The sequence below is a fragment of the Polypterus senegalus genome, chromosome 15 (genome assembly GCF_016835505.1).
Source record: "Polypterus senegalus isolate Bchr_013 chromosome 15, ASM1683550v1, whole genome shotgun sequence".
Taxonomy (NCBI): domain Eukaryota; kingdom Metazoa; phylum Chordata; class Cladistia; order Polypteriformes; family Polypteridae; genus Polypterus; species Polypterus senegalus.
This window is the reverse complement of record NC_053168.1, coordinates 106,081,592-106,658,307: the sequence shown is the minus strand read 5'-3', so window position 1 is coordinate 106,658,307 and position 576,716 is coordinate 106,081,592. Positions and strand designations below refer to the sequence as shown.

The 576,716-nt window shown below is 37.9% G+C and overlaps 7 protein-coding genes across 37 annotated transcripts in view; 4 read left to right on the top strand and 3 right to left on the bottom strand.

Moving 5' to 3' along the window:
- golga4 (golgin A4) overlaps positions 1-80,658 on the bottom strand; it is a 225,531-nt gene extending 144,873 nt beyond the window's left edge. For 3 of the 4 annotated variants that reach the window (XM_039736487.1, XM_039736488.1, XM_039736489.1), the window contains exons 1-9: positions 80,464-80,658; positions 69,006-69,107; positions 37,642-37,743; positions 31,381-31,455; positions 28,873-29,166; positions 20,204-20,251; positions 18,496-18,552; positions 2,270-2,368; positions 1,126-1,276 (exon numbers count right to left, since the gene is read on the bottom strand). In XM_039736487.1, the coding sequence (XP_039592421.1) occupies positions 1,126-1,276; positions 2,270-2,368; positions 18,496-18,552; positions 20,204-20,251; positions 28,873-29,166; positions 31,381-31,455; positions 37,642-37,743; positions 69,006-69,107; positions 80,464-80,544 (1,009 nt within the window). In that variant the 5' untranslated portion in view covers positions 80,545-80,658. The remainder of the gene's footprint in view (positions 1-1,125; positions 1,277-2,269; positions 2,369-18,495; positions 18,553-20,203; positions 20,252-28,872; positions 29,167-31,380; positions 31,456-37,641; positions 37,744-69,005; positions 69,108-80,463) is intronic. The other variant, XM_039736490.1, reaches the window with a different exon arrangement.
- Positions 80,659-145,049: 64,391 nt separating this feature from the next.
- On the top strand, positions 145,050-328,009 carry lrrfip2 (leucine rich repeat (in FLII) interacting protein 2). Of its 27 annotated transcripts, none has more exons than XM_039736196.1 (29): positions 145,050-145,348; positions 177,010-177,182; positions 220,842-220,928; positions 234,646-234,696; positions 240,589-240,642; positions 240,724-240,771; positions 242,485-242,562; positions 243,684-243,731; positions 248,954-249,025; positions 250,574-250,648; positions 261,721-261,771; positions 261,876-261,920; positions 265,124-265,171; positions 265,273-265,329; positions 271,713-271,781; positions 272,222-272,335; positions 276,495-276,539; positions 283,675-283,806; positions 284,267-284,338; positions 288,375-288,545; positions 290,565-290,657; positions 298,707-298,799; positions 300,310-300,411; positions 312,964-313,096; positions 316,189-316,238; positions 316,613-316,733; positions 317,976-318,055; positions 323,371-323,475; positions 326,961-328,009. In XM_039736196.1, the coding sequence occupies exons 2-29, from the start codon at positions 177,093-177,095 to the stop codon at positions 327,069-327,071; spliced, it is 2,295 nt and encodes a 764-aa protein (XP_039592130.1). In that variant the 5' UTR covers positions 145,050-145,348; positions 177,010-177,092; the 3' UTR covers positions 327,072-328,009. The 27 variants fall into 27 exon arrangements, with proteins under 27 accessions (XP_039592130.1, XP_039592134.1, XP_039592133.1 ...); XM_039736197.1 differs by lacking the exon at positions 145,050-145,348 and adding an exon at positions 145,370-145,663; XM_039736200.1 differs by lacking the exon at positions 234,646-234,696.
- Positions 328,010-330,141: 2,132 nt separating this feature from the next.
- Positions 330,142-342,478, bottom strand: LOC120515356. The gene is made up of 3 exons (XM_039736226.1): positions 342,303-342,478; positions 335,247-335,351; positions 330,142-332,688 (listed from the first exon to the last, which is right to left on the bottom strand). Exons 2-3 carry the CDS (start codon positions 335,334-335,336, stop codon positions 332,158-332,160), a joined length of 621 nt encoding a protein of 206 aa, XP_039592160.1. The 5' UTR covers positions 335,337-335,351; positions 342,303-342,478; the 3' UTR covers positions 330,142-332,157.
- zgc:110269 (probable flap endonuclease 1 homolog) lies at positions 342,475-383,233 on the top strand. The gene is made up of 11 exons (XM_039736225.1): positions 342,475-342,588; positions 352,032-352,122; positions 354,385-354,487; positions 357,542-357,593; positions 361,542-361,603; positions 364,483-364,619; positions 367,603-367,663; positions 368,945-369,076; positions 369,271-369,422; positions 369,509-369,647; positions 382,160-383,233. Exons 1-11 carry the CDS (start codon positions 342,507-342,509, stop codon positions 382,199-382,201), a joined length of 1,053 nt encoding a protein of 350 aa, XP_039592159.1. The 5' UTR covers positions 342,475-342,506; the 3' UTR covers positions 382,202-383,233.
- Positions 383,234-391,196: 7,963 nt separating this feature from the next.
- Positions 391,197-432,621, bottom strand: cyhr1 (cysteine/histidine-rich 1). Its single transcript, XM_039736224.1, has 4 exons — positions 431,942-432,621; positions 411,820-412,058; positions 411,461-411,672; positions 391,197-393,120 (listed from the first exon to the last, which is right to left on the bottom strand). The coding sequence occupies exons 1-4, from the start codon at positions 432,251-432,253 to the stop codon at positions 392,729-392,731; spliced, it is 1,155 nt and encodes a 384-aa protein (XP_039592158.1). The 5' UTR covers positions 432,254-432,621; the 3' UTR covers positions 391,197-392,728.
- Positions 432,622-445,628: 13,007 nt separating this feature from the next.
- tonsl (tonsoku-like, DNA repair protein) lies at positions 445,629-558,065 on the top strand. 2 transcript variants are annotated; one of them, XR_005630667.1, is made up of 28 exons: positions 445,629-445,874; positions 445,990-446,085; positions 452,389-452,531; positions 453,035-453,218; positions 474,275-474,404; positions 474,602-474,773; positions 474,872-474,986; positions 475,075-475,220; positions 478,597-478,749; positions 479,225-479,350; positions 480,838-481,030; positions 488,067-488,131; positions 488,231-488,320; positions 488,835-488,907; positions 489,034-489,197; positions 491,960-492,083; positions 504,858-505,093; positions 508,675-509,191; positions 514,625-514,794; positions 516,941-517,047; positions 518,567-518,723; positions 526,919-526,997; positions 532,531-532,841; positions 536,505-536,676; positions 538,229-538,404; positions 540,893-540,966; positions 551,295-551,487; positions 552,032-552,117. XR_005630667.1 is itself a non-coding variant. In XM_039736657.1 (28 exons), exons 1-28 carry the CDS (start codon positions 445,850-445,852, stop codon positions 557,488-557,490), a joined length of 4,335 nt encoding a protein of 1,444 aa, XP_039592591.1. In that variant the 5' UTR covers positions 445,630-445,849; the 3' UTR covers positions 557,491-558,065. The 2 variants fall into 2 exon arrangements, 1 of the variants encoding a protein (XP_039592591.1); XM_039736657.1 differs by lacking the exon at positions 551,295-551,487 and adding an exon at positions 557,288-558,065 and having other exon boundaries at positions 445,630-445,874; positions 552,032-552,165.
- A 6,531-nt stretch (positions 558,066-564,596) lies between these two features.
- LOC120516068 (antimicrobial peptide NK-lysin-like) lies at positions 564,597-574,949 on the top strand. The gene is made up of 5 exons (XM_039737523.1): positions 564,597-565,918; positions 567,151-567,212; positions 567,550-567,645; positions 568,207-568,410; positions 574,854-574,949. Exons 1-4 carry the CDS (start codon positions 565,876-565,878, stop codon positions 568,387-568,389), a joined length of 384 nt encoding a protein of 127 aa, XP_039593457.1. The 5' UTR covers positions 564,597-565,875; the 3' UTR covers positions 568,390-568,410; positions 574,854-574,949.
- Positions 574,950-576,716: the final 1,767 nt, after the last annotated feature.

Genomic DNA, 576,716 nt, shown 5'->3' with positions numbered 1-576,716 from the left:
TCATATGCATCACAGGCAAATTAATGGAACCAATTATCAAGTAAAAGATAGAACACACATCAAAATGTCAAAAATGCATATTGGAGAACTGTCAAAATGAGTTTTGATGGGAGAAATCAATTTTAACTAATATGCTGGAACTCTGTGATGAAACAAATCATATAATCAGCACTTTAAGCACAGGATTCAAATGGTTATGTTGCAAGTTACTTTCATTGAATTAGGTGATGTTAAAAGTGGTGTCATTTAGGACATTAATGCTAGGGTGTGGATCTTAATATACATTAACCTGGTAAAGTCTGCGGGTGGTAAGTGAAATGGCAGATAATTTAGAATCTACAAAATTATTACAAATGGATCTGGGGAGAATTCATTGACAAATCTGTGACAAATGACATTTAACAAAAGTAAATATAAAATTATTATAAATAGCAAAAAATGGTACAGTTGAATACACAATTCTAGGTTTGAAATGTTAAAGTACACCTTATTAAAAACACCTAGGAGTCACACTGGACTCTTCATTTTCTATAATCGAACAGTGTACAAACGTGATTAAGGCAGCTATTAGGAGGCCAGGTTATGCAGTTTTAGGTTTTTACTTCATAACACCAAACAAATAAAAAGCTATGTTAACTGACAAATCCAAACAGGACCCTGTGTGAGTGTGGGGTGTCTATGAGTAGTTCATTATCCAGAGCAGTTTCCTTCTTTGCCTGGCTTAAGGAGTCCCTTCTTAGAGAGGTAACACCAATAAAAAATTAAATAACAGAAATAAATAAAGAAAACCAGGTCTTTTTATAGTAAAATGGGCATAGAGACAATGTTTAACAGAATCACATTTAAAAAAAAAAAAAAACAGTATCAACAGATGATTTAGCATTATGCACACAAAGAACCAAAAAGCTAGTCAGAGAATTGTGGCTTAAATTATTTTTGGCTTAAGGTTAATTTATTAACTGTCAAAAAAAGCATGTATGCAAATTAAAGATTCAAAAACATTTATAAGATTTAGCTTTTTTGGCACCATACTCTGACCATGGAAAAATGACTGGTAGGTAATGGATCAATGTGTATAGTTAAATATTTTCAATATCTATGCTTAAAGACTATATATACTCAAACCTTCAGGCTGGCTGCTGTTCTCTGCAATTACGTCTGTAGTGGGGCTCTGAGGAGTAGATGATATGTTGTGACCCTCTGTGTTCTTTACATCTTCTACAGGCACATCAATGGTATTATGAGTACCATGTGATCTCTGCTTTAGCAAGGCTACCTGTACACAAATGAACGGTGATTTACTCAAGTGACAGAACACGTAAAACAGTGCAAACATCTGAATTTTTCTTCAACAAAAACCAAAAAAAAAAAAAAAACAACAGAATCTCTACAAAGACATTATAGTCCTATATTTTTAGTGAACATGGAAAAGAATTTTCACCTCCTTTAATCTTTAAGTATATTTACTTAAAACAAGGAAAGAATAACTACAGTACGATAGCAAAGAGAACTACACTAGACTATTTGCAGGAAACCAAACAGTTCCTAAAAACAACATTTAACATTACAATTACCTGCACAAAGATGCTGCCCTAGGCAGGTGCTGGAAGTGTACAGTATTCAACCAGACCACCAGCTGGTAGACCACTAGGTCACTAGCTGTAGAAAGCTAAAGCCAGGTAGTCAAGCATTTAAGGTAAAAACAAATTCTGACCATCACAAAGCACACTCTAACACGATGTTGACTGAGTTTGAGTATGTGTGTGTCTAGGGTCCATAGTCATCGACAAGTCTTTTGACTGTGGGAGCAAATTAGTGACGCATGCAAAAAATTATGGTGGGAGACGGTGAAAAAAAATGAGCAGTGTCACACAAAAATGAATCATAAAAAATGAAAAACATTTGTTATTGTTTTAATCCAATGGACCACATCATACTAAAGTGTGCATGAATATCATATATTAAATTATTATGTAAGATTTGTACCATTATCTATAGAATTTAATGTTTTTGATATAGAGCTACCTCAAAAGTAAGTACGACATCTTGAAAAAATGAATTTGTAAAACAAATAGATGATTCCCATTATCATTTCGACAAGAGCTTAATTAGCATTGCATATCACTAGTAAGAAACAAACACAACTGTTTAAGAAAATAAATGCAAAACGTAATGTTACACCTAAGCCTTACTATTCAAGCACTAAATGGAGATGGAAACTAACTTTAAAGGCCGGTAGCCTTGTCCACTAAAAACTATAGTGTCATACCTGTGTCTGAAGCACAGTAATGAACTGATCTTTCTCCTCCAAAGCTGCATCAAACTCCTCTTGTAAATGCTTCTTAGCCTGCTGGTCCATCTGTAGTTCCTAAAATGGAAAGAAAGAATTTCAAAATCAGTTATCCATGCAAGGTGAAAATAATGATGTTAAAAGCAATGCACCTTATTCAAAAATTTGTTTTAGCTACAATCCATGAACAGAACACTTAGTAACAAGGGGAAAGAAAGGGAAAATCTAATATGTGGTTTTAGCTGGTTTAATCATTTCCCTTGATCCATTAACTTGAGATGATTCATTCCACATTCTGTAATTTCCCCCAAGTAGTACAAAAGAAAATTAATTAATTCTACTCAAACATACGCGAGCAGAACCATGAAGCCACAATTAAATGGTGTTTAAGTTTTAAGATTGGCTCAATGTGATACGAAACAAGTGATTTAGTTAAACCTTTCTAAAATGTTGCCCTATATTGTCTAACACATAGACAATGCATGTACTAGGACATTGCTACATATTGGTAGGTATATGCTATAAAATAACAGTGCTAAATATTTCCTAACAGAATGCAAAAGGTCTTATTTCCATAGATAAACGAGCTGGACATGGGGGAGATACCAGAACAAAACTTACCTTAGACAAAGAAAACTATTCCCTTAAAACAAAAGCTGTGTACATTACACTCTATGCTTCTGGATTGGTCATTGCTAGTTCTTACTTTGTAACTTAACTGTCGGTCATAAAAAAGCAACATTTCAGATTGCAATTACAGTACAGGCTCCCATTTAGAGTTTCATAATAGAGACCAACTTAAAAAAAAGTGTCAAATGCATGGAATGTGTTAAATCAGAGAAATGGGCACTGATCTGGCATTAATTCATTAACGTAGGTCTGGATTTGCTGCATTTAAGGGTGTATATATTTATTAGGGTGCCAACGAACAATATGTGAAAAAGTGACTTATCTATTTTGTGAAGTCTTACCCTGTAAAAATGTTCCTTTTCATAAAAATGATACATGAAAAAAAATTTATATATATATATATATATATATATATATATATATATATAAAATCAACATTCACTGGGGGCACAATACTGAAGTCATTAGTATTTACTGTAAAATCCCCTTTTCATGTAACTATTATGCTTGTTATTGACAGGTGTTGTACTTGGAATATTCAGCATACAGTGCATCAGGAAAGTATTCAAACTCCAGGCGGGCTGCCATGTGCCTTTTACTAAGGAGTGGCTTCCATCTGGCCACTCTACCATACAGGCCTGATTGGTGGACTGCTGCAGAGATGGTTGCCCTTCTGGAAGATTCTCCTCTCTCCACAGAGGACCTCTGGAGCTCTGACAGAGTGACCATCGGGTTCTTGGTCACCTCCCTGACTAAGGCCCTTCTCCCCCAATCGCTCAGTTTAGATGGCCGGCCAGCTCTAGGAAGAGTCCTGGTGGTTTTGAACTTCTTCCACTTACGGATGATGGAGGCCACTGTGCTCATTGGGGCCTTCAAAGCAGCAGACATTTTTCTGTAACCTTCCCCAGATTTGTGCCTCGAGACAATCCTGTCTCGGAGGTCTACAGACAATTCCTTTGACTTCATGCTTGGTTTGTGCTCTGACGTGAACTGTCAACTGTGGGACCTTATATACTACAACCTGGATGGCATTATTTCTTATTTCTATCTGCATCTTTAAATTGCTACAAAGCTGTATCAAAATTATAAACTTACTGAGTCCTAATTACTCAACACTATTATATTACTGTTTGAGCGATTTGCTGTGGCGTGGAATAATATCAACAGATCGTCACATGAAGGCGGAATGACAGAGTAATTGCTGATATACTTGGGCCAGAGAAGCAGGACATTCAAGCATTCTGTCTGTCACAGTTGCAGGAACAGCATCCAAGAGACAACACCTGGTGCTGTTGTTTTTGGGATACGAGTCTACTGAGGCCAGCCACATTAATATACCCGGAGCTTATCACAGAGCTCGATGGATGTCAACACTTATGTACTGTCTCAAGATTTAAATGTTTTGCTTGCAGTTTCACTTGACTGCTCATGAACTGTCTGAGCTTAAGCAGTTCAACATGTTTGTGGTGAAGGTGTATATCAAAGCATGGTACACCTGTACCTTCCCAGAGTCAGCTCCACGAAATGACCTCCAGCTGCTGAAAGCCCTGGTGATGTACCGTGATGTAAATAGAACAGTTGCAAATGCAACAATACAGACTTTTACATGTCATCTTTGGTACCTGAGTGAAACTCTTGTTAGGCTTACATTTTTTATACTCAACTGTCTGTGACAGAAAAAAGGGAACTGGTTGCTAAACTAAACAGGAACGGTGATGAAGATCCATCTGTACAAGCAATAGTTGAGGAAAGCTGCATTGCTGAAACCCAGTTGACACACTTTGTATCACATAACACAAGGAAGTTTTTCACTTGTATGGAGATTTCACAGGGCTTCCTCGTGGACGATGCCGATTCATGGGACAGTAAATGAAGCATATATTTAAGCTCAGTGCAATGTCAAACACCTGAAAGTGGTCAATGATGCAGTGGAGAGAGGGGTGGCACTGATTCAGTCATTCAATTTGGCCATCAAAAACCAAGAAGAACAGAAACAGTACCTCCTACAAGTTTTAGAAGACCATCTCAAACAGTTTCCAGCACCAACAAAAACTATGTTAACTGAAAAGCTCTGAAGAGCTGAACAGAAGAGTCATATCAGCATGCACATTTCTGTATAGTGAATATAGAAAAATTCTGATCTCTTGTGCCACCACTAAATTACACAAAGTTTTATGACAGTCCAACAATATTTATCATGGTAACTAGAGGAACAAAACTAGGAGCTAAGATGCGAGAAAATAAAAACTTTGATTTTCACTGGCACCCTAATATATATACACACATATATCTATACTAATAAAAGGCAAAGCCCTCACTCACTCACTCATCACTAATTCTCCAACTTCCCGTGTAGGTAGAAGGCTGAAATTTGGCAGGCTCATTCTTTACAGCTTACTTACAAAAGTTGGGTAGGTTTCATTTCGAATTTCTACGCGTAATGGTCATAACTGGAACCTATTTTTCTCCATATACTGTAATGGACTTCAGCTCGATGGCCGTGGGGGTAGAGTTGCGTCTTACATCATCACGCCTCCCACGTAATCACGTGAACTGACTATGAACGCAGTACGTAGAAAACAAGGAAGAGCTCCAAAGAGCACAAAAGAAAAAACTCATACAAGCTTATTCATAAGTGCAGCTACTGCAAAAAGAAAGCACGGTGTAAACCGTAAGTTTAAATTAAGTTTATAGACACATTCACGCTAACGTTTGTCATGCCTTCGACGAATACTTTATTCGCAAGGTACAAGTTTAATGAGAAGACATGAGGTATAAACAAGACTTTGGATCACTTTCTAATGGAGTTAAAATTGCTGTAGCGAGAAACTTTTAAGTGCCGGGTCTTAGCTAACATTAAATAAAGCCGTGGACATCGCAACATCACACAAGAGAGCAGCTCACGTGAACTGACTGAACGCAGTACGAGTGATCACTTCCATGCATCAAACGTGTTCAAAAAACGCATCACACAATTGACAAGGTAGGAAAAGAATATGCGCCAAGCTGAGCTCCAGAGCTAGCGCAGTCTTGCGAAAGTAACTTCCATCACGCTGCCACCAAATACTCACAGAAAAATCCACAATTTAATACACACGCTGTCTCTAGAGTTTCTCCACACTTAATGTATTCCTCGCATCCCCTTAATACCCTCTGATCTCCCATTTCAATTCAAATGCCTCCAATTTCCAGTAAGTCTCTGCTTCGCGATGACAAGTAATAAGTCTCAGGGACAGACCGTAGAAAAGGTTGCCATTGATTTGAGGCAACATTGTTTTCCTCCTGGACAAAACTATACGTTGCATTCTCAAGAGTGAGCTCATGCAGCTTCCTCATATTACAACCGGAGTGCTGAACTGACAACGTGCTATACAAAGAGATCCTTAACAGATAGTTATTGGTATATTTTCCGTCAGTTTAAAAAGGTTTTCTTTACTTCTTAATAAAAATTTAAAAGCAGTACTTCGTCATATATGTATATATATATCTATACTAATAAAAGGCAAAGCCCTCACTGACTGACTGACTGATCACTAATTCTCCAAGTTCCCGTGTGGGTAGAAGGCTGAAATTTGGCAGGCTCATTCCTTACAGCTTACTTACAAAAGTTGGGCAGGTTTCATTTCGAAATTCTATGCGTAATGGTCATAACTGGAAGGTATTTTTCTCCATTTACTTTAATGGAGTTGAGCTCGAAAGCCGTGGGTGGGCAGGGTTTCGTGTGGCAATATCACGCCTCCCATGTAATCACGTGAACCGATTGTCAACGCAGTGCGTAGAAAACCAGGAAGACCTCCAAAAAGCGCTGAAGAAAACATGCATTATATAATTGAGAAGGCAGCGAAACAATAAGAAGCGAGCGATTGACATATACTACCATATTCATGAGTGCTGCTACTTCGGAAAAAGCAAGGTGTAAACCTAAACTTTAAATTAAGTTCATAGACAGGCTGCCGCTGGCGTTTCTCATGCCCACAGGTAATGCGGGATACAAGTTTAATGAGAGGACGCAGGATATAAACGAGAGTTTTGATCACTTTGTACCTAAGTTAAAATTGCAGGTGAAGGGGTGTGCATATGCAAATTCCGGGAGACTGTGTTTATGGGGGATTGACAGTTAAGGCGTGTGGGGAGTCACATCATCATCTCCCCTCCCATTTACCTCATTTCGCTCTGAGCTGAGCGGCTAACGCCGTTGTTCAAACCAACTTCGTCACACTGCCACTAAATACTCACAGAAAAATCCACAAGTTAATACGCACGCTGTCTCTAGAGTTTCTCCACACCGAATCCTCCAGGCACTACTTACAAAAGGTTACATTGACAATCGTGTTACGTTATTTTTAAAATCTTTCCTTTTCTTAGCACAAGCACAGCCGAGAAGCTTCGATGCATGTGCTCCATAACGCGTTAAAAAATAATGCATTTAATCACACTTTACATTACAAGCAAAGGGGAACTTTTGTCAATGCATGATTTCCTGGTACACCGATTACATTGATCAGCGCATCCCGATTCATTTTACCCTCGCACCACCTTGGTTTGAGAAGAAGTATGAAAAAATATGAGGTTAACACAGAAAAACAGACCACCAATTCAAGCTTTATGAATAATCGATTCGCCATCTATAATTGTTTTGGTAAAGCCATACTCAGTGTAATCCTCCTTCCATTTTATAATTTTTCCGGCACTAGCCATGATTAAATGAACGGTACCATGCTTCAACAGAATTATTTAAAAAAATAAACTCATGAAACAGGCCTGGACAAAAATGATGGTACCCCTAGAAACGACTGAAAATAATGTGACCAAACGGAAATGTTAATCCAAGGTGTTTCCACTAATTAGCATCACAGGTGTCAACAATCTTGTAATCAGTCAGTGGACCTATATATAGGGCTCCAGGTAGTCACTGTGTTGTTTGGTGACATGGTGTGTACCACACTCAACATGGACCAGAGGAAGCGAAGGAAAGAGTTGTCTCAGGAGATTAGAAAGAAAATTATAGTCAAGCATGTCAAAGGTAAAGGCTATAAGACCATCTCGAAGCAGCTTGATGTTCCTGTGACTACAGTTGCACATATTATTCAGAAATTTAAGATCCATGGGACTGTAGCCAACCTCCCTGGACGTAGCCGCAGGAGGAAAATTGATGACAAATCAAAGAGACGGATAATACGAATGGTAACAAAAAAGCCCAGAAAAACTTCTAAAGAGATCCAAGGTGAACTTCAAGCTCAAGGAACATCAGTGTCAGATCGCACCATCGGTCGTTGTTTGAGCCAAAGTGGACTTCATGGGAGACGACCAAGGAGGACACCATTGTTGAAAACAAATCATAAAAAAGCCAGACTGGAATTTGCCAAACTACATGTGGACAAGCCACAAAGATTCTAGGAGAATGTCCTATGGATAGATGAGACAAAAATTGAACTTTTTGCCAAGGCACATCAGCTCTATGTTCACTGACGGAAAAATGAAGCATATCAAGAAAAGAACACTGTCCCTTCTGTGAAACATGGAGGAGGCTCTGTTATGTTCTGGGGCTGCTTTGCTGCATCTGGCACAGGGTGTCTTGAATCTGTGCAGGGTACAATGAAATCTCAAGACTATCAAGGGATTCTAGAGAGAAATGTGCTGGCCAGTGTCAGAAAGCATGGTCTCAGTCGCCGGTCATGGGTCTTGCAACAGGACAATGACCCAAAACACACAGCTAAAAACACCCAAGAATGGCTAAGAGGAAAACATTGGACTATTCTAAAGTGGCCTTCTATGAGCCCTGACCTCAATCCTATTGAGCATCTTTGGAAAGAGCTGAAACATGCCGTCTGGAAAAGGCACCCTTCAAACCTGAGACAACTGGAGCAGTTTGCTCATGAGGAGTGGGCCAAAATACCTGCTGAGAAGTGCAGAAGTCTCATTGACAGTTACAGGAATCGTTTGATTGCAGTGATTGCCTCAAAAGGTTGTGCAACAAAATATTAAGTTAGGGTACCATCATTTTGTCCAGGCCTGTTTCATTAGTTTATTTTTTAAATAATTCTGTTGAAGCATGGTTGAAAATCAATGTCTGACTTTCATTGGTTAAATTTCATAGAATTTTTATTTATTATTACTTTAATCAGATTAAAGTTATTTCTGTGACCATTTTGAGTTTTTCTTTCATTGACTGAAGGGTACCAACAATTTTGTCCACGTATGAATGATCTCCAAAGAGCGCTGAGACTTTTGATATCGTGAACGTGTCTGCAAAAACTGGGGTCTCCTGCCTAGCAAAAGTCGAGCAGCCGGCACGCGCGCATGGCTGTGCCGGCCTTTGAGACGCTGACTGCGCTTCTGCCTTAAGTCAAAGTGAACACTTTAAATTTTTTTCATCCTCCCCCTGAGCTATAGCCCAGACAAGTGTAAACACGGGACCCCTTTTCTACACCATGGCAAACTAATATTAAGGCGATTCGCACTTTCTATTTTGCACGCATACGATTATGAGGTCGTCCACTCGGATTATGAAGACACGCACAGGAATGGAGGACTGACAGTGCCATCACAACCGATTAATGGCAGGGACGTCTCACCAGTCTACACAAGATTCACCGCGACGGTCCCCAAAAGACGCTCATATCGTCAACGAACACATCTATCTATACTATATAAAAGAAAAAGGCAACTTTTCTTTTTTTACACCTTTTTTCCTTTTATCCCAAACCAAAGCCTTTCTCTCTTAACACTGCAGAAGACACAAAACTAACTTTCTTTAATTGCTGGTAATGCCGGTAAGGCACATTACCAGAGGCAGAAATTTGAACGTTCACAGAGAAAATGTAATTTCTATACCACAGCGGTCATGAAGCGCCTTTCAAAAGGGATCTACTACCGAGAGATGATCCATATACATTTTAGCTGCTGTTAGTACTACTTACCTGTTGTGTTACACAGTCTTTAAAATGTAGTTTACACGCAACCACTCCAGTTGTGCTCAATGTACCTGTACTTCTTAAAACGTACATTTTTTACTGTTTAATAACTCATAGACTACATTTTATTATTTTCCCCTTGCACTCAGTGACCAAATCTATACACACACATATAGACACGTACATATATATACACATATACATACCTGTGTGTATGTTGTTGTATGTATGTATGTATGTATGTATGTATGTATATGTATGTATGTATTATTATATATACATACATACTCACACATTATACATCATTAACACACTACTTCTCCGCTGCGAAGTGCGGGTATTCTGCTATATATATATATATATATATATATATATATATATATATATATATATATATATATATATATATATATATATATATATATATATATATATATATATATATATATATATATATATATGCCAGCAACACTCATGACATTGACAAAACAATTACATCGTCAATCATGTTACGTTATTATTAAAATGTTTCCTTTTCTTTTTACTTCTCCACTGCCAAGTGCGGGTATTTTGATATAGATATATATACACTGTGTGCACAATTATTAGGCAAGTGAGTATTTTGACCATATCATCATTTTTAATGCGTATATTCCAACTCCAAGCTGTATTAACTTGAATGCTTATTGGATTTAAGCACGTCAGGTGATGTGTATTTGTGTAATGAGGGAGGGTGTGGCCTAAGGAGACCAACACCCTATATCAAGGTGTGCAGAATTATTAGGCAGCTAGTTTTCCTCAGGCAAAATGGGCCAAAAAAGAGATTTAACTGACTCTGAAAAGTCAAAAATTGTAAAAAGTCTTTCAGAGGGATGCAGCACTTTTGGAATTGCTAAGATATTGGTGTGTGATCACAGAACCATCAAACATTTTGTTGCAAATAGTCAACAGGGTCACAAGAAACGTGTTGAGAAAAAAAGACACAAATTAGCTGCCAAAGATTTGAGAAGAATCAAACGTGAAGCTACCAGGAACCCATTATCCTCCAGTACTTTCATATTCCAGAGCTGCAACCTACCTGGAGTGCCCAGAAGTACAAGGTGTTCAGTGCTCAAAGACATGGCCAAGGTAAGGAAGGCTGAAACCCAACCACCACTGAACAAGAAACATAAGTTGAAACGTCAAAACTGGGCCAAGAAATATCTGAAGACAGATTTTTTTCAAAGGTTTTATGGACCGATGAGATGAGAGTGACTCTTGATGGACCAGATGGATGGACCTGTGGATCAGTAATGGGCACAGAGTTCCACTCCAACGTGGAGGTGGGGTACTGGTATGAGCTGGTATTTTTAAAGATGAGCTAGTTGGAACTTTTTGCATTGAAGATGAACTCAAAATCAACTCCCAAACCTACTGCCAGTTTTTCGAAGACACTTTCTTCAAACAGTGATACAGGAAGAAGACCATGATTTTTATGCAGGCCAATGCTCCATCACTTGCATCGAAGTTCTCCACTGCGTGGCCAGCCAGTAAAGGCCTTAAAGATGAAGGAATAATGACATGGCCCCCTTTCCTAATCTGACCTAAACCCTATCGAGAACTTGTGGGCACTTCTTAACACTAGAATTACCAGAGCCTACGAAAAAACTCGTAATTCCGTCCCACCTTAAACTGCTCCTTAAATCCCTTCACACCTCTCCGCCAGCGCCCTTTGTCTTCTAAATGTGCTGATAAAGAGAAGCTCGGAGCAGCCGGCTATTCCATCCCCCCACCAATTTAGAACGTGCACGAACTTCTCTCAGCTCATGCCTTGATTGAGTATCTGGGAGTGAAGTGGAGTTTTAGAGTGGAAATAATAGATCGTTGTTTTTGGAACACACGCATTTCATGTCTGTTCCGTTTCTACAGTAATCTGTGTCAACACATTGTTAAAACAGAAACGTTTTTTTATATTCTAGTAGTAGATGACAAAATGTAGGCATAAACTGTATAATGTATGAAGCCTGAAGTCCAAATAGCAAAGAAACATTTTCACAAGAATAACACAATTGCACTTTTATTCAAAAATATAACTGCAGAAACAAAAAGCCGCCTAAACATGTGACATTGACACTCCTTTATTGTAACTGCCTCCGTGGCTCAATAGACTCACCCCCCGCTTGGGAATCAAAAGGTCACGAGTTCGATCCTGTGCTCCTCCGTTTTGAGAAGTAAACTGCTCTTAGTCTTACTGTTTTAAAATAAAAGCATACATTTGATTTCAGTATGTAACAGCCGGTGCAATTTATGATCCTTGTAAAGGCTAGCTTTTTTTTTATTCACTTTTCATTCTCTCAGTCGCGTTCAGAATCAATCCATACAACCCCATCTGACACGGCTGTTTTCACTAAAGACGCGCTATAGCTCTGCAGTGTACCACGATGCATACTAACGCCAAACACCCTCAACCCAGGAACATATATTGGTGTAAAAGTAGAACAAAAGTGCACTTTTATTCAAGTGCACTTTTTCCATCGCTTTTCCTGTAAGAAGCAATGTACACACTTCTCTCTATGCTGTGGTTTCTATTACACACCTGAAAGAAAGAGACAATACATGTGAAAATATAATCGCACTAATGCAATATTATTTGAAACGAACAACATCAGATCGGGTGTGAATTTATGCAGGAACTGGAAATTCTCTGATGCGGGACCTTCCCCCAGGGAAGAAAGTGCAGTGTCAGGTGCTCATTCAGTGTAATAGAAACCATAGCACAGAGAGGTGTGTACACGGCAACAAGTACACGTGTCGTAAATGTAGGAAGGACGGTCCTTGGGTGTGTGGAACTGTTAATATTTGAATGTGATGATTTTATATAGCACGGAATGAAAATCTGCACTTCTTAGCATTGCACCATGCAAGCTGTCGTATCAATCGCCTACTGTAACTTGCTTTCTTTTTTCTTCGGTTATACAGGTAGTTTTGAATAAAAGTGCACTTGTTTTGTTTGAAATGAAGTGTCTGCGTGCACTTTTCGTGGCATTACACGTGTATTTTTTGAGCAAGCCCGTTTGAGCAGTATAAAAAGTATTGAAAAGTATAACAAAACAACGGGCAGATGGGGAGTGTCTGATGATTGCATATAGCGCCGAAGTTACTGCTCTTTACTATTCTCTCCTCTGCGTGCGCGGAGTACAAAAGAAACAGAATACAGACGCGCTATAGCTCTGCGTTGTACCACGATGCATACTAACGCCCCACCCGGTTCTGACACACAGACGCTGGCGAAGCTGCCTTCTTCAGATCTCACCGTCACTTGATTTTCTTTTTATTCAGTTTTATTGAGTGTTCCTGCCAGTCCCTGCATGTTGCTGTATGCTGGATATTTTCACATGTATTGTCTCTTTCTTTCAGGTGTGTAATAGAAACCACAGCATAGAGAGAAGTGTGTACATTGCTTCTTACAGGAAAAGCGATGGAAAAGTGCACTTGAATAAAAGTGCACTTTTGTTCTACTTTTACACCAATATATGTTCCTGGGTTGAGGGTGTTTGGCGTTAGTATGCATCGTGGTACACTGCAGAGCTATAGCGCGTCTTTAGTGAAAACAGCCGTGTCAGATGGGGTTGTATGGATTGATTCTGAACGCGACTGAGAGAATGAAAAGTGAATAAAAAAAAAGCTAGCCTTTACAAGGATCATAAATTGCACCGGCTGTTACATACTGAAATCAAATGTATGCTTTTATTTTAAAACAGTAAGACTAAGAGCAGTTTACTTCTCAAAACGGAGGAGCACAGGATCGAACTCGTGACCTTTGATTCCCAAGCGGGGGTGAGTCTATTGAGCCACGGAGGCAGTTACAATAAAGGAGTGTCAATGTCACATGTTTAGGCGGCTTTTGTTTCTGCAGTTATATTTTTGAATAAAAGTGCAATTGTGTTATTCTTGTGAAAATGTTTCTTTGCTATTTGGACTTCAGGCTTCATACATTATACAGTTTATGCCTACATTTTGTCATCTACTACTAGAATATAAAAAAACGTTTCTGTTTTAACAATGTGTTGACACAGATTACTGTAGAAACGGAACAGACATGAAATGCGTGTGTTCCAAAAACAACGATCTATTATTTCCACTCTAAAACTCCACTTCACTCCCAGATACTCAATCAAGGCATGAGCTGAGAGAAGTTCGTGCACGTTCTAAATTGGTGGGGGGATGGAATAGCCGGCTGCTCCGAGCTTCTCTTTATCAGCACATTTAGAAGACAAAGGGCGCTGGCTGAGAGGTGTGAAGGGATTTAAGAAGCAGTTTAAGGTGGGACGGAATTACGAGTTTTTTCGTAGGCTCTGGTAATTCTAGTGTTAAACGCTAGATTTACGGGGGAGAAAAACAATACACCTCTCTGAAGAGTGTCTGGGAGGCTGTAGTCACTGCTCCACAAAAAGCTGATCATCAACAGATCAAGAAACTGACAGACTCCATGAATGGAAAGGCTTATGACTGTTATTGGAAAGAAGGGTGGCTATATTGGTCATTGATTGATTGATTTATTTTTTTTGAAATGTCACCTGCAAGTTTCCTTTTCTTTTTCATTACTTCTTTAACACATTACTTCTCCACTGCGAAGCACGGGTATTTTGCTAGTATGTATATACCTGTATATATACATATACACAAAATATATATTATTATATTTTCATTACAATTTTGTTGAAATTTTCATTACAACAAAGTATTTTTATGGTCCCAAACAGTTTCCCCATATGACACGAGTCTATAGAAATCTCGTTACTACAAGTACATTAAGTAGATACTTTCATTACAAAGAAGTGCCCAATAGACCTTAAAATGCCTGAATGAATCATCCGCAGAGCAGTTAGTTATGTGGTCGCAGTTCAGTTGTGCACAACAATCCCCAAACAGAAACATTGTAAAAAAAATGTCTTTCTTTGAAGTCTGCTTGTATTGTTTTTTGCCTGTTTTCGGTTGTTTTCAGTGATACCTTTTGCTTATCGCTCATCAACATTTGAAAAATATCCATTGGAATTTAACTCATTGTCACCCTCCTATAGAAACAGCAGACACGAAAAAATGATAACAGTTCATATTAGAAGAAAAAAAAACATTTTTTTTTTTGAAGCAATCGAGAGCTGCAAAAAATTTAGAGACATTACCAGTGAATTCGGAATTTCGCCATCGCCACTGAAGAAGAAAAGAAGAAAAATCTCAGGTTGCAAACATATGTGAATTAATGCATTGGAAGACGTCAAAAAAGCCGTTTTTATGTGGTACAGTGATGCTTGTTCAAGAAACATTCCTATTAATGCGGCACTCACTCAAGTAAATGTGAGGTTTCTAAACTCTTTTGGGACCTCCACCAACTAGACAGCACGCCGAACAGTGTCCTGTGGAAGACTGTTTATCTGCTGCCAGGACAACAGCAGGCTCACACCTCTGCTGCATCTCTCCATCAAAGCAAACAGAAAAGATCTCAATGGGTGATGCAAGGAACATTGTAAATGCAGCTAACAGGATTACTTGGCCACTAACCTGGCCACAGCCCTGCCTGACTGCTATGTCTGTTTATAGGAGAGTGGCAGACCCCGCTACAATATATAACCCTGCTGTTCCTGTTTCAAGCTGAATAAAGCTGGCTTTGCTAAAGTAATGAGACTCAGCCTCATGTTTTAGGGTGTAAGACAGCGACTTATAGCACTATCCCAATCTTTTAGGATTCACTGCTGTGGCACCTCACTGCACTGCTGTGAGCCTGCTGTTGTGCTACCCCAGCAATGGACAAACATGCTTCCACAGAAACGGCAATCGCGCTTCGGGACGCACTTCAGCGTGACATTCCCGTTGGGTGGGGGGATACCAAAAGAGTTCAGAAACCTCACAATAAGAAGAAGAAGAAAAGTATGATTTGGCTTCTGAATGATAATTGTGCTGCCCACAACATGCTTCCACACTTAGATAATGTTCACGTTGAATTCCTCTCACCCAACTGCACGGCAGTGCTTCAACCACTTGATTTGGGCATCATTCGCACCCTGAAAGTGTATTATCACAAGGAAATGCTGAGAAAAATTCTCGTCGGCATAACTTGTAGACAGGAGGAGATTAAAATTAATGCGAAAGAAGCTATTGAAATGTTTGCAAATGCCTGGATGCCAGGTAAAGAAAGCACTATAGCAACAAATACAGAATCTCATTACAATGAAATTTTCATTACAACAAATTTTTTGGGTAACTTGCAGTTCGTTGTAATATATATATTTGTGTGTGTGTTTTAATGCAGTTAATTTTTATGAGTACTAGTATTGACTTACTTGTGTCTGGATTATTGTACTTTAAGTACTTTAATCTGGGAAATTATTATTGCCCTCTTTGAAATTTCAGAATGTCATTACTTTGAATGAATGCCCCTGCAGTGTTGTGGACAGCAGCAACACCATTGTTAATCAATTAAGGTTTGAACCTCGATTCCAGCATGGTATATATAACTATATGCCTGCTTTCTTGAATGTAAAATAAGGCTATGTAACCACTGTTCAACCTAATCTGCCTAATAGTGAGCTGTTATGTGATCTTATTTCTCCCTGTCATGGTATTCCATACTGTTTAGGATGTTGTTTATTTAATGTTATTTAATGTTGTTTTATTAATCTTGGGATGACGTTTTATCTTTCTGTTTACACTGCCATTGTGTGCATCTTCTTCATGGCTACATCCACCTAGTTGCTTGTTTGCTAGGGTGTCTGCCATGATACAGTATGATCAATGGTGATGCCATTTACTTTCACAATATAAAATGGTGCAGGGTTTAGTGCATAAATGTTTGGATTAAATACAAAAGGGAACAAAACCACAGTAAATTACAAATTTTATTTTGTAATTTTAGCAGGTTTAAAACTCATGTTTCTGTACTTTTTTGACAAATGTGTATTTTTATTCCTGGTAATGACTTTGTGCCTGTAGAATAACGCAGAGCTCCATGAAGAATGGATTAATATAACCCATAACTAACTGCCATTAATGTGTCCTATCTCATACAAGGTCACTTGATTTGCCTCTCATGGGTGGCAGTATTGTCTTCTGTTGAAAATATGACAGGGACGACAAGACCTTGGTCAACTTCAAGACGCATCCTGACAAAATGGGATTTTGCAGTAAATTTATTGACTACAACATATGAAGTAGAATGGTTCTGTTACACTAACTTGCCAAAACAGGAATCTCTGAAGGTGTATTGTTCTATAGCTTAAGAAATTCAATGATATATTACAAAACATTATTTTTACAGCTTTTGGTATTGAATGGTTCTAAACACAGGTTTGTAATTCATATATAGGGCACTTCAGTATGTAGGAATTAATCTTTAACTACTTATAATAACACTACAGATTACCTTTTTGAAGCTCAAGCTCAACTTTTTTGATTACCTCTCCCTTTGGTGATCATTTAACTATGTTGAGTATAATTTTAAAATAGTCCCCACTTATCCACATACCTGTTCCATACGAAGTATTGGTGTTGAGCTGAAGTGGATTAGTCTTAAAGATCCATCACATTACACAGTTTTTCCACCAGCAGTCTCATAGCACTCCCTGGACTTCTAGTCATGTAGTATGTGATCTCTAGTGATTCAGTTAAACCAGTCTACCACTTGTCCCAAAAAAAAAAAAAAAGTCTAATTTTGTCTTATGTCATATTGGCATACTCTGTGTGTTGCGAGAGCCGACAATCAATGAGCGTTCACTAAGAAGTACAAAGCAAACAATGCAGGCAGAAAGGATATAGAACATGTGTGTGTTAGACCACAAGAGCAGATGATGTCTTGACTATCTAATGTCCCGCATTTGTTGTACCACAAAAGAATGAAAAGAAGAAAAAAGGGGGGTTAGCAGCTCTGTTAGCTTAATACATGGAAAGCCTTGGTCTAGCAAAGCAATGTCGGAAAGCAAGTTATCGCCTGTCAGAATGTGGCAAGCTCACGATACTTTGGAAATTTAAATCTGTGTTGGCAAGTCATTACAGAGTCATGTAATTTGTCATCCCTGTAATTTCTAGTCAAATAATCCGAAATCCACAAGAAACAAGAACAGTAACTACAGTTGTCAGGGCTGACATTCACTCTGACTAGAAATTATAAAATGTGCCATGAACTTAAGTTGGTGCCTCAGTTCAACAATGCAAATATTGAAGCTGTCACACAATACAGGAGATTCAATGATAGCATCTGGTAGCTGTCTAAGGCAAAATACCAGAGAATTACAGCTGCTGCCACAACACAACCTTATGGCATAAAGATAATCTGAGGGATCCCTGAAACCTGACTCTACACACCAGGTGCTTTCTAAAACGTTTCATGATTTTTTCAGCTACATGACTATATTATTTGTTCCATATTACTTCTTCCCTTTATGAAAAAGAAACATTTTACATTTCTGTTTTGAAGCTATAACCCTTATTTTGGACCACTGACTTTGACATTTATTCAATAGAAGACTTGGTACTATTATCAGGAATCAGGAATGGGGGGGGGGAATAGTGAAATAATAGTTCCACAAGCGAGGACTAAATCATTGAAGACATATGAAAGAATAATTATTGCTTTCCACTTCTAAACAGAAAAAAATGAAATTTTAAAATGGAGGAATTAAAGATGCATACCTCTCGAAGCTCACCAATTCTGCGAAGGGATTTATCTTGACTTTGGCTCAGTATTGACTGCAAAAAATAAAGAAACAAACGTTCTAGAAACTCAATTGCCAATTCATCACTTCTACTCACTGATACAGCAAGGCAAATGGCAACCTGGCAGGTATTAAGTAAATGAATGAAAAATGGTTTATGTAAAGAAAAATACACAAAACAATCATTAAGTCAATATATTTTATTACAAATATGTTTGCTGTTGTGTTAGAAGGCTGTAAGCAACATATGACATAACATTTTTAACTGATTGCCTTTCGCCAAATTTTTCAAGTATCTTGGAATTAGAGAATATATGGAAAGCTGCTATGTTAGGTATGTATTTTCACTTCTTTTTTCAAACATACCTTTATTTTAAAAAAGGCAAAAAATAAGCCCTTGAAAACACTTACTGATTGTAGGCTATTTGAAGAACTGATTTCTTAGATATTGAATAATTCATGCTTGGAAATGAGTGCACAGTATAGTAACAACTCAGCTTCTGGCAGATATTACGATAAAGCTACCTCTCCTTTAGACTGGATATAATGAACATGATTGCCAGCACATAGCGTTTGTAGCAAAGAGTCTACAATAATTTGAATAGGGAGATGGAAATCATAGCATTTTTCCATGCTTGGCCTAAAATGTCCTCTATTAGGGGGAAAAAATAGGGAGATTCTTTCTCAAGGCAACAATTTTATTTGTAGGATAACAGACCATTATAACAATTCTCACTGGTCCTACCTGCAGTTTCTGCAACTGTCTCCTCTACATCAAAAACATCTACAACCATGAACAATAAACAGAAAAAGGCTGTGAGAGTTACTATGTGTGCAAACAACCTTTTTACACATTTGTCAATTTCACTATTTAAAATTTGGTGTAATAGTTACCTACAGACAGACACAGTAGCTTTGGTTGCTGGCTCTTTTCTCTTTGCCTTCGGTGGGGGTTGAATTTTGCTTTGTTAACATTCCATACAGTTAAGTCAAAACTTATCTGCTTCTTATTAAAAATCAATAAAAAAAAAACAAACAAAAAGCTTTAGCTTTTTGCACACATGTAAAGCTAACGTTAACCATTCCAAAGTTTAAAGCTGGTGCACTGGCCTGGTGTCTGCAAGCCAAATGACTGACTCACTATAATTGACTTGGGAGGTAGCAATGGTTTAACCAAGTCCAGCTAGAGTTAAACTTTTTGGTTAATGACTGTTTAGACCTTCTTGTTTGAGTGAGTGTGTTTTCCAGAATATGTGCAGGTCTTTTGTGCCAAGGTAGGATAGGTGAACGAGAAACAGCTTGCCGTTTCTAAAGGTGGTGACTGCAAAAGAATGGGGTTAATCGATCTACAAAGTAGAGAAAGGGTCCTTCATGTGAGCAGGGCCAGCCAACTGAAGAACAGTGTGGTGACATAGCAACTGGCTCTCATATAGAAACTGTAAGTTTACACCTATGAGCTATTTTATTCAACTGCTACAGCAGGAAGATATAGCAGGATATACTTACAGATCACTTCATTCACATGTATTCAGCATAGAGGCTGGGGTGTGACAAATTCAAGTTGTACTTTTTGGAACTTGCTCATAAAATTACAAATTATAGCAAATATATCTTCAAAGCTCAAAAAGGCATCTTCATGCTGAAAACTTCAAAAATAATCATGTGAAAAAAACAAACAAACATACCTGTACCTTTTCTTTATCGCGCTGTACCGTCCGGTAGGCAGTGACCAACTGTGAAAAGCAAGTGACAAGTTTATTTTTTTAATGTATAAAATGCCTTCTGACACTAGTGTATAAATATAGCTTTTGACTTTACACTGTAAACGATTTTTTTTTCTTTGGACTTTTCTTTGGAGGAAATGAAAAGATGATTCCCTCAAGCATGCCTATACTGTATAATGCGGTAATTTTGGTTAGCAGACATTGTAGTGTGTCCTTATTTCGCCCTAGATAATGACCTGTACAGAAATCTCAGTCTGTATTTACAACTTTGTATCAGACTACTTCAAACTAGAACATGGTACTCGACAAGGATGCCCCTTATCACTTTTGCTCTTTGCAATCGCCATTGAAACATTGGCTGTTTAAGTTCGAAATACATCAGAAATAAAGGGGATTTTCAGAGAATTTGATTTGAATAGAAAATATCACTATATGCAGATGATATGGTACTGTATATAACTGACCCACAAAATTCCATCCCAACAGTCCTAATAGCATTAGTAGATTTTCAAAGGAGATCTGGACTCAAAATCAATTTGAATAAAAAAGTGTGACATTTCCAGTAAATTCTCTAGCCACACAATACAAAGAAAAAGCCCTTTAAGAAGCACATAGTGATTTCAAACACATACAACACATCGAATACAAAGTATTTAACATGCTACTTTAGTTACGATAGGATTTGAGAAACTCTAGTAATTTAAATATCAACTTTAAGATGAAGCTTACGACATTCTACTTTATTGACAAATTAAGATACAAGATTAAAGTGGAAATTTTGAGATTAAAGGATCATTTCTAAGTTTTTTGTCTTCACTGTGTCCCTATTTTTTTTTCTTTTCTCCGTGCCCTAATACACTTCTATATGGCACTAAGACGGTGGGCCACGTCCAGTTCTTTTTTATTTCGGGAACTGTGCGACTTTCTGAACTTGAACTTTTGAGTGTCATTCCATCATGTTCCCTTTGCTGCTAATACCACTGCCTAAGCCAGCAAAAAGTTTGTTTTTTCTTGCCTCCACCTTAGGACCTCCACTTCGCATTTGGTGAAATTATTTTTTATACATGCTTTTGCCACTATTTTTAACAAACCACTCAACTGAAAGGGCTATTTATATTGATTTACATATTCAAATATGCTTAATTTGGGGAGGAGTCAGGATGGGGCAGCAGGCACATTTACATGCGTTACATTTCACATTGACTGGGATCTATGGAGCAGAAATCTGTGGAAGTTGGCTTAAGCATGGTTTTGTGCATCTGAATTTTTTTTTGTTTTGTGCATACGCACATTTCCACTTTTATGTGAACTCTAGACACAGCGTTATACATGAGGCACTTGGACATCAACACAAATCAATGAATATATACAAGCCTGGCCTGCAAGAGAAATTCAATTTTGTACACATTTTTTCATATTCCATGCTCTGTGCCCCAATTAATACCAATTATCGTCAATACACTAACAATCTAATTGCGCTTCATCCTCCCAGGATAAAAAACAAAGTTTGAAGCACTTTAAGACAAAGAAGCTTTTATCTGTTGCAACTCTACATGGCAACCACCTTTTTCCACCCTCTTTAACATATATAGTAATAAATGTTTGGAAAATGTCCAGGATTACAGTACAACACTTGGAGACTTGTACATAGACAATGCCTTTGCATTCTATGAACAATTATGCCTCAAATTCAACTTCTGATTAACGCAATTCTTCCAACTACTTTCAAGTTAGAAACTTTGCTAAACACAACCTGCCCAATTTTCCTAAAATCCCACCTAGTTCTATTCCAGAAAACATTCTGATCAGTCTTAAAGACTCAGACAGCCTCTCTACAATTTAAAAAAATATGTTTAAGTCCCTTCCTTTCAAAGGCCCCATGGAACATTGGGGAAAGGATATGCCACTTAGTATTTCAGAAAAGGAGTGGAAGGCAGCCATGCACAAAATACCCTCTGGTCCATATACACAAAGCATTGAATCATTTAACTTAAAAACTTTAAATGAGTGTATTTATCTGGTTTAAAATTATCCAATGTGTTTCCAGGGCAGGATTCAACCTGTGAACGTTGTAATCTATCTCCAGTTTCACTGGCACACATGTACTGGGTGTGCACCAAATTAACAACATTTTGGACAAAAATCTTCGAATGCCTATTGGACAGCCCTGGTGTCATAATCACCCATTAACAGCTGTGTTTGGTGTACTCCCAGACGGGCTTAAAGTGGGGAAGGATAAACAAACTGTAATTGCCTTTACCTCGCTACTAACACGTAGACTTAACTTGCTCAACCGGAAGAATTCCACCCCACCACTTTCAAATCAGTGGGTAACTGATATTCTGTAATATTTGAAATTGGAAATATTCAAATGCTCACTTAGAGAATGTGTTCAAAACATTTTTAAAATATGGCAGGATAACAACAACAACAACATTTATTTATATAGCACATTTTCATACAAAAAACTGTAGCTCAAAGTGCTTTACAAAATGAAGAATAGAAAAATAAAAGACACAGTAAGAAAAGAAAATAAGTCAACATTAATTAACATAGAATAAGTAAGGTCTGATGGCCAAGGTGGACAGAAAAAAAAAAAACTCCAGATGGCTGGAGAAAAAAAAATAAAATCTGCAGGGATTTCAGACCATGAGACCACCCAGTCCCCTCTGAGCAATCTACCTAACATAAATGAATAATAATAAAGGATCTAATCAATAACATTATAGAATAAGCTTACATTTCAGGGAAAAGGATACTCTCCCTTTCTTGCTGCTTTTAAAGAGTAGCTTTGGTTGTTGGCTCTTTTCTCCTTCTCTTCAGTGGGGGTTGAATTTCAATTTAGATTTGAGTTGATTGTATAGAATGTTATCTAATTCTTATTAAAATCAATTAAAAAACTAACAAAAAAACAGTATAACACATTTCACATTCTTGGGAAACCTTTGGGCTTGGTAATAGAACAACCATCTCAATCTGTTCCCACGTGGTGTTCACAGCCACCTTTGAGGAGTCATATGGCCATTTTGTGTGACGTGGTAAGCCTTACAACGATACAGCCAGAAGGGACATCCAATAATGCCGCTCCATTGTTGGCAGAAACCACTCGCGTCAAGGTTGTTCCAGAACGTCTATCTCTTTTTTATATTTTCAATTTATGCAAAATCTGGCCTCTTTTAAAAGCTCACAATGGAAAGATAATTCCTTAAAAATCTGCCAAGAATGCAGTCATTCTGGTCAGCCAACGCACGCATTAACCCATTACAAAGGAACCCCATTTTGTCTTGAATAACAATCTTCTTTATTGGGCAGCAGAGCATGAGGGGGAAGTAAGATCATTGTTTTTGGTTCTGCAAGCCTTCTGGCAGCAGGTCTGTAAATTGGCACACACCCCCCTCCTAGATGCACACTTTAAAGTCGAAACAACTCTTGAGTGCATTAAGCTTCGATTTTACTGTCCTGGAATTAATGAGGAGGTTTTTTGCTTTTGCAAGTCCTGCCTGGAGTGTCAAGTGCAACAAATTCCTAGGTAGGACTGTGGTCCTCTCATTCCAAATCCTCTAACTGATATTCCTTTTGAACGCACTGAAGTGGAAATAGTAGGGATCCTCAGAATCCTTGTTGATTATGCTACCTGTTATTCCGAAGTCTTTCCGTTGTGTACTGCTACAACCAAGAAAAGGAGATGGTAGGGGTGTTTGCACATGTCAGCACCCTCAAAGAAGTCTTCATACACCAGGGGACACCCTTCACCTCGGCAACATTCAAGGAAGTGGCAAAGTTATATCATCCTCAAACCAATGGCTTAGTAGGGAGGTTTAACCAGACTTTCAAACGATGCTGTGCAAGGTGGTCAGTGAGGATGGGAGAAACTGGAATCAGTTCTACAGTAGCATCCTCTAATGTTATTTGCCTATTGGGAAGTCCCACAAGCCCTTTTGAGTTATTGTATATGCGACAACACCGGGGAATATTAAATATCATAAAGGAAAGTTGCAAATATACTGGAGTATATCACGCAGTTACATGATAAATTCATAAAAATATAACCTATTGCAAAAGAACACATGGATAAAGTGCAATCAGCACATGCTTATTGTTATGATCGAGGCATTTCTCTTCGAGAATTTTGCCCGGGAGATTGAGTCATGGCCCTTGCTCTTACCTCTCACTCTAAATTACTGACACATTGACAAGGCCCATATGAAGAGTATATATATATATATATATATATATATATATATATATATATATATATATATATATATATATATATATATATATATATATATATATATATATATATATATATATATATATATATATATATATATATATATATATATATATATATATATATATATATATATATATATATATATATATATATATATATATATATATATATATATATATATATATATATATATATAATATATATATATATATATATATATATATATATATATATATATATATACCATATATATATACACACACACACAAAATGCATTATTAAATGATGGTTTTATTATTTAGGGAGAAAAAAATCCAAACCTACATGGCCCTGTGTGAAAAGTAATTGCCCCTTGCTCCACCATAAGAAAGAGACTGGGCAAAACGGCCTGCATGGCAGATTTCCAAGACGCAAACCACTGTTAAGCAAAAAGAACATTAGGGCTCGTCTCAATTTTGCTAAGAAACATCTCAATGATTGCCAAGACTTTTGGGAAAATACCTTGTGGACTGATGAGACAAAAGTTGAACTTTTGGAAGGCAAATGTCCCGCTACATCTGGCGTAAAAGGAACACAGCATTTCAGAAAAGAACATCATACCAACAGTAAAATATGGTGGTGGTAGTGTGATGGTCTGGGGTTGTTTTGCTGCTTCAGGACCTGGAAGGCTTGCTGTGATAGATGGAACCATGAATTCTACTGTCTACCAAAAATCCTGAAGGAGAATGTCCGCCATCTGTTGCCAACTCAAGCTGAAGCGATCTTGGGTGCTGCAACAGGACAATGACCCAAAACACACCAGGAACATCATAATAATACGGTGTTTGACCCCTTTCACCTTCAGAACTGCCTTAATTCTACGTGGCATTGATTCAACAAGGTGCTGAAAGCATTCTTTAGAAATGTTGGCCCATATTGATAGGATAGCATCTTGCAGTTGATGGAGATTTGTGGGATGCACATCCAGGGCGAAGCTCCGTTCCACCACATCCCAAAGATGCTCTATTGGATTGAGATCTGGCGACTGGGGGGCCATTTTAGTACAGTGAACTCATTGTCATGTTCAAGAAACCAATTTGAAATGATTCGAGCTTTATGACATGGTGCATTATCCTGCTGGAAGTAGCCATCAGAGGATGGGTACATGGTGGTCATGAAGGGATGGACATGGTCAGAAACAATGCTCAGGTAGCCCGTGGCATTTAAACAATGCCCAATTGGCACTAAGAGGCCTAAAGTGTGCCAAGAAAACATCCCCCACACCATTACACCACCACCACCACCAGCCTGCACAGTGGTAACAAGGCATGATGGATCCATGTTCTCATTCTGTTTACGCCAAATTCTGACTCTACCATTTGAATGTCTCAACAGAAATCGGTGACTCATCAGACCAGGCAACATTTTTCCAGTCTTCAACTGTCCAATTTTGGTGAGCTTGTGCAAATTGTAGCCTCTTTTTCCTATTTGTAGTGGAGATGATTGGTACCGGTGGGGTCTTCTGCTGTTGTAGCCCATCCGCCTCAAGGTGGTGCATGTTGTGGCTTCACAAATACTTTGCTGCATACCTCGGTTGTAACGGTGATTATTTCAGTCAAAGTTGCTCTTCTATCAGCTTGAATCAGTCGGCCCATTCTCCTCTGACCTCTAGCATCAACAAGGCATTTTAGCCACAGGACTGCCGCATTCTGGATGTTTTTCCTTTTCACGCCATTCTTTGTAAACCCTAGAAATGATTGTGTGTGAAAATCCCAGTAACTGAGCAGATTGTGAAATACACTGACCGGCCCGTCTGGCACCAACAACCATGCCATGCTCAGAATTGCTTAAATCACCTTTCTTTCCCATTCTGACATTCAGTTTGGAGTTCAGGAGATTGTCTTGACCAGGACCACACCCTAAATGCATTGAAGCAACTGCCATGTGATTGGTTGATTAGATAATTGCATTAATGAGAAATTGAACAGGTGTTCCTAATAATCCTTTAGGTGAGTGTATATATATATATATATATATATATATATATATATACATACATAGGTGTGAAAAACTATTTGCCCCTTCCTGATTTCTTATTCTTTTGCATGTTTGTCACACAAAATGTTTCTGATCATCAAACACATTTAACCATTAGTCAAATATAACACAAGTAAACACAAAATGCAGTTTTGAAATGATGGTTTTTATTATTTAGGGAGAAAAAAATCCAAACCTACATGGCCCTGTGTGAAAAGTAATTGCCCCTTGTTAAAAATAACCTAACTGTGGTGTATCACACCTGAGTTCAATTTCAGCCACCCCCAGGCCTGATTACTGCCACACCTGTTTCAATCAAGAAATCACTTAAATAGGAGCTGCCTGACACAGAGAAGTAGACCAAAAGCACCTCAAAAGCTAGACATCATGCCAAGATCCAAAGAAATTCAGGAACAAATGAGAACAGAAGTAATTGAGATCTATCAGTCTGGTAAAGGTTATAAAGCCATTTCTAAAGCTTTGGGACTCCAGCGAACCACAGTGAGAGCCATTATCCACAAATGGCAAAAACATGGAACAGTGGTGAACCTTCCCAGGAGTGGCCAGCCACCAAAATTACCCCAAGACCGCAGAGATAACTCATCCGAGAGGTCACAAAAGACCCCAGGACAACGTCTAAAGAACTGCAGGCCTCACTTGCCTCAATTAAGGTCAGTGTTCACGACTCCACCATAAGAAAGAGACTGGGCAAAAACGGCCTGCATGGCAGATTTCCAAGACGCAAACCACTGTTAAGCAAAAGAACATTAGGGCTCGTCTCAATTTTGCTAAGAAACATCTCAATGATTGCCAAGACTTTTGGGAAAATACCTTGTGGACTGATGAGACAAAAGTTGAACTTTTTGGAAGGCAAATGTCCCGTACATCTGGCGTAAAAGGAACACAGCATTTCAGAAAAAGAACATCATACCAACAGTAAAATATGGTGGTGGTAGTGTGATGGTCTGGGGTTGTTTTGCTGCTTCAGGACCTGGAAGGCTTGCTGTGATAGAAGGAACCATGAATTCTACTGTCTACCAAAAAATCCTGAAGGAGAATGTCCGGCCATCTGTTCGTCCAACTCAAGCTGAAGCGATCTTGGGTGGTGCAACAGGACAATGACCCAAAACACACCAGCAAATCCACCTCTGAATGGCTGAAGAAAAACAAAATGAAGACTTTGGAGTGGCCTAGTCAAAGTCCTGAGCTGAATCCAATTGAGATGCTATGGCATGACCTTAAAAAGGCGGTTCATGCTAGAAAACCCTCAAATAAAGCTGAATTACAACAATTCTGCAAAGATGAGTGGGCCAAAATTCCTCCAGAGCGCTATAAAAGACTCATTGCAAGTTATCGCAAACGCTTGATTGCAGTTATTGCTGCTAAGGGTGGCCCAACCAGTTATTAGGTTCAGGGGGCAATTACTTTTTCACACAGGGCCATGTAGGTTTAGATTTTTTCTCCCTAAATAATAAAACCATCATTTAAAAACTGCATTTTGTGTTTACTTGTGTTATATTTGACTAATGGTTAAATGTGTTTGATGATCAGAAACATTTTGTGTGACAAACATGCAAAAGAATAAGAAATCAGGAAGGGGGCAAATAGTTTTCACACCACTGTGTGTATATATATATATTGTGAAGGATGGCCAGCCATTTATCCCGGCCAATACCCCCAAGCCGCCAGGTGGAGCCCTCCTTGCAGCATGGAGGTCCCCAGAAGACCAGCAGGGCATCATGGACAATGGAGTTTTTATGCAAAGCCCTGCTGGATGCCGTGGGGGCCACAGGAGGGAGCTGCAGGGAGGACCGAGGGCTTCTTCGTGCTCTCTGACCCGGAGGTTCGTCATAGGAAGAGCGATGGACTTCCGGGTTGAAGAAAAGGACTATATACCCTGACCCGGAAGGAATAAGGACTTGTGGACTGTTGGGCAGAAACACCTCCTGGTCAGGGAGTATAAAAGGACTATGGGAACACCCAGACAATGAGCTGAGCTGGGTGGAAGGGTGGCAACGCGTCTGGGAGCTGGAGGATTGTTTATTGATTGTATTGGTGATTTATATGAGTATTGTGGTGGAGAGTGTGCTTTGTGCACTGTAGCGACAAAATATATATATATAAACGCCTCTTCGTTAATCCTATTCAGTTCTGTCAGAAAAGATGTAGTTTTGCTTTCTCCAAAGTGTAATATTTAAATATATGGGGTGGCTACCCCTAAATATTTTTCTGTCTATTTGTGTCTTCTTTACACTCATACTGTACACAGACATAAACACAGATATACACATACATACACACATATAGCTCTCCATTTATTGCACTTTAGTGATGCATACACAGCTGTATATACTTAAACCACATTTAGTGTCCTTACCTCTGAATATTTTCCTCGGTAGTTGCCCAAGCTTCTTTCCATCCTGCGTAATCTTTGAAGCAACTGTTCCTTGTTTAGGCTTTCCATGCTGCCTAAGGAGTCCTCTGCTTCACTCTCAATATCTGAGGGGGGATCATAAGTCGGGGTTCCAGGAGGATCATTGTCCACAAGGCGATTCAAGGATTCCCGTGAGGCTGTGCGCACCAAAGACTCCTTAGAGGGAGAGCGAAAAAGAGACTCCATAGAAGGAACACGAAGCTGAAGCTTTTGGGCAAAGGATTGTGTCTCTGCCTTCTAAACAGTAGGAGGAAAAAAAAAACAAATTCACTTCAGTTTCACATTTTGCACACTGATGCTGATATTAGAACCTGTCCTGACATCACTAATAGAACGTTATGATTTTTTTCCTATTACAAAATGTGCAAAACATGAGTATGCATAAACTTGAGATAAACTTATAGTCATTAGTCCAGTCAACCAGGCAATGTTATGAAGGACAGAAATCTCATATGGATGCTGACACAAATGTTACAAAAGTGAAATTTGGAAGGATTGTGCATCTAGGTCAGTAGGTATATGCTAAGAAAGGACATTTTAATACATCCATATTTAGGGGTAACCATTAATTCATTAAAACTAAATGTCCCAAAATCTCAATTTGATTGAAATTTGGTGATGTTATAGAAAAAGAAATTAGACAATACATGTTTTACTTAGTTAATTTTTTATTTATCAATATTGTGCTAACTTGTATCCTCTGCACAGCACTTTATGCAACAAAAAACGCAACAGAAGCAATTGACAGCAGCACTTTCCAATAAGGTGGATATATGAATGAAGAGGCATTGACCTGGACAAGTAAATCCAGATGTAATTTCATTTACTGTGCACAGGAAGATGTGAAATGGAAAAGACAAAGTTCAGCATAGCTCAATGTTTAGCCAGAGCTATAAAGTTTGGGTACTGGTGCCAGACACTGTGGCTGTGAATTCAAGTGTTGCTTTGCCAGAAGCAAAAAGACAGGGAGAAAAAAGCAGTAGTGGAAATTGTATCTTTCGATCCAAGGCAACAACGACAGATGGCACAAATTTCACACCCACCACTTGCATGTCCTCTTACCCTAGCCATAAACCTCCTCTTAGGCCTTCCTTTTATCCTTGTCTGGCAATTCCATCCCCACCTTTCCTCTCCCAATATACCCAGCATCTCTTCTCTGCACATAGCGAGAGAATCGACATTGTGTCGATTTGGACATGTCTCCAAACCATGCAACATGAGCTGACCCTCTAATATACTCAGTTCTAATCCTGTCCATCCTTGTCACACACAATGCAAATCTCAGCAACTGTGCCACCTAAAGCTCCGTCTCTTGTGTTTTCATCAGTGCCAAACCATATAATATAGCAGATCTCACTTCCATCTTATACACCTTTCCTTTCACTCTTGCTGGTACCCGTCTGTCACAAATCACTTCCTGGATAACTGTCTTCATATTATCCAACCTTCTCTCTCTCATTCATCAATCTCTACAAGTACTCATTCCATCTGCTCAACACACTCTCCTCACTTTTGAATATGTTTCCATTATTATCCATTATCACCATAACCTACTTCTCAGCTTTTCCAGATATGTCCCCCTTACTAGCCAATCAGTACAAGTTGCAACCCCCTAGTGTCCAACTTTTCATACAACTCATGATATGCGTTTGCCACCTCTCTTTTCCTATTATGCCTTATCTCCTTGTTGTACTTCTATCTACTGACTTCATCTTTCAACCAGCCACGGGGGATACAAAAACCAGTATGTTTCTTTGTGCTGGTTCCAAGCCCAGATAAGTGGGGAGAGTTACGTCAGGAAGGGCACCCAGTGTAAAATTTTGCCAGATCAATATGCTTATATACTTAAATTTCACATTATTCACAATGATCACCTGCTTCATTTCAACAGTACAGAATTTCCTATAAAGCTGTTTTGTAATTTTGTCAACCAAAACCAAGTCACTAGAAAAAACAGAAACTGATCTAATGCAGGAATGTTTTACTCATATTTAACTGTGCATAGCATGTTCAACAGTAAGCAAACTCCAGTGACATAATACTATGAATCCTTATTATTTGTCTGATGCCCTTATCCAAGGTGACTTACAATATCTGAGATTAAATTGGTTACATTTCTTTTGTTTTTCCAATTGGAAGCGATATGGTAATGGTCACACAGTGTCAGTAGCAGGATTTGAACCCACAACCTCTATGTTTGAAGCCCTAGGTCCAAAGTTTTAACCATTACATCAAAGGAATAAAAACAGGAATAAAACCAGACAAATAAAACTGTGGCTTCTCTCTCTCAAGCCCCAATTCCTTTCTATGTCTTATTAACACTCACTGAGTGGACAAGATGAGTGAGTGAAGCTCTGCATTGTGTATTTTACAGAGCTTTGGAAATTTATCCAGCTTGCCGGCCCATATTGCATCAAGCTGGGGTATCTGGAGCACTGCTTATAAACTCACCTGCACTGGGCTCATTTCACTTCCATTAATGCTGCTGTCGAGCACTGGATGTGGAGAGTCTGGTTTCATAACATTCTATAAAGAAAAAACAGAAAAAGTATACTCATTAGGAAGCACAACCTCAGTGACTGACTCTAAAACTCAACAGTACAGTGCAGCCCACAACCATTTATACTGTTAACAGCTTATTCAAGCACATTAGTACTGCTTTGCACTGCACATCGCTGGCAGAAAATACCTTCATGCAACTTGGTATTAGGAAGGGATGGGTTAAAACTAATAAAACTATTCAACTAAGCAGCCATCAGTGGTAAAAGGGGGAAATTAAACAAATTAGTAGAAAGGCTTCTCAAGACTTCTAATATGACATCACTTGAAATTAGTTACTTTTAAAGTGAATCAGTCAGCATACAAATGAACAGTTATTGTTTAAATGAGTCTAACACTGCCAACAGCTCAATTCCCGTTCAATACTTTTAAATTAATATTTTTACTTTTTAGGTTTTACTTTTAGTTCTCAATGTATGATTGCATTGAGAAAAAGCTTTTTGTTTTAACAAGAAACTTTGGTGATGCTAACAAATTTTCATGAGACAAATTTTTTTTCCATATATAGAATAACGAGGCTCTTTTAAGGTAATTTCAATGAACTGCCTATATGCACTGTATCTCCACCAACTAATGCAGCAAGTTCATTCATTTCCTGAAAGGGTGAAGGGGTACAACAGACGCACTCAATGCTTCCCAGGATCCCATTTAACAATATTAACCTTAAATAATTAAATATTAATTTTGAATTTTGCATATTTTGAGTTGATTTTGATGATGGGCAATGCCTAAATTTAACACTAAGGGAATTTTAGTGTCTGTGTGGAGAAATCGAGGGTGGGGGAGTTAAAACCCCACATTTTAAAATGTACTTTGAAATTTGTGTTTCAGGCATTTTTAACTTCCTGACTTATTCTTTCTGATGTTTACAACTGTTTATAAAATTTTGAGTAGATATAGTTATTGTTCAGTCTTGAAAATAATTTGTTATTTCTGCTCTTTTAACATGATTTTTTTTTTTTGCAAGTACAGATTTCCACTTATATTAAGCCAAAAAAACACACTTGCCATTAAAAATTGCATCAGAGTAATACAAAACAATCTACAGAAGGTAAAATGATATTTTTTACTTTATCCATATCAGACTTTTTCCTGTCAGATTATAATTGTATGTAGTTTTAAGACAGTTGAGTAATCATAAGTGCACATGTAGTTAATTTAAGAAATTTGAGATGTTTAGTTGAAATATAGTTAACATATTCATAGCTTAGGTGGCATAGTAGTGCATAATGACTACCATTGCCACTTTAGGGATCTAGCACACTACATAACAATCCAGCACCAGATTGTCTGCAAGGAGTTTTCTATGTGCCTACCTCTGTGCCGTTCTTCTGGGTATTCCTATTATCCTCCTACATTCTCAAAGCCATGCAGGTTTAGTTAAATCGTCCCTGTGCAAGTGAGAGTATGTGTGCGAGTGGACCCTGTGATAAACTGGTACCCTGTCCTTGCCTGCTCTGTGCCCAGTGCTGCCAGGATAGGCTCTTACTCCCTGCTCCTCTGAATTAGAGTAAGTGAGTTTGAGAATGACTAGGACTATTATTAGTTTGCCAGTGAACATAACACATTTTCTTTGAGATTACCATTAGCTGTTGCCAAAGCCACTTCTGAAAGGCCATAGCAGAACATAAAGGTGAACTGTATTATCATAAGCAAAGGCGTCCTACAAAGCCCTTATTTATCTGCTGAAATGTCCTTCTTTTCAGAGTTAAGTGGGTATCTTAGCCATGAGTACATCTATCAATGATTTTCTTGAAAGTTATTCTTGAGGATTCTTTCCTATTTGTTTGTATGTGTCACTGAATTTACTTTTCAGATTCAGGTTAAAAGGCAATCAGCCACTACAAACATTTCAAAGAAATGATGATTACATGACTAAATTAAACCACAAATTGGCAGCGGTCGGCTCATCACATAAAAAGGAGCAAAACTGAATATGAATTCACTAAAAACATCCATGTCAATTTCTGGAACTATTGTTTTGATTTTAGAACAAGAATATACTTCAGCCTGATTTTAGCATTCAATGTTACTAAGTTTGGTCAAATTTATTCTGAAGCTTAGTTTAAACAAAGGCAATCATGCACTATGTCATTGTCTTCCGTTCCACTAAACAGCTGAATTCTATAGCTCTATGCTCAAGAAAAAAGCAACTCCAACAGCTAGTGAACAATATTAAACATGCATGTGAGCTAAACAAAACGTACACAATATATTAATTTGTACAGTAAGTAACAAATTAAGCACACTGATAAAATAGTTATCTTAAAAAATAAGTTGAATATTCCTGCTACAACCAAAATAAATGTGTGTGAGAAATTTGTACATTAAAAGTTACAACTTGCTGGAACAGAAGTTAAAAGCCTTAATGGGTGAATTTTGATCTGTCTCACTTACAATTTCTAGCAGAATCATTACTTTTTAAATGGCAGCTGATTTCATTAGCATTTGTTACCTTACAATTTTCACAGTCTGAAAGTAAAAATGACAAATTCACCCATGTACAAATTAACATAACATTTTCAAACCCTCTTTATCCAGTGCAAAGTCACTGGGAGACACCACTTATTTCTGCAGCACTGATGCCTAGAGAGGGCGGTAATCCTTCACAGCGCTCATTTACATATAATCACAGAGATTTGAATTACCAAATGATCTACCCTGCACATCGTTGGGGGATGTGGGAAGAAAGCCCCCACAGTTATTGACAACGACCAGGCACAGGATTTAAAGCCAGAATCTATTAGGCGTGTTGGCCACAGTTTTTAAAAATTTTGCCTAATGTAAACTAACTTGCATCCCTGAAAAATTATAATCAACCACTCAAGTCTTTTTGTATTTTATATATGTATATGCTCAACATTTCCTTTACAATGTATTAGCCGTTCCTAATTTTTCCCCTACTCAAAGCAAAGATGGGTAACATGATCTAAAAATTTCTGAGAAAAGCAATATAGATCAAATTGTGTACAGTGAGGCACAATATAGAGTGACAAGAATCAGTCTTAGGGAATGACAAAGACTGCAGGTATTCATAACAAGCAGTCAGACAATGGCAAACTGTTCAGTCTTAGGGAACCATAAAGACTGCAGGCATTCATAATCAGCAGTCAGACAATGAGAAATTGTTCCGTTCATTCCATTTACTTAAATTAACTCTTTCCTAAAGGGGATATTTTTTCAAATAGTTGTGTAAATAAATGTGTAAATTTCAAAGGCTGTGCCCTGTTGTCAAAAACAGTTCAAATTTTTCTCTTAGTGCTAAAATGCATCTAGCCCTCAGTATCTACCATCTCAAAGCTATTGCTTGTATTAATATGTGGAGCAAAAAATGAAACGAATAAAAAAAACAAAAAAAAAAACAAAAAAAAAAAAACGTTGTTGAGTAAAAAATCCTGTTATGGAATCACAAGTGGACATACCCATTAAAATCTATTTTGTTAAAACATTAGTTATCCCTAGGTAATTAAGAATATTGCAATAAATGTATTTAATTAATATTTGAATTAAGTACAAAATCTTAATAGAAAGAAAAATACAATCTATGCCATACTCCATCTGACAGAAATCACAGAATAAACTGCCCCCCATCAGAAAGAGATCATCATTAAAAAAATTGCTATTATGGAATTGCTCACTAAGGTGCAAAATGTTTCTAGTTTGGATGCTTGCTGGTTTAAACTACAAAAAAATCAATCACTGGATGAATGTTAGGACTTATTTTGTGTAGGTTTAGGAGCATCCCAAAAGTTTTAAAATGTGGGTTGGATCCAGGGCAAAAACAATATAATATTATAAGAACAACATACCATTGTTTTCCGTAATGCATGCTTTCGCTTTTCGATTTAAGAATATCATGTGTTGCAGCAAAGTGCTTGTATATGACAACCACAAAAAAAAAAAAATCGCACCCATTATCTGAAGTGGGGTTTTAATTTATTTAATATATTTTAATTGTGTTTAATAAAGTTCTTATTCTAAGTATAAAAAAAAAATCTTTACCTGGTCTTTTTAGAACTTTACCACAATTTCTCACAATTAATTTGTAAAAGCTCTAGAACTTAAACCACACATTTTTTCCCACCATAATAGTTAAAAGTAATTAGAAGTCTATTAAATCAAGCAAAATCATCACTGTTACAGCAAAAGAAAGTCCAGAATTCCCTACTCGCATACTAGAAGATGATGTTACTCAAACTACTTTTGGAGTTACTTTTTTGCTTTTCAGATAGCTATACGAATAAAAAAAAAAATCACAAGTCTGGTGGAAGCTCAGAGATGTACAAATATTAATGGTAATATATGTGCATTTCTTTGCTATCAGAGTAAAAGTCGTATAGTGTTCTTTTATAGCTGGTGTCTTATGTTGTTACCTCTGTCCCTCTCTTTCAAGTGTAGCTAAACTAACAATATATTATACGGACATCAACCCTACTGCAGAGTGTTACTTTGTAGTTAACTGAATATCTGTACTAAATTCAGTTTAGTACAAATGCTTGATATAACCAGGTTTTCAAAATATAATTGCAAAGCTGGTGGTAGGGTTACATTTTCTCATTGCTTTGGTACTTAATGAACTATCAAGATATATTTATTTTAAAAATTAGTAAATGTAAAAACAAAAACAAATAACAGCCCAAAAACCTGGTAGGGGTAATCTAACTTGGTGCATAAACTTCCCTCGCATTCATAGAAGTGATCCGCTCTAGTAATTTAACTCTGCTGTTAAAAATGAATAAGGAAACTTTTGGCTGGACAAGAATTCTGGAAAAAACACCTCATGCTTGTATTAACAAAGCATATTCAAACAATTCATGCGGGCTAATTCATGTATTCATAAAGTCCTGCTGAATTAAACTGTTTCCAATACAATTACAAATCTGTCACTGGAATACAATCAAATTCCATTCATGTGGATACTAGTAAACAAATTCTTTATGCAATTCAGAACCTGCACTGTAAACAACCACTAATGGAGATATCTGCTAAAATGCATAATGCTTTATCACCTATATAACAGAAAACCTTCAAAACTTAAAATGACAGTAAAGCAATTTTACTGAACTTTAAGTCAGAAAATACAAATAATTTATTCTGAAACTTTCTGAATTCTGAAACTCACATTTACCATACTACATTTTTTTGATATTTGAGTTACATACCACCTCAAAAAGACTGAAAAGGTATAATGACAGCATGAAAAGCCACCACTAACTGATAACTGATCTCTCAGTAGAGACATGTGGTCTCTGCTGAGGGATCACTCCAAGTATCACAGCCTCTTCCCAGAAGCTATACTCCCATGAGATGACAGAAGTGGGGAGGGTACCTTGGACACTCAGATTTACAAGCAGCCTTTTCAACTGCTAAGCTGAACAGCCAGCAAACTCTTTACTTATAACAGAAATTGAGTGTTTGCATGGGCTGCTAGTCAGATTTGATGACACATGTGTAAAAGCAAAAAATGACTCAAAATGGTGACAATGATCATACTGCACAGCACTATTTGTTGCCATTAGAGACAGCTGTGATGTATTCATCTATGGGAAAAACAGTGTGATCGAATGTGGAAAAAATGTAGTAAATTAAAAACAGAGGTTGCTAGATGAAAATTAATTCAGTTGAAAAGAAAAATTTGGGGATTTTAGGGACTTATTTTTATCTGCAGAATTGCTGTAAGTCAAAGTTATCATACTCCAAGACCAACCTGGACTTACTTGAAACTCAATAGTGAAGCTTTTGTGCTTTGCTATTCTGTGAACTAGTCTTCCTCAGTTTAATGACTACTCATTTATATTTCTATTTATACTTGCCTTTCTAACAAGTAAGTGATACAAGCAGGATTAAAAAAAAAAAAGAAAGAAAAAAATTGGAGAAACAAACACCACAGGGAGGTGAAAAATGCTCAAAAAAGTCAAAAAAAGAAAAACTTACACACAAGCATATACCAAGGAAACTAGGGGGAGAATCCTGAAACCAGAGAGGAAAAGCACAAAAGCTGGAATTCGGGGTTTAGTGCAGGGTTAGACAGTCAAGATGCCTTTGTGAAACAGAAACAAGCAAAACAACCTCCTGTTTTTTGAACTGGTTTCTACTACAAGGGCACTCCTTCCCCTGCAAAGGCATCGGTGCAAGGGGTTGGAGACAACTCACCACACTGTCAATTGGATCTGCTTTAGGTCGTTGGGTATGGTCCAGAGCAAAGATAGTATATTCAGAGAGAAAAGAAGGCTCTGCTATCATCCCAGCTAGCAGCTGTCTCAGTCAGTGCATTAAGCAGGATGGAGAAAGGAAAACAAAGAGTAATGAGGAAAAAAAAAACTGGGCAGAACAATATGGTCTCAGTGCCAACCAAAGAACACAATTTAAAAGTCTAAAAGGTTTAAAAAATGTATTTATAGAAAATGCCATCCACAGGGATTTTCAGAATGTTTCTATCAGAAGCCAAACACAAAGTGAGTGAAAATGAAATATGACGAAACCTCCCCATTTATTTTGCATAGCACCTATTACAAAAAAAAAAATCATCTCAAGGATCTTTCACAAAACACATAAGAAAACAATTCATTTTGGGTTTAAAAAAAAAAAAAGTGACCGAAAAGAAGTACTAAAAAGATGGGGGATGAACTGAGAATGCCTGAGAACATCTGCACAAATATTAACTACACAGCAAAATGTACTGTACATATATTATGCATGGCCGATATAGACTGTTAGAGGGACAGTAAAACAAAAGATCATAGTCTCAATCCCCAACACTCTTGTGTAATTGTGAGCAGGTTACTATAACAGCTAGAGTATTAGAAATATGGAAATAAGATCTTGAAGAAAAAACAAATTAACTGAAATTAAATCATCAAGTCAAATTAAACCCAAATGAAAAAAATGCTTTGACTATTATGAATTTCAAACATTATATTTTTCAGTTAGCACTGGTGGGAAACATCTAACAAAATAACATATGTTAGATTGTATACTATTAAATACTACTGTAAGTAAACACTTTAGTAGTCACTGGGCTGGGTTTTCATCATTACAAAGTTAGTAAAACAAATAAGTAATACAGAATACTAAAATTTAATTTAGATGTGCACATTGTGTTTCAAAAGAATACCTACCTACTGACTCTGTAGACCTACTCCTTGAACTAAATGACCACATGCTGAAAACACTGAAAGAACTAGAAGAATGGTTCTGGGTAATTTGTGATATAAGTAATAATAATGTATTGTTAAGGATATTTTAACATAATTAGTTCTTCTTTTATAATGGACATTCCCAAAGTACTACAAAATGAGACATTGGAGAGCTGGCTTTAAAAAAAAATAATAATAAAAAAATCAAAAACCAAACATTTGACAGCACAAGAAGGGTCTAACATACTTTATATCAAGAAGTATAAAAAATACAAACAAAAAACATTAACTATGACACATAACATTATTTTGTAACAATGGAAAGAGCATCAATTCCTTCACAGTTCGGCTAATATAATAAAATATGCAAAATATTTGCAAAGAGATATAAAATGGCTTCCAACAGATATGGTAAGTAACATGCATTTCAAAGATGGTACTTCTTAAAGATAGCGACATTTCACATCTGGAATCCTTATTAAAGTTTTTGTTTATTTACATAGCATTCTCAAATCCACTTCATCAAATTCTGAAGCATCCGAGGGAGTGTCTGTTATCATCGATCCATGCCTTGTTAATGAATAATGAAAGTGGGTTTCCTTGATTTGATTAAAATGGAAGTCTCTATGCCTTGGCTAACTACAGACATGTGGGGCGAGAGAGAGAGAAAAAAAAGAGACACACTCCACTACATAAAAACAATTAAAAAAGGTCTTTTTTGGGTTTGCAGGCAAGGTTGGAGATGTCTAACTGGACAGGATTGGATTTAAGCCAGTCTTCAAGTTGTTATGCAGAGAAAGGTTCTCACTCAGTACATGCGGTGACTCTAAATGTGTTGTTGTCCTCCAGTGACTCACAAGGGTCAAGTTTGTGCCTGCCTCCCATGCCCTACCAGTCACATTGCTTTGGTGAATGGTGTAAACACTAGCATACAGTAGTGTGAAAAACTATTTGCCCCCTTCCTGATTTCTTATTCTTTTGCATGTTTGTCACACAAAATGTTTCTGATCATCAAACACATTTAAACATTAGTCAAATATAACACAAGTAAACACAAAATGCAGTTTTTAAATGATGGTTTTTATTATTTAGGAGAAAAAATCCAAACCTACATGGCCCTGTGTGAAAAAGTAATTGCCCCCTGAACCTAATAACTGGTTGGGCCACCCTTCGCAGCAATAACTGCAATCAAGCGCTTATATAACTTGCAATGAGTCTTTACAGCTCTGGAGGAATTTTGGCCCACTCATCTTTGCAGAATTGTTGTAATTCAGCTTTATTTGAGGGTTTTCTAGCATGAACCGCCTTTTTAAGGTCATGCCATAGCATCTCAATTGGATTCAGGTCAGGACTTTGACTAGGCCACTCCAAAGTCTCCATTTTGTTTTTCTTCAGCCATTCAGAGGTGGATTTGCTGGTGTGTTTTGGGTCATTGTCCTGTTGCAGCACCCAAGATCGCTTCAGCTTGAGTTGACGAACAGATGGCCGGACATTCTCCTTCAGGATTTTTTGGTAGACAGTAGAATTCATGGTTCCATCTATCACAGCAAGCTTTCCAGGTCCTGAAGCATCAAAACAACCCCAGACCATCACACTACCACCACCATATTTTACTGTTGGTATGATGTTCTTTTTCTGAAATGCTGTGTTCCTTTTACGCCAGATGTAACGGGACATTTGCCTTCCAAAAGTTCAACTTTTGTCTCATCAGTCCACAAGGTATTTTCCCAAAAGTCTTGGCAATCATTGAGATGTTTCTTAGCAAAATTGAGACGAGCCCTAATGTTCTTTTGCTTAACAGTGGTTTGCGTCTTGGAAATCTGCCATGCAGGCCGTTTTTGCCCAGTCTCTTTCTTATGGTGGAGTCGTGAACACTGACTTTAATTGAGGCAAGTGAGGCCTGTAGTTCTTTAGACGTTGTCCTGGGGTCTTTTGTGACCTCTCGCATGAGTCGTCTTTGTGCTCTTGGGGTAATTTTGGTCGGCCGGCCACTCCTGTGAAGGTTCACCACTGTTCCATGTTTTTGCCATTTGTGGATAATGGCTCTCATTGTGGTTCGCTGGAGTCCCAAAGCTTTAGAAATGGCTTTATAACCTTTACCAGACTGATAGATCTCAATTACTTCTCTTCTCATTTGTTCCTGAATTTCTTTGGATCTTGGCATGATGTCTAGCTTTTGAGGTGCTTTTGGTCTACTTCTCTGTGTCAGGCAGCACCTATTTAAGTGATTTCTTGATTGAAACAGGTGTGGCAGTAATCAGGCCTGGGGGTGGCTACGGAAATTGAACTCAGGTGTGATACACCACAGTTAGGTTATTTTTGAACAAGGGGGCAATTACTTTTTCACACAGGGCCATGTAGGTTTGGATTTTTCTCCCTAAATAATAAAAACCATCATTTAAAAACTGCATTTTGTGTTTACTTGTGTTATATTTGACTAATGGTTACATGTGTTTGATGATCAGAAACATTTTGTGTGACAAACATGCAAAAGAATAAGAAATCAGGAAGGGGGCAAATAGTTTTTCACACCACTGTATAACTGTGCGCATATCCTAGTAAATAATGTAATAGGTTATAAAACATTAAAATTACTGTTGACACCACTTAAAATTTAAACTTTAAGGCCTTTAAAAAAGGTCAGCCAACAGTAATAAAATTGTCATATTGTTTGGATATGGTAGACCAACACAAACATCATGCATTATATAAAAAGAGCTGTTTCTCAAAAAAAATTTATTTGCATTATTGTTCATGCAATTTAAAATACACACTGCTTGAAGTTTCAAGAATTTCACTGGGGAGTTGTAACTGTAGGGCCAATACCACAAAAATTAGGCATTACTCTAAACAACTGCCTGGATGTTCATGAGATGTTACATGTACATTAACAGTTAACCCAGCTTTACATACAGTTTAAAGTGTTCAATCATGAATAGGAGTTCAATAGAGGGAACTACACAAAAAACAGAAGCTTTGTCTGGCTCATGTGCCGTATCAGTGACTCAATTATTCAATAAGCCATCTGGTTTGTTAATGTGAGACTAAACATTCTTTTTTGATATCACAGAAGACTAGGGAATTTAAAGAAGTAGCGCTCATGATTCTAACCAAGCAAAGAGTTACTGCAATTTTGGAATCTTATCAGAAAAAAAAAGAACAAATTTTCAACTCACAGGAGCACAGAAATTGATAGCTGTCAGATGAAAGGGTCAACACAGAAAAAGAAATAAAAAAAGCACAAACTGATTGCTTTCTTACCTTAACTCATTATACAAATACACCCAGGAAACATTGGGAATGTCAATTATTTAACCATAAACAGCCAGCGATGCTAAACAAGTGATCACTAGGTGTGTACACACATACACAACAACACTGACATGCATAATACTGTAACTACAGATGATGGCAAAAGTTTTAGAACTCGTGGTCAAATTGAGTGGTTAACAGAATACCTAAGTGAAAAAAAAGTTGACACAATATCTGCAAGGTTCAAGCATAAGCATAACGTTTCTACATACTTTAATGCACTATTACAGTGGCATGCAAAAGTTTGGGAATCCTTGCTTAAAATGTCTGCTATTGTGAACAGTTAAGAGAGCGGAAGAAGAACTGATCACCTAACAACATAAAGGATCACCAGACACAAGTTTGAACTCCTCAAGATATTTGAGGCCTCCCATAACTTTTAACAAGACCTTAATTAGCACATTAGGGCTATGGCTTGTTCACAATCATCGTTACAAAACCCCAGGTGATGCAAATTGCAAAGCTGTATAAATTCTCTTGACTCCTCAAACTTTGTCCCAACAATCAACAGCCATGGGCTCTTTGCCTAGCACTCTAAAAAATAAAATAATTGAAGCTAACAAAGCAGGAGAAGGCTTCATGAAGACAGCAACAAGTTTTCTGGCTTCCTCAGATTGTAATGTTATGAAATTTACATTCAGGTTCTTCAGCTGTTGCGTCTTTGTCAATGTCGGATGTCGCATGTTCAGCTTTGCGCAATATCTTCCAGGTGATCGCCGAGTATTCTTATTTTGTTCCAAGTTTTGCTGAACTTTTCCTGTATATTTTCATCAATACTTGCTAGAATTTTTACATCCTGAAGCAGCTTATCTATTCTGCTCTCCATTCCAATGTCAACTCTATTTGCTCTCTTGTGTACATCATTTATTCCAACCCAACCCCGTCTGACTGCAAAAGACCTTCAGGAACATTTAGCAGACTCTGGAGTGGTGGTGCACTGTTCTACTGAGCAGCGACACCTGAAGAAATAATGATTTTCACGGTAGAGTCAGTATAAGAAAATTTTTCCTGCATCCTAGCTACAAAATTCAGGATGAAGTCAAAATATAATATTTTGGCAACAATGTGCAAATGTATGTTTGGAGACAAATGGTGCAGAATTCCAGGAAAATAACACCACTCCAACTATTAAGCATGAGGGAGGATTGATCATGCTTTGGGCTTGTGTTGCAGCCAGTGGCACAGGAAACATGACATTGGTAGAGGGGAGAATGGAATCAAATAAATATCAGCAAAGTCTAAAAGCACACATCACACCGTCTGTAAAAAAAAAAGGAAGTTAAAAAAAGGATGGGACTTAACACGATAATGATCCAAATCACCACTAAAATGTACAATGGAATACCTCAAGATGCACAAGCTGAAGGCTTTGCAAAGGCCCTCACATTTCTCCAACCTAAGCATCATTGAATATCTGTGAATAGATCTCAAAAGAGCAGTGCATGCAAGGCTGCTCAAGAATCTTGCACAAATATAAGCCTTTTGCAAGGACAAATGGGCAACAATACCCAAAGTAAGAACTGAAAGACTCTTAGCTGGCTAAATAAAGCATTTACAAGCTGTGATACTTGACAAAAGCAGTGTTACTAAGTACTGACCATGTCGGGTGTCCTAACTCTTGTTTCTGGTTTCATTGTTTTAATATTTTATACCTGAAAATTATGTAAATTAAAATGTAATCATGCTTAAAATATTAAAGAAACAGGTCACCCTTTAACTTTGCGCCTTTTTGTGACTATTCACAGAAAGTGTACCCAAACCTTGGCATGCCACTGTTTCATATACAGTATTTTTTAAATGACAGACTATATAAAATAGTTAATGTAGTTATTCAGCTTTTATTATTGATTCATTTACAGTATTTTTTAGACCACACTTTATGATCAACGTTTTAAGTGTTAAAGGATAAGTTAGGTATTTTTGAAGTCAGATATTTTTCATAATCATGGTATACATGAACATGTCACAGAATATTGTTTTTAAGTGAAGCATTTTCTTTACATTAAAAAAAAAAAAACTTCCAGAAACAGATTTTTTTCCCCATCATGAATGTAAGCCATTTTATTTTCTTCAGAAAACGTACTGTTTGTTAAGGATGTCAAAATTTATTTTTTAGTACTGAGTAGTGTGGGTAACATACCAAATGAACATTCTACAAATTATAGTTATAAAACATATATACCATTCAAAGCAATTAATTGCATGTACTTGTAATTCACATGTTGCATTTGTGACTCTGTTTTTTCTACCTGTTGCTACAGGCTACAGTCTGGCCTGTGCTTCTTGTTCCCATTGGGAGCTGTAAGATGATTAAACAATAATGTGTTGATAACTTATAATAGGAATCAAACAAAATCGTCTGCATACCTGTGTTTTCTCTACATGCAACAGTTCAAAAGTCCCACCCTCTTGAAACAATTTATGTGAAATAAATCAACTGACCTTCAAGACTGCAAAAAGGTGTTTTTTTAAATCTGACATCGAAGAGGGCTCCTAGGGATCAATTACTGAATAGTTTTCCCAAACAACAGTCATAGGAATTTGTGCAGTGTGTTACCACTCTTACTCATACTTGGTAACGTGTCAGCAGCACTCTCACTGTCCCTTTTTTCTGACAGCTCATCTGATAGTACTGTTGATGATTTGGAGTGAGCCCTATACAAACACATACACACAAGTACACATACACAAACCTACTGTACATATACACCCTGCAGTCCCCTCCACAATTTTTGACACCCATGGTACAGATGAGAAAAAAAAAAGTTACTTAAAAATCTACTTTTGGTGAATTACCTTAATCGCAAACTAAAAAAAAGACAAATATACAAACTTTAACTGAAGTAATCTTACTCTGAAAAAAAGTCCTTATCAAGAAATAATTATGTTTAACAAAACCATATGTGCCATGATCATTGACACAAGTAGAAATTCTTATGAATAAACTGTAAAATGTAATTTTTATTCTGTTACAGGATTAATTTCTTTCATTTTTTTCTGTAAGAAATTAATGTAATGCAACTTCAGGGCTCAACAAGTAGCAATTCTACTTCAGGACAGACATTGGCACTGTCACTTAATACGTCTTCTCTTCCTCCCTCTGCAGAACGGAATATTGAGGGATGAATACCATTGACATCACATCCGCCTATCAACCTCCTGAACCTACCTTTCCACCTGCCCTGCCTGATAACCAGCTCCACTGCCATCTTGGATCAGTCAAGTGAAGACTCGTCTGAAAAAAGATGTCTCTACAGTTACTGTTTGTTCAATTTTGTTCAGCCATTTTCTAATTATTCAGGGATCACTTTTGGATGTCCTAACCCCTCATGATCTGAGGTTTTTTTTTTGATTAAGCAGCATGAAGGGTATGGGAAAACTTTAATCTTTATGGTCTTTGCTACCATCTAGAATATAAAACAACAAATACAGTCTAAGCAACTTTTCTTAACGTTTGGCCTCTACTTTAATGCCAACTTTTGTGGACACCTCTCCTCTAACCTTTACATCATTTTTTGCATGTAACTCAATGGCATCTATGGAGCACCAAGCAAAACAAAAGCCTTAAACAGAATATGTCTGCTTTCAAGCCAAGCAAGCTCATGTGTATTGATTGATTCACACCTTGAGACTGCACACATTTTAAAAAGAAATATCCATGTAAATTTTAGAAAAAAAAATATTGTTAGCTTCTGCCACTTTAAGTCTAGCTGTGCTCTTCATCTCATGTCGTGTCTTGTTTTGACTGCTTTCAGTGTCATAAACATGCATCAGAAATACATAAGGCAAGTCTCGTCCATTGCAAGAGATGGATGTCTAAGACAGATCTCCGATGGTAGCACTGTTATTTAGCCTTTTTTATTATACAATATTCAACTTGCCCTCTCTGTTTGTCTGGGTCAAATTTTAAAATCATTTTTTTTACCCACTTTTACCAAACCAACTGTATTTGCATCTATTCCTAATATGAAAACTCAGAAAATTATAATGGCTGGAGACTTTGTGTTTTAAATCCAGACCTGGATAGGTCTTCAACTACAATGATGATACATCTAATAGTGCAAAAACAATGACATAGTTTGCAATGGATCATAACTTATCAGACAAGATGTTTAAATCCAAACTCAACAGCATATTCAGTCTTGACACCAGATCATCACAGTTACTCAAGAATTGATCATTTCTTTACAGATAATAATTTATTGCCCACTATCACATCTTGCAAGTATGATGCCATTGTTAACTCTGACCACACCCCTCTGATCATGGAGCTTAAATCATTATGTCCTAAACACGTGTTTCATAGCTGGTGTCTTAGCCCCTTTCATTAACTGATCAGAAATGTACAGAATTGATCTCCAAGTAAATTGACCATTTTTTAGAGAGAAATGTATACGCAAAGGTCTCTGCATGAATACTCTGGGAAACTCTGAAGGATTTTTTCTTTTTTTTTTTTCCTTAAGAGGACAGATCATTTTATATCTTTACCACAAAAAATAAATAGGAAGCAAAGAAGGCATCAGAGCTAATTATAGAAAACAAGAATATGCCAGGTCTCCTAAGTGAAGTACTTTATAGAGAAAGACAAGTCCTGCAATCAGAATTTAACCTCTTGAAAACAAAAGAAACAGATCAGCTCACCTTTAAATCGCAAAACTATTACTATGAACACAGAGAGAAGGCAAATAAGATTTTAGCTCAACAAATCCACAAGCAAGAAGTTTGCAACACAGATGTAGATAAAATCATTGACCATAAAAATAACCCACACATTTAGATAGTACTATAAGTCCTCATATTCTACTCAGTCTAAAGAAGAGAAGACATAATCTAATTAGTGTTTTGATGCATTAAAATATACCACAGCAAGATATTCATAGTGCAGAGGACCTGGACAAACCTCTGATACTCTCAGAATTTCTGGATACTATAAACACACTCCACACTGGAAAGCAGCAGGCCCTGATGGCTACCCAGTGGAATTCTATAAAAAAATTTAAATAAGTTAACTCCACTATTATAAGCAACATTAATAGAAGCTAGAGACAACAAAACTTTACCTCAAATGTTTTGCCAAACATTGTCTGTCCAAAGAAAGACAAGGACTAATTACAATGTGCATCATACAGACCAATTTTACTACTGAATACTGATGTTAAAATACTCTCCAAAGTTCTAGGTAGCGATTAAGAAAGTACTTCTTTCTGTAATATCACAAGACCAAACCAGATTTATTAAAGGCAGACACTTTGTTTCTAACCTTTGTAGTTTGTTTAATATAATATATTCACCCAATAAATCTAACTCCCCAGAGATCTTACCTTTGCATTCAAAAAAAGCATTACTCTCTTTTCACATTAGGACCAGTGTCCCTTAGACCACATTTTAAAGCTCACTGCATTTTTTAACTTTAGAAAAAACACTGCACTTAAGAATATTATTTCCTGAGGCAAATTAATGAATACCATGATTACAAAAGTAACCTTGACTTAAAAAAAACACAGAATTTATCTGTTAAATTAAACCAGGTAAAGAAAAGACCTCAGTTGAATAACTTCTCTGGCCCTTTTAAAATCTCGAGATGATATGTATGCTCTTAAAAACCATGAGTTTCAGTAAGCAACTGAGTGGAAATATGAAAAAATTATTTGACTCTTATAAGTCAAGGGTAAGCAGTAAAAATATATTAAAACATTCAGAGTATCCACTGTCATAAACAACATTAAAAAAAGGAAAATAATTGTTCAAATAATGGCAGGATCAACAAGCCCCTGAAAAATATGTAGTATAATAAAACACATATAAAAATGATAAAGTTTAGAAGATATTCACTCACCCACCCCAGTCCCCAGCAATTTAACAATGTGCAAGTTGAAAAAAATTAGATCTGATTTTTTGCATGTTTAAGAAAAATACACTTTACACTGTGCTATCCCATAGATACTTTTACTACAAAGTACCACCAAGTTTTAAAAAATATTAAGCCCTTCACATCACATTTAATATTTGGTATCTGACACTTTATGCAGTAACATTTTCGGTACAGTAAATACTTTTTCATATTTTGCATGATTAATATTTTTCACTATCCCTTGCAAAACTGCACCAACTATTGCAAGTTATTTGGCAACTAACAGTGTACAGCAATATCCAGTAAACATTAAAACATTATTGCACTTATTTTCTATACAACCTTTTGCTTCATCACTACAATTTGCTCCTACCATTTTACCCTCTATTTTGACAAGCTTTACAGTCCATGCCAATGAAAATCAAGTCTGCAACATAATGCTGCCACCCACAACAATTCAGTGTGGGAATGTTTTTTTTTTGTAAGAGATAGCCATGTTATTTTTTCCACCTCAAACTGCTCTTAGCAATAAAGCCAAATAACTCAACTTTTGTCTGAGACCACAGAATATGTATTGCATTGTTTAGAAGCTCCTACATATTTTTTCCTGCAAATTAAAAACAAGACTTCCAGTCATCTTTGTCTTCCTCATTGTTAAGTACTCGTATATATTGAAATATATAGTGAAATGCTGAAAATTCTCAAGAGATGGTTTTGCTTCTCTGATCGGTTTTCTTCTTTTTCAGCAGCTGTGCTCTGATGTAAATACTGGATCTTTTACGATTCTTTGTAGTTTTATGTGTTTACTATTTCATTTAACTGGATTCCTCAAGATTATCAAAGCTTTTGAAAGTATTTTAGATCACTCTTACCTGTTTTGTGTCTCTCAAAAACTCTGTTCCACAGCTCATGGGAAACATTCTTTTGCTTTCATATAGCTTTATATGTAAAGACCAACAGGCTGATCTCACACACATAGGTATATGAACCTCACACAGACAGGTTAATTCATTTAAAAAGGTTAAGTGTACACAAACATATTCTTATTAACAGACTGTTTAAATTCTAATGACAATAGGTTGGGGTTAAGCATTTTAATAATAGCAAATGCTAAAGAAATGAATGCTTATGAAGGCCAGACTTTCAGTTTGTTTGTTTTTTTTTATTTCCTCCCCCCCGAATAATGTTATTATAGTCATCATCAAAAAGTTTTATTGACCATACAAATGGTAACTAATCTAACTTAAATGCATTGTAAATCTTAATTTAACATAACTTGTAGTAGCAGAAAGGAGGAGGCAGCTGTTAATACTGTAGAAACCTAATGTTCATAAATCAAAACTCATAAAAATTTTAGAACTTCAGAACAATATATAGTCATAGCCGAAATTATCGGCACCCCTGGAATTTTCCCAGAAAATGCACCATTTCTCCCAGAAAATTGTTGCAATTACAAATGTTTTGGTAAACACATATTTATTTTCTTTATGTGCATTGGAACAACACAAAAAGCAGAGAAAAAAGCGCCAAATCTGACAATTTCACCCAAAACTCAAAATCCGGGCTGGACAAAATTTCCGACCACTCTTCTTTTGCAAACTGCTCAAGGTCTCTCAGGTTTGAAGGGCGCCTTCTCCCAACAGCAATTTTGAGATCTCTCCATAAGTGTTCAATCGGATTTAGATCCGGACTAATTGCTGGCCACTTTAGAACTCTCCAGCGCTTTCTGGGTGCTTTTAGAGGTATGTTTGGGGTCATTGTCCTACTGGACCACTCATGACCTCTGACGCAGACCCAGCTTTCTGACATTGGGCCCTACATTGCGCACCAATATCTTTTGGTAGTCTTCAGATTTCATGATGTCTTGCATACAGTCAGGGCATCCAGTGCCAGAGACAGCAAAACATCCCCAAAACATCTTAGAACCTCCACCATGTTTGACTGTAGGTACTGTGTTCTTTTCTTCATAGGCCTCATTCAGTTTTCTGTAAACAGTAGAATGATGAGCTTTACCAAAAAGCTCTACCTTGGTCTCTTCTGTTCACCCAGAAGGATTTTGGCTTCCCCAAGAACATTTTGTCAAACTCCAGTATGGCTTTTTTATGTTTCTGTGTCAGCAACGAGGTCCTCCTGGCTCTCCTGCCATAGCGTTTCATTTCATTGAGATGTCGACAGATAGTTTGAGCTGACACTGTTGCACCCTGAGTCTGCAGAACAGCTTGAATATGTTTTGAAGTTGGTTGGGGCTGTTTATCCACCATTCAGACTATCCTTCGTTGCAGTCTTTTATCAATTTTTCTCTTCCGTCCACGTCCAGGGAGATTAGCAGCAGTGTCATGTGTTGTGAACTTCTTGATTATGTCGCGCACAGTGGACAAAGGAACATGAAGATCTCTGGAGATGGACTTGTAGCCTTGATGTTTTTCCACAATTTTTGTTCGCAAGTCCTCAGACAATTCTCTGCTCTTCTTTCTGTTCTCCGTGCTTAGTGTGACACACTCAGACACACAACAGAAAGGTTGAGTCAACTTTTCTCAATTTTAACTGGAGAAATCAGGTGTGATTGCTATATTGCCAGCACCGGTTTCGGCCAAAGGCGAGTTCAAACGAGCATCATATGTTTGAAATAAAACGATTTACCCACAATTTTGAAAAGGTGCCAATAATTTTGTCCGGCCCATTTTTGGAGTTCTGTGTGACATGATGTCAGATTTGGCTTTTTTCCTCTGTTTGTTTGTGTTGTTCCAATACACATAAAGGAAATAAACGTGTATACCAAAACATTTGTAATTGCAACAATTTTCTGGGAGAAATGGTGCATTTTCTAGGAAAATTCCAGGGGTGCCGATAATTTCGGCCATGACTGTAGGTAAGAACATGCCATTCAGCCCAACAAAGCTCACAAGTCCTGTCCACTTAATTCTTCAAAATAAATAAATAAATAAAAAAAACACATCAAATCTAGATTTAAAAGACCCTAATGTCCTACTGTTCCCAGTGTAAAAAATAAAAATCCTCCTAAAGTCTGTGCAAAATTTACCCTTAGCAAGTTTCCCACTTTGTCCGCATGTTCTTGATGAACTCATTTTAAAATAACAGTCTTGAGTCACTGTACTAATTCCCTTCATAATTTTAAACACTTCAATCATGTCTCCTCCTAATCTTAATTTTCTTAAACTGAAACGGCTAGGCTCTTTCACGGTTTCCTCATAATATATCCCCTGCAGCCCTGGAATCAGCCTAGTCGCTCTTTTATGGACTTCTTCTAGCGTTGCTATGTCCTTTTTGTAGCTTGGAGACCACAACTGCACTCAGTACCTCAGGGATTAGGCCTTACCAGTGCATTATTAAGCTTGAGCATAACCTCCTTGGTCTTGTACTCTGCACATTGTCCTATACAACGTAACATTGTTAGTATTTGTAATGGATTCTCAACACTGTCTGGAAGCTGATAGTGTGCCCAAAGTTTGTATGTTACCCAAGTACCTCTGTAATGATTTAACGGATTCCAGATTATCTGCCAATCCACCTTATCTTGGTATCATCTGTAAACTTAACCATCTTATTACCTATATTCCTATCTAAATCAAGTTATATATATCTCTCATGTGGAACCTTATCAAAAGGTTTCTGAAAATCAAGATAAATAATATCATATGCACGACTTTAATCGTATCCTTTTGTTACTCCCTCAATAGAATTTCCGCATGTTGGTAAAACTTGACTTCCTTCTTCTCAACCCATGCTGACTGTTCAATAAAACTCCTGTTCTTGCCATGTCTTGCTCAATCTTATCATTAATAATTGTTTCCATTAATTTTCCTGAAATCCACTTTAAGCTTACTGGCTTATAGTGGCTCGGATCTAGCTAGTCAACCTCTTTATATTATAGGAAAATAAAGTTTATTTTTAATTGTTTGAGAAAAACAATTTAAAAAACACAACTTTAAAAATAAAAATAAATTAACAAACAATAAACCTGGGTTCGCTTCCTGGGTCCTCCCTGCATGGAGTTTGAATGTTCTCCCAGTGTCTGCGTGGGTTTTCTGCAGTGGACTGGCACCCTGCCCGGTGTTTGTTTCCTGCCTTGCGCCCTACGTTGGTTGGGATTGGCGCCAGCAGACCCCCATGACCCTGTAGTTAGGATATAGCGGGTTGGATAATGGATGGACGGATAACGACTCACTAATGTGCTTGTCTTGCAGTGACACTCAGAACTGGCCAACTCTATTTAATTTGAAAAGCAACAGGGACGCAGTGCTGCACAGAAATAAAGAATGCTGGCAATTGCCTGGTATATACTAACTGTGTAAGCCCGTGCTAATAAAAGCACAGCATCCTAGAAAGTATTTAAATCATCAGAACTACTTTGGACATCTACCTGCTAGAAGGATTCATGTTGCCGAAGTGCTTGCATCGTTTGTGCATTAGCAGCTACGTGACTGTCTTTCTTAGGAAGTTTCCTTTTGCCGGTGTGCTGGCCTCGCTTGCGTATCCTCGGAGCTGGAGCCCTCACCCTGATACACACACGTGCACCTGTAGAACTCTATTTAATTTCAAAAGCAACAGGGGCACAGGTGCGCTCAAACATAAAGAATGCTGGCAGTCGCCTCCAGTTCGCCCTCTGGTGGTCGTTCCGAGTGTCAAATGGATGATAACATGCATACAAGACAGCAAGATCACCCCCCACCCTACCCAAAAGGGGGTGGATTATGGCTGATTTCGCCCTACAGTATTTTTAGTCGACCAATGTGGAACATTTGTACCAAGTTTCATGAAAATCGCTCCAGCCGTTCAGACGTGATGCTGGAACATACATACGTACAAACATTGACTTTTAAATATATAGATAACTAGCAAAATATCCGCGCTTCGCAGCGGAGAAGTAGTGTGTTAAAGAAGTTATGAAAAAGAAAAGCAAACAATTTAAAAATAACGTAAGATGATTGTTAATGTAATTGTTTTGTATATATAGCAAAATACCTGCGATTGGCAGCGGAGAAGTAAAAAGAAAAGGAAACATTTTAATAATAACGTAACATGATTGACAATGTAATTGTTTTGTCATTGTCATGAGTGTTGCTGGCATATATATATATATATGTATGTATATACTGTATATATACACACACAGACACATATATAAACATATATATATATATATACACACACATATATATATATACATATATATATAAATATATACATATACATCTATACATATATATAACAGTTATATATATATATATATATACACATATACATATCTACATATATACACATATATATATACAAATCTACATATATATATCCACATATATATATATTAGGTGGGACTCGATTAAAAAATTAATCCAATTAATTAGAGGCTGTGTAAGAATTAATCTTGATTAATCGTATGTAATCGACACGTAAATTTGCCCCAAATCGCAAATGTTTTTTTTTATTTAAAACGGTTTTAGTGGGTGACAGAATCAAATAATAGACATGGACATGAATATTGTAAACTGAAGCTGTTTTAATTTCTGAAAAAAAGCCTTTAAACTGCATTTGAATTCAAAACAGAAACAAAAATATCATCCCTGGTTAAAATTGGGCAGACTTAAAAATAAAGTGGTAGTTTAAGTACTTTAAGTAGATTTTCAGAATAGTATTGTCTTTAAATAATAATAACCAAAATTTCAACATAAAGTGCAGTTTTCTTCTTAAAAAATAAGTCAGAAACATAAAAGGTAATTTGACCAACTTAATCTTTAAACTCTGAGTAACATTAGCCAAAATTATTTTGTACATTAGGCTAAAACAGTGTGATCATTGAACATTTTGTAATTAGATGTATTTAGAATTACTAACGGTCACGGAAGTCCAATGATCCCCAGTAAGAGCCACAAAGTCCGCTTTCTGTAATGCATCTAATTTTGCTTGCTTTTCAGTGTGCACAAAACCATGCTTTTATCAAGGCTTCGCTGGGAGTCGAAATGATCAGTCGTAGGAACGCGCTTTATTCCGACTCTAACATTTTTGTAGCTGTGATGTGTGCATCAGTGTAATGGATGTACCAGGAAATCATGCATTGACAAAAGTTCCGTTTGCTTGGAATTGAAAGTGTGATTAAATGCGTTATTTTTTTAACGCGTTATGGAGTACATGCATCGAAGCTTCTCAGCTGTGCTTGTGCTAATAAAGGGAAACATTTTAAAAATAGCGTAACATGATTCTGTGTTAACCTAATATTTTTCATACGTCCCAAACCAAGGAGATGCGAAGGTAAAATGAATCGGTAGCGCGTACATACTCAGTGCATCCCTCTCGGAATCGAACCTCGAATGTCGGCATTAGAGGCTAAGACTCTACAATTAGCCACAGCGTGTGGCTTGTCTATGCTAGTATGTATTGTAGATCGGGTATATATATACATTTATATATATATACCCGTATCGAGTGGAGAAGTAGAAGTTATGAAAAGGGAACATTTTAAAAATAACGTAACATGATTGTCAATATACAGTAATTGTTTTGTGAGTGTTATTGAATGTTGCTGTCATCAAGGATTTGATTATCATTATTTGTTTCAATTAATGGTCGTATTTGTAGGATGTGTTGTGTTCAAGTTACATTCCGTGTTTGTCAATCGTTGTAAAGATAAGAGGTTTCATTCATCGATTAGTTTCTTACTGCATCAATAAACAGCTCGTCTTCCTCTTTATCTGAGATGTGACAAACTGCATGCACGGGTTTTTTTACACTGTCTTCCTTTAGCGGGACATTCACTTTTTCCACCGTGTGCTTTGTTTCCGCAGTAGCTGCACTTATGAATATGATTCTATGTATCAGGCGCTTCATATTTTTTGCTGCCTTCTCAATTGTGTAATTCGGTTTTGTTCAGCACTCTTTGGAACTGTTGCTTTTGTCTGTGCACTGCGTCAGTTCACGTGAGCCGCTTGGTGTTCTTGCATCGAAGGTTCCCAGCTGTGCTGGTGCCATCTCGTGTAATGTCAGCTAAGACCCGGCACTTAAAAGTTTCTCTCGCAGTTTCAATGAGTTTGTGCCAAACACCACCCTGACCATCTCATCTTCCTCTGCATAAGCACAGTCCTTCACCGTGAATATTTACCGGCAGTGTTTGTATTGGATTGCGCTGATGGGCGGCCTTATATGGGCAGGCACTAAATTACAAACGCTAGTGGCAGCCTGTCTATGAACTTAATTTAATATAAACTTACGGTTCACGCCGTGCTTTGTTTCCGCAGTAGCTGTACTTATGAATATGCTTGTATGCATCATTTGCTTCATAATGTTTTTCTGCCTTCTCAATTGTGAAATGGCGTTTTGTGCTCATCGCTGTTTGGAGTTCTTCCTTGTTCTCTACGTACTTACGTAGGAGGCGTGATGATGTCACACGAAACTCCGCCCCCCACAGCCATCTCCAACTCTATTACATTATATGTAGAAAAATAGGTTCCAGTTATGACCCTTACGCGTAGAATTTCGAAATGAAACCTGCCCAACTTTTGTAAGTAAGCTGTAAGGAATAAGCCTGCCAAATTTCAGCCTTCTACCTACACGGGAAGTTGGAGAATGAGTGAGTGAGTGAGTGAGTGAGTGAGTGAGTGAGTGAGTGAGTGAGTGAGTGAGGGCTTTGCCTTTTATTAGTATAGATAATATCTGCTATTTGCCAGTCTTTTATAACTTCCCAAATGCGCAGCGTCTTCCTAAAAAAATGCACGAAGAGTTTAAATATGTACTCGCTAACCTCCTTAAGAACTCAACGGTAAATTTTATCTGGTACACGCGATTTATTTGTTTTCAGCCTATTTAATCAGTACTTCTCCCTCTACAATTTCCAGTACCTATTTAATAGTCCCTTTACCACTGGGAGGTTATCTACTTCCTCACAAGTAAAGATCTCAGAAAAATGTGAGATTAGAGCATCTGCTATTTCACTATCTGTATTTTTTTAATTCCCCTTTATTATTCCTGAAGCACTTAACCTCCTCCTTGACTGTCCTTTTTCTACTAAAATGCTCAAAGAATCATCTTTCGCCTTATTCGCCACATTCCTCTCCAACTGCCTTTTAGCCTCCCTAATATCCTTCTTAATGATTGCCCTCATACACTGTACAATTCCCACTGGATTTATTAATATTACTAGCAAAATACCCGCGCTTCGCAGCGGAGAAGTAGTGTGTTAAAGAAGTAATGAAAAAGAAAAGGAAACAATTTGAAAATAACGTAACATGATTGTCAATATGCAGTAATTGTTTTGTGAGTGTTACACGAGTGTTGCTGACATCAAGGATTTGATTATTATTATTTTATATATTATTATTATATCTCTCTCTCTCTCTCTCTCTCTCTCTCTCTCTATATCTATATCTATATCTATATCTATATATATATATATATATATATATATCTCACTCACTTAAGGGATTATTAGGAACACCTGTTCAATTTCTCATTAATGCAATTATCTAATCAACCAATCACATGGCAGTTGCTTCAATGCATTTAGGGGTGTGGTCCTGGTCAAGACAATCTCCTGAACTCCAAACTGAATGTCAGAATGGGAAAGAAAGGTGATTTAAGCAATTTTGAGCGTGGCATGGTTGTTGGTGCCAGACGGGTCGGTCTGAGTATTTCACAATCTGCTCAGTTACTGGGATTTTCACGCACAACCATTTCTAGGGTTTACAAACAATGGCGTGAAAAGGGAAAAACATCCAGTATGCGGCAGTCCTGTGGGCGAAAATGCCTTGTTGATGCTAGAGGTCAGAGGAGAATGGGCCGACTGATTCAAGCTGATAGAAGAGCAACTTTGACTGAAATAACCACTCGTTACAACCGAGGTATGCAGCAAAGCATTTGTGAAGCCACAACATGCACAACCTTGAGGCGGATGGGCTACAACAGCAGAAGACCCCACCGGGTACCACTCATCTCCATTACAAATAGGAAAAAGAGGCTACAATTTGCACAAGCTCACCAAAATTGGACAGTTGAAGACTGGAAAAATGTTGCCTGGTCTGATGAGTCTCGATTTCTGTTGAGACATTCAAATGGTAGAGTCAGAATTTGGCATAAACAGAATGAGAACATGGATCCATCATGCCTTGTTACCACTGTGCAGGCTGGTGGTGGTGGTGGAATGGTGTGGGGGATGTTTTGTTGGCACACCTTTAGGCCCCTTAGTGCCAATTGGGCATTGTTTAAATGCCACGGGCTACCTGAGCATTGTTTCTGACCATGTCCATCCCTTCATGACCACCATGTACCCATCCTCTGATGGCTACTTCCAGCAGGATAATGCTCCATGTCACAAAGCTCGAATCATTTCAAATTGGTTTCTTGAACATGACAATGAGTTCACTGTACTAAAATGGCCCCCACAGTCACCAGATCTCAACCCAATAGAGCATCTTTGGGATGTAGTGGAACGGGAGCTTCATGCCCTGGATGTGCATCCCACAAATCTCCATCAACTGCAAGATGCTATCCTATCAATATGGGCCAACATTTCTAAAGAATGCTTTGAGCACCTTGTTGAATCAATGCCACGTAGAATTAAGGCAGTTCTGAAGGCGAAAGGGGGTCAAACACCGTATTAGTATGGTGTTCCTAATAATCCTTTAGGTGAGTGTATATCTCCCTCTCTCTCTATATATATATATATCTCTCCCCTTTGGGGTGCGAGCAGCTGTTGCTGGGGGTGCCAGAATCCATCGAGGAAGAAAAATTAAAAACATTATTTGTACAAAATCTTAATTTATCTATCCATTCCTAAATAATTAAATGGGCAGGCTATTTCGTATCAGTGCAATACGCTGCTTGTTTAACCGGATGACTCCTGCTCTTACGTGCACTTAGATACTATCGTATCTGTTCAAGTTCTATTTAAATTTTAAATATAAGTAATTTTTATTTAGTCGACAGAAATATGTTAAATTTAGTCATCATTGCATAAATTTTTCTTCACCATAGAAATGTAAAGACCAAATTCAACTTCCATTCCTACCAAAGATATTTCTGGCGAATATAAAAATATTTTTATAAAATATAAAAGATAACTCCTGTAGCCACAATAAATGCCTTTATTCAATAGACAAACCAGGGATGAACAAGTTCCTTTCTACTGCAGCCACAGCCGCGACACACATAAAAAACATCAATAATAACTCATAAACTTGCAATATTATTTAAGAAAATCACAACATTTTACTCACCAAAAATTCGGATTATTTGTAAATAAAATCCATCGTCCTCTCTTTCCTCAAAAACAGTTCAATTACTCCGTTGTACGGATTATCCGTGCGCTTCAGTTCCATCAAAACCTCACTTTCTATAGTATTTCTGGCATAAGTTTCAATTCGCTTTAGGGCTGAAAATGTCCGCTCGACAAAAGCAGTGTACACAGGAATGCTGACTGCCAAATATACCAATGTGAACAGCTGCCCCACGCTCTCATTCAGATTTTTCTGATGAAGGAAGTCAAGGAGATCAGTGGGAGATTTTCCTTAAAATCATCCATGACATACATTACAGTCAGTTCTGTTTTTAGCCGAGACAGATCAAAAAGCGCTCCGTGGCTCTTGTGTTAAAGTGGACAAGGCTGCATGCGTGAAATTTTTCTTGTATTCCTGAAACTTCTGGGGCTCGAGGAGCGTGACAAACATCAGGTTTTCGTGGTCTTGAAATCTGGTCTGTGTCTGCAAATAATATTGTCCAGAATCCTGCCATGGAGTTGACCGTAGTGCACGCGACGATCTTTCGCTTGGAGCATTTGTGGTGCGTTCAGTGGCCTCGGAGAGTTCCTCATATTGGCTTCTATCCAATCAATGGGTCAGAATACGGTGAGGTTGCCGTACGCCTGCTAGAGGGCCCTACTGACACCAACTCAAAATCTGATTGGTTGAAGCAACAGGTTAATCGACATTTATTCTGTGTTAGAGTGCCTCCACAACAGATTGTGAAAGCCTCTCTGCCTGGCAACAAATGATGGCTGAAATGTGATTGGTTAAATATTTTAATACGAAACTCCGCCTCCCACAGCTATCGAGCTGCATTCTATTACAGTATATGGACAGAAATACGTTCCAGTTATGACCATTAAGCATAGAATTTCGAAATGAAACCCGCCCAATTTTTGTAAGTAAGTTGTAAGGAATAAGCCTGCCAAATTTCAGCCTTCTACCTACACAGGAAGTTGGAGAATTAGTGATGAGTGAGTGAGTGAGTGAGTGAATGCTTTTCCTTTTATTAGTACTGTATAGATAACCCTTATACAGCTGTTTTTTTTTTCTTTGCAGCTTCTTTATTTAACTCTTTAACAACCTACTGGAGAGTTTTACATTTTTTAATTTTTCCTAATAAAATTCCAAACTAATTCCAAATGTAGGTATGTACTTGTCCTGCATTATGTAACCCTTTTTAAACCACTGCTCCTCTACCGTCTCTACATTTATCCCAGCCCATCCTCAAACTTTGCTGCATCTGTTCAAAATTTGCCCTACCAAAGTTAAACTTTTAGCAGTTTTAGTCTTTTCATAGGCACTTATTCCGATTAATATTTGGGTAGTTATAGTGCCCCAAGACTAAAATATACCCCTATAAACATGCCTTTTTAATATTTCTAAAAAGATGTGCATTGAATGTACGGTCTGCATTGGGCCGTCTATAACACACTACTAAAATAAGACCTCTTTTCCTTATGATTTGCAGACAAAGCGAAAGGTCCTCACTAAGATGGGGCTCATCATCTACCGGAATAGTATCTGCATTTGACATAAAAAGCAAGAGAGGTAGCGATAGTTGGGGACTCGATCATTAGTGGGATTGGCTCTTGGTCATGGCAGGGGTGGATCCAGTTGTCATTATGTATATCACTTGTTCCAACATGGACAAGGGTAGTCAGTCAGTTCTGCAATCTAAATCTAAAAAGCTAGGTGCCAGGCTAAGGAGCAGAACTGACAAGGTAGTCTTCTCTGAAGTTCTGTTTGTGCCTACAGGGTAGAAGGGTATAGGTTTACGGAGAATTGGGACGCCTTTTACAACAGATGGGACCTGCTCCTTTGCGATGGGTTGCTTCTGAACCAGAGGGGCACCAATGTGCTGGGAAGGCATATGAGTAGGTTATTTGATGATTGTTTAAACTAAGGTATGGGGATTGGTGGGGATCAGAGAGTTTAAGACAGCCCAGGTTTAGAACTACACTATTTTACACTTTCTGACCCCTTAAACTCCTACAATATTCTCACCCTTGACTGCCTGCTGTTTTTCCATCTATAGGGTTAAGTTTACGTTTCTTTGTATGCTCTCCTAACTTTGCACTCCTCTTATTTCTTACTTAAGAGCTCTCCTCTGGCACAGTTTGTATTCCTTCAAATTCATGAAACCTATGCTGTCATCCTCTTAACTACTCTACTTTGCCGACAGCTAGTCACATGCCTACACACTGCAGAGCCCTTCTCTTTACCACTTTGAACTTGGTGCTGCTTCCCAAACTAACCCATATCCCGTCCCAACGACTGAAGAATTGTGGTTTTGTTACTTATAACTATTCGTCACTATGGCACTGGTTATTTACTTATAGAGATGCTGGTGTACGCTACTGCTGCTTAATGCTTTGCTCACCGATGTTAGTTTTAATACAAATAACAAGAACAAGTAACTTTAACAAACGCTCCCCCAGATTTTACTCCTGTGCAGACAAAAAAAAAGATCTAAAGGGAAAAAAACCTTTAAAAATTCCTGCACAGTAACAACCACCAAAACAAAGTTTTTAGAAACAAAATGTATTTTTAGTGTTGTCAGTCGTTTCTCTTTCGTTTGCAAGGATGACGTCAGCTTGTCAAAACATCATTACATCTCAGTTACAGACTTCCAGAGACAAGATGAGAGATCCAGCAAAATATGGTTGCCACCATGAGGCTATATTTCATTTTTGGACTGGTCAGAGTGTTTGTGCTCGAGTGGGGCAACTGCAATGATAGAGAGTATGGATTTGTTCTCTTTGCTCAGATGGTGCTCCTTTCACAATGCGTTACCACCCATCTTAGCCCTACTAAATGAGATCATGTCTAGAAATGTACTGGTGTCTCTTTCTTGTTTAATTCCTTCCTAAGACCTCGTGCTACAAACATAGGCTCTTAATATTTTAGGGTGGTAGCCTAGGCTCATATGTACGCTTGTGTGTGTGTGTGTGTGTCATGTGTTTTTATGTCCTCTGACAGAACTGTTCGTACAGATGCAGGTTGCAGCATGTGCTTAGCAGTACAATGCATATAATCCAGAGCCAATACAGTACAGTGATAAAAAGTCTAAATCACATCAAAAAGCTAATTCATAATCATCATTAATATTTTATTTGTTATTTGATATACTTTTATGGTTTATTAACTTCATAAAACATTTTACAGAAATATAATTGGGTATTGTCAGTATTAATTATGAACCAAACAAAACCGTAAACGTCTTATACATTTATGCACTGGGTAGTTTCTAGCAGCATCAGAAAACTAGAGAAGCTGAGAGAGAATATAAATATTTATTTTAATTGATTACTTGAGCAAATAAATATTTACCTTAACAAATTGCAGTATCATTTGTTTTGCTTTTGCTTTTATTATTTTCACAAGATAGCAAAATCATGTTCTCAAAATGTCGATCTGTGGAGAGTTTCAAACGAGTTTTAATCAGTTGTGGCCATGTGTTAGCAAGTTTGCTTGGAGCAATGTTTAAGCTTTGTTTTTTCCTGATCTTGAGAAAATAATTGTTGTCTCAAGAAAAAAAAAAAAAAAAAGATGCTGCATGTCTTCTCTAAACTTCCACTGAAAACAACTAAGCTTTTTTTCCTCAATCACCTTAATAACATTACTGGCCACAATCTTTAGATGCTGTGTCCTCTGGTTGGTGCCCCCTTTTCCATGCTTATGAATCACATATTGCTTATTAAATTGAGGGACATTTGAAAATTATACAAAGCATTCAGTGTGAAACTATATATTCTTGAACATATTTGAAGCACTCTAACACTGAATGTCAACAATCTATTCTCAGTAAAAATTTTCTTGCCAGTTTAATGTTTTTTTAAATAAACAATAAGAAATCTTGTAAAACTGCACCTTCAAGATTGGGAAAAACTGATGATTCCGTGAAATGAAGACTCCAAAAATCATTTGCAATTAAAAAAAATGACTACAATATACAGTGTAATGGTACATATGTCATTGAACATTAAATCAATAATGTAATTATTACAAGAATAAACAACTAATAACTGTTTGACCATTCAAATGTGGTTACTATAGTGGTTGTTTTTGCTGCTTCTCAGTTCCAGAAGCCAGAGTTGAAACCTTAGTCCAATCACTGTTTATGTGTCGTTTGCACATTCTCTACATGGCCTGTGCTGGACTAGTGTCCAGGCCAGTGGTCAAAAATGAACAAAGAGAGAACAGTGAGTAGTAATTAAATTTTAAGCACTGTTCCCATAATTTTGAAACAAGTTGTGCGATTGTGCAGGATGCTTATTTGAGCAGTGGCTTGCATTATAGATTCCTGAATTCTACTACTGTGTCCAACTAAAGTCTATGTGAAGTTTTCAAATCATGTTTGTGTTTACAGAAATTTTATTTTATGTACTCCAGTCCTCTTCTCCCATTGCAAATCGTGCAAACTAGGATAACTGTCAAGTCTAAATTGCCCCCAGGATATGTGTCTAAGGAGGCTTTGTGCCGAATACATGCCTTGTCCGGATTAAATTTCTACATTTCACTAAGTTCTGCTAAGGATAAGGAGCATAGACTCTTAAATGAATTACACAGTTTGAGAGTGTTAAATTGATTTAAATGTATGCCTGTGTGTTTGCATTAAGCAACCCAAAGGTTACTCAATTAAAGAGGACAGTGGGAGTGTGATGGGGTGGCCGGTTCTATGAGAGGCATAAGCACTTCAGAGATTTTGTAAAAATTAAGGGAAAAGGGAATCTAAACAGAACATAAAAAGAAGGGGAAGGCACAAATGAAAAGGACACGACAGTCTATAGTTTGAGAACAAACACTTTACAGGTCCTCAGTTGGATTTTTCTATAAAATACATGCCAAATTCCTGGGAGAACAGCAACATTAAAAGAAATGACTCCAGGATGCTGACCATAATATGCTTTTCCTACCATCTTCAATCCAAAATCTGTGCTCTTTTACTTATGTTAATATTTCACTTTTTATTTGCCATTTTCAGGTATGACTTTTATTGCTTAAATTAGGTTTTTCTGTCATAATTGAATGATAAATTAAAAATCAGTAATTGCCAGCAGTAATAGCAATTAGCAACACAAGTAAAGCCTAGACTGTATTTTTAAATAAATTTAATGGTACCTTGATAAAAAAGGTATCAATTGCTATCAAAAACATTACAATTTCTGAGGGTGTCTAAACGTTCGACTGGTAGTGTACAGTATGTGTGCACAAGCACAACACATTATATATATTGATCAAGTAGGATATTTTCAGTTTAATTGAGAAGATTACATAAACTTTGGGTCGATTCTTTAAAACTCATTTTATAACGGCTCCACAGGTTTTATATTAACAAACTATAAATTTGGCAAATTGCTAAACGTTTTTTGTATTTGTGCAGGGCAGGGCAAAATTAATTGTTTCAAGAATGTTTACAGAGTATTTCACTTTTAATTGACTTTTTGATCATAATTCCAGTGGGTCACAAGTTTTCATACACTTTGATAATATTTGGTAGCATCATCTTTAAATTGTTTAACTTGAGCCAAACATTTTGGGTAGCCTTCCACAAGCTTCTTACAATAAGCCACTGGATTTTTGGCCCATTCCTCCAGACAGAACTGTAACTGAGATAGGTTCATAGGCCCCCTTGCTCGCACATGCGTTTTCAGTTCTGCCCACAAATTTTCCATCGGATTGAAGTCAGGGCTTTGTGATGGACACTCCAATACCTTGACCTTGATGTCTTTAAGCCATTCTGCCACAACTCTAGAGGTATGCCTGGGGTCATTGTCCATTGGGAAGACCCATTTGCAACTGAGCTTCAACTACCTTGTTTATACTTGTGTATTATTGTGTGTACAGATGAACGTGGAACCTTCAGGCGTTTGGAAATTGTTCCAAAGGATGAAGCAGATTTGTGGGAGTTCACATTTTTTTCCCCCGAGGTTTTGGCTTTCTTTGGATTTTCCCATTATGTCCAGCAAAGGGGCAATGCGTTTGATGGTAGGTATCAACATATATCCACATGTTGACTCCAATTAGGCTAACTGGCTATCAGAAGCAGATTGTCTAATTCCCTAAAGGCTTGACATCATTACTGGAATTTCCCAATCTCTTTATAGGAACAGCTAATAAAGTGTATGTAAATTTGTGACCCACTGGAATTGTGATATAGAAAAAAAAAAGTGCAATAATCCATCTGTGAACATTATTGAAAAAAAAATTACTTTTACCCTGCACAAGGTAGATGTCTTAAAACAATATGCCAAATTTATAGTACGTTAATATAAAATCCGTGGAGAGGTTATAAAGTGTATGTAAATATCTGAGTGATGTATTTATTATTTGCAAATTTAGACAAAAACACAACTCCCAGGTTAATAAATCAATACTTAAATTATCTTAAAAAAGAAAATAAGGGTTTTTTTTTTATCTTTCCCATTCATTCTTATTTCCTCTCACACTTCTATTCCATTTCCAAAGGTAGCAAAGAACTGGTCTGTCTGGCTGAGCTCATCAAACAGAAACACCCAAGTTGACTCAGCTGTTTTTTTAAAGGTACTGCCGGAAAAAAAAGTTAAACAACTTCAAATCTCTGAAGCTAGGGATCTACGCTGGCAATCAGAAGGTAAATGCCAGAAGTGACTCTACTCCTTTGAGCAAGGCCCTTAACCTGCTGTTGTTTCGTCCTCAGTGTGACATTAATCTGCATCCAGCACTGCAAAAAGGTCCTCCAACTTACAGGGAAAACTTGGGGGTTGGTGGCAGGATTGGCACTCCAGCCACCGTAATACTGCTGAGATGTTACAGTGATGTGTGGTTCATGGCGATTCAACAATATTAAATAAACAAATACAGTATTCGATGCATTTGCACTGGGGGCGCGGAGCACTTGCAAGCAATCTGCTGAGAAACTGGCTCGTTTCTTGGGTTGGTGCAAGGCAGTCAGATGTCTGTTTGTTACCTTGCTGGCACATGCAGGCAGTCTGATTGTCTCACTATCAGCCCAGGTCGGCATTTCAGCAATAGCACCTGCAACCACATCCCAGCCTATAAAAGGGGAGTGCAGTATCAAAAAAAGAAGCGAGACAAGAACAGAGCAGAGGTTAAATGAACAAAAGAGAAGCAAGCAGGAAGACGGGAGAGAGAGCCAGTGCAGGGTCAGCAAAAGGGAGAGAGCAAATCAGGAGGCAGGGAGCTGTGAGGACAGCCCTTCAGAGAGCAGGTGAGGATCGCTTCAGCTGAGTGACTTAGGGAGCTGGACTGACCAGGTGGTGCAGGCAGCTCGCAGAAGAAGTCTGGGAAGGCAGTGGGAGTGGGCAAGGCTCGGACCAGGATCCCCACTGTGAGCACCATTTCATTTGGGGACCCAAGCCTTGGGTCTGGATTGGGGCACCCTGTTATAGCCATGGAGTGGCAGGAACCCAGACCAATAGAAGGATGGTGGCACCTGTCGGAGAGCTGCTTCCTTGGCTGCACAGTCTGGTCAGGATAAGCCGAGGAAACAGCCATTTTAAAGGTGAACACCTGGGCTCATGTTTTTTTAAAGACAGTTTCCCATCATGATTTAACTTCATTTTAATGGACTGCTTGGCTAATTTTACCCTCCATATGGACATTGTGTTTGCATTAATTATTTATTTAATGGATTTGGAGCACTGCCCTTTTTGAACACTTTGTGATTTTTTTATTTTAATAAAAGCACTAGAGCATTTCTACACCTTTCCCCCTTGCTTTGTGTGTGTTTGTCCTCATCTGCCAAGCTCATCCTAGTCATGACTAGTGACAGTGTCTGGTACATGAACTTAGAACTTCTACAAATATTGTAGAACTTGAAGTGTTGCTTATCTTTCATTAAACCCCAGATAAAGGTTTTGATTACTCTGCTACTATATCACACATGCTAAGTTGCTAGGTTGACAGGCTGAAATAAATTTCGTCATGCATGCTTTTCTAAATAAAAATAACATGCTTTCTTGGGTAGCTGCTAACTAAATTACACCCTTAAACCTAAAATGTTCTTTCAAGCTTACTGCTAAACATAGCAAAGTTTTACCTAAAGTTTTACCTTGGACATGCCAACTGTTAACTATATCAACTTTTTAAAAATCAATTCAGTATGATTTTCTCTTAAAATACACGTGAGGTCCAATTAATCTGAAACTTTCTGGACATGTAGGAAGCAGACCATCTGACAAAGTCAATTGAATGCTTACCTAATATTAAAAAGAGAGTGCCATGTTCTGCCAAAAATAAAATGCTGGATTACAAGATTTTGATATCTACATAATTTCTGTGCTATTACAGTTGATAACATTTTATCATGATGGCACTAGATGTCAGTCTTGGTTGTCACAGTCCACTATGGCATTAGTTTCTGGTTAAATCCAAATCATGCTTCTTTGCTATATTCCCATGCATGTAACAGATTAAAACCTTCTTGGTCTGATTAGCACCCTTCCAAGATTTAGAACAAAGTAGGACATTTCAGAGATAATCTTGTTACTTGGTTATGTTATGATACAATACAGACCAGACACCACATTTAATTCTAAAATTAAAAAGTAATACATATTGAGTAACCCTAATCTGAAATTCCAAAATGCTTCAAAATCTAAAAATGTATGAGCAACGACATGACACCACCTATGTTCCCTCTAATTTTTTTTCCCCCCACTGCTGACCAGATGTAAACAACTCATGTGCAGATTCCAAATGGGTTTTTCATTTTCAGCCAGGAGGGGTTGGTTGTCCTCCGTGAAGTGCCACAAAGCTAGTACACACGATCAACATCCATGGTTGTGGACCCCTTGAAGCTGCAAGCACAATGAAGCACCATCACTCGATCGACTATCAGGGAGGTGAGGTCTTCTATGAAGCTCAGTGAGGCTGGATACATTTCAAGTGGCACTTTCAATATGCTGCGTGGGAGTTTTGGGAGTGAAATGCTAACACTTGTGCAAAGCATTAATGGAATGTCACTGCTTATGGTTAACAAAATCAGATTCATTCTTGCTAGGTCACCTTATTGCAATATGACTGATGTAAATTGCTAAAATGTAAATTGCTAAGTTAGGAAAACTGGTCACTGCTGCAGATTGCTGTTATGTTTTATCATGTACACCCACACTATATGAAAACTGAATGTACCATCTTGGTTAGTCGGGTAATGGCTTCCAGAACAGTGGGCATGATGGAGTGAAGGCTGGCTGAGATATTCCTGACCTGTTGGCCAGTTGCTTGAGTAGTGAGAAAAAAGTAGCCAATATAAACTAATGAAAAATCAAAAAAGCTCTTCAGTGTACATAAGCTGCATTTGCCCTCTTTAAAAGGTAACAAATACAGTTTGTACATCATATTCATCACTTCTGAGGTTTAATAGATTATTCATATGCTCGGACATTATAATAATGGCTTGGTGATACAATTATACATGTGAGTTGTCATTCGGCTGGCTGCATTTTCCTACTTCATCAAGGGTGTAACAAAGATATCCCATTATAAATATGCAAATATTCCAAAATCTGAAAATATCCAAAATACTTCTAGTCTCAGGGATTTCAGAATAGGGATACTGAACCTGTAATAAAAACCATGTCAGTCAGAAAAGGTATGTTTGCGTTCACACTTTACTGTACCAAGGAAAATTGTACCTTTCTTAATTTCCTCTAACATCAGAAAATTCTGAAATAGAATATTATCCAAAAATTACCCAAAAACTCTATGTGAAAACATAGTTATCCCCTTACATTTAATAACTGATTGTAATGAAGCACTTAAAATAATTAAATACCAGTCTTTCACATAACTGTGAAGGAATTTTAGCCCATCATACTTGTAGAACTGCTTCAACTCAGAAACATTTTCAACCATGAACTGGTCATTTCAGGTTCTGACACAGCATCTCCATTGGGTTTAAATCAAGAAAGTATTTAAAGTAATGCAATATATTTTAAATGCAACAAGGTTGATTTTTTTTTTCTTTCAGCAAAGAAAATCTATAGTTAATCTTTCATTTTGTACAAAATAAGCAGCAAATTAATAGCAGTGTTTGGAAAGTTTTGCCTGTTTTAAGTTGTTACTGAAAAAAAAGCATATGAGTAGGATTAATAGAACCAAATTACCTGCTTTAGACTTCATTCTAATTTAACAAAGTTTGTCCACTCTGTTGATTTTTAATTACTACAATACAACTAAGTAAAAAAAAACAAGAAAAAAGTACAAATAAAAAGAACTAAAAGAAAAATAAATCCAGTTATTTAAAGTTAAAGCATGAATGCATTTTCTTCAAAATCTTTTGTAAAGGTAAAATCAAACACTGTTACGTCTCCCTCACTCTGACAATGAAATATGTATGGAAATAAATTGGGCAAATAAGATGTATTTAGGAGACAAGTATGTCTTTACAGACCAAAGATGAAAAATTACCTGGTTAGTTTAAACTGAATAAAAAGGGGTTAAAAACTTTTTTTTTTTAATACATAAACTTCCAGGTCATGAGATAACTGAGCTGACAAGTTCAACAATTGGATAAAAGAGTAAAAGTTACAGAACATTATTTCCTTGTCGACACCTACAGAAAATGTGTAATTACTTTTACAAAACTGGTTTAAATTAAACAAGAAAACTATGTGTATGAAAACAAGGTGTACATCTGCTACTTCACAGATTTTAAACTCTGCTCCTTTTAAATGTCCAATTAATTTAAATCAATCACACATTGATAGGGCAAAGAAATGTTTTGACAGAAGTATGCAGTTCATGTCTTTAATGAAAGGTAACACACGTTAAAAACACAGACAAGCAATAATTAAAAATTAACTCATCAATGGGCTGTGGTTTCAAAAGCAGAAATTACAAACCGGTTTACGAAGCTGCAGGAAAATGCATTTCAACCTGCTGTTCTTATTAATTAGCTTCTTTCCAGTGTATAGAGTTTATCTCCTTGTAAAAGATCACACAAATAAGGAAAACAAGACTCACCTCTCTGTCATCTGGAGTAAGTGTGCTTTCATTCTGCCGGTTAGATAAGGATGAGGCACGGCCCCTATTAGCAGGAGGCTGTGCTGCAGATTTAGGAGGAGTCTGTAAAATAAAATAGAAATATATATACATGAAGGTCTTCACTGACGTCTTTGTGAAAGGGCTGGGAGCATTCTGAAAAATGGCAGCAACTGTGCACTTGCAGAGCTTGCTTTGACCAACTTCAGGATTCATCTTGAACCCTCCTTACTTTCTTCTTTCAACCTTTACCTAACAACAGACATTTTAAAATGCTGAGGATGAAACCTGGACCTTAATGAACAATATTGTGAAGTGATGACTAAAGTACTGCACTGTAAGCACAAAGCTAACATTAAGTGACTCAAACAACACAAATACTTCACCAATGAACAAGGCATATATATGTTAAACAAGTAAAGCAATTTAAGATTTTATTTGCTGTGGAAATATTTGCTTCTGAACTACTTGTATTTCTTCAGATTTAACGCGTACTTGAATTACAATTTTCAGAAAGAGACCTTGTTATCTAAAATGTAGTTTAGCTAAAATACTTAATAACATTACAAGACTTTGGTCATATTGTGAGCGATAATACCTCAAAACAAACAGAAAAAGGCATCCCTTCCTCATTCGGAATCATTTCAAAAGGCATGCAGAGTGTGAAACTCTGATAAAAGGAACCTAAAATTTTCCAAACAAAGATTATATTAAAGAACACAAAATGATGCATCATTCAGGATTATTTTCGACTTTAATGCATGTTTGCTTATTTATAGCAGTTCTGATATTCTCATGTATCCAAGTGTTACACTGTACTTTTCAAGCTGAAGAAGGCATTATACTTGTATAATTGCACTATACATTTAAACCAACTTAGTAAATTTATTTTAAAGGGGCTACAGAAACTTTAGAAGATGTTCACCCTCTTGTACTTTACTGGTCTTTGATGACCACAACAAAAAAAGCATGATTCCACAAGAGCTCAATTACTTGTGGAATGACTAAGAAGGCTGTGGAGTAGCCACATTTCACAGAATTAATTGAATGGTGTTAATCCAAAATTAATCCACTGGTGTTTTCATTAGGTTCAGGCTAAATACTAGGCTTTCTCAATATGACAATTTAATAGATTATATAAGATCTGTGCATTACCATGATACGATTAAAACTGTTGTGCAAAAGCAACTGCAGGAATATCACCAATGGTCAAGAGAAAAGCCATAGCTGAAATTACAGTATATTGGTTTTGCCATATGGCACTACTGGTAAGTCTAGCCAAGAAAGAAAATAAACATGGATGTCTTTATGAACGTGGCTGTCTGGCTGGTGTTCCAGCAACAAAATATAAGAATTCCTAGTCCAGATCAAAGAAGATAAATAGAACATTACACATGATTATCTTTGGCCCACATCTTCAGAGACAATAAAACAAATGCACAAAGCCACCACTAAATGCAATCCACAAACAGTAGCACATATCAAGCTAACATTGGTTAGTCCATTACTGTCTGTGCTGGTAATGTTAACATTTACCTCCTCGATATTTAGTATTATGGTTTAAGGTGAATAAATTTAAAGTAAATCTTCTAATAAACACAATAAACCTATGAAGTATAACCGTACTTTAGTGTGCATTCACATGGCATTCTTCAACCCTCTTGTTTAAACTCTTTCGTTCATTCTGGTGATGTTCACATTTGCAAATATAGTTATAATATTAAACCTAAACAAAATACAATACATAAAAAATTATCAATTTTTCTCCCCATCTTATACAGTTCATGGTCAAAGGGAGCCAGTGCCTATGCTGGCAGCACTGGAACAAGTCAGGAGCCATCCTTAGACAGGGCACCAGAACTCTGCAAGGCACATACCAAAAGTCAACTTAAAAGGTAATATTTGACATTAGCTACAACTGTTTACACTTTGGGAGGGGAAAAAAAAACAGAATACTTGGACAAGACTCCACAAACAAACAAACAGAAAATGCAAGGAGCATCTGGGCCAGACTTCAAACCTAGGACTCCGGACCTGTGAGGCACCAATACTGAATTATTTTGTCTTTCTGATTAGGTTTTTAAGCCTCTTAAGAGTGGTACTATAGATAGTTGGCAATGTAAAAATATACCTAAACCAACAGAAAGAAAGGAAAAGTCTAGTTTTCCCATTTCACAGAGAATATATAGTAAAACTGTTTGAGCCAACAGTCAACAGGAATTGACAAATCAAAGTCTATCAGGCACGAGGTAAACTGGCCATCTAAACCTCCACACGTATTCCACAGCATTAAGAACACAGGCTACAGCCACTCATTTCTGGTCAAGTACAACAAAGTTCTGATGCAGTCCCCATCACTGGTGATGCTAATGCCTACCACCTACATTAAAATCTACTTCCAAGTCAAAAGGAAGAAAAGGGTCAGGGATGGAGACATACTGAGAAGATATAACTAGAGGAGAGTGTAAGAATGTTTCAACTAAAAATTACTCAAAGCAAAATAAATTCCCATATTTAAATGAACAAAAATAAGGATCAATTTTGAATCTGCACATAACTACTAATATACAAGTACTTCATACAACTAGGCTCCATGAGTGAGCAGCAAAACCAAAGACATCAACAGTTAAAAGCAAAGACATAGTTTTGGTAGTATATTATATTGTTGCCTCATTGAGTCATTTGACAGATGCTATGTGGCGATTAAAAGAAAAATTGAAGGTAAAGTTAAGGCTTACATGCTATGATTTTAGACAGGTTAAGTTAGTTCCAAATGAAGGAAAGGAGGTCAGGCTACGGCAATACTGTATGGTACCTAGCATCTCTGGTTCTCCAATTTTGTCTTGTTTACCTGTCGTTTCTCTTAGCCTCAGTCTTCTCCTCCATGTTTCTCATACCTTACAACTGACTAGTTAGTTTTGTTTCACTCCGCCATAGCTTACCTGGGTAGCATTCCTCTCTCATTCTCCCTCTTGAAACTGAACTTACTCCACCTGCTGTATTATATTCCTTCTCACCTTCTGGTATTTCTCAACAATTCAACATGAGCACTTCTGACACAAAATTAAATATGCTCCCAAATATGTAACAATACAATAAAGCTTAAAATATACATGCATCCCAAGTGATTAATTTAAGAAGCCCCAAAAGTAAACCAGAGAACCTATGAATATATTTCATTGTTCCGTGCCATGCCGCTTTGTTTGTGATCAATGCACTTAAAAAGATGCTAATTCAGTGGCATTCTCATTTACTCACTGTATTCCAGAATGTCCATATTATTTAAACGTATTTGAATATACCTTGTGAAGGTATTTCCTGGGCTTAATGAATTTTTTGGTCCACCTTACACTCAGCCCTTTTACTTGCATTGTTCTCTAGCTCCAAGCCATCTTACATTTATGTAATGTAGTCAGTTATTACTTTAAACTGTTTACTTCTGTTTTATTATATTATTCTATTATAAAAGACAGCTGTATCTTGTAATCTGTGCGTTACCATATTCAACATGGCAGAGTATTTCAGCCTACATATGACACTCTCATCTCTCTCTCTCTCTCTCTCTCTCTGTCTGTCTGTCTGTCTGTCTGTCTGTCTTTCTGTCTCATATTCGAAGAAGATAATAAAGACAGACTGCTTTAATTTTTGGTATTTATTCAAAGGATTCTCTTCAGGTACTTTGGGAAGAGAGAGTGAAATATTAATATGAAACAATTTATCTGGTAATCTTGCTTCTACTGTACCTCTCATTTTGTATATCATTATACATTAAATTTCTCCCACTAAAAACTGGTTAGGAGCCGGTCCATGTCAAATCAATAAATTTTAGAAAATGTTCCCAACTGAACGTGTCTGATTTATACTTGATGAAAAAAATGTCATTGTACCCAATAACTAGTATGCCTGTATATTCATTAGTTTATGAGATATGTGGATTTTAAAAAGGGGCTGACACCCTAAATTTACTACAGAAACCAGTGCTACTAAAAATGGCAATGCTCATAAGTCATAACTTCTATTTGATCCTGATTTTATTTTCAGGATTCGTTATTTAGTATTAAATATCTAACATCTCAAATAGTTAGTCTACACTTGCATATTTGCCAATTTATAGTTTGCTGACAATCGTTGCTTTTCAGCAACTTTGGCCTGCTATATCGCCACATTAAACCAAATCAGATCTTTTAAATTTTGGTAAGTATTACTAGTGTTTCAGTTATTTAGCCTGTCTGAAAGAATTCAAATTTTGATTTATAAGGCATTAAAAATGGAAAAATCATTTCACATTGATATTTCAAATGTATATTGTCCATACATGAAAAACTCCACTATAAAAAGTATTAAACAACTTGAAAAAGTTTGGTTTAGTAAATGCACAAAATATGAAGTTGATACCTTGAACCAGCTTATATTTACCAGCTTATTTAAGTTAAATAACCTGCCAGGTTATACTATTTTTAAACAGTAATGTTTGTTTAAACCATATAAAATATTATTAGTGGTTGTAGCAGCATTATTATGTGTGTGTCTAGCAGGGTGGTCACAACAGCAAAATTTGAAACTTAGATATGTACTAAGAAAACAACACAATGTTGCTACCATATTTGATATCTAATACAGTATATAATGTACCTCAAAGAGTATTTAAAAAATTGGAACTCTTTATGTATTAAAATCACTGATGAAAACGAGTAACAAAAATTTTAGTCATTAAATGCAAATATTTCAAGTAGTGCAATCTTTTGTAAAAGGTAATAGTGAAATGCAAACAATAAAAAGTAAAACAAGTAACTCCGGTCAACAGTTTTTTTACACTGATGAAAACAAATACTGATACTGAGGTAGTGCAGTGAAACTTTAAAAATGCCATTAAATGTCAACTGAATAAGTCTACAATATTTTGTAAAGAGTTTATATTAACAATTGTCACAGATAAGTGTGGACATTGCCCGACAGGGACACCTGGACAGTCCCCGAGTTGGAAGATACTTCTCCTCGGCCACGAGAGGGCAGCCGCCTGGGTCTAATTGGGGTCCACAGGAACGGAGATGGAACGCTCACCACTATGAGAAGATGTGGCCACCGCCAGGGAGCGCCTGGACAGTTCGGGAATCCTGGATGGCAGCACTTCCGCCACACCAGGAAGTGCTGCTGGAAGTAATCCCAAGGGCACCTGGAGTGCTTCCAGGTGTTCTTCTGACACTTCCGCCACACCAGGAAGTGACGTCAGGGGGAGCACCTGGGGCTCATCCGGGTCATAATAAAAGGGGCCGTCTCCCTCCAGTGGATGAGCCAGAGTTAGAAGGAAGGAGACGAAGCTTGTGAGGAGGGGAGAGGAGGTCAAGAAAGAGAAAGAAGAAGAAAAGGGAAGAGAAAGGAAGAGAGTTGGTGATTGAAGGCATTGTGGTGTTGAAAGAGTAAATAAAGAAGTGTGTTTTGGACATTCTGGTGTCTGTCTGTTTGTGTCTGGGGGAATGCTTTCCACACAATATTAAAACAAACAATCAAGTGGAAAAAACAATGTGGTCTTTTGTAAGCGATTGTTCAGAAAAACAACACACAGACAGACCAGTAATCCTATATGTAAACTTAAAGGTGCTGCATAAATGCATTACTGTGTAAATATACTACAATGTACCTGTAACTTCCAAATATTTTTTGCAAGAAAGACTAGCATCTCAACGTGCTCTTCCATGAGGTGTTCTTTTGTTGGTCTTCAAATGAGCTCCGACAAACTACAAACCGGATTCCAAAAAAGTTGGGACACTAAACAAATTGTGAATAAAAACTGAATGCAATGATGTGAAGATGGCAAATGTCAATATTTTATTTGTAATAGAACGTAGATGACAGATCAAACGTTTAATCCGAGTAAATGTATCATTTTAAAGGAAAAATATGTTGATTCAAAATTTCACGGTGTCAACAAATCCCAAAAAAGTTGGGACAAGTAGCAATAAGAGGCTGGAAAAAGTAAATTTGAGCATAACGAAGAGCTGAAAGACCAATAAACACTAATTAGGTCAATTGGCAACATGATTGGGTATAAAAAGAGCTTCTCAGAGTGGCAATGTCTCTCAGAAGCCAAGATGGGTAGAGGATCACCAATTCCCACAATGTTGCGCAGAAAGATAGTGGAGCAATATCAGAAAGGTGTTACCCAGCGAAAAATTGCAAAGACTTTGCATCTATCATCATCAACTGTGCATAACATCATCCGAAGATTCAGAGAATCTGGAACAATCTCTGTGTGTAAGGGTCAAGGCCGTAAAACCATACTGGATGCCCGTGATCTCCGGGCCCTTAAACGACACTGCACCACAAACAGGAATGCTACTGTAAAGGAAATCACAGAATGGGCTCAGGAATACTTCCAGAAACCATTGTCAGTGAACACAATCCACCGTGCCATCCGCCGTTGCCAGCTGAAACTCTACAGTGCAAAGAAGAAGCCATTTCTAAGCAAGATCCACAAGCTCAGGCGTTGTCACTGGGCCAGGGATCATTTAAAATGGAGTGTGGCAAAATGGAAGACTGTTCTGTGGTCAGATGAGTCACGATTCGAAGTTCTTTTTGGAAATCTGGGATGCCATGTCATCCGGACCAAAGAGGACAACCCAAGTTGTTATCAACGCTCAGTTCAGAAGCCTGCATCTTTGATGGTATGGGGTTGCATGAGTGCGTGTGGCATGGGCAGCTTGCATGTCTGGAAAGGCACCATCAATGCAGAAAAATATATTCAGGTTCTAGAACAACATATGCTCCCATCCAGACGTCATCTCTTTCAGGGAAGACCCTGCATTTTTCAACAAGATAATGCCAGACCACATTCTGCATCAATCACAACATCATGGCTGCGTAGGAGAAGGATCCGGGTACTGAAATGGCCAGTCTGCAGTCCAGATCTTTCATCTATAGAGAACATTTGGCGCATCATAAAGAGGAAGGTGCGACAAAGAAGGCCCAAGACGATTGAACAGTTAGAGGCCTGTATTAGACAAGAATGGGAGAGCATTCCTATTTCTAAACTTGAGAAACTGGTCTCCTCGGTCCCCAGACGTCTGTTGAGTGTTGTAAGAAGAAGGGGAGATGCCACACAGTGGTGAAAATGGCCTTGTCCCAACTTTTTTGGGATTTGTTGACACCATGAAATTCTGAATCAACATATTTTTCCCTTAAAATGATACATTTTCTCAGTTTAAACTTTTGTTCCGTGATGTATGTTCTATTCTGAATAAAATATTAGAAGTTGGCACCTCCACATCATTGCATTCAGTTTTTATTCACGATTTGTATAGTGTCCCAACTTTTTTGGAATTCGGTTTGTAAATGCACGCTCTGAAGCACAGATGGAAGGGGAATAGCACCACGGTTTATTCAGTTAAGCATTGAACAGTTATAGCTCCTTTCATTATAGAGTAATGTGATAAAATATAATTTATTTTTAAAATCGCACGCAATAAAATAAGAGAAAGTAACATGCTATGGCAGAAGACTCTATGGCAACTGTTTAAGAATTGACAGAACAATGGAGTTCTAGTGCTAAAGAGTGTTGCTCTTGAATGAAAAACACAAAATAAAATCGACCCACAAGTAAAAATAACTGAAGACCCCTGTTTTGATGCATTAAACATTTAACTGGCTATAAAAAATGTTTTCACCTGTAGAAATAAAATAATCATATTCCTACTTCAAACCCAACAGTTTACCAGTTTAGACTTTGTGTTTCTGAAATTTAAAAGTAAGATGCCTCTCAAAAATTCTTTGTATTGACTTGTTTGCCAATCTTGTGTTTTTTATCCCCATTTGCCACTTGACCAAAGGATTTCCAGATGCCATTTCTGCTGCCCTCTCTGTCAGTTAAGCATGTTAGTGAAGGCTCAGACGCTGCTGAAACTGCCATTTTTTTAACAACTGTGAATGAATGGAAACGGGGCTGCAACTCAAGCCACGGAAAAACTGAAAATGCATTAATAGCATTGGCTATAGAGCTTGTGCTAGGAAAAGTTATAATAGAAGTAATATTAAAATGTTAATATCAATACTTATCAATTGATATTTTGATACTTCTGACAATCCTAGTGTCTAAGACTAATAGTAGTGAATAGGCTACTTTCATGAACAAGATGTACAATATTTATGCATTTTCACAATGCCTCAGTAAAGCTTACAGCTGGCCCAAGAGAAGAAGGCTGGGGCCCTCTTGTGAATATCCTGAAAATAATTGATTTATCACTTACCTCAATGGGCAGGCAATATAAACTTCCAAATGATGTGGAAAAGGTAATCTGTGTAATGTTCAGACTCTTAAAGTAGACAAGATTTCTTTCCAGTTTGTTTACATTACAGAACTAGATTTAGCAAAATGTCAAAAAATTGACTATTTACACATATAATGCATATATGAATCGACTGATGTTTTTATCGTACTACACAGTTCTGAGGTTAGAAATAATATGCGTCTGTACTTTGCATCTCTCTTTGTAGCAAAACATGACAATTTTGATACCTTAGTAAATATAGTTTGCCTCAAGTTACCAACTTCACATTTAGTATATTTTTTAACTTAACCAAGCTCTTTCCAGTGGTATAATACTTTTTATTCTAGACCTCATTATACATGACAAATATGCACTTGAAATATTTTCCTACTTGTAATGCCTCATAAATCAAGAAAATTTGACTTCTTTCAGAATGGTGTCTAGTTGCTATAGAAGAACTAAAACATGAGTAATACCTATTAAAATTTGAAAGATCTGATGTGGTTAGTGTAGTGATATTGAGGGACAAAGTTGCTCTACTGCACAAAAGGTTTTTTATACAGTTTTCAAAAAGCCATAAATTGACAAATACTTAAGTGTGAACCGACAATTTTAAAAGTTAAAGACATCTAATACTAAAGAACAATTTACAAGCATTTCATGGCATTAACACAGTTCAAAAGATATGACTTTTGGAAAACTTAACTATCTATTTAGTAGCAATCATTTTTACACTAAAATTAGGGACACATGCTCTTTTTTTAAGCCTCTATACCTCATAAACTAATAAAGATACATGTCTGCAATTTGGCACACTAGCTTTTGGGTACAACAATAGTATTCCATAAATTATAAAGCAAATCAGAGATGGTAAGTCGGATGGCCTCTGGTGATTTAAACTGAATTGACCCTTTTTACATTATAGGCTCAATACTTTGCACACTGGCAATGTCCATCCTAAACTGCGCTCTCGCTCATTACAGTCACGTGGGCATTTGTATTTAATTTAAACCAGGGGTCCCCAACACGTCGCTCGCCAAAGGGTTAATGAATCCTACATAAATTTGAAAACGTGATTAGTCAAATTTGGGGTGGGCGATCTTTCCAAAAAATCATGTCACGATCCACAATCTGAATTGCAATCTATTTTTTTCAATGTGGCATACACTTATGAGAATATCCGGACTCAAACTTATTAACACTTTATTTTAAATATCAAACAAAGTTGAATTCCATTGTTCTCTCGTTCGCTAGCTAAACGGAGTTGAGGAACACGCACCGACGCTGGCGAGTGAGTGAGGAAGGCCCCTCCCCTCGGCCGGTACCGCAAGCGAACTATTATACATAGCGAAACGAGAGATGTCGCAAAATCAACCAGAATGTTCAAGCAAATTATAGGAAAAAAAATCTAAATCTGTTAAGTAGTTCTCTCGTGAAAAGGGGACAGACAGAGAGACATTGGATTTTATATATTATATAGTAGTAAACCTTCCAAATAATGTGCAATTAAAGTCTCAACAGCATTCTCATCATTTCTGGAGCTTAATAGAGCCAGATAACTAGAAGAATCTTCACCAAGCAGCTCTGAAAATGTCTGCTTTGTTTGGGTCTCCATCCCTCTGCGAGTCTGCCTTTTCTGACATGAATGTCATGAAATCAAAGTTCAGAACAAGACTGACAGATGAACATTTAAATAACTCTATAAGAGTGAACCTAAGTGGCTCCACTCCACCATACACCCCTCTTGTTGACTCCATGCAGTGCCAGTCATCTGTCCTACTAGAAAACACATCACACATGCAACTGGAGATGTGAATAAAGTGAAAGTGACATGTAACAAAATGACAAATGAATAAGTAATATCTGTGTATTTGTAATTGAATTGTTTTGTTTTGACAGCATTCTTGTTTTAACCCAATAGTGTGAGATACACTAGAAAATGCATACAGACATACAAAATGCACTTGCAGGTGAAATAAATATATTTTGTGACGTTTTAATGCAAAAGGTGAGTTGTGGATATCACCATTTTGTAAATGTTCAGGCAAAACAAGCTTATTCAGTTTGTTAGGGTTGAAATATGCTATGAGAATAAACGTTAGAAAACATAAGTAGCTCTCGGCCATTTTCATTTTGTAAAAGTAGCTCTCAGAGGAAAAATGGTTGGAGACCCCTAATTTTAAACAATCTCTCTCTTTCTTTTTCTACTCCCCAACCTAAGGTACCCATTATATTTTGATCTCTCTCAGCAGTGTATATTAATGCTGGTATCTACATCTCATCTGCCAATTTGCTTTCTATTTAGTGTAAATACTTCAACGCCTCCAATATTCACCTCACATTTACTTATTTGGCTTATGCCTTTATTCAAGATAACTTGCAACACTTGAGATACAACTGGATACATTTCTTTTGTTTTGCCAATTACAGCACAGACCGTTCAAGTGATTTGCTCATGGTCACACAATGTCATTAGTGGGATTTGAATCCACAACCTCAGTGTATGAAGTCCTAAGCCACAATGCAAACTAAACCTGGGTACTGCGAGATAAACGCTACGTACACTTAAGGTGAAACTGCAAACTCCACAGATGTTGGATTCGAACCCGGGTGCCAAAACGCACAAGCGCTAACCACTGTGCTGTCACTCTTAGCAACTTCATTCTTATTCCTTATTCAGCCACGTAGGTCTGTCCTATTGTGAGGCTGTCCTCACTATTCAATTGGTCAGAATTTAATCCACTCCACCACGTCCCTCGCCTTCAAGCCACTCGAATCCTGTAATCCCACTTTTAGGTCTAACAAAGTGCGACACCCCCGCCCCCCTCACGCAGATCAGTACTTCTCTTACTCTGCCATTCCTTTCATTTACAAATCACATTCACCCAATATTTGTTTTATTAGGACACTCCCCTCACTCTCCCTTGGAGTGTGTTCGTCGGACTCCGCCATTCCTCATTCTTGGCTACTACTGACATTCGCTCGGTGTTTCCTATCTAAAACTGACTTTCCAGCCATATATGCATGCTCGCTTTAAACTTCTGCTGCTAAACTTAAAGCCATCTTTGCAAACGCCGACTAACGCTCACTCTTTCTAGTCTCATAGCCCGAAAACCCAGGTCAGGCTAGCAGGCCTGCCATAGCAGAGAATTAGTCGGCTCCCAGTGCCGGGACTCTACCTGATGTGCCGGCGATGAGACAGTCCTGTGCGGGAGCTGCTCCTCGCTGATCTTCTGCTTCAGTTTTTTAAACATACTCATGACGCTTGTTTTTGCGAAATCCCGGCATAAAATCGGTAATTATGAGATGTCCTATAAACTCCTGTCTTCCTGGTTCCCTTGACTTACATGTCCCCCCGTAGGTGGAAGAACACAGTGCGCCTGTACCGCCGACGTGGAGAAAAGCGCCTCAGCAGCTTGAGAAAAAGCGTACTAAGTGGACTACGGCGGCCTGAGAGGGACATGCAAGACTCTGGAACCATATAGTATACACAGCCAGCCTGCCTGCCTGCACTGTTTGTTTTCTAATAGTCGACAACATAATAACCTAAAAAAAATAAATAAAAACATACACAAACTATACACTAGGGTTCAAAAGTTTGGAATAACCCAAATATTTTCACGTCTTAAGAGAAATTGATACTTTTTTATATAAACGTTCAATTACATTGATTGGTTTGTGTCATTTATTTATGTTAAAGTTCCTTTTGTTGACTATGCATTATTCTTTGTTTTTGCTCGTGTCTATAAACTGATTCCATATGTATTGTCCCATTCACCACTAGGAACTGCCCTCAGCCGTATAAATCTAGAATGTCTTACACAGTTCCTGATGGTTTTATTTAGAATTGGATTGAGTTTAATTGTGTTCTGTGCTGTGTTTGTGCTATTGGAATTTTGACCTTTATGCTTTATTTTTGACTACTTTCCTGGATTACTGTTTTGAGAGTTATTAACAATGCCTTAATGTCTTTTGTGCTTCCTGTGCTTCATGGAGCTTCATTGTTATTGAAGACCATTTTGTGACAATAACTTTTTATTTTATACAGATGCAGTGATTGCCCTTATTACTAGCCATGATTTGATGGTCCAGAGTCCAAGCTGTGTGTCGAGGTGAGCCCGATTATATCTAGCCGGAAGCTCCTGACCTCGCGCACCAGCTCAGGCTCCTTCCCCTTCAGAGAGGTGACATTCCACATCCCAGGAGCCAGCTTCTGTAGCCAAGGATTAGACCACCAAGGTCCCTTCGGCCACCACCCAACTCCTACTGCACCCGACCTCCTTGGCCCCTCCCATAGGTGGTAAGCCCATGGGAATGGGAACCCAAGTTGCCTCTTCGGGCTGTACCTGGCCGAACCCCATGGGTGCAGGCCCGGCCACCAGGCGCTCACCATCGAGCCCCACCTCCAGGCCTGGCTCTGGAGGGGGGCCCTGGTGACCGTGTCCGGGCAAGGGAAAGCTGGGAGTACAGCCGCTGCTCCTCCGCATCGAGGAGTGTCGGAGAGCAGCTGGAGCCCATCCGGGTTGGTATAAAAGGGGCCACCTCCCTTCATTCGGAGTCAAGAGTCGGGTGGAAGAGGACTGGAGTCCGGAGAGAGAGAAGTGGAGGCAGCCAGAAGGAAAGCCCTGGAGAGTGTGCCCTGGACTTTGGGGGATCGGTGCTGGAGGCACTGGGCTGTGCACTTGAACTGTAAATATTTTATATAATAAGCATGTGTGTTGGGTGATATAACGATATCCGTCTGTCTGTGTCCGGACCACGTTCCATAGCAGTCACACCCAAGTCCATAAGTTCTTTACCAAAACTGTGTGAATACTTGTCAGAAACAACCTGATGTTGGAGTCTGGCCAGGTCCAGGCTCATTCTCCTAATGGATGGTAGCCTACTGGACCTAAGCTGGATCTTCAGAATAGCAACAAGTCTGTGGTCAGTATTCACAAAGTGGGCACTTCTGTAGACCCTGCAGTTTTATGAGAGCCTCCAGCATCTCCCCACGAGGATGTGATCGATATCCTTCATCACATCACCATATTGGAGTACCAAGTCCAAAGATGCAGCTCAAGGCACTGAAACTAGGATCCAGCGATCTGCAGCCCCTGACCTTTTGCAAAGTCAAGGAGCATGGAGCCACTTTCATCATGGTTACCAGACCCATGCGGACCGACACAATCCTCATAGCCAGCCCTGTCAGTGCCAGTGGTCAACTACTCAACTACTGAAGTTGCGAATTAAATGTCTTCCTCACCGAGACATCACTCTCCATGGTAAGAGCATACACTAAGACAACAGACAAAGCACTCAGAGAGTGCTATAATCTGAGTCTCATAATATGCTCCTTAAAAAGAGTGACAATCAGATATCATCGGAAGGACCCGATGCACTACAGCAAAGGTATATTTTATTAGGGCTTTACATCCAGGCTTTATTAATTTTCATTATGCATTTTTATTTTTCATCATCTATTTCATTTAAATTTATTCTTTTGGTATTTTTCAGTTATTAAGAAACATTGTTTTGCTTTGGTCTGTACATTTTGAGAAGCTGAAGCAAAAAAGTTCATACAAGGAACCAGGTAAGAAGAGATGCTATTTTCTGTCTCACAGGGTTAGCAGGCTGAGGGAGGATGCCCCCAAAGGAGAGCAGCATGGTATAAGTAATGCATTGTTGGTGGGATCAGTGGCCTTGACCAAGGCATATGAACCTCCGTGTACCTAGATTATTCTCAGGGTCCAAAGTGTCTGCATGAAGATTTAGGTCAAATCAGTTGCATGTTTTTTATGCTAAATTTGGTGTTTTCTCATGGGAAATGCTGAGGAGCAATATCAGTATTTAAGTGAATAGGGTCTATGTGTGTGTGTGTGTGTGTTTTTCTGTGTGTGTGAAGCTCAGAATGTGAGAGTAGGCCAATGCTTAACAAACTTGGTGAGTCACACTAATTCCATGAAAATGCAGTGCTATAATGGGTATCAGCAACTAAATCTGAAGTTTTACTGAGAGACATGAACACAGATACAGGGAATGACTGAATGTGACAAAATGGGAATGAGGCCACCAAAAATGACACAAACAGTAGGTAAAGACCTTCACTGGCCAGCCCAGAAGAATCTTACCCTGAACCAGCTAGTCCGCCAACTACTAGATAAGGTTTTGGCCTAAACTAGGCATAAAATGAGGAAACTTGCTTTTAATGTTCAAAATTACATTAAAAGTCTCAAAATTATCACAATGCCTCAAAAGTGGGAGAAAACTGTGAAACTAAGGCTTGCAACTCAAAGTCAAAGAAATGATATACAGGTATTTATGTACAAAAATCAAGAACAAAACAGAATCTGTCATCAATTACTTTGTTTAAAATATTTTATGGGTGTTTGGGTATTTAAAAGCTATTCCCTACATTCATTTTTTAAGGTGAGGAATCTAATTTTAAAGTTAGTTTTTTGAATCATTATTTTTTGTGTTGTATAATATTTGGCACTGTTATCACCACCATTTTTGTTGTTGCCACTATTTGTTTTTCCCATTGTTAAGTCAGTACCCACGTTGTTATGGATGTACTTCCTGATTATTGGGTTGATGGGTCATCTTATTGAGCACCTCCTCATCCAAGTTTACAGATAGTGTAGTTATTCTTTACATTGAATTCTCTGTAGTCTTCTTGGTGCTAACCCTTGCTGTCATTCAACTTTGACTTTCACCTCTCATTTTTGTTCTGACACTTGATTTCCTGATCTTCGAGCTTCGACTATTTGTCTTCTAACTATGTCTCTCCTCCTGGTCCTACTCAAAAGAAAAATATTCCTCCTAGTTCCGCTAGCATAGCAGAATCAAAAAATGCAAGAAGGAGTCGCCTAAAAGGCTATTCCAGGTAACCAAGACCCTATGCTCAATCTAGAAGGTTAATTCAAATACCACACCACAAAGTAATCAAGAAACCAGAATATCCAATTACAGTAATTAAACAATATTTACCAATTCCAAACAACTTCAATGCACTATAAAAATCACTCCTGAACAATGTGCAAAATTGGTACATACTTACCCAAAAAGAATTAAGGCTGTTATTGCAGCAAAGGGTTCAAGACAAAGTATTGATGTGTATGCTTGAATACTTATGCAAATACTAACTTCTGAATTTTTCTTCTTCAATTAAATATCAGCATCACAACTGCAGTGTCATGCTGCAGTTGTGACCCACTGGGCTGTCTAACAGCTGTTTAAAGCTGATCCTCTGGCTTGGACACTGGACATATCTGGGTCCATTGTACTTGAGGTTGATCCTCCAGTTAGCTGTGTTCCACCCAGTCTCACTGAGATTGCAGAGGTGGTGAACAAGCTGAGGGCAGAGAAGGCTGCTGGGATCTGAGGTATCAGGTTTGAACTTCTCCAGGCTGGTGGTAAGGCTGTCCTCCTGGCATTTCAAGCAATCTTTGTTTCAATTTGTGAGATTGGCGTAATCCAAACCAACTGGAAAACATGACTTATCATCCCTATCTGGAAAAGGAAGGGTGATTGCCTGGATTGTGGCAACTAAAAGGGGATAACACAGTTCTCGATGCTGGGTAAGGTCCTTGCTAGGGTCATCCTCAATAGGATCCATGATCACCTGCTCACCTACCAGCGACTGGAGAAGTTTTGTTTTACTCCATTGACCGCATCCTGGCATTGAGTGTCTCATAAAATGCAAATGCAAATATTGGCAGTTTCTTTGAAGTTGTTGTCGATTTCCATAAACCATTCAATCCAGTTGAATGAGCTGCCCTGTGGAACATCCTAAGAGGAAGTTGTTGGATATCATTGCTCGCCTGTACACTGTGAGTACTGTACCGAATAGAGGCAGAACCAATGCATTTTTCCTAGTTGATTCTGGGGTTCGTCAAGGGTGTCTTCTTGCTCCTAATCTGTTGCTTACAGTATATGCTTATATGGACTGGGTGTTGGGCAGGATTGTGGGGTTCAGCAGCTGTGGAACATCTCTATGTGAAGAGAGATTCACTGATCTTGACTTTGCCGAAGACCCTGTGATCTTCATATAGTCAATGGAGACTGTGATCGGGGCTCTTGAGAGACTGAGCGTGAAAAGTCTGAATGTCTGAGTCTGCGAGTGCCCTGGATAAAAACCAAGATCCAGGGCTTTAATGACCTCTTGTGCACAGCCATCAAAAGTTTGTCTCTCTGTAGTGTGGACTATGGCCAGCCACTCATCCTGGCCAATACCCCCAGGCCGCCAGGTGGAGCTCTCCCTGCAGCATGAAGGTGCCCCGAATGCCAGCAGGGAATTTTGGGCATTGGAGTTTTTATCCACAAACCTGCTGGATACCACAGGGGCCCATAGAGGACGCTTCAGGGAGGCCCAGAGAATCATATGTGCCCTAAAACCTGGAAGTACGTCTTAGTCACAGCAACAGGGGAAATGACGTACTTCCGGGATGAAGAAGAGGACTTTTTATCTGACCTGGAAGTGATAGGAGGTCATGTGAACTGAAGGATCGAAACACTTCCGGGTCAGGCAATATAAAAGGACGATGGGAAATCCCAGATGTCGAGTTGAGCTGGGTGGAAGGGTGGCAACACGCCTGGAAGTGGAGGACTGGTTATTGTAGTATTATTGAGAATTGTGTATTTGTTTATGAGTATTATGGAGAGGAGGGTGCTTTGTGCACTGTATATTAATAAAAAGTCAAATTATTGGACTTTTACCAGGTGTCTGGTGTATAGTCTGAGGGTTCAAGAGGACGATAGCGCCCTCTATCTGTCACAGTAGAAAGAATGTCAACCTCGTGGAGAGGTTTACATACCTTTGACAGTAACATTGATGTCTCTGGTGACTCTTCCTATGAAGTCAGTAGACAAATTCAGAGAGCATTGGGGTCATAATGTCACTGGAAAAGGGTGTGTGGTGCTCGCAATATCTCTGCAAAAGGACAAAGATCCAAGACTTTAGAGTCCTGGTGCTTCCTGTTTTCTTATATGGTTGCAACACATCTATGCTATCCAATAACCTGAGGTGAAGACTGGACTCCTTCGGTACTGTGTCTTTTCAGAGGATTCTTGGGTAGAGCTAGTCTGACTTCATGTCAAATGAGCGGTTGTTTACGGAGGCATATTACATTCATTCTGAGAGATCGTCAGTTACAGCACTACAGCAATGTGGCACAATTTCCAGAGGGTGATCTGACTTGCAGGATCATCATTGTTGAGGATGGCCCAAGCTAAGGAGACATCCAGATAACACCTCTCTGCAGCAGACAGATGGTTATTTCCAGGAGGTGGGACTGGACCATATGTCTGCTTAGGGAACTGCCAACCTGGAATGTGAGGTATTTCATTGTGTGGTGAGTGCGGCAGCAAGCTGTACCAGTGCATGCTCCCCAACCTGACCTGACCTGAGTTAAATTTCTAAATAAAATTGTTTATTTTGACATTGGAAATTTATTGTTATAGCATTAGAATTCACATTAAAAATACTGAATGAATAAATATGTGTACAAATCTTTTGTCATGCAAAAAATAATGTCTTTCAGGGGGAGTGAATACTTTTGCACACAACTGTATCATTGCCTTACAATTACAGTCATGTGAACCCTCCAAAAAGCATCATGTAATTAAAAATAAACTCTATCAAATTAAATTAAAATTAAAAACCCACCACAGAATAAGAATGATCATGTAAGAAAAACATGAAATACACAAAATATATGTATAACAGTGTGTTAATATGAAATGTATCAAATATAAATTCACAGAGCTGTATCCAGAATGGAAACAAAGCCTTTACACTTAACACACATGGAGCCATTCAGTACAGAGAAGTCAATGATTGGGGATGGGGGGCTGGGATAATTAAAATGAAGAACAGAGAAGAGCCTCTGTAGCAAATCTAATGTTAAATAATAAAGATTTATTGGTTTTAAATTTAAATTGTTTAATCCATTTAAGTATATTAGGAATAAAGTATGGCAGGTAACATTTAAATGTTAAAGCAATTGCTGAAAATGAATAAATACATTACCTGTATGTGCACACAAAATAAGGCAAATAACACAAATAAGAAATATCTTTAGCCAAACTAGCAGAGCTCTAACTTAATCTATATTAATAAAAGGCAAAGCCCTCACTGACTGAGTGACTGACTCACTCACTCACTCACTGATTCATCACTAATTCTCCAACTTCCCTTACAGCTTACTTACAAAAGTTAAGCAGGTTTCATTTCGAAATTCTACACGTAACGGTCATAACGGTCGATAACGGTCGACAACATCCGCCATGTTGAACTTTCTTATTTATGGCCCCATCTTCACGAAATTTGGTAGGTGGCTTCCCTGCGCTAACCAAAACCGATGTACGTACTTATTTCGGTGGTATGACGCCACTGTCGGCCGCCATATTGAATTTTCCAAATGTCACTAATTCTCCAACTTCCCTTGTAGGTAGAAGGCTGAAATTTGGCAGGCCCATTACTTACAGCTTACTTACAAAAGTTAAGCAGGTTTAATTTTGAAATTCTACGCGTAACAGTCATAACGGTCAACAACGTCAGCCATATTGAACTTTCTTATTTATGGCCCCATTTTCACGAAATTTGGTAGGCAGCTTCCCTGCGCTAACCGAAACCAATGTACGTACTTATTTCGGTGGCATGACGCCACTGTCAGCCGCCATATTGAACTTTCCAACGTCACTAATTCTCCAACTTCCCGTGTAGGTAGAAGGCTGAAATTTGGCAGGCTTATTCCTTACAGCTTACTTACAAAAGTTAAGCAGGTTTCATTTTGAAATTCTACGAGTAACGGTCATAACGGTCGACAACGTCTGCCATGTTGAACTTTCTTATTTATGGCCCCATCTTCACGAAATTTGGTAGGCGGCTTCCCTGCGCTAACCGAGACCAATGTACGTACTTATTTTGGTGGTATGATGCCACTGTCGGCTGCCATATTGAACCTTTCAACGGTCTTTGTTACTTATGGGCCCAGCTTCAAGAAATTTGGTACGCGGGTTCCCAACGCTAACTGAATCCTACTTACGTACATATATACGTCCAGAGCCTGCAGCTCGGTCACCGTGTGAGGCGGCGTTGGGTCCCCCATCCCAACGCCTCCCACATTGTTGGCTGCCTGCCTATATAAAGCCGTCCGTCGCTCCAGTCTCTACATTCCCTTCCTTGCTTCGCCACGGGATTCACGTCTCCCTGCTGATAACTACAGCCTTTTTATTTAATCCATGGCTTCTCCGCTGTTTTATTGTTCATTTATTATGATTATAGTTATTGTGTAGGCATTTTAGACTTACTTTACATTGTTCAGGTACCCATATCCTTTATCATTCCAACCGTACCCCCATTAACATGTCTATCGAGGTGACCACCATCGATCAAAGAACTGTCACTTACCGAGTGGTTTCGGTGCCCGGACATGGCACCTACCTTTTCCATTCTCTTTGTTACATATTGCACGGCCATATCAGGCTCACTCTTGATATCCAGAGGAACATTGTGTCTTATGTATTGAATGACTGGGACAGGTTCAACGTGTGGACTGATGACGGTACAGGAGATAATTATACTACACAGGAGCACTATAAGAGTGAAATGCTTAAGCCCTTCACCTATGGATCTGCATGTGAGTTGATGGCTGAATTGTTCGGTTGTCGCTTTCAATTGTACCGAAATGGCCAAATATTTTACACCTTTCGACAACCGCCAATGCCTCTTAAACATCTTAGATTCACAGGTGACGATTTCAGTAGTGGACACTTTGATGTTTATGAATGTTTAAACTCTCAAAAGCTGGATGTGAAGTTATCAATGAAACCGGTTGTATACTTACAACGCTTGACAGATGCCGAATGTCTCAACACAAGTCCTACAAATACTGACGTAATTGAAACAAACCATGAAACTCAAACCAATTATGAAAGCAGCAATCCAAGCTGTGAGATTTGAAACAAGATTACTGTTCACATGGCCAGCTGTACATTGCATGCTCAAGAGTAAGCTCAGCGCACAGCTTGGTCATATTACAACCAGAGGGCCAAACTCATAATGTGGTATACAAAGAGATCCTTAACAAATAATTATTGGTATATTTTCCCTCAGTTTAAAAAGGTTTAATTTTCTTCTTAATAAAAATTTTAAGGCAGTACTTTGCCGCGGCAAAGCGCGGGTACTTTGTTAGTTCAAAATAAATAATACAAAAAGGGATTGTTCTGAGACTAATTGGATTAGGACACAAAGCAATGCTATTTAAAGAAGTTGAGCATAATAAACAATGTGAATCTGTATGACTTGCCAAAAAAATAGAAAACACACTCTGAAAAGGTTAACTTTGCCCAAATTTTGATACTGTTTTATTTATTTATTTGTTTGTTTATTTGTTTGTTTTCAGTTCAGTTTTTTAAATAAGTCTTTTTTGTAAAGTTTCAATAATAAAAGGATTTTTACCATCCTGCAGTGTTATAATGAATTTATTTGAAAAACATAAATCAAAAGTTAAATTGAATTCATTTACACTGAATGCCATCGCAGTTAGGAGACCAGGGTTCGCTTCCCTGGTCCTCCCTGCGTGGAGTTTGCATGTTCTCCCCGTGTCTGCGTGGGTTTACTCCAGGCACTCCGGTTTCCTCCCACAGTCCAAAGACATGCAGGTTAGGTGGTTTGGCGATTCTAAATTGGCCCTAGTGTGTGTGTGTCTTGCGGTGGTTCCTGCCTTGTGCCCTGTGTTGGCTGGGATTGGCTCCAGCAGACCCCTGTGTTCGGATTCAGCAGGTTGGAAAATGGATGGATGAATGCCATGGCAGAAACATAAATGTACAAAAATAACTGAGAAAAGAGTATTTGGCATTTGTTACTTGGCTTAGTATTTTGTGAAATTCTGCTTCATCCAATAATTTTCAATTGAATGCATGACTAATCTAAACAAAATTACTAATAAGCTCAACTAAAACTGTAGTGCCTTGTGCTAAAGGTCACCAATAATTTTTTCTCTTTACACACTAGATAAAGAGAGGTTCTGAGATGTCAACTGATCATCAGCTGGGGCCTCATGTATGTACTCACTGTATGTAGAATTCAAACCAAAAAATGGCATATGGACAAAAACAGAAATGTACGTACACACAAAAAAAGTCTAGATGCATAAATCTGTGCGTACACCAACTTTCACATTCTTCTGCTACATAAATCCTAGTTAGCATGAAATGTAACACTTGTGTACACATCTGCCGCCCTGTCCCTACTCCTCCCAGAATTACATCTCTTTGAATATGCAAATCAATATAAATAGCCCTTAAGCTCAGAGCTCAAAGGCAATGGCAAAAGCACAGGGGGAATAGAAGAATTTCGGCGAATACCAAGTGGAGGCAAGGAAAAACGTACTATTTGTTGGTTTAAACAGTGGTATAAGCAAATCAATATGCGGACAACAATACAAATTTCCATACCGGATCGGTCAAGCCGGTCTGTTAACAACGACTGCCACCAGTACTGTTAGCCAACAGGGTGCTGGCGGTAATTGGGCTACTGTTGGCCAAAGAAGAAGAAGGACAAGAAGAGGGGGGAGACGTGTCCGGAGGCAGGAGGAGAGGAGGAAAGTAAAGAGAGTTGAACTGAGGGTAGGAACTTTGAATGTTGGCAGTATGACTGGTAAGGGGAGAGAGTTAGCAGATATGATGGAGAGAAGGAAGGTTTATATATTGTGTGTGCAAGAGACTAAATGGAAGGGGAGTAAGGCCAGGTGGATTGGAGGTGGATTCAAATTGTTCTATCATGGTGTGGATAGGAGCAGAAATAGGGTATGAGTTATTCTGAAGGAACATTATGTCAAGAGTGTTTTGGAGGTGAAAAGAGTGTCAGACAAAGTAATGATTATAAAGCTGGAAATTGGAGGTGTCATGATGAATGTTGTTAGTGCAAGTTGGGTGTGCAATGGGTAAGAAAGAAGATTTTTGGAGTGAGTTGGATGAAGTGATGAACAGGGTACCCAAGGGACAGAAAGTGGTGATTGGAGTGGATTTCAATGGGCATGTTGGTGAAGTAAAAAATGGAGACGAGGAGGTGATTGATAAGTATGTTGTCAAGGAGAGGAATGAAGAAGGTCAGAGGATAGTGGACTTTACCAAAAGGATAGACATGGCTGTGGTGAATACATATTTTATGAATAGGGAGGAACATAAGGTTACATACAAGAGTGAAGGAAGATGCACACAGGTAGATTACACCCTATGCAGAAGAGTGGATCTAAAGGAGATTGAAGACTGCAAAGTGGTGGCAGGAGAAAGTGTAGTTAAGCAGCATAAGATGGTGGTCTGTGGGATTACGTTGGAGATCGAGACGAGGAAGAGAGTGAGGGCAGAGCCAAGGATCAAATGGTGGAAGTTGAAAAAGGAAGACTGCAAAGTTGAGTTTAGGGAGGCGTTGAGACAGGCACTGGGTGGTAGTGAAGAGTTACCAGACAGCTGGGAAACTACAGCATATGTAGTAAGGGTGACAGCAAGAAGGGTGCTTGGCGTGACATCAGGAAAGTGGAAAGGGAAAAAGAAACCTGGTTGAAGAATGAGGAAATACAGGAGAGTATACAGAGGAAGAGGATGGCAAAGAACAAGTGGAATAGTCAGAGAGATGCAGAAAGTAGACAAGAGTACAAGGAGATAAGGTGCAAGGTGAAGAGAGAGGTGGCAAACGCTGAAGAAAAGGCATGTGATGAATTGTATGAAAGGTTGGACACTAAGGAGGGAGAAAAGGACCTGTACCGATTGGCTAGACAGAGGGACTGAGCTGAGAAAGATGTGCAGCAGGTTAGGGTGATAAAGGATAAAGATGGAAAAATACTCACAAGCAAGAAGAGTGTGTTGAGCAGATAGAAAGAGTACTTTGAGAGGCTGATGAATGAAGAGAATGAGAGAGAGAAGAGTTTGGATGATGTGGAGAAAGTGAATCAGGAACAGCAACAGATTAGCAAGGAGAAATTAAGGACAGATATTAAGAGGATGAAAAATGGAAAGGCTGTTGGTCCAGATAGATAGATAGATAGATAGATAGATAGATAGATAGATAGATAGATAGATAGATAGATAGATAGATAGATAGATAGATAGATAGATAGATAGATAGATAGATACTTTATTAATCCCAAGGGGAAATGCACATACTCTAGCAGCAGCATACTGATAAAAAAAAAACAATATTAAATTAAAAATTAAAATTAAAAATGCAGGTAAAACAGACAATGACTTTGTATAATGTTAACATTTCCCATAAAGAGGGAGGTCAGTGGAATGGTGAGGATGGAGGGAGTAGAGTTGGCGACGGTGGATGAGTTTAAATACTTGGGATCAACAGTACAAAGTAATGGGGATTGTGGAAGACATACATATCTTCATATCTATATACTGTCACAAGAACGAGACATTGACAGATAAAGAGTTGGGGCAGCCACCCGTATATTGTGGTATCCTGGCTGCAAAAGTCGTTTTCTTTCAGCACAATACAGAGCACTGAAGTGCACACAACCGAGTCCAAAACAAGACTAAAGAAACAAAGGAAAAGGGGCAGGTTTTAAAGGGGGAGACAGGAAGTGAGGTCGTATGGATCCGGCACGTGGTCTTCCACCATTGGCTCAGAGGCGGAGGTGACATCAGAGGGACTGGAGCTGGTGTGGCCGACTTCCATTGGCTCAGTCCCGAAGTGATGTCAGGTGATCCAGGTGAAATCCCGGGATGGTCTACAGGCAAGGGAGAAAAGAGTCAGTGCACTCTGCCACACCCGGCATGCCTCCGAACTGCCTTCACTCAAGCCCTTTAGCTGCCTCCCATGCGCACGTGTGTGACAATACATATATACATATCTATATACATATCTACATATACACATATATATATATACATACCTATCTACATCATATATACACACACATACACACACACAAATTATATATATGTGTGTGTGTGTGTGTATGTATGTATGTATGTATGTGTGTGTGTGTATATATATATATATATACATACATACAAAGATACACACAGGTATATATATGTATATATATGTATGTGTCTATATGTGTGTGTATAGCTTTGGTCACTGAGTGCAAGGGAAAAATAATAAAATATAGTCTATAAGTTATTAAACAGTAAAACATTAACGTTTTAAGAAGTACAGGTACATTGAGCACTACTGAGAGGTTGGGTAAACTACATTTTAAAGACTGTGTAACACAACAGGTAAGTAGTACTAACAGCAGCTAAAATGTATATGGATCATCTCTCGGTAGTAGATCCCTTTTGAAAGGCGCTACACGACGGCTGTGGTATAGAAATTACATTTTCTATGTGAACGTTCAAATTTGTGCCTCTGGTAATGTGCCTTACCGGCATTTAAAGAAAATTAGTTTTGTGTCCTCTGCAGTGTTAAGAGAGAAAGGCTTTGGTTTGGCATAAAAGGAAAAAAGGTGTAAAGAAAGGAAAGTTGCCTTTTTCTTTTATATAGTATAGAGATGTGTTCGCTGGCGATATGATCGCCTTTTGGGGACAGTTCGCGTGGGTCTTGTGTAGACTGGTGAGACGTCCCGCCATTAATCGGCTGTGATGGCACTGTCAGTCCTCCACTCCTGTGCGTGTCTTCATAATCCGAGCTGAGGACCTCATAATCGTATATGTGCAAAAGAAAGTGTGAATCACCTTAATATTATTTTGCCGCGGTGTAGAAAAGGGGTCCCGTGTTTGCACTTGTCTGGGCTATAGCTCAGGGGGAGGATGAAAAAATTAAAAGTGCTCACTTTGACTTAAGGCAGAAGCGCAGTCAGCGTCTCAAAGGCCGGCACAGCTATGCGCTGGCGCCGGCTGCTCGACTTTTGCTGGGCAGGAGACCCCAGTTTTGCAGACACGTTCATGATATCAAAAGTCTCAGCGCTTTGGAGGTCATTCATATATATATATATATATCAAAATACCCACGCGCGAGAAGTAGTGTGTTAAAGTAATGAAAAAGAAAAGGAAACATTTTAATAATAACATAACATGATTGACATTGTCATGAGTGTTGCTGTCATATATATGCCTGCCTAAATAAGTCACCCTCGCTTCTCTTTCTTTTTTACCGTTCATTTAATCATGGCTAGTGGCGGAAAAATTATAAAATGGAAGGAGGATTACACTGGTATGGCTTTACCAAAACAATTATTGATGGCGAATCGATTATTCATAAAGCTTGAATTGGTGATCTGTTTTTCTGTGTTAACCTCATATTTTTTCATACTTCTTCTCAAACTAAGGTGGTGCGAGGGTAAAATGAATCGGGATGCACTGATCAATGTAATCGGTGTACCAGGAAATCATGCATTGACAAAATCCCCTTTGCTTGTAATGCAAAGTGTGATTAAATGCATTATTTTTAACGCTTATGGAGCACATGCGTCAAGCTTCTCAGCTGTGATTGTGCTAAGAAAAGGAAAGATTTTAAAAATAACGTAAGACAATTGTTAATGTAACCTTTTGTAATTAGTGCCTGGAGGATTCAGTGTGGAGAAACTCTAGAGACAGCGTGCGTATTAACTTGTGGATTTTTCTGTAAGTATTTGGTGGCAGTGTGACGAAGTTGCTTTGAAAGACAGCGTTAGCTGCGGAGCTCAGCTCAGAGCGAAATGAGGTAAATGGGAGGGGAGATGATGACGTGACTCCCCACCCGCCTTAACTGTCAATCCCCCACAAACACAGTCTCTGGAATTTGCATAAGCACACCCCTTCACCTACAATTTTAACTTAGTTACAAAGTGATCAAATCTCTCGTTTATATCCTGCGTCCTCTCATTAAACTTGTATCCCACATTACCTGTGGGCATGAGAAACGCCAGCGGCAGCCTGTCTATGAACTTAATTTAAAGTTTAGGTTTACATCTTGCTTTCTTTCCGAAGTAGCAGCACTCATGAATATGGTAGTATATGTCACTCGCTCGCTTTTATTGTTTCGCTGCCTTCTCAATTATATAATGCATGTTTTCTTCAGAGCTTTTTGGAGGTCTTCCTGGTTTTCTACGCACTGCGTTGACAGTCAGTTCACGTGATTAAGTGGGCGGCGTGATGATGTCACACGAAACTCCATCCCCACGGCTTTCGAGCTCAACTCCATTACAGTAAATGGGGAAAAATACCTTCCAGTTATGACCATTACGCGTAGAATTTCCCAACTTTTGTAAGTAAGCTGTAAGGAATGAGCCTGCCAAATTTCAGCCTTCTACCCACACGGAAACTTGGAGAATTAGTGATGAGTCAGTGAGTCAGTCAGTGAGGGCTTTGCCTTTTATTACTATAGATATAGATTATTTAAATGAAGTTAAAGTTTTATCTGTATAATAAACATATTTTGCTGAATTTCATCTTAAAAATGATATCGTCATCATATGTAAATACACGCTTTATAAAGTGGCTCAGGTTGTGTAATTTTACAACTGTATCGCAAGTTTACAGTGAGGTAATTGTACTTATAAGTACAAACAGTTCTACAAGGAGCACTTGATGGACTGATTGAGTGCATTTATAGTTCTTGGGATGAAACTGTTTCTGAACCGTGAAGAAAGTCTCTGAAGCGTTTGCCATATGAGAGCAGTTCAATAGACAGCATGGCTGAGGCAGCGTGTGCTAGATGCTGTATACTGATAATTCTCTTTCCAGTCAGCTGCTGTACAGTTGTGATTCCCCACTCAGATACAGTGATATAAACACTCCGAATGGTGCAGTGAGAGTAACATGGAAAAAGATGATCCACTGTGGCAACCTCTAACGGGAGCAGCTGAAAGAAGATAAAGAAAAAGGTCCAGTGAGAGTAACAATGCTAAAGCAACTATGGTATTTAGAATAGTTTGACCATTTTTTATATATATATATTTTTTATATAATATATTGTTACAGGTTAATTACAATCAGATGCATTAAACTAATATAAAGTATGTGGTTAATTTCAGTGTATTTATAAAGCCACATCAGGGATGTGGATCTAAAAAAGAAAGGGAAACCACACTGAAACTGTAGCACTGCTTTGACGCTGGGTGCCGTCAGTTTGCAAAACCGAGTGGAGAACTTGCGTATGTCAGGGTTGAAGTTACCGTTAAAATGTGCGTAGCTTTACGTCAAGTTTAGATTTTATACATCTCGATTTGAACGTAGAAACGTTCACAACAACGTACACAACATTTTTGTGCATGCGCACCATTTATACATGAGGCTCCTGATCACTTGTGTGATGGAGAACTGAGCAGAAATGTTGAAAGCATCAGTTATCGTGGGTGAGTTTCATTTAACAAGTCTCATACCAGCGTGGTAGGCAGTGTCTATGCTTTGTGGAATGGTTATCAATACTTTGTAAAAAATAAGAGGAAAAGAAAGTGTGTTCCAGTTGAAAACTCAAAAAACATTCTTGGGATACCTTTGCTGTTACACAGCAAATTCAAAAGGAGTTGGTTTTAAGGCCTGTAAATGCTCCAGAGGACCACTTTACTATTCCTGCCCTGATTGGTATTCCAAAAGACTGCAGAAACTGACAGGGAAGCAGTTCATCCCCCACCATTCTAGATGGCAGTATTCCTCTTATGGAGTCCCAGTCTGGTTTCCTTTTATCTGCCTCCATGGGCGCAGTATCTCAGTCACACATTGCAGGAAGCCAATAAAGCAATCGAAGCAGACTGCACCCTCATATGCAGGTACATCTTGCCCCATTTAATCCACCAACCCCTCATAGCTGCATAAGCTCGCACACCCATGGAGATCAAGCCTGCCCATTTTACCATACCCATTAAATTGGTCCCTGTAAGGCATTTTCTGTGCTCACATATTTGACCAAAGTTTGTTTTTGGGTGAACTGAACTGACATGAAATTATCACGCAATTGTAATAGCTGGCCAAAAAGGAGTATACTGGGAATAATGGAGGTGACTGGGAAAAGAGATTGTAAGAAAACTAGCAGAATAAATCTGTTGTCAAAACCAAGAATCAAAGTTGACACACATAAGAGATCGATTAGGTTGTAAAAGACCACAAACAACCAACATGCAGAGATTTAGTTGGATTTATCCATAAACTCAGATGAGGAAAGGTCATCGCAGACAACTTTTTAATTTGTCGTCATATCAATGACCTTGAGTGTGTCCACACAAAATGGAGTAGAAGAAAAACAAAATGGCATCGATATACTTATAGAAAAATGTGAAAAAAATTAACTATTATCATAACAATAATAGAAGTGTGCAATTAACACATTTGAAGTTTGCTCATTTTGCATGTATTAATTTAGTCGAATTACAAAAATGCTTTAAATTTATGAATCAAAATGGATTATATTTTATTAATTTATTCTACTAGGCTAGAGTAACTAATCTGGCTAGTGTTTAATTATTAGAATAATTTACACAGAATTTTTATACTTAGTTCAATTGAGTTTCTGCAATTAATAATTTTTGAGTGAATTCAATACTCTTCAACCACCCTGGAAAAACCCATAACAGATTACAGTAGAAAAAGTATAAAGTTTGCCTTAGCTGTGAGTGCTAAGTACAATATTTGGCATTCCATAAATATCTGAAATGTCGTGGGTGTTTGCCAATCCAGTCTATACCTGTTTTGTTGTCATCTGAGACGGTCGAGTAATATCCTGTATCCTGTGGTAATATGAGAGACATGCTGCAAGGGTAGGGTCAGGGTGTTCCAGGGCTGCTGCTACTGTGTGCCGTCAGTTCCAGAATTTGTAGAGTAAGCACTCTGCATAAATAATTGACATAGAGTCAAATTGTTCAAAGTGACTATAGGATGAATAATGACACCTCTCCTCTTTGTGATTTTATGGACAGGGTTTCATGGCACAGACTGTGCTTAAAATATATTTAATTAGGGTAGTGCCTTTCACGAGGTAGTGATTTCTGCCACAAAATGAAGTGTTATACAGCCAATATGGCCACTGTAGCTCTGTGATGTCACACTGGCCTTGCAAAATATTGTGGGGCACTGGGAAAAAATATTCATCTAAGCCAACCGTACAGTGAAAAATATTGGCCCAATAAGGTCTCTACCATAAACAGCATATTCGGTGCAAAAAACGCACTGAGGAGTTTTACTGATCAACACTTAATTTAGTGCTGGACTGTTTTAAGCATCCGCATATTGGATCGAAGACAAGCCATTTTTGAATTCTAGTTTCAATGTTTTTGTTTTTTTATGAGAAAGGCATTTTAGTCTAGGAACGTTAAAGGAATGCTCCACCCAAAAATTATATTTTATTAAAAAGTTACTTACCCTGTCTACAGTAGTTTATAGTGGTAGCCGAGAAAAAAAAATAATTTTCATGGAGAAAGGACGTCATAATATTTCTCACAAAATAGGCCACTATTGTGTCCAACACTGGACAACAGCAAGCGATGTGAAAAACATCCATGGAAACAAGGAAAAAATTCTCATGTAACTTGAGTCGCCTTATCCACATATATGATATTCACTCATATGGTCAAAACGTGCAAAATGTGTGCATTTTTTGCTAAAAAATTATTAACAGTTAATTACTGAAAACTCAACAGGAAAAATGTAATTCGTACAATACTGTGAGTTGGAACTGAAGAAGTGACCTTCTCCTGAATTCACTGGTTGTATATATAAAGTGATGGATGACAGGAATGGGAGGGCTGTCCCTATTTTCAGGTGCTTATATACTATATATATGAATTCTGTGGATTCAGAAAGTACATCTTCATTCATATACATCCGAATATCCTTTCACAGCGTTTTTACTGACAGAACGTTAAACAAGTGTAAACTAATTGACATCCATCCATCCATTTTCCAACCCGCTGAATCTGAATACAGGGTCACGGGGGTCTGCTGGAGCCAATCCCAGCCAACACAGGGCACAAGGCAGGAACCAATCCCGGGCAGGGTGCCAACCCACCGCAGGACACACACAGAACACACCCACACACCAAGCACACACTAGGGCCAATTTAGAATCGCCAATCCACCTAACCTGCATGTCTTTGGATTGTGGGAGGAAAACGGAGCGCCCGGAGGAAACCCATGCAGACACGGGGAGAACATGCAAACTCCACGCAGGGAGGACCCGGGAAGCAAACCCGGGTCTCCTAACTGCGAGGCAGCAGCGCTACCACTGCGCCACCGTGCCGCCCAACTAATTGACATGTTAAATTTAATTCAATTTATTTTGAATTGAGTACTGCCACAGAGTACTTTAACAAGTTCACAGGTAGATACAAATGCAAACTTTTCAAATTCCAAATTTCATAACGAACACACATAAAGACTTGTGTTTGCTTAACCAGACAGCAAAATAAGGCAATTCAAAACTGATTAATATAAATGAAGCTAAACAGTATCTGTCCATCAGTTAACTGTTTAGCTATGGCCAGGTGACAACGGAGATGAGGAAAGCAAAAACTCCAGGCAGCATCCCTGGAAAAAAAGAAACCTCTGGTAGGTCCACATTCAATTGTAAGAGAAAAAAATCAAAAGTAATGTTTTTACTAGTAATTTATAACATTTACAGTCTGCATACATAATATAAGCCTAACTCTGCACTGACTGCAGAAGCAACCTGCTTCAGTGACTTAGTGATAGATAGATAGATAGATAGATAGATAGATAGATAGATAGATAGATAGATAGATAGATAGATAGAGATTTTACAGAAGCTCAACACAGAAATATCATATTAAACAAACACACAATCCCCTCAGACACACACAAGAAATACAAGTGTTTTTACCCAGACTATTCTATAAAATTCTACAGTGGTGCTTCTATTTGACTAAAACACATAAAATAAATTCCTCTCTCCTTGAATTTTTAACTTTTTCAGATACCAACACAGTGCAAAACATGAAAGGGACACTTGCAAGTCCATCCTCATTCCTTCATTTTTTAGCTTTCTTAACCTTATTATTTTCTAAGTGAGAAATTTTATTTTAAGTTCTCACTTTTTTGGTTACCTTCATTGCTTCATCAATGGTGCAGTGGATGGCGCAACTATCTCAGTCCTGTGGAGAAGCTGGTTCAAATCCAATCACTGTCTCTGTGAAATTTGTGTGTTCTCCTTTTACCTGAGCTGGTTACCTCCATTGACACGGATTTCCTCCCACATCCAACGCTCATTAAAATAACAGTTCTGTAATGGCACTCTCCTGGGTGGTGTGGCTCCTTGCAAAACCATTGCTTGATAAAGAACCATTTCATTCTGGCAAGGGTTCTTTGCATATAGAATTGGTTCTTTGGGTTTCTGAAAAGATTTGAAAAGTCTCTTAATTTAGTATTAAGTCTGTAATGTATAGTGGACAGTCTTGCAGAATACTGAAAAATCAGGAAAACCCAAACTTAGCCTATGTGATTGTATGCCGTAAGAATCTTTTTAAAATTGTGAACCCACTGGTATTTGAGCCATTCATGGATAATTATGGAATCTGTTCTTTCTGAAAATTTCATATAGATAGTTGTATTGGGAACCAAAAATGGTTCTCCTATAACAACAACAACCTTTATTTATATAGCACATTTTCATACAAATAATGTAGCTCAAGGTGCTTTACATGATGAAGAAAGAGAAAAAAAAAAGACAAAGTAAGAATTAAAATAAGAGAACACTACTTAACATACAGTAGAATAAAAGTAAGGTCTGATGGCCAGGGAGGACAGAAAAAAAAAACTCCAGATGGCTGGAGAAAAAATAAAATCTGCAGGGGTTCCAGGCCATGAGACCACCCAGTCCCCTCTAGGCATTCTACCTAACATAAATGATCAGTCCTCATTGTATTCAGGAAGGATTCATGGAAGGATTTGATGATGACATTCATGTGGACTTCTGGCCTTTAATCCATCCTTCTCCTATAGCATTGCCCTGAATGACAACCTTCATTTTTAAGAGTGAAGAAACACATTTTAGGTGAATTCGGGTCTCTAAATTGGCTCCAAATGAATACGTTTTCAGATTCAATCCTGGGGATCCACTGCCTACATTTTAGTTAATCTCTGCCTCTTAATCATTTTATTATTTTCATATGTATTTTTTAATTCCTCTATTTTTTTTTTTTTGCCTTCAGTTTAAGTGATCAGAGTTTTACATTGTCCTTTTGTCTGGGTGGAGATTCCTTCACATACTCTGTTTTTTCTCTCCAAAGGTGTACCGGATTGGTCAACTGGCAATTCCAAACTGACCCTGTGTGAGCATGGGGGTGTTCACTGGTGTCCTGTTTAGGGTACCTTACTCCCAGGGCAACCAGAATAGACACCTCTCTTTCGCGGCCCTAAACTCATTTGAGAATGCTATACACTGTGTATGTAACAAGCCTAACTTCTTATATCTAGAACATTAGCATTTGTGGAAACGTGAAAATAACACAATATTATATTCAAATGCAGTGATATCTAATTTACAAATACGTCTAGTGTATCATTTTGTTCTTTTATACTAAGTACGTACATGTGTTATTGCAATATGACCAATTAATTGATCTAATGCTTGCTATATTCAATATGTGTGGTTTTCCCCTCTGGCCTCTGAGCCTGCACAGATTTCGGTCTGGACCAAGTGTGCCCCTAAGTGCTAAATACAGAAGTATCAATGACCTGAATAATACCTACGGCCACACGTTAACAATCAGTAGTGAAGTGAACCTTTGGATGCATTGTAAACAATGGTGTGAACCAGACTGTATAGAGAAGAGACTCTGAAAGACAACTAAAACACATTTTTGGGGTAAGTTGGAAGGGAAAAACTGGAAAGAACTCTTTCAATGAAATCAAGGGGATGAGATGGGGTGTCCAGGTTTTATGGTGTCCTATGTTGTCCATATGGTCCTAGAGAGTAAATGTGCAACCTTTGGTCCAGATTGGTCAAAGATACTGTATAGCAAATATACAGACTGAGATACAGCCATTCTATTTTATATACATTACGTACGAGCCATGGTACCTGTCACAGACAGGAAACAGAATAATTAAAAAACTAGGGGGCTTTGCCCCCTGCTCGCTTCACTTGCCAACCCCCATGCCTGCGTTACGTGCTAGCCTCTTTGCACTTCTGCCGCTCGCGTATGGGGATGTGAATGTACAATTTAAACAGATTTTTATTTTCATGGGAATTGTTACATATGCATAATAGAACTATTTTATATTACAGCGAGTAATTAACCATATTAAAAAAGAGTAAAATGTAATAATTTGATTATTAGTTATGTTTCATGTTGCATTAGAGTTATTAGTTGATAACAGGATTTCGTTCTATTTGGCTTTGAAATTAACACGCAAATATATTTTAAACTTACACTTTTACTGTTAAACTTCAGTAAAGAATTTTTTAATTAAATTTTCATCAATATAGCAATGAATTTTCATTCTGTGTTTAGACTTTCATTGTGACAACGCAACGTATAACTGCCCGTGATTGACTTTCGTTTCTTTCGCTCTATTAAATAAAATGGCTTTTTCGAATGTTTGACTTTGAGATTTGTTAATTGCCTTTGCAAAAGCTATTCTAACGGAAAACTGTTCATGTTTTAATATGAATGGCATATCAAGATCTCTTTTGTTGTATAATGTTATCCGCAGAAGATGTAATACATTACATTTCTTGGATACATCCTTCTTTCTACAGTAATTCATGTGGTGGAAGACCGGACAGTGTTTATGGTTGTAGTTATTCTTCAGGATTTTGTAAGTTGATGTTTTTATCTTACGCTGCTAGAATTGCCCGTGTACTCATTTTTTCTGTTGATAACCCTTCATGATGAAATTCTTCAATAGGATTTGGACATAATATGTTTTCTTTAATTGGGAATTTAAAGTGAGGAAAATGTTAAAACGTATAAGTGCTGAGAGAGCAGAAAATGTGTTTGTCAAAATCATTTACACGAATGAGAGGTGAGATTACCGTGTGCGTGGTTGAAAATGTTTGAGAGGAGGGTGTGACTTGAAAAAATCTCATGGCTAAGGTCTCAACTCAACAAAACGTCTTGTCTCGTCTTCCAAAAAGTCTTGTCTCATTGCAGGATTAGTTTATTGTAATTGAGAGACATTTGCTGTTTCTTGCCCTACATGTACATTTTTTCTGTATTCATGTGTAGTGAGAATGAATTGTCACTGGCACAGCCTTCCCTTGAGCACGTTGTTGTAATGTCTGAGTCTCATACAATATTTATCTGTGAGGCACCTTTCTCTCCCCCTGTCCAGTTTTATACTTGCCATACACCTTTACTCTCCATGTGTGTCTCACACTCACACTTCCTGTTTCATCACAGTACCAAAGCCAAACTGACCAATCAGATTGCTCTGAGAGACTGGATACACAGACCTTAGCATTTTATTATATAATATATACATATTAGCTTCAGTTTTCATTGTAGAAATTATAGTATGATTAAAGAGCTATTATGGAGTTTACCTTTGTGCCCCAATCTGACAGAACTGTAGACTTTACGAGTTTAGATACAAAATATGTTTAATGTTAGTTGAAGGCTGCAGGTTTGTCCTGCAAAACAAGCAACACCAAATCCAGATATTGAATAGTTTTTAGTATTTGTGCTGAACAAATTGCACTTCTGCATGCAAATTATCAACCCAAATTTAGTTAGAATAAATCAAAAAAACAAATAGCTGAAGTAGCCTAATACTGTACAAATGTAAAGGAGAAGAATATTTCTTCCTCCATTTGCTGTTTCATAGCCCCACCATAACTTTGACTGATTCTGAGTCCAATTCAGTTGCTTTACCACAAGATGTCACTATCTTCTCAATTTAGGTTAGACAAGCGAGCTCTCGTATGTCATCCTTAAAAGAAATTGTGGCTCCACTGTAACATCTCATGTAGCAGTACAGAAGAAAAACAAAATCCCAAACCAACTTCACCGAGCTCAGAATCATAGAGCTTGAGAGAAAAATAGCATCTTTCAAAATTACTCGGACTCAAAACCCAGACTTTGCTAATTGAAAATTCCAAGCAGTGCCACCAGTTTAATACAGGAAACATTTTCCTTCAATATTTCAAAGATTACCTTGAATATTTTTTATTCACAAAATACAGTACTTATATATTAACAAAAACTTTAAAGAAAAATGAAAATGTGCTGTTTGCATGTACCCAACTCTCTGTCCATTTTTTGGAGCAGTCAGACAGCAGCTCCCCATTTCTCCAATGCTTTCTCCAGTTCCTCCATTTTTCCTCCCACATTCCAAAGGCACATGTGCTAGGATACATGATACAAATCTAAATGGACCTGCACCTTGAAACAGACTGGCCCCTCATCCATGGTTAGTCTTGCCTTACACCTTATTATGTAGATCTACTCTGCAAATCTCCTAGTGTCTAAATTAAAAGTTAGACGACAGAGCGCCATTATCTTGAAAACATATCAGGACAGGAGACATTGCATGACAAGACAAGACATGAAAACATCCATCATGATAACTAAGAAATCTGTAATAAGAATGGTGTAAGAGGACATTGTCAAGATCTACAGTGACATCCATGACCTCTCCAGAGTTACCAATGCCTTTCAGTGAAAGACATCCTGTCCTTGACCCTAGACGCATTGGAGCTTGAACTTAGAATATTCAATAATAAGAGCAAGACTTATTTGCCCTTAAAGTTTTATTTTTAATTTAATTCGATTTAATACTTTAATGTTATGTTTTGAACACCATTTTAGTGAGATCATCTTGATTAGCAAACCTGAACCAAAGGTTAAAAGGAGCTGCACATTCTTTTGTAATTTTTGCAGAGCGCATCATTCTTTTTTATCTGAAAATGATCAAGAAAATGAAATTCACAACAAGCTGGCTGGTTCTTGTTTTTGCGGGGCTTTGATTTCATAATTTAAAGGCAGATGCCCAATTTAGACCATTTGAATGGGAACCTGTTAATATAATACCACCTAAAAGGTTTAGTGTATCCTCCATTCTTGAGGTTATTCAGCGCTATTCAAAAGGCTTCCCTTGCCCACCCTGTTCTGACCGACACCTCAGGAGGTCAAATGTTTGTACCAAAGGCAGCTAAAGAATTTCACTTTTGGTTGTTATAGTTTTGCCTTTTTATAATTGTTTTTTTCCTACATAATGCATTTGTTGTTTTAGTTTAGTTTTTATTTCAGAAAAGAACATTCTATATTATTTATATTTAAGCCACATTTCCTGTCTAAAACCAGTTAATAGAATAAATATAACAATATGTGATATCTCCTGCCCTATGTGTACCTTCATCGCCTTTCCTCGGTATCCTTGTGTGTCTGAACCCCTCTTAACCAGTGCTGCCTCTGTCGAATGCATTCCCATAAAGCCTGCTTCTCAGTCTCAGTTATTTCAAGGCACCTTGCTCACCTCCTGTTTGCGTTTATATTCCCGTTTGTGAAGGCAGCTCCCACAGAGATTCCAATGTCTTTTCTCTCCTCATGTGTCTCACATGAGCATTTCCTCTTTTTATCATGTCACCAAAGTCAAACTGACCAAGCACACTGATGCTAAACTGACCAATCAGATTGCTCTGAGAAACCGGACAAACACATGGACCTTAGCGTTTTATTATATGGTAGACTAGGGGCTTCGCCCCCTTCTCGCTTTGCTCGCCCACCACCTACCCACCTGAACTACGCATCATTGTGAAGAGGGGGGCTGAACCCACCCCAAGGAGGCGCGGTCGCTCCTCCAAAACCCCCTCTTAAACAGTGATATAATGGGAAACAAATGCAGTTTTTTTAACCTCCTCTTTGCTCGATCAGCTGCTGGCTTGCTGCTGCTGTTGTGCTGTGTGATCTGCATCTCATGCTTCGCTTCGAACATTCAAAAGCCTGTACTGCAGCTGTCCTTTTGTCTCATTGCCTTGTCTCTCTTCTCCCCCAGACATCCTCAAACACTATTCGATCTCTTTTCACTGTTCCGTTATTTCACAGAGTAATATTTTCCATTTGTTTGCATTAAAGCTGTCTTTAGCATCATTTTTTTTAAACTTTCAAATTTTCCTACTTCCATTATTTCCAACCTGCTCTGCATGTGTATCGCACCAATGTTTATGAATTCTTTACAACATTCTACTTTGTCATCTACTCTTTGTCTTTTATTTCCAGCCCCGGGCACGGTTAAATCTCTTGGCACAAAGTCTTGTCTCGAGGGATGTGAAAGTGTCTTTCTGAGAAGGTCACGTCTCGTCTCCCTGAACAGGTCTCGTCTTGTCCCAAGTTTTATTTATATAAATAAAGAGATACATGTTAGCTTCAGTTTTCATTTGAGAAATTTGGTATGGTTAAAGAGCTATAATTGAATCAACCGATAGAACAATAGAATTAATGGGTTTTGATTAAAATATTTGTTTAATGTTAGTTGAAGCCTACAGGTTTGTCCTCATAAGACAAGCAACAACCAAACCAGATATTGAATATGTTTTAACATTTGTGCTGACCAAACTGCACTTCTTCATGGAAATTATCAGTATAAATTTAACTGGAATGAATCAAACAACATATGGCTAAAGTAGCCCAATACTGAACAAAGCAGAGGAATACTTCTTTCTCCATTACACAATTTGCTTTTTCCCGTCCCCACCATAACTTTATTTCATGCAGCACACAGCATGTTAAAACTGAAGTTGTGAGAAGTAGAAAAGTTTCTGCACTGTGGCCTGTCACATAGCCTCACAGACATGCCGGTTCTAATGAACAATTTAATTGGGCTTCTTTGTGTTTTTGCATTTGATTGAATTTCTGCCTTTTGTCTTCCATTACCTGGACTGGATTTGCATTTGCTCTCTGATTGTTGGAGCTTTTCATCTTTTCGTTTACTTTATCCAGAAACAGGCCATAGGCTAATTTGTGCTGAATCTGTAGGTGAATTTTAAGATTTGTGGAGTTTTTACCTTTATCCGGTACTCTGCTGAAAGACACTGTATTGGCTCTTTTAATGTTGTATTCAAGAGACCATCACAAAGGCCAGGACTTTGTTGTTTTCTACTGACCATACTGATCTTTAAAGCCATCTCAGACAGAAAAAAGTATATATAGTTTTTTACCACCTGCTAGCCTGAAAAGTTATAAAAGATCAGAAAATAGATTCTATTGTGTTCTATCCCATAGATTTACAAAAACCGAAAGAACAGGGAATGAGAGGGCCAACTGGGCTTGAATCATTGAACATTGCTCCTGTCCCATATGCATCTGCCTTGTGCCCTGGAGATCTGGTGAATGGCAGAAGTGCCATCATAATTTACTCATCAGCTTCATATGCTTCACTATCATTAGAACTAGAATCTGTAATAAAGCCAATGTCAGCTTCTGAAGAGGTGTCACCATTACCACACAGTAAATCACTTTCTTCAAATAGCACTTCATGCTATAATTCAGCTCTCCTGCCACCACAAATGCTGTTTAAACACCACCACCTATCAGGAGACGTGTAAACTCGATCATGACGGCGTGTGTGCAGCTAGCTAGTGATAACTTCGAAGGGTTAAAGAGGAACCGATCGGCCAGTCTAGAGAATAGATAAAGAAAAAATATTTATTCATCTATTTTGATTATTTTGATGCACCAACATTGATGGACTGAAAGCCAGAAGTCTACGTGACCATCATCATCAGGTCCTTCGATGAAAACGCTAAATACAAAGAGGACTGTTTGATTTATGTTAGGTAGATTGCCCAGAGGGGACTGGGCGGTCTCTTGGTCTGGAACCCCTACAGATTTTATTTTTTTAGTTTTTTTTTTTGTTTTTTCTGTCCACCCTGGCCATCGGACCTTACTTATTCTATGTTAATTAATGTTGACTTATGTTTATCTTTTATTGTGTCTTCTATTTCTCTATTCATTTTGTAAAGCACTTTGAGCTACATTTTTTTGTATGAATATGTGCTATATAAATAAATGTTGATTGATTGATTGATTGATTAATTCTGGGGCTGTTGCACCTACAAGTTGGCCCATGCACTCTCTTAAAAATAAAAGGTGCATGAGTGGTTCTTCAGAGCGATGCCAGACGGGTACCTCTTTTGGTTTCCAAAAGACTCATTGACTTGAAGGTTCCAGAAAGAACCTCAGTATATTTAGATCTGTATAATAACAGGCTCCATGCAATAAATAACCTTGAATATATAGTAACGGGTTTGTGAGACACCAGTGGGTTATGATTTTAAAAGGACAATTGCTGCATACGATCACACAGGCTTACTGTAGTTCAGGTTGTCTTAATCTGTCAGTGTCCTGCTAGGTAGCCTACCACACAGTGAAGCTTTTGGGATTATTTATACATTTTAGGAAGTTTTTCAAATGGCAAAAGAATGGACTTCATATGTGGCGAATCCTTCCAAGAATGAAATGGTTTTTGTTCAAGCAAAGGCTCTACAAGAACCACACGACCAGGTAAAGAACCACAAAGTGCCATTAGAATGCATAACACTGATCATGCTGAAAACTGAACATATTTTTTGTAATTTATTATTTTATTATATTTAGTCTTTTCAGCTACTACAGTAGTATAATTTAGTTTTAGTTTCTTATCTCGGTTTTGTTAATTATCCCATTTCAGTTTACAAAAATGCTTTTTAGCAATAGTTTCTGTCTTTGTTTTTGTTTTAGTTTTTGTTTACGATAATAAACTTGCTTTGAGGTGTGCTTACTCATCTGTATGTCACCTTGGTAAAAATAAAACTACACAGCCGCTTCTGGTGGCCTAATATGAGTCATGAGATTAAAGAATTTGTACAAGCCTAAGACAGTTGTCATTCTGCCAGATTTTGTCATTCTGAAATATAAAGCACAAAGCTCCTATTGTGAAAGGCATCATCTGTCTGTCCATCTGTCTATCTGCATGAGACAACTTTGAACCCCAGTGGATTAATTTTGTTGAGATGTGGCCTACTTATTCTTCAAAGAAACTTGTCGAGGCAGTATTAATCTCAAGTACATCATGCTGTATAAAGTTTTAAAATTTCAAAATCTCCCATTGAAAAGCATTGCAGACTTTGTGAACTCATCCATCTTAAAATGGAGAAACATTCTGTGCATCTTCAACTTTAAATAAGTGTATTGTTTCAATTTTAGCTTCAGTGTGGTTGCTTGAACTTAAATGTTTTGTAAATGTTCCTCTTTTGCCTCGTCTGACAGCCACTCAGATGCCCAATGTCAGCTATTTGAAACACGTCCTTTAGGGCTTCACTGAGCACTTCCAGTAAATAACTACGGAAAATGCAACAGTATGAAAACACAACTGTTGTCGATCCTCCATTATATTTATTCCAAGGAATAATAATGCTGCTTTGCAATGAAAGAAGTCCACGACACAACCGTGTAGCGTTTATTGATACTTCTGGTTCACTGGAAAGCTTGGAACATAAAATGCAACCAAACTAATTGGAAAATGAAACAAAGCAATTAAAACCTCCTCTGATTCAGAACAAAGCGAATGGACGTATGAGTCTGGAAATGAATTGCCAAACACACCTGAATGTTACACCACGGGTAGCTTGTCTAACTTGTTTGTAATCCATTCCTCCCCCATCTCATTCCTGGGAGGAGATCACAATGGATTGTATTAGTAATTTACTGACTTCAAATGCTTTTACCAGTACTGTATTTTGGTCACTATAGACAGGTTTTCAGCAAAGAATTAGTTGAAGCTTTTATAAAAAAGATTACTTTAAACTGTGTTGTTTTCCTAAGTCAGTGCTTTCTGGTCATGGAACATAATTCCTCTGATAATTAAAATTCTGCTCTAAAATGGGAATTCAAGTTCAGTTAAACTCTGGATATTGTTGTGTTTCAGCCAGGGTTACTGCACTTGTTCAGTTAATCTTTTAGTTGTTTTTTAAATATTATTTTTTATATTACTTAATTAATTCTGTTTTAAGTTTTGTTCTGTTTTTTGTTTTATTTATTCTATGTCATGTGTTAGCTTTATATGGGAAAGCTACCAAGTTTAAAGGGAATGACCAAGAGAGAAAAAATAAGCAAGCAGAAAGTCAAAACCAAAGATCAGTCCTAAAAACGTCAATACTCAAGAACTGTAGTGAAAGAAACAAAAGCGAAAGTCAAAAACAGGGAAATTTTAATGGCACAACTAACACATGCATGAAGATACATTTTTTTCGGTTTATCCGCAAACCTGAACTTTCTGATTCTTAAAGTGGCAGGATGATGATGTCAGCCATACAGCTTCTAGGACCAAATATCATAGCCACTGTCGTCATGTCGTGATTATGGGGACACAAAACATCGCCATCTAGAGAAGAACAAAATGTCAATAAAAAGAGTGCAAAATATTTTCTAATAATTTAAAACAGTTTCTGCAATAAAAATAAATGCAAAAATCAGTTTCAGTGCATCAAAAAACCTGTAATTGGGAATGGGTGCTTTAATAAGCATACAAATGTTCATCAATTTACAGAATCATAGCATTATATTTCATCCATCTATTATCCAACCCGCTATATCTTAACTACAGGGTCACAGGAATCTGCTGGAGCCAATCCCAGCCAACACAGGGCTCAAGGTAGGAAACAAATCACAGGGCACACACACACCCACTAGGGACAATTTAGGATCGCCAATGCACCTAACCTGCATGTCTTTGGACTGTGGGAGGAAACCGGACCGCCCGGAGGAAACCCACGCAGACACGGGGAGAACATGCAAACGCCACGCAGGGACGACCTGGTAAGCGAACCCAGGTCTCCTAACTGCGAGGCAGCAGTATTGCCACTGTGCCACTGTGCCATCCACATTATATTTTATATATTTTTTTTATTTTTTTGTAACATTAAGTTTCAATGTTTTAATTTTGTTTAATTGCCCTGTCTCCTTTATGTTGAGCCAAACGAGGTGACATCACCTGATTAGGCAGTTAGGATACTGCTTGTGACAGTACGGGTCGGCCCCACCTTATCAGTTGCATCCCAGTAGCCTCTTGAAAGTGATGGTGAAGGTTAAAATCAAACAAAAATAATCCTTTCAAAAATTGAGGTTAAACACACAGACAGAAAGTTGTCTTTTAAAATCTGGTCCCTGGTGCATCCCTTTGATACTGACGTCTCCTCTCTCATCCCATAAGGGGCCTCACAGCATAAGAGACGCAATGCCGACAGACACAGCAGACCTTCAATGGGTCCCAGTCCCCACTGTTCCAGGGCTATAACAGGGATCCCCATTCGATCTGAAGGCTTGGGTCCCTAAAGGCCATGCCACTCACTGGTTCTTTAATGGCATTTTATGGTTCTTTACATGGTTGTGTAGTTCCTTGTAGAGCAATTTCTTTACAAAGCACCATTTCATTCTGGGAAGGGTTCTTAGCATTTGAAGTTGGTTCTTTCTCCTCATATGTAAAAAAAAAACTGAAATCTTTAATGTATGGTAGGCTACCTAGCAGGACACTAACTGATTAAGAAAACCTGAACTTAGCCTGTATTACTGTATGCAGCAAGAGTTCTTTTAAAATTAGGAGCACAAATTGGTATTTCCCAAATCTGTTACCATCTATTCATGGTTATTCACTGTATGGAGCCTGTTACAGATTAAATAAATGAATTGTTCTTTCTTCATGTGAATGGGTCTTTCAGAAATAAAAATGGTTCCCCTATGGCAGCGCTTGGAAGAACCACTCTGGCATCTTTGTTTAAGAGTGTACAGCATGTGGCCTGGTCATGCTCAGCCTGAACAAACTCCCTAGAGCCATTATGTCTGTTCACTAACCACAAAGAGACAAGTGAGGGTCAGGCAAGAGTTTGACGGAGCCAGGCATAAAGAATTTTTGTGACTGAATAATACTCACATGTTGCTCACATGTGCCACTGTGTCACATAAACAAACATGAAAACTAGATAAATTATAAAAAAAAATCCAAAAACGCTGGTAAAGGCAAAATGTTATGCTACAATCAGAAGCTGAAATCTGAAACCATACCCACAAGCAACTGAAGATTACATCTTGAAGAAAAGACTAAGGAAACAGCAGTGTCCCATTGCAAAATAAAAATGACATTGAAGTGACACTAAATAATAAAGATCAAGAAATATTTTTTGTTCAGGAAGCAAGAAATTATAAGAACATGTATTCAGATTGTTCACTGACTCTCAAAACCCCTAAATCCATGCATAGCTTTCCCAGAAAAAATGTTTTCACTAAATAATACATTTTAAAGTTTTCTGCCTCTCAAAGTTCTCCTAACTAAATGGGAAAATGCATATTAGAAGAGGCAACTAAAAACAGAATTGCCAGCACAAAAATCCCCTTAATCACCTTGGCGCTAAACCCAAGTGTCTCTCAGGCTTAGAATTTTAAGTAAATATGGTTAAGCCAGAGCATCTCTTAGTATGAATCAATGTATAGCGTTAAGACCGAATAACGCTTGCGACAGTATTCTTCTGCCATCTTTTGGATAAAATAACATTATGCTGCAAAAATATTAATATCTGTATGCATTTTTGCCTCTCTTTGGCAACTCGTCAATATTCATGAGTGGGGTGAGGCCTTCAACCAAAACAAAATTGTGTGTAAACAAGGAACTGTAAAGCCATTTCTAGAACAAAATGAAAATGTGTGGAATCAAGCAATAGTGATGACAATGTGTATTAGTCTTCAGACGTTGGCATGGCTGCAACTGGTGCCCTGTGCTACCTGGGATAGGCTCCAGTCTCCTTCAGCAACCCTAGTCTGGATTAAGCGGGTTAGAAAATGACACCACATGACATTGACACAGATACACTCTATAACTGAACCACCGTGATAAGCCTTGGAATTTGGTCGCCAGGAGGTTAATTATGGTGCAAATAGGTGTGTGGCAAAAAGGCAAAATGATTGTAATCAAGCGGAAGGAGAAGAAAAACATTAGCCTCCTATGTACTGTTCACAATGAGCAACTGTTAATGTTCACGTCAGGGGAAATGTGGAACTCATTAAGTGTTGCACTGTGGTAGCTCATGTGGATCAAGCATATACATTCTACTCTGTCATGTTCAAGCAACAGAAAATATTAGAAAAGTGTGCAAAGAAACGCACTTCTATGGTCTCAGCTGCACTGTCAGGCTGCACATGGGTGACAATTTCAAAACAATTCACAAAAACTACATGCACTAAATCAGCATTAGTGCAGCAGTGGACTCTAGATAATCCATTCTTAATGTATTTACATTGTGTGGCAGACGGCCAGCTGCTCAACCCGGCCGGGACACCCAAAGAAGAATAAGATGGGGGAAGGCAGCTACTGTGGGACACTGCCTTCCCCAAGACGCCAGATGGCAAGTTCCCTGCAGCATAGCGGTGCCCCAGATTGCCTCAGGGCACCATGGGATTGGGAGTTAGGCTTCTCAGCCCTGCTGGATACCGTGGGTGCCGCCGGGAGACATTGCCAGGGGACCTGGTGACTCTTATCTTTTCCATAGCCCAGAAGTACTATCGAGTCACAGGGATGGAAGCCCCGAAGTACTTCCAGGCTGAAGAAGCAAGCAAGTTCTCCATCTGACCCAGAAGTGCTGGCAAGTCACGTAAACAGAAGAGGAGAAGCACTTCCGGGTCAAGGACTATATAAAGTACTGCTGGAGACCCAGCAAGCGAGCCAGAGTTGGGAGGTAGTAGGACAGAGCTTGCTGGGTGTAGAGATTTGTGTGGATTTGTTGTGTTGTTATTATTGCTTTTGCCTGTGTATGGTGGCAGAGGTGCTTCAGGGCACGACTAATAGAAGAAAACCAATTAAATATCTTCTTGGTGATTTTACCCTGTGTTCAGTGTGTCTGTCTGTTGGGTTTAAGGGGCAACAGCCACCCCTAGCGTCTTACAATTGACATTTTTTTCTGTAACATGTAATAACATTTTTTCTTGTTAGGTTTTGCCTAATTTTTCCAGGATTAAACATAACCATAATGAGGTCAAAGTTTTTAAAGATTGTAAAGTCTTTAAAACAAGAAAAGGAAAATCACATAAGTGACAGTTATTTTTCTGTGTCACAGATGAACAAGTAAACCAGCAGGTGTTTGTTTTTTTCACTTTAACTGTTTTAACTCATAAACATTCTTAAGTCAGCCACCTAAGGTTTAAAACATCCCTCGTGCACCATTAAAAGGCAAACTAAAGCTGACATCCATGACAAACTCAGAAGTCACTTTAGTGTAGCAGAGGGGAGTGGGTGGGCCTGAGGTTATTTCTGGCAGGAGTGCAGTGAAACCTAGAAAGTGGGAGGGGGAGGGGCGGTGGAATTAAAAATTGTTCCCATGCAGCCACCTTCTCTAGGGAATTACTTAATACTGTAGCCATAAACACAGGCACTTAGTTTATTCACTTATAGCCAAAAGCGCTGAAGAAATGTGTTCCTTCAGTGGATTTGATAGATAGTCTCCCACTTCACCATGACAACTTCTTTACTTTTAAGTTACACAACAGTACGAGGTCATCTATTAACTCCATTTAAAGTGTTGTTCAGTTGGCATTCAGACTTCCATGCAGAGAATGATTACAACACCCCGTTCAATTAAAAGGTAAATTTTAAAGCTTTATTACTTTTTTCATCACAGGTGCCGCAATTTTCTGGAGTGGTAGTTGCCATGTTGCTAGGGAAATGACCTCATAGACAACATATATGTGAAGGTCACAAAGAGCACTTCCTATCCATCCTAGTTTAGGGAACAATAACAAAAGAATAACGTGTGCTTATTTGGTTAGTGCATGACTTCTGATCTATGTTCTTCCCATTATGATTTAGGCTTTACAAGAGTCTTTATTTGACTTGCCTGTTAACAATCGTTGCTTGGTTTTCTTGGCATGTGTATCTTCTTCATTTCCTTTACTTAAAAATTCTCAGTCACTGCTGTGAGATAAAGTTGGGCGTGCAAATTCATTTTAATTAGTTATTCCTATTTAGCGGCAGCTCATTCCATGTTTCAGCTTGGGTTGGTTTGGGCTGTAATGTGGAATGATTAATCCACACTGCCTCAACCGTCTCTAAAAACTTGCTGACACAGAACTTTTATACATGCCAGCCACTTTCCTGCAAAGCCTAGTTTGCATGTAGAAATGAACTGAAAATCTCATACTGACCTTTAAGTATTTTACACACTGCACTTTGACATTCTTTGACATCCTTCTGCTGTGAAACATTCTGACCTGTCATTGTTTACACATGTCTTAAATAACTATGTCATGCAGCCATTTCTGCACTACCTCACACTGTGCTGTATTATCTATTATTTATTTACTATGTTACATATTTATTGAATATATTATATATCTAGATTGCACAATACCATACATTGCATCAATGTTCATATTGCTGGTACTTCTTTGTCTTATCTTTGCACAATGTCTTGTCTGGTTTGTGTTTTAATTTTTAATTTTTATTTGCACTTCATGTTGTTACACTGTGGACCCAGAGCTTTGCAATTTTGTCTATCTGTATACTTTAAATTATTGAGATGACAACAAAGTTTGACTTTGATTGCCAGTAGAAAGCAGCACAGTGCATAAAGGGATGGGTCACTGCAGAAAGGTGGGAGAACAGATACGAAAGAAAATAGAGAAAAGGCGATCGCTGATGGTAAGTAGATTGATGAGGATGAACTGGGCAGCACTGGACTGCTTAACAGCTTTAGAACATCAGAATAAAGGGCTGGAGGACCTCCAAGAAGAGGTGGTGTTCTCAGCAGCTTCAGGGCTGAAAGGACAGCACTGGTAAGAGTGAGTGGGAGGTCACAGGACCTGAGGAGAGAAACAGTCCCAACACAGCAGCATCAAAGGGACAGCAAGGTGCCCTTGCTATTCCGATGAACGGATGAGTGGAGAAATCCAGATCTGCAAGTACCTGTTGATGTGACAGATCAATTGGGATGTGATGGGCTGCATCCGTGGGATACCCAAGGACCTGACGAAGATTGGGAAGTTGAAGAAAAACAGACCATCTGTGGATTTTAACTTATTTATTGACAAAGGAATTTTTTAACCACCCTGAGACACTATATTGATTTTATTGCCTATTTATATTTTTATTTTCAAGATTATTACCTAGTGGCTTCGCTCACTAAGTGCAAGGGAAAAAAAATAAAATGTAGTATATAAATTATTAAACAGTAAAACATTAACATGTAAGAAGTAAAGATACATTGAGCAGTACTGGAGTGCTTTCGGGTAAAGTACATTTTAAAGGCGCTATAACACAACAGGTAAGTAGCACTAACAGCGGCTTAAATGTATTTGGATCATCTCTCAGTAGCAGATCCCTTGTGATAGGTGCTACACGACTGCTGTGGTATAGAAATTACATTTTCTATGTGATCCTGCAAATTTCTGCCTGACAACCTTGCACAACGTGCCTGTGATTTAAGAGAAAAATTCTTCTAAAAAATGTGAGCGCTGCCCTTCCGTGCTTAACGGGCAGAAGGTCCAAACAATTCCCAAGTCCAAGACTTAACATGAAGAGGTCGGTACATCTTCTTAGATGTAAACCCTCCATCTTCTTAAAAGAGTTCATCACAAAAGCAACCTTGAATGTTGCAGGGTTTTAGTGACCTGAACTCGCCTTAAGGGACAGTAAGTAGTCGTGCAGCGCAATTTACAAAGAGAGTTTTGCTTCGATGGCACCGATCACACTCATTCGCAAAGATTTCCACTCTCCCAGGAGCCGACGGGGCATTCGAAGTGGCACAAACAGTACAAGAAGAGAGGACGCCGCCCGAAACTGCGAAGCTCTCGACCCGGCAGAGCAGCCCGACATTCCTCACCTCCCAGCGTCCACTTTGTTCTCACGACCCCTCGCCGCTGAAGGCGGTGTCGCCTTTACATTGTTTACAGCTCGGCATAGTTAAAAAAGTAGAAAGACGGAAAGCTGTTTTCCTCATCTCTTCTACTATCAAGTACTGCCAATTTAAAAAAAAAAGTTATAATGTGGCAGTTTCCACGACAGTCACGTGGACGAATAAATAAAACTTCTCTGTCAGAACACGCCTGGTGGCGAACAGCTCAGTGCTGGAGTCCAGAGAAGAGGGCTGGGAGAGGGCGACGCGGGGGTGCACTTCTATGGGATAGATCGGCGTGTTTGTGTTTACTTCTTTTCAATATCATTAAAATAACTCTCACACAAATAATAACAATTCGTAAAGACGATATAAAAATGGCGTCCACAAACGAAGTGACTAGTTCCTGTATTATAATATGTTCTGTGGTCATACGTAATTTCCATTTCGCATGGTCATACGTAATTTCCGTTTCAAATGCGAAAAGAATTTTATATATATAGATTGTACTGATTTGCCTGCACTTTAAACTCTGCATTTCAAATCAACACTGTAACTGTTTGTAGAAGGTTCATGTGTATTTACCAATTCGCCCTGGCTCATCGTCAGTCATGACTATCAATGGCTCTGGATTGAAGAGGATCTCTTTTAGGATATTTTTAGAGGTCTGGTTCTATTAAAGGGCAAATCTTACATTTGTTAAAGGGTGAAGCTCCTGTTCTGTTGACAGCCAAATTAGAACTGACTAAATCTCTTTAGAGCAGTACTTTTAGGCACATGTCCAGAATCACATAAACAGAAGAGTAAGTCTGTTTCTTTTAGGACCTCGCAGGATTGTACTGACTCAAAACAAGACAGTAAAGATTTTATCGAAAAAGAATCAGGAGACATGACATAGTTAAAATAGATTGGCTGCTGTCAGTAGTCAGTTCTCACCTTTGCTGTCACCCATTATGCCTCCTTCAAAGCAACACCGAACATTCTCCACATTCTCTCCACTATCTTCTACTGATAATTTTCTGCCTCCTCTCCAATCACCCCACTACCTGTCTGTAGGAAACTATTCCCCCACATCTCTTTCAGGCCATCTCACTCATTCCTCCAATTACACACACCATTAACACTTCACCCAGCTCAGTCACATTTCCTACTATCTTCAAATATGTCCCAAACCCCATTTCACAAAAAACTGACACTCAATCCATTCTAAGGTGACAACCCAGCTTCAAGAGAAACCACTCGACTGAGACAGCTCTACTGACTGTGGTCGATCAATTAAGCTGTGCTTGAGCTATCAACATGTCATCAGTCCTGATTCTGCTAGATCTCTTTTGTGCCTTTGATACGGTCAACCACGACAGCCTTCTTACCACCCTCTCTGACCTTAGTATCACTGGGACTGCTCTCAGATGGTTTGGGCCCTAAATCTTGGGCAGATCCTACAGTGTGTCCTGGTGAGGGAGTTATCAAAGGCACACCAGACATGCACTGGTGAACCCCAAGGATCGGTGCTGGGTCTTCTACTCTTATCCCTGTACACCACCCCACTGGGCTCCATCATCCAATCCCATGGGTTCTATTAACAGTGCTATTCCAATGATACAAAGATGTACCTGTTGTTCCCTCAGGAGGATAATACGGTATCAGCTAAAGTCTCTGCATGTCTTACTGATATCTAAACCTGGATGAAAGATCTGATGTCTCTCATTCATGTAGGTTCACACAGTACAACATCCGCAAAGATCAGACATTATCTGACAGAGTTTTCAGCCTTCTGGTCCAGGCTTTGATCTTGTGACGTCTGGACTATTGCAACTCACTTCTGGCAGGAACACCCGCCTGTGCTATCAAGTCGCTGCAGATGATCCAGAATGCAGCAACCTTTCTTGTATTTAACCAGCCGAGACAGGCACATGTGACTCCTCTTTTCAGGTAGCTACATTGGTTCCCTGTAGCAGCATGCATTAAGTTCAAATCCCTATGCATATGGAGACCCTGGTGAGGTGTTATGCTCCTTCTTGTCTACTCAGCTCTGCTAGGGAACACCAACTGGTGATGCCACCTCTATATGGCTTCAAATCTCAATCCAGACTCTTTTCCTATGTTCCTAGTTGGTGGAATGGGCTGCCTACCCCCATCCATACTGCTGACTCCCTCATTGTATTTAAGTGGCGTTCTGTGAATATCTACCGAATTCATGAAAAAAACAGCTTTACTCTGCAATATTTTATACTCTTGGTTAATTTGTTTAAGTTTAATTGCTTTAGTGATTGTAATCTATGATTCTAAATGTATAAGCTATTACATTTTTTCAGTTGTGGCAATCAACTTTTGTTACCAATCCTATTACACTTGCTGAAAAAAACAGGCCGTAGTCTAATGTTACTCAACTGTCTCTTTTGTAAGTCATTTTGGATAAAAGTGTCTGCTAAACAAATAAATGTAAATGTATATGTAAAATAAGCCAAAGTTGTTACCTAAAAAAGTTATACCACTCTTTTGTCAAGTTCTAAACACTTATCAAAAATTAAATTTGCTAATGCCCAAAGCTTATTCTAAAACTGGGAATTTCACACTAAAGATTCACAAAATAATACTATAGTTATCCTTAATTTCAGGACATCCAGAAGTGTACACACCAACATTTATACATTGCTCTGGCAATGACAATTTTCAGACACTCACAGAGCATTTTGGGCATGATCACCATACAAATTAATGATGCAATCAATCTAAAACCTATAATAAAATTAAAATGGCACCTTGAAATAATGCTATTTTTGTGAATAAGAAGGGCGAAAAAGAGACCCCAAAACAGGGCAGAATCTTCACTATCTTGCCCTTGCCCTAATGATAGGCCTTACCCCTGACAGCCAGATACCAAACTCTAGAGGCAGGTTTTGGCCCGCACATACCTAAAATGGAAAATCTGCTTCAAATTGTCAAAACTACTTTAAATGTCAAAAGTTATGCTGAAAGACTATTCAAAAAAACACTAAACACTGCAAAAAATGTAATTTGGAATATCCACAAACTTGGACAATGGAACCCTGGGAAAATGACCATCACACCTGTAACATCATGTGATTTGACTTTCAGTGAGATGACCCCTACCTATTATGGCAATGGTTACCCAAAAATGAAGATGCCCACACAGATAATTGGGCACTGTCATGAGAGACTCAAAACATAATATAAAACAAAATAAACAAGGGTTTATTAAAGTCACTGTAGATGCAGATAAATTCTCCATACTGTATTTGAAAAACACAGAAAAAATATACAAGCTTTTAACCACCAGGGAGCACACAGCTCCTCAAACACCCGACACAACAGACACAGAGCCCAAGTCCAGCACATAAGACATGTTTATTAAGAGTGGAAAACGTTTTTCCTTCATTTTCCACCATTCGAGCACAGTAACCAACAAGCACCAAATACCCAGTCTCTTCATTCTTCTTGTCTCTTCTCTTCCACCTCCACTCCTCCCTCAAGTTTTATCCACTTTCTCCCAACTCTGGCTCCCCAAATGGAGTGAGGCAGCCCCTTTTATGGAACACCCAGAAGTGCTCCAGGTGTTCCACAATCTCCTTCCATCCAAACTTCAGGGCGCGGTGGCAGCACTGCAGAGGAGGGCTCAGCCATTCTTTATGTGCCCCTTTTCGGTGGCCAAGGGCCCTGAGAGTGTTGAGGCTTCATGCTCCAACCCTGTGAAACCACCATCAGCCAGGGGGGCTGCCCTCTGTCATTCCGGGGGAGGTATTGTCCCATGCAAGCTTCTTCCCCTGGTTCTTCTGTTACAAAGGCGTGTCGGCTGGGTAATAGTCCCGGCTGTCCATCACAAAGCAAAGAGAAAAATTTATGAAGCAAAGAAAAAATATTTTAAAAATTCCTTATCATAACATCTGCTTTCTGTTGTGCTAATTACATTCAGTACAATGTTCTTTCCTTTTCTTTTTTATCGAGGGTCAGAATCTGTCCTGGAGTGGAAAATTCAGAATTTGAACTACAGACTGTTTATATTAAATTTTAATTATTTGTAAATGACCCAAGATGGACTTTAATGACAGGCATTGCAAGCATCATTTCTTGTACATTCTTCCTGTATTGCACCAGTAATTTGTTCATCTGTTCCAATCAGTTTCTTTTTCAGTTATTTTATGACCTAGGAATGGGAAATAAGTACAGATGCCACATAACCTGTTTTCATTAATTAATAACCTGGAATTACAGAATTAGTTTCCAGCTTGACAAAGGAAGAAATAAAGAGGTACTTAAAAATCAGACTCATTGATCAGAATCACTCATCATCAGGACAAGACAGCCAATCCAATGTGTGCAATGTCACATGTTTCAAAACTCCACATGAGAATATCAACATAAATACAGCTCAACCAAGAGACAAAAGATGACAACAACAGGACTACGACAGAGGAAGTGACATCAGAGGTTGAGAAACATGTGACCGTTTCATCAGAATGTCAGAAAAAATAATTTATGAATAACACCAATCACTAAATCAGAAACTGCCAAGGACAACAACTACCCCTTAACATTTCTGATTTTCAGAAAGTTTTCTAAGACTGTTTATGTTCAGACTTTGCTATGTATTTTATTTTCATTTATATTTTACTTCTGTTTGGTATTATTATAAAAAAATAAATATGTTGCTTTTACATTTTCTATACTTTGTCTTTTATCTAGAGTTGCCAAGTGTAGGCAAGATTCCTACTTTTTTGCCTACAGTGTTAATAAAGAAATTGAAGATGCTTCTCAATAATTAGAACAATTGTGGCAAAAACAAGACATACTTTGGTTAGTAAGTTACTTAAAAACCAAAATAGTTTTTATTTGTGTCATGATGACACCCGCATGTTTGTTGGTGCTGGAGATACTGAGTCCCTATGCAGTAAATCCTATGCAGAATATTGCGGAGTGATTGGCAATTGGCACCACTTTCTGTGTGTGTTAATCTTCAAGGGAAGGAGTAGGGGATTCCAATAAACCTTCCTGGTACGTCTCTCAAACTTCCTGATAATGTAGAATCAAAGGAGTAAAAAAACCCAACAGTACACAAGAGAAGATCTGGGGCTCATTCTGACCTTTGTAAATTGTCAAATACAGTGTAGTCATAATTATAAAACACTTCTAAATGCAGAAGTTACTCTGCAACAGAATGAAAGTAGCAGAAGATGCTCAAAGGTGTTATTAGACCAGGAGATCAGGTTAGTTTAGGTTAGGCAGACTTTATTTTACCAGAGGGAAATTTGTTTGCAGCAGGAAAGTACAAAAACCATAAGACATTGTTACACAGATCCAATAAAATAAACTAAGATGCAACATCTGACAAACAGTGTTATCATATGTACACACACTTAAAACTAGTACAAAGAAAAATGATTACTCATAACAGTTGTCAAACACGTGCGATTGGGAAACATCTGAAAGGTCTTAAGAATAGCACTACCATGCCAGACCAGGGGGTGGTGAGCTGCACTAGCTCTCTTTCTCAATCTTCTGCAGACCATGGGAAATCTCGCCAGGTCCCGGCGCCAGTGATGATGTTACTTCCGGGCCAAAAGACATCACTTCCATTTCTGGTGCCAATGATGTCATGTCAGGTCCCGCGCTTTAAAGTCATCATGTTTTCCTGTAATATTCAGTTCTGTTGTGGACTCGAACCTGTGATAATCTCGATCAATTTAAAACCAATTTGCAGCAAAGGCACAATATATGGGTCGCTGCCCCAAACCTTTTTATGTCTGTGACACACTACACAAAATAATAATTTAGAATTTAGCCTTTAGCAGCATTCCTATACAAGCAATAGAATTCAAAGCACTTAAAGCTCTAGAAATAATGGAGATCTTAATTGCTCTGTACCTTCGGAAGCCTAAATCTGCAGCTGGATGATAACAACTGAAATTTAGCAAAAAGAAGATGGTTACTGTCTGATGGAACTGAGTCAGCCTTCTTTCTAACCTGTTTATAATACAGCTCAGTGACAAAGGTCTACTGCTCATTTTTACGATGTTGATAACATAGCTTATTATCTAAATGATGAGGTTGCCAAACCAACTTAAAAAAGCAAACGTAACAATGGATTCAATAAAGAATTTACAAATCAGCGACATTAAGTTTTTGTTCACTTTAAAACAGTTGAATTTCTTAAAAAAGAAAGACCACGTCTGGCCCATCTTGCAAATTTGTTCTTTGTTAAGATCAAAGGCTGTTATCAACGATTGTCCCCAGATATTTGTAGTGCTCTATCATCTCTACTGTCTCTCATTTAATAATTAAAGTTAAGGCAGTGGAAGGAGAGAATGAAAACTGAATCAATAAACAAGATTTTTGTTTTTGAAAACTTTTTTTATTATTTTGTGATGTCATTTGACACATTTTGGGGTATATGCATATCATGGGCACTGCCACTTTGTCTGGCTGATCATTATTGTGCTGTGTGGTTGTTAGGTATGTGATGCAAGTGACATGTAACACCATTTTATTTATGAAGGACACTTGTCTTGTAATGAGCCTGAATATTGTCATGCATGAGCATTTCTGGATCGCTTTCCAGGCTCATCTGAGATATGTACTACCACACTGGGTTTAAAGGAGGCGCTGGCCCTAACTTTATCCTCTTCTATTTCCTCCACAGCACTGAGAAGCCATCCAGTGAGTGCAGTTAACTCCGCCCCTTCTGGTCCTGCACATATAAACCATGTGGCCTCTGGAAGGAGGCGTTCCATTCTGAACAGAACGTACCGCAGGACATAGCTCCTACCTGATAGCCAAACACAGTGGAACTGCAAAGCCTGATGGCTTCTCTTTTCATTTTGAACTTTTCCTCTGCAGTTAGACCTATAGTGGCCATTTAAAAAAAAAAAAAAAAAATTATTTAGCTTGATTAAATGGGGAAGATTGGATTGGCACCCCCAACATGTCCTTGTGAATCTTGTAGTCCTTTACTCCAACACAATATTGAGACTAGTCTTTTTAAGAAAATTCGAAAAACTAAATAAAATATTAGTTAGACTTCTTTTCTGGCTTTGTTTTTAAGATTATTTTCTGACTTTCTGGTTATGATTTTGCTTTGGTGAATGAGATCACTTTTAGCGTTACAGTTTCCTCCCTGATTACTGGCTATTCTCTGCCTACTCCATTTAGAGCAGAGGCATGTTTACTTTATTATTCAGAATGCTTGGAAACATCAAACAAACATCTAAAATTATTTAAGAAAGCTTAAAGGCTTTCACCACAGGTATGTCTGGCTGTTCAGTGTGCGATAATGCACACCTGTTTAAATAAGAAATTATAGAGTCTAATTTTCTCTTATTTACTGATCTTTGTGGGGCTGCAGCATTGAATTCACTTATGATCATGAATTAGTGTAGTCCACCTGGCACAGCTTGTGGCTCTTTTCTGCTTGCTGAGCCCTCATTTGGGCAGTAGCACTCTAAGCATGTTCACTGAAATAATGAACTGCTGTACAGCAGCTGTAAGATCATTTAGCTGAGCTTGTTGCGTTCCTAAATATACTTCCCCTACTGAAAAGTGGCAATGTGTTGCATGTTCTTCAGGCATGAAAGGAAGAGCATTGCTGTGCTCTATACATGTAACAATACACTTGAATTTGAAAAGTTTGCGAAGTATAATCGTTTAGTATCTGAGGGATCCATTGGCTTTGATGGCTCTGATACATTCCACACTACTGAAGCGTAGTCTATTTCTGCACTTGCAAGAACCATGTTCTTCACCAGTGTGAATAACGTGCACTTCAGATTGAGCCATCAGCTCTGATTCCTCCACCTGGATTGTCCTTTTCATGCATGTTAGGCTATTGGTCTTCTGGAGCATCAAGTTGCACTGATTTAAATTTCAGAAACTTTTGAAGACAAAAGTCAAGCTCTTCACAGTCAAGTGCATGTGCATAAAGGACAGCTGAAGGGCTCTAGTGATTGCAGACTCAATGATTGATGACTATTACACTTCTGGTGTCTGGCCACCTGGACTTGTCTTTTTCTGCTGAAAGGACTGAAAACCAAAAACTCCACCATCTTTTTCAGTTCTGACCTGAACTCGCTCCTGAAAAGATGTCTCCACAAATATTGTGTGTTTTTGTATGTTTGCTTTGCAATTCAGTTATAAAGGGCAAATGCAGGATCTTTCTATTACACTGAAAAGTTCCAAAGAGCACAAAGGCATAAAGAAGCTGCCAGCAAGGCAATCCAAAGTGAACAAAGTCCCAAAACAGAATTCAAAGGAAGAGTGAAAAAACAGAGTAGCAGGTTGAAAATCCAGAAATACAATAAATCAAAGTATAACAATAAACACAAATATACTCACCAACTCCCTAGCACATTCACAGTGAACCACCAGGAACTGTAGAAGACCCTCCAAATTTACTGGGCAAAGGGAAGTTCCTGGCAGAGACTGGCAGGTAGCCATGCCTCTTGTGGGACCAACCACAAAACACATGGAAGACAATACAAGTTTAGATACAAGTACAAAAAACATAAAGAATGCTGTACATCATAAACATAAGAAATAGTAGCTTGTACAAATAAATGAAAAATGTACAACAAAGATACAAAATAAGCATTTGAACCCCAGCCAAGGGACAGAGGCTAGATATTTTATTAGCTGGACTCACAAATATGAAACCTAATAATATGAAAGAATGTTACTTGGATATTGTGTCTATTCTCTCCTTGAGTTTACACTGACATCTTACCTTTCTCTGACTTCTGAGATTCTGGGTTTTTTTAATTTATGTTAGATAAAAGAACAAGGCAATAGATTGTCTTGTGATGCAGGGTTCATATCAATCATTTACAATAATGCTCAAATATACAGATATGAAAACAAAAACAAATCAAAAGAAACAGAAAACAAGGACTCATGCTCTCAGAGTCACTCCCTTTCTTTCTTATATTAGTACTTCATAATTTGATATCATATCGTTTTCTTTTCTGATCTGTTGTTCTGCACCTTCCTGTCTCTTTAGCCAGGAAGAAGGATGCACCTTTTTGATTATAGCCTTTTTCAAAACTTTTTTTGCAGTTAACATCTGTTTTGTTTTGCTTTCTGTCTTGTGTAACATGAATGATGTGACACTGAACCCACCCATGGAAAGTCAAACACTTACCAGAAAACAAGAATCCACACTGTAATAATGGAAAAATTCTCTTGAACTTCACTTATTAAACTTTATAGTTGGAAAAATTGTAGATACGCTCTCGCAAAACAATACATTTAAAAGATAAGTTTGGTATTTAAGTGGTAAATATTATTTCACAATAGTGGCAATATACTGATTTGTTCTGGTCTTAAGCAAAAAATTAATATTAAATTGTAAAGAAGTAAGAAAATGGAAACTTGGAGTCAAATTCAAGTGTGATCAGAGAATTAGATAACTGTTTTGAAAGCTGGAGCATTTTTAAATTTTACTGTTTTCATCAAAGACAGTGGATAATACATTTTATTTATTTATTTATTTTAAATATAGCAGTGATAACAGAATGTAATTACATGTGTTAACACATTTTTAATAGCATTTTACTATATCATATAAGTAAAAGCCAAACACAGACTATGAAATTGTTCTCATAGACAACAGATTTCAACTGAGGTGATAAACAAATTATATCAACTAGTGTACTATTGATATTTGGGGCTAATTGTAGTTCATAGTTTTTTAAAGACTGTTATGTTTCAGCCAGCATTTTTCTCCTGGCTCGGGTTCAAAGTGATATTTCTTGGTTGTATTATCTAGTTTTAAGCCATTTATTTCTATTTCTATTTTATTTATTATGTACATTTTTCTTTGTGTTCTTATATTTAGACCTAGATTATGTCCCATGTGTTTTGTAGGTGGTTTCTCAAGGGGTGTGGCCACCTAGCAGTCATTTGGAATTTACAGGATTTTTTGAACCTGTACTCTATTTTTGACTATGCCTTTGGATTCAGTGTTGGGACTTTGTTTGCAATGGATTGCCTTGCTTTCCCAGGCAATTATTTTTTTGTCTTAGGAGCTTTGTGCATTACCGAGTCTTTTGTTAAAATAAACCTTTTATTTTATAAACATTTTTCAAGACCCTTTTTAGTGCCTAGTCAGAGTTTTGACATTATTTTCCCCCTAGTGGGCAAATTTAAAAAGTGCTTTTGGTACTTACATGCTTTTGGGACTCCCATGTTACGAAAAAGACATAACGGAAATCTAAAGTCTATGTTGAAGTCTGCCTGCTGGTGTTTCAATAATTTTTACTTGGAATTTATTCCGTAATGAACTGCATAAGTAGATGATTAAATGAAACAGTAATTGATGTCTCACAGAATGTTTTTCTGTTTTAGGAAGCACGATTAAAAAATTTGCTATTTTTTTCAGGGGGAGTATTGAGAATATTAAAAGATTTGTGCAGTGTGCTCTGTTCAAGATATCCTAACGAAAACTGAATGTTCCCAATAAATCTTCTTGAAGAAGAAGTGTACCAAATATCATCCAAACCGGTTAACTGGGAATAAAGTTGTTTTACGTGAGCAAACAGACAGAGTATTATCTATTGGTTCTATGTCTATTTTATGCTTTACTAGCAGAATACCCGCGCTTCGCAGCGGAGAAGTAGTGTGTTAAAGAAGGTACGAAAAAGAAAAGGAAAAATTTTAAAAATAACGTAACATGATTGTTAATGTAATTGTTTTGTCATTGATATGAGTGTTGTTCTCATATCTATCTATCTATATATATATATATATATCTATATCTATCTATCTATCTATCTATATATATATATCTCTATCTATCTATCTATATATATATCTCTATCTATCTATCTATCTATCTATCTATCTATCTATCTATATATCTATCTATATATATATATATATATATATATATATATATATATATATATATCTATACTAATAAAAGGCAAAGCCCTCACTCACTCACTCACTCACTCACTCACTCATCACTAATTCTCCAACTTCCCGTGTAGGTAGAAGGCTGAAATTTGGCAGGCTCATTCCTTACAGCTTACTTACAAAAGTTGGACAGGTTTCATTTGAAATTCTACGCCTAATGGTCATAACTGGAAGGTATTTTCTCCATTAACTGTAATGGAGTAGAGCTGCAAAGACGTAGGGGGCGGAGTTTCGTGTGACATCATCACGCCTCCCACGTAATCACGTGAACGGACTGTTAACGCAGTACGTAGAAAACCAGGAAGACCTACAAAAAGCGCTTAAGAAAACATGCATTATATAATTGAGAAGGCAGCGAAACAATAAGAAGCGAGCGAGTGGCATATACTACCTCGGAAAGAAAGCAAGGTGTAAACCTAAACTTTAAATTAAGTTCATAGACAGGCTACCGCTGGCGTTTCACATGCCCACAGGTAATGCGGGATACAAGTTTAATGAGAGGACGCAGGATATAAACGAGAGTTTTGATCACTTTGTAACTAAGTTAAAATTGTAGGTGAAGGGGTGTGCTTATGCAAATTCGAGACTGTGTTTGTGGGGATTGACAGTTAAGGCGGGTGGGGGAGTCACGTCATCATCTCCCCTCCCATTTACCTCAAGTTAATACACACGCTGTCTCTAGAGTTTCTACACACTGAATCCTCCAGGCACTACTTACAAAAGGTCACATTGACAATCATGTTACGCTATTTTTAAAATCTTTCCTTTTCTTAGCACAAGCACAGCTGAGAAGCTTCGATGCATGTGCTCCATAACGCGTTGAAAAATAATGCATTTAATCACACTTTGCATTACAAGCAAAGGGGAGCTTTTGTCAATGCATGATTTCCTGGTACACCGATTACATTGATCAGCGCATCCCGATTCATTTTACCCTCGCACCACCTTAGTTTGAGAAGAAGTATGAAAAATATGAGGTTAACACAGAAAAACAGATCACCAATTCAAGCTTTATGAATAATCGATTCACCATCAATAATTGTTTTGGTAAAGCCATCCTCCTTCCATTTTATAATTTTTCCGTCACTAGCCATGATTAAATGAACGGTAAAAAAGTAAGAGCAAAGCGAGGGTGACTTATTTAGGCAGGAATATATATGATAGCAACACTCATGACAATGTCAATCATGTTACGTTATTATTAAAATGTTTCCTTTTCTTTTTCATTACTTCTTTAACACACTACTTCTCGCTGTAGCGCGGGTATTTTGCTATATATATAATATATGAATTACCTCCAAAGAGCGCTGAGACTTTTGATATCATGAACGTGTGTACAAAAGGGGTCTCCTGCCCAGCAAAAGTCGAGCAGCCAGCGCGTGCATAGCTGTGCCGGCCTTTGAGACGCTGACTGCGCTTCTGCCTTAAGTCAAAGTGAGCACTTTTAATTTTTTTCATCCGCCCCCTGAGCTATAGCCCAGACAAGTGCAAACACGGGACCCCTTTTCTACACCACGGCAAAATAATATTAAGGCGATTCACACTTTCTTTTGCACGATACGATTATCAGGTCCTCAGCTCGGATTATGAAAACACGCATACGAGTGGAGGACTGACACTGCCATCTCAGCCGATTAATGGCGGGACGTCTCACCAGTCTACACAAGACCCAACGCGACTGTCCCAAAAGGCGATCATAACGTCAGCGAACACATCTCTCTATACTATATAAAAGAAAAAGGCAACTTTCCTTTCTTTACACCTTTTTCCTTTTATCCCAAACCAAAGCCTTTCTCTCTTAACACGGCAGAGGACACAAAAATAATTTTCTTTAATTGCCGGTAAGGCACATTACCAGAGGCACAAATTTGAACGTTCACATAGAAAATGTAATTTCTATACCACAGCCGTCGTAGCGCCTTTCAAAAGGGATCTACTACCGAGAGATGATCCATATACATTTTAGCTGCTGTTAGTTACTTACCTGTTTTGTTACACAGTCTTTAAAATGTAGTTTACCCGCAACCACTCCAGTAGTGCTCAATGTACCTGTACTTCTTAAAACGTTAATGTTTTACTGTTTAATAACTTATAGACTATATTTCATTATTTTTCCCTTGCACTCAGTGACCAAAGCTATACACACACATATAGACACATACAAACATACACACAAGTATATGTATGTGTATATATATATTTATGTGTATATATATATATATATATACACACACCCCTATCTAGATTATATATATATATACACACACACACACACACACACACACACACACACACACACACACACACACACATACATACATACATACATACACACATATATATAATTTGTGTGTGTAGATATGTAGATATGAAGATATGTAAAGTATGTGTATATATATGTATATTATATATATATGTATGTATGTGTGTATGTGTGTGTGTATATATATATGACAGCAGCAATCCAAGCTGTGAGAAAACAGTAAAAAGGAGGCGTGTCAGACGTCGTGGTACATTTTCTGATGCAGCTACCGAAAACAACTTTGTGACGCTGCCACCAAATACACAAAACAATTACTTTGACAATCATGTTACATTATTTTTAAAATGTTTCCTTTTCTTTTCATAACTTCTTTAACACATGACATCGCTGCTGGCGGTATTTTGCTATATATATATATATCACAGCGACACTCATAACAGTGACAAAACAATTACATTGACAATCATGTTACGTTATTTTCAAAATGTTTCCTTTTCTTTCTCTTTCCTTCTTTAACACACTACTTCTCCACTGCCAAGCGCGGGTATTTTGCTATATATATATATATATATATATATATATAGATAGATAGATAGATAGAGGTATATATATATAGATAGATAGAGATATATATATATTGATAGATAGATAGATAGATAGATAGATAGATAGATAGATAGATAGATAGATAGATAGATAGATGTCATATCAATGACAAAACAATTACATTAACAATCATGTTACGTTATTTTTAAAATTTTTCCTTTTCTTTTTTCGTACCTTCTTTAAACACTACTTCTCGCTGCGAGCGCGGTATTCTGCTAGTATTATATATATAGCAAAATACCCGCGCCTGCGCGAGAAGTAGTGTGTTAAAGAAGTAATGAAAAAGAAAAGGAAACATTTTAATAATAACGTAACATGATTGACATTGTCATGAGTGTTGCTGTCATATATATGCCTGCCTAAATAAGTCACCCTCGCTTTGCTCTTACTTTATTTACCGTTCATTTAATCATGGCTAGTGGCGGAAAACTTATAAAATGGAAGGAGGATGGCTTTACCAAAACAATTATTGATGGCGAACCGATTATTCATAAAGCTTGAATTGGTGATCTGTTTTTCTGTGTTAACCTCATATTTTTCATACTTCTTCTCAAACTAAGGTGGTGCGAGGGTAAAATGAATCGGGATGCTGATCAATGTAATCGTGTACCAGGAAATCATGCATTGACAAAAGCTCCCTTTGCTTGTAATGCAAAGTGTGATTGAATGCATTATTTTTTAACGCGTTATGGAGCACATGCATCGAAGCTTCTCAGCTGTGCTTGTGCTAAGAAAAGGAAAGATTTTAAAAGTAACGTAACACGATTGTCAATGTAACCTTTTGTAAGTAGTGCCTGGAGGATTCAGTGTGGAGAAACTCTAGAGACAGAGTGTATATTAACTTGTGGATTTTTCAGTGAGTATTTGGTGGCAGTGTGACGAAGTTGCTTCGGAAGACGGCGTTAGCCGCGGAGCTCAGCTCAAAACGAAATGAGATGAATGGGAGGGGTGATGATGACGTGACTCCCCCACCCGCCTTAACTGTCAATCCCCCACAAACACAGTCTCACGGAATTTGCATAAGCACACCCCTTCACCTACAATTTTAACTTAGTTACAAAGTGATCAAAACTCTCGTTTATATCCTGCGTCCTCTCATTAAACTTGTATCCTGCATTCCCGTGGGCATGTGAAACGCCAGCGGTAGGCTGTCTATGAACTTAATTTAAAGTTTAGGTTTGCACCTTGCTTTCTTTCCGAGGTAGCAGGACTCATGAATATGGTAGTATATGTCACTCGCTCGCTTATTGTTTTTCGCTGCCTTCTCAATTATATAATGCATGTTTTCTTAAGCGCTTTTTGGAGGTCTTCCTGGTTTTCTACGCACTGCGTTGACAGTCAGTTCACGTGATTACGTGGGAGGCGTGATGATGTCACACGAAACTCCGCCCCACGGCGTTGAAGCTCATCTCTATTACAGTAAATGGAGAAAAACTGCTTCCAGTTATGACCATTACGCGTAGAATTTCGATATAAAACCTGCCCAACTTTTGTAAGGAAGCTGTAAGGAATGAACCTGCCAAATTTCAGCCTTCTACCTACACGGGAAGTTGGAGAATTAGTGATGAGTCAGTGAGTGAGTGAGTGAGTGAGTGAGTGAGTGAGGGCTTTGCATTTTATTAGTATAGATAACCCCAGAATACTGCCTCATGCCTTGAGATTTTCCTGCCTCAGGTAGAAGTTTTTGAGACAGACGTTTGATGAAGAGGATGAATCAAGTGATTTTTATGAAATTTGTGACACAAGATGTAGAAAAGGGATGATAGGCTTCAAAAAAGGACCAAAACCAGACTAGGATCTTCACTAGCCTGCCTAGAAATACGCCTCGCTCCAGGCAGCATGACCCCAAACTCAACTGGCTTAAAATGCGGCCTGAGTTTTACAAGTTCAAAAGTACTTTAAACGTCCCAGTGGCACAAAAATTCTCCCTCTAGAAGATAGTAAAACACAAAAATCTGGATTTTAGCACAACACAAAACAAAGTATGTTTTTAAATACTGTGGTGGACAAAAGCAGGTTTATAGTTGTGAGTACACAAAACACAGAGTTTATTTCTGTATTACTATTTATTTATTAATTATTGTATTATTTATTTGTATAATTTGTCTTCTTCCTATTAATATTATTAAAGTGTGTGTGTGTAGCAATCATAACCTGCATGTCGTTTTCCATATAAACAACTGTAAACCTACTTTTGCCCACCCCTGTATATATATATATACACATACAAAGATGCAAGCTTGACTATCTCACTATCTGTCACTCACTCATCAGCAAGTACTATCAAAAAAACCCCACCTATATACTAGTCAAAACGCTGATATTTGGCAGGATGATCCATCAAGGTCAGTAGGTATTCATTAAGGAAGAACTTTTTGATATCAATATTTCAGGGTAAAAACACCCCGTAAAATAGAAAAAATAAATACCTGAAAATCTCAAAAATTACTTCATGAATTTATTTGAAATTTGGTGACATTATGAAACAAAAACAATTAGTTGACACATGTATTTTTTATTGGTTGATAAATGTTTTATTTATTGATATTTAAGATGGGGAGTTGTCCTGGACAGGAAAGAAAATGTGTGATCATATTATAGGGAGAATAAAAGTGCAATGGTTAGCAAGGGCTATTTTTGCTGTTTATTACCAGTACTGTCAGATGTTTACTCTCCCTTAGCTCTCATTTTGATTATCTGCTGTGCTCCATTGGCCACCAGCCCCTTTTCCCACCCCTGCTCTAGGATCTTCACAATTAAAACATTTAGGGACAACCAGGCAGATAGAAAGGAAATAAACACTCAAACAACTTAAAAATGTGCCCATGCAGGATCAGATGCAGACAATAGCATGTAAAGGCCTGTTGGCGCATGCGCGTCACCATGAGGTTCTGCAAGGATGTGTGTGAAGTATATATTATACCAGCAGTCTTGGCTCACTGACCTTCTTGTCAGCAACCACGCGTCTCTGGAATTTTTTGACCAAACATTCTTGAGCAAATCAACTGTGCATGCGCTAGACAAGAAAGAATGGGCTCATTCGGGAAAAATTTGTGTGAAATGGTCAATTAAGAAGTTGTCAGTGTTCCTGTTCGTTTGAATAAAGTTAAGGACTATATCTAACTAAGGAAAAGCACACAAATAAATTCTGTACTTCAGTAAACAAATGAAAATTGTAAACATCTAATAATGATAACAATGCATCCATTATCCAACCCGCTATACCCTAACTACAGGGTCACGGGGGTCTGCTGGAGCCAATCCCAGCCAACACAGGGCGCAAGGCAGGAAACAAACCCCAGGCAAGGCACCAGCCCACCGCAGGGCAAACACACACACACACCAGGGACAATTTAGAATCACCAATGCACTAACCTGCATGTCTTGGGACTGTGGGAGGAAACCGGAGCACCCAGAGGAAACCCACACAGACACGGGGAGAACATTGAAACTCCACGCAGGGAGAACCCGGGAAGCGAACCTGGGTCTCCTAACTGCGAGACAGCAGCGCTACCACTGCGCCACCATGCTGCCCCAATGATAACAATACATACTTAAATTTGACATTATTATTACACATTACCTATTTCATTGCAAAATAATACACTTTCCTGCAAAATTGTGTTTTGCAATTACTACATTATTTACTTACTTATTTACTTATTTATGTATTTATTTATTTAAATAGCTTCAGAAGATAGCCAAATTTCCCCAAATAAAGGTCTATCTATCTATCTATCTATCTATCTATCTATCTATCTATCTATCTATCTATCTATCTATCTATCTATCAACAGTAGTATAGTAATGGGGGGTGCAAAATATTTGATTTAATATGTAATAAAAGAGATCTTAAAACTCTAAAAGCTAATAGGAAGCTAATCTATTCATTTAAGAACTTAGATTACAGTATACTAGCAGACTTTCTACGTTAATTTACAATGCAAGAATCAGTGCATGAAAATTTTGGACAGGAACAACAGTCTGCTCATGGAAGAGGAAGAAGAGGAAAGGGATTAAGAATGCATGGTGGGGCTAGGTTGAGGGGAAGACAACATGGCAGAAGAAAGAGGCAGAAGAGGTCAAGGTCATCAATTTGTCTCAAATGAAATAACGACAACAATTGTAGTCGATGTGATCATAATGGCATCTTTTGAAACATCAGTTCTGTCAGCCTCCGTACAATAAGTAGAGTGTTGAAAAGACATTAAGTTACAATGAAACAACTGTACAGGGAACCTTTTAAAAGGGACCTTAAAAGAATTAAGGAGCAGTGATACCACAGTGTCAGGAAAAGAACAGGTATGTACTTTACAGTTCTATATTGGACAATGTACACTCCTATAATACCATATCTTTACTACAGGATGTACTGTGGCTGCTAGAGAGAATATGGAGATGGAAAGTATATGATTATCAGCCTCATGACCAAATGTCCTTGCTAGGTGCAATAGAAGCAGCTTGTGAGGAAATAACAGTAGAATCTTGTAGGGGTGGATACACCATTCAAAAAGATTTTTCCCATGTTGCATTGCAAGAAAAAATATAAGCTGTGAATCAGATGAAAATATGTGGACAGACAAACGTGAGCGACAAGAAGTCAAGAGAAGATTTCCAGTGACCATTGTTAAATTCTGCATTATGTTTAGTTGAGTACAATATTATGATTTTCAGTTTATGGATATTTTGTTGCTGTTGTATATACAGTGCTGGGTGTATGTCTTCCTTTTGCTATTTGGTGCATAGTACTGTCTTGAGTGTGTTCCGGAAAAAATGATTTACATCATGTGTGTTATTCTTTTTTTTTTTTGTGGTAATGAAATCAATTCACTGATCTTGACTTTACTCACAATGCTGTGATTTTCGCAGAGTCAATGGATGCTGTGATTGGTGGTGGGGGTGGGGGGGTCTGAGGGTCTGGCCTTGCGAGTGTCCAGGATAAAAACCAAGATCAAAGCCTTTAACTACCTCTTTGGCACAGCCATCAGCAGTGTGTCTGTTTGCGGAGAGAGTGTTGACCTTGATGAGAGGTTTACTTACCTCGACAGCGACATTGATGTTTCTGATGACTCTTCCTATGAGTCGGTAGATGGATTGGGAGAGCAAGGGGGGTTATGAGGTTGCTGGAAAGGGGTGTATGGTGCTCCTGATATCTTTGCAAAATGACGAAGGTCCAAGTCTTTAGAGTCCTGGTGCTTCCTGTCTTGCTATATGGTTGCGAGACATGTACGCTATGCGGTGATCTGAGAGAATCCTTGGGTACCGCTGGTTTGACTTCGTGTTGAATGATCGGTTGCTCATGGAGTCCTGAATGAGGCACATTACCTGCTTTATGAGGGGGCGTCAGTTACAGCACTATGGCCATGTGGCGTGATTCCCCGAGGGTGATCCGGCTCGCAGGATCATCATTGTTGAGGATCAGATCAGCGGGACCAGGCCAAGGGGACACCATTGTATCACCTGGCTGCGCCAAACAGATGATCATTTCCGGAGGGTGGGACTGGATCAATTCTGGACCAGGATCCCAAGCTGTTTTGTCGTGTGGTGGGTACAGCAACACACTGTACCAGTTCATGCTCCCAAACCTGATCTGACCTGTTTATGATATGTACTATACACAACTACATGCTTTATTGTTCAGTACAGGCAATGTAGAGGCTCGTAATGTTACATTGTTACTGTAACATCATTCCACTCATTTCTGACATTACAACAATGTGCTTAAACATTTTGTTTGCTTTGATTTGTGTGATGTGAAATGTACTTTTTGTTGTGTTAACACAGACTTATTAAGTGAAGGAATTATTTGCTTTTGTAATACAACTTAAATATTTTGTGTGAGTGACAGCTTTTTGTTGATTAACTATTGTGTTCTGCCTATTGTATGAACTATTGTGTAAAATTCACTTAAAGTAGTGAGAATGTTAAGAATGTTTCATGAAATGTGCCATAGTAATTGTAAAAACTGTAATAACAAACCTGCAACAGTCAATTCTGATTTTTATTGATAATAATTCCACTTAGAGAAAGAGAGTGTTAGATTGGAAATGTGAGGATAAAAAAAGAATTAAGCAGTGTTTAAGATATTTACATTTTCTCTGGATTTATCAAAATTAAAGTTAAGACAAAGACCTTAAGAATTATTATTAGAATTATTACAGGTAACACTATTTTCTATCTTCAGAATTAGCACATTACAAATTAGAGAACAAATACTTTTTACCATACTAAAACAGTTAATTAGTGAAGAAATGGAAAAAAATATCACTCTAGTACAATTTTCAAATATAGATGAGTGAGTGTCATTAAGATATGAATGAAAATTGATATGATGTCTCCAAGTTACATCTCCTAACGGAAGCATATTGTCAGGATCTGGCATAACAGGTACAATAAATGTGCAACCATTTCTATACTTTGTGTGTAAATTTAGGATAATTTGCTCTGTTAAGAAAACAAATGTCATGACTTAAACATAATCATACACTGAATCGGGAATTCATGGTAGACTGGCTTTTATGGCAGATGGTTTTCCCTCTAAGAGCTTTGAAGTTTAGGTTGTTTTATTACAGTGAACTGAGTGCCTGCTGCTGCAACAACTTATGTTGCAAAATTGTTTACAATAGACTGCTCAGCTGGTCAGACTATTAAGGAGTGTAAATAATTCACAGAAACAGTTTTAATTAAGAGCATTAATTTACAACATGGATTAAAGTATTCACTGACTCAGCTACTTACCTAGATGTGTATCCAACGCTGCTTTTTAATGGCTTTGACTTATGTCGCACATGATGTAATGGTGAAAGTCATCATGCTGGGCTTAACCCTCTCTTTCAAGTATTAAGATGTGCAAGAACTGAAGTCTGTTAGGCAAGGCCTACTTTGAATGAGACACCAGTCTCACTTACAGATCCACCAAAACTCATGCCATATAATTGGAAACCATATACAGTAAGTACTGCTGTAGATCAAACAGAACTGGTACCAAATTATGATGATAATGATGATGACGATGATGATTATTATTATTATTATTACTACTAGGAAACATGCAGACCTCCAGTCCTCAGACAAAGGTGGTTCTTCTAGAGCAAGCTGATTATTTCCATTTTGGCCACGCAATCTTCAGTTTTCAGCATGAAGAAATACTGCTGCACAGTGAGCATCTTGCTGATCTAACATTCGAAAGTAGTGCCCCTCAACCAAACACTGATGTAAGACAGAAAAACAATTCTGGGTAAAAGCAATGTTTGTACATGGGTGGAAGATGTGTGTATTTAATTATTTCCTCATTTGTCATCATTCATTTCTCTGTCATTGTTGTTCTTGCATTTTGTACCATAGAGTAAGTGTGTCCATGAGCTGTAGTATTAGCCAGCTGCTCAATAGTCTATGCACCAGCTTACATCTTCTTGTTCTTTGTTACTGAAGTGTCTCCTGTGTTTGGTTTAATGAGCAGGAGATGTCACCACTGGAGTTCTTTTTTGGGTCATCATGGATTTATAGGACCGTATTTTGTGACCAGTTTGCATGGGCATTTGTCTGTCTTTTCTCAGCATGTATTCTGTTTCCCATCCTTGACATTCAGCAGATGGTGCTACTGTTTTTCTTCTTCCTATAAATGGCCTCAGGAATGTTCCTCACACTTAGCAGATGTCGCCTCTGTTAATTTCCTTCCTGTCATGTCACCCTCTTGAGAAGTTTGACATAAGAAAGACACAAACCCCTATAACTTCATGGAGGTTGCCTATACCCAAATTTTTGGATTCACCATCACGTTTTGATTAAGACCTAGATCAAGGTTCTAGTCTTGGTGGTTCACAAGTAATCGCGTGACAGAGAGACACAATCCTTAGCATTTTGTATATATATAGATTATTAAAATTATAAGTGCATTGATAAATTGTTATAATATCTGTAATTTTTGCTTGCCTACATAATTGAATTTATTTTTACCTAATCCACTGCTTCATAGCCTCATTAGTCGTTTGACCCTTAGAGCATTGCCAGAATTTCCGTATAGCCAATTTAGTTCTGCCATGAGGGGATGGATGAGAACACACCCTCACTCAAATTCACATGGAGCCATTTTCAAGTTACCAGATAAAATACTGACATGCCTATGGGTTGTAGGAGGAAATCAACTGAAACATAAGTAGAACAGTCAAACAGCCTTTGACATCAAATTAAAGTGAAAGTACTAAACACAGCAGCATCCTCCACTGCATCAATGTGGATTTTATTTTTATTTTTAATTATATTGCAAACATGCTATTCTAACACAAAATAACACAAAAAACAGAAACAAAAATCATACAATAAACATATAATCATGCAAGTTCATACATTATACAAAATTTGTAAAATACTTATTTGACATTTAACAGTATGCTATATATTTGGGATAAAGGAACAAATTATACAAAATATTTTACAACATATAGTGAAATCATAAAAAATAGGTGTTTGATTTCTAAAATTTTGTCATCTGGGTGACTTATCCTGGGGCCCTGCTGACAAACATCACAACTTCACATACAAGAGCAAAATAATGTCTAATATCAGGAAAAGTCCAAGCTTTTACTGTCAGGCAGTCACATAAAATCACTTTTCCACTGATCATACCCCTACCCCACTTTGATCCTCACAATTATAAACAAATCCAATTGGATCTGAATAAAAATTTTTTATAAGAAAAATATAATGGTTGATTAATATAGTTGGGGCGCAATGAGAGCTGGTGTCTCATATATCACATTTATGAGAAAGTACATTTGAAATATACTCATGCTGAAAAAAAAATAAAAAGTCAAAGTGGACAGTAATTCAAAACGAGAGCCCAGTGGTACAGCAAAAAGAAAAATTAGAAAAGAGAGAGAAGCAAAATATGCTGTTTAGCTGAAAATGATACCTGACATTGGTGGATTTTTCACAAAAATAAAACAAAATGATGATTTGAACAAGCCATAAATACTGCATTTGTGACAAAAGTGACCTGGAACTGGCTAATATCACCGCTTTCAGCAGCTTTAACAGCAAAGTACAGTCTGAGTCCCATAATACTGACGTAATGTGGCCACTGCAGGAGATAAGATGCACCAAACAATGCCAATCCTGAATATAAGGCTTCACTATATTATCTTTTATTTTATTTGCTGAAAATATGTGAACTCAAATCACTCAGCTGTATATTACTTTTTTCCACAAATTGGTATAGGCCTTTTAAAAATGTTTAATTGATTAAAGATGATTTCTCAGAAATGTGATTTTGATCAATTAGTTTGTTACATTCATTGAAATACGTTAGTGAACAAAGAAGGAAGGTGAAGTTGACCTAATATAAAGTTTGTTTTTTTTTTTTTTTCCAACTACAACCCCTGTTCCTGATTTATTATTGACATATGAGATGTTGTGGAACATGACCCGGACTCAGACAGGCAGACACATTTAAATCACCCCACACACGTTTATTTACAAGGTGCTGCATATTTACAAAAGTGGTCGAACCCCTAAAGTCCCCAAAAAGTCCTGGCCACAACACAATGCCTTCTCTTCAGGCCACCTCCTCGTCTCTCCTCCCAGACCTCGTCCTTCTTACACCCAACTCAAGTCTCCACATGAAGGGAGGTGGCCCCTTTTATAAGCTCCTGGATGTGCTCCAGGTGTGTTCTGGCAATCTCCCACCGACACGCTCCAGTGTGGCAGAAGTGCCGGCTGCATCCCCGGAAGCACTCCAGGTGTCCCTGCTTCTCTTCCCAACCAACACTTTCGGGTGTGGTGAAAGTGCTGAGGTCGAGGGCTCCCAAGGCATTGGGGCACCACCTGGTGGTGACCACGGGCCCCTACAGGGTTGAGCTTCAAAGCCCTGTACCCGTGGTCCCCATAGCAACCAGGGTGGTCACCCCCCATGTGGTCTAAGGTGGGCATAAGCCCTCTTCTGGTCTTCCGGGGCATCCCGGCTGGGTCACCCCCCCAGCCACCTGCAAAAATGCTCATAATGTCAGAATATGTGCATGTCCCTAGTGAGGTTAGTTGGGGAGAGTTCTGTTTTGGGCTTTGACACTCTGAGGTCTGTGGGATCTTTATTTGTTCGAGTGTTATGTTTTGATACAAGAATTGTAAAACTGATTAAATAATAAAGACTAACAGGCTTTAGGTGGTGCAGTTTTTAGTGTTGCTGCTTTGTACCTTCAGAGTTCTGGATCTGCATCTCAGCCTAGGCACTGCCTATGTGGAGTTTAGATGTCTGTTCTGCACGCAATTTTATGGATTTTTCTCTGAGTGTTCCATTTTGTTTAAAGATCTTAAAGACAGATAGATAGATAGATAGATAGATAGATAGATAGATAGATAGATAGATAGATAGATAGATAGATAGATGAGTTCATTTGGTGACTCCTAATTGGCCAATTGTGAATGAGTATGTTTGTGTAAGTAAATGTGCCCTACCGTGGACTAACTTCCCGTTTATTCTTTGCTGCTGCATTGTCCCCAGTGCTACCAGTATAGGCCCGGATTCAAGACAAACCTAGACAGAATTTGTCTTTCTTACTTTAGTAATCAAACAAGACAAGAAGTACAGCTCATTTTGAGAATGCAATATGCCTTGTAACATGCAATAGATTCACAATACATTTACATGTATCAAAAATTTATTTTTGCACAATATAGTCTAGATGCCTTTTAATATTTATAAGCATTTGGTTTCAATTACTTTTTATTTACAAGAAAAAGTTTGCTTGGTGTTGCTTTTCATCAAGGTTGTTTAGTCCAGCTGACATTTGCAGGGAAATGGGGTCATTTTCAAAAGCAATTTTTGCAAGGCATGACCCAATCTCTGAGGTGACACCTGTCCATCACATGTCAGGAACCTGCCTACACCCACCCCCTCCACAGACACACACACTCCCTCCCCCAGACACATGTGTTGTCGGCATTTTCTGAAAACCTCTGCTAGCACAGGGAGAACAGATGATGCACCAAATTTAGAATGACCCACCACCCATATCACAATGCAAAGTGAGGAATATTACAATAAATTACAAAAATTCAGTTACAATGAAGTTATTGCTTGATGCTACTAGGGTACTACCCTAAGGGTAGGCCTACTCCAGCCACTGCCACTCTAAAGGCATTTCCAACTTTCATCCAAAGCTGCTAGGACAGGCTCTACTTCTCACAACCCGTATATGCACAAGGTGAGAATAGAATGGGTTCATAAAATTATTGAATGAATGCTAACCACTAGGAATTAACCACATTTTTCTTTGGTTTGTAAAAATAATGGCAAAAGGCAAATTCAGTATTTTTTCTGTTTTGTGGAGAACATAAAGTCCTGAGAAGATTCAGTCAGAAAGACCAACATTTATAAAATGACTTTGCAGGTATAATTAAGGCTTCAACCAGTTAGAAAGTGTGGACCTGTCCTTTTACATGATGTCTAGTAGTTTAGGAGTACATTGGGCAGATATTGCCACTGACCGTCAGAGGAATTTGAGAATTCTAAAGCGTATTGTTTGTAGGCAATGCCTTTATTGCAGTGCTTACCTGACATCTTATTTGTGGTTTGTCTTAGAAATTGCATTAGGGCATAACACCTTCTGGCATTAATGTAAAGGGTGAAAGTTCATTAGAAATATAGAGCATGAATATGTAATGTAGAGGGTGAAGAGAGAGTAGAGGTTGGGAGCACACTCTGACACAGCGTGTTGCTGCACCCACGACACAACAAACCACCTCAGGATTCCAAATGTGCATTGGAAATACACAATGCATAAATATGTCAAGTCAAATGTATTTATATAGCACTTTTAAAACAACTAAAAGTTGACCAAAGTATTTTACCATAATAAAATTAACCGCAGGTGAGAAAAAGGAGTTACAAAACATAATACGTTAGAATAAAAAAGGCAAACACACAGCTAAGAGCAATGCCTGACAAAAATAGCCATAAATATACAATAAATATACAGTAAATCTACCTGTCTCTGACTGACTCACTGGCTGAATGACAAGAAATCATTGAATCAATCTTCTGACCTTGATACCCATAAAAATCCAACCACAGCAAAAGTTAATTTTATTAGGAAAAAATCAGGTAAAAGTCTGTTGGAGAGAGCAGTCTTAGTGCTGGCCTATGACTGTTGTAGAATGGAGCAGATGATAGCATGCTAGCCTGCAAATCTACAGCACCGTAGTTCGAGTCCCACCATTAACTTTTTTTATCTTCTGACCTGCATTGTTATTTGTTGGGTCACACATCTGACTTGCTCCTCCAGTATTATGTAGCTGGAGTTTAAAATTAACACCCCAGTTCATAAGTACAGTACATTATTAGTAATCTCTACATTTTTCTGTTCATATCTGTTCTATCATAATAACTGTGTTATCCACTTCATGAGACTAGGAGCCATAATGTATTTTATTACTTCTTGTTGCAGATATAGAGCAAGTGGAACTTTCCTATTTTGGCAACACACTATTTTGTTTTCAACAAGTTCAAATACAGGTAGACATCGATCAGATTGCTGATCCAACTATGCTAAATAGTGATCTTCAAAGAAACATCAATGTAGGGATGTAAGAGCAGTGCTTTAGTATGGTGGGAAGTTTCAACTATTTGATAATCTTCTCAGTTGTTGCTAATCAAGTTGTTCTCTTATGTGTTCTTTTGTTCTGTATCCTGATTTTTTTCTTGCTGTTTGTCTGCTGCTCGTATGCTATATATTAAGGTCTCTGTGTTGTTTATCTATATGCTTTTTCATTCTTCATGAGTTAATCACATTCTGTGATGGCTTGATGCTCAGCAGATACTGCTGCTCTTCTTTTACTTTCTGCCGTTATGTTGATTACTCCTTGGTTCCTCATTCATTTTGCCATAAACACATGACCTCAGGTCACCTTGCCATCCCTTATGGCCAGCAGGTTGCCTCCACCTAAAATTTTACATTCAAGATTACTTCTTTCTTATCTTCTTTAGCATCTTGTTGTTTATTTTTCATGTTCTTTCTCATTCTTCATCACTTAATCACCTTCTGCAAATTGTTTGATGCTCAGCAGATGTTATTGCTCTTCTTTCTCTCTCTGCCATCATGGAGGTTATCTCATGGTGTCCCAATCACTTTGCCGTAAACACACGACCACAGGTCATAGCGACCAGGTTGCCTCAACATATTAGAATTTTCAGAACATATCATATTTTAGGATTTTTTAACACTGGACAGGGACACTGTTGTCATATTTAATAGGAGAACATCCACAGTTCAGAGTCTGTATAATTAGAATAGTGCAACTATTAATGATTTCCGGAGATGTATCCAAAACGATAAATTAGAGAAGTAGGACACAGACAGGCTGATGTATGATAAAAGCTGTTTTTACCTGCTGGGAAAAAAAAAAAAAAGGTTAGTGTGGTATATAAAATTTACTTGATGATATTTCTTAAAATAACCTAAATAATCTTAAATACAAATTCCTTGGTAAGTTACTAATCTTACAATAATGAAAACAAGATTTAAAAGTTTGATATAAAACATTTCGATTTGCTTTGCTTTGTTTTTTGCATTATTCCTGTAATAAAGTTATCATTTTTTCTTAAATGCCTGGGCCAAAATTATTCCATCTGAATAATATGAATATGTCAGCAATATGCTTTCTGCACTTGTTAATTGTAGCACAACAAAAGTATATAATTTCAGAAATGGGAGAAGGAATATTCACACTCTTTGAAGGTGCTCCCAGCTTTAAGTTTTCCTCTTTTACTTTGCTTTATCCTTGTCAACGATGAAAGCATTCACCTCCAGCTTGACACCAAGTCTAAAACATTTAGGACATATCTGGAAATGTATTTGATTAACAATAGTGAATGCCTTTTTTATTTTTATTGGAAAGAATGGTTATGGTTTTCTATACCAACATCATTTTACAATGATTACATAGTTTTTCGATTCACACACACGCATTGTTTAAGACAATGGAATTTGCAAATGATAAGATTGCTTCAGCTACTATGAACACAGCATTGGGACAAAAATGCATTCAACTCCGCCCGTGAGCCTATTATGTATGGTTTGGCATGAATGACCGAATCCGTTTGGTAACTGGTTCGCTGAATATTTAAGTTTATTTAGGGTAAAAGCAGTTAAAAAAGTCATACTGAGACAGAGCACTCAAAATCATCCGACCGACACAAGAGCGCAAAGCATAGCTAAGGACTCCACCTCTTCCGCGATCGCGCGCCGTTTTGTATGTGCACGCGCACATCCGGGTCACCTCCGAAGAGGTTGGCAAGACAAGAGTCTAGTTGCGAACTCCGAAATAACAACACGGTGGTTGTCAGCATTAAAAAGAAGGACTGTTGTTACAATTGCCAGAATAATTGAAAAACACTGAGGACTTGGTGATAAAATAAATATTCAAGTGCTGCAGGAGGGGAAAAAAAGTGGCGTTGCTATTTGCGGACTCTGTTTTGTGAAGCCGGGCTGTCACTGCTGAACGGCTGGGGGCTGGCCTCCTCGCTTCTTCTCTGTCCCTTCGCTCGCCGGCTCGCCCAGAGGTAACCGTTTTTTGATCATTTTGACTTTTTTTGTTGGCCTTGACTTGGAGAAGCATGTTTCAATTAGCAGACCACCCTGACACTTTTCCTGGCGTCAGCGCGATCCGTACGAACAACGCGCTTTCGTTTCCAGGGGGCCGCGTTTTTTCTTAACGGTGTGGCTGGCTCGGAGCCTCCACTTGGCAGTGCGACTGGCTCGGAGCCGCGTGGCGGATGACGGGTACTGAACACGCCTGCCACTTCCTAAGAAGATTTGCCACCCGGCTTCGTTATGTGTCATGTCACAATGCTGCGTTTAGACATATTCTTATGAAAGTAAGTGAACAGCTCTGTTTTATAGAATAAAAGTCTCAGTTTTTCTTTGATTTATAGTTATTCCCCATTAGTTCATCGATAAAGGAGTTAAAAAAGCTTGTTACATCTAAGTCAGGGCAAATCAGTCTGTATGCAGCTAAACGACAGCCATTAATTTTATGCACACTTACCTTACAGTATGTGGTCACGGTGCTCTGCAGTCAATCACGGCAGCAGTTATTGCAGTACTACAAGAGTGTCTGAAAGTGGCTTCGTTTTTTGAAGTTGTGGGCGTTGCGTATTAATACAGCCATTCACAAACTTCATTTGCTGTTTGCAATTTATTTTAGACTTACGCTACTTTGTCATGGCCAATATACAAGAGTGATCTTAAGCTCGCCCTTCAGTCACTTTCTAATGACACTCCATCATTACGTTGCTTTATTTTGCTGGCACTTTTCTTTTTGGCTAGGCAGGTTGGTACAGTAGATAAAACTACCGTGCCAAAGCTTTAAAGGCTTTGGTTCAACTCCTGAACTGGTCACCATCAGTGTGAAGATTACATATTTTCCCATACTAGAGGAGATGTGCGGGTTATGTATAATTGGTTGGTGACTCAGAATTGCCCTACTGGGTGTGTACGCATGAATAAATGTGTACTGCCATTGACTGATACCCTTTCCTGGGTTTGTTCCTGTCATTCGTTTAGTGCCACCAGAATACACATCGGCTGTTTTGCTTTGGAATTAGGTGGCCCAGGAAATTAGTAAATGAATGCAGTATATAAAGTATACATAAAGTGGGGAGTCCTTGGTCAAATTAAATATGCCCCTGAATCTCTAAGTGAAAAGAAGGTAATGCAACCTGCACATTATAAATATGTGTGACATGAGTAAAACCTAGTACACAGCTACTTTAACTTTACCAGACTAAAAAAATGTATCCAGTGTTGGCACTGTTCATAAGAAATGTATGTATGTAAAATGGTTCATGTAGTGGCCTTGTTTATAGAATTTAAATGTCTTTTCTTTTATGTGCTTAGTTTGCGTTGTCCCTATGTTCTTGAAAATGTAGATATATCCAGCACACATGTAAAAGCTTTTCTATCGTATTTATGTGTGTGTGTGTGTGTGTGTGTGAGAGAGAGAGATATTTAAAAGGCAGCAATAACAAAAAAATTAAGAAGCATGTTTGTACATTCACGTTTGTCCCAAATGCAAACTTTAACTGCCCCCTTAGCTGCGAAATGGTGATCTGATGCAGCTGTTTGCCCAGCTTTTTGGAGCACAGAGTGCAGGAACTGTGAGCAGTACTAGTTTGTGGCAGACCTTATTTTGAGCTGTGCATTCATTCTAGAGAACTGTGCAATAAATATAAAAGGTTAATTGTAGAGTCATGTTCTGAAGTGTATTTTTCTTGTTTCCAATTATTTTAAATCATTTGATTTTTACTGGAAAAATGAATGAATGAAAATGAAAGAATATTTATATACTCGTATGTCTAGTAGTGTTGGTCTTGATATTTATTTGTAAATTTTTTTCAGTTCTGTCCATATTGTGAGTTTTATATATATATATAATCTCTATTGTAAGTATAAATGAGTATTTTTAAATTCAGCACACCAGTTCTTAATAGATGGAATTAATATTAATCCAGGTCTCTCTCTTCTATTAGTATTTAGTCAGCAATTTATTTTAAGAATGTGGCTTCATTAGAATATTTTCTTAAAATCAGAAATGTATAACTTATCAAATAACTGCATTGATTGTTCTCGCTTGCTGCTGTAATCATGACATTTTTATTTTAATGAATTGAATTTTTTTTTCATTGTATAGTTAGTTGTATATGTTAAGCACTACTAAGTTTTAAATATTGGAGCACTTTCATTAATGTATGCTATTTAGGTAAAATATTTCCATTGGATACAGCATTTGTAATGCATTATAAGGGAAGATATTTGATAAATAAGACCACCTTAAAGTTTATTATTTTAGGTACTTGTGTACTAAACAGACAGCACTATTATCGTCGTGCAGATCAGTGGGGCTGCTGCCCCGGTTGCTTAATTTTTGGAGTTTAAATTATTAGACTGACCTACCCCAACCACAAATACTAACCTTAAAGTTAGTGGGGGTGGAACATAGTTGCCTATAGGTCCCTAATGTTAATGTCTCCTTTGGGTACCTAATCTTAAAAATGAAAATCTGATTTGCGTCACAATAAAAGAAAAGGGTACTAGCCGTCTGTGCCATCCGTTTAGTACACAATTACCTTACTTTACTAATATATGATGCAATGTGCTGTTACATGTATTGTGTACATGTGACAGTACTGATGTATTCTTATTATTGCTTGTGTAAATGCGCAAGAATCTCAGTTATTCTATTACTCTACATAAAATAATGCTTGTTCAAATTTTCTGACATCTATTTTTGTTATTTATTAATTAATCATTCACAGCCCAGTTTTTCTTTTGGATATTTTATAGGGTAAATGAGTTGCAGATGAAAATCACAGAATTTGTTTGGTTTGAGCAATATATGGCCTCTGTAGTGTTTCTCTCCAAAAGGAATGTGGTTAACTGGGGCTGTCAAATAAAAACTAATAATTTTTTTAGAAAATTTTATATTGAAATTTTAACACATTCAGACAGATAGAATTGTGGTTAAAAATTTCAGTTGCTAATTGTATGTCTCAATGTGAAACACAAAACACTAGTAAAAGATCCATTAGTTTACTTTTTCATAAAGTGAAACATTCAGATCTTTGGAAGATTATGATAATATTGTTAAAAAAGTGAAATATAGTAAAGTTTACTTGTCCGTACCAAATAAATTTACTTATTAATTTCATCAGTATATGCATTTCAATCAATTAAAAATGAAAAACGAGAAGAAACTTTGCAGTGTCTCAGAAGAGTAGTTAATGTTTGACTTTTTGTCAAATATTAATCTTTATATACAATACACTACCGTGGCTGTCCATTTGTCTGTCCAGGATTTTAAATCGCCTGTAGCTCACAAAACATTTGAACTATTGACCTGAAATTTGGTACACATATACTACGAGACGTTTACTATCCGCTTTCGGGGTGACGATTGACCTCCACGGTTATTCCTCTTTTTATTTTTATTATAGTGTAGAATCAACTCTCTGCAGCGGCCAGCAGGGCGGCCTGCGGCACATGCATACGGGCGCTGTTCTCATCCCTACCACCTTCGTCGTCACTTCCTCTACCTCTTTGTATCTTAAATCATTCTTGAGGCAGATTGAAGACTTGAGTGCCAGCTTAAGTGAAAAATGAAAGAAAATGTACTAAGTAATTGCAACACAAAACACGGGCTTAATCAGTTTTAACGCAAAAAGATGCTGATGAAAGAAGAGAAGAAGTGGGCTGCTCAGGAAGCAGCAAGCGCATCAACCTCTGAGCAAACGAATGCTAAACGTACAGAGAAAAAGGATGAAAACTATGAATGCTCAAGTCGTGTATTCACACTATTACTCGTGGATAGATAATACCTAAATTGAAATGAAAGCCTTTACTATCATTATAAAATAATTAAAATGAAATTTCGAGCACCTCTTCAAATGGTTACTAAGCAAAAACAACACTACTTTAATGAAAACACATCCAATACTACAACACATAATACAAGCAAGGAAGAAAGGTAATATGTAAAACATTTAAAAACAAATGAGATAAAATGTCAATGGAACCAGTAGTAATACAATATAATAATACCATTCCACTGGGAAGTAGCTGCATGATAGCAGCATCAGTGTGTATGAGTCTATTTTCTAGCACTGACAAAAAATATATATTTAAACCTCCTTTATTTTCTTATTTTTGTTTATTTTATTTATGACCATTGGAAAGAAACTGTTTCTGAATCTCTCAGTCTGTACTTTCAAAGATCTATAGTGCTAACCTGAGGGCAACAGTTCAACCAGGTGGTGACCAAAGGTGTGAAGGATCCTTAATGATGGCTCTGGTTAGATAATGAGAGCAGGCAATATCTTCCAGGGAGGGCTGACAACAACCTGTGACTTTTTGTGCTGTGTTTATGACTCTGGAGAGCCTTCTTGCCTGTTGCCATTCATCTGGCGTTCCATACTATAGTATGCTAGGATGTACTTGATGGTTGAAAAGTAAAAAAAACACCAATAGTTTTTGCTCCAAGTTGTTTTTCCTGAGCACTCTCAGAAAGTGCAGTCTCTGTTTCACTTTTTTGACCATTGCTGCGATGTTCTCAGACCAAGAAAGGTTCTCTGAAATGTGGGTTCCAAAGAATTTGAAGGTCTGCACCCTTTCCACATGGTCTCAGTGATGTAAAGAGGGACTGGTTCTGTGCTATGATTTCTGAAGTCCAGAATGTATTTCTTTTTTATTAATATGGTGTTCAGTGTTAAGTACTCACTGGACGCCATTCTGTCAGTCTCTGGACCTTGTCTCTGTAGGCCGACTCATCTCCTTATAATATGAGCCCTATTACAATGGTGTCATCTGCAAATTTAATTATAGTATTTGTGGGATCGATTGGGGTGCAGTCATATGTGTACAATGAGTAAAGTAGTGGAGTCAACACACAGCCTTATGGTGAAGCAAAAGGGAACGTGAGATGAGGGTCAAGCTTAATCCTTTATGGGCAGCTTGTCAGGAAGTCTTTTATCCAGGTGCAGGTACAGGATGGGGGACCTAAGTCTGTCGGCTTGTTTACCAATATGTTGAGGATTATTGTATTAAATACTGAACTGTAGTCTACCAAGAGCAGTCTTGCATAACTCCATCTTTGGTCTACATGGCTTAACACAGTATGTAGAATGGTAGCAATGGCATCTTCTGTGGACCTGCTTGACCTGTAAGCAAACTGATGGGAGGTAGGATTTAATATACTGTTAGACCAATCCTACGAAGCGCTTCATTACTACTGACATGAGTGCAAAGGGCCTATAATCATTTAAGCTCTCTGTGGCTGTTGTTTTAGTGATGGGAATAATTCCTGATAATTTTAGGCAGGGTGGAATAGTGGCTGATGCCAGAGAGAGATTAAAAATCTTCGTGAAGATGCCGGGAAGCTGGTCAGTGCATGCTTTGAATATCTTCCCAGGTGTTCAGGGCTTTGAATATCTTCCCAGGTACTCCGGGCCAGTGGCCTTTCTTGGGTTCTGAGCACACATCTCACCTCTGGCTCTTACAGAATGAGTGTGTGGATTCTGGAGGCAGGTGTGGTCAGTGTAGTCATGTTGGGCCTCCTTTCCTCAAACCAGGCAAAGAAATGGTTCAACTCCTCCACTAGTGAGGCATTGGAGTTGCTGCCCTTGTGATTTGTAATGTGTGGAATTCCTTGCCACACCCGGTGAGGGTTGTCTTTAGTGAGGTGGTCTTTTATTTTCCTCTTATAGGTTTGTTTAATACCTTTCCTCGGGTCAGCTCTGGCTGTACACACTGTCACCTGATGTGAATGCAGTTTTACATTTTTTTTGAGGAGTGTCTGTACTACTTTTGTCATCCAGGGTTTCTGATTTGGAAACTGCCAGATCCTCTTTATGACTGTGATATTATCAGCACAGCTCTTGCTGTAGTATACAACTGTTTCTGTATATTCCCCTAAGTCTTGTTGTTTGAATACATCCCAATCTGTTGTGCAAAACAGTCCTGTAGCTGAATGAGAGCACTCTCAGGCCAAGAATTTATGGTCTTAGTAACTGGTTTTGTCCTCCTGAGGGGTGTGCATGCTGGGATGTGGAACAATAAAAGATGATCGACTGACCTAAGTAGGGGAGGGGTGTGGTTTTATAAGCATGTTTTATATTTAAATACACGTGATTGAGTGTATTTTCCCCCCAAGTGGAGCACTTCACATACTGGGTGAATTCAGGAAGTACAGTCTTTAAACATGCTTGATTAAAGTCACCAGCAATTACAGGTATATGACCTCCATCCGGATAAGCCTGCTGCCGTTTATTGATTTTAGTATAAAGGATGTTAAGAGCCACACTAACATTTGCATCTGGCGGAATGTAAACAGTAGTCAGTTATCTCTCTTGGTAAAAATAATGGTTTACAAATGATTGACAGAAGTCAAGGGAACAATGTCTGTCTATAACTCTTCTGTTAATACACCAGTCATTCTGCACATAAAAGCAAGACATTTTCTTCAATTGATGTACAAAATTGCAGTCATTAAGTGCTATGTTTAACTTCCAGAGGACATAACTAATAGCATCAGGCTTAAGGGATGAAAACATCCTTTACCACTCCAGCAGGTTTTCCAGTTCACAGGCAGTGTAGTGTTATACCTGAACTAAACCTGCCCTCTATATAAGCCCACATTTAAAAGGACATGGCAACGTTTTCTTATTAAACTGAAATGTTTCAGTTTCATAGATGACAATAGAAAAATATCCAAATAAAAATCTGAACATTCTGGAAATGTGCAAATATACTGTACATTGGTGATCTGAAAAAAAAAAAAACACGTGTTTCAAATTAACGTAGAGTTGATTGAATATACTTGAATTATTCATTCAGGTTTTGAAACCTAAATTTGTAACTAAAATGTAATAATGATATACAGTAGGTTGTCCCATTAGTTTTTTTTTTTTTATATAATTTGTGATTTTACAGTTATTTACTTTATACACCTTCTTAGCCCCTGATTTAAAAGTGTTGTCTTTATTTAAAATGAACAATTTTGTGTTGTGGATGCCCTATATTCTATATAATGCAATGATACAACTTACTGACTGGTTTACGCTATTTTAAATATGTGGTAAGATTTCTTTACTTATGTCACTGAGCATGAGAGAAAACCATGTCACTTCTTTCCTAAGCAGTATTTTTGGTTTCAAGTATTTAGCTGTCTGCTTTACTTCTAGCCGAGACAGTCAGTTTGACTAGGGTAGACTGTGTCAAGCAGAATTATGGAATGTGGCTATACAGTGTTAATCTTCTGCCAGGAATTATGTGAAGAATTAATATGAACATGTTAACAGCATATAATGAATTCTTACTTGATTTTAAGGTGTCTCTCTTAGGAATTTAATTAAATCCATTGCAGATGTTAATATTTGTGTGAGGCATTATCACCGTGGTGAGGAAGAGAGTTATGGTGATTTGTGATGCGATGAAGCAGTGTTCAGGTTTGGAAGGGCTTTAGATAGCCATATGTTGTTCCCAGCTTATGTCAGTTTTGGAGGCATTTCCTGTGACCTGTGAAAATCGAAAGTGAAATTAGAGTGCAGTGTTGCTGTACATTGTTTATCATTAAACAAGCCTGTTTTTGGCATATCTCTGTGTTAGGAGTGTACAGGCACGGAAGGGAGGTTGTTTCATAATTTAAAAGGCATTAATCAGAGAGAAACAGATAAAATGAAGCAGTAGAAGTTTGTAGCAGACAATGGCTGCCATTAACAATGACATTTGTAAACAATTCTTTTATTGACTATTTTATTAATTAATCAAGCAACTAATTTTTCCCAAATAATTTAAGTCTGTAGTACTAGGTTGTTGTACCGTGTTAGCCATTATGAATGTAGAGAAAAGCCAAGCAAAATGACACCTTTTATTGGCTAACTAAAAAGATTACAATATGCAAGCTTTCGAGGCAACTCAGGCCCCTTCTTCAGGCAAGATTTAAGAAGGAGCCTGAGTTGCCTCGAAAGCTTGCATATTGTAATCTTTTTAGTTAGCCAATAAAAGGTGTCATTTTGCTTGGCTTTTCTCCAAATAATTTAAGTAAATTATATGAATGTTTTCTGCATTTGAATTATAATTGAAGAATTTTATATATGAAATTTGAAAGCAAAAGTCCAGTCTTTTTTTTTTCCATCTTAAAAAAGAAGTATTATGGTGTTTGTATGTTTTCTCGAAGTCCTCATGGGTTTCCTCCTGGTGTTCCAGTTTCCTCCCACAGTCAAAAGACATGCAGGTTAGATGTATAGATATTGCTAAAATGGTCCTAGTGTGTGTGCTTGTATGTTAATCCAGCAGTGGACTTGCACGCTGTCTAGGTGTTATTGCTGCTGTATGTCTGATTGCGGGGATAGACACCAGCTGCCCTGTGACCCTGGATAAGTGGGTTAAGAAAATGGATGAAGATGGGTAGAAGAGAAAGATGATACTGTGTGAGAAAGTATATTTGGAACTGTACTTGATTTCTCAAAGTAAATGTATTTTCTGTGTCTGAAACTGATGCATATGGCCCTGTATGACCAAACCTCTGTGATATGCCTGGTGATTTCTTTCACTTGAAGGTTCACTGTGGTGCAAGTAGGTACAAGGCTAAAAGGCAAATTATTCTGATCAAGTGGAAGGACAAGATAAATGCTGCTCACAATACAGCAACAGTTACAGTGGTGTGAAAAACTGTTTGCCCCCTTCCTGATTTCTTATTCTTTTGCATGTTTGTCACACAAAATGTTTCTGATCATCAAACACATTTAACCATTAGCCAAATATAACACAAGTAAACACAAAATGCAGTTTTTAAATGATGGTTTTATTATTTAGGGAGAAAAAATCCAAACCTACATGGCCCTGTGTGAAAAGTAATTGCCCCTTGTTAAAAATAACCTAACTGTGGTGTATCACACCTGAGTTCAATTTCCGTAGCCACCCCCAGGCCTGATTACTGCCACACCTGTTTCAATCAAGAAATCGCTTAAATAGGAGCTGCCTGACACAGAGAAGTAGACCAAAAGCACCTCAAAAGCTAGACATCATGCCAAGATCCAAAGAAATTCAGGAACAAATGAGAACAGAAGTAATTGAGATCTATCAGTCTGGTAAAGGTTATAAAACCATTTCTAAAGCTTTGGGACTCCAGCGAACCACAGTGAGAGCCATTATCCACAAATGGCAAAAACATGGAACAGTGGTGAACCTTCCCAGGAGTGGCGGCCGACCAAAATTACCCCAAGAGCGCAGAGCGACTCATCCGAGAGGTCACAAAGACCCCAGGACAGCGTCTAAAGAACTGCAGGCCTCACTTGCCTCAATTAAGGTCAGTATTCACGACTCCACCATAAGAAAGAGACTGGGCAAAAGCGGCCTGCATGGCAGATTTCCAAGACGCAAACCACTGTTAAGCAAAAAGAACATTGGGGCTCGTCTCAGTTTTGCTAAGAAACATCTCAATGATTGCCAAGACTTTTGGGAAAATACCTTGTGGACTGATGAGACAAAAGTTGAACTTTTTGGAAGGCAAATGTCCCGTTACATCTGGCGTAAAAGGAACACAGCATTTCAGAAAAAGAACATCATACCAACAGTAAAATATGGTGGTGGTAGTGTGATGGTCTGGGGTTGTTTTGCTGCTTCAGGACCTGGAAGGTTTGCTGTGATAGATGGAACCATGAATTCTACTGTCTACCAAAAAATCCTGAAGGAGAATGTCTGGCCATCTGTTCATCAACTCAAGCTGAAGCGATCTTGGGTGCTGCAACAGGACAATGACCCAAAACACACCAGCAAATCCACCTCTGAATGGCTGAAGAAAAGCAAAATGAAGACTTTGGAGTGGCCTAGTCAAAGTCCTGACCTGAATCCAATTGAGATGCTATGGCATGACCTTAAAAAGGCGGTTCATGCTAGAAAACCCTCAAATAAAGCTGAATTACAACAATTCTGCAAAGATGAGTGGGTCAAAATTCCTCCAGAGCTGTAAAAGACTCATTGCAAGTTATCATAAGCGCTTGATTGCAGTTATTGCTGCTAAGGGTGGCCCAACCAGTTATTAGGTTCAGGGGGCAATTACTTTTTCACACAGGGCCAAGAGGTTTGGATTTTTTTTTCTCCCTAAATAATAAAAACCATCATTTAAAAACTGCATTTTGTGTTTACTTGTGTTATATTTGACTAATGGTTAAATGTGTTTGATGATCAGAAATATTTTGTGTGACAAACATGCAAAAGATTAAGAAATCAGGAAGGGGGCAAATAGTTTTTCACACCACTGTATTTGTGTCGGGAAATGTGGAAATTACAAAGCCTTGTGCTGTGGTAACCTATAATAACACAAGGGGCACATCCATTGTGTGTATCAGGTGCTGACATTCTACCCTCTCATGCTCAAGCAGCAGAAAAATATTACAAAAAATGTATGTAAAGAAACACGTTTCTGTTGTCCTGTTTACAATGTTGGACTTTGTAGTGATGATTGTTTCAAAACATATCACATGAAGGTTGTATACTAAATCTGCTACAGTACAGAAGCAGATGCTAGACATAAATGTTTTAGTGTATTTATTTTGACATTTTGGTATTTATGTTATTCTCTTAGACTTAATAATTTTTTCTTTCTGAAAAAACATCAACATTTGTGACCTTTTTCCTAGGGTAAACATATCACTGAGAAGGTTAATAGTAGAGTTGCTGCATTTAATTGATGTAATAGGCTAGACATTTTAACCAAATTAAATTTTTCTAATCAGCTAGTTGTCCATGCCTCTCCCTCACATTGCGTGTCTGTATGTGACGACTCTCTGTACCGTTTTCGAGTAGACTAATCATAGTGGCAGCTACACCACAGTCAGAGGAAGACATTTCCTACAAATTACCAGTCAAATTTCTCCTCTGAGTGTTTTACTTGAAAATCTAGGAAAATGGTTGTACATTGTGTAAATAAAAGGTGGTGTTCTGTAACTGCAGCAGATCATTGCATGCCCCTAAAGTGGAAGCATGCAGAAGTATAGCAGTGGACATGCCAAAAATGCCTTAAGTGACCCATTTAACACATAGTTATACTACTTTTACTGTTGTGAAGCTTTTTAACTTTAGAAATAATTCATCCTAGTGACTACTGTCTGAATGAAGGTTATAGCTACTGGATTTTACTTGGGACAGAACCGTTAAATTGTCTGCTGATTGCACTTGTCATTTGCCATCATACTTACTCATGTGTGCACTGAACTTAAATAATGTTGCAGTATATGTGCTACCAAAATATGATATATTAGTCAGTACAGTGGAACCTCGGGTCACAAGCGTCATGGAACACGTACAAATCGGGCTACGACCAAAAAGTTCGCCAAACTTTTGCATCTGTTCACGACCACACTCCATGTCACACACTACGCAGCTGTGTTTGATCATATTCAGGAAACGATCCCATTTGTTCCATGGGAGAAAGACTTTCTGAGACTAAGGTCATAAATCTTATGAAACTGTTTTTGGACAAAGGCAGAACCGTAACAACAGTTGCGTGGAGCTTCCACCTGCATCTAAAGTCACTTCAGTACACGTGCACTTTGTGGGCATGCCCATGTTGATCAAACAGAGGAAGCTCTGCAGTCTACTTGTGACTTTACAATGTAGGAAGATAAGTAAATAACATTTAATCTGGCTTTTATATAAGTAACATATACCGTAAATGTTTTTATATAAAGACCAACACAAAGCATAATCACAAACAGGACTTTGCATGATACCTTGGCAAGCTCTGTACCCGTGCTGTTTTGTTGACGGACAGGTGTGGGGCAGACTGACTGGCAGGATCCAAATGGTGCCATCTTTGGTCTTTACGCCTGGTGCAGCTGCATTGTTCTTATACGTGAGTGGACATTTCCTGCGGGGAGGGCTTCTGTTCTCTTTCTCCGATGTAGAACCCTCATCCTCATCTGAGTTCACCCCTGTTGTAGCATGTCTTTATTTGAAAGCAGCAGTGTCAGATTGGGCTGAGTGTGAGTGTGAACGTGACTGTGAGAATAAAACTGAATAAATGAAAATAAAATGCTAACGTTTACAACCACCATAAATTTACACTGGCTGTTACAGACTCAAATCAAATGAATGTTTTTATTGTACAGTAGTAACAATAAGAGCAGCTTCTACTCAGAATGGTAATTCTGGAGGATGCCTCGATTAGATCCTGGTACCTCTTGATTATAAATCAGCAGTCTTATCGCTGCGCCACTCAAGAGGTCGTAACTGTGTAGTACCCTAACCCAATTATTTTTCTTCTGTTATATTCTTGAATAAAGTCCATTTGTTTTGTTATACGTGTACCTTTTGTGAAAGTATTTATTTGATATTTGGACTTCAGTCTTCACACATTATACACTCCATGTCAAAAATTTGTCATTAGTACTATAACATGAAAAAAAGTTTCTATTTTAGCTATTTGTTCAACATTTCTTGTGTTTCTTGCCTTTCCTGTCATCTGATTGGTGTAGACACATGAAATGCATGTGTTCCAAATAATGATATATTATTTACCCTATGCAACTCACAGGACGTCATACGCAGATAAAGAAGATTTGAGCTAGGAGAACTTTTTGCCGGAGATGGGTGGTGGGGAGGATGGGATAGCAGGTTGCTTGCTGCTTGTGCTGATCGACCATTTTACAAAACAAAAGAAGCTGATGGAGAGGTGTGAACGGATTTAAGGTGGGCCGGGATTACAACTCTTTTCAGAGGCTTCAGAGATTCCAGTGTTAAATGGACTTGCTGGGTTTATTTTGGGCAGAGTCACCTTGTGGATCTACTTATCAGTGGTTAACAAAATTGATCAGCAATAACATCCTGTATGAACATACATTAGTTTTATAAAGTATTTTTGGGTGTTTTCTCTAATCATTAAATTGTAAATAAATTCCATTTAATAAGAGATCAGGCTCACTCACTTAGATGAATTTTTTTTAATATTTCGCAGTTGACACAGTTGACCCAAACTGGGAGAGTTTGCATCACAGCAACATGCAGCTAGCTGTGTCTACGCTGCTGGGAAGTAGGCTTTTTTGAAATGATATGCACTTTCTCCTGTGTTTTAGATTGGCAAATGTGCAGACCATGCAGCTCAGCAAAATCCTAGTTTTAATGTTTAAAGGGTATGCACATTTTAAGTATAATGATTCATTCTGGGCTCTTCCCACGTGCTGTCTTAAATTGGTGCATACAGATTAATGACCATCCTGCTGCCCATGTGTTGCTGCAAAGGAGTGCCCTGGAAGAGTTGTACTGAATGAACTTCAGTGTAAAGGTTTTCTCCCACTTCATTTTGCCTCCTATTTCTGAAACACCAAGAGTAATTTTTTAACAGAAGAACTGTACTGAGTGAACTCATTTGTGTGTTGCACAAAACCTTTTGCAGGTAACCTATTGATTGAGATATCTAGTGGGTTTCTTTTGAAAAAGTGATAAATTGCTGACAATGCGAATTTAAAATTAACAAATGGGTCTATGTGTGTTTTGCCAGCCCTGCTCATTTATAGTAAAGATTTAAATGATTTGAGTCTATGAACAAGCAGTGAGAATTTAAAAAAACTGCTGCAGACATTACACCCATCAGAACAAAGTAGGCAGTAAAAAAAGTAACTGTTACTGAAAAGTTTAAGGTTTAATCATTTAATGTTTTGTAGCTGAAAAAGTATAGAATATTGGTTTTAATTAATTCTTCTCAACGAGAGATACAAATTGACCATCTTCTGCAATAGTATTTCAGTTTGCTTTATACTTCACAAACATTAATCTGCTTTTTGCCAAGTATGCTTAGCAGCTGTATTCATGATGTCTATGAATTGCATCTGTCTCACTTTAACCTTGTGTGGTGTTTGCATTTTTGTTACTAAACTGGTGTGCATGTGTCTGGTAGACCCACAACATTATGTATTTTTAAAACAATAAAAATGTAGCATTTCATGTTAAAGTCAACATCTTTTAAGTTGTTTATCTCACATACAAACTGTACTGGTAGCAAATATGTTTATATAGTTACTGAAAACCTTAACTGGGTCACATTTATCATTAAAAGTGCTATTCAGTTGTTCTGTTAAAATGTGATTTTTTTTTTAATGTACAGTAGTAATCAATAATAATCAAGACAGGATATACAGTATTATAATAATCTTTAACAAATATTAATTAGGCAATGTTTCTAAGAGCTATTAATGTTTGTTTTTAACAGAACAAAAGTAAAAGCACAAAGTTTACACATGCAGTATTATTTTGAAATGATGTAATGAGCCCAGTTGAACACAAATTCACACACCATATAAAGGGCAGAGATTAATGTGTGTGTGCATTGCAAATTTTTTTGTACTTTGTCTTCCTGTTCTCCTTGGGACCACAAACATTATAGTGTCTCCCTTTGCTGCTCCTGGCAGCAGCCTACAAAGATATATATGTAAAATTTATATTTCCAGGCAACACCACTCACACATGCTTCAGGTTCTAGAGTTGGTGGTCCCATGGCTCCAGTACCCTCCTCTTAAATCCTCCTCAAAATTGCTGAAGTGCCACTGGTCCCTGGAATGTGTTGTCTTTTTTCTGAATTTGAGGTATTACCATTTCCTTGCCCATGCTCTTGAAAAAGGTTTTGTACCTCTGTAGCTTTCCTGTGTTCCAATTTGGATTTAGTGCCATCCAGATGACACATGCATTGTAAGTGGAGACGTCCAGGATATTGACAAATATCAGAAGTAGCCCGAGTAGGGGCATCTTTTTTTCCAGTTGAAGGCACTTACCTACATATTCAAATTATCTACTCCTTCTTTTGTACAATTGTTAATACATAGTATCCAGTTGATGGGTGGATGGATGATACTTTAATTGTCCCCAGGGGGAAATTTTAAACACTTCACAGAAGCTGAAAAATATACTGTAAATCCTCCTTAATAAAAGGATGCATTTCTATATGTCCATCTGGTTGCTATATTGCTGTCATTCCAAAGGATTGCTTATCACAAATATTAAAACTGCTTTTTATGAATTCCATACCAAATGGCATATATCGGAGACATATACATTGCATGGTGCATGGCAAACGTTAACGCTGTGGTCTACATTGATTACGTTGATTTCAACCTGTCTTAGATGGGTAGAACAGGTAGTATTATAATGGAAAAACAACAACCCTCTTTAACACACATAACAGCCACTGGCTTGTATAACAAAGAGCTGGTGCTGTTAATAACCATATTGTAGGTGGGAGCAAGAAGAGGTCAGACCTGCTCAGATTGTACCATAGGTTTATATTTTAGTGGCAATAAAATTTGAATAGAGCATGCTCAGCTTGCCATGTCCACGAATGAAATATGCTGTTAGAAGTTTACTTGTTTAAAGTCATTAGCCTTCAAAATGATTCATCACTATAATGCGTCAGCCGTGAACAGAGGCTTACTTGGATTTATAAGCCTGTTCTTTATACTCATCAGCTGAAGTTGGAGTCGTGGATTGTTTTTATTTTACATTTTTTTTGTCGGCTTTCTCTTCAGGAGTTCCTGTTCCAAATTGTGCGAAGTAAAACAATTGTCAGATGTGGCGATATAACCATGGAATCCCTTTATCATGTTCAGGACAGCCTGCATCCCTTGGGTTTCTTTCATGGGCTCCTCCATGAGGTTTTCCAGTACAGGTAGTCCCCAGGTTACAGACATCTGACCTACAACATACGAACAGGGCCATAGCTGCGACGCATGCGCCTCATTAACTGCCGCTCCGTCTGCCTGGGGACGCTGCAAGTGGTGGCTGGAGGGGGGCGATTCCGCTGCTTGCGCAGTGTAGCGTCACCTCGAGCGGCTCCCGAAGGCAAGCTGTTTCACTACCTGTCTACCACACACGGCTGCCTGTTCATTCTAGGTGGGCGGCTGGTAATGCTGCAAGCAGTGACCCGGTTGTGGCTGAACGGAGGCCATTTAGGGTAAATGGGGAGGCGGGGGATAGCATTGTAATGTGCCTCGGATGGCTGTGTGTTGAATGGGGGTGGTGGTGCAGCAGACATTGCATGCAGCATACTGTAGTGGAGGTGACTGTGAGGTGGGCTGGTGAACCACCCCTCGCTGCCCCCATTCATGCTCAATAGCAAGCCTGCTTGTACTTTTACGCACATAGCAGGAAGTTGTCTCTTGTCAGTATAGGGTGGCCCAGATCGTCTGGATGACTTTGATTTATGCAGGGACGATTGCAGTTCGGCGTGAAGACGATTTTTCATGTCGTCAGTTCGCACACTTCTCGATGGTCTGGGATTTTTTGGGTTATTTTCCATGTAATAAACCGAATAAGTTATAGCGTAATGAAAATTGCATAATTAGATCTGGACCACCCTATACATCAGACATGTTGACATCTGGTGCCTTCCTGTTGTGATAACGTGTACAGTGCTGTGCAGAAGAGCTCATCTTAATCTTTTGTCTTCAACCTTCAAGAATGTCTCTGAAACACAAATCTGATGCAAGTGCTGGTGATACAGTAAAGAAGAGAAAAAACATCACCATTGAAAATAAATTAGAAATAATAAAAAGGTCAGAAAGAGGTGAAACTCCATCATTCATTGGCAGAGAACTTGGTTACACTTGGTCAACAATAGCATTTATTAAAATAATGTACCTGTTCCGACTTACATACAAATTCATCTTAAGTACAAACCTACAGTCCCTATCTCGTATGTAACCTGGGGACTGCCGTATATACTTATGTTTCCTGTGTCAGATGAAGCAGCATTACAGGCAGCCCAGATATTCATTCCATATTTTGCAGGTTTAGATATCATGTTCTGCCTGAAGGGATAGAGGTTCCTAAATGGCATAAGCTGTTCACCAACAGTGACACTGGACTCAATGTTGTAGCACCGTGGGACATGTTTACCAACTTGTTCCACTCTGACCTGATTACAGCTAGCTTGTCTCGCTGTCGTCAAGGTGGTCTGGTGTCTTGGTTATTAAAGTGAATAATCTTGGAAATATTATGAATATTTTGCAGAGATCCTGTTGCATGGGAAACATCTCAGCTAGTTTCTGCATTCCACAAGGAGTCAGTGGATTCCCTATTGGATCTAAAAACACCAGCAAGTATTGGAAGCATAAAGTATTTATATAAATTGGTTTTGTAACATGCCTCCCCTCCAAATTAGTGTAGTCCGGAATGCTTTTCTGGGTGGAGTCTGGGATAAAAAAATTCAAAAGAAGACGTGATGTCTTGCACATAAGTAATTGCCATCAATGATGACCCTGGTTGCATCATTCTCACATTGGTAGCAGGAAGGGTGGCTCCTTAGTTGGGCAAGAATATCATTCAATTTTGTCATTTTTTTATATCCATATTTGTCTTCCAGTCTGAGAGTAAATTTGATCATATTCTTCAAACACAATGACAGACTTGACAGAATTAACAAACATAGTCCTTGTTTTATGAAAATTCTTCATCTTCCAAAGTGAGCACTCCTGCATTTTGGCCCCTCTTTCCTCTAAAATGATTGTATAGTTTTTGTTTTCAGACAGTGTATATGTCTTAATGCAGTCTAATTTATATATGCATATCTTGACTGATACAATTTTCCTTATGTAATTTATTGTATATCATTTAGTACTAGAGCAATATTTCAGTGTTCAGCCTGAAGGTCCACCTCCCTCTTATATAATAAGATGTTTATAGCAGATTGTTTTTATTGTTAGTTGGTTTAATGATATACAGTCAGTAAATGAATGAATAAAAGAAGAACACTTCTTTTGATCTGTCTAAATCACATGCTACAGCCATCATTAAAACAAATGTTGCAGCAATTATGAAATAAGGGGGACTAGAAAATCTGGCATTTTCAGTTTGAATAGCTTAAAAAAAGAACAGCTGGTTTGTTTTTAATAGTGCTGGAAATAAAATGTTACTAAAATTTGTCAAAATAAAGCTGAGACCCTTCAATTCACTGGTAGGTTCCATAATAATTGTAGAACTTATACTCTCGACATGAATTCCAAATATCAACAAAATACACTAATAAACACAGACAGTGAAAAGACTGTGTAGAGAGATTTTTAATGTGCTGCGAATAGGAGTAAAACCTATCATAAACACTCTTGTAATGAATCTATAGACCACCTGTGTTAATTGCTTATTTTTTATTAACAAAATTAAATTCTGTAGCCTTATTGTTCAGGGACCATAAAATACTAAAATAAATACAATTTCCTTAAAATAAATACTTTAAATAAAATAAAATATATACAAAAATATTTATCGATAATACATGACATTAAAGAAAATAAAATGCTCTTTATAATTTACAAGCTGACCTGTTGTTTAATTTTTTATGTAATGTGCCTTTCTGAAACAAATTTTAATTGAAAAGAGTAGTTTTCGCTGTTTCTCTTAACAAAAATAAATATCCTCCTCACACAATCAATTAATTGATTTTGGCAGTTAAACACTTTAAAAGTAAATATACATGCACTTATAGCTTTTAATTATTTTAATCATTAATTGCATTGTATGTATTTTGCTGTTAAAATGTAAATTTACTATATACAAGTGTTTTTTTCTTCAGTGTACTAGCTAGACATTCTTAATTGGAAATAATTACAAATATGGATAACCATTTTAATTATACTGTACTTGTTTCTTACCAAACCTTATACTATATGTCATACACAAACAAACATAGCACATATTTTATAAAAAGCTGCAAATATGCCTATATATTTACATTTATGGTGTTTAATTGCCAATATCAATTAATTGATTGTGTGAAATCTTTAAAAAAAACAAACAAAAAAACTGCAAATGTATCAAGAACATGCTATGTGTCCAAATGACACTTCATAGGAAAAGACAGGCTCTGCATTCAGAACTCAACCTCTTGACAACTAAAGAAACAGAACAACTCATTTTTAAATTAAGACATCATTACTATAAACATGGAGAGAAAGTTAATAAGGTCTTAGCTCAAAAAATCCACAAGCAGGAAGTTTGCAATGCGATCTCAGCAATTACCAAAACAGGCGGAGACAGAATCATTGACAATAAAAATATAATGCACACATTTAGAGACTTCTACAAGTCGTTATATTCTACTCAGTTTAAAGTAGACAAGACATAATCTAGTGCTTTTCTGGATGCATTACTGATACCAAGCTAGATACTGTCAGTGCAGTGGAATTGGAATAACCTCTGGCACTATCAGAATAAACTCTCTTCAGATTGGGAAAGTGGCCTGCCCTGATGGCTACGCTGCCGAATTTTATAAGAAATTTTCAATGAAGTTAGCTTCCCTCTTATTAGCAACATTTATGGAAGCTACAGACAATAAAATTCTACCTTAAACTTTTTGCCAAGCATTAATTACTGTCTTTCCTAAGCAAAATAAAGACTTACAATTACAATGTGCATCATACAGACCAATCTCACTTCTAAATAACAATGTTAAGATACTCTCCAAAGTCCTAGCTAGAAGGATTGAGAAAGTGCTTCTTTCAGTAATATCACAAGACCAAACTGGATTTATTAAAGGCAGACACTTAGCTTCCAATCTTTGACGTCAGTTTATTGTAATATATTCACCCACAAAGTGTAACACCCCGGAGATATTATCGTTGGATGCAGAAAAAGCATTCGATATGGTTGAATGGAACTACCTTCAGTTTGTATTAACAACTTTATTTCAGACTACTTCAAACTAGAATGTGGTACTAGACAAGGTTGCCCCTTGTCACCACTGCTTTTTGCAATCACCATTGAGCCGCTGGCAGTTCACCGTCGAAACGCTTATGAGATAAAGGGGATTATCAGAGAAGGACTTGAACAGAAAATTTCACTATATGCAGATTATGTGGTACTATATATATATATATATATATATATATATATATATATATACTAGCAAAATACCCGCACTTCGCAGCGGAGAAGTAGTGTGTTAAAGAAGCAATGAAAAGAAAAGGAAACATTTTGAAAATAACATAACATGATTGTCAATGTAATTGTTTTGTCACTGTTGTGAGTGATGAGTGTTGCTGTTATATATATATATATATATATATATATATATATATATATATATATATATATATATAAATACATATATATATTTGCACACACACACATAAACATATATATACATACACACACACACACATATATAAACATATATATACATATACATACATATACGTATATATATATACGATATATATATATCGTATTTGTTCAAGTTCTATTTAAATTTTAAATAGAAGGAATTTTTATTTAGTCAACAGAAATATTTTTGGTAGGAATGGTAAAACAGACAGGAATATTATTCCTGAATAAATCAACTCAAACCTTAAACAACTTATAATATTTTGCTCTCCATAAAAATATATCCTGTCTAAATTATAACAAGTTAGAAATAAAGTAAACGTTAAAAGAACAAACATTCAAATTTCTTTACTCTTATGTAATTTTATATAAAAATAAACTTAGATTTTAAATATCCCAAAAGATTTTGCTCTCCATAAAAATATATCCTGTCAAAATTATACAAATTCAAATATGAACATGCTGCATAACAAAACCTGGAAATATAAATAAAATGTGTTCCTTTCAGCAATAACAAATCAAATCATTCAGTTGTCTTTGCTCATATGTCATTTTAGAGCTGGACGCCTGGCATCTTTTTTTGGCAACAAGTTCGTTTGTGTTTGGTGTGAGGTTCTGTGTTGTGGAGATTCTCAGGATGGATTGCAGGTGCTCATCAGTGAGGCGACTCCTGTGTGCTGTTTTGTTAGTCTTTATCACTGAGAAGAGCTTCTCACACAGATATGTGCTACCAAACATGCACAAGGTTCGAGCCGCATGTAGACGGACTTTTTTTGTTCTTCGAAGTCACCAAAGCGCCGTGCAAACTCAGTGCGCTCAGTTTATCAGCAAAGTGCGATTTGGGAACACCGTAGTGACGACTTGGTTTAACATTACTTGGCAACAGGGAAAGTGGGGCAAGTTGCACTGGTGCATTTGTGTCTCCCATAAAAGCAGCTTCACTTGAAATCACTTTGTGATTGTGCACGGGTAAAACGTCCGCTGAAGTGTCAGATTCTTATTTAATTCTTCTGCTTTCTTTATCTTGTGCATTGCATTCAGTCTTTCAGGTTACCCTGATGTTTTGTCTCGTAGTGCCGTCTTAGATTAAATTCTGTAATTACAGCCACATTAGCTCCACAAATGAGACACACGGGTTCAGTAAACATATACTCAGCCTCCCATCGGTTTTTAAAGGCTCTATTTTCAGAATCAACTTTTCTCTTCAGCATCGTGTGAGCTAGCTTCGCAATAACTTGCAGCATCATAAGCTAGACTTGATTAACGCGGTAAGTGTTCGGCAAGGCAGCTGAAGCGCTGCATTATGGGATCTGTAGTTTATTGTGTTACCAGCGCTTCATATACCCGGCCATTAATAACAATAATACAGTATATAAAATGATCTCGGGCGGATATAATTACACGCCGGGCGGATGTGGCCCGGCCCTTGAGTTTGACACATATGGACTAAATAGAACTTGAAAAGATATATTTTTTCAAATGTGATCGCAATTCAGATAGAGTTGACGCACTACAGCCTGCATGCCTCAATAAGTCATCCTCCCTCGCTCTTACTTTTTACCGCTCATCTAATGAATACACTGAGTATGGCTTTACCAAAACAATCATTGATGGCGAATAAAGTATCCATTATTCGAGTATGTAGATCGGGATATATATATACATATATATATACCCGCGATCGCAGCGAGAAGTAGTGTGTTAAAAAGCTAGAAAAGAAAAGGGAACATTTTAAAATAACGTAACATGACTGTCAATATACAGTATTTGTTTTGTGAGTGTTACTGAGTGTTGCTGTCATCAAGGATTTGATTATCATTATTTCTTTCAATCAGGTTCGTATTTGTAGGATGTGTTGTGTTCAAGTTACATTCCGTGTTTGTCAATCGTTGTAAAGATGACAGGTTTCATTCATCGATTCGTTTCTTACTGCATCAATAAACAGCTCGTCTTCTTCTTTATCTGAGACCTGACACACTGCATGCACGGGTTTTTACACTGTCTTCCTTTAGCGGGACATTGACTTTTTCCACCGTGTGCTTTATTTCCACAGTAGTTGGATTTATGAATATGCCTGTATGTATCAGACGCTTCATATTTTTTGCTGCCTTTTCAATTGTGTAATTCGGTTTTGTTCAGCTCTTTGGAACTGTTGCTTTTATCTGTGCACTGCGCCAGTTCACGGAGCCGCTTCGTGTACATGCATCGAAGGTTCCCAGCTGTGCTGGTGCCATCTCGTGCTATGTCCATGGCTGTATTTAATGTTACCTTAGTCCTGGCACTTAAAACTTTCTCTCGCAGTTTCGCTGAGTTTGTGTCAAACACCACCCTGACCATCTCATCTTCCTCTGCATAAGCACAGTCCTTCACCCGTGAATATTTAGTGGCAGTTTGCTATTGGATTGCCGCTGACGGACGGCCTTATATGGGCAGGCACTAAATTACAAACGCCAGCGCAGCCTGTCTATGAACTTAATTTAAAGTGTAGGTTTACATCGTGCTTTGTTTCCGAAGTAGCAGAACTCATGAATATGGTTGTATATGTCACTTTCCGCTTCTTATTGTTTCGCTGTCTTCTCAATTATATAATGCATGTTTTCTTCAGCGCTTTTTTGAGGTCTTCCTGGTTTTCTATGTACTGCGTGATTACGTGGGAGCGTGATGATGTCACACTAAACTCCCCACGGCGTTGAAGCTTATCTCCATTACAGTAAATGGAGAAAAACTGCTTCCAGTTATGACCATTACGCGTAGAATTTCGATATAAAACCTGCCCAAACTTTTGTAAGGAAGCTGTAAGGAATGAACCTGCCAAATTTCAGCCTTCCACCCACACGGGAAGTTGGAGAATTAGTGATGAGTGAGTGAGTGAGTGAGTGAGTGAGTGAGGGCTTTGCCTTTTATTAGTATAGATACACACACACACACACTCGCCTAAAGGATTATTAGGAACACCTGTTCAATTTCTCATTAATTCAATTATCTAATGAACCAATCACATGGAAGTTGCTTCAATGCATTTAGGGGTGTGGTCCTGGTCAAGACAATCTCCTGAACTCCAAACTGAATGTCAGAATGGGAAAGAAAGGTGATTTAAGCAATTTTGAGCGTGGCATGGTTGTTGGTGACGGGCTGGTCTGAGTATTCCACAATCTGCTCAGTTACTGGGATTTTCACGCAAAACCATTTCTAGGGTTTACAAAGAATGGTGTGAAAAGGGAAAAACATCCAGTATGCGGCAGTCCTGTGGGCGAAAATGCCTTGTTAATGCTAGAGGTCAGAGGAGAATGGGCCGATTCATTCAAGCTGATAGAAGAGCAACTTTGACTGAAATAACCACTCGTTACAACCGAGGTATGCAGCAAAGTATTTGTGAAGCCACAACACGCACAACCTTGAGGCGGATAGGCTACAACAGCAGAAGACCCCACTGGGTACCACTCATCTCCACTACAAATAGGAAAAAGAGGCTACAATTTGCACAAGCTCACCAAAATTGGATAGTTGAAGACTGGAAAAATGTTGCCTGGACTGATGAGTCTCGATTTCTGTTGAGACATTCAAATGGTAGAGTCAAAATTTGGTGTAAACAGAATGAGAATATGGATCCATCATGCCTTGTTACCACTGTGCAGGCTGGTGGTGTAATGGTGTGGGGGATGTTTTCTTGGCACGCTTTAGGCCCTTTAGTGCCAATTGGGCATCGTTTAAATGCCACGGGCTACCTGAGCATTGTTTCTGACCATGTCCATCCCTTCATGACCACCATGTACCCATCCTCTGATGGCTACTTCCAGCAGGATATTGCACCATGTCACAAAGGTCGAATCATTTCAGATGGGTTTCTTGAACATGACAATGAGTTACTGTACCAAAATGGCCCCCACAGTCACCAGATCTCAACCCAATAGAGCATCTTTGGGATGTGGTAGAACGGGAGCTTCGTGCCCTGGATGTGCATCCCAGAAATCTCCATCAACTGCAAGATGTTATCCTATCAATATGGGCCAACATTTCTAAAGAATACTTTCAGCACCTTGTTGAATCAATGCCATGTAGAATTAAGGAAGTTTTGAAGGCGAAAGGGGGTCAAACACCGTATTAGTATGGTGTTCCTAATAATCCTTTACAGATCCACAAAATACTGTGCCTGCAGTCCTAACAGAATTTTAAAAGATTTCTGGTCTCAGAATTAATTCGAATAAAAGTGTGCACTTTCCAGTGAACTCTCAAGCACACAATTAGATTGGACACCTTCCCTTTTATCATCGCAGATCTGTTTAAATACCTAGGAGTAAACATCACAAGTAAACATAAAACTCTTTATCAACAATCTTTTGTTGTCTGTATGGAAAAGATTAAGCAAGACTTGCATAGATGGTCTACCCTCCATCTCACTTTAGCTGGAAGAATTAACACTGTCAAGATGAATATCCTTCCTAAGGTTCTTTTTTCAATTTCAAAATGTTCCAAAATACATCAATAAATCATTTTTTAAGAAGTTAGATTCATTCTTAACCTCATTTATTTGGAATTCAAAAAATCCACGTATCCACAAAGACCTAAGGCGGAAGGTGGCATGGCTCTACCTAACTTTCAGTTTTATTACTGGGCAGCAAATATGCAAGCTATAAAAACCTGGAAAATGAGACAAATAAATGAACATGCACAGGCTTGGTCCACAATAGAAATAAAATCGTATAGTACTACTTTATATTCCCTGCTTTGTACCCCAATAAGTACAAATTACCGCCTATATACCAACAACATAATTGTGCTTCCTTTCACTCTGAATATGTAACCAATGTAGTAATCCGTTCAAGATAGAGAAGCTTCTATCTATGGCATCTGTATAGGTTAACCACTTTTTTCCACCCTCTCAAATGTACGCAGTTTTTAATGTCTGGAAAACATTCGGGATTGAATCACTTAGATATCTGTATATAGACAACATCTTCACATCCTACGAACAATTACACTCCAAATTTTACTTTACAGCAGCACATTTCTTTCACTACCTTCAAATTCGAAACTTCGTTACGAGGACTCAGACAGCTTTTCCATCTCTCTATTATAAAAAAAAAAATTCTGGGAGAGAAAGACTAGGTAGACGAGATGTGATTTTCACATGAAGATTATGGAAGACACTTAAAAGACCCGCAAGACGAAAGAGATTGGCCATGGAGCGTCTCGCGGGGACCTCAAGCATGAGACTTTGTGCCAAGAGATTGACCCAGGACTGTTTCGTGGGGACATAGAACATGAGATTCTTGCAAGACACGCCTTACTTACAACCAATATCAAATAAGACCACGGGCAGCAAAACACTCAATCATGTCAAGGCTTTGAGCACACACAGATCCAGGGCTCTCCGCGCATATAAAGGGTATAAGGACAATACGTTATTGATAACACGTTGACAACTAAGTGAAGAAGAAAGAGCAGCACGGAGAAAAGAGACTCAAAATCGTTGGAGAGAATAAATGCAAAAAAGAATAATCTAGGTGCAAATTCAGAAAACAACGAAAGTAATAATCAACCTGGAACAAGTGGAATTGGAATAAAAAGCATGTCCAATCAGGCTCAGAATTAAAAGACAAAGAGTAAAAGACAAAGTAGAACTTCATAAAGACGTTTAAAAAAAGTTGTCGCTATAAACATGCAGATTCGAGCCAGATGCGGAGGTTGCTACAGTATCAAAAAAGATAGTAAAGATCACATTAGCACAAACAAAAGGAAATTATTACTCGAAAAAAGGGAAAATAAACATCACTGACCAGGTGTAATTGAAAAAATAACAGGGCAATGCCAGGTCAGAAATAAAAGGCAAAGAGTAGAAAACAAAGTAAAATGTCATAAAGAGGTTAAAAAACAAGGGGGCTAAACAAATGCAGAGCAGGTTATCGATAATGAAAACAGTGGAATTCAAAAGACAGAAGAAATGTAGTAGAGAAACACATGCAGAGCAAGATACAGAATATGAAAGCAGAAAAAAACGAAAGTGTCAAAAAAAGAAAGTTAACATTGCATTAGCACAAACAAAGAGAAATTATTACTCTGAGAAATAAAGAAAAGGTGAATAGAGTTCAAGTATATGGACAAAGGTGATATGTCTGAAGTATGTAAATATTGTAAGGTTTTGAAGTTTAAGTCAGACAATTTCAAAAACGGGGTTTACCTCACATGCATTTATTGGTTACTTTGCAAAAAAAATGAACTGCTGATGATGTAGATCATTTTGTCTGTGCTGAAATTCCAAACAGAGAAACCTATCCTGAATTATGGTACAAAGTCATTAAACACATGTTTCATGGACCTCATTTAAAAGATTCAGCATGTTGAGACTCGAAAGATTCCAAATATTGTTTTTAAAGAAGTTCTGCAATAAAAGTGAAACTAATGAAATAGCAACAATTCAAAGAAAAAATAAAATCTTAAAAGTGTTTATCTGGAAAACCAAACACAGGGGTTGGCGAGCGAAGCCCCCTAGTAATATATAAAACTATTTTGCCGTATACCTGCCTCTAGTCTGGAAAAAATTTGATCAGTCTTGAGGACTCAGAAAACATTTTCTGCAATATGTAAACACCTTTTACAGTCCCTACCTTTCAATGATCCCAGAGTACAGTACAGTGGGAAAAGGATCTCTTACTCAACATTTCAGAAAAGGAGTGCAAGATAGCCTTGCACAGAATTCAATCTAGCTCCATATGCGCAAAGCATACAATTATTCAACTTAAAATTATATATTGAGCACATCTGTCTCATTTAAAATCGTCCAAAATGTTTCCAGGGCAAGATCCAACCTGCGAAAGTTGCAATCAAGTGCCAGCCTCATTCGGCCATATGTTTTGGATGTGTACCAAATGAATATCATTTTGGACCAAAATCTTTAAATGCCTTTCAGACAGTCTGTGTGTCACAATCCCTCCTAATTCACTAACAGCTGTGTCTGGTGTACTTCCAGATGGGCTTAAATTGGAGAAGGACAAACAAACTGTTCTTGACTTAACTTCACTATTGACATGCAGACTTACCTTGCTCAACTGGAAGAATCCTAATTCACCTCTTAAGTCAGTGGTAACTGATGTTATATATTATCTGAAATTGGAAAAAAATCAAATTCTCACTTTGAGGATCTGTACAAAACTTCTTCAAAATCTGACAGGATCCAATCAATAACATTTTAGAATAAGCATTTACATTAAGGAAGCACTTTCTGTTTCTTTTTTTAACACTATTTTTATTTATTTATTTTTCCTACTAGTAAAGTTTTATTCTGTTGCCCTAACTCTCTTTTTCAGGGGTTTGGGTTGATTTGTTTTGTAAAACTTGACTTGTTTGTATGGAATGTTATTTGATTTTAATAAATTCAATAAAATTAAAATAAAAAAGCTACAAATATAATAGATGTTTATGTTTTCAAGAAGACATGCTTAACAAATTTACAAGTAAAAGACAAATGTTACTGTTAAGCCTACAAGCTTGTTATTTAGTAAGCAGCAATTTCCAAGTTCTTGTTTGTTTTATTTTTCCAATTGAAAATGTAAACTTGTGTACTTCGCACAGTTTCCATTTAAGTTAAAGGATAAAATACAAAGGTCTGAATTCATCAAATTAGTTTTTCTTGCCATTTGTCTAACTGTATGGGAGAACTACTCTGATTCCTTTTTCTCAGTTAATTACTAAACTCCACAGATGTCAGAGGGAAGAAAGATGCCACAACTGAGTTTTCCAGTAAAACGTGGAAAAACAATTTGGACTTGTTCAGGAAAACCTTTGTTGTGACTGCTTCATCAGAGTAAAAAGCAGTTCAATCAATCAATCAATCAATCAATCAACATTTATTTATATAGCACATTTTCATACAAAAAAATGTAGCTCAAAGTGCTTTACAAAATGAATAGAAAATAGAAGACACAATAAAAAATAAACATAAGTCAACATTAATTAACATAGAATAAGTAAGGTCCGATGGCCAGGGGGACAGAAAAAAAAAAAAACTCCAAAGCTGGAGAAAAAAATAAAATCTGTAGGGTTCCAGACCAAGAGACCGCCCAGTCCCCTCTGGGCAATCTACCTAACATAAATCAAACAGTCCTCTTTGTATTTAGGGTTTTCATGGAAGGACCTGATGATGATGGTCACGTAAACTTCTGGCTTTCAGTCCATCAATGTTGGTGCATCATGATGCTTTGAGTAGGTGGTGGTGGCAGGCGCCACCACAAAGAAACCGGAAAAAGAAACAGAAGAGAGAGTAGGGGTCAGTACGGATTTTGGAGCCACTGTGAATAGCTATTATGATGAATTGAACATACAGAGTATCAGTATTAAGTTAAAGTGAAGTTATAAAAGGCCATGTTAAAGTAATGTGTTTTCAGCAGTTTTTTAAAGTGCTCTACTGTATTTGCCTGGCGAATTCCTATTGGCAGGCTATTCCAGATTTTAGGTGCATAACAGCAGAAGGCCGCCTCACCACTTCTTTTAAGTTTAGCTTTTGGAATTATAAGGAGACACTCATTTGAAGATCTAAGGTTACGATTTGGAATATAACGTGTCAGGCATTCCATATATAAGATGGAGCGAGATTATTTAAGGCTTTATAAACCATAAGCAGTATTTTAAAGTCAATCCTGAATGACACAGGTAACCAGTGTAGTGACATCAAAACTGGAGAAATGTGTTCGGATTTTCTTTTCCTAGTTAGGATTCTAGCAGCTGCATTCTGCACTCGTTGCAAGTGATTTATGTCTTTTTTGGGTAGTCCTGAGAGGAGTGCGTTACAGTAATCTAGTCTACTGAAAACAAAAGCGTGAATTAATTTCTCAGCATCTTTCAATGATATAAGAGGTCTAACTTTTGCTATGTTTCTTAAGTGAAAAATGCTGTCCTAGTGGTCTGATGAATATGCGATTTAAAATTCAGATTACAGTCAACAGTTACCCCTAAGTTTTTACTTCCTCTTAACTTTTAATCCTAATGCATCAAGTTTATTTCTGATAACCTCATTGAATCCATTATTGCCAATTACTAAAATTTCAGTTTTCTCTTTATTTAGTTTGAGAAAATTACTATTCATCCATTCAGAAATACCAGTAAGACATTGTGTTAGTGAATCGAAAGAGTCAGAGTCATCAGGTGCTATTGATAAGTACAGCTGTGTGTCATCAGCATAGCTGTGGTAGCTCACGTTGTAACCTGAGATAATCTGACCTAACGGAAGCATGTAGATTGAGAAAAGCAGCGGACCCAGGATAGAGCCTTGTGGAACACCATATCGGATATCATGTGTCTTTGAGATTTGATTACCACAACTCACAAAGAATTTTCTCCTGCCAGGTAGGATTCAAACCAATTTAAGACACTGCCAGAGAGGCCCACCCATTGACTAAGGCGATTTCTAAGAATATTGTGATCAATGGTGTCAAATGCAGCACTCAGATCTAAGAGGATGAGAACAGATAAATGGCCTCTGTCTGCATTTACCCGCAAGTCATTTACTACTTTAACAAGTGCAGTTTCTGTGCTGTGATTTGTTCTGAAGCCTGACTGAAATTTATCAAGAATAGCATGTTTATTGAGGTGGTCATTTAACTGCATAATGACTGCCTTCTCTAGAATTTTACTTAAGAAGGGCAGGTTAGAGATGGGTCTAAAATTTTCAAAGCAGAGGGGTCAAGATTATTTTCTTGAGCAGGGGTTTAACTACAGCAGTCTTAAGACAGTCTGGGAAGACCCCGTATCTAATGACAATTTACTATGTCAGAATATTGTCAATTAGCACGCCTGATATTTCTTTGAAAAACCTTGTTGGTATTGGGTCAAGGACGCAGGTGGAGGGTTTCATTTGAGAGATTATTCTATGTAATTCAGGTAAATCTATCCTGGTGAAAGCATTTAATTTGTTTATAATGGAGTACTGGGGCTTTGGAGGTTCTGCAGTGTTGGGGAGATATACTATGTTATCTCTAATATCATTAATTTTTTGATTGAAAAATACAGCAATGTTCTCACAGGTTTCACTGGAAGTATTCTGGGGCATTCCTTTGTGTTACCTGGGTTTAACAGACGATCAATTGTAGAAAATAAGACTCTGGGATTACTAGCATTGTTATTTATAATCTTAGAGAAATAGCAGCGCCTCAAGACGGACTGTGTTATTGTATTCTGTTATTTTAACCTTCAATATCTCATAATGGATAGTTAGTTTAGTTTTCCTCCATTTACGCTCAGCTCTACGACATGTTCTTTTAAATCAGACACTCTTTGGGTCTTCCATGGAATAACAATGCTAGAAGATTTTTTAACTGTCTTTTCAGGTGCAACTATGTCAACAGCAGCTCTTACTTTAGAATTAAAGTTTTCCACTTTACTATTTACATTATCCTCACTATTATAGTTGGCATTATAAACGGACTGATTGCTTAGAATGTTTGTAAGTTTTAAAGCTGCTGATGAGTCAAAGAAGCGTTTTTTAACAAAATGCTTCTCATGAGTGTTTTCTATTTTTATTTCTATATTAAATAGTAGAAGGAAATGGTCTGATAGACCAATATCAATGACCTGCTTTAAATCAACTTTTAAGTCCTTTAGCAATCACTAAGTCTAACGTATGACCTGCTTTATGTGTAGGCTGATTAATGAGCTGTCTCAAATCAAAAGAGTCCAGGAGGTTCATGAATTCTTCTACTTTTTGGTCACACTGATTGTCGATATGAAAGTTAAAGTCTCTGACTATTAAGAGTGCGTCATAGTTTGTAATTAAAATTGACATTAAGTCAGAGAATTCCTCAAGGAAAGATGCGTTATATTTAGGAGGTCTATACACGGATAATACTAGAACGTGAGAATCTCCATGAATAACAACGGCGAGATACTCAAAGGACTTAAATTTACCAAAACTAACATCTTTACATTTTAATCGGCTCGAGTAAATGAGTAAAACGAGTTGGTTACAATGCATTGCACAGTATGTTGTGTATCCAAATAGAGTCTGTCCACTGATAGAAATTGGAAGTTATTGTGTTACTATGTTGAGTGAAAGCACACAACATATAAGATGCAAGGCATTTCATCAGTGCCATCACGAAACATCAAATTTCCAACTCCACAGCCTTTCTTAATAATATTTGACTCGACACAGACACAGTAGGAGCTATCAATACGAAGACTGTCTTGCTCAGAGCCAATAATGTGTGGGCATATGTGTAGTGAAGCTGTGGCAGCACAGTTACAATATGTAGTGATTAGAGTTTTCTGCCTTACAGGTCCAGAGTGCTGGATGGAGTTTGCATATTCTGCTGAGTCTATGTGAATTTTTACCCTCTGTGTACTCTGGTCTTCCTCCCACATTCCAAAAACATGAGTGTGTGTTAGTTGCTGATTTTAAATTCACTTCTACTTTCTCTTCATACTTTAACAGATGTATGCAAGTATAATTTTTGTATTTTGTTATAAAGGAGAACATTCTAATTACAATAAAACTGCATATGAATGTACAAGTTTAATTTTAATGTATTGCACATTTTAATATTAAGTCTATGCACTTTAGGTAATATACTGTATTATGTTTTCTTGTTTACAGCTCTTTACTGTGAAGGAGCTGACAAAATTAAAATTACTTTTTACTGGACCACAGAATATAAGGATCAAAAGTAAATTAAGGAAATGGGGACACCTGGAAGTGGAAGAAAGCGTGCTCCTATTAAAGACAGATTCTCTGCAGAGGATGAGGCCTTGAGTAGCATTGCACGGGAGGTTAGTGGAAAACATTTTTTAAATTTTTCACTGTTCTTTTTTATTGAGAATCATCATATCTGCCAACATTATATTAATATATTTTCAAAAGTTCAATTTTGTTTTTTAGCCCATAATTTAACCACTTATGTATAGGATTTTTTTTAGTTTGGTGGGAAGGATTTTAGTATAGGATTGATTTTTCTTACAGTTTCCATGCACTACATTTATTCAGTAACAGTTTCTGAGTAGTACTTGAAAAAGAAAAAATTTGAAGTTAAGATTATATCCATGTCATATCAATTAGTGAATGACCAGTTCATTTAGAATATTTTCGTTTACATAAACTTTATATCTGTGTTTATAGCAACCTACTCTTGAAAACATATTTGTTAGAAAATTGGACATCTGTAGAAGTGCTTATTTCAATCAGAGAATGATTGTGAAACCTCCGTTCACTTATCAGGGTGGTGTAGGTCACTGTTTAAAAGCAATTAATCTCATTATCTTTTCATCTCTTCTTAGAAATTCGTAACAGTACTAGTTAAACAATGTATACATCAGACATGTCAAACTCACACCATTGGTGGGCCACTTCGACTGCCAAATGTGCATCAGCGGGCCGCACTGTAACAAATACTATTATACAAAGCTACTGTAACTTTCTTTCCAATACTGAAAACTTTAAAAAATGTAACACTTAAAGTTTAAAGAAAAGCAATTTATTTCCATACAATCTCCGTACAACAGTGTACAATTAGAGTCTTAGCCTCTTAGCTAGGTCCTTATATTATTATACTATATTCATTATATTATATTCATTGCTTATATATGAGTCTTACAGTGTGAGATCTATTTCTTTTGTCCCAACACTTGGCATCTCTTGTTAGTAACCAGTTCGTCAATATCAGGCTTAAAATCTTGTGCAGCTGCAACTTTTATGAGCAATGTGTGGTTTTGGTAGCTTTCATTAATGAAAACAATTGCTCACAAAGGTAAGTGCTTCCGAACATAGACAGTACTGTCGATGCCAACTTATGGATCTGCACATACGAGGGCAGCAGGTAAGCATACAAGCCTGGCACACCAACTTTGTTGTATTTTGCCTTCAGAATAGAATCTGACTGCAGTTCAATCAATTCCATTTGGATATTCTCAGGCGCATTCTCAACGTTGTAAGAGAACAGCACAAAGTCCTGTTTGTGTGAACTGAAATCACGAAAACGCTTACTGAATTCATTGCTCAGTAATTCAAGTTGGAAAGCAAATACTCCAAAAGTTTACTTCAAAGTTTATATTATAAAATAAGCCGATATGCAAAAAGCCACCTGACCTACACATATTTTACAAACTCAAAATCACAAAAATATGTTAATAAACAATTCACCAACTTCTCGCGTCCACTTCAGATCTTCAGCTGTAGTCTGCACTAACTGTTCGTTACAATACTAGCACAAAATTACATAAAACTAGAGCAAACAAACGTGAAAATATGCAGTATATTACTACTCGTGATGGCCAGTTCTGCCCAGTGGCCAGTCTCAGCAGCCCAGCTAGTAGTGTAGCCTAGCAGGGGCGGCTCTAGGCTCGTGGCAGTCCTGGGCAGAGAAAGAATTGGTTGCCCCTTCCCCTGCCAATGTCAATATGGTGTCTTATGCACGGCGGATGGCCACTTCCGTTGCGGACACTGCATAGCCGCCTCATGCTCATGACACTCTTCTATATGCGCGTGTCCATAACTTGAAAACCAAGTGGTGGCCCATGATATTCTCATTATGGCAGAACGTTATAATACTACATATAGCTTACTGCTCCTACTCTAGCGTCATTAGTAAATCCGGCGTACTAATTAACAAGAAACACAATGTTTTCGGCCACATTGCAGTCAGCTGTGTTGTTACTTTCTCTTTCTGTTTTTTATTCAATATATATTGCCTTGGCGGCCCTGTGCAGGTGCACAGTTTGCACATGCCTAAAGCCGCCCCTGCTGCCCGCTGCTGCAGCCTAGCACTTCAGGTGTGACGTTGCGGCTCATTAACTTTGGTCAAGGCTCTCGGCTATACTAGCAGATAACGTTTCTGGTACCGTAATGCCATGGGAAAATGCACTTTTGTCAGAAGGCAGAAGTGAAAAAAGTCAATAAGTAACGCCGAAGATGCAGAATGATTCAAACACAAACGATAGTAATCATTTTGTCAGTAAAGATAGTTTGCTCTCAAAGTATGCACAAATAAGTTTTTGAATTAATTCTTTATGGGATAAAAGTGGGAATAACACATTTTTTTTTATTAATATAAAATAACATGTATGATTCCTGCACCTGCATGCTGAAATTTTCTTGTACAATTACAAAAGAATTTTCAGACATGACCTTTGGTGTTTTCTTTTCAACATGCGTTGATGCAGAGATATTTCATTAACAGTGAGCCATTGTCATTTTTATGTAGTTTTTACTCACGTTTTTATCATGCAGTATTTCATCTTCCAGAGTAATTCATCTACTTGCAGTCTCATATGAGTGCAGTACTGACTTTATTGATACTGTTAAAAAAAAAGAAAAAATGCCGACACTGTTAGGTTTTCTGAACTTTGCTTTGGAATTAGTACCAATATATCCATTCTTGCGACATCCCTGTTTGTAGGTCTTAATCTTTTTTAGTCATTACTTGCACTACAGCTTTTAAATATATATTTACTACACTTATACAGGTGTTTTGATTCCCCACACTCATACCCGTGAGAGTACCAGCTAGACATTCCTATTTCTTTTGAGGTGTAATTAGAAATATGGATTACGATTTTAATTACGAAGTACAGTGGTACCTTGAGATACAAGTGCCCCAGTGTATGAGTTTTTTGAGATACAAGCCATCACTAGGTAGATTTTTTTGCCTTGAGTTACGAGCCAAAATTCGAAATACGAGCCATCAAAAGAGCTTGTCCCCGCACATTCCGAGGAATTTAGAACGGAGGAGTTGACGGAACTACAGATGCGGCAACATACTAAGGTTCTGCAGGAGATCGGTATCGTGGAGGAGGTTATCTCTTAAAGTGAGATAAAGGAAGTGTTTGCAATGTGGGAAAAAGTTTCGAACTTTAAAGAAAAGAAACACCCTGATAAAGTTACCACTGGTTGTGCAGCAGCGCTATTTAATGACTTGCCTAGCACTTTATTGAAAAGAAACACCCTGAAAAAGTTACAACTGGTTGTGCAGCAGCGCTATTTAATGACACTTGCCTAACACTTGACATTATTGAAAAGAAGCCCTGAAAAAATTGCAGCTGATCGTGCAGCGGCGCTATTTAATGACACTTGCCTAACTCATTTCAGAAACATTCTATAGGGGAGGACTAAACAAAGCTCCTTGGATAGGTTTCTATTGAAACCCCCTTGAGAATGAAAGTGACGAAAGCGTGGCAAAAAAGAAAAAACGAGTGAAGAAGAAAATTAAGTTAAAAAAAAGTGAAGTGAAAGAAAAAAATAATTTAAGCTGAAATGTAATATCTGCTTCTATAGCTTGTTTTTTATGGTACTGTTTACTGTATTCATTGCAGAATTTGGCTGCAGTACATATTAAAAACTTAAATTAGAAAAATAAAATTAGATGTTTATTAAATTGCTACAATTTTCATTATGCCTTTCATGAAAACTTTTTTTTAAATATTCAATTTGCTAAAATTGCTAATATTAACAAAGCAATGTGGACTGTTTAATAGATATATTTATATGTGTATGTATTCAAAAGGTCAGTGAGTAGCTTTTATTTTTAGGATATGTAAAAAGCCACATAATTTTAAAAAATCTAACAATTGCTGTTATTGAATTGATCAGCTGAAAAAAAGATTCCTTCCTTTTTATTTGTACCTTTAACAGTCATAGTCTGTATCAACCAAACCTAATCCTAGAAGAAATTGATATCAGTAAAGTTTTGTCTTTGTTTAGAGAAGCATAACAAAGGAGTCATTTAGTAAACTTTTAACCCTTTTTTCGACTGGAATAATATTTTTAGGGATGATGCCACATGGTCACACATACAGCAATCCATTTTAAAATTTTAATGTCCTCTTGTGTTAATTCCAGCTTTATTCATGTGGGTCTTTGTTTTTGATATCTACAATATTTAAATTAGAAATATGGTCAATGCCTGAAAGTTTGTGAACCATTTTAGATGTGTATTATTTTAGATAATCACAGATATAAAGTAGAAATATGGTAGATAAAGACTTTCAACACAGAAAAGGAGATTTGAACTCCTAGATTATTTATCAAATCACCAGTTATTTTTATATGCAATTATAGCAATTATAAAGTTACACAGTTGTGTCCTATTACCAATTATTGGTCTCTGTCCTCCTGGAGGAGATTTTCTTTTTGACCCTCCCTCCTCTATTTAAAACCTCTGCCAGCTCTCTTAACGTAAAGTGTGTCTTGTCATAATTCTCTTCACGTCTTGCTATAGCATTTGAATGGAAGTCGGGTCCGGGCTTTTAGATGTCAATCCAGAACATGGAACCTTTTCTTCCAGTTTCTCATTGATGTACCTAAGAAATATAGTCCTTGTTTTGAATGTACAGGAAGTCCCCGAGTTATGGACATCCGACATACGACTTATGAACAGGGCCGGAGCTGCTTCTTCATCTGTCTGGGGAATGCAACGCAGGCTCCTCTGTAGCTGCCTCTCCGTCATCACCAGCCTGGGGACACTGCAAGCAGTGGCTGAATGGAGGCTAGGGAGGGGCGGTTTCGATGCTTGTGCAGTGTAGCGTCCCTTGCGCAGCTCCGGTTGATGAATGGGGCAGTGGGGGACGCACCCCATTCTTTCTCAGTGTGTGGCAGGGTGCACGGCAAGTGCTTGTGTGCGGGACAGAGGCTTGATGGGGCGGAGGGGGGTGGTTCGCTGCCTGCCTCCCGCCACGCCGCCTCTGCAGCTACTGCTCCTGACTGGATGAAGGCTGGATGGGGCAGAGTGAAGCGTTTCACTGCCCACCCACCACACAGCCTTGCAGTGCCCCTCGAACGGCTGCCCCGTACGTTCTCGGTGGGCAACTGGTAATGCTGCAAGCAGTGACCCACTTGTGGGTGAATGGGGGAGGGTGGGGGGCAGCATTGTAGTATGCCTCGGGTGGCTGCCTGTTGAATGGGGGTGGTGGTGGGCGATTCACTACCCGCCTTTGGCCGCTCCCTGTTCGCTCTTGGTGGGCTGATGCTGCAGGTAGCATACTTTATGCAGTTGGAGGTGACTGTGTTGTGGGCGAATAGTGAACCGCCCCTCGCTTCCCCCATTTATTCTCAATAACAAGCCTGCTTGTACTGTTATGTACATAGTAGGAAGTTGTGTCTCGTTCAGTACACTAGACGTGCTGATGAGGGGTGCCTTCCCGCTGTGATAGCGTGTACAGGGCTGTGCAGAAGAGCTCATCTTAACCTTTTCTCTTCACCCTTCAACAATGTCTCTGAAACAGAAATCTAATGGACGTGCTGGTATTACAGTAAAGAAGAGAAAAACCATCACCATGGAAAATAAAGTAGAAATAATAAAAAGGTCAGAAGGGTGAAACTCCATCATTCATTGGCAGAGCACTTGGTTACAGTCGATCAACAATAGCATTTATCAAAATAATGTACCTGTTCCGACTTACATACAACTTAAACTTAAGAACAAACCTAAAGTCCTTTCTCATGCGTAACCCGGGGACTGCTTGTAATTGTTTGTTTTAGATTCAAGTTTCTTGTTCCACTTTTAAGACCAGCGTTTAGGAGAGGAGAAAGCAACTGCGAGAGTATGACAATCCCATTGAGTATGATAAAATCCTCAACGACCATGACTATGCTTTGGCTCCAGATCCAGCAGTTGTCGACCTAGCACTTACATGTCTCTCAGAGAGATCATCCAGCTGAGGAAACAGAATTGATACCCTTACAATAAAGCAGCGGTTTGGCTTTCACCGATTTGCTGGTTCAGACAGTGGCACTCGCTTTTTTACAGTGTAAGATGTCCAACAGACTCCTGTTAGTATGTATTGTAGCATTGGTGCCGAGCACCACAATGGATGTTTACATAGCTGTTTGAGGTGCCTCACTATACTTAAAAGGGCTGCTTGGTTTTTGCCACACTAGTTGGAAAAAGCATGTGCGACTGTGCAGAGCTGACATTTTTATAGGTACTCATGCTGTTGATGATGTAATTAATGCCAGCTCATTCTTTTGGGAGCCAAACCTGGCTGATACAACTTGTCCAGTGCCTTTGCAGTATTAAGCTTACATACATATTCACCTGTCATTGAATAAGGTTTAATGAGTAATTATTGAATTTTTTTTTTGTTTTTTAAGAAGCCTAATGTAAACTTCTTATTCTATGTGGCGGGTGCCGGAATCCTTAACTGGCCAGGACATCCAGAGTGTGGAAGGACCGGGGTAGAGAGTATTTGTGGTACAGTTTTCCCCCCTGGCTGATAGATGGTTTCAGTGGGGCCATGGGATATGAGCATTTCATTATTCCTCTTGCTTGTGGGTTAAAGAGGCCAGAGATATGGAAAAAGTGTTGAAGGGTTTTCCCCCCTTTTGGGTAAGCATTTTTAGAAAATGGGAAGGATCATTCCTTTAACCTTACAATCCAATCTTTGTATTAGCTTTTGGGCTATTAGATAGATGAACGTGAAACACTGGTCATGGATAACTTTACTAAACTGTAAATATGTAATATGTGATTAAATGATCACTGTGGTAGATTTTAACAAAGCCCAAGATAGGAATATTGGGTGTTTTGATGTAGTTGTATCAACTAGCAATTTTAGAAAGACAAGAACTAGAAGGTGTCTACAAAGTAACTACAATCAATGTGGACAGTGTGGTACCACAAAAAATGACATTATCGCAAAGAAATTTACATAGCAAACCAGGATGCTTCTTAAAATAAACAATTAATTCAGTATCTTCCAATTACATGTTACAAGGACAAGCTAAATTGTATAAAACTATCTAGCAGCCTGGTACAATGTAACAAGTAATAATGACAAGTAATCTAAGGTGTTTAAATTAACATCTTAGCAATTCAGAAGGAAAGTTTTCAAAAATTATTTGATTTCAAACTATGTAAATTATATATTTCTTTGCATGTTTGAAAGGAAATATGCCATCTTAGTTCTTTCTAATAAAAAAAAAATTAAACGGCACATCCGTCATATAATGTGCTGTGTTGTTAAGTGTAATACAATAAATATAGTGCCTTCAAAAAGTATTCAGCTACCAAAATTTTTTTCATATTTTATTATTTCAGATCTAAACTTTCATTTATTAAAGTTTGATTTTTTTTTCTAGCTGATCTACAAAATCATCTGCATTCCAAATTAAAAGAATTAAAAGAATTGATAGAAACACCTTTAATATTCTACTATAAAAGGAAAATAAAATATAAATTGTGGGATAACTTTGCTCTAGTGCAGTGTATTATCAGTCTGTTGATGGTGTTCTTAATATTTTAGAGGAGTAATTTCTCGCTTTGTATAAATTTTCCATGGAGAATTCTTTCAGGTCACTACACCTATGGGGTCTTTCCAGAAACCCAGTGAAGAAGAGAACTGCATACCTTGTTTGCTTCTATTAAGTTGCAGTTGTTTAAAGTAGTCCGAGATCCATAACCGCTTAGTGTAAAGCCTGGATTGACGAGAAGGTAAATTTTGATCAGTACAGACAAGTTCTGGAGGAATACGGTTGCCCTTCTATTAGAAAGCTTAAACTGGTGGATTGCCTTTCAATAGGACAATGACCCAAAGCACACTGCCAGAACAAAAATGGAGCCGCCTACAACGAGGCAATATATAATAATTGCTATCCACTGCCACTCCACAGCTAATCTGGTACAACTTGGTCAATTTTGCAAGGAGGAATGGACAAATTTTATTATACTGCATTGTGACTAATTGCTGTAATAGCTGTGGAAAGTCTAATGAATAAAATACTGAACAGGGACGGCGTGTGTGTGCATTTGTAAATACATACAAACTTTTTATAATTTTATTTCTTATTTTGGGCAGCACTGTAAAAAGGAGTATTTCATTTACAAGTAAAAATTCAGTCAAAATATGAACATTTCAGGTTGTGACAATAATTTATGTGATAAAGAGATGAATACTTCGGCAGTAGATATATCTTGAATTATTTTTGTGTATTTATTAATATGGAGGATTATCTGCGCAAAATTGAATGGAATCCAATGTGTAAAATACACTGAAATGCAGTGCATGTTGCTTTTCTGAATTTCCTTTTGTCATGATTTTTTTCATTTCATAACTAAAAAGAAATACATTTAAATGATGTATTGAAAAGCAGTGACTCAGGCAACAGGAAGGTATTGTATTTCTTTCCATGGCCTCGTGTTTATTGTATCAAAACTAAATAAAATCAAAGGCTGTATCAGTGTCAAGAGGAAAGGGGCATCAACAGTTTGGGTAAGAGTTTTTTCAGTGAACATTCATACATTAGTTTTGTGGTTGGAGGCAAGTTCTTGTATTGGAATCTTTTCCTATTGTGCCTTCCTTTTAACATTCTGTTATTTTTTTTCCCTTTAATACAAATTGCCCACTAGCATCATTCCCTATTATTCACACGACTCTTCTAATCGTAAAACAAATATTTTTCTCAAATACACTGTGTGCACAATTATTAGGCAAGTGAGTATTTTGACCATATCATCATTTTTAATGCGTATATTCCAACTCCAAGCTGTATTAACTTGAATGCTTATTGGATTTAAGCACGTCAGGTGATGTGTATTTGTGTAATGAGGGAGGGTGTGGCCTAAGGAGATCAACACCCTATATCAAGGTGTGCAGAATTATTAGGCAGCTAGTTTTCCTCAGGCAAAATGGGCCAAAAAAGAGATTTAACTGACTCTGAAAAGTCAAAAATTGTAAAAAGTCTTTCAGAGGGATGCAGCACTTTTGGAATTGCTAAGATATTGGTGTGTGATCACAGAACCATCAAACATTTTGTTGCAAATAGTCAACAGGGTCGCAAGAAACGTGTTGAGAACAAAAGACGCAAATTAGCTGCCAAAGATTTGAGAAGAATCAAACGTGAAGCTACCAGGAACCCATTATCCTCCAGTACTTTCATATTCCAGAGCTGCAACCTACCTGGAGTGCCCAGAAGTACAAGGTGTTCAGTGCTCAAAGACATGGCCAAGGTAAGGAGGGCTGAAACCCAACCACCACTGAACAAGAAACATAAGTTGAAACATCAAAACTGGGCCAAGAAATATCTGAAGACAGATTTTTTTCAAAGGTTTTATGGACCGATGAGATGAGAGTGACTCTTGATGGACCAGATGGATGGACCTGTGGATCAGTAATGGGCACAGAGCTCCACTCCAACGTGGAGGTGGGGTACTGGTATGAGCTGGTATTTTTAAAGATGAGCTAGTTGGACCTTTTGCATTGAAGATGAACTCAAAATCAACTCCCAAACCTACTGCCAGTTTTTCGAAGACACTTTCTTCAAACAGTGATACAGGAAAAAGACCATGATTTTTATGCAGGCCAATGCTCCATCACTTGCATCGAAGTTCTCCACTGCGTGGCCAGCCAGTAAAGGCCTTAAAGATGAAGGAATAATGACATGGCCCCCCTTCCTCATCTGACCTAAACCCTATCGAGAACTTGTGGGAACTTCTTAAACGCTAGATTTATGGGGGAGAAAAACAATACACCTCTCTGGAGAGTGTCTGGGAGGCTGTAGTCACTGCTCCACAAAAAGCTGATCGTCAACAGATCAAGAAACTGACAGACTCCATGAATGGAAAGGCTTATGACTGTTATTGGAAAGAAGGGTGGCTATATTGGTCATTGATTGATTGATTTATTTTTTTTGAAATGTCAGAGATGTTTATTTGTAAATTTTGAGGTGTTTGTTTATTATTCTCACTATAACAGATGAAAATAAACAAGTGAGATGGGAAAATTTTCATTTTTCCTTTAGTTGCATAATAAATCTGCACACTAATAGTTGCCTAATAATTGTGCGCACATATGTATTCCCCTGATGATGTTCACACTCACATTTCCGTTGTGAAACATTCAGGTTTCAGGTTTATTAACATTTTGGATTGACTGATAGCACTGTGTTTGTTCCATATTAAAATTAATCCTCAAAAATACAACTTGCCTAATAATTCTGCACTCCCTGTATACTGTATATGGGTGCACCACAAATACTTGTACCACTAGAAAGCAATACGAGTAAATTCTAACTGTAGTATATTCCCACCTATATTTTACTTAACCTAAGAGGAAACATTTTCAGTGAGACCAGAATTACACCTCTCACTGTTTCTTTGGAATGCCTCATGTCCAGACTCTTGAAGGTGATTGGTCATTCAGTTTCATTTTGTTTTGGCACAGTTAACATGCGTTGTGGTTGTTGAAAGTAATGTGGTATACTCCAAGCATATGCTAAGTGAAATGTCATGAGTTAAATTTTTTTTTTTTAGTTAAGGCACATTTAGAGTGTGATCTGATGACATGAATTACAACACAGTATGCCTTGTTGTTGCATTTCAAATTGATTGGTTTGTTTGTAATTACGACACAAACAAATTATGCCAACATTAAATGGACTGGATTACATTTCATTCTGATACACATAATCTTCCATATATAAAAGCTTTCTGCAAGTTTTTTTCAAAGGTGTGATTTCTTGCAATATTCAATTCAGACATTTCTTAGTAAATTCTCCCAGATTTAAAATTTTTAAATAGCATAACTAAATCTGAAATTGGGATACTTGTTTTTTTATTTTAGAAATTAATGTAAAATTAATGCAAATACTTAAATTAGCACTTGTATTAAAAATTCCATATGCTTTGGGGTTCTATTTGTGTTCCCTGTGTCTTAGCAAAATGTTTTCTCTTGGGTTCATTTGAACTTGCTCTATCTCCTGCATTATTAACATCCTGCTCATGGTGTAATCCTGCTTGCTGGGACAAGCTGAGGAATGTACATCTATCCAGTAGGAATTTATGTGCATAAAAAAATTGCAGCTTTTTTTTTTAAACTTGATTTGTTTTTTCTCTAAAAAAGTGCATTTAAATGGAGGACTTTACAAACAGCATGCTTTGGGCATGTTAAACTACTAGGCATGTTTGTGCCTCTTGTTTTAAATACTTCATCTTTAAAAAATATTTAGAAAGGAACAAAAAAGCATTTCCATACATTGACTAATTTTTTTGTTTCAGCACAGTTCACTGTTTGGCAGGATATTAACAAACTGCAGAGTACTCCCCTGAATGTTTTTTTGTAAGGTAGGGTGAAGTAGTGGCTAGTTAATCAAAAAAGATTACTATGCTTGGTTATACTATAAAATAATTTAGTAGCAAAACTTTGTAGTACTCATAGTGATTACAAAAAAAGTGTGTGTGTGTATATATATATATATATATATATATATATTTATTTATATTTATATTTATATTTAGATATATATTTATATTTAGATATATATATATATATATTTAGATATATATATATATATATATATTCCCTTTAGCAGCTTAATAATCAACCTCATCTTTGATCTTGTCCCACCAGAGAACTCCGCATCAGATTACTTAATGTCATTCATCCATCCATTATCCAACCCGCTATATCCTAACTACAGGGTAACGGGGGTCTGCTGGAGCCAATCCCAGCCAACACAGGGCGCAAGGCAGGAATAAATCCTGGGCAGGGCGCACACACTCCAATCACACACTAAGGACAATTTAGAATCGCCAATGCACCTAACCTACATGATTCATGCAATTCTTTAAATAGGTTTTTATGATTTTTTTTTATTTTTAGTACAGTAAATCCCCTTTCAAATTCAACTTCGATCACATTTGTAACTAGTTCAACAGGTAGTTTTATTACCACCCCAATTCGGAAAAGTTGGGTCGCTGTGTAAAATGTAAATGAACACAGAATGCAATGATTTGCAAATCTCATAAACCCATATTTTATTCACAATAGAACATAGAAAACATATCAAATGTTTAAACTGAGAAAATGTACCATTTTAAGAAAAGATTAATTTCTTAAATTTTGAATTTGATGGCAGAAACACATCTTAAAGTTGGGACAGGGCCATCTTTACCACTGTGTAGCATCCCCTCTTCTTTTAACAACATTCCGTAAATGTCTAGGAACTGAGGAGACCAGTTGCTGGACTTCTGGGAGTGTAATGTTGTCCCATTCTTGTCAAATACAGGATTCTAGCTGCTCAACAGTCCTGGGTCGTCTTTATCTTACTTTTTGTTTTGTGATGCTCCAAGTATTTTCAGTTGGTGAAAGATCTGGTCTGCAGGCAGGCCAGTTCAGCATCTGCACTCTTCCATTAAAAAGCTATGTTATTGTAATAAATACAGTATGCGGTTTAGCATTGTCTTGTTAAAATATGCAAGGCCTTCCTTGTATATACCTTTTGGCATTGATGGTGCCTTCCACATTTGCAAGCTGCCAAATTTATAGGCACTAATGCACCCCCATACCATCAAAGATGTAGGGTTTTGAACTGTGCACTGATAATAAGCAGAATGGTCCCCCTTTTCTTTAGTCCAGAGAATGAGGTGTCCATGTTTTTCAAAAAGAATTTTAAATTTTGATTTGTCTGACCACAGAACAGCTTTCTACTTTGCCTCAGTCCATTTTAAATTAGCTTTGTCCCAGAGAAGACGGTGGCATTTCTGGATAATGTTCACATATGGCAGCTGCTTTGCATGATAGAGCTTCAACCTGCATTTGTGGAAGGCACAGCAAACTGTGTTCACAGACAGTGATTTCTGGAAGTGTTCCTGAGCCAATACAGTGATTTCCATGGCATAATCATGTCTGATTTTTAATGTAGTGCCGCCTAAAGGGCCTGAAGAACACGGGCATCCAATATTGACTTTTGGCCTTGTCCCTTGCTCATAGAGATTTCTCCAGATTCTCAGAATCTTTTGATGGTATTATGTAATGTAGATGATGGGATATTCAAAGTCTCCACAGTTTTACTTTGAAGAACATTATTCTGAAATTCTTCCATAATTTGTAGGCGCAGTTTTTTGCAGATTAATGTACTACTTCCCATCTTTACCTCTGAGGGATTCTGTAAATTCAAGATGCTTTTTTATGCCTAATCATGTTGCCAATTAACCTAATTAGTTGCAAAATGTTCCTCCAGCTGTTTCTTTTAGTACCACTTTTTCAGCCTTTTGTTGCCCTGTCTCAACTTTTTTGAGATGTATTGCTGCTATCAAATTTAAAATGATAATTTTAAATGAAATGAAATTTAATATTTTTCATGAAATAGTAAAATGTCTCACTTTCAATATTTGATATTTCTTCTATTGTGAATAAAATACACGTTTATGAGATTTGCATATCATTTCATTCTGTTTTTATTTATATTTTACACAGCACCCCAACTTTTTTGGAATTGGGGGTGTAAATTTGTGTGAGACTCCATGTGTTTGGATGGTTTTGCTAAATTTAGCAGCATTTCTTTTGAATCTGAATTTTAATATCATTGTACTTTTAATTATGTTTAATGCTTCTGCCTTTTGTGTTTTGTATAGTCATAGTTATAAACTACAGGACTATAATTTTTAATGTAATCATAAACAATCTCAGCAGCCTCACCTTGATCATGACTTTTTACACTAACAGGTCTTGAAAAGCAGGTAGTGATTTGCATATCTGGAAATCTTGCATCTGGGTGGTTAACAACTGTGCCTATTTATTTTGCATTAATTGTTGTGCTGAGCTTGATAACATTAGCAGCAACTAAAATTATACCTGAACTATGGCCCACAAGCAAATGTCAAACTGAATTTATTGACTTAAGAACTGCAATCATTATTAAGAATGTGTAGAAGTGACCAAGTGCTGTAATGGCCATTTGTGATTTTGTACTTAATCTAAATTATAATAATATTTTCTTAAGCAACATATTTAAATGTATGTGGCAACAGATGCTTTCAATTTGTTTGATTATTCTGCATTGCCCTCCAAGTAGCAGAAGTACTTGGATGCAAATGGAGTTGGTATGTGAATGCCTATTCTGAAATAGCATCACATTCAGTGAGGGGAAAAAATCTTAGCTTACCTTCATATATAAACTCTTCTGCTTTTGGGATTTACCTGCAGAGCAAGGCCAAATATGCAAGTCCCTGCAGGATACAGTGAAGGGTTTTGCTTTCCCTCTTTGCTCCAGAGATTCATTTGCATCACAGAAATGAATAGTACCTATTTATTGTATTATATTGATTTTGTCTTTTTAACATTTTGGACTGTACCCAGACCCAGAAAAAATAACAAGCCTTGTAATCGCCCAATACTCGTATATTTATTTTTTTTCAGGCAACCAATATGTTATCCATGGCTACTTGATCTGATGCAACAGTCTCACATGGACTACTTCAAGTTTATTTTTATGCAGTTTCTTTTTTTTTTTTTCTTTTTTTTTTCGGTAATGTATGTGTAAATTTGGAGACCTCGTTCCATTATTGCTTAGGGCTTGCCAATAATAAGTCAGTCAGTCAGTCATTTTCCAACCTGCTATATCCTAACACAGGGTCATGGGGAAGATAGTGATAATTATTGAATATTATAAACTCTTTAGTGACGATAAAATTGTGGTGTGTCTGTTTCTTAATAAAGTTTTTGAACACATTTCAGTGTTCAGAATGGATAGCAGCTGATATTTGGAAACATTTTTGCTTTTTGTAAAGTTAAGTAACTTTGCTAAAAGCATTTACATTTTTGAACTAAAACGATTACTTTCAGGATGTTTTTAAAAATGGTATAAAACAAAACTACCCAAAATTCAGCAGAAAATTCATTCAGGTCAATGGTGGGTCAAAATGTTTAATTTCTTTAAACATTCAGCAGTTCTTCTGGCAGAAATCAGAGTAACTTAAAATCTTAATCCAATGCCAAGGTTGCAGCTTTTTAGTTCATGAGTTTGGGCTCTGGCCACTAGAGAAGTTTCTTCTTTTCTGTCATGGAGGTTATATGTACTTCTAAAACTAGGATAAGGTGAGTAACCTGGTTACATAAAAATTCATGTTTGCATGTGCAAGCAATTTTCTGGAGTTCTCCTTTGTCAGAACACTCCAATGTCATTAAACTAAGAAAAAAAACAGGTTAATATTGTCATTAGCCATTGTGAATCCAAAAAACGAACATGAAGCCTGTTGTAATTTTCTTGTGTTTTATACATAGATTTTAGTCCTTCATGTGCTGTAAAGTAAATAACATTCATTCCCTTTTTTCATCTTTGACATGAGCCCTTTAATTTCAGGTATGGACACTTGATTACACTGTTTTAACATGTCTATAGCAGATAGCTAGATGAAAATTAAACTGATACTTTATTAACAATTGTCAGTTACCAGATTGCACACAGCACAATTTTTTCTGCTGGGCTATGAGCTTAAGCCCTGCAAATGACCTTGTATGTGTGCTTCTTACCTTACGTCCAGTGTGGCTGTGATAACAACAACGTGGGGATTTTTACTTCAATAAAATAAGTATTGTTTTAGATTGCTCATGAAAAAGTAATTGAATCACGTAATGCACATTGCTTGTAATGTGTTATTGCTCCTGATTGTGCTGCTGAGTGTAGCACTGCACGTTCAGTGCACCAACATAAATTTAACAATTACTGAAATATAGATACAGATTATTTTAACCAAATTGATCTTTGTGGATGCGTCTGTGACTTTAAAATTGTGTGCAGTGAACTGAGTGCAATGAGCACGCACTGGCTGCAAAAACTTTAACTGCAACATTGAATTTTGATGGAGTTGGCAACTACTGACCCGCCATATGCTTATTACTGTTAGAGCATTTTTTGACAATTAGATTTTAGTTTTGGCACATGCTTGTTGTTGTAAAGATTACACTCATATATGTGCTTACAGGTGTCGATTTATAAATATTGATAGGTTTTTTTAAATTTCCACACTGCAGTGACTCAGTCGATCCATGCATTGCGAACAGTTTTAATGTGTATTGCTGTATTTATATTTTGAACATAGTGCTCATGGCTGACGAAAGCTGTCTTGCCAGAGCCTGCATCGAAATGGACATGAGCCTCAAAATTGTAAAACATTCTAATTGGTCAGATCTTGTCTGTTTTGAAAAGACCTTTTGCCCTGCAAGGCTTTTCAGTGCTAGGATGGTGGGATGCAAAATTCAAAATGCCAATCCTTAATATCACATATTCAGATCATATGGGATTTGCACTTAAACCTGATATTACCCATGAAACATCTGTATTTCCTTACTTTGTTTATGGTTGTGAGGATCTTTGTACCCATGCCTATTGAAACCTCAATATATCTGCAGGCTTTGCTTATGATCTTAATTGTGCAACACTCTATTATGACTATGTTAGTAGTCAGTAACACCTCCTTTGGCAGCTTGCAAACATTATGGTAGCTAGCTGTGAGTCCTTAAAATTTTTGTTTTAGAACTTTCCTCCATTTTTCCTTGAAAATCACTTTCATCTTTGAGCATTCTTGAGCTGTCTTATCCACAGATCGTCTGTGATGTTCATGTGTTTCTTGAGTAGACTTTGAAGTATGTTTTGATTTTTTGTCTTTTTGTAGAAGCCATTCTTTCTCAGCTTCAATTTCCTTTTTGACTGTCTGACATTCACCTGAAGGATTTGCTCGTATTTAATGGAATCAACTTTTCCTTGTGCAATGTTTCCTGTGCCTCTAGCTGCCATACAACACCAAAGTATAGTAGATGAATTCCCCATACTTAATAGTTCCTCACATACTACAGTTTTTTTTTTTCAACAAACAAAACCTTTTGTGGTTGTAGCCAAAGAGTACAGTTTTAACTTCCTTCGTCTATAGGACTTGGTTCCAAAATGCTTCTGTTTCATGCAGATACAGTTTTTTGTAATTAGATTACAGGGGAGGTTTTCTTTTGATGGTTTTTCCATGAAGGCCACAACTGTTTGTAAATAATAAACCACAGTAAAGCTGTGCAACACCAATCCTTTCTCTGTTAAACCTATATACAGGCCCTCCTTGCAGCCATATGGGGTTTTGCTTTGCCTTTCATCAGTATACAACAGCCTGTTGTATCCTTATGTTTACTTGGTCTTTCATATTTTCCAACCCTGTACAGTTTCTATTATCTGCCTGGAAATTGCTATCTTGACCTGCTTTGAATAGCCTTTTATAGCCTTCCCTGTGCTTTGGTTGTTAAGTGTTGCACAAGGTTTCAAGAGTTTAGGAATTTCAGAGCTTAATAAATTCTTTGACAACTCTTGAGCAGACTAACACCTAATGAACTTAGCCAGGCCAGGCTGATCAGACTATTGAGTTTGGAAATGTTATAGCTGAAAGGATGCCCAAACATTTGCAAATGCCATATTCATCCTTTTATTAGTACATTGACATTTTTATAAAAATTGCCTTGCTTTTGTTTGTTTGCTGTGAAAGTTGCATTTACTTTCACATGAAAATAATGTGATTTCGCCAGGATGTGTCAAAGGTTTTGCATAGAACTATTGGTACAGGACCATTTTCAAGCTTGATTGTCCCTTTTGAATATCCATATATTTTATGCACATCCACCTTCCCAAGATTTAACCGAGTTTATGTGGAGATGAACAGCTGCATTTTTTAATACTTCATACATTATGGCTAAAATTTTCTTTTATGTTTGTTATGTTAAGGGGCAACTCTAAATTGGAATTGTATGGACTGTACATGAGTTTGTCCTCTTGTAGACTGGTGCCAGTTGAGAAGTGTTTTTATTTTTTATAGGCGCAATCCTCATCAGCACTGTGACAGTTGTGTTTTTATTTTAGTAGGTTTCTAACTACTATGGTTGACCTTTCCATACTTTATTGATTTTACTAAAGTAGCCCTTAGCTTAAAGTGCTTTCAGCTAGCCTATGTGTATATTTTCCGATTCATCGGTGCAGTTTCTACTTAGATTCATCATGTCCTTACAGTATGTAGCCTGTCTTAAAATGAGTGTTTAGTCCCAATAAACATGTGCAAACACTATTCTTCAGTCAGATTACAGTTTTTTTTTTAATCTCTTTGATCTTCTGTTGATTTATGAGAGGGATATACAACTCCTCACAATTGAGTATCTTATCAGTTTTGTCTTTAAGCTCTTCATCTAACTTTTTCAATTAGTCTCACACAACTGGAAGCTACTCTTTACTATGTCCTTTATTCTGAATGACTTGGTGGTGTGAGGCTGTATTGCCTATAGCTCTCAGACTTTATAATGCTTTCTACCAATGTGTCTTTATAATCCTTATTATCATGTTTTGTTTGTATAGTTATAGGTCTTATGTAACAAGTTATTTACTGTTTTGGGCTCTTTATATTATCTTTGTTGATCCTGGATCAAGTAAATGTCTGGCATATTACAAGGATACAGTCTAATTGTGGTGATATTTGTTCATTTTTTCTAAAGTTTTATTGTTCCATATTTGTTTGATATGTATATTTCTATTTTATATTTTTCTTTATTTTTTTGAGCTCTTTAATGGGTTGTTTGCTGCACTCTATGCTGAGGTTAATCACATTTTAAGGATGTTTCAAGGTTGGTTTCAAATGTAACATGGATACGTAATGCAACAACTGAAGGAATCAGAAGTTAATGGTGTGTTTACTAATGACAAAAATAGGCAGCATTGGTAATCATCCAGTTGCTTTCCTGAACAGTTAAAGATACATGATTCCCATTATCCATAGTAAAGTGATGTCTTATTCTAGAAAATGTTCTATGTAGTAGAACTAGAAAGTGGTCCATATTTTTGTCATATTCATCTATTTATACTATACATATTTGTAGTTATGTAATTCCTACATGTTACATTATTTTTTCTTTAGCATGTTTGTATTTTATCAGAATTGCACATTTAGAATATCCTTGAATAGCAAGTAGGTTATTGTAGGAGAAAATAGTGCATGTTAGCAGATTTTTGCATTGACTTTTTTATATATATTTTTGAAATATCTAAGTATATGTTTTTATTTGGGTGGCTAAATTAGTAAAAGACTATAAAAAGTGCAGTTCTAAACATAGAACTGAAAACAGACGGGTCAGCTGTTGCGGTTTACGGAGATGAACAAGATACTAGGTCATTCTGTCAGACAAGATAAGCAGGTGCTATGTTGCAGCTCTTCACTGGTGTCAGCGGTTTTCCTGTCTAGGGTATATGTTGTAAAAAAAATGCTTGATGCAAATATCTAACATGGAAAATGTGTCAGGATCTGTTGTGCATCGCTCTACTTAATCAGTTGTACCCCTCAGTAGTTCTAAATACTTAAATGATAAGTTCAGTATTTTTTTAAAAAGTAATTTTTTACACTCGTATATATTAATTTGTCACATGAACTTGTGCTCTAAAGTGAACCTTTTTTATACATTTTAAACAGTATTCCTGTTTATGCTGTATGAAATGGGGTTCAAGGCCCAGACCAAACATGAAAACAAAAGCATTGAGAATTATTGAATGTCATTTTCTCAAGCCAAAAGTGTTACCAAGTATTGATCCTTATCTTGTGATTTCAAATGTATTATAAAACAACAGTCCATTTTTTTTTTAAATGAAGGGAAAAAACACCACTGAAAAAAAATTGCTGTTTTACATCACATTTTACACAAGTTTGTTTTGTGGCCACCAAGGGGTGCTGCACTTCTCCCAACACCTGACACAAAGTCTTGGACACGGGTATAAAAGCACAAAGAGTCTTGTGTGAAACTCTTCCTGCTGAGTTTCTTATAGCACAACCACAAGATCCAAAGGACCAAGGAATACAGCACTTTGCAAGTGTTTGTCGTCTTTCTCTGTTTTACTCGGTCACTGCCTCCTCTGCTCCTCTCGGCAAGCTTCGTCTTCCTTCTGCCCATCAAATAGAACAGGCACATATACACAAAATAACTACACAATAACTATAAGCGTAATAAACAAGCAATAAAACAGCGGAGAAGCCGTGGATTAAATAAAAAGGCTGCAGTTATCTGCAGGGAGACGTGAATACCGTGGCAAAGCAAAGAAGGGAATGAAGAGACGGGAGCGATGGACGACCTTATAGGTCAATTACGTGGGAGGCGTGGGGATGGGGGTTGCAATATATGCAGGCAGCCAACTACATGGGAGTCATGGTGATGGTGGACGCAACGCCGCCTCACATGGCGACCGAGCTTCAGGCTATGGACGTATATATGTACGTAAGTAGGATTCAATTATGACTGTTAAGCGTAGAATTTCGAAATTAAACCTACTTAACTTTTGTAAGTAACCTGTAAGGAATGAGCCTGCCAAATTTCAGCCTTCTACCTACACGGGAAGTTGGAGAATTAGTGATGAGTCAGTGAGTCAGTCAGTCAGTGAGTGAGGGCTTTGCCTTTTTTTAGTATATATAATTAATATGTATAGGTGGACTACAGATATTCCTATGTTTTTAGAATGTGACCAAGTAAGAAACCATACAGTAAGGAGGTCTTTTTTGGAGAGTGATCAACTTGAGTATTTTGTTACATCCAAAACAACTGCCAGTCAACCAACCATGCCAGCTTGGATTAGTTGTTGGCAACAACCATAGTGCCATAATGTTTAGGAGTGTTGGGTTTTAAAATAACTTTTGAATATACAAAGATTTAACTGCATGGAAATTTGTGGCTAGAAGTTTAACATGATCGTGCACTGCTAAGTGTTAGTGAGCATCACATTCACGTTTTAGAACTATGCCTATCTGTCAGAATACTTTGTGATGTCACCATATTATTTGTTTTTATTGTTTTTCTTCAATCATATCTGTTACACAAACTATTTACTTTAATCCTATTTACTTTAAAATAAAAATAATGCTACTCTTTCATAATTAAAATGAAAATTATTCATAACATCACAAACAACAGTGTGTTATAAAGTGGGAGTCATGCTGAAAAATTTGCTTCTTTGTGATGATGATGAGGGAGCCAGTCAACAACCAGCAATCTCTGAGTGACGTGCATCACAAGGATGCAATTGAATCATTGTTTAATGAGCAGAATTAAAACCAGATACTGCAATTTGTGGTATGTTTAAATTTTTTTTTATGTGTTGTAGCATGGTTCATTTTTATATTTACCTACATTGCTTAGTGTTTGAATTAAATGTTTTAAAGTTTATTTTTGCAAGGTCATTACTACTTAGTCCAAAAACTCAAATTTACCTTCAGATACCTGGTATGCAGTAACAACTAATAAAAAGTTAGTGATTTCTAAGCATTTCAAGTGACTGCTAATAAGTTCAGAAACATGTTTTTCTCACTGAACAGATAGATGGATAGATACGTACTTTATTAATCCCAAGGGGAAATTCACATACTCCAGCAGCAGCATACTGATACAAAAAACAATATTAAATTAAAGAGTAATAAAAATGCAGGTAAAAACAGACAATAACTTTGTATAATGTTAATTTAACGTTTACCCCCCCAGGTGGAATTGAAGAGTCTCATAGTGTGGGGGAGGAACGATCTCCTCAGTCTGTCAGTGGAGCAGGACAGTGACAGCAGTCTATCGCTGAAGCTGTTCCTCTGTCTGGAGATGATCCTGTTCAGTGGATGCAGTGGATTCTCCATGATTGACAGGAGCCTGCTCAGCGCCCGTCGCTCTGCCACGGATGTCAAACTGTCCAGCTCCGTGCCTACAATAGAGCCTGCTTTCCTCACCATTTTTCCAGGCGTGAGGCGTCCCTCTTCTTTATGCTGCCTCCCCAGCACACCACGGCATAGAAGAGGGTACTCGCCACAACTGTCTGACAGAACATCTGCAGCATCTTATTGCAGATGTTAAAAGACACCAGCCTTCGAAGGAAGTATAGTCGGCTCTGTCCTCTTGCACAGAGCATCAGTATTGGCAGTCCAGTCCAATTTATCATCCAGCTGCACTCCCAGATATTTATAAGTCTGCACCCTATGCACACATTCACCTATGATAATCACGGGGTCCATGAGGGGCCTGGGCCTCCTAAGATCCACCACCAGCTCCTTGGTTTTGCTGGTTTTCAGTTGTAGGTGGTTTGAGTTGCACTATTTAACAAAGTCCTTGATTAGGTTCCTATACTCCTCCTCCTGCCCACTCCTGATGCAGCCCACGATAACAGTGTCATTAGCGAACTTTTGCACGTGGCAGGACTCTGAGTTGTATTGGAAGTCTGATTTATATAGGCTGAAAAGGACCGGAGATAGTACAGTCCCCTGTGGCGCTCCTGTGTTGCTGACCACAATGTCAGACCTGCAGTTCCCGAGATGCACATACTGAGGTCTGTCTGTAAGATAGTCCACGATTCATGCCAACAGGTATGAATCTACTCCCATCTCTGTCAGCTTGTCCCTAAGGATCAGAGGTTGGATGGTGATAAAGGCGCTAGAGAAGTCCAGAAACATAATTCTTACAGCACCACTGCCTCTGTCCAAGTGGGAGAGGGATCAGTGTAGCATATAGATGATGGCATCCTCCGCTCCCACCTTCTCCTGATATGCGAACTGCAGAGGGTCGAGGGTGTGGTGGACCTGTGGCCTTAGGAGGTGAAGCAGCAGCCGCTCCATGGACTTCATCACATGTGACATCAGAGCGACAGACCGGAAGTCATTCAGCTCACTAGGATGTGATACCTCTGGGACTGGGGTGATTCAAGATGTTTTTCAAAGCCTCAAGACTCTCCCCTGCTCCAGGCTCAGGTTAAAGATGCTCTGTAGAGGACTCCCCAGTTCCAACGCACAGGCCTTCAGCAGTCATGGCGATACTCCATCTGGACCCACTGCTTTGCTGGCATCAAGTCTCCTCAGCTCTCTGCTTACCTGGGCTGCTGTAATTGTGGGTGGGGATGTCGCTCCTATGCTGGTATCAGCAGAAGGATGGGTGGAGGGTGCAGTACTCCGAGGTAAGTGTGGGTTAGGGTGGTCAAACCTGTTAAAGAAGTTGTTCATCTGTCCCCCCTGGCCATTGGACCTTACTTTTATTCTATGTTAATTAATGTTGACTTATTTTGTTTTCTTATTGTGTCTTTTATTTTTCTATTCTTTATTATGTAAAGCACCTTGAGCTACTGTTTGTATGAAAATGTGCTATATAAATAAATGTTGTTGTTGTTATCTGGTTTGCTCTCTTCACGTCTCTCTCTGGTGGCACCCTGCTTCGAGCTGCAGCCAGTGATGATCTTCATCCCGTCCCACACTTCCTTCATGCTGTTATTCTGCAACTTATGCTCCAGTTTTCTTCTGTACTGCTCCTTTGTCGCCCTGAGCTGGACTCGGAGTTCCTTCTGCACGCGCTTCAGATTATGCTGATCACCGCCTTTAACAGCCCTTTTTTACTGGTTCAAAAGGCCCTTGATGTCACTTGTAATCCATGGCTTGTTAGCATAGCAGCGTACTCTTCTTACTGGAGCTACAACGTCTATACAAAAGTTGATGTAGTCAGTAGTGCAGTCAACAACCTCCTCGGTGTTCTCACTATATTATCCCTGCAGGATATCCCAGTCCATAGTTCCAAAGCAGTCTCTCAGTGCCTGCTCTGCCTCAGGGGACCACTTCCTGAATGAGCATGTGGTTGTAGGTAGCTCCCTCACTCTTGGCTTGTAGTGAGGCTGAAGCAGAACTGGGTTATGATCTGCTTTCACAAGTGCAGGCAGCGGGGAGGCGCTGTATGCATCTTTAACGTTTGCATTCAGTAGGTCAATAGTCCTATTTCCCCGGGTGTTACTATCCAAATACTGGGAGAAGGCAGGTAATGTTTTGTCCAGCGTCACATGCTTAACGTCTCCAGCGATTGGCACAAGCGCGTCAGGGTGCTGCGTTTGTAGTTTAGCAACAGCGGAATGGATGATGTCGCCCGCTACCTCCACGTCCGCCTGAGGAGGGATGTAAACAATATCAACAATGACATGTCCAAACTCTCTGGACAAGTAATAGGGACACAGACTTACGGCCAACAGTTTGATGTCCCTGCAGCAAGTGGAGATTTTGACGTTTACCATGTACAGAGTTTCACCACCTTGTGTTCACATAGAGAGCGAGTCCTCCTCCTTTCCCATTTCCGCAGGTATTTGCGTCTTTGTCCTCTCTAACTTTGCTAAACCCTGGTAGCTTCATGTTAGCATCTGGGATGTTAGTTGTTAGCCACGTTTCACAAAAACACAACAAACTGCATTCTCTGTAGATCCTGACATTTTTCACCAACGCAGCCAGTTCATCGATCTTATTTGGAACCGAGTTCACATTTCCCAGGATCACAGAAGGCACCGAAGGCTTGTATCGCCACTTTCTCACTAGCCTCTTACCTCGTCGGGTAAATAGGGAAACACACTGGCACGGGCCTTGGTTCTCAGAGCTTGAGGTTGACTACCTGAATAGACGAGGTTCGGCGTGTTAAAATCCATGTCCAAGTAGTAAAAAGTGTCCATGGAACGAGTCCACTTAAAAGAAAGTGGTAGGAGTGATCAGTGAAATAGAGAAAAATAGCGAAAAAGGTAGAAATATAAAGTCAAACACGGAGCTGCTGGAAAGACTGCCACTTGAGGTGGCACCTGAGTCATTGAACACACACATTTAAGTCAGATTTGACCATTTGAAAAGAACTATGCACTTTACCTTACTGCTTATCTTCCTCCATGGCAGCCTTTCAGCCCCCAGGGTGTGGGTTTATTTAGCCTATCCTTTTCATATTGAAACCCCCCTGACATTACTGACTGTTGCTGCCTAGGTGAGAGTTTCTGTCTCTGTTCTGTAGTCAACTTGACAGTAATCACTGAAAAAATGTCACACAATCACTCATGGTCTTTCACCATGTTTGAATAAAGACAATCGTAGACAAATATGAAAAACTGTCGGCATTCTAATTATTTCTGTCATGGACTGTTGAAAGTGTATAAAACTGGGGAGAGATTTTGAATACATAGAGCATGCAGTAGAATTCCATATTATATGCGATTGCATCTGCAGTGGTGTTCAGTAATGTTATAATCATTAAAAATAATTTCAAAGTTGATGTGGAAATGCTATGCATCACTTGACACCACCTCATCATATTATAGATAAATGTCTCCTGGCAAAAAAAGTGAAAGTTAATAATTACTTTTAATCACTCATTTGCTCTATTATTAACATATCCTCATTGTGGCTTAACTTTATCACATCTGTCCTTTTTGTTTCCCCAGTGCTTTGTTTTCTCTTCTGCATATGACACACTATAGAAAACGCATAGTGCTGGTTGCGTTGTAAACTTAGTAAGTGTCAGGTGTCTTTGGCTCTTTTACAAATCCAAGGCTTTGGTAAAAAATGCAATGTAGTGTAATCACTTCAGGTTTATTTTCATGTGTACCAAGTACAATACAGCTCTTATATGCACAATTTATCAACACATACCACTCAGCCTTTTGGCATAAACCTGTACCCCATAGATTGTAAAATATAAAAATGTAGAATGTAATAGCCGAAAGTAGCTTCTGTCATAATTTCTTTATCCTACAGGTTCTGCGGGTAGTGATTTCAGTTAGTAGCTAGAAAAGCATTATACAGTATAATTATAAAGAATTATTATTATTAGGTAAAACCATATGTAAAATCACAGGGAATATATTTTAGTGTTTTTCATATACTTGGGGTACCCAACTAGGAGTGCCAGTTTCTGTATGTGTTCACAGCATTTTTTTAGAAATGATAGACCTAATAATGTGTGAACATGTGGTGATAAGTAGTTGTTTTTCTTTGCTTGATGCAAATACTGTATATATCTGAGATTTTTCTATGTCTGTAGCTTGAAGGTCTGATGGAACATAGAACTAGTCTGTATATATGAGGTACTATTCAAGAAAAACTGCAGTCAAACCATTATGTCTGTACAGTGCCTCCGGGAAGTATTCACAGCGCATCACTTTTTCCACATTTTATGTTACAGCCTTATTCCAAAATGGATTACATTCATTTTTTTCCTCAGAATTCTACACACAACACCCTATAATGACAACGTGAAAAAAGTTTACTTGAGGTTTTTGCAAATTTATTAAAAATAAAAAAATCGAGAAAGCACATGTACATAAGTATTCACAGCCTTTGCCATGAAGCTCAAAATTGAGCTCAGGTGCATCCTGTTCCCCCTGATCATCTTTGAGATGTTTCTGCAGCTTAATTTGAGCCCACCTGTGGTAAATTCAGTTGATTGGACATGATTTGGAAAGGCATACACCTGTCTATATAAGGTTACAGAAAGATTTCTGCTTCTTTGAAGGTCCCAATGAGCACAGTGGCCTCCATCATCCGTAATTGGAAGAAGTTTGAAACCACCAGGACTCTTCCTAGAGCTGGCCGGCCATCTAAACTGATCGATCGGGTGAGAAGGGTCTTAGTCAGGGAGGTGATCAAGAACCCGATAGTCACTCTGTCAGAGCTCCAGAGGTCCTCTTTGGAGAGAGGAGAACCTTCCAGAAGGACAACTGTCTCTGCAGCAATCCACCAATCAGACCTGTATGGTAGAGTGGCCAGTCGGAAGCCACTCCTTAGTAAAAGGCACATGGCAGCCCGCCTGGAGTTTGCCAAAAGGCACCTGAAGGACTCTGACCATGAGAAACAAAATTCTCTAGTCTGATGAGACAAAGATTGAACTCTTTGGTGTGAATGCCAGGCGTCACGTTTGGAGGAAACCAGGCACCGCTCATCACCAGGCCAATACCATCCCTACAGTGAAGCATGGTGGTGGCAGCATCATGCTGTGGGGATGTTTTTCAGAGGCAGAAACTGGGAGACTAGTCAGGATAAAGGGAAAGATGACTGCAGCAATGTACAGAGACATCCTGGATGAAAACCTGCTCCAGAGCGCTCTTGACCTCAGACTGGGGTGACGGTTTATCTTTCAGCAGGACAACGACCCTAAGCACACAGCCAAGATATCAAAGGAGTGGCTTCATGACAACTCTGTGAATGTCCTTGAGTGGCCCAGCCAGAGCCCAGACTTGAATCTGATTGAACATCTCTGGAGAGATCTTAAAATGGCTGTGCACCGACGCTTCCCATCCTACCTGATGGAGCTTGAGAGGTGCTGCAATAAAGGAATGGTTGAAACTGGCCAAGGATAGGTGTGCCAAGCTTGTGGCATCATATTCAAAAAAGACTTGAGGCTGTAATTGCTGCCAAAGGTGCATCGACAAAGTATTGAGCAAAGGCTGTGAATACTTGTGTACATGTGATTTCTCAGTTTTTTTATTTTTAATCCATCCATCCATCCATTTTCTAACCCGCTGAATCCGAATATAAATTTCCAAAAACCTCAAGTAAACGTTTTTCATATTGTCATTAATGGGGTGTTATGTGTAGAATTCTGAGGAAAAAATTAATTTAATCAATTTTGGAATAAGGCTGTAACATAACAAAATGTGGAAAAAGTGATGCGCTGTGAATTCTTTCCGGATTCACTGTATGTGATTCAGAATGTGTGCCAGCATTACAAATTAAAAAAATATGTATGATTTGAGTACCCTTGGCATGGGGGGAAAAATGAGAACATATTTGTTGCCAGGATTGGTGCATGCTTTAATCATGTACAGTCACAAATGTTTGAATGTAGATGTATACTCAAATGATTTAATAACATACTAACAGCTTTACTTCTATATCAGACACAGGCATACCGTTTTTGCTGAACATCATTTGTTACAAGACATGGCAAAGTGCAACTTTTGATGAAACAGAAGGAGGGATAATTTGTAGCTTAAAGCGATGGCAAAGCTTAGGACTAGACGTCTGGTAGAACACTTGTGGAAAATCTAAGCTACCAATGATGATGGGTGCTTTGAGAAGGCAAGTTAACAGGGAATGTATCATTACCTCAAGAAAATAGTACCAGGGATCTGTGATAAAATGTGTTACTTCTGCTATTCTTTTGCTGTAACAAGCATTCCTCAAACACCGAAGACATGCTTTCTTGAATAAATACCTTTTCTGTTTCAAGTGGACATATTTGAAGAGTTCAAGGCTTTTGTTTTGATGTTTGGACTGGTATCCTTTCAGTAGGCATGATATTTTTTCAATTTATAAAAAAATGGTTTACGCTGGAAAATTAATGTATACCACGAATGTGAAGAAATTACTTTGACTCTCTTTTAGTTTTCTAGCTTCATTGTATTTTATATTTTACAGCATATAGTTGTGGTAGACAATAAACGGTTTATTGTGGATTGTAGTTTTGAATAGCTGATAGTAACTAATTTTAACTTTGTCATTTGCCCATTCATTTTCAAACCCATTTAGTCCAGTAATAGGATAATGAAGGGATGGAGCATGTACCAGCAGTTTTAGATGCAGAGTAGGATCCATTTCTAGAGATGGCATCAGTTCATTGCCTGATAAAATCATGTAAGCATTATCTGTCACTCGCTATGCCAGTTTAAGGCCTAATGACCTAAAATGCATATGTCCTTAAGTTGGGGGTGTATTACCCAGTACGATAGGGTAAGAGAATTGAACCTGTTTAGTATTGAACAGGAACAATAAGAGAATTGAACCTGTTTAGTATTGAACAGGAACAATAATCTAAAGATGGTACTCTTATCTGATTTTCTAGATAACAAAAAAAAAGGTGCATTCAATATGTAATTTTCTAAGTATTTTGTTCACAATCAAAGTGAAGTGAAACATCTGATAACTGGAATAATATGTTTAACTAGATAAGTCAACTCAGTAATCTTAATTTGTGAAATTTTGTTAGACCAGAAAGTTATATGGCTTCATCAATAACTTGTGTGACTTGCGTTTGGTGAAAGAGGTACCATAAAAATTAGCTTATGCTTAATTGCTATTTTATATTTTTATCTAAAGTGAAATGAAAGAATGATGGCTGTACAAAATTTTCAATTTTGTCCATTGAATGTCTGATTAGCTTGGAGATCATAAATCCGGAAGAGAAAAATAGTCATGGATAATATGCAATATTTAAAAATGGTGTCAGTAGAAATGCAAAGAAGGACATCCAGATTTTTAAAATGTTAAATTGGTTTTCCTTCTATTAGTCCATTATCTAAACCGCTTATTCAGATTGCAATTGTGGAAAATAAACATGTTGGGATACAGCAAAAATATGCACTGTCTCACTATGCCATTCATTCAGTTTTGCTTGTCAAAAATAACTTGGACAAGTGTTATAAGTGATTTTATGAGAGTTAAGCTAAATATTGGGATCGTACATATGGGTCAACTTTTCTTTAATGTGTTAAACACAAAATGAAATACATGAGAGGGCAGTGATATTGATAACTACGTGCTACAGAATTCGTACAGATCCTTGAAAACCTAGAAAGTTAATTAAATATTAACAATCAAAAAAGGGCACTTTAAAGTTATGGAAATTAAAAGTAAAGTGAATTCCAGTAATCACATATGAGATAAAACATTGACTATTTCGCCAGCAAAATATCACATCTCACATTAATATTGCATTTAATGACCTTGCACATTATTATTATGCATTGTGTTCTGTGTGAGAGCATGTGGGCTATCTGTTAGAGATATGTAGTAGCAGTTAGTCTGCACATTAAATTAGTGATAAGTTAACATTAAGTGGTAAATAGCAAGGTAAATTACATTGTGCATATTAGATATTTCACTGTGATTTATTAGGCAGTCAAAATGCTAGAAAAGTACATGTTTAACTTGAAAAGATTTGAAAATGCTGAATACAAATATTTTTGTCAACAAAACAAATCAAATAATCGTACGGCTGAGTGCTGTTACTATACAAAGATGTTTGACACTGGCAAAATGGGTAGCCTGATTTATAAAAAACAAAGTGAATTTAGGAAGTGCAAGAAAGACAGTAATTCTGTTAAGAATGGTTTTGGACCTTTTGGATCACATATGACCACCGCACCAGCGACATATTCAGATGCCAGTGGATTAGCCGGCAGTAGCGCTATTGAGAGCTCTAGTCAGCCTAGTAATACTTCCACTATATCACCTTCTTCATCTTCATATGTGACTAAAAGTGAATGCTAGAAATTTGAAATCCTCTGGGTGTGAAATATAATGGACAAGCGTTATACGTTAGTCATGGCAAAGACATGGGTAACTTTTTTCAGGAAATGTTTCCTAATAGTGATATCCCTTTCCAAAGTATACATCATACTTTTTAAACACTACAATTCACTATCTAAAATATGCGTAAATTATGATAAATTATGATAATTTATTTGCCCAATAGTTGTCGGGTTAGTGGCACCCCAACACGGTAAAGTTTCTGTATTTTTATGTGCACTTTAAAATATTGTGTTCAGAAGAAGGTGCAAGTAAACATGCCTTTTTCATGATTTCTTTACATCTTTTGCTTGCAAACACTAATATTTTGGCACAGGCTGGCTCCATGCACACCACTTATATAATGGCACATTTGTTGCCCAGTGTGTGTTCTTTGTAGTTTCATGTAGTTTTGCAGTGGATATTCATACCCGGATTGTAAAATAGTCCTGGATTGTTGGGCCGGTTGGTACTTTAAAAGTTATAACATCAGGGTTTGTATACTTCAGTACATTTCCAATTCCAGAACATTTTTAGTGTTGAAAGGTGATTTGTCTATCTGTAATACATAACGTGTAATCTTCATTCAAGGCAGTATTTTGTTATAACCAGAAGGACAAGTGTCACCAGTGTTTTAGTTCTTGTTTCTAGTTGTACTGCATTCTTTAGAACTTTCACAATCTTGTCTACATTTTTTTTTTTTTAAATTGTCAACACTGGTTCAAATATGAGAAAAAAAGCTAACTCTGAGATCAGAACATTCAGGTATAAATTGTAAAGTTTGAATTTGTTACTTGTATTTATTGTAAATTATGTATTGATACTAGGATTTTTTGTTACTACATTGACAGTGCCTCTAAAGAAGAATTTGTAAATCTGGTCACATTGAATAGTAGCAGAATTAATCATGTTTGATGTAGCCATCAACTAATTCCTGTATGTAGCTTGGATTTAAACTGAGATGTTTTAATTTATACCTTAAGAATATACTGTATATAATATTGGATACTTCAAATCAAAACTAGTGATACACCTATTAGGGTAGTGGGTGTTTTAACCCGCAACTTTGTTGTTTCAGTATATTTTACTGCGTTCACAAAAATGTAACATTCAGTGTGGCATTACCTAATGAACAATGTGCTGCCAAGGGCAAAGTTGGCATAAGATGGTGGTTAGACACATCATAGCCCAGGGAGAGGGAAACTTTCACCCACATTGTCTAGTTTGGATTGTCTGTGCTTGCTAGTGTATGCTGGTAGGGCAGTCAAACAAAGTGTCCTTTAACCATGAATGGTATGCTGAAATTAAATAGTCAGATGACGCTAAATTGAGAGCTAGCATGAAATCCTGGATAGAATTATGCACCCAGTCTGAAAGAAATTAGTTATTCCAGTGGTTGCTGACTCTCTGAAAAAGATAAAAAGGGGAGCAAGTAATCAAGGAGGAAAAAAAGCCAGTTTAACTCTTTCTGACTAGTGCTAGCGGATGATTTCCCACTAGAGACAGACTAGATATTACAAGAAAGAAAAAGTAGGTAGACGTCTTAGAAGTCTTTAATCTTTGATATTCATTCACGAATTGAGGAGTACTATGGACCACCAGCATATCAGCCTGCACTTCAGAGTTTGGACTCATTCAGATTTCCAGAATCTTTGGTTCTAACTTCCGAATAAAACTATTAAAAGAGATTTTTTAAGATGGTGATATAAATTTATTGTATTTGGCATCATTTGCATTGATAGGGAAGGATATCCTCCATTGCTGATTGAACAATCCTTACAGATGATACTGTAGTTGTGACCCGCTGCGCTGGATACTTTAAGAAGCTATTTAAAGCTGATCTTCCGGCTATGATGTTGGCTTTCTCTGGGTGATCCTCCAATTAGCTGTGAACCACCTAATCTCCCCAATATTGCACAGGTGATGAACCAGTAGGGAAGGCTGCAGGGATCTGTGGTATCCTCGGCGAACTACTTCAGGTTGGTGGCAAGGCTGTTCACCTGGCACTCAACCTTTGCTTCTACTTGGGAGACGGGCATAATCCGAACTGAATGGCAAACGGTACTGGTCGGCCTTATCTGGAAAGGGAAGGGTGATCACTTGGATTGTGTCAACTACAGGGGAATAATGCTTCTCTTGGTGCCAGGTAAGGTCCTTGCTACTGTCATCAGCAATAGGATCTGTGATCATTTGCTCATTCAATAGCGACCAGAGCACTCTGGTTTTACACCTAAGGGCTCATTTATACTTCACACTCAGAATGCGTATGCGCATGTATCATGGCTGCCACGTGTTCCCAGCGATCATTTGACGTGTCCTCTGAGCACGTCCATGTGCGTGAGTTGCAGTACCAGCAACAAGCCAGGGATCGCAGTGTGATAAAAGTCAAAATGGGATGTTAGAGTCTCTGTTTACTATGTACATGTGACAGAAAGCCGCTTTAAAGATCCTCTGGGATCGATGTGTATTCTTCGATGTTTAATGAATGGTTCGATGTAGTAAAGCAAAATGGCAACATACAAATGCATTTGTGGTGCTTTAATATCTAAATGTCGCATATTCCCCAACGTAATGACACAGTACATTTTGAAAGTCACACATGGCATCTTTTGTTCGGTCTTTTTTTTGGCACCTTCACAGCAGTATCAGGATGTACGACAGTGTGTTTGAGCCAAAATGTCCACTTTAATTTTTTATCATTAAAGTAAACCTTCGTAAACATTATCTTAAAACCGACCTAGTTCTTAATCACTATGTGCTTCTGGGTATTCCTCCTGACCTGACAGCAGTGGCAAACAGCAATAGATCACCACACATAACACATTAAATTTATGATATTCCAACTCTCTGCACATTTAGAATCCTTAGATTTATACTTGATATCACTTTCATGATGAAATGCATTAGCATAGGTATGTTACATTTTATAGATAAATTGTTAACTTTATTTAAATGATTAATACTGTTAATAATTACACATATGGCGGTGGCACAGTGGCAGAGTGGTAGCGCTGCTGTCTTACAGGTAGCCACGTCCCTGGTGTTCCCTGCTTGTAGTTTGCATGTGTTCCTTGTGGGTTTCCTCAGTGTGCTCTGGTTTCCTTCCAAAGATATGCAGAGTTGGTGATGCTAAAATGATGCCAGCATATGTGAGTGCTTGTATTCATCTTGCCATGAGCTGATGCCCCGTCCAGGTATTGTTTCTGCCTTGTGCCCAGTGCTAGCTGGAATGGGCTCATCCCTGTATTGATGGATTTAATCATTAAACATCCATCCGTTTCAGAGATATTGTGGCAAGGTATCCTTGGAATTTAATGGGTGTTTCAGGCAATTCACAACACAATGAAGCTGAACCTGTTCTCACCATGATGATATTTTGCACTGCCATCTGGTGGAATCTTCCAGAGTTACGTAAAGTACGCACTCAAGTATAAGCCCGAACATTTTTGCATGGATCAAACTACTGTATACCAATCCAGAAGCTTCAGTTTGTATTAACAACATTTGTTCAGACTACTTTAAACTAGAACGTGGTACCAGACAAGGATGCCCCTTGTCACCACTGCTATTTGCAATCGCCATTGAACCACTGGAAGTTCACTGTTGAAATGCTTATCAGATAAAGGGGATTATCAGAGAAAGACTGCAACAGAAAATTTCTCTATATGCAGATGAAATGGTACTGTGTATATCAGACCCACAAAATACTGTGCCTGCAGTCTTAACAGCACTTAGAGAATTTCAAAAGATCTCTGGTCTCAGAATTAATTTGAATAAAAGTGTGCTCTTTCCAGTGAATTCTCAAGCATGCAATATTAGATTGAACACCTTGCCTTTTATTATTGCAGATCAGTTTAAATACCATGGGGTAAATATCACAAGTAAACATAAAGCTCTTTATCTACAAAATTTTGCCGCCTGTATTGAAAAAATTAAGCAAGTCTTGCATAGATGGTCAACTCTTCATCTCACTCTAGCTGGAATAATTAATGTTGTTAAGATGAATATCCTTCCAAAGCTTCTCTTTTTATTTCAAAACATTCCAATATACATCAATAAATTATTCTTTAAGCAATTAGATTAAACCATAACCTCATTTATTTGGAACTTAAAGCATCCACGTATCCAATGAGCGACCCTACAAAGACCTAAGGCAGAAGATGGCATGGCTCTACCTAACTTTCAGTTTTATTACTGGGCAGCAAGCATACAAACTATAAAAACCTGGACACAAATAGATGAAAATACACAGGCTTGTTCCGCAATAGAAATAAAATCCTGCAGTACTTCTTTATATTCCCTGCTTTGTGCCCCAATAAATACAAGTTATCACCAATATACTAATAACCCTACTGTGCTTCACTCACTCAGAATATGGAACCAATGTAGAAAGCATTTTAAGATGGAGAATCTTTTATCTGTGGCACCTCTACATGAGAACCACCTTTTTCAACCCTAGCAAACATATGCAGTTTTTAATATCTGGAAAACATTTTGGATTAGGGAGGCACGGTGGCGCAGTGGTAGCGCTGCTGCCTCGCAGTTAGGAGACCCGGGTTCGCTTTCCAGGTTCTCCCTGCGTAGAGTTTGTATGTTCTCCCCATGTCTGCGTGGGTTTCCTCTGGGTGATCCGTTTTTTTCCCACAGTCCATAGACATGCAGGTTAGGTGCATTGCCGATTCTAAATTGTCCCTAGTGTGTGCTTGGTGTGTGTGTGTGTGTATGTGTGTGTGTGTGCCGTGCAGTGGGCTGGTGCCCTTCCCGGAGTTTGTGTCCTGCCTTGCGCCCTGTGTTGGCTGGGATTGGCTCCAGCAGACCCCCGTGACCCTGTAGTTAGTATATAGTGGGTTGGATGATGGATGGATGGACATTTGGGATTAAATTGCTTAGAGATCTTTATATAGACAATATCATTGCATCCTATGAACAATTACATTCCAAATTTAATTTTCCATTAACACATTTCTTTCACTATCTTCAAATTAGAAACTTTGTTAAATAGAACCTGCCCGGTTTTCCTCATCTACCACCTTCCTCTATGCTGGAAAAAATGTTGCTCAGTTTTGAGGACTCAGACAGCATTTCTGCAATATATAAAATTATTTTACAGTCCCTCCCTTTCAAAGATCCAAGAGGACAGTGGGAGAAGGATCTCTCACTCAACATATCAGAAAAGGAGTGGAAAGTAGCAATGCAGAAAATTCATTGCTCCATATGCGCAAAGCATACAATTATTCAACTCAAAATTATATATCGAGCACATCTGTCTCGCTTAAAACTGTCCAAAATGTTTCCAGGGCAAGATCCAACCTGTGAAAGCTGCAATCAAGTTCCAGCCTCACTGGGTCACATGTTTTGGGCCTGCACCAAATTAACATCATTCTGGACAAAAATGTTGAAGTGCCTTTCAGACAGCCTTGGTGTCCCAATCCCTCCTAACCCATTAACAGCTGTGTTTGGTGTTCTTCCAGATGGGCTTAAAGTGGAGAAGGACAAACTGTAATTGCCTTTACTACACTATTAGCACTTAGACTTATCTTGCTCAACTGGAAGAATCCTAGCTCACCTCTTTTAAATCAGTGGGTAAATGATGTTTTATATTATTTGAAATTGGAAATAATCAAATTCTCACTTAGAGGATCTGTGCAGAACGTTTTCAAAACCTGGCAGGATCTAATCAATAATATTTTAGAAGAAACTCTTAAAGCACTGATGAAGTAGATTCTCTTCCTTTCTTCTCCTGATTTATCTTTATCCACCTATTAAACTTATCAATTTATTTACTCAATGGATACAATGTTAATAGAAGGTCCTTCCATCATCTTTCTTTAGCTAGAGAATTAGAGGTTAGACTAAATTGTAACATCATTTATCTGGAATTCATAACATCCACAAATAAAAATGGCAGCTCCACAGGAATCTAAAGTAGAGGTGGCATGGCACTACCTACCTTTCAGTTCTATTAATGTGCTGAAAATATTCATACAATAAAATATTTGAAACTGGGAGAAGTGCACAGAATTTACATGTTCTAAATCTTCTGTGTATTTTTGCTCTGTGCTTCATTTAACACTAATTATGATTAATTCAGCAGCAACCCAGTGGTTCACCATTTATTAAAGATATGGAACCATTGTTTCTTTTCTTGACTGTCACTCATTTCTTTCTTTACTGATTTCTGCTCCTGAGGTGATACAGGCTAGTATGGTTGAAAATTCAAGCAGTGTTTCCAAATTATATTTAAAAAAAAAAATAAAATAAATAAAAATGAAGGTACGGGAAAACATTGGTTATCCATCACTCCATTCACCGTCTGAGTCTGTTAACCGCTGGGGCAAAAGAAAAACAAATTGTGCACACCACTGCCTACCTAATATTGTACTACTACTGCCATGCAGTACGCTGTGAACTATGCACATTGTGCATAGTGTGTAGTGTTATTCCCCAGCGCCATATGTTTTACAGAACCTTCAATAGAGGCTCCAGTCACACAGAACCACATTGGTCTTTGTGACTGCAATGCACTACATGAACGTCTGGGGGCAGTATCGTTTTTTATTGTTTGTCAAGACTGCACACAGTCCTACCAACGAAGAAGAACATCTGAGGAGAAGAATAATGTTGAGGAAAATAAATATGGTTGTAATGGCGAGTTGGATAGAGAAGGGGGAAGGAGATGGAAAAAAAATGAGACAGTGTGGGAGCACTTCACCGAAATAGGAAAAAAAAGTTGAATGCAGATTATGCAAAGTGGAGCTTTCTTTTCACGGAAGCACCACCGCGATGCATGAGCATCTGAAACTCAAGAATCCTAGAGCTGTGGTGTAGCTGTTTCTTGAGAATTTATGCTAGCACTGTTGGTTAGTTAGGGTCAGATCAGGAGGGGAGAGCGTGAATGAGACTGAGAAAATAAAAGTGAAAAAAGCTAACTTTTACAAGTGACAAATTTACACCCAATCTGTTTGTTTTCAAATAATATTGCATTACTGCGATGATGTTTTCTGATTGGTACTATTCAGGTCATACAATGATTTCTTCAAAATGTCACATATATTTGTCTGTTTCTTTTTGTTTCTCTGGTGCTGCGTGCTGACATCAGAAGGCGTGAGCTTATTCAGTGCTAGCAGGAGCACGTTGGTGGCCGGTTGCTTGTGCTATGACAAGCTTGACCTGGCGGCGATCAAAGCACATGTACTGTGCATGGCATGTACAGGGCCCAATGAGAAAAGAAGAACGTTCATGGTTCACCTTGCAGAGGAACATTTTTTCCTCTGCATGTCCTGGATTCCTGTGCAGACTGGGCAAGATCGCTGGGGGGAAATGCGGTTATTGATTACATCCGCAAGAAGGCACGCGAATGAATATGAATAATGTTCCAGCCGTGCAACAATGTTTTCCAAAATGTACTATGAGGTCATAAAATGAATAATTGCAAATATCATACAGTCATGGCCGAAATTATCGGCACCCCTAGAATTTTCCTAGAAAATGCACCATTTCTCCCAGAAAATTGTTGCAATTACAAATGTTTTGGTATACACATGTTTATTTCCATTATGTGCATTGGAACAACACAGAAAAACAGAAAAAAATCCAAATCTGACAATATTTCACACAAAACTCAAAAACCGGGCTGGACAAAATTATTGGCACCCTCAACTTAATATATGGTTGCACGCCCTTTGGAAAAAATAACTGAAATCAAGCACTTCCTATTACCATCAACAAGCATGTTACACCTCTCAACTGGAATTTCTGACCACTCTTCTTTTGCAAACTGCTCAAGGTCTCTCAGATTTGAAGGGTGCCTTCTCCCAACAGCAGTTTTGAGATCTCTCCATAAGTGTTCAATCGGATTTAGATCCAGTCTCATTGCTGGCCACTTCAGAACTCTTCAGCGCTTTGTCTTCAGCCATTTCTGGGTGCTTTTAGAGGTATGTTTGGGGTCATTGTCCTGCTGGAACACCCATGACCTCTGACACAGACCCAGCTTTCTGACACTGGGCTCTACATTGCGCCCCAATATCTTTTGGTAGACTTCAGATTTCATGATGTCTTGCACACAGTCAAGGCATCCAGTGCCAGAGGCAGCAAAACATCCCCAAAACATCTTAGAACCTCCACCATGTTTGACTGTAGGTACTGTGTTCTTTTCTTCGTAGGCCTCATTCTGTTTTCTGTAAACAGTAGAATGATGAGCTTTACCAAAAAGCTCTCCTTTGGTCTCATCTGTCCACAAGATGTTCGCCCAGAAGGATTTTGGCTTCCTCAAGTACATTTTGGCAAACTCCAGTCTCCAGTTTATGTTTCTGTGTCACCAGTGGGGTCCTCCTGACTCTCCTGCCATAGCGTTTCATTTCGTTCAGATGTCGACAGATAGTTTGAGCTGACACTGTTGCACCCTGAGTCTGCAGAACAGCTTGAATATGTTTTGAGGTTGATTGGGGCTGTTTATCCACCATTCAGACTATGCTTCGTTGCAGTCTTTTATCAATTTTTCTCTTCCGTCCAGGGAGATTAGCTGCAGTGCCATATGTTGTGAACATTTTGATTATGTTGCGCACAGTGGACAAAGGAACATGAAGATCTCTGGAGATGGACTTGTAGCCTTGAGATTGTTGATATTTTTCCATAATTTTTGTTCTCAAGTCCTCGGACAATTCTCTGCTTTTCTTTCTGTTCTCCGTGCTTAGTGTGACACACTCAGACACATATATAGCAGGCCGCTTGGGATTATCGACACATTTAAAAGACAAAAGACGCTGAATGGAGATGTGTGAGTAGATTTATGGTGGACCAGATTTACGAGTTTTCTCGTAAGCTTTGGTAATTCTAGTGTTAAAGACTACGTGTAGTTTAGTTTGTATTGTTTAATGTATTTCTTTTTTATTGTGATGGTCACACTAATATAAAAAACATCTGATTATTTTCAAATTCATGTGTTTCACTGGTTATGTTAATTTGATTAGTATTAATTTTAATCGTGTTAATGCAGAGACATCAGGGTGACATTCACAGGTTGACAGACGTGAGCAGATGAGGTAAGACATGCACTAGAGCCCAGAACAGGATGTGCAACCACTGGTTGCAGGCATCAAAATAGTCACGCATGAAATAATCGTGACTAATCGAAAAATAAATTGAACGATTAGTCGACTACCAAAATGATCATTAGTTGCAGCCCTATAAGACAGGGCATCTCTTCTTGTGGAACAAAGACTCCAAGTAAAACCTAGAAAACTCTAGTACCTCTGAGTTGTGTTTGCTTATTACGCTGGTTGTTGCAATATTAGATAGATAGATACTTTATTATATGAATTAATTCATTTTGTTAATAATATATTACATTTTTTTAATATAGTTTTGTTTTGTAAATAAATACAATTATTAACTAAACTTATCTACCATTCTGTTGTCTGTCTTTTCTCTTATCTGTCATGGCCTCGATCCCAACCCCTGACGGATAATTGAGGTTTTACTGTATTTAGCCTTTGCTGCTTTAACACTGGAATTACCAGAGCCTACGAAAAAACTCGTAGATCCAACCCACCTTAAATCGCTACTCACCTCTCCATCAGCGTCTTTTGTCCTTTAAATGTGTTGATAAGCAGCAAACAGCAAGCAGTCTGCTATCACATCCCCCACCCCGCACAGTTTTCTCAGCTCAAGTCTGTTAACCTACGTGTCAGTTGCTTAGAGTTGTTTAGAGTGAGAAGTCAAGCAAAATGACACCTTTTATAAATACTATATTGTTATTTGGAACACTTGCATTTCACCGTGTCTACAACGACCTATGCACAGTAAACAGCGAAAAATTAAATATCTAGTTTGGTTATCGTCAAGGATTGACATCTGATTGAGCAAAGAAGATTTTTACAGTAAACCTGCAGCTGCTGTGCCCCTTCAGGCTCAAAGTGAGAACAACTCAAGCACTAACATCTATGTCCGTGCTGTTACTTCCAACTTCACAGTCTGTTTGCTTGTTGTCATCACCCCCACTCTTTTTCTTCTATACTTTCTCAGACAGTCATGCTGCAGTTCAACCTTTATTAGGGATACTCCGATCAGGATTTTAAGGCAGATACTGATCACCTATTTAGATAGATAGATTTACTTGATCAGCTGATAACAATACCAAATCAGATTTTTTTTTCTTCTTTATCCCTTCAAAACATTTTACACTAAGATCATGCATAAAAGACGTATAGAAGCCTTGTGTCCTATATTAAAGTGATTTTTATAATTAAACTGTTCATTTTTTATTAACAATGTGAAATTCTGTAGGCTTATTGTTCAGGGACCATAAAATAATAAAATAAGTGAAATTTCCTTAAAATAATTCTTTAACTTATAAAATATGTAGAAAAGTATGTCAAATTGTTTAATTTTTGTCTGTAATGTACCTATGTCCAATGTCCTCAATGTTCTTAAGATGGTTTCTCCAGTTAGCTGTGAACCACCCAGTCTCCCTGATATTACATATGTGGTGAATCGGGTAAGGGGAGGGAACTCTGCAGGGATCTGTGGTATCTGGGGTAACTTTCTTCAGGTTGTTGGCAAGTCTGTCCTCTTGGCATTGCAAGCAATCTTTGCTTCCATATTTGAGATGGGCGTCATCCCAACTGACTGGAAAATAGGACTCCTGTTCAACACTTGCATGGACTGGATTTTGAGTAGGGTTGTGAGGTCCAGTCACTCTGGGACATCTGTTGGTGAAGAAAGGTTCACTGATCTTGATTTTGTCAATGATGGTTTAATCTTCCTGGAGTTAATGGAGGCTCTGATTGGGACTCTTGAAACTGAGCAAGGAGTCTGAGTGCCTGGGCTTACGAGCGTCCTGAATAAAAACCAAGATCCATGCTGTTAATGGCCTCTTGGGCACAGCCATCAGCAGTGTGTCTGTCTGTGGAGGGAATGTAGACCTCATTGAGTGGTTTGCTTACCTTGACAGTGACTTTCATGTCTCTGGTGACTCTTCTTATAAAGTCAGTAGACTCATTTGGAGAGCATGGGGGGGTCATGAGGTCGCTGGAAACCGGTGTATGGCACTCCCGATATGTTTGTAAAAGGACAAATGTCCAAGTATTTAGAGTTCTGGTGCTTCCTGTGTTGGTCTGTGGTTGCGGGACATGGATGCTATCCAGTGAACTGAGATGAAGACTGGACTCCTTTGGTACTATGTCTCTTTAGAGAATACTTGGGTACCGCTGGTTTGACTTTGTGTCGAACAAGTGGTTGCTCACAGAGTCCCGAATGAGGCACATTACCTGCATTGTGATGGATTGTTAGTTATGGCGCTACTGCCATGTGGCATGACTCCCCAAGGGTGATCTGGCTTGCAGTATCCTCATTGTTGAAGACCTGAGTGGTTGGAGCATGCCAAAGGGTCACCCACATAAAACCTGGCTGTCTCAGATGGATGGCAATTTTCTGAGTGTGGGACTGGACCGTTTGTATGCCTGTTGCCAACCTTGAGCCTGAGCTATTTCCTTGTGTGGGGGATGCAGCAACAGTGCATGATCCCCAACCAGACCTGACCTGACTGTACCTATCTGAAACAAGGCATAATTAAGAAATAGTTTTTTAATCTCTCTCACAACAAAAAAATTTGGCTTTTCTGATCAGTCAATTTTCCAATCACTGATCGAGTCTTTTAATGAAAAAATGACCTGGTTTAGATCAGTGGCTGAATGATCGGAGCATTTCTAACCTTTATTGGTTACAATGCAGTCATCTCTTTTAAGTTCACTTTGGTTTCACACAGAAGTATCGGAGATCATTTGTTCCAACTGTTCACACACCTTGCCTCACATTTTGATGCTGATAGGTCATTTGATTAGATTTAATTTTGGCAGGATTACACAAGGAGCTGTCACTAAGCACAATGCAATACATCTGTTTTGCTTCTACTGTAGTTAGGAAATGCAATCTATGGACATGAATTAAAATGTAATTTCCTTTTGTATTGCATTTTAAACTGATACTAAAATTGTGTGCCATAGTGAAAAGCAGTCAATCGTTTGGTTGATACATTTATGGGACTATAAAACTGTGTCAAAATTAAATGTCCCATATAGTTTTAAGATGGATTATATTTAAGTTTTACACAAATAACCTTTAATACTGGAGAGTCCACCTGTGGCAGCTTGTGATGTGCATTGCATCAGTGTTGTTAGGTTGCATGTTATACTGATTTCCTTGCTGCATGATTATTATGGATCTTAACATATCTTATCTTTAGATGTCTTAGATCTTAGAGTTTGAAATGCAAATGTAGCAACAGTGAATCAGAATTTATGTACTTGCGTATTTTTCACATAAACTCCTTTTGTAAAATAAATCTACTAATTGTCGTACAGAATTACTTTTAACAAGTAACCGTTGACTGTAGGTCATTTGCTTTATTTTAGACTTTTGCAAATTCGTCCTTGTTCTGAAACCGCTGACTTATATTAGGCATATTTTGATTGTATCAATATATTGCTTATAGTTAAGGATTTTTTTTTAATTAAAAAAAGGAAATTACTTGTGTACAGTATGCATTTGTGAATTTGTGTTATAGTTCAGAGAAAAAAATCACTTTCACTATTCTGTTTAAGTAAGATAACCCGCACTTGAAACACCGTCTTTGCAGTTTTTGGTGCACCAGCAGAAAGATCTTTGAAATTTTGTATGGGTTTGTTATTAATGTTGGGAACAGTGGACTAATTCACGCCATATTTATGGTTCACAGACGCAAAAGAATGCTTTTGCAATAATAATAAGGTGTTGTACCATGTTAGCCATTACCAATAAAAGGTGTAATTTTGCTTGGCTTTTCTCTACAATAATAATAATAATCATTATTTACATTTATATAGTCCTTTCTCACTACTCAGAGCGCTTCAGTGAGTGGGCATGTTGCACCTGTATTATATGAAGGAATCAGTTGTCTTACCTGAGTCATGGATACTCAGCAGCTCCCCATGTATGACAGTAGTACAGTGCAAATGGAGTTCCTCTTTGATGGCTACATCCACCAGGTCAGACATTTAACATTCAGTGTGGTGTAGCAGTTTAGGCATTGGAATTTAATTCCTGATTTTGTAGGTTCAAGCTCACTACTGACATTGTGTGACCAAGCACAAGGCACTTTTCCTGCCTGTGCTCCAATTAGAAAAAAACAAAATAAATCTGACCAATTGTATCTCACATCTGGGATAAAGGCATCAGCTAAAAATAGTAAATAATGATACATAATATTGCACATTTTGAGAAACTAATAATTGAAGTGTTCACTTTAAAGTAAATGATCATGCAATTAAAGTGTCTTATACTTTTCCCTTTGTGTTTTATCTCTTAAATACAGTACCATGGAATGGCATTCTGTATGTGAACTATTTACAGTAAAATTAAATACTGATTGAATAATAACCTGCACTACTCTACTTTAGGAAATTGTGTTTATATGCAAGCTCTAAAGTGATGAGTGACTGGTTTGGTTTAATTCTAATTTCAACTTTTCTTTAAAAGTCCCTTTCAAAGTAAGGTAATGGCAGATATTACGTAATTTTAGTGAGAACAAATTAATTTTATGCCATTATACCTTTGCATGCATTGATTTCTGTTTATCCTTTTTAATGTTTAGGCAGAGGCCCGACTTGCTGCTAAACGAGCAGCTCGAGCAGAAGCAAGAGACATTCGAATGAGAGAACTAGAACGTCAACAGAAAGAGGTAAGCGGTAAACCAATATAAAAAATATCACCAATAGAATGATTTCTTTTGTTTCATTTATTCAAACTCTTATTCATCAGCATTGAAACATTTATGAACTTAAACTTGCAAATGTTTGCAAACTTACTGCATATATGTACAGATTGTTCATCTATTTATTTACTAGGGCTGTCAAATTAGCTACAAATAAAGTGCAGTTATTAATAAGTAAATCTATATATACAGTGGTGTGAAAAACTGTTTGCCCCCTTCCTGATTTCTTATTCTTTTGCATGTTTGTCACACAAAATGTTTCTGATCATCAAACACATTTAACCATTAGTCAAATATAACACAAGTAAACACAAAATGCAGTTTTTTAATGATGGTTTTTATTATTTAGGGAGAAAAAAAAATCCAAACCTACATGGCCCTGTGTGAAAAAGTAATTGCCCCCTGTTAAAAAATAACCTAACTGTGGTATATCACACCTGAGTTCAATTTCTGTAGCCACCCCCAGGCCTGATTACTGCCACACCTGTTTCAATCAAGAAATCACTTAAATAGGAGCTGCCTGACACAGAGAAGTAGACCAAAAGCACCTCAAAAGCTAGACATCATGCCAAGATCCAAACAAATTCACGAACAAATGAGGACAGAAGTAATCGAGATCTATCAGTCTGGTAAAGGTTATAAAGCCATTTCTAAAGCTTTGGGACTCCAGTGAACCACAGTGAGAGCCATTATCCACAAATGGCAAAAACATGGAACATTGGTGAACCTTCCCAGGAGTGGCCGGCCGACCAAAATTACCCCAAGAGCGCAGAGACGACTCATCCGAGAGGTCACAAAGACCCCAGGACAACGTCTAAAGAACTGCAGGCCTCACTTGCCTCAATTAAGGTCAGTGTTCACGACTCCACCATAAGAAAGAGACTGGGCAAAATGGCCTGCATGGCAGATTTCCAAGACGCAAACCACTGTTAAGCAAAAAGAACATTAGGGCTCATCTCAATTTTGCTAAGAAACATCTCAATGATTGCCAAGACTTTTGGGAAAATACCTTGTGGACTGATGAGACAAAAGTTGAACTTTTGGAAGGCAAATGTCCTGTTACATCTGGCGTAAAAGGAACACAGCATTTCAGAAAAGAACATCATACCAACAGTAAAATATGGTGGTGGTAGTGTGATGGTCTCGGGTTGTTTTGCTGCTTCAGGACCTGGAAGGCTTGCTGTGATAGATGGAACCATGAATTCTACTGTCTACCAAAAAATCCTGAAGGAGAATGTCCGGCCATCTGTTCGTCAACTCAAGCTGAAGCGATCTTGGGTGCTGCAACAGGACAATGACCCAAAACACACCAGCAAATCCACCTCTGAATGGCTGAAGAAAAACAAAATGAAGACTTTGGAGTGGCCTAGTCAAAGTCCTGACCTGAATCCAATTGAGATGCTATGGCATGACCTTAAAAAGGCGGTTCATGCTAGAAAACCCTCAAATAAAGCTGAATTACAACAATTCTGCAAAGATGAGTGGGCCAAAATTCCTCCAGAGCTGTAAAGACTCATTGCAAGTTATCGCAAATGCTTGATTGCAGTTATTGCTCCTAAGGGTGGCCCAACCAGTTATTAGGTTCAGGGGGCAATTACTTTTTCACACAGGGCCATGTAGGTTTGGATTTTTTTTTTCTCCCTAAATAATGAAAACCATCATTTAAAAACTGCATTTTGTGTTTACTTGTGTTATATTTGACTAATGGTTAAATGTGTTTGATGATCAGAAACATTTTGTGTGACAAACATGCAAAACAATAAGAAATCAGGAAGGGGGCAAATAGTTTTTCACACCACTGTGTGAAAGATGAGTCACTTGCTCACTCTTCAATCAAGAAAAACACTATTTCCCACTTAGCTAAAAAGCTGAAGTTTGGCAGGATGATACTGCTAAGAAATGACAATTTGAAGATTTCAATGTTTAGGGGTAACCACTCACTGAATACAAAAACTATATACACCAAAATCTCAAAAATGCCTTGACATTTTTGATTGAAATATAGTTGCTTTGTAGAATAAAGAAAATTAGTTTACTTTTTATTTCTTGATATTTGTTATTAATAATGATCTAGCAAGTGGGACATTCTAATGCACTGTGTCCCCACAGAGCTGACAGCGATTGCATGGTGAAACAGGGTGTGCTGCCTTATGCAATTGAAGGCTTTGTGCAGAAGCTAAGATAGAGGAGGAAAATTCAACAAAGCTCAAAGTGTAGACACTTGTAGCAAGCGTGCTATATGCTATTGCCAGGCACTGTTCTTTGAGCTTGTTCAGTTTAGTGTGACCCATCCAGTAGCAAAGGTATTTAACATAAACTGCTCGAAAAAATTAAACGAACACTTTGAAAACAAACCAGATCTCAATGGGAAAAAAATCATGCTGAATATTTATACTGATATGCACTGGGTAATATGTTAGGAACAAAAGGATGCCACATCATTTGATGGAAATGAAAATTAGCATCATATAGAGGTCTGAATTCAAAGTGAAAAAATGATGCGGCAGTCTGTGGTATACCGGGTCTGCGGCTTCAAAAGAAAAGGGGCCTGATTTTAAATCCATAAAGCCGTGTCACTCTCTGTGAGCGCGTTTGCACGGCCGCGGGGAGTTCATTGAAGTAGTTGGAACGAGTCGCACCTGCACGTGTGGGTGCGATTGTTCGCAATTGCTTCATTGGCTTCCTTCGGCTTGTGATTAAGGCACTGCGCCCACGGAGGTGTGTGTGTGTGTGTATATATACCGGCTGGCACAAAGAAAAGGGGGATGGATCGAGAAATCAGAATGGATAGAGGAGAAAGCGGTTAAAAGATATGTAAATGCAGGTTCGGAACATTCGGGGGGAACCTGCGGGGTGAGCAAGGCAGGTGTCCTGATTGATCTAAGGAGCGACAACGTGAGTGTTAAGCAAAAAGGGAGGAGAGCCAACCTTGGACTGTCTGGCCGTGATGTCCTTAAGGCAGCCAAGATGGAGGATGGCCGAAAGGAGCTCGTTGCTGTTGGGTCTCTGCCGGCTATGTGAGTTATGGGTGAGCCTGGGAGAATGAGAGATGGAGGTGTGCTGAGATCCTGAAGAGTGAGACTGCATTTTTAACCTCGGATTTTAAAGGATTTATTTATTGTTTTTATCCCCACTTTGCACTGTTTTTTTGGATTATTTATTGAAACTATGTGATATTTGTGTAATAAAAGCACTTTGGCACTTTTTGCACTCTCCCCTGGCTTCATTAGAGAATTGTCCTCATATGTCCGCTCATCTCGGTGACATTACCAACGGTGTTGGGTTCAAGAGCTCCTGGAAGTCAGATGGGAGCCTGGCGCCGTTACACGGGCTAGTCCATTTTGCAGAAATTTAATTGCAGCAACTCGGAATTGTAAACAGTAGTTTGTATGGCCCCCATGTGCTTGTATGCATGCTTGACAACGTCGCGGCATGCACCTAATGAGACAGTGGTTGGTGTCCTGGGGGATCTCCTTCTAGATCTGGACCAGGGCATCACTGAGCTCTTGGACAGTCTAAGGTGCAAACTGGCAGCATTGAATGGACCGAAACATAATGTCCCAGAGGTGTTCTATTGGATTTAGGTCAGTCAATGGTATCAATTCCTTCATCCTCCAGGAACTGCTTGCATACTCTCGCCACATGAGGCCGGGCATTGTCATGCACCAGGAGAAACCCAGGACCCACTGCACCAGCATAGGGTCTGACATTGGGTCCAAGGATTTCATCCCAGTACCTAATGGCAGTCTAGCCTGTAGGTCTGTGTGTCCTCCCCAGACAATCAGTGACCCACCATCAAACCAGTCATGCTGAACAATGTTACAGGCAACATAACATTCTCCACGGCTTCTCCAGACCCTTTCACATCTGTCACATTTGATCAGGGTGAACCTGCACTCATCTGTGAAAAACACAGGGGACCAGTGGTGGACCAGCCAATTCTGGTATTCTATGGCAAATGCCAATAGGGCTCCACGGTGCCGGGCAGTGAGCACAGGGTCCACTAGAGGACGTTGGGCATTCAGGCCACCCTTATGAAGTCTGTTTCTGATTGTTTGGTCAGAGACATTCACACCAGTGGCCTGCCAGAGGTCATTTTGTAGGGCTGTGGCAGTGCTCATCCTTTTCCTCTTTGCCCAGAAGTGCAGATACCGTTCCTGCTGATGGGATAAGGACCTTCCATGGCCCTGTCCAGCTCTCCTAGAGTGACTGCCTGTCTCCTGGAATCTCCGCCATGCCCTTGAGACTGTGCTGGGAGACGCAGCAAACCTTCTGGCAATGGCACATAGTTGATGTACAAACCGGATTCCAAAAAAGTTGGGGCACTATACAAATTGTGAATAAAAACTGAATGCAATGATGTGGAGATGCCAACTTCTAATATTTTATTCAGAACAGAACATAAATCACGGCACAAAAGTTTAAACTGAGAAAATGTATCATTTTAAGGGAAAAATATGTTGATTCAGAATTTCATGGTGTCAACAAATCCCAAAAAAGTTGGGACAAGGCCATTTTCACCACTGTGTGGCATCTCCCCTTCTTTTTACAACACTCAACAGACGTCTGGGGACCGAGGAGACCAGTTTCTCAAGTTTAGAAATAGGAATGCTCTCCCATTCTTGTCTAATACAGGCCTCTTAACTGTTCAATCGTCTTGGGCCTTCTTTGTCGCACCTTCCTCTTTATGATGAATATCCCAGAAGTTTCATTGACTTGATGCTATACTCTGATTAAAAAGTGTTCCTTTAATTTTTTTGAGTGGTATATATTTTCCCATGTTATCTGCAACCATGTGGGAAATAGTCACATGGGGCCTACAGTTCCCGTCAGGCAGTGTGCTGCTTCCGATGATTTTATCAGTGCTTCAAAACTTTACATAAAAGCATCAACAAACATGGCACGTCATCTAAGGTAGCAGCTATTGTGTTTTTTTTTTTTCTCTCAGCCACTTTGGGATAACAATTTCATTGTCTTGGTGGATTACATTTATCGTAAGTTTCCAGTTTAGAAATGTCACATTCACAAAAGCCCCTTTTCTCTGTTTATTTTTATCTGGACCCTTTTCTGAGAAATGTGTGAAAAAAAACTTTGTGTGCAGTGTTGCCAAACCCATAAGGAGCAATTTTTCTTTCTACAACTCCATATTCCAAAAAAAAAAAACAAAAAACTCCCAAATACAAATATCTTTTTTTTTTTTTAAAGCAAGTTTCTTTATTCCAAAATCTAACACAAAATATAACGTATTTATAAGGAAACCCAGCTGTTTAGCTTATCATGTCCTCATCTTCTCCAGGAGATATATTCTTCTTTGGTGAATAAGAAAAAGTGTGTTTGTTAGTGTGCATGAATTAATCATGCAGCAGTCATTACATATTTTTAAAGAGTAGAACACTTGTTTCTCTGCAGCAACCTTCAACTCAGGCACAAGTGAAATAAGTATTAATTATTTGCCTGACAGTGCACAATGAATATTTTTGGCGAAGCAGTGTTTTAATGGGTGGTCACTAAACTACTTTTTTTTCCTCTTTAATGTTATTGTAAGTTTTCTTAATACTCAACTTGAATAGCAAGTGTGAAAAAAGGGAAACTAGATGCTTGTTCTTCTTGTAGGTCATTTACATTAACTTTTGTTTGGATAAAACAGTTCCCACAAAGACAGTCCTCAGTTCCCGCTGTAGCAAATTATTCATCACCTGTAGCACCTACTGAACAATAAGAGGGCCTTCAGGATTGCAGATTATGAGAAGATTCATGTTTGTAGAGATAGCTGACAAACAAATGCTGCAGGGGCAAGCCAGAGTGAAAGCTACAACATAATGCTACCAAATAGACATGGCTTGCAGTAAGAATTATTATTGGCTACAACCAGATCATGTAAAAATCTAAAGTAGAACATAAGTAGCTCTCACATCACTCATCATGACTTTTGTGAATTGATCCTGAAACAGCACCACCCACTGGCTATAGACCACTTTGATCCCCAGTAGTTTACCTTCTTGGCACATAAAGGAGTAGAGGATTCTCTTGTGTACATGCTTTGCAAAGCCAAAACCCACATGAGAAAAGCAGACACTGGTTAGAATCAATAATATTTAGCCCCTCTGAATGGAGAATACTTTAAAGGAAATGCAAGTAAATTCACCCAGGTATTTTTTAGGAAGCTTTAGGACTGTCTCAGAGCTGATGAGAAGCAGCACACTGATACCACAGTGAACTGTTTTTTCTCATTTTATCTTCACCTTCTAAACCAGTGATTTTTTTTTTTTTTTTAAGCTCAGTCCTTGGGGTCAGCTGTGCCTATAGATTTTCATCCCATGCAGCTTCTCCTTCTAATTGGGCTCCTACAGCTGCTTTTTCCTACTTTCTGTTTTTGGTGTCAATCCAGAAATTGCAACACTGGGTTCACTTTTTAAAAATTTTTATGCAGTGTTGCGACCATTTAAGATTGTTACATGTTTGGCATTTTCTAACTTGGTTTTCAAGTTTTTCATGACCGTGATCCTAATTTTTGTGTCAGTTTTCTGGATGTATTAATTGTGTAAGCCATTAATTATTAATTTATAGTAGATGTCTTTTCTACCAGAGTGCTACTGGGATTAGTCGGCATAATGTAGTTGGATGTGGTGTGAACTTACAAATACGTATGTAGAGGGAATTAGATGAGTGACACAGACCTGCTGTACAACATGGGCCAGTGAAGTATCATGTTTGAGAAGTGTTGTGTCTTCTAATGTGTTCTGCCAGCTGTTGGCCATTTTTTTTAACCAGTCCTTAGCTGGCTAGTGTTCACTGCAATGATTTTCAGGGAAAGTACCACCAGCTTGGGTGATATCAGACACCGAAATACACTTTTATTTACTGGAGTAATTCTGCACTCCCTGGATGAAGTGGCAGAAAAGGGCATAAAAGCCAAGTTATAATCTGTCATAACTAATGCTGCCCATCTTCTTCAGAGTACATTGTGTTAGAGCACCTTTAGACACTACCTTATTCCATCACTTTTAGTTTGGCTTGCTTTGTTTATTTATTTTTGTGAAATATGCTGATTGATCATAAAACTTTTCTTTTAGAGATCAATATGGTATCTGTTAATCTATCTAGTTATTATTGTTAAAGTGTTAGTGCCTAAGTATGGGGACGTAAAATTTATAGCTTTTGTACATCTTGTTGGCATTACAAAAACCTTGGTGTTTGAGATTTCCTTATACTGTATATGTGTGTGATAAAGGGTTAGATGACAATTATCAGCCAGCATACTAAGGCTCCAAACTACTTGGAATTATATGTACTGTATGGCCCAGTCATTCCAGGTTCTGTATTGCATTTCAGCCATATGCTCGACCTTTTTGTAGTGTGTCTGCGTTGATATCTGTTATGTATCTGCACACAGGAATTGGCAACTAAATTATTCCTTGTATGTAGTTTTAACTTTATATTGCATTTCTTACAGATAAATTCCCGACTAGGTTCTTTACAAAGTAAACTGATGTATTTTAGGACAGGGGAAAAAGGACATAAAACATTAAAGGAAATAAAACATTATTCAAATATGAGTCACAGAGAATTTGCAGCATAGAGACGCTACTAAAGTTTTAAACAAAAGACATTTATGAAGTTGAATAATATGTGCAGTTTTTAAACAGCATGGCGAAATCATGATTAAGTATTCTCCTCAACAAGATAAGAGCCAGTGGATTTGGATAATAATCATCTTTATAATTTGATTTCTGTCACTATAATAGGAATCTGTTAAAACTTAGAAATCTACAGGTGGTCTGCAGACATCTGGATCCAGATGTTGTGCCTTAGACCCAAAACTGCATATTTAAAAAAACTAATGTTTGTGTGAACTGCTGCAGCTTTTTTACTTTGGTATATGTACCTAATTGTTAATGACTGTTTGTTTGTTTGGGCCATAGCAATTAACCATAGTGTTTCAGTGGTCATTGTAGTTGTCAACCCTCTTTTTTTTTTATTTGTGGTTGCTTTGCTTCATCCAGTAGAAGTGTATGCCCACTGTTAACAACTAAGTCATTAGAAACATTTTGTATTCCAGTGTTGTGAGTATAACTAGCCAGAGGCTGCTCATCTTCATGATGTGCTTGAATATGTGACTATGAACACATTAATTTTGACACCACTGTAAGTATGTAAAGGGGTCCATGGTGCAGATATGGTTCAATGGTTTTTTGTATATAGGAGTATATTTTGACTGGTACCCTTATTCTATGGTTTTTTTGATTGATTGCTGATTTAATACAGTGTTTTATACAGCTGCTGTACCTCCAAAATACCCCTTAGATGACATTTTAGAATATAGCTGACAGACATGTTTTTTATTTTCTTCTAATGTCTAATAAACAAATGGTTAATATTGTATGTAAGTTAGTGAGTGGTTATGAGAAGCTTTATGGCTTATATCAGATAATGTTGGAAATGTTGTCAAAGATATGTATACATTTGCATCTTTGTGGTTGCACAGCACAGAAAGGATCAGTGTTGTTTTTTTTTTGTTTTGTTTTTTTTATAGCGAAAAAGGAATGATTTGTTAAAGATGCTGTTTAAAATAGTTTTCTATTTGCTAGAAAATAATGTTTGTATGAGAAGTTGGTGTTTGCCAGTTGATTCAGTTCACCAACTCAAGAATGGTTAATGATGTTTGGGCAAAGGAGGAGGGCAAAGTTTAGCATTGTCTGCAGATTTTTAGTAGATTATTTATAAAGGGAATGACCCTGCAAGTTTAAATGATAGATTACCCGCTATATCTGAGAAAGTTGACATAAAAAGCATGATATTTGTCATCCTTTGATACATTGAATACAGGAAAAAAAACTGCCAAAAATTGCTATTTATTTGTGCTTTGCAGTATTAATTGGGATTTTGACTTCAGCACTGGTATGATTTTATTGAATTGATTTTTTTTGACTTGCAGGCTGCACTTCTAAAATGTTGACGCTTCATTGCAAAAGGTTTATTGTTAAGATTATTAGCAGTATGTTTTTTAAGTTCCTTCCTATACTTTCCTAACTTCTATTCCTCTTCCTTCCACTGTATAGTGATCAACAGCCGTTCAACTTATGCAGGTTAATAATAATTATTATAAACACATTATGTTTGTGATGTTTGTTTATTAACTTACATAGTTTATGAATTGAATTGTACAAGATGTGATGATAGTCACCTCTACTGCTTTTTTTGCATGTTACTATAGCTTTTATGGGGGGAGCTGCTTGAAGTATTGTACCCGACAGGTACAAAATCCAGATTGTTTGACTTTCTCATTTGCAGGAATATAGATGAGATTTCTATATAGCAGCACATTGCAGTGTGTAGATGGTGGGAGTAGTAGTAATAATTATAAAAATAATAACACATTTTATTCACCTAGTACCTTTTCCATGGTCAAAACACTTCAGAAAAGTTAGAAAATGAACAGCAAGGAGAAAGTAGAAAAAAGATCAAATACACAACACTGGATACAATATAATATCAACATAGATACCAATGTAAAATAATAAATATGGAAAACACAAAGCTTTGAATTAAAAAAGAGACAGTAAATCAGAATAAAAATACAAAACTACAAAACCCTAAACAAATAACATCATTTGTGATATAAATGCATATATCTTGAGCACCTGGATAGAGAGAGCAAATAGACAAAGAGTCCAGAAGTAAGGATAAGATAAATGCTTTCCTGAAAATATGTGTTTTAAGTTGCCCTTTCAAAAGACTGACTTGAGTCAGCAGTTCTGATTAGTTTAGGCAGGTCATTTACCCATAGAACACACATTAGTATGGGACACAACAAAATTGCCAGATTCAGAGAACCTTAGTAGGCAGATAGAAACATAGTGATGAAGGAGGTTACTGATATAGTCTGGTTTAAAGCCATTTAAGGCTTTATAGGTTAGTAATAGAATTTTATATTAATGAACTAACTGAAAGAAAGTGTATTGTTGTATCCCCACTGGCCTTCAGTAATATTCCCTGACTAGGGAATTGGGAGCCCGGGATTCCGTGACATTTTTCATTCCCGCATTCCTGGGAATGAAACTGCTGTAATTCCCGGGAAGCCAGGAACGGCCAAGCTCGCATACAGAGCATGTAAAAGTGTAAAAATCGATCAAGAAATAACACAGTTATAGTTGAAAATAATTAAGTGGCACGGTTTTTTGGTCTACGGTGCAGTGTTTTGCAGATTAATTCAGTCAACCAGCAGCAGTCGTCAGTCTCCCGGCTCCGACTAAGACTGAGTATAGTGGACTGGGAGAGGACTGCAGCTCATGAATGCCGGGACAGGGCAGACTTGATTGACGTCTGTCAGGCAACAGCTTTGAACAGCAACTTGAAATTGCAATGCGTTAGTCTGTTGCATCCGCATTATCTGTGCCAAGAAACTTGCCATCACAGAATGATGACAAGAAACTGGATGCATCAGTAAAAGCTGAAATGGCGATGTTTCAGAGCAACGGCAAGCGCAGGCGTTGTGTGTATCAGTATCTGATTAGGTAGATCGTGTTGCATTCAAAAAAAAAATTTTTTTTAAATGTTAGTCAATCATATATCCTCCCTATGGCATTTGCCACTTGATTCGGCGGCCAGTTTGAGATCTCTTTCCTTCTAACACACTGGTCATCCCACATGCACCCATACAATCAGATTGTGATTCAGACTACGAATGCCATGAATGTAATTACACCGATCTACATGCTGTTAAATAAACGAACCACACGCCGTGGCTTCACCTCTGACGTCCGAGGCTTGATTCTTGAGAGGGGGTGCAGTGAGTATGTACGCCTGATGAGCCCAGAATTAGGGCGATACACGTGTTGCGTACTCTTTGCATTATTTGACAGTAAAACTTTATAACATTCTATGATCTGCTTCTCGCAACTGAAGAGGGCACCATGGCGGATGTTTGCCGACACAAGCCTTATGTGGTAGGTAAACACCCATACAATCAGATTGCGATTCAGACTACGAATGCCATGAATGTAATTACCCCGATCTACATGCTGTCAAATAAACGAACCACACGCCATGGCGCAACATAAAGGGCGAAACACGTGTCACATACTCTTTGCCTTATTTGACAGTAAAACTATGCAATAGCATTTTTAATGTAGGTAGATCATTTGGACCTGGTCATTTTAAAAGTAGCTCGCAAGCCGAAAAAGTGTGGGCACCCCTGAACTAGATACATGTACTTACAGTGGTGTGAAAAACTATTTGCCCCCTTCCTGATTTCTTATTCTTCTGCATGTTTGTCACACAAAATGTTTCTGATCATCAAACACATTTAACCATTAGTCAAATATAACACAAGTAAACACAAAATGCAGTTTTTAAATGACGGTTTTTATTATTTAGGGAGAAAAAAAAATCCAAACCTACATGGCCCTGTGTGAAAAAGTAATTGCCCCCTGAACCTAATAACTGGTTGGGCCACCCTTAGCAGCAATAACTGCAATCAAGCGTTTGCGATAACTTGCAATGAGTCTTTTACAGCGCTCTGGAGGAATTTTGGCCCACTCATCTTTGCAGAATTGTTGTAGTTCAGCTTTATTTGAGGGTTTTCTAGCATGAACCGCCTTTGTAAGGTCATGCCATAGCATCTCAATTGGATTCAGGTCAGGACTTTGACTAGGCCACTCCAAAGATCGCTTCAGCTTGAGTTGACGAACAGATGGCCGGACATTCTCCTTCAGGATTTTTTGGTAGACAGTAGAATTCATGGTTCCATCTATCACAGCAAGCCTTCCAGGTCCTGAAGCAGCAAAACAACCCGAGACCATCACACTACCACCACCATATTTTACTGTTGGTATGATGTTCTTTTTCTGAAATGCTGTGTTCCTTTTACGCCAGATGTAACGGGACATTTGCCTTCCAAAAAATTCAACTTTTGTCTCGTCAGTTCACAAGGTATTTTCCCAAAAGTCTTGGCAATCATTGAGATGTTTCTTAGCAAAATTGAGACAAGCCATAATGTTCTTTTTGCTTATCAGTGGTTTGCGTCTTGGAAATCTGCCATGCAGGCCATTTTTGCCCTTTCTTATGGTGGAGTCGTGAACACTGACCTTAATTGAGGCAAGTGAGGCCTGCAGTTCTTTAGACGTTGTCCTGGGGTCTTTTGTGACCTCTCGGATGAGTTGTCTCTGCGCTCTTGGGGTAATTTTGGTCAGTCGGCCACTCCTGGGAAGGTTCACCACTGTTCCATGTTTTTGCCATTTGTGGATAATGGCTCTCACTGTGGTTCGCTGGAGTCCCAAAGCTTTAGAAATGGCTTTATGTCCTTTACCAGACTGATAGATCTCAATTACTTCTGTTCTCATTTGTTCCTGAATTTCTTTGGATCTTGGCATGATGTCTAGCTTTTGAGGTGCTTTTGGTCTACTTCTCTGTGTCAGGCACCTACAGATCACCATCCTATAGTGTCTAACTACACTTTCCCCGGCTACCAGTTTGCAATCTTTAATCTCCTTCAGATTGACTCTTCTGCATAGGATATAATCTATCTATGTGCATCTTCCTCCACTCTTGTACATTACCCTATGTTCCTCTCTCTTCTTAAAATATGTATTCACTATCGCACACCCAACTTGTGGGGCATATTCACTAACAATCTTCATCATTACACCTCCAGTTTCTAGCTTCATAATCATTACTCTGTCTTGCACTCTTTTCACTTGCATAGCACTCTTGACCTACTGTTCCTTCAGAATAACCCTTACCCCATTTCTCCTCCCATCCACACCATGATAGAACAATTTGAATCCACCTCTGATCAACTTGGTCTTACTCCCCTTCCATTTAGTCTCTTGCACGCACAATATATCAACCTTCCTTCTTTCCTTCATATTGGCTAACTCTATCCCGTTACCAGTCATGGTGCCATTTAAAGTTCCTACTCTCAGTTCCTCTCTCTTTACCTTCCTCTTCTCCTTTTCTGGACACGTCTCCCTCCTCTTCTTCTCCTTCTTCGGTCAACAGTAGCCCAATTTCCACCAGCACCCTGTTGGCTAACAGTACTGGTGGTGGTCGTTGTTAACCCGGGACTTGATTGATCTGGTATGGAAATGTGTTGTCTTGTCCGCATGTTGATCTGGCAAAATATTACACCGGATGCCCTTCCTGAATTAACCCTCCCCATTTATCAGGGCTTGGGACCTGCACAAAGAAACACACTGGTTTGTGCATCCCCTGTGGCTGGGTTGTAGACAATATTAGTACACAGAAAAAAATCAAATCAACTTATATTTAAAAATATAATTTTTAATAAATTAATGTTGCACATAAGGGAACATTTGGAGATGATTGATAATGCATTACAAAGTACATGTGTGAGCTTGTAAGAGAAATTCTTGAAGATATGTAACATACTCTTGTTATTTTCCAAGAAACTTTTAATATAAGCTTTTGTGTGCTTTAAGTCTTTTGAAAAGTGAAATATTATGATCTTTCTGTAAGATGCTTGGCCTAGATTGGGATTACATTTTTTATTACTAGTTTAGTAAACATAAATTGTGACCTGTTAACCAAGTAGTTTAATTCAGGAAGCATTGCTTTTTTGTCTTTACTTTTTAAAATTTCTTTTCATTCTTTTTTCTTACTGTCTTTTTAAATACAATTTCTGATCATTTCTATATACTTAATTTTATTTTTCATTCGCCTATAGCATTCTCATCGTTCATCTGATAAAAAATGGGGACAGATCCATCAGTGGATGGTAGGCTGAATGAATGCATGCTGCTTGAAAATGTACTAATCTGAATTTGGAATGTAAAGATGTGTAGCACCTTAATGTTTGTTCTTTGACAAATTAAAAAAAAAAGGCATTAAATTATATGAATCCTTAACTTTTCCTCCACCAACTAACGCATTTTCCCATTTTTTTGTTTGAAGATGTTTTGTTTGTGCCTGTGCACATTATTATAATCTAATATCAATTTAAACGTTTATGATTGTCTGAAATGTCATTCCATCTTCATATTAACATTGTCCCTTTTAAGATGTCTCCAACTATGAGATTCTTTTGAGCTTGCAGGCTGGAAAAGTAAGTTCTCTGTAGAGCTAAGCAAATGCTTTTGGAAAATTTACAATGAGACAGGTACTGCAAAAGCAAAAAACACTATCCACGTAATATGCTTCTGAGTGTGACTTGGTTAAGTATGACACTTTATCTGAAATATAAGTATAAATGTAATATATAAGCCTAAAGCTATCATCATGAATGTTTGATTTGATGTTAATTCCATACACATCTAAAGTAACTGTAAATAATAATTCCTACATTTAAAATTATTTTGTTACATGTAAAAACATAATCAAACAGTTAGATGAGCAGATTTCATATTACAGGTATGATACTTTTTTATCACTACTTAAAACTTAATCAGATTAAAGAGAAACCTTTTAATTTTTTGACATATTGGCTTAATTATGCTTAATCAGTGCATTTATGGCATTAATAGTATGTATTTGTTAAGTCTTTAAGAATTTCTTGTCAAAATGATGTGTTTGTATTCCATGAACACATTTTCTATAATAAGGTTTTGTTAAAGACGGAAGAAGACTTGAATTATTTGCCTTGCGTTTAGTCTTTATGTAAAAAAAAAACTATACTTTAGAGAGGCACTGTATACCTTCCCAGTCTTGTGTATGTGGTTTTCTGAGTAAGGATACTGAAATGCAGCATTGTGGCCAAAGCAATTGCCAGTTGTCTATAGTATTCATTAGCATTTGTCATGAAGACATACACTCTTATATCTACAGCACCCTCTCAGTATGATAAATTTCCCTCTAGATACAGGAAGGCTTTGACATAGTTACATGGGATTACCTGTTTGCCAAACTTCATAGCCTTAAGTTTAGGTCTAGAATCATGGCAGGTGTTATGTCCCTAGGCTACATGTATCATGGAAATGATGAAGTAAAGTTTTTATCTGGCATCTGTCAAATTCATCAAACTGCAAAGTACACAGTTTGTCCATGCCAGGAAGTCATAAAAGAATTGGTCTTACAGGGGGTGTTGAAGATAGAAAAAGTTTGGAAATACAACAAGTAGAAGAGATTTCATTATGCAAAATAACAAAGCATGAAGCACAATCAGTAAGTAGTGTTATGGAAAAATAAGTAAAAAATGTATATTTTTGGTCTACAGAGATGCTAGTATGTCAGAAGAAGAGTCGATATGAGGTACACTGATGTTTGTCTGCAGCTTTTACTTAATCACAGTGGCACTCAGTCATGGCCGGGGGGCCAGTCAGGAGTGTAGGGGGTCTGGTCACAATTATGGAGTGATGTATTCCAAGAAATATAAACAGGTTTTGGTTCATTTTGCTGTGCCTTTAGAAATATTAGTTACTGGCAAAAATGTTATGACTTAGTAGGATAATTTATCCTAAAGATGTTGCAAACAAAATACCTACTTGAAGTGGAAGTGAGCAGATGGAACGGTAATGTAAACAAAACTGTGTATAATCACTTGGACAGGGAATAGAGCAAAAATCAGTTTAAATCAATAGAACTGTTATGGCAAATCTGAGAAGAATTTTGTAAGAATTTAGAACAAAACTAATTTATAAAACATTGGTAAAACATTCAACATTAGTCTTCCCAAAGCAAAGCTTTGTTCTAACAAAATACACACAAAATGCTGACCTGTTTTAAAAGTACAGTATCCTCTTTTCACTTGTAGTTGTATCACTGGTTATTTATAGTACATTAGTGTTTTCATCAAGAAATAAACACATACTGCCCAGATAAATTGTTTTAAAAGTGATTTTTTTGGGTAGGCTAAAATATTTGCATAATATAGTAAATCAGGCTCACAGTTTATCCCAGGTTAAAATTTATCAGTATTTCTCCAGTTTTTTTCAGTATTTCTTACCTTTAGTATTTTATAATAAAAATTATATAAAAATATAAAAAAAGGCTAAGAACTCCTGATTTAAGTGAATGTGCAGTACTTAAAACACTTGGCAGGGTGAGAATGGAACCTGTTTAATGTGCATGACATCAAGTGGCAAACCACATTGAAGTAAAGAGAAAGAATGGGGAAGATTTTATGTGCCTTAATAAATGCAGTGTAATTGCTTTGCTGCCTGGAGCTAGTGACCATGGGATATGATAATAGTTTGCAAAGTATGCTCATATCATGACAGCTTACTTTGTTGTCATCCATGTTTTCTGGAATTTTGCATTGTGAAGATCTACACACAATGATTTTGTGTTGTCACTAAAGATACAGTTTTGTAGGGGATTAAGGATGAAATCAAAAATACTGTTTTTGGTAAGAAGATAGAACACATTTCATATTGTATACAGCTGTCCATTTTAATTAATTATGTGAATATTGCTGGCTTAATGCATGTTTTTATTGGTTTTTTTGATGTATGTATTAGGAGTATAAGATGTAAAAACTATGAGCTGACAAGATTATAAAAGTACTTTTTCATGATGAGGAGTAGAGTATAGGTGCAGATAAGGTTTTATGTTACTTATGTATTTTCATTAATGACAGCCATACATACAGGGTTGGACTTCAACAAAGCAGTAGATATATTTGCTTAAGTTCATAGTAATGGAAGAATTGTCTTGTTATAATTGTATAATGCTCTCAAATATTGCGTTCTGTAAAATGCAGGATGAGTGTGACAATAGAAAATGGTGTATATTCTGTAGAACCTTTCAGTGATGTTTATCTTTCTGCTTTTAAGTTTAGTGTTCTTTCTGCCTTTAAGTTTAAAATCATTTAACATAAAATGAAAGTATTTAGGCATAGCATTTAACTTATATTGATGTATGTGACTTGCTATTTAAGGTCCATGTGGTATTTCATGTAACATTTCATTTTTTAACTTTGATTCTTTTTTTGTCCTAACAATATATACAAAGATTCATTTTTTAACTTTGATTCTTTTTTTGTCCTAATAATATATACAAAGATTAATCACAAATCCCATGAACTGACACTTCTAAATAACCCTTACTGTTCTTTTACGTACTCCTATACAAAAACCCTTTAATTGTTACTAAAATACTAAGACAGACTTACTGTATACTAAATGGTAATTTCTTTCAATGATATACCAAACTTAGTCATATTTTTAATCAAGAAAAGTGATTGAATGTTTTAGTCACATTTGTAAGGATGTTTTATTTAAACCATCTACTTTTTTCAAGAATGCTGGACTCATTATCATAGGAAATCTGCATGATTAAAGTTTTTTGCTTTTTGCTTCATTGGCATATTATATTATTTGCAGTCCCACTAACATGCAGTAGATAAAGTATGCCGGAGTAAGCCAAGAGACAGACATCCCAGTCATGGTCTAAAGGTATTGCTGACTTGTGCTGGAATTCCAAGTTAAAAAAAGTGTTAATAAGAATAAAAAGTCTAGTCAAGAGAAAACAGTTAATTAATTAATTCCCATGACATATAGTTGTGTGTGTGTGTAGCTTTGGTTGAAAAAACAATTGCATTTCATAAGAAAACACTACTAATTAGACATACTCAGCTCTGGTCCTGGAGGTCTGCAGTGGCTGTAGGTTTTTGCTATCTTTGACAAGTACTATACATTTACAGCGGCTGTTACAGACGCAAATCAAATGTTTGCTTTTATTGTATAATATTAACAATAAGAACAGCTTATTATAAGACTCAAACCCAGAACCTTCTGAATTGAAGTCAGCAGCTCTAACCAGTATACTACCCGAGAAGTCAGGACAACAAGCAACACTAACCTGATTTCTTTTTCTTCAATTATAGTCTTGGGGGAAAAAAAGCATATGGTTCTGTTATATTTGTATCTTTTGTGAAAGTGTTTCTTTGATATTTGGAATTCAGGCTTCACACATTATACACTTCATGTCTACATTTTGTCAATTATTACTAAAACATGAAAAACGTTTCTGTTTTAACGGTGTGTTTACTGTGCATAGATCATTGTGGACACGGAACACACATGAAATGCAAGTGTTCCAAATAAAGATATAGTATTTATAAAAGGTGTAATTTTGCTTGACTTCTCACTCTATACAACTCTAAGCAACTGACACGCAGATAAACAAACTTGAGTTGAGAAAATTGTGCGGGGTGGGGGATGTGATAGCAGGCTGCATGCTGTTTGCTGCTTATCAACACATTTAAAGGACAAAAGACGCTGATGGAGAGGTGAGAAGTGATTTAAAGTGGGACGGATCTACGAGTTTTTTCATAGGCTCTGGTAATTCTAGTGTTAACCACATATTTAATTAGAACCCATTTATTTACTACAAAAGCAGTATGCTTTTTAGTTAGTTTTAACTCACTCATTTGTTACTATTCAGAACTCTAATTTCTTTTCATTTTAAACAGCTGCATCAGGTTTTAGTTGTTTTGTAACCAGCCATTTGTTAATAATGAGGTGCAAATGCCAAAGGAACCACCAGCTTCCCATTTAACATCCTTTGTTTTAAGCCTGTGCAACTGTATATGCATCATGAAGTATCTGTGTTAATACAATATTTCGAAATGAGAGAGAAGGGAAGGACCAAGAGGTGTACAACTGATATGTACCCCAATATAATCCATATATTATCTGTATAATGTTCTAATGCTTTTTGTTTATAGGAAGGTCTGGCAGCCAAATGGCACGTTCTTCCTCAAGTACTGTTATACTTTGAATGAAGTAGAAATTAATTTGAAGCTTAGAAAAGCAGATACTGAAAAATGTGTCCTTTGAGATCAGCCAATTTATTGATGGAGTTACAAGTTGGAATGAAAATCAGGGTATCATTAATCAAAATAATTGCATTGACTGCATGTCTTTCTACCATTGATAAATCAGAGCGCATAGAGAAAATCTATGCTGGGACAAAATCAAAATACAAGTACCATTCAGAATGACTGCCACAACAAGAAATTATTATGACCAAGAAGAGAGATGCTTTCTCTTTGACATCTCCTTCATTTCATTTTAAAAGTATAAAAATGACAATGGGTGTAAGTTTGAGTAAAACCACCTCGGTAAAAAAAACTTGAAGCTTACTATTTCAAGTGATTTACTAAATTAAATATACTATTTTTTTTTTACTTTTTCAGTTCCAAGAAAAAAGTACAAAAAAAGATGCTGCCTGTTCCATGTTAACAAACATACTAATTATAGAGTGTATATGCAGCCCTGCACTAACACATTAAAGTATCAGACTTTGTTTAAAGCACTTTGTTTATACTCCTTCTTTTTCTGTGGACTGCTAGAACAACCTAATCTAGTTTTGTCTCAGGGCTATTGGGTTTATTTAACTTGCATTGTGCATGATTCAGGATAGCTTATATTAAGATATTGGCTAAGCTCACACTTCAAAATCACTGAAAAAGAAGTTCCGGATTTTGGCTTTAAAAAAAGATGAAACCTAAAGTGCTGTCTCAGCTAATTTCATGTACTGTTTTCCCCATTCTTGGAAATGTGGTAGCAAGCAGTTTAATTTTCCAACCAGATGAGTCACTTAGAACCAGTGTGGCTCTGTGGACTTGGTATGGTAGAATTATTATAGTGTTTTGTATTATTTAATGCTTTTGGTTATATATTTATATATTTTTTTATTTTCTTTTATTTGTAAAAATCTTTTCTCATAGGAAGATTCTGAAAAAGCCAAGTATGGTCATCGGTCAATCAGCCACCATCACAGGGTTTGTAACTTTATGTAGTTCTTTCTCCTTTACAAAGTACTTTGGTTTCTTTAAGCTTATTCTATCATTTCCATTATACAGGGTCATAGTGATGACATGAAGTCAGTCCGTAGTATTGGAAGCTATAGGGTTAGTATTAAATCCAATTTTATGTATGCTTTGTTTAAATTATTTACAAGCTACTTATAGCAAGATAAATTTGGCAGTTGATAAGGAGGTTGAACACAGTGACTTCCCCCATGGGATAGAAGACATTTCACATAAATAGCTCAGTTGTTTTTAATGAATTGCATGTGTAGAGTTGCAGCTTTACTGAGTTTTCGGAGCCAACCAAACAAAACAGAGCACAGGAAATTATACCCCACTGAGGAAACAGTAATGTAGAGTTGAAATTATGAGCTTTTTCCATCAAAACTCTCCCATCATGCCAGTTAGCATAGGAGCATCAAATGTGGTCAGAATTTCATAAGTGTTTTACTGATCTCTTTAAGTCTACAAGAAATTTTTAAGATGTTGTGATGAAGGGGATAAAAAAGTTTTAGTGCAGTAAAATTCATTGTTTGATAGAGATAAAGTTGTATAATAGAAAATTTTGTTTTAATTATGGGAACATTTTTTAAACATCTTTCAGTCATAAATTTTTACCCTTTATAAACTTCTTTAATGTATGTTTGATGCTGTGAATTGTAAAAATCAACCGGAATTGACTTTTTTCTTATTATTCCTGGGCATTTTCTTTGTCTGCGGCTAACTTTCTCAGGAAGGCATTTGGATCATGGTTTATTGAATTAATTCACACACACACACACACACACACACACACACACACACACACACACACACACACACACACACACACACACACACTCTCACTCACGTGTTCAAAAACTTATAATCACCCAGATATTTTCATGTTTTTGACAGAAATTAATTATTTTAATTAAGGAACAATTAAATTGATTTTAAAATATAGCAAAGACATTAGTAACATTGCAAATGGCTGTTAATGCTTGAAATGACAAATTTATATCTATTTACACATATAGATAGATATAAAAGTAAAAATGTATGCCTGCAAAGCAGCAGCCGTTACTTTAGTGTTCTAATGGTAAACTGTCATAGCCATAGCTCATCCTTAATTATTTATACTTAAATGCTAAATGGTTATTATAGAAACCTTTATGATTGTGTTGGCACAATTGAATCCTGTTTTTCTGTTCAGTGAAGTAAGCAAATTGTCTTAGCCGTGTGTTGCAAGATATGGCCATTCCTAAATTTTAATTCTGGGTATAGAAATGGTCAAAACAAAACCGCTTTTTCAGGAATCGCGTCAGTCTGGTTTTCTAAATGAATGTTATTTCATATGACACAAGAAACTGAGGATATCATACAAAGGTGTCTAGCATTGTTTTGTAAAAAGAGGGAACATTGGATTTAAGCAGTACAGAAAAATAAGTTTATTACACCATAGTTTACATTTATTTGTATTGTAGTGGAAATGGGATGCTTTGTATTTTTGTAGTATTATATTGTACTGTCGGTGCCGAGCACCTTAATGGCTGGATTCCCTGCTCAGTACATTGCCATTTAACCGAAGAAAATTGATGTATCTTTCTTAATTAAAAAAGAAAATCTTCATTGTGTGAAAATATGTTTTAGATACATTTACTTATTGTATTGTAGATGGAAAATTAGCTTTCCTTGTCCACAAAACCAATATGAGAACATACGATATTACCTTTTTTTTATATCTTAATGTATTTAACCACATGCACTTTCTTTTGCAAATTTCAGCTATTGTAGTCGTATAATATTGCTAACTATTGTAATTTCCTTTCGAAGCACTCCTCCTCTTCTTTGTTAGATGTGGGTGGGTCCCACAAGAGTAGAGCCAGCACACCACGGAGAAGAGACAATGTGGTGCGTGATAAAAGTTTTAGCATGCTATCTGTTTGTAAGCATTAATGTGATTCCAATTACCTCAGTGTACATAGTAACTTTATATGATGCTTTTATGAAAGTTTATGTCTGAATTTGATCAATGTCACCAAAACGAAAATTTCTACTTCAGGGCATTTTTTTTCTGTCACAGCAGTTAAATATTCACACAGCTCTAAATGGCTGCAAGTCTTATTCGTCAGTATTTGTTCACAATATCCCTTAAGGATTACTTGGTCATCTTGAAAGCACAAAGCAAAAAATTTAACTATTTTGCAACATAATGTTGTAAATAAAATGTCTTTTATAGTTTAGCATAACCAAAGAGAGAGACCAATGCATAATTAAATAAATGTAAAAATGCTCTATTTTTAGCTTCACTAAATGGTTATCATTATAAGAGACAAAATCCATGGTACCCATTTCATTATTTTATTTAACATGCATGTACACTTGGGGTGCTATTAGCTGTGATTATAGATGTTTTCACATAGAGTAGTTGAGCAGCACACACCAGGCACGCCTTTGTTAGTAATCCTTTGTTAAATTCTCTTTTAAAGACACCAACTGTATGCACCTTTTCTGTAATCTCCCTAAATCTCTTGGAAGTTAAGATATTTGGAGATACAAAAATAGTTTTTTCGCAACCATATATAAAACCTTTTTTGTGGTTGGAATAGTTTAATCTTAACCATGTATTTCAGTTGAATAATTTTATGATGATAATGTATTTGTAATTTAAATACAATATTCTCAGACTGTCTCAATATTTGGCATTTTCCTGCTTTGTGCATAGAGTTGCATTAATCTCCTCATCAACACAGCCTTGATTAGATTAAAAAGGTTTGACAATATTTTATATTGGATTCTTGGTTATAATAATAACTAATTTAGTAATTTCAAGTAAAACTGCTACATATCTACCATAGAAAGATAACTTTGTGGTGAACAGATCAGTCTGTGAAATTTGGAACCATTTGAATTCCAAAACAATCTTGCACTTTGTTTTGTAAAATGTAATACCAGTTTATATTTCTTAAAATGTATTTCATGTTTTTTTTCTTTATTTTTATTCATTTTGACATTTTTTCAATTTCTTATAGTGTGACAGCTTAAGGGAGAAATCTTCCTTGAAACACTCAAGATCATCTGTATGTAATAATTAAAAAGAACATTACTTACGGATTCCTGTTTGTAAACTGACAAGCATGACTGTTCTTTGCTGTGATGCATTTCATTTCTTTTAACACTAAAAAATAAACATGCACTTTGGAAACTTAAACCATTTTTCATGTGATTAATATTTACTAATTGTGTAAAATTTGAGAAAAAGTTACATTTTGAGATATGACAATTGATAGTTTTTATATTATTATTTATACAACATAGTTGAACATGTTTTTAAAATTATTTAAATCGAAGTTTAAATAGTTAATGCCTATACAGGTTGGTGTTGTGTTATGGTGGTTTTAATTCACAACAACCCATAGATATGAACAAGCGCATAAAATTTAACATTTTTTTTATTTCCAAATGAGTTTCAATAAATTCTTAACAAATTACTTTGTTGTTTATGTACAAAGCAAACTGATTTTTGAAATTGATAAATATGTAGCAGAAATTATTAAACCCAAGGTCTAGTACAGTACTGTTTTCAATTATTTTCCTTTCATTCCTGTATCCTATAATTGTCAGTTAGTGGTGAATTTTCATGTAAACAGTATGTATTTTTTTAGAATAATATTGCTTCATTGTTGGGTTAGTGACAAGAGATAAATTAGCCAGGAGTACAGGATCTTGTCATTATTCAGTGGGTGTACATGATTATAATACAGATAAAACCTAAAATATTTTCAATTCACAACAAATAAATCCAAGAGTGCGTATACAGCACACTATAGCCAAGAGAACTCCATTTCCTACAAAGCAATGCCACAGGTTACTACTCTTACTTGGCAAGATTAAAACCAAGAGGTTGAATCTATCAGATACACATAAGGTGCATATTTTTTTAGTTTTTACTCAAAATTGATTGACAAATGTTTGCAAGAATGGAACTAATTTGTTACCTGAGACAAGGGTGTGCGATATTGGCAAAAAATTATATCCCAATATTTTCTGGGACTTAACGATAATGATAATTAGATATTTTGCATTCTTTAAAAATGTATTTGTAAAAGTCTTATTGATCTATCTTGGTCTAGGATATTAACTGTAGCTTACTAATGAGATTAATGGAAGCAACAGTTGACGAAAATAGTGTTATTTATCTACTTAAAACTGAAGTAAAAGAGCACAAAATTATTAAAATCATCAGTCAAAGTATTACAGAAGTCAAGCAATACAGATATGAGTAAACCATTTCAAAGTTTCATACAGAATTTACACCAACAATTGCACTAAGACCAATAAAACTGTTGCAATGAGAGCATTTTAAACAGACACTTACCCTTAATGTCAACAAGACTTGAGTACAAATGGAATAAAATACTAATCAAAAGCATGAACATTATAGTCTGGATAAACCTAAACTGCTCCTTAGAAAAGTGAATTGTGCAGAACACAAGCAAGAATAAAATACTGTACTATAATGTAAAAATCAAAGGTTCTGTCATACTGCACAGAATAAAAAAGTTATAGCATTTGTAAACAAGTTCTGTCATACATTGCACAAATATGAAAAAAAAAACGAACCTGTAACATTTTTAAACAAATTACTAACTTCCGTTTCTGTCCAGTATTGCACAAAAAATATCAGAGAAAAATAAAACAGTTGTAAAAGTTTCTTTAGGAAACTTCAAGGTGTGTGACAGAAACACCAGTCTGTCCATAGCATCTGGCTTCAGAGCAGCATGGTTACATGTTACAACATTTTATCTAGTGCTGAAAACCCACTCAGAAGGGCTGCTTGAGGCAGGGATGCACAGGTACTTTTTTGCAAGTTTCCCTAAAATGGGAATATTCTTGTGTTTTCCTCCCCTAAAGTAGATTTACATCACTCTCCACTTCAGGTATCATTAAGTAGCTCTTGATCTATTTTTAAATGACAGTGTGCAGAGACTCACCTTCTGTGAATTCCTGAGTTTTTTCTAAACAGCTGCCTTAATACTTTTTTTTTTTTTTTTCCTTTTTTGTTCCCTCCCTTCTGTCACCACCTGCTCCCAACTTATGCAGACATAGGGTGAGATGAAGCAGGTGAGGGCCTGATGTAGGGCTGTCGTCCTCTGTTGCCATAGCCATGGGTTCTGTTGTAGCTGCTGTTACAATGCCCTCGATCCTGTCATTTTTATTGTAGTGTTTTTTGTTTAAAAGAACTGTTAACATGTTGTTACATCATTACAGTTTGTGGGCTTTGACTCAGGTTAACACCTAAGTGTTAAACAGAAGACAGCAGAAAGAAACTCATTCTACAATGTATAATAACTTAATATTTTGGAGCTTACCTAGCATGTTATGAACCAATAATTTCCAGAGGAAAAACAACAAAGTACTTTGGCAAATTAAGTAAATCTCTCCACAGCTGCAAAAAGGATGGAATGGGGCAACAAACTCTGGGCTGCCCACATCTATCTATGCAAATGCACTTAACGTTACTTGGGCGGGTCTGAAATCCTAACCCTGCCATATACTGTATGTACACGCTTCCATGAGCTCTATCTCCGCCCCATCCCGCGACCTGCAGTGAGAAATTCTCCACTTATGCATTCGCTTTGCGTATACTCTGCAGTCTGTCTTGTTAGGTTACATGAGACAGTGAATGTGTGAACTGGCAAAGCGTGTTTTTAATTGTTTTTTGGAAAGTGAGTGACATACTTGATAATTTGAGCTTGTACATCATTAAAACAACAATTAACATATCATAGACGATGCATATTGGACACTCCTACACAAGACACACTTATAGTAATGAAATGAAAGTTAGAATGCTAATTTTTTTATGCTTGAAACATTAAAAAAATGAATATAATATTACTTACTGAATAACTCGCATCTCATCAACACAAATATCATTTCCTGTTAGTTAAAAAGCAGAAATCTGGCAGAAAGGTACATCTAGGTTAGTAGTTATCGGCTAAGAAAGGACATTATGGTATATCAGTATTCAAGAGTAAACCTCCACCGCAAAAAACAATTAAATACCCCAAAAACCTCAAAAAAGCTTCAGCGGATTTGAATGAAATTTGGTAATGTTATAGAAAAAAGAAAATTAGCTGACTTTGGTCAGCGGCTGTTGTAGGTAAAGTGCTTTATAAATAAAGTTGACTTGACTTGACATTTTTGTATTTGTTAATAAATTTATTTATCCGTTTTTATTAAAATGCTTTGCATAAGCTTTAGGCTGCACTGAGAATGGGCCTTATGCAAATGCAGCACGTGACAAAAGTGTTTGACAGCCCACATTAATAGCACTGCTAGCCAACTAGACAGGAAAAGACACACAATTACTTTGTGAAATGGAAAGAAAAAGTTTAGCGAAGCTCTTTAGTTAGCAGGCATTGTTTTATGGTGTTGACTACTGGCTCTTACCATGGTTAACCATTCCATTTTGATCTCTAGTCCCCGGTCTTGGTGCTGAAAACTGACCCCATTCCACTCCCGCTCTTTGATTGGCGATCCTGTAAACTCCAAGGGAGAAATCTCGGATGGTGGTGTTTGAATTTCTAATAGTGAAATTCTCTGCACTCCTTGCTCTTTAAATTAATACATCAGTGTGACACATAGGATATTGATACATATGCATTTCCTTTTAAAGCACTGCTTTGCCTATACCGTACATTTACTGTACTGTATATCTACAGACTTTAACAGGGAACTACATACAGCTGACGAAAAAAAAGAAACACTGTACTTGAATAAATGACATAAACAAATGAATATCGTAAACAATTATGATAACAGGTAAACCTGCAATGCTGCATTACAAGATTTAATTATAAGACTTCGTCATCAGTGTGGGGCTAAAGGTAGTGTTGAGACAGATGGCTGGTTGGCAAGAGATATACTAATTTTGCCATCCAGAAACATCGAGGGTAGAAACCTCTTGGGGAGACTGCAAAAACTGGCAACGACGAGACTCTAAAAAGGCATGAATGTCATGGAGCTCAGAAGCTGTTGAGAATAGACCATAACAAGAGGATCATTTAGCACTGGACTTCTCAGGTTGAGCTTTCTCCAAGAGGCAGGTGTAGTCCAAGCCCAGAACAAAGGAATGAAGTTGACAGATTAATGTTACTTTGCTCCAGAGATGAAACTGCAGAGTTGGGTACAGAGACATTTGTGGTGTACTCTGGGTCCAGGACACTATAGCAGTTTGCTTAGAAGTTTGTGGTATGCTCCTGGATCGTTACAGCATAGTGGGATTCAGAAGCATTTCAGGCGTACACCTGATCTGGAATGGAACGCTAGAGTGGGTTACAGAAACATTTGTGGCATACTCTGAGGGCGAAAGGCTGAAGCTTTTAAGTGATAACCTTCATTCCCCTTAATGGAAAATAATAACTTGAGGCAAATAGTTCTGAGCCATCACAGTTTTTCCACTGATTTGATTTATAATACATGGACCATTGTCTTAAACTAAATAAATCTTTACACTATGTTTTATTTCCTTTGCCCCTCTATATATACTGGTTCATTGCAGTATATATGGAAATTACACATTATTCCTAATCGTTACCCATTTTATTTTATAATATACTTTTGAAATGAATTTGTGTTTTGCAAAGGCTTCAGTAATCTAATATTATTATTTGACTAATGCCTTAATCCAAGGCGACTTACAACATTGGAGAACTGTTGGTTACTTTTCTTTTGGTTTTCCAGTCGGAGCACAGGCATGAATTGACTTGCTCATGGTCGCACAGTGTTAGCGTCATTTAGCAGCACTTAGTTACATAGAACTTGTGATGCTTCTGATTCTGATTAACCAACAGCACTATAACTAATGCCTTATGAAATTTCCCAAGCGAAGCTGGGTAACATTACTAATCTCATAAGTCTCAAATTATGTTACTCTGAGTTTGCTATACAGACTACAAATGAAATAGTCTATCATGTTCATAAATTCTACACATTAACCTCTGTTTTGTTTAATTTCTTTATACAGTATATAGCTGTTAAGATTTGCAATGCATGGTTTGACCAAAGAACTTACACCTTTTTATAGACTTTTTATGTTAGCTGTAGAGAAAAGGTCCTTTTTGGTGACATCTTTTTGATGGTTGCTGACTTGCACATTCTTGACTGCTGGTCTAGAGGCATTGAAAATGCTGTTTTTTTAAATACTAACTGTATGTGTGTGTTTCTGCTTGTGTAATTGATTATGAAAGAGATGTGCTTTTTCTAAGCATTTCACTATTCCCTTTTTTGCTCGCAGAGCTCAGCACACAGTGATATTTATGGCCTTAAGATGACACCTGTTTCGAGTAACTCCAGGAAAGACCTTTTGGTCAGTTTTGTTGCCTTCTGTCTATGTTTTGACATAATAGTTAGAACTTGAAGAACAATTTTGAACTGCAGTAGCATATTCGGATTTTCTTTTTTCAAATGAATCATTACATTTTACGAAGAAGGTGTAGTCTGACTTTGAATTTATAACCATGCTGTTTAGTTTTTGTGTTTTTACATATTGCCATGGACCTCAGAGATGAATAATGGTACATACAACTTCCATTTTGCTTAGTCTGTGTGTTTTTAAGTATGAGCAATGATCTCAATTAGGCATATATTAAGTTTACTTCTGTGTTGCACAATGATGCTCTCACAAATTTAAATGGAGCATTAGTTTTAATAATTTTCATGCATCTCATGTATTTTATAACTCCCACTATCTAAATTTTTCTATTTTTACATTGCATATAGTTTATAACTTAAAATGCATTTTAATATTTTTAATAAAGTCATATAGTTTCTTGCCGAAAGTTCATTGCCTGTTTGGTGTAGCACTTGGATTGTATTTAGTTTTCAATTGTGTGTTTAGTTTTTTAGTGTATTTTAGTTTTCAATTGTGTGTTTAGTTTTTTAGTGTAGTTTAGTTTTATTTTGATTTAATGTTATTAGTTTATTTTTTTAATAATGTAGTAATCTTGTAAATAATTAAATATATTGGAACCAGATAATGATGATTGATAGTGTGGATGGAATTAATCCTTTTAATTTTGCTGTTATCAGCTTCTGGATTTTTCCCTCCATTTTAGAAAAATAAGAAGTGATTGTAGTACATTTTCTTAATACAAGCAGATTTTACGCCAGTATATTGTCATATTTTTTTTTTTAACATAAACGTATTTCCTTAAAGAGAGGAAATATGTTTGTCATTGCAAAGAGTTTGGAGATTGTTAACACTTCTTTTTTTCTTCAGTGCATTTAATAGTGTAAATGTGGCAACTTTCATTCAAACATTTCATGATTTCATGATAACTTCTAAGTCTGTGCTTATGCTAAAGCTTTTTAGGAAATGCTTTTGTTATGTAAATATCCTCTCAGGAGTCTTCATCTGAAGTGTCTAGCATTAGTGTATTACTTGATGATTAAAAATCTACATTCACAATACTGACAGTTTATGTTTCAAAGTGTATTTTATGTTGCGTGTAGAGACACTGAAATAAAAAAATGAAGAAATAAATGCAGAAGGAAGAAAGCTATAAAATGCATGTATTTTGAGACACAGTTATTGATATAATTTTTTATTTGTCACATTTTATAGTACTTTTATTTGCCTATGCTTATGTATATATTTATATTTAGTCTTACTTTAACTAATAAAGGAAGAAGGAAAATTTAAGATAAAGTATGGTGTTGTTCCTTAATAATAAATAGAAAGGATTTTGCAGCTATATTTTTATGTTTTTTATTTTTAAATACTTCAGTAGTCATTTATTTTGCACCTTGAGTATGTTAGAATTATTCTTGTACATCTGTCATTATTAATTTTATTCATCACTGTAACCTCTTTCAGTGTTTCTAAAAATTTTGATTTTACTTTTATTTTTCACAGAGTGGGTTTTACCATGATCACAGAAACTACAGCAGCCTAAAACATTCAAAACAACTTTCTTCCTTCCATTCTTTGGTTTGTCTTGCCATTCCTTTTTCAAATATGTTCTTTTTATTTGCTTTTCTAATTTTCAACAGAAAAATTAATACAAAGCTACAGTTAAACATCTCTGATGGAATGATCAGTGCCAGTGATGTAAAACTGAATGTGACCTTTTGTTTGATCTGTTTGTTTTCTGTGACAACTGGCTGACAGTATTGTAGCATAATCAATAGGAGTTTATCAGCTTGGGTATATAAACTTGTGTTTTTGGTACACCACTTAAATCCTATATATCTATGGGGTTTTCTTCTAATTTTATCTGCATAATATTATCCACATTATTAACCAAATAAGTTACTACAGAATTCGTGACATGCTGTTGGGGTGGGATGTGGTAAAACTGGTGTACTTTTTTAACCATGCTCTAATGGTTTTGAAATGTAAACAACAGAATATTGAGAAAATATGCTCATAAAATTAAGCATTAGCTGGTGATGTGCCCAAAATAGGAGGAGCAACAACATTAACGAATAGTGCTTGCAAACTGGGTGTGGTTTGTGTGAAGGTTCATAGGGAGGTGTTTTTATCATAAACATCTGAGTACACACAAAATCAGTATTTTGGTGCCCTTAAGAGGGGATCATGCAAAAATATGATGGGTTGGAGTAAATTGGTATATACAGCAGAAATTTGGTAGAAAGAGTTGTTAGTCACTACAGCCTGGTTTGCTTTGCATAATTAGAAGTTTGAAATGGGTATTGTATTGCACATGTAAGAAGACACAAGCAAACTGAGCCTGTTGTAAAATGAATACTCACTGAGACAAATGTGGATTGGCAGTTTTTGCTCACTATCTGCTTCAAGGACAGGACATGGTTTGTTTTTTTCTGGGACTATGGTTTCCTTCAACTCTAAATAATACCAGTGTAACTGAGCACACTTAAATGATGATTTCCTTGTTTTTAAAATTATCCCCCCAACATTGTGACATGCTGTCATTTGTTGTTATACTGCATTTGCTAAGTGACATTTTATTTAATAATTTAAACAGAAAGCTGTTTTTCCCCAAAGATGTTAATTTTGCTACATTTCGATTCACTTTTTGAGACTGAGGACATACAATGTGTTTAGAAAATATTCAGACCCTTCACTTTTTACACACTTTGTTGTGTTGCAGATTTAACTGTAAATGGATAAATTTGCCATTTTTGCCCATCAGTTTACACCCAATAACCCATGATGGCATAGTGTAAACATGTTATCAGAATGGTTTGAAAATGTATTAAAAATCTAACACAGAAATCTCTAATTCATATAAGTATTTTAACAATGGCCTCGCCAATAATATCAGGCAGTAAAATTTTGGTCTCATAGGTTGAATTTGCACCTATGTTACAATGCTGAAACTTTGCCAAGTAAAGCACAATTATCCATCCATCCATTATCCAACCCGTTATATACCTAACACAGGGTCACGGGGCTCCACTGGAGCCAATCCCAGCCAACACAGGGTACAAGGCAGGAACAAATCCCCGGGCAGGGCGCCAGCCCACCACAGGGCACACAACACACACACACACCAAGCACACACTAAAGACAATTTAGGATTGCCAATGCACCACAATTATAAGGTTGTTTTTCTAGTATCAAAGGCTTCAGCTTGTATAGCCTGTCCCCTTCAGTGATATCCATATTGACAGTAACAAATTAAGTGTTGACAGATTTCATCATGTGCTTTAAATTGTTAAACTTCACCCATTTTCCCTGGGAATGACAATGAGGGAAATTTTTACATAGGATACAAAAAGCCATTAATTTACTTACCATTTTACTTGAAGTTCACAGTTTACCAACTAAAATGTTGTATTCCATGCTTTTCTGTGTTTCCCTATTGCTTAAAGCTTTGCCAAAATGGCTACAGCACAGTCTGCTTCAACTAAGTTTGTCTTTGTTTAATGGGTCAGTCCTTTATCCAATAAAGAAGCAGAATTTTTTGCTTTCTAATATCTGTACATTTGGCAATGTGTATTTCAGGAGTTGCTTGATAGAAAGTGTCTAGATAAGCATTCACCACTATTCCAGCGACTTTTTTATGAAAGAGTTGTGCTGGTCGTTATTCTGTACGTTGGTTAAAATGCCCAATGTGTTAGCTTTCGAGAGGGCACAGGTTTCGCTTTCTAAGGTATATAGAACTAGCGGTTCTTTCTCTTAAATTGTAATTGAAATCTTTTGCTCTGGAAAGAGCCTGCACATGAAACTCTGATGTAACAAAGCACAAAGGTATACCAAAGTCGGCACTGTAAAAATGAACTGTTACTGTAAAGTTTAACTCGTTAAGAGATATGTGTTGCCCTAATTGTCAGTGGACGTTATTCTTCATTTATAAGACAACACAAGGTATATTGTTATCTTTATAAACATCATTTAAACAATTAGACACTTATGCTTATGGTAACTGCAGTGTACAACATAGATTGACAAACGTCACATGTTCTTCTTACTTGGGATTATTTAAAATAAATAATTTAACCTGTAAAATAAATTAAAACATGTTCATGTGAAAATATACAAAATCTGATTCTTTTCATTCAGATCTTTTCCTAATGAAAAACCTAATGCTTAAACACACCAGCAATATTGGTGTATATATAACATTAATCAGCCATCTTTACTGCCACATATCAATATTGTTATAAGCGTAAAAAAATCCATATTAGTCAGGCTGTAATGCAGACTATTTTCTGTGGCACTGCAAATTGCGCTCAAAGTGCATTCCATTTGCTTTAATGTGCCTTGAAATGTAATTGGAATGATTGGAGTCCACGTGTGGCAAATTAAACTGATTGGACATATTTTAGAAAGGCACACTCCTCTGCATAGTAGGTCCCACAGTTCATACTGCATGTCAGGATGAAAACCAAGCCATGAAATCCAAGGAGCTTTCTGTTAACCTCCATTATTAAATTGTGGTGAGGCATAGATCAGGTCAAAGGTATAAAACCATTTCTAAAGCTTTGAGTGTTCCCAGGAGTGCAGTGGACTTGATATTTTGAACATGGAGAAAGTTTACAATCATACTGACTCTTCTTACAGTTGGTCGTAAAGCTAAATTGAGTAACCAAGCAAGATGGGCCTTAATTAGCTAGATGACCAGGGGTCTCATTTATCAAGCGTACGTAAAACAAGCTCTAAACTAGTGCGTATACCAACAGCCGTAAGCACAAGAAAGTTGGGAGTTATCAAACGTGAGTATGCAATGCTGTACGAAATGACTGATGATGAATCACACTCCTTCTAAATTGTGTGCATGTGCTTAGTAATTTAAATTTGCATACAGAAATGCCCTCAAATTACCTTATTTGGCAAACAACCTTCCTTATAAAAACCAAATACCGCCAGGGCACTATAGAACCGTTATGGATCCCGTGAAGAGAGGAAAGAAATTAAACTTCACAGACAACGAAGTGGAAGTGCTTTTAAATGAGGTACAACGTAATAAGACAGTTTTGTTTGCTGCTTTTTCAGGTGGAATGTTAAAGAAAAAAAAAGACATGTTGTGGGGACAGGTTACTAATGTAGTAAATGCCGTCTCACCTGTATGTAGAACTACTGCAGAAATCAAGAAAAAGTGGTTTGATTTGAAAGTGTCCTCTAAAAAAAGAATTGCAGCCCACAAAAGAGACCTTGGTGCCACTGGAGGAGGCCAGAGTCTTATTTCAGTGTCACCATTGGATGACAAGATAGCGGCAATTATTGGTGAAACGTCAATGAGCGGAGTAATCCCCGATGGTGACAATGAAAGTGCAATCCCATCAATTGCAGGAGAGGCCGAGCCATCCGAAAATGGTTAGAAGGTTTTCAAATGTTTGTGTTGCGATATATTATTCATAGATAAATAACACTCACATTGCAAATGATTTGGATTGTTCATTTAACATTTATTTTATTGATCTGCCAGTTTTGCCAGGTCCTGCGCCGCCTGCCACTTCAGCACGTCCGATGCGTTTCAATGCACGAGTCCTGACTGATGCGGTTCTGAAAACACAGGAGGAATTAGTGAGAGGCATTGCAAGCATAAAAGAGGAACTGCACCAAATCAATGTGAACTTGAGGAACATTAGTGATTCACTAAATGCATCATGCAAGTTCAATAAAAGCTCCAATTGATCTCACCATTTTCTCACAGTTACTCCTTATTGTGAAACAGATTTAGAACCGTTCGATTATCCCTGCTCTTAGTTGCACGGCCACAGCATTTGGCATGGGGTCAAAACCTTCTGCCATGTGGTGATCTTCTTGTATCGGCATCTCATCCAGTGGTATACCGTTTTTAATGGCAATATTATGCAGCACACTGCATGCTTTAACTATATAGCACACCTAAAGCAAATTGATAAATATTGTAGTTATAAAATATAATTAAAACTTAATTTAAATATTTAAACATTCAAAACCTTGTCGGGTTTGTATTGCAATATGCTTCCTCTGCCTGACAGACACAGCTATCGAGTCTTCAGCAAGCCTATTGCACGTTCTACTGTGCTTCTTGTGCGCTCATGTGCTCGGTTGTAATTCAGCTCCTTTTGGGATACAGGGTTTACCACTGGGGTCATCAGCCAGGATTCAAGGGCATATCCTCAATCCCCTGCAATGATGTAGATTAACATTAGATGGTGTTGAGAAGTAATCTAATCGTTACACACTTACCAATAAGCCAGCCTTCTACCAATAAGCCAGCCTTCTCCAGCAGCGCTTTGCTGAAGACGAAGTCCCACGATGCTGTTCTGCACAATGAAGGAATCGTGTGTCCCTCCTGGGCTGTTCACAACGACATTTAGCAGGTTCAAGTGTGCATCACAGATTACCTGCACGTTAATGGAGTGATAGCCTTTTCTATTTACAAATGCAAATTCATCAACAGTAGGAGCTTTCAGGGCAACGTGTGCAGTCAACTGCCCCTATTAAACTTGGAAATCCTGCAATGTTATAGAAATCGGTCATCATTTTTGTCCTTTCCGCCGCGGTATTTGGAAACGTAATGTACTGTGATGTAAGTGATATAATTGCATGTAAAAAGTGTGGCATAATTCGGCTCACGGTGGGTTGAGAAATACCAGACCTGTCACCAATTTCCCTTTGAAATGTGCCTGTGGCTAAAAAGCCAATAGTAGAAAGAACCTGAGTGTGCATGGGGACTGCACTGGTGCACTTTGTCGGTCTCTCCAAAAGTTGCGAGAACTGCTGACACAAATCAAGCAAAATTGCCCTTGGCAAACGAAAACGACTAATTAGCCACTCATCACTCTCAGCGAGTAAGTCTGTGCTGTCCCTGAAAATGCGATCCCTGCGCAAAAGTGCTTGTTGCAAGTCTTCAAGAAGCACAAGGTCTGCCATTGTAGTCAATGCATTTCCAAAAACAGTTCTTCAATTGTGGATTTTATATTATTTACAGTTCCAGATATGTAATTACAGTTCTCTACCACTAGGGGATTCTGCTTACGCACAGTCAGGAGTTCTTCTAAATGTGCGTACATTTTCACGCACACGTACAAATTAATGAATCGCATTCTATTAGTGGAATTGTGCGTACGCATGATTTACACATAAACCGTGCGTACGCACGCTTGATAAACGAGACCCCAGGAACCTAGTGGTCTCTATAACAGAGCTTCAGAAGTCATCTGCTGAAATGAGAGAACCTGCCAGATGGGCGACCATCTCAGCAGTACTTTATCAATCAAAATTAAGCCACTCTTGAGTCAAATGCATATAACAGCCTGCTTGGAGTTTGGAGTGGAGGCTCTGAGGCTAGGGATCTGCACTGGCAATCGGATGTTTGCCAGTTCAAATCCCATAAATGCCAGAAGTGATTCCACACTGTTGGGCCCTTGAGTAAGACCCTTAACCTGCAATTACTCCATCCTGGGTATGACATTAACCTGTATCCAGCCCTGCAAGCAGGTCCTCCAACCTACAGGGGAAAACTTGGGGGTCGGTGGCAGGATTGGTATTCCAGCCACTGTAAAAAAAAAAAAATATATATATATATTCTTTGCTCTGATGCAGCAAAAATTGAACACTTTGGGTAAAATTCCAAGCACTGTGCTTGGTAAAGACAAGACACTGACCATTACCTGCCTTATACCATCCCTACGGTGAAGCAAGGAGGTGATAGCATCATACCATGGCGGGTAGCAAGGACTGGGTGACTAGTTAGAATTGTGAGAAGCATGAAGGCAGCCAAATACAGAGAAGTCCTTGAAGAAATCCTGCTCCATCAAGCATGTGACTTCAGATAACAGAAACAGTATGTCTTTTAGGATGATAGTGACCTAAAACCAAGACCATTCTGGAGTGGCTTTGGGACAGGTTTCTGTCCTTGAGTGGCTCTGCCAAAGCCCAAATTTAAACCTCATAGAGCAACTGTGGAGAGACCTGAAGTTGTCAGTTATTGTATTCTTTCCTTCCACTCTGAAGGAGCTTGTCAAGATCCACCAGGAAGAATGGGATAAAGAACCAAAATACAGGTGTGCAAAGCTTGTAGAGACCTATCTAAGAAGGCTTGAATTGCTGTAAAAGTCACTTGTTCAATTACTGAACTAAGGGTCTGAATACTTAATGAATGGAAGATTTCTGAATTCATTTTGACCCCAGAGGAAATGTGCATTGTTTAAAGGGGTAATAGAGTAAATCCAAATAAACTTTATAAGTACTTGTTCAACAGGAACATAAATAGAAGTTTGCAATATATAGCTCCCCTACTGTTGGTCAAGCCTGTCTGGCACATAGCATTTAACAAAAGGTCCCTAGTCATCCAAGAAGGCCAACAGCACAGCCGATATAGCCCTCTGTTACTCTAGAACCCAATTACGAGCCATTTCCAAAAGTCAATTGCCCTGCAAGATAAGGGAGGAAAAAATAAAGTAAGACCTTACTTCTTTCTTAGAAGACATTCAGGCATTTTCTGCTTACCCTGAATAAATACTTCTGACATTCCATACATGTTTCACTAGTTTGGAAATCAATTCTTTTTCTGCAGACTGTTTATTGGCCATGATTCCCAGCTTGATGTTGAAGTGGTAGTCATACAAACAAGCAGAGCCTGGAATGATAGGTACCCAAGAGGGGAAAAAAAAAAAAAAGTTATCTTTTTATAAACTGGAAGTGTAGTTCATGTATGGTGAAATTCTTACCTCTTATGGCATGCAAAAACAACACTACAGTATATAAATGTTCATTTTTGTTTTTTTTATTTTACATTTAAAGCGAGGCATATTTCCTAAGGCTATTCATCCATGACTGTAATTTTCATGTTTTTATCTGTAACTGACAGCCAGTTTAAGGCAATTAAACAGAAATATAAAGAGACCAGGCTTCATAAATGCCTCTCAGTACTAGAATGGAAAACTGTTAGATATCTGAATACTCCAGCTGACAGGAAGGAGCTGGTGCTTCCTCTTCATAGTAAAAGAGACTTAGTGAAGCTGAACAGTAAAAGTAGAAAATGCAAATGTGACAGAGATGTAATGGAATAAAAATACATTTTTTTTTTACCTTGAACAAAAATATTGTTGCCAAAACAACTATGAAAAGTGTGTTTTTTCCAAAAGTTTACAAATACAAGTAACACAGTAAATGTAACCCATAAACACCGACTGATTGCATGTTATTGATGGTTCTCTTTTGTCAAAATGAATGTGTTGCTGTTTCTGCTTCTAGTGAACAAATTGTTCTGGACAGCAGATGACAATGTGTTCACCTCCATTGAAGCTCATAATTTACTTAACTTTTAATTTGTATAGCTTTATTGTAGCAAATTACAGTGGGATGCAAAAGTTTGGGAAACCTTGTTAATAGTCATTATTTTCCTGTATAAATCGTTGGTTGTTACTGTAAAAAATGTCAGTTAAATATATCATATAGGAGACACACACAGTGATATTTGAGAAGTGAAATGAAGTTTATTGGATTTACAGAAAGTGTGCAATAATTGTTCAAATAAAATCAGGCAGGTGCATAAATTTGGGCACCATTGTCATTTTATTGATTCCAAAACTTTTAGAACTAATTACTGGAACTCAAATTGGCTTGGTAAGCTCAGTGACCCCTGACCTACATACACAGGTGAATCCTATAATGAGAAAGAGTATTTAAGGGGGTCAACAAGTTTCCCTCCTCCTTTAATTTTCTCTGAAGAGTAGCAACATGGAGGTCACAAAACAACTCTCAAATGACCTGAAGACAAAGATTGTTCACCATCATGGTTTAAGGGAAGGATACAGAAAGCTGTCCCAGAGATTTAAGCTGTCTGTTTCCACAGTTAGGAACATATTGAGGAAATGGAAGACCACAGGCTCAGTTCAAGATAAGGCTCGAAGTGGCAGACCAAGAAAGATTTCAGCAGATTGAGTCACTGTGCATCGTTCAACCATTCGGCGCACTTTACACAAGGAGATGCTGTATGTGAGAGTGATGTAGAGGAAGCCTTTTCTCCGCCCACAGCACAAACAGAGCCGCTTGAGGTATGCTCAAGCACATTTGGACAAGCCAGCTTCATTTTGGAATAAGGTGCTGTGGACTGATGAAACTAAAATTGAGTTATTTGGGCATAACAAGGGGCGTTATGCATGGAGGAAAAAGAACACAGCATTCCAATAAAAACACCTGCTACCTACAGTAAAATATGGTGGTGGTTCCATCATGCTGTGGGGCTGTGTGGCCAGTGAAGGGACTGGGAATCTTGTCAAAGTTGAGGGACGCATGGATTCCACTCAGTATCAGCAGATTCTGGAGACCAATGTCCAGGAATCAGTGACAAAGCTGAAGCTGCGCCGGGGCTGGATCTTTCAACAAGACAACGACCTGAAACACTGCTCAAAATCCATTAAGGCATTCATGCGGAGGAACAAGTACAACGTTCTGGAATGGCCATCTCATTCCCCAGACCTGAATATAATTGAAAATATGTGGTGTGAGTTAAAGAGGGCTGTCCATGCTTGGAAGCCATCAAACCTGAATGAACTACAGATGTTTTTTAAAGAGGAATGGTCCAAAATACCTTCAACCACAATCCAGACTCTCATTGGAACCTACAGGAAGCGTTTGGAGGCTGTAATTTCTGCAAAAGGCGGATCTACTAAATCTTGATTTCATTTCTTTTTTGTGGTGCCCAAATTTATGCACCTGCCTGATTTTGTTTGAACAATTATTGCACACTTTCTGTAAATCCAATAAACTTCATTTCACTTCTCAAATATTGTGTGTGTCTCCTATATGATATATTTAACTGACATTTTTTATCGTAACAACCAACGATTTATACAGGAAAATAATGACTATTAACAAGGTTGCCCAAACTTTTCCATCCCACTGTATGTTGTCAGAGGGAAAGGTAATGTGGTGTCAATCTACAAGTACATGATGATATAAAGGTTTATAGTAAAGGCAGATGGTAGATGGGTCACACCCATACAAGTAGTAATAATAAAATAATAATAACACATTTTATTTATATAGCGCCTTTCCCATGCTCAAGGCACAACATGAGTCAATGTTTTTATCTAAGTTAGTATTACAGCCTTGAAGTTTTAATGAATATTGGAAACTGCACACACTTGCCAAGATTATAAAGACAGACAGACAAAAATAGTTTCATTTTCCTTTTCAGTTTTTATGTCCCTTTTTCAGTTTTTTGTAGTTTTTAGACATTTTTTATTTGTATTTTGGTTAATTAATTTTTTTTTTATGTTTTCACTAATGTGAGGAACTGTAGTGTGTTATATAAAAAAATGAAATGCAGCTTTACTAAAGGAAAATCTCTGGGGTCAATAAAAGCATGTTACATTTCTGAAAAAACAAAATATTAGCATATTAATATTAAAATTATCTGATAAATGCAAGCAATGTCATTTCATTTTAGGCTAGTTTGGGCCTATCTTCAGTTCCTCTGCATCCTAAGAAAATAGATTAATTTGTACAGCCATCTTTTCCAACATTATCTTTAATTTATCTTGATTTTTAGTAGTGAAGTTGGATTAGAGTTCACTAGCATATTTGGACAAGTAACCAAAAAACAAATTATTTTTTCCCTCTTTTGTATTAAAACCTGCAGTGAACACAAAATATAGTATTGTGACATTTGTTTAAAAATAAACCCTTGTGATTGTGTTAGTCTATATGTTCTAATCTGCTTTATTTCTGTCAGGATTATGTAAATAAAGTCCCATTTTTGTTTATATTTAGTAATTCTTTGGTGATGCCAAGATCACTTCATTATCAGCATTCAAATAAAAGACTTTACAAGTTAATTGTGCACATGTAGTCTTAGAGTATTTTTCTTACACTGGCACTCCTTTTTTTGAAAGAATTCACACATATAGTCTTCTGTGCAAATTTGATATACAAATTCACTTGTAAGATCTGTCACTCCATTAAAAACATTTGGTAGTGGTGCCATCATAGTCACAGCTCTTTCTTGAATGTTATTTTCCATTGTTCTGCAACTGGAGGTCAGCTTTTTGAAAACAGTCTTTTGTTATAGAGCATTTTTATCCTGTCTTAAACTAATGTACTAGCTGTGGTAGTGTTACCTCAGACAGTCTACAGTTACATCCATCCATTTTCTTAATTGGTTAGCCAAGTCTGGATCATGTACTGCTGGTATCTATTCTTGTTACAAGATGTAAGTAAACATGGATGGGACACCAGTCTTTTTCAGAGTACACCCAATAATATAGGATCAGAATTGAATTGTGGCATGACATAATACAACATATTTGAGCTGTGAGTAGGAAAAATAAAAAACCCGGAGAATAATCCACATAGAGATTGGGGAGAATGTGCAGAATTAACACAGATAAGTGTCTTAGCTGGGATTTGAAAGGACTGTGGGGCTGTAAGAAAACCACCCTTGATTAGTTTAATCTGATATTCTTAAGTATTTTCACTCACCATATTATTAAATTAGTTAAATCTTTATATCCAGTGAGATTTTTTTAATGTCCTGTTGGAAAAAATAACCTTTAATATGTGTGTTTTTTTCTGTGATTTTTACTATTCCATGAAAGAAACTCTGCTTAACTAATTGTATCTTTCTTTTCATCCAGTCACCTTCCTTATACAATGAACCTGTTACAACTGCTAGCAAAAATTATAGGGTTAGTACTGTACTAGCAGACAGCTGGTTGTTTTTCTATCTTTATTAATTGTTTTTAAGTGGTATGCTGATCAAAAAAGATAAAGGTCTTCTTTGCACACACAGGCATCATCTGCTGGAGATACTCGTCTGACACGAAGCTACAGTTTGGTCTGTAAATGCAAAAGATTGCTTGCATGGTCTGAAATTGCTACCTTTGCTTGTGATTTCAGTTTCTTTGCATATAATGTTTACCTAGTTGTCTGTTGGCCATGCTTGGTTCATCGTCACTGTTAATAGAGTGTTCATGCTTTTTAAAATACACACTTGTAACACCAGAGATATAGCTGAAATCTCAAAATATTTTTTAATCTGTTACTTGCACAAACATATACTGTATACTTTGTTAGAAGGATCTGACTTAAGACTAAGTCAACTCCTTATAAAAATATCTTTTTTATTAACATGACTAGTCCCAGTAATTGGAGGATTGGCATTTATTTTTCATATAAAATACAGTTTAATTTTAAAATACAAGAAGCAATACTTTTTCAACAATACTTTTACATCTTCTGATGTTGGCAAAAAAGAACAAAGTAGTTATGAAGTGACATCTATTTAAACTGATCAGATCATATGAAAGTTGAGTTTTTTTAGAGAAATGTATAAAAATGATTTAAAATACCAGTAGAAGATTCAGTGTGTGTGTGGATGCCAATAAGTATTTCCTATGAGCAAAATAGGGTGAACTTTACTCTTGACTTTATCTAATACTAGCCTTCCAGATTCAGTTGTTTCCCATCTTTTTAATATGGGTTCTAATTAAGTACAAGTTTTATTTTTTGTTTGGAATCAGTTTCAACAAGGCCAAGGCCAGGATTCTACTTTAGCTAACTTTGTAAAGAGAATTGCTTCCAATGGCTGTTGCAATCCAGATGTCATATGATTTCAGGTACCACAGTGCAAATCTGCAAAGTGGGATAGCTCGTGGCGCAAGTGCATGATGGCAATACATTGTTTGAAACAAACATAATAATGAGTATGCACACATTTCCTAAACAAAGCATTGATAATTTTATTTTTCCTAAAAATTATCAATTTATTTTTCAGTACTGTGGGTAATAAGTTTATTAAGGCTGTCACTCTCTGCCTTTTCCTCAAGAAAAGGTGAAATTTCAATTAAAGTGCATTCATTTTTGGTATACACTAAGCATGAGGCAAAATATATCTCAATGAAAAATACTGACAAATACAAAATGTAGAGTATTTTATGACTTTTTCATATAACTGAAATTAAACAGAAAGGCAAATGAAAATGTCATTTAATGAAAATCTAGAACTAGGGAATAAAATGACAAACTTTACTTTGCCAGAATTATTTACCATCTGTATAAAGATGAAAGTTGTCGGTGAGCAACAGAGGCATCACTATATGTTAAAGTGGTTCTAGTTTAAGTATTTCACACACATACTTAATTTAGTGAGACTCATCCTAGGATGAGAATGGTGAATCACAACATTGTTTCATAAATGCGTCACTGCATTCACAGGCTTGTTTTCTAATCCATCTCTGTTGGGACTAGGCAAAGCACATGCTTCTTGTATTGGAACAGTTCTCGTTATATAGTCAAATTACTGGGAGAAGCAAACTGCAGCTACTGCATCTGTCAAAAGCTGTGGATGTAAGAATGAGTTTGTAAGATGTCAACACACCTTTCACTGATATTTATTTAGAAATGGGATAGATTTCAATAAGGAAAAAATTATATAGTAGTGCATCTTGCATTTCTTTCAACAGCAGTCCTTAAATATTGCGGTGAGAGAATGCAACCAAATTCACAATGCTTGCTTTTCTGTTCATATCATGTCCTGCCCCTGTTTAGTCTGTATCTAGTAAGTGTTTTTACCTGCAGTAGATATTGTCACAGTGGTGAGGTCTCAGTGTCATGCAGAGTGTTAACATTCTCATTTTTCTTAAAAGCGAATATAGCATTATCATATTCTTCATAGATCTAGTCAGGACTCACAGCTAGCTGAGGCAGAAAATAAAGGGATAGCCTTTGGTGAAGCAATGTTTAATTTTAACTTAGAAAACAAAAAGGTACAAAACCATCCAAATATAAATGTATTTTAGTAATTTTATATTATCGGGTTATAGGGTCATTATTGTTAAGTGTACAGAGTACAGTGAAATTCTTATTTGCATATGATTATTATCATGCAACACAACTTTTGTTACTGCAATGCAAGTTTTATGTTAGTATATAAGATTTATTTTAGTTCAAAGGACAAATCTTAATTAAACATGAATTAAAATTAGTGTATTTGCATGAATTTGAAGTTATTTTGTATTTTTATTAATCTCAACCAGTAACTAACACTTAGCACAGTTTCTAATAAAATTGAATGTTAGGGGCGGAGTGGTGGCTCTGAGACTAAGGATCTGTGCTGGTATCCAGAAGGTTGCCTATTCGGATCCCTGTCACTGCCAAAAGAGATCCTACTCTGCTGGGCCCTTGAGCAAGACCCTGTAATTGCTCCAGGGGTGCTGTACAATGGCTGACCCTGTGCTCTGACCCCAAGGGGTATGCAAAAACTAACAAATTCCTAATACAAGAAATTGTATAAGGCGAAATAAAGTACCAAAAAAAAAAGCCTGAATCACAGTATGAAAGTTACTGTAGAATAAGTGTATTGTCTCATGCTTAGTATCCATAATATGGATAATGCATAAATGGTCTATAAAATATCAATCTCATTTTGGAATCCATCCTTAAAATTAAATTTGTGAAATTACTATTCCTTCAATTTAGAGTTTTCCTAAACTTATTTTTTGGACTTCAGCATTTAAATGATTACTGATTTTCAGGGCTTTTGGGTTTAGATATTTCCATCAAAATAAAAAATTATTTTAGAAGTAGACTTCTGTGCTTTGTGTCACCTTATTGTCAGCCATTAATTGTGCTTTGTGAAATGTTTTTTTATTTTTGAGACTTAATAAGATAATCCTCTTTTGGCAATAAGTGCTAGGTTAGGCAGTAGGTATTGAGGAAAAAGATGTGTGATTGCTCTGTATACTGTGCCTAATTCACATTTTCATAGTCGTTTGATTTACATTTAACTTCAGTGACATGGACATAATGAAGTATTAGTAAAATCATTTGATTCTGGTAACAATGACCAGACAGTCCTATAATATAGGATTTTAGCTGTAAAATCAAAAATCTATATCACACTCAAGACTATTGAAGCTCTTGCAGGTTCTTGGTAAAGTTTTAAGCATTGATGATACATACATACTTCAGACTAAAAAATCAACAAAAAACTTCTAATGCTATAAATTTCTATTATTATTATTTTTTTTTTACCTATAGGCCTCTTTGTATGATGAAAGTCTGTATGGTTCTTTTGGTTCCAGAGCTGTAAGTGTTATGCACTAGTGTATTTCAGTGTTTTTTTTTTTGTTTTTTTTTTTAAGTTAGTGTCTGGGCATGATATGTTCTTAATTGTGATCTTTTTACAGCCCTCAGAATATAGCTACTGTTCTTCAAGAACACACTCTGCTCGTAACAGCCCTGTGGTGAGAGCTTGTATGCCTGTAGACTTTGCTTATATCTGCATACAATAACAAGGACTTACTTGGCACTTGTATGTGAATAGTTTTTGGATTGATAGCATATACTGTACATGCATGAAAACTAATTATAATTTTATAATATTTACAAAGTCCTGTTTGCAAGTTTGTTATGGTATGAAATTATTCTGCTGTGAATTTCATTCTTTTTGACAGCTGTTATTCATGTATGGTTGCATTTATTAATGATATTTGTGACTTCACTTTGTAGTTGATCATGTGACAGACATAGGGCACGTGAGTACTAGTGCTGTCACATTTATATTTTACAAATAAATTGCAAACATATTTCAATTTTAAATAGGCTTAGTTAAGGCTAGGGATCTGCGTCAGCAATCAGAAGGTTGCTGGTTTGAATCCCGTAAACGCCAGAAGGGACTCTACCCCATTGGGTCCTTGAGCAAGGCTGTTAACCTGCAGTTGCTTTGCCTTGGGTATGACGTTAATGTGCATTCATCCAATTTACAGGAAAAAACTTGGGGTTGGTGGCAGAATTGGCTCTCCAGTCACCATAAAAACCTCACACTGTTCCAGTATGGTGCTGAGGTATCACCCATTACACGGCTGCACTCGGGTCCCAATCCAGGTGGTTGGTCATGTGGTGGGTACATCAACGTGCTCTATCAGCGCATGCTCCCAACCTCCCTCTCTCTCTCTTTTTTTTCTCTCCGGTACCTGAAATTGATTTGAAATCTTTCCACTCTGTATGTAATTAAAGATGTCACTTAACCACATTGCAACATTTTTCACATAATTGTCTGTTATCAATATTTGCACACCACTTACAGGAGCAATATGTTTGTTTTTTAACTGAAGAACTTTATTTGTTATTAATGAAACGAAGACATTTTTGTCCAAACAGAGAGAGCAAACTTTTGATGTAGAAGCAAACTTTCAGTGAACCACAGGCTACATTGCTCTTCATTGTAATAGGACTATTTACTACTTTCACTCACTCCATTTTTTTTAAAAATGAAAGACACATTTTAGGGTAGCATTTTATATAGTGTTTTTAATATTGTTCTTTTCCTGTAATATAGTTTTAGCAGTAGATGCATTATTTTGTCAAATGTATATTGGCATCCTCCAAGTTGAGTTCAGGTGTAACAGCTGCACCCATTGTTAACAGGTCCATAAAATCAAGTTATGCAATCTCCCAGGACAAAAATTAACAGTAGAGTAAGTGGGTCATACTGAAGAGCTCAGTGATTTTAAATGTAGTACTGTCAACTGTCAAAGCAGCTGCAAACAAGCCTGACATCACTATGCCTAGTGCCAAAAATTGCCTGAAATGGTATAAAGCTTGATTTGTCTGATGGATGAATCTGAGTTTGGTGGATGATAAGAGAACACTACTTTCTAGATTGCAAAGTGGCAACTGTAAAGCCGGGCTTTTAAATTAGCCAAAAAATAAGGTTAAAATAATTAAATTAAAAGTAAATAAATATCAAATATATTTGAACTTAGGTTAACAATTCTTGGGATTACACATGTATGTTTGAATGTTTCCCTTTTATACTTTATTATTATAGTCTGCACAGCAAGAACAAACACTAGCAGGAAAAGAAAATCCTAGCGGTACTCGGGCAACTGTTATTTAAATACACGTCACAGTATATTTGCAGTGCAGGGACACTAGTTGTGCTACAAGACCCTCACAACATTGTCATAAAGCCTTTCTGATTTGCAGTGGCACTGTAAGTTGTGTTTAAAAAAAAAAAAAAAATTAATAATTTAGCGAAGTGTGATGAAAGCATGTGTGACTTATGCGGTTCTAAGCTCCTTTTTGTGGCTATTTTTTATAGCTTATCATGTTGACAAGTATCAAGGGAAATATGTATCAATTAGTAAGTGCATCACAGAGTGAAAACAGTGAGCAAAGTAAAAGAGCAGGCAAGAGGCATTGGCATGGCTACCTTTATATCAGAGCATTCTGAGTAAAAAGCCTGTCAATTATTCTTCTTAAAGGCTTTTATCAAGCACATCTATCTCGCTTAACATTGTCCAAAATATTTCCAGGGCAAGATCCAACCTACGAACCTTTCAATCGAGCTCCAGCTTCACTAGGCCACATGTTTTGGGTGTGTGCCAAATTAATATCTTTCCTGACAAAATTTTTTAAATTCCTATCAGACAGGCTAGGTATCACAATTACTCCTAAACCATTAACAGTTGTATTTGGTGTACTCCCAGATGGGCTTAAAGTGGAGAAGGACAAACAAGCTGTAATTGCCTTTACTTCACTATTAGCAAGTAGACTTATCTTGCTTAACTAGAAGAATCCTAGCCCACCTCCTTTAAGTCAGTGGGTAACTGATGTTATATACTATTTGAAATTGGAAAAAAATCAAATTCTCACTTAGAGGATCTGTTCAAAACTTTTTAAAAACCTGGCAGGACCTAATCAATAATATTTTAGAATAAGCATTTATATTGGGTGGAAAATACTCCTTTCTCTCTGTACTATTCTCAATTCTTTTACTCTAGCTTTTGGCCTTCCTCTCTTTCTCATGGGTGAGGGTTGATTTGGATTCCATTTTGTTAAGTTTTGACTTGATTTTATGGAGCGTTATATGTTTTTAAATTCAATAAAAGATCCAAAAAAAAATAAAATAAAAGGTTGTTGAGTCCTGCGTGGCTTACAAGATTATCACAGTATAGTCAGAGTCTGCACAATCTGTCTACTTTTTTGTCTTTTTAAGATGCAGCAGTATTTTAATATTTTTAATTGTACTTCATTGTTTTAGGCATTGTCAAACTGGCAGCATTATAAGACAAGACTTATTGTAGGACACAGCGTATTGGCTCTTTATAGTGGGGAATTTAAATTGCTGAAATAAAAGGAAAATCATTATTAATGAGTTAATTTACATTTACATTAATGAGAAGATCTTGGCATTAAACAATAGTCAGGGATCTCCGGTTTAAGAGCGAATGGACAGAATCAGATGCAAAATGATACTTCAAATACACTTGAGTGATTGGTTAATTTAAAAAAAAAAAAAAAACCTGAATTGTGAAGGGTTCTGGCTGTACTTTTACAATCAAATGTCACATTTTGCGTTTGAATAAGACCTTTTTTTTCAATCAATTCTAATTATATCTGAATAGTGATATTTGATCTGTCAGTATTGGATAATGGTCGGGCTGTTTTTTTAGGGTTTGGGCTAGGCCCCTTCCTTGGTTCCAGCGAAGGGTACTATTAATGCTACAGCATATTAAGATGTTTTAGATAGTTGTTTGCTTCCAATATTTTGGCAACAATTTAGGCAGGGCTGTTATCACTTCCAGCATGACTATGCACTAGTGCACAAAACCAATAAATGCATGATTTGATGTGTTTGGTGTGGAGGAACTTGAGTGGCATGCACAGAGCCCTGACCTCAACCCTCTTGAACATCTTTGGGATGAAATGAAATGCTGATTGTGAGGTAGGTCTTCTCATTCAACAGCAATACATAACTTTATAAATAAAACACTATTTTAGCTGAATGGGCATCAGTTCCCACAGTCACATTCCAAAATCTTTTGGAAAGTTTTCCTAGAAGAGTGGAGGCCTTTATAACTACAAAGTTGGGGCCAACTCTATATTAATACCATATTTGAATGGTATGTCTGACAAAATCATGCAGGTGTGATTGTCAGTTGTCTGCAAACGTTTCTTCATCTACATACTGTACATTGTCATAGTTACATCTAAATGGTTTTCAAATCTATTTTTTGATTGTCAATTGTAAAAAAATGTTAGTGGTTTCTTTTTTATCATAGCTTACCTTTAAAAAGAAAATGTTGTATGGTACATTTCTAAATTATCCTAAAATTTTAAAGCATATCACACAAGCCTATTATTGCTTAATTTTAGTGCAGTGTGGCCCCCTAGTGGCAAATGTTTTCAGCTGTAAAGTACAAGCTTAACAGTGCTTGATCCTATCCTGAAAGTTGACCTCCCAGTGTCTCTTCTAACATGCATGTTGTTTTGGATAGAAGTATTCAATACAATATTTATTTGCTATTTTGCTAAATTTATGTCAGTTATGTATATTTTCATTTGATGCTTTAATGTTTTATTTGTGGCTTTTGTATTGAATAACACTGCAAAAACATATGTTTTTTTTATTCCTATTTCTGTATTTGTGATACATAAGTGAATTTCACATTCAAATATTGTAACTGTAAAGTAAGTATTCCAAGTAATATTATTGTTATAGGGTTTTTATCAAATTATGATGATACTATATATTGAAATAAAGCATCTACCAAACTTGTTGTGGTTGTGATGGTAAAATTGAAATTCCTTCACACTGCCACTTGTAAAACAGGATGTCAGAATAGTTTTAATGGTCAAGAAAGCTTATTTTCTTTTTGAAATATTTAAGGAAGCACTGACCAATCCGTGCTGCTATTATTGAAACTGTTAAGACATTCTGTAAGACATTAGCAAAGACATTAGCAAACCGTAAGACATTTTCCCATTCTGCTTGTTATAGCAGTATCTATTGAGGGCAAGTGACTGATAGTGGTGTGCACCGTTTCTAAATTTAATGGCTACAATTTCCCCAGACCCAGAAGCATGAAACCTTAGTGTTCTTATCTGAATAGCTGCTATTCTGTTTGCTCTCTTTCTATTTGGTGAGCAGCTTATTTCAGTTTAAACTAGGACTTCTGGATTCCATATCAGTGAAGATGTAAGGTGCACTAAATTGTCATCTTGAGTTTACTTTTTTTTTTAAACTGAATTGAAGAGTTATTTTTGTTAAATAAGGTTGTTCGTAGACTACTTGAGTGATTATCACTGTGGTTCTCAGATGGATAGATAAGTACCTAAGGGGAAATTAGAACTTTACAGAAGCTTGAGGGAGAGAAAGCACAATATATAAATGATAAAACAAGCAATAACCCCCTAAAAATACATATAAACTTCTGGCTTGGATACTGGAGAACTACTGCAATCAATAACAGGGTTATAGGTGGCAGTAAGATGGTCAGACCTGTCTAGATGTTCATTTGAATAAAGCAGGTCCAGCTTGTAGTGTTTGAAACAGGAACATACCGTTAGACATTGGTTCAGAATTACTTATCATTTTGTTGCCAAGTTTGAAAATAAAGATTAATAGGATGATGCAACCACTCCTAGGCAGAAATGTGGACAAATTCTGTCAGTTTTTCAAAGCCTGGATCACACTTATCAGCTTTAACTGTAAAGGATTTGCATCTCCTTCACAAGGCTCCAGACCCTCTCCTGCTTTTAGTACTCTCTCTAGTCCTATAATATGAAAACCTTTCAGCATTAAATAGCATCTGAAATATGTTTAAGCTAGTTCTTTGCAATAAACAAATGCCATAGTACCAGGAACAGTCCGTGTCTCGCCATGACATATAAAAGTTCATCAGCTTATTTAAAAGCAATCAAACGTTCCAAATATATGAGACAGGACAGTCCTGAGTCCTTTCCACCTTAGATTTAGGTTTGCTCCTTATTGTTTTCATCTTTACAAGCTACTTCTGCAGTAAGGTGCAACAGTCAGCGATGATCACAGAGATTCCAGCTTGACAAGAGGAACATTTAATATTTCCCTCTTTATGTGCCCAGAGTCTTCTACATTCTTCAATGTCATAGACACAGGTAGCCATCAGATTCTTCTAAACCTCTTTGTTGATATGGGCTGAATGCTCATGTCTGCATTTGTGATGACAGCAGCATATCTTTAATTTAAAAATTCCTTTAAGATTAGCAGTAACAAGCCAGAAGCCACATCTTAACATTATCATTAATAATAGTTAAATACATTGGTTAATAATCTTACTAAAAAAAAAACAAAACAAAGAAAATTGTCCCAAAAAAAGGATAGACAGATATCTCCTGTAAAAGGCTGTCACTTGTGCAGCACCTGAAGACTTGTAGTGTTATACAAGTACAGTGCATTTTGAAAAGGGCATTGTTTTCTTCATATTTTTTTTTTTACTTTGCATTGTTTATTGTGCATTCCTAATGATTTCACCATGCTATTTAGTACTGTGATGTTTACTTTCTTTTGAAGCACAAATGGATTCTAGTTCAAGCTGCTGTCAATTTAAAAATTTAGTTTTTATTCCCTTCAGTTCAAGGGAAAGAAGCTTTTATTAAACAAGCATAACATTATTTAATATAGCAGAGAACTTCATGTATTTCATTGACCTACACAAGCACTCTTTTTCCTACATGTTGTTTTGTGTTTTAATTAATGCATGGATTAGTAAAGTCAATTTGTGCTGTTTTACTATTGATTCACCATGTGAAGCATTTCAAATAAAGAGATGGTTTATAATTGTTTTGTACCCCTTCTTAATAGTCCTCAGATGATGATACAGCAAGCACTGTTTCTCAAGAGTGTGCTGTTCGTGGTCGGCGGGACAGTATGGTGAGCTGCCATTGCATGCATGTGTGTTCTACAAAGAAAATTAAGTAAATAAGTAATCGTTTCATTTCATCAATACAAGTGTCTGCTCTGAGCTACTAGTCTCATAATATGCATTAATTATGACTTATATGTTGTCAAGTTCATGACAGAATTATGTCACTGCTGCTGTGAACCAAGCAGTGTAAACTAAACTAACGGTACAACATTGCTAGTTTTCATTTTGCTGTTCTTTAGTCAATACTGATGCTTTGCCCAGCAGTTGGTAGTAGTGTGTAACTAAGAGTGTTCATACCATAATTATAGGATTGGTTTCTGGAGATATTTGTTCTACATGTGACTGTGTTTATTGAACAGTAAGGGTCTATATTTTTGTTCAGACTAATCATGGAGCCATATTTTATGCTTTTGTAATTCTTCTCTTTCTTGATCTTCAATTTTAGTCTTCTGACTTTTCTGACTTCAGTGAATCAACTGCAGATTATTTTAGCCGTTCCAATCGCAGGGGGAGCATTGTATCTGACATGGATGATTTTAGTATCCCTGACCTAGATAGTGTGAGTTTTCTGCTTAGTAAAAAAAAAGATATGCACTTTTGCACTTTTTTTTTTTAAATTAATTAAATAACTAGTTACTTAATTATTTTTTTAAATTTTTAACTAACCTACTTACCGACTATGTTTTATTCTTTAATGAATGACAATGTAATATTTGAGAAATAAGGTTTGGAGCCAGCTTTTAACAATTTCTAACATATTTGCTGTGATTTGTTGCATTTTGGAATTGAGTTGCTTAAAATAATTTGATCCTTAAATAAGCTGTGAGATGAGTGATTAATTTGAAAAGATATATACAGTACATTTGCCTTTTGCAGTCTCTGTTATTTTTTAGTAAGTTTTAGGCTATATTTAACTTACCTTTGTGTTTTAGTGGGCAACCCCTACACAGTGAGCAGACAGCATCGTCTTTTTATTTTAACTCAGCTGCTTTCCTTTAGTTTTGATAAAAGTGGATATTAAAAGCCTACACACACTTTTTGAAACTTAGGCTTTTGCTGATGTAATGTTTGAAACATATTTTTTACAATTTGCACTATTTACAGTAAGTGAACGACCAATGGATTGTTTTTGACAAAAGTGATTGAAATTATAAAAACAAACTGCCAATGTTTTGGTTGAATAAATGTTTATCCTGTTAGCTTATACCTTGTGGAAACGCTTTTTCTTTTATTACAGCAGAAAGTGTGTCTGGATATTGTATGTCTCTGCCAATTCAGCACACTTCAATTTTGCTTTTTATGTCACTGTTCCTTGTAGAACAGTTCTAAGTTCATTGTAAATTGTGAAGGTATCTATAGCACAGTTAGAATTCCAGAACATTAATCTTTTTCTTTTTTTCCAAGTTAAGTTGGCTGTATATCTTAGATCATTGTTGTCTTGAAAAGCAAATTTACTCTTTAACTTAGGCTTTCTGGTAGAGAGCATTTGTTTTTTCACCAAAAGTTTAGATTTGGAGCTAGTAGTCTTCTCTTCAGTAATGACCTGGATCACTGTACAGTTATTGATGCTGGGTGAAGACAAATTACCATTTGTGCATTATCTAAAAACTGACTAGATAATGCTCAACACAGTTACAACTCCCATTATAAGGATTGTGAAAATGTGTGCAACAAATGCATCCATCCAGCCATTATCCAACCTGCTATATCCTAACTACAGGGTCATGGGGGTCTGCTGGAGCCAATCCCAGCCAACACAGGGCGCAAGGCAGGAAACAAACCCTGGGCAGGGCGCCAGTCCACCACAGCAACAAATGCATTGGAAATTAATTTTAGTAATACAGTATATCCTAACTTATCAGTTTCACTTAATTTGGATATCGTAATAATGTGTAGGATTCTCATATTATAATGCACTCTACTGTACTCTACAATATTAATTATAGAGTAAAGCAGTTTAGTAAGTGAATGAGGTTTAAGGATCTGACAGCTTAGTGTATTTTTAATAATTATCAGTGGCTTTGAAATATGTACTTGTCTAGCTTGGTTTTGTAGTATATATTTTAAATATAATCACTGTGTTGTGCGTGAGAACTTGGACAACATTTTTGATTTACTTGTTTCATTCACATGTTTGATTACTAGTTAGCAGTGCTGTCCTCTAGTGTCTATATTGTTGTATTTAAAAAAGTATCACACAGCATCCTGTCTGCTGCTTAAAAAAAAAAGTGGATAATTTTTATTTTCTTTCAACTTTATAGGGACTTGCTTTATTGTATTGAACACATACAGCTGCTGAAGTTTTCTAGTTTTACCACCAAGGCCTAGTTGGTCAGTGTTACATCTATAAACAGAAATTTCTCATATTTGGTTGTATTACCTCTTTAATACGTTCATTGTTTAAGTGGAACATTCTCTGTAAACCTGTATCATTCCCAAAATCTCAAGGAGCTCCTTTGGACAGTAGGTGATATGTAATTTTGCTTCATGAAAATGTTACCATTAGAAACATTTTAACTTCTATAATTACATGCTGGGCCACTGTTAACCTGTTATATCTAAGTGGAATATCAGCTGGAAATATATCCTTGAGACTGACAGGTGAAGGCATTTATGAAGATTTGTAATCAAAAGGGGGTCATTGATGGTTATAGCAGCAAGTGTAATATCCATTGGCAGCCAGCTACATATATTAGGGAAAGCTGTCAAGTTTCAGTTTTTTAGTACCAACTGACCTTGAATACAGAGGCTAAGATGGTTTCTGAAGACTAGGTACATGATTTCAAGAGGTTTGGTAAAGTGTGGATGACTAGTGTATCCTTCCTTGTTGCTTCTGGTAGCAAATTTGCATTTGATAATCATTGCCTTTATTACTGATTATAGTAACCTTACCAGAAAACGTTTGTTTCTTAGTTGAGCTAACAAACATAACAGATAATTGCTGACTTTCTTACCTAATGCAGTGAACATTTACCAAAGAACTCATAAATCCTATGAATTCACTGCCCTGTTTAAAAGCATTATCAAGTGTTTTTGGTGGTATTGGGTTTATTTCCGGGGCTGTGTTCACTACTGCGCATGAAAACGTTCAGCAATTGCAAAATTGCATGGATACATATGAGGTCTAGCCAGAAGTAATGAAACTAATTAATACTGTAGGGTTGTCTTGGTTGACACATTGTCATGGAAGACTGACTACCTCTCTATGGAGAGAATCAGTCATAGGTGAAATACAGTATAGGTTTTACTCTAACATTTTTGCAGAGCCTCTTGAGCTAACCAGTTCATACACTCACTTAATAAACTGTTCAGAAAGCGTTTCTTGAAAAAATATAATGTCATATTTTTCAATATGACAATGTGAGCTGTTTACGAAAACATGTTTTGAATTACATTTGAGCATTTTAACAGTGAGTTATTGCAGCAGTGCAGTTAGTTTAAATATTAAGTTAACCAGTTTCCTAAAATCTTAACAAAAACTTGTTGTTACATACATATCTATAGTTACAGGGAAAAAACACACTTCTACTGCTAGCATAGTCATCGTCTTCTTCTTTCGGCAGCTCCCGTTAGGGGTTGCCACAGCGGATCACAGTTAAATGAGCCATTACAAGCTTACACAGTTAAGTTCTAATTAACAATCCTTATTTGAGTTTGTGTTTCCGAAATGTAAATTCAAAATTTAGCTACTGTAAAATGAAACCACGTAAGGCTCATGCTAACATACAGGTAAAGTGGTGAGTGTTTTAATCTTGCATCTTCTGTTATTTTTATCTTCATCTGGTACAAGTTAGGTTGTCTACCTCAGTTCTTTTCTATTTACCTTGCAGCAATAAACATTAAAAAGGCAGCTTTGTGAACGGAGAAAGTCTTAACAAATATTTCCATCCATGTCAAGGTTTCTGTGCACCTCTTTGTTCTGTTAATTGAGTAATGCAGAAAGGTTAAGGTTAAGTATTGTTGTAGACGAGGCCTCTTTTAAGATATATTGTACTTTTTTCTGTTGAAATATACTATTAAAATCTAAACTAACAACAAAAAAGTATTCTTTTAAAGTTATCCTTACAAAACAATATAAAAATTAAACAAAAGTCTTGTAACATGGTTTGTAGTTAGACTATATTATCCCTGTTAATTTGCTGAACAAAGTTAAAAATTCCATTTTCAGATCTTTGGCTAGTGGCGAATACAATAATGTAGTCAATATAGTCACTAGAATATAATATACATAAGACAAAGCTCTTTCCTTGCACTTACTTAGTTGATATAAAAAGATTTAAGTTACCATTGCCCATAGCATCCATTATCCAACCTGCTATATCCTAACAACTGGGTCATGGGGGTCTGCTGGAGCCAATCCCAGCCAACACAGGGCGCAAGGAAGGAAACAAACCCTGGGCAGGGTACCAGCCCACCACAGGACACACACACCCACCCACCAAGCACACACTAGGGACAATTTAGAATCGCCAATGCACACCTAACAGAGCATACTAGAGCTAAACCATGGAGCCAGCCTTGGATGTTGTGTACTGGTGACCGTCTCATGCCTAATGCCCCATATACCCTGTTTGGGCTCAACCTGTAAAAACTGCTTGGAGCAGCCATGAGAGTTCAACCCATGCAAGAAGTGTCATTTGCAATGCCATTTGGGATGTTTGTTTTGCATGTAATTTATATTTAACCAAATTTCTTTTTGTTTGTTTTTTCTTTGCCAGCTAGATGAAAAGAGTGACAAGCAGTTTACTGAAACATTTTGTCGGGTAAGCTGAATTTCTTAAAAATGTATAATCACTTTAAAGCTTTTTGAGGTTTGGATTTCTGTATTCCATTTTAAGGTGAAACGGAGAGCAATTCACATTTTAAATATCTTCTCCCATTCTAAATAATAAAATCAATTTTTTTTTTATTTCAATTAATCAAAATTCCTTCTTTCATCAAATAAAAACAGCCTCCAACCAGCTTTATCCAGGTGGCATTTAATGAATGTATACGTTCAGTTTATATCAGTAAGTTCCTTTTAGTAAGTAAAGTATTAGATTTAAAATTACACATGTATATATAGTCTGTGATAAATTAACATGAAACATATTTCATATTAAAATAAAGTACTATAGCACACTGTCTGCCCAACTTCAGCTGACAGGACAATTTAAATTCTGATTTACATATAATAGCAGGTAGTTTGTACTGCCAGGGTGGAATAAAGTGTATGTGCAGTCACTGCAACTTGCTAAATAAATTCCCCATTATATAGCTCTTTTTAACTAACATGGGCAACAAGATTTGAGTACTGGGTAGTACTCAGTATGTTTTGCTATTGTCTGAAAGATATTAATTTAAATGTTATTTTAATGCTTGGCACATACTTCATGACAATATATAGTTAGTTATGTAATGGAATGAACTTTAAATACACTTTTGTATATATGCAAACAATATTCTATCTACGGGACATTCTTATCTCGCTTATTGGTTAACTGCCCTACTACAAAATAAAAGTTCACCTTACAAATACTCACCTAGAGCTAATTTGTGATGATACAAAAAGTCAGTGGTATTTACCTTAACTGAGTTATTCAATCTTGACTGTTTAGACTAGTGAGATGTTTGATATCCATTTACACAAAAAAGTTGTCTTATTTTCTTATTAGATTGAATGGACAGGAACATTTATGCCGGTGAAGCTGAGAAGGGAGTGATGTTGCACTTCTCTGCTCAGCATTGTTATTTACACAAACATGGCTTTCATTGAAGAGTAATGAGAAAGAAGCCTTTTGTGCATTCCAATGACAAAAATGACATCAAGTGTGTAATCTGCTTAAGACTGAGGCATTTTGAAACTTAGTCCTGTGGACAGGTGAAGTTAAAATTCAACTCTTTCCTTTCTCATTCAGTAAATAAAACATAGTTTCCTGCTGACAGTCTGACGTAGTCTGCTAGCATTCCATCTCAGCTGCCCTAGGTATCTGAAAACATTACATTACATAATAACCTTTGCTAAATGTGCTTACTTACTTTAAGATATAAAATTCAAACTTCATAACTTTTAAAATATCATGACAGTCCAGATTAATTACCACACTCCCCCTTTGAGCATTCAAAATGGTCACACAAAAGAATCTTCATCAGAGTCATCAAAAAGGGGATCAGTGGAGGGGAGTGGGACACAATTAAGAAACATCTGATTAACAAACACACAAGACATATTTATGATATAAGGAAAAGAAGTAGATTAATTATAGGGAGATGAAATAGGAGTCCGAGAGACCCTAGGTTTAGAACAAAAATAACAAGATTCAGTACGTATTGGAGTAACAGTAAAGTTTGTCAGGGCCCGCCAGGCTTTATTAGTCCAAGTACACTTTCATATAGCTATTTCAAGTGAGGGCCTGTTGACTCTTCATACACTGTCCTTAGTCTGTAGCCAGGACAAATGAGTCCAGAGGGAAAAGAACACTGCCCAAATTGCGAATAGGATCTTAATTCTCATGTCAGGTTTCCAAAGGTGATCTTCTTACAATGCACCTGCTGGATACAAGAGTCAATACCTTCTACCTTTATTACAAGCTGGTGCCAGTGCTTACTCCATCCCCAGGATGGATCCTATCATCAGAGACCTCAGTGGATGGACCAATCTCCAGGACTCTGTCACTTGGGAGTGTACTGCCTTCAATGTCTTCTGGATGCCTGAAAGAAACGAGGGAGATCCCAATGAACGGTTTCCAGTTCGACCCTCCCTCCAGGCATCAGGACCTGAATTTGCTGACCTGTCAGCACTTCGAAAAGTGACAGTCTTGTTTGCCGGTGGGTCCTGCCACACATTGCAGCCAGGACAAGTGGAAGGGCATCTGGCCAGGAAAGACCAGTTTGCTCATGTACTTTAGCCAATTTCATTTTCAACGTCAGATTGGCCCTTTCCCCCATTCCACTTCTCTGTGGGTGATAAGCACAGTAGTGTTTTAGGTGCATCTTTAGCTATTTGGATAAATGATGCATCACTGAGTTTACAAAATGAGACCCATTGTCTGAGTGTAATATCCGGGGCATCCCCCATGAGGGCACAACCACTCTCACCAAAGGCTTTGCTACTGGTTTCATCAGCATGTCTACAGAGGAACCCTTCTACCCATAAGTACAACATATTATAACCCAATAAAATGTACGCCTCTTTGATGGTGTCAATTCAGTGAAATCCATCTGCAAATGGTTAAAGGGGCCATCTGGGAAAGGGATGACAAATTGTCATCCTGCAGTCCTTTTCCTCTGTTATGTTTCATGCACACCACACACTTCTGACAGTATGCTGCAGCATAAAGTGAGAACCATTTTGATTGAGAAAGTATTAGTTTCATCTGAAAACAAAATTGAGAATACAATGTTAATGCAGTATTCAGTTACATTTTGATAAAATATTTTTGTGTACATTGTGCGTGCAAGAGACTAAATGGAAGGGGAGTAAGGCCAGGTGGATTGGAGGTGGATTCAAATTGTTCTATCATGGTGTGGATGGTAGGAGAAATGGAGTAGGAGTTATTCTGAAGGAACAGTATGTCAAGAGTGTTTTGGAAGTGAAAGAGTGTCAGGCAGAGTAATGCTTATGAAGCTGGAAATTGGAGGTGTGATGATGAATGTTGTTAGTGCATATGCACAGCAAGTTGGATGTGCAGTGGGTGAGAAAGAAGATTTTTGGAATGAGTTTGATGAAGTGATGAACAGTGTACCCAAGGGACAGAAAGTGGTGATTGGAGCAGATTTCAATGGGCATGTTGGTGAAGGGAACAGTGGAGATGAGGAGGTGATGGGTAGGTATGATGTCAAGGAGAGAAATGAAGAATGTCAGAGGATAGTGGATTTTGCCAAAAGCATGGACATGGCTGTGGTGAATACGTATTTTAAGAAGAGGGAAGAACTTAGGGTTACGTACAAGAGTGGAGGAAGAAGATTGAAGAATGCAAAGTGGTAAGATGGAAAGTGTAGTTAAGCAGCATAGGATGGTGGTCTGTAGGATGACGTTGGAGATCAAGAAGAGGAAGAGAGTGAGGGCAGAGCCAAGGATAAAATGGTGGAAGTTGAAAAAGGAAGACTGCAAGGTTGAGTTTAGGGAGGAGGTGAGACAGGCACTGGGTGGCAGTGAAGAGTTACCAGATAGCTGGGAAATTACAGCAGATGTAATAAGAGTGACAGCAAGAAGGGTGCTTAGCATGACATCTGGAAAGAGGAAGGAGGAAAAGAAAACCTGGTGGTGGAATGAGGAAGTACAGGAGAGTATACAGAGGAAGTGGATGGCAAAGAAGAAGTGGGATAGCCGGAGAGATGCAGAAAGTAGACAAGAGTACAAGTAGATAAGGAGTAAGGTGAAGAGAGAGGTGGCGAAGGCTAAAGAAAAGGTGTATGATGAATTGTATGAGAGGTTGGACACTAAAGAGGGAGAAAAGGACCTGTACCGATTGGCTAGACAGAGGCACCGAGCTGGGAAAGATGTGCAGCAGGTTAGGGTGATAAAGGATAAAGATGGAAACATACTCACAAGCGAGGACAGTGTGTTGAGCAGATGGAAAGAGTACTTTGAGAGGCTGATGAATGAAGAGAGCAAGAGATATAAGAGGTTGGATGATGTGGAAATAGTGAATCAGGAAGTTCAACGGATTAGCAAGGAAAAAGTAAGGACAGCTATGAAGAGGATGAAAAGTGGAATGGCCGTTGGTCCGGATGACATGCCTATGGAAGCATTGAGGTGTTTAGGAGAGATGGAAGTGGAGTTTTTAACCAGATTGTTTAATGGAATCTTGGAAAGTGAGAGGATGCCTGAGGAGTGGAGAAGAAGTGTACTGGTGCTGATATTTAAGAATAAAGGGGATGTGCAGGACTGCAGTAACTACAGGGGAATAAAATTGATGTGCCACAGCATGAAGTTATGGGAAAGAGTAGTCGAAGTTAGGTTAAGAAGTGAGTTGATGATTAGTGAGCAGCAGTATGGTTTCATGCCAAGAAATAGCACCACAGATGCAATGTTTGCTCTGAGGATGTTGATGGAGAAGGCCAGAAGGTGTTGCATTGCGTCTTTGTGGACCTGGAGAAAGCATATGACAGGGTGCCTCGAGAGGAGTTGTGGTATTGTATGAGGAAGTCGGGAGTGGCAGAGAAGTATGTAAGAGTTGTACAGGATATGTACTAAGGAAGTGTGATAGTGGTGAGGTCTGCGGTAGGAGTGACGGATGCATTGAAGTTCGAGATGGGATTGCATCAGGGATCGGCTCTGAGCCCTTTCTTATTTGCAATGGTGATGGACTGGTTGACAGACGATATTAGACAGGAGTCACCGGGGACTATGATGTTTGCTGATGACATTGTGATCTGTAAGGATAGTAGGGAGCAGGTTGAGGAGACCCTGGAGAGGTGGAGATATGTTGTAGAGAGGTGAGGAATGAAGGTCAGTAGGAACAAGACAGAATACATGTGTGTAAATGAGAGGGAGGTCAGTGGAATGATGAGGATGCAGGAAAATAGAGTTGGCGAAGGTGGATGAATTAAAATACTTGGGCTCAACAGTACAGAATAATGAGGATTGTGGAAGAGAGGTGAAAAAGAGAGTGCAGGCAGGGTGGAATGGGTGGAGAAGAGTGACAGACGGGTATCATCAAGAGTGAAAGGGAAGGTCTACAGGACGGTAGTGAGATGAGCTATGATATGGGCTGGAGATGGTGGCACTGACCAGAAAGCAGGAGACAGAGCTTGAGTTGGCATAGTTAAAGATGCTAAGATTTGCATTGGGTATGACGAGGATGGATAGGATTAGAAATTAGTACATTAGAGGGTCAGCTCAAGTTGGACGGTTGGGAGACAAAGTCAGAGAGACGAGATTGCATTGGTTTGGACATGTGCAGAGGAGAAATACTGAGTATACTGGGAGAAGGATGCTAAGGATAGAGCTGCCTGGGAAGAGGAAAAGAGGAAGGTTTATGGATGTGGTGAGAGAGGACATGCAGGTGATGGGTGTAACAGAACAAGATTTAGAGGACAGAAAGATATGGAAGAAGATGATTCGCTGTGGCAACCCCTAACGGGAGCAGCCGAAAGAAGAAGAAGTGTTTATATTGCGTAGAAAATGGAGTATGATGCACACATGTAGAACAAAATTTTACAAATAAATGTAAAAAGTTCTAGGTAACCCTCATCTCGTATGTAAAGCTGGGCTAACCAAAAAGTGCGCCTGAACTCTCAGGTTTGCAAAGCTGACAGCCCATCAGACCACCTTACCCATTTACAGACAGTGAAAGTACATACATCACACTTGTTGTATAGATTGTTAACATTTGAATAGGCATAAACTAAATCATGCAAGAAAGCATAAATCTTATGCTTTCAGTACTGTTAAAAGTTAAACCTAAATCTAACAACAATGTTTTTATCATTTTTCATTTTAGAGATTGTATTACGAGTATGTCCAGATGGAAGATTTTAAAGCATATTTTATGTAATAGTGTGTTTTCCTTTATTTTGATGTACATTTTCTCTTTTGTCAGTTTTCTCAAAAAAAAAGAATAAAGTTCTTACAGTATCAAGAAGTACACCATGCATGAACGCTGCATATAAATTAGGATTTATTGCTTGGTTTTGCACAATAGAACTGTAGTTTTTTTTTTTTTTTACTGGAGCAGTGATATCCTGAAAATAAGTTACATTACTAGTAAGCTAATATTATGTTGTGTGTAAGGAGTGACACAGTGTCACTGTACAATGCTATGTTTTGCTGCAAATTTTTCATTCTATTATATTTGCAACACTAATGTTGGAGCAGATATTATTTGGCATTTGAATTTTGTGTTTGTCATATTTGTTTATTCTCTGAATAGTACACACATTTTTTTGTATTTAAAATAAGAAGCTGCTCATATTTGATACTGTATAAAGTTAATAGTCATTTAAAAAAGAAGATAGGAGATTTTTAAACTGAAAAAGGTTGCAATTTACTGCCTCCAGATAAGGCTCTTTAACAAGACAATGTGTGATTAGCATCAGGTATCATTGTGGTGGAAATTTCTAATATTTCATGATTTGATAATTTAACAATACTTGAGTTGCAATGTAATAATTGTGAATTTTTAACTTTTCATTACAATAAGTATTGCTCTTCGATTCTGTGGTATATTGTTAATTTATTATTCCCTTTTTTATTTGACTGAAGCAAAAGAAAAACAAAATTGTATCCCTGTGACACAAAAAACTTGATCCATTAGATCAAATAAATAATAAAAAAATAACCAGCTATTCATTTTTTTTAAATTATGGAATTAAAATTCAACTGTATCTGCAGACTTCGCAGTTTTATAATTTTATAAGTACATAGTGGCTTTCATTTACTGCAACCGGTTTGTCATTTATCTTTGGGTTCCTGTAGAGGACTGGAATTACTTCTTTTCTGCCTCATGTCAAACGCCAAGTATGAAGATATGTTTTTGTTAAATGTGCATACAGACTATTGTCTTTATATCTTGACAGATTGTATTTTTGGTTTGGCTAACAATCTTTTTCTATGATGCCACTATGTGGTTTGACATAGCTTAAAGAGAAAAAATGACCAGCAATGCGGCAGTCTTTTCTTCCATCATTTTTGTTTGCCGCTTTTCTTGATATAATTACTTGAACAAATTCTTCCCCATCAATAATATCTTATTCAGAGACCAAATGTAACTACTAGAACTCCTCATCTCTACCAACTAGATAATGTCAATGAAGACTATAGTATCACTTAAACATAAAGCAAACTTGTAATTAGTTAAAATAAAAATTAATATACATTTGTTTAGTTTGTTTTTTAGGAAAATTAAATTTCAGGTATATTATAATATACAGTGTATAAATGTTTTTATGCCAATTGTTTTATACATCCCATAGCCAATATCACGTACTGCCATCCCTGGACTTTCTACTGCTACTTTGGCTTCAATGGGCGGTACATCTTCACGGAGGGGAAGTGGTGAGACAAGCAGTATAGCAGATCCAGATGCATCACTTAGTGAACTTCGGGTAAGTGTACTGTAACTTGTGCCAATATAAAGGGATAATTAACATGTAGTGGTTATTATGCTGCAAATAATAATGGGGCTTTGTAACTGCATAATTATTTATATACTAATGTCAAAAAGGTTACATTTTAAACCAGGGAAAGTATTTATTTAATTAAGGAACATTACATGTTCCTAGCAATCCTTTACAGTGATTGCTGATTTGAATGCACTGTTAAAATTAGCTATTGCATGCTATTTTCCTATTGCATGGCATGGATTTACCTTTTTTACACTTATTTTTCAAACATATCTACTTTTCTTGCTTAATGTTTGTTTCCTTTTATGCTATGAAAAAATAAACCATCCTTTCCCTTTTAATATTTTCATTGCATGGTCAGCAAAATGTCTGTTTTAATCTAATTCCTTTTCATTTTGGCCATCATGCACCTCTCCAATGGTTCGTTCCATGTGTCCAACAGGATATCTATGATCTTAAGGACCAGATACAAGATGTAGAGGGGAGATACATGCAGGGACTTAAAGAGCTCAAGGTATCAGGGCTGGAGCCCCGAGCATGCCTTCTGTTTCTTTGCCTGATTTATGGCTGTCATAAATTTTTTTTCTTTTCAAACCAACCTATTAGATATTAGTAACTAATTACAAGAGCACTATTCAAGCATGTACTTGTTTTAGATGTCATAATTTAGATAATCAATAGCTGCTTGGCACAGTTTAGAGGTATATAAGGATGTTATTTTCCTGCTATGAAACTGTATTAAATTTTGCATCTTTTGTATCTCTTGGGTGTCATTTGATCAAATCATTTTCCCAATACCTGGAAAGTAGCATTAAATTCATGGCACATGACAAATATTGACAAACTCTGAAAACACTGGTTAATGTTCTGTCAGATGATAGCTCACTGGTAGAGTCAGAAAATGTAGACAGTGATTTTAAACATTTTTAATGTGTGAATAAACATGTTTTTCATAAGTCTGACTTGTATAAAGTATATAAATACAAATTTGCTAAATGTGTTTTCATGTGGAAGTGAACAATAAATTCTGAAACCATGCCCGTTTTCTTGAGCACCATTTGTATTTTTAGCGGTCAAAATTAACCATTTCCATAATGTTTAGGATAGAGTGATTTAGTTAAAAAATTGGATTGAATAAAGTAGTCATTACAATTTAATCATTAATATCATATGTAATCATATGTATTTTCAAGTAATTCTTTTTATATCCATTTATATTTTTTAGTTTAGTAAGTGGCAAGTATAACTAAAATGATTATAGTGATGGCAATACATATTTAATAAATTCTGATATGACAAGGAAATGCCACTTGACAATATATTACAGTAGTGCTTATTTATAGGTTGGGTACTGTCTTTTGCCAATTTCTTTAACAATCACCACCTGTGTGGTTTTTAGAAGACTGTATAATGTAAAAATAATATGTACAGGAAAAGGACAGTATAGAACAGACACCAGTTTCATAGGTCATTGAACCACATTTAGCTATCCAAACAGCTTCTGTGCACTTTGGCATTGGTTTCTGAAAGTGTTTGGAACTTCATTGGAGGGATACAGTACAATATTTCCTAGATATATTACATCATTTGATGGTTTTATCATATTAGTGTAAAACAACCTCAAGCACAGCTTTAGAATTTCCCATAAGTCGTATGAGATGGGACCAAGAGTGGTGGCTCTGAGGCTAGGGATCTGCACTGGCAATCGGAAGGTTGCCGGTTCAAAATACTGTAAATGCCAAAAGGGACTCTGCTCTGTTGTGCTCTTGAGCAAGGCCCTTAACCTGCAATTGCTGAGTGCTTTTGAGTAGTGAGAAAAGTGCTATATAAATGCAAAGAATTATTATTATTATTATCAAGTGGCCGAGGTAACAATTTGTACATATATTCCTTGCAAAGTAATGGGGATAGAACCCTGATCATGATCTTATTCGAAAGCATATGACCTGATATTTTTTGGAAATTCAAAAAATCTTGGGCAATAAAATGTAAATTTTATTTTTATTTTATTTTAGGATCGTAGGTCTGAGTGTTTCAGTAGATGTGTATAAATTACATCTTTGCCATTCTCTTCAAATTGTTTTTTGCTTTATGTATGTATGTGGATGAATTTTGTCATCCTGAAAGATACCTTTGCTGTCAGGAACAGGATATACTTCTTTACAGGATGAATGTGATCACTTAAAAACTTTCTGTTGATTGATACTTACGTTGCCCTCCAAAAGCATCCATATTAAGAATATACAATGGGAAAAGAAAATCACCCCCTTCAAAATATGCACATTTACACAGTTGCATTTGGAATTTGTCTAGGAATTGTGTTCTATATGCTGAACTAATGAGAATGATTACAATTGATCGCAGGTGGAGACAATTAGCTTGGTGTGTGCATTTGAAAGGTGATTAGTTACACCTTATTAAATTTGAAATTATTTTGGGGTCGGGGTTGTGATCCTTTAACCATCTCAGTGATTCTGTTTTTTATTTTTTTTTCTAAACTGTTGCTTTAATATCTTTCACTTAGTTGTTATAAGTTGCTCTGCGCAAATACAGCTGGAACAATATTTTTGTGTATATCTTCATTTCAGGCAGCAAAGCAACAAAATGTGAATATTTTGAAGGGGGTCATGCCCACTGCAAACCTCTCATTATAACAGAGCCTGTAAAACTCTTTATTGTAAGAAACGGGCTGGAGTGGTAGCTCTGAAGCTAAGGATCTGCGCTGGTATCCCAAAGGTTGCCGGTTCAAATCCCCGTCACTGCCAAAAGAGATCCTGCTCTGCTGGACCCTTGAGCAAGGCCCTTAACCTTCAGTTGCTCCAGGGGCACTGTACAGTAGCTAACCCTGTACTCTGACCCCAAGGGGTATGTGAAAACTAACAAATTCCTAATACAAGAAATTGTATAAGGTGAAATAAAGAACAAAAAAAAAAGTATGCACTTTTCCATTGAAAAAAAATTGTAGACTGAAACTTTTGTTAATTTCTTTTTGAACAAGTGAAATGTGGGCTTATTGTTGAATGAATATGACATACACATTTTTTACTAAAATAATACAATCAATAAAGCCAACTTTTTTACTAATAAAATGGGGACAAAATGTTTATTTTAATACATATATACATGTGGCATTACACAGAAACAAGCTAAAACAAAATAAAACAACCCTCTTAATCACAGCCCACAATTCTGATTTAATAAAATGTTCAATAATGTTGTTATCAAGAAGATAGCAGCCTACTACAACCAAAAAGTCAACCAAGTTCAGCTCTTCTTTAGTAAGCCTATGCTTATTAAGCATTCAATGCTGAGTCTTCGAATGAAATATAGTAGCTCAATAATCATAAAATAAATTACAAATTCTTGCTAAAATAAATAAGATAATTAAACACTATTAATAAAACAAGTAAAGAACATATTTATCCATATTACATATATGGCATATACACATATGGTAAAAAATAACCAACTAGTAGTATATGCAAATGTTAATGATACTCTGATTTGAACACCACCTGGCTGAACCAGTAAAGACAAATGAAAATGCTCCTATTCCCCGCAATCCTTCAAAAGCTGCTGAAATGTATATCATTGGATAAAATTCTTTCTTGGGATGATTAACTAAGGACAGAAACTGTCTAAGATGCAGTTGCAGGATTGTTTGAGGCAACTGCCTTGGAAATAAGATGCTGCCATCTTAGTGATCTTCGGTAATAATGACGAGTGACATTATGAGATGGATATTGCTTCAAACTAAACACACATGACAAAGATGTAATAGCTATGTATGCACAGTAAAATTCATGCTCTTCCCAGCAAGATATTTCTAGGTTTTCATGTGAAAAGAGAATATTGCAGACCAACTGTACAGCCATTAAGAGCATGTATAAAAATAAAAGTATGAAATAGGTACAGAAGTAAGATGCATACAACAGAGGATGTCCTGCCCACTGTTCTTTGGTGAAAATAAAACAAAATCTCTGAGTTGTCAAAAGTAGATTTAAAAAAAAGAAAAAGGAAAAGGTATATCTTTGCTACCAGCATAAACACACTCTCTCCAAATGTGTGCCCAGTATGGTTGGTAACATTCCAGCAAGAGATCTCCATAATTAAAACCCAACAAGGTAAATATGTGGATCCTACCAGCATTGAACCTCCATTACGCCCTTTAGGCTTTTTATTAGTGTTTGATTTGCACTACTGTAGTGATTAATTTTTATAACAAATTACAACTTGTAGTGTTTTATTTATGTCTTATTTATAGAAAGTTGTTTGCAGTGGAAATACCTTAATCTGCTGTGTATTCTCTACGATACTGTTTGTTGTGGAGTGATTTGCATGGTTTGTCCAAAAATGTGCACTTTTTAATTTAAAACAATTACTGCAACAGGACCTTATTTTGTAAGGAGTGTTGACAGTCGTCTTTAAAATATAAGAAAGAACCCTTAAACATCTGTGTTTCATAGGCTCTTAACATTTTTTATTTTTGTCATGTTTTACAAATTGCACTTTTTTTTTATATAAAAGTCTCTGTCCTGTAATTTTTTTAGGATTCATTATCTGAAGTGGAGGAAAAATACAAGAAAGCAATGGTCTCCAATGCACAACTGGATAATGAAAAGGCAAATTTGATTTATCAAGTGGACACATTGAAAGATGTGGTTGAGGAAATGGAAGAGCAAATGGCAGAAATGCTACGAGAGAATGAAGAGAAATCAAAGGTAGTCTTTTTACATTTGATTTCTACTTTATATTTACAGGTTCACAGCTCATTAACTGTGAGGAAATGAATATAGTATTTTTTCATAGCATCACACCATGTTATAAAGAGTTCTGATATATCCATTCTTCAGTTACCTAGTGGCTCCTTTCTCTTCAGACTTGCAGTGAACACATATCAATCTACAGATATTCCTTTTGAGAACTAATGATTAAAAATACTAATTTTAAAGTGCTAACTTTAATGAAGCCACTTTTTCACACTTAAAGTACACCACTTAGCTGTACAACAAAACTTTTATTTTCATCTGCCCCTTTTTTGTAACACTTTTATTGTCTATTAAGTTGCTCTCTTAGTGGACCTTTCTTGTCTCTCTCTCTCTCTCTTCGCCTCCTTTCATTAGAGACTGTACTCTTTGATCACTACAAAAGTAGCCTTATCTTCTTCCTGAAAATCCTTTGATACCCATTTAATTTTAGGAAAGCTTTTTTATTTAGTAGAATTACCAGTGGCATGGATTAATAGAGGGTGGTACAGTTGAAGTGCTGCTGCCTCTCAAAAAGGAGACTGAGTTTCAAGTCCTGATTGCTCCTTGCATAGAATTTGCATGTTCTCCCAGTGTCTCAGTAGTTTTACTGTGGGTTCACCAGTTTCCTCCCACAAAGACATGCAGGTTTTATAACTTGACAATGTTAAATTAAACTTGATATGTGTTTGTGCTTGTGTTGTGTGTGTGTATTTGCCCTGCAATGGCCTGATATCCTGTCAAGGAATTCTTCTTAGTAATAATAATATTAATTCTTTACGGTGCTACAATGTGCTCTATCAGTGTATGCTCCCAACCTTGTTCCCTCTTTACATACAGTACAGGCCAAACGTTTGGACACACCTCCTCATTCAATGTGTTTTCTTTATTTTCATGACCATTTACATTGGTAGATTCTCACTGAAGGCATCAAAACTATGAATGAACACGTGGAGTTATGTACTTAACAAAAAAAGGTGAAATAACTGAAAACATGTTTTATATTCTAGTTTCTTCAAAATAGCCACCCTTTGCTCTGATTACTGCATTGCACACACTTGGCATTCTCTCGATGAGCTTCAACAGGTAGTCACCTGAAATAACTCCTGTTGAAGTTAGAAGTTTACATATACTTAAGGTGAATTCTTTAAAAGTCACTGTATAACCCTTCCACAGATTTTATAGTAACAATCTATACATTTGGCATATTGTATAAGATATCTACTTTGTGTAGGGCAAAAGTAAATTTTTTATTTTCATTATGTTAATTGGCACTTGCAAATTGTCACTGTATATATGAATATAGTCTTTGTGTTAGTAAGTGTGTTTCCTGTGCTGGTCTACAGTATATATGAAATATATATGGAATATATGACCATATAACCATAGTTTGAATACTGGAAGACTGCAAATATAACACTTGCTTTTGATCAGTGGCTAAAGATGAAACCTTTGAATAATGGGCTGTAAATAAATATTAATGCATGCATACAATGGGTCAAAAAAGATTTATCAGTTGTTGAAATTCAGTTTTTCTTAAATATTAAACTGTTGAAGGTGGATTAAAGAGTATGAAAGCTTCAATTGGAAATAAATATATTACTTACGCAATATCATTACAGGTTGTTTTGTTTCTGATTGGGTATATGCCTTCAATATAACATTGTATCCAGTTGCAAATGTGGTGTGTTCGCAATAATAATACTCCATGCTTTAAGACTGGCAAGCCTTTGAGTTTTTTTTTGCAAATAACAGTTTTGTTTCTGTAGACACCAAGTTTATTTCATTGTTTCAGCACTTTGTGATACAACCCAATACAAGTGTAACATTTTAGCATAATCGTTAATCATTAAAAACTAAAAACAATGATGTTGATGTAAATTAAGCAATTGTAGTGGGCTTCATTAAGGTGGTAGACAGAATTAATTTTAAATATTTGTACTACTTCTGTACATTTCTTAGTGATTCTTCTTACTATTATGTTTTGTCTCCTAGGAATTAGAAAGACAGAAACACACATGTAATATACTTCAGCACAAAGTAGAAGAACTTAAAGAGGGCATCCGACAGAGAGATGAACTTATTGAGGTATGAAATGCTGTAAGGTCAGCATTGTTTTTAAATATAAAATCTTTTCACAAGACTTCTGTAAGGTATTGTAGAAATATTTTGTATAAAATTTAGTACAATGTAGGGGATTTATATGTAAATCATGTACCTGTACAGTCACAACTGCAGATAAAGGATAACTGTTTTGTGGCTGTCAAGTGAAATGCTTTAACTTGTTAGTTTAAAGTTTATCTCATTTTTTTTTTTACATCACTGTTTGTATGTTGAATAACTTAACGAGTTGGAAATTATCATCTAAATTCAGCACCTTACATATTGTTACGGTGTTGCATTCTAAGATTCTGAGCATATTTTTATGAGTTATAAATGTGCATCGATTTGTGAGCGAATGACCTGCTTTTCATGTTTGCTGCTTACCTCTGGGAACATTTTCTTAGGATTTCTTTCAAGTGGAGGAGCAACACCAAGGTGTATTAAACATGTTTAATTTTGAAACCAATCGTCTCAGACTTGATTCCTGGAATGTTACATGCTTTTATTGAATCCAGTTTTTTTTAATTAGAATCCAGTTTTTCCTTTCAGTGGAATATATTATTTTTTCTGCTGTAGTTGTGTTGCGTTGAAAAGTATATTTTACTTTGGTAAAATATAATACATAGGTACACATGTAGTTCCTTTGGAACGAAGTATTTGCCCCTCTTTTTTATTTAATGTAGAATAAAATAAAAACAGTTAAAGGCAGAGCATCTTAAATCAGTAAGCTGAAGTAAGTATTTTTAATGGACAGAAGTTACATTTACAGAGTTAGAAAAACCCACTACTAGTGAAAACTGACCGCCTACCATTTAATTAAGCAAGAAGATATATACACAGCAAGAACTGTGTTCTGATTAAGACGGTGGTTGGGAATAGAAACTGTACAGGGTAGTCCAGATCTAATTATGCAGATCCAGATCGTCTGGATGACTTTGATTTATGCAGAGAGATCCAGTTCAGCGCAAAGACAATTCTTCATGTCGTCAATTCAAACACTTCTCGATGGTCCGGGATTTTTCGGGTGATTTTCTGTGTAATAAACTTATTAAGTTATAGCGTAATGAATATTGCATAATTAGATCTGGACCAACCTACAGTATAGTAGTTGCTGCACCTTTTCCAGAAGTTAGTTTGAGACTTCTGTTAAATGAAAATCTTGTTTATACCTTTAGAAACAACATATGACACTCCAACTGGCAATAGCTAATAAAGCCATGCAGCCAAACGTATGAGTTACATGAGATTTTATTGTCAGGTTATAAATTTTTTAAAGCTTTCAGTAGCATGATTTGTAATTCCAGCGCTGCTAGGTAAACAAACAAAACAATTTGATGAAAACTGTAGCTTAACAATGTAATGCAATTTTCACATTACCAAAGCTATACAGTATTTATTTTGCCTTACAGCACAATGTCATATTGGGTTGGGTCCTATGCTTAAATGACTTCTAGAGGATACTTGGTTTGCACAACTGCATTTCCTAATTTAAAGATGGTGATTTTACTCACGTGTCACAGCATAATATTTATACATATAACACCATAAAACATTAATTTGGTCAAAATAGACACAATATCTTGCAGTGTACAAAATTGGATTTTGTGCTATCAATTACACAGAGCCTATAAAAATAGTTTTCATTCTCCTCTTGTTAGTTTTCACATTTTATTGTTATATAATACAGTGGACTTCATTTGGCTTTTATGACATTGATCAACAGAAATATGTTCTTTAATATCAAAGTGAAAACATCTCTACAATGTAGTATAAGTTAATTATAAAACACAAAAGTAGTAATTGCTTAATTATTCAACCACTGTAAAGTTAAGGACTTTAGCAACCTTCAAAACTTGATGTTGTTTTGGAAGAATTAAGTGGATAGGACATGCAAGCTTTGTTGGACTGAATGACATGTGCTGTCTATCTGTCTAGATCTGTTCTAATGTTCTAAAGTCAGGCATTTAGAAGGTGCATCTTTGGCAGTAGTTTTAGTCTTGAATCTGTGTGGATAGTTCTCTATCAGCTTTGCTCATCTTAACACTATAGTTTTCTCCATTCTTCTCTGCAAAATTGTTGAAGCTTTGGCAGGGATTGCAGGTGAATAGCCATTTTCAAGTTTCACCACACATTATCAGTTGGATTGAGATCTGAATTCTGACTCAATGACTGTAGGCCATTAACAAGATAGTTTTAAGCCATTATTTGCAGCTTTGGCTTTATGTGTAGAGTTATCTTTCTAAAAAATAGTTCCTCAAAAGTGTAGGCTTCTTTAAGACTTTCCCAGGATTTCTCTGGATTTTTCTGTGTTTATTTTACTTCTTGCCAAACATTACGTTTAGTCAGATGACCAGAAAGGTCAGTGCAACTATGCAACCTTCTTACAACTAATTTTGCAGTCTCCCAAGTTCTTTCTGGCAAAACTCAAAGAATTAAACTTGTGTACAGTTGAGCAGAGGGGACTGCATATGGGCCTAATTTAAAAATCTCAAAGGCATTGATAAAGTAGATCCAGTAGAATTTTTTCAAGTTAATGATGAATCACCTGTTCAGTGATACCAGTGGTAAATTCAGGGGAAGCACATTTAGTAATGTAGCCAGAAAGCACTTCTTTACCCATAGAGTTATGGGAATATGGAACAAACTTCTGAGACATGTAGTTGAAGGAGAAACTTTGACAACCTTTAAGAAGTATCTGGATGAGAAATTGGGACAGGATACCAATTAGCTAATCAAATGAGCCAAATGGACTGAATGGACTTCTCTCTTTTGTCAAATTACAGGTGCATTTATACTACAATCAGTGAAATCCCTAGACTACAGACAGGTGTATTGTAGTAATTATGTGACTTCTGTAACCAATTGGCTACCCCACTAATGATTCATGTGTGTCAAATTAAAGGGGGTAAAGACCTGTACAATCAATTATGTTATGTTTTATATTTGTGATTAATTTAGAGCACTTTGCAGATATTTGGTTTCACTTTGGCATTAAATAGTCTTTTTCTCTTCATCAGTGTCAAAAAAGTAAATACTGTATGCAATATGCATCATAACAAAATTAGACAGGTACATAAATTTGGGCACCCCAACAGAGATATTACATCAATACTTAGTTGAGCCTCCTTTTGCAAATATAACAGCCTCTAGACGCCTCCTATAGCCTTTGATAAATGTCTGGATTCTGGATGGAGGTATTTTTGACCATTCTTCAATACAAAATCTCTCCAGTTCAGTTAAATGTGATTGCTGCCGAGCATGGACAGCCTGCTTCAAATCATCCCATAGATTTTTGATGATACAGGTAAAATTCTGTTACAACGAATATCTTTACAATGAAATTTTCATTACAACGAAGTATTTTTATGGTCCCGACAGCTTCCCCATATGACACGAGTCTATAGAAATCTTGTTACTACGAAGTACATTCAGCAGATACTTTCATTAGAACGAAGTGCACAAAAGACCTTGAAATGCCTGAATGAATCATCCGCAGAGTAGTTAGTTCCGTGGCTGCTGCTCAGTTGTGCACAACGATCCCCAAACACACTGTCTTTTTTTTTTTCTTTCTTCGAACTTTCCTCATAGTGTTTTTTGTTTCCTGCGGTTTTCAGTGATACCTTTTGCTTATTGCTCGTCAATATTTGAAAAACATTAATTGGAATTTAACTCATTGTCACCCTCCTATAGAAACGGCAGACACAAAAAAACAGTTCATATTAGAAACTAACAAAATACCCGCGCTTCACTGCGGCGAAGTACTGCCTTAAAATTTTTATTAAGAAGAAAATTAAACCCTTTTAAACTGAGGGAAAATATACCAATAATTATTTGTTAAGGATCTCTTTGTATACCACATTGTCAGTTCGGCCCTCCGGTTGTAATATGACCAAGCTGTGCGTTGAGCTTACTCTTGAGCATGCAACGTACAGTTGGCCATGTGAAAAGTAATCTTGTCTCAAATTTCACAGCTTGGATTGATGCTGTCATAATCGGTTTGATTTTCATGGTTTGTTTCAATTACGACAGTATTTGCAGGACTTGTGTTGAAGTGACATTCGGCATCTGTCAAGCGTTGTAAGCATACAACCGGTTTCATTGATAACTTTGCATCCAGCTTTTGAGAGTTTAAACATTCATAAACATCAAAGTGTCCACTACTGAAATTGTCACCTGTGAATCTAAGATGTTTAAGAGGCATTGGCGATTGTCAAAAGGTGTAAAATATTTGGCCATGTCGGTACACTTGAAGCGACAACCGAACAATTCAGCGGCAGTCATCAACTCACATGCAGAACCATAGGTGAAGGGCTTAAGCATTTCATTCTTATAGTGCTCCTGTGTAGTATAATTATCTCCTGTACCGTCATCAGTCCACACCTTGCATATGTCCCAGTCATTCAATACATAAGACACAATGTTCCTTCGGATATCAAGAGTGAGCCTGATATGGCCGTGCAATATGTAACAAAGAGAATGGAAAAGGCAGGTGCCATCTCTTTGCCATTAACTTTTGTAAGTAAGCTGTAAGGAATGAGCCTGCCTGAAGTTGGATAATTAGTGATGATTCAGTCAGTAAGTGAGGGCTTTGCCTTTTATTAGTATAGAAAAAAAACTTTAATTTTTGCAGCTCTTGATTGTGGTAAAAAGAAAAAAGGCGTTTCCAGTGAATTTGGAATTTCGCCATCGACACTGTTAACTTTCTAGAAAAACAGCAAAAAAAGAAGAAAAATCTTGGGTTGCAAACGTATGTGAACTCCTGAATTTGAAGATGTCGAAAAAGCATTTATGTGGTTCAGTGATGCTCGTTCAAGAAACATTCCTATTAATGCGACATTCATTCAAGAAAATGTGAGGTTTCTAAACTCTCTTGGGACCTCCTTCAACTAGACAGCACGCTGAAGAGCGTCCCGAAGCGCGATCTCCCCGTCTGTACAGGGCAATAACAGGCTCACAGCTATGCTGCGTGTCTCCGCCAAAGTAAACAGAAAAGATCTCACCAAAGTAAACAGAAAAGATCTTGTGCAGATAACAGGATTATTTGGTCACTGACCTGGCCACGACCCTGCCTGACTGCTGTGTCTGTGTATAGCAGAGTGGCAGATCATGCTACAATAAATAACTGTGCCGTTCCTGTTTCAAGCTGAATAAAACTGGTTTTGCTAAAGTACTGAGACTAAGCCTCGTGTTTTGGGGTACAAGACAAGGACTTATAGCACGACCCCGATCTTTTATGATTTGCTTCTGTGGCCCTTCACTGCACCGCTGTGAGCCTGCTATTGCCCTGCCCCAGCAACGGACAAACAATCTTCCACAGGTGCTGCAATCGCGCTTCAGACGCACTACAGCGTGTCGTACCCATTGGGTGGGGAGTGGGGGGGATCCCAAAAGTGTTCAGAAACCTCACAATATGAAGAAGAAGAAAAGGATGATTCGGCTTCTGATTGATAACTGTGCTGCACACAACATGCTTCCACATTTAGATAATGTTTGCGTTGAATTCCTCCCACTCAGTTGCACAGCAGTGCTACAGCCATTGGATTGGGGCATCATTTGCACCCTGAAAGTATATTATGGCAAGGAAGTGCAGAGAAAAATTCTCGTCAGCATAACTTGTAGGCAGGAGGAGATTAAAATTCATGTGAAAGAAGACATTGAAATGATTGCAAACGCCTGGGCACAAGTTAAAGAAAGCACTATTGTAACAAATACAGAATCTCATTACAACGATATTTTTGTTACAACGAAATGCTTTTTAGGGCCCAGGGAGTTCGTTGTAATGGAATTTTACCTGTATTCAAGTTAGGGGACTGTGACGGCCATTCCAGAACATTTTACTTCTCCCTCTGCATGAATGCCTTTCTAGATTTCGAACTGTGTTTTGGGTCATTGTCTTGTTGTAATATCCAACCCCTGTGTAACTTCAACTTTGTGACTGATACTTGAACATTATCCTGAATAATTTGTGGATATTGGGTTGAATTCATCCTACCCTCGACTTTAACATGGGCCCCAGTCCCTGAACTAGCCACACAGCCCCATAGCATGATGGAACCTCCACCAAATTTGACAGTAGATAGCAGGTGTTTTTCTTGGAATGCGGTGTTCTTCTTCCACCATGCAAATCGCTTTTTGTTATGACCAAATAATTAAATTTTTGCCTCATCAGTCCAAAGCACTTTGTTCCAAAACAAATCTGGCTTGTCTAAATGAGCATTTGCATACAACAAGTGACTCTGTTTGTGTCGTGAGTGCAGAAAGGGCTTCTTTCTCATCACCCTGCCATACAGATGTTCTTTGTGCAAATTGCGCTGAATTGTGGAATGATTTACAGATACACCATCTGCAGCAAGATGTTCTTGCAGGTCTTTGGAGGTGATTTGTGGGTTGTCAGTAACCATTCTTACAATCCTGTGCATATGCCGCTCCTGTATTTTTCTTGGCCTGCCAGACCTAGGCTTAACAGCAACTATGCCTGTGGCCTTCCATTTCCTGATTACATTCCTTACAGTTGAAACTGACAGTTTAAACCTCTGAGATTAGCTTTTTGTAGCCTTCCCCTAAACATGAGACTGAACAATCTCTGTTTTCAGATCTTTTGAGAGTTGCTTTGAGGATCCCATGCTGTCACTCAGAGGTGAATCAAAGGGAAGCACAACTTGCAGTTGACCACCTTAAATACCTTTTTTCATGATTGGACACACCTGTCTATGAAGTCCAAGGCTAAACGAGCTAATCCAACCAATTTGGTGTTGCAAGTAATCAGTATTGCAGTTACATGCATTAAAATCAGCAACATTACAAGGGTACCCACATTTTTGCACAGCCAGATTTTCCAAATTTGATTTAATTTCATACAGCTAAATACTGCTTCACTAAAAGTCTTTGTTTGGAAAACACCCCAGTACCCAGATGTTCCTAGGAAATGAAAGTCATGCCAGTGTTATTTTTTTGTTGAGGGTAGAGTAAATTATTATGCAGGCTGAGAGGGATTCCCAAACTTTTTCATATGACTGTAGTTTTCATTATCTTCGTGGAGTTTTAATATTTTTGCTTAATACATAATGAGCTTTCTGTAGGTTCTCCAATGTCTTTCTTTCCCAGAGATCTGCAGAATATGTTTGTATGACAAGGCTAATGTGGCCATGTGATAGTGTAATTGGACATGTGTCTGGGTGTTCCCTGCAGTTGGCTAGCAATTTCTCCTGGGGATGGGTTCTATTTTTGGCCTGACACTTTCAGAATAAGCTATAGACCCATAATAACCCTTATTTGAATAAGCAGGTTCAAGAATGAATGCTTAACTTAAAAAGCTGTTTTGATTACTAATTTTAAGGATAGAACTCTTTCATCACCTTGGACTGAAAACAGTTTTTCAAACAACTCATGAAACTAAGATGGATTATCTCACAATAAGTTGTTTGCATGGGATGACGCAGTAATACATCTACATATACAAAATGACTGTTGCCTAGTAATTTGTACAGTACTTAAAAACAGATGCTACTTAATATATGTCAAATTTTAGTTTTTTCTGTTACATTAAACAAGTAAGACAATTATTATGAAGGTATATCATTAAACAGTAATATATTTAAATAGTTTTGAAATGTGGTGGCTTTCTGACATCTAATGTCTTTGATATGCCATAAGAAAAAGAGTTGGGTTAGACTACTGTTTTTCCATTACAATGCAGCTGTAGGGTATATATTCTAATAAAATAAAATATAAAAATCATAAAACATATGCATTACTACCTTATTTATTAAAATAATCTAAAAATAATTTTATCAGATGTTTCTTTAAGAGGTTGATTGATTTTTTTGGCATTCTATATTCTATGACAACATTTTAAATGTGTCTCGCAGATGGAAATTACATATTGATTACACTGCAGTTCCGTTCATCCCTGTTGGGTCTCTTGTTTCCTCTATCTTTCCTATGCTTATTCATCCAAAAATTAATTCTGTACTGTTTTCTTCCTTTAATTTTCTTCATATTTTTCTTTTTATTTTATGTATGTAAACACTTTAGGACAACCAGCATATGAAACAAAAAATAGATTCTTTCACGAAGGAAGTGTTTGATCTTCAAGAAACAATTAACTGGAAGGACAAAAAAATTGGGGTAGGAGGTCCAAGGAAAGGCAAAGGGGATTGCACCATTTGTGTAGTAGATACGTTTTTTATTTAGCAAGACAAATATGAGTCATTCTGCTGCAACTTATCTACTTATACTAAAGTAACTAGAAGTGATATTGGCAATTTGCAAAAGGATTAAGTGTTGGATTACTTAGGGTGAGTAATATGTTTATATTAAATTCATATCATATAAATTGAGTTTAATTTAAATTTACAGTCTTTTGTAGTTGTCTTCATTGCAAGTAAAACTTAAGTTAATTAACGTAATCCCCCAGATACATGCATAAAAAAGTGCTTGATTCATAGGGAACAAATAAGGCAGAGGTAATCTCACTAGTTACCTTTGCATGTAAGAGCTAGATATTGATAATCGATCTATGCTGGAGACATCTTCTTCTTTGCAATGTGCTCCTGTATAAATTTATATAAAATTGATTTTAAAAATATTGCATATTGTGATGGAATTGAAACTAAATAGATGTTAAAAGCAAAAACTTGTGTGTTTTCATTTTTATTTAAAATATGTTTTGGAATGACTCATATTTTCTGTTGTTCTAATATGAGAATATCTAAAACTGTCACATTGGCATTTTTTGATTTCTTACTACTGCCTAGTGAGAAAAGAAATGAGGCAGTGCATTTACTGATTTTATTGTAATCATGATTATTGAAAATAGTTGTAAGGGTCAAACATCAAAATATTCCTAATTTCATAGATCTATGTTTATTTTATATAGTGACATTAACACCAAGCTTTATTACAAGGCCCTTTAAAGGGTTAACAAAATGATAATACTGTATCAAATACACAAACTGAACAATACAATTAAAAATTTTCAAGTAGAATTGGCAGATACTCTGGTCATATCAAAGTGCCTGTTCAAGTGATGTCCTAAGAAATTGCTTTGTTTTAAAAAAACAAAAAACTAGGAGATCTTTAGTTGTCTTTACTTTGAGTATTATCAGGTTATATTTAATATGATACAGTACATGTATCTGTTAAATAACCAGAGGAGCTCATTCAGTCTTACTTAGAAATGCATTTTTGACATTCTGAGGATAGCAGCAGACATGTGAAATTATTTGGACATGATGTATCCAGTATTTCAGTCAAGTACCATGTAAGAACGTCATTGGTTGTGCAAAACAACAAGTATCCTAACTACAAATAATGATAGTTTTATCATTGACATATGAATGATTAGTTACCCAGTGGATTTTAAGAAATCCTCCATTCTTCAGTTAAAGGTTCTATTGAGCTTTTAAATAAAATAAAATTTTAGTATGGACCATTCACTTGGATATGCATGTTGTTTTACACTGTTCCTTACTTATTTTACATGTATGTTTTCTGCATGTAAAACTCATTTGTTCCTGTCTGTTTTTCCTCCTTTTGTGTTTGCTCCTTTCATCATATACATTGCTGCCTCTTGTTTGTGCATTTCTTTTGTGCATATGATATCCTTTTCCTCCCCTTCTTCATGCCTTATCCTTAGGCTCTAGAGAGGCAAAAAGAATACTTTGACTGCATTAGGAATGAGCGAGATGAGCTCAGAGATGAGTTGGCTGACATCAAGGAAAAAATGAAGAAAGGAGAGGTAGGTTAAAGGGCCATCCTAAAGGATAAGACGCATGTGCTGCTTCTTCTCTTTTCTGACCACACTTCTCACGAAAAGTGCTTTACAGCATGGGTATCTGTTTAAAATTACAATTCCTGCCACCTTCGTGATGAATACTGTACTGTGCCTTTCTAGTACTTTTACTTGTAGTCATCTAAAATCTCCAAAGTCTTAGAGCATTTATGCAATGATGATCCGAACTGATAATCTAGAAGGCCAAAAAAAAACCACTCATTTTTCTAGGATATTACTTTGTAAGTATGTAACAAAATGTAGTATTTTTGAAAAGTTTGTAAGAGGATGTAGACTTAACACTTTGACATTATACTGTAGTGTGAAATACAAATACCATGATCAAGTGAGAATTTTGTTATTACCTTTATTAGGGCTGGAAATTTATCCAACATTTAAGGAGTAGTCCATTTATAAATGATCATTTTTTATATGTTACTTTTCAAGGCAGAGAAAAGTTTTTTTTATCTCATGTTTCTATAGGTAACAAAATTGTTGTCACAATAGCCTTCTATAGGGACTAATGTTGAACAAAGGGCAAAATCCAAACATCAATGAAAATAATCTCTGTTTAGCCATGTTGTATATAACTAAACTGAGTTTAGTTAGGTTGCATAATTTGTGTTAGATATTTTGGCTAAAATATTGTTAAATAAACTACTTCTTTAAAGTCCTTTCATGAATGGGACATCATTCTCAAATGAGAATGATCTTTTGCATGAAACATCTCTCTCTATTATAGTAAAAAAAATCCTGGGATGAGAACGAGACAAGACTTTTTAGCCTGGGACGGGATGTGACTTTTTCAGAGAGAAACTTTCACGTCCCAAGGACGAGATTTAACCATGCCTGGGGCCGGAAATAAAAGACAAAGAGTAGATGACAAAGTAGAACGTCATAAAGAATTCAAACATGTTGGCGCGATACACATGCAGAGCAAGTTAAAGATAATGAAAGTACTAAAATTCAAAAGTCTCAAAAAAATGAAAGTAAAGATCTCATTAGCACAAACAAATGGAAATTATTTACTTGGTGAAATAACAGAACAACGAAAAGAGATTGAATATATTGTTCAGATTTAAACTTTAAGTCGGAGATGTAGATTGTCTAATTCGTGTTGCCATCAGGGAAATGTACTGCTTCTTCCCAATGAAGAGGCATATCCGCGAGAATTAAAAGATTTGTTGTTTGGTGAAAATGAAATTCATATACAGGAGCGGCGGAGATGCGAAGTGGCTGGCATGTAGTGCAGGCTGGGGTGGGGGGGGTTGTGGATAAGCAAAGCGAGCAGGGGGCAAAGCTCCCTATTTCATATAAAAATAAGTAAATATTAGAAAATAGTTGTACTTTAAAAATAGTAACTCCTTCATGTATATTTGTGCCATGTTTTGTTATTTTTTTTACTGTTGTTATTATTTTTACTTTTTTTGCTTGCGGTATGTCCGTAAGTCATGATGTGCTTATAATCTGTACACTATTGCTTAAAAGATGCACATGAAAATTGCAGGCTTTAAACAAAAGTGATACTTGAAAATGCATACCTTACAATAAAGTAATTCTCTGTTTATGCAAACTGACATGATCAAAAACAAAAGTGGATCCTGGACATTTTGCATAGTCTGTAATACACATATGAAACCAAACCACACAAAATTGTTCATTATTGCTTAAATACATTAAACACAGTCATCATTTTTTTTCTCCCCCACCTATGTGGCTTTTGTTCCTTCAATTTACAATGTGTCGTATATAAATTGAGGCTTGGGGAGTCTCCCCATGTTTCACAAATAAAAGTAACTGAAAGTACTAAATGTTACATTATAACGATCTTTAAGCATTTTATAATTACAGTGCATCCGGACAGTATTCACAGCGCATCACTTTTTCCACATTTTGTTATGATACAGCCTTATTCCAAAATGGATTAAATTCATTTTTTTCCTCAGAATTCTACATACAACACCCCATAATAACAACGCGAAAAAAGTTTACTTGAGGTTTTTGCATATTTATTAAAAATAAAAAAACTGAGAAATCACATGTACATAAGTATTCACAGCCTTTGCTCAATACTTTGTCGATGCACCTTTGGCATCAATTACAGCCTCAAGTGTTTTTGAATATGATGCCACAAGCTTGGCACACCTATCCTTGACCAGTTTCGCCCATTCCTCTCTGCAGCACCTATCAAGCTTCATCAGGTTGGATGGGAAGCGTTGGTGCACAGCCATTTTAAGATCTCTCCAGAGATGTTCAATCGGATTCAAGTCTGAGCTCTGGTTGGGCCACTCAAGGACATTCACAGAGTTGTCCTGAAGCCACTCCTTTGATATCTTGGTTGTGTGCTTAGGGTCGTTGTCCTGCTGAAAGATGAACCGTCGCCCCAGTCTGAGGTCAAGAGCGCTTTGGAGCAGGTTTTCATCCAGGATGTCTCTGTACATTGCTGCAGTCATATTTCCCTTTATCCTGACTAGTCTCTCAGTTCCTGCCGCTGAAAAATCTCTCCACAGCATGATTCTGCCACCACCATGCTTCACTGTAGGGATGGTATTGGCCTGGTGATGAGCGGTGCCTGGTTTCCTCCAAACGTGACGCCTGGCATTCAGACCAAAGAGTTCAATCTTTGTCTCATCAGACCAGAGAATTTTGTTTTTCATGGTCTGAGAGTCCTTCAGGTGCCTTTTGGCAAACTCCAGGCGGGCTGCCATGTGCCTTTTACTAAGGAGTGGCTTTCGTCTGGCCACTCTACCATACAGTCTTGATTGTTGGATTGCTGCAGAGATGGTTGTCCTTTTGGAAGGTTTTACTCTCTCCACTAAGGAACTCTGGAGCTCTGACAGAGTAACCATCGGGTTCTTAGTCACCTACCTGACTAAGGCCCTTCTCCCCCGATCGCTCAGTGTAGATGGCCGGCCAGCTCTAGGAAGAGTCCTGTTGGTTTCGAACTTCTTCCACTTACGGATGACGGAGGCCACTGTGCTCATTGGGACCTTCAAAGCAGCAGAAGTTTTCTGTAACCTTCCCCAGATTTGTGCCTCGAGACAATCCTGTCTTGGAGGTCTACAGACAATTCCTTTGACTTTCATGCTTGGTTTGTGCTCTGACATGAACTGTCAACTGTGGAACCTCTAGATACGATCACCTTTGTATACGAGAAATTCAAGATAAGGGGAAAGTATGAGTGAAAAATTCGGATCTAAATACGAGCATTGGCTCGTAACAAGCCACGAGCCAGGCTGTGGTTATGCGTGACACGTTTCCCAATCCGCCTCGACTCGGGGATTCACCCAAGCTGACGCTGCCAGCCCGTCAGCTCACTCAGTGTTACTTGTTCTCCCGTAGCATGAGGATCTACGCGTTTGTGCGCTTGTGATTTCATTGTTTCGCTGTAGCAGTTCGCCGTATAAGCGTATCCAAAAATATTGCGGACATACAGACGGAGAATAGGACACGATTGTCCTCAAAAGGAGTACTAGGGTGTTGTACCGTGTTAGCCATTATGAATGTAGAGAAAAGCCAAGCAAAATGACCCCTTTTGGCTAACTAAAAAGATTATAATATGCAAGCTTTGATTACATCTTGCCTGAAGAAGGGGCCTGAGTCACCTCGAAAGCTTGGAGAGAGAGAGAGAGAGAGAGAGAGAGAGAGAGAGAGACTCGCACGAGCGAGAACAACCATCAGCTCAGTTATGATCACATGACGCTCAGCAGACAAAGTGTATCCACACTTATTTATCAGTGTTATTTGTTAGGAAAATTGATTTTTATGTTGATATTTTTGGGGGTGCGGAACGGATTAACTGGATTTCCATTATTTTCAATGGGGAAGTTTTGTTCTAGATACAAGAAATTCGCTATACAAGCTCAGTGCTGGAAAGAATTAAACTCGTATCTAGAGGTTCCACTGTGTAGATGGTTTGTGCCTTTCCAAATCATGTCCAATCAACCAAATTTACCACAGGTGGACTCCAATTAAGCTGCAGAAACACCTCAAGGATGATCAGGGGAAACAGGATGCACCTGAGCTCAATTTTGAGCTTCATGGCAAAGGCTGTGAATACTTATGTACATGTGATTTGTCAGTTTTTTTTATTTTTAATACATTTGCAAAAACCTCAAGTAAACTTTTTTCACATTGTCATTATGGGGTGTGTAGAATTCTGAGGAAAAAAATGAATTTAATCCATTTTGGAATAAGGCTATAACATAACAAAATGTGGAGAAAGTGATGTGCTGTGAGTACTTTCTGGATGTACTGTATATAATTAGTGGACACTAATTCACAGCAACTTCATTTTGTAAAAATAAGTTTGAGTGTTTATTGCTAAGCAATTAAGTTAACTAACAATACACCAGAAAATGTCCTAAATTTACATATCTCAGTAAGTGTAGAACATAGTTAATGAAAAAAATTAGGCAAGTGGAAGGTTGAAAGAGTTTGCAGACCCGATTTGATAAGTATGGGTCAGCAGTTAATACTGTAGGAAGGAGTTAGTGATCGAGGAATATATATGCAGGATTAAACTAAAAAGGGCTTTTTTTTCCTAATTTAGAGATGCAGCTAAAATATATTACAGCTAACTTTATTACTTATTTTTCATTATGCATTTGTTTTAGGAATTATGTGTCAAGTCAGTAGCCACCTAATGGTACAGACTGTTGGTGATACCTTGCATTGATTCAGGTGGCTGAATGTGCTTTACTGACACTGGAAAAAAATAAACTGGCCCGGAATGATTCCTAATCTCATTCTGATTGAAATCCTTTGGAAAGAGTTAAAATCAGCTGTTAGTAAAATGAATCCTGCAAATATATACCTAGAGCAAATTTCAATTGGAGAATATTTGAGAAACTACCAGTAGAAAAGTGCAAGAAGTTCAAGTGCAAGATGTTCTTGAATGGCCCAGCCAGAGCCCTGACTTAAACCCAATTGAGAATCTCTGGAGAGACCTAAAAATGGCTGTCCAACAACGTTTACTATCCAACCTGATAGAACTGGAGAGGATCTGCAAGGAGGAATGGCAGAGGATCCCCAAATTCAGGTGTGAAAAACTTGTTGCATCTTTCCCACGAAGACTCATGGCTGTATTAGCTTAAAAGGGTGCTTCTACTAAATACTGAGCAAAGGGTCTGAATACTTAGGACCATGTGATATTTCAGTTTTTCTTTTTTAATAAATCTGCAAGAATTTCAAAAATTCTTTTTTTTGTCTGTCAATATGGGGTGCTGTGTGTACATTAATGAGGAAAAAAATTTATTTAAATGATTTTAGCAAATGGCTGCAATATAACAAAGAGTGAAAAATTGAAGGGGGTCTGAATACTTTCCGTACCCACTGTATCACTATGGGCATCCTAACCCCTCTAAATCCACTTACTCTGTGGTCCTCTTGTTTACAGAGAATGATCTAAGCAACTTTGTACAGGGGCTTGGTTATTTGACCTCACAGTTTTTTTTTTTTTTTTATTATCACAACCCCAGATTTATGTTCTCTCTCTCTTTCTCTCTCTCTCTCATCCCTTGCTGGTGACTGATTAGCGTTTTCTCTGTAGTCTATACATTACCGTGGGTGCCACCGGGGATCAAACTGCCTTGATGACATTTTTACAAGCTGGACATTCCAGTGCAATGGCTTTGGCATCCAGATAGTTAATACTACAGTTCTTTAGGTTGTCCTCAATTTGTTTTATCCATAATTTTTTTGTTTCTGGCTTTCCGACCTTTCAAGTCTGGGGTCGTTCTTGCCATAAGAGTTTCTTCAAAATGAGCATAGCAGGCTTGGCTGGATTTCCACTTTTACCGTCAGTTGATTGTTGCATCTCTCTGGAATGGTCTTATTGCAAAGCTGATCATGGAGGGAAATGCTCAGAATCTGGTGTAGACAGTGTATCTGGAAGACTTTGAGCGTATTCTGCTCAGATTTGAGCACAGTCAAAGTTTCACATCCGTATAGGAGGATCGGTAGAATCAGCATTCACTTGGCCAATCCTTCTTGTACCTCAGTGGCTGCTATCTTCTTTTCTTGAACAATTGAAAACAGATATTTAAATTATTTTAATTGTTTGATTTGGATCCCATCTAGGTGAATAGTTGCTGGCAATCTGTTAGTGGTAAGGTCTTTCCTGGGTTGTTCTTTAAACCATATGGTTTGGCAGCTTTGGCTATGGCATACAGTGTATTGGTGGCATCAGTGTCCGTCTTGGTGAAAAAGGCACTATAGTCTGTGAACATCAAGTCTGTCATGTAGTTTTGATCATCGTACGGGAGTCCTGCTGTTCCATCCATCCATCCATTTCCCAACCCACTAAATCCGAACACAGGGTCACGGGGGTCTGCTGGAGCCAATCCCAGCCAACACAGGGCACAAGGCAGGAACCAATCCTGGGCAGGGTGCCAACCCACCACAGGACACACACAAACACACCCACACACCAAGCACACACTAGGGACAATTTAGAATCGCCAATCCACCTAACCGGCATATCTTTGGACTGTGGGAGGAAACCAGAGCACCTGGAGGAAACCCACGCAGACACGGGGAGAACATGCAAAATCCACGCAGGGAGGCCCCAGGAAGCGAACCCGGGTCTTCTAACTGCGAGGCAGCAGCGCTACCACTGCGCCACCGTGCCACCCCTGCTTTTCCAGAGAACGCTCGGAAAACCTGTTTGTCCAGGGAATTCTTCAGACAGTTCATTTCAGTTTCACACGTAGTTCACCAAGCAATTATAGAATGTTTGCAGGAGGTGGATGATTTTCTCGGTTATGCGCTCAGCCTTCAACATTTACCAGTGGGCTGGCCAGGCGATAATCATCTGCTTACCACATCTGATTCTTTCTCCCATAATTTGACAAATGGAAAAGATTCAGTTCCAGCATCCACAGTTCAGTCGAAAGCCAGCTTGGTCTTCTTGGCTTATCTGCGTGCGATATTTCTGGAGCCTTGACTGAATAGCCTTCATAAACACCTTGACAATGATGGAAAGGAGGCTAATGCTGTGGTAATTTTTACCCACATGGTTATCACCTTCAATATCTGGATAATGATAGCCTTCTTCCATGTAGATGGAATGAGCTCTGTGCTCCAAATCTTCCTCAGCAGTAGGTGAATTTGTTCATGCAAGATATCACCACCAGCCTTGATCATTTCGGCAGTGATTTGATGTACTCCAGGCGTTTTACCATGTTTCAGTGACTTTATGGTGAGGGCTACTTGACCAGTTGTTGGCTCGTTGTCGGAAAATTGTAGATCAGGTGGAATGATGGAACACCGGCTCTGATGGTGGTCCTGATGGTGGATCATGCTTTACCAGCTCTTGGAAGAATTCCTTCCACCCCTGCATGCGTTCGCTGGATGATTTTCGAAGGTTCCGTCTGCTTTCCTGATGTTAACATTGGTCATCTTGCTTTGGCCACTCGTCTGTCTGATGGTTTGTTGCAGGAAGGAATATTCAGTCTGAGATGGCATGGCATGGTATGGTGACTACCCTCCTTCAGGTTATTACCATAGGTGAGGATGGAAAGTAGATTCAAATGAAAAGCATCATCTAAAGACTCATGTATTGCCACCTAATAGAGATTTATTGGTTTATTGATTTATCTAATAATCATCTCAAAATTTCAATTGCAAATAAGTCCTCTAAAGTACTTGAATTCCTTCACAAACAGCAAGGTACTGTTTTCTGAGAGACACCCAGAAACTCATCCTGACTGTATCACAATTAGCTGAAGATTCTTCTGTTGTTTACTTCAGATCAATCTTTGATGTAGCCAAGAGGGTAACATCATTTTCAAATAACAGAGGTGCAACCCTATCCTGGATGATTCTCAAGCCTTGGCCATGTTATTTTATTGTTTAAATGAAAATCTCATAGAAGTGGAAATGAGACGCACTGTTGGATGGATCCTGTAATACCTCTAAAAAGATTTGATTTCAAGCCATATATGTCATAACAACTATTGCTCTGCACATACAGTTGAAAGAAAAACTTTGTGAACCCGTTAGAATTCCTTGAATATCTGGATTAATTACTCATAAAATATTGGCTAATTTTCATATAAGACTCAGTAATTAACACAAAACTTCAACTATTGTCGTACAAACAATTGTATTACTTTTGTCAGTACTAAAACTATTGCTTAAACACTCACAGTCCAGATTGGAAGAAGTATGGTAGATGAATCCTTGTATTGAGTGAAGTCTCGTCAGACTGACAGCATGCTGTAATAAATATTGATCAGCAATTTAACACTCTCTATCTCACTATCACTGGATAAAACTAATTAATACATTATAGGTGACTTTTCCTGACACTTGGCTTTCTATCCTTTAATTTCAACATTTATCAACATCTGCCTTGAAGGTCTTAAGTGGGTAGGAGAATGTTATGTTTCAATCTTGTGCAACCTTGCAAACTCTGCACTGGTCTTATGATGGATGTTTTAAAAAGCTTTTAAAGTTATTGTCATTTCTTATTATTCTTCTCTCTGACCCCCAAAAGTCATACAAAAAGACAAATTCGCCTCAGGGCTTAATGAAGTGTTTCAAATCAAAATCAAATATGCAGGCAAGTGCTATGCAAAAATATTGGCATACTTTATTGTTGTACTTTTGCTCCACTTTCATCTAGTTCTTTCAAGATGATTAATATTTTCTCCCTGGCCTATTTACAGACATTCTTTTCCAGACACAGTTTGGGCAGTGTGGTATAGTTTTCATTCCTTATTAAACGAGCCAGCAGTGAGATCCAAACAAGGTAGTTTTGTACCTTTCCTAAAATTCCTTCTTATGAGGTTTATATTTTGCTTCTTTAGAATGCAGTTTAGTTTTTATTTTCATACCTTCTGATTCACTATGTGACCATTTCATTTCAAAGTAAGAAACTCGGTTATATTGTTTGTAATTTTTGCTTTGCTTAGTGCCATCATGGCCAGATAACTTAATAAATTATTTGTGGTATGTTTAGATAATAAAGCTCCAGTCATGGAATGGCTTACCAGCCCTGATTATTGCTTTGCAACGAGTGTTGTATGCGTGAACAGGTATGATAATTGATTTTAATTTAATAGTTCTTGATAAATGGATTCATTTATGGTAAATGTATACAAATGGTTGTAAAAATTCCTGTTGTTATACAGTCATATTTACATTATTATGAACTCTACATGAGAGACTGCGGCACACTGATTTTCACAGAAACCTGCTTATTGGATAATATCCCAGAAGCAGCTGTCCTACTACACACTCACTCCATTCATTGTGGGGACCACACAGTAGTATCGGCAAACACAAAGATGGGGGAATTTGCATTTATATTAACAACTGATGGTGCAGACTGTCAGTAAACACTGTTTGAGTGATGTAGAGTACCTAATAGTGAAATGCAGACCTTTTCATTTATAGTGGGAGTTTAACACTGTTTTCTTTCTGTCCGTTTACTCCATGGCAGCATCGGGGACATTGTATTAGATTATAAATGCACAAGAAAACAAACACCCCGATGCAGTGTCTTCAGCAGCTGGTGAGTTTAATCATTGTAACATATGGACTGTGTTGCTAGCATACCAACAACACATTAACTTTTCCTACATTTGAGAAAAACATACTGGATCACATGTATAGTAATGTGAAGTGATGTATAAGGATGTACCTTGCCCTCACTTTGCACACTCCGGGCATGTCTCTGAAAACTAATAAAGTATGAACAGAAACGTCATAACTATTTTCAGTGTACTCAGTGGGATGTTTCTAAGACAGCTGCTATGAATGAGAACAGCACTGTTAACCTGGAAGAATACAGTTTAGTCATTTTCAGATACATAAGCATTTGCACTGATTTAATTGTGCCCCTCAAACACATCTGGTTATATCCAAACAGTAAACAATGGATTATTTCAGAGGTTCACTCCACACTTCATGCTAGCTCCATGGCAATGTCAGTTAGTACAAAACAATCCAGACAATCTATGCAGATGTATGAGAGAAACCAAGAAGAAATACTGTAAACTTAAACTGGAAGGTCACTACACTAATGCTGACACTCAGTGTATGTGGCAGAGATTGAGAAACATCACAGGCTATAGAGACAGAAATAGAGGATTGTCCTCTGACAGCCATTTCTGTCTGGATAAGTTCAAAGAATTCTATTCCTGCTTCAAAGGCCATAAGACTGAGTCAATGGGCAAGGAGGGGGACTAGTGAGGGTTTATTGCCCCGGTTCACAATATCATCGGCAAATATGGAAAAGTGTCCAAGGAGGATAAAGCCCAGATAACATCGCTGGATGTGCACTTGAAGCTCAAGCTTCAACCCTGATGTTCTGACTAACATATTTAACCACTCCCTTATACTAGCTATTATCCCCATCTGCTACAAAACATCCACCATAATTCCACTGCCAGAAAAGGCAAAGCTAACTGTCTGAATGACTAGCAGCCCATTGCATTGACTCTTATAGTGATGAATTGCTTTGAAAGAATCATTATGACATTCAGACATTCATACCAGACATAATGGACTCCCTTCAGTTTGCATACAGGTCAACAGAGGAAACATCACATAGTTTGTACATACATAGTGAATAAGGACTGTTACTCTGGATTGCTGTTTATTGATTGTAGCTAGGCTTTTAATACTGTGATATTAGCTAAGCTCACCAACAAGCTCTCCACTCTAGGTGTGCCATGTACTCTCTTCATCTGGGTTTTGAATTTTTTAACGGGTAGACATGTCCAAAACAATAACCATAAATACAGGAACATCACAAGGGTGTGTTCTGAGTCCCATGCTGTACACACTCTTCACGCAGGACTGTATCGCTTGCCAGCATTATTAAATTTTTTGGATGAAACCATCGTCAATGGACTGATTTCTAGGGATGACGAGTCGGCATACAGGAAAGAGGTGACTGGCCTTATGAAGTAGTGTCAAGGCAGTAATCTCTATCTTAACACCAGCAAAACGAAGGAAAAGATTATTGATATATAGAGGAAGAGTGAACAGCACCCACTGCTGTACATTGAAGAGACTGAGGTGGAGAGAGTGATCAAATTTAAAATTCTTGGCATTAACATCTCTGACAATTTCACTTGGATCTACAATGTCACAGACCTGTGTTTGTATTTTCTGAGAAGCCAGAGTTATTTTGGCTTGTCAAGCACGATCCCCAGCAACTTCTACAGATGCATGATTGAGAGTATCCTCACCTACTTCACATTCTGGTTTGGTAACAGTACAGCATAGGACTGCAAGGCTCTATAGCGGGTGTTAAAATCAGCATAAAATATCACTGGAACAGCACTCCTTGCACTAGAGGACATCTATAACACTAGAGTTCTCAGTAGAGCGCATAATATTATTAAAGACACATCCCATCTACGACATTAACTGTTTATATTGCTATCATCAGGGAGACACTATAAGAGTATAGCAACTAGAACAACAAGGCTGAATGACATTTTTCTCCCTTATGCCATCAGGCTTGCAAATAAAACCCATTTACTGCTTCCCCCTTCAGCACTGCAGACTAGCTCGTTTCTGGAGGATGGAACACCTTCTTGAGACCATATACCTGCAGCACATTTATTTGCATGTGCGCTCTTACTTCTGTTTGTTTTTTTGCATTTTTTGTGCCTGAGGTGTTTTTGTTTATTGTTTTATATTCTTGTCTGTTGCTGTGTATTCTTGTTTATTGCAGGATGACATGAAGAATTAGATTTTCATTGTACTGAGTATACTGTATATGACAATAAAGTTGAAGTTACATATATATTGATATTTTCTTTGGATATAGTACACACTAGATATTTTAAATTAAAGTACATGTGTAGTTTTGCTGAAAATTCCCAAGCTACGGAGACAGAGCATTTAGCAGTGTCTTTGATGTTTAGTTTTAGTTTTGTCTATCTATTTTATTGCTTTTTTGGTAACACTATTTAGTTTTATGTATTTTTGTTTTGACGTTTCAGACATTGTGAGTATCAAAATATTAAAGTAACGTAAAATCAGCTTTCTTATCTTTCTAAGATATGCCTGTGCTGGGGCATTGTTTATTTCACTTCTTTTTAATCGTCAGGATTAAATCATAATGAAATTTTTTTGACCTTTGATTACTTGTTATTCTTGCAGTACATCATCTTTTGGAATGTATTTTGTAATGTATGTAGTAATAAAATTAACTGAATTTTTTCAGTCCCATGGATTGTGTATCACATTAGCACATATATTACAAGTCCAAAACCTAATGGGATAAAACAGTCATAGCAACTGGAATGACACACAGATACACTGGCACTTGTCCTTTTATGAAGGTTAATGTGAATAATTTTATATATATTCTTAATCCTATATACATCTGTCATGAAAGTTGTATTTCTCATAAAGGAAGAAAAATGGTGTTATATAATTTAACAAATTATATGAATAAGTTTAAACAATACTCAAATACCTAATTTATGAAACTTGATAGTATCTGCCATTTTAAGCATCTATGAAGTTTTGACAGTATTATTTTTTCTTTAGAAACATGGGATGGTGATTATTCCTGAAGGCACTCCAAATGGTGACATTAACCATGAACCTCTGGTGGGTGCAATAACTGTAGTTACACAGGAGGCTGCACAAGTACTCGAGTCTGCTGGAGATGGCCCATTAGGTAAGTAGGATGGTCAAATTTTGAATGTGTGTCACATAATATTTTAATTTTACTAAGTTTCAGAAAGATGTGTAGATCATAAGCCTTTAGTTATAATCTAAAAAATTATTTCTAGTGGAATAATTTTTTATTTTTTAAACAGTTTGGATATTGTTGCACAGCTTCTCAGACTGCATTCTGTATATACATTATGCAAAGTTAACTGACTCACTCAGTTACACATCAACAGAAGCACTGTTTCCCGTTTAGCTAAAAAGCTAAAGTATGGCAGTAATGTACATGAAGGGCAGTAGGTATCCACAAAGAAAAGACATTTTGATAAATCAATATTTAGAGCTAAACCTTCTCCTCAACATAAAAACTAAATAACCCAACATTTCAAATAGATTTTGATGGATTTAATTCAGGCTGAGTGGTGGCTTTAAGGCTAAGGAGTTGGTTGGTATCTGGAAGATTGACAGTTCAAATCCCACTACTGCGTAAAAGGATCTTACTCTGTTGGTCCCTTGAGCAAGGTCCTTAACCTGAAAATTGCTCCATAGTGCTGTACAAATGGCCGACCTTGCATTTTGACCCCCAAATGTCATGTGAAAAGACGATTTCCCCATGGGGAGTAATACAGTGTACCAAATACCAAAAGTGATGATATTGTAGAAAAGAAAAAAAATAGCTATTTTTTTGGGGTTATTGATATTTGTCATTAATAATGCCATTCTAATTCATTAGATCCCCAGTGAAGAGGTGTATAAAGGAGAAGTTGAGAGGGACCAGCACCAGTGTAGGATTACCCAGATTAGCCAGTGACTTCCCAAATGTTTTTCCTCTACTGTTATTTGTTCTTGGCATCGTATGGATTGTGACACATGAAACGCCACTTCCAGCCACATCTGCTTTGGCATCATACTGTCAGCCTACAGTGTGGTGCACCCCTTCACCCAATCACCATATGCCTTTTGCTACACAAACACACAAAGTATGCCAGATTTTTTTTTCTTCTCAGCACAGCAGCTATCACCTAAACACCAAGACCAACCTTAAAACATATAAATTAATCCAATATTACCACAACTTTATTAAGACCAAACAGTTCTTCTATTAGTTAGTTTGCCATTTTCTGTTTTACTGCTTCATGTTTTGTCTGAAAATTGCAGGTGCTTAAATTATTTATAATCTGTTGTGTTTTCATTGTATTATCATTGCATTGTACCGTATTATCATCTAATATTTAGTTTTAATTTGGCTTTCTATGCTCCTTTTATTATTATTATTATTATTTTTGTAAAGTGACCTTGGGTGTAGAATGAGGTGTTATATTATAAAACAAACAAACAAAAAAAACCTTATTGTTAATATTTCTGTTAACATAAAAAGTATTACTTTGCCAGTTGAAATCCATAGACAATAAAGCCGGAAATCCCATGTAACAGAAAGTCTGGAGAAAGTAATTCTTTGGGCTAGCCACAGTTCATAAAAGAAATGTCATAGATTTTACTGAACTACACCAGCTAATTCGCAGTCCATTCCCGCTTTGGGGTTTTGATATTTCTTTAAAAAAGAAAAACAGCAAAAACATATTAAAACTGTTAATATTTCCAATGCATAAAGATTTGTGCCTTCAAGCCCTCCCGCTATACTTGATAGTTTTTCAGTATTTACAGTAAATATTGGACTTGAATCCTCATTATCATTAGTGGAAGCCATTTTTTTGGTATTTAACTTTTTTCCAGTTAAATTTCTAAGTATGCTATTATCTGGTTCACATGCTCAGTCTGTCTCTGCCCTAGCTTTGTTCCAACATTGCAGTTTTCTCCTGCTTACTGTAACGATATTAAATGGCTTAATATTATTTGTTAAAACATATAGTGTGTTTGATTTCTTCTTTACTTCTCTAATGAAATGTATTTTCCTACTTGTCAAGTATATTTTAAATCCTTATTTTCCATGAGTTTCTAATACCAGTGTTTATGAGCAAGTAAAAGGTATGCATAGTATCATATGCTTCTGTGAGATTAAATCTGAAATACGGGCTGTATTTAGGAAATAAGTGAAACATGCTATTGGAGCACCCCATTATAAACAAACTTTTGAAAATCTACCTTCATTCATATGTGTTTATAACATAAACTAAGTGCTTCCATACTGCTGTCATTTTATATTTTTAAATAAACACATTGTTCAGTACATTCTTTGAAAAAGATAATTGTTTGATCAAGTAAACAATCATTAAAATGGCATAACAATTCAAGGTTAGTAGCATTGTCAGTTAGAGCATAAATTAGCTTCTGTAAGGATAATGGGTATATAGGGACCATTATTTAAAAGTAAAATTCATTGTAATTATTGGAAGTTTTTGTTGCCGTCTATAAAGCCTGTATAATCTATTTTAAACAGTATTTTTAAAGAGTTATGCAGGTGCCAGATTTCTACAAGGCAAATTTTTTGTTCTTTCAATTTTATACATCAGCTGGCCATCATATTTGTTAAAAGAGGCAAATATTACCTGCTGTGAGTCAGATGGAATATTTACATCCTATTATCTGTAGCTACTGTGTTTATTTAAAAAAAAATAAAATAAAAAATTCTTTGTCCCTAACTCCTTGGCCTCACTCTTAAATGGTACTTCGACTTAAAGGTGGTTGGTACAGCTGTAAGGTACCTTAACTGTTTCTAATTATTTCAAGGTCAATAATCAATGAAAAAAACTACAAAAACACCAAAACATGTACAGAGCAGCTATGTTTTAGCTACAGAAACCACTCCCTTGATTAAAGAACCATAGCTAAAAAAATAAATAAACATGTTATTTGATATTGAGAACTGAGATGATATTCCATTACTGGGGCTATCGAAACATACAGTATTAGTCCTATCTTTAAAAGATATTGTAGCACTGATAAAATATACTTTTCTGCAAGGGTTCTTTTAGAAGTTCCTAAAATTTTCTTAAGAAAACAAATACTTGAATATTGGTATAAATTAAACCCCAACAATGAAAATTTGTAAATGTTTAATCTACTGCTAATCATCATTTTTAGCATGATTGTTCTAAAGTCCAAAATTATGTACATTAACATTTTGCATCATTTTTGTAGATGTAAGGCTAAGAAAACTTGCTGATGAAAAAGATGAACTTTTATCTCAGGTATTTTTAAATTAATTTTAACAGTGAATACATTTCCAATTATTTTGTATCAAATAATTTGTTTCTTAAAATGCTGTTTAGAGTGCTAAAATCCTCACCTATCCCTTGTGAATTTTATGAGATGATGGAATTTTTGCATTTACAGTGTGTAAGTTTGGTTATTATTTCTTTGTCTGATTGTGTTGTACTGTAAAATTAAAGATAATTCAAAGGTAAAGTGTATGCCACTTTAGTTTGTATGGAATCTCATACTTATTAAAATCAATCTTTTCTGCATTGTCATATGCATTACATTGTTTGTAAATTGTTTTTAGTTAAATTTACAGTAACATTTACTTTAAATATTAAATACACATGAAATTTAAATTTTACAGATACGTAAACTTAAGATGCAGTTGGAAGAGGAAAGACAAAAACCCTCCAAAATTGACAGTGTGTTCACAGATGGTGAACGCTTAGAGAATGGCACTGACTTGCAACTAATTGAACTACAGAGTAAGTATAGAAGTTAATGGTGAATTTGTAAATATTAATAGCTTAATTATTTACACAGTAATGCTGGAACATTCAAGTTGTTATATTTTCCTGTCTCTTTTTTCATAAACCTTTTAATTATAGCCTGATTTAGAGAAACAAAGCAGTTGCACGAGTAGTGAAGTTATCAATTTTATTAAACTGTTGGAATTTTGGTAGCAAGTTAAGTCAAATGTTAAGCTTTATTTAAAATTATTTTAGGAAATAGAACTCTTCTGTCTGTCAAGTTTGTTTTATTGTTTAGTAGTAAACATGCAACAGGTATATGTTCCAACTTGTTTGCAAATGCTATCACAACCCAGTAATTTATTAAGGATCCCAAATAAAAATAAAAAAATAGTTTTTCGTTATGGTTTTTCAGTAAGAAACATTGTGTATATATGTTTTTTGGATTGACATTTGAGCTTTAAACACCAGGGTATGCCTTCTCTTTTTTAAGACCTTATTTTTTTCCTTGGACTAGGAAAGGGCTTTCTGTGTCATTATATCTGTTTTAGTGTTATTACAAATCAAGATTAAAATAAAGCTTCCATCAGTTTCCCAAACAAGCAGCCAGCATTACTGAGGCTGGTGTGGGTGATTCAACAAGTTTGTGTAAGAGGGTGGGTAGTAATTGCCTTAGCTGAAACACACATTATATGTAGCATTTAACATTCAGTAAATCGGGGCGGACTGCCACTTTAAAGGACAACACAAACCACTCCACAAATTTCTTTCTTTCCAGTGCCAGACAGCTTTTTATGTTAAAAAAAAAAAGATCAGAGGTATTCAAATTTTTAGGTTGTAGAGGTTATTGAAGTATTGTTTTTAAATTATTATGTAATTTTTAAAATCTTTTTTTCTGTATTTTTCTTATTTTTTGTTATGTTTTGGTTAAAGCTGAGAATACAATTGTTCATTTTTTTTTTTTTACATAAACGTGACTCAACACATTTTGGTTTTTAGCAATGGCCTTTTATGGGAAATGTTTTTTCTTTTTTACTGCATCCTTTTATTCATGCTACTGAGTATACAATTTACTAAAAGAACATTTGTATTTTTATCAGTTCCTAATCCATAGTCTTATTGTTGAGTTTTTGTGCTTCTTGTACATATATGTGTCTTTCCATGTGTGTAGTGTAGTTTTGTTCATATACACCCTTCTTGACATCAGGCTTTAGGTGGAACCAAATGTATTTTAACACTAAGGTTCTTTCTTTCAAGGAGATGCCAACCGACAGATTAGCGAGTACAAGTTTAAACTTTCCAAGGCAGAACAAGAAATTGGCACAATGGAACAAAATGTAAGTATTTCCATTTTGATAGCTGTGTGATAGCTAAACATAAACATATAAGTAGTAGCTATCAACAGATACTGATTATAGAAACTGTATTTGCTTTTGTTACCAAGTGATCCTTGCGCGAGTTGTATTTCTTGGCTTTTGGACAGCTGACAGGGGATTTGATACATCAGCGTAGGTCTGTAGATTTTTTTAATACATTCCAGTATCCTTTAAGCATTGTGTTTTATATCAGTGAAGAAATGACCTATTCTGCAGTTAGGTGATGCATTTCTCATTCTTGGAAGCTCAGAAAGACTCCTGTAATTTCATGGGAATATTGACAAAAAAGTATTTAGCATCTAAGGGTGCAATTAAATTTCCCATTATACCTAGTGCAGTGGAGACTTTGATAAAAGAACGAAACAAGAATCTTAAGCATGGTAAGGAAATAACCACCCCTTAGTTATGATATGCAAAATAGCAACTGACAAACCAAGGATCATTTAAGCAGGAGGTGAAAGAGGAACAAACAACTGTGTGATGTACAATATATGTCTTTTTTTATCAAATTTTATTAGAAACATGGAGTAAGAAGTTAAAGAAAATGTAAATGGTTTTAAGCAAGCAATAAGTAATATATTAAGCAAACAGCTTATCTCACTTCCTTCCTGCATTGCTCTAACCTCAGCCTGGCCCTGTGAATGAAAATGTTATATACGACAGTAAAAAATGGAACATACTCCACCAGAAGTAGGCATTAGCCCAACAGGTGAATTCACACTGTGACTTATCTTTGTCAGTCTTCTCATTTTAACATTGTTATGATTTAGACCCAGTTCAGCAATATTTATCAGTAAATAATTTCTAAGCATAGAAAAAAGCAAACATTTTTAATATGCTAACAGTAATTAAATAGAGAAGTTATGGCCATAATAGGAACTGAATTCAGTAACTTATAAAGTTAACACTGAGCTTTCATTTCTTTTTTCATAGACAACGTTCATATGCATATAATAATCAATAAAAGTGTGCTTTGCGTATTTTCACAAAAAGCAGGCTTTCACGGTTATGTATGTAGTATGGAAATTTTTACTATCCTATAAATATAGGATATAGCATCATGAAATAAGCCACCTGCCTTACAGTAATCAAATTCATAGTATGTACAGTATTGCTAGTGTAAGTTATGACTGAAATATTATCAGAACGTTTAACAGTACAAAATAACATTTAATTTGTCAGACCTAGTTATATATAATACAATATGTAATGAAATGCTTAGTTGCTAAGTTCCAAGAGTGTGAATCAGAAGAATATAAAGATAAACTATAATTACACCTTTATAAATATAAAAAGATCAGTATGTACAATGACAGCAGTAGTGTGTATTATATTATAAAAATACAGTGTGACAGTGCGGGTCCGATTCCATGCTCCCTCTTCTCATTTGGGAGCCTCTTGAACCCGACACCGTCAATAGTCATGATTGGGATGAGTGGTACAAATGAGGACACCACATGAAGGAAAAGAAAGGTGCAAAGTGTTCAGTGCTTTTATTAAAAACAATCCAAAACAGTGTCCAAATAAATAGTGCAGTGCTTCCTTAATAAACAAATAATCCATAAAACAGTAAAAAAAAACTGGTGATTAAAAACAAGGCTAAAAATGAGAATACAGTAATCCCTTGCTATATCGCGCTTCAACTTTCACAGCTTCACTCCATCGCGGATTTTATATGTAAGCATATCTAAATATATATCACAGATTTTTCGCTGGTTCATGGATTTCTGTGGACAGTGGGTCTTTTAAGTTATGGTACATGCTTCCTCAGTTGGTTTGCCCAGTTGATTTCATACAAGGGACGCTATTGGCGGATGGCTGAGAAGCTACCCAATCAGAGCACGTATTATGTATTAATTAAATCTCCTCAATGATATACGATATACTTCAAACGCGGTGCTTCGTTTACTTAAAAGCTCTAACAGCACCTATTGATTTTTGATTGTTTGCTTTTCTCTCTCTCTGACATTCTCTGCTCCTGACGCGCACTCCTTTGAAGAGGAAGATATGTTTGCATTCTTTTAATTGTGAGATGGAGCTGTCATCTCTGTCTTGTCATGGAGCACAGTTTAAACTTTTGAAAAAGAGACAAATGTTTGTTTGCAGTGTTTTAAAGTCCCTGTCTCTACAACCTCCTGTGTTTCTGTGTAAATCTGTGACCCAAGGTTGACAATATAAAAATAACAATATAAACATATGGTTTTTACTTCGTGGATTTTCACCTTTCGCAGGGGGTTCTGGAATGCAACTCCGGTGATTGAGGAGGGATTACTGTAAAAACCAACAGTCGCTGGGTCAAACGAGCCAAGCACAACTCCTTCCTAGTCTCCCCAGCTCACCCATCTCTCGCTCAGCTGGCGGAGACTTAAGCAACTGCAGTTCTCTCAATCCCGACCCCCGTCTCAGCCACCACAAACTGCCTCGCCAGACTCTCATCATCTTTCTCGCTAACGCAGTCATCCCTCAGATCCATGGAGAGGACGCCACCTTGATTGCAGCCATTCCTCTGCCCAAACAATGGGGCGGATCCATCCCTAGAGCGCCAATCCTTCGCTCCATCATGGGACCATTGACTGTGCTGCCTTTTCTTACAATAACCAGCTGGCTGTTTCTCTCTCTCTACCCCCAATGCCGCACTCTCACTCTGCCTGTGTTTCTCTCTTTCCAATCTTTTTTTCTCTCTCCTCACACTCAGGCTTCCCTTTTTAAACTGGAGATGTTTAAAACTAATTTAAGGAGAGCCTGGCACAACTGTTTCAATTAGTTGGCGCCCGTTACGGTCACGGACAATTTTACACCTGTGCACTTAGTATAGGGCTGCTCGGTCACACATCATGCCCAGGAACCGCTCTCGCCATGCTACCATGCCCCCTCCTACCAAGATGCGAGTGCTGCAATTATTTATTTAAAATGCCAAACAGACGCGAACTTAACTTTACCACATACAGTCACACACAGTTATACACATATTACAATATGTAATGAAATGCTTAGTTGCCAGAGTCCAAGACTATACAGTATATTAGATGAATATAAAAAATGATAAACTATAATCACACCTCTATAAATATCAATAAAATCAGTATGTACAATGACAGCAGTTGTGTGCATTATATTATAAAAATATATAAACAATAGGACGTCATGTAACTCTAGGCACTGTCCTCATTATGGATGTGGGTGGACTGTGGATAGAAGTTCCATCTCAATTCCTCTGAAATGGTATTCAGGCAGTGACAACTCTTCCCTGATCATAGCACAAAGAAAGGACAATTGTTGGGATGGCTGGCATCTCGGGTAATTCTCTTTGCCCTGGTCCAATATTGATTAATATAGATGCCCTGGAAGTTGGATAGTGCACACTCAAGGATGCGGTCAGCTGACCGCACCAATCTCTGCAGAGCCTTGTGGTCCTGCTGCATGCAATTTACAAACCAGGCAGTAATATTTCCACCAGAGTACTTTCTCTGGTGACTGTTGCTATGAAGTCAGTAGATAGACTGGGAGAGCATGGGGAGTCATGAGGTTGCAGGAAAGGGGTGTGTGGTGCTGTCTTTGCAAAATATGAAGGCCTAAATCTTTAGAGCCCGGGTGCTTCCTGTCTTGCTATGTGGTTGCAAGACATGGACGCCTATCCAGTGACCTAACACACAGACTAGATCCATCGGTACTGTGCCTCTTCGGAGAATCCTTGGGTACCACTGGCATGACTTTGTGTTGAATGAGCGGTTGCTCATGGAGTTCCAAATGAGTCACATTACCTGCATTGTGAGGGAGCGTCAGTCACGGCACAATGGCCATGTGGTGCTATTGTTGAGGACCCGAGTGACTGGACCAGGCAAAGGGGACACCACATAACACCTGGCTGTGGCAGATAGATTGTCATTTCCGGAGGGGTTGCCAACCAGGATCTCAAGCTGTTTTGTCATTTGGTTGGTGCAGCAATGTGCTGGACCAATGCATGCTCCACAACTTGACCTGTATTTTCGATGGTGAATATATATAAGTTCTTTAGTTTCTGTGAGTGCAGTCTAATCCCTGAGATACCCTAGGTGGTAAAGATGTTGTACCTTCTTCACCAAGGTGTGTGCTTGGACCAAGTATGGTTCTCCATGATGTGAAAAATTGAGATATGTGGAACTCCCCATCCTCTTTATCTGAGTGCTGTTAATACTCAGGAGTGGTAGTGCCTCTGCTGTTTTCACCCAAAGTCCACAAATGCCTCCTTTTTCTGCTAACATTCAGGAGAAGGCTGTTGTCCATAAACCAGTGTGGCACTTTCTCCACTTGTTCAGGTAAGCCTACTCATTGAAATCACACCTACCACAGCTGTGTCATCAGAAACCTTGACGATGATGTTTTAGAGTCATGTGTGGAGGACTCAGAATGCAGCCCTGTGGAGCCCCTGTGTTAAAAGTGAGGGATAACGAAGTGTGGCTACTCACTAAAACTACCTGTTGCCTGCCTGTCAAGAAGTTAAATCCGAGCTGCACAGATCATTGAGCTAGGGGTTATTATGTTAAATGCTGGACTATAATCTATAAATAGCATTTGTACGTAAATCCCTCTCCTTTTGTCAAGGTGGGCCAGTTCACTGTGTAGATTTAAGGTGGAGGTATTATCTGTGGCTCTATTGCAGCAATATATAAAATGTAATAGATCTAATTCTTTGAGCAATGAATAGCATATACGATTCCTCACTAGCTAGCCTTCAGAAACCTTATTGTTATAGGTGTTAGTGGAATGGGACACTAGCCATTCATGCAAGGGGGGTAGGTGTGATTTCTTAGGTAAAGGAACATTGGTGGACTTTTTAAATTTGGTTTAACAGACTGGGTTAAGGAGAGAATTACACATTATAGTGAGCAGAAGTGCAAGGTGTTTGGCACAGATTTTAAAAACGCACCTTGCAATGCTGACTTGTACTACTATCTTCCTGTTGTTCACTTTCCTGAAAGCTCTCCTTACATTGTGCTTTTATGAGCACCAGAGAGGTATACGTATTTGCTGTGGTGAGAGTAGTGGCATTGTAGTTCTTTGTTGTCTGTAGACTTTGCCACATGTGCCTGGGATTAATTGGCTATTCAAATTGTGCTATCACTTTTTCTTCACACAACCATTTATCGTTCTTAATGGCTCTCCTTAGATTAGTTTCTGTTCTGAAATGGATCATTGCATGTGGAAAAAACAACTGATGTTCAATGTAGGTGGGTCATTTGTAGAATGTTATTCATGTTAGTATTTATTTAGATAAATTTTATCTGTTTATAACACAGGTTAACAGACTTGAAGGTCAAGTAGCTCGGTACAAAGCAGCAGCAGAAAATTCAGAAAAAATTGAGGATGAATTAAAAGCAGAAAAAAGGAAACTTCAAAGAGAGGTGGGTTCAGTGTCATGCTGTATTCCGTTTCCTTTAATATTGTATCATATTTTAATATACAAGTTTAATTTAGGTTATATTTGTATAATTCATTTAGCAACATTAAAATTAATTGGTCTGTAAATATTTTCATTCTTGAAATAAGACCCAATATATTATATATTTAACCAACAAGATTGATCTCTTCTTTTATGTTTTTAGCTTTAATATGTGTTTATATGAATGTAAATATGATAAAGATGCTAAAAAAAACAGGCTTAAATCATGACTGTTCAGTTATTATTGAAGTCTTAATGTTGGTTTAATTTGTATTTGTAACATGTAAGATTTGATGTTATAAATTTCAATTATTTACTGCTATATTTTATTTATTTGTACAAAGTTTATACTTGATGCCTCAGTTTTCTGATGATGTGTTTTTTTTTTTTAATATTATATTGGGTTCTCTCTGTAAAGATAACAAATTTGCCTTTTGGGAAATTAAAACTTGGATTACACTGAATCAAATGACAGTTAAAAGTCATAACTCCACATCTGCTATGCTCATGGTTTTGTTCAGAAGTACTTGATCAAAAATTAAAACTACTATTTTGCTGCATTGTGGGCATATACTCACTAGAAGGGCAAAGTGCAAAAAAGTTTTTTCCAAACATGGTTTGATTGTAAGAAGGTGTGGGTACTGTGGCAGTCCTATGGCAGCACTTGTAAGACTCTCTGAGCTGGAATACAAGTGAATTATAAGTTAAGGGTGAAGATGTACCGCCCATAGCCCACTGCTGTAATCTTTAAGATATCACATTGTCATGAAGACTCATTTTATAAGTGGGATGCATTATTTCAAGAGAGAGTAAAAATTAATGCAGGTCAGTAGCACAAAACTGAACAACTGCTTAAAAATGTGCTTCAACATACCGCATTAGCTTACACCAAAAAAAAAAAAGTTGGAAGAATTTGAAGATCTGAAAATAGAGCTATGACTTTTGTAATAATGTTTGAAGAAACTACACTTACACAGTTGTAAACTAAGTTTAGTTAACGATAAAGGACAATTTAGATAACTCAAGAACATAACGATGAGACTACTAGTTTGTAATGTGTTGAGTACATGGGGCATGAAATAAAGAAAATCTGTAGAATGACACATTGAAGAACAGTTACAAAGCCATAATAACAAAGTACAGCACAGACAAAGCGGGAAGACAAAATGTGACTTGTTTATGGCAGGCATGGCTAAGTAATTTTAGCTTTAGGTTAGCCCATTACATTGTTCATTTCATTCCACATTTAACTGATTACCTATTTCTAGTTCGTAATTATCAATAAATACAAAAATCATAAAATGTACGCAGTTTACCATGTGTAGCAATGCTGTAGGAATAAGAATCAGCACAGAAATTGTTTGATAGCCATGTGTGAAGATCTGTTTTTGATTTGGCATCTCTGAAGCGCAATTGACATTTTGATTTCCAGTGACACTGGATCACACTTGATGATTAAACATCAAGGAATCACACATTGCACACATGTGGCATGTGTTAGCTTGTTAAGAAATTAAAAACAATAGAACTATAACCATAGGGGCATAAGAGAAAGAACTCTGTGTGATTTTGCACACATGGAAGCATACCTCTTGTAGTATAGAAGCAACCAGTTCTCCCATTACTCTGCACATTGAACAGCTCCTTTGCCTTTGTAACCCCAAGGTCATTGGTTTTTGTCCCAGTATTGGCACTAATGGCAACATCCACAGACTGAATTCCTGTAAGGCGAAGAGCATTAGGTTCTAGTTATAGTTGCATATGAGAAATGAAGTTGGAATAAGTAAGCGTTTTAATTTATTTTAAAGTGATATTTATTTTACACAAGAATGTAAATGAACAAAAGTATTTGGCTTATTAGGTAAGTTTTTGCCTGGAGCTATTGCCGTACAAAGAAAACAAACGGACATAGAATAGAATGTCCATGTGTTTGTATAGCATTCACAGCATTTAGTAAATTTGATATTCTGCTGGCGGATGGACATGAGGTAACCTTTCTGACAGTATAACACAGCCTCATTCCCCAGTGTTCAACTTAAGCATTTTCATTATGTTTGAGCATTCTGTAGGTGCAACCAAACTCGGTTCAAACTCTAATGTGCCAGCCAAACACAAACCCACCACTCACACACAGATGATGTACTTCAGGGCTGGTAGTCAGCCTAGCTGTTTGGCCCTAAACTGTGTGAGGAAGAACTAATCAGACTTAAAAAAGATAGAATATCAGTTTTATGAATTTAAATTAACCTGTATTTAAAAATTGGATGGATGGATTATATTCAAGATACTTTTTGACATTGTCGTAATATTATGGCAGTTATTTTATAAGAAGGGGCAGCATGGTGCTACAGTAAGTTTTGTGTCTACTTTATGATCCAGCACCCTGGGTTTGAATGCAACCTTCAGTTATTAGTTATGTGAATATTCTGTGGCCCCTTGCAACCTTGAAGTGGATGAAGTGAGTTTGAATTTTATAATTATATGATAACACTGAATTATATAGTTATAGAACATGAATCAATCAATAATTTATGCATGAAGTTGTAATTGCCTAGGCATTCTATACAATGCCTGCTTTTCATACATTGCCGGTAACATATACAACAATTATGAAAATTTAACTTGACAATTTCCTTTGTCACATTCTACATATTTCAAAGACTAAACTGACAAAAGAGTGAGACTGAATGAGAGGTTGGCACAGCTGAGGTTTCAGCTGTGATGCCCTATCCTGAACTATATTTGGAGTACATTATACTGTAGGTGCTAGACATCTTTTATTGCATCATAGAACATCTGCCTGTATAATTTTTGTGACGTTACTTCAAAAACCCATACTGTTATATTGGTTATTGCATCTAAAAGGAATTGTGATACCTTAAGATGCACTAAATAGCAATGACTTATACCTTAGGCAGGAGACACAAAGCAAAAGAATCAGGCTTGAAAAAGCTTCGGTTTAACAAAAAAGTAATACACACTAGAATGGAGTAGAAATTTAGGGATTTTAATTTTGCTGTTTTTATTTTTGTCTTGGTAGTCTGGGTATGGTGCAGAAATGACACAATTAAATATTTTTTGCTTGGCATTAATAAGCTGTGCATTTCCAGATGAAAAAGAAAACAAATCACATCCATACCAATTCAAAGTAGACTTGGAGTGAAAACTGGAAGAATTTGTAATCCTTTGAAGCTGGGAAAATAAACCATTAATATATGTCAATATAAACTTTTAAAATGCAGTAGTTATGAATTTCAATAAAACTTCCACGTTCCTCAACAGAAGGTTACCTTAGCCCTGGGTTTTTATCCATTCATCAGTTTACATTTCAGTTTAAGAAATAATGAAGAAATGTTTACTCTTTTTAAGAATTAATAAGATCTGTCAGTCATGAACTTCAGTAAATTAATGTTTTGTGTTTATTTTTTCTTTCTTGTTACATGACAGCTGAGAACAGCATTGGACAAGATTGAAGAGATGGAGATGACTAACAACCATTTAGTGAAGCGGTTAGAAAAGATGAAAGCAAACCGGAATGCACTTATGTCACAGCAGTGAACTGGAGAAGGGAGTATTTGGCCACAGACGCACTGCAACTTAAGTTAACAAGCCCTTAAGTTCATGTCATGAACAAGAAACTACTTCTCAAAGCACAGACATTGTGGAGTACCATGGATGCTGTTCACTGAATTTAGGAAGAATATTTTACTTTTCTAGAAAAATCTCTGGCCTACTTTTATTTTTATTTTTTTTGTAATTTATATATGAACAAGAGTATTGGGGTCAGCATCTTTGTTTGATAACTGTAATCTTTCTCCCCTGTATTAGAAATCAAAAATCAGGTGTTCATTTTCTAGAGATGGCGCTGAATAACATTTTCACGGCTTCATACAGAGATTGATTAACTAAATCACTACCTTTTTATTTTTTGCTGCTTGGATGATGCTGGGTGCTTGGATATTTTTATGGAGTGCATGAATACTTTGGGACACTATTTTGCTTGTAAAGTGTAAAAGATACACACAGCTTATATCACTGTACCCAAACATAATAGAACAGTGAATTCAAGTGCCTTTAACACAGTGCAATGAGACTTGGTAACACTGCATTTGATTATAATAATAAAGATGCTGGTACAAATAATGTATTTAAAATATGGTGCAGTTGGGGAAATTTAGATTCACTAAATACCTTTTCTGCTTTTGAGATTTGCAAAAAAGGTGATGTTATTTAAATTTTTTTGTTAAAAAATGTAAAGATGAGTAACTGTATATGTACAATGGCTGTCTTGCATGGGTGATGGCACATTTAAGTTTTGGATTCTGTGCAGGATATTAGTCCTGGTGTCCTTAATTTAAACGTATGCTGGAAAAAAAGTGCTGTACTTTTTAAAAACTGTATTCTCTACTGCTTGAATGGGAAGCAGTTTAAGTCTCAGGAGCACAATATGTTTGTGTCTGAGGCAGCTAAACATTAAAAGAACACTTTATAAAGGAGGACTTCATCTCTTTTTTAAAATACAGATGTCACTTTAAATGCCACTATTTTTATTTAAAATCTTAGAACAGCTACAACAAAAAAAAAAAAAAAACAAACCAGAAACAAAAAATCAATTTAAAAATTGACAACAGCTATGCAATAAACTGTATCTAGACGTTTCTGTACAGTGATTCAAAAGATTATTTGCGGTTTACAGAAGTGTCTACTGGTCACTGTCTACTCCATGATATAAACTAACCCTAACTAACTTAGGCCCTTTCATGTTCAGGGTTCTACCAGAGTGCAGAACACAAAAATATCCAAATTCTTACCCATTTTACTACAGGCTCTTAATAAGTGTTTTGAAAACAACTTGATTTCTGACCTACACAGGAGCTTGATGCAGTCCCAGAAATTCTCTACTAGTCTGTGGTCATAAGTGAATGAAATGTGTCAGTATATTTTGAAAACAGTTTGGTAGATCACGACACATAACCAAATCCCAGGAATCAAACACATTAGCTTACCTGGGAGGAGAGCTAAACTGACAGATCTTAACTCTTAATGGGTGACACTGTGTACAAGTCTGTAGTGAGCTTGAGAGGTTTCATAAAATATCTGAGAACTAATATTTGCCTGAAAAGTTAGGTATTTAAAAAATGTCAGGACATTAAGAATATTCTGAAATAAAGATGTTTACATCCTAGCCAGAATGAAAAATTGTTAAGTAAACTTTGAGAAAAGTAGAAAGTACAATAGTATACCACCAAACTACAGGCTTCCAAGGTATCTAGTAAGACAAAAGTCTCTTAGTCTCCAACACAAACTCCAAAACCCAAGCTCAGGATTCTGTTGCACTAGATTATATTACAAAAGGGGCTATAATGCTTCACTGCATTCGAAAAAAGAAGAAATGTATGTACTTTATTTTAATATGTGAATTAGTAAATCTAACAAACTTCCTGGGATAGTTTACCTGGTAATGCTTAGAGTCATACAGAGTAAAACTGAATTTGAGGACATGTCATATTTGCTCAACATCTTTTAAAGACTCTTCTTGGCCTGTATGGTTTGTTGTATTATGTGGACATTTTATATTGACAGTGTTATAAATGCCAGGACCTTTAGGCTTCTTGCTCTTCAAGTGTAACTTTATCAGTATGTATTGGGTTAAGACATCATAAAATCTACTTTTTTTGCTTTACTGGCATTGAAACATATGCTTTTACTGAACAATACTGTTAATTCATTTATTTGGTTTTATGTGGGCTAATTCTTTTTATCCGTGACAGCACTGATGTTGTGAGTAGACTTGATAATGGAGTTAAGTGTTGTATTTGGCCACATGTCTTAGTAAAAGAGCCTCACATTGATTATCAGTCTCTTTGGGTCCCATAATGTATGTTCTGCCAGTCAACAGTCATGATCTTGCATATGCTTACACCCAGGGCCCTGAGTTTCGTGTTAACCTTGGAAGGCACAATGTTATTGAATACTTAATTGTAATCAATGAAAATCATTCAAATACAGTTAGCCACATTAATTAAAGTAAATTACCATTAACTGCAGTTGTTAGAATTGGAGGGATGCTGAAGTGGATCTAATTTACATTTTAAATCGATTTCAGTATGGGCCAAGAACAGCCTTTCAAAGCACTTCATAATTACAGAAGCATGTACAATAGGGCTCTCTTCCCAAAGTTTTTTTTGGCATTGGAACATTAGCAGTAATTCTGAAGCAAATGATAGCTATAAGCCAGGGCATGCAGTTTGAAAATGACGAGATATTACTTCTACCACCTGAGAAGTGTATTCTCTCATACTACAGCTTAAAATGATGTCTGTCTAGAGACTTCAACAGTATTTATACCCTTGAAAGTTTTCAGCCTCAGATGATGACAGCACCTGATTTTAATGTAACCCAAAAACCCTTTCTAGTTGTCCTATTGTTACTGTCCACAAAGCAACAATAAAATTCAATACATTCAGCTGTATCATTCGGCCACAGACATCTGGACTTGCCTGTATGTGCTACAGTGGCTTTCTGTTTTTCCAATATATGTTGGTCATTGGTAAAACGTTTACAATAAGAGAATACTATATAGACTAGTCAACTTTGGTTATTTTATTTACTTAACAATTGTTTGGTAAAATGCAAGACAAGCTGAAATTTAAAAAGGTAAATATTTCCATGGTCAATAAATTACATACATTTCTGTAAATAGTATGTTTTTTCTAAAGCCATCATTGTTAAATTCTGTTATTAAGAAGATTTGTTTTTTTCATGTTCTTGTAGACCTGATGCTATTTGAAGAGCAAACTTTTTATGTATAATATTTGAATATTTTTAAGAGGATTTCTTGTAACACATTAACAAAAAAGGCATCCAAGAAGTTGTAACATCTGTTGGGGTTTGTGTTTTGTGGGATGGATCAAAGGATATTTTTTCTTAATTTCCTCATAAAATCATTTACCCTATACTCCTTCATACGTTTCTCCCTCCTCTGGTTCATCAGACTGTCCTGCAACATCAGAAGCCAGACCAGGAGGTGCAGAACAGATTTTACCACTGTATGACTTGTGTCAAAAACAGGTGAGCCATTCTAATTGTCTGAATGTTTTATTAAAACTAGGACTGTCGAATGCTGTTTTACTTGTATACTGGATTGTTTTTTATATTCTGTGGTTGGTTATATTTTATGACTGCAGTTATCCTATTTATTTTCCATTTTTATTGTTTTGTATAGACCAAGAACCAAGTACCCCTTACAATGTACAATATTACATACTAAATGGCAGGTCAAATTAAGAAAAGTACAGGGTTAGCTTTTTAAGACACAAATACTGGTCACAAATTAAGAGTTAGCATGGTGATGGACCACTGCCACTTTGTTGATCCAGTGCCCCGAATTTGAACGTCAAGCCTGTTCACTGTCCGTGTTGTTTTTGTGATTTTTAAACAGCTGTGATTTTTTTCTTCCTACATCCCTAAAGATGTGCAAGTTAGATTAATTGACCCCTTGTGGATGTGTGTTTATGTGTGTAAGAGAAAGGGAGAATGAGTGAATGAGTGAGTGAGTGAGTGAGTGAGTGAGCCCTGCAGTAGGCTGGCACCATGGGATAGGATCAAGTTCTTATCACCACAAGTTGGATTAAATGGGTTTGAAAGTGTTGGATCACATATTACTTGTACTAAATCGTAAATCTTGAAGTTTATCACAATGTTTTGTAACTGCATTCCTGCAGTTTTGCCTTGCATATATTACAAAGCACTGGTGATGCTTGTAGAGAGATGTAGTCAATTAAATATTTTAAAACTTTAAAAAGATATCTGTAGTTCTACACATGGTGAGTAATGCCGACCAGAATTCATGTTCTTACTTACCAAAGTAGCAATCCCATATTTAAAAATGGATAGAAAACTATGATTTTGATGTGAGCTAGAGTAATCCAGAAAGCATGTTTTGTCTGCCATTAGTGATTCAATGAAAAACTCTTGAAAATTTACAAAGACACAGTCCCAGCTTCAAACACATTTAGTTTGCTACATCCCAATCTTTAGCCATCAACTTTGGTGCAGTTCCCCATGATTTCCATTCAGGTTTTTGAGTATGTGATAACAAAACTTAAGGAAATCTATTGGAGTATCTTGATATACTTATTTCGCTGTTCAGATGTTTCTGTGTCAAACACTATCAGTGTAATTACTTAAAAAGAGTACGGCTGTTAATTAAATCTGACTGCTGAATAGGACTAAACAACTATATACAGTAACTTTGCATTTGTTTCCTGTGTTATCTGACTTGTCACAATATAAAGGTTATATGATAGTTATAAATTCCAGACTGCTAGACATTTTTGTTTTTTTAACAGCATAACATGTTTTTCGTAAGTTGTAGATACTCATGAAAGCCCTCTACTAATAAAGGGTTTATATTAAAACAAAATGTGGCACAGTACTGGCTGTGTTTATCAGGTACAGTCTAGAACAGGTAATTCTTGACAACATAATTTAACATAGTGCAGCACAGTAGTCTTTGGTTTGAACCACACACCAGGTTGTTGCCGTTGTCGAGTTCTTTACATGTAGAGTGCGTTTTCTTGCTGCAACCCTGAACTAGATTAACTGGGCTTGAGAAAGGTAAGGTATAGTGTAAGCACTCAGTTTAATCCCAGTCATCACCCTCCCTTTTAAATCCATGTAGTGCCTGCTGAGTGATTACAATACCAAAAAACATCCACATGTTCAAGACTGTCTCTGCAAAATCTCTTGTTACCCATGGTATCAATGACTGCTCTCTGACAGTAGGAAAAGAGAGATAGGCCAAGTTCAAAACAAGATTTCCAAAGAGTCCTTTGACATTACCAGTAAAAGCACAAACTGTCAAAGAGCAACTTAGTGAACTTATGATCATAAAACGTCCAATAAGGACACGACTGTATTCTGAAAACCAATCAGACAATGAGGCAGCAAGCAAAGACCCACAGAGCAGTGTGTTTCCAGTGGTCCGATCTTCACTTAGCCAAAGAAACCCAAATGAAACTAGAGCAGGTGCAAACAAGCAGCTGGTCCAAAACAAGTCGTCTTGAATGTCTTGCAGTTGTGAGCTGCCAGGCAGTGGCACAAGAGATGTCACTGAACGGAATACAGAAGAAAAGGCAGTGAGGAGGATACCAATGGCAGGAGCTCTATGAAGCTAGGTGGAGAAAGGAGGACAAAGTCAGAGAAAACAGGCAATAATTCATTTTCTGTCAAATGTTTTATTTAGGTTTGATAAATATTCACTAAATTAGAGGATATTTTACATAGAGACATAGCCAGAACAGAATTTAAACCGACTATTAATCTTTCCTGAATGATTTATCTTTCAAATTAAATAAATCTATTATCAAGCAAGCATTAAACAAAATTACAAAATATATTTAAATGATTTTTGTGTGTTTTATGTGTAGTCAATAAAATTTTAACTGGGTTGTCTTTACCTAATTTCAAAGAGGAACATAATGTGTCATTGAGAATGGTAATTTACACATGCTAGTCTGATTCAAGCCGGAGATTTATCTTCAATTTCCAAAAACAAAAAACTATCAGAACCTTTTATACTTTAGCCTACACTTAACTAGGTTTGCTACCTTTGGGTATTTGTTATTGTGTTACAGTTGTCCTATTTTCTTTATCTGGGGGAAACTGCAGTTGTTAGAGTGGCTTAATTTATATATATCAGGCATCCATTATCCAACATGCCAGGTTCAAATCAGGTGCCTTGTCATTGTCCGTGTGGAGTCTGCATGTTCTCTGGGAACTCCGTTTTTTCTCCCTCATCTCTAGAGACATGGAGGTTAGGTAAATTGTTGACTTTGAACTCTGGCACACTGCTTACCATAAATCCCCATCACTCCTGTAAAGGACCTATTTAAAATATCTGATGATACATCTTACCTTAATAACCACTCAATCATGAAAATATGCTGAATTACTAAATCATTTTAATTTGGCTCAACTGAAAGGATCCAAACCCACTAGTACAGTTGGCAAACTGATGTCCTATATATTTTTTTTAAGTTGCACTTGTTTTTTCACGTAAGTATTTTCCATGCTCATAATGTCATTTGAGCTAAAAATGTCTGTCTTGATCTTTCTTAACACCAGTTGAGATGGAAACAACCCACTTTTTGCTCTCAGAATGTTTTTTTCCTGCTTATTCCTTCAAAATAGGCAAGAATTTACATTTTTAAGGTTAGAAAGATGTCTATTTATTGTCCAGAAGACAGAAAGTTGTTTAATGGGTTTTACGGAAATATACAAGGTCAGGTTGATCAATTCACTGTCTTGACCAAGAAACGAGTAAACAAACAGACAAAGAACAGAATGGTAGAAAACTGAAGAACTAGTTGAGAAGCTTCTGTGTTCCAACAAAGCAGTTGAGTGCAACATATCTTTAAAAATCCATTTCCTACACTCTCATTTGGAATTTTTCCACGAACATGGGAACTGTCTCCGATGAACATGGAGGTAAGGTTCTGTTGGTCATTCCACCTTGAAGCACCTTCAGAGAATTAAAAGAGGAAAAAACTACCAAGTGTGATTTTGTTGTAAGTAATAATTGTATTGAACGTAATTTTGTAATTTATTTTACTCAACAGTATTTTATTTTTAAAATTTACTTTTTTTCTCAAAAAGTGTTTTTTTTTTTTCCAGAACTTCATCTCACAAATGTTGGATGAGATAGATAAATATATAAACACCTCTGATTTGTTTTTGGCAGACCAGTGTAATGTATGCAGAATGTTTTTGTGAGTGGGGTACTGGACTTGGAACCACAAGATTGCCAGCCAGGTTCAATTTACACCTTGCCTCACTGTATGACACCAAGGAATTGACTTAATCAGCCCATGCCCAGTTTAAAAAAAAAACAAAAAAAAAAAAACTATAAATGGTAAGTTTCCTTGAATACAATTATATGTCTACTTCTTAGTATACTCTCCTAGTTAGATATGTGTTTGCTTCTTTGTCTGTAATATTAAAAGTTTATTGTAAAGACAAATTGTTTAAAAGGTCGGGTCAGTCTTGACAATTTCAGTAAATAAATATTCATCTGTGATTAGTACAAAATTTGACCACGTTATGAGATGAAAGGTTGGACAGACTGGGCTGCAGCTTTGACTTTGGACTTTCTATGAGGATTACTGGCATCCAAAGATTTATTTTCCTCCCATCTCACATTACATTGTAGTGTTTGCTTTTGCCTTCTATATTGCCATCTTTCCTTAAGCATATTAAATAAAGGATTATAATTCTATACCAGACTGCAATTAATCGTGTTTGTTGATAATCTCTATACTGATTTGTAAATGCCAATATGTACAACTAAAAGACAGACTAACCAGACAGATTCTAAACAATAATATGAACTGTTATGCACACTACAGCACTGATCGCATAAATTACTACATTTAATTAGGCCCTTGCACTTTTAAATATAAAGGTGTCTGAATGAAGCCTGGTCCTAACACAGTTCTGCTAGGATCAGGTTGGAGTACCACTTGATGAGGTAATTATCAATCTTCACATATCTCTTTCTATAAATTTTCAAAATAATCCACTAGTAAGGACTTTTGTAAACTGTTTATTAAGCCAAGATTTGGTAATGCATAAATGTTTGTGTCCATGTATCAATAAACTGCAGTGCTGAAACAATTATTTATACTGTGTTCTCAGTGTTTTGAAAAAATTGGGAACTAATTAGTAATTTACCTTTGCAGCTCGAGAAGCCAAATCCAAAGTGATAAGACACCATAAGACATTTAACAGGGCGGCAATCCATTTCATTAAATTATCAGCCATTGGGTCCAATTGAACCTTTGAAACAATAACACAGTTCTAATTGAGTTTTATGAGGAAATTGACCAGGCCCCTCTGGAATACATTTCACTAGACAAATTTTCATATTAAAAAAAAATATATATATATACACACACTTGTTATTAATCCTTTATGCTTCTGCTTCAGAGGTTCTTCATCCTAGCACTACATGGTGCTGCCAGTTCCTTTTGTCGACTTTATTATTTAACAGACACAAAGGGTATATTTACATGCACATACATAACCAGGATAATGTTAAGGCAGAATTATGATTTCTTAAAAATCCGTGTTTTACATGCACAAGTATATTGGAGTTCTTCATTAAAACGTTCTGATGTAATTAAACTGTGCAAAAAAGTGAGTTAAATGTCATCGGCCACTGTGAATCTGAAAACAAGCATGAAGACTGATTGTTTTTGTATTTTCTAAATATGGTTTAGTCCTTTGAAGACTCTGAAGTAAATCATATTCATCAATGAATCACGGTGTGAACACTGACCACTGTGTTACCTGATCACATTGCGTCAACATCTCTCTAGTAAATAGTTTTATTAAAACTAAACTGACATTTTATTATGTTTCTGTTACTGGATTGCATGTAACACACTCTTTTCTCTTTGGCTGCATGAGTGAGGCTGCAAAAGAGCAGCGCACCAATATGTGTGCTTCTTGCCTTACGCCCAAGTGTTGCTAGGATAATAACACATACTTTAACTTCAATAAAACATGTATTGTATTAAGATTACTCATTATTTAAAAAAATAAATGGACCATGTAATGCACTTTGCTTTTCACGTGCTACCCCAAGCACTGCTCTCAAGATAGTTATGCTGAGCTTAGTACTGTATGTTCAGCTCACTAACAAATTTAGTGATGTCTGAAATATATTAGACAGATAATTTTGTGATCACCCAAGCATTTGCCTCAGGAAATTTATCTTGTGGATGCTTCTACCATCTTCTGTTTGTGGAACAGGACATGTGTACATGTGGAAGCAGTTGACAGATCTCAACGGTCATACACAGATTACAAAATCCGTAACTCGAACCCTGTTAAGGCTTTACTTGACCAAATTATTGTGTTACTTTTGGAGAAATCTATCTCTGTTAACTAGGTTTCTCAGAGACTAATACCCTGGCATCTCGAACCGGAATAAGGGTTTACATGGCACTGTGGAAATCAGGATTCTGTGAATAACGGAGTTATTAACATACATGTAAACACACTGAATGATTTTATGATGTGCCTGTAATCTGCTTAATCCAGTCCAGGGTTGCTGGGGGCCACAGCCTTTGCCGGCAGCATTGAGTGCAAGTCAGAAACCTACCCTAGGTGGTATGCAAGTCCTTCAAGGGAAGTATTCAGTTACATCAAGCTGAATTTAATAATATTCATTAATAGTGGAGGCAGAATATGAAGTGTTAGAGGCCAGTCAAGTGTTAGAATTGAGTGATCAGAACAAAACCACAAAGATTTTCCTGAATTCTAGTTAGGCAGATTTACATCTTAAAGAGTGCAACTGAGATAAAGAGCAGTGGGTAAGATGAAGGCTTTGTTTGATGCAATTCAGGACATGAATGACCCAATATTTTGTATCGGCAGCAATTTTAAAACACATTTAATAGAATGATGTCACACAGACCTGAAACCTGGATAGTTAATACAACTCTCTTACCAATTTGTTAGGCTTGACTTTTCAATGAGCAAATTTTTATTAGTTATTAAATAATCACTTTGCAATACTAAATTGAAATTTCATGTTACATGTTTATTAGTGAATAATATCACAGTACTTTTTTTAAATGTGACAATAATTACCTTATATAAACCTACATTTATAGAGGCCAAAACTATACTGAAGAAATGCTGCAACAATCAAATATTGGACATTTGTTAGTCACCCCTTTTAAATTCTATATTTATACAAACAGATACTTTCTTAATAAACAGATCTTATGTGCAGCCTGTTGCATGTCAAGCAACTATTTCCTTTACAATTAAACCCACAGCTGTAAGTGTCCTTGGTCAATTTAATGTGAATAATTGTACTTATTACAGCCGCCTTGTTGTTTGTTTACTTGTACTTCTGAATTAAATGTATTCCTCGTAAGGAGTCTAGGCAAAATGACACTAAGGCAGCACCCAACTGACTTTGTGTTTGGACATGGATGTACAATTTTAGAAAACAGAAAAAAATGTTAAAAAAAACAAATCAGAACTTTCATTTGTTGCAAATCTGCTTTCTCTGTGCGTTTGGCAAGCTATACTTGTAGACTGAAGTTTTGCATAATTCCTGTCCGTAGTAGATTCCTGCTTATGAAGGATACTGCCTAGATCGACTTCAGTCACCATGACCCTTAACTGAATTAAGCAGGTTAAATAATGGATGGATTTAAGTCTTGTTTCATTATTGTTGCCACTTCTACTATTATTATGTATGAGGTCTTCTAAGAATAGTCTAAACTTTTATTCACTATACAGAAAAACTAAAAACATAGTCGTCATGCTGGAAAGTTTGTGAAACCTTTGAATAATTTAGCTTTCTGTCAAGGTTTTTTTCAATATTAAATCAGCTGAAGCTCTGGGTGATTTAAATATTCCTTTATTTACTCCAAGGTACCAATAGAGCTCAGCACAGTTACCTTAAGCAGATATTAGGCTGAGCTGAGAACACTTTAAATTTCATGAGTACTTACAATTCTTGGACATCCTGTGACACTAGAGGGTAATAAGTATAGAACTGTTAGTGATGTGTGTGGTTCCTCTTCCATTATTTTGTTACAGCAGTCTGTCCTGCTAATCTTGCTAAATTGCAGAGTATGGCCTTTATTACAAAGTAAAACCCTAATGTAAAGCATTTATCTTTCAGTTTTTATCCACAAAAATTTATATCTAGCCAAAATCAGACCCTTCAAAATTAAAAAAGAAAAATTACTGACCAGTTTTAATGTTTTAAAAGAAAATATTCATGCAACAAAATAATACACACAATTTACACAAATTGTGCAGGTCCAAAACTGACACCTTATTACAATGTCAAGGTAAAGTAATGACAAGAGTGTTAACCAGTTGAAAATATGAAATGATGTGTTAGGGAGGAGGAAACACGGCATATCTGCCACAAAGCAGTTCAGTTACTTTTTCTAAGGAAACACCAGCTGTCTAGACATGGGCCTGGTGGGACACCCAGGTTATCCATCTCTCTTTCCCAGGCTACAGAGGCATTGGTGACCCTGGGGCACCTATCGTTCACCCTTCAGTTCCAGAGGGGGCTTTAAAGAGTTTGATTTATATGTTGTGCACCAGAAGAAGACTTATTAAAGAACAAAGAAAAAATCAAAAATAACCAGTTAAATGCAAATGCTACCGTCTACAATGCAGATAAAGTGCAAGTAATAAAACAATAATTCTTAGAATATCCCATTACACAGATTCAAACCTTTCTTTCTGTTTTCAAGATAATAATCCAATCTTTATCAAAACTTGTTGTGTTCTTATTTACAGAAGTACGTTCTAGCAGAGCTGCACAGAAACTCCTCCTTTCTCATCACCGTTTGTGTTAGTAAGGACTTTCCTTTCTGGGGTGGTAGAATACTTTTGTTTTTCTTTTTAAGCCTTAATAACCCATAAAACACAATTAAGATATATATTTCTTTACATAATTAATGTTTCTTTCTTTCTTTCTGGTTCTATTTTATGTACATTTCTCCTAAGCTCAGCCTTAATATTTTTAAAAAAAGCAATGTTTTATAAATAATCAGTTCATTATTTCAGAGTATAATATTTCATTGAGACACCATCTTTGTTCGGAAATTAAATTCTTGAATGCAGTGAATAAATTTTTTTTTTTACTTTGCTTTTAACTAAACTTAATGTCTGTGTTTTAAACGTATTACTTAACAGCTCAAATGAACAATTTAGAAATTATGTCTTAACATGTCACTATTGATTTCTTCTTATCTGAGTACCTCCAAGCCATCTGTCACCTGATTTGTTTCTTAAGCTCAGTTTTTGCTAGTCAGTCAGGGTGGTATGTTTTCATGACACAGCAGAACTGAGGGGGAAAAAAATAATGGCTGTGCAACATTTTAGACAAGGTTATACTATAAGGCCATTTCAAAAGATTTACACTCAATTAATCCACTGTTGGGCGAGTAGTATAGAAGTTGAGGGTATTTAGTACAATGCCAGCCCTACCAGGATCTGTAGCTCCTAATGTAATCTCACTCAGGGCAACAAGGGGAATCGTAAAAGAGATTAAAGGTAATCCCAAAATAACATCCAGAGATCTATGACCCTCTCTTGCCGATTCTGGAGTAGTATTGTATCAGTGAAAAGAACCCTGAACAGAAATGTCATATTTGGTAAGGTTGTCAAAAAAAGAAAAAAAAAAGTTACATCTTCCATCTTAATAAAAGGATAGTCTGTCTAGGTTGCTATGCGTCTCATTCCAACAAATAGTGCATCACAAACATTAGCAGTGCTTTTATGAATCCAATACAAAATGGCATATAACAGAGACATATGTTTTGCATAGTTCATTGCAAACTTTTAACACTGTGGTTTTTGTTAATTAGTGAGAATTTAACCCATTGCAGCTAATCTCTTAAAAGAGGTTGACGGTGTTTGCCACAGAGAAGCTGAAAAATCCAGAAAGGGTGTGTGTGTGTCCAGAATTGGACTATTTGGGATCAAAAAAAGGACCAGTGCTTGAAAAAAAGAGCCTGCATAGCCTGACACCAATAAACCCTTACCTGTGCAGTCAAGCATGGTGTGGAGTGTTAATATTTTTCTTTTCTTACACTGATCCAACTTGTCATCTTTGAGTGAACTGTGAATTCTGAGACCAATTTTAAACACTCAATAAAACATGGATCCCAAACATTCAAGCAAGTCCACTAAAGAATGGCTTAGGCAGCTGACGCTTCATGTTCTGTAAAGGTTGACCTAAAGCCCTAAATATGAATCCTAATGAAAATGATGAGGTAAGTTCTGAAGAGGGCTGATTCTACAAGACATTCTTCAAACCTTACAGATCTGGTACAGCTTTCGGCTGGGGGACAAATCTAGGAAGATGTTGGAGAAAAAAAAATATTGGGTGTTAAGTCATTGCTACTAAAGGATATGCACAAATTATTGACTGATACGTTTTCTACTTTTGCACACAAATATCTGGCGATTTGCTTTAATGTCACAGTCTAATAACCTAGGAATTCAAATCCCTTTTTAAGTGTTTAATGTCTGTTTTTAGGATAATCATTCTATATCTTCATTAAGACATTTCTCTTCAGGACGCAAAATCCATTTTGAGAAGTTCACATTTCTCATTTATATATCCCAATAACAATCATTTCCTAACATGAAGCATTTTTATAATATACTTAATTAATCATGACCATAAAATGTTTTGAACTGTGCAATGAATATTAATAAAAAAAATAATCAAAGCTGTTTGAAAATCAGCTCCAGGCACCTGAAAGGATTCTCAGACTGTGAAAAACAAGATTCTGTCTGGAGAACCACGCAGTGCTCATCACCTGTGCAATGCCATTTTAGTGGTGAAGCACACTCATGGCAACACCATTACGTAGAGTTGTTTTGCAGCACCAGGGTTGAGGGAAAGCTGAACAGAGCAAAGCACTGTACAGAGATATTCTTAATGAAAACCAGTGCAATAGGAGGTTTACCTTCCAATAGGACAACGAGCCAAAACACAAAGCAAAGACAACACTGCAGTTGGCTTAGGGACAACTCTGGGAATGTTCTTAAATGATCCAAAAAGACCCTGGACTTGAACCCAATCTCAGCAGAGACATGAAAATAGCCGTCCAGCTGGCCTCAGCTTGTGAGGTTCTGCAGAGTGGAATGGCAGAAAACATCCAAATTCAGGTGTGCAAAGTTTGTCACGTCTTACCAAAAAAGATTCCAGGCTATAATCGCTGCCAAAGGTTCTTCAAAAATGTACTGAGTAAAAGGGCCGAAATACTTGTGTCAATTTGATATTTGAAAGTTTTCTGTTTTAATAGATTCCTAAAACACTTTTTGCTTTTATCATTCTGGGGTATTGACTGTTGGGGGGAAAAATAAACTGAAATGATTTTTAGCATAAGGCTGCACCACGGCAAAATGTGAGGAGGAGGAGGAGGAGGTGGTGGTGATGGTGGTGGGGGTGTCTGAAAACATTCTCAATCCAGTCTCTCTACGCTCGCTATCTTCCCATCTATGTTGTATATTGCCACAGCTGTTTCCATCCCTGCTGGTTCACCTCTCTGTGTCGTGAATCATTGCATGCACGGATTTAACATTTTACATCACCACCTTTGGCCCTTACAGTACATTCTAATAAAATCATGTTTGGCAAGGTTTGATCTGTCCTAATACACAATAAACAATTTGGCGCAGCGCATTTTTTTTTATTGTGCGCACCTTTAAAAGCATGATATTAGATCAAACTTGCTGCCCTCTGGTTTCAGAGTATTATTGTAACCGGTCAGTTGGCGCAGGTATTGTGACGAGGGGACTTTCCATTCACACCGTGCCTCAAACTTTTACACCGAGGCTATCCTTTAAATTCTGTGTTCGGAAGGTATGCTGCTACTGTCGACGCATGTTTACCACCACCATCACACGTAAATGGTATATTTTTAAAGTGAGATGTCTCTCGCCTGGTTAATCTTGGTATTTGAAAAAAAAAACAGAAACCACTCCTATTGATCAACTGAAAAATTATCAAGTAGACGAATTGATTCAAAATTATAATAAAGCATATAAACATCATTGGTGTTTCCTCCTACCGACAGGGTTTTAGGTTGCATACACGCATCAGTACGCGCGTCATTCTCTTTTAAATTCTATATATCTCTGCTGCACTCCCTTAAATAAGGGACGATTCCTTCCTTGCCTATACCCACGGTTGTGGTGCTGTAACTTTGCGACGATTTTACGTACCTGATTGTTCGGAAATGTTGAAAAGACAAAAGGAGAACTTCTGTCTGCATGCGAGTGTCCTGCATACCCACTAGAGAGTCTCTCTTTAGGATGCTAGAGCTACGCTACCTAAGCCGTTCACCATTCATATAACCGGCGACTCCACTCTACGCCCGACACCCGATCACGTGACCGGAAGCCGGTAGTAAGCAGGAAGTGGCGACTATGGGGATCAGCAAGTTGTCGGAACTAATACGGGAAGCGGCGCCCAGCGCGGTCTCCCACAAACAAATTTGTGACTATTCGGGCAAGTTCTTTGGCTTTGTATATAGAGCAGTTTGTTTTAATTAGGTTGGTAAAGAGTGGAAGTATAAGGTTTTCATTTTTAGAGTGCCAGGATTATAAACCAGTCGTGAACTGTCGTGTCGCTTTGGACGACTTCCCATAACCAGACGTTACTCCAATTGTAATAATATAAAAAAAAAAACTAAACTGCAATTGTAAACGAGTTTGAGACGGGGCCTACTAAAGAAATGTTGAAGCTTTATGTATTCATCAAAGTGTACGAGTCGGCAGAGTTAATTAACTCTTCCAAACCATTGTAGTGAAATAGACTACTGGTAGCATGAGGCAGTACCGATTCAGGTTGTACAGGTAGTCCAGATCCTCAAGGATGTTATATCCAAGCGTGCCTTCGCAAGAAGGTTTGCTGTATCGCCAGCAATGTCTCGAGCATGGAGGAGATACTAGGAGACAGGCAATAACACGAGGAGAGATGGGCAGGGCCGTAGAAGGGCATTGACCCAGCAGCAGGACTGATACAGTACCTGCTTTTGTGCGAGGAGGAACATAAGTAGAACTAACAGTGCTTTACAAAATGACCTCCGACTGGCCACTGGTGTGCATGTTTCTGACCAAACTCTCAATGTCTGGGGAGGTATATCCTTGGAGGGTTGCAAAGACCTCCACGTGTTAGGCAACAGTACCCCGACTGCAGTTAGGTAATAGGATGAACTCCTCAAAGCCATTGTCAGATCTGGTGCAGTGGGCCCTGGATTCCTCCTGATGCAGGACAATTCCCGACATTATGTGACCAGTGTGTAGGCAGTTCCTGGATGACAAAGGCATTGACTGGCCCAAATATTCCCAATACCTGAATCCAATTGAAAACGCGCTATGTATCCAGGTCTGGGAGGAGGTCATCCAGAACACCATCTGCGTCTCGTCAGGAGTATGCCCAAACGTTGTTGGGAGTGCATACAGGCATGTGTGGGCCTTACACACTACTGAGTGACATTTTGAGTTGCTGTGATGAAATTCACGCAAGTTGGATCAGCCTGTGATTTCAATTTTTGACTTTGATATTCAGTGGGATGCTGAATCCAGCCCTCAATTGGTTGTTGATTTTGTTTCCAATGACCTTTGTTACATCATTTTGTTTTGAAAGAATTGAACAGTATTACTCAGTAAAGATTTTCCACTCTAATATTTTGTTCATCAAAATCCGATGTGTAATTAAAGTGTTCTCTTAATTTTTTTAGCACTGTATATTTATTTGTATGCAGTAAAGCAAACTAGCTATTTCATGTAGACAGCAGTTTACCATATTTTTGAAGGTATATTGATTAAACTCATTAAAAAATATCAGTAATTTTAAAAAGGAAATATTCCATATTGTGATTCAATGTAAAATGTGCCGGGGACATTGGGATGCATTATGAGAGTGTGCCAGGTTTGCCAGTTAATTGGGTTGGTGTATCCTCAATAGGCTGGACAAAATCCACTACCAGTTGCAAGTTGGATTATGTCACTTTTATATCATTTATTGATTTTTAATTCCACAAATCAACATATTCATATTGCAATATTATTTCTCACAATTGACATGCTGTATAGTAGTTAATTTGTAAGCTTTTGTAGCTATAATGACCCTTGTTAAGAGGCTGATGCTGTCTTAGTACAAGAGAGTATAGGTGTCAACGGTAATTACTAAAGAACTAATTTTATCATTTGCTACAATGATTTCTTACAGTAAAAGCCTTTATCAATTTTGGTGGTCCTTCAGGATCAATTTGCGTAGTCCTGACAATGTTTTAATGTGATTTTAATGGGGCATGGCATAATCTAAGCAGTCCATCATGAATTATATTTTGTGAATGTCGGCTGCTTGGGGTTGGGTTGCACATTAGAGAAGATTTCAGCAAAAAGGCCCAAGGTGCATTTCATTATTCCATTGTGATTAAGGTTCCTAACTGGAATTTGGTAGTGTCTGAAGAAATGAGATACAAGAGTAGTGGTTGTCAACATTTGTGATCTGTTATAGAGGACAAGGGCTTGTGCATAAAGTTTGATTCAGAGCGTTGCTGAGTTGTAGACATATTCTCAAAGCTACAGCATCACTGGCTGCTGTGTGTTCAGCAGTGTGCACTTGTGATAGTGTGTTTTAAAAAAGGCATTATAGATCATTAAGTATAACTAGAGCAAGTACTGTATGACTTTTTGTTCTCTAAATGATTCTGAGTTGGTTATTTCGGCTGAGGATACTTCAGCTGGCAGAATATGTAATTGTATAAATGAGTAATTTAAAATGCAGTCGTATTAACCTTAAACATTTTGTAAAAAATTAAAAATATATTGTTACAGTTTACAGTGGGTTCAGAAAATATTCAAACCTCTTTCTCCGTGTTTTCTTGTGTTGTGGGTGTAATTGTAAATGGACACATTTTTGCCCATCAGTCTGCACTCAATAACCCACAGTGACAAAGTGAAAATATATTTTTAGTAAGGTTTGAAAATTTATTAAAACTCAATGTTAAGTATTCTGACCCTTTATGGTACTCCAGATTATAGTCAGGCGTATCCTGTTTGCTTTGGTCATCCTCGGGATGAGTCTAGAACTTGATTGGAATCCATCAGTGGCAAACTGAATTGACTAGACATCGTTTAGAAAGGCGGGCATCTGTGTACTTGAGGTCCCACAAATTATATTGCATGTCAGGACAAAAACCAGCAGAGGAACTCTCTGTAGACCTCTGTGATATAATTGTGGTGAGACATTGATCAGGGCAATTTCCCATGAGCACACTGGTCTGTGAAATCAACAAAGCTTGGAACCACTTCTTACAATTGGCTGTTTGACCAAGCTGAGTAACTCGTCATGAAGGGCCTTGGTCAGGGTGGTGACCAAGAACCCAATGGTCACTTTAACAGAGCTTCAAAAGTCCATCTCAGCAGCACTCCATCAATCAGGTGTTTTTGGTAGGGTGGCTGGAAAGAAGGGTCTCTTGAGTAAAAGGCATATTGCAGCATTTAGTGGACTCTAAGAGCATGAAGATGAATATTTTCTAGTCTGATGAGGCAAAAATGTAACTTTATGGACAAAATGTCAAGCACTATATCTGGCAAAGACCAGGCAGTGCTCATCACCTGCCTAATTGCATCCCTATAGTGAAACATGGTGGTGGCAGCATCATACTATGGAGTGCTTCTCAGGGACAGGGAGACTGGTCAGAATTGAGGGAAGGATGAATGCAGCCAAATATAGAGAGGCTCTGAAGTAGCCCTGCTCCCGAGAGCTTGCAGTGATTCACTTTTCAGCATGGCAGTGACCCAAAGCATACATCCAGGACAGCAGTGGAGTGGATTCAGGACATGTCTGTGACAGGTGAAGGTGCCCTGTAAAACAGCTGGCAACAGGTGTGCATAAATAAAATGAAAGTGTATCCCATGTGTTTGTGTTGATATGAAGCCCCATTGCAACATCTGAACCTGCCCTGGATGAGCGGCTGTTTCCTGTCCTATTTGGTCTTTGGCTGGTACACCTAGGACACTGGAGGGTTCTGTTTCATTGTAACTGGGTTTAGAATGTGAAAAAAAGAAGTTTGCAATGTCGTGCCAAGCACCAGTGTGATACACCACAGGGCTGGCAGACTGTGATCCTGGAGGTCCATAGCAAACTAAATGTTTTCATTGTTGCCAATTATTTGTAAAGAAACACTTTAATGCCACTAATGGAACATAGTTTTGGCTCATATTTAACATACTTGGATGTACAAGTAATGATTCAAAACCCTTCCTTTTTTTTAGCAATTAACAATTAAACATAAATAAGCATAGGTCAGGAACCTACAACCAACCAGCTAATTGATTTAATTTGCATCTATTGAGCAAAACTTCTCTATTAGTCCAAATATGTCAGTCTAATACACCTAATTTTATTTGAAGGACAGATTGAACAAGGCCTTGACATTAGCAGACTTTTTGGAATGTGGTTCTGTCTCTAGTTGTGTTTTGTTGATTTATTCAAATGCCTTTTATATCTTAGCCATTTGTGTGTATATCATCATTTGTACTTCACCAAACTGATTCATAATTTAGTTTTAAATACATATTTTAGTGGGTCCAGCTGCCACCACACAGATCCAGATCAGATCCTGCACCAGGTTGTCTTGTGAGGTTGCATGTTCACCGCATGTTTTTATGGGTTTCCCTCCAACTATTCCAGATTTTCCTCCATATCCCCCAAAGACTCAGTTGTGCGAGTGGGCCTTGTGATGGACTGATGTGCTGCCTAGGGCTCCTGGGAACAGCTCCGGCCTCCTTGACGCGGAATCCAGTTAAGCCAGTTTGAGAATGTTGTTATGTTACATTTTTATTAATTTCACTCAAACTAATAATTTTAGTTGGATTATTTTGTACTGAGATGACAAAGTGGAAAAAGGTTGCATCTTCATGTTATTTGCATTTATGTAAAAGTCTGTACTAAAGAGTATTTGAATAAGGCATTACAGATTCACTACTGTTTATGCTGTAAGCCATTTAGAGGAAAACATTAAATAATAAAAAGTAATTTAAGGAGTTTACAGGTAGCCCATTACTGTAACATTTAGACATCTTTGCACAATTGCTTGGTTTGGGGAGACCTAAAGAGAAGCAGCATCTTTTTAAGTAGCTAATTAAGTTGCCAGCTGGAATTTGCATTAAATAACTGCAACAGTACTTTGTGACCTTTTGGGGACAAAAGTGAGTACACTGATTTATGGTAAAGAGAGACCACATCAGCATAAGAAAGAAGGAAAGTCTCATTGAGATGGCAAATCCATTAAATATTTCTCAACTGTTTGAGATCCAAAATGGCCAGACTGTGAAAGACTGCACTGTGCTCCAGATTGGCTAACTGCCTTCTTTCCAGTACATGTGAGAAACTGAACAGCTGACTGAATCAGCACATCTTTTAGCTGGAGAAAGTGGAAAAAAACACGTCATTTATTTGGTACACTGAAGCTAGAAGACTGCAGTCAACCATGTTATAAAGTGACTTTCAAAGTGAACACAGTACAGGAAATGCTTACTTATCAAATGGGTTTTGGTGGTAGGCAGCAATAGGCCAAACTGTGGAACCAGTCTAGCTTGGCGAGCAGTTGTGGTGCCACTTCTGTCTTCAGTAATGCCTGCCTTGTCAGGCTCCCCTCAGATGTAATGATGTGTATGTGAAGATTTGTGCGAGGAATGTAAAATTCATTGGAATTGTGCTGGATTTTAAGAGCGACACAGGCAAAGGATGTTTTAAGCAAACGGATCAATTCCAGTAGAGCCAATGGTGTGTAAAAGATGCGCCCGTTCAGTTCAGTGTTCACTCACTCATATTTTTTTACTGATTGATATTAAGTGAAAAGTTCTTACCAGATTTTTTTTTAATTCTTGTTAGATAATTACATGTTACAAATATGTATCTTTAGTTGCCTTTTTTGCACAAAGAGTCCTAGACATACTTGAACCGCCTTAAGAAGCTGTTTAAACATATCCATTCAACAAAATTAGAAACGTGAACTTCTCAAAATCTAAGTGAAGACTGAGCACATCACATCACTCAGAAGATACTCAATCATTAGGGTAAACTACTGTATTTTCTCTTTTCAAATAAATTCTTAAGACATTCTGTTCAGACATTGCATGTGACATTAGGAATAGTAAGTCAAATAAACAAAGGAGTGAATAAAATGCTGCAAGCTCAACGCTTGTTATATTGAACATATGGTATGAATGCTGACTACCTGTAATTTATCATTGCTAAACGTTTGTCATAACTATTTTTGTCTACTTATTGGTTGCTGTACATTAAATAATATACCCCCAACCTTGGCAACCATAATGAACTGCGCCTGACATTCATCAGTTACTGGACCCATGTAATTCTTTTCAAAATACTGGGGGTCAGAACTAATCCAAGTAGCATAAAGTGCATGGCATGAACCAACGCTGGGTGAGAGAACATGCAAATCCCACACAGAGGCCAGGACTGCAACCCAGGACCCCAGAGCACCAACACCCATATCACAATGCTGTGTCGATCGTGTAATTCCTTCTGTTTTTAATGTGCTTTTAACAACCATCTGCTTCTGTTTTTGTGATCTCTTGAAACGTTTTATCTACACAGGAGTACTTGCATTGTGTATGAAAATGTGAACTTACATTTCAAAATTTAGAAAAGTGTCCTATTCTATGTTCATTTCTGCATTCCTTTTGGTATTTACAATATGAACAAGTCCCATTACAGATTCTAGATTTGTGATTGCGTGTTTTGAGTAGTTGCAAACCCTGGCTCGTGTGGTTTCAGTCTTCAGTTTTTTGATCCTGGCAGTATTGCGAGCTGAATGTATCAGTGTAGTAAAGTTTCATCAAAGGCGGTCCTAAATCTTCCATGGCACCCCCAAAATAGTGCTATAATGGCCGAAACTTTACAAATAAAAGTAATATCTACAATGTTTACATTTTGAAAGCCACTGTGAAGCCTGTATATAAATGCGGGCTGTGCTAGCTGGTGCTTTGCTGCAGAAGACACAGTTGTGCTGAAATTGATGTTTAAATCTCTGCCGCATGTCCATTCGTACTGAGCACTGCGCCTGGAAACGCCACACTGGAAAACGAATCATTTGTTTACTATTTTATTTAAAACTGGGGGGCTCTGCCCACTGCTCGCTTCGCTCGCCAACCCCTGTGTTTGGTTAATTGGTTATACAATTTTAAAAAGTTTTTTTTTTTTTTTTGGAATTGTTTCAATTTCATTATTTGCACTTTTACTTTAAAGCTTCATTAAAAACAATATTTGGAATGATCTTTTCTACAAGATCGCATTGAATTTTGATTCCGTTTTTGGAGACACATTGTGACAACGCATTGTATAACTGCCCGTGAGTGAATATTTTTTGTTTCTCTAATAAATAATCCAACTTTTTGTAATGTTTGTCCCTGTGATTTGTTAATTGTCATAGCAAAAGCTATTCTCATGGCAAACTGTAAATATTTTAATACAAATGGCATTATCAAGATCTCCTTTGGTGTCTAATGTTATTCGCGGAATATATACAGGTACATTACCTTTCTTGTAACCTGTTAAAATTTGCATCACTTCTCCGTGATCATAAATATACACCTGACCGAATTGTGTTTTCTTTGAAATTAAACTTGTCGTTGCTTTAACTGTTGCAGGACCACAGATTCTCATAGCTTATGGTCCATTATTGTGAAAATCTACGTTTTGTGCATTGAATGATGCGAAGGCGAAAAGACTTTGTTTTCTGCTCTTTGCCTTTTATTTCTGACCTCGCTTTGTCCTGCTATTTTTTCAATGACACCTGGTCCTGATGATTAATTTCCTTTTGTTTGCGCTAATGCAATCTTTACAATCTTTTTTGATACTGTAGAGACTGACGTAATAAAGTGTCACAAAAGTTTTACTTGAACAATCGCCGACTTCGTAACCCCAAATACAACTTTCTAGCACCCTCTCCAACCCCTCATCCCCCGGGTCTCACCCACCCCTTACCGCATCAATCAATACCCCACTATCAGTCTTCTGTGCTGTACTCTGCCCTCCCTCAATCTGACCTAACAGTCACTTAAAATAAAAATGGTTTCAACCTGGGTGGGATACTACAATATTATCATATTCTGTACCTTTCTGTGCATGTGTATTGCGCCATCGTTTGTTTAAGCCTTTAAAATTCCACTGCTTTCATAATCTCTTATCTGCCTTTTTTTCTCTCCAACGCTTTTGGGTCTCTTTTCTCCACGCTGCTCTTTCTTCTTTGCTTAGTTGTTGACGTTTCATCTAGAACGTATTGTCCTTATACGCTTTATATGTGCTGAGAGCACAGGATCTGTGTGTGCTACGTGCCTTTACATGACTGAGGCTGTGCTCTTATTTGATATTGTTTGTGTCTCACGGGTCTTTTAAGTGTCTTCCGAGAAGATCACGTCTCGTCGCCCTGCTTTTCCTTTCCAGGATTTTTTTTTTATAATAGAGAGATGATATTCTTTTCTTTTTGTATTTGTCACAATTTATGAAATGGCAAATCTGTATATTAAAATCCATTTTAAACATTTGTTAATGCTTTTTGCAGAAGTATTTACATGTGCTTTTCATTATTATACAATCCATATGTTTTAGTTTGTTGTTTATGTATTAAATTAGAAACTATTCTGGTTTTCCTCCAATATCCCAAAGAAACGCATGTTATTTTGATTTTTGTCTCGAAGCTGAAACAATATGTGTGAATTTTATTTTTTGTTGTGTTCTGCAAGCAGAGGGTGGTGTTTTGGCTCCAGACCTCCACCTGATTTTGTGAAGATAGTTCTACCAGTCTTCTTAACTAAATTGGATGGAGCTAATTTAGAGTGATGGATGAGTCTGTGTGGATGTGTGAATCGTCATGCACAGTGATAGGCAAAGGTCCTGCCAGTGCGGTGGGGAAAGGTAACTGCTCTCTGCGACCAAGAAATTAGATTAATCAGGTTTGGGAAATAAATAAATTAACAGCTAGACAACTGGAATCTTTCTGTTTATTGTTGTACTCTAGCATTGTCTTTTTAAAATTGCTTATTGCTTAAATGAATGATCATGTGTTGTCTGCACATTGTATTTCAGCATTATGTTTATGTGGTAGTGAATTAAGAACATTATAGGAAGGATATGAAAACAAGAGGAGCTGCACATTGCCAGACATCAGTATTTTAGCTGTCACAAAACAATGAAATATGTTTGCAACCTTCTGTGTTTTAATTCTTTTCCAAATTCCCCCAACACGACTGTTTTGAGTATTACTTGCAAAAAAAAATGTATGTTTGCTTATCAGCTATAACTAAGTGTGATTTGTTATCCCACAACTGGTTGTACATTCTAATTGAGAGGTATACATTTGTTTTATAAATACAACTCAGAAAGTGTCTTTAACATTTATGACAACATCCACATTCATTTTCTTAAACTTGGGCTACCAGGTACCAGCATTCAGCACTGTATGCTTTAAAGTTGCATTCTCAAAGTGTGTGTGTGTGTGTATGTATGTATGTATGTGTGTATATATAAAATATATTTTTCCACCGTAATAAAAAGAAATGTTTATATGCCTGGCTGGTTGCTATGTTTTTGTCATTCCAATAGTTGGGCATCATACCACTGCTTTTACGAATCCCATACCAAATGACATGCAACAGACCTGTGCCTTGCATGGTGCACTGCAAGTGTTAGATTTCACCTCTTTTTAGATGGGTAGTACAGCGGGAGTTGGGGGGTGTGTGTGTGTGTATATATATATATATATATATATATATAGATTTATGTGCTTGGAGGAATTTTGGCCCATACTTATATATTTATATATATATATATATATATATATATAAAACAGCATATACTGTAGGTTATTGAGATTTACATTTTATGTATTTATTGTGTTTAACTCTTAACAGAAAAGAAGATTGCCTTTGATGCCTCCATCGTGCTCTGCCAGTTTCGTAAGGCCTGTCCAGATCTCCAAAATCGCAATGGGACACCACTCAGGTGGGATTTGTTGGTGCCTTCTTTCTAGCTTATTTTTAACACAAAGGTTTGGATTTTTTCTCCCTAAATAATAAAACCATCATTTAAAAACTGCATGAGATCATCTGATTACACAGATATGGGCAAGAGTACAATAGCCATTGTTAAGTCTATAAAGCCCTTCACTTTAGCACAATTGTTATGGATTTAAATTGTTTTCTCACACTCAGCCTGATGTAGCCGTGTACTGAAACTATTACTTTTCCCTTACAGTAATAAATTGCAAGTTCAGAACTGTTGATGCACGTAGTAAACTGGTAAAAAAATAAAAATATATTTGTACCTTTTTTTTTCTTTTAAGTAAATAAAGGTCACAACATTTTTCAGAATGCAGTGACAATTTCAAGTATCAGAAGATGGCACTCACTTATAGAATATAAAACTTTCAATTATCTTTCCGAGTAAAGATAATATGAATCACTTTAAATCAGTTTATTCTTATCAAACACAGTTGTACTTACAGACCCAGTGTGCTGTACTGTAATTACAAATAGAATACAATAAAAGGAAATAAAAAACTCTGTTGGGAATTTAATGCTTAGAAATTTAAATTTACAAAGGAGAAATAAACAGGAGAGTTAAGAACTGCACAAAGTGTACCTGTTTGTGAAATATTGTTTATTTGTGTTCTTTTTTTTTTTGCTATTCTGTAGTTGTAATATCTAGTATTTGTTTTAATTGTATGTTTATGTATTTTACAAATAAATTAATTTTGAACTGTGTATCTCTAAAGGGTGGTAAGTGTACTGAATCTCTGGGCTGTGTTGCTTGTTGGGAGTTCCTTCATTAGGATTCCCCTGGCATTGGACCATTGTGATACGTACATCGGGTAAAGCTTTACTCCAAGCCGCACCTCAGTGATTTGTGTGAGAAGGAGTGAGTCCTTCCTAGTGAAAACACAGAATATGTGAAGCTCCATTGGACAGTCTTTTACTTTACTAGAATAACAAACTAACAGACTTGTGCATAACTGTTGCCTCTCTTGTACTGTACTTCTGGGAAAGTTAAAAATGGTGCGAGATTTTTATGTCATAATATAAAATGTCTATATTTGTTGTTGCACTGGTCATTAGTGACTTATAATTGGCAGCATTCTTTGTCATTGAAAGTCATTATACATATGACAAAATATTAAATTTAATGATCACCAAAAATTAATTTTGTGTTAAAATCTGATTAAATAATAATTTTAGGGTATCATAGCATCTTACAGTTAAACAATGATTAAAGTGTGGCCATATATCAGAGATGTTATTGTTAAACATAACCATGAGCGTGCAAGATTTTCGCATTGTGTAACAAGCAGAATGAGTGTGCAGTCAGTTTATGTAACCAGAGCGAGTGTGATTTCTTTAATACCTGTGCCTTCACCTGTATTGAGATCTTCACCAAATGTCTAAACCAGCCTCTTCACACTTGGTCTCAAATAATGAGCTTCTTGCAGTAACTCTGAAATGGATTGTCCAGTGCTTTACTTGGCTGTTCCTGTTTCAGCTGTTTTGTTTTTTTTGTGTGTTTTCACAGTGTGTTTAAACATATAGTATTTTTTTTCCAGTTTCCTCCTATTTATTCTGACTACTTCAGTTTTGCTTCTACTTGTACTACTGTTTTTTTTAAAGTTTAATGAGTATAATTACTTATTTGTCAGAGCAGATAAAATTACAATATATCTTGTGATGATGGCATTCACTATGCTGCCTAATCCAGTTCACGGTCAATTGAAGCATACAGAGCCAAGGCAGGACCTAGTCTTAAACAGAATGCCAGGCCTTCACAGGGTCCACTCATGAACACACAGTCACACTTGCACAGGTCCAACTCACAATCTCTATTACTCTAACGTGCAAGTAAAACCAGAGGAAGTAGTCACACAGGCATTGGGTAAGTGTGCCAAATCTCACAGACAAGAAACATACATACAATTTGATCCCAGGATGCTGGATCTTTACATCACTGCACCATTAGCAGCCCCTCTTGTTCTGGTGTGTGCCTTTAATGTTTCTCTTTACTGATGACCGTGACACAAGAATCAACCAAAAATCGCGTAAGGAGTGTTTGTGCTTGATTGTTGTTCAGTGGAACACAACCAATAGTTTTGCACATGGACAACATTACATAATCTGTTTTTCAGTGCCGTTTCAAGTTGATCAGTATAATAAAAGAACGAATGTCTTGCAGTGTTATGTATTTTCCTTAAACTGTTGTGTTTATCTGCATTTCTAGCCCCCTGCTTGGCATTTTCTATCGCACTCTTCACTTCCTGGAGAATGGTATCAAGCCTGTCTTTATCTTTGATGGATGTCCTCCTGAGCAGAAAGAGGGGCTGGTAAGTAAAGTCAACAATCTGGATTTTGACTTCTACATTAACCACTTACAGGTCTTTCTTATTGAAAAAGAGTAACAGTTTCTCACTAGCACTAAATGTGGATTTTATTAGCAACATCCCAGTGGCAGGTTATCATTAGACATAGGCATAACATTTAAGTATGAGACAAATGTAGGTGTACTCTGTAGCCAGGCAATAGATAAGTGGGTTTGGAAGGTGGATGAACGAATGTAGGTTGGTGACCTTTAACTTTTATCATATTTAGAGATTCCCAGTATACTAAGCTATGCAATGCCTTGCCTTTGGCTACAAGCTTGCAAACATTTAAGATGATTTCCAGATTCTTTTAAAGGATTAAATGTGACATCATGCCAAATGTAGTAAGTGTACACTTTAAAAAATGTCAGTACATTTAACAGTAAAAATACTGTAAATGGTGAAAGTAAAATACCTTTTCTGAAAAAAGGAACATTATCTTATGTTATACTGAACATTACCTGTATATCTTAAACAATACATTTCATTATTTTTTACAGCCAACTTCTGTAAAATCGATATGTTTCTACCTTCAAAATATGCTACATACTGTTTACTGATAACATTACAGCTACACTGAAAAAATCACTATTAATTTCACATTGTAAAACTTAAAATCGAAGGTAAACCACTGTAAAATGTAAAACGGTGAAGCGCTGTTTCAGTAACACCGAAGTTACGATATTTGCATAAGGACACGTCCCCTTTTACCATATTGTTCTGATGAACCACAGACCTTTGAAGAGTTGGGGAAAAAAACTTAAACTTAGTAGACTTATTTTTCCCTGCATGCTAAAGGTTTTTGAGGTTATGGAAGCTGATTTATGGTGGGTTGTATTCAATAAGCCAACACACCTGTAGGACACCATACATCACAAAAGCAGACAATGTGACATAACTTCCTTAAACATTGAATTGTTTTCAATGTGTATAATTACTACATGTTTGCTATTGGTTGTTGTTACTTTACTGATGCAAATTATGTACTGGGTTTTGACCTTGACAATACTTTCTAATGGTTTATTGATTGGCATATTTATTACAGTGCATGGATTTATGGTTATGGTTAAACTTTCCCTTCTGTTGGAATGTGTTGTAAAGAAAAAAGTTATTTACTACAAAGTTATACCACAGACCTAAAAATTCTTTCCCCTTATTTATTACGGTAAAATTCTGGCAACCCAGCTGCCAGTACTTTACCGTAAATGTAACGATATATTTTTTTTACGGTTCTCAGCCATTCTTTTAGGCTATACCCGCATTCCGCCATTTTCAGAAAACATCCATCCATCCGTTATCCAACCCACTATATCCTAACTACAGGGTCATGGGGGTCTGCTGGAGCCAGTCCCAGCCAACACAGGGCACAAGGCAGGAAACAAACCCTGGGCAGGGCGCCAGCCCAACGCAATTCTCAGTAAACAGGTTTTTTTTAATAAAAACGCTCTCTTGTCACACTTTCTGAGTCAGCCCTAATTTCAGCATCATCAGCCATCGTTTCATGTGTAGTACAATGCAGGATCCAATCAAGGAAGTGTTATGCAATAAGTACGAACCAACCAGAGCTAAGATGCAGTCTGCATTTCCAGAAATTGTTCTATTCATTTGTCCACATTGAAATGCTGTGCTGGATTTGTAAAATGCATTTTATTTGTATTTATATTTACAGTGGTGCTTGAAAGTTTGTGAACCCTTTAGAATTTTTAAATTTTGGTTTAAATGAAAAGCATTATGTTTGGAGAAAGGAAAACACTGCATTCCAGCATAAAAACCTTATCCCATCTGTGAAAGATGGTGGTGGTAGCATCATGGTTTGGGCCTGTTTTGCTGCATCCGGGCCAGGACGGCTTGCCTTCATTGATGGAACAATGAATTCTGAATTATATCAGAGAATTCTAAAGGAAAATGTCAGGACATCTGTCCATGAACTGAATCTCAGGAGAAGGTGGGTCATGAAGCAAGACAATGACCCTAAGCACACAAGTCGTTCTACCAAAGAATGGTTAAAGAAGAATAAAGTTAATGTTTTGGAATGGCCAAGTCAAAGTCCTGACCTTAATCCAATCGAAATGTTGTGGAAGGACCTGAAGCGAGCAGTTCATGTGAGGAAACCCACCAACATCCCAGAGTTGAAGCTGTTCTGTATGGAGGAATGGGCTAAAATTCCTCCAAGCCGGTGCGCAGGAATGTTCAAAAGTTACCGGAAACGTTTAGTTGCAGTTATTGCTGCAAAGGGGGGTCACACCAGATACTGAAAGCAAAGGTTCACATACTTTTGCCACTCACAAATATGTAATATTCAATCATTTTCCTCAATAAATAAATGACCAAGTATAATATTTTTGTCTCATTTGTTTAACTGGTTTCTCTTTATCTACTTTTAGGACTTGAGTGAAAATCTGATGATGTTTTAGGTCATATTTATGCAGAAATATAGAGAATTCTAAAGGGTTCACAAACTTTCAAGCACCACTGTATATAGAGATTTTCCCAAAAGTCTGTTGCTGTGGAGAGCATTTTCAAATTATAGTTTTTGTCGGTTGAAAATGCCAGGGTAGTATGGACGAAAGGCAAAAACGGAGACAAATGTCTACACTTTAAATGCAAAAGTAGAACATTCCTAAAATTGCTTCTTAATGAAGTCACTCCTGTTGAGGTAATTTATTATGTGCATTTTCATACAGCCCTATGATTACAGGTCATCGCAGAGGCACACTTTTACATACCTAAATTATTTTTCTTGCCCTCAAACCTGTATCCTAACTGGAAAACAGAAGACCCTGCTGTTTTTAGAAATGCTTGTCTAGTGATTCCCAACTATTTATTATCCACACATCTGTTTTTGTGCTTGTTCTTCCTTATTCACCAATTCTTGTACCAAGAAGAAAAATAAATCTGAATGTTGCTCTTAAGCTGCTGTTCTATTAAAATAGTATCATTATATCTGCATAATAGAAGCAAAATGACAATCCCGTGCCTTGGCCACCTTCGGAGTAATTGAGTCTTCATTATTTACAGATAGCAAAGCGAGCAGAAAGTGCTGGGTACAGAATTTCCTGGCCTGGTGGAGGTGAGTAACATTTTTTTTTGAGCTGTAAACATCAGTTTGGTGGGGGGCTTTCTGTTGTTTGTATTTCATATTTACTTAGGCATTAGCTATTTACAGCATGCTTTACTTGGGCTACAGCACTTGTCAAAATCATCTTCTGCTAATTTTGGTTCAGGGAAAAGGACTCTTGATGTTTCAACATGACTGTATTTATCTGATTTTGGAATGTATCAGCTTTCAAACACATTGTTCTGTGATTTGGTGTTCACATGCCCTAGCACATTAACAGTATTGCTTATACCGTATATTTAATATGATTTTAAAGTAGATCTCACCCAAACCCTCTATGGACACTGTAGTTTACGCCATTCCTTGGGTGTGTCTTGAAAGTGAAAGGAACATAAACAGTGTCATGTTAATGTCTGTTCTGGATGATGATAAAAAACACAAAAGTATTTTCAGCTTACAAAACATGTTGAATATCGTGTCAGAGTTTGTCTTTTAACTTCATAATATACTAGCCGTCCCCTGCAACTCCGCCCGCATAGTAGTGAAACAGGACAGTGAGGAGGGCCCTACCCGGCTCCCTACTCCTGACGTCACGCTTCCCACTCCCCTTGGCTCTCAGCCCCTGTCTCGAATAAGCAGGAATAAATCACTCCTACAAGCAAACTATGATACTTAGCACGATGAGAGAAGGTGCAAAATCAACCGGAATGTTCAAGCAAATTATTGAAAAAAAAAACAATCTAAATCCATTAAGTAGTTCTCTCGTGAAAAGCAGACAGACAGACAGACGTTGGATTTTATATACATAGAGATGCAGCTTTCTTCATCTCTGAGACTCTGCCACATCACTGAACAATATACAGATAATGGCTTCCATGAGTTTGCTCCCTTTTCTGCACAGTAAGGCTAATTTGTAGTATGGCATATTGGTCTGAAATAATAAAGAATAAAAAATGAACCAGGATTGTTATTTAGCCTTCCTTTCCACAGTTCTGTTTCAGGGATAAAGTGTTGGTGTAAATAATTTATTTTAATGATAATTCAATTTTTAGCTGTTTTTTTTCATAGTAAATTAATGAAAGCAGTGGTCAATGGGGTATAAAAATATTTCGGGTAAATTAATATATAAAAAAAAATATCTGAATGAATTATTAGTTATAATAATACTAGGGGGCTCTGCCCCCGCTCGCTTTGCTTGCCAACCCCTGGGTGGACGCTACGCGCTACCCACTTCACAGATCTGGCACTAACGTATGGGGAAGCAGAGGTAAAACTTAAACAGATTGTTATTTTTATGGGAATTGTTACATATGCATAATAGAACTATTTCCCATTACAGCGAGTAATTAACCATAGTAAAAAATAGTTAAACATAATAAATTGAAAGAAAATTATGTTTCATGTTGTGTTAGAGGTATTTGTTGCGTTATACATTTTTGTTCTTTTTGGCTTTGAAATTAAAACATACTTTTTAAACTCACCCTTTTACTGTAAAACTTCAGTAAAAACAATTTTTTGAATTAACTTTTCATCAATATCGCATTGAGTTTTGATTCCATGTTTGGAATTACATTGTGACAACGCACCATGAGTGAATATCGTTTCTTTCCAGCTGTTGGGAAAAGGATTTTTTATTCTTTGGGACTGAACACAGTGTACGTTTAAATTTGGAACCTTATCAAGTGCTCTTTACAGAAGCCAGCAACTGCTCTTTTTTCCAAGAAGAGAAGAGCTGCATGCACTGAATATTTGACTGCTAGGAAACAAAAGACAGTGGTGTTGGTTTTAGTTTCAGCTGGCTTTTCAAAGGCCTTTTATGTTAACAGAGAGTGAAGTGTTTTTCATTTCTACAGCCGTTGCTTGGATGTGTTGGATACAAGATTCCTTCTGTACTTAAGTATTTGTATTTCTCAAATGCATGCATCTATGCCATTGGTTTTGAAGTTTTCTTTCCTTTCACCTCTTATGTAATGTTCCATTATCATTCCTCCTGTTTTGGTAGCATTGAACCCACCTTCCTTGCTAACACAAATCGGTGGCCAACAGCTTAATTCTATCCAAGACCAGCAGCCACCTGGCTTCTTCCTGAGTGACTTCTGTGATAAAGTTGCCTTTTTGCATATTTAGATACTGTATATACTCGCGTTTAAGTTCTCCCACGGTTAAGTCAGGCTTTATTTTACTGTATAATTTCTGGTATTTTATAATGTCGGTCATATAAGTTGAATGCAGAAAACTCACGCTGTTGATCCAAGAGGTGTGAAATTTAAGGCTTTTAAACATACCTAAATTAATAAAATCTCTGTGCTTTATGAGCTCATTTTAAACTATTACTGATTAGATCCTGCCATGTTTTGAAAAAAGTCTGTATGGATCCTCTAACGGAGTATTTGATTTTTTCCAATTTCAAATAGTATAAGACATCGGTTTCCCACTAACTTAAAAGAGGAGAGTTTGGGTTCTTTCAGTTTATCAGAATAAGTGACTTTACAGCTTTTAAGTTTGCCATTCTGTTTTGGGTTGAAAGCTCATCTCCACCTCTCATGAACAGTGATGAATTACCATGAGGTGGCTGAATGCATAGAAATATTCATGATTTTTTGCACCATGATGTTATTTCAGGCACAAGATGTCAGCAGAATACTGTCCAGTGAGTTATTCAGGCTTATTGCAGATCATTACGCACACCCTGAGCTTGACGTGGGATTAACCGTTAATAACACAGAATTTCACGCTTCAGTCACGCTCAGGGTTAACGTCAAGGAGGTTACTGCATGGTCTCCTACCACATGACACGCAGCCTGTAGACATTACTGCATTTTATACTGACATGAAAATTGTGTGCCATAGTGAAAAGCAATTGATTATTTGGTTGATAAGTTTTTAATTATATTAAAATAAAACTATGCCAAAATTAAATGCAGCATGTACACATGCATTGCAATGTAGTCACCACAATTTCAGCAGGCATAGTCTTATGTTTTTGGACATGTAGAAATCCTTAGACATGGCAGGTGACTGTCACCAGTGTTGACTCTTCTAATACTTGCAGTGAAAAGCATCATCATCAAGTTATTTTCATTCAATCTGCTGGAAAGAGATTTTTGAAAATTAAATATGCTGTGACTAGTTCAAATGATGTCTCACTTGTATGTAAAATAATTGCTCCCTTTGATAGTCATATGTTGTGCGTCACTTTCCAACAATGTGTGAGGTCACCTGTTTTGGTCTTTTGAAAATCTGTCTTGTTCTTGCTTGTTTTCTGTCAAAGGATATGCTTTCTGAAATTGCGCAGGATTCTGTTTATTAAAATGATGTATCTAGTCTGTCATTATAAAAGCAAAAACTTTATTTGTATTTACTTTTCCAAGTGTGCAAGGTCTCCGCCCCAGAAAAACTAGCAAATATTCCTGTACTAAGGTGGGTCTTTAGAGTGTAACTTGTACTCTGTCTTGAGAGCTTGAGAGGTGAAGATGCAACCAGTTAAGAATAAGTTCATCCAGGACCCAAGAAACTGTGAGACAGCATTATCTGAAGAAAAAATAAAATGTTCATCACAAGTCCTGGCACCATTTCTCAGTGATGGTGTTTGCTTTGTAAGCAATTTCAAAAAAATATTTAAGATTACTCAAAAATGTCGATATTTTTAAGTAAAGCTTATAATTCAATACCATGTACGGTACCTTAGAATGAGGTCTTTCTATAAAGTGAATATCATGTTTAACAATGCCTGCTAAAGGAATAAATGTAAATTTATTAACTGGTTCATCATCTAGCGACAAATTAGAAATGAGGTTAGAAAAGATTGCATGGCATTCATAAACTATCCAGTTATTAAACTTCTAAATTTAAAAAAGAACTGTTTTGCTTTTGAATTTGTGTTAAAAATTTAAGGGATTTTTTAAAACAATTTGTTTACAGTTTTAGAAGTTAATCTGAATTTCTACTATTCTTTTGCAGTCTCTAACCAAGTGCAAAACTGCCAAAAGTTGCTCGATTTACTTGGCGTTCCATACATTCAGGTAATGCAAGTCTGTCTGTTTTATGGGTGCTGTCAGTGTCAGCTGATGCTGTCAGCTTTGTTTATGTATTTAAATGTTATTTGTACATTGTCTGCTTTTGAATCAGAAACCTCACAAAGATTTTTAATAACCAATTCTGTGTCTTTGCCAAGGCACTATGTTTTGGCCTTGGAGGTGCACAGCAGCAGTCTCATGATTAAAGATTAGTTTTGTATATTTTATTTAACTCCTGCTACAGTTAACTTCTAATTTATGACTTTCTACACTTCTTCAGCCTCAGTCTTGAAGGCCATGTTGGATTTAAATATTCATTGCAATCCATTTTTTAAATCATTGGCTAATTCCTGCATTGATTTGCATTCTGCTGCCTGTCTCCTATTTATTCACACTCTCCAGTTTAGCAACATTGCATTGATAGGTACAGTATTTGTATTTGTGGTCTTCCCTGCCTATTTTATACTGATAGAGATTTTACTGAAGTGATTTTGAAAAAGCAGGCCGTTTTCAATGAAAAAACATCGTGCTAAATATATACAGTGCATCCGGAAAGTATTCACAGCGCATCACTTTTTCCACATTTTGTTACCTTACAGCCTTATTCCAAAATGGATTAAATTCATTTTTTTCCTCAGAATTCTACACACAACACCCCATAATGACAACATGAAAAACGTTTACTTGAGGTTTTGCAAATTTATTAAAATAAAAACTGAGAAAGCACATGTACATAAGTATTCACAGCCTTTGCCATGAAGCTCAAAGTTGAGCTCAGATGCATCCTGTTTCCCCTGATCATCCTTGAGATGTTTCTGCAGCTTAATTGGAGTCCACCTGTGGTAAATTCAGTTGATTGGACAAGATTTGGAATGGCACACACCTGTCTATATAAGGTCCCACAGTTGACAGTTCAATGTCAGAGCACAAACCAAGCATGAAGTCAAAGGAATTGACTGTAGACCTCCAAGACAGGACAAATCTGGGGAAGGTTACAGAAAAATTTCTGCTGCTTTGAAGGTCCCAATGAGCACAGTGGCCTTTATCATCCGTAAGCGGAAGAAGTTTGAAACCACCAGGACTCTTCCTAGAGCTGGCCGGCCATCTAAACTGAGCGATCGGGGGAGAAGGGCCTTAGTCAGGGAGGTGACCAAGAACCCGATGGTCACTCTGTCAGAGCTCCAGAGGTCCTCTGTAGAGAGAGGAGAACCTTCCAGAAGGACAACCATCTCTGCAGCAATCCACCAATCAGGCCTGTATGGTAGAGTGGCCAGACGGAAGCCACTCTTTAGTAAAAGGCACATGGCAGCCCCCTGGAGTTTGCCAAAAGGCACCTGAAGGACTCTCAGACCATGAGAAACAAAATTCTCTGGTCTGATCAGACAAAGATTGAACTCTTTTGTGTGAATCCCAGGCGTCACGTTTGGAGGAAACCAGGCACCGCTCATCACCAGGCCTATACCATCCCTACAGTGAAGCATGGTGGTGGCAGCATCATGCTGTGGGGATATTTTTCAGCAGTAGGAACTGGGAGACTAGTCAGGATAAAGGGAAATATGACTGCAGCAATGTACAGAGACATCCTGGATGAAAATCTGCTCCAGAGCGCTCTTGACCTCAGACTGGGGCGACAGTTCATCTTTCAGCAGGACAACAACCCTAAGCACACAGCCAAGATATCAAAGGAGTGGCTTCAGGACAACACTGTGAATGTCCTTGAGTGGCCCAGCCAGAGCCCAGACTTGAATCCGATTGAACATCTCTGGAGAGACCTTAAAATGCCTGTGCACCGACGCTTCCCATCCAACCTGATGGAGCTTGAGAGGTGCTGCAAAGAGGAATGGGTGAAACTGGCCAAGGATAGGTGTGCCAAGCTTGTGGCATCATATTCAAAAAGTCTTGAGGCTGTAATTGCTGCCAAAGGTGCATCGACAAAGTATTGAGCAAAGGCTGTGAATACTTATGTAGAATTCTGAAGAAAAAAAATGAATGTAATCCATTTTGGAATAAGGCTGTAGCGTAACAAAATGTGGAAAAAGTGATGTGCTGTGAATACTTTCCGGATGCACTGTATATGGGACTCCTCAAAGTTTCTTCTAGCTCAGTGCCTTTAACTTGACTTGCCTTGTGTGAAAATAAAGAAAAAGTACACTCAGTGTGGCATTGCTATTGGTGCATACATGTCACATCTAACAGCGTAACAGCTCTGTGTATAGCGCCAAACGTCTAGTGGCTTACATGTGCTCAGAAGGCACTCACTGATATTGAAACACGTGTTTATTGAGCATTACTGAAGTGAAAAAGAATGTTTGTGAAATGAGCCAACATGTTCTTTGTAAATAAGCAACTTCCATACTAAAGCTTTATAGCAAGTAAACAGCAGTGCTAGCTGGTCACAGACATCAAGCCGCCCACCCAGTGCAGCAGTACATACAGATAAACCTTGGACAGTGCTACTGCTTCCTCCATCATGCTCTCCAGACATTTGAACCTGTAACGTTTTGTTGTTTACTTGTCTTAGAAATGGTTGTCACTTGAATGGCATTGAAAACAAATAGCAAATGTGGTTTCTCTGGATGCATTCCATGAATTTCCAGAAAATCTTTACAGCTGACATGTGAGAAGTGGCAGGAGCGAGTTCCAGCTTAGGGTAATGTCTTTGGAGGGCAGCGTTTATAAAGCACTGCTGATTTTGGTTCCCTTTAACAAATGATCCTCAGCCCTAGAACTTACCAACTGTACCTCATGTACAGCATTTTCAATCCAGCTAGAAAATATATAAATTGGTTAAGGAGAATTTATTTAGTGGTTCAAAAGGCACAGACCAGCATCTCATTTACAGACTGCAATGAAAATCTGGAATAACCTTGGTCAATGCTCAACAGGCACCCAGCGATGGGGAGGCTATGTGTGCCCACTTAGTGAAAACTGGGGAGGTGGATGCTGTCGCCTCAGAGGACATGGACACCCTGGCATTCGGTAGCTCATTCCTGATCCGTCAACTGAATGCAAAGAAAGGAAGGTATGGTCTTTAGGCAGGAATTTGGCATGGAGTTGTGCAATGACAGTTCAAGCTTTGAATTATTAGTTATAGTGTATCAGGTAGTCAGCTTTTACAATTCAGTGTTTTTACTTCTATGTTAATGGAAGTTTGGTGATGGGGTCAGAAATTTACACTTGTGTTAGGTTCAGATTGCGATTCTATGTTGTTCACAACTTTGAGAAAAGTTGATTTTGGCCTGGTGTCTGTGTGTGTGTGTGTGTGTGGAAACCTGAGTACGGTAAACTTACCCAATAAATGGGTCTGCCTTTTTTAAACAAGTTGCATTGTGTTTGTCTTGTTCCAGGCTCCAGGCCTATTTCTGTTGGTGCAGTACTTCTCTCCATGTCCTTCAAAAACAGTCTGCTCTGTTTAGTCATTGGACCAGGGCTATTCATTTGATCATTTTTTTCACAGTTAGTTTTTTAGATACATATTTTATTTAAATACGCACACAGAGGCACATACAAGTGCTTACGCAAAGACACACACACTCACTCAATGAAATTTAAAAGTGAAGCTAACGCACAGCTTGTTTGCCCTGCCAGAGCACATGCTGCATGATGAAGAGAAAGAAATGAACGCACCAACAGAACATCCGTATAGCTGACGGTGACAGAGGCATTGTGCCACCCCGGTACTAGTCTGTGTATCTGTGCAGCTGAGTTACTTCATTGGAGACAATGTGTTTAGTTTCAAATGAACTACTACTGAAGATGTTCACTTTTCGTTTTACTGACCAATCTATTGTGTTCGTAATTGTGATTGGCGAGTTCAAAAGCAGCTACCAGAAAGGCATTCCAGCAGCAGTAGTGTGAATCGTTGCACAAAAAAAAAACTTCTAGGAGTGCTACGGAGTAAAGGACTGCATATTACAGCTGCCCCCAGGATGTTGCTCTAATGGACAACTCCGGAGAACGTGGGGGCTGCTGGGAGGACGGCAGACCCTTTAAATGGAGGAACAGGCAAGACATAGTGGGAACTGATTTTCGTCTGTCTGTTCTGTTGCTGTTTGGATTTCCCATTTGTAATCATGGATTACTGTTCCTGTTTAGATACACGGTCTGTCTCATGCCCACCTGTTTGTGTAAGTTTCGGATTGGAAACACCTTCATCTGAGGGAGTGCCCCCCAATCACCTCTTCCCATTACATTCCTTTCAGTGAACTGTTCATAGGATATTCCACTCTCCAGTCATCATCAGTTGCCGCTACATTTGGTCTGTGCTTTGGACTTTGTCGTGAGTGTTTATCGTGCTTCTTGTTGTTTACGGATTTTGTTATATGTGTGACTGCTGGCTGGGAATCGGGAGGGATTGTTTTGGTCTGGTGTTTAGTTATATTTTACCTTCTATTTTTTCATTTAATATACCACTTTATTATTGATTTGTCACTGAGTGAGTGCGTACAGGTCGGGCCAAGGCTGGGTGTATTCCTGGGGTTCCCACCAAAAACCCAAATAAATCACCATTCCTATGATGGTGTGAATCTTAGCAGCACTGGACGGCTATGAACTCTGCATTCCAAGTGTCTTCATTTAAAAGACTTTATTGAAACTCAAAGTAAACAGTTCACGCAAAATTAGGAAAAAAGTTGTTAATACAGTACAGGCAAAAAAAATGGCAAAGCAACTTGTCTGGGGTATTCCATTTAAGGCTTAATTATCTAATACTACGTTTCTTAAGGTTTCTGTCTGTTATCACATGCACCGGGACCTTCGTTTAACCTCTGTACATAAAGGTCAGAAAACTCGATGCCTTTAATGCGCTTCTGTCTTTCTGGCTGTCTGTCTTCGGGCAGCTCTATTGGTACACAAAGCTATCATTAGGAACATTTCATTATAACTAAGTTATAGGGTGGAACTGAATATTTCATTATCTGTTGTAAAACTACATTATTTTCAAGTTCAAACTAAGCAAAAACTAAGGAAAATGTACCATCAACATTAAGAGATTTACAGTACAGTGATCCCACACTATATCGCGCTTTGACTTTCGCAGCTTCACTCCATCGTGGATTTTAAATGTAAGCATATCTAAATATATATCACAGATTTTTTTCTGCTTCACGGATTTCTGCGAACATTGGGTCTTTTAATTTATGGTACATGCTTCCTCAGTTTGTTTGCCCAGTTGATTTCATACAAGGGACGCTATTGGTGGATGGCTGAGAAGCTACCCAATCAGAGCACGTATTACATATTAAATAAAATTCCTCAATGATATACGATATGCTTCCCTCACGGTGCTTCGCACACTTCAAAGCTCTAACAGCCGTATTGATTTTTTGATTGTTTGCTTTTCTCTGTCTCTCTCACTCTCTCTCTGACATTCTTTGCTCCTGACGGAGGGGGTGTGAGCAGAGGGGCTGTTTGCTTAGAAGATATGGATGCTCCTGTAAAAAACTCTGAAAGACTACCTTCACATTGTGCCCTTCCTTGCGGCCGCTTTATGTCGGTGCTTCCACTGAAAAGCCCAACAGCCCTATTGATTTTTGATTGTTTGCTTTTTCTCTCTCTGTCTCTCTCTCTGACATTCTCTGCTCCTGACGCGCACTTCTTTGAAGAGGAAGATATGTTTGCATTCTTTTAATTGTGAGAAAGAACTGTCATCTCTGTCTTGTCATGGAGCACAGTTTAAACTTTTGACTAAAGGGTGTTATTTCATGTCTAGAGGGCTCTAATAATGTTAAAAAACGTATTTAGAAGGTCATAAACAAGATTTATATGCTCTAACTGCTAAAATATTAGATTTATAAATAAATAATCCTACTTCGTGGAAATTCATTTATTGCGGTAGAGTCTGGAACGGATTAACCGTGATAAACGAGGCTTTACTGTACAGTATTATATTGTAAAATCTTATGTTCAGGGATTTCTAGTAGTTATCCATTCAGTGGCCCTGTATGAGCCACTCCATTACTGGCTTTTACTGTATATCCTAATGTATGTTCTCTTTCATTTTACAGTGATGTCATAGAATACTGCTTGCCAAAGCTGCTAGAGGTTCTTAATCTTACCCAAGAGCAGGTAAGAAAGCACATACGGTGCAGGACTTGGTACTATTTACTCAATTTGAATTAAGTGCTGTCTCTTAATTTTTGTGCAGATATGAAAAGTAAAACCCACACTGTCCATCCAGGTCAATTGAAGTTTTTTTTGGTCAAGAACATTTTTGGAATTTCTACTATAATATATGCAGCAATAAAATGAAGTATTGTTGATTTTTATCTCTTTTTTTTCTGTATCACGTGAACATGTTATATTTGAAGAGCAGGCGTCAAGTATCATCTAAGAAAAGGAACAGAATGCACTGACTTGACTTTGGAGAATTTCACCTTCAGTTAAAGCTCAGCTGATATTTCCATTTGGGGATTTGTGTCTTTTCAGGATCATTAGGGAACAGCAGCTCTGTACAGTGACGTGCTGCATTGGAGCAAACAGTCAAGTAAAGGCTCACCATACAGGCATCATTGCGGGAGGTGACCAGCCTGTAGCTGGAAATATGACACAATCACATAGAGTGGGTCAGTGAGATATCCTGAAACAATGGAAGTGTGCTGTCTGCACGTTTGTACTCAAGCCGTTGTTTTAAGTAGCTCTAAACGTCCATTTAAGAGTCCAAGGTTTCTCTGTTACTTCACTCTCTGAGAATGTCTAGGTGAGCAATTGCATTTTTAACAAGTCTGTGCAGTGCTGAGTGGCAGCAGAAAGCTGAAAAAGGAAACCTCAGGTTATTCATTTGCCTGTTTCAAAGCTAACCTCAATTAATCCCAGAATTTTTTATATCATGAATGCATTATTAATTTAAACATTATTGGACTCTTGTGTATTGAAGTTTTTTTTTTTGGAATTGTAGTTATATAATAGATGAAATAATAAAAAGAAATACACACTAAATACTTTGTTGATCCAGTGTAGTGAAAAAGCCAAATGGTCTCCTCCCGTGCAGTTGTAGTGTGTCTCAGTTGCAGCCACTGCTTTGGCTTTTCATCAGTCCAGCGCAATAAATAATCACCAGATTAGTGTCACAGTTTCATGTCTCATGGTTGTGACAGCAGCTTTCCAACTGCCAGATGAAACGGTGACCTACTACTTTATTTGACATGCCTTGTCCTTAGTAACGTATGTGCTATTGGTGGGTTTGCTGAATGCTCCCGTATTTGTTCTACCCTTTGGTATTGTTGTTCACTTGTGCTGATTCTATGAGAATAGCCATTAACGGTTCTGTTCAACAGGTTCATATCCAGCAGATACTGCTGCTTTAAAACGTACTTGAATCTATTTTACAAATATGGCCTGTCTGTGTAGTTTGTAGATCTGTGCATTCTTCTTGGCTGTGACTACTGTGAGAAGATCCGCGGTCTTGGACCAAAGAAAGCATTGACTCTCATCCAGCAACACAAGTCCATTGAGGATGTTCTCCTGAATATCAACAGAGAGGTGTGTTGGCGTGAAGTCCAGCTGCTTTTGTGATTCTTTCCTCCTTTTAAACATTCCCAGATAGCAAATGGTTCAAATATGTGTGTAAAATAAAGAATCATTTTCTTAATTAAGTTGAGGACCCTGCAAAAGAAATATAAACTTCTTCTATAGGGAAGTATGACATTTTAAAAAATGTTTTTATTATTATTAAGGTGCATCCTGTACCTGTCAGCTGGAAGTACCATGAGGCTCGAAGAATCTTTCTGAATCCTGATGTGACAACAGCAAAGCAGCAGACTTTGCACTGGAAAGAGCCGGATGAAGAAGGGCTAGTGAAGTTCCTGGTTCATGAGAATTATGTCAAGTAAATACAAACGGATGTGCTTGTATGCAGTCTTTTCTAAATGCATCTTTATGTATCATTAGTAAACTTCAGACTTTTTTTGGCAGGGAAGAGAGGATCCGTAAGAGGATGGAAGCATTTCGGAAGATGAAAGAAGAAAAGCTTTCCAAAGGAGAATCATCTGATGAAGGAAAGTACCAGCAGTCGGCCATTACCAGATATTTCAGAGTGACACGGAAGAGACAGGTAAGGCGCCACAAGTGCACACAACTGAGGAGAAACCAAGTTATTTTTTAGGGAGGAAGGCAGAGCTATGGCTCATGTTGCAGTTTTTACCTTTTTAAGTCAAAGTCAAGTCAAAGTGAACTTTATTGTCATCTCAAACATATACAAGTATACAGATAGACGAAATTGCGAAGCTCAGGGTCCACAGTGTAACAACATGATGTGCAAATAGTAAATTAAAAATAGAATAAAAATTTATAATTAAAACACAAACAAGACAAGACATTGTGCAAAGATAGGACAAACAAGTAGCAGCAATATTGATGTGTAAGATATGTAATATAATAAGTAAATAAATAATAAATAATAGATATAGATAATACAGAAATTATCAGGTTATGATAATAGTTGTTTAAGACGTGTGTAAACAATGACAGGTCAGAATGTTTCATTCTGTTATTAACTGCTTACAAAAGATCAGACAACAGAAAAGTAGGGATACTCCAATCATTTTTAAGGCCAATACAGATCACCAATTTCGTGTTACTTGATCAAATGATTCAGCTGTTTTTTAAACTTTTTATAACCAGACGCGTAGAAGTGTTATGTCCTATATTAAAGTGTTAAACTATAGACCACAGGTGTTAACTGTGCTGTGTATTAACAAAGTTAAATTCTGTAGGGCATATTGTTCAGTGACCATAAAAATATTACAATAGATAAAATGTACTTACAATGCATACTTTAATAAAATATATACAAAAATATTTACCCACAATGCATATGGCATAAAAGAAAATAAAATGCTTCTCATAATTACAAGCTGTCACATTGTTTAAAATATTCAATAATGTACTTATCTGAAAAAAAAGTTTCATTAAATGAAGTAGTTTTCACCATTTCTCAAAAAAAATATCTATCTATCTATATCTGGGAAGACAATGTCAGTCCTGGAGGGCCACAGTGGGTGCAGATTTTTGTTCCAACCCAGCTGATTAATTAGAAACCAATCCTTGCCAGTCTTGGACCTCATTTAATTTTTTAATTGTCTGCAGTTTTAGGTTCTTATATCTTAGATTTGTTCTTTTCCAAGGATATCATCCAAATGATTTGAAGTCTAAGGCAGATAAGAGAACACTTATTTTATTAAACCAAATAGTGCCTGATGAATCCTCGTGGGTGTAAATGGTAACAAGTTTGATGGAGAACTGCTGGCTCCTTTATTATTTGCATCTTATTGCTAATAAGGAGCCGTTAAAATAGTGAATGCAGCTGTTTAAGACTGAAACAAGTAATTAAGGGTGGGGAACCGTAACAAGTGAGACCACTAAAGTGGAGCATCAAAATTATAATTGTCTTATTAAAAAATTGGGTTGGAACAAAAAACAGCAGCCACTGCGGCCCTCCAGGACTGACACTGCCCACCCCTGATATATTATATATTTCTCACACAATTGATTAGTTGCTATTGACAGTTAAACACTGCTTAAATGTAAATATACATGCACTTGCAGGTTTTAATCATTTTAAATAACTGCTCTAAATGTGTTTGCTGTTAACATATACATTTACTACATTTATACAGGTGTATCGGCCAGACATTCATCATTATTGAGTTGCAATTGTAAATTTGGATTACCAGTTTAATAATACAGTACTTGTTTCTTTCCAAAACTTAAACTGTATGACACACATCAACAAATCATGAACACAGTACAAATCTAAAAAAAAAAAAAAAAGCCTATTCTTTACTAAACAGCAATGTCAAATTCGTCATCATCTTTTTCCAATTAAAAAAAGCTTGCTGTATAAACACAAATGGTGTCCCCATTTTAATTTAAAGCATGGAAAGCTACTTATAAATTCCTTTTTTCTCAGTTTATTACTGCACTTTCTTTAGTGTAAAGGCCAATATTCCAATGTCTCTCGCTCTCTGATAAAACAACCTTCCACTCACTGCTCTTTGTTTACACTGCAGTAGCTCTCCCACTGCATGCTGTCTCAACTACCATATTACTACAACTAAATTACTGTAATGCATCTCCAGTCGATTCTTTTTTAGTGAAAATCGCCCTATTTAGATCAGTGGCTGATTGATCAGAGCCTCCTTGAAGTCATTTTCTTAAACATGCTGGATTTAGAGGTGTTGCCAAGTGCTTTAGTTTTATTTTCTGAAATTGATCTTTCTAAACTTGAGGCTTGAAATTCAAAATCATCACCTACTGCTGTATCTAGAGGCAATAATGACATAAAATCTAAAAAAAAGGTCTTGTAATTCCTTTGCAGAAGTCGTGTGAATCTAATGTCACTATAATTTCCTAAATCTGTAAAAGACTTAGTGAGGAAGGATTTCCCAGGCAGTAAAACATTAGGGTTAGTCAGCATATAGATCTTAGACAAGTTTATTCAGCAGTTTATGGTCTGCAGAATTTAGAGGACGATCAGCAAGGTTAAGTCTGTTTTCTGATTGGCTTATTGTCTCTTGGCAAGTCCTTGAATGCGCTGTTCAGAACTTCCTAATGTCACACACTTTGTTTGTCTGCTGCTTTCCCAGTACCATAAACCATTCTCTTGTGTACACACTCTTGCCATCCAAATAAAATAAATCAGCATTTTTTTCTAAGAGGACTCACAAATTTACATTTGCATACAAACACAAAGGTTTTAAATAAAAGATTGGCTAACATTTACATTTTCTATTAGTTTATCTGCACAGTTCTTTAAAATAATAATAATAATAATTGGTGTGTTATGTGAGTGCTAAATTGTTTTGCTGATCACTCACGTTCTTTTTATGTAGTACTAGCAGAATACCCGCGCTTCGCAGCGGAGAAGTAGTGTGTTAAAGAAGTTATGAAAAAGAAAAGAAAAAATATTACTGTAGTGCTGCGTGGGTATTATGAAGTATCGTATCTGTTCATGTTCTATTTAAATTTTAAATATAAGTAATTTTTATTTAGTCGACAGAAATATGTTTGGTAGGAATGAAAGCTAAATTTAGTCAGCATTGCATAAATTTTTCTTCTTCATAGAAATTTAAAGAGTAAATTCAACTTACATTCCTACCAAAGATATTTCTGTCGACTAAATAGAAACCTAATTACATCCAAATTCGAGCTATTGAGCTCTCGCCTGCCTGCCTGGATAAGTAACCCTCGCTTCGCTCTTACTTTTTTACCGTTCATGTAATCAAGGAGGATCACACTGAGTATGGCTTTACCAAAATAATTATTGATGGCGAATAAAGTATCCATTATTCATAAAGCTTCAATTGGTGATCTGTTTTTTTTGCATTAACCTCATATTTTTTCATACTTCTCAAACCAAGGGGGTGCGATGTTAAAATGAATCGGGAAGCGCTGATTTATATATATTGAATATACTGAAATAGTTTTACTGTCAAATAATGCAAACAATACGCGGCACGTGTTTCGCCCTAATTCTGGGCTCATCAAGTGTACACACTCACAGCACCCCGTCTCGGGATTCGAACCTCGGACATCAGGGCTAGAGGCGAAGCCTCTCGTGTTGTACCACGGCGTGTGTTTCGTTTATTTGACAGTATGTAGATCGGGGGGTGTGTGTGTATATATATCTATATATATACTCCTGTAGCCACAATAAATGCCTTTATTTTATAGACCAGGGATGAACAACTTCCTTTCTACTGCAGCCACAGCCACGACACACATAAAAACCATCAATAATAACTCATAAACATGCAATATTATTTAGGAAAATCGCAACATTTTACTCACCAAAAATTTGGATTATTTGTAAACAAAATCCATCATCCTCTCTTTCCTCAAAAACAGTTCAATTACTCTGTCATACGGATTATTGGAGCGCTTCAGTTTCATCAAAACCTCACTTTCTATCCCCATCGAAGCTAATGGTGAAAGGTAAACCCGCCCTATGGTATTCCTGGCATAAGATTGAATTCGCTTTAGGGCTGAAAATGTCTGCTCGACAGAAGCAGTGTACACGGGAATGCTCACCGCCAAATATACCAATGTGAACAGCCGCCCCATGCTCTCATTCAGATTTTTCTGATGAAGGAAGTCAAGGAGATCAGTGGGAGATTTTCCTGCAAAATTATCCATAGCATACATTACAGTCAGTTCCGTTTTTAGCCGAGACAGATCCAAAAGTGCTCCGTGGCTGTTGTGTTAAAGTGTAGAAGGCTGTATGCGTGAAATTTTTCTTGTATTCCCAGAAGTTTTGGGGCTCGAGGAGCGTGACAAACATCTAAAATATTGTCCAGAATCCTGCCATGGAGTTGTCCGTAGTGCACGCGATGATCTTTCGCTCTGAGCGTTTATGGTGCGTTCAATGGCGTCATAGACTTCCTCATATCGGTTTCTATCCAATCAATGGGTCTGAATACGGTGACGTTGCCATACGCCTGCTAAAGGGCCCTACTGACACCAACTCAAAATCTGATTGGTTGAAGTCCGTCCTTTCTCCTTGCTTCGCGGTTCTCTACTGTTTTATTGTTCATTTATTACGATTGTTATAGTTATTGTGTAGCTATTTTAGACTTAGTTTACTGTTCAGATACCCATTTCCTTTATTTAATCCGCGGGCTCTCCGCTATTTTTTTTTCTTTATTAAGATTATAGTTATTTATTGATTCCCTTTTTTGGCTGACTGCCTGCCCATATAAGGCGCTCCGCTGTTTTTTTGTGAAGCAGTGTTTACACAGCTTCTCCATTGTTTTATAAACAAATGCCATATAAGGCCGTTGTTTTTCCTTGCTTCGCCAACTAAGCAGCCTTTTTATTTAATCCACGGGTTCTCTGCTGTTTTATTGTTGGGAGCTCTTCCTCCTTTTCTACGTACTGCGGTTACAGTCAGTTCACGTGATTACGTGGGAGGCGTGATGATGTCACATGTGGCTCCACCCCCCACGGCCATCAGGCTAACGTCCATTACAGTATATGGAGAAAAATAGGTTCCAGTTATGACCATTATGCGTAGAATTTGTAAGTAAGCTGTAAGGAATGAGCCTGCCAAATTTCAGCCTTCTACCTACACGGGAAGTTGGAGAATTAGTGATGAGTCAGTGAGTCAGTCAGTCAGTGAGGGCTTTGTCTTTTATTAGTATAGATTAGATTTTGGCTTAAAACCTGCAACCATCTTGTGTGAAAAGTGTTGCAGTAAGAGAGGAAATCTGGAAAGGGCAAACACATTTTTATAGCATAGCAGAGAAGAAAGCTAGGAGTGTTTCCTCCTGGAGAGCATAACATTTAATAAGGAGGGAAAGTATTATATCAATTATATAAATCAATGAAATGTATTTAGATGATGTGCCACAAGAGGACAGAAAAACAACATTCCACTAGGACTTGTGAGGGTCTCTAGCAGGCTGACCAATTCTCATCCACCCCCAGAATTCCAGTGTCTAGGCTGGAGTGCATTGTTTGGTGGAATAAACGAAGGTCTAACATCAAACAACATGGTGTCTGCTCAGAGGATGACAGTGGAGGCGTACTGAGGCCACAATACAGCAGCCACATGCCCTCCTCTGTGCCATAATATAACACAAGGCTGAGATGATCACCTGCCTTTCCAGTCAGCGCTTGCTTCTCCTCCCTGCTTTAGTGTGTTTTTCTACTGTGGTGTAGCAGTGACCCACTAGTTCATGCAAGGTGGGTTTATAAAAGAATCGCCCCCTTCAAAATACGCATATTTTGTTGCTTTGCAGTTTGAAATGAAGACATTGTGGACCACCGGGGCGTGTACAGCCACCTTAACCCAACACAGACAGGCAGAGACACAAATGCAGCACACAACACACTTTTATTCACAACTGGAAACTGCTTTTTCCTCGTTTCCCAGAGCACAGCACAGTACAAATCAGCAAAGTGCATGATTTGCAGTCCATTTCTTCTCTTAGTCTCTCTGTCTCTTTCCGCCAGCTTTGTCCACCTCTGCCCGACTCTGGCTCCCTGAATAGTGGTGGCTGGCTCCTCTTATAGGACACCCAGAAGACCTCCAGGTGTCCAACGACCTACGTCCAAAAGTGTTGCCAAACGGGGCTCAGCAAATGTCCAGGTGACCCATGGTGGTAGCCACGGACCCCAACAAGGTTGAGCTTCCATCCTCCAAACCCGTGGCCCCACTACAAGCTGAGGGGGGCTGCCCTCCCAGGGAGATGATGTGTTGGTCAAGCTGTCTCCCCTTGTCCTTCCATTGTTGAGGTGCCCCGGCCATCTGCCACAACATACACAAAAAATGTTTCCAGCTATACAGTGGGTACGGAAAGTATTCAGACCCCCCTTCAATTTTTCACTCTTTGTTATATTGCCGCCATTTGCTAAAATAATTTAAATTAATTTTTTTCCTCATTAATGTACACACAGCACCCCATATTGACAGACAAAAAAAAAAGAATTTTTGAATTTGTTGCAGATTTATTAAAAAAGAAAACTGAAATATCACATGGTCCTAAGTATTCAGACCCTTTGCTGTGACACTCATATATTTAACTCGTGTGCTTTCCATTTCTTCTGATCATCCTTGAGGTCACCTTCATTTGAGTCCAGCTGTCTTTGATTATACTGATTGGACTTGATTAGGAAAGCCACACACCTGTCTATATAAGACCTTACAGCTCACAATGCGTGTCAGAACAAATGAGAATCATGAGGTCAAAGGAACTGCCTGAAGAGCTCAGAGACAGAATTGTGGCAAGGCACGGATCTGGCCAAGGTTACAAAAAATTTCTGCTGCACTTAAGGTTCCCAAGAGCACAGTGGCTTCCAAAATCCTTAAATGGAAGACGTTTGGGACGACCAGAACCCTTCCTAGAGCTGGCCGTCCGGCCAAGCTGACCTACCGGGGGAGAAGAGCCTTGGTGAGAGAGGTAAAGAAGAACCCAAAGATCACTTTGGCTGAGCTCCAGAGATGCAGTCAGAAGATGGGAGAAAGTTGTAGAAAGTCAACCATCACTGCAGCCCTCCACCAGTCAGGGCTTTATAGCAGAGTGGCCTGTCAGAAGCCTCTCCTCAGTGCAAGACACATGACAGCCTATATGGAGTTTGCTAAAAAAAAAACCTGAAGAACTCTGAGATGGTGAGAAATAAGATTCTCTGGTCGGATGAGACCAAGATAGAACTTTTTGGCCTTAATTCTAAGCGGTATGTGTGGAGACAACCAGGCACTGCTCATCACTTGTCCAATACAGTCCCCACAGTGAAGCATGGCGGTGGCAGCATCATGCTGTGGGGGTGTTTTTCAGCTGCAGGGACAGGACGACTGGTTGCAATCGAGGGAAAGATGAATGTGGCCAAGTACAGGGATATCCTGGACAAAAACCTTCTCCAGTGTGCTAAGGACCTCAGACTGGGCCGAAGGTTTACCTTCCAACAAGACAATGACCCTAAGTACACAGCTAAAATAACGAAGGAGTGGCTTCACAACAACTCTGTGACTGTTCTTGAATGGCCCAGCCAGAACCCTGACTTAAACCCAATTGAGCATTTCTGGAGAGACCTAAACATGGCTGTCCACCAACGTTTACCATCCAACCTGACAGAACTGGAGAGGATGCCCAAATCCAGGTGTGAAAAACGTGTTGCATCTTTCCCAAGAAGACTCATGGCTGTATTAGCTCAAAAGGGTGCTTCTACTAAATACTGAGCAAAGGGTCTGAATACTTAGGACCATGTGATATTTCAGTTTTTCTTTTTTAATAAATCTGCAACAATTTCAAAAATTCTTTTTTTTTGTCTGTCAATATGGGGTGCTGTGTGTACATTAATGAGGAAAAAAATTAATTTAAATGATTTTAGCAAATGGCTGCAGTATAACAAAGAGTGAAAAATTGAAGGGGGTCTGAATACTTTCCGTACCCACTGTATTTACCAAGGTTATTATAGTTTTGCCTTTTTATATTAGTTTTTATTTCTCTATTTTTTCTGACCTTGCTTGGAAATTCAGTTTAGTTTTAGTTTTCCTTCATTGTGTATTTTTAGTTTTAATTTAGCTTTTATTCCGCCTCAGGCACATACAATTTATACACAGAATTTTGACACCTGCAGGCCTGAAAAGATATCAAAAATCAGAAAATAGATTTTACTGTGTTCTGACAGGTGTGACCATGAAAATCATGGGGGCTTAGGAAGAAAAGGACTCTTAGGCTTGAATCAGAGCTGTACTGAGGGAAACAAAGAAACACAAGCACGTAGTGTGAGGGTTAGGGGCAGTGAGACTTGAGTAGCCCACCATAAGAACAGAAAACCGATAATGAGCAGAGCAAGAGCAGGTAATGGGAGTACGGAGGGGCACAAAACGACAGAGGCAGGGATGGCAGGAAACCCGGAGCCCGCCGCAGGTTTGGATGCAAGGCAGGGACAGTCCCTAGTATGCAGTATGTACAGTATGATATGGCTGGCCAATGTTAAGAACAAAAAGAATGTGATATTTCAGCTATCTATTTTAAGAGAGAGAGAGAGAGAAACTGAAAAAAGGGGGACAAATATTTTAGAACTGCTACTGGGTTATTTTCACGATATCAGGAAATTTTGAGCTGTAAAAATAAAAAAGATAAAGTCGTAAATATAGAATAAATACAAAAACACACTAGTATGTTTATAGTTTTGCGCCAGTTGGCAGACTCTCTTCACCAACCTACCTGTAGTTCAGTAGAAACATTTTACAAGGTTTGTATCACTTTGTTGTTCAACAACTTTTTAAAATGAAAAGCGATTGGTCAGTAACAATATGCTGATCTGGTATGATGACCATCAGTCTCTCGATCAGCCATTTTATTTTCAAAAAGAATTTTTCCTGTGTGAAGTGACAGGTGAATTATTGTCAACCAAATGCAGGCACCTAAGAAATAAACTGAATCGTTACTCACTCGTGATTTTTCTGTCCATACGGTAAAGGTGTTGTTGACCAGCACATTGCGATCTCAGGCGTTTGAATTACATCTTGATAGAAAACAAGCGCAAAGAAAGACGGCACAGTAAATCGCTTTCTATTTCACACGCTTTATGCTCCGTGTTCAGCTCTGTCACTGCAGATGCTGTGTGAACATCTGCCCTCCATCACCAGCTGCCGTTCACTGGATGAATATGCAACATGCGGGCGGCTTGTGGTGGAGGACTTTCTATTTCAGAGTTAAAAGTTACAAGTGTTAAAGACTAACGGCAAAAACGAAAACTAAAAATAGTTTTAGCAAATTATTTTGTTTGTTTGTCTTTCCAGCTACTTTAATAGTTTGTTTAGTTTTAGTTTTTCATTTCGATTTTGTTAATTGTTTTACTTCAGTTTACGAAAAAAATTTTTAATAGTTTGTTTTGATTTTAGTTTTTCTTAACTAAACCTTGGTATTTACTCAATGCAACTTATAACACCCAAGTGAAAGATATAATAGCAACAGATCAGAAAAAATAAAAACCCAGAATCACTGAGATGTTAAAGCATCAGGACCCTGTCCCTCCCCAAAATAATTTCAAACTCAAGTCAGATGCAACTCTTCACCTTCTCGACTGCACACCAAGCTGTGATCAGCTGTAAGCATATCGATTAGTTTGGCATACAGAGCGCAATTCCCAGTCATTCCAGTACTTGGAAATGCAAATGAAAGCAAACAATCCAGTATGAGTGGCAAGGCGCTGTCAAAAGAGCCCAGGGATAAAGTCAGGAGACGGAGACGAGAAAATGTCAAAGGCCTTATCAGTCCCTAGGAGCTCAGTAAAGTCCAGTAATAGATCTTGGTACTATTAGGACCCTTCCCGGATCAGGCCGCCCCTTCAAACTGGTCAGGGAGGCTACCAAGAACCCTAAGGCAACTTTGAAGCAATTAGAGGAATTTTTTGGCAAAGAGTGGTCATTGCATGCATGTGACAATATCACAAGTGCTCCACAAATGTGGCTTGTATGGGTTGGCTTTAAGAAAAAAGCCAAAATGCACCTTGAATATTCTGAGACCAAATGGAAAAAGGGGTTATGGTCAGACGAGACCAAAATCAAATGAAATTGTATGCCTGGTGGAGAAACCTATACAGCTTACCATCCAAAGAACACACCATCCCATCAGTAAAACATGGAGGTGGTAGCGTCCTGTTGTGGGGGTGTTTCTCTGCAGCAGGGACTGGGGCACTTCTCAAAATAGAAGGAAAAAATGGATGGGGCAAAATACCATCAAATTCTTGAGGAAAATCTGCTGCCCTCTGCCAGAAAGCTGCTTCACCTTTCAGCACGTCAATGACCTGAAGCACACAGCCATGTTGACCACACAGTGGCTGAAGTAAAAAAGGTAAATGTTCTTCAGTGGCCTAGTCAGATCCTAGACTTAAAAAATCTGTGGAATAACATGAAGATTGCAGCCCACCATTGGTCCCCATCTAATTTGACTGAACTCGTACAATTCTGTAAAAGAAGTGTTGCACAGTCTAGATGTGCAAAGTTGGTGCAGTATCCCAGCAGACCTTTTCTTCTTCTTTCGGATGTTCCCGTTAGGGGTCACCACAGCAGATCATCATCTTCCATATCTTCTGCATCTTGTTCAGTTAAACCTACCACCTGCATGTCCTCTCTGACCACATCCATAAACCTTCCTCTTCCCTGGCAGCTCTGTCCTTAGCATTCTTCTCCCAATATACCCAGCATCTCTCCTCTGCACATGTCCAAAAAAAATCTCGTCTCTCTTTGTCTCCCAACCGTCCAACTTGAGCTGACTCTCTAACGTCCTCATTTCTAATCCTGTCCATCCTCGTCACACCCAGTGCAAATCTTAGCATCTTTAACTCTGCCAACTCCAGCTCTGTCTCCTGCTTTCTGGTCAGTGCCGCCGTCTCCAACCCATATAACATAGCTGGTCTCACTACCGTCCTGTAGATCTTTCCTTTCACTCTTGCTGATACCCTAATGGCTATAATAAAAGCAAAAGTGGGTTCCACAACGTAGTGACACAGGGGAGGTGAACCTTTAACCAGCTCAGGGATTCTGTTTTTTTTATTACATTATATATAATATATGTATATATTTTTTTTCCCGAACTGTTGCCGTTATATCTTTCAATTGGCGGTTACAAGTTGCATTGAGTAAATAGAGCTGGACAAATTGTTTTTTGTGTGCCTTCATTTCTGGCTGTAAAGCAACAAACTGACATGTTGAAGGGGGTGATTCACTTCTGTACCCCACTGTAAGTTCCCAGTCCTTGGGCCTCATGCATAAATGGTGCGTACGCACAGAAATGTTGTGTAAGAATGTTTCCACGTTCAAATTGCGATGTACAAAACCTACACTTGGCGTAAAGCGATGCACTTTTCCACGGTACCTCATACCTTGTCGTACGCAAGTTCTCCGCTTGGTTTTGCAGACTAGCAGCACCCAGCGTCAAAGCAGTGCTACTGTTCCTGTGTGGTTACTCTTTTTATTTTCCTTACGTGGCTTTATAAATACACTGAAACAGTAACCGCATATTGTTTACTAGTGTAATGCATCTGATTCTAATTAACTTGTAACAATATAATGGTCTAGGGAACAACCATAGTATTCAAAATACCATAACTGCTTAAGCGTTGTTACTCTCACTGCACCTTCTTCTTTCAGTTGCTCCCATTAAGGGTTGCCACAGTGGATCATCTTTTTCCATATTCCTCTCACTGCACCACTCGGAGTATTTATATCACTGTATCTGAGTGGGGAATCACAGGAGCCGCTGATCGGAAAGAGAATTATCGGTATACAGCTTCAAGCACACACTGCCTCAGCCACGGCAAAACGCTTCAGAGACTTTCAGAGTACGGAACTCGCGGTTCAGAAACAGTTTCATCCCAAGAACTTTAAACAGTCAATCAGTCCTTTAAGTTCTCCTTGTAGAACTGTTTGTACTTGTAAGTACAATTACCCCACTGTAAACTTGCACAACAGTTATATTACACAACCAGCGCCACTTTATAAAGCACGTATTTACATATGATGACAATATCATTTTTAAGGTGAAATGCAGCAAAATATGTTGATTATATTATATAGATAAAGCTTTAACTTCATTTAAATAATCTGTATTGTTAATAATTAAACATGTGAGGACACGGTGCCGCAGTGCTAGCAAGAACACGGATTGATCCTACCTTGTGCTATATTCTTTCTGGGGCTGACGCGACACTGGAAGGATAGATGGATAGAATATTTAAACACGTACTACAAAGATATTTCAATGTTCCTTAAAAGTTTTGAAGAATCATTGTTGTAAGCTTACAGATGGCTTAACATCTATTACAGAGCTGATTGTGTGGCGATTGGGTATTTGGGTAAAGAAAGGGACAGGAATTGGAGGTTAGTACATTTGAAAGAGTCAGTACTGCTACAATAATTTCATCGAAGGTCGCACACAATCACGCACCATGGTCCCCTGTTTAATGACATGCTTTAACTCCCATCATCATGAAAATGATATCACGTATAGCACATACTTTAAATTTTATTCAGGCTTTATGGCTGTGTATCAGATTTTACGGAAATTGGCAGACAATTGAATCGGTCTCTTTGTGTTTTTTTTTTTTTAATTAAAGGCAGCAGCTGACAACGAGTTCAGTCCCAAGAAACCCGGTTAGAGGAGTTCGATCTTCACTTTTCTGCCAAGTGGACTCCTCCCTGGCGGACAACCTCTGGTGAGATTTCTTGGACTTCACTGGCCACCTGGAGGTGCAGACTGAAGGTGGACGCCAGTGTTTTCAATTCCAATCATTGTACATTCCAAAATGATCTTAATTTTCCTTATAATGATATTAAGAAATAGCCTGAAGGGAGTTAAAAAAGCAAGTGTGCGCCAGGCTAGAGGTGAGGCCTGGCAGGTGATCGATATTCCTGTTTGAATCATGATGGGGCCATCATGCGAGTCCATACAGCACAGATTTAAACTAAGACAACGAGAGAGCGACCCATGAGACTTGTTCATGGTGGCATTGAGTTTTAAAAATGGACCTGGCCCTGCAAAATCACTTTACAATGGTGAATGTGGCAAACTTGTCCCAGGTAGATTGGTGGCAGTTTCTTAATTGAGGGCTGATAAATATTACAAATGCTTTTAAATGTTCATCAGATTTTCTCTTTTGAGAAAGCAAGTAAAATCATCGCCTGCTCAATGCCAGGGTGCCAGCGTGATTGAGTGCACAGGAGAAGAGTCGCCTTGATCTCATATGTTTTGTTAATTTAGATATCATAAGTCAGCGCCTCACATGTTGGTGGGAGGTAGACTGCTACTTCTAATTACCAGGAACCTGCAAATATTCAAAAAATGAAGCCTAAGTTTACTTATGATTGGTAAGAAAACTTCTAATTAAAAAGATATTGATGTGCCAGTGCGATATTGAGAATTGCAAGTCCAGGTTGGATTTTTAAGCTTAATGTAACAGTACAAGCTTTATGGATGGACAGATCGACAGGCAGATTAAACACGGTTGCTTGTTTTTGTTCTGCTTGAATTTATGGCCTTTAGAATTTGAAAAGTTCACAGAGCGTGAGGGTGTGTAACTCGCCAGTGTAAAATGGTGCATAAGAATGAACGGTGAGCTCCCCACCAAACGGAGTGTCCCGCTTTTATTTCAACTTTGTACAAGAGCACAAAATAAATATTCTTACCCATACTTGGCTCCTCAGTGCTTTGCTCAAGCCCCCATTTGGCTGATTGTGGATGGTTTGCTGGAGGTTTAAGGTTTTGTTTGCTTGTTTATCACCAGTGATGCTCAGTCACTTTGTACACATTGGTGTTTCCTCGGCACAAAGACTTCCTCGTAGTGGTGGATTGCAGGGCAAAGGCAGACGCCATTCCGGAGGGTATGAGCCGCCAAGTCCTGCTTTGTACTAATGACGTTTTGTACTTCATATGTGTCAGTATCTACATTTAAGTGCTTAAAGAATTAGGCCTGTACCAGGTGAAGCACATGGCTAATTTGTTATATATTGTGAACACTAGGGGGAGCCCACAGCGCCAGACTCCAAACACGTGCAGACACATAGTCAAGAACTTCAAGAAAGTGTTTATTTGACCGTACACAGTTCAGAGTCCTCCAAAACAGACTTCTCTCCACAATAAATCCTCCGTCTGTCCTCCACGTCAGCTTTTTCTTCCTCAACTCGGCTCACCTGAATGAGACTGGGCGCCTTCTTTTATGCGAGACCCAGGAGTACTTCTGGTGTCAAATGACTACAGCCAGCCAGCATGTCCAGGTCACGCAGAACCTCTTTCCAAGTGTGCGCCATTCTTACATACCTCTCTGGTAGGACCCACACAGGGCTGCTGACCAAGACTACATTTCCCAAGATGCCCTGCAGCAGTATGAGTGGGAGGTGTGCACAAGGAAAGCTGCCACCTAGTGTAAAGGGGAATTAAAGAGCTCCCCGAACCCGTCCTTCCCAGCCAGAACTCCTGTCCATATCCTCCTGGGGCAAGGATGCCAATCCATCCATTTTGGCACTTTCACCTAAAATACAAATGTTATGAATATATTGTAAGGATGAATACATGACTAACATACTGCATATCACCTTTTTTTATGGGGGTTGATGTGTGTTGTGTTTAGCCCCCAATTCCTGCTAAGCATAGTTATTGGGACAAATGAATCTGAAGCCAACTAAAGCAAAGGGTCCGCTTTTGATCCCACACTGGACAGCAGAGAACTATTACTGGTCTGCTCTGCTGGGCCTTTATGGTGCTGGTTTTGGGGTCTTTAGTTTCCTCATCCGCAGGTAAAAATCATTCTTGATTGGGTTTAACGCAGGAGCCTGACTTGCCCAGTCCATGACGTGTTCTTTGTGAGGAACTCCTTCGACAGGTGTGCGGAGTATTTCAGGTCACTGTATTCTGAACTTGCGTCCAATGAGCTCTGAGGCTTTGGTATTGATGATCTTTACCCTCCACAATTCATCTTGCTGCTGCTGGCTCCTCCTCCTCCTCTGTCGGTCATCCGCAGTCCTCAACTTTCTCCACCTAATTCTGGTAAGTCTGTCTGTAACACTTTTCTTCTCTTCTCTTCTTCTCATCTCTTTAATTCTGATGTGAATGGTGAAAAAGGACATCATCTTTGGGAATCATTCTTAGGTTTCTCTTCACATATCTAACAGTCCAGGCAGCAGCTGCTGTGGTCTTCCTTGCTCATCTCAAACTCCTTACCCTGCCTCTTCTTTCCTTCCTTTTCTAAATATTCCATGCTGTTGAGTTTGGAAGGCTCAGCTGTTCTCCAATGGCTGTGATCCATCTCGATTTTAAAATTACTTTTCTATTATAGTCAGTTGTGTAGACTTCATCTTGTTTTGTACCTTTGTCAATAGCAGACCCCCAATCCTGAATACAAACCACAGTGATGATAAACAGCTCTCCAGAGACAATGGAGTAGTTAGAATAGTCTGTCAGCCATCTGTCTCAACTCTTTTTTTGGATGAAAACACAACAAATGCAATAAATGTTAAAATTTATATATAAAAGCTGACATTCTGTACTTGAGTCTTGTACTCTTCTTTTCACCCAGAACGTGCATCTTATGAATATTTTAAAAGAAATGGCTGGCACTGCCCCGCTGGACCGGTACTTTTGCTCCTCTTGGTTATTGTAGATGTGGCTTTGGCCTCTGTGCCCATGTAGTAATCCTAAAATGTCCTCTAGAGTGATCAGCTGCCAATAAACCTGGAGATCTGCACCTGTTCTACAGATGATAGTGAAAATAAATGAGAGGCTTTACTGAGCAGAGGTGAGAGCACGTTTACCGCGAGTATGTCGTAAACAAAACAAAAAAAAAAACAAACAGGTGGAAACAGCCACGTTAATTTAGAAGTGATTACTGGGGCCTGCTGGGAGTGAGGACCCCACTATGGAGAACTGAAACTCTAAACTCACATTTACTTGCGGTCTGTCAGCAAAGGGCCTTCCCTCATACGAGGTCCAAGGCCATGTCATATCACACATTTCCACTGATTTTCAGTTGTAGACTTCATTGACCTAAGTTTGGCGAGTCTGGAAGGCCAGTCATGTCTGCCATACCCATCAACTCAGTCCAGTCCAACCTGTCTGCGACTCACAATCAGACACCGTTGAGTTTGTGTTTAGTTTTGGGGGCGGCTCTGTACGTGAAGGCTCCATGTAATGCAGCGACGAGGAATAAGGACTCGTCTGTCTGATGTTCTGAGGGGGATTGAGATTGTACCTGTAAACCTTCACAGCTGCTCCAGTGCGGTCAGGCTGCAAGTTATTGGCCGTCAAACAAAAGGTTCAACTTGTGCTACTTTGGAAATATCCAACTGTGATAGAAAGTTGTCACGCCGTCGTCTAATTTAGCATGTCCTGTGATTTCTGGTTGTGTACCGTAACACCCTCAGCCACTACAGTCGTCATGTTGACATCCCCGCCGAGTAAGGGCGACATCAGCTCCAGCAGGACAGTACAAGAACACTTTCATCATCAGCTAACCAAACCCAACTGAAGGCCTACATAACAGCAGTTTTGCACTTTTTAGTATTCTTGCAGTTTTAGCCGATAGAGAGTACTGGGTAGGCTCACCTCGAGTGGTCACTGGACTGGCACCCCTAAATTGACCACGGGGTGGTCTGTCCAAGTGCTCTTGACTGGATAAAGCAGCTTGTGGGAGGGATCAGCTGCACAGCACAACATTGGCAAGATGTGGCAAATTAAATCCATGCATTTAAAAGAATAAAACAGCATTCACACTCAATGTGATGACAACATTCTTGTCAGGGGAAAAATAAAAGACGAGACGGACTTAAGTAACACAAATCCAACTGAAATGTTTACTAGGAACACAGTTTAGTACACTATGGGAACAGTGTGTATGGAAAAGGGAAATTAAAAAATACAGTACAGAATATTTCTAACATCATTAGAAAGGATCAAAACTCCAGAGGGGGAAAAAAAATTAAATACAAGCACATTGGTAATAAGAACATCAAATATAATAATAATAATAATGAAAAACATGTGAAATTAATTAGTCATTAATTAAAAACCTAAGATACTCCTATTAGTTACTACCCTCCCTCCCTCCCTCCTCCTGTGGCCACCTTCACAGCATGTGGCTCTATTGCCACAGGTGGCGGCCCCAAAGGTGGCGCTCAACGACCTCCAATGGAAGTTCCTCAATTTCAAGAATGAAATGCTTCTGACACCGGTCACCATCATGCAGTGCGCTACAAAATGACAAGAAGACACCGGCCTTGCTGCACTCCATTATGCGCTGTAAATAGCAGGGGTTGCATAAAGGAAGGGGCAGTCAGGAGGACTCGGTGGGTCCTCAATGGGGGTTGAAGCACACAAAGTTATTTTTGGAAGAGAGCTGGTCCTGCTGTCCCAGTCCACCATGCTAGAGGGACACTTCTACCACAAATCAGATGTGACCACAGGGGGGAGTGGGGGGTCTGGGAAGACTTGTTGGGAGTCTCATGGATGGGGCTTTGAGGGTTACAAAAGCCAACCAGCTCTCCTACCAGGAGGTAGAAAGTTAGTGTAGATGTGATCCTGACTCACAGAGGCATACTTTAAAAAGAATATCAGTAAATAACTAGAAAAATGACAGAACGGGAGGAAAAAGTAACAAAATATGACAATGTGGGTCACTAAATGATTTAAAAAGGGTAATTGATGCCAAGCTTAGCTGCAAGCTGGCAGTGTAATGAAAATGGTGCCAACGGAACAGAGTGGGAGCAGCAGAGGCACTCAATCCAGTTTAGTTGCATGAGGCACCCTAGTGGTGCACAACCCCACTATGTGACTGGCCAAGATGGCAAGTCAACTTTCACGCCTGCTCATCACCGCCACAGCACAGGGTAGCAGCAGGTACAAGACACCCCCTCACAACGAGCCTGGCCTTAACATTCCAATATGGTGTGCCACTCTACTATGGGGCATTACACAACTGCACTACTCTTTGAGAAACAAACTCATAAATGATGGGCAGCTGCTTTTGAAAATGGAAAGAAGCGCACCAGCACAAGATGGGGTGGGCTGTGAAATGTTCACAGCCCTTCAAATGAGCTTCACCTTGGTGGACACACGAGTCTGCACCCTCAACACGTCACATGAAACTGCAAATCAGGGGCTAGCAGTTAAAAATGAAGACGACAGACACGTCCAGAGAATAAAAATAATCCAAATCACACTACACGGCATGTTATAAATATAAATTCACAAAAACACAAACTAATCAAAGAAGCACAAGACGCAACAAACAGTCACCTGGACATTTGGGATGAGAGAAGTGAGGAGTCACACATGGCAGCATTTTTTCCAGGTCGATTGTTTCCCCATATCACCCACCAGCTTCTTCTATTCGACTTCCACTGATCATTTTGCTCATGCAAAGTTCTTTGCCCTAAGATACTCAGAAACATGCAGAATTAAATAAAAACACTCAAAATACATGGAGATAAGGGCTGGGACTACTCACTTAAGAAACTGGAAATGCTGACCCAACACTCTGCATCTTAAAAAGGACAAGGAAGCCAGGGGACTGAATGATCTTTTTCTCATCTGTAAAACGTTTTCAGGATCTCCAAGAAATGGTCAATGCCATAAAACTGATTAAGGGGTTACAATTATCATCAATCAAGTGAACACATTAAAATCAGGAGAAGGCAACCTGATCTGCTAAACCAGCAATCACCACTGGATGGAACGGAGCCACAGCACAGCTCAAGAGTGAGCCTGCTTGCTTGAGGCAATGCTGCATTTTTCACATTAAGCTTCATCTCATCATGTCCGGGCCACTCCTACAACACGCTAATGCAACACTAGACTGCTCCTCCGTTTCCATGGGTCATACTAAACTAGAATTTCACCTCCAGCCCTGAACATCTCCTTAAAGATTCTGGTCATTTTTTCAATCCACAGAAAACAAACAAACCAGCTGGTGTCTGTGGAGAGGGGTCTGCAGACAGCTTTTTCAAAATCTTTAGTGATGGGACTGGACACACAGAGTGCCAACAGTTCCAGTTACCATCAAAAAACCAAAAATAAAACACTGAGGAAATAAACACACAGTGGCCATCACCTCTGCCATCTGAATGACAAGAACCAGAGTACAGCTGACACAAAAAACGTTGAGGACAATCCACAAGATGATAAAAATGAATGACAAGGCTGACAAGAACAATGGGATGGATGTTGGGTAACTAAATGCTGATACTCCAAGTTCATTTTGTAGTTTCTGCACAATATACATTTATCTATTGTGCACTTGTATTATTTGTCCTGTGAGTCCTCATATTTGTTTATGCTTCTGCTGCTCTATGCATCTACACTTCCCCTTGGGATTAATGAAGTTTATCCAATCTACCAAGAATCGGGAGGCCAGACTGACACAAAGGTGACAATACATTGGTTGGTTGGACAGGCCAAGTCGATAAACATCAGTCAAATTAGTATAACACTACTCTAGATTTCTGCAACTTTGGTTCAGTTTCTTTGGTTCTGAAGGGGTACAGGAGGTCAGCTTAGGTAGGAGCCTTCAATGACCCCATTATTTTACTCATAAATACAATTACAGCACAGAAAGTAAAAGCCCAAGATGACACACAGCCTCCAGCACAGAAGGCCCTATTTGGATCACATTGCTGGGCTTGGTAGTTCCAAAAAGAGCACGGAGTCTGTGCAGGGTGACCCCAAGGAACAAAACACATAGGGATTCACCAGATAGAGAAGGAAGATGCAAGCTGAATGAAGGAGTGTCCCACCAACATTGTTAGAATTAGCAGATCATCTTTCTTAACCTGCAATACTGAGAACAGACCTGCCAAGCAACTTCTAGAGAATCAGGTTAGGTTCACGAGTGACCTGGGAAAATGCAGAAATATAAAGTTTACAGGTCTTCTCTCAGGACAAATGCCCAATGAATATGTGCTCCTGGGTTTGCCCTGTGGTATCTTTGGAGACTGGCAGTTGCGATCCAGTCTCCAGTTTTTTTTTTTCATGGAAGCATTCCAATTTCCTTTCTTGGTTTCTTATGTGCAAGCAAAGACTTAAGTTGGAAATGACAAAGATGAAGAGTTCATCAAGCATGTCTGGAGGCCTAATGTCTAATCTAGGTTGTGTTGACAAGCAGCATTGAAAATACATGGTGATGCTCATCCAGCTTTATGCCATAGGACATGCCTAAAAGAAAACTCACACACGCACACAAAATAAAAAGCAAGCAAATCATTGATCCTCAGAGGCAAAAGGCACATTCTCAAGTTAAAGGTTTTGAAATTGTGGGCTTCTATACAGAGTCACCTACAGCTGCTCCAACTCTGAGTCCTTTGCACACCATAGGACTAAAAGGCTGTCCTCATGAAGCCAACCGTGCAAAGCTGAGACCACATTTGTCTAATAAATGTGAACATTAAGGTCGGGGAGCAGGCGGAGATGGCCGGTCAGAATGATAAAGAAATGAAATGTCAATTGTCACTTCTGGCACATTTTACAAACTACACTAATAAATTAAAGCACAGAACAAACAGCAAACCAAAAAGTGTCAAAGCATAATGGGCATGCTAACCTTTGTTCTATCACAGTTCACTCTGAAGCGGTACACACAAATAAAAATCAACATTTAACAAGTTCACTCCGAATCATACAGTAGAGTAGAAACTCTGAACTGCATGATTGGCAATAAAAGGCTAAATGATCCAAAATGTCGTTGTAACCAACATTTCTCCAAGGAAGAAAACAATGAAAATTTGGATAAGCCGCCTGCCATGATCCACCAGCGTTTTTTTAGTGACCCGAGGGTGCGTACCATGCAAATGGAGATCATGGAGTTAGCACAGCCATCTACAACTCCTACAGCATGTACGACTAATTCGGGTCCTGGAGGGCTTGCAAGCTTCCCTTCCAGCCACTTTCTTAACTGGTAATCGAGTACTGCTGATGCTTCTTTTGTTGTTTTAACGTTGATGTAACGTACTTTTTAAGATTCAGAAACCGTAACTGTTGCTAACAGACAAACAATAATAAAATGCAAAGAGCCAACAGAGGAGCAGCTCACCGGATCCCATTTGTTAGTTCATCATACAATATCAAGTTTCAGAAGGTCTGTGAAATAACATAAAACATGTTGATGATGGCGGCACGGTGGCGCAGTGGTAGCGCTGCTGCCTCGCAGTTAGGAGACCCGGGTTCGCTTCCCAGGTCCTCCCTGCGTGGAGTTTGCATGTTCTCCCGTGTCTGCGTGAGTTTCCTCCCACAATCCAAAGACATGCAGGTTAGGTGGATTGGCGATTCTAAATTGTCCCTAGTGTGCGCTTGGTGTGTGGGTGTGTTTGTGTGTCCTGCGGTGGGTTGGCACCCTGCCTGGGATTGGTTCCTGCCTTGTGCCCTGTGTTGGCTGGGATTGGCTCCAGCAGACCCCCGTGACCCTGTATTCGGATTCAGCGGGTTAGAAAATGGATGGATGGATGTTGATGATGCTACCTAAAAAAGAAAATCAACCGTTTTAGAAACATCTGGTGTGGCAAGAGGACACCACTACCAATTAACACATTGAAACGGTGTCCCTCCAGGAATGGAGTTTGAGACGCCATGTTAGGATCAGCACGCACTAAAACAAACACGTCTCTCACTCTCTCTTTTTTTTTTTTTAAATTCATTCTTGCTTCCCATCCATATTGAAACAAGTTTTTTAACCACTAATGTTTTTGTAAAATTCTCTCCAATGCGTTTAAATGTGAAAACCAGGATCCTGCCTACCTGCGAGAATGGAGAAAAACTAAACTTTCTAAAAAATGCCGGCATGTAATTGTCTCCTGATTAGACACAGATTTCATGCTGCGATAGCGCCCTTTGAAACCTGTCTACGTTCGCGGGCTGACACTGCACCATGAAGTGCTTGAATGTACTGGCTGGAATCCAAGCCCATATTTTCCATAGCTTTGGATTAGACGGGCTTGTATTAAAAGTGATAACGCAGTTGTACATCGTCTGGCTCATTTTCTTTCTTGTTCAGCTGCCCTCTGCTTTCCTGATGCCTTCATGCTGGCTCCATAAACAATCAATCATCACCCTCGGCTGGCAAACCACACACACACAATTCGAAAGATTTAGGCATTTTGGTCTAAGACACACCTTGAGAAAATAATCTGAAAACACTTGTGTGGATGTAAAAGTTTTCAAATGTACCGGAGCTATAGTATGGAGTAAGCCCTAGGTGGTCACCTGTTGGCTCATTTTGCATCTCATGTTTTTTTTGACTGCTGGTTAAAGAATAAACAAGAGAAGTGAATCTTAAAAAGCAACTTAATTCAAATTATGACTTAAGAATGTTGCAGGAGCATTGATAACTGCTTAATAAACTGGCTGGAACAACACCCTGCATCCACTGTGGCCCTCCAGGATCTGAGTTTGCCATCCATGTTCCACACGGAAAGAAAACCCTGTAGAGTCAGCTGTGCTTGGCTACAATCTGTGAATGCCAATGATACAAACAAGTGCAAAAAAAAGAAACGACTTCTACACATCAGGCGCCATTTAGCAAGAAGAGGACTTCCTCTGATACGATCGGGAACCATTTGATGAAATACATTGGAGCCACACGCAAGTGGGAGATCCCAAACCATTCATTAAATAGAACTTTAATGAAACAAACTTAAACTTGAGAACGGCAGGCTAAGCTAGACAGAATTTTCACAAGTTAGTTAAAACCATTAAGAAACCTAAGAGAAAGGTCAATCCAATACACATTTTGGTTCTTTGTTTCTGAGCTACTGTGTCAAGTGCTGAACATGAGGCAGGGGGAAAAGCCCGAGTGTTACTTTGCTTCAGAGTTCGACTGCTGTAACAGTTAAGGTGGCTCCTGTAAGTACTAAAAATGACATCATAAGGAAAAATAAAAGAACAAACCAAACAAAAACAAGTTAAACTGACAGACCATCTCATTCCGAATGACACTACTCTCGTGCTCACATGCGTACAAGCTTGCTGTGGTGTGTCAGCCGTCAGTCTCATTCACTTCTTTTTCTTAGTCTCGGTAGAGGTATCTATGGTTCAATGGTGCTTTCTAAGGCTGCCTGACTTGCTGTCTGAACTTGGAAAACCAAGAGACTCAAGTTGACCCAAGTCTGACAGGGCTTTCGAGGACCCCACAGTTCCTATGCACTTCACTTTATTTTTGTATCTGGAAAATGAACAGCCTCAGATTGATGTTCTTGGCAGCTAGCAGTTTGTTACACTCAACAGAGTCAATGATTGGTAACGGCATGTAGTCAGTTTCATTGGCATCATTGCTGAAGACATAATGATAGATGACCGGATTGATCCTGACGTCGTCGTAGGGCCCTTTGAGGAGGAGGTAAGAGCACTCCAGAGCAGAATTCACCTTGCTTTTGAGAATCAGCTGGAAAGACAAAGTGCGCTTGCAGGACAGGTTGGGGTTACGCTCCGAGTCATTTACACGAGCCTTCAGGACCCAGGTTTGGTTCAGCACTGTGAAGCGTGGGGTTTCATAATATAGGCGAGTAATAAAGTCATCTGTGCGATAAGGCCTGAACTGAACCTCTGTGAAGAAAGAGCAAAATATGAAAATGTGAGAAATACTGCCCAAAAGTAACCAGGGTCTGCCGTACTCGATACTGGCTGGCTAGGGCAACAACACAAACAAGATCATTGAAACGTCACACCTTCTTAATTAAAGCATTTACTAGTTTATGTAATTTTGTGCATTTCACATTATAATTTCAGCATGGAATTGTATGACTTGTCCATGACAGTCTGTCAGAGCTCAAGAGGAAAGCTTTCTAACTGGACTTTAAGTCTATTTTAGGCAAAATCTTGTTTGCCAAACTCTCTTGTCCCTAAAAAGTGTATTAAGGTGGTAGAAAATATTTCCAGCCTTTACCAGCACACTTTTTTGGGTTTCATTGTCTTCAACTGAAAAGAAAAAAAAAAAAATCAAACCTGGTGAGTGACTTTTCATCATCTGTGCCTATGACAAGTAAAAGACATTTGTGAAGAATGAAGGAAGCAACTCGGACTGAAGAAAAGTGTTACAAACGGCTCAAGATGAAGAAATACAACAGGGAAAGTACTGCTGCTGAACTGTATTGTGTCTTCATCAGGGTTTCCTGTGCATTAATTAAATGAAAGGTTGTGCATATACTCTGATAACAACACAAGAATATATATATAGCTATATACATACACACACTTTGTTTTATATATATCAATATCTCATAAAAGTGAGTACACCCCTCACATTTCACAAGCTGACTAAGGACATGGATTACTGGAACAACGTCCTGTGGTCTGTTGAGACCAAGATAAACTTATTTGGTTCAGATGGTGTCAAGTGTGTGTGGCGGCAACCAGGTGAGGAGTACAAAGACAAGTGCGTCTTGCCTACAGTCAAGCACGGTGGTGGGAGTGTCATGATTTGGTGCTGCACGAGTGCTGCCGGCACTGGGGAGCTACAGTTCATGGAGGGACATTTTTCACTTAGGGGTGTACTCACTTTTGTTGCCAGTGGTTTAGACAATGGCTGTGTGTTCAGTTATTTTGAGGGGACATCAAATTTACACTGTTATACAAGCTGTACACTGACTACTTTACATTGTATCAAAGTGTCATATCTTCAGTGTTGTCCCATGAAAGATATAATCAAATATTTACAAAAATGTGAGGGGTGTACTCACTTTTGTGATATACTGCATATATGCACATGCACATGCACATACACACACACACACACACACACACACATTCCCTAATGGGGGAAAAATGTAAAAAGAAAATGCCTCTACCTACATTAAAATGGGTTTTCTCCACTGAATGACAACACTCATCACTTCTCTCAATAGTTTTGATTCTTAAATATTCCTCTTGTATCTGCCTCTGTACGCATTCACCTGTCTTTTTTACATTCATTCATCCATTCACTTACACAAATTATCCATTACAGGATCACAGGTTGAACCACAGCCTACTCCTAAAGGATTATTTTATTATACAGGAAGACGCCTCATGCATTTTAGAGTCCTGTCTAATTTAACACATTTTGGTCACACAAAAAAACAGTTTCTGAACAGGTCAACACAATTCGCTAGAGATCTTTTACCGACCTCAATAGTTTTAGTGTGGTCATTACTCATTTACTCTAATTCAGCAAGATGTTAACAAACACTTCTTTAGGACTTCATAACACAAAACATCAGTAAAGTGTTTCTTCATCACAGCAATGTGATCTACAAACAAAACTTCACTTTGGAGTGGTCTGAAGTGGTTTAACGGAGACACTGTTGATATTACATTACAGTGGAAGCTCGAGATATGAACAGCTCTGTATACAAGAAATTCAAGATACGAGGAAAGTATGAGCGAAAAATTCGGATCTAAATACGAGCATTGGCTCGCATAACGAGCCAGGCTGTGGGTATGCGTGATGTGTTTCCCGATCCACCTCGACTTGGGGATTCACCCAAGCTGACGCTGCCCGCCCGTCAGCTCACTCAGTGTTCCTTGTTCTCCCGTAGCGCGAGGATCTACGTGTTTGTGATTTCATTGTTTTTTTTTTTGCATTTAACGTGAAAATAATTATTCCACGAGAGAGCCTTCCTGAATCAGAGGGGGACTCTCCTTCCCCACAGTAACCCGTTTCCTCCTCCCCACCTCCCTATCGTTTCCCTCAAGCCAGCCAGGACTCTTCATAAAGGTAAACTACAGTTATATTATTTACCAATGTTATTTATTAAAGGTAAACTACGGTATATATTATTTATCAGTGTTATTTGTTAGGAAAATTGATTTTTATGTTGATAATTTTGGGGGTGCGGAACGGATTAACTGGATTTCCATTATTTTCAATGGGGAAGTTTGTTCTAGATATGAGAAATTCGCTATACGAGCTCAGTGCTGGAACGAATTAAACTCGTATCTCGAGGTTCCACTGTATTTAGTGTAAAACCTGTGAATCCTTCATATTAGCAAGTAATTTTACCATCATGCCACACTACACAGAGATGAACACATTTATTTTTAGAGTGCTTAGGTTATATAAAAAAAAAAAAAAATCACAGCAAAGTTGTACTTCTTGTAGACGTGCACTGTTGCAGTTTATTTTGGGCATGTTGCTAGGATAAACTGTCACTTTTGTCTCTATGCCTTTTGCCAAATGAGTGTCTCATTCTCTGTGAAAGTGGATTTTAATGGTACCTCTCATTTGCTTACATTTACTGTGGAGAATAAAACGTAAAACCTTATGTATAATCTTTTTCATATGTATAAAACTGGTGTATGCAGTTCCACATGCACATACGTTTCTAAAATTTGCCTCATTTCAAACTGTGCTAAAATATGGAAATCTGCTGCAGGTATCCAACACTCCAGCACACTGCACATTCCTATCATGAATTCCATGCCAAAGTTTAGACACCCCAGCCAAATTACTCTGCATATTTTGTTGACGTTTGAAGTAAACAGTTAAAACAATGGCATTTTTTATGACATTAATGTACAGTTAGTTACAATTTATTCGATGAACAAAAAAAAAAAAAAACAAAAAAAATCAAGAGCAAATGTAGCGTATGGCAATATTATTCACCCTGCCAAGTCAGTAGTTTGTAACACCCCCTTTAACAAACACAGCTTGCCAAGGTTTTTTTGTAGCCAACTAGGAGTCTTCTTATTCTGGTTTTGGAATCGTTTTTCCCATTCTCCCTTGCAGATCACTTCTAGCTGTGTGGTGTTCCTGGGCTGTCTTGTGTGCACAGCATGTTTAAGATCCACACACAGCTTTGATAATAGACTTTGATGATAAAGTCTGGGGGCTGCTCTTTTTTTCTCGCCAAACAAAACAAAGATTTTGATTTTAACTTCATGTTTCCACAGTATTCGATTCCAAAATATTTCTGTTATATAGATATTGTTTTTTGTGATGAAACTGCAGGTAAGCTTTCCTTGTCATGGCTCTTCAACGAAGGCCAGGTCCATGTTAGTAAGGCTGCACCGCCACTCCTTTCTCAGCTAAACCTGCCTGCAGCTCCCTTGCAGCCATGAGGGGTTGCTTTGCTCTACTGCACAGTAACCAAGTTGTTCTAATAATAATACTACTACATTTTATTTATATAGCACCTTTCCCATGCTCAAGGCACTTACAGAATATAAGAAAAAAACAGCAGGGTATACAGTGTATAGCATTGTACAAACCAACCAAATAAATAAAGAAGAAGATTAAGACAGTAAAATCAGAGAAAGCCTAACAGACAACATAATTGATGGTCTAGCACACACACATACAGGTTACATGAGCATCTTGACAGAGAGATAAACTGAGAGAAGGGGAATAAAGACAAGTAGAGCTAAAAGCCTTCCTGAACAGATGAGGTTTGAGTTGTTTTTTAAAAGAATTCATGGAGTCAGCTGATCTAATTTATTTTGGTAGGTCATTCCAGAGTCTGGGCGCTATACAGCTGAAGGCCTTGTCACCCATGGTGTGTAGATTAGTGTGGGGCACAACAAGATTCAGAGGACCTTAGTGGGCGGACAGGCACATAGTGATGGAGAAGGTCACTGATGTAGCTTGGCACAAGGTCGTTTAAGGCTTTGTAGGTTATTAGTAGGATTTTATATTTGATTTTGTAAGACACAGGGAGCCAGTGAAGACGGAGTAGGATGGGTGTGATGTGCTCGCTGCTGCTGGTTGGAGTAAGGACTCTTGCAGCCGAGTTTTTAATAAGCTGGAGCTGTGATATGAGATTAGAAGGGGCACCTGTCAGTAGGGAATTACAATAATTGATGCGGGATGTGATAAAAGCAGGGACAAGTTTCTCAGCATTAGAAAAGGAGAGGAAGGAGCGAACACAGGATATGTTATGGAGGTGAAAGGAAGAAAGTTTCTTAATGTGATTTATGTGGGCAGAATAAGAAAGGGAGGAATCAAAAATGACACCAAGATTCTTTGCAGTAGAGGCAGGTCTGATGAGATCACCGCCAAGATGGACTGGGATAGGAGCTCATTTTATTAAGTTGCACTTTAGTCCCAATTTGCAGGAGTTCAGTTTTGTTGCAATTTAATTTTAAATAGTTCTGCTCCATCCAGGTTTTAATTTCACTAAGGCAGGTTGTGAACTGAGAAAGCTCTGATGAAGTTCCACTTTTAACATTGAAGTAAAGTTGAGTATCATCTGCATAAAAATGATAGCCCAGTTAATAGCTACGAATAATAATAGGAATTCTATTAGCCAATTTTCTTGTCTTGACCGTTATGGTTCCCCTTAACCGTTGAAACTGCTAAATGTAGGTTCTTTCATATATTTGTCTAGCCCTCCCTTTCTTTATAGGCATCATTTACTTTTATTTTCAGATTTTCAGTTATTTACTTAGAAGAGCACACTGTTGTTGAGTGTTGAACAATGTTTGAAGAGTCAAAGTATTTATTAGGCTCTAGAATTGTCATCAGCTGACAATTCCAAATGATAAGTGTTTGTCTAGTTGAGAATTAACAAATGAAGACAGACCAGACTAAATAACCTAACAACTGAAAATGTGCCCAAACTTCTGTAAATACCACACTTACTCTTATTATTTTTTTTTTAAACGTTTTTTCAGTTAATCAAATAAACTGCAAACAACTTAATAAAAAATCCCACTTTTTAGTTTCTTTGCTGCAAATTTTATATTTTATTATTTTTTATTTCAAATGTAAATAAAATATGCAATTTGGAGAGGGGTGTCCAAAATTTTGCATGAAACTGTATATGTAATATAAATCCTAATATGCAGCAGCACTCTCTAGTGCACATATCATTAGGTCTTTCATATTTGGCACAATTAAAAAATAAATAAATCTAGGATTCAGTAACTTTTCATGTGATGTTTGCTGAAAATGTAAACACAATTCAAAGCAATTTTTGCACTGTCTTTCTTCTATAAAGTACATGCCTTCATGTAGGGCAATCACTGAACATATAGGGGTGAGTGGGGGTTATGTAAGATTCATTAAATTTTACATGCAGTGGTTTTCAAGGTTTTACTGCACTGTTCCAAACTTTACAATCTTTCAAACACCCTCTCATCATTGTCACTTTCACTCTACTTTTTCTAATGATGGTCATGGCAGCAAGATGCTGAGCTGTAATGAGCAGGCCACCCTGTTCTCAGCAACTTCTTCCAGCAGTTCCTGATGCATTACCAGATGAAAAAAAAGCTTTCTGGGGCAGACATAATCCCTCCAGGTCTGTCCTTCACTCTTTCCCCAGACTGAGCCTTGTACCGCCCAAAGAAATAGTAGTTCTACTACGATTACTCCTGCACTGATGAGCTCCTCACTCTGCCATGCACAGTTAAATATAAAAACCCTGCTTAGGAATATAATTAGAGATACTTATACTTGCAAGCTCATTCTTTTGATCTATACCCATTGCTTATGGAGCAGCTCCTCACCCCTTTCATTTTGCAGAGAAAACAATGGCCTAAGATTGGAAGTGGGGATTCTCAAACCAATCACACACCACCAGGCAATCAAGCTGTTCCATTATGCATTGGAAACTTCAGTCTAATGGAGCCAAATGGATATGAAAACCTTAGGTCGCCGAACTGAATACTGTCCAATCCCGTAATTGTGGATTTTTACTGTTTCAAGAGATGAGGAGAGGTGCACCCTTGGCAAACTCCAATGATCACACTGAATGGATTCAAGTTGATGAACACAGCTGCTGTTTTGTAAATACGAGGTTTGAATGGTATGAAGCAGCAACCCCAGAAGCCTACACCATTTAAGCACCTTCCACATGATACTGTCGGGTACAAGGTTGTACAAGTTTTTTTTTCTGCAAATACTCAAACACAGCTTGTAAAGTCAACCACCATCTTTTCGACTCTGATACTCAGTACACTTACAAACATCTTTGTTTTTAAAAAAATGTGTTAATTATTATGGATAATCTACGACTAGCACAGAAATCCAAGTGAGGTTCTCTGACTTAAATGAGACAATCATGGGCATCATTAATGGATTACAGTGATCCCTCACTATATCACGCTTCGACTTTCGCGGCTTCACTCTATCGCGATTTTTTTCTCATACACGCTTACGTCACTACGCATGCGCTTTCTGAGAACTTTTATCTAAGCCCTACGATGGCTCCTAAACGTGCTGCTTTTTCTATGCCTTCTGACAATAAAACTATGTGCCGGAGGAAGATGCTTACTATCCAGAAGGTGGTGAAACTCTTGGATATGATTAAAGATGGCAATACCCTACAAAAGCCTCCTCACGCATATGAAAAGACAGCGCCAGCAACTGCCTATCAAGATGTTCTTCAGCCATGCATCCAGACACCCATTGCCTACTCCTAGTACTTCTTCACTGAAGACAACAACGCACCTGCTGAAGATACTGCACCACCTCTGAAGACTCTCCTGAGGTCGTGCCTTCATAGGTTAGTGGTTGTGTGCAATTAAATGTACAGTACAATAATCTACTATATAAAAGCGTTCGATATTGTCCTTCCGTCCCGTGAGTGCAAAGCGTAGCGGTATTCCGCTTATTACAGACTTACTACTTGCGGCTTGAAGTACGAAGCAGATGTGAGCAGAGTTCTGGTGCTCTCATCGTTCCCTTGTTTTTGTGCGCGATGCGCTGGAAAAATAGACAAAATTATGTCTCTGGAAATAATTAATGTTGATGGAGTACAAATGCCTCACCGTGTAGTAAATATCAGGGGAGATGGTGCTTGCTTATTCTCATCTATAGCTTATTTAGCGGTACAGATTCGGGCTGACATTGTACGACTTTGGACAGGCAGTTGAGGGGGAAAAAAAAACAAAAAAAAAAAACTTAGGTTTTCGGGAGATGTTATGAATGGGCACTTTGATGTTCTCATTCCCTACACTTACATGCCTGATGTACACATGGAGCGCACACAAATTGAGGATAAAAGTCGGTCGCCTTAAAAGGCGAGTGCGCCTAGTAATATGATATTTGCAACGTCTAATATGTCTTATTTTGTCTAATATATTGGGTAATACGAGTGTAATGGTGACTAAAGGGTGTTTTTTCATGTCTAGAGGGCTCTAATAATGTTAAAAAACGTATTTAGAAGGTCGTAAACAGGTTTTCTATACTCTAACTGCGAAAATATTCGATTTATAAATAAAGAATCCTACTTCGCGAAAATTCATTTATCACGGTAGAGTCTGGAACGGATTAACCGTGATAAACGAGGGTTCACTGTATTCCTTATTTGATCTCTCCTCTTGAACCAGATTATTACGGGCAACTGAACATTCATTTCTAGATGGTGTGCAAAACACTAATGGTAAGCATGGGGTCCTTTAGAGCTCCAGTGATAGCAGAACACTGATATCTTGCTCTGGTACTATGGAAAAATCAATAAACAAACTATGGCGAATATGGTTAAGTAGTATATTAGTATCTTTAGTAGATAAATGACACTACAAATACATACTCTGTAAACAAAACTAATGCCACCTTATACTTCTGACCAGCAAAATGCATACATCGTCAAGACATTATGCATGAAAGAGGGCTGCAGCCATGCTCTAGTCACTCCATCTGAATGCTGATTTACTTTAAAGTACACCAAACAAGGTCTCCTATTATTGGCCAGTGCACACTCCAGCTGACTGACAACGGAGGTCACTCTCCTGCCTTACCACTCAGTCATCTAGCCAGTGAAGCACTTGCAGACCATTCTGCACTGTACTACATTTTTTTCCTCACAAACTTGGTAATAGGTCTTTAGTTTTATCAATATTTATATTTCATTTTTTCCAGGGATAACCACAACATTGATTTTTGGGTTTTCAGGGGGCCCCAGACCCCCATAGCTGCTCTTCACTAACTCCTCATATTTAGCACCCTGTTTTCAGACAACACCGTTCTAATGAAGACTGAATCACACAAGCTCAAACCTCGGCATAATTCTAACGTGTTTAACTTTTCCATTTCAAAACGTTTGCTAAATAATTTGACCCTGTAATATATACAAGTCTACTTTGCAGAGGGAAGAAGCTGCCACTGGGACACTGCGCACCAGAATTTAAAGACTAACGGAGGCCAATGCAATAAAAGCAGTAACCTATCTAGTTGCATATAAATAAATATGTTTAGCGTGCAATGCAGACACAAGAAAAATGTTTAGTTTATCTAAGCCTGGAACAAACATCTATATAACAGCTATAATACGACAATTTTGTTTGTGATTTAAAGCACTGTTATGACATTTGGAATTTAGAAATCAGTATTACTTTTTGCACACAAACAGCATGTTAAGCACTCCTCCACAAATCTAGCCATCAAAAAACAAATTTGAATTGAGATGAATACTGCCATGGCACAATTATAATTTCAGAGTTGGATGCAAACACCACCGAATATTGCTGTACCAATATAGCAGTTGTCAATATACATCTTAAAGCAAGTTGATTCCTTTATTTTATGCTATTAAAAATGAATCCTCTATTTATGCACAAAAATGGTAGTATGAAAGGTACCAATACAAGGACATTGATTAATTACTAGAACAACATGGGTATATACTGTGCTTGTGTCATCCATGACTTAGCCCTCCACAAAGATGCCCTCTGTGTGGAGTTTGCCTGTACTGACTGAAGTATATATGTACTAGAGCTGTGAACTGATGGTGACTTGTCAATTCAATTTGATTCTCGATTTGTACCTGATGATTTGCCATTCGATTCAATTAAAAATAATAACCCATGTGTCTTTCAGAAAATGTATTTTCCAAATAACAAGTCTGCCTCCATAAATGAATCCTCAGTAGACTGCAATAATCTAAGGGTTTTCAAATGGGCCTGGGGTACAGCACACATCTGCCAACGTTGATGTTCTTAAAAAATGAAGTCAGATTTTAAAGATTATCTTTAAATTACCTTAATGTAGCTTTTAAATAAGTATGAATAAAAGAATATGACTATAAAACTGGCAAGTGAAAATTTTGAGACTATAACAACAAAGTACCTATAATTTTTTTTTATAAATACATTCTTAGTTTACATGTAACATTTTAATACACATATCACTTGACTAAATTATAAGCCGTTTACTGCAGGGGTTCCCAAACATTTTAAGCCAAGGTCCCCCAAAGTGCTGTAGCATCTGGTCAGGACAACCCACGAATATAAACCCAATGCTGCAAAGTAGAGCACAATTTTGGATCTCATCCGATCTCTATCACCAGTAACAAGGCATGATTTAGGATAACAGCAGAAAATCCGTAACAACATTACGACTACTGGCACAACTTGTTGATGTCACCCTTTTTTTCCTCAAAATACCCCCTCCAGGAACTGAATGTTTCAAATGACCACAATTTGTTGATCTTAAATGTACTTAACCTTGATTAGGCACAAACAAAAAGTGACGTTTCTTAAATCTCCCATCCCTACTATCATATTTTGTGATTTTAAAAAGTAATAACCGATAGTTTTTGCATAGGTGTGTGTATATGTTGTTTAGTGTTTCTGATGCAAGACAGACGCTTTATTAAATCATTTTTTAAGTGGCTTGATGCTGGATATAAAAAAAATTTAAGTCTAAAATTATACAGTGAACAGTATACATGAGAATTAAGGTCAAAAGAAGTATTCACAACTAACATACTACTTCAGGTTTATAAAAAAAAAAAAAAGAGCAAAACAACTCCAAATTCAGCTTGCAGGCGAGGTCTGCTTCTTGGTTTTACCCTTATATCCTCTATTTAAAGGAACAATGATTGCCAATTCTGTCTGAAACAAAAGCTTAACCATTGTTAATTAACATCAGTTAAACACTAAAATGTAATGTTTGATATGTTTACTTTGATTAATAATAGTTAACATTTGTATTTGTTCCTCATTGTATATTAATCTGCAATAGTCTGACAATTTGTACCAATAATTTTAAAAATGATGGTACACTAAAAACGTTCACCAAAACTAAAAATATTTTAATGCTGGTGGAATGGACCTGACAGAGAGGGAGACACTCTGTTTGAACTTCTCATGTGAGAAAGATGGCACTCAGCTGTTAAAATGGTCTTTTTTTGCTAAAATCCCTTGTTTTTGATGCATGGTTTATAGGCAATACATGTATTGAATAAAGGGAAATGTAAAGAAATAGAGAACGAGAGGGTGGGGTTACCTTGATGTCTCCCTCTGCTTACTAGGGGTCCAAACTGTTGTAGGTGGATGTGTGACAATAAAGAGGAGAACATGGTGGGGTGCAAGAGATAAGAGTGAAGTCTCCCAGCATGGAGCACCATGTTAGAATTGAAGCAAAGCCAAGCATGGAGAAACAAGAGCTGTGTTTTTTAACAGGCCACTTTTCCCAGTTTTGTGTGTGTGTGTGTGTGCGCATCGTGCAGCTTGAACCCACAGATCTAGTCAATAACTATACTGATATTAAGACTAGTTTAATCAACAATTGAAGAACATTAAGTTATACTTGTTTAAACTATAACTAGAATTAGAATTAGTACAGGCAGAAATCTGCCATTTCTCAAATGCAAAGTATCACTAAAAAAATGTAACATTTATTAAAGGAATATTCCACCCAACAGAAGAAAAACTGCTCATCACTATTTGTTTCATCATGTTCAACACAAGATGGCAGTCTACGGTAAATACGATTTTGAATTCCTGGAAAAAAACGGTGCATCTTCTGCCCAATCCCAGTGTAATTTAATATAGATTAAAACTGATCCTGAATCGAACCAAGTTTCCTTCATGCCATGTATTAAAGGATGACTAAACAAACAGTTAGTTATTTACATATCACTTTTCTTTAAATAAGAAAACTGTCAAACATTCAACATACTTCATGAACTAAGATTTCTCAACTAATGCAGGTTCCTAAAAATCCATTTTCAATGCGTCTATTCAAAAAACTGAATTGAAGTGAAAGGATTGATAAAAATCCCTACATCATTTAATCTAGCGGAGCTCTAATATAAAATATATTTTCAACCTGTTTTATACAAATGTATAATTATACTGTAGATTCTTATCTAATTCTATATAAGACTAGGAATGGTTTTCTCTACTTAGAGTGGCTAAAGAGTGTACACACACAATCATTTGCAGTGAATTCAGAATATTTATCCAAAAGAAATCGACAACAAGATCTCTTGCAGGGTCTCCACTTTTGTAACTAATCTGACCTATGTTGTAGTATCAGCGTCAGTCAGTGTTTCATTAAATTGCCCTACAGTGGGACTGAAGCCCATCCAGGCCTAGTTCTTGACAACAGTAAATTGCAAAACGTTTGTTTTCAAATACCTTATAAACAAGAGAAAGACTTCCTAGCTATGAATTCAATGTTTATTATTTGTAGATTTGTAAATGCACATTTTTAATCCATGATTAGAGAATCTAATCTGTGGGAATCTACTATTTGTACTTTGTATAATGGTTAAATTCTGTTTTTATGAAGATGTTCCAGTTAGACACTTTTTAGACATTATGTGGCTTGTAGATTTCTGTTCTAAAATTACCTTTGCTAAAATGTTTTATGGCATCTTCAGGATATGAGCAACAGGTTCACATGCCAAAACATCACATTTAAAAGTTGCCTTCTAAGCCTTTTACCTTTCAGTATCATATAAAACTAGACTCATTTCACTTATTGTTTTTTTAATTTGCAGGCTGCATAGTTACAGAGCTGCACTTCTCCAATTTTTTTAACATCTTTGTTTGGAATGCAGTTCAAATTAACAGTATTTCTGAAATGACTAAAGCAACTAGCAGATTTCACTTTAAGATATTAGTTACTTTAAAATGTTTTTGTTTTGGACACTTTAACATTAGATACCTGGGGAGCATGGAGGTCTAATGATTAACATTGCTGACTAACAGCTGCAAACACCTTGGTTCCAATCCATGCACAGAAAATGTCTATGTGAATTTTGCATAATTTTACACAATATTTGGATAACGCCTTTACCCAGGGCAAATTACAATAACATAGAATTGGAGCACAAGTAAGTCAAGTGGTTTGTTTGCTCATGGATACACTGACGCAAATGCAGAAATTGAACTGGCTACCTTGAGGTTTAAAGTCCAATACCTTAGGCACTTCACCAGGAATCTTCAATCATGGTACAGGAAGACTACAGTTTTTTGTTCCAACCAGATTCCAAACTAGAAGGCTGTCCTTGTGGATAAATTGTATTTAATGATATGTCTTGTTAATGCTTTCAATTCATGCAATACAAATTTTAATTAAATTGTAGTTTCCTTTTCTGAGAACATTATCAACATATTTTGTGAACCAGAACAGATTTGCACTTCATGATGCCCCCCTTTTCTCTCTCATGTATTTCTAAACATTTTGTTAACATGATGCTTCATGATGCACACTCAAAACTGTAACGAAGTTAGCTGGAGAGCTGATGGTTTCTTTGTTACTTGCATTTTAGTATTAACAGTGGCTGGTTAAGAAAACAGGAAACAATTTAAACCTAAATATGGCTACTTAAAACTAAGAAGCTTCTAAAATACAGTAAGCTTCCCTAATTTGGGATCAACTGGTGTGGCATGCACAAGATGAAGTACTTCTCATCATTTTTGATGCAGACACCTATTGGTTTGCTCTTAGCAAAACAAGAGTAATTTTCTACACGAAATATGGTCCAAAAATGTGTTGATTTTTTGGGGGGGAGAAAATAGGAGAAACCCCAAAACCCTCAGTGTCTTGCATAACCAGACATCAACACGCACTGAATGGAATATCAAATGTAGGTGGTTTCTCATACCAATGAGTGCGGATGCACCAGACCCCCCCAAAAAAAAGAAAGTGATTTCAAAGTGTTTCTTACTAATTCTTATTAACATAATAGGCAATTAAGGATTCTGAATTCATAACAAGCAAGTTAACAAAAATTAAGCCCAAAATAGAAATCAAAGGTACAGTTCAATGCTAGTTTGATTTATGGACAATATACCATTTGATTAAAAACCTGAAAAGGAGAGAGGAAGGTGATAAGTGGAAAGTTAAAACTTTTTAAAAAGACTCAAACTGCAGCAATGTTTCAAAACAAAATAATAATCTGGCAGCAAACCGAGAAACTACATGTCGACAAGGACACAAAACTCAGGTAGTATTTGATCAGAACAAACAGAGAAGGTGGATGTTTTGGAGTTCCTCTTTGTGGAGTTTTATGGCCGGATGGGGTAATAAACGACATTCATAAGACACTAAGAACAAGGCAACAACTGCAAAAGTGGCACATTTCAGAAAATTATGCACTAACATTTTTACATCTAGAAGCTAAAGTTAGTGCCATCAAATGAGTACTGAGGTATGATATTTATTTTGCTTTTAAATGAAACTTGCTACCATTGGCTTATTTAATATAATTGCCAAGGTTTCTTAACTTTTGTAACGCTTCACTGCGAGTTTTTTCTGCTTTCCCTCACTACAGTGCAGTACCAGTATACCCTGCATTCTCATACATTTTCATCATATAGCATAGTCCTACTTTTCCCCATTCACAGTTTAGTTCCTTTTAAAATTGCATAATTTACAGACTAACCCCTTTGCTCATTTAATAAATTTTATTTGTTAAAGAGGGACACCCAACTTAATAACAACACAGAAATTTATATTACTTGTTCATTATACATGTAAACAATTTTATCATCAAGTGAAAACTTCTCACAAATAGTCTCAATTATATTTGTGAAAAGTGCTGTACATATTTTTATTTAGGAACAGGAGTACACTGGAGATAGTTAAATGCCCAATCTGTTAACTGTCAGCAGGGACAATCACTTCAGTAACATCGATTTTCATGGTATACCGAGACCCTAGCCATGGTTGTGGTACATGATAAATTGGTCATTGATAGGAGTTTACTGTACAAGTGAAACATTCTACTGAGGCACAGGACATGGGTCAGGTTGCAGCAACAATATTTTATAATTAATAATAAACATGACTCTGTCATACAGCTGATTTCATCTGGCAGTGTGTATCTATGTAGCGACACATTATTATGATGCAACTCATTTACGCATTCCAAATGTCCGCTCTGAATACAAGCTTTCCGACTAATTGTCTTTTCATCTTGTGTCTTTTTGGTAAAATGCTTTTGTACATGCCTGGTGACAGTGCCCGAAGATGGAATGTGGTAATCTGGCTGCTGAAAGCCTTTGCCATCAACCATGATGAATAGTAACAATCCTCTTTCATCAACATACACACAATCCGATTGATTTTCTTTCTGCTTGTCATTATATGCTTACTTTGTATATCATAATGTTTCTATATGTATTCCTCTGGTATTTCACACCGTCTCCTGTGAACTTCTACACCATTTCACTAAAAATGCTCTAAGCTTGAGTCATGTTTAGATTTCCCTCATTTTTAGGGAAGCCATCTCTTTTGCTTTAGAAAGTAAAATGATGCGATGTGTAACTTAAATGCTGCCTTTATGTGTATCTGTTTAAATGAACATCTTATTTCATGGTTAATTTTTATCAGGTGTAGCTATGTAGCAAGTCAATTTAACAACACAAATTTTATATAAAATTTGTGTACTATACAATGGTAAGATTATTCACCTCAACTTAAAATGTTCAAAGTTACTAGAAAATTAGTAAAAATGGGTAATATTGTATATATTTAAATTTTATCTTTGTGCTTTGTCATAAATAAAATCAAAGGGGAGCTGTAAGTGAAAATGCCTGTTGCATGGTTTAGTCATGCAGTGACATCAAACAATCAAGCGCAGGCCTAAAACCTGGAAGTCCTGCCTTAAGATCATTCTTTTTGAATTACAGTATACTGTATACTTGTGTATAAGTCGTGGTCTTGAAACCCGAAAAATCGATCATAAAAATCAGACCCGACTTATACATCCGTTCAAAAATACAACTTTTTTTTTTTTTTTAACTTCGTTTCCTCCAATCTCACACCAGTTCCTCAGACACATTGAATTTTGTTGCAGCAGCGCAGTTACCAATTTCATTCACCACTCCAACGACTTTTGAGGTAAAACTAGCTTCATATTTTCTTCTGATCGAATGCTCCATCGTAGATAAGGGATGCTCTTATGATAAAGGTTTATGAGAGTGTGAGACAAAACACAATGGTGCAAACATCATTTTGGAATAGTTAAGGTATTACTGTGTGGCCACATAGGCACTACACACAGAAAAAGACAGTTTGCTCCGTGGTTACTCTCTCAGGTGGGTGTTAGCATATCATAAACTCTTGGACCAATATCATGAGTTTTCCGCATTCGACTTATACAATCAACATTATAAAATACCAGAAATTATATGTTAAAAATCAAGCCCCGACTTATACATGAGTATATACGGTATATACTGTGATAGAAAAGGAGTGAAGGATTCATACTACAGAAATTATCTGCTGGATCAGAACGGATTATTCAATGGCTATATTGAAGGAAACTTCCATAACTCACAAATATGAACAAAAGTAAATCAAAGAACATCTCTCAGGACTAAGGACGCAATTCACATATAACACACCCTGTATGGCTGAAACTTCAAGATACTACTAAAACTCTTCCTTTGAATCAATAAGGATTTCTATGGAGACATTACAAGAGACTGATAAAAGCATATAAAACAATAATCCAAGGGTTTAAACATTTAATATACTGTTTTTGTGGACCTCACTAAAACATGGGTTTTGTTAAGAGTACAAATTTGTTTGATCTGTTCAGTAGCATAGCCTTCCCCTTATAGCCTAGCTCACCTTTTAAATATTTGGTAGCATGCATTAAACGAAAGCTAGTACAGTGACAGCGACAAATAAAGTGGTTCAATATTAAAAAAATTTAAATAAATTCTACAAAGGAGCCAAAGGATGACCATTTCACTGCATGCACTGGCAAGACTACATGTTTCAGAAATAAAAGACAAAAATAATTATTTCCTCTCAAATTCAAAATTTAGTTTCTAGTACCAAAAGCATATTTATTTACAGGCTGGTCTCGTGTTAAGGCATTCCTTAGATATGAACGAGCACATAAATCATTTATCTTTTTTTTTTTTCTGACAAGTACAAGCAAGCAGCTAGACAGGAAGGTGTCCATTTACCGAGAGCAATTTCTCCCAACCATTCAAGAACAGTTTAGTGATAAACAATGTCTTTTCCAGCATGATGGAGAACAGTGCCATAAGGCAAAAGTGCTAACTAAGTGGTTCGGGGAACAAAACATCGACATTTTGGGTCCATGACCAGGAAACTCCCAAAACCTTAATCCCATTGAGAACTTGATGTCAATCCTCAAGAGGCGGGTGGACAAACAAAAACCCACAAATTCTGACAAACCCCAAGCATTGATTATGCAAGAATGGGCTTCCATCTGTCAGGATTTGGCCCAGAAGTTGATTGACAGCATGCCAGGGCAAACTGCAGAGGTGTTGAAAAAGAAGGGCCAACACTGCAAATATTGACTTTTGGCATAAACTTAATGTAATGTCAATAAAAGCCTTTGAAATTTATGAAATGCTTGTAATTATACTTTTGTATACCATAGAAACATCTGACAAAAAAAGATATAAAAACAGTGAAGCAGCAAACTTGTATCATTCTCAAAACATTTGGTAATGATTGTACAATAAAAAGTAATATTAGCTGACCAGTACAAATCTAGTACAGCAGAAATTTTATCAACTTGTGGCAAAGGTGGCATCCAGTTACAGTGCCATGTTTAAAGTCACTGGGATGTTCTGTATGATCCACTCAACTGCCTATGTTTATTAATAGAGATTGCCTGGCTTTGTGCTTGATTTTATGCACCTTGTAACAAAGGGTGCCTTTGATAGGCAGTGTGATGTAGTGGTTATGGTTTTGGACTTCAAACCCTGAGGTTGTGGGTTCAAATCCTGCTACTGACACTTTGTGACCATGAGCAAGTCACTTGAACTTCCTGTGCCCCAATTGGAAAAACAAAATGTAACCAATTCTATCATAAATGCTGAAAGTTGCCATGGATAAAGGCATCGTCCAAATAAGTAACTGTAAACACACTCAAACTCAATAATTGGAAGGGGTATCCACATACTTTTGACCACACTACAATTCATAAGTTTGACACTTGTCACTAATTATACAGTTCTGGGACAGGATTTTATACTTACTGTTACATGAATTCATAGTTGGTAATGTTAAGCAAAAGTTGTGTGTGAGTTAGATGAATTATAAATTTTAAACATATTCTTCCTAGAGTGTCTGTTTTCTGAGCGCATGAGTCGATTCCTGCTTTATGCTCAAAACTGCCAGGATAACCTAAAATTCCCCAGAACCCTGAAATTTCTTAAGCTGTTGCAAGAATACATGGATGGGTTTTCTTTTTACAAATACAAAAAAGAAATCATCTAAAGGGAAAAAAGTTTAATTTAGAAGACATTGAGAAAAGTGAAAAATGGCGAATATGATATTGCATTTTGGAATTCAAACCCAGTACTTACAATAGACACAAATGACAATCTGGATTTTGACAAAGTAGTCTAATTTAACAAAAATGACTTACTTTAGCTAGCACCACAGACTATGATCAGATCACACAATGAGATTGCAACTCTAAACATGCCAACTGTTTCAGAGACAGATATTATTAAGCTTACGGTAATGTAAGTAATGATGGAAAAATAATCCATGCATGTTCTATGCAAAAGTAATAGCAAATATGTTTTGCATTCAGGAATAACCGGTAAAGCAGGTTTTCTGAAATTAACTGTTTAACAACTTGACTCCACTTTGCTTATGTTCTAGTGTGCTTTTTATGTTCAATCAGTTGGGGGCTTATATCTACTGCAGTTGAACTCTCTTTCATTATTAGAAAAGGGCCACACTCAACTTGTAGGTTAAGCTGGGGGTGTAATTATCTCCATCTGCCCTCACCTGTAAAGCCGATTTTCTCGAAGCAAAGCAGACTGAAGATACCATTGTAGAGCTGCATTTCTTTGCGGTGTGACTGGTCCATCTCATCCAAAATGCCCATCAGCTCATTGCCAGTCTTTGTGGGGTGGCTGCACTCTGCCTCGTGAACAGTCAGCTCATGAAAAGGTCCCTGCCAAGGGCAGCCAATCCGTTTGTACTTGCATTGTGTTACCCTGCAATAGTTGGTGGGGAGAGACAGTTAAAAAAAAAAAACACACACCACAATTGATCCTGAGTACCAAATCATGATAACAACTATTCCCACTGTTTTGTACACCTTCCCCCTGCTGCACCTTGTCCACAGCCTTACAATACTCTACCTGTCCTGACACTCCTCTTTCTGATGTCTTTCAAGTATGCTGCGAGGGAACTGTTTTAAACAGAAGCCACATTCACAAGGCAACTCGCTCACTGCTTTCTCCACTGCCAGGTTACGGCAGCACAGGCTCTTGCTGATCTCACAGCGACAGTTTGGACAGGTGGCCTGTTCCTCCTTCAATCGAGCGTCTGCCAGCAGATGGATGAAACATCCTGCACACATTAGATGCCCATTTGTACACTACAGAGGCAGATAAAGAAACATACCACATTAAGCACTGTACCCCTCAAAAAAACTGCTCATCTCATAAGTACACACAGTAAGCTAAAAATGAAATGGAACCTTCTGAATGGTGGTGGTTTTATTGTGCCCCTCCATGTTTATATACATGTATACTGTATATACATACATATATACATATAAAAATAGCGCCTTCCATCATCCTCATGCATGGAACAGTTTATTTAATTCAAGTTGTGCAGGTGTCCAGTTTGGACTTTAAAGCCTACCAATAAAGTTACTTTTAAAGCTAGTCATCTCACCATGTGAAAACACTACAACACATTAGAATAAATCAAAATAAATAATGACAATGTAAAAACCAACAAGAATCTCTCATGTTTTTAAAACAAGTCACTTTTTGGGTGGCCTCCCTAAAAATGCAAAAATGGATATTTCACGTCTTCTCTTGACTTTGGCCCCTTCTTGTTCTTTTCCCTTTTCAGATTATCCAACATGGCTTCACATATATGTTGAGGTCATGGCTCTGCAGTGACCTGTATAATAATTTTAGTGTTCCATTTGTAGACTTCAAGTTGGTCTAATTTTGTTTGAGAATGTTACAATGATTAAACATGGTTCTTTACACCAATTAAACTAGCCCCAAAAGTTACAGCATGATGAATCAAAATCTGCTTATAATTTATAACCTGTCACCATTTCACTGATTTTATTCTTCAGTGACCAGTTAAATATTGATCAAGAGATTAACTATGGTTATTATACGGTTTAAGAACAGAGGTTCAGTGAAATATCACACAATCATCCATTGTGCCATATTGCACATGTACAGTGAGTCACCTACAATGTTTTTTCCATGCCATGTCAAGTAAACTTTCGTGAGCCCATGAAAATCATATATTGTATGCCTGCCTCTGATTGGCTGTCATTACAACTGAACAACTGAACTGTTAAATGTGAAAGGGCGCCTGGCTTTAAAATTACCACCTAAGGGAAAGAGGAAAAAAAGTTTTAAGTGTCCTACTTTGTCCAGATTAAGTGTCCCCAATATTGATCCTGCTTGAAATTTCCTTATAAAAAATTGACCAACACATCTTGAAAATCCAGTCTGTTGTTCACAGATTACTGCTTTGTTGATGGAAAATTGCAATTGTATGTCTGTAAAAGTGTGTTATCCGTTTCCAAATATCTCCTTGACATTACAGTTAACATCCAATACAGTACACCCATTTATTAAGAACCACCAGACCTGGTTCAATTAATCTCTGCCTTGTTAATTTGAAATCATAAATGCTTTAGGTAGAATTTAAACAGGTGGAACAGCTGCAAATCTGAGCAACAGATTAGGAAACAAATCTGTGTTGCAGCCAACTCAAAGTTATCAAGAAGATTTTGGAAAAACAAATTGTTACTTTTTAATGTATCAATTATTAAATATATTTGAAGAGCGCATAAAAGTCTACTGCTCAGGTTACTAGTTTTAAAAAAATAACTTTCTTGGGTGCTGTAACAACACAGTGCTATAAGGCTTAAGCCAACATATTCATGAGAGAATGTTGCCCAATCATAAGAGCCTCAGATTCCATACCATAAGGTTATTTAGCTACCACTACAATTAAACTCTCTGTGGGACACCATCTGTTAGTGCTCACACTAGAGAAATATTCAATTATATGTAATTTGTTAGTGATTTTGAATAAAAGTGTCAGTGAATTAAAATGCAACTGAAATAAAAAACAGCACTGGCAAGCAGAATGGGGAATCAGCCCAAGCAAAGAAATAAGCTTCTCTTATAAATTATACTGGTGCATCTCAATAAATTAGAATATCATCAAAAAGTTAATTCCAGTAATTCAATTCAAAAAGTGAAACTCATTATATAGATTCATTACACACAGAGTGATGTATTTCAAGCATGCATTTCTTTTCATTTTGCGGATTATGGCTTATAGCTAATGAAAACCCAAAATTCAGTATCTCAGAAAAATATTGTGAAAAGGTTCAATATTGTAGACTCATGGTGTCATACTCTACTCAGCGAATTAACCCAAAACACCTGCAAAAGGTGTCCCGAGCCTTTACATGGTCTCTCAGTCTGGTTCAGTAGGCCACGCAATTATGGAGAAGACTGCTGACTTGATAGTTGTCCAGAAGTGTCACTGACACAATCCACAAGGAGGGTAAGCCACAACAAGTCATTGCTAAAGAGGCTGGCTGTTCAGAGTGCTGTATCCAAGCATATTAATGGAAAGTTGAGTGGAAGGAAAAAATGTGGCAGAAAAAGGTGCACAAGCAACAGGGATTAGCACAGCTTTGAGAGGATTATGAAGCTTAGCCCATTTAAGGAATTTGGGGGAGATGTACATGGACTATAACTGTCACATTCCTCGTGTCGAGCCACTCCTGAAAGAGAGACGTCAGAAGCGTCTTACCTGGGCTAAGGAGAAAAACAGACTGGACTGTTGCTCAGTGTTCCAAAGTCCTCTTTTCAGATGAAAGTAAATTTTGCATTTCATTTGGAAATCAAGGTCCCAGAGTCTGGTGGAAGAGTGGAGAGGCACAGAATCCAAGTTGATTGAGGTCCAGTGTGAAGTTTCCACAGTCAGTGATGATTTGGGGAGCCATGTCATCTGCTGGTGTTGGTCCATTGTGTTTTATCAAGTCCAAAGTCAGCACAGCTGTCTACCAGGAAATTTTATAGCACTTTATGCATCCCTATGCTGACAAGCTTTATGGAGATCCCGATTTCATTTTCCAGCAGGACTTGGCACTTAACAACACTGCCAAAAGTACCAATACCTGGTGCCAGTAAACTCGCATGACCTAAACCCCACAGAGAATCTATGGGAAATTGTCAAGAGGAAGACGAGATACACCAGACCCAACAATGCAGATGAGCTGAAGGCCGCTATTAAAGCATCCTGGGTTTCCATAATACCTCAGCAGTGCCACAGGCTGATCACCTCTTTGCCACGTCGCATTGATTCATTTATTCATGTAATTCATGCAAAAGGAGCCCGACCAAGTATTGAGTGCGTACATAGACGTACTTTCCAGTAGGCCAACATTTCTGTATTAAATTAAAAAAAAAAAAAAAGTCTTATTTAAATATTCAAATTTTTGACATACTGATTTTTGAGCTTTCATTACCTGTAGGCCATAATTAGCAAAATGTAAAGAAATAAACGCTTGAAATATAATCACTCTGTGTGTAATGAATCTATATAATATATGAGTGTCACATTTTGAACTGAATTACTGAAATAAATCAACTTTTCGATAATATCCTAATTTATTTAGATGCACCTATATAATTGTTGTTGATGTATAACAGGTCAGCTGTTTAGATAAATAACTAAGTTAAGTAAGTCTGAAAAATAAACCAAGTATACTATTAAAAAGTCATTTTAAAACAGGTTTTCATTATATTAAAATTAAGATTTTTTTTTCCCCAACAATACAGTAACCATTAAAAGGAGTTTCATGAAATACTTGTCTACACCTGCCTCTATGTACTGCTAAACCAAAACTGTATTGGCAGAGTGCTGCACAACTTTATACTGATTCCTAGAGGCTCGTAAGTCTGCTGTCACTTCTTTATAGACCTGAAAGAATTACAAGACAAAAATAACTTCTGGCTGACACAGTACTTTGAACCACAGTTGTCTGGGTGTTTTTTTTGGATAAACACATTTATCTCTGGGTCAGAGTTAATTTTCCTCTGGGAATGCCAGTTTCCTCCCACATCCCAACATAAGAAGATTACAATGACTAGCTCTTCTAAACTGACTGAAAACACCGAGCATGGCTGCTCTGCATGCTTGGTTATAGACAGACCACAATACGTTCACTGTTGGGATCTGCCTTGTAACCACATGATGGCGTTCCATCATCAAGTGGGTTTCATTGGTGTAGTTTTAAAACAAGCTGCAAAGAGGTAACAGAAAAAAATAAATCTGCAAATAATTTACTATAAAGTAGGAATTCATAAGGGATGTTATTCTCCATCTACTACAACAACAAAGAAAGTGAGGAGCAAAGTTTATTATGATCAGTAGTTTTGAAGGAAAGCTGCAAGCACTGAGTGGAATGAAAATTCAGCTTTTGACTCCAACATAAACCTGTTTTGACATTTAGGCAAGCGAGTATAAAAGGTTTTCTCCATGTCACAAAATGACTAGGCAGACAAAATTCACTTTAACTAAATGGTTTCTTGTGACAAAAAAACAATGTGAGCACTTCTAGTGATAACACACAATGAAAAGTTTTATCTATTGAGCTCATTATTAATGATGAAGATCTAAAGAAATTTTTAATTCCTGTATTTTTTTGTCTGTACTCAATTTTTTCCATGTCTTAAAGGACAGGATCAATGCCTAATTACACAAACCATTTCTCAATGATCATATTCTACCTTATAGTGAAGGAATTCTACTGAGCTGTCTCATGCTAACAGTAACATCAAAGTCAGTATAGGAGAGTCGAATAACACAATCAATTACTGTATAGTGAACGAAACAAAAAATGTTCAGACTCACAATGACGAATGATGTATTAAACAATACATAAAACTGGAACTTGGACTCTCAGATGGAATTCCATAAAAACCAAAACTGACTGAACATCCAGCAATTGGGACACCTGGACACTGAAATCGGTAACAGTACAAACTTCTAGGTATTGATTTAAACTCTTCATTAATTTGAACTTTGCCTCTTTTATGTCATTCTTTCAGAATCTGCATGGGGTAATTAGGATTGGAACAGAAATCTGCATTGGAAAAATAACACTAATGCAAACATATGGTTTTAAAATTATTCAAATATTTATCGTTAAATCTACATGAATCCAAGTTACTTTAAGTGGGATGCATACTGAACATGAGAAAAAAAAAGGAAGAACAGAAAGGAGAAGATTGTCACCCAGACAATACATCTGTATTCTCAATGAAACTAGGAAGACCACTATGGACAGAACAAAAGCCTAAGGCAGTTCTACACACGGATTTGAAAAGACTAATTTTTACAATCATCTATATCAAATTTCTTAAAATAAGACTCTTTCTGAAAACATTTCCTATTTTTTGCACCATCGGTTTTACATTGATTAATTTTGCTCCACAGTAACATTGATTTTACATGACTTGATAGGATTAAGGTATATTTTTCAAAGACTACCCTAGTGTGAGTGACTGTCAAATTCTCACAGTAAAACAGTGTTTTTCAAAAGTAGCGGAGTTGAGAGGCAGATGTTTTAGATGATTAGCACAAGTGCAGCCCAGGTCTAAACACTACCATATGGTCTACTTGTGCTGAGCTAGCAAGTCTCTTTGCTTGAAGTGTCTGTCCACATGCAGACATGGCTGTACCTGTGAGGAACTATAAAGTAGATATACCGAACACTCATACAAGCAACAAATCTAACAGTAACTATATACTGTTGGTGAGCCAAAATAACAAACATAGGAATTCCCATGATAATATACACAAGGTATAGTGATAAGAGATCCTAGTGTGATTTTTAGCCATAGTGGTTGAGATATGTTTTTAATACAAAGTAGCATAATGAGTGGGCACCTGCTTTGGTGATTGGCACAGGTGTAGCTCAGGTATGAAGAAGCTATTTGGTCTGCTTCTGCCAAGCTAGTAAGTCTACATGCTTAAAGAAGTTTTGTATGTGCAGATAAAACTGTATATGGGGGCGCTATCAAGTAGCTATATTAAAGTAAAGATACATTTACAAAATAAAACAAAGGTATTAAATGTGTATACCCTGACTTGCTACAGATGACAACAGTTAACATTTTATTACACTGGAATAATCCAGGATGAGTAATGCATTGACTGCATGAACAATGGAAAAAATAAAACACAAGTACTCTGGACATTTCAGTCACCAGATCTCAACCTACATGAGCACTTTCCGGACAGATTTTGCATTTGCAATCATTATAATATTTACCACCAGCATTACTGATTCACGGAATTTCAGTTTATTGCAAAAACATTTATTAATCCGTTAAGAAGTTTTTTAAACTTTAAATTAAGCAGTATACATTTCCTTTCTGGAGGTCTGGACAACTTGAAGGGCTTCTCTTTCTTCTTCTTGTCATAGTATAGTCCAAAATATATATATATATATATATATTTCCCTTATTTTTAAGTAGTGCAGACTCTCCAAACTATGTACAATTGTTTTACTACCACAGGTCAAAGGCATGCTAAGCTGTCAGGTTGATAGTTTCATCTGGACTATTTTTATATATAAAACAGAATGGGTGGAATGAACACAGTTGGAATGTTACAAAAGTGACCTCCAATACTTAATATGTTACATAACATAAAAAAGGTAAAAACTGTGATATAATATCAGGACCCAAATCTCATGATACTGTATAATAAGGTCCTTAGCAATTCCCAAATTAGGCTGTTACAACAGGCTAGACATTAAAATAGTAAAGTCTATAAAAACGTATAGGCTTAAATGATACCTTTAAAGAAAACAGAAGGCACCATGTGTTTACATCAAATACATATTTCATTCAATGCGTTATATAATACCTTTCACAGCAAACATTACTACAAGTAATTTTACAAAGCAAAACAGGCTCTACAAGATAATTACATTTAACTCCACAGTAGCAATAAGTTGTGTCAAACCTATTCTACAAATGCGGTAAACTAGTTAGACAAAGCATTTCTTTTTCAAATCATTACCTATATGACATCATTTTTCTTCTGCTTATTGCTGTCTGCTATTTTATTTACTGGAGAAATCAAGATGAAAAAGGACACAATATAAAAGTATCACTAATCTGAAATTTAAATATTCAAATCTTTTTGAGCATCAACATGATACCACCTATGTTCCCTGTAATAACATTTTTATACATTTGCAGATTCCAAACTGCTTTATTCAATCTGAGATAGGAAATGTGGGTTGTCCTCTGTAAAGCACCATGAAGCTAAAACACACAATCAATGACTAGAATTGGGGGGACCCCGCGAAGCAACATGAAGGACCAAAACTCAAAGCAATGCAAGTTAGATGCTGTGTGGCAGTTTTAATATGCTGCGGGAAGTTTTGGAAGTGAAATGCTAATGCCTGCACTGTGTGTTAATGGAATGTCACTGCTTACAATAAACAAAAGCACTTCCATTCTAGCTAAATGTCCTTATTGTAATATGAGTGCAGTAAAATGTAGCAAATACATTGAGAAAATTGGGAACTGCTGTAAATGGCCTTTTTTGTTGGCTTTTTTTTTTTTTTAAGTCACCAAAAATCTTGTTTTATACACGTATTCCCACACCATATGAAAATGGAACATGGCGTCTGGTTGGTTGGTTGGTTAATGGCTCCCAGTACAGCAGGCTTAATGAAGTGAAGATTGGCTAAGGTGACGCTCACACTACAATGCTGAAGTGTCTCAAATCCAATTTTTTGTCTTAAGGTGACACAAATATGAGGTTTTCACGGCTCTGTAGACACAGAAACCTGATCTTTCCAAAGATCATCATATTCATCACTTTTGAGATTTAACGTGTTTGTCATGTCAATGCACATTATAACAACAGCTTGATAATATGAATTACTATACGTGCAAGTTGTACAATGCTGGTGCTGGTATCTCATTATGCATAAGCAAATATTCCAAAATGTAAACAAATCTGACATAATTCTGGCCCCAGACATTTTGTATTAGGTATAGTTAACCTGTATTATGTACAGTAATCCCTCGCTATATCGCGCTTCGACTTTTGTGGCTTCACACTATCACGGATTTTATATGAAAGCATAACTAAATATAGAACACGGATTTTTCGCTGTTTCGCGGGTTCTGCGGACAATGTGTCTTTTTACTTCCTGTACATGCTTCCTCAGTTGGTTTGCCCAGTTGATTTCATACAAGGGACGCTATTGGCGGATTGCTGAGAAGCTAACCAATCAGAGCACACAGTTAAGTTCTCCTGACTGACAAGCTAACCAATCAGAGCACGCAGTTGAGTTCCTGCGCACTGAATGCAGTGTTAACCACTTGCTTGTCTTGTCTCGCTCATTCAGCATCAACGTGTTTCGCTGTGTAAAGAGTTGTGCCCTTTTGTGTTTATCTTTGTGCATAGTCAAGACCTTCATTATGGCTCCAAAACGATCTGCTACTGCTTCAGGGGCCGTGCCCAAGCGCAAGAAGATGTTAACGATTGCCAAAAAGGTTACAGTGCTTAGTACATGTATTTAGTGTCACTGTACACACATTTACTGTATACTATTTTTCTTGCATTGTACGTATTTATTCCTGGTGGGCTGTCTATCTTAATGGCTGTAACGTGATATCGGAGACACTCAATATCTTTAAAATAATATTTAGGTTTTACTGTATATAAACAGTGTGTTTATATATATCATTTCAATAAATCTTACCTAATATCTAAGAGAATACAAAGGGATTATGTTGTATAACTCTGCGGGGAATATTTATAAACAGTGTGGGGGAGTTTATAAGGGTTTAAAATATATAAAAATCACCATACAAACATATGGTTTCTACTTCGTGGATTTTCACCTATCGCGGGGGGGTCTGGAACGCAACCCCCGCGATCAAGGAGGGATTACTGTATATTTAAAGGGGAAACATTATTTCTTGCGTTACTGATAGCAAAAACAATACAGTATTGTATGTTAAAAAAAATAAAAATTAGAAATCACTAGAAATAACCAATAGATGCAAAAAAATAAGTAGGTAGGCCACCTTAGCAGACTTTAACATATTTATGTGACTTGTAACATTTAGTTATACCACAATTTATAACAAGTAGAAAATAATTTTTCATACAATATTATTAATGTGTCCACTATTTCAATCTACTCAAGTACAGTATATATGAATACAATATAAAAAAACAACTTTTCTTGCCAAATAAACAAAAGACTGAGAATATATAACTATGGCCTAGGAGACTTTCCAACACAGAAATCAGAGCCAAACTCAGGACACCGACTAGCATGTACACAAACAACCATGCTCTGTGGGTGGAAGCTGGAGACACAAGTCCCTCTCATATATGCAGAACAGCCACAGGAATTTGCTGGGTTAAAACAGTGTGCTAAAAAGATAAGAAGTGGTTAAATCAAGGTTAATGTGTGTAAAAGGTTGAACCAACTAACAAATGATTAAATGCTATAATATGAACAGCATAAGATTTAATTTTGAAAAGTGATGTATAAAAGAGTAATATGCTTCCAAACTCTTAAGCTATACTTAATAAACAGAAGAATGGGAAAACCAAAAACTTGAAATATAAAAAGCTATATTATTTTTATTACCATTGCACTCACAGGGAACAATCCAGTTAATTTTTCTAGTTTTCATACTTTAAAAAAATATTTTCTCATTTGAAATGTGTGTGTTTAATGTGTAAAATAAAAAAATAAAAAAAATAAAAAAAACTGCATTTGAATGGTGTCTCGAATTCAAGACTTTAGGTCAAAATCTGTAACGATTATGAAAGTTCATAACCCACTTGTAAAGAAACCCCATGCGCTAATTTTATTCAATTGCTCTATAGTATATTACTGGAAACTTTACATGTGGCATATTCCTGCATCCTCTTTCTCAACTTGCCATTTTAACTATAAAAGTTTAACTTTTTATTATTAACTGCTCAACAAAACAGACTTAAACACGAGTAGCAGGGCAAGTATTGTGATGAAAGATCCACCCAAACTAGGTTTTGTTTTTTTTTTGTTTTAATTTAATCAAGCGAGTAACCAAATTAAAAAATGGATTACTATGTGGGTATTTAACCCAGTGCAGGATTAAAAGATGATAAATAGTTGGTAGATCAATAAAATAATGAACTGACTGAGCCAAACTAACTAAACTGAACCAAGTTTCAAAAGCAATTAAACTGAGTCAAAGAACAACTAAACTAAAATGTGAGGGTGGGCAGGATGTAACAGTTTAACCTTTAAATTATCAATTACTACAATATGGAGAGATTGAGTATAGTAACAAAACACAAGGTGGTCAACCTGCATCAGGAAGGTCTCTCCCAAGCCCAAGCTTTTTTGCAGACGCTCAAGGAGACCAGAAACACAAAATGAGCCACAGAAACCAAACACTTAGCAGAGGATAGATGTATCAATTGATGTTCATTTAAAACTTACAGAAATCAATGGAACTCGCATGTTTGTGAGCAAACTACCAGCCATCCTTCTTATACTAGTGCAGAGTGTTTAGTTAACTTTCATAAAAAAAGATAGTTTTAATGAACTATATTTGCGAAATTCCTTCAACAACAACAACAAAAAAAAAATCACATTTAAATAAATTAGGGAGATGCACAAACTCGAATATTAATGGGCTTCATTATTACTTCATGTATATAGTCACATGTTACATTTAAAACACATTTTTCAATAATTTGAAGTAAATATAAGGCAATTTCAAAGGAGGGCTTGTTATAAAGTAAAATAATAAAATTGATTAACAGGCTAAATTTCACCCATAGATCAGAGTACACTTCATGCAGCAATCTGGTTTAAAAAAAGTGTGAAATGCTCTAGTACAGAAATATGGACAAACAACCTTTCCAAAAAAAAAAACAAAAAAAAAAAAAACAATAAATCATACATATGCAGTAGGTGGCCTTTTCAAAGTAGCTAGTATTGAAAATATGTTTCTATGATTTTTGATGGTCAATACCTTGCAGGGTACACTTCACCTTACTTTTCTCAACTAAACCAAATGTATGCACTGTGCTGGATACCAAATCCCACCACTTCAAGATGGCATGTTGCTGAAGCTTAATGAAATAAGCATTAAATGGCTACAGAACAGAAAAATGGGATAAGTTAGGATATGAAGTATCACTGTCTGTTTTTAATGCCATCTTCAGACTATTCCTGTATATTACTGTCACACAGCACTCTGCATTATACAGTCACTAAAAGCTATTAAAGCAAACCTAATTAGTAAACTGCATGTATGTAGCACTTACTACATGCACACAGTGGGAATAAAAACCACATAAAGTCACTGTAGCACTGGCTTAAACACAGAGCCTTAACTAGAAGGAGATCATCTCAAAGAAGAAACAGCTACACTAACAAGTAACATTCCATGGACAGAAAATCAAAAACAAGCAAGAGGACATGAACTACTGGATTACACAAGGTGCTATGTTATAACATTAACAGTGCTTGTCAAGGCCTTAAGAACTTGATATCTTCTACTGTGATCTTTGTATCACCTGAAACAAAATGTGATAAAATATTTACTCCCCAATGTCTAAATTTCCTATTTTGTTCTAAATTCAACAAACAGGCGAGTCTTATCATATAATTATTACTGCCTCATATCACTTCTAATAAACTGCATGGTTAATTTTGGTTGAACACTAATTTAGTTTCTTCTATTTCCTTTCTCTTCTTAGTCTCTATTCTTTCCATTGACATGCGTGGGAGTGGATGTGTCATCATAAATTATGAATCTATTTTACGATCTTTAGTTTTCTTCCAATACTGTTTGTGTACTGATCCATTTCAGAAACCCTGAGACAGATTACATTTAATGGAGTAAGAATGATGCAAATTATGATGGATGATCTTAAAATAAACCATTAATGTGTAATTTTGCAAGCAATACTAGTACCCTACACTTAATCACTTTGATGTTAGGCATGGAGGTGGCCTTCCTTTAATGGTGCAAACTGAACCACCTTGAAACAACGATACTGTTACCTTTTTTCTCTGGATCACACTATGTCATGATGACTGAACTGTGAGCTCTGGAATCTGTTCAGATTTCCCGAGTTCTATTTCAAATTTTATTGATGCTCAAATAGTTTTTAAAGCATCGTCATACAGATCATTCCAGAATGTAATAATCACCATAAACATATAAAATTCACATTATCGTAAATTCAGTCTTTATATTAATTACTATACTATATTAACAAACGTCCCTCAATAATTTATCAAAGATGCTTTAAGCAAAAAGAGAATAACTGCCAACATGCAGAAGCACTACAGAGTGCATTGGAAGCATTTAAAATGCTTCTAGGCATGTTTTGTTTTCACTCTTATACTGTAAAAGAAAAATAAATGGGAAATTCTAAAAATTAAAAGGATTAGGTATTTTTCAATTGAACACACAAACAATGCAACATGGGTTTTAATCCCTTTCTGCATTGCTGATATTAGTCATGTATATAAAGCCACTATCTCGCGGAGTCTCGTCAGGTGCACAAATAAAAAATAAAGCACACCACTACTGGAATGTAATGAAGAACAAGGAGTGGTAATGTTATTTCTGCATGCAGAAAATGTAACCTCAGGGAACAATCACAGAAAAATGCTAACACAATACAGTCAGTTATTTTAAAATGCCATATGTTAGAATGTGTAAAGACAAGACGGATGGATAAAATCTTCTGTAATAGCTCAAACACTCTGAAACAAATGATGCTAGAAAACAGAAAGCATGTTTGACTGGAGGGCTGTCAATTTCAAAAAGAAAAACTTAGGATGCACACATAAAAACTACTGAATTGGTTTGGAACCAGAGCCAACCTCAGCAGCATCCTGTGCAAGGACAAAAATAAAACTGTTTTAGGGCACACCCATTCATCCTGAACCAAAGCTGTGTTCATATGCTCTCGGACGGTAAGTAAGAGTTCCACTGCCAGAAATTCCATTTGAATTTCCTGCAAACTTGGATCTACAAGAAGGACAAATTGGAGAAAACAAAGCTACCCGATTTGTTTTAAGATGTGATGCAACATTAACATTTCACCTCAGTTAATTCTGCAAAATAAAGCATATAACCAGGTCAGGCAAAAATGCCTTTTTCATCAAAAAGCATTTGGGGAAAAGTGAAACACCTTTAACATATTTATTTTGATCTTTATTTTTAAAGTCATTTATGTCTAATTGCTTTTTTTCCCCCTCTGAATAGTCTGACTGTAGGCCCACATGAACACAGTGAGGTGGAAATGTTAGACACCATTTTTTCAAGATCAGAATAGTTCAGTTTCCCAAAATAATGCAATTTAAGATGTCAGAGGAAAACCATAGTAACTTGAGAAAATCCAACACAAACATGGACAGCATCTAACCTCCTGACCATAACCACGTCAAAATTCAACCTTAAGTTCCAACAGACGTGATGTAGACTAACCGCTGTACTACTTTGACACTTCCTATACCAAAATGTTAAAACAGAAACAAATAAATTTAATACATATATCAAACTCACATATATACTCGTATGCACACACATCAGAAAGCAGTTTTTAATTGAAATATTTAGATACGGTTAATTTAAGTAAATACCAAATATTTTATATTTGACATTTAACTTAATCCTCTCTGAACAGAAATACATTTTATATAGTTATGCAGACATTTGTAAGGCATTAGTCATACATGTTCCTTGTACGTTATTTAAATCACATCTTATGGTTCCAAAGATTCTGTTGAAACGATTTTTAAATTATAAATCTGCTCTCTTTTCATTGATTCTTTTGAAAAATATAAAACTATTCTGTAAAGTTGAAACATTTTATACTTACCAATATGAAGGCTTGAGAAAGTAAACAACTTTCATATCTTCTTTTTTCCAAGAGTGCTGTTGGCTTCTGCCTTCCATGCATCCATCCATCCATTATCCAACCCACTATATCCTAACATTGTTTCTTTAAAAGTTGTTCTTCTCACGATTTTATATTCCCACTGGTGCCTTTTCATCACAGGACGCCTTCAATGAAATCAGCTCTTTGATGGCAAACCTCAACCAAAAACTATTCATGTTGCATTTTCCCAGGTGGCATTCACTACTCCAAGCCCATTCACAGATTATTTTCACTGTTGCAATTTACAAAAGTTAAGCAGCAAATTAAAACCTATAAATGTCACTATTGTGAAATGGTAATGATGTAGTTGTTTTATATACATAAACATATATATGTACACATATACCTACACACACACACACACACATATACATATACATATATATACATATACATATATATATATATATACACACACACACCCCGAGTCACAGTCTCTCAGGTTTAACTGTCGATTTTGTTTTTAAAAAAAAAAAAAAAGAGTCATTTTCCTTGAGTCATCCAAGCTCCAATCTCCCAAATAAGCATTAAAAGGAGTGTCACAAACAAAATATTCTCTTACACCTCCCTTCATCTGTATTCTATTTTTGTTTTTCTGGAGCAGTCCAAACATTTAATTAAAAAAACATTCTTCATTCTTACACCACACTATGCACGTAATGACTAAAGGTTTGCCTTAATATAAATGCTAAAATTAATCATTATCCGTTTTTTTAATTTGTTAAGCCAAACTAATGTATACCTGATTTCATAATGTATTCATTTACTTAAATCTAAAATATCTCTTATTTGTAGTCTTTACAATCCCATTTGATTATGTTGATAAGAAAGATGTGATAAACTGAAAATATATAGGTCATGTGCAGACAGAAAGATTTTTCTTAAAAAAAAAAAAAAAAAAAAAAAAAAAGTTCAATAAGTAGGTTAGAAACTGGATGAATGCTGACATACAAGATGGACTGAAAGCTCATTACCATAAATGTGAAAACGAAAGTAAGTTTCTTTAAACAGCATAATAATCAAAGCATGCACTACACAACATGCATTCAATATGAATATGTGGTTAAGTTATATCCTTTTCCCAAAATTCCAAGACAAAAATAGAAACCCCTTTTTCATAAGTCAATGAGTAGGATAACTTTAATAAACAATTAAACACAAATATATTAATGCTATTTATTATATACAAATTTAAGAATACACTGAAATGAAAAATTCACCATACTGACACAAAATGTTTTAAAATACATTCAGAAGAAAAAAGAAAAAAAAAATCACAATCATGAACCATGTGATAACAATGACAATAAATGCATGATCTGTCAGAGATATTGCATCTTAATCATTTATTATACACCTTGTATGGCAGTGATCATATTTACCATGCCAAGTTTTAAAAACTGGTGAAGTTTAAGCTGGGGTTGGGTTAGCCCAAAGATTTACAAGATTGTAACTTTATTAGTCAATCACTTTTAAAAGACATTGTATTTCCTGCATTCTCCAGCATGGTATAAACAGTAATTACCTTGAGAAAGAATGGAATGAAATTTCAGTAACACATTTTTAAAAACTGCTAAAAAAGAGGGCGTTTCTCCGACTCAGTCATTAGGACATTGGCAGCAAAGCATAATTGTACAGTTACACATAAAATCAGATTTAACAACATAAAATACTTCCTAAGTTTTTTCTCCTGTGTAATGTCTTAATGTTGCCATCGAAAAACTTTCTTCATATTATGTGTAATACAGTAGGTTGCTTTCTTTTTTAATATTCTCTAAATGAGCTTTTCATGTAACTCATTTTTGTGAAAAGATTTAACAATTAAACCTCTATACATGTAGCTGCAGTTCTTTTTTGAGGGATTACTACACAGAATAACTACTTTAGTGAAGCTCCGAGATAGACATCTGAACCTTTTACCATAAAACACATCAAAGTTTAATTGAAATACTCCTAATGCAATGTTAATTGCTGCATAGCATAGATGGAATTTAATATTAACAGATAAACATGTTGTCAAGAAAACATTTAATGACCCAAAAAAAGAGATTAACAGCACAGTGTTCACAAAACTAATGTTTAAGAGGAAAAAACATATGTAAAAATCAGGAATTTAAATAAGTACTGAAAAAACAACAGTGGACCTAGTGAATGATGAACTAAAATTAGGTGAATATTTCATAAGGAAACAAAGTGTTGAGAGATAGAGATATATATATATATATATATATAATATATACACACATACATTAAGCTGTCTATATATATATATATATATATATATATATATATATATATATATATATATAGATATATAGATATAGATACACATACATTAAGCTGTGAAAATGAGAAGAAAGTCATATTATTCAAGCAAAGAAAGATTGTGTGTATGCATTTTCAGTTCTTTGAAACACCTTTAGCTAATTACAATGGTTATTACTATTTTTTCTTTAATTTTATGCAAAAGGATCTATACACGCTTATAATCTTCAATATTTAAAGAACTGCTTAATCAGTATTTAATAACAGAGTTTAATGCATGGAATGTGTTTATCAATGACTCTCTAGCAAATAGTTAAGTGAATCGAATTGAATGTGCTGTCATATGGCTGATTAGGCGTAAAATCTCCAAACAGAAATAATTCCAATAGTGGAAACTGTTTATGGGAAAAGGCCTAAAAATAATACTACTATAAGGAAGTAGTAGTAAAAAAAAAAGTAGGAATCAAATTTAGCACTGCACCCTCATCCACATAACAAGCAAATGTATTGTCAATTAATCTTGGTTGCACATGTCTAGGTTACTGAAAGAAAACTGGAGCACTTGGAAGAATCCTACACACATATGGTAAAAGTCATTTAACTAATGGTTTATGGCAAGAGAGTAAATGCTAGTAAAAGCAAAATGTTTGATGTAAAGATTAGTATTTTTTACTGTGCCCAACTTGATGGCGAGGTGGCATAGCTATACAATGATCAGTAAGCCACTTTTCATTTTTTCTCCTGGTGAATAATGAAAAGCTTAAAGCAATTAAACTGAAATACTTAACTGATGATCAAGACATGCTAATTAAAATTACAATTGAAATGTGGGTATAGAATAAGGTGAGATGCCATTAATTTTAATTGGCAATTAAAATACTGGTAAACAAATAAAATCAAGCAAAAAAAACGACACACAAAATGTATATAAAGCACAAATATGTAGGCATTTTCCTATTAATAATGAAATCTTTATTTATTGTATCCAACCAAGATGCAACTGAATTATATTAAACAAAAACAGTACATGAAACATCATGGCATAATTGATTTTTTCTTTTTAGTAACCAATATCAGAGAACAACAACACGAGTTTCTTCTCTAGACACCTCCTTTATTATTAGTAATCAATTAACAAGTACTTGCAAGTCCACACTTTAAATAATATTTTCTGCTTATGCACTAATAAACATTGGCCATAGGTTGGTAGGAAAGTACTAACAAAAGTTTAAACCTTAAAGAAAAACATCTTTACTGATGAGTAAACAATAAGACAATGTATGAACACTGCATTGCTTACATACAAAGCTATTCCCCATTGCAGTGGAATATGTTAATAAATTGGCTAACATTATGATTATCTTATAAAAGCCAAATGGTATCACATGTAGATCATGAGAAAGACACAAGTTACAGACATGTGTATACAACTTGTGCAAAGACAGTACCTAAACATGTGATTTGCCACAGCCCTGCAAAGACAATCTCCTAAATTAAAAAAAAAACATTCATTAAGACAGAAATAAACAAACAAACAAACAAGAGCATATACTGTATAATACGGGAATGAGAATGCATAAAATGGGGTTTATAGTGTGTATATAAATATATATATGCACACACACATATCTTGGAGTCACCTGTTCATGTTTCCTCACCAGCCACACTCAGATATCCACAAAGTACAAATAACAATTGGTACCCTTAAAAACACACCGTTTTTACTTTTACATAATACTATATTGTTAATCATGTATTCTTGCAATCATTTATTGTTGTGACAGATGTATCATGTCACTTCGATATAAAACTAATTCATCAGCCCTGCCCACCCTCAGTGTCTCAAATATATATGGAAATGTCTTAAAACAAGTTTTTATATCACCAATTTGAAGATTTCATATTAACTTCTAGTAGTGATTGGTGTTTTTAATGAATAACTGCATTGCTGTTCTTGACGGCATCAGAAATAGAAAATGAATAATGGAGGATAGGACATGGGACCATCCCAGGGCACACTCCCTCACAAACAGCCAGGTTAATGTAATCAATGCACTATTTTAACCATGCTTAATAGTGCAGGTTTCTCAGAGCACATTATAGACAAAAATGACATGTTAAATTAGCCCTTGTTACTAGTAATAGAGGTAATATTTTGTTAGAGGATAACATTTTTGTTGAATCACACAAGTGATTTTTTGCTTTTAATGGCAGGACTTTTTAAAGCAGAAGTCTATTTTTTTAATTGAAAGTCTGCTTATGCTGTCCTTGAGAAATAGTACTGTCTTCTTAAAGAACTGATCAGGAATTTAAAAAAATAGCTTGATCAAGTTGTTCCCAAACATTAAAATTGCTACTTATGTTGCTGTTCTAGTAGAATTATTACTTATCTAACCACTCTCTAAGATGGCATTAATTAACAAAAAAAAGATGCAAGGTTTCTTAAAAAAAAAAAAAAAAAAGTTCTTACATATCACTTTGTTATTGGTCAATTCATACAACTTTAATTGAACTGGGGAGACCGACTATATAATTTTAACTGAATATCAGTAATACTAGGACAGTAAAGATGGTTGGTTTCTCCCCTTTCCCCAATTGTACTGAAAAGATTATGTGATATTTGTGTGAATTATGCACACTCCCAAGGCAACATTATTTATCCCTAGAAACGTTCGTCTCCTTCCACCTTTCAGTGACACGGTCTAAATTGGCCTGGTATGAATTTATATTAAGCACGGAAATGAATCCAGCCAATAACTAGGTTTCCTCTTTGCTAACTGCATCTGGGATAGGATTAGTTTCACTGCAGCATTTCACCAAGAAAAGCTAGTTGAGAAAATGGATGATTAGATGTGTTTAAACATTACTTTTTTTTTTAAAACACATGCTTATTAATACAGATTTCTTTAGTAAGGCTGTTAAACTATAACCAATAGAAAATGAATGAGGTTTGAATTAAAATGATTTCCTTATCACACCATTAAAAGTTGAATGGTTCATTTTTATTAGAAGACTAAATGTATAAGACATGACCAAGAGACACAGGAAGTAGTACTGAACAACACAGTTTTTACACCATTCAGTTCTTCAGAAGTAAAACCATTATTCTTAAATCAAATGATACCTTAACACTTACGTAAAACCAGAAGTTGCCAAGTCAAATCTTGGTTTTGGTGGGGGGTGTTTGGCATTATTACATTATACAGTATTTTTAAGTAAACTAGTTCCAATAAAAACTCTCCTCCCCCCAACTGGAAAAAAAACGTTTTTATTCAGAGACTGTTACAGCATATGAAGAGTTTAACTTTTTGTATTTATTTACTACTCTATCATGACACAAAGGTATAGAAATTTCATAAACAGATGTGACTAGAGGTGGTATCAAATAATTACAATAATTTCTAAAGCATATTTGGCAAATGGCGAACCCCGTTACTCATCTTGTACTGTATTTGAGGCTTGTTATAAACTTTAGGCATCGTGTCTCACGGAAAACAATTTATAAAGCTCGTATGAAAACTACAATCGTTACTTTATATCACACCGCTACTTATAGCTTTTAATAGTACAGTACAGAAGAAGTGTGGTATTGTGAGTAAAACATTTTTAAACTACTATAATCATCATAAACCGCATATTACACTTTTACAGGTTCTTGGTACTGATGAATCCAACAGGTTTTACTTTTTCTTTTTTTAAATAGTCACCTCCACTCTCTTTTGGTTCTTTCCTTTTTAAAACAGTCAGCACTGCTGTCTTCCTAAACTAGCTCTATTCTATGGCGAAATGGACAATGTGGGACCTAGAGGACGGCTTACTGGCGCGCTGAAGGACAATGATGCAAGCTATGGAGAACAACACGACTGCTGCCACAAGGCCCCCTGCACAAACAACGGGGATCAGATGACAGACAGTCTAAAGACTCCATGTTGCTGATGTCACGGAACCACCTAGCGATCCCTGGGCCGTGTCGAACTCCCATCTTACCTGGTACACAGACGCCTTGGGTAGGTCCAGACACACGGTGCAGCACAGCACGGAGTAGAGTCTCTCCTCCAATTTGCCAGCCTCACCCTCTTGCAGCCTCACTCGCTTCTTCGGGTGCACTTCGGGGTCGGCGTCTTGGCCGGGGACCTCTCTGCGCAAAACGGGCTCTTCCTGCCCAGGCTGCAGCCCCGAGCCTCCGACCGGCGGCTCCATTCCAGGCCCTGACGCTCCGACCCCGAGGCCTGCAGCCGAGGACCCCGGGGCTGCGGCCGCAGGGAGCCCGACCTCGTTGCGCTCCTCCAAAGAAGACATGAGTGGGAGCGCTCCACTACACACAGTACGACGAAGCTGGCTGGCACTGCAACGAGAGGAAATGTCGTAACAATGATCTCTCCGCTACAGTAGATTCTCAGAAATGTCCCAGTCTCTTAACATGTCTTATTTACAACAGAAATGTCTACGTGCCACCTGGCAACCCTTGTGTGCGGCTCAGGAAACTGATCGCCTGACAGTGAGTCGCAATGCACATCGAGTTCTGTCTTAAAGACGAACCAAAATTGTATGCAAGTTTTTGTGTGTATGTATGTATGTTGTTGTTGTTGTGGTGGTGGTGGGTTTTTTTTTTTCCTCGACCGCTTAGGTTATTGACTTGAACACAATCCAGCCATCTTTATTTTTCTTGACTTTCATCTCCTCCCCCTAACCTCTTCGACAGGACACCAATCACCACTCACCTTGTATTGGCGTGAGTCCGTTTTGTGTCCAATCAGATCCAAGTATGCTCCACTTTGACAGTAGCTGTCCGCCCTTTTGTGACTTCATTTGCCAGCTCTGTCCGCAGTAATGATTGGCGCGGTCAGCTAGCAACAATAAGCAATACAAAGCGCTACCAGCTTTCAAAATAAAAGTTCAAGGTGCGTATACGTACCGTTAGGCGAGCATAATGATCAGACAACTCGTTACATTCGTACACCAGACTCCTTTGACGGATTTCAAAGAATATACAGTAATTTTTTAAAAAACGACGAGATCACATTTAAGTGTGCATGTTGTGAAATTATACGACGTATTATGTGAAAAACGTTCTTTCATTTCAAATAAATGGTGTGCCGTAAAGAAGACAAACAAAGTTATTAATAGTAATAATTATACGATATTTGTATTGAGGTGGACATCTCGGCGGTTTTATTAGCATATGTGGCAAAACAAAAATGGCACAGATAACTTAAAAAATGTAATTCATCGGACTTTTAATATGAAATAAAAAACAACGGAATGAGGCTGCGGAAGTTTATGCCACGTGGATGTGCGGATTGGTCGTCGTAGCACAAGTACGTCATGTGATCCGGCAGCTTTGGCGCGTATAGTAAAAGAGCAGTATTTTATTCGTTGAACACTAAAACCTACATTTTCTTTTCCACCCTCCTCACTTACTGATTGCATTGCAGAAATCAATTTTTTTTTTCTTCAAATTTTCTTAAAGTAAATAGTGACAAAACTGAGGTTCTCCTCGTTGGTACAAAATCAACAGTATTCAAAACTGATCATTTTTCATTTGTTATTGATAATTCCTGTGTCTCCCCTTCCCCACAGGTTAAGCAGTCTGGGTGTCATCCTAGACAGTACTTTATCCTTTCAGTCCTACATCGATAATATTTCCCGGTCTGCATAATAACACTTGCGTAACATTAATCGTATTCGCCTGTCTCTCACTCCCCACACCACTGCTATCCATGTTCATAGCTTTGTCACTTCTCGTCTGGATTACTGCAATTCCCTTTTCTTTGGTCTTTCCAAATCAGTCCCGTTTTTCAGCTTCATTGGCTTCCAGTTCAGTTCCAAATTCAATTCAAAATTTTCCTACTAACTACTACTATCCACAACCTTGCCCCTCCATATCTGTCTGACCTCCTCCATGTTGCCATTCCCTCCCGTACCCTTAGATCCTCTTCCTCCATCCACTTGACTGTCCCCTTTGTCCGTCTTACCACAATGGGGAGCAAAGCATTCAGTTTCACTTTTCAAATCTAAACTTAAAACTCATTTGTTTAAGACTGCTTTTTCTCTTTGATTACAATTGCTCTGTCTGATTTTAACGTTTGTATTTTACTTTTGTTTATAATCTGTGTTTTGTCAATTGTTCGGTGTCCTTGAGTGTTTAGAAAGGCGCCTACAAATAAATAAAATGTATTATTATCAATGAATTTATAATATTTTAAATTACAGATTTAAGATGGGGCAGCACGGTGGCGCAGTAGTAGCCTCGCAGTTAGGAGACCTGGTTTCGCTTCCTGGGTCCTCCCTGCGTGGAGTTTGCAAGTTTTCCCCGTGTCTGCGTGGGTTTCCTCCCACGGTCCAAAGACATGCAGGTGAGGTGCATTGGCAATTCTAAAATGTCCCTAGTGTGTGCTTGGTGTGTTTGTGTGTGTCCTGCGGTGGGTTGGCACCCTGCCCAAGATTGTTTCCTGCCTTGTGCCCTGTGTTGGCTGGGATTGGCTCCAGCAGACCCCCGTGACTCTGTGTTCGGATTCAGCGGGTTGGAAAATGGATGGATGGATGGATTTAAGATGATATGTGAAATAACACAAAGTAGCTAAAAAACAGAACCATTATAGTATCATTAAAACATCAATATTTATTCATGCAACACTAAATTATTTGTAATAAATTAACATCCACAATTAGAAAAGCAATAACTGTCAATTTCAATGATATAGTTACAACAATATTTATGAACATGACACTTACATAAAACGTTTTCACCTTATATCCAAAATATGTGAACATTAAATAAATTGATGAAAATGAAATAAGTGTAGGTTTGGACATGAATGTGCCTAACTGGGTTGCCATCAGGTATTTTTCTTGACTACATTAAAAGTGACAGATTAACAGTACTTAACTAAAAGATTAAAAGAGAATAACAATGACATTGACTATGCTTGAGTTAAGAACTGCTATTTTATTAGGGAAGGACATATGTAAGATGCTACCCAACGTGTCTTGAAAAACTTCCATACAAATAACAAAGAGTGGTGAGGTTCATATATTTTTAATTCAAAATCAACATTTTAACCATAGTCACTGCCTCCTTTTAAATGGATGAAGCAGATTTAGAAAGCAAAGGATGACTGGATATGTAAATGCAGTGGTTGTGACAGCATAAATCAGGAGATGAGCTAAAACAGTTGTCTCTGCTGCTTTCTAGACATTTTTAAAACAGCTTAATTACCTAACGTAAGTTTCATTCTGTATGCTAAACGAGTTATTATTTTGGTACTACAATGATGAAATGAAAACAAAGTAGTAAGGTTCCTGGTGATGGTTGATAGCTCAAATACAACATATTTGAACTTTAACATTGTGTCATCTAATAAATAAAGCTGAGTTAAATTAAAGCTGTTTGTTCACTTTCAAAATTTAGTTGGTGCCCCAATCCCAGGCAGTATTTTTGGTATCCCTGCAAATTAGCACCGTTTCACTAATTTCCATCAAATTTTGCACAGATCCTCCATTAGGACAGGGGAACACCACAGGCCATGTTTTGTTCTGAAATTTCATTGGTACCCTGTCTGGGCAGTGTCAGAGCCTCCTGCTAGTATCACTATTATTTTTCTGGAGATCTGAGGCCATTTTAATGTGTTTCAGGCCATATTGGAATTGAGGGAAATCAAATAGCTGGTATAAACTGGCTAAATTGGGTATGAATTCAGGTCTGGTCTGTGTCTTTGTATAGTATGGATATTCTGCCTGTCTGCTTGTGGTCCTCTCAAAGGTATTCAATTCATTAGTGACTTTAAAATTGTGAATGTGCAAGGCCGTGTGTCTGGGTATTCCTTGTGATGAACTGGCATTCTGTCCACGATTGGTCCCAAAAATGCCAAGTTAGCCATTGACTCCCTTCCACAATTAATTGAATTAAGCAGGTTTCAAAAAGGATAGATGGATAAATGGCTGTTCTTATTTATTTTTAATTTATATAGTCAAAGGTTTGATTTTTTTTATTGTATACATAATTCTTTAGCTCACCTTAAAATAGTTTGTGATGTTTAGCAAAGAAGTCAGAAATGCAGTTGTCACTGTGGAAAAAATGAGTACATGCCCAGCTTTAACAGATGGTGTTGCCCCTTTTGTAGAAGTAACCTTTTGTAGTCATTTCTTTTAATTGTTCACTTTGAACAATTTCTTCTGACTCCTCCTTACAAAACTTATTCAACTGTGTTATGTTTGCAGGATTTCTTGCAAGCACCATCTTCTTCATGTCCTCTCAAAGCACTTCTATCACCTTTGGCTTGACCATCCATAACTCTACAGTATATAGTCTTCTGTTTGAGTTATTCTTTTATAGATTGGCTTAAGAGTTTTGTTGCAGGGTCCACTTATACTTCTGCTTAATTAACAGATGGCTTCAATTTCTTCTCACTACTCTAGAACAATGTGGAATTCACATCTGACTCTGTAATGACAAGCTAATCAGATCTTGAAGCAGAAAGGCAGCCCCAAACCACAGTCCTTTCACCACCATGCTTTACAGCGGGTATGGGGTTCTTTTGGTCAAACTCAATTTTACATTTTCACAAAACATGATATCCAGCATTCTAGCCAAGCAGTTCTAACTTTGTCTCATTTATCCACAGTACATATTTTCAACAGTCATGTTGTAGGTCAGGGGTTCTCAGGGGTCGGTCCTGGGGGCCCACTGTGGCTGCAGGTTTTTGTTCCAACCAGTATCTGTTTTTAATTGGACTACTAGGATAATTATTGAACAGTTATTTCCCAGATTCTGTGTTTTGGGAACAATATAACAATTAGAAAACTAAGTTTGTTAAAAAAAAAAAAAAAGTTAAAATGCACTAAGTCAGGGATTCTCAAAGTCGGTTCTGGGGGCCAACTGTGGCTTCAGGTTTTTTCTTCAACCAGATTCATAAACAGTGACAACTGATAATACTGATCTGAAATAATTAAATGGTATTTTTTTTCTTCTCTTATTCTACAGTAAGAAAGCACAGCAGAATGATTTTTACACTTATAAGACATTTAAAAATATTTCCATTTTTGCTATAGATTTAAATGCTTAACTCCCTTTTGTTGATTTAATTATATTTTGCCCTTTCTCTGTGCAGTTTGCTCCCTTCATTGTATCTTAATAATGACAATTAAAAACGACAGCCAGGAAAACAACACTGAATAATCAAAGGCTGCAACTGCTTAAGTGTCAGACCCACTAATTAGAAATTAAATGAATTAAACAATTAGAGCACTCAGAAAAGAAAGAATTAAGATCAAGATGAAAATATTGTTAAAAAGAAAAAAAATATTATTCCCATATAACTGTTTGATACATTTTAATATATATACTATAGAGGGCTGTGCCCCCTGCTCGCTTTACTTGCCCACCAGCTCAAGCCACTTCTCATCTCTGCTGCTCGTGTTTTGAAGGGGGGCATGCTAAGGAGATGTGGTTGGATCAACTGCTGTCTTGCTGCTGCCGTGCTGCTTGTCGAACATTTAAAAGCCTCTACAGCAGCTGTCCTTTTGTCTCTCTGCCTTGTCTCGCAGGACGTTAAAGTGTCTCCAAGAAAATCACATATCGTCTCCTTCGAAGCCTTCCAAGATTTTTTTTTTATAATAGAGAGATATATTTTTACCATACTTAGTTTTCAAATTTCTACATTGTTCCCAAAATGCAGAATCTGGGAAATAACAGTTCACTTAATTAGCCCAGGAGTCCAATTAAAAACAGAAACTGGTTGGAACAAAAACCTGCAGCCACTGTGTGCCCCCAGGACCAACTTTGAGAACCCCTGACCTAGATGTTTTTAGGCAAAATTCAGCCTTTATTTCTTTTATTACAAGGCTCCTTCTTTCCTGACTTGGCATGTAGGTCTGTTTCTGAAGGTTGTCTAATGCATTTTGACATTAACTGAGGCAAAACTTACCTGTAAATCTGTATTTTCTGGGTTCTTGGAGACTTCAGTAGCAACATTTGGTCAGCTCCTCAGATGAATCTAATGGGATGACCTGGCCTAAATTATTTCCAATAATCTGAAATATTCTCCATTTGTAGATGATGTCCCTTACAGTGGAGTGATTACCTACAAATTGTTTGGAAATGGCAAAACCCTTACCAGATGAATAGGTATCAATAATCTTTGTTTTGAGGGTATCAAAAAGCTCTTCTGATATTGAAATAATGTAGCTATACATGTGAATTATTAAAACTAAATCACATGATGGATTTCTGATGTTTATGTAAGACAGAAGATTCTAATTTTTCAAGTAGATGCAGTGATAAATGTAGTGATGTACTGTTTTCTCAGCATAATACAATTTATGTTGATTTAAATGATACAAAAAGGGCAAAATGTGATATATAATTGTTATTTAAAAAATATATATTTCTGTTGTGTTAGAGTGGAGTGGTGGCTCTGAGGCTAGAAATCTGCACTGTGACAAACGGAAGGTTGCTGGTTCATATCCTGTAAATGCCAGAAATGACCCTACTCCATTGGGCCATTAATCAAGGACTTAACCTGCAATTGTTTCATCCTGGGTATGACATTAACCTGCATCCAGCCCTGCAATCAGGTCCTCCAACTTGTAGGGAAAACTCAGGGGTTGGGGGCAGGATTGGCACTCCAGCCACTGCAAAAAACCTTACAATGTTCTAGTGTGGTGCTGAGGTGTGACCCTGTGCATGGCTACACTCAGGTCCCAGTCTGGGTGGTTCGTCATATGGTGATTGAAGCAACATACATTCTCCCAACCTCCTCTGTGTTAGGGACTGATGTTACTAAGAAGGGTTTTGTACTTGGGTTACATTATTTCGACAACCAGTTTTGGATGGTGTTTTAAGGTTTTGGTTGCCAGTCCTTTCTGCTTTCCTAGTAATTACTTTGGCTAATTTTTCTGGCATTTCCTCTTATTACTTGATCAAATTTATTGGAAGTACATGGGCCTCTGGTAGCTAGTTTCTATCATAGCAAGGCAGAAAAAAAAACACATGACCAGCAGCAACCATTATTCAGTGCATTTACATACACACACAAAGCCAGGAGATAAGATTAGTAGCCCGGTTAAGGCAAAAAACTTGATTTCCTAAAAAATGTGTGTTTGCATAGTCAAGTATGCTTATGGAGTTCTCTTTTGGCAAAACACTCCAAGGTTACTGAACTGTGCAAAAAAAATATATATATATATATATATATATATATATATATATATATTACTATTATTGGCCACCGTGAATCAAAAATAAGCCTGTGATAATTTTCTTGTGTTTAAATATTCCTTTAGTCCTTCATGTGCTGTGATGAAATAACATCCACCTCCTCTGATATCCTTGCAGTTCATGGTATGAACACTGACCACCACATCCCCCAATCACACCATTTCAACATTTCTATAGCAAGTAGCTGGATTAAAACTATCCCAACACCTTATTTATAGGATTCTGGTATTTGATTACAAACATCACACTTTTTTCTGCTTGGCTGTGTGAGTGAGCCCTGAAAAGGAGAGACATAATTGCACGTCTACTTTTTGTCTTACAAGTAGTGATGCTGGGATAATAATAATAGTTTTATTTTTATATTTAATTTTACTTTAATAAAATAAGTATCATTTTAGGTTACTCGGATAAAGAATAATGCAACCGCCTGGGCATTTACCCCCCTGAAATTTATCTTTGTGGACCTTTGCTGCTGAAAGCATGTGTAAAAATAAGCAAATGAACAGAGTGCACTGGACATGAGCAGACTACAAAATCCCTAACTATAACCTGGTTATGGGTTTGCATGGCCAAATAGTTGAGTTACTTGTGGAGAAATCCATGTCTGTTAACCTGGTTTCTCAGACTAATGATTCAATATCTCTAACCGGAATAAGGGAATTACATGGTAACTTTAGAAAAAACGCTTTTGTGAATATCCAGGTTATTAAAGCACATGTAAACACACCCATCATCAACAACTACATGGCCAAAACTGTGGAAACCTGCACAGTAAATGTTGGCGGCCACAAGAAAACGTGTGTTATGATGTTGCAGAAGTGAAATATAAATTCTTTTAATCCAAAATTTAAACTTTTGTTAAGTTACACTGTAATAACTATGAAAAATGGGAAAAACTATTTCCTTTTTTATGTTCCTGCTGATAAATCTAGAAATAATACTCACTGTTTAGAAGAACTAGAAAACAGGATATGTGGATTCAGCATTATTTACCTTGTTTTTGCCACTAGTCACATATCTTGCTGAGCCATTATACTATAATATTTATTATTACTTCTTGGTACAGTACATTTGCAAATAAAATTAAATTATTTATTTTTCTTAAGCATTATTGTATTATAATAAAAAAATAACCATAAAAATGTTTCTTCACACATAACATAACAAATCTTTGCTACTAATAAAATTATTAAATTAGGATAACTGTTTTTCTATACTGAATTTTAACAATTTCCATATTCCCATCACTCATATGAATTTGCCATGTATTACTATTACTGCAAGCGCCATTATTGATAAAGTAGTAACTGCAATGAACAGTAAGTTAAATTTGCTTAGTAGATAGATATATCTTTAATTCTCCCCAAGAGGAAATTTGGCTTTTTACTGAAGCTCCTGCAATTGCTCCGTCCCGAGTATGACGTTAATCTGCATCAAGCCCTGCATGTCGGCCCTCCAACCTGCAGGGGAAAACCTGGGGGTTGGTGACAGCACTGGCACTCCAGCCACTGTAAAAAACCTCACACTGTTCCACTCCATCTGAACTAGTGTGGTTCTGAGGTGTCACCCGTTGCATGGCTGCACTCATGTCCTAATCTGGATCCTGAGTTGGTTTGTCATGTGGTGGATGTGGCAATGTGCTGTATCAGTGCGTGCTCCTAACCTCTCTCTCTCTCTATTAAAATAAACAAATATATAGCAGATAAATAAATATACATACATACACTATGTTCTGAATGCACACCAGAATGACTAAAAAGAAAGAAAATAAAAAGGAAAACTTCTGATTTGGCACTTACAGTCACAGTGAGGCATTATGCAGGCATATTGCTATTTGTATAAAGGAGCCCATATAGTATTTCCAGACACACTTTGCTGAATAATTTGTTGGCTGAAAGTACTCAATGGTAGTGTGTCAGAGATAGGATGTACAGCATTGTTCGTAATGGCACTCCAGGGAATGCAGAGTGCGTCCGACACTTGAGCCTGCTCGCTTGTTGATTTGGTGGGACTCTCTTGAAGTGATGTTACCAGCCAGGCACAGTACAGCATGGAAAATCGTACTGAGCATCTATGAGTTGTAGATTTTAAGATTTTTATATGTATAAATTGTATTATACTTGGTAATGTTTGACATATTTCAATATTAACACTTCCTCACACCTTACAACCAGTTCCTTATGAGTGATTATAAAACTGCCCAACTGAAAAATAACTTAAGGACTTTAAGTCATACCTGATAGGATCCTTTGAATGTTCCTTTTAATACGCAATATTAAAATACCTAACAGATACTGAAAAAATTACGATAAAAATTATATACCAAACTTACCCTTACCTCGTTTCAGATTTAAAAATGAACAAAATTATTCCTACACAAAGTCTTTAATAGCTTTGTTAACTGTACTTGATCAAATTTGTTTTAATAATAATGATAATAGATTTCAAATTATATAAGCACCTTTCCCATGCTTAAATCCCTACACAGAAATTCAAAATTAACAACAGGGCACATACAAAAATATCTGTATAAAATACTAAGTAAAGATAAATGAAAGACAAAGCTTTGAATTAGAATAAGACACAATAAACTATAATAAAGATAGAAAATATACAAAATACTACAAGGAACCTCTGAACAATTAATATAATTTGGGATATAAATTCTGATCATTCTGAACACCTGAACAGAGAGGGTAAACTGACAGAAACAGTCAGAATGTCAGGGTAAGTATAATGCTTTCCTGAACAAATGTGTTTTGTTTTATCAAAGCGTAAAGGACTCATGCAGCAGAGTTTTGAAACAATGGAAGATGTGGTAGAATATTGAGGGGCACCCGCAACTAGCAAGTTACAGTAGTCAGTGTGGAAAGTAATAAAGGGTGGAGAAGATTCTCAGCATCAGAAATGGAGAGAAATTAGTGAACATGGGATATGTTATGGAAATAGTCATAAGAAAGTTTCTTAATGTGATTTGTGTTTGTAGAATAAGAAAGGAGGTAATCAAAAGTGACATCAAATTTCCTAAAAGAAGGAGGTCTGATGATATCATCACCATGAGTGATTGATAAGGAGCTTGTCTTCTTAAGCTGAGCTTCATTGCCAAATTTAGTATGACTTGTATGTTGCAGCTTATGTTCCATCCAAGTTGTAAGCTAAGAAACCTCAGATGAGCTTTCACTTTAAAGTAGATCTGAGTATCAACTGCAAAGAAATGATAACCCAGTCCAAAGCTATGAATAATATGCCCAAGTGGGAACAAGTAGATACAAAAAAGCAGAGGGGAGAGGACAGATCCTCGAAAAAGTACTTGTGTGACTGGCACTGAGCTGGACTTGCTGATGCCAAGACAAAAAAAACTCTTGCCTATCAGTCAAACAGGATTTAAACCACTGTGCTGCCATAAGTAAATCAATAGTTACTTGAAGTAGAGAAGTTTGTACAGCTGTGCTGAACTCTGAAATCATTCTGAGATGGTTCCATCAGCTTATTACAAATTAAATGACTGGCGAGTTAGAAGGCCATAACATACTTCAGAACTTTAGACTGAAAAGGTAGGTGTGAGATAGCAGCATCAAGAACAGACCTCTTTAACATTAGGATTACAGAAGAAATTTTAAAGTAGCTGACAGTTCCAAGGGATGTACAGCAGGGAAAATAAGTATTGAACGCATCAACGTTTTTCCTCAGTAAATATATTTCTAATGGGGCTATTGACATGAAATTTTTACCAGATGTTAGTAACAACACAAGTAATCCACACATAAAAAGAAATCAAAACAAATTAGTCCATAAATTATGTGTAATAAAGTGGAATGACACAGGGAATAAGCATTGAACATGCTTGCTGAAATTTATTTAATACTTAGTAGAAAAGTCTTTGTTGGGAATGACAGCTTCTGTATGGAGAAACTTGTCACATGCATTGCTCAGGTGTGATTTTAGCCCTTTCTTCCACACAAACTGCCTTCATATCTTGAAGGTTCTGGGGGCCTCTTCTATGAACTATTTGGTTCTTCAGTTCTTTCCATAGATTCTTTAATTGGATTCATGTTGGGTGATTGACTGGGCCATTCCAGCAGCTTCATTTTCTTTCTCTGAAACCAATTGAGAGTTTCCTTGGCTGTGCGTTTGAGATCACTATCTTGCTGAAATGTCCACCCTCGTTTCATCTCCAGCTTCCTGGTAGATGACAGTAGATTCTTATCAAGAATGTCCCAGTATATTTCTCCATTCATCCTTCCTTCAATTATATGAAGTCTGCCAGGACCATATGCTGAAAAACAGCCCCACACCATGATGTGCCCACCTCCAAACTTCACTGTTGGTATGGTGTTTTTGGGGTGATGTGCAGTGCCAGATCTCCTCCAAACATGGCGTGTGCAATGACATGCAAAGAATTCAATTTTGGTCTCATTTGACTAGACTATATTCTCCCAGTATTTCATTGGCTTGTCCAAATGTTGTGCAGCAAACTTCAAACGAGCTTCAACATGCTTTTTTTCCCAGGAGTGGAGGTCATAGTGGTTGAGTGCATTACTTATTGTTTTCTTTAAAATTACTGTACCTGCTAATTCCAGGTCTTTCTGAAGCTCTCTGTGAGTGGTCCTTGGCTCCTGGACAGCTCTGATTATTCTTTTGAAATGATTTTCTTTCCACTTCCAGATTATGGCCCCAATGGTGCTCATTGGAACATTTAGAAGTTTCTAAATACATCTGTAACCAATGCCATCAGTATATTTTACAACAATAAGGTTGCAAAGATCTTGGGAGAGCTGTTTGCTTTTACCCATCATGTGATGCTTCTTGTGTGATACCTTGGTAATGAGAAACCTTTTATAGGCCTTCAATTAGAGCTAAACCAGCTGATACTGTGTTAATTTGCACTGATAGAGGACAGGATTGCTTCCTAAATACAGGCAGATTTCAGGTGGTTTCTTGGCTTTCCATGCCTTTTTGCACCTCCTTTTCTTCATGTGTTCAATTATTTTTCCCTGTGTCATTCCACATTATTATACATAACTTCATTTACGGACTTATTTGTTAAGATTTCTTTGTACGTGTGGATTATGTGTGTTGTTACCGACATCTGTTGAAAATTTCATTTCAGTAGCCCCATTAGAAATGTATTTACAGAGAAAAACATTGACACATTCAATACTTATTTTCCCCACTGTATTTATTATTGTTGTAAAAGTCAGTATAATGACTTAAGGCAGGATTTGTATGTGGTGCTAGGGACATACCTCATCAAAATACGTCATTATTAAATGTTGATGAAATTGGTGAAAATTTAGAACAGGAGCTGCACAGAGAGGGAAGGCAGGGAAAAATACAAAAGAAGGACAGGCTTGTTTCATTATTTAGGTTTTTAATTGTATCATAGAAAAAATGAAGGATTTTGTACAATCTTCAATTAAAGAAGGCATAGGGCCACAGGCAGGGTAGTTTATTAACCATATAGAACAACTTTGGGTTATCATGGCCACTGTTTTATACTGCTATAGTATGCATGGTTGGCTGCAGTTACTTCATCTATGTAAATATGTTGATGGTCAGAGAAAGCCCGGACATGCACAGTGAGGCCAGTCTTAAGTGGCAGGCTCTCAAGGCACTATTATATAGATATTATAGATCATAATGATGAATTATACCATGTTGTTGAATGCTTAAAGAACATCTCGTTGCGTTTCAAATGAGATATTTTATTTTGTTCTCACCCGAGGGCTGAGTTATAGTGAACTCAGTAAGACTATCTAATGTGGATGGGACAGAGGAAGATAGAAAATGATCAGAAATAGATCCAGCAAGGACAGAAGGTCAGATATTTTTAAGGATTCATTTGGTTAGACCTGCAAAACTTTATTCCATAGACTTTTAACGCTGATGCCATTAAGCGCTATGACGTTTTGTTAGATTTTGGAAGGTTTCAAGTTAATGGAATACTTATCTATACTCACTGCATCAAGTTGATATCCAATAAGCAAAATAATTTTTACAATGTAAGGTTTCAGTAGCTTTAAAATGTAACAGAAATTTTATCTAAATTCCATTAATAGTTTGAAAAATACACTTCTCCATTCGTTTTCAATCTCGTTTAATCTAGACTAGGATCACAGCACGAAGGCAGGAACCTTTCAAAGGAGTTGAAGACATCTGCAGATTATCTTCAGTGTTGCAAGTACCTCTGCCACCTTACTTGACTGTCACTGTAGTATTATTCTGTTGTAATTATTGTTTATCTACATTGTTGTCATTTACTACAACGAATAAAAATATAGAAAAATAAAAACTTTCACCTGCTTCTCGAATGGATGGTTCGCTCGCTTTCAGCCAATTTAGCGAGCCTTTAACGTGCTCCTCCCTATATGACGTTTTGCGCGAATGGCCAGCCCCTAGAGGGAGGCAGCGGGATTCTGGGAAATTCTCTTGTAAATTTTCCGAAGAGTGAAGGAGGAAATGATTGGTGCGGTACGCTCACCTTTCCGCATCCACAAACCAATAAAAATCCGACTGCGCTGGTGGGGCGAGTCAATTTCAAATGATTGGTGGTACGCTGCTCGTAACCGTATACAGCCACCAATGAGAGTATTAGTGTGTTCTGCGCGCGGGAGCTGCGTAACAAGAATAATGAAGATATCGGCGGGCCAGGGTCGCAGTAATTTGCTATTGCCAAGATGAGCAGCGAAAAGGACATTAGGCGTGAGTACACTTATGATTCACTGGTTCACCTTGTTTGGGGGATCAAATGGCAAAGAGTAGAGCTTTTCGATTCGTCCGCGTGTTCAGCGATTTTTTTAACTTTTCTCTTTCGCAGACCTTCAACGGGCGAAGAGTAAAGCTCAGCGTAACAAAGATCTGAGAGAGGAGGCGAACGTGTGCAATCGTTTGGGAGAACTACTAGCCAACAGAGGCAAGTAAACTTGATTTTTCGAAAAACATTTAATGTACTAGCCATCCCTTTTCGTGAATCGGACCTGAGATGTCATTTCATCGCATGACACGCTCTTGAATACTCCCATATTCTCTCAAACCTGGGTGTTATGGGTCATCTTCACTAAAATACTTCAGATCTTGTGAGTATTCCCACCCGAATAACTAACAAGCCATTTATTATTAAGGGCTAAGCAGTAATTTGTACGGTATACTATGACGTTAGTAAAGCATGAATACATGTCAGGGTGTATATGAGTGATTCCAAGATATTGATTTATTACTCTACTGATATTTTTTTTTTATTTGACAGCAAAACATTAGCATACTTTTAGAAAGCACCCAGGATCTCATATCCTGGTGCTTTTAACCGAGAAGGTGAGTAGTTGGCTGAAACGTCTATTGAATGCGCTTTGACTTGTGCAATCCCTAATAAGAACGGACATTTTAGTCCCTTTGACATACTGTATACTGGGTATGCGTGAAATTTGTGATTTTAAACATCTGGAAGAAGGTCGATGTTTTTATTTACATATCTGCCTTCAATACAGATGGTTTTGCACAATGCGCTCCACAGTAGGCTTCACTGTAACAGCATGTGTCTTCCTGATTTTACATTTGATTGTCAATACGGTAATCTGAATCGGTCATTGGTGAAGATCACCTTAAAGAAATACTAGTACCGGTAGTTACTTTGTCTTGCATTTTGCGCGCCATTTAATTTTTATTGTGAATTGGAATACATTTGTCACCATTTATTATATAAGAATAGTAATTATAAAATATGAAAAATGTTCTTTTTAAACATTTTACAAATTGTGCAGGAGCAAGTAATATGTGACCCAATAATGACTAATGCAGGATAGAGATCGCGACAGTTCAAATTTCTTTGGCTTTTTTCAACCAATAATTTATTTTCTGTCTGGGATGCTTTACAAGTGATAACTAGTTACAAATGCAAGCCCCACTTCCACGACCAAATACTAAACCAAACCCTCACTATACAATTAGTAGAACAGTTCTTATTGCAGGTTTGAGAAACATCCCTCCACCACTCAGGACAATGAACTATCTGACTTGTCTATCTTAAAGTCCAGCTAGCTCACACACTTCTGAGCATGAACTGCGTGTGCTCTTTCAGAAACAAAAATGTCAAAGCTCCTGAGCCAGGCTTTGTCTCTCACGACATTAAGACATTGCGCTGGTCAGTTAGCACCTGTGTTAACAGAAATATTTGTTTCAAAGATTCCACAATCATTTCTGTGCCCAGGAAGGAAAATATTTTCGTTTTTTAAATTATTACAGGCCAGTAGTGCCGACCTCTGTATAAATGATTAGCATATTAAGTCTGACACAGATTTTTCTCATTCATCCACCACAGCTTGCCAACAGGTCAGTTGAGGATGCAGTTAATATGGCTGTCTACCACATCTTGCAGCATTACGACTCCTCCACTACTTATATCAGGATCTTATTTGTGGATTTCAGTTTTGTATTTAACACAACCATCCCAGAGCCGCTTCATGGTAAACTTGAGTGTATATTGTGCTAAATGTCTTTGGATCCCTGATTTTCTAAGAAACAGGTGACATACTGTGAAATTGGGCAGATACCAGTCAGAGCTTCAGACCCAGAAAACAGGGTTGTCTCATGGCCGTTTTCTTTCTCTCCTTTTCTCTACCTACACTAATGACTGCACCCCCCCCAACAAACCCAATGTTAAATTGCACAACTCTTCCAATGATACCACTGTGACTGTCCTGAATACATATAGGAATGAGTTGCCATACCATAGAAAGATGAATCGGCTGGATAGTTGGTGCACCGCCAAATCTTAACGTAAATACTTGGGGAATGAAGTAGTTATACCTTTAAAAAGACACTGCTTGCCTCCTATTCCTCAAATTCTAAATAATGTCACTGTCAACAATGTGGAATAATTTTCATTTCTTGGCACATCTATTACCCACATGCTGAACTAGGAGAAAAGCATAGCATCTTTTGTCAAAAGAGCTCTGGAGTTTAACCTTTCCTAGTCAGTGCTGGTTCAATTTTATTGAGCCATCATGGGGAAAAAAAAAAAGCATCCTCACTTTCTCCATAATTGTCAGGTATGGTAGTGAAAGTGCTCACTCAAAGTTTGCACTGCAGCATGTATTTTGGGCAGCAAAATTGATTGTGGGACTGAAAGTGAACTCTATTGAGAATCTGTATGCATCATGGGTCAGAAAATGTGCTGGAAATATAATTTAAGACTGTACTCCCCTGGGTAACTATCTTTTTTTAGTTATTACTTTCACAGAAACATTGCTGGTCAATTAAAACAAGCGTTACTAGGCACATAATGATTTTTGTTTCTACTGCACTCATTCTGGTTAAACACAGTCTCTGATTCTGTTTTTCCTAACCTCAAAATTATATTTACTGCTTAAAGACTTGCATGGTCTATTACTAGGCATAAGTGTATTTCTGCATTGTCAACATGTTTTATTTATTTTCTTTTGTGCAGTATATTATTATCAACAGTTATACAGGTATATAATGTTGGGATGGTTTTTATGTATTCATTTGTGTGGAGTTAATTGTATTTACTTTTGTTATGTGTGTGGAAGTAACACCAAGAGAAATTTCTGGTAATTATGTTGTCTGGCATTAAAGTTCAAATTTAATATAGAAATTCAATAATTAAGGGATTTTGGAAATGTAGCCACTTTACATAATATGGAAGACAAAATTGAAAATTATAAACTGAAAGACTGATAGCTGTGAATATCTTAACATTTTTTAGAAAAAAATGATTGTGTGTGTGTGTCTGTATATAGTGCTTTGAAAAATAAATGTTTCAGATCAAACAAATTTAAATATTAAAGATAACCCAAATAAACACAAAATGCAGTTTTTAAGTGATGATTTTATTTATTAGGGGGGGGAAAAAAACTATCCAGACCTACATGGCCCTATGTGAAAAAGTAATTGCCTCCCTTAGCAGCAACAACTGCAATCAAGCATTTGCGATAACTGACAAGGAGTCTTTCACCTCGCTGTGGAGGGATTTTGGCCCACTCTTCTTTGCAGAATTGTTTCAATTCAGCCACATTGGAGGGTTTCTGAGCATGAACTGCTTTTTTAAGGTCATGTCACAGCATTTCAATTGGATTCAAGTCCGGACTTTGACTAGGCCACTCCAAAACCTTCATTTAGTTTTTGTAAGCCATTCAGAGGTGGACTTGCTGGTGTGTTTTGGATCGTTGTCCTGCTGCAGAACCCAAATGTGCTTCAGCTTGAGGTCACAAACTGATGGCCAGACATTCTTCTTCAGGATTTTTTAGTTGAAAGTAGAATTCCTGATGGGAATGGGGATGAGCAGTAGACCTGGGTTGGCTTCCCTGGTCCTCTCTGTGTGCAGTTTGCATGTTCTCCCCGTGTCTGCGTGGGTTTCCTCCCACAGTCCAAAGACATGCAGGTTAGGTGCATTAGCAATCCTAATTTGTCCCTAGTGTGTCTTGGGGGGTGTGTGTATGTGCCCTGCGGTGGGCTGGCGCCCTGCCCGGGATTTGTTCCTGCCTTGCACCCTGTGTTGGCTGGGATTGGCTCCAGATAAGTTAAGATATAGTGGGTTGGAAGATGACTGACTGACAGAATTCATGATTCCATCAGTCACAGCAAGTCGTTCAGGTCCTGAAGCAGCAAAACAGCCCCAGACCAAGACCATCACACTACCACCACCATGTTGGTAAGATGTTCTTTTTCTGAAATGCTGTGTTACTTTTATGCCAATGTAACGGGACGCACACCTTCCAAAAAGTTCAACTTTTATTTCATCAGTCCAAGAATATTTTCCCAAAAGTCTTGGGGATCATCAAGATGTTTTTTGGAAAAAGTGAGAAAAGCCTTTATGTTCTTTTTGGTCAGCAGTGGTTTTCGCCTTGGAACTCTGCCATGCATGCCATTTTTGCCCAGTCTCTTTCTTTTGGTTGAGTCATGAACACTGACCTTGACTGAGGCAAGTGAGGCCTGCAGTTCTTTAGATGTTGTTCTGGGTTCTTTTGTGATCTCTTGGATGCATTGTCACTGCACTCTTGCAGTAATTTGTGTAGACCGGCCACTCCTGGGAAGGTTCACCACTGTTCCATGTTTTCTCCATTTGTGGAAAATGGCTCTCACCGTGGTCCACTGGAGTCCCAAAACTTTAGAAATGGCTTTGTAACCTTTCCCAGACTGATAAATGTCAATTACTTTGTTTCTCATCTTTTCCTCAATTTCTTTAGATCGTGGCATGTTGTCTTCCTTTTTGAAATCTTTTGGCCTACTTCACTTTGTCTGACAGGTTCTATTTAAATGATCTCTTGGATCAACAGGTCTGGCGGTAATCAGGCCTGGGTGTGGCTAGTGAAATTTAACTCGGCTTTCCAAAAAATGTGATTAACTAAAATTACTTCATGATTTAACAATGGGGGCAATTATGTTTTCACATAGGGCCATGTAGTTTTGGAATTTATTTCACTTAAAAACTACATTTTGTGTTTACTCGGGTTATCTTTGTCTAATTTTTAAATTTGTTTGATGATCTGAAACATTTAAGTGTGACAAACATGCAAAAAATAAGAATCACGAAGGGGGCAAATACTTTTTCACAGGTGTGTGTATGCATGTTGTGGAGCCAACCCGGACACAGACACGCGGACATGTTGTTACTCACCACCACACGTTTATTATTTACAATATTTACAATAAATGGTCACTAAGACCCAGTCCATTTAGTGCACAATTACCCCAACACACAGTCCTGGCCACAAAATGCCTTTCTTCGGGCCGCCTCCACACCTCTTCTGCCTCGTCCTGCTTCCACTTGACTCCAGCCCTGAATGAAGGGAGACGGTCCCTTTTATATCCCCCCGGATGAGCTCCAGGTGATTCCCGACACTGTTCTCCTGGCAGCTCACCTGGTGTCCTCCTTAATCTTCCCCCCCCCAGCACTTCCTGGTGTGGCGGAAGTGCTGAGGTAATAGGTCCCCAAGGCAATGGGGTGCCTCCTGGCGGTGACCATGGGCCCCTGCAGGGTGGGGCTTCCATGCCCTCAACCCGTGGCCCCCAAAGCAACCAGGATGGCGGCCTCCACGTGATCCAGGGTGGGTGCAGACCCACATCCAGTCCCTCACGGCGTCCCGGCCGGGTCGTTGCCCCTGGCATCCCTGACAATGCATATAATATATTATAAAAACTCCTTGAAGTGTTCTCCTTTGCTGACAGTAGACCTGAAACAATGCAGGAGTTCTCAGTATGAAGCAATAAGCCTGCAATTTTGAAGCATCTATTTTCACTGTCAAATCAGCTGTAAAATGGCGATGTCTTGAAGGTTTTTTTTTATGTATTTATTTATTTTATTTATTTAATTAATTTTTTAATGTTAGGACAGCTTTTTAATGACTAAATTGTGTATGTTGTTCGATTGTCTCTTAGGCAGCAGCTGTTATCATCCAGGCATTGTTCATGTTATGCAAAAAACCTCTTTCATATGCTTTACCCAAAAAGGAGACTCTGAACCATCATCAGATAAGAGGGTTCCTATGAACATCGAGGGGTAGACCTGCATTTGTTGACCCCATCTGTCTGGCTCTCTCAAAATGTTTAGTTGTTATGACAGTTTTCTTTTACTGGGGAAGGTAATTTCATTGCATAAACTGCAGGACCATTTGTTGTGTGGTCATTTCTTAATCTGCCTGCTTCTCTTACTCAGCCTGTGAAGATGCTTTGACGTCTGTCTTAAAATGTGGTCCTTGAATTTTTGCAGAATCTTTATGAATCTCTACATATGGCTGGATGCCTTTGTATTTTTTCAGTTGAATAAGCCCCTGGTTTGCTTCTGGATCTTATCTCACAGCAAAAGACTAAGTCAATATGAAGGACTCCAGAATGACATACATTTTATACATTGCTGTATGTAGTCATTTTTGGTATGCTATTGTAAAATGCAAGTTCTACATGCTTTTTAAGCATTACTAACTATTTTTGGGTGTTTTACTAAAGATAAGCACATGTTCTGTTGTATTATTGACACTAATGAAACTATAGAGGCAATGGTTTAGTAGCTAAGGCACTTGGTTGTAGACCATAGGGTTACTGGTTTGGCGTGTGCCGCAAGCTCACTGTGTTACCCCACTATGTCACCCAACCAGTCTGTGTATGAAATAAATATAAGTGTTTATATTTAATACATGTATGTTAAACTGTGTTTTATATATTTCTGTGACTTTTAGATAACTATAGTCCTTTGCTCCTACAGGAGACTTTAGTGCGGCAATTGAGGAGCATCTTCAAGAGCTACACCTGTCTGATACCCTGAATGATGTCATCGGCAAGGCTGTTGCACACAGGAAGATCGGGGAGTGCTTTGCAGAACTGGGCAACTATGACAAGGCACTGAAGGTCTGCCCCAATCTGTCAAGCAGCATGTGTCACACACAGACTTTAGTGCATTAAAAGCCTTCATGTTTTGATTTGTCTGTTTTATGCTGCAGTGTGAAACCGTCTGTGATATCGTTGACTGAATTCTTTAGCAATACTTTCATTGCAGTTAAATATTCTTCAGCAATGCATAATTCACAATAAATATCTGTTTCCAATCATTTTCAAGTACCACTGAACTTCAGACCCACCCCACATGGGATAGCCATATGCCAATCCAGAATGTGGAGGAAACTCAATCCTCTCTTTACCCTGTATGGCCCAGTTCCTCCTCTTTTCTTAATTCAGAACTTTACTCTGCCATTATGTTAATCATTCCTTTCTAGGGAAAGAGAACCTTTCTTGAGAGTTCCTCATAAAACTTAACATTCCAGTACAAGGTGAAGTGTTTGATTAAATCTTGATGTTTTCAAGGATGTCGGCTGATGTAAAGTTTTTAATTTTCTTTTCTTTCTTATGCATAGCATCAGCGTCAGCACCTGGCACTTGCTCAATCAGTTGGTAATGACCTGGAAGAGCAGAGGGCCTGGGCAACCATTGGCCGCACTTTCCTATTCCGCAATGAGACTGACCAATCTCGGGAGAGTCTACAGAAGGCAGAGGATGCCTTTAAAAGAGGCATGCGCATTATTGATGAAAGACTAGACGGTAGGACCCATTTGCTGATCGATGTTATGTTTATAACTCTCTTCGTATGTGATAAGTAGAAATATCAGTATTTTATTTTTGCTATTATATAATTTATAAGACAGAATGCATCATAGGAAGTTAAAACCCCTATCAAACTTTTTTAGGATTTATGGTTTAGACCTAATGGTTTTTAAACTTGCCGTTGTGGAAGAAGAAAAAAAGTTACTTGATAACAGTCCTGTGTAGTGCTTGTTGATTAAGGCTTGATGTTTGGCTCAATTCAACTAAGATAAGGATAAATAAGATGGAATAAATGGCTGGATTTGTCTATTTTAGCCGTTGAATTGTTTTTCATAAGTCGCATCATGAAAATAAAAAAACACATTCTAAAAAGACACTGTTAGTGAGAAATATGGGCTGCACAACATGATGTGAGGTAATGCCAGAGTTTCCTATTATGCCAAGGATACTGAAATGAAATGCCAATACAGGTAGTCCCCAAGTTACTTACATGACTTACGAATGGGGCTGCAGCTGCGACACATGCACCTCAGTAACTGCCGGTCCGTCATCTTCGACCTGGGGACGCTGCAAGCGGTTGCTGGAGGGGGGCGATTTCACTGCTCACGCAGTATAGTGTCCCTGGGGCGACTCCCGGCGGCAAGCGGTGACCCGTGGTCCATAGTCACAGGGGCCACAGCTATTGCTCATGTGCAGGACGGAGGCTTGATGGGGCGGTTCGCTGCCCGCTCACCATGCTGCCTCAGCTACTGCTCCTGACTGGACACAGGCTGGACGGAGCGGAGGGGGGCGTCTCACTTCCTGCCCACCACACACGGCTGCCCTATTCGTTCTCGGTGGGTGGCTGGTGATGCTGCAAGCCGTGACCCGGTTGTGGCTGAACAGAGGCCATTGAGGGTGAATAAGGGCGGCGGGGGGTAACATGTAGTGTGCCTTGGGTGGCTGCCTGTTGAATGGGGGAGGTGGCGGGCGATTCACTACCCGCCTTTGGTCGCACCGTGTTTGTTCTCGGAGGGGCGGACGCTGCAAGCAGCATACTGTAGTGGAGGTGACTGTGTGGTGGGCGGGTGGTGAATCGCTCTTCGTCACCCCCGTTCATTCTCGATAGCAAGCCTGCTTGTACTGTTACACACATAGCAGGAAGTTGTCTCTTGTCAGTACATCAGACGTGTTGACGACGGGTGCCTTCCTGCTGTTGTAGCGTATATAGTGCTGTGCAGAAGAGCTCATCTTAACCTTTTGTCTTCACTCTTCAAGAATGTCTCTGAAGCACAAATCTGATGCAAGCACTGGTGATACAGTAAAGAAGAGAAAAACCATCACCATTGAAAATAAAGTAGAAATAATAAAGGTCAGAGAGAGGTGAAACTCCAGTATTCATTGGCAGAGCACTTGGTTACAGTTGGTCAACAATAGCATTTATTAAACTAATGTACCTGTTCCGACTTACATGCAAATTCAACTTAAGTACAAACCTACAGCCCCTATTTTGTACATAACCCGGTGACTGCCTGTATAGAGAAGAAAGGCATGTAAGTGTCCAAAGTGATTAAAGAGGTGGGCCCGTGACTGTGTGTAAGGTGGTAAGGTGGGATAAACTCTCTTCATTGGACAAGTTACTGAAAGTCTATGAAAGACCAAAGGTGGTATAGATGTGTAGTAGCAATGATATTTGCTGATGCAGCAATTTCATTTTAAACTATTTTCTCCAAAAATGAATTACTTTTTCATTCAAATTTAAAAAAAATAATTTAGATAAGCACAAGTATTCCCTCTGCCACCATTTCTCAAGACATGTTACATTGCTTCATTAAAATGGCAGGGTACATACGATAACTGAGAGAATTAGCTGCAATTGTTTTCCGCCTTTCCCCACTTTGAGCATTGAAGAGGTACTGTATGAATATAATTTGTTTTTATTATTCTCTGCTACAAAAACTATATCTAATGACTATTATTTGAGTAAATATGTCATAGATTTCAAAATGCTTTTTGTATGAGGATTGTAGTGTTGAAATTTGGGAAGGAGAAGGAATCTTCTAAGCAAAAGCTCTTGCAGATTATCTTGAATTCTTACCTGACTGGCAACTAACCCTAACCTTTAAAGCCTTTGATCTCATTGAAAACACTTACAGTTGACCTGCTGAATGTTGTTTCATTGCTGACTTGCCCTTCTTTTATTATTTTCAAAGTGTGCTGAATAAAAGTCTTTAAAGCACTTATGTTACTTTAAATACAGTGTATTGTAAATTCATTATTACTAATTATGTCAATATGCTTTTGAGCTCCTGGATCTCTGCCATTTTTAAATGTTATGCTCCTGGAAAGCCCTTATTCTTTTAAAAATATCGGTTTGAGAAGTGGTGGACCCTAGACCTTGGCTTGTTCAATTTACTAAGGCACACGTTGGGTTTAAGTTAAGCACTTCTCCAGAAGTCTAAGACACATTTTCATTTATTTCAGATGTGGTTTATTTTGGAATGTTGTCTTAATATAGTTGCTTTATAGCGCCATACATGTACAGGCTTACAGCTGCTTTAAGCAAAGAGACTTACTAGCTTAGCATAAGCAGACCAAATAGTTAAGCTACACTTGGGCCAATCACCAAAGCCGGTTCCTGCTTACCATGCTGCTCTTATTGGAAAACTTATTTTCCTCAGCTTCTAACTCCTACAGGAGTATGGCAATCGTCTACACCAGGCGCTCTTATTACCTTACCTTGAGTGTATTATAAAGATTCCTGTGTTCATTGTTTGGTTCATCTATTCTACAGTTACTGCTAACTGTATTGTTTATATAAGTGTTAGGTATCTATTTTATAGCGCCCCACGTGTACAGCCTTACCTGCATGCGGACAGTTGACTCAAGCACTGGGACTTACTAGCTGTGCACAAGCAGACCAAACAGTTGTCCTCAAGTCTGAGCTATACCTGTGCCAATCACCAAAGCAGGTCCCTGCTCACAGTGCTGCTTTGTATTGAAGGCGTCTCTTCTCAACTGCTAACCTCTGTAGGAATATGGCAATCACCCACACCCGGTGCTCTTAACAATATACCTTGACCCAATCAAACAGTGTAAAATTAATATTTGTCACCCACCAAGGCAAGCACCGCTCCCCCAAACTGACACAACACAACTCTTCTTCTTTCTCTTTCTGCTTTTCTTTTCCTTCTCCAGGCAAGCTTTGTTTTCCTCCTCCCGACTCTGGCTCCCGAAGTAGTGTCTGCTGGCTCCTTTTCTAAGTCACCCAGAAGTGCTCCAGGTGCTTGTTGATGCATTTCCGGCAGCACTTCTGGGTGTGGTTGAAGAACTGCACTCCATGGCTCGGCAGTAGCTGCATCACCCCCGGCGGTGCCCACAGGTCAGCCCAACAGGGCTTTATCTAACTCCAGTTCCCATGGACCCCTGCGGGAGTCCGGGCCACCACTGCGATCCATGGGGTACTGCTTTGGATATGCTCCCTCACCCGGCTGTATGCCATGTATTATTATAAAGAAACACAGCAAAACCAATGGTAGCAAATGTAGGAAATGTGCTTTAAAAAGAGACAAAAGTTAAAAAATGTATTTGAAAAGGAGTCTTAATGAAAATACTTGCAGAAAATCAAGCTGATGGAAGATGAGTCTTTTAAAGTTTGGGTGCAGAGTTGCTTCAGATTGGTGTTAATTCTGCAGAGGTCCTTGTCAGTTTCTTTGGGCTCTTCTCCTTCTCAGCTGTCCTTGGTTTTCTCTGTTCTGTCCTGCTCTGCCTGCTTTTCTTCCTTCCTTCTTGCCCAGCATATACCTATACTTAAAGGTCTAACTTCACATTCAGAAAATTACAAGAGTAATCAATCAGTGTTTGGCTTTTTCTGGTTGTTTTTCTGTTATGATTCGAATTACCCCAGGTCTAGTAAATTAACAACCTGTTCAAAATACTGAAAGAATTATCTAAAAGATAAAAGGTTTAAGTCAGTAAAAATACAGAATTTTAAAACCTACAACTATTGTTTAAAAATATGCACAGTGTGTTTAATATGGGATTAAAATTCCCAGAGTTAAAAAGTTCAAGGAGACTTTGTTCTCATAAAGTCCAAGTTTTCTAATTACTGGCTGTTTACTCAGGTGTCCTTATTGCTGGCAGGGTAATCAGTGTTAGTTCCCACAGTTCACATTTTGAGTTGTTTTTTCAGTCCATTTTCTTAGTTTATATATTGATTAAAGGAAAGTTCAATATTGAGAGTTTTGAACATTAGGATCTTTATACCAATTCAAGATGACATTTTAAATATGTCAGTCAGTCCTTGGAAACTGTGAAGAAGTGAGGATTTCTGGATTTCTTTGTCTTTTGCCAAGAACAGTCCATTTTCCAAGCAGTTTATAATTTTTTTTTTTTAGATTGTTAGAGTTTTCAGTAGAAGTAAATTAGTTTGTTAGTTCTAAAGAACATTTGATGCTGTTGAATTGATTCATTCATCATACAGACACAACAAATGTTTTCCATGTTCTTTAAAACAGAAACTTTCTAATTTTGAGTCAAAAAGCTGTCATAATGATAACACAAATGTAAAATCTGCCCTTGTTCAATCTAGATTTTTTTTTTTTTTGCTGTTATTAACAAATGCTGATAGTAATAGTGTGTTATGCACGTCAGCCTTTCAGCTAAGGAATAATAGAGGGAAAAAAAGATGCTGAATTGTAGATGAGTACCGTAGATCCCGGAATACAGGCCGACCCGGTATATTAGCCGAACCCCTTCTTTACCTACTAATTACATGTATTTGCTGATGACCGGTATTTAAGCCGACCCCCTTCTCCAAGCAAAATTTTCTAAATTTCCTTAAAAGTGTCTCTTGGTATATTTATAATGTTTATCGAATTTGAGACTGCCGGCATTTTTGATATATAATATAATGTGCATAATTTACCAAAACACCAATAATTTTTCTAATGTACTAACCAAAAAGTTATAAAAGTGCCAAGCCTACTTCGATTAAGCTAGGAGCATGGCGGCACTCATGGTCGCAGCGGCTCAGGGCTCTCCTTTTCAGTGCACTTTTTTGTTGTTTTTGTACTGTTTTTTTTTTTTTGTTTTTGTCCTTGTTTGTGCACGATCAGTTTGGCGAACATCCGCTACACCATTCAGAACCTTATAGACATCGGTGTCCAGAGCCAGACATCTGTTTTCGAGTGTTTTTCATCACACGCACAACATCCAGGACAACATAGCGAGACCAGCGGGCTCTCCGTTGATTGTTGTCGGGTCTAGGAGACAACACAGGCGGAGGAGGAAAAGCGAGCGGGGCCGCAGATCCGGCGTTATGCTAAAGCTAAAAACAACCATACAAGCCCTATACAGAACTTTTTTCTGCACGGAAGGAGCTGCTTTTAATCTCATTGTAGCTGCGTATATTGACAATAAAAGGCATTCTATTCTAGAAACAATTTCATACTGTACTCACCATTTAATTTGACATCTTTGGGCTGCAGTAAGGGAGGAGATATTTCCACACAATGTCCATCTTCGTTTCGATTGCGATCGCTTACTTTTACCTTCTCTTCCTTCCTTAGCAATTATGTGTCTTGCTTGCATGATCTTAATGAATTATATATATATATAGGTAAATCACTGCAATTACATCCACAAACACATGTATCTGAGCTCCGACTGACGAAACTAATGCTCTCGGTTGTTTGTTTACAATCGCGCAAGCGGATACACGTGACCGCATCCGTTTCGTAACGCAAGATGTCGATCGTAAATCAAAACAAAAAATTTCATTTTAAACTTCCCGATAATTTATTATAAATTTTATTTAAAAAATCAACAACTAAAACACTTTTTTGAATAAATTCTTTATTTAATTTAAAGTACCGGCATGCAAAGTTACTTCTTCATCTGAAAGATGGCTCTGTGGTTTCGTCAGTATTTATTCCGTATTCATCGACAAAACAAGCATTGCGCTGGAAATCTTGAATCTGAAACGATACTCGTTGTATAAACCGACCCCCAAACTCCAAGCCAAAAATCTAGGATGAAATTCTCGGCTTATATAACGGGATCTACGGTATGTCATTAGTCTATGAAGCTAGTAATAATAGGTTTAGAGAATACAGGTAAAATTTTGTTACAACAAATATCTTTACAACGAAATTTTCATTACAATAAAGTATTTTTATGGTGCCGACAGTTTTCCCCATATGACATGAGTCTATAGAAATCTCGTTACTACGAAGTACATTCGGCAGATACTTTCATTACAACGAAGTGCCCAAAAGACCTTGAAATGCCTGAATGAATCATCCGCAGTGCAGTTAGTTCTGTGGCCGCAGCTCAGTTTTGTACAACAATCCCCAAACAGAAACATTGTAATTTTTTTTTCTTTCTTTGAACTTTCCTCATACTGTTTTTTTTTGCCTTTTTTGTTTTCTGTGGTTTTCAGTGATACAGTGCATCCAGAAAGTATTTACAGTGCATCACTTTTTCCACATTTTATGTTACAGCCTTATTCCAAAATGGATTAAATTCATTTTTTTTCCTCAGAATTGTACACACAACACCCCATACTGACAACGTGCAAAAAGTTTACATGAGATTTTTGGAAATTTATTAAAAATAGAAAAATTGAGAAAGCACATGTACAATACAAGTATTCGCAGCCTTTGCCATGAAGCTCAAAAATGAGCTCAGGTGCATCCTGTTTCCCCTGATCATCCTTGAGATGTTTCTGCAGCTTAATTGGAGTCCACCTGTGGTAAATTCAGTTGATTGGACATGATTTGGAAAAGCACACACCTGTCTGTATAAGGTCCCACAGTTGACAGTTCATGTCAGAGCACAAACCAAGCATGAAGTCAAAGGAATTGTCTGTAGACCTCAGAGACAGGATTGTCTCGAGGCACAAATCTGGGGAAGGTTACAGAAAAATTTCTGCTGCTTTGAAGGTCCCAATGAGCACAGTGGCCTCCATCATCCGTAAGTGGAAGAAGTTTGAAACCACCAGGACTCTTCCTAGAGCTGGCCAGCCATTTAAAGTGAACGATTGGGGGAGAAGGGCCTTAGTCAGGGAGGTGACCAAGAACCTGATGGTTACTCTGTCAGAGCTCCAGAGGTCCTCTGTGGAGAGAGGAGAACCTTCCAGAAGGACAACCGTCTCTGCAGCAATCCACCACTCAGGCCTGTATAGTAGAGTGGCCAGACGGAAGCCACTCCTTAGTAAAAGGCACATGGCAGCCCGCCTGGAGTTTGCCAAAAGGCACCTGAAGGACTCTCAGACCATGAGAAACAAAATTCTCTGGTCTGATGAGACAAAGATTGAACTCTTTGGTGTGAATGCCAGGCATCACGTTTGGAGGAAACCAGGCACCGCTCATCACCAGGCCAATACCATCCCTACAGTGAAGCATGGTAGTGGCAGCATCATGCTGTGGGATATTTTTCAGCAGCAGGAACTGGGAGACTAGTCAGGATAAAGGGAAATATGACTGCAGCAATGTACAGAGACATCCTGGATGAAAACCTGCTCCAGAGCAATCTTGACCTCAGACTGGGGCGACGGTTCATCTTTCAGCAGGACAACGACCCTAAGCACACAGCCAAGATATCAAAGGAGTGGCTTCAGGACAACTCTGTGAATGTCCTTGAGTGGCCCAGCCAGAGCCCAGACTTGAATCCGATTGAACATCTCTGGAGAGATCTTAAAATGGCTGTGCACCGACGCTTCCCATCCAGCCTGATGGAGCTTGAGAGGTGCTGCAAAGAGGAATGGGTGAAACTGGCCAAGGATAGGTGTGCCAAGCTTGTGACATCATATTCAAAAAGACTTGAGGCTGTAATTGCTGCCAAAGGTGCATCGACAAAGTATTGAGCAAAGGCTGTGAATACTTATGTACATGTGATTTCTCAGTTTTTTTATTTTTAATAAATTTGCAAAAATCTCAAGTAAACTTTTTCACATTGTCATTATGGGGTGTTGTGTGTAGAATTCTGAGGAAAAAATGAATTTAATCCATTTTGGAATAAGGCTGTAACATAACAAAATGTGGAAAAAGTGATGCGCTGTGAATACTTTCCGTATGCACTGTACCTTTTGCTTATTGCTGGTCAACATTTGAAAAACATCCATTGGAATTTAACACATTGTCACCCTCCTATAGAAATGGCAGACACGAAAAAACAATAACAGTTCATATTAGAAAAAAAAAAACTTTACATTTTTGCAGCTCTCGATTGCGGAAAAAAGACATTGCCAGTGACTTCGGAATTTCGCCATCGACACTCAACTTTCTTGGATGACCGAGCAAAAAAAGAAGAAAAATCTCGGGTTGCAAACGTATGTGAACTGCTGCATTTGAAGACATCGAAAAAGCAGTTTTTATGTGGTTCAGTGATGCTCGTTCAAGAAACTTTCCTATTTAATGCGGCACTCATTCAAGAAAATGTGAGGTTTGTAAAATCTTTTGGGACCTCCCTGAACTAGACCGCACACCGAAGAGCATCCCGAAGTGCGATCTCCGCGTCTGTACGGGGCAAAAGCAGGCTCACAGCTAAGCTGCAACTCTCCGCCAAAGCAAATGGAAAAGATCTCCATGGGTGATGCAAGGTTAGGAGCATGTACATTGTAAATGCAGATAGCAGGATTACTTGGTCACTGACCTGGCCACGACCCTGCCTGACTGCTGTGTCTGTGTATAGCAGAGTGGCAGATCACACTACAATAAATAACTGTGCCGTTCCTGTTTCAAGCTGAATAAAGCTGGTTTTGCTAAAGTACTGAGACTAAGCCTCGTGTGCGACCCCGATCTTTTATTATTTGCTTCTGTTGCGCTTCACTGAAGCTCTGTGAGCCTGCAATTGCCCTGCCCAAGAAATGGACAAGCAGTCTTTCACAGACGCTGCAATCACGCTTCGAGACGCACTTCAGCATGTCGTTCCCGTTGGGGAGTCTCAAAAGAGTTCAGAAGCCTCACAATATGAAGAAGAAGAAAATGATGATTCGGCTTCTGATTGATTACTGTGCTGCACACAACATACTTCCACATTTAGATAATGTTCACATTAAATTCTTCCCACCCAATTGTACAGCAGTGCTTCAGCCATTGGATTTGGGCATCATTCGCACCCTGAAAGTGTATTATGGCAAGGAAATGCTGAGAAAAATTCTCATTAGCATAACTTGAAGGGAAAGAAGTCATTGAAATGATTGCAAACGCCTGGATGCAAGTTAAAGAAAGCACTATAGTAACAATTACAGAATCTCATTACAACGAAATTTTAGTTACAACGAAATATTTTTTAGGTTCTTGGTAGCTCGTTGTAATGGAATTTTACCTGTATTTACATTTTTTCTGCGGTGGGTTGGCACCCTGCCCGGGATTGGTTCCTGCCTTGTGCCCTGCGTTGGCTGGGATTGGCTTCAGCAGACCCCGTGACCCTGTGTTTGGATTCAGCGGGTTGGAAAATGGATGGATGGATGGATGGATTTACATTTTTTAGCAAAGAATGCATGCGCTTTGGACATTGTGAACAAATGACTGGGTAACACACATGGAGTAACTTGTTGTTTTCCATGAATATTTATCACAACTAAGAACCCAATAAAAACACAGGATGCACCTAACAGTCCTTTCTGGCACACTGATTAATGCTTTGTAATAATGTGCCACACACTGCACTGCAAGGTTAGATAGACCATCATGAAATGTTGCACTTGCTTTGAAATTAAAAAATATTTTTAGAATATATAATAATTAAAACTAAGTTGTTATGGTTAGAGCAATTAATTGTTAGTACATTTTTATACTATATAGTACCATTCTCAGGGTTGCTTGTGGTACCATACACTTTTTTTATATCTCTGGTTAAAGCAGAACTTAGCAGTGAATTCTAAACACAAAATTGCAATAATATGTAATTTGTACAGAGAAATTTAATAAGTAAATAATAATTTATAAATACTGAATATCAAGCTAAGGATTCAGCAATATGCAGAAAATTTAGTTGATACTGATCATATTTGTGCTCTGTGTCTATTTCAATAGTGGTATACTTTATTTGCTTTTTTTTTTTTTTTGCATTTTGTTTACACAAAACTGATGATTTAAATTAGCATAGACAAGTTAAATTTAAGTTTTTAAACGTTTTCATTGTAAGCAATTAGCTTAGTGTTAGGAACAAATTAAACTCTGTCTTATTTTTGGGTGTTTATAAACAGTACACACATTGTTTCGGTGAATAAATATTACGGGAATGGGTGCTGGTTTCATGGTATTTTGACTGAATGTCTTTGCTTTCTCAAATAAGGACTCTGCCGACAGGACCTGCACACTGTAGTTTAGGCAATGTAGGTTCTTCTATGGTAACTTAGAAGTAGACACTACTTGTCCTGGTGGGGGCCTCTTAGATGACTAATTTCAAATGTGCTATTTTATTATTATTTACTCATGCCAGGACAGTTTCAGAATTAAGTGTTACATTCTACTATATTATTGTCACTGGTGTTTTAAGTTGAAAATGACCATGCATCTGACATCATATCCATCACGCCACAAAGTGTTCAGTTAGCAGTTGTCCTTCTGTGGCTTAAAATTAATGTGTCATTGTATTGATCTACAGTAGTACCATTTTAGAAAAAATCTCCACATTAGACCTAAAAGCGATACTTCATTTCAATATCAGCTGATGCCTATATAATGTTAGATTTATCGTGCATCCCTAGCTAAAGCCAGCTGGCAGCAGAAGAGAGGAAAATGTAACACACTGTCCACACAGACTGCAAAAAACAAACCTTTGATCCTCCGAACACTATGGTGCCAGCTACTGTCTGTCGTTTTGATCCGTTTCAACATGCTGTATTTGTCAAAGTCAAAATCACAAAACCTAATCAGGATGGGAAGAATGCCTTTACTGACACACGCGCGGAGTCACTCAGTGCATGGAATGAGATGACTGACTTTCAGCTGTTTTATTTCAGTTCTTAAATACAGAAGTGAGATTTTTTTTCATTAATTCAGACCTCTTCTATGTTTACATTTAATGACATGGTATTTTTTTAAAGCGTGCTTACTAGCCCTTGGTTTAGACGCTTGACTGCATTCTTATCCTATGTAATTCATTCTTAAAGAATTGTGTAAATGAACTTATGGTTGCATTATGTAGAACATATGCCAGATAGGTATGATTTCTTATTTGCCATCTGAACCATTGTTTTAAATGTGTTAAGGCTAGGTTTAATTTAATCTCATAATTCTGAGTAATAACCAGAACAGATATAATAGACTACATTTTAATATCATTTATAATTTTAAGTAGTTTCAAAAAAGTAAAGTTGCAGCATTATCCATCCATCCATCCTCTTCCGCTTATCCGAGATCGGGTCGCGGGGGCAGCAGTTTAAGCAGAGAGGCCCAGACTTCCCTCTCCCCGGCCACTTCTAGCCCTTCCGGGGGAATCCCGAGGCGTTCCCAAGCCAGTTGGGAGACATAGTCCCACCAGTGTGTCCTGGGTCTTCCCTGGGGCCTCCTCCCAGTTAGACTTGCCCGGAACAGCTCACCAGGGAGGTGTCCAGGAGGCATCCTGATCAGATGCCCGAGCCACCTCATCTGACTCCTCTCGATGTGGAGGAGCAGCAGCTCTACTCTGAGCCCCTCACGGATGACTGAGCTTCTCAGCCTATCTTTAAGAGAAAGCCCAGAAACCCTGAGGAGGAAACTCATTTCAGCTGCTTGTATTCGCGATCTCGTTCTTTCAGTCACTACCCATAGCTCATGATCATAGGTAAGGGTAGGAACGTAGATCAACTGGTAAATTGAGAGCTTTGCCTTGCAGCTCGGCTCCTTTTTCACCACGACAGTCCGATGCAGAGCCCGCATCACTGCGGACGCCGCACAGATCCGCCTGTCAATCTCACGCTCCATTCTTCCCTCACTCATGAACAAGACCTGAGATACTTGAACTCCTCCACGGGGTAGGATCTCGCTCCCAACCCTGAGAGGGCACTCCAACCTTTTCCGGCTGAGGTCCATGGTCTCTGATTTTGGAGGTTCTGATTACCATCCCAGCTGCTTCACACTCCGCTGCGAACCGATCCACAGAGAGCTGAAGATCACAAACAGGACAACATCATCTGCAAAAACCAGTCACCCAATCCTGAGTCCACCATACCGGACCCCCTGAACGCCCTGGCTGTGCTTAGAAATTCTGTCCATAAAAGTTATGAACAGAATTGGTGATAAAGGGCATCCCTGGCGGAGTCCAACTCTTACTGAAAACGGGTTCGACTTACTGCCGGCAATGCGGACCAAGTTCTGACACCGGTTGTACAGAGACCGAACAGCCCTTATCAGGGGGTCCGGTACCCCATACTCTCTGAGTACCCTCCACAGTATTCTCCGAATGCCTTTTCCAAGTCCACAAAACAAATGTAGACTGGTTGGGCAAACTCCCATGCACTCTCCAGGACCCTGCCAAGTGTGTAGAGTTATTCCACTGTTCCACAACCAGGATGAAAGCCACACTGTTCCTCCTGAATCCGAGGTTCGATTATCTGACGGACCCTCCTCTCCAGGACCCCCCCAATCCCCCACCCCCCAAAGTAGACTTTTCCAGGGAGGCTGAGGAGTGTGAACCCTCAGTAGTTCGAACAGACTCTCAAGGGGGACCACCGCCCCGGTCTGTCAATCCAGAGGCACTGTCCCCGATGTCCATGCGATGTTGCAGAGGTGTGTCAACCAAGACAGTCCTACAACATCCAGAGCCTTGAGGAAGTCCGGGTGTATTTCATCCAACCCCGGGGCCCTGACACCAAGGAGTTTTTTGACCAACTCGGTGTCCTCAGTCCCACAGATGGGGGAGCCCACCTCCAAGTCCCTAGGCTCTACTTCGTCATTGGAAGGCATATTAGTGGGATTGAGGAGGTCTTCGAAGTACTCCCCCAACCAACCCACAACGTCCCGAGTCAAGGTGAGCAGCGCACCATCCCCACCATATACAGTGTTGACACTGCAGTGCTTCCCCCTCATGAGACGCCAGATGGTGGACCAGAATTTCCTTTGAAGCCATCCAAAATTCTTTCTCCATGGCCTTCCCAAACTCCTCTCACGCCCGAATTTTTGCCTCAGCAACCACCGAAGCCGCATTCTGCTTGGCCTGCCGGTACCTATTAGCTGCCTCCAGAGTCCCACAGGACAAAAGGGTCCTTTAGGACTCCTTCAGCTTGACAGCATCCCTCACGACCGGTGTCCACCAACGGGTTCGGGGATTGCTGCCATGACAGGCACCGACCACCTTACGGCCACAGCTCTAGTCAGCTGCCTCAACAATAGAGGCACAGAACATGGCCCATTTGGACTCAATGTCCCCCACCTCCCTTGGGACGTGGTCGAAGTTCTGTCAGAGGTGGGAGTTGAAGCTACTTCTGACAGGGGACTCTGCCAGACGTTTCCCAGCAGTCCCTCACAACACGTTTGGGCCTACCAGACCTGACCGGCATCCTCCCCCACCATCGAAGCCTACTCCTCACCAGGTGGTGATCAGTTGACAGCTCCACCCTTCTCTTCACTCGAGTGTCCAAGACATATGGCCGCAAGTCCGACGGCACAACCACAAAGTCAATCATCGAACTAAGGCCTAGGGTGTCCTGGTGCCAAGTGCACATATGATCACCCCTATGCTTGAACATGGTGTTCATTATGGACAATCCATGATGAGCACAAAAGTCCAATAACAAAACACTGCTCGGGTTCAGATCGGGGGGGCCATTCCTCCCAATCACGCCCTTCCTGGTTTAGCTGTCATTGCCCACGTGAGCATTGAAGTCTCCCAGCAGAACAAGGGAGTCTCCAGAAGGTATGCCCTCTAGCACTCCCTCCAGGGACTCCAAAAAAGGTGGATACTACAGACTGCTGTTCGGCGCATACGCACAAACAGTCAGGACCCATCCCCCCCACCTGAAGGCGGAGGGAGGGTTACCTTCTTATCCACTGGGGTAAACCCCAATGAACAGGCTCCAAGTCGGGGGGCAATAAGTATGCCCACACCCGCTCGGCGCCTCTCGCCGGGGGCAACTCCACAGCAGTAGAGAGTCCAGCCCCTCTCAAGGAGATTGATTCCAGAGTCCAAGCTGTGCATCGAGGTGAGCCCGACTATATCTAGCCGGAACCTCTCGACCTCGCGCACAAGCTCGGGCTCCTTCCCCTTCAGAGAGTTGACATTCCACGTCCCAAGAGTCAGCTTCTGTAGCCGAGGATCGGACCGCCTTCGGCCACCACCCAACTCGCACTGCACCTGACCTCCTTGGCCTCTCCCATAGGTGGTGAGCCCATGGGAAGGGGGACCCACGTTGCCTCTTTGGGCTGTGCCCAGCCGAGCCCCATGGGTACAGGCCCGGCCACCAGGCGCTATCCATCGAGCCCCACCTCCAGGCCTGGCTCCAGAGGGGGGCCCCGGTGATCTGCGTCCGGGCGAGGGAAAACGCAGTCCAAATTTTTTGTTCTTCATAGGAGGTTTGTTGAACCGCTCTTTGTCTCATCCCTCACCTAGGACCATTTTGCCCTGGCTGGTCCTACCAGGGGCATAAAGCCTCGAACCACCACCTTATCATGGTGGATGGGTTTGCGTGTCCCAATGACCCTAGGAGCTCTGCAGCATTGTCATTTTCTGAATAAACTTTAACACTGTAATTTAACTGGTGATAGTGTGCTCATTAAACCACTTTCAATTACCTTATATTTAAGTAACTTTAATTTAAGATGAACCATTTTATTTAAAAACTGTTTCACATACAAGTTGTATATATTTGTAAATTGTGCTTTGTTATACTTTAGGACTGATGTTCTGAGTGTAATATTTCTAAAACTTGGAATTACTGTTATTATTCAGATGCCTCATATGCGCTGATAATTTTATAGCAAATTTAAGTAAATGTTTGCCGAACCTGAGTATGAATAATAAATATGTCTGTAATTAATATTACAACTATTCTTTATTTTGTTTTAATTCCATATGTTAGGGTGTCAATTGATGACAAATATCCTAGACTGTCCTGGAGGTATTTAAAGTTCATCATTAAAAGTAAATTCATGTGTTCATTCTTTCTTTATACAGTGCAGTTCATGAAAGCTATCCGTTAAGGGCTTTAATTAAGGCAATGGTGTTATATCTATCCTAAGTTAAGTTTCAAAAAGGAAACTCTTAAGTATTAAGCCTAGAAATACATTTAAATTGATAATTGAACAGTATATTATCTAATTTGCCACATGGAGGCAGTATAGCATACAGTGGTGTGAAAAACTATTTGCCCCCTTCCTGATTTCTTATTCTTTTGCATGTTTGTCACACAAAATGTTTCTGATCATCAAACACATTTAACCATTAGTCAAATATAACACAAGTAAACACAAAATGCAGTTTTTAAATGATGGTTTTTGTTATTTAGGAAGAAAAAAAAATCCAAACCTACATGGCCCTGTGTGAAAAAGTAATTGCCCCCTGAACCTAATAACTGGTTGGGCCACCCTTAGCAGGAATAACTGCAATCAAGCGTTTGTGATAACTTGCAATGAGTCTTTTACAGCGCTCTGGAGGAATTTTGGCCCACTCATCTTTGCAGAATTGTTGTAATTCAGCTTTATTTGAGGGTTTTCTAGCATGAACCGCCTTTTTAAGGTCATGCCACAGCATCTCAATTGGATTCAGGTCAGGACTTTGACTAGGCCACTCCAAAGTCTTCATTTTGTTTTTCTTCAGCCATTCAGAGGTGGATTTGCTGGTGTGTTTTGGGTCATTTTCCTGTTGCAGCACCCAAGATCGCTTCAGCTTGAGTTGACGAACAGATGGCCAGACATTCTCCTTCAGGATTTTTTGTAGACAGTAGAATTCATGGTTCCATCTATCACAGCAAGCCCTTCAGGTCCTGAAGCAGCAAAACAACCCCAGACCATCACACTTCCACCACCATATTTTACTGTTGGTATGATGTTCTTTTTCTGAAATGCTGTGTTACTTTTACACCAGATTTAACGGGACATTTGACTTCCAAAAAGTTCAACTTTTGTCTCATCAGTCCACAAGGTATTTTCCCAAAAGTCTTGGCAATCATTGAGATGTTTCTTAGCAAAATTGAGACGAGCCCTAATGTTCTTTTGCTTAACAGTGGTTTCGTCTTGGAAATCTGCCATGCAGGCCGTTTTGCCCAGTCTCTTTCTTATGGTGGAGTCGTGAACACTGACCTTAATTGAGGCAAGTGAGGCCTGCAGTTCTTTAGACGTTGTCCTGGGGTCTTTTGTGACCTCTCGGATGAGTCGTCTCTGCCCCCTTGGGTAAATTTGGTCAGCCGGCCACTCCTGAGAAGGTTCACCACTGTTCCATGTTTTTGCTATTTGTGGATAATGGCTCTCACTGTGGTTCGCTGGAGTCCCAAAGCTTTAGAAATGGCTTTATAACCTTTACCAGACTGATAGATCTCAATGACTTCTGTTCTCATTTGTTCCTGAATTTCTTTGGATCTTGGCATGATGTCTAGCTTTTGAGGTGCTTTTGGTCTACTTCTCTGTGTCAGGCAGCTCCTATTTAAGTGATTTCTTGATTGAAACAGGTGTGGCAGTAATCAGGCCTGGGGGTGGCTACGGAAATTGGAACTCAGGTGTGATACACCACAGTTAGGTTATTTTTTAACAAGGGGGCAATTACTTTTTCACACAGGACCGTGTAGGTTTGGATTTTTTTTCTCCCTAAATAATAAAAATCATCATTTAAAAACTGCATTTTGTGTTTACTTGTGTTATATTTGACGAATGGTTAAATGTGTTTGATGATCAGAAACATTTTGTGTGACAAACATGCAAAAGAATAAGAAATCAGGAAGGGGGCAAATAGTTTTTCACACCACTGTATGTGGTATTGAAAAGTGTTTTTTTTCTAGTACAACACTCAAAAAGTTACATTCTATCAATCTTTGCAGTTGGTATACATACTGAAGACATTTAAAATTCACGTGTGGACTAGTTTGATGTCTTTACCAACATATTCCAGAGCTTACATACAAACAAGAGCACATTGCTGCTCACATTTTAGCCAGTTTTAGTATAGTGTTTGGTACATCATACATGGCAGAATAGGGCATGCATGCATTGGAACTATTCCCATTATTGTATAGTATAATATTTTACTAGTGAATTATAAAATACTAGCAGAATACCCACGCTTTGCAGCAGAGAAGTAGTGTGTTAAAGAAGTTATGAAAAAGAAAAGGAAAAATTTTATAAATAACGTAACATGATTGTTAATGTAATTGTTTTGTCACTGTTTTGAGTGATGAGTGTTGCTGTTATATATACTGAGGATATGCCTCCCCAGACAATCATTAACCCACCACCAAACTGCTCATGCTGAATGATGTTACAGGCAGCATAATGTTCTCCATGGCTTCTCCAGACCCTTTCACTTCTGTCACGTGCTCAGGGTGAACCTGCTCTCATCTGTAAAAAGCACAGGGCACCAGTGGTGCATCTGCCAATTCTGGTATTCTATGGCGAATGCCAATCGGGCTGCATGCTGCTGGGCAGTGAGCTCAGGGCCCATTAGAGGACATGGGGCCCTTGGGTCACACTCATGAAGTCTTTCTGGTTGTTTGGTCAGAGACATTCTCACCAGTGGCCTGCTGGAGGTCATTTTGTAGGGCTCTGGCAGTGCTCATCCTGTTCCTCCTTGCCCAAAGGAGCAGATACTGGTCCTGCTGATGGGTTATGGACCTTCTATGGCCCTCTCCAGCTCTCCTAGAGTAACTGCTTGTCTCCTAGAATCTCCTCCATGCCCTTGAAACTGTGCAGGGAGACACAGCAAACCTTCTAGCAATGACACATATTGATGTGCCATCCTGGAGAAGTTGGACTACCTGTGCAACCTCTGTAGGGTCCAGGTATCGCCTCATGCTACCAGTAGTGACACTACTGGTGACATGTATATATATGTGTGTATGTATGTATATGTATGTATATATATATATGTATGTATGTATGTGTGTATGTGTGTGTGTGTGTGTGTGTGTGTGTATATATATATATATATGTATATATATATATATATATATATATATATATATATATATATATATATATATATATGTATATATATATATATGTATATATATATATGTGTGTATATATATATGTGTATATATATATATGTGTATATGTGTATATATATAATATATTTGGGGTGCGAGCAACCAGGGCCGCTGCTGGCCAAATGGGTGCCTGAAGCAGAAATTTACTTTTGTGCCCCCTCCACCAAATATTACGGAAATAAAATAATAAAAAAAACACCTACTTAATGACACCATATGGTCATTATTAATCAATAATCATAATTGCCTCTGTGTTTTAATATAATGCATTTTAAGTCATTTTGTTTGTATTTTGATCTGCGTGTATTAATATTAAGAAAGATGCATTAGTCGTGAAATTATTACCGACGTTAAAACACATTATCAACGTCGACAGAATAAAATAATGTTTCATAGGATGATGAACGTACCTGAAAGTGATGCACCGGCTTCATCTTGGGCTTTTTTTTCTTTTGTTTCTCGGCGCCAGACTGTTGATGTCTCTTTGCAGGACCAGGCATATTGTTCAATTATTATCATTTTTGGCCAAATAGGCATCCGTAACAGAGGTTAGGGCGTGCTGTGCGCGTCATCACGTGTGCTTAGCCTACTCTGCGTTCACCGTAAAATGCAATATATACGTTTATATTTTTGTTTATTTGTATATGTATATTATTATTAATTTATTATTATTATAATATATAAAAATGATTTTTTTGAGCAGCTGGGATGGTGCCCCCCTGGGAGTTGGTGCCTTACGCAGACTGTGTATTCTCCATATAGGGAGCGGCGGTACTGCGAGCAACTGTTGCTGGGGGTGCCAGAATCCATCAAGAAAGAAAAATGAAAAACATTATTTGTACAAAATCTTAATTTATTTATCCATTCCTAAACAATTAAATGGGCAGGCTATTTCGTATCAGTGCAATACACTGTTTGTTAAAACGGATGACTCCCGCTCTTACTTGCAAGTCTGCGTGGGTATTATGAACTATCGTATCTGTTGAAGTTCTATTTAAATTTTAAACAGAAGGAATTTTTATTTAGTCGACAGAAATATCTGTGGTAGGAATGTAAGTTAAATGTAGGCATCATTGCATAAATTTTTCTTCACCATACAAATATAAAGAGTAAATTTGCCTTGCATTCCAACCAAAGATATTTGTGTCGACTAAATAGAACTTGAAAATATATATTTTTTCGAATGTGATCGCGCAATTCAGATTGAGTTGATGCGCACTACATCGAGCCCTCATGCTATTGTGGTTTCGCCTGCGTGCCTCAATAAGTCACCCTCCCCTCGCTCTTACTTTTTTACCGTTCATCTAATGAATACACTGAGTATGGCTTTACCAAAACAATCATTGATGGCGAATAAAGTATTCATTATTCTTAAAGCTTCAATTGGTGATCTGTCTTTCTGCGTTAACCGCATATTTTTTCATACGTCTCAAACCAAGGAGATGCGAGGGTAAAATAAATCGGGAAGCCCGCGTACATACTCGGTGCACCCCCTCTCGGAAATCGAACCTCAGACGTCGGCGCTAGAGGCAAAGCCTCTACCATTGCGCCACGACGTGTGGTTGTTTCTTACTGCATCAGTAAACAGCTCGTCTTCCTCTTTATCTGAGATGTGACACACTGCATGCACGGGTTTTTTTACACTGTCTTCCTTTAGCATGACATTGACTTTTTCCACCCCATGGCTGTATTTAATGTTAGCTAAGTTTCTCTCGCAGTTTCGCTGAGTTTGTGCCAAACACCACCCTGACCATCTCATCTTCCTCTGCATAAGCACAGTCCTTCACCCGTGAATATTTAGCGGCAGTGTTTCTATTGGATTGCCGCTGACGGATGGCCTTATGTGGGCAGGCATTAAATTACATGGGAGGCGTAACTCCGCCTCCCACGGGCATCGAGCAGAAGTCTATTATAGTATATGGATGAAAAAATAGGTTCCAGTTATGACCATTACGCGTAGAATTTCAAAATGAAACCTGGCCAACTTTTGTAAGTAAAATGTTAGGAATGAGCCTGCCAAATTTCAGCCTTCTACCTACACAGGAAGTTAGAGAATTAGTGATGAGTCAGTGAGTGAGTGAGTGAGTGAGTGAGTGAGGGCTTTGCCTTTTATTAGTATAGATAAGCATTCATACGATCCAAAGATCTGTAATGTGTTGTGCAGGCTAATGGTTTGTTTTTTAGGTCTCATCTTTTTATTGGCATTGAGATTAAGTATGACTAAAGTCAATAATGCAAATGTTATTATAGTTCTTAACCTCCATCTTGCAGCTGTATGTATTACAATGCCCGACCCATCTGCAGGAATTGGATATAGCAAAATATTTATAATAAGTAGTCATTCTAAAGTGCTGATGCAAGCAGACATTTTGAGAAAGTTCAATATGTTAACTTAATTAAGCATGGCGTAATAAAGACTCCTGGCACCATGCAACCCTGAATTAGTTTGGGCTTTGCAAATGAATGTACAATATTTATTAATAAAAACCTACCAGTTTAAAAAAACAAACTCTTTCACTGCATTTTCCTTATTTGTGATACGAGGTATAACCATTTAATTCCAAGAATTAACCTGTAGAATAAATGTGTGAGTTCAGGTCTTTTACTTTGAACACAATCCTGTAACCCTGTCAGCAGTTTTAAATGGCATTGTTGGTGGCTGTCCGTCCCTGTTCAATGGATTTATGATGACTATCCCTTTGTGATTAGGCAACACTAAAATGCAGTTCCGGGAATTAAATTGTTACACCTCATACATTTGGAAGGCTAAGCTCTGTAAAAGTTTATAAGTATAGTGGAATTTGTTTTTATAGTTGTTTGTTTTATATGTGTTTGCCATGTTTCATCTGCCTTTTGTGGTGAAAATTGGTCTGACCTTTTTGCTGGATACATGTTTATCCTATATAAGTAAATTCTTTTGGATGTTTGACAAATTCAGTCTCTCTTTCTGTAGGAAAAGTGTCACATAGTGAGCTTAGTGTGATGAGAGCCCGTCTCTATTTGAACCTGGGTTTTGTTTATGATGGCATGAAGGACCCACAGCGGTGCAGTGATTTCATTCGGAGGAGCATATTCATTGCAGAGTAAGGAGAAAATACTCAACTGGCTAATTGCTTAAAAAGAGTAATTGGGCACCTTTTCTCTTTTTTGATGTTTCATTATAAAGGAAGCTTATTGGAAATAATCTATAGCTCACTGTTCTTGTGTAAGGTGCTGTAGGGTTAGCACTGGTTAGCTTCATGTTCCTTTTTATTTTGTAATGTCTTCTTTACCTATGCAGAAGGAACCAGCTGCATGAGGACCTTTACAGAGCAATGTTCAACTTGGGCAGCATCCATTTCCGTGAAGGTCTCCATTCTAATGCTATGCGCTGTCTAGAAAAGGCCAAGGACTGTGCTCATAAAATGCAGGAGAAGTTCTCAGAGAGCGAGTGTCACCATAGTATTGGCAAGGTATAGAATTTGTTCAGCACTCTTTTTCTACACTTTGAGTTTTTATCCTCTGTTATCCATAATATGTCAATTACTAAGCAGTTATTTTTCTGTTCCAGGTGCTACTGGCTCTTGGTGATTTTGTGGCTGCCAAACGTGCTTTGAAAAAAGCTTACAAGATGGGTTCCCAGCATCAATCTGAACGTGAAAGTGTGCTGAAAAACCTCAAGTTAGGTGTGTACAAGAACTTTTAGATCAGTAGATAAAGTCAGACACGAGGTTGTAACAGTGGTCTTTGATTTTCTTTTATTACTTCCTGCAGCAATAAAAGGCTGTCATCTGGAAGAAGCGTTAGCAGAAACGTCTGAAAATGATGTGCAGGGAATCATGGGAATGTCTGAGCAACTGGGAGACCTGTGCTGCAAAGTTGCATGCTATGGGAAAGCACTTGATCACTATCTAACACAGGTGAGCTCTTAGACTGTGTTGCCATTGTGATGGAGTGTGTTTGCGAGTGTTGTTCCCATTATTAGTTACAGGCTATTATCTACCACATATAGTGGTACATACCATTTTTTTATAAATGCTAAAACGCATTTTCTGTAATTACATCACCCTTTTTTAAAACCCTAAACAAAAATCTAAAAGATCTAACTATATTTTCCAAATGCCTCTCTGTCTGTCAAAACCAATCAATCATTCCAACACAATGTTAACTTTGCCCAAAATGAAACTTTGTTGTCAAAATACACTTATACACAAATATATAGACTACTACCTCTGTTACCTTGACAGTAGTGCAATCAGTTGAAAACGCTGTTGCCAAAGCAAAGATGTTGATGAATTGATAAAAACTGCACAAGGTTAAGTATACATGTGTATGCAGTAGTAGTAGTAATAATAATAATAATACATTTTATTCATATTGTGTCTTTCCCATACTCGAGTAAACCGAATGTAGAAGGAACACAGTGTAGACAAACATAAACTGTATTACCTATTTTTCATAGATGTACAGTACGTGTGCTTTTGGAATACATATCTCTCTCCATTGTATCCCCACCCCAATAAATTCTACAACAGAATATGGGAAAGTAAAGGAAAAATAAAAATCTACACAAATATATAAAAATATAAGTATAGCAAGAAACTACTTGTTGTTCTATGCTAGGTCAAATGGCTTCATCTTCATCACATCCTCCTTAGCAAAACAGTATGGGTGTGCTGTGGCAAATCACCCTTGGAAGGAGTCACTGTAATTAAATTGGTACTTCATATTGTAATGAAAAGACGTCACAAAGGCAAAGGTTTGGGTATCCACTGCGTATGTTATAGACTTTGCTGAGGGGAAAAAGCTGCGTGATGCTCTGCCGAATAGTCAACTGGGACTAAGTAACCAAACAGGATTGAGTGCAGAGCAAAGGTGGTAGGTTTTTGTAGCCGAGGGGAAGAAGAGGCAGGATGTCTGGAGGGAAAAGCGGAGGTGAGGTAATTGGAGGGTGTGGTCTGGAGCTAGAAGAGGAAGTGGACTAGATCTTACTGCTCCTGTAGGGATGGGTGAAGAGGAATTTGTTCACCTAATTAGCCCCCATACCAGAGTTTCAGCATTAGCCAAACAACCCTGCTGCCTTCCATACACGTGTGTTTGACAATATTTATAAAAGGAATGTCTAGCTAGCACAGTGGAAGGAAATAATAAATATGTATTTTTAACAGCAAAAAAAGCTGTATTGCAATTAATTATTAAAAATGATTAAAATCTTTATATATAAAAGCTGAATACCACTGACCATGAGGACTTAGGACTTGAAATTTGGAATGTAGGTTGGCCCATAGGTCCTTGTTAAGAAACAGTTTTAAAGATTCAGTGGTCCAAGCATGAAATTTCTTAGTTTTTTTAGACCCGTTTGTATGTCTGTCCGCTTTTCACAAGAGAACTACTTAACGGATTTAGGTCGGAATTTTTTCTAGAATTTGCTTGAACATTGTGTTGATTTTGCAACTTTCTCATTGCACTAAGTATCATGGTTTGCTTGCGGTACCGATTTTAATAGCTCATCGGGCTGCAGGGAGGGGGCGGGTTTCCTCCTCACTCACGCATCTGCTTTGGGGAGTAACCTTAACTCCGCTTAGTTAGCGAACAAGAGAACTAGTTAACAGATTTAGATCTTTTTTTTGTTTTCTATAATTTGCTTGAACATTCCGGTTGATTTTGTGACTTCCCTCATTGCGCTAAGAATCATAGTTCGCTAGCGATATATTCACGCTAATCCGAGACAGGCTGGGGGCAGAGGGGAAGGGGAAGAGTGATGTCAGGAGTAGAGAGCTGAGCAGGGCCCTCCTCACTGTCTTGTATGACTAATACGCAGGCGACGCTGCGGGGGATGGCTAGTAATAATATATAGAGAGATTTTTTTTAATTAAGCAAGTACATTACAGGAGTAATTACATATTATGGCATTTTGTAATTATGGGAATTTTTTTTTGTTGTTGTTTAATGCCCGGGGTTTGTTTCCTGCCTTGCGCCCTGTGTTGGCTGGGATTGGCTCCAGCAGACCCCCGTGACCCTGTAGCTAGGATATAGCGGGTTGGATGATGGCTGGATGGATGTTTTGTTAAAACAATTTTCTACATATCTTTGTAAATCAATTATCTACAACAATAATTAATTGTTTCTGCAAGTTTTAACCTTACTTTTTCTTTCTAAACATTGATACAAAGATTTGTCAGAAATGATAAAACTGGATCTTTTAGAATCAGCATCTGTTAGGATTTTACATATGGAAAGTACAATTTGTTAGTATGATTTATATTAAATTGCCTATAATTTATTTTTTATCTGTTGCGGAAAATGCTTCTAAATAAAAAAAGTAATCTTAAGTCATTGTTACAGATGAAATTCAAAATGGTCATCCTTTTATTACACCAACTGGTGGAACTTCCATGTTCTCTTGCATGGAGCAACATGGCAGACTGAAGAAATCAAATGAAATAGCTTCTTTTATCACTTATGATCATTTACATATAATAGCTAGAAAGTATTCACCACACAGATAAATGGTATATTCTATTAACACCCCTTTGACATTAAGTCCCAAAATAGTTATCTTTAAATGTTTTGGTTAAATATCTTGTTAAAAGAATAAGATTTCTTATGTCATTTTAATGTGCTGAAAAAAATAAATCGGGATGTCTGAGTATAAGAGGCATGTAGTTTCTAGCAAATTTTCACTTCCAGTTAATTTAAATAGTGTCCATAGTTGACAAAAGTATACTTCTCTTAGGTTCTGGATTGAGCTGGTCCATTCCAGAGTATTATATTATTTTATTCTATTTATTTATTTATGTATTTATTTATTTTCTCTTCTTCTGCATCATGGAGGGACTATTCCCATTTCCACCTGGATGGATCTTTTACTCTTTACAACCTTTTATTAGTCAGGTAGCTCTCCTTCAAAGGATAATTTTGTCTTGTAGGAACTACTATAATGTTTTAGCCTTACTATTTTATAATGCAAAATAATTTATCCAGTCAGCAATGTTTCTGAGTTAATTCATTTAGGTTATCGGGAAATTATGCAGTTAATGGGATTAGTTTTGCAATCATTTGAGTTCTTATATGTAATTTAAAGTAACAAAGATAGTTTAAGCATTTTGTAAAAGTCTACAATCAATACCTAATAGAAAGTGTTGTATATTTATGCATTTTCCACAGTAATGATTATACCTCAAGAGTTACATTTCCGGTAAACTGAACAAATTCCAAACCAAGAGGTTTTTGATAAGCCATATTTATTGCTGCTGTTTTACTCTTGCTGCTGTTTATGTCACTTTTCTTTGACAGCTGACTTGTGCCAAATCCTTGATGAAGCCTGCCTGTGAGCTGGCTGTGATTCATGTTTCACTGGCTGCTACCTATTCCGATCTGAAACAGCACCAGAAGGCTGTGGAACATTACAGACAAGAGCTGATCCTTCGTAAGGGGAACCCAAAAGAGGTACCAGCTGCATAATTACATAGACGCCTCTTAATGGCCACTAGTTAACCTCAAATTAGAATGTTCCATACATTGGTTGGAATATGGTGTATTACTATGAGATATGCTGCAACCCAAATGAAGCTAAGCAGATTGTGTGAATGAGAAATTACTTGAGGCTTAGAGATCCAGAGTATTGGATCCTCTTCTACAAATGTTTTGCTTCTTCACTTTTCCTTGTCTTCAAGGTATGCCAAAGACCGGTCAATAAGCAAAACTACTAATTTGTTTGTTCTGTTATTCACTGCTGATTCTTTTGCAGTGTCAGAAAGAAAAGAGTTATTAATCTTCGTTTAGGCATCTTACAGGAAACTTTAAGTTTAAAATACATTTTGGATTGGTGATATGATTGTTGCCTTTCCTCTTAACATCAGAATAGAGCTCAAGGTGTGTTTCAGGATATGCCATTTCCCTCTGTCTTCTCTCTTTCTCTTAGGAATGTGAAACCTGGCTGAATATTGCTGTTTCTTTGGAAGAGACTGGCTCAACCTTGGAAGAGATTGAAGATTGTTACCAGAGTGCTCTGGACCGTGCCAAGCAAGCGCACTTGCCCACATTACAGGTGGTTTAATGATTTACCAAGGGTTAAAAACAATTGTACCTTCTTTGGGAGTGGAGTTTGCCAGAGTAATACATGTTTAAAAGGTTCTCTACATTAAAATTATTTCTTTGTTCTTTTTGGTAATGTTATGTAGTTTTTCCACTAAGCAACAGACCTGAGAGCTATTTCCTTCAGTTTTCTGTTATGGTAGGCTCCCACAATCTTAGAAGTTCACAGCTCCTCCTGTTTCATGGTTTGTTTTGCATAACTCCATGTTCAAAGGAGACTATCTGCACCATATGTAGCAGTACAGTGATACTAAGGCCTTTCAGTACATATTTTAGCTGGGAACAAAATGTAAGTAAAGCCTGGAATGAGGATGTGTTGTCCTTAAGACCTAATAATTTTGCGTGTAATTACTGGGATGGTTTAGAAGTGAACCTGGCAGAGTTTTAAAAACCTCTTTTTGGTCAGAGTCTGAAGGGTAGGGCAAAGGTAAATTAAACATGTTACTCCGAGAGAGTTGTTTTTTTTTTTTTTTTGTGGGAACTGAGGTCATACTAAAAATGCTGTCAGTTAGGCTAGGCGTATCCTGAGAAGACACATTGCATCATACCCAGATACACAATTAACTTATCCTTGTACTTCTGAATGCCATACAGCCATTTATAATGAGACATACCTGCGCTTACATGCAGTGTGTGCAATAATTTAAAATGGTTATTTCATTATATGAATTGAGTGTTCTCATGCAATATGAAGACTTTTGATAACACAGTATTGACAATCTCCCATCACTTTATGCCATCCAAAGTCACACACTTCAGTATCAGTGAGACCAACCAAAGCATGAATGCCTCCTATTTGTTAGTTTCCTATCATAGTCTCCATCAGATGGCCTGTTCACTGCAACTTTTAAATTTTAAATCTTTCAGTGGGTCCAAATGGATAAATAGGCAGTCCAGGACAATCTTTCTTTGCTCCTTGAAGTTACTTCATTCAGACAGGAATATATATATCGTTTTATTGACCGGTTCAGTGAGGCAGTCTAAATGTTGTCTTTTATTTTATATATTCTATGATTCTCCCTTTAGACCCCCTACTTTCATGATTAATTTCATATAAAGGCTAAAGTATCTGGGCTGGTATCTTGAAGGTTGCCAGTTCAAATCCCAGCAGTGACAGAAGGAATGATGCTCTATTGCGCCTTTGACAAAGGCCATTAACCTGCAATTGCTCCAGGGGCGCTGTACAAATAGCTGACCCTGCCCTCAGACACTAAAACTCTTGAGTAAGTTGGGGTATGCAAAAAAAATTCTGTATGTAAGAAATTTTAAGCAGAAAATAAAATAAAGTATTACAATTATTATAAAAATGATTATATAAAATATCATTTTCAGTTTCTTTGGAAATTTTCTTCCCGGCTGGAGATAATGAAGCTTTGCTGATACACAAACAATAGAAGAATTATGAATGTTTTATAAAACCTCATTCTTTTTCTCTGGCAGCTTCGTGTCTTAAAGCAACTTCTCATGGTTCAGCACAAGCTTGGTTCTGTTTCTGCTGCTAACACAGAGGCAAAGATAAAAGACCTCTCAGATTCCCAAAGGGTTAGCGATGAGAGTGAAGCAGATGAAGATCAAGATGAAGAACCTAACAGTGAGCCCCTTGAGGAGAGTGACCTAGAATTGACCAGTTCTGGTATGTATAGCATGGACTTGAGCTACATAGCATAATAAAAGCACAATTATTTGTTTAAACTTGAGGTAGGTGTGGATTGGCAGATCATTGCCCAGTAGCTAACATAATTAAACCTGCTTGCGTGGTATTGGGGCTTGTACTGACAATATTGGGCATAGAAACAAGCCCTAAACAAGACATCAGTCCTATGCAGAGAAATATGCGCCCACACTCACAATCAAATGGGCACAGTTTAGAATTGTTAATTAATCAAATACATCTTTGATATGTTGAAGAAAGAACCAGACAGATAAAAGATCTGTAAGGCAACAGTGGTAGACTACTACCCTCCTGGCTTGTCCAACTATCAGAAGAATTTAATTTAGAAAAAAATAAGGAGGTACAATTTGGGCAAATATTTTATTTCTGCTTATTAGAATGGTATAACACCCATTTTATGTTAACTATCAAGGAACAAGCAGCCTCTGCCTGATATTTCTTAATCTATAATTGAAATTATAGGTAAACGGTCAATGATTAGTGATCACTAAAGCTTGCTACTTATCTCTGCAGTTGAAGTGCCTGTGCTCATCTCCGACTGCACGAATAACATTTCTGTGTGTCACTGAAGCATGAAGTATCCCAACCTTTCAAGTCTATATTTACTGTTAAGTGTTTTTAGGAATATCATGTTTTAAAACACTCACAAGTTACTCTTCAATGTAGGTTCGTTTTTGTTTGCTAGTCATATAAATTGCATACTGTCATATGTTAAAGCACTAATGAAGGAGAGGTCAGTCTATATTTAGAAATCTTTGATAATCAGGATAGAATTCAGAGGATACACATGATTTGACTGTGTTTAGGCACAATGCATACTCAAAAACTAAAATGGTTACATTTTAGTTAGGTAAATTCTAGGCGCATTCACATGGGATTACATTTTTAACTGCAAGGCCCGTCACACCCCTAATTCATTGGTCATGAGTCCTGTCTTCAATTCAAAATCTTGTGCCTTCTGAATATGCTTCCTGTGTGCTCTGCACTGACTTTCCAGAAGTGTTTGTTTAACAATACTTCAGCAAAAAATTGGGAGTGTGTTCCCCTCGACTTTCTCATATACTGTGATACAAAGGAAAAGGTCATGAGAACCACTTCCAGTTTTGCAATATTTCTCAAATATCATGTCTTTGTTTCTCATCATAACTAATTGATAATATTGATACACAATCATTTATCTCTATTTATAATCAAACTTTATATTAAAATGATATTTTTGCACTTCGTAAGGTCGAAAATGGTTGTGGAATTTTCTCATGATTACATATGATAACGTGATAACGTGCATAGTAAAAAGAGTTATACTGTAGTCCCTTAAAAACATAGTAAAAGTGTTATATATGATTTGTTGCAATAAATTACTAATACTATAGGTAAAACTCCATTTAGCTACATTTAATTAAGATAATGATGGTGGAAACAGAATAAAAAATTAAATCTATTAGCAGCAACACGACAGGGACGTAGCAGCTTATTGTTCCCATTACATCTTTACATTTATATGGCATCTTCCATGTTTACACGTTATTGTTAAACTGATGATGTATAAAATTAATAATAGTTATTGAAAGAATATGCATCATATTGAATACAGTTTTTAATATTGTGTACACATTTATATTTCCATGATACAAAAAATTTGGATGGTTGTTTAAATAAAATACTACTTCTGGTTGAGTAATTTTTGTCAAATTTCATATTTGCTTTCATTTTACCATTGTCAATATCTGTACAAAATTTGAATCATCTATCTATAATTGCAACCATAGTTTACTTGAAGTGGCCCAAAAGTTAATAGGATTCCTTATCTTCTTGTATAATACGCTACTGTGGCTGTTCGTTTGTCTGTCTAGGATTTTAAATCGCCTGTAGCTCGCCAACCTTTTGACCAATTGACCTGAAATTTGGGACACATATACTACGTTACGTCTACTATCCACTTTTGATTGACCTCCAAGGTTATTCCTCTTTTTTTTAATTTTATTGTAGAATCAACTCTCTACAGCAACCAGCAGGGCGGCCATGTGGCGCATGTGTGTACGGGTGCCGTTCTCATTACCTACCACCTTCGCTGTCACTACCTCTTCATATCTTCAAGAATGATTTAAGCAGATTGAAAACTTAAGTGCTAGCTTAACTGAAAAATTAAGGAAAACGTACTAAGTAATCACAACACCAACACTGACTTAATCAGTTTTAACGCATAAAGATGCAGACGGAAGAAGAGAAGAAGTGGGCCACTAGGGTGGAGAAAAGAAAAGCTGCTCAGGAAACAGCAAGCGCATCAACCTCTGAGCAGACGGATACTAAACATACAGAGAAAGAAGATGGAAAACTATAAGTCAAGTGTATTCTGCGCTGTTACTAGTTATTGATATAAAGCAGGTGTACAAAATCTCATTGACCTAGGTCAAAGTGTTTTCGAGCTATCATGTTTATGCGCAGACACAATTTCAGAAATGGTATTTTCTGACTCGGGCCGTCTAAAATGTCAAGATTAATTAACATCTCGAAGGCAAATTTTTTTTTACAATTCCTGTACTTTATACTATGTATACGAGAAAGTAAAAATACATATGTTTTGCCTGTTTATGTATCAGAAGTTAAATGAGATTTTTTTCATGTATTTTTTTTTTTTTAACAGTATTTGCTATGGTTCACCGTTGATCTCCATAGATATCCATTCTATTAGAAAATTTATCTCTGTTCAACAAGAAAACATGAGATTAACATTTGTCGTGGCCATCATTACACTACATAAATCAATCATGACTAATCATTAAACTACACAAGTAAAATATTATAAAAATACCATTTTTGGGTGAAGTATTTCTTTAAGAAAGTTAGTAGGTGCATGTGTAAATATTTAATTTTTTTTTTCAGAAAAATCTATACACCAGTAGAATTACTAAAGACTAGAAGCTAGCAAATATAAAAAAGGGTAATTGGACTGATCCAAGAACCAATAAGCCTGTAATCGTGATGTTTGTCACAAGTAAATTAATGGAGGCGATTATTAAGGAAAACATTAAGCAATAAGTGTCTAGATAAAGTATGTTAACAAAGAGTCAGCATGAGTTCAGATAGGGAATATTGTGTTACATTAATATTCTGGAATTCTATTAGGTGGGAGCAAAAAAAAAAAAATAGCATAAAATAAGAATATGTATTTTGATGTTCAGAAGGCTTTGAATAAGGTACCACATGAAAGACAATGATAAAACTTTTAAAGAATGGGTAAATCAAGACCCAGTGTGCTGGTGTGTATATATGAAATTCACTCAAACAAAGAAAGTAAAGGGTTGTTGTGAGAGATCTTTATCAGGCCTGGAATTCAAAGTGGTGTCCCTGAGTGATCAGTGCTGTGGCTGATGTTCTTTTTAATACACATACATGATGTAGACACAAATGTAATCAATACACTGGTTAACATTGCAGATGATTCCAAACTCGGTACAAGGGCAGCTAACATAGAATCAGATAAACTGATACTGAGGGACTTGGACAAAGTGCATGCTTGGGCATATTGGTAGCAGATAAAATTTAATGTAAGTAAATGTAAAATATTACACACATGTAACAGTGACTTCACTTTTTTCAGTTTTAAATGAGGCCCAAAAAAATCCTACAAACGCAAGTGATTTTAAAAACAAGCAATTTGTTAAACTTTTATGTAAAGAATAAGAAGTGTGTAAATGTTTATGCAGAAAACTGAACTTATTAATACCATATTATAGCAACTCAAAATCTTGATGAATTCTGCTAAGTGCAGGAATGTCATGTGGACCGCACTATGCCTCTAGAGAGTCTACTAGTATGACACAAAGTCTCCATAATTTATTCCATGTTGTATGCTTTTGTAGGTGGTTGTTGTTTATATATTGGTAGTTTGGGTTAAAGACGTGCAGTACAGTACATTCCCCTGTTTGGTAGTGCAGTTTCTTTTTGTTTTTTTTTTTCTGCTCTTGCCTATTTGCTGTGCATGCTCTCTTTGCCTCCATGCTAGGGCAGACACATAATAACTGATAGTCACTTGAAACTTCTTTCTTTTGCATGGTTTTAGCCATTTCAATTCAACATGTAAAAAGGAGAATAAAGTAAAAAGGAATTATTCAGTTAGATAAGACATATTTATTTGCTCTCACTCGCTCTTTCTGTACTGGGCAGGCATAAATTGGCTAATAAAGTAACTTGATTCCACCTGCTTTTTTTTATTTATATCTCTTTCAATTCCATGTGTAAAAAGAGGAGTAAAGTAAAGAGTATTCTGAACGGTGGGCAGAGTTGAATGTTTTTCATTTAGATAAGACCTATTTTACGCAACACAGTTTAAAATGGTTCCATGTAAGCTGCCTACCTCCATATAGCAAATGCCAAGAAGTAATTGTCCGTCTTTCAAATATTGATCACTCCTTTGCTGAGGTACACTACATATTCTAAAATGGAGTTACTAAAACAACACATAAAGCTGTGTCACTGCTCAAGTAGGAACTAAAAGAAAAAAATGGTAAAAGCACAAGCCCTTCAGTTTTAAATTTAACATTTCAAAAACTTTTTTTTGATGAAAACTAAAATGTTGAACAATAGACTGTTCCATGTGCTACCAGCTTCCCGATGTGCCTGTCAGCAGAAAAAGCAGCCCAGCTGCAAGTAACACCATTGATGCCTAAAATAAAGCAGCATGTGTAAATGATGATAAGTATCACTTATTGTACTCACCATATTGTGTCCTGAATCTGAGAAAGTTCTGACATTTTTTTCCTTAGTTTGACATCCTTACTACACAAGTCAGTATCTCAGTCTCACTAAGGCGCACTTGCTGTCTACTTTCTTTGCTCACTGCTTGATTATAACTTCACTGCTTCTTTCTTAACTGTGCTATATACAGTAGGTGCACCTGCCATTGAAGGAGCACTTACAGGATTAATAAATTCTGATCGTGTTTATCATTGGAGCATACAAAATAGGGAGGACCAGGAAGGAACGGTTTCAAAACCTGTTTTATCAGGGTGTCGGTTACTTTGTTCTAATACTTGATGTGATTCATTTGTGCAAATGTGATTTGTAGAATTGACATGTAGTTTGACTAGGCTATGTTGAAAGTTTGTTTTCTTCATAAGCAAACTGTGGTTTTGGGGATAGGACTTGGGTACAAAATATTTTTTTTTCCCCAGATTGATTTTTGGCCTCAAGTAGGTTAAACAGTTTTTACTCATATCCCTAAACTTGAGTGTATTTTGTGAAATGGAAATGTAGAATGTTTCCATTTCTTTAGTAAGATGGCTTTTTATGAATTGATACCTTTTGGTCATTTTTTTTTAACCTGAGAAACATATACAGTTTTTAAAATAAATTAGCTATTGATGAATCAGTTGTGATTTCTACAAACACTGACAAATGCTTTTCATCAGCTTGAAATTGTCGAAAGACCTATGCAGGATTAGTAAGCACAGCGTAGTGCTGTTGACAAGGGAGTTCCTAGACAATAAAAGAACAATACCCTAATGGCTTCGAACGCTATAGCTATGAGAATCATTAATTTGCTTGTAATGCTTTTTGAGTGTGCAATGCTCCAGTTGCTTTTCATGTTTCATTCTTCTAAAATATTGGTCACTTGTTAACAACAGAAACATCATCATTAAGTTAACTTTAGAATCTTGGTAGGAGACGAGATGTGATTGTCTCAGAGACACTTTCACGTCTCGTGAGACAAGTCTTCATGCCAAGCGATGTAACCCCAGCGAGGTGAGAGCTTATGCAAAGAAATTTGGAAAAGTTCTGCGTGGTTATGTCAGACACATTTCTTGTAGAGAGAAAGAAACGATATTCACTCACGGGCAGTTATACATTGCATTGTCACAATGTAATTCCAAACACGGAATCAAAATTCAATGCGATATTGATGAAAAGGTAAAAGCGAAAAGAGATCGAATATACGGACATAAGTGATATGACAGAAGTGCATCGTGCAAAATGCAGATCACGCGGCACGGCAGCAGCAGCAAGCCAGCAGCTGATTGAGCAAAGAGGAGGTAAAAAAAAAACTGCTTCCCATTGTATCACTGTTTAAGAGCGGGTGATGTAGAAGCGATCACATCTCCTTGGGGTGCGTTCAGCCCCCCTCTTCACAACGTGAGTGACAGAGATGCAAAGTGGTTGGTGTGCAGGCAGGTCGAGTAGGGGGCTAAGCCCCCTAGTATTAAATATTTAATTTATCATTTTTACAGATACAGTCATTCCCTTTACTTCCTACATCATTTGTCTAATTACACAGAGAGACTCCTCTGATTCCCTTTTCTCAGGTTTTTTTTTACTCCATTTTTTTAATATAAAGGCTAATATTCCATTTTTTCTCTTTCCCTGGTATAGTCTCTCTTATTGTTCTCTGCTTATTGGAACCTCACAGAAAAAAAAAAAATGACGTGATCTTGCTCAGCTACCGTAATACCTCACGTAAACAAGCACTCCAGCTAAATTAATTTAAAGCTTAGAAAAGCAGATACTGGAAAAATTGTTTTTTGTGATCGGTCAATTTACTGATCACCGATAAGAGTCTTTTTTAGTGAAAATCAGCTGATTTTTGTTCGGAGGCCGATTGATTAGATTATCACCATATGAAGGTGGTGGACTAAAGTGTCTGAAAAGGTGAGCTTGATAGCTTACTTTCAACAAAGTGTTGGTAAAATGCAGAGACAATTGACACTTTTGAAGAAACATAACATGGTGCTTACAAGTATAAAGTAATATTTATTTTATAATTAATGGATTCAGTATGTCAAACTGTTTGTTTAAAACTTACTTTTACTCATGTTTAGAGACTACCTGTTCCTGCTGTTTAAATCCTGTTTGCACATTTGTGGTGGGATTTATATTTAGGAATAAATGTTTTGTGAAATTCATGCACTTTGCATGATACGTTTATAGTATTGTATGCTTTGCTTGTGCAACTAATGATTTTTTTTGGACTATTTCATAAATGATATTACCCTGTCATTAGAGGAGGAAGAAGATAATCTGGATGAGTACAGCAAGTCTGTGCCAGGACGAAGAAGGGCAAAACAGGTAGAAATAGAGCTGAGATTTGGGGTTGTTCTGTTTGATGTCGAGAATTTATACAATTTTGAACTTCATTTCATCTGTTTTTTGTCTTATTGTCTGCAGTGGAACCGCCGCAATGAAAAAGGCGAGACGATGCTTCACCGTGCCTGCATTGAAGGCAACCTGAAACAGGCCCAGTGCCTAGTAGATAAGGTATGGCAGTTTTAGATGATTAGTGAGATAGGTGGCAACATGAGTATTGATTGATAGGATGTAAGGAGATTTGGCTTGTGGGTGTGCTTTCAAAATACACAGGATTTTTTTTCTAGTACAAGAGAGCTGAATTGGGAGTTTTTAAAGGAGGAAAATAAGTTACAATATAATTACTTTAGACAATGCAAGGTTTGTGTGTTATGGTATATTTCAAAGAAATAAAGCATCAAGCATTCATTGGTCAAACAGATGAAAATCTGTGATAACTGCAAAAATCTTACTTGTATTGGATTGGCATTCACTGATTTGCAAGGTGTTCTGGCTTTTCATTACCTTTGCCAGACAACAAAATGAGTCAAAATTTGGTCCCACCTCCTGTCCAAAAGTGAGTGGTACTGTGACTGACAGCATTAATGGACTGGTTGAGACTTTGCTGACAATATTTGGTTACTTAGAATAGAGCCACAGTGTACAAAGTTATTGAAATATGTAATGATTTTCTTTTTCATTCCAGGGTCACCCCCTTAACCCTCGTGATTACTGTGGCTGGACACCACTTCATGAGGCTTGTAATCATGATCACTTTGGTATGTGGTAACCTCCTGGTTTCCATCAAAAAAATATACCACATGTTGTTTTGACATCTCTTTCCAATGAATACCAAGCCCCCCTTATCCAACCATGCACTCTCACACCTTTTCTTTCTCTCCCAGACATAGTGCAGCTTCTGCTGGATCGAGGTGCAAATGTCAATGACCCTGGTGGCCCACTCTGTGAGGGTATCACTCCTTTACATGACGCCCTGAGCTGTGGAAACTTTAAGGTGGCACGTTTGCTCATTGAGAAGGGAGCCTCTGTTTCGGCAAAGAATGCTAAGGTGAGCTTTACTGGGAAGGGACTGCAAGTTAAGAACCGGCAATTCTGCCCTGGTTGTATGACCATATCTGTAGTGCCTGCACGTAGTTGATTCTATTCAAAATACGATTTGTATTCAGTAATGGTGTTCCCATCAAAAAAGGGAATCTGTATTGAGTAGCCATGCCTGAAGGAATTTGCATAAACATACAGTGTATCCAGAAAGTATTCACAGCGCATCAGTTTTTCCACATTTTGTTATGTTACAGCCTTATTCCTAAATGGATTAAATTCATTTCTTTCCTCAGAATTCTACACACAACACCCCATAATGACAACGTGAAAAAAATTTACCTGAGGTTTTTGCAAATTTATTAAAAATAAAAAAACTGAGAAATCACATATACATAAATATTCACAGCCTTTGCTTAATACTTTGTCGATGCACCTTTGGCAGCAATTACAGCCTCAAGTCTTTTTGAATATGATGCCACAAGCTTGGCACACCTATCCTTGACCAGTTTGACCCATTCCTCTTTGTAGCACCTCTCAAGCTCCATCAGGTTGGATGGGAAGCATCGGTGCACAGTCATTTTAAGATCTCTCCAGAGATGTTCAATCGGATTCAAGTCTGGGCTCTGGTTGGGCCACTCAAGGACATTCATAGAGTTGTCCTGAAGCCACTCCTTTGATATCTTGAATGTGTGCTTAGGGTCGTAGTCCTGCAGAAAGATGAACTGTCACCCTAGTCTGAGGTCAAGAGTGCTCTGGAGCAGGTTTTCCTCCAGGATGTCGCTGTACATTGCTGCAGTCATCTTTCCCTTTATCCTGACTAGTCTCCCAGTTCCTGCTGCTGAAAAACATCCCCACAGCATGATGCTGCCACCACCATGCTTCACTGTAGGGATGGTATTGGCCTGGTGATGAGCGGTGCCTGGTTTCCTCCAAACGTGACGCCTGGCATTCACACCAAAGAGTTCAATTTTGTCTCATCAGACCAGAGAATTTTGTTTCTCATGGTCTGAGAGTACTTCAGGTGCCTTTTGGCAAACTCAAGGCGGGCTGCCATGTGCCTTTTACTAAGGAGTAACTTCTGTCTGCCCACTCTACTATACAGGTCTGATTGGTGGATTGCTGCAGAGATGGTTGTCCTTCTGGATGGTTGTCCTCTCTCCACAGAGGATCTCTGAAGTTCTGACAGAGTGACCATCGGGTTCTTGGTCACCTCCCTGACTTAAGGCCCTTTCTCCCCCGATCGATCAGTTTAGATGGCCGGCCAGCTCTAGGAAGAGTCCTGGTGGTTTCGAACTTTTTCCACTTATGGATGATGGCGGACACTGTGCTCATTGGGTCCTTCAAAGCAGCAGAAATTTTTCTGTAACCTTCCCCAGATTTGTGCCTCGAGACAATCCTGTCTTGGAGGTCTACAGACAATTCCTTTGACTTTCATGCTTGGTTTGTGCTCTGACATGAACTGTCAACTGTGGGACCTTATATAGACAGGTGTGTGCCTTTCCAAATCATGTCCAATCAACTGAATTTACCACAGGTGGGCTCAAATTAAGCTGCAGAAACATCTCAAGGATGATCAGGGGAAACAGGGTGCATCTGAGCTTAACTTTGAGCTTCATGGCAAAGGCTATGAATATTTGTATTGTACATGTGCTTTCTCTATGTTTTTATTTTTAATAAATTTGCAAAAAGTAAACTTTTTTACGTTGTCATTATTGGGTGTTGTGTGTAGAATTCTAAAGAAAAAAATGAATTTAATCCATTTTGGACTAAGGCTGCAACATAACAAAATGTGGAAAAAGTGATGTGCTGTGAATACTTTCCTGATGCACTGTATAAAGGCTGGCTGGAGTTTCTGACATTTACTTGGTTTTGGGCTATACAAACAAAAAGAACCTAATACAGCGAAAACATATAAACATTACTCATTACAGTGTCATTCTGGCTCTAAAAATACTTCTAATATGCATTTGTGTCATGTATTCCTGTCAGCAGTGCAAGGGGTCCACCTGGAAATGTTGGTTGGTGAGACGGCAGTCTTGGGTCTCTTGTTGTTCTGGAATCCTGGGATGTAGGATGGGCTGGTTCTAGCATATTATATTCTAGATCTCCTTGTGGATCTCCATGGATCCCATGGTTATAAGAAGATGTGCTTTTGGTCATCTTTAGAATCCTTTCTGCTTTTTATTTTGCTCTTTTGAGAGGCTATTCTAGTCCAGAACACACCCTGTTGTGGTCCCCAGGATAAGGAAGACCTAGGAGAATTTGTCCTGAGCTTTTACTTTAGGTCTATTTGCACCATCCTGCCCAGTAGGAGAAGTACATATTTACGATGGGTTGTGAACCCTAAATATCTGCTTACAGGACTGTTTAGCAAAGGGTGACTTTTATGCACAAGACAACTTTTTTTTGTGGAATGCATTTCTTAAAGAACTTAACTCCTGAAGGTTCATATGCTCCTTCTTGTAACTGGTCCCTCTGACTGTGTGTATGAGGTGGATGCTGTCATATGTGCTTCTGATATGATTTAAGAAAATTCCTGAGATTTTATTGCATTTCTTCATTTAAACTAGAGTGTTCAAATTAGTTGTCTGCCTTAGTTTATACCTGATGTTTGGGCATCCCCTGTAGAATGTTCTGAGTTCATGAATGTTATCCTTGCTTATTTAAAACCCTTCTCCTAATATTTCTCAGAGATGTATCTCAAGTTTGTGGCATAAATCAGGCTGTGCAGTCATATTGAAATATTATAAAGATGTGTGGTTTCCACAGGGTCATACTCCTTTTGAAACCCTAAATGAGTGGTTGCGAAACTATGGAAAACACCTTGACCAGGAGACAATTCAAAAATGCAAAGATGTGAAGAACTTACTGAAAAAAGCAAGCAGTGGCAGAGGTAAGGGGGATAAGAGGGGTATATTTGCCACCATCTTGTGTCTTTTTATTTTTATATCTAGTTAAGCATGGCTTGTTCAGCTGATTGTTATTTAATAGTGTGGTTTTTGTTCTTAAGTATAGACTGTGAAGGGGCCACTAGGCCATTAAGAATGATTGTGACTACTAAATTGTTATAATGAGTTAATTTTTTCAAGTCTGGTCTTGCGTACTTGACGTATCTGGAGTGACAGTTAAGGAATTCAAAAATAACTTGTAGCGGTCAGAAGCCGCTAAGATTCACACCGTCGAGAAAGACGGTGATTTATTTATTTTATATGAGGATTACCAGGGACAACCCCAGCCTTGGCACGACACACACCCACACACACTACAGAGACAAAGAAAACGCACTGGGAACTTAAACGACAAAAAAGTATAATGAAATTAAATCACTAAATGAAAACAATAATACCACCCCTGATCCCTTCGGCGATATTACAATTAACAGATAAACATGACGAACACGCAGTAAAGTCCATGTATGAAATAATAGCGGTGAAGTTATGTCCAGTGATTTGAATGAAGCGAGGGAAATGGAAAAACACAGTCCTACCGGTAGTTGCTGAAGTAAGTTGACAGATGAATGGTTCAGGAGCGCTCCTTCTTCCGTGAAAGCCAAATAATCCAGACAACGTCCTCAGTAACAGTAAACAGGTAGACGAATGATTCCAGACCCCAACAAACAACACAATCCAGGACACGAAGATGTAAAGCAGGAAAACGACAGGCAGTTCCACAGATAAATACAAGCAGCAAACGACCAAAACAAAACTTTTTTCCCTCTTCGTCCCCTGCCCTCCTTTTGAACCCCTCTGGCCATCTTTGCCCCCAACAGCCCTGCAAGGACTGCTGGGAGATGCAGTTCTAACCAATGGTAGCACTGCTACAAACTATTGCTGTAAAAACTTCTTACTATTGATAGCTGAAGAAGAAAGATCATTGGTTAGTTGTGGTAAGCACAAAGGCATATAGTCTTTTAATTCTTTTGAGCGAAACAAAAAAAATATATTGAAAAATGCATTAAAATATGTCAAAATCAAAGATACATCCGTAAACCCATGCCTAAACTTTAAACACTTATGGAATAGAAATATGTTTTCAAACAATCAGAAGTTATCAATTTATATTCTATTGTATATAATCTTTGCCATACTTTGTGTGCGTGTTTGTAGATATAATATACTGTATATACCAATGAGTGACAACATTAAAACCACTGACAGGTGCAGTGAATAGAGTAAATAGTATTCATTATCTCGTTAAAATGGCACCTGTCAAGTTGTGAGATATATTAGGCACCAAGGGAACCGTGAATTCTTGAAGGTGATGTGTTGTAAGAGCCACTGTAGCACACATTGCTGAAAACTTAATGTTGGCCATGGGAGAAAGGTGTTGGAACACCCAGAGTGGCATAGCTTACTGCATATGGGACTGAGTAGATGCAGACCATTCAGAGTGCCCATGCTGACCCCTATCCACCACCAAAAGCGTCTACAATGGGACGCGAGTTTCAGAACTGGACCATGGAGCAATGGAAGAAGGTGGCCTGCTCTGAAGGATTATGTTTTCTTTTAGATCATGTGGATATCCCGGTGCATGTGCATTGTTTACCTTAGGAAGAGATGGCAGCAGGATGCACTATAGGAAGAAGTGAAAGCAGTGTGATTCTCTGCTCAATGTTCTACTGGGAAATCTTGGGTTATGGCATTCATGTGAATGCTGCTTTGACACATACTACCTACGTAAAGATTACTGCATACTACATACAACCCTTCCTGGCAGTGGTATTCATTGATGGCAGTGGCTTCTTTCAAAAGGATAATATTCTCCGCCACACTGTAAACATTGGCTGATTGGGATATATACTATGCACACATTTACTTAATACACATTATTACTTATCACACACACATATACTTGTACACACATGCACACAGACACAGACATACAGTATATTATATACACTAGTGCTGGGCGGTATGATCAAAATTCTATATCGCGGTATTTTTCAAAATCATACCGGTATTTTTTTTTCCCATGCATGAGTGGATGATAACCACATTTTCCACTGCAATTACTGCAAGAGAATGGCTAAGAATAACCTATTCCACTTTCATGAGAACTGTACATTGTACAAAAAAACATTTTACTGTGCACACAAGTATTGATACAGGTTTGCATGGCCACATATAGTGATAGTTTTCAAGGGGGTGGCACTAATGAAGAGAAGGAATCACATTGCATTACAGTTGCAGTCAAAATATAGAACCTTTTTAATTGAACAAATTTTGCAAACAACTTAAAATGAAATTTTAATAACCTATTTTCAACCATCCAAAGATTTAGACTTAGTAAAATATTCAGAGGTGCTTGTCAAAAGTTGTATTGCACTGAACGGGTCTTAGAAAAGAAATAAATCTGTAATAAGAAAAGGCAAAGCCCTGTCTGACTCACTGACTCACTGACTGACTCATCACTAATTCTCCAACTTCCCATGTAGGTAGAAAGCTGAAATTTGGCAGGCTTATTCCTTACAGCTTACTTACAAAAGTTAAGCAGGTTTCATTTCGAAATTCTACACATAACGGTCGACAACGTCCGCCATATTGAACTTTCTTATTCATGACCCCATCTTCAACGAAATTTGGTAGGCAGCTTCCCAGCTTACTTACAAAAGTTAAGCAGCATAACTACGAAACCAATGTACATACTTATTTGGTAGGCAGCTGGTATGACGCCACTTTCAGCCGCCATATTGAACTTTCCAACGTCACTAATTCTCCAACTTCCTGTGTAGGTAGAAGGCTGAAATTTGGCAGGCCCGTTCCTTACAGCATACTTACAACAATTAAGCAGGTTTCATTTCGAAATTCTACGCATAACGGTCAACAACGTCCGCCATGTTGAACTTTCTTATTTATGGCATCATCTTCTCGAAATTTGGTAGGCGGCTTCCCTGCACTAACCGAAACCAATGTACATACTTATTTCGGTGGTATGATGCCACTGTCGGCCGCCATATTGAACATTTCAACAGTCTTTGTTACTTATGGGCCCATCTTCAAGAAATTTGGTACACGGGTTCCCAACGCTAACTGAATCCTACTTACGTACATATATACGTCCATATCCTGCAGCTCAGTCACCGTGTCAGGCGGCGTTGGGTCTCCCATCCCAACGCCTCCCACGTTGTTGGCTGCCTGCCTATATAAGGCCGTCCGTCGCTCCAGTCTCTACATTCCCTTCCTTGCTTCGCCACAGGATTCACGTCTCCCTACTGATAACTACAGCCTTTTTGTTTAATCCATGACTTCTCCACTGTTTTGTTTGTTTATTACAATTATAATTATTGTATGGGTATTTTACACTTACTTTACATTGCTCAGGTACCCCTTTCCTTTATCATTCCAACCCCCATTACCATGTCTATCGAGATGATCATATTGCACGGCCATATCAGGCTCACTCTTGATATCCAGAGGAACATTGTGTCTTATGTATTGAATGACTGGAACAGGTTCAAGGTGTGGACTGATGACGGTACAGGAGATAATTATACTACACAGGAGCATTATAAGAGTGAAATGCTTAAGCCCTTCACCTATGGTTCTGCATGTGAGTTGATGGCTGCCGCTGAATTGTTTGGTTGTCGCTTTCAAGTGTACCGAAATGGCCAAATATTTTACACCTTTTGACAACCGCCAATGCCTCTTAAACATCTTAGATTCATAGGTGACGATGTCAGTAGTGGACACTTTGATGTTTATGAATGTTTAAACTCTCAAAAGCTGGATGTGATTTTATCGCTGAAACCGGTAGTGTGCTTACAACGCTTGACAGATGCCGAATGTCATTTCAATACAACAAATCCTGCAAATACTGTCATAATTGAAACAAACCATGAAACTCAAACCGATTATGACAGCAGCAATCCAAGCTGTGAGATCTGAAGCAAGGTTACTGTTCACATGGCCAACTGTACGTTGCATGCTCAAGAGTAAGCTCAGCGCACAGCTTGGTCATGTTACAACCGGAGGGCCGAACTGACAACATGGTATACAAAGAGATCCTTAACAAATAATTATTGGCATATTTTCCCTCAGTTTAAAAAGGTAAAATTTTCTTCTTAATAAAAATTTTAATGCAGTACTTCGCCGCTGCGAAGCGTGGGTATTTTGCTAGTAGTAAATATTTTTGTAAACCATCTACACTTTCTGTTAATTTTAACAATCTCTTTCCACTGACCTGTTAAAGTCACTTTTTAAACAACTTTACCATCATTAAACTGCATAATATTTAAACTAATAAATAACAACAATAAAATGAATAATAGTGCAACCTCCAGTAATACTGTTATTTCAAGACTTCAAGCCCAGGTGCATTACACGATATTCACCAAATAAAAATAAAATTAAACAAGTATAACTTGTTGAGACATCTTTACCAACTGAACCATCATTAAGGCAAATTGCATAAATATTGACCTTTTTTCAAGCTAAGCTATATACATAAATAATAAAACTGCAACTTGCATTTATAATGCTATTTGTGGTATAGCCCTACAGAAGCATATTAGGGCCACAGTGAAGGAAAAAAACTATATGTCGAGAATGAAGTCGACATGTTGACTTTTTTCTCAACATTTCCAATTTAATCTTGATGCTTATGTCACTTTATTCTCAGTTTTTTTTCTCATTAATGTAGAATGTCATAAACTAACTTTAAACTAAAATCAATGTTTAATTTACTAGATTTTCTGAAACCCCGTCATAAGTTAATGTAGCACATTAAATGCTTTGTGTTGTGTTCCCCAACCTAGTTGTTAATCGCTATGCGCTTCTTAAACTGACTTCCTCCGCACTAAGAGGAGGCGCAGGCAAGGATCGCCGCACAGAATACATTCACTTCATGATATTCCTGCTCTCTGAAAATTTAGAATGCTAAGATAAATACTTGATATCATTTTCATGATGAAATGCTTTAAAGCAGGTTTTAAACATGCAAGGTAGTGCTGCTCCCTCATAGTAAGGGTTCCCCAGGTGTGCGTTCAGTGTAGAGAACTTTATGGCAGGTGTGACGAGGCTTTAAAAAACTGGATGTATGAATGGAGTATCGCACAGGTTTAACTTAAATATTGTGTAAATGTTGGGTTCATGATCTGGTGGTTGGAGACACGAATGCTGAAATCAATGGATGTTCTTCTGAGCGGGCTTTCTTTATTGCATGCATGCTGTCTCTATCTGACATACCAAACCCCCAGTTCCTATCCTTTTTCTTTCTCCACATAACCAATCACTACACGGTAAACATCTTTGTGAAATTAAAACTAGTTATAAACTTAGACCATGGAGTGTTCAGAACTTTAACAAAATCTTCATTATCATGTTTAAATATGCCATCCATTCAGGAATGCGCCCATCCCAGCAAGCATTGTGTGTGAGGCAGGAGCAAATCCTGAACGAGGCGCCAGCACATCACAGACTGAATAAGAGTAACACATACACACTAGCAGGCTCAGTATAGCATAACTAAACCTGCCATCCTACGTGACTTTGAAAGGAAACTGAAGCACGCCGAGTAAACCCAACAGAAAAACATGCAAATTCAAGACAGGGAACACCTGGGACCCCCTTGCTGCGAGGCAGCAGTGCAACTTTCACATCACCGTGCCCCCACATGATTAGTACATGCTTTAATGCATTTCATCATGAAAATTATATCAAGTACTGTATTTATCTTGGCATTCTAAATGTTTATTGAGCAGGAATATCATGAAATTAATGTATTCTGTGTGGTGAGTACTGCCTGCGCCTCCTCAGTGTAAGAGGAAGTCAGTTTAAAAGGCACATACCGATTTAACATGGCTCGGGGAAAACTTAACACAAAGCATTTAATGTGCTACGTAACTTATGATTGGGTTTGAAAAAATCTAGTAAATGAAATATTTATTTTAAGATGAAGTTTAGTTTACGATATTCTACTTTAGTGACAAATTACGAGAATAAAGTCAGCATGTCGATTTGATTCTTGTCATACTTTTACACTCTACCCAGGTACATTACACAGTATTGAAAAAAAAAATAAAACAAGTACAACTTGGCTTGCAGTATTATCCAGTAGTATAGAAACAGATTCCCACATTTGAACATAATGGTCCACAACCGACCTTTTAAAACCAAAGTATCTCCAGACAACAGACATGGCTCCTTTTTTGGGGAAAAGTTCTACTGTGCCATCATGTTCAACTTTATCGTCTGCTACAGCTTCAGTTTCAGAATGTTCTCTGTCCATTTTCACCACTCAATACCTCCACTACTGCATGTACTCTGTTGCGTGTTTAGCAGTGCAGCAGTGAAAAAAGTCCCCCCTTAAACAGTTTCCCGCTGCACCACGTTCCGAACGTTGTTTAGGCTATTTAAACCAGTGTTGCAGTATAAGAAAAATCCATATAACAACAAAAATAAAAAACAGTTTTTGGTATGAACCGGTATACCGCCCAGCACTAATATACACCATATATAGCCGAAAGTATGTGGACACCCCCAACCCCAAATTATTGAGCTCAGGTGTTTCAGATGCACACGTTATTAACAGGTGCATGAAATTAAGCAAATAGCCATGCAGTCTCCATTGACAAACATTGGCAATAGAATGGATCATACTAAAAAGCTTAGTGACCCCTGGACCAATATGTGAAATTGTTGCTCTGCTGGATGTGCTTCAGTCAACTGTAGGAGCAACAATAACTGTCATTAAGTGGTATACCATGCCAACATATAGTGGGGGGCCACTGAGTGCTAAAATACTGTACATAGTGCTTAAAAATCCTGTATCTTCTGTTGCATCACTCAGAAGAGATTTTGATACTGTTTGCATACAGCATCAACTTCATTAAATTGGTTTCCATGGCAGAGCAACTGCACACAAGCCTAAGATCTCTGTGCCAAGCGTTGACTGGAGTGATGTGAAGCATCCCGCCATTGGACTCTGGAGTAGTGGAAACGTGTCCTCTGCAATGATGAATCATACTTTCATATCTGGTAGTCTGATGGATGAGTTTGTGTTTGGTGGGTACCAGATGAACTTTACAGACTGCATAGTGCCTCCGGTTGAAGGAGAGTTAATCGCCTGGGCTTTTTTTCAGAGTTTGGTTTAGGACCCTTGGTTCCAGTGAATGGACTGTTAATGCTACAACATACAAAAACATTTAAGAAAATTGTCTACTTACAGCACTGTGGCAACAGTTTTAGGAAGGCACTTTCTGTTCCAACATGACTGTGCCCCTGTACACAAAGCCAACTTCATAAAGACATGTTTTAATAAGTTAGTTGTAGAGGAAAGTGAGCGACCGTCACTGAGCCCTTACCACAAATCTGTTGAACATGTTTGGGTTGAATTGGAACCCAGTTTGCCAGCCAGTTCTCATGCAGCATCAGCACATTACTTCAAAAATTACATTTTATCTGAGTGAGCAGAAATTTTCACAGAAACACTCCAAATTCTTGAGGAGAGCATCCCCAGAAAAGTAAAGGCTTGGTACAGCTGAAATTGTGGGACCAACTCCACAGTAATGTGCATGGTTTTGGAATATGAGGTACAAAAATCAAATACAGTATAGGTGATATGGCTAGGTGTCAACAAATGTTTGGTCATTAAGTGACAATTCTATACTAAGCACACCCATGATTGTGAATCCAAATAAAATGCACACCTCATCAGATGACCTTGTTTAAGATACTAAAATGGTTTACCCCACACTTCCTTTTTAGAAGTCTTAAAAACCTTTGGTCAGAAAGTGTAAAGAGGTCAAGAGTAACAGAGTATATGGAGTGTTTCTTTTTTTTCAGTCTCGGCTGATGTGAGACTCCCATTTGCTCTACATTTCAAGTTACGTGGAACAAAAAAAAAAAAGTGACAGGATATTTACTAGACAGATAACATATAAGATTATGAATTTTACAGAAGCAAAAAAAAAAAATTGTTGTGAGTTTATAAGCAGAAATGAAGTCATCATACTAAAAAATACATTGAAGCCCCAACTCAAAGTATAATCCTCAAATATGTAGATTCCTGAAACTAGGTTAAGCCTGTTGTCAAAGCATTATGAATCTAGGCTTTAACCCGTCTTGCAAAAAGTTAACCTGTTCCTGAAAGCCCTTTTACATAATAAAAACACTGAACACTAATTTAAATGGAAATAAATTGCAGCATGCCTGGCCCAATTACCCCCAAAATGTACAAAATTGAAAGAATTATTTAATAATAATATTAGTAATCAAACCATATTTTATTAAGACCTCTTCCCCCATTAAATACTGTTTAATAAAGCTGCACTTTTTCAATTCAAGCTTCACAATCACAGGAATGGACTCTTGATTTTTCTTGAAGTTTTACAATATTTCACTCTTTTCACCATCATTATCCTCAAGATAATGCAAGAAGACATATGAGCAATGTATGTGTCTGATTCATAACATGTAAACGCAGAATCACCTGAGAGAAGGAGTGTGAATCTATTTGGGTGTCATGAACATCCAGTTCTGCTGGCTGCAGTGAGGTATAGTTGAATTAGATGACCAGGTGTTAGTGCAAGCGTGAGCATTTGGAAATTGTCCTGGACTCGGACTTAAGAACCATGAAAATTCATTTGCGTTGTTGTCCATAAAGAAAAAAAAGGGCATTAAATGACTTTCTTTGTACACCCGAATTTTTTGTAAACCAAATGTTTGCTTTTTGGAGAAACACCGTATATATTTATGTGTATGTACACTGTATATAACTATGAACTCCAAATCACATGCAACCACTTGTCAAGTTAGTTTCATTTATATTGTAACAAAATGTACTACAAAAAAAATGCAACCAGTGCTGTTAGAGTTGTTTACATTTTGTAAGGTTTAATTCATTCACTCATTCAGGTTCTTTATTGGTTGGGAAAGCATTGCTTCCTAAAAGTAAAAAAAAAGCCAATATACATATTGAAATATAACACATTTGAAACATTAATAAAGCATGTTTTGTCACCTGCAGACTTTAAACAGCTGATGTGCTAGAGTACTTCACACACTGGCTTTGCATTTTAAGCCGCGATTCTACACATACTCTGCTATTTGAAACTTACCCACTTCTGTAGCTTTTGTAATCTAAAATGTGTAGTGTTGCATAATTTTTTTAAAATCAAAACTATACATGTAGAAAATTTAATTATATTAAAGACCTTATATCCTCTCTATGTAATTAATTAAAATAAGCATACATTAAAAAGATTTCATTTTTGTGCTTCTTTTACAATAACATACCATTTTTTTCTGAAGCCCTATTCGGATAAGATTAGAAAGGAAGTGAGGTCAGGTTAGTGCTTGAAGGGGGCCATTATGCACGCATTCCTCCATACTGGAATTTCCCTGTTGTTTGATATAAACTGCATTTCTGTACACCTTCAGACCTCCAAGGAGACGCCCCATCCCCTGTTAGTCAACACACCAAACAAAGAACACCAGGCATTGGTCAAGGTAATAGTAATTAGTGGAAGAGCTCTGTAATTTTCGTGTTGTCCAAATTGCTCAATTGACCAAGTTTTACTGACCTGTCGATGTACACAGTACAATTTTCCTGAGATTATTTATTTATTTATTTTTTTGCCGAATCTATACTAATAAAAGGCAAAGCCCTCACTGACTCGCTCATCACTAATTCTCCAACTTCCCGTGTAGGTAAAAGGCTGAAATTTGGCAGGCTTATTCCTTACAGGTTACTTACAAAAGTTAAGCAGGTTTCATTTCGAAATTCTACGCATAACGGTCATAACTGAATCCTACTTACATACATATATACGTCCATAGCCTGCAGCTCGGTCGCCGTGTGAGGCGGAGTTGGGTCCCCCATCCCCACGCCACCCACATAATTGGCTGCCTGCCCATATAAGGCTGTCCGTCGCTCCGGTCTCTTTATTCCCTTCCTTGCTTCGCCATGGTATTCATGTCTCCTTGCTGATAACTGCAGCCTTTTTATTTAATCCACGGCTTCTCAGCTGTTTTATTGTGCTGATAACTGCAGCCTTTTTATTTAATCCACAGCTTCTCCACTGTTTTATTGTTCGTTTATTACGCTTATAGTTATTGTGTAGGTATTTTAGACTTAGTTTACATTGTTCAGGTACCCATTTCTTTTACCGTTCTAACCATACCCCCATTAACATGTCTATCGAGGTGATCGCCATCGATCAAAGAACTGCCTCTTACCGAGTGGTTTTCATGCCCAGAGATGCCACCTGCCTTTTCCATTCTCTGTGTTACATATTGCACAGCCATATCAGGTTCACTCTTGATATCCGGAGGAACATTGTGTCTTATGAATTGAATGACTGGGACAGGTTCAAGGTGTGGACTGATGACGGTACAAGACATAATTATACTACACAGGAGCACTATAAGAGTGAAATGCTTAAGCCCTTCACCTATGCTTCTGCATGTGAGTTGATGGCTGCCAGTGAATTGTTCAGTTGTCGCTTTCAAGTGTGCCGAAATGGCCAAATATTTTACACCTTTGGAGAACCGCCAATGCCTCTTAAACATCTTAGATTCACAGGTGACGATCTGAGTAGTGGACATTTTGATGTTTATGAATGTTTCAACTCTCAAAAGCTGGATGCAAAGTTATCGATGAAGCTGGTTGTATGCTTACAACGCTTGACAGATGCCGAATGTCACTTCAACACAAGTCTTGCAAATACTAACGTAATTGAAACAAACCATGAAACTCAAACCGATTATGACAGCAGCAATCCAAGCTGTGAGAAAACAGTAAAAAGGAGGAGTGTCAGACGTCATGGTACATTTTCTAATGCAGCTGGACGGAAACAACTTTGTGATGCTGCCGCCAAATACTCGCAGAAAAATACACAACTTAATAGAGATGTTGTTGCTAAATACTCGCAGGCAAATCCACAAGTTCATAGACATACTGCCGCTAAATATTCACAGGCAAATCCACAAGTTTAATACCGGGAATGCCTGTTAAACATCTTAGATTCACGAGTAGCGATTTGGGTAGTGAACACTTCGATGAATGAAACCTGTTATCTTTACAATGGTTGACAAACACTGAATGTAACTTGAACACAACACGTCCTCCAAATACGAACCTGATTGAAAGAAATAATGATAATCAAATCCTTGATGACAGCAACACTCATAACAGTCACAAAACAATTACATTGACAATCAAGTTGCGTTATTTTTAAAATGTTTCCTTTTCTTTTTCATAATTTCTTTAACACACTACTTCTCCGCTATGAAGCACGGGTATTTTGCTAGTTTTTTAATAAAAGATTAAAGGCTACATGATTTTTACTGAAAAATGAATGCACACTCTAAAAAGTTGCTGACTTGAGCAATTCAAAAGGGACTAAAATTACAGAGGTGAGCGTGGAAATGGGCATATGCAACATTTATACATGAGGCCCCAGGTTACCATGTCCCCAACAATTTTCACCACCCCTTCCTAGGGAATGCCCAGATGCTTCCAGGAAAGCTAAGAGATGTGATACTTCCAGCATGTCCTGGGTCTGCCTTCGGTTTTCTCTCAGTGATCTATACTTAGTACAAGTATGTCCAAGAATGTCATCTAGGTGGCATCCTGACTATATAGTTCCTCATGAACCGGAGAAGCAGCGCTCCCATTCTAAGGTCCTCCATTATTGGAGTGCTTGTTACCCTGTCATGGAGAGTGAGCAGGCAACCCTGCATACCTCATTTTGGATGCTCGTACTCAAACTCCCATTCTTTTGGCCACTGCCTGCTACTCTTATCTCCATTGATGAGAATAGGGTTGTTAACTGATCAATAAATTGAGAGCTTTATTTTTTACTTAGCTGTCGAGGTCTGTAGCATGGCAGACACGGCCACTGTCTGCCTCAGAACTTTATTTAATGGAATGGTTAAGTGCTTCCTTCTATAAATAGCTGCTCCACTCTCACTTTTTTCTTTCTACTTCCTTTTGTTTTCCAGTCTGTTTTTAGAATATGCTTCTGGCAATGGCCCCAGTTTATGATTCTTCATTGAACAAAAGTTAGTATAAAACAGTCATCAAAATTAAACCATATTTCCCATAATGTACAGATAATTTCTCAATTGAACTTGTAATTGCATTAATCTAAATTACAGGGTTAATATCTAATTATTTTCAATATTTTCATACACTTTAATAATTCCAGAGGGATTCAATGATCTGTGTGTTGTGTGTCTGTGTGTAAGTGTATATATAGATCTATACTTGGATAATATATTCTGAAAGGAAGATTAAGTCAAATTGTCCTGTACATAATATTTAGTCTTTTACATGCCCTAATTTTTTTTCAGTTATAAAATATGAGTCTTGACCTTAACGAAGAATCAATGAAATTCTAATAGTGGTAGACTCACTGTGATTACACGGCTGACATGTTTAAGAGAAGGCTAATGTCTTCGTATTTGTGTGACCTTGGATCTCACAGTTGTGTTGTGCATTTTTTAAATTTTTAGGTTTATTTAATAATATTTAGTTAATTTTAATTGTTTGCATTTTTCTAGTAATAACACTGAAGATTCAGCTTTGCAATGATAATTATCAGTACACATTGAATGAACTATTTGTGCCAAAAGATTGTACATTTCATTAGAACAATATTATTGTTATTATTTCTTAATTTCTGGACTGCTCTAATGATGATAATATTCTACATTATGATTTTCAGCTTCAACCCCTCAAAGGCCTCAGCCTTCTAGAGATTTTCAGGACAGTGAACTATTTGATGCGGAACAATCTCAGACTCTTGAAACAGCCAAGACGAGTGTTTATAATACTCCAAATTATAATATGAAGAGTGGACGCAGCAGGGTTCCAAGTAGTAATGCTACCCCAGGGGAAAAGCCTAGCTCCTCCAGTAGGGGTAGATGCAACAGTACAGAAGATTTAAAATGGAAAAAAAAGGTATGGGGTACCATATACTGACTAGATGTTAAAGTGCCTTGTAATGAAGATAATTGAGGAAAGACTATATTTTTGTCTCATTCTCAATAAGATACAAGTCTTGTTTGAAGTGATGGCAGACCTTTAACTGCTGTGCTCTTGGAAAAAGTCTACTCTTTACTGTAGCCAAACAGCAGTTTATTGCTGATGCAAATGTGATTTCCTTATTGCACATGCTGCCAATTTCCAAAAAAGCATATTTAGAATAGGGGCATGCCTACACTAGTCATTCATATCAGCTCTTGCACCATAAAAGGTCACGTTCATGGTCATGATCATGTTAAGTATTGGCTTCATTATGTGGCTTTTCCCCAAGAACAAGAAAAGTATTGAAGTAAAATCAAATATCTTAATTCTTGTTATTGCAGACCCCACTATATGACTTGTGGGGTATAACCTCATTGCTTCAGCTGACCATACACCACAAGAAATATATACCGTCACAAAACTCACAATGAGACATAGCAAGGTTTGGGGCAGCCACCCATATAATCTGGTTTCCTGGCTGCAAAAGCAATTTTCAATGAATACAGCACTGATGTGCCCAAAACCGAGTCCAAAACACAACTGAGGGAATAGGGGAAAGGTGGAGGCTTTTAAAGGGGAAGACAGGAAGTGAAGTCAAAGGGGTCGGGCTCATATAGGTCTTCTGTCATTGGTGCAAGCTCGGACGTGACATTACAGGGACCGGAGCCAGCAAGGTCTCCTTCCATTGGCTCGGTCCCGGAAGTGACGTCAAGAGGACCAGGTGGAATCTCCCGTGAATTGTCTGCAGGCAAGGGAGAAAGAGTCAGTGCACTCTGCCACATACCGGAACTGTCCTTACTCAAGCCCTTTAGCTGCCTCCCATGCGCACGTGTGTGACAATACTTATTGTTACAGTGTTGTTAGAAGCATCACATACCCTTGTACTCTTTTATACAAACAACTAATCATTAAAATGCTAGATTACATTTATTTGGTCGCTTAATCTGTGAAGCATGTAAGGAGAAACCGTTTCCAATTTACATAAATTGTGCCTTGGTGTGAGAAATAAGACTCATTGTCATGATTGCCACAGTCTTGTCCTTGCCTCTGTACAATCTGCTGTACTAACTTGTCCTCTTCACGAACCTTAAAAAAGGTAAGATGTGCATATGAAGTCTATGTGTAAATCTATCTGTGAATGTTTACGTTTACTTTAGTAACAATTTAATTCCTATTAAATTTTCTGAAGTGAAAATTCTTATGCCTAGACTATTGAAATTCGGTCTTTAGTGATGTCCAAATATACTCCAGGTGGTACACAATCAGTTAAGCAAAATACATTCTGAAACATACAAGATGTATTAACATTATGCCATTAACTTGTATTGGTTATTTTTAACTGTACAAGCTCTGTGTGATAAATGGTTTTTATAATTATCAGCTTTTAAGCCATTTTATACCAAGAAAAGCTTTTTATTTCACTGATGCTAACTTCTTGTGAGTAACATTTTTTTTAAATTAAAAGGTCTCAGGCCACGGATTTTTAACTATTACAGTCATATGAAAAGGTTTGGGAACCCCTCTCAGCCTGCATAATAATTTACTCTACTTTCAACAAAAAAGTTAACAGTAGTATGTCCTTCATTTCCTAGGAACATCCGAGTACTGGGGTGTTTTCTGAACAAAGATTTTTAGTGAAGCAGTATTTAGTTGTATGAAATTAAATCAAATGTGAAAAACTGGCTGTGCAAAAATGTAGGTCCCCTTGTAATGTTGCTGATCTGAATGCATTTAACTGCTCAATACTGATTACTTGCAACAGCAAATTGGTTGTATTGGCTCGTTAAGCCATGAACTTTATAGACAGGTGTGTCCAATCATGAGAAACGGTATTTAAGGTGGTCAATTGCAAGTTGTGCTTCCCTTTGACTCCTCTGAAGAGTGACAGCATGGGATCCTCAAAGCAACTCTCAAAAGATCTGAAAATAAACATTGTTCAGTGTCATGGTTTAGGGGAAGGCTACAAAAATCTATCTCAGAGGTTTAAACTGTCAGTTTCAACTGTAAGGAATGTAATCAGGAAATGGAAGGCCACAGGCACAGTTGCTGTTAAACCCAGGTCTGGCAGGCCAAGAAAAGTACAGGAGTATCATATGTGCAGCATTGTGAGAATGGTTACAGACAACCCACAGATCACCTCCAAAGACCTGCAAGAACATCTTACTGCAGATGGTGTATCTGTACATTGTTCTACAATTCAGCACAATTTGCACAAAGAACATCTGTACGGCAAGGTTATGAGAAAGAAGCCCTTTCTGCACTCACGCCACAAACAGAGTTGCTTGTTGTATGCAAATGCTCATTTAGACAAGCCAGTTTCATTTTGGAACAAAGTACTTTGGAATGATGAGACAAAAATTGAATTATTTGGTCATAATAAAAGGCACTTTGCATGGCGGAAGAAGAACACCGCATTCCAAGAAAAACACCTGCTACCTACTGTCAAATTTGGTGGAGGTTCCATCATGCTGTGGGGCTGTGTGGCTAGTTCAGGGACTGGGGCCCTTGTTAAAGTCGAGGGTAGGATGAATTCAACCCAATATCAAATTCTTCAGGATAATGTTCAAGCATCAGTCACAAAGTTGAAGTTACGCAGGGGTTGGATATTACAACAAGACAATGACCCAAACACAGTTCGAAATCTACAAAGGCATTCATACAGAGGGAGAAGTACAATGTTCTGGAATGGCCGTCACAGTCCCCTGACTTGAATATCATTGAAAATCTAGCAGGCTGTTAATGCAAGAAACTTAATGTCACTGCTGAAATACTACTGTTTTCATAAGGCATGTCGTATATTAAAAGCAAGTTGCTACTTTGAAAGCTCAGCCAATGATAAACAAAAATCCAAAAAATTAAGAGGGCTTCCCAAACTTTTTCATGTGACTGTATGCTGTACAGCTTCCTGTAGTTCAATATTAGACTTTTGTTAACTAAATTATTTTAAGGTGGGCATAGTGGGAAGCACTACTGCCTCAGTGCTCTAGTGTTCTGTGTTTTATATACTGTATTCTTTTGCTTATTTTGTTTTTATTTTCATGAATTGTTGTATGGAAGTATTAGGATAAGTAAATATACATAATGTATATTATTGATGTGTTTTTTACTATTTTAATATATAATGAAAAGTTCATGAATACTTGAACTGACTAACACATGTCCACTGTTCACCTGCAAATATTTTTGTCTGTTTTTTAATGTAAGTTTTTGTGCTTAAAATTCTTTTTTTTTTTTTTCTTTCTTTTTTTTCTTTTGTGGTCATCAGTGCCTTCGTTTTAAAATGTACTGATGTATTGTTCTTAAAATGCATACATCAGTAGTGTTGAAATTTGACACCCCCATTAAAGTAAAGAGAAGCAGACTATTTACTTGTAAACTATTCTTTTATTTATTTTATATATATATATATATATATATATATATATATATATATATATATATATATATATATATATATATATATATATATATATATATATATATATAATATGAGTATGTACATTTTTTTTTAACAGATTATATCTCTAAGTGAAGGTTTTTCCTCAGAAAGTGACACTGAGCTAGAAGACTTGATAGCCACCCCCATGCAAAGCTACACCCCCTTTGAGGACGATTTGACTGTAGGAGAAGATGATCATCTAAATCAAGAGGAAGTGGATGAAGATGAAGAAAACACAGAGGCTCTATTCACTAGTGCAGAGTGTGAACAGAGGTCTGTTTCAGGGAGAGAAGAATACCAGAGAGCAATGCAAGCACTAGGTGGCACCAAGTCTCGATTTCTAGCTTACAGTCTCTCAGACTCCACCACTGTACCACCACCCAAAACAGATGCCAGCTGTCGTCCTGCAATGGTGCCAGAAGAGGAGTACATAGAAGATGACTGGTTGGATGATGATATGGGTATAGCCCAGCCCAAAAAGAAAAGAAGAACATCAGAGAGCTTGGAAGCAGGCAGAAGAGATGATGACACTTCAGCTGCAGGCAGTATGGTCCATCCCAGTTTTTCTGTGCCCCCATCTGCAGCTAGAAGAGGTCAGTGGTCTCCCTTGTCTACCTGGCAGTCTCTTAATAGTATTTCTCCCAAAGTTGGGACCTTCATCATGCTGCAGTGAAACAGAATAACTTATTCATCAAATTATTAAGTATTGTGTAACTCTGATAAAGATTGTGTACATTTCAGTTATAAGCACAGTAGAAGACAAAATTGAATGGACCATCCGTCAATCCTTCAGTTAGACCTTATTTGCTCTGTCCTATCTCTGTAGTGGCAAGTGCCAGACAATTCCAAACTTGCCGGACAATTCCAAATCAAATATTCTTTAATGACTTAACGCTGCATTTCCATGCAGGAAGGGAGGTAAAGTAAGTGTGCCTATGTTTTAGGATTCAAACATGAGCTGAAGAGATGGAAATGCTGAGGAAGGCCAGAATCAAAGCCCATGTGGGTACAACCATGCACAGAAATTTTTATTGAGGCTGTTGTCCATATTATTTCATCTCTGTAAAGGCTCACATAACATATTAATAGTATACTAATTTGCTTTGCTGTTTATAGCAGTCAATCAGAGAAAATTTGTGTGGAAAGGTCCTGATCATTCCCTTCTGTTTTATAAGAAAACAAGGGCTGTTCTGCAAAATTAGTCGATTCAATGAGATTCAGCACACAGTCTGTTCTCCACGTCTTGCACAATGCAACTACCACCTTTTCCCAAATCTGAATGGCTATTGTGGAGGCTGGCCCGGGCAAAGACAGGCGAACATGTTGATGTCACCCACAACGCATTTATTATCCATCATTTACAGCGCACCCAAACCCCAGAGTCCCCAAAGTCCTGGCGACAACTCAAATGCCTTGCTTCTTCAGGCCGCCTCTTCCTCTCCTCCAGAGCTCCATCCTACTCCACTCCCGACTCTTGCCATTGTCTGAAGGTAGGCGGCCCCTTTTATAAGCACCCGGATGTGCTCCAGGTGTTTTCCAGCAACCTCCCACCGATACGCCCCAGTGTGGCGAAGTGCCTGCTGCATCCCCGGAAGCACTCCAGGTGTCTCTGCTCTTGTTCCCCCAGAGGAGAGTGACATAAGAATGAGCTCCCCATCTTACATACAGTATGTTCATACACAGCAGAAGGCCAGAAACCACAATTCCTCACTGTGCTTGGCTTCAGAATTAGGTGATCATATCTGGTTCTAGTTTGATTAGTTCATATTTTCTTTGGGTGAGCTCAAATATAGGTTTTTTTTTTTTTTCTCTACTCAGTGTTAAGGTTGCCAGCTTATGTTCAACAGGGTACATATATAGCCACCAGGCTTACTCACAATGTATACAGACAAGTTATAGTGTTAATTCAGTTTCCCTGATTCTGCAGCATTATAGTTGTAGCAGTAGGGGGCACTATCGCTCCTTTGAACTCTCAGGTATCACATCAAACGCCAGGTAAAAGTGCAATAATTCTTTATTATAATAATTCCGGGAATGGCGGAAGAGCTGAGATCCAGGGTCTCCAGGCATTGGGGCGCCCACTGGCGGTGACCACAGGCCCCTATAGGATGGAGCTTTAAAGCTCTGTACCCGTGGCCCCCAAAGGTACCAGGGTGGTCGCCCCCACGTGGTCTGGGGAAGGTGCAAGCCCTCCTCCGGTCCTCCTGGGCATCCCGGCCGAGTCGCTACTCCAGCCATCTCTGACAGTACCCCACTGCCAGTGAAGACCTTTCGGGCAGAGCGGTACGTCCCACGAGGGCAGCTTACCCCCGAAGTGGGTCCTACTCCTGAGGTGCCGGGGTCCAATTTAGCACCCCGGGGCCTACTCCTTTGGCACCCCCTCCGAGGTTTTCGTGCCCCTTTGGTTGGCGCCACTCGCACCTCCGTAGCCCCAGCCAGCTGTGGCAGCACCCCTTCGCCAGCGAAGAGTCCTCTAGCCAAACGGCCCGTCCAATGAGGGCAGGGTCCCAACGAAGCGGGTCCTACTGCTCGTCCAGGGTCTGGTCCTGCAGCACACAGAAACAAGGGGGCAGAGCCGCTGCCTGGACACCCTTTCCTGGCGTTCCTCTGCGCCGTGCACGCACTGGCAGCGCTCCCCCCTCCGACCGGCACCCCAGAACTTGCCTGTTCGGCACCCCCTCCATGGGTTCCGCATCCCTCCTGTTGATGTAACAGACGGGACCGCCTGCACTCCATTACTCTCCGCTGACTTTACGGGTTCCCTCTGCGCCGCAAGGGTGGCCAGGTACCAGACATGAGCCGCCTGCCTCATGTCCTCCCTTATCGGAGGAACTGGCTTTCTTCCCTCGATTCCTCCTTTTCCTCTTGGATGCCGTGACGGTCTGGGTCTGTGCATGGCAAACGCTTCGATCCAATCCTGTCTGCATCCCTATAGAGCGACGTGAGAGTGCCGCGGGCTCGGAGCGTAGGGCGCTATGACCCAGGGCACTCATCAGCCCTTGTCCTGCCAGCCTCTTCAATCTTCCTCCCCTCACCTCGCGTACAGCACTCACCGCCGCGTCCACTGTCGGAGATCCTCCTACTTGGTTCCATACACATGGTTCATGGGCCTTTTCGGTGGGACCTCCCTTATGCTGTATGAGGTCGGCTCTACTCACCGTCCCTGCCGTACCTCTCCAGCCAAAGAATCTAGCGTCGCGCCGTTCTGTCCACTCTCGCAATCGCTCCAGTGACGTGACCGCCTTCCCCTCCAGCTTCAGTAACTCTGCCCAGAGGGCACGTAGCACCTGTGGAAGCTGCTGCTCTGCGGGCTGAAGGCAGGCCTCCAGCTCAAACAGAGCAACCAGCAAAGACAGGAAGTTAGCCGACGGTGAGCTCACCTGTCTGTCAGCAACACATGCCGGCGACTTCCTGTGGGCCTCTTCCTCTGGCCCAATCGGGTCTCTCCCCGGCATTAGATGGACATTCCTTGGTCCCGCCTCTCTGCAGTCATTGGCGGACATGCAAGACATACCATTCAATCCTGCGCCTGTCTCGGGGCTGGACTTCTGGTCTGCGGCCCTCTTGGCTCTCCTTCCTCTGGTGCGGTGACGAGCCGGCTTTCTGAGTCACAGTGTCTCCCTCTCAGCAGCTCGTGCTGCTGCTGCCGCCGCGTCAGTAAAGCCCCGCAGATCAGTGCGTTTCTGCCACCGATGCAGACCCGGGCAGCCCCTGCCTGCAAAACACAAAATGTGCTCGGCCCCCCAGGGCTGGCCGCTGGCAAGCAGGGAACTTACCTCCCAAAGTCCCTTCTGTCCGAGGCAGCTGCCTCGGCATGGCCTCTCTCGACACAACGCTGTCCCGGGCGCCTTCAGCAGCGGCACGCTCGTAGGTAAGGTCCTTTGATGTTCCTCCGCACCAGGAGAGCACATTCTGACCGCTGTCCGGTAGCGGTCTGTCGGGCGACTCTCTTTCCCAGTGATGTTGACACGACGCACCCGCTGCACGTGTGTGGATGCACCTGCTGCGCCGGGCCATCCACAATTTTTTTTCAGGGATTCCCATCTTGGATGCCATTGTGGAGGCTGACCCGGATACAGACAGGCGGACACGTTGACATCACCCACAACACTATTATCCATCATTTACAGTGCACCCAAACCCCAGAGTCCTCAAAGTCCTGGCCACAACTCAAATGCCTTGCTTCTTCAGGCTGCCTCTTCCTCTCCTCCAGAGCTCCATCCTACTCCACTCCCGACTCTTGCCATTGTCTGAAGGGAGGCGGCCCCTTTTATAAGCACCCGGATGTGTTCCAGGTGTGTTCCGGCAACCTCCCACCAATACACCCCAGTGTGGTGGAAGTGCCGGCTGCATCCCTGGAAGCACTCCGGCTGTCCCCGCTCTTGTTCCCCCAGAGGAGAGTGACATAAGAATGAGCTCCCCATCTTACATATGTTCATACACAGCAGAAGGCCAGAAACCACAATTCCTCACTGTGCTTGGCTTCAGAATTAGGTGATCATATCTGGTTCTAGTTTGATTAGTTCATATTTTCTTTGGGTGAGCTCAGATATAGGGATTTTTTTTTTTTTTACCTACTCAGTGTTAAGATTGCCAGCTTATGTTCAACAGGGTACATATATAGCCGCCAGGCTTACTCACAATGTATACAGACCAAGTTATAGTGTTAATTCAGTTTCCCTGACTCTGCAGCATTATAGTTGTAGCAGTAGGGGGCACTATCGCTCCCTTGAACTCTCAGGTACCACATCAAACACCAGGTAAAAGTGCAATAATTCTTTATTATAATAATTATGTGCACTAAGCACCCTCCACTCCACACTGTACTCACTAATAAACACAATAATAAATCAATAATCAATCCTCCACTCGCAGACGTGTTGCCCTCCTACCACCCAGCTTAGCTCCCCGTCTGGGAGCTCCCACAGTCCTTTTATAGTTCACGACCCGGAAGTGCTCCTTAACCTGCAGTCCATGTGACTTCCTAGCACTTCCGGGTTAAATCAAAACTCTTCTTTCTTTGTCAGCCCGGAAGCACTTTATTCCTTCCATCCTCGTGACTTGCAAGTACTTCCGGGCTGTAGGAAAACCAAATATCTCTGTGCCTCCCTGCAGCGTCCCCTGGCAGCCCCAGCGTTATCCAGCAGGGCTGTGTATTACAACTCCAAAATCCATGATGCCCTGCTGGACTTCGGTGCATCTCCACTTTGCAGGGAGGGCTCCATCTGGCGGCTTGGGTGTCTTGGCCAGAATAAACTGCCGGGCATAGTCCACATAGTATATTAGGATTTGATTGAGCTCTTACCTAGTATAGAATTTCTTGTGTACTCAAGCGTGACAGTTTTTAAATGTATGAATGAACTTGAGGCTTGGTAGTTACCTTTCTGTTTGACACAAAGCAGGTATGGTCGAGTGAGGTAATGTAAATCCCATAGCTGAATGTTGGGGCAACAACCCGGTTGTCCCCGTTGAATGCAGACCAAAAAAATCAACGAAAGGACCATTATGTGTGCCAGTACATATAACAAAAGCAATATGGGAAAGCAATCAAGCTTGGAAAGCATATAGTACTCTCACAGTTTGGAAGGAGCGCCATCCTACAGTGCAGTCTGTTCCAAACTGTATGCCTCCTTCTGGCAGCTGCAGGGTTTATAAGCAGGATACCGGAATGGGCGGAGTCAAATACCCTCACTGGGCTTCTTCTCAATACTGCAGAGGGAACAAAAGAGGAGAAGGTTAGTGTGAGCACCCCTTTTTCAACTTGGGGTGGTATTACCTGCATTAGATGAACCCAGAGGGTGTTCCACAGATGCACATGAATGGCGCAGAATGTATCGCTAGACCAGGTTTTAGTCATTTACAGGAGGCTAAAAAGGGAAATTCTTAAAAAAACAAAAAACAACAATGGAGTTGCTGGTCAGACTTGAGTTCTGTCTTTTCTAACTGATAGATTTATGTTGCTTTGATATGTTGATAGTCTTCAAATTTCATAATTGCTTTTTTTTTTTTTTTTAATTCACCTGCAGGTGCAAATAGTCGAAATCTTTCTCTAAAGCGGGGGCGTTCCAGGCAAGTAAAAATGACACAGCTCTCAGGAATGACAGTTCTGAGCAGTCGCCGTGCAAGTAGTCCTCTCCAACAACTGGCCAAAGAGCAAAACAATTCAAGAGTGAATGAGTCTGACTGTACCTTACAGGTATTTACAAAGCTTCAGCTGTTTAATTATTTTCAATTGAAACCCAGAATAATTAGAATTATTTTTTGTTCTGTAAAAAGCCCTGTGTGGACTTTTGAGTATTTGGATTAAGCAGGTTGTGGGAATGTACGTTCTACAGATATTTTGATGTTATATATTTGCAGTCTTTCAGATCATCTAGTACAAATGTGATGCTGATTTCTGCATAATTTTAGAGTTCTGCCATAGGTTCATTCTACTCATAAGTAGATCCAGAATTGTCCATTTCAGGATTATATTTCTGACTGTGGATCCTTGGAACTGGACTTGGAATAGTGCTGCCTCTTTCCAGACTGACAGATGTCATTGACATTATCTTGACCACAGCATAATGTGCTTTTAGAACAGAGTCTGACTGATAACATCAATATCATCAGCCTAAAAAAATCCATATTGGTAGGGTATTACTCTAGAATCAGTATTGCCTCAAACAGGACACAGGATGATTTTAGATGTCACTTTTGAAATAAAGATTAAACTGGGGGGATTTGAGTCTCAACCAGGTCACATTCTGTGTAGAGTTTGGATGTTCTCTGCATATATGCATTGGGTTTTTGCCCCCCAACAGATACTCCAGTTTTCTTCCTAAATCTCAAAGTGATTCTTGTTGATCAAATAGGACATTCTAAAATGGCTCTGTATGTCTGAGTATTGGTTGTACACGAGTGTACCCTCCATACACTAGCAGCCTGTCCTTATATGGGGTCTGACCTTTGCACAATGCTACTGGAATAAGGTCTGTATTCCCCTGATTGTTTTGCATAAAATGAAATAGCTGAATGGCAGTTGACATAGCTGAAAAAAAAAATGAAAACAGTTTTACACTTTCTTTTGGAACAGTAAAGTTTATTTGAATTTTTTTAAGAATGCATGAAATATGTGGTCTGTGAATAAGTACAGTTAATTGTCTTTTCTTGAACTTTTAATGAGCATCTTTTTAAGTGGTGAGGGTATTTGCATGTATAGTATGACTGACTAGATTATTTTAAGTCCTAAACATATTTTTCTGTGGAAAGCGTTGCTTTTCTTTTATCCTGGAATCTCCCTGTGCAAGATTCACAGTTTATTATAAATTGGTGGTGATCACAAAATCATTGCAAAACACTGAAGCCTTTGTTTGAGAGGGTAAAGACTAAAACAAAATTCAGAAGAGGGTGAACATCTGCTGATAACCACCTCTGCAAGTAAGAAATGTTCATAGTTGCATTGTCACTTGGATGATGTATGTAAACAGTTCTTGTACATTAAAGAGGAAATGTTTACTAGGAGGTGATGAAAACTTAATGTCACTATGGGTCCACTTTTATTCTACTCTGAAAATGACATGCAATTAGGAGATCTATCTGTCAAATCTTTTTTCAATTAATTATAAAGGTTATTCCCTTTATTCTTGTTATTGCTGCTGCTGTAATTTTTATTATCATACATTTAGTCTGATTCTGGTGAATTTCAGTGATCTTTTAATATGCAGAATTATGAATAGACTCTTCACAAAAATTACATGTTTATCTAGTTTCTTCTTTATAGAACTGTTCTGTGCATGCTAAGTACTTGTGAAATTTTCATTCCGGGTAGTTTGCTTTAAACAGATTCTAAGTGGAAGCGGCAGAATGAGAGATGGAACAGCATCCGTGATGGCATGAATATCTATCTCATTTCGAGTGCCTGTTGTTGGATGGTATGAGTGAATAGAAAAAGATCACTTTTTACATGCAGTTTCATAGGACCTCATTTAATTGCTCACTGTTTGGCCAAACACAAACAAGTCCTGTTTCAAAGGCATATCTTTTTTGTTTCTGATAAAAACTGTCAATAGTAGTATATCCATACTTCCCCTTCTCTGTAATTTTTCAGCAAGTCTAACAGTCTTGGGCGAATTGGTTGAACATCTCCGTTTTTTGTTTTTTTTTTTTATATAGAGAATGACATTGTGCAGAAATACATTAAACATTTTGGGGATTCTCAAGTTAGTTGTGTTTAAACGACTGGACAAAGTCTTCAGCAGTGCCATGGTTTACAAATACTTAGAAATATAATAATTAAAGAAAAATCAGTTAATTTTAAAGAAATATAACATCCTGATCTTTACTATCATTTTGCTTTTCAGACTTCTGCTCAAGTCTTTACCCAGTCAGTGGCCCAAACTCTGCCTCCCCCAATCAGAGTGCGTGTGAGAGTTCAGGACAACACCTTTCTCATTCCTGTCCCACATAGGTAAGTTCAGGTTCGAATGCTAGAACTGTGTTGAGAGTTACTGACATCTAATTCTATTAAAAACAGTAAAATCCTTTAATAAATGCTAAACAAGCTTATACATGTTTGATGGGAGGTGTTAGTCCACTAAAAAAGCTTCTGCTCCCTTTCTACTATTACATCCTACCAATTAAACATACTTTCCCACTCAACTAATCTCTCTTCCATTCAGATCTTTTTTTTTTTTTTTTCTTGCACCGTTTTCTTTCTTACTTGGCTAACAATTTATAAAACGGTTTGTTAGAAGTTATCCAAGAGTAGATGGGAAACAATCGCACTAGACGGTTTAGATTTGTGTATAAACTGAGAACTTTTGGACATGTAATAACTGCTTATGTTTAACAAGGAAAGAAGTGCCACACAATGGGGCAGAGATCAGCATTGCTGCCTCTCAGCTTCAGAGTCATGGATCTGATTCCTAGCTGATTGTTGTTACAGTGGTGTTTGCATATTCTCCATGTCATTGGGTCTTTTTTTTCTTTCTTGCATGTCGTTGGGTTAACTTGAAACTCTTTACTAGTTTGTGTGCAATTCTGAATATCTCCTGAATTATATGGTGTCCTATCCTTGGTTGATTCTCAACATGCCTAGTACTGCCACAATGTGTTGTTTTTCCTATGAAGCCTGAATCAGATGAGGCAGGTTTAAAAATGGTTCCATTCGTAATAATTACTCATTCTTAGTACACCAGAGTGCAATTAAAACATTTGGAAATATGACAGCACCCCAAAACACCGGTGCATTGTTTTATTTGATTTTTATTCTATTTAATAAATACTATGGAGTTGCTTCGTTCTCCATTTAATCTGGCATCAAGCTTTGGTTTGCTTTGGTGTATCAGGTGCATACACTCACCACTCACTTGCTGTAATGGAAAAGCAGGAAGTATATACCTTTTTACAGAATTTGTTAGCTCATTTTAAAATTGCTGGAATTAAAACTGAAATTTTGTTAAACTGGTACAAGTTTTTCTGAGTTAAAATGCAGTTGACATTGGAACAGTGCAATGAGAATGGAGAGTGCTAAGACTGTTAATCAAGGAGTTAGTTGTGCAGTGGTTAATGGAAGGTCATTCCAATAAAACAATAATTGTCAGCTTGTTTGGTTAAATCATTCTGGTACCACCAATATCTGCTACCCAGTATTAACATGGATTTTCTGTTCAAAATTGTATTGAATCCAAAGGAAGTCATAAAACAACATTGGATGATTTAGTGAGAGACAGTACAGAGGGATATTCATTTGAAAATGCATGAAGTGCAGGCTTACCTCAGGGTTTCCTTGGCTTAGAAGCCATTGACATATTATATTTTTCTATTGTCTGGTACCCTAATTCTGTTTCCATTTCTTTTACTCTTCTGTTTCTTTGAGTACCCTCTTTTTCCTCTTAAACATCTTTGGGGCCCATTTAGTTCCTCTTTTTGGCTGTAGCCTGAGCATTTTTTTGTATTTGTGATCAGCTGTTTTGTGTTTATTACAGCAATGCTGAGACTCTCACAGTTGGGTGGCTTGCTGACCAAGCTGCTCAGCGGTATTACCAAGCATGTGGTCTGCAACCTCGCATTTCACTTCAGAAAGAAGGAGCTCTGCTTGCACCACAAGACCTAATCTTGCATGTGCTACACAGCAATGAAGAGGTAAGGAAGTCCCAGCTCTGACAAGACCTGTACAAGTATGCACTGCACAGCAGTGTTTCTGTGGTGATTGATTGTATTCCTTCGTGTGTCTTTTTAAAACATTGTCTCCTTTGTGTTGGTTAGACCTGTTGCTTTCATCCTAGCTAATTTGATCTAGACATAACCTGTTGAAATCAAACTAATTTAGCTCAGTTTTTACATTAGTTTTTGTCATCTTGTTCAAATATAGAAGTTTAGACATTGTAGTCATAGAAAACAGACATTCCATCTGCACTTCAGAACAGGTCATCCAATTGAAGCTAAGCATGTTTAGGCCTGGCCAGTACTTGGATGGGAGACTATCTAGGAAAATTTGGGTTGCTGCTGGAAGAGGTGCTGGTAAGGCCATCAGGGATCTTTTAACCTGTGCTTTGTATGTGGATCCCATTGTCCCAGTGCAGTGATGGACATACTGTGCTGTGAAAATTGTGCCATCCTTTGAATGAGATGTAAAACCAAAGTCCTGACTCTCTCTAGTCATAAAAGATCCCTGAGCATTGTTCAAAAAGAGTAGGTTGCTAGGGCTCGCTTCCCAGCTGCCTCTCATTATTACAGCGAGCCTGCTTTCACTCACTCCCTTATTCACTCACTCACCAGCTCCTTTGCCTACATTAAACTCCATATAACGGGGATGTGGCACAGGTGTGGTGATTAGCAGCTCCCGGTATCAGTCACAGACATGGGTGATCCCACACCTGTGCAGTTCAGTGTAGAAACACCCACGCCCAGAACCACCCCGGCCACACTATCACGCCCCCACTTTAAGCCACGAGTGCGGCGATTATTTATTTGAAACTGGCCTGTTATTCTGAGCCACGGACCAGCTATATCACAGTGCATAATGTTCAATATATCTAATAAACCACACTGAGAGGGCAGGTGTTTGGTGAGGAACATTGCAAACAGAAGTCTGGTTCCATGTTAACTGTTTCCTATATTATCTTCACTTCCACCAGAGCAGAAAATCCAATTTCACAAAAATATGGTGTCCATAACCATGTTGAAAATCTCATTCTTTTTTTAAAGGTAAGGATTTTGAAGCAAAAACTTAAGAATTTCTTTGAAAAAATAAATACTTAAGCAGTCTCACAAGATAGGCCTACCAGGCCTGTCTTGCTCCTTTGTTCTCAGATTTGCAAGGACCTCTTAGTACAGCTTTACAGTAGGAATTGTACTCAAATGTAGCACATACTGCTTAATTATCTCTGCCACAAAACCTGGTAGATACATATATTTTCTGTAAAATTATTTATTTTTTTTAAAATGGAACATATTCTTTAGTGAGTCATAATTTTCAGTGAATTGTAGGTTGATTGGTTGATAGGCATGGCCCACGTTTTTAGTTTCATTGCACTTGAAAATGAACGTTTTGCTTCCTGAAAACATTTGGGTGTGGCTTAGATTTTAGCCTGCTGTTCACAAAATTCACCTTTAAATTTTCCTGTCATGTAACGTTTATTGCAGTTACCTATTTTTGTTATAGAAGTATAAATCTACAGTACTACAGAGCATTACATTCCACCTGGCTGGTTGACAACCTGCTTTAAGCATACAAAACCATGAAGTACACCATGTTACTAAAGATTAATTTTCTGCATTCACACTTGGACCACTTGAGGGAAAGGCAGTACCTGGGTAAGTGCAGTCCAATGCTGGCTGACTATTGTCAGGCACTGAAACAAGGTCAATTGAACTAAAACAATGCGTCCGCATCATTAAGAGATTAGATGCAAAATTCAATAAAAGCTGATTTTATGCTTGAGAGTGTCTGAAATGAAATTTTGTGTTCAGCCTGAACCTATCTACTGTATGATAACAATCAAAAAACATTTCAGGAAGAAAACTGTTTGAAAAAATTTGTTCAGTATTCTTGTTTACTTGATTTTATTTTGGATGTGAAAAGAATCATCACAATTTTCCCTTGAAATGACAAAAAATGTCAGAATAACCAGCACACTTAGCAAGGTGCTAAAACATTAGGTCTGAGAGTTCATCTCACAATTCAAAAAGCCTTGCACCAAAATAGCCTTCATACTTTGTTTTATAAAAGAAGCTAAATATGATCACTACCCACTTCAAATAAACTTGATTGGAGTATGCAACTTTTTAATGAATGTGGCTGTTTTAACTGTATTATCCAGCTTTTAACATCTTCTGACATTTTTTTGGAACGTTGCTGTTCCCCATGTTCAGGTTTTGCTAGCAACGCAGTGGCCGTCACGTGAATAATAACACCACTGTGCCAACCTGCCATTGTAAAATCCCATTCATTTTGATCATTCTGTGCCATTTTAAAACAAACACATTTAAAACACCAAAATGGCTTTAGCAGTAGAACATATTTGGTGAAGACTTAAAGGGAAGAAAGTCTGTTTACTTTACCATCAGGTTCATACCCTTGCAATTGCAAAATTTGCAATATCTGTAAATTTGTTCACAAGATATCTGTAGATTTATTCACAACACATAAAAGTGGAACTCTCTCACTCTGACACCTACTGAAATACTTCACGCGTCAATAATAATACATTTTATTTATATAGTACCTTTCCCATGCTTAATATTATTATTATTATTAGTTGTAGTAGTAGCATTAGTATTGTTATAAGCTGTGGTATACAATAGGATACATCAACAGCTTTAGTTTAATTGATTGCAGTAAAAGATTAAAGGATTAAAGAAGATTTAAACATTTTTTTTTTCCCAGATCTAATATTTTGTTTTTAAAATATTAGCTCGACTTGGATACATACTGTACTTCACATACTTGCTGTGTTTAGTCTCCAGTTTGACTTACTGCCCCATTTAATAAGACCAATAAACACATAAAATATACTGGTGGAGGCTTCTTTTCAGTTTCCCCATACAGTATGTGGAGCCTCGTGCCAAGTATTCACTGCTGTATTTTCTTCTAGCTTTGTTTGGTCTTTGCAGTGTTAAAAGACTATTAGAGCGGTTTCCACAGCTTGCAGATTGACGAGCTTCTCTATCTTTTACTTTGTGACACCCAGATATTAACCACTTTCACATGGTGGAATCCGTTTAATAAATACAAATTTCAGCTTCAGAAAGGAGTTGCAGGGACGTTTTAAAAAACAAAAAAAAAAAAACTGTGCAAGTAATGTTATTTCATTTTTGTTAATATTTTTACAGTCTTTTTATAAGAAAAATAGTAATTTGATTGTACTCCAAAGTACCATCACAGCATACTATGGAGCTTTGGCCAACAGACTGAAAACCACCAAGATAAATTGGCCGGACTAGGGAAGAGGGAACGTGAAATTGAGTTTATCGCCATTTTCAAGGAAAATAACTGGAGTAGATTCGCATTAGTACAAAGGCAGGTCAAAATCAGTAGCCTGGCTGACCTTCCTGCATATTACAGAATACAAAGTACTGTAAATATTTATACTTTCAAACCCACTTAATCCAGTTTCGTAAGTTAACATAATAGGGGCTAATGTCAACAAAAATAATATAATTTAACAAAGGTCAAGATTGTTATTGTTAATGAGGTGTTTGCTTTGAGGTCCCATTCCACATTTAAGTACTGCCAGCTAGACACTGACAAAAAAAACATAATACTAAAGACTTGGTAACAGGTAATCGTAATGAGTGTCATAACTATTAAAAAGAAAATTTGAATAGTGTATGTAATGTAACATCATCAAGATTATGCATTGCTTTAATAATGGGTCTTTAGCTTTAATTTAAATGCTAAGACAGATGGAACTTCTCGAATAATGACAAAAATGTTATTTCAGAGTTTGCAGGACATATGGCTTTCAACTATGTCTCTTAATAGGATAGACTGGCATTATCCATTTTTCCAGGCTGGCACCCAAGCCCTAGTTTAGCAAGCTGCTGCCAGACACTCTTATTGTTTTTCTTTTTTGTGGCTGCCCCCGCCAGGGGTCGCCACAGCGGACCATCCTGTCTGCATATTGATTTGGCAAAATTTTACACCGGATACCCTTCCTGACGTAACCCTCCCAATTTATCTGGGCTTGGAACCGGCACGAAGAAACACACTGGTTTGTGCATCCCCTGTTGCTCTTATTGCCAGCTAAAAAGTGTAAATTAACCTGACTGGGCCATTCTTTGGAATTAAGTGTCTGCAGCTTTATCTGATAAGACGATCAATACCAAACCAGATAATATCCTCTGACATCTCTCTAAAAAGTACGAACTGGACACTCAAGTTCTGAACAAGGAACCCTAAATCAAGGATGAGTAACATTGATGGACAGAACCTTGCACCAGTGGTCAACCAATATGATGAGCTTAAGTGCACCCAACAATCCAATGACAAGAACTCCATGCCCTTAAAACTCTTATAACACCCTAACTAATGGCTATTCTCACTAAGCTACAGCTCAACCTGGCCAACTCTCGCTGCCCGCAGGCAGTACCAATTAAAAATAGGGTGTGGCCACAACTATGCTGGATTGTACTTGTCTGTATTGGAGTTTGAACAAGGTTGCCATTAGTCTACCTTTGCCAAAGGCAGTAAGTACACGGGCGAGAGAGAGAGACACCTACGTAAACCTTGCATTCGCCGTTCTAACAACAAGAGCTGACTGATTACCCACCATCCCAGCTGGTTGCTTTCTATTTTGCTAGCTATCTACTTGAAGAGAAAGTGTAGTACCACCCGCAACAAGGAGTGGCCAAAGGTGAAGGAGACAAGCCCCTGAACAAAGAAAGAAAGTATTCTGAAAATTGTTCCTGGTTTGGAGATAGCCAACCAGGAAGGGAACAAAGCATCTCTCATCTTAACCATAAGTACTACTTTGATTCTGAGAAATGTTAAATATAATTTAATAGATGGGACAAATCCAGCTAATGCATTATGGTATTGATATAACCATACGTAAAGATTATAACTTTGTGAAAGGTAAATTATAATACTGTGTTCTAAGTTTCCTCCTAATTCCAGTCAGAAAGTGCAGAGCAGCATCTCATATGCACACACACACTCACACGGAGAGAGGGAGAGAGCTCTTTTTGAGGGTCTGTGGTAAGATAGAGCAGAGGCTAATGTCACTTTCAGACAACAAACTCCATAACCAGCCAAAAACCTAACCATCTTATCCAAATGAATTTTCTGTAAGAGAAAAAGAGAGAGAGAGTTATGTCTAAGAGAAGAGATGGAATGCATAAGTCATGTGCCTTTTTCTATGGAAGTGAAAAACTTCAAGTAATCTTTCATAATTTTGTATTTATTCTTTTCTTTTGTCTATATGTCTATACATATCTTTGTATATAAATGGTATATTTATGTTTATATCAGTAAGGGTGTCTTGGGTTTGGGAGAAAGTAAGTCTTAGGCCATGTTTCAAACCACAACAGAAAAAAAGAAATTGTTAATGTAGATTTTTGCCGATTTATGAACCTTGTTTATAAATGTACAGATTTCATCAAATATCTGTCATTCCAGCCGGAAAGTGAAACAGAGATCTTACCTATATTATTTTGCCATCTCCGTGGTGACAAATTAAACCACTATCTTTTTCCTAATTCCTGCAGCAATACAGTATTTCTGTGTAATGGAAGTAAGTGTTCATATTCTGACTGCAGTGTGAACTTTAAGAAGTAAAGATATATTGAGTACTACTGCAGTGCTTTCGGGTAAACTACATTTTTTGTTTGCCCATTATAATATGTTCTGTAGTCATATGTAATTTCCGTTTCAAACGCGAATCCCTCTACCAGCATTTGTCAAGATTGTTGCCTCAATGACATTTGGCATAAAATGTAAGCGTTAGTTACCTGTTGTGCGTATAATATGTTCTGTGGTCATACGCAATTTCCATTTCAAACGCGAAAAGAATTTTATTTATTTAGATTAGATTATGCTGTTGTTGGTCATATGCACGTATATTATAATATGTTCTGTGGTCATACGTAATATCCGTTTCGGGTTGTGGTCATACGTAATTTCCGTTTCAAACGTGAAAACAATTTTATATGTTTAGATACTGCTGGATCACTAGCCAACAAGTGAAAATAAAATTTTGTTTCCAGATGAAAGCTCCTAATGACAACTTGAAGATTAAAAAAAGGAACTGGTTGCAGAACTAAACTCTGAGGGACATTTTATAGTATCTAACTGCAGGTAGAATGGAAATAAGGAGTTTCATCTCCTTATTTTCTGCTCTTTACACTTCAGGACCATTATGTGAAAGAAATATTGTTTTTGTCTTCCACTTGCCATCTTTAAACCTTGCAAAGTCAAAATACAGTAGTCCTTTTTATTGGCTAGTTGAACTGTCCATAATATTGTAAAAAAAAGTCAACATAATTTATTTTATTATTTTAATGCTATTTGTGACTGTGTAACTTGTATGAAATATGTTACCTCCTCTAAGATGACGGAGAAGAGGCTTACTTTTCTTCCCTTGGACGCTGTTGTTAAGTGAGCATGCTGTACAAGTTTAAAGAGAAAAAAGTTCCTTTCTGTTATATACGGTTCTGCTTTTCAATGCCCCTGTGTTGATATCTGCATTATTCAAGCTTTTACTTGTTTAGAGTGTAAAGAAAATGTAATATACTCTGCCTGTGGAAGAACTCTTAGTCAGTCAAGGAAGCTAATGGAAGGTCGGTATGATGGAAGGACAGCATCAGAGATTCATCACTCTAAGGCTACATCCACATTACTACATTATCATTTAAAATCTGTGTTTTGAAACAAAACTAAAATTTAGCCACACTACAATTTTCACATTTTTATGAAAGTATCTCTATCCATGCTGAGAAGACCATGAAATACATATGACGTCATCAGCCGATACTGGGCATGTATGTGGTATAGACGTCTTACCCAAAAGCAGCAGTAGTTGATGGATTGAAATGGCAATGCTGACAGTCACTGGATTTATCGTAAAACTGCAGTGATCAATACATTTTTTGCCTTTTGCGTGTGTATGTGGCATTCAAACTGAAGAAAATGCAACTTGGATGCATAGGTAAGCAACACAACAAGCACCATGCAAAGCATCCCTTCTATTCCCACTATGTTGGAATATGGTTTTCATCCAGGAAAGGTGACATATCAGGGAATAAAAAAAGTTGCATAGAGCAGAATTTAATTAGGGAAGGGCCACATAGTAAGCATGAACAAATAAGAGCATGATTACAATCTTGTGTTTTCGCCCATCCACACCACAACTGAGGCTGTGTTTTCAGAAGCCTGTATTTCAGGGGTTTAAAATGAAAAAAAATGTGTAGATGAAAATGGAGAATAAATCTGCATTATTAAACAAAAAATTGTAGAGTGGATGGGGCCTAAGGTTATCTCCGTCCCAACCCAAGTAGAAGGATGGAAGTGTGGGACAGAGTTGTGTTTTTTTTTTTTTTTGTCAGAACCAGTAATGCTTTTGAGCTGTATGCGTGAATGTTGTGAGAAATATTTAATGTGTATTGTTATTGTGCTCATATAAAGTTCTTAAGACAACATACTGAGGAGTTAATTTTTTTTTTCCTGCTTGATTTTTTTTTTTCAAACATATACAGAAAATTCCCACTTCTTATAGTAAAGAATTTCAGAATTGCATTTATACGCTATCTCCTTCAGCTTAATACTGACTAGCTCATATTCAGAGTTTTCTGCCTCTTAAGACTCTGGCCTGTAATCTTTTTGTTCATGTGCTATTGGGTTGACAGAAAGTAAGATTTCCAGTGGAATATTTGACAAGAACACCCTTCATAGTGGAAACTCCAACTGAACAAAATCATAGAAGGCAAAGGTACATGAATAAGATGAGACATAATATTCAACTCTCATATTCTTCAATATTATACAATAAAACATATCCAGCTTTAACAGAAACTATATTTTTGCAGTTAAATTGTATTTTTGAACAATACAAAACACACATCATGTGTTTTTTAGTTTGCTTTGTATTTTTGTGAAAAAAACATACAGCTTTATCTTTGCTTTTTGTGAGGGCAACAATCGCAATCTCGTCTTTCTTCCAAAACTCTTCCAGAAATTCACATGAACACAACGAATTGGAAAGTCTAGATGTAGTAACTTCCAAAATACTTTTAGCGTTCAGGCTTGGAAGACTTTGGGTAGGGGACAAACGAGTGCAGAAATTCAAGTCAAAGTGGATTACATTTGAAATATTTCAATAATTTCTTTATCTTTGCAGGTTCTTGCGGATGTTCGTTCCTGGGATCTTCCTCCTCTATTGGATCGTTATCAAAAGGCCTGCCAGAGTCAGTCAGTGGGTGAGTGGTTTGATTTGCAATTTGTTTTTTTTTGTTTTTTTTTATAGTTCAGGCTGAATTTTCAGTTATTTGTTTTGCTTTTTTTTGTGATCAGTTATTTATTAAGAACGATATATGTAGAAACAGGAAAACATGTAAAATATATAAAATTACAGATACGTCAAAAAACAAATTAGAAACTATGTTTGATAAATCATTAGCTTATAAATGTTAGACATTCGAGAGATCTAAACACCAGCCCCCCAATCCCTACCTCCCAGGACTTCATGGCCCGAACCCCAAAATGCCCACTCACCTGTGCCAGCAAAGAAGCAATTATCCATAGTATGCAAATCATAATAGAGAAACAAAAAATAAAAAGCTAAACACAGTACAGTTGGCTTTTCATTTTTTTAGTGATTAGCCTCCCAGTTTCTAGTGCTATTGTCTGAAGCCCCATTAATTCTCAAAGCTAAGCCTTCTAAAAGCATCAAATTATAAAATGAAAACTTCCAGTGACTAAATGAAGCACTATCTGGGTCTCTCCAATGACACACTTGTAGAAGTTTTATAGAAATGATGGACATAACCTGTTTGTGTAGCTGAGATATCGGTGAAATATAAACGGAGAAATCCACTAAGATCAGTACTGTAGTTGTGGTGATACAGGTACTGTATTTGAAAACCCAGAATGGAGGTAAGGGCATTCATCAACAAGATTTCACATTTCTGCCACCCTGGGGCATGCCCAAAAATCATGCATAAACCTTAGATGGTCAGAAATTACAGTCTGAGGAATCAGCCTTACTTGTATTAAAAAAAAAAAAAACGCTTACGTTGTGTGATATACAGTGGTGTGAAAAACTATTTGCCCCCTTCCTGATTTCTTATTCTTTTGCATGTTTGTCACACAAAATGTTTCTGATCATCAAACACATTTAACCATTAGTCAAATATAACACAAGTAAACACAAAATGCAGTTTTAAATGATGGTTTTATTATTTAGGGGGAAAAAAATCCAAACCTACATGGCCCTGTGTGAAAAAGTAATTGCCCCCTTGTTAAAAAAATAACCTAACTGTGGTGTATCACACCTGAGTTCAATTTCCGTAGCCATCCCCAGGCCTGATTACTGCCACACCTGTTTCAATCAAGAAATCACTTAAATAGGAGCTGCCTGACACAGAGAAGTAGACCAAAAGCTAGACATCATGCCAAGATCCAAAGAAATTCACGAACAAATGAGAACAGAAGTAATCGAGATCTATCAGTCTGGTAAAGGTTATAAAGCCATTTCTAAAGCTTTGGGACTCCAGCGAACCACAGTGAGAGCCATTATCCACAAATGGCAAAAACATGGAACAGTGGTGAACCTTCCGAGGAGTGGCTGGCCGACCAAAATTACCCCAAGAGCGCAGAGACGACTCATCCGAGAGGTCACAAAGACCCCAGGACAACATCTAAAGAACTGCAGGCCTCACTTGCCTTAATTAAGGTCAGTGTTCACGACTCCACCATAAGAAAGAGACTGGGCAAAAACGGCCTGCATGGCAGATTTCCAAGACGCAAACCACTGTTAAGCAAAAAGAACATTAGGGCTCGTCTCAATTTTGCTAAGAAACATCTCAATGATTGCCAAGACTTTTGGAGAAATACCTTGTGGACTGATGAGACAAAAGTTGAACTTTTTGGAAGGCAATTGTCCCGTTACATCTGGCGTAAAAGGAACACAGCATTTCAGAAAAAGAACATCATACCAACAGTAAAATATGGTGGTGGTAGTGTGATGGTCTGGGGTTGTTTTGCTGCTTCAAGACCTGGAAGGCTTGCTGTGATAGATGGAACCATGAATTCTACTGTCTACCAAAAAATCCTGAAGGAGAATGTCCGGCCATCTGTTCGTCAGCTCAAGCTGAAGCGATCTTGGGTGGTGCAACAGGACAATGACCCAAAACACACCAGCAAATCCACCTCTGAATGGCTGAAGAAAAACAAAATCAAGACTTTGGAGTGGCCTAGTCAAAGTCCTGACCTGAATCCAATTGAGATACTATGGCATGACCTTAAAAAGGCGGTTCATGCTAGAAAACCCTCAAATAAAGCTGAATTACAACAATTCTGCAAAGATGAGTGGGCCAAAATTCCTCCAGAGCGCTGTAAAAGACTTATTGCAAGTTATCACAAACGCTTGATTGCAGTTATTGCTGCTAAGGGTGGTCCAACCAGTTATTAGGTTCAGGGGGCAATTACTTTTTCACACAGGGCCATGTAGGTTTGGATTTTTTCTCCCTAAATAATAAAAACCATCATTTAAAAACTGCATTTTGTTTTTACTTGTGTTATATTTGACTAATGGTTAAATGTGTTTGATGATCAGAAACATTTTGTGTGACAAACATGCAAGAGAATAAGAAATCAGGAAGGGGGCAAATAGTTTTTCACACCACTGTATGTACGATAAACAAATCTAAATTGCAGGTACTGCTAATCTGGATTTCTGGAGGAGACCTTTATGTTGTCAAAAATGGTATCCTAACAAATCTATTCATTAGACAACAAGTCCTGTTGCCATACTTTTTGAATAGCTAATGGATTAGCTGCTGCACTATGCATTGTAGCATACAAGTCAGAGGCAGGTCTGGAATCATGGCTAAGTACAAAGGCAAATTTTAATTAGTGGGTGTATGGGCAGGGGAGCAGATAGAACAAAGCTCCATGCTTTAATAGCTGATCTTTCCTGGAGAGAGAAGAAAAGGAGGAGTTTGGAATTGAGAATAACTGAAAGTATTTAAAGTAACTGGAACCGAATGACCAACCTGGATCCCTTTAGCAACAACAACAACATTTATTTATATAGCACATTTTCATACAAAAAAATGTAGCTTTACAAAGTGAAGAATCGAAAAATAGAAGACACAATAAAAAATAAACATAAGTCAACATTAATTAACATAGAATAAGTAAGGTCCGATGGCGGGTGGACAGAAAAACAAACAAAAAAACTCCAGAGGCTGGAGAAAAAAATAAAATCTGTAGGGATTCCAGACCAAGAGACCGCCCAGTCCCCTCTGGGCAATCTACCTAACATAAATCAAACAGTCCTCTTTGTATTTAGGGTTTTCATGGAAGGACTTGATGATGATGGTCATGTAGACTTCTGGCTTTCAGTCCATCAATGTTGGAGCATCATGATGCTTTGAGTAGGTGGTGGTGGCGCAGGCCGCCACCACAAAGAAACCGGAAAAAGAAGCAGAAGAGAGAGTAGGGGTCAGTACGGATTTTGGAGCCACTATGAATAGTTATTATGATGAATTGAATATACAGAGTATTAAGTTAAAGTGAAGTTATAAAAAGGCCATGTTAAAGTAATGTGTTTTCAGCTAGAAACCCCACTCTATCTCCTTCTAACCACAAACAGATACATTTTAATACTGTGGCAAAAAGATGGAATGGACTCCCAGCCCAGCACCTGACACTCTCAGTCAAAGGCATTTAGCTGTTAACACAAACAACTTGCAGATTTTCATCCTTGCCATCAAAAAAACTTTTCCAAGAAAATGTTACAAATGTACTTATCTAAGTCGACTTAACACATAAGCATTGAGCTGCCCTTGCATTCTAAAGATATTACATACACACACAAAGCCCACTGAAGAGCATAACTGTATGACTGTAACTTTACTGAATCTCACAATACTTATCAATAAAGCAGCAACACTCAAAAGTTGGAATAAACTGAATACATTAATAGGTTAACAGAGTCAAGTCCAATCTTCATAGTCAAACACAAATGTGTGGTGTAGTAGAACACGCCAAATAGCTACCACGTGTATAGTTAATGTGCACAATGACCAACAATACATATATGCACATATACATACACATATACAGTCATAATGTGCCTTGTATGGCAGGTAGATAATCAGCTTGAAAATCGACCTGTACATATCTAATATTACAGCAAACAATACAAGAAATAAATTTCCAGAGCGAAATGTGCCTTAAAGAAGAAAAAAGAAACGTAACTGATAAACTTTAATCTGGTTGGTTCCCTGAAGATTCTGCCGGCCACTTGCCCGTGGATGAAAGTGTATCCAGCACGGCTAGAGCTTTGTTGGGGTCTTTGAAGGATTTGTGGGTGTTCTCTTTGGAGAGCTTGATCGTCATTGGGTAAAAGAGAAAAGTGTTAATCCCCATTTCACAGGCTTTAGAGATTACTGGATTCGTGGCCCACCTAGCGATTCTTGTTGGTTGACTGTAATTGGCAAAGAAGTATACTGTATCTGTCTTCTGTTAAATATGATTCTCCTTTGTTTGCTGGCTTCTTTTAAAATATGATCTCAATCTGACAAGCAGAACATCCTAAAGTTAATTGGACAGGGTTGAGCACGATCAGTTGTCTGTATGTAAATTCTATCTGCTCTTTCAATTTCAACTTTGTGACAAATCGATGGACACTATTTTGGAAAAGACCCTTTCAGAAAAGCAATCATATTAGAGCCCTCAATGGATTCTCCCACGTTTATCAGTGGCACATTTGAATGCCACAATCAGTACTCAACATCCACAGTTTTATCCTGAAGAGCCTTGAGTTTCTTATTCAGACCACTGATTTCTTCATTATGGCATTTGTCATTCAGTTTAATTAAACCGATCTCTCCGTTTTTAATTTTAGCTTATTGTTTTTTCAGTATATTTAAGTCCGCATGTAAGTCCATATAGGATCTCAGGAATAAACAGGTTCATTTTCTCAGTATATTTGAGAACATTCTGTTTCAGCTCTTCCACAAACTTCCCCAACACAGAGTTTGTTCGCCATTATGGAGTCTCCAGCTCCCACGCCATCATTGTGAGAAACTTTGAAAGATTTTATAGTGGGGCCCTTGGCAGCAGCAGTAGGGTGAACACTAGAGGGGTCCATAAACCAGGCTCTAATATACAGTGTATACTTTGGTTTGGAAACTCTCGAACGAAAAAGTGATGGGGAGAAGTAGATATGTGGGATTAGAGGGGAGGGGAAGTTGGAGCTCACTCGAAAACCACTATCTTGTCTTGCAGGTCATGTGATCCCCCATTTTCATTTGTTAATAAAGCTGTGGTGCATGATTAAGATCAATGTAAATGGAAAGCAATTTGCATTAGTTTTTAAATTTCCTTCTCTTTGCAGTATAGATTACCTCATAAGTTTTGTCAGTGCCATTTCAGAATAAAAATGTAAAACACCCTGCGAATGTAAAGGAGTTTCAGAAATAAATAAATTGAGCACCTTTTCACTTTGTGTGAGATGGTGATGTCTAAAAGAAATTCTGCCCTCTTTTAGGAATTGTGATAAAGTGTACAAACACCATTAATCTTGAGTTAATTGGCTTACAAATCAGTAACCAGTACCACCTTCAATTTTGCCAGAATAACCAAAATAGTTTACTGCTTAGGTGAAATGCACATAATGGCAAGTCTCAAACTGAAGTGGCAACTAAGCTTTGTTTGTGTTTTAAAATGCATGATCTTTTCAATTTTATTTGATATGTGTTTTTTATCAATCAACACTTTTAGCTGAAAACAAGTTACTCAGTAAGGTGTGCGCCCTCCAGGATAGCACCCCCTGCTTCTCCATCTCCCACCTCAGTCTTCGGCCTCAGTGTCTGGCCCCTCTACTGCGGAGCCTTAAGCTGCAGACATGCCTCAAGGAGCTCCACCTCTCTGGAAATAGACTGAATGATGAATTAATGGGAGAACTCTTTGCTGCTGCTGCCACCATGCCAGTTCTTCATCTCTTGGATGTATCCTCTAACCATATCACTGGGGAGGGACTGAAGCAGGCCTGCTCTACAATAGAGAACTATGACAAGCAGCCAGCCTTTCCGGTGAGAATTTAAAATGTTTTATTGAATAATCATTATAGAAAAAAAGTAGTGTGTACAAGAACAATGGATGCTAAATTCTTCTGTTTTTATTATAATTTGGATGTTTAAGAACATGCAGAGTTTTTGGACATTTTACAATTTCCTTTTCATTTTGAGATAATGGTCTTAACTTTAACTTTCTGCACAGTGTATTCATTGTACATTTCATTTTAATTGGATAAATTTGTCATTTTTTTCCCCATCAATCTACACTTGCTTACCAATAATCACAAACTGAAAGCATATTTTAGAAATGTTTACAAATTTACTAATAATTACAGTCATATGAAAAAGTTTGGGAACCCCTCCTAATTCTGTGGATTTTTGTTTATCATTGGCTGAGCTTTCAAAGTAGCAACTTCCTTTTAATATGACGTGACTTATGAAAAACAGTAGTATTTCAGCAGTGACATTAAGTTCATTTGATTAACAGAAAATATGCAATACGCATCATAACAAAATTAGACAGGTGCATAAATTTGGGCACCCTAACAGAGATATTACATCAATACTTAGTTGAGCCTCCTTTTGCAAATAGAACAGCCTCTAGACGCCTCCTATAGCCTTTGATGAGTGTCTGGATTCTGGATGGAGGTATTGTTGACCATTCTTCCATACAAAATCTCTCCAGTTCAGTTAAATTTGATGGCTGCCGAGCATGGACAGCCTGCTTCAAATCATCCCCTAGATTTTCGATGATATTCAAGTCAGAGGACTGTGATGGCCATTACAGAACATTGTACTTCTTCCTCTGCATTAATGCCTTTGTAGATTCCGATATTGGGTTGAATTCACCCGACCCTCTACTTTAACAAGGGCCCCAGTCCCTGAACTAGCCACACAGCATGATGGAACCTCCACCAAATTTGACAGTAGGTAGCAGGTGTTTTTCTTGGAATGCAGTGTTGTTCTTCTGCCATGAAAGTGCTTTTTGTTATGACTAAATAACTCAATTTTTGTCTCATCAGTCCAAAGCACTTTATTCCAGAATGAATTTGACTTGTCTGAATGAGCATTTGCATACAACAAGTGACTCTGTTTGTGACACGAGTGCAGAAAGGGCTTCTTTCTCATCACCCTGCCATATAGATGTTCTTTGTGCAAATTGTGCTGAATTGTAGAACAATGTACAGATACACCATCTGCAGCAAGATGTTCTTGCAGGTCTTTGGAGGTGATCTGTGGGTTGTCTGTAACAATTCTCACAATCCTGCGCATATGCCGCTCCTGTATTTTTCTTGGCCTGCCAGACCTGGGTTTAACAGCAACTGTGCCTGTGGCCTTCCATTTCCTGATGACATTCCTTACAGTTGAAACTGACAGTTTAAACCTCGGAGGTTGCTTTTTTGTAGCCTTCCCCTAAACCATGATACCGAACAATGTTTATTTTCAGATCTTTTGAGAGTTGCTTTGAAGATGCCATGCTGTCACTCTTCAGAGAGAGTCAAAGGGAAGCACAACTTGCAATTGGCCACCTTAAATACCTTTCCTCATGATTGGACACACCTGTCTATGAAGTTCAAGGCTTAACAAGCTAATCCAACCAATTTGGTGTTGCAAGTAATCAATATTGAGAAATTACATACATTCAAATCAGCAAAATTACAAGGGGACCCACATTTTGGCACAGCCAGTTTTTCACATTTGATTTAATTTTATACAACTAAATACTGCTTCACTAAAAATCTTTGTTCGGAAAACACCCCAGTACTCAGATGTTCTTAGGAAATGAAAGACATAAAACTGCTATCTTTTTAGTTGAAAGTAAAGTAAATTATTATGCAGGCTGAGAGGGGTTCCCAAACCTTTTCATACGACTGTAAAAATTAAATTCTCTCATTCATGTAAGTATTCAGACCCTTAATTTGGTACTTTCTAGAAGCCCCTTTAGCAGCAGTTACAGCTTTGAGTCTTCTTGTGTAAGTCTCTACAAGCTTTCCACACCTGAATTTGAATAGTTTATTCCATTCTTCCTTCCAGATCCTCTCAAGCTCCATTAGACTGGACGGGAAGCATCATAAACTCCACAGATATTCTATGGGGTTTAAGTCTGGGCTTTGGTTGGGCCACTGAAGCACAGTCAGATTTTTCCTGAAACCACTCAGTCATTGCCTTGACTGTATGCTTCTGTTTGTTGTTATGCCACAAGTAAACTGTCATCCCAGTCTAAAGCTGTATGCACTCTGGAGCAGGTTAGCAGGTTTTCTCCAAGGACATGTCTGTATTTGGATATATTCTTGCTTCCCTCAATTCTGAAGGGTCTCCCTTGTCCCTGCTGCTGAGAAGCAATCCATATCCTGATGGTAACACCACTGTGGTATGACTGTAGGGATGGTATTAGGTAGGTGGTGGGCAGTGCCTTGTCTTCGTCAGACAGAATGCTTTTGAGCTCTTTACACTGTCATATGCCTAAAATTTACTCAAGACTGTCTTTTTCCTAGCCACTCTACCATAAACGCCTGATTGATGGAGTGCTGCTGAGATGGTCATCCTTCTAACAGGTTCTTCCATCTCAGCAGTGGCCTTGTGAAGCTCTGTTCAAGTGACCATTGAATTCTTGGTCACCTCCCTAACCAAGGCCTTTCTTGCCCTACTCAGTTTGGCCAGACAGCCGGTGGGTCCAAACGTCTTACATTTCACAATCCTGGAGGCCACTATGCTCCTGGGAACACTCAAAGTAGTTTTATACAATTGCTCTGATGTATGCCCCACAAAAATGTGATCATGGACGTATGCAGAGAGTTCCGCGGACTCTGTGGCTTGTTTTTGGCCTGACATATAGTATGAAATGTAGGACCTTACATGCAAAGGTGTGTGTCTTTCTAAATAATGCCTGATCAGTTCAGTTTGCCACAGGAGAATTAAAGCAAACAGGATACATATTACCACCATTTGGATGCCACAGTAAAGGGTCATTATTAAGACATTTGTGTTTTTTTTTATTTTTATAAATTTGAAGACCTTTCTGAAAATATGTTTTCACTTTGTTGTCACGAATTACCGAGTGTAGATTAATTGGAAAAAAAAGGCAAATTTATCTGTTTCAAATTCAATCTACAACAAAAAGAAATTGTGCAGGGGTCTGAATATTTCTTGAATTCACTGTATCTTTTCTACTTAATGATCATAGTATAAAATCAAACATGTTCTCAAGCCAGAAGTTTATCAATAAGGATTTCCTGTGAAAACTAGATGATAAACATCAGACTGTTTATTGTGGTCATTTTTTTTCTAATGTAATGCATGAGAAGACAATACTGTGAGCAATAAAAAATGTATCATGTTTATTTCTTTAGAAAGACTAATCCATTGTTAAATTTAAAATTCATAATCAGCTAATTTAATGAGGGCACAGCTTTTAGCCTTGTTGTATTGTCTTGCAACCCAGTGCTCTGAGAATTGAAAGTGTGATGTAGTGCAATGAAATGACAGCTTCATAGACGGAGATTTCACACATACTCATCCTCTGCATTTAATATGCTGGTCACTTTCTAGCCAGGAAAATCACTGTGATGTTGGATGGTTAACAGTGTGGCCATCTTTATGCCCATGCAGTATAAAATTTATATTCATAATAAGCTTGGCCTTTGTGACTTTTGCTAGTGTCTCTTGCATCTGTTCTAGAATTTGGAAGAAGTGAATTTGAGCTTCAATCCTCTGGGTGACAACATGTCTCAGCCTCTGTCATCTCTGGTTGCATCCTGCCCCTTGCTCACCACTCTGAAACTACAAGGCTGTGCTCTGAGTACTCGCTTTCTCCAGCAGCACCATTCCATGCTGGCTGGTGCACTTTCAGGTAAAAGATATTACACATATAAAGAAGGAAAAAAAAGTATCCATGTGTCATCTTCTTAATTTAAAGGTGGAAAAGGATATAGTTATATATAATCTACTTGAACAAAGTATGAAATCTGCGGTCTGCCTTTCTGAACATTCATTTTCGGAGGTTTGCTGGATTGTCAGTCCTTAACTAATATGCAAATAAAAAATGGTAATTGCTTTAAATAAAGCCAGTCATAAAAATAAAGGAATGCCCAATTAACATTTTCAGTCAGTTTTATTTTTCTTCAAATAAAGAGCTGACAGTTGCTTCCCAGCTAGATCACTGTTTATGTCCAGTGTGTATGTTTCTCTATGGTTGCATAGGTTGTAATTTAAGTTGTGCAATTTCTTCCCATCTTCTAAATATGTACACAATTGATTTACTCTGAATTTGTTGGTCATTTGTGTGTGTGTGAGAGACAGAGAGAGTGTATGTTTGTATATGTGCATAACTGTGAACTTTAATGTGCTGGCTCCCACCTTGGGTGTGTTGGCGGTGTTCTTTCACCCATTAATTTGGTTAAGCAGGTTTGAATTTGACCTCTTGAGCACAGGCATTGACAGTTTGTCTGTCTGCGAAGAGAGTGTCAACCTCGTCAAGAGGGTTACTTACTTTGGTAGCGACATTCGTGTCTCTGGTGACTGTTTCTATGAAGTCAGTAGACGAACTGGAAGAGCATGAAGTTGCTTGAAAGGGGTGTATGGTGCTCCCAATATCTTTGCAAAAGGGTGAAGGTCTAAATCTAGAGTCCTGGTGCTTCCTGTTTTGCTATATGGTTACGAGACCTGGATGCTATCCCGTGACCTGAAACCAAGACTGGACTCCTTTTGGTACTGTGTCTCTTCGGAGAATCCTTGGGTACCGCCGGTTTGACTTTGTGTCCAATGAGTGGTTGCTCATGGGGTCTTGGATGAGGAACATTACCTGCATTGTGAGGAAGCGTCAGTTATGGCACTATAGCCATGTGGCTCGTTTCCCTGAAGGTGATCCAGCTCGCACGATCCTCATTGTTGGGGACCCGAGTGGATGGACCAGGCCAAGGGGACGCCCACGTAGCACCTGGCTATGGCAGATAGAGGGTCATTCCTGGAAAGTGGGGCTGGACTGTGTATCTGTCTGGGGGGGTTGCCAACCAGGATCCCGAGCTGTTTTGTTGTGTGGTCAGTGCAGCATTGTGCTGTACCAGAGCATGCTCCCCAACCTGTCCTGACCTGACCTGACGTGACCTGACCTGAAGTTTGAAAATGGTTGCATGGTTGGATGAGAATAATATACCAGCAAATGGTCTTTATTTTGTCAGTTGTACCTTCTTTTAGTACTTGCTAGAAATAACATGGTATTAATGTACAGTAGTTATTCAGTGCTTAGAGAGGGTTAACATTTGAACTTGTGACCTTAGTTTTTCCTCCTTACTCACCAGGCCATGTTGTTATCTGCACTTCAGACCCATTATCTTATGACCAGCAGCAACAGTTATGCAGTACTCGCTGTTGAAAACAAATGTTTTGTTGTCTTCTCTTTTAAGGGAGTGGACACCTGAAGTCAATCTGTTTATCCAACAACAGATTGGGCTCTGCAGGTATTGGACTGCTTCTGAAAATGTTACCCAAGCATTCTGTGACGCATTTGCAGCTAAGTGGAACATGCAAAGAACCTGAGGGGCAAGCAGTTATAGAGCTGCTCTCATCCTACTTGTCGCAGGTAATGTGATGTCGCCTATAGGTCACTGTTTCTGTGTTAATTACAGGAGTTGAAATCCCTAAGTAAGTGATAGAACTTTCAAAAGCTGAGCTAAATGTGACACTCCCCATGTTTCCAGGAAAAATGCAATGTAACAGTCTCAAGAAACATACACAGCAGGAATTATCAGATGCAACCTTACCATATGTAGAGAAACAAGAGAAACATGATAAAAGGTTTGGGATTCCACCACACATATTCAGATCCTAGCAGAAAAGAAAACACCAGTAATTCACTATATATAAGTGACGCTGAGTAGTCTCTTCAGACCAAGTCCAAAACGGGACTCGCTAGAGAAGGAAAAGTGGCTGCTTTTATAGCTGCTAAGGAAGAAGGGGTGTGTCCAGGGGGTTTGGAACTGGAAATGAGATCAGTAATAGGGTGGGTTCTGGAAGTTGAGGTGGAGTTAAGCAGGCGTCTGTTTGGAGGATTTGAAGAGGAAGGAGAAAAGGCGTTAGTTCATCCCGTTAACCCCTGATCTGGCATAGCATGTTGAGCCAAACCCATTGATTGCTTTCAGTACAGCAATTCTAGCCAGATTATGCCGTGCTAGATTAACAAATAGTCTTTGGCCTTGATTTCTGATGTGGTGGGCACCACTCTGTCTAGCTACTTCATGACCTCTATAGAGTGACTGCCAAGTTGAAGGCAAACAACCACACTGTTTTCTTTTATTTCGTGAAAGAAGTTTCAAAACAGGAATGCAGTTTGCAAATAGTTTATTTAACATGTTTATTTTACATTTAATGTGTAACCCACAACATAACGATGGAATTATTATAGAAACATCTCTGCCTTATACTCAATTTGAATAGAACAGCAAGAGTGTGCTTCTTTTTAACTGCGGAGACTCATTGTGTAATTATATATGCCTTGTCGTGTATTTATTGCCATTTAGCGCACTCATGATAGGTCAGACTACTTATGCCTGGAAACATTCAACAAACTATTATTTGTACTTCTCAAGATATTGATTGTTATTTACCTTTATCTATTTACTTACTTCTTACAGGGTAAAGTCACAAATAGAGTGCAGAGCTTCCCATGTACATATACAAAGTACAGCGATGGCAAAAGTGCATTCTTGCTCCGATGTAGAAGTGTCGTCATGATCTGAGTTCACCTCTGTTATAGCACGTCTTTATGTGAAAACAGCACTGTCAAATGCGAGGGGGGGTGGGATTGTGAACATGACTGAGAGAATAAAACTAAAAAAAAACAAAGCTAACCTTTACAAGTATCATAAATTACACCGGCTGTTACAGACTGGAATCAAATGTATATTTTTATTCTAAAATAGTAAGAATACGAGCAGCTCATTTCTCAAAACGGACTCATCTGGGATCGAACCTGTGAAGTTTTCATTACCAGTCAACAGTTGATACCGTTTCGCCACTGAACCGGTCATCATTGAATGCATCATTGTCGCACCCTAACGTGGGTTTTTTTCTGCAATTATATTTTTGAATAAAAGCGCACTTGTTTTGTTATATTTGTGAAAGTGTTTCTTTGATATTTGGACTTCAGGCTTCACACATTATACACTTCATGTCTACATTTTGTCAATTATTACTAAAACATGAAAAACATTTCTGTTTTAACGATGTGTTTACATAGATCATTGTAGATATGGAACACACATGAAATGCAAGTGTTCCAAATAACGATATAGTATTTATAAAAGGTGTGATTTTGCTTGACTTCTCACTCTATACAACTCTAAGCAACTGATGCGCAGGTAAACAGACTTGAGCTGAGAAAATTGCACGGGGTGGGGGATGTGATATCGACATATTTACATGACAAAAGACGCTGATGGAGAGGTGCGAAGCGTTTTAAGGTGGGACGGATCGAGTTTTTTCATCATAGGCTCTGGTAATTCTAGTGTCAACTTTGACAGGGCTTATTAAAATGTTAATTTATTATTACTTCACATTATGAAAATGGCCTTTCAGATAACACCAACCTTATGTTGAGACAGTGTTTAGTGTTTCTGTTGCTTCAAAGTGCCACAGTTTAGTTGTTATGCACAGCCCAGTGACTAGATGTGTAGACTGTGCACATCCTGCCCACGTCTGTAAGGTTTTTCTCTCCAAGTACCCTACATTTTTTCATGCTTACTGACGACTGCCGTATTATGTTAGGCCTTGGCACAATGCTTTTGCTCAGTACCACCATGATTAACACTACCTCCATGCTATAGTGAACTTGTTAAACAGGTTAGAAAATGAGTAAATCAAAGAACCAATGGCTCAGTCATTGATATTGGCCTTCTTTTAGCCACTCTTCATGAACCTGTTAATCCCTTACGGTAGTCTAATTTTTGCTGATTGCCTTTCCATTGTGTTTTCTGCTCCACCAAAAGAAAAAAATAAGGTTTTCTAAAGGAAGACACCAATAAGTGGCAGTGCCACATGCTAGAATTCTGATTCTGAATCCTATTTTATAGGAGGGCTGCTCCTTGACCCACCTGAGCCTGGCTGGGAATGGACTGTCGGACTCAGACATTTGCACACTTGTCAGGTCAGTAATGATAATGGACATTCCACTAGTGCTTTTTGTATAAATTTCACTTTCTTTCAGCCATGTTTAATAGCCATTCTTTTGTTCTTTTTTTGTGTATAAAACCTGTGGTCACTTTTGGGAGAAAAAAATGTTTCTGTTGTATGTTTATGCTATATCAGCCAGAACGAATTGTGCATCTTCTAATTTTGATAGGAGTGTGCTGTCAAATGATAGCATTTCTTGTTTTCACTACAATTCTTAGTGTTTACATTTTTACATCACAAATTCCCAGGCAAGCCTACTAGTAGATATTTCAGATATTCATAAGGGCAAGGTAACATACTACATTATAAAATAAACATCTCGTAATTTCCTGAAGCCCCCTTAATCTAGTTCAAGGTTGCAGGGGACCAAAACCATTTCCAGCAGAATTGACGCAGCATAGGAACAAGACCTAGAGAAGATGCCAGTCCATTTCGGGGCCTACTCATGTGCACAGTCACACTTAAATTAACTCTTTGATAGTGAAATTTCACAAATCTGTTTTTCTGTTTTGATTTCAGCCTAGCACACCATCCATCATATACCTGTTTTCCTTGATCACATGCATTTACTGCAGATTGGGTTTCTTGTCAGGCACAGAACTTAACATTTCATGTAAAAAAGATAGTTGCTTTAGTAGGTGCAACGCATGTTGCCATTCAGCAGGCAATGTGAAGACTTCAGAGAGCTGACCAAAAGGAATGAGGATGGACAAGGATTGCTGGTGAATTTAAAATATTAGGCAAGCATTTTTTGCTTGTTGATTAGCACATGCAAGGAAAATTTCCACTGTACTCTGTACATGTGACAATATTGACACAATGAACCTATGAATGTTCCCCTCCTAGTCTTCTCTAAAGTTGGGTGGCCACAAGCAATACAGGAAATGTATAATTTAACACTGCATTCTGAAAAAGTTACACTTCTCACATAACACCTACTTCTTAGGTGTGAACTGACTGTTAAACTCTAGAAATTAGTCATATGTCTTATTGAGTACTGCTTTGTAAAATAAGTACACATTGTGCTCTAGACCAGGGGTGTCGAACAGTCCTGGTGGGCCGCAGTGGCTTCAGGTTTTCATTCTAACCCTTTTCCTAATCAGTGACCAGTTTTCACTGCTAATTAACTCCTTTGCCCTTCATTTTGATCGCCCTGTTTTTAAAGATTCTGTCCTGTGAATTGATTCTTTTCTTCATTAAATGACAGCCAAACAGAAATGAGATGTGAAACAAGCCAACAGTTGACCAGCATTCATAATATTCAGTAATCAATGCTTAAAACTACACTAATTTCAGGTAGTCTGTAAGTGATGTTTTAGTAACATGTTCAGATACAGTACCAGGGATCCAAGAGTACCATTCATTAGAACACTCTAGACAAGACCGGCCATTCAGCCCAACAAAACTCGCCAGTCCTATCCACTAATTTCTTCCAAAAAAAAACATCAAGTCGAGTTTTGAAAGTCCCTAACGTGTTACTGTCTACCACACTACTTGGTAGCTTATTCTAAGTGTATATCATTCTTTGAGCAAAGAAAAACTTCCTGGTGTTTGCAAAATTTACCCTTAACAAGTTTCCAACTGTGTCCCCGTGTTCTTGATGAACTAATTTTAAAATAACAGTCTCGATCCATTGTACTAATTCCCTTCATAATTTTAAACACTTCAATCATGTCACCTTTTAATCTTCTTTTGCTTAAACTGTACAGACTCAGCTCTTTTAATCTTTCCTCATAATTCAACCCCTGTAGCCCTGAAATCAGCCTAATCGCTCTTCTCTGGAACTTTTCTAGTGCTGTTATGTCCTTTAAGTAGCCTGGAGACCAAAACTGCACACAATACTCAAGGCCTTACCACTGCATTATAAAGGTTGAGCATAACCCCCTTGGACTTGTACTCCACACATCGTGCTATGTAACCTAACATTCTGTTAGCCTTCTTAATGGCTTCTGAACAGTGTCGGGAAGTCGATAGCTTAGAGTCCACTATGTCTCCTAAATCCTTCTCATGAGGTGTACTCTAAATTTTCAGACCGCCCATTGTGTATTCAGACCTAACATTTTTACTTCCTTTGTGTAATTCTTTAATACTTTACATTTACTGACATTAAATTTCATCTGCCCAAGCCTGTATGCTGTCCAAGTCCTTCTGTAATGATATAACGGATTCCAAATTATCTGCCAATCCACCTATCTTGGTATCGTCTGCAAACTTAAGCAGCTTGTTACTTATATTCCAATCTAAATCATATATAAATAAATAAATAAATAAATATATATATAATGTATGTATATATACATACATACACTCACCTAAAGGATTATTAGGAACACCATACTAATACCGTGTTTGACCCCCTTTCGCCTTCAGAACTGCCTTAATTCTACGTGGCATTGATTCAACAAGGTGCTGAAAGCATTCTTTACAAATGTTGGCCCATATTGATAGGATAGCATCTTGCAGTTGATGGAGATTTGTAGGATGCACATCCAGGGCACGAAGCTCCCGTTCCACCACATCCCAAAGATGCTCTATTGGGTTGAGATCTGGTGACTGTGGGGGCCATTTTAGTACAGTGAACTCATTGTCATGTTCAAGAAACCAATTTGAAATGATTCAAGCTTTGTGACATGGTGCATTATCCTGCTGGAAGTAGCCATCAGAGGATGGGTACATGGTGGTCATGAAGGGATGGACATGGTCAGAAACAATGCTCAGGTAGCCCGTGGCATTTAAACGATGCCCAATTGGCACTAAGAGGCCGAAAGTGTGCCAAGAAAACATCCCCCACACCATTACACCACCACCACCAGCCTGCACAGTGGTAACAAGGCATGATGGATCCATGTTCTCATTCTGTTTACGCCAAATTCTGACTCTACCATTTGAATGTCTCAACAGAAATCGAGACTCATCAGACCAGGCAACATTTTTCCAGTCTTCAACTGTCCAATTTTGGTGAGCTCGTGCAAATTGTAGCCTCTTTTTCCAATTTGTAGTGGAGATGAGTGGTACCCGGTGAGGTCTTCTGCTGTTGTAGCCCATCCGCCTGAAGGTTGTGCGTGTTGTGGCTTCACAAATGCTTTGCTGCATACCTCGGTTGTAACGAGTGGTTATTTCAGTCAAAGTTGCTCTTCTATCAGCTTGAATCAGTCGGCCCATTCTCCTCTGACTTCTAGCATCAAAAAGGCATTCTCGCCCATAGGACTGCCACATACTGGATGTTTTTCCCTTTTCACACCATTCTTTGTAAACCCTAGAAATGGTTGTGCGTGAAAATCCCAGTAACTGAGCAGATTGTGAAATACTCAGACCGGCCCATCTGGCACCAACAACCATGCCATCCTCAAAATTGCTTAAACCTCCTTTCTTTCCCATTCTGACATTCAGTTTGGAGTTCAGGAGATTGTCTTGACCAGGACCACACCCCTAAATGCATTGAAGCAACTTCCATATGATTGGTTGATTAGATAATTGCATTAATGAGAGATTGAACAGGTGTTCCTAATAATCCTTTAGGTGAGTGTATATACATATATACACATACATATCTTCATATCTATATACATATATACATATCTATATACATATCTACATATATACATACATACATACACACACACACACACACACACACACACACACACACACACATATATATATATATATATATATATATATATATATATATATATATATATAATTATATAATTTGTGTGTGTGTATATGATGTAGATAGGTATGTATATGTTTTTTATATATATATAATACACATACATACAAACAGGTATATATATGTATGTGTCTATATGTGTGTGTATAGCTTTGGACACTGAGTGCAAGGGAAAAATAATAAAATGTAGTCTATAAGTTATTAAACAGTAAAACATTAACGTTTTAAGAAGTAAAGGTACATTGAGCAGTACTGGAGTGGTTGCGGTTAAACTATTAGCGGTTTACTATTTTAAAGACGGTGTAATAGAACAGGTAAGTAACTAACAGCAGCTAAAATATATATGGATCATCTGTCGGTAGTAGATCCCTTTTGAAAGGCGCTACACGACGGCTGTGGTATAGAAATTACATTTTCTATGTGAACGTCCAAATTTCTGCCTCTGGTAATGTGCCTTACCGGCATTACCAGCAATTAAAGAAAATTAGTTTTGTGTCCTCTGCAGTGTTAAGAGAGAAAGGCTTTGGTTTGGGATAAAAGGAAAAAAGGTGTAAAGAAAGGAAAGTTGCCTTTTTCTTTTATATAGTGTAGAGAGATGTCTTCGCTGACGATATGAGTGCCTTTTGGGGACAGTGGCGGTGGGTCTTGTGTAGACTAGTGAGACGTCCCTGCCATTATTCGGCTGTGATGGCACTGTTGGTCCTCCAATCCTGTGCATGTCTTCATATCCGAGCTGACGACCTCATAATCGTATACATGCAAAAGAAAGTGCAAGCGCCTTAATATTAGTTTGACGCGGTGTAGAAAAGGGGTCCCGTGTTTGCACTTGTCTGGGCTATAGCTCAGGGGGAGGATGAAAAAAAGTGCTCACTTTGACTTAAGGCAGAAGCGCAGTCAGCGTCTCAAAGGCCGGCACAGCTATGCGCGCGCCCCGGCTGCTCGAGTTTTGTAGGGCAGGAGACGCCACTTTTTACAGACACGTTCATGTGATCAAAAGTCTCTGCGCTCTTTGGAGGTCATTCATATACATATATGGCAAAATAGCCGCGCTTCGCAGCGGAGAAGTATTGTGTTAAAGAAGTAATGAAAAAGAAAAGGAAACATTTTAATAATAACGTAACATGATTGACATTGTCATGAGTGTTGCTGTCATATATATATATATATATATATATATATATATATATATATATATATATATATAAACACATATACAGTATATATACATATATATGTGCACAAAACCACGCTTTTATCAAGGCTTCCGTCGGGTAGTCTTTTGAAATGAAATTTTCCTCCAATCAGTCGTAGCAACGTGCTTTCTTCCGACTGTTACTTTTTGTAGCTGTGATGTGTGCATCAATATAATCGGTGTACCAGGAAATCATGCATTGAAAGAAGTTTCCCTTTGCTTAGAATGCAAAGTGTGATTAAATGCATTATTTTTTAACGCGCTATGGAGCACATGCATCGAAGCTTCTTAGCTGTGCTTGTGCAAAGAAAAGGAAACATTTTAAAAATAACGTACCACGATTGTCAATGTAACCTTTTGTAAGTAGTGCCTGGAGGATTCAGAGTGTGGAGAAACTCTAGAGACAGCGTGTGTATTAAGTTGTGGATTTTTCTGTGAGTATTTGGTGGCAGCATCACGAAGTTGCTTCGGAAGATGGCGTTAGCCGCGGAGCTCAGCTCACAGCTAAATGAGGTGAATGGGAGGGGAGATGATGACGTGACTCTCCCACCCGCCTTAACTGTCAATCCCCCCACAAAGACAGTCTCTCGGAATTTGCATAAGCATAGCCCTTCACCAGTAATTTTAACTTACTTACAAAGTGATCAAAACTCTCGTTTATATCCTGCGTCCTCTCATTAAACTTGTATTCCACAGTAGCCGTGGGCATGACAAACGCCAGTGGCAGCCTGTCTATGAACTTAATTTAAACTTTAGGTTTACACCGTGCTTTGTTTCCGAAGTAGCTGAATTCATGAATATGGTTCTATGTGTGACTCGTTCGCTTCTTATTGTTTCGCTGCCTTCTCAATTGTATAATGCATGTTTTCTTCAGCGCTTTTTGGAGCTCTTCCTTGTTTTGTACATACTGCATTGACAGTCAGTTCATGTGATTACGTGGGAGGCGTGATGATGTCACACGAAACTCCGGCCCCCCACGGACATCGAGCTCAACTCCATTACATTATATGGAGAAAAATAGGTTCCAGTTATGACCATTACGCGTAGAATTTCGAAATGAAATCTGCCCAACTTTTGTAAGTAAGCTGTAAGGAATGAGCCTGCCAAATATATTTACACACACAGTCAGTGGGTACGGAAAGTATTCAGACCCCTTCAATTGTTCACTCTTTTTTTTATATTGCAGCCATTTGCTAAGATCATTTAAATTAATTTTTTCCCTCATTAATGTACACACAGCACCCCATATTGACAGACAAAAAAAAAATTTTTGAAATTGTTGCAGATTTATTTAAAAAGAAAAACTGAAATATCACATTGTCCTAAGTATTCAGACCCTTTGCGCAGTATTTAGTAGAAGCACCCTTTTAAGCTAATACAGCCATGAGTCTTCTTGGGAAAGATGCAACAAGTTTTTCACACCTGGATTTGAGGATCCTCTGCCATTCCTCCTTGCAGATCCTCTCCAGTTCTGTCAGGTTGGATGGTAAACATTGGTGGTCAGCCATTTTTAGGTCTCTCCAGAGATGCTCAATTGGGTTTAAGTCCGGGCTCTGGCTGGGCCATTCAAGAACAGTCACAGAGTTGTTGTGAAGCCACTCCTTCGTTATTTTAGCTGTGTGCTTAGGGTCATTGTCTTGTTGGAAGGTAAACCTTCGGCCCAGTCTGGGGTTCTTTGCACTCTGGAGGAGGTTTTTTGTCCAGGATATCCCTGTACTTGGCCGCATTCATCTTTCCTTTGATTGCAACCAGTCGTCCTGTCCCTGCAGCTGAAAAACACCCCCACAGCATGATGCTGCCACCGCCATGCTTCACTGTGGGGACTGTATTGGACAAGTGATGAGCAGTGCCTGGTTGTCTCCACACATACCGCTTAGAATTAAGGCCAAAAAGTTCTATCTTGGAGTTTGCTAAAAGACACCTGAAGGACTTTGAGATGAAGAGAAATAAGAGTCTCTGGTCTGATAAGACCAAGATAGAACTTTTTGGCAGAGGATCCCCAAATCCAGGTGTGAAAAACTTGCATCTTTCCCAAGAAAACTCATGGCTGTATTAGCTCAAAAGGATGCGGCCCTCCGCTTGTAATATGACCAAGCTGTGCGCTGAGCTTACTCTTGAGCATGCAACGTACAGTTAGGCCATGTGAACAGTGACCTTGTTTCAAATCCCACAGCTTGGATTGCTGCTGTCATAATCTGTTTAAGTTTCGTGGTTTGTTTCAATTACGACAGTATTTGTAGGACTTGTATTGAAGTGACATTTGGCATCTGTCAAGTGCTGTAAGCACACAACCGGTTTCATCGATAACTTCACATTCAGCTTTTGAGAGTTTAAACATTCATAAACATCAAAGTGTCCACTACTGAAATCGTCACCTGTGAATCTAAGATGTTTAAGAGGCATTGGCGGTTGTCGAAAGGTGTAAAATATTTGGCCATTTCGGTACACTTGAAAGCGACAACCGAACAATTTAGCGGCAGCCATCAACTCACATGCAGATCCATAGGTGAAGGGCTTAAGCATTTCACTCTTATAGTGCTCCTGTGTAATATAATTATCTCCTGTACCGTCATCGGTCCACACCTTGAACCTGTCCCAGTTATTCAATACATAAGACACAATGTTCCTCCGGATATCAAGAGTGAGCCTGATATGGCTGTGCAATATGTAACAAAGAGAATGAAAAAGGTAGGTGCCATCTCCGGGCATGGAAACCACTCGGTAAGTGACACTTCTTTGATCGATGGTGATCACCTTGATAGACATGTTAATGGGGGTACAGTTGGAATGATAAAGGAAATGGGTACCTGAACAATGTAAAGTAAGTCTAAAATACCTACACAATAACTATAATCGTATTAATTGAACAATTAAAAAAGCGGAGTATCCGTGGGTTAAATAAAAAGGGTGTAGTTATCAGCAGGGAGATGTGAATCCCGTGGCGAAGCAAGAAAGGGAATGTAGAGACCGGAGCGACGAACAGCTTTATATAGGCAGGCAACCAACAACGTGGGAGGCATTGGGATGGGGGACCCAACAGCGTCTCACAGGGTGACCGAGCTGCAGGCTATGGACGTATATATGTACGTAAGTAGGATTCAGTTCGCGTTGGGAACCCGCTTACCAAATTTCTTGAAGATGGGACCATAAGTAACAAAGACCGTTGAAAAGTTCAATATGGCGGCCGACAGTGGCATCATACCACCGAAATAAGTAACAAATTTCAGCCTTCTACCTACACAGGAAGTTGGAGAATTAGTGACATTGGAAATTTCAATATGGCTGCCGACAGTGGCATCATACCACTGAAATAAGTACGTACATCGGTTTTGGTTAGCGCAGGGAAGCCACCTACCAAATTTCGTGAAGATGGGGCCATAAATAAGAAAGTTCAACATGGCGGACGTTGTCGACCGTTATGACCGTTACGCGTAGAATTTCGAAATGAAACCTGCTTAGGTTTTGTAAGTAAGCTGTAAGGAATGAGCCTGCCAAAGTTCAGCCTTCTATCTACACTGGAAGTTGGAGACTTAGTGATGAGTGAGTGAGTCAGTGAGGGCTTTGCCATTTATTAGTATAGATATATATACGTTATTTGTGCAAAATTTTAATTTATCTATCCATTCCTAAATAATTAAATGGGCAGGCTATTTCGTATCCGTGCAATACACTGCTTGTTAAAACGGATGACTCCTGCTCTTATGTGCACTTAGTGCTGCGTGGGTATTATGAACTATCGTATCTGTTCAAGTTCTGTTTAAATTTTAAATATAAGTAATTTTTATTTAGTCGACAGAAATATCTTTGGTAGGAATGTAAGTTACATTTAGTCATCATTGCCTAAATTTTTCTTCACCATAGAAATTTAAAGACTAAATTCAACTTACATTCCTACCAAAGATATTTCTGTCGACTTAATAGAACCTACTTGTATCCATTATTCATAAAGCTTCAATTGGTGATCTGTTTTTCTGCGTTAACCTCATATTTTTTCATACTTCTTCCCAAACTAAGGGGGTGCGAGGGTAAAATGAATCGGGAAGTGCTGATTTATATATGTTGAATATATATAAATAGTTTTACTGTCAAATAATGCAAACAATATGCGGCACGTGTTTCGCCCTAATTCTGGGCTCATCAGGCGTACACACTCACTGCACTCCCTGTCAGGAATCAAACCTTGGACGTTGGCGCTACAGGCGAAGCCTCTCGTGTTGTGCCACAGCGTGTGGTTCGTTTATTTGACAGTGGAACCTCGGTTCACGACCATAATGCGTTCCAGAACTTTGGTCGTAAACCGAGTTGGTCGTGAACCGAAGCAGTTTCCCCCATAGGATTGTATGTAAATACAATTAATCCGTTCCAGACCGTATGAACTGTATGTAAATATGTAAATCTATGTAAAGATTAAGCACAAATATAGTTAATTACACCATAGAATGCACAATGTAATAGTAAAATAATGTAAAAACATTGAATAACACTGACACAAAACACCCAGGCTCCCTGCTCAGCTACATGTACAGGCTCTCTCTCTCTCTCTCTCTCTCTCTCTCTCTCTCTGTCTGTCTGTCTGTCTGTCTGTCTGTCTGTCTGTCTGTCTGTCTCTGTCTCTGTCTCTGTCTCTGTGTTGCACACCTCCCCCTCTGTCAGCAGCACGTGCAGCACTTTTTTTAAAATTAGTTTTAAGCACAGCGGAAAAAAAAACATTAGAACAAATCCGAAGTGTATTTAAAAACCAACCACAAGCAACCAAAAAAGTAACAAGATCACGCTATTTTAGCCTTACAGCTCGATCGCTGTAAACGCTTTTTATAAAATGAGTTTTAAGCACAGGGGAAAAAAAGGAACATTTGGGGAAAAAAAGAGAAAATCAACATTGCAGCAAATGACAAGATGAACTCCTCCATGTAAACAAATTTTTGTATGCGTTTTAAGCACAGGGAAAAAAATGAACATTTGAAAAAAAAGAGAAAAGTAACACTGCAAAAAATCACACTACGAACTGAAAAATTTACTTTTGAAAAATACGTAATACAAAAACTACTGTATAAACCACCAAGAAAACTAACCTTGCATGAGTCGAGTTCTGGCATGAAGTGAGGAGGTTAAAGTTTTGAGGGATAGTCCGGTTCCGCGATGGGGGGATGTTTTCTTTCAGGCATTTAATCTGTTGTGATTTTTTGGGTTTCTGGTGTTTTTAGCTGTTTAGCTGGTGGATTAGACTTAGTGAAATAGCAGTCTAATGTGACTTGCCTTTTCCTTTGCATTAAAATTTTTCAGAAATGCGAAACGACATTGTCGTTCATCATGTTTGTTCGTAACCGCTTTGTCAGGGTGGTTCTTTTCAAAAAAATCCTGGCACTCGTTCCATTTTTCCATGGTGGCTTTTATTGCATCACTTTTTATAACCGTCTTTTCCTCTTCTTCCCTGGAGGACTGCTCCTTGGTGAGCAACCTAAGCTGGTCCTGCTAGAGTGCAGCGAGTTCCTCTGTCGTCAGCTCCTCCTTGTGATCCAGGACCACCTCCTCGATGTCCTCATTGTCCACTTCAAGACCCATGCTCTTGCCCATGGACACAATCTCATCCACAACAGGAGGCTCAAAGCTTTCTAAAACCTGATTGACAGGTGACGATTTCAGTAGTGGACACTTTGATGTTTATGAATGTTTAAACTCTCAAAAGCTGGATGTGAAGTTATCGATGAAACCAGTTGTATTCTTATAACGCTTGACAGATGCTGAATGTCTCTTCAACACAAGTCCTACAAATATTAAAAACGTTTAATTTTCTTCTTAATAAAAATTTTAAGGCAGTACTTCGCCACTTTAATCAATCCAATAAGACTAATTTGGATTAAGTGGGTTTGATAATTTTACGTTAATTAGAATTATTTTAATAAGTATATAATCTTTTCCTATATTTATTTTAAAAAATCTGCTAATATCTAGTGTTTTATTTATTTAAAACTTGTATTACAATTACAAAATGCATTACAACTTTTACAGCAAATATTTGTTTGACAGCTCTGTGACTTTAATAATAAGCTAATATCAATGAAATTGATAGTCAACTAGCTCACAGTGGCAGATGATTTTTCAGTTGGTTATCCTTGTCATCTTAGTTTTGTTTTTGTTTTTTAACCTTAATTTTGTTTTGGATTTTATCAACAGGTCTCTTCCGCTTTGCCATTCACTTGTGTCTCTAGATCTCTCTGCCAATCCTTCAGTTACAGCCACTGGTCTGGAGTTACTACTGACATTCCTCAGAGATGGTAATTCAGTCTTGCAGTCACTTGACCTCACAGGTAAAAATCGAAATTAATAAGTACAGAAGAAACGCTTAACACAGTCTGTCCTCCTTAGATTTTGCTGCATCTGCTCAATATTTGCCCTACCAAGGTTAAACTGAACCGTTTTAGTCTTAGCATCCACACTCTTCCAAAACACTGATCACTATATTATATTATGATCACTTGACCCTAGTGATTCAATCACCTCTACACCCTCAATTCTATCCTGATTATTACAAAATACTAAATTCAGATGGGCTCTACCTCACATTGGTACTTTAGCAAACTGTGTTTAAAACAGTCACTGATTACTTCTAACAACTCCTGTTATATTCAGGTAGTTAATGTCCCCTGCAAACTTGTATTTTTAATATTACCAAAAAGATGAGCATTCAAATTATTGTCTGCATTTCGTAGTCTATTGACATCCCAGTATTTGTGTTGATTAAATTGCTGTCTTTTATTGAATGGCTTGTGAGTGATTTTGGCTTCCTATCCAGATCTGGTTGATGCCTCCAGAACTGGCCGTAGTTCCCTTGATGCTGTATTAAATAAATGGTTTTAGAAAATTGATGAATGGGTGGATGGAGTGGAGTGAAATTAACATGCTAAAAAATAACTTTGGCTTCTGGCCTCCACAACCCTATTGTGGATAATATGATTGATGAGGATTAAATGAATGGATTAAATACATATATATATTTTAGCTATCCCGTTATATTTTTCTGATCAGTTTACAGTGTCTTTCAATAGACAAAAGAATAATTCAGAAACTTTTACAAGAAGTCATTTCGAGGTATTGGCTACACAGTGAGGTTTCAAGATATCTCTGTTTGTTCTTCTAAAACTTCTTTATTTGATCCACCTCTGTTTTGTAGCTTTTCATACTCGCACAGACAGTGATCCCAGCACCATCTTGTCGTTTCATTTATTTGATCACTTTGAGCTTGTGGCCGTAGATGTTGATGAGAATGCAGACACGCTGCTATACTGATACTTTCCCTGAGTAAATTGGCTTCTGTATTGCAAAAACAATCTGGGGCAATTTCTATAAAACTTACACGACTGTACGTGGAATTAAACCCATCTTCCTGAGTCTAGCATTGTATTAGTTTTCTTTAAGCTGACTGTTTTTAGAATTACAGACAGAGCAAGAGCAAGAAAGAAAAACTCTTAAGACAGGGATACAGGTCATTTAATATCAGGGCACAATTACAAATAATTTTAGAGGGACAATTTAAAAACTGCAGTCAATGGAATAAACACATTTGGAATGTGGGAGGAAAACTGAAGTGCCTTGAGGACCACGCAGGTAAACATGGAGTTAGCATGTAAGCTCCACACAGGAAGTGACTGAAGCCAATGTTAATCCCATGCTTTTGCAGCCGTGAGGCATCAGTGCTATACATCAAAAGGAAAAGGAAAAAAAATCAGAAAACAGTTAACTACATCCAGTATCTGCTTACAATTTAAATTGGCGAAAATGAGACAGTAAGGCCACAGTAGTTGTGAAATGCGTATCTTGACTGCAAGTCATAAGAGCCTCTGGCCATTATTATTTTTAAGGTACCAGATTTCAAGAGCTGTGCCCTCTCAGCTGAGTCAATTTGGCATTTGCAGGTTCTACTTGTGATCCATGGTTTTTCTCGACGTTCTCCAGTTTTGCTTCCACATCCTAAAGAATGAGTTTTAAAGTATATTCTGGAGTCCAGTCCAAACTGTTGCTCTTAGTGACAATGAAAACCATAAACCATATATATATATATATATTTTAAATATCATGGCAACATTTAAAACCTTGGTTGTGCCTGCCATACTGTGTGTAGTATCCAAAATACTCCAGACACAATTAAGGAGAGTTTTTTTTTTTTATAATATAAGTAACAACAATGATAATAGTGATAAATTTTATTTATATAACACATAGCTCAAAACACTTAGGTAAAAGTTTAGACTTAAAAGTACTCTACTTCATAATGTTTCGGAGACCATCTTTATTATTATTATTTAATATTAGGCTGGGCAGCATGGTGGTGCAGTGTTTAGCACTTCTTCCTTTGGAATCAGTATCCCAGTTTTAAATACCTAGTGATGTCCAAGTTGCGTTTGCACCTTCATCCTGATTATAGATTTTTTTCCTACTGCATTCCCAAAGATATCTATTGAAGAATTTTAGGTGACCCCCAAATTGTCCCTGTGTTTGGCAAGACTGTTTTCCAGTACTGCAAGGATAGTCTCCAGTCCCCCGATTATGAGTGTTTGAGAATTATTTGTTTTGTTATGTTTAGCGGACTTCTTTGTTCAAGACCACTTAAAAGATTACAAAGGTTTGAATACATGTTTCACCATAGAAGCACAGGCAAGCGAAATAAATTACTCAAGGAACCAGTAAGTTTGTTAAGGTTTGAATTTTGACACAGGATTGTGGTGGTTTTATCTGTTTAAAAATCCTCCTCGGTTTAGCTTAATAAGATGGAATTTCCCACTTAATTTGCAAGGCATAAAAAAGGGCATTCATTTATGCCACTTTTATTCCATTATGGAATTTATAAATGAAAATACACAGTTTGTGTTTGCTTTGAGAAGGTGATGATGTGGCTACCTGTCGACTGTAATCATTGTAACTTTGTATTGTGGTGCATTTGAATGACAGATAGAAATGGTAGCTTTTTAAATAAAGTACCATATATGGCCCCAGCAAATGCTTCACATTAATCCTCTTAATGTAAGGAATCTAGTTACTCTTGTCTGTCCAACAATCCATTCATTTCTAATCAGCCTCTCTGTGCCTGTTGCTAGTCTACAATGGTAAGTAAATGAGCAGCTCCATATATTCATTTCAAAAAATAAAATGTATTTAGTTAGTGGTTCAAAGCATCCACGTTTGCCTAACACTCATGTGGCTCAGCTCGTAATACTTTGAGGAGCAAGGCAAATCCCTTTAATGAATAGGACATGTTAATGCAGTATTGAAATGCATCAGTGTTGCGAATCACAGTTAGCTGGGCCGTTAAAAAGGCATATTCATTGCTGAACGTGAAACAGTAAATTTGTTTTTTTGGGTTTTTTTGAAGCAAAAGTAACATCAATAAGAATAAAAACTAAAATGTGAAAGGCAATATAATCACATATTTGTATGACATGGGAGTGAGCAGCATGTAGCTTCCAGTTAGGAGCAGTGACTGCAGGTATGTGCTGTTCATCTGAATGGCTAATTTTTAATGAGTACACAGGCATAACTAATAACAAAAATCTGTCTGTGTGTAGCATGCTGGTATCAGAAAAAAGCAGTTTTACAGGAATAATGAAATAATGGATTAATCTTCAATAGACAAGTTTTAATTTTACAAAGGTAGCCATAAGGTTGGGACAAATGTTAAAAAAGGAATGGAGAGTTTGTGAAATTTGAATTATGTGTGTCATTTATTTAATATTACAATGTTTCTCTTAATAAGTGTTACTAACCAGCTAATGTGTTCTCTATAAATTGATGAAAGCACAGCTAATTTGAAAGGTATATTGTTACAAAAGAAACTTAGAGTTTGTGTAAATGACAATATGCAGAATAATGTTGGCATTTGCTAACTCATGAGGTAATGATATAATATTTGATTTTTTTATGTTTTAGCATTAATTTTAGTTAGTATTTATTTTTCAGTTTCTGAACAAAATCAGTGATTTAATTTGGTATCAGCACATGAAAAGATAAATAAGAAGTTGATTATGGGCGGCACGGTGGCACAGTGGGTAGCACTGCTGCCTCTCAGTTAGGAGACCTGGGTTCGCTTCCCAGGTCCTCCCTGCGTGGAGTATGCATGTTCTCCCCGTGTCCAGCAGACCCCCGTGACCCTGTAGTTTGGATATAGCGGGTTGGATGATGGATGGTGATTATATCATTCTTTATGGATCCATATGCCAAAATTCTCTCCCAAGACTTTAAAATCCCCCAAGTTCATTGTTACATTTTTTTATTTATTTATTTTTTTTGTTCTTTATTTCGCCAATTTCTCTTATTAGGAATTTGTTAGTTTCCGCATAACCCTTGGGGTCAGAGCACAGGTTCAGCCATTGTACAGCGCCTCTGGAGCAATTGAAGGTTAAGGGCCTCGCTCAAGGGCCCAGCAGAATAGGATCTCTTTTGGCAGTGACAGGTATTTGAACCGGAAACCTTTGGGATACCAGCACAGATCCTTAGCCTCAGAGCCACCACTCCGCCCCATTGGGGGAATCCTCCCTCAGCACCCCCAAACCTGGGGGTTGGTGGCAGAATTTGCACTCCAGCCACCATAAAAATCTCACATTGGTTCCATTCCATCTGAACTAGTATGGTGCTGAGTTGTCACCCATTGCATGGCTGCACTCTGGTCCTAATCTGGGATCCTGCATTGGTTTGTCATGTTGTGGGTGCAGCAATGCATGCTCCTGACCTTTTATAATATCATCCATCCATTTTCAGAATCTGTTTATTTTCTGGACTGACCAGCAATTACCAAGTTGAGAACTAACCATGGAACGGATAGCAGTCCAGTGCAGAACACTCCTCTTGGAAAATAATGTACTTTCCCCAGGTCATCTGACCATATACTTGAAGACACCAGAAGAGTACACACACTTCACACTGAAAACTGTCATTCTCAGTTAGGCAGAGACACAGTCCATTATCCCACAATTCTCCTCTTTGGATGCCATAATAGGCCAACATAAAGTCCACTTCACACTCTTAATTAAATATCTATTAAAGATGGGGTAACTGAAATTAAAATTCGGATTATATAGGGCATACCTGTAGGGTAAATCTTAGTAAATAATTATTTATTTTTGCTGTTGCATTTTCTGTAGTATGTTTAAATGTTTGTGGTCTTAGCAAATAAGCTATTCCCGTTTACTATGAAACCTTTAGTTCCTCTTAAATGACAAATTAGAAAGATGTTACTAAAGTGAAGTGGACTTGAGTTTTTCTTGATTTTATGATTTGCAAGTTTTTAAGAGGAGTAACTATCATAGGCATAAAACAGTATAAACCTTTTAAGGAGTTGCACTAACGAAAACAATGTAAAACATTTGGTGCAAGCCCACTGTATACTTTAGAGTTTATTGTTACTGATCATTTTTAACTGATATCATGCTTTTGTGTCAGGGTGCCAAGTGTCTGGACCGTGGTCCAGCATCTCATTGGACTCTCTGTCCTCATCGATTCAAGATCTGCGACTCTGTTCTCAGCGCCTGAACAAGCTGGACCGGAAGTCATTGGCACACAGTTTGAGAATGGACTCGGTTAGTGTGGTTTCCCATCAAAGTAAGTTCTTCATTAGGGCAGCGGACCATCCGATCTCTGCCTGACTTGGTGGCATCGATTCTCCTGGGATGTTGGTATGACAAGAAAGCAACTGTTGACTTTGACTTCAACCTGAGGATGGATGCTGGATGTGCAACATCAGGACCTGAGCTGAGCTCTGCTTCACATTTGGGCTTAATTGACAGAACACACCTATTTCAGGTTTAGACATTGGTAGCAGGCTACCTGAGATCTTTGCCTCAGTGGTAAGGTGCCAGCACTCCTAATATGCTGGCCTTAGTGAAGGGAAAAATGCCAATTCATATCTTGTTCTTTATCCATAGAAATGACTTTTTTCACATGCAGGTCTGGGAGGAGGAGGTAGTTCACCTCTTATCTTGGCTTTGGTTGAAAGAGCAAAGTCATGTCCCATTTTTCCTCTAAGAGCTGACCAGAAGTCGTTTCTAAACCTGAGTAGCAACTCCTATGACATCTTAGCTTACTTTGGCCTTGGTGTTTTATTGTTGTATAGATGTTTTGTTTTACTTTTTATGTTAATAAATTATATTTACTGTGAACTTTAATGCAATCAGATAAATCAGGTGTTAACTGAATTTATTAAAAAGTCATTTTTAATTTACTCGAGTTGAAAACTGTTCAAACCAGATACTCCAGTAAGCCTCTTGCAGTTGATTAATTTGTTTAATTATTTTATGCAGTATCCTTCAAAGTTCTTACAAAAAGACATCAAGCACTGCATTTGGTTTGTGAAATGGATAGAAGGTGTAGATGTTGCCTAGAAGCAAAACACAAACTTATTTTCTTTAGCTGTTTGGATGCAACCACTTGCAAAACTGTACAAAGTACTATGGCCTGAATGGACAAGATATAAGAAACTCACTTAGTCAGAGGTGCTAAAGTAGCACAGGAAGTGGTGGAAGCAACGAAAACCTCATTGTTGGGGGCAGTGTTCTGACAAACAAGTGAACTGCTGTTCGTGTGTTCCCTGTGAAGCCTGCTTTAATTTTGTTTATAGCACTTTTCATTGTCGGACTTTCTGTTTTTGTAGGCCTGTGAACAAACTAACTGAGAAGTGAAAATCAGAATGAGAACTTCAAGAAAAAAATTAACTCTGCTATAGTGGGGTCCAGTGTGTGGGAGTGTTAGCAGATAAGCTTTGTGACCATACAGGGACAATGAAGACAAGAAGTGGAACCAAATAGCATGGTTTTTAAAAAGGAAACAAATGTGAGCAAATCTAGCAGGGGTGAATATCAAAATGGAGGCACCAAGAATGAGAAATGTAATCACATCAAGGCAGAATAGTGAAGCTCAGGCTGCTAGGGGTCACCAAGGACAAGGCATGTGGATGGTGGCAGTAAAGAGAAAGCATATGACCACGTGAGCTACAGCTTAAGCAGGCCCTGAACCAAACAGTAAACCACGTCGCAGTACAACCTGGTACAAGTGTTTTTTTTTTTTTTTGTTTTATCAGTATGCAGCTGCTGGAGTATGTGAATTTCCCCTTGGGATTAATAAAGTGTCTGTCTGTCTGTCTGTGACATCTATCTATCTTTCTCTCATATAGAACTAACACATGTAGGTACGAGTTTCCCAAAGTGATCAACTAGAGAGACACCACCAGTCAAAGGTAGGATTATTCCACAACAACATATAGAAAATATTAAAATTATCGAAAATTAATAAGAATTCCTTAGTAAATAAGTGTTAAGTATAGGATAAAGGAAATCCGAATAGTACTACTCATCTAGTAGTAACGTATAAACCAATAGGTGCCTGAATCATCATATTACTAATCCCAGTTTACACCTAAATAAACAGAACAATGACAAGACTTGAAATCCTAGAATTGTAAATTTTGTTTTTCTTTTTATGTTTAAACATTACATGTTGTGTTTTACTTGAATTTTAGTTTTACTATATTTGAAATTACTGCATAGCATTTTGGCCTTTATAAGTAGATAAGTAGAAACATCCATCCATCCTCTTCCGCTTATCCGAGGTTGGGTCGCGGGGGCAGCAGCTTAAGCAGAGAGGCCCAGACTTCCCTCTCCCGGCCACTTCTTCCAGCTCTTCCAGAAGAATCCCAAGGCGTTCCCAGGCCAGCCGGGAGACATAGTCCCTCCAGCGTGTCCTGGGTCTTCCCCGGGGCCTCCTCCTGGTTGGACGTGCCCGGAACACCTCACCAGGGAGGCGTCCAGGAGGCATCCTGATCAGATGCCTGAGCCACCTCATCTGACTCCTCTCGATGCGGATGAGCAGCGGCTCTACTCTGAGCCCCTCCCGGATGACTGAGCTTCTCACCCTATCTTTAAGGGAAAGCCCAGACACCCTGCGGAGGAAACTCATTTCAGCCGCTTGTATTTGCGATCTCGTTCTTTCGGTCACTACCCATAGCTCATGACCATAGGTGAGGGTAGGAGCGTAGATCGACTGGTAAATTTGAGAGCTTTGCCTTACGGCTCAGCTCCTTTTTCACCACGACAGACCGATGCAGAGCCCGCATCACTGCGGATGCTGCACCGATCCGTCTGTTGATCTCACGGTCCATTCTTCCCTCACTTGTGAACAAAACCCCGAGATACTTGAACTTCTCCACTTGGGGCAGGATCTCTCCCCCAACCCTGAGAGGGCACTCCACCCTTTTCCGGCTGAGGACCATGCTTCGGATTTGGAGGTGCTGATTCTCATCCCAGCCGCTTCACACTCAGCTGCGAACCGATCCAGAGAGAGCTGAAGATCACGGCCTGATGAAGCAAACAGGACAACATCATCTGCAAAAGCAGTGACCCAATCCTGAGTCCACCAAACCGACCCCTTCAACACCCTGGTTGCGCTTAGAAATTCTGTCCATAAAAGTTATGAACAGAATCGGTGACAAAGGGCAGCCCTGGCGGAGTCCAACTCTCACTGGAAACGGGCTCGACTTACTGCCGCAATGCGGACCAAGCTCTGACACCGGTTGTACAGAGACCGAACAGCTCTTATCAGGGGTCCGTACCCCATACTCCCGAGCACCCCCACAGGATTCCCGAGGGACACGGTCAATGCCTTTTCCAAGTCCACAAAACACATGTAGACCGGTCGGGCAAACTCCCATGCACCCTCCAGGACTCTGCTAAGGGTGAAGAGCTGGTCCACTGTTCGCGACCAGGACTAAAACCACACTGTTCCTCCTGAATCCGAGGTTCACTATCCGACGGACCCTCCTCTCCAGAACCCCGAATAGACTTTTCCAGGGAGGCTGAGGAGTGTGATCCCTCTATAGTTGGAACACACCCTCCGTCCCCTTTTAAAGAGGGGACCACCACCCGGTCTGCCAATCCAGAGGCACTGTCCCGATGTCCATGCGATGTTGCAGAGACGTGTCAACCAAGACAGTCCTACAACATCCAGAGCCTTAAGGAACTCCGGTATCTCATCCACCCCGGGCCCTGCCACCAAGGAGTTTTTGACCACCTCGGTGACTTCAGTCCCAGAGATGGGAGAGCCCACCTCAGAGTCCCCAGGCTCTGCTTCCTCATTGGAAGGCATGTTAGTGGGATTGAGGAGGTCTTGAAGTACTCCTCCCACCGACCCACAACCCGAAGTCGAGGTCAGCAGCGCACATCCCCACCATATACGGTGTTGACACTGCACTGCTTCCCCTCCTGAGACGCCGGACGGTGGACCAGAATCTCCTCGAAGCCGTCCAAAGTCGCTCTCCATGGCCTCTCAAACTCCTCCCATGCCCGAGTTTTGCCTCAGCAACAACCGAAGCAGCGCTCCGCTTGGCCTGCCGGTACCTATCAGCTGCCTCCAGAGACCCACAGGACAAAAAGTCCTATAGGACTCCTTCTTCAGCTTGACGGCATCCCTCACCGCGGTGTCCACCAACGGGTTCGGGATTGCCGCCACGACAGGCACCACCACCTTGCGGCCACAGCTCCGTCAGCCGCCTCAACAATAGAGGCACGGAACATGGCCCATTCGACTCAATGTCCCCACCTCCCTCGGGACGTGGTTGAAGTTCTGCCGGAGGTGGGAGTTGAAGCTACTTCTGACAGGGGACTCTGCCAGCCGTTCCCAGCAGACCCTCACAACACGCTTGGGCCTACCAGGTCTGACCGGCATCTTCCCCACCATCGGCCAACTCACCACCAGGTGGTGATCAGTTGACAGCTCCGCCCCTCTCTTCACCCGAGTGTCCAAGACATATGGCCGCAAGTCCGGCGACACACCACAAAGTCGATCATCGACCTGAGGCCTAGGGTGTCCTGGTGCCAAGTGCACATATGAACACCCTTATGCTTGAACATGGTGTTCGTTATGGACAATCCATGACGAGCACAGAAGTCCAATAACAAAACACCGCCGGGTTCAGATCGGGGCCATTCCTCCCAATCACCCCTTCCAGGTCTCACTGTCATTGCCCATGAGCATTGAAGTCTCCCAGCAAAACGAGGGAATCCCCAGAAGGTATGCCCTCTAGCAACCCTCCAGAGACTCCAAAAGGGTGGATACTCCAAACTGCTGTTCGGGCATACGCACAAACAACAGTCAGGACCCTTCCCCACCCGAAGGCGGAGGGAGGCCACCCTCTCGCCCACGGGGTAAACCCCAATGCACAGGCTCCAGTGGGGGCAATAAGTATGCCCACACCTGCTCGGCGCCTCTCACCGGGGGCAACTCCAGAGTGGTAGAGAGTCCAGCCCCTCTCAAGGAGATTGGTTCCAGAGTCCAAGCTGTGCCGAGGTGAGTCCGACTATATCTAGCGGAACCTCTCACCTCGCGCACTAGCTCAGGCTCCTTCCCTTCAGAGAGGTGACATTCCACGCCCCAAGAGCCAGTTTCTGTAGCCGAGGATCAGACCGCCAAGGTCCCCGCCTTCGGCCACCACCCAACTCACACTGCACCCAACCTCCTTGGCCCCTCCTATAGGTGGTGAGCCCATGGAGAGGAGGACCCACGTTACCTCTTTGGGCTGTGCCCGCCGAGCCCCATGGGTGCAGGCCCGCCACCAGGCGCCGCCATCAGCCCCACCTCCAGGCCTGGCTCCAGAGGGGGCCCGTGACCAGCGTCGGGCAAGGGAAAACGTCGTCCAAGGTTTTTATTCTTCATCAGAGGTTTATTGAACCGCTCTTTGTCTCATCCCTCACCTAGGACCAGTTTGCCTTGGGTGGCCCTACCAGGGGCATAAAGCCCCGGACAACATAGCTCCTAGGATCATTGGGACACGCAAACCCCTCCACCACGATAAGGTGACGGTTCAAGTAGAAACAGTTGAGTTTAATTATATAAACCTCCATGAATGCACAAATGAGTAAGTACAATCGTGTAAGAGAAGGAAAGGGCATAAATATTGGACCATCTGCAAGAAGACGTTTGAAAATGATTCTACACAGCCCTAAACTGTGTTTTTCGTTTTTTAACAAATGAAGACTTGGTAATTATTAATTATTATCCTTAGATAAAGGTGCCGGGGGAAAAAAATGAACATTTTAATTTGCAATAATTATTCAACAAAAAATGAACAAATATGCCATTTGTATCTGTGGAAAAAGCAAGTGCACCCTTGGCTCTAATAAATAGTGTTGCCACCTCAAGTAGGCATTTCCCATAACTGTCTACAAGTCTCTGACATCACATTCCTTCATGCTGAATTATTTCAGATTTGCAAAGACTGAGGGGTGCCTCTTGTGCACAGCCCAATTCAAATCCTTCCCCAGCATCTTGATTCGATTCAGATCCAGGCTTTGGCTTGGCCATTCTGGAGGAGGTTAGGAGCACGTGTAGATACAGTGCATTGCCACACCCAACACACGACAAACCAACTCAGGATCCACCCTTCATTATTTTTTTTAAGGAAATTCCTTGGTAGATTTGCCGGTATGTTTGGGGTCAGTGTCTTGTTGCACGGTTCACTTTTGGTTGAACTCCAGTCTTCTAACAGATTAGTCTTGCATTATCCTCAAGCACACTCTGTTACAATGAAGATGCAGATTCTATGGTGGTGAGCTGCCCAAGCCAGCAAAGCAGACCCAAATCATAAAATTTCCACCACCTTTCTGTACAGTTACTATCAGGTTATTCTGGTCAACTGCTGTCCTTGGTTTTTGTTTCTGGTACTGTGGCCAAATAACTCCGTCTTTGCCTCGTCTAGCCAGAGCACTTTGTCCTAGAAGTCCTAGTTTTTGCCCTGGTGTTCATGTGCAATCTTGAGTCTTGCCCTGATGTTTTTCTGAACATCCAAGGTTTACTCCTAGCTCACCTCCCATGTACATGTAGCCTCTTTCTAATGGGAGACATGTGCAGTTTGACATCTTCAGTGCCGAGCTACCTGTAGGTTCTGTGATTAAATTCTTGGGTTCTTAGAGACTTCTTTCATCATCTTGTATTTGACTTGTGGGCAGAACTTGCTGGGGTAGCCTGGCCTGAACAAGTTGGCAGTTGTTTAAAATCTTCACTTGTAGATGATTTTCTGGACAAGGGAATATAATACTCCTAATTGTTTGGAGATCTTTTAACCCTTCCCAGACTGACCAGCATTTATAACCTCCCTTCTGAAGGCCTCGGAGTGCTCTTTCAATCTAGGCATAGGGATGACACACAACAACAAGGAGCAAAACAAACCAAATGTCTGAGGTTGAAATAAAATAAGATCCTCTCTAATGATGTTCTAATCATTTTCCCCTGAAGTGGTGCACCTGATTCTAATTTTGGTATCCGAGGTAGTGATAAACGTAAGGATGTACTTACACAATGAAACCGCTTGGGATCTCGGTTGGCAACCCCCCAGGCAGACATGTGGTGCAGTCCCACCCTCTGGGAAATGACCCTCTATCTGTTGTAGCCAGGTGTTACGTGGGCGTCCCCTTGGCCTGGTCCAGCCGCATGGGTCCACAACAATAAGGATGCTGTGAGCCAGATCACTGTCACAAAGCAGGTAATGTGCCTCAGTGTGCAACTGCTCATTCAACACAAAGTCAAACCAGCAGTACTCAAAGATCCTCCAAAGAGACACAGTACCAAAGGAGTCCAGTCTTCATCTCCAGTCACTGGATAGCGTCCATGTCTCGTAGCCATATAGCAAAACAGGGAGCACCAGGACTCTAAAGATTTGGACCTTCGTCCTTTTGCAAAGATATCTGGAGTACCACACAACCCTTTTCAGTGACCTCATGACTCCCTATGCTTTCCCAATCCATCTACTGACTGCATGAATGTTTCTGCTGAAGTGAAGTAAACCTCTCAAGAAGCATTAGAATGATCCAGCATACAAAAAGAAGAAACATAACAATAGAGACAGCAGAAAGGAGAATCCTAAACATATGAGCTCAACAAACAGAAGCGCAATTAGCTACAGTGTCAACCACAAATAAGTCTGTCTATGAGCATTAATCCCAGCTGCAACCAAATATGACACTTTGGGGAAGAAATGCAACTGTGTGGTGAGGCCAATATAAGGAGTTTAACCAGGGCGGCAGTGAGATTAGGCCTAACAGAATGGAGTCATCTGACAAATAATATTTGAGCAGACAAAGCCACTTTCAAGAAAAAATGAAATCACGTTGAGCCAATGAAAAGAGATGGAATCAGGTGGCAGCGTCAAGAAAATATGTGAACAAATAGAAGAGTGTAATGAAAATGGTGCCTTATGTGAACGTTTTGCAGAAGACATAAATTCAAGCAGACGTTTGAACATATTTGAAGACTGGGCTGCATCATGAAGAAAAAGACATGCTGCATCCATAAGGTGACATCTATTAAACATCTGACCAAAATGAAAAGGGTGTCACAATAAACTACTACAAAATGGGTGAGAGAGAGAGAAAGGGGAGACCAACTACAAGCACCTGAAAGAAGGCATTTAAACATGTGGGTTACAGCCATGGACAGATGATGTTAATAGATTTACTGTATATCATCTGCTGGTCAGTCACACCTATTATCTGTTTCTTTGTGTAAACTGCTGTGCACTTTGCAGCTATTTCATGTAACACTGAGCTCCAAGTCCTTTATTTGCTTCCTTCAATACACATTATGTCTACTAAAGTGTGAAAATAAACCTGAACAAGCCTCTATGGGGTCTGAGGTCTTCTCCATTCTGTTCATCCACCCACCCATTTTCTTTTTTCCATTAGTCTGGGCAAATTTGAACTTAAAGGAAACATTTTATTCTCGTTGTTTAGCTTTGATGCTCTGATGCCTTCATGCATTGTCATTCTAATTGAGCACAGCGTGTGAATACCTTGTTGAATATCTGAACTGTGACGGCCATGGTACGTCTGATAAGCATGTGGTTTCTGTGGTTAAAGTTATTTCTGTCTCTGATATTCCATGCCTTTGGCATATCAGATTTGAGGTATTTGTGGTTTATTTTCTATCATATAAGAGCTGAAGCTTCTGCATCTCAAGTGTAATGAACTCAAGCACTGATAATAACGACAATGATTCGCTTTGCACTGTTTGTTCTTCTTATGATGCCCACAGGTAAGAACTTCATTTGATTATCTCCATTTCATGATTTGTTATAAGTTTTCTTTTTCTACAAGGTTACATCTGCACAGTGAACCAGACAGATCCTAAAAGACCTCCTTTACTCATGTGTGCTTCATCTTCTCATATGAAGACCACATTGTCATATTTTTCTTTCACATTTGTGTTGGTTTTCTAATTTAATACATCTGATTTTATCTTATGTCAAATGTTTTATTTAAATTTATTTGTACAAAATCTCTCAATTTGCAATCGACATGTCATTCACTAAATATGCACACTCTGTCTAATTTTTAAAATGCCGTAAGTGCAACTGTCCTGCATTTTTTAATGTTTTTTTAATGCGCCTTGGGCCAACATTGTCATTGGCAGATAAATTGCTTACAAATAATATTCTAAAAAAGCAATAAAATAAAATCTAGCTACCAACTAGACTAGAGCAAAACAAATTGAAGTGCAGGGAGCCTGGATGAAATGTGGGTGGTTGGCCACCGTATTATGTACCCTTATCTAATAAATTGTGCTCTGTGCTTAGAAAAAACTAAAAACATTAGAGAAAAGTCTCATACGGTAGGTAACCCTGGTGGTAAAGTTCTATGCCAGTGACCCCTTGCCCTAACTCGCCTACTAACTTTAGACTCATTTAGGCTCAGCCATTTGAGCTTCATCTTATTGAACTTCAGATACTTGAAAGGTCATCTCCAGATTCTGTGTTAGAGATGACTCTGCAAAACAGATTCATAGACCTCATGGTTGTCAAATCAGAGGGACCTTTTGTAGGCTCCTGGAGATATTTCATCCCTGATTGCTCTCTTCTCTTTAAAGTTTCAGACAGACATTGTAGCTTCTGGGCTTTCTGCCTGATTAGATGGACAGCATGGTCACACTTATCCCATATGGCAGATCTTTGCCACCATCTTCCCACCAGGAAAAATTAATTTTGCTTCCTTTTAGTCCCCCAGTGTGTGTTCTTCAACTTGGACAATCCTGTGTACCCATTTTGGCATTCAGAGAAGCAGTTTGTGGACTTTTGTCTGCCCTTCCTGTGCCTTGTACTACATCAATGTTCCTCCTGCCCCATCCAGCTCTATATTCACAGTATCTCAGTAAAGCTGATCTCATAAGAACTGCACATTGTTGACACTTACAATTTGTTGCAGATATAAACTTCATGTCAGTAATAATGTATAAATCTGTTTTTTTTTTTTTTGGTTTTCTATCTAAAGTGACTCTTGAGAAGCTGGCCAATGAAACAAAGGGTTATGAAAATGGACCTTTAGAAGAGATGGTAAGAGCCACCTCTCACTAAAATGAATCCTTTTATTTGGGGCTATTCACTGATGTTATCTCTTTAGATGTCAACTTATGAATGAATATACCTTAAACAACAACCTACTTTAAGGCCATAATCTGGGTCTTGGGTACCCTTAGGGTTGGGAGTTTATTGCCATTTGTTGCTCTGACCTCTTATTCATATGTGCTTATTCATCCTGGTGGTAAAAATATCACCTAACATACTGTATGTCCATACAAAATATATGAGTTATCTAGAATTAACAAAACAGTGTATAGGACTCCACTTTGTATGTTTTGTATGTTCATACTTGCATTTATGTTTACCACAGATGGACAAGAATGCTGATGTGGACATCTCCTTATGCAAGAAGTGCAAAGAAATAGTGATGAAACTTCAAAAGACTGTGCAACCAGGAGAACGCAGGGTGAGTGCCTTTAAAGAAAAAACTTGTTTTACACATACAAGCACGCAGACAACTTAAATCTGTTTAGATTGCATGTCAGTAGCACTGGGTGCAAGGCAGGAAATAACCCCTGGACAGGGTGCCACTCCATCACAGGGCACATACCCACATAGGCTAAACTGTGGTTGCAAGTTAAGGTAAACTGCTCACCTTAGGGGATGTGGGCAGATAATTGATACTCTTGGAAGAAAATACACACACATTCTTGGAGAATGCGCAGACTCCACATGGACAATGACCATGCATGACATTAAACTGCTCTGCTGTAAGTATGGACAAGTCGGTGTGTTTTGAGGTTCATCTTTGTTTTTCTTTGGTTAAGAAAAGGGGGCCAATCCTGAAAAAATAGGAAAGATTGAGATGTTTTAAGCACTTGTAATCATACTCATTAATGTGGGAGCTGATATTACCATTTAAGGTGGAAAACACCTAAAGTTATTTACACCCTTTATTTTACCACAATGCTTTCCATAATAAATGCAGCCTATAATATCATAATGATGTTTACCATTTTCTTTACAGGATCAGCTTATTCAAGACATACACAAAGTGTGTGACAAAATGTCGTTTGTCAAATCTGTGTGCAAATCTCTGATCAAAAAGTCCCTGGACTACATAGTCAAAGCATTGAATGGTGAAAATGCTCCTCAAACTATCTGCCAGAAACTAAAGTTCTGCAAGAAAGAGGCCTGGGATGATTATTAAGAAGGAGGTGTAACTGCTCAGGTTTGTCTTTCTCCTTGTGCTCATTTGTCTTATATTTGAATGTACAATGCATAAAAGTATAAAGTTCAAATCCCTGACTTACTTAGCCTGGCTGTAACTCTAGATTGCACACTGAGGCAAATTGTTAAGTTTTGCAACAACATATTATATATAAGGTGCTATAAAAATATTGCTTCAAGTTGTTCATAGCATGCCTTTTATGGTGACTGTTTTGTCATGGGAGGGTGCTAGAGTGATTCTGTTTCCCTTTAGACTCTTTATTGCGTAGACCTTAACAGAATTTTCCAAGTTGCATACTTTTACCACACTGTCCAGGTTGACTGCTACTCTAGTTCAGTCCTTACCTATTTCCTTCACATTTGTAACCCCAGACAATCAGACAAAGTACTAGAATAGGCAGGAGAAAAAGTTTAAAATGTATTCATGAATTATAGAAAATATGCCCAAAATATAACTAGAGTACAAATGTAAGTGTTGGTTAAAATAATACAACCTGATAATAGGCTACCAGGTGGCTTTCTGCCTTATTATGTTGACTGGTCTCTGGTCTGGCTTGGTCTTTGAATGGAGAACAGAGGAACTGCCTGGCTTCCTCCATGCCTCTTCTCAGGAAGGAAAATGGCAGAGAGAGTAACCCTCTGTATCAGCCTTAATTTAGAGGAATCTTACAGCTTCTTGGAGGTGTTAGGTGCCAAGTTGTTAATGAAGCACCATTCAGACAGTTTGCTGACCACATCCCTATAGGCAAACTAATCACTCTTATGTATCAGACCTACCACATTGGTGTCATCTGATTGTATTTGTGCTCTGTATTGGTGCACAGTCGTGGGAATGTAAGGAATAATGAAGAGGACTCCGCACGTAGCCCTGTGGAGCTCCGGTGCTGAGTATCAGGGTCGAGTAGTAGTGAGTACTCAGCCTAACAGTTTGTCTTTGATAGTACTCGTATATCACTAGGATTTGTGCTAAGTAATTAATACTGTGGCAGTTCAAAAATGAAATAAAAACAGAGATGCGTGAAACTGAAGCTTGTGTCATTCTCATATAAAAATCTGAATGGAACTATTTTAAAATTCTTTAAAAGTGTCTTACACATAGAGTTGTCTTCCATCAATATAATATTTTATTACTGGTACAGTATCCACTCAATGCAGGATGTTTTTTTTTATGTATTATCAAAGTATGAGAATGTATCACATAGCATTGCATTGATAAACTGCTGTTTTGTATGGACAAAAGTTCATCAAAATGTTCAAACATTATTAATAACCAGTAACAGCACACTGCACGGTAATGTGCCATGAATACACTTGACTTGAGCATTCCTAGTTTTCATCCTCTTTCTCTGTATGTTTAGCATTCGTTTGCTCAGAGGTTGATACGCTTCCTGAGCAGCTCTTCTTTTCTCCACTCTAGCGGCCCGCTTCATCTCTTCTTCTGTCGTCATCTTTACGCATTAAAACTGTTCAAATTAGTGTTGATGTTGCAATTACTTAGTACATTTTCCTTAATTTTTCACTTAAGCTGGCACTTAAGTTTTCAATCTGCCTCAAGAATGATTTAAGATTTGAAGAGGTAGGGGAAGTGACGACGAAGGCGGTAGGAATGATAACGGCGTCCGTACACATGTGCCGCATGGCAACCATACTGGCCGCTGCCGAGAGTTGAATCTACAATAAAATAAAATTATTAAAAAAGGAATAACCTTGGAGGTCAATCATCACCCGAAAGTGGATAGTAGACGTCACGTAGTATATGTGTACAAAATTTCTGATCTACAGGTGATTTAAAATCCTGGACAGTGTGATAAAGGTGCTATATAGCGCCCGACCCGGCACAGACTGATGCAGAGGCACATGTAAAAATCACACAGGCTTTTATTTTCTCTTCAGCTGTGAGGCACGTCTTCCCCGTGTCCCACAGGCCCAACACAGTCCCAAAGCACTTAAACACAATAGCAACAACAACTCTCCACCTTGCACCACCACTCCTCTCAGGCAATCTCGTCCTCTTCCTCCCAATTCTGGCCCCTTTGTGGTGGAGGCTGGCCCGTTTTATAGTGCGCCCGCAAGTATTCCAGGTGCTTGACCACCTGGTCCCAATTGCACCTCCGGGTAGGGCTGATGACTCGTCCAGCAGGGTTCTTGAGTCTCGGCAGCACCCCCTAGCGGCCACCCCAGCTCCCAACCAGGCTGTGGAGGACTCCATGTCCCATGGAGCCACGCGGGAGACTGGGAAATCAACATCAGCCAGGGAGGCTGCCACCAAGCGTCCCGGGGGAGGTATTGAGCTGTCCATGGTGACTCCCCCGGAACATATGCAGCAGGGGCGTCCCGGCCAGGCATGGGACCCGGCTGTCCATCACAACAGATAAATGAACAGCTACGGTAGTGTATTATATATAAAGATAATAATATAGTTTTGTCCAAAATATAAAATGTGATTTTCATGGATAAGATTATGCTGTACTGTATTCATTTTTTAAACAATATAAGAAATCACGTTTCTTCCACTGAGTATCCATCCATCCTTGAATCTGCTTTATCCAGATGGGGGTTGTGAAGGATGGAGTCTGCCTCAGCAGCATAAGACTCAACACAGAAGCCAACCTCATTCTCTGGATCCAAATGGGACATTTCAAAAATCCAATCAAATTCTTGTTATGTGGACAAAATGCACATCATCTGAACAAAATTAGCATATAGATGAATTGTGCTTCTTTTTAGGAGAACAGCACAAGTTCTAGTTAGATTTCACAGACTTTAATAGGAAGTGAATGCGGTCAGACTGAATTCTCTGAATTAAGAACGCAGAGACAACTTCTTTGGTTGAGCTGAAGTGTGATTTAGTACATCTAATTTGGAGGTTAGCTGTATATGCTCAACTTTCAATACCAGCACGTCCATCCTCACGTTTTCAAAACCAGCATCACAGGGTGTATGTTAGGAAACGGTCCAGAGCAGGAGCCCACATTCAGGAAGGGCCAATCTGTAATCATCTGTAAACCTAACCTGCATATCTTTAGAGATATGGGAGGAGATCTGGAATAACCAAAGAAAATCAACATACACACAGGGAGAACAGGCAGACTTCACATGAATAACAACCAGATGCCTACCATGCCACTGTGCCAGCTAGAATATAGGGGGTGACTATATTGGCTGTTTTGCTGGAGGAAGCTATTGTGTTCTCCAACATTATCAAAGGTGCCCCAAATATAAGAAAAAAACAAAACCGTCTCACTTCTCAAAAACTTGGTACAGTATGTAAGTTTTAGTAAGCATTTCAGCATAAACATTCCCTTAAATTTACAATTAGTGTTCTCTTGCAACAGATTATTATTATTATTTTATATGCAAAGCATGGTACACATTTCCTTTTCTTACAGAAAAATAGATTAACTCTGTAGCTTGCAAAAAAAATGCAGTAAAGTGCATGCTACAAAACTGGTGAACGGCTGATGAAGTGCAGTGTGTCACAACAAGTGATGCTATTTTGAAATTGCACTTTTTTAAAATAATTTTATATATTTGCTAATTCATTTTACTGCACACTGTCAGGTTGCTGTACACATATTTATATATAAGTTCATAGTCATCTGCAATGTGAAAAAGGTGAGCAAGAAGGACAAGCAGAAGAAGTCTTTGCCCTGTGATGGGTTGTCACCCTGTCAAGGTGTTGCTTCTTCCTTGCACCCTATCCTTGCTGGGATAATAATATATTTGATTTATATGACACCTTTCCCATGCTCAAAGCGCTTTAAAGAAATTCAAAATTTACACCAAGGAATAAAAAACAATCATTTTATATGCCTGTTTTTGACAGGTCCGTGAGTAGTATCCACATAAAATACTAAATAACGATAGATACTTTATTAACCCCACAGGGAAATTCACATGCTCCAGCAGCAGCAGCATACTGATAAAAATAAACAATATTAAATTAAAGAGTGATCAAAATGCAGGTAAAAACAGACAATAATTTTGTATAATACTAACGTTTACCCCCCTGGGTGGAATTGAAGAGTCGCATAGTGTGGGGTCTCCTCAGTCTGTCAGTGGAGCAGGACGGTGACAGCAGTCAGTCGCTGAAGCTGCTCCTCTGTCTGGAGATGATCCTGTTTAGCGTATGCAGTGGATTCTCCATAATTGACAGGAGCCTGCTCAGCGCCCGTCACTCTGCCACGGATGTCAAACTGTCCAGCTCCATGCCTGCAATAGAGCCTGTCTTCCTCACCAGTTTGTCCAAGTGTGAGGCATCCTTCTTCTTTACGCTGCCTCCCCAGCACACCACCGTGTAGAAGAGAGCGCTCGCCACAACCGTCTGATAGAACATCTGCAGCATCTTATTGCAGATGTTAAAGGACGCCAGCCTTCGAAGGAAGTATAGTTGGCTCTATCCTCTCTTGCACAGAGCATCAGTATTGGCAGTCCAGTCCAATTTATCATCCAGCTGCACTCCCAGGTATTTTTATAATACAAGAAACACAAAGCTTTGAATTAGAAAATGAGACAATAAATCAGAATACAAATACAAAATATACACAAGACTACAAAAAATCCTGAACAAAACATGTAACTTGTGAACAGAAACTGGAAGAATGGCGATCAATTAGCAGAAAGCTCTGCTTTTCTGTAATGTTTTGTGTGGACAAGCACACCTCCATCACAATGTCAAATATTATACTTAGTCCTCCCACAGGACAAAGTTGATGAGCAGAACAAAATGGTTGTCATTGGCCTAGTGTTTCATGTGTTAGATACAAGGCTATAAATACAATATTGGCCATAAACGGTTCCAGGACATTTTTTTAAATGTACTTGAGTTACCGTTATTATTATTATTATTATTATTATTATTATTATTATTATTATTATTATTATTATTATAGGGCCTTTGATCCATCCATGCAGTTTCCAAACTTGTTTTACCCTGAGCAGTGTCAACTGTGGCAAGAACTGGACACAGTACCAGTCCATCACAGGGTCAATCTAGCATCACCAGTCCTCCTAACATGCAAGTCTTTGGACTGTGAGAGGAAACCCACTCGAAAACTCGAACATGGGATAAGCTTCAGATTCCCTTTAGCCCAGCCCTAGATAAGCTGGTTAGGAAGACAGATGGACTGGGGAAGGAATGTGGTTATTCTGAGCAAAATGCCTACCTGAGCTGAGACTTATAAGTACTGCATGCGAGTAGATAGGACTTGAGGGCACGGAGTCACTGCGTTTTGCCAGGACAAAGAGCTCACGCGGGGCATTGGCGAGTGCTGGTGAACGGTCAGACCCCTCAGCAGCTCACACGTAGGCGCATCGGGTCTGTGCCGCTGCTTTTTAAATTATTTGAAAGTGCCTTTGTTGTGGTTTTTTGCAACACTGCACAAGAGCAAGAACAATTACCATGTAGCTGTTTTAAAACGCAAGTAGCATACCATATCCGAACCGACTTTTCATCTTTGAACAGAGGCTTAACATTCAAAGTCACTGTTCAAGGTGTCATAGTATGTGTAATGGCTGTCGGGTACATCATTCTGTTAATATGATGCCGCTAGGCGGGTTAAAGTATATGTTTTTGATATATATTTTTGCACAGTGTGGAGTACTGGCTCCATTTTATTTGGCTTTATACAATAGACTGAGGCTAATTGTTCTCTTGGCAGTGATGCTACCGTGCAAAACTAAATATTTATATAGGTTTGGATGCGAGGACTTTCTTGGGCTCAAGGCAGGAAACATAAAGTTAACTTACTCACACACACACACACACACACAACTCAGTTTACACTGCGGTATTTTAGAAATGTGGGAGGAAAAACCACACGCGCACACTGTCAGAAGGTCCAGGCTGCACACGGGCATCGATCGGGAGCGGGATTCAAACTGAGAACGCTTCGTCAGTGAGGCGGGTATCCATACCGTCTGCTGTTAAGTATCTACAGTATGCATGACATAGTGGTTGAAATGACCTCAGAGTTCGCACCTTCTTCTTGATATTATAGATATGTGATGGATTATCGTCCATTCACGAACAGATCGTGTTAGTGATAAACTGCCTCCACAGCTCCCAGGATACACAGCCCCTCACTCTGAAATTGGTCGGATATGCGCAGCAATTTCACCAGATGCGCTTTTCTAGTTGATTCATTTTGTGGAAATTGTCCTCTTGCCTTTTGTACATTACTTGCTGTTTTGTCCAAAATTACTTTTTAATTGTATAATAGTTTACGATATGGACCCTTATAACCTTTTACTGTTTTGCTAAAGATAAGCAGGAGATGACGTGCCGTGGATTAATATAAGTATATTATAATTTAAATGTAGCAGAGAAGAAAGCAGTCACTAGATCTGCTGCATCCAATCTACAAAATATATAGAATGTGTCGCACAGTTGCCGATAGACCACCTTAACAACCACACCTAATTGTTTCTTTTTTTTTTTTCCAGGTCCACATATATTTGTCAGAAGTCACCAGAAGTACGTGCTTATGTATACAAAACTTCTACGATTGAGTCGTGTATAATAAAGTTTATTTCAATGCCGTCAAAAGTGTCATTTTTTATAAAAAATATTTTTTTAATGATGGATAACTCTTTCGGGGAAACAGCTTGGCGCATAGACCCTTGTTTCAGGTCCTAGAGTGGTCTCTGCCTTTGTTTCGATCGTATGTTCTCCTTGGGTTTACACAAAGTTTGTTTAACTTATATAATCTATCTCACCTCACAAATATATGTTGCTGGCCTGCCCGAAGACCTGCTCCTTCTCACTCTCTTTTTGAGACTCGTCTCCAATACTTGGATTATGCGGTAAAGTAATGATGCGATGTTCACCTACAGTAAAAGGCAGATTTCTTTCAATTGAAAAAAAAAAATATATATATATGTATATATATATATATATATATATATATATATATATATATATATATATATATATATATATATATATATATATATATATATATATATATATATATATATATTGGACTGTATTACAAGCTGCACTGTATAAATATTTTACTTAGAGTTATGCTACTACTGTTAAGTCATCCATCAGTTTTACAAACTGCGAGTCTCAACATAGTCGATCATTTTCGGCAACAAGATATGTGGGCGGAATCTGATGTAAACTCCTTTTAAATGTGATATTACACGTAGTTTAGGAGACCGCGCAGCTCCAAACAGTCAGCGCGTTGGGAATTTAACGTATAGTTTGTTTTGTTTTTATTTTTTAAATTGTGCGGCAGCTTGTGCTTACATGAATCAATCTTTATTTTATTACAGCTCACACTGCAAGTTTCCTTGCAAAGACAGGTTACCATACTCTGAGGGGTTAACAAGCAGAGACTTCCTTTCAAACATAAAGTACGGTCGTCTGAATGTACTGCAGCTTCTAAATAATTCATTACATTTATATATTGCTTTTCTCAGTACTCAAAGCGCTATCCACACAGGGAGGAACCCACAATCTTCCACAGTCCCCTTACTGCAAAGCAGCAGCACTACCACTGCGCCACCTGTGGCTACCAGGCTAGCGGTTGGCGAATAAGACGCTAAAGGAATGTGTAGTAGATGCAAAATGTATTTTGAAAAAAAGTTGACAGTATATACAAATAAATAAATAAATGCACCAGTTCTGAGAAAAACTACTAACAGATTGCTCTGACAGCACTGTGACTGGATAGGTAAGATTTCGGAAATATGGTAGAAACCGCTTCTGGCGCTTTGCTGCCGAGAAGTTACCGCAGGGTTTAAGTCAGAAATTTAAATGTGGTTTGTTACAGCAGTTGCGAAATTAGTCAGCACGCTGTCGGACAATGGTCTCAAAATATCGTCCACGTCCAAATTATCGCGCTACAGGAACAGGTGTAGTTAAAGAGACGCACACCCGGATTTATGGACTCGCATGCGTGCCATGTTGACGGTTTCAGGACCGTGGACAGCAGCTAGCGGGCCTGTATCGTCCCAGTTCTTAGCCTTGCCTCCTTTAATCGTTTTGCTTTCACTCATCTATCACTAGGTAGGTTGAACTTGTTAAGTACAGTTCGCTTTGGTTTATAGTACTTATCCCATCAAAACACATTGTATGAAGTGTAGAACACGTGCAATATTTTATTTAATGGCCTTAAGACTGGACAGGTTGCTTCGGTTAGTTGGATATCTGAAGATGAGTCTGTTCTAGAAAAAGAAAATGCAGAAAAGTCTGTGCTTGTAATAACTACGAAACTGGTGAATAGCTGATAAAGTATGTCTTGACAGTTGGTTCTGTTTTGACCTGTTTTTAAAGGTAACTTAACACATTTGCTAATT

Bases quoted from the DNA above. Each gene is read 5' to 3' on its own strand.
- cyhr1 (XM_039736224.1), bottom strand. From the start codon at position 432,253: ATGTCTTCTTTGGAGGAGCGCAACGAGGTCGGGCTCCCTGCGGCCGCA. The intron at 412,059-431,941 runs GTAAGATGGGAG...CTGCCTCTGTAG, and splicing joins CCAAGGCGTCTGTGTACCAG to TGTACAAATGGGCATCTAAT. The intron at 411,673-411,819 runs GTAGAGTATTGT...CAACTATTGCAG, and splicing joins AAAGAGGAGTGTCAGGACAG to GGTAACACAATGCAAGTACA.
- lrrfip2 (XM_039736196.1), top strand. From the start codon at position 177,093: ATGGGGACACCTGGAAGTGGAAGAAAGCGTGCTCCTATTAAAGACAGA. The intron at 249,026-250,573 runs GTCAGTTTTGTT...TATTTTTCACAG, and splicing joins ACTCCAGGAAAGACCTTTTG to AGTGGGTTTTACCATGATCA. The intron at 250,649-261,720 runs GTTTGTCTTGCC...CTTTTCATCCAG, and splicing joins TTTCTTCCTTCCATTCTTTG to TCACCTTCCTTATACAATGA.
- tonsl (XM_039736657.1), top strand. From the start codon at position 445,850: ATGAGCAGCGAAAAGGACATTAGGC. The intron at 475,221-478,596 runs GTGAGCTCTTAG...TTTCTTTGACAG, and splicing joins TTGATCACTATCTAACACAG to CTGACTTGTGCCAAATCCTT. The intron at 488,908-489,033 runs GTATGTGGTAAC...TTTCTCTCCCAG, and splicing joins TTGTAATCATGATCACTTTG to ACATAGTGCAGCTTCTGCTG.
- LOC120516068 (XM_039737523.1), top strand. From the start codon at position 565,876: ATGATTCGCTTTGCACTGTTTGTTCTTCTTATGATGCCCACAG. The intron at 565,919-567,150 runs GTAAGAACTTCA...TTCTATCTAAAG, and splicing joins TCTTCTTATGATGCCCACAG to TGACTCTTGAGAAGCTGGCC. The intron at 567,213-567,549 runs GTAAGAGCCACC...TGTTTACCACAG, and splicing joins ATGGACCTTTAGAAGAGATG to ATGGACAAGAATGCTGATGT.
- zgc:110269 (XM_039736225.1), top strand. From the start codon at position 342,507: ATGGGGATCAGCAAGTTGTCGGAACTAATACGGGAAGCGGCGCCCAGC. The intron at 342,589-352,031 runs GCAAGTTCTTTG...AACTCTTAACAG, and splicing joins ACAAATTTGTGACTATTCGG to AAAAGAAGATTGCCTTTGAT. The intron at 369,077-369,270 runs GTGTGTTGGCGT...ATTATTATTAAG, and splicing joins TCCTGAATATCAACAGAGAG to GTGCATCCTGTACCTGTCAG.
- LOC120515356 (XM_039736226.1), bottom strand. From the start codon at position 335,336: ATGGCTGATAATTTAATGAAATGGATTGCCGCCCTGTTAAATGTCTTA. The intron at 332,689-335,246 runs GTAAATTACTAA...TTCTCCACCTAG, and splicing joins TGGCTTCTCGAGCTGCAAAG to CTTCATAGAGCTCCTGCCAT.